Source organism: Halichoeres trimaculatus, unplaced genomic scaffold, assembly GCF_033239565.1.
Source record: "Halichoeres trimaculatus isolate MK-OKI-2021-1 unplaced genomic scaffold, fHalTri1.1 fHalTri1_scaffold_15, whole genome shotgun sequence".
Taxonomy (NCBI): Eukaryota; Metazoa; Chordata; class Actinopteri; order Labriformes; family Labridae; genus Halichoeres; species Halichoeres trimaculatus.
Genome location: NW_027437193.1, coordinates 11,023,632 through 11,492,452, shown reverse-complemented (window position 1 = coordinate 11,492,452; position 468,821 = coordinate 11,023,632). Strand labels below are relative to the sequence as shown.

The 468,821-nt window shown below is 40.0% G+C and overlaps 14 protein-coding genes, 1 long non-coding RNA gene and 1 other non-coding gene across 25 annotated transcripts; 9 read left to right on the top strand and 7 right to left on the bottom strand.

The window, feature by feature from the left end:
* The first annotated feature begins 17,030 nt into the window (after positions 1-17,030).
* On the top strand, positions 17,031-23,417 carry oprk1 (opioid receptor, kappa 1). Its single transcript, XM_074689516.1, has 4 exons — positions 17,031-17,945; positions 18,076-18,428; positions 19,118-19,470; positions 20,635-23,417. The coding sequence occupies exons 2-4, from the start codon at positions 18,184-18,186 to the stop codon at positions 21,174-21,176; spliced, it is 1,140 nt and encodes a 379-aa protein (XP_074545617.1). The 5' UTR covers positions 17,031-17,945; positions 18,076-18,183; the 3' UTR covers positions 21,177-23,417.
* Positions 23,418-28,295: 4,878 nt separating this feature from the next.
* On the top strand, positions 28,296-31,334 carry chmp5a (charged multivesicular body protein 5a). Its single transcript, XM_074688693.1, has 8 exons — positions 28,296-28,509; positions 28,860-28,964; positions 29,064-29,110; positions 29,417-29,510; positions 29,713-29,784; positions 30,146-30,254; positions 30,397-30,512; positions 30,687-31,334. The coding sequence occupies exons 1-8, from the start codon at positions 28,441-28,443 to the stop codon at positions 30,735-30,737; spliced, it is 663 nt and encodes a 220-aa protein (XP_074544794.1). The 5' UTR covers positions 28,296-28,440; the 3' UTR covers positions 30,738-31,334.
* Positions 31,335-32,026: 692 nt separating this feature from the next.
* trnar-ucu (transfer RNA arginine (anticodon UCU)) lies at positions 32,027-32,118 on the bottom strand. Its single transcript is given in 2 exon segments — positions 32,027-32,062; positions 32,082-32,118. It is a non-coding gene; the product is annotated as a tRNA-Arg (tRNA).
* Positions 32,119-32,468: 350 nt separating this feature from the next.
* On the top strand, positions 32,469-35,250 carry bag1 (BCL2 associated athanogene 1). Its single transcript, XM_074688666.1, has 7 exons — positions 32,469-32,619; positions 33,223-33,351; positions 33,434-33,516; positions 33,604-33,717; positions 33,819-33,926; positions 34,011-34,073; positions 34,160-35,250. The coding sequence occupies exons 1-7, from the start codon at positions 32,583-32,585 to the stop codon at positions 34,247-34,249; spliced, it is 624 nt and encodes a 207-aa protein (XP_074544767.1). The 5' UTR covers positions 32,469-32,582; the 3' UTR covers positions 34,250-35,250.
* Positions 35,251-35,330: 80 nt separating this feature from the next.
* Positions 35,331-37,537, bottom strand: myl12.2 (myosin, light chain 12, genome duplicate 2). Its single transcript, XM_074688667.1, has 4 exons — positions 37,406-37,537; positions 36,170-36,378; positions 35,900-36,061; positions 35,331-35,789 (listed from the first exon to the last, which is right to left on the bottom strand). The coding sequence occupies exons 2-4, from the start codon at positions 36,351-36,353 to the stop codon at positions 35,617-35,619; spliced, it is 519 nt and encodes a 172-aa protein (XP_074544768.1). The 5' UTR covers positions 36,354-36,378; positions 37,406-37,537; the 3' UTR covers positions 35,331-35,616.
* Positions 37,538-38,292: 755 nt separating this feature from the next.
* On the top strand, positions 38,293-59,790 carry myom1a (myomesin 1a (skelemin)). Its single transcript, XM_074689544.1, is given in 39 exon segments — positions 38,293-38,398; positions 39,583-39,882; positions 43,736-43,885; positions 44,017-44,203; positions 44,311-44,468; positions 44,673-44,765; positions 44,913-45,001; positions 45,277-45,321; positions 45,397-45,473; positions 45,475-45,559; positions 45,654-45,815; positions 46,696-46,837; positions 46,985-47,184; positions 47,277-47,333; positions 47,476-47,600; positions 47,747-47,930; positions 48,095-48,269; positions 48,391-48,512; positions 49,505-49,701; positions 50,818-50,944; positions 51,468-51,652; positions 51,755-51,869; positions 51,994-52,150; positions 52,333-52,439; positions 52,829-52,873; positions 53,949-54,085; positions 54,186-54,330; positions 54,523-54,582; positions 54,664-54,731; positions 54,852-54,977; positions 55,621-55,710; positions 55,981-56,068; positions 56,185-56,223; positions 56,420-56,525; positions 57,736-57,899; positions 58,022-58,058; positions 58,313-58,335; positions 58,676-58,731; positions 58,825-59,790. Coding segments are annotated over 38 exon segments (4,638 nt in total). The 5' UTR covers positions 38,293-38,398; positions 39,583-39,637; the 3' UTR covers positions 59,095-59,790.
* Positions 59,791-60,724: 934 nt separating this feature from the next.
* lpin2 (lipin 2) lies at positions 60,725-84,904 on the top strand. 2 transcript variants are annotated; one of them, XM_074688444.1, is made up of 20 exons: positions 60,725-60,944; positions 68,756-68,956; positions 72,250-72,345; positions 72,651-73,003; positions 73,087-73,194; positions 73,286-73,412; positions 73,496-73,829; positions 73,909-74,008; positions 74,147-74,334; positions 74,651-74,744; positions 74,836-74,905; positions 75,430-75,522; positions 75,654-75,736; positions 75,985-76,132; positions 76,534-76,682; positions 77,829-77,915; positions 78,428-78,580; positions 79,673-79,787; positions 80,508-80,611; positions 81,926-84,904. In XM_074688444.1, the coding sequence occupies exons 2-20, from the start codon at positions 68,765-68,767 to the stop codon at positions 82,068-82,070; spliced, it is 2,739 nt and encodes a 912-aa protein (XP_074544545.1). In that variant the 5' UTR covers positions 60,725-60,944; positions 68,756-68,764; the 3' UTR covers positions 82,071-84,904. The 2 variants fall into 2 exon arrangements, with proteins under 2 accessions (XP_074544545.1, XP_074544546.1); XM_074688445.1 differs by lacking the exon at positions 60,725-60,944 and adding an exon at positions 68,478-68,634.
* Positions 84,905-85,063: 159 nt separating this feature from the next.
* emilin2a (elastin microfibril interfacer 2a) lies at positions 85,064-105,002 on the bottom strand. Its single transcript, XM_074687944.1, has 9 exons — positions 104,746-105,002; positions 104,162-104,287; positions 100,397-100,587; positions 98,248-100,233; positions 90,362-90,712; positions 87,840-87,893; positions 87,303-87,362; positions 87,031-87,171; positions 85,064-86,191 (listed from the first exon to the last, which is right to left on the bottom strand). Exons 1-9 carry the CDS (start codon positions 104,955-104,957, stop codon positions 85,857-85,859), a joined length of 3,456 nt encoding a protein of 1,151 aa, XP_074544045.1. The 5' UTR covers positions 104,958-105,002; the 3' UTR covers positions 85,064-85,856.
* A 7,410-nt stretch (positions 105,003-112,412) lies between these two features.
* On the top strand, positions 112,413-335,919 carry yes1 (YES proto-oncogene 1, Src family tyrosine kinase). Of its 2 annotated transcripts, none has more exons than XM_074687946.1 (12): positions 112,413-112,695; positions 318,080-318,331; positions 320,444-320,543; positions 321,958-322,056; positions 323,615-323,718; positions 323,940-324,089; positions 325,251-325,406; positions 328,180-328,359; positions 329,750-329,826; positions 330,593-330,746; positions 331,653-331,784; positions 334,158-335,919. In XM_074687946.1, exons 2-12 carry the CDS (start codon positions 318,088-318,090, stop codon positions 334,364-334,366), a joined length of 1,605 nt encoding a protein of 534 aa, XP_074544047.1. In that variant the 5' UTR covers positions 112,413-112,695; positions 318,080-318,087; the 3' UTR covers positions 334,367-335,919. The 2 variants fall into 2 exon arrangements, with proteins under 2 accessions (XP_074544047.1, XP_074544046.1); XM_074687945.1 differs by lacking the exon at positions 112,413-112,695 and adding an exon at positions 304,679-305,062.
* On the bottom strand, positions 295,333-300,162 carry adcyap1b (adenylate cyclase activating polypeptide 1b). 4 transcript variants are annotated; one of them, XM_074689154.1, is made up of 5 exons: positions 299,848-300,162; positions 299,370-299,474; positions 298,234-298,368; positions 297,819-297,923; positions 295,333-297,198 (listed from the first exon to the last, which is right to left on the bottom strand). In XM_074689154.1, the coding sequence occupies exons 2-5, from the start codon at positions 299,471-299,473 to the stop codon at positions 297,015-297,017; spliced, it is 528 nt and encodes a 175-aa protein (XP_074545255.1). In that variant the 5' UTR covers position 299,474; positions 299,848-300,162; the 3' UTR covers positions 295,333-297,014. The 4 variants fall into 4 exon arrangements, with proteins under 4 accessions (XP_074545255.1, XP_074545254.1, XP_074545257.1 ...); XM_074689153.1 differs by having other exon boundaries at positions 298,234-298,371; positions 299,848-300,159; XM_074689156.1 differs by lacking the exon at positions 297,819-297,923 and having other exon boundaries at positions 299,848-300,155.
* A 126-nt stretch (positions 335,920-336,045) lies between the features above and the next one.
* clul1 (clusterin-like 1 (retinal)) lies at positions 336,046-340,243 on the bottom strand. Its single transcript, XM_074689363.1, has 9 exons — positions 340,223-340,243; positions 338,891-339,032; positions 338,541-338,689; positions 338,287-338,457; positions 337,680-338,121; positions 337,465-337,587; positions 337,158-337,372; positions 336,442-336,620; positions 336,046-336,284 (listed from the first exon to the last, which is right to left on the bottom strand). Exons 2-9 carry the CDS (start codon positions 338,991-338,993, stop codon positions 336,269-336,271), a joined length of 1,398 nt encoding a protein of 465 aa, XP_074545464.1. The 5' UTR covers positions 338,994-339,032; positions 340,223-340,243; the 3' UTR covers positions 336,046-336,268.
* Positions 340,244-345,166: 4,923 nt separating this feature from the next.
* On the top strand, positions 345,167-393,271 carry LOC141803991 (collectin-12-like). Its single transcript, XM_074688166.1, is given in 24 exon segments — positions 345,167-345,590; positions 349,145-349,195; positions 371,105-371,227; positions 374,654-374,740; positions 374,876-375,919; positions 376,786-377,367; positions 377,593-377,735; positions 377,833-377,942; positions 378,094-378,158; positions 380,486-380,493; positions 383,027-383,120; positions 385,297-385,381; positions 385,620-385,695; positions 385,854-385,949; positions 386,083-386,229; positions 386,451-386,541; positions 386,730-386,925; positions 387,112-387,206; positions 388,266-388,354; positions 388,566-388,653; positions 388,811-388,865; positions 388,950-389,103; positions 389,668-389,789; positions 390,019-393,271. Coding segments are annotated over 24 exon segments (3,840 nt in total). The 5' UTR covers positions 345,167-345,583; the 3' UTR covers positions 390,251-393,271.
* Positions 393,272-394,329: 1,058 nt separating this feature from the next.
* tmem236 (transmembrane protein 236) lies at positions 394,330-398,511 on the top strand. The gene is made up of 4 exons (XM_074688839.1): positions 394,330-394,869; positions 395,677-395,749; positions 396,564-396,687; positions 397,626-398,511. The coding sequence occupies exons 1-4, from the start codon at positions 394,616-394,618 to the stop codon at positions 398,264-398,266; spliced, it is 1,092 nt and encodes a 363-aa protein (XP_074544940.1). The 5' UTR covers positions 394,330-394,615; the 3' UTR covers positions 398,267-398,511.
* A 5,162-nt stretch (positions 398,512-403,673) lies between these two features.
* Positions 403,674-405,310, bottom strand: LOC141804426 (uncharacterized). Of its 3 annotated transcripts, none has more exons than XR_012599634.1 (3): positions 405,190-405,310; positions 404,894-405,073; positions 403,674-403,973 (listed from the first exon to the last, which is right to left on the bottom strand). It is a non-coding gene; the product is annotated as an uncharacterized LOC141804426 (long non-coding RNA). The 3 variants fall into 3 exon arrangements; XR_012599636.1 differs by having other exon boundaries at positions 404,955-405,073; XR_012599635.1 differs by having other exon boundaries at positions 405,147-405,299.
* On the top strand, positions 405,072-444,576 carry cacnb2b (calcium channel, voltage-dependent, beta 2b). Of its 3 annotated transcripts, none has more exons than XM_074688836.1 (13): positions 405,072-405,288; positions 431,065-431,130; positions 433,151-433,273; positions 433,367-433,506; positions 435,500-435,561; positions 435,647-435,672; positions 436,062-436,142; positions 436,274-436,332; positions 436,441-436,550; positions 437,856-438,007; positions 438,198-438,293; positions 438,929-439,102; positions 442,366-444,576. In XM_074688836.1, the coding sequence occupies exons 1-13, from the start codon at positions 405,241-405,243 to the stop codon at positions 443,176-443,178; spliced, it is 1,950 nt and encodes a 649-aa protein (XP_074544937.1). In that variant the 5' UTR covers positions 405,072-405,240; the 3' UTR covers positions 443,179-444,576. The 3 variants fall into 3 exon arrangements, with proteins under 3 accessions (XP_074544937.1, XP_074544938.1, XP_074544939.1); XM_074688837.1 differs by lacking the exon at positions 405,072-405,288 and adding an exon at positions 411,733-411,854; XM_074688838.1 differs by lacking the exon at positions 405,072-405,288 and adding an exon at positions 415,532-416,014.
* A 558-nt stretch (positions 444,577-445,134) lies between these two features.
* On the bottom strand, positions 445,135-468,447 carry LOC141804425 (macrophage mannose receptor 1-like). Its single transcript, XM_074688840.1, has 31 exons — positions 468,312-468,447; positions 467,462-467,818; positions 467,183-467,347; positions 466,843-466,998; positions 466,500-466,610; positions 466,168-466,305; positions 465,903-466,082; positions 465,269-465,423; positions 464,904-465,017; positions 463,911-464,026; positions 463,631-463,779; positions 463,331-463,533; positions 462,046-462,173; positions 461,866-461,950; positions 461,611-461,767; positions 461,456-461,494; positions 460,668-460,831; positions 460,498-460,562; positions 459,882-459,982; positions 459,657-459,799; positions 459,229-459,334; positions 455,466-455,590; positions 455,310-455,339; positions 453,930-454,032; positions 452,321-452,544; positions 448,994-449,156; positions 447,405-447,587; positions 447,184-447,300; positions 446,651-446,809; positions 446,240-446,266; positions 445,135-446,158 (listed from the first exon to the last, which is right to left on the bottom strand). Exons 1-31 carry the CDS (start codon positions 468,373-468,375, stop codon positions 445,968-445,970), a joined length of 4,218 nt encoding a protein of 1,405 aa, XP_074544941.1. The 5' UTR covers positions 468,376-468,447; the 3' UTR covers positions 445,135-445,967.
* Positions 468,448-468,821: the final 374 nt, after the last annotated feature.

Below are 468,821 nucleotides of genomic sequence, written 5' to 3'. Positions count from 1 at the left end.
GCATGTGCAAAAGCAGTGAGCTCCGATCTCGTCTTTTCACTTTTTGGGTTTATTTTGAGGCTTTTTTGCCTTTAGCAAGGGAAGAGATCACTGAGAGGAGAGGGAAACTGGGAGAAAGCTTGGGAGTGAGCTGCTGCTCTAAGGGCTCTGTATGTATGTGGGGCGCTTGGTTTAACCACCCAAACAAACCATTTCTCCTTGTTCTTTTACTTCTACAGCAATTAAAGACAGCAACACTTGGTGGCCAAACTTTTTTCAGGAGACAATATTTGGTTTTGTGAAAACGACCAAGGGCCAGAAGCTCTTACTGACATTTATATCTGTGAAAGTAACATAAAGCTCTATTTTTTATCAACTTCCCAAAAAAAGTCACAAACACACTCATACCATCATCACAGAGTTATGAAATAAACCACACTTGTCCCTTAATTGTCTGTTGATACCAGAAGATTCATGGTCAGTTTTCTGCAGCATTATGTGCTGCGTAAACATCAGCAAGCTTCTGAACAAGGAAAATGTTCTCCATCAGGGGGCGATGTAGGGAAAAGGTCTCATGGAGTTTCTGTGCCAGGATCAGGATCTGGGTTTTACCATTCTTGTTTTTCAGGTTTTTCTTTTATAAGTATGTTTTTCTGCCAACAACATTTTAAACCCTGAATATTTCTCATTCTGCATCTTTAACTTTTTTCAATCCATCAATCTTTATTCATTTAGCGCCAAATCACAACAACTGTTTCCTGAGGACACTTACCTGTTAACATCAATAAGATTGTATTTGATTAAAGGAGACCCAACATCAAAACAGGTTAAGATAAGACAAGAAGTCTTGTCCCATCTCAACTCCTTGTGAGTTCAGCACTTGACAGCATTTAGCAAGTTACAATGGTAAGGAAAAAACTTCCCTTTAACAGGCAGAAACCTCAAGCAGAACCAAACTCGTGTTAGACAGACTGATCTGATTGTCTGTGTTTTTTTAACTCTGGATATTCATGAAGCACATTTTCACATCATTATAAGTTCATGTATGTGAAGATGTCAGCTGTAAGAGTTGTTGAGTTTCTGCAGAATCTACAGAGCTTCAACTTTTTTCAAGTAGTCTATGCACAGTTCAGATGGAGTGTTGTGAGATGTTTCCAGATGCACTCACTGGCCACTTTATTAAGTAGACTTTGCTACTACTGGGTTGGACCCCCTTTGCCTTCAGAACTGCTTTAATCCTTAGTGGCATAGATTCAAAAAGGTACTGGAAACATTCCTCAGAGAGTTTGCTCCATGTTGACATGATAGCATCACACAGCTGCTGCTGATTTGTCGGCTGAACATCCATGATGAGAATCCCCTGTTCCACCACATCCCAAAGGAGCTCTATTGGATTGAGATCTGGGGACTGTGGAGGACATTTGAGTACAGGGAACTCATTGTCATGTTCAAGAAACCAGTCTGAGATGATTCCAGCTTTAAGACATGGAGCGTTATCCTGCTGGAAGTAGCCATCAGATGATGGGTACACTGTTCATAAAGGGATGGACATGGTCAGCAACAATACCCAGGTAGGCTGTGGCGTTGAAATAATTGGTACTAAGGGGCCCAAAGTGTGCCAAGAAAATATCCCCCACACCATTACACCACCAGCAGCAGCCTGAACAAGGCAGGATGGATCCACACTTTCATGTTGTTGACACCAAATTCTAACCCTACCATCCCAATGTTGCAGCAGAAATCCAGACTCATCAGACCAGGCAACATTTTTCCAATCTTCTGTTGTCCAGTTTTGGTGTTGCAGTGTGAATTGTAGTCTCAGTTTCCTGTTCTTAGCTGACAGGAGGGTCACCCGGTGTGGTCTTCTGCTGCTGTAGCCCATCTCCCTCAAGGTTGGACGTGTTGTGCGTTCAGAGATGCTCTTCTGCAGACCTCGGTTGTAACCAGTGGTTATTTGAGTTACTGTTGCCTTTCTATCAGCTTGAGCCAGTCTGTCCATTCTCCTCTGACCTCTGGCATCAACAAGGCATTTTCACCCACAGAACTGCTGCTCACTGGATACTTTCTCTTTTTGGGACCATTCTCTGTAAACCCTAGAGATGGTTGTGCGTGAAAATCCCAGTAGATCAGCAGTTTCTGAAATACTCAGACCAACAACCATGCAACATTCAAAGTCCCTTAAATCACCCTCTTCTCCATTCTGATGCTCAGTTTGAACTGCAGCAGATCGTGTTGACCATGTCTACATGCCTAAATGCATTGAGTTGCTGCCATGTGATTGGCTGATTAGAAACTTGCATTAAAGAGCAGTTGGACAGGTGTGCCTAATAAAGTGGTCTGTGAGTTTAATTTGAACATGATTTATTTAGTGCTGTAATTAATACAATATGAGATTAAAGCTTGAGGCAGTATGAAAATGGACTTTCAGCTACAATTTGCTGTGTCGTGTCCTCGAGTCACCTCTGAAAAGAACACAGTCCAGTAATATTAAACTAAACTTTATAAAGTACCTTCTGCAGCAGGGTTACAAGGTGCTTCACAGATAAGAAAAAGCAAACAGTGCATCAAGAAAAAGAGCCAAGTAAATAAACAGAGGAGGAAAAAAAAACAATATTTCACCTTTTATGTAACCACCTAAGATTACAATCTGCTTTTAGAGGGAGACCCAGCCAAGATAGCTGGCCACAGCAAAGTCAAAGACTGATGAAATAGTGCCAGAATCAGACAGCAGACCAGGGACAGTTTAACAAACAAATGGAAAAAATAAAGAGTGAATGGACAACAGATGTAGTCTGTGTGATTACAGAAGAAAGAGTGGCTCGTAGTTGTTGAGGCTCTAACAGAATCGTCCCAGTCACCTGATTTATGCTCTGATGTAAGAAGAAGCAGAAAACATCTCAAACTGTGTCCTCAGAGCCGAAACATTCGATCGAACGTCAACCACAGAGGAAATATTGACCTGAGAAAGAATCAGTCATGCTTTCATTTCCAAACAGTGTCATCATGTCTGAGAAAAAAACGCCTCCCCAGTCTACTGAAAATCCTTTTCTTTGTTATTCAATCATGATGCAATCCATCTCCAATCTCCCAAAATACATCTCAGTCAAAATGAAGAGCTTTGGTCAAAACTGCAGAAACTTTTGTTGAGATGCTTTTTAATAAGAACACAATGTGGTTTATGTTCTTTGTTTATGCTGCATTTTTCCCTCGAGTAGTTGTGCTGAAAGGCCAAAACCTCTGGACCGAGACACAAAATGTATTATTTCTATCTGCAATCTCCGCCCAAAAAATTACACTGACCCATTTGTTGTGGATGAGTGGCTCTTAAAGAAAACTCTTCTGGACTATCTCAGTCAGACTCGTAGCTGTTGTATTCCTCTGTGCGCACCATTAGAATTTAAATTAAACCGAAGGTGTTTGACCTCTCCTCACCTCACCTTGGATTTGTTCAGCTGGCACATTCAAGGTAACAATCAGATGTGAGGAGGAGGAGTCGTCCTTCCTCCTGGAAGAAGAAACCAACGTGTTTTTGAATCACAGGATGTAAATGCAAATTTACGGAAAAGTTTTTTGATGATTGTTTAACAGACAAGTCTGTCCTTTCACTTTCCTCTCTGATGAATTCCTCATGAACAATGCCGTCCTGTCAAAGTGAAGAGAAGGGAAGGCCACGGGTGTAATTACTCTCATTCTTTTCCTCTTTTCATCACTCAAAAGACTTCTCCTTTGTTCACTTGACTCAGCTTCTCTCTTGATCTGTGCTTTTTACAGAATTGATTTTTTGACTCTCTCTGAGCACATATCTCTGTTCAAGGTGCTGAATATGATCAGTCACTGTCTGCATGCAGGAAAACAGACTGGTCCAGTTTTTTACAGCAGCGTCACGAAAGCTCTGCTGTCATGTTGTTGTCTGGGTGGATTTTACACATCTGTACCTCAGCGTGAGGTGTGAATAACAGAGCCAGCGTCACATGCTCTCACATGATGTTTATCCTTCCAGCTCTGACGTTCATCTTAATGCCATGTCTCTCCCTTTACAACCTCTGATAATGGTGGATAAGCTTTGCACCACTGCTATGCCTCCATGTCTTTTAGATTCAGAACAAGGCCTGAGAGGAGTGGAGCAGTCCTGATTTGAACTTGCACGTCTTGTGAGGGGTGAAAGTGGTACACTGCAGCTGGCTGGAAAGGCAATCATGGATCACAACTGAACTGAACTTAACTTCAACTGATTTTTAACAACACATTATTAGCATCAAGGCGCTGCTAATAGTCTGCTCTTAAACATCATCCATCAACTCTAATTCTTTTTTTGTTTGTTGAGTTTAAAGCCCAACAATGACCATCGCAGAGAAACTTCAAGTGACTTCTGGAAGAACGAAGGAAGTTTGTAGCTGGAATTCATTCAGGTTAAAAATACACATTAATGATAATTTCTAATCAGCCAATCACGTGACAGAAACTCAATGCATTTAGGCATGTAGGCGTGGTCAAGACGATCTGCTGCAGTTCAAACCGAGCATCAGAATGGAGGAGAAAGCTGATTGAAGTGACTTTGAACATGGCATGGTTGTTGGTGCCAGACGGGCTGGCCTGAGTATTTCAGAAACTTTTAATCTACTGGGATTTTCATACACAACTATCTCTAGGGTTTACAGAGAAAGATCCCAAAAAGAGAAAATATCCAGTGAGCAGCAGTTCTGTGGGCGAAAATGCCTTGTTGATGACCAGACTGGTTGGAGCTGATAGAAAGGCAACAGTGACTTAAATAACCACTGGTCACAACCAAGGTCTGAGAAGAGCATCTCTGAACGCACAACCTTGAGGCAGATGGGCTGCAGCAGCAGAAGACCACACCGGGTGACCCTCCTGTCAGCTAAGAACAGGAAACTGAGGCTACAATTCACACAGCAACACCAAAACTGGACTATTGAAGACTGGAAAAACATTGTCTGGTCTGATGAGTCTGGATTTCTGCTCCACATTCAGATGGTAGGGTCAGAATTTGGCGTCAACAACATAAAAGCATGGATCCATCCTGCCTTGTATCAACGGTTCAGGCTGCTGCTGCTGGTGTAATGGTGTCGGGGATATTTTCTTGGCACACTTTGGGCCCCTTAGTACCACTTATTTCAACGCCACAGCCTACCTGAGTATTGTTGCTGACCATGTCCATCCCTTTATGAGCACAGTGTACCCATTTTCTGATGGCTACTTCCAGCAGGATAACGCTCCATGTCACAAAGCTGGAATCATCTCAGACTGGTTTCTTCAACATGACCATGAGTTCACTGTACTCAAATGGCCTCCACAGTCACCCAATCTCCGTTCAATAGAGCACCTTTGGGATGTGGTGGAACGGGAAATTCTCATCATGGATGTTCAGCCGACAAATCAGCAGCAACTGTGTGAAGCTATCATGCCAATATGGACCAAACCTTCCGAGGAAGGTTATGAAAATTATTAGGATATGAATAATTAACAGTGTACTGTGGAAAAAAAACAGCTCAAATCTACCACAAAACGTTGTTGTTGAACGAATATAAATGGATACTGTGAAAACATGGCAACACAATTCAGCTCTACAACAGACAGATACATAAATGCATGTTCTGAATTTCCCTCTGGATGTTTTTCTTTCACATTTCATGAGCATGAGGGATGGACAGCAAAAGCAGAAGTGGTCGGTGTTTACAAAGGTAAGCGCTGTGTTCCCAGCTGCTCAGACAGACAGACTGAACGCCGTGCTTACAGCAGCAAACCCCTGAGTAAACTGCTCACAGATGCCTGCAGAGCTTCAGGACTGATGGTGAAGGAGAAAGAAACATGTTGTTCAGCTCTGAATGCTCTGCAGAAATCCTGCCGTCTTAGTCTGTGAATGTCCACACACAGAAACAGACAGTTTTCAGTGTCACTCAGAAAAACCAACAAAAAGAAAAGTTTTCTTCCAGATCCTTGATTCTCTGTGTGTCACTTCTTAGACTTGTGAGATAAAGAGCACACCTACAGCTCTCACACCTACTGTCTGCTTATCGTCTAACTGTCCTTCAATTTTCTCAGCCAGCATTCAAATCAGGTTTCAGTATGTCAAAGCGCGCTGTACTCAGCCTCCAGCTCTGATGTTTAAAAGGTCTTGAGCACTGGGATGTGCACAGAGTCAATATTTATGTAGAGGCTCACTGCCTCTGGCTGCAGCTGCCAGGCTCTGCTTTGCTCCCTGAGCTGTTTACAGTCGCTGGCTCTCAGAGATCCCTTTGAACGCTTACCTGCAACAGCCCAGTGAACTCTGGACCCTGAAACAGATGTTTCTTCTCCCCACTGCTGCCTTTTTTAAATGTGTTACCCATAACTGCTGTTCAGGGTCACAGATGAAGCTGATGTGCAGATTCAGTCAGGGAGGTTCATGGATGAAAATCCTCTGAAGCTGTAGCTGCTTTCTGCAACTTTTCTCTGCCTTTGAGTGTGCTTCTTTGTGGAGGATTTCTGGGAATATTTCGGTAAATGTGCTCACAAAGAGCCAGAACAGACAAATTTACGGTCCGCTCCACAAGTTGTTTGTGTGTAACATCCTCATTTGTCCTGCTAGGCAGACTTTAATATGGGATCACAGAGAGAGGAGTATTGTTGCCCCGCTTCATCGATCAAATCCCTTTGCTCTGCAACCACGGGTCAGAGACTGTCCGTTTCCATAGAGACTATCAAAACAAGTCTGTGCCTACAGCCGCACAACGTACAGCTCTGATCAGCAGCCTCTGAGGAGAATCCAGATATCAGAGGGTTTGCAGCTTGTCCTGTAGTAACATTTCTTACCTGTGTGTGTGTGTGTGTGTGTGTGTGTGTGTGTGTGTGTGTGTGTGTGTGTGTGTGTGTGTGTGTGTGTGTGTGTGTGTGTGTGTGTGTGTGTGTGTGTGTGTGTGTGTGATTTCATGCTGTGGAACTGTGTTTGTGCACACTGACATGTTTCAGAGCTGGACTCCCTGCAGGTACACGGTTGTTCTGCTCTGCTGCGTGCAGTCACACTCTCAGGCTGGATCAAGCTCTTTGTGTGATAGAAGCGTCATCCTATGTGGTCAGACTGTCAAAACTCTACCTGTAAAATCAGCTTCCTGAAGCTGTCTCAGTGGCATTTCCTGAAATATTGAACCATGACGTAAGACGCTCTCTCTCAAACCTGTGGAGTTTTATAACACAGAGGATTTCAAACAGTCAAACCTTTTTTAATGCAACTTCTGAGGAATGATGGTTTTTTTTTATTTATACAGGGTCCATACACACTGAATACCCCCAGTTAATACAATTCTATTCAATCTCAAAACCATCTGTATGGCAATATGAAATGTTCACAGCCTGCTTAAAAAACCTTGTTTTCCTCAAAGTAGCTCATTTCTTTGTTCATATGCCCAGTGCAGAGTCTGACTTCAGGTCACTTAAGGTCTGTAAAACACCTCTTTAGACACCAATGAGTGACATCACTGAGGCTGTGTCCATGCTTTACAACATATATGGTAGGAACAGGCCGCTCTTAGCAGTCTGCGCTGTGTAACATCTCTCTTCCTATCATAGTACTTTTTATGGTTAGGCCTACTTTCAGTGCTTTTAATTTGATCTCTGAGGTCTAAAACTTTGGATGTATCACCTGAAGCATTCTTCTAAAACCTGGCTCACACTCCAGGATCCACAGGCTAGTTTGACCCTAGTTGATCCGTCTCGACAATTGGCGGAGAATCTGGTCACAGACCAATAATCTGGATGAAATCCTGTAGAGTGTAGCGGTTATTAGTTTCAGATCTTGTTGTGTGTGCGTGATTAAAATTTAAGAGAAGGTCATCTGTGAACGTTGCCTGATTAATCCAAGATGGCTGCACCCGCTAACAGTAAAACTCTGCTGTTCTTTTAATAAATTTCTGCTTAGTTTTGTTTGTTCAATCAAAGCCTTCACAGCGATGGTGCTATGCAAGTCTTACATGTGGTCACTTTGTCATGTTGGTATAGTTTGCAAACTATCACAAAGTGTGTTATTATTGCCTGGCGTTAGCTAGCAATGCTAGAAACCAATGGCTAAACATCTTTCTGTCTTTGTTTTCAACAAGTTACTGAGATGTGGTCAACATGAATGTGACATCATTTCCAGTTTCAACTTCAAACTTCAGCAGTAAACGTAAAACACCAACGGAACTTCTGTGAGCTCAAAGAATTGAATCAAGGTATAAACGTCACAAAGCTGGATTGATGCTTGTGTAAGACTTTAATGCTAGTGCAGCAAGCAGATATTCAGTCAAGCTTTTTTAAATTTGGAGGAGTCATTGAGGGCATTCGCTAAACCACTTTTGCCCCTTTTCCACCAAGCGGTTCAGTTTGGTTCGTCTCGATACGGCACACATTTTACGTCATTTCCACTGACTAATCCCTGGAAGGATCCAAGATGAGCTGGTTCACATTTTAACATCCTTCCATATGTGTGCTAGATTAAACTGATCTGATCCCAGAAGGTGGAGCTACAAAAATGCAGTCCGCTGATTGGTCAAAATAATCGTCACTTAGCATGGGACAGCGGCTGCATTTCCTCTGGTGGCACACTATCTTCTCTGAAACAAAACTTGATTGTGATCTGTAACAAAGAGCCACATGCCAATCACAAAAAGGACAGCTTGCTGGATGTCTCCTATATTTGCTCTTTGTTTACTGTGTCACGCTGTTATTGCGTCATGCCGTTTTTTAAAGGTCCCATATTATGCAAAAATCACTTTATTAAGTCTTTTAGTGAAATTTGTGGGTCTTTGGCTTTCCTCCCAGCCCACAAAATGTGATAATTAATGGCAAAACCTGTACTTAGTAGTGCTTGTGAATGTAAAATCCTGACCTTAAATGAGCTGTTTGGATTTTGGGGATTTGCCAATGTCAGCGATTCCCTTTTTTGACCAATCAGGAGCAAGTCTGACCTGATTGGTCCACCGGAGCAGATACCCCCGAACCTTCTCCCCGCCTACTTCCCTCCCCTATGGTAAACGAGCTTTGCTGTTTTCCAAACATTGTGCACTCAGAGCTCGGTAGTCATGGTTACAAGGCGCCGCTCTGAGCTGTGGCTCATTTACATATGAAGGCCCACTAAATCAGAACGTTCTGAACAGAGGGGCTATGAGAGCCTGGAAACAATGCTGCTGTGCTTGATTTATTGGCTTTTTAGACCAAAACATGTTACTACCATTTCATGAAGACATTAATGATCCTGCAGAAAAGGAGCAAAATATGGGACCTTTAACTGATGCCACTATTGGAATCCTGCTTTCATGCGCCTGTCACTAGGGGGCATAGTTAGCTGTGGGAATGCAAACAGGACCGGCCATAACCAAGCCAACCTGTACTGATCTAAACCGGACTGCTTGGTGGAAACAGGGCTTATGGCGCTGAAAGTGCAATTAATACAAATTAAGCAACCATGAAATGCATGAATGAATGAATGAGTGCTGTAAATTACTCTGCACCTAAGTCACTGGATGCTTTCCCAGTTTTTGTGTTTGAATGTCTAGTTTTCTAAAAATACCAATCAGCCAGGGTCTGTAATCCAAAACAGATTAGAAGATCTCACCTGTACTATCTGCCTCCTTCAGAGGATCTGAAATGAGCTGTGTCTGTCCGCATGTCCTTTCCCTTCATATTAATTTTGTTTTGAGTGAATCGATGTAAAGGTTGAAGGCCAGCCAGGTACTGAGATCATGAATGAATATGAAATTAAGATTAGAGAAGATTAAAAAGGGAGCTCCATGGTTTTCATATGTTATTGTGCGCACACACACTCACACACACATCTTGCAGGCTGCGTGAGTGTGAAAATGTCACCTTGTCCAGTATGAACTCAAACAATAAAGACGAGCTGAGAAAGAAGGTGTTAAGAGGCAAAATGAGATGTTTATCGTATGGTTGGTGTGGCGGCTGAAACTTTCAGTGTCTGAGTCTGTCTGATCCGTCCCGCTGAGTCGTCTCAGTCGTCCAATCTAGAGGCACCAAGAAACAAGAAAAACAGCTTTTGTACCCAAAATGTTGTCATTAGTGTTTAAGTGCAGAGTCTGTGCCACATGCTGGTCGCTGGGATCCTGCATTTAGAGCACAAACAGGTCCTCCTGACATCCACGCAGGTTTTAGTCTGTATGAAAGGCTTTTCTCTCACGCGCAGGAGCCATGTGAGATGCATTTATACCAACATGTGTTTGCACCATGATCTCCACATGCCAGTGTTTATTGCCCCACCAAAGTGGTTATTTTTTGTGCAAGGATCATCTTCTGACAGCGAGACAAGACAATGAGGAAAATTGCCTTTTCTGATTGACTCCAGAGAGCCTTCCGAGGCTGAAAATTATTGTAATCTTCAGGGTGCTTGACCTGCAGAGAATTAAGTTTTACTTGAGTCTCTTCTATGAGTCACTGCTGAGGATGTGACACCAGTGACTTCTCACAACATCCAATCAAATGAGGATGAGTGTTTCACATACGTATTGATCCCATTTATCTCCCAATCACAGAAATGTCAAAGTTACACTGTATGCCTTCAACATTCTCACATCAGCCGGCTATACAGATCTGGGTGGGTGATGTTGGCACATTCTTCAAACAACTCTGATTTCCCAACAGCATAAAGACAAATTATAAACTGGACAGTAAAAGTACGAGCAATTTCATCGCTCTTTTGTTCTTTTTATCCTCTCAAGGGACTTCAAACAAAACCATGTGATGAATATCAATCCCGCAGTAATGAGACATTATCATGAGCTGAATGCACACTGATCTTGATGGATGTGATGTGCAGTTAAGTCACCCAAGAAATGACGCCTCACATGGACAACGGGGACAGATTTCCCCCACATCACAGCCATAAAAACAAGAAGAGACTCTTTAAATGGTCAGGAGAGGATTTCTGTCAGGATGGTAGTACGTGCTGATAAGACATTTTTATGAGGTAAAGTAAGTCCCTGTTTAAGCTTGGAGATTCTCCCCTCACAAATTAAAACATCACATTCAAACACATGCTCACACTTCTTCCTTTCTCATCCAGTAATCACTCGTGATCATCTTTTCTCAGCAGCCTCTCTGCAGAGGGAGTGAGGAGAGGGTGCAGGCATCCGGACGTCAGAAAAAAAAAACAGACTCATGTTTATTCTGATTATAAAGCAATAACAGAACCATGACTGGCTTAATGATACATGAGAGTCAGGAAGGAAAGTCACTCATCTCTTTGAGAAGCTGGCAGCACTTACACAGCTGGAACACTGGTTCATCGCCGCGGTTACAAAGCACAAGCCACACGCTGCCCATACGAGGTCAAATCCTCTCAGCATCACGCCTGGGTCAAAGCCACAGAACATTTCACCCCCACTCTCTCATCTTTTTTCACCTTCAAATGAAAAGCTGAAATATGACAATGAGAAGCCTGCCCTCCCCCTCAGCTTTAATGATACATGGTGCTCAGACTTCTAACAAATTAACCCCTGAAGCCTGTGTGTTGAATAAAGCAGAGAAATCCTGACATTTGGCTTTTTCAACTCATATTTTTAACCTTGCAGCCATTAAAAAATAAAAAAAAACATTGTCAAGCCGTATACCCATAATTTCTTGACGATAAAGCCAACTCCATCTGCTGCTGTCGATGTAATTATCCCCAAAGCTGCCAGTCAGTGTTTGTTCGTTCATAATGGGTTGAGTGACCTTGTGTAATGTGACGAGGGTTTATTCAAGAGAAGAATGTAGAGAAATACCAACAGACTCTGTGTATGCAACTGGTCTGATGTTTTAACATCGTTCACCTCAGGTTTTGTTTTTTGTTTTATGACCCCTGACATTACATACGTGGCCGTCAGCTCTGTGGATTGTAGGTAAATATAGACACGTCTCTGCTGCTTTACATTGAACTAAAGCAAAGCAAAACAACACCCACTTTCATTATGTCAATATGCGAACATACTTTGCTAGAGACATGAAGCTTTATAAACAAGTGGTTCCCAAACTTTACTCTGCCAAGGCCCCCAAACAGCATTTACTTCTGGCTGGGGACCCCCTTTGGAAACTAACAGACTATTCTTCAAAAAAAACAAAAAAAAACAAAGAAATGTCAACTTTAGAATTTAAACGTGCCTGTAACACGCCGCGTGTATGCCCGAGTCTGGATGCTCGACTATTTTAATGAGCTGACGCACGTCACTGTGCAGGCGGAGTAGAGAGCCTACTCATTGAAAGATGGAAAGCTCAAAAGAGCATCTAAAAACAATGAACTGTGGTTTCAAAAGCATGACAAGAGAGTGTGTGAAAGCCTTGGAGATCACAATCAAGGCCTGCTGCCTCTCCCTGGTAATCCACCTCCACTGGCCCTGCCTGGCTGTTCCCTGCGACCTCTTCCTCGACCCCCCCAACCCATGTTCCCGGAGGTCTCCCTGGGGATAATGAACGGGTCGAGGAAAGAGAGGACTGCAAAGAACTTCCATCTTTTCCCTGGCTCTGCCCCTCCCCGCTCCTTCTTCCTTTCTATCAGGCTCTTTTACGACAAAACTCCACTGAGGAAAACACAGTCAGACTCAGTGACTACCTGTGCAGGCAAATCCAGCTGGAAACGTATATTTACAGAACTTACCTTCAAAACCTGTCTCCTCAGTGACTTTCACCCAAGCCTGCTCCTTTTTTTCCCGGTCTCGTAGAGTACACACGACGTATCGTATAACTCTGGATAATGATACGCCGCGCGGATTATTTTCTCCTCCATCTTCCGGTGGGGTTGGTGTCAGAGCAAGTGGCGGTTCCCCCCTAACACCATCAAATCACCCTCACTTCGTGGGGGAATGTCACCGCTGTTTGGCTGCCGCGGCACAGCCTTCACGCGAATTTGTGTCAAAAGTTCAACATTTTTAACTCGAGCGTAGAGGCGTCTGACGCCCCAGACATGTCCAAACATGTCTTGTCTTTGCATTGACTTTGTATGTAATCTTGATGCAAATTCGCATCCGGTGTGGGCGTACCATATTTTATTCACTTTTCAAATTATTTCAAATTATTATCACACAAAAGCCAGACTTATACAGGGAAGTTGTTGCAAAGGGCAGAAGGTGTTTCAGGACTGTGTCACCAAAGGTAGGATAACTCTTTCTTACAGGGGGAAAGCTTCAAAGTTGTGTTCAGTTTTTTAGATAGCTTATTAACAGGTTCAAACCACAAGGTCAGCATGGAGCATGACATCCTCATGCTGAAGTTGCAGTTGTCACACGAGGTGTGGTTAGCCACGATCAGAAACTTGAGAATCTGACGGTTATGGCTCTTTACATGTAACATGTTCAGGACATTTTTTAAAATTCATTAATCATATTCTATTTTTCTCTTTCCCTCCAAATTTCAGAACCCCCCCTAGTGCCTCCTGGTGGTTCCCTAGAGGGCTGCAGCCCCATCTTTGAAAACCACTGTTCTAAAGTCTAAACTATCATGTTAAACTCTTTAAGTGAGATCAAATAAAGAAAGAAAACTACACTTATGATAGACATAAAACCTTGCTATGAGTTACTGTGATAACTGCTAACTTATGTCGGTGAAATTGTGTTTCAGGAAATGTCATCTAGAGAAGCTGTGAGGACTATCTGGAATCAGACATGTTTTTCTGGGATAAAGACTTGATTTCCCATGAGCACTAGCACCCACCGTCCTGAGGACGTGACTCTCACCACAGCGTGAGAGCAGATCTTCTATTTAAAATGCTTTTCTTGTTCAAGACAACTTTCTACCGGACAAGTGACAAGGTCATCTATTTCATATTAGTGATATAGAGCTATTTGAACATGACAACAAGCAAACTTTGTAAACTCTGTTTTAATGACAGACTCTCAAGTTTGAACCAAAGGCTGTATGATAAATGGAAGTAGTCTCTGTGGCGTCATCTGTCTGTCCATGTTGGGAATGAGACGGGCTATGAGCCTCCACACTGACAGCTATAGGGCGCCCGCCTGTCAATCAGCTGAGCTGTGCCTCTGATTGGACAAACTCATCATCTGAATATCTTATAAACAGCTGAGTTAGAAAAAAAAATCACCTCTTGTACAGAGTGTGCCATCACAGAAATCAGCCATCCAGATGGAAAACATTTTTTGTGCCTGGCTGTAAACATGTTTAATTCTGCTGTTAAAATGATCTTTTTTTTCTTGGTGTGTTTTTGGTTCATGGTACTCCTGGAGCCAGCCTCAAGCTGACACCCCACCAACTGCAGATTTTAACTCTTCCACATTGCCTCATGTTTTTGGACCGGTGGTTGCCTCTTGGTTTGAACAGACCACTGCAGTGTAACTGCTGCATGTGGGCTGGAATGATCATTATCACAAACAGCTTAACCCATGTTTCAGCCCGTGCTTTCTTCTACTCTTCTGTCTGACAGTCCAGCTCCAGTTTCCACCATTTCTACAAAATAAGTCCAAGAAATTGTTTTCAGCAGAGATAAACAAAGATCTCAATTCGTTGTCATAGAGACTTCGCCATAAATGGATTAGCTGTGAGGAACACAGATACACTTACACACAATAACATCGAGACATAACAGATTTTGATGCTGATCATCTCATTTCGAATCATGGATTATGAACAGACAATTACAAAGAAATGAGAATGTTTTACTTTGAAAGTCTTCAAAGGGCCTTTAATGTGTTTTAGAGTTTAATCAGTGGCCCAGCTGTTACCATGGAGGACACAAAGTGTATGAGCTTTTCTGTGGCCAGTTAAGAGGTAGGGCTGGGGAAAAAGGGATGGCATGAAAATAATTGGACTTAAAATTTTCAGGGATGGCGATAAAGTCTTGACTCTGATTGTTATTAAAAATGAACACAAACAGAAATTTTCTGGTATCACCCTGGTCTGGTTGTTATGAAACGCTAATAAAGAGTATTTTAAAACTCAAGGGGAGCCTTAAGCTGCGTTTCCACCAAGCAGTTCGGGTCGGTTCAATACGGTTTGGGACGGTTTGGTACAGTTAAGCCTGATCCCGTTTGCGTTTCCACAGCAACCTGTGCCCTCTCGTGGTGGGCGGCGTGTAAGCTGGATGCCTGAAGCCGCAGCTGTTAAACAATAGCGTGACGTCGTAGCAGCTTACCCCGCTATTAAGTCCAACAAAGAAGAAAAACGCGACACAGTAAACAAAGAGCACGGATGGAAGACATGCAGCATTTCGTCCTCTCTGTGATTGGCATGTAACTCTCTGTTACAAAGTGCAATCAAGCTTTGTTTCAGAGAAATCTGTGTGCCGCCAGGAGAAATGCAGCCGCTGTCGGGGTAAGTGACGATTCTTTTGACCAATCAACAGTCTGCAGAGTGTTGCTCCACCTTCCGAGAGCGGTTCGCTCAGTCTGGCACCCATATGAAAGGGTCCCAAAAAAGTAGGTTGGCTCGTCTCGGTTTTTAGGGATCTGTCCCGGGATGAGTCAGTGGAAACGCCGCAAAAAGCGTGCCGTACCAAGACAAACCGAACCGGTCTGCTTGGTGGAAACGCGGCTTTATACACAAATGGCTCCTCTTGGAAAAGTAAATATGTCCCAAACAATACGGCAGCCAGACCATAATTCTGTTGTCGTGATGCCGGACAGGACAAGTTTTTAAAAAAAATGAGCAGAAAAACTCACATGGAAGTTTTGGCTTCACTTTTTGGGAGCTGTCATGTCATCTACATTTTCACACATAGAAATAGCATGCTAGTTAAAAATTTGGCATAGGAACCATTAGGGTTGATGGTTCAAGACCCAGTCTGGGCTAAATTTAGAAAGCCGCAGGTGTTGTTCACTACCTGGTCCCCTTGAGTGAGATAACAAGCTACTTAAGTTTCTTTCTGCCTCCTCCTCACTCTGACATCCATCCACTGGTGCATGTCCATAGGATCCAGTTTGTGCAGCAGTGTCGATCATGAATTCTTTATGTTATCTTTGAAATACAACAACCACACAGCTGTGAGACCATGTAGTGTGTTCACTCATGTACTGTGTGTGAGGTATAGTCATGTGGTTGTTATGACAGGTGATCAATAACGCATAGTGCTGGGATCAGATCAGTGTTGCATTGAAGATGGGTTTCTCGTTGTTTTTCCACTGTGGGAGAGCGCTTCTGTAATCCTGAAAGGCTGCTGGGAAATCCAGGCAGCTCTCTGTCTTGTTGATGCAATATGGCGATGAATGTTGAGGGGATTCCTCGGGGAACTAACAATACACGAGGAGGGCTCTGACAGTTTTCTAACTCAGGAGTGTAAATGAAAAAAACAAAAAGTAAAACGCAATCAGTCAGCAAAGCACTCCTGGCTCCTTGAAGAATCATCTGGGAAAAGTTTTGGCACATGGTGACCAATCTACCCCGCAGATATGAAACAAGAGCGCTCTGATGAACCCCTCTTCATCATGAAACTACTAATTGAGGCCTTCCACTGAACAGACAGCTCCTCGGGTCATTTTCCAAAGGGCAGTAAAATGCAAAAAGGACTTTGTTCTCGACCTCATCAAGTAAAGGTTGCACATCAGACATTTCCTTCCTCACAAGCCTGCCTGGTTCAAGTACGAGAGGAGAAATACAGATGATAGTGCACAAGCAGGCTGTTTTATTTGGGGTCTGGGCAAACACTGCAACCATCTTTTTCCTCCACTGCAGCTCCCGCATTAAAAAAGATACGGTACAAGCTGTAATTCTCCCAGATCAGAGCCCTCTGAGGAAATATATCAAACATTTGTAACAAACAGCCAGCTCACAGTCAGGCTGTCCTCCTCAACAATAGAAACACACCTACAAAAAGGCTTTGTCACTCAAGCAACACCTGGCCATGATGGGTCTCTAAGCAACTGGAGTTAGAGCACCAAAGGAGGGACAGGAAACAGCAGCCAGTTAATTACTCCTCTGGCTTAAATCTGATGGGTGGTGGAAAAAAAATGCGGGAATGGTTTTGGAGAAATACGTTGTCATATCTGTCAACAGGGGTGCCAGATCTCATCTGTGGAGCTCAATTTGCTTTTGATTTGGCGCAGCTTGTGCTGCTGCTTTTCTGTTTTTGGAAGAATGGTGTGTAGAATTTGCTTTCTAAAAAAGCAGTTGAACAAATTTGAACTGATAAAAACACAGAAAATTACCACCAAGTGCTGAATAATCAACGATCCTGCAGAGATGGAAGGAAATCAGAATTACTTTTTTTTGAGAGCTGCTTCTGACCCGAATCAAAACAGCCAGATAATCAGCCGTTATCTGAAGCATGGAGGGAAAAAGGCCCACCAAAATTACAGTATTAAATTCTGTCCGTGTCATTTTACACAGAGCTTGTTATCCAGGGCTGCTGGCGAGTTCAGATGCAATCATGTGAAGGCTGCTGTTAAGTGTCCTTTTCACTCCATGCCTCTTCAACATCTGAGGGAAAGGACTCTGTGTGTTTGCATTGCAGGGTCTGTTCTTCAATGAGTTGCTAGGAGAAATTGAAGCATTGATGGGAATTTAAAGATTTTCTGTGAGAAATGTACCAAATTATCTCAAAACGAATCTCTTTGTGACTATCTCTTTAGTTATCTCATTTTTCAGTGTATGAAATTATTCCAGTGTAAATATTTTGAGGCTCTTTGTTACAGGTGCTGTAGGTGCATTGGTTCCTTTCACCAGGAATAACTGAGGAGAAGAAAAACTGTATGACACCCTCTGATGCGCTGGATATGTATTTTTAGTGTACTTGGATGCTTATAGGATCAGAGTGTGTGCTGGCTGGATCCTGACACATCTGTTGCCGAAGCCTCTGATGTCACTGAATGAGCAGTGCGGGCTTCCAGTGCGCACCTTCGGGGACGCAGCGGTGGCACAGGCAGAGAATTCTCTCCTCGAAACCTCCTGTTTTCTGCTGTAGTTCCTACATCCTGATTTCAGTCTGTGACTTCACACCTTGAAGGAAACTCTTCATTTGTGTTGCAGTATTTGGATGAACTTTTTGGAAGCAGGAAACAGAGGTAAGCTGGTGTAACGCTGGGGTAGTGGTGTCCTTGAGCGCCTGGTGTTGCGCTTTCTTTTTGATTACTGTCCCCTGAATTTAACGCTGAAGAAGAACTTCGCTGTTTTATTTATTTATTTTTATTTTAGGAGTTATTCGTTGCCAGCTGTCTCAATCGATACAAGTGTTGGTTGAGCCGTCAGTCGTCGTCCAGCAGCAGCGGATCGGTCAGCGCACACAGCAGCAGGCTCAGCACCATGGACAGCTCCGTGGTGCACATCTACAAAGAGGACAGGTGTCCATCAGGACAGCCGGAGGAGTGCATACCAAACTTCACCTGGCAACCCGGCGAATCGGATGTCTTCAACTACACATCCAACGGCACCTGGGACTCCGAGCCCGAGCCCATGTCGCCCCTCATCCCCATCGTCGTGGCGGTTTACTCCGTGGTGTTTGTGGTGGGCTTGGCGGGCAACTGTTTGGTGATGTATGTCATCATTAGGTGAGTTTCAGATCTTTAAAAAAAATCCTCTCTTTGATTTTAAAGTGTGAAACAGCTTATGTGCATGTGGCTGATGGAGAAAGTGGAGATTCATTGTGTTTTAATCGTGAACAACTGGAGTTAAAAGCGGTAAAATTGCTCCACGCGAGTGTTTGTTCAGCTGCTGTCGTGAATATAATGACTTCAGGGTCACTTACGGGTCCCTGCAGGGCCATAAATAAGAAAAGTGGCTACGTGAGGCTTAAAAAAAATTGAATATTTGGGTTTAATTGAGGTTTTGCCTTTTTATGGTGCTTCCTGTGCTTATGCATGTTGTTATTGCATTTTTTCCACGCCTTATGGATTGTTAGCAGCTTTGCAGTGATGTTGTCTCGTTGTGATCATTTGTTTCATTGTCTGTCAAGTCTTGTTTAAAGCCTCATAAAGCTGTTCTCCTTCAGGGAAACCTGGATGGAATACAATTATAGCTTTAGACTGAGCAAACGAGGATGAAAATAAAAATGAATAGCAGTCATTTTCTCCTCTAGTTACCCTTCCCTGTATTTAAAGAGCTTTAAGTGCTCTATAAAAGAAATGGGGTAAACAATAAAGAGGATTTTGTCAACCTTGCTCCATTTTAAAGGATTCTAGCACAAAAACAAACAAGAACAAATGATTATTCAACTCCTTCCCTTCCTCTTCCACAACAGATACACCAAAATGAAAACAGCCACCAACATCTACATCTTCAACCTGGCTGTAGCCGATGCCCTGGTCACCACCACCATGCCCTTCCAGAGCACCGACTACCTGCTCAGCTCATGGCCATTTGGAGAAGTAGCGTGCAAGGTCTTCATCTCCATAGATTACTACAACATGTTCACCAGCATCTTCACGTTGACCATGATGAGCGTGGACCGCTACGTGGCTGTGTGTCACCCAATCAAGGCCCTGGATTTCCGCACCCCTGTGAAGGCCAAGATCATCAATGTGATCATCTGGGTGCTGTCGTCTGCTGCTGGCGTCCCTGCGATGATACTGGGAAGCACCAAGACGAATAATGGTACCTCCAGCTATGATAAATGCACACTTTTACCTTTATCACTGCTAAAAAAAAACCTCCTCCAGCTTTTGTTTTTCATCTCCTATCTATTCCCAGACAAAGCCCACCATTCAGCCCCAAGGTGACACTCTGATTGAGTTTTAACTTGAACCTTAGCTGCATTTTCAATTGGCTATGGGAAGCATCCTTCAGAGATCATATAGAGGCTCTTCTGTAGGTTTGATAAGAGATACTTGACAGGATGAAGCTATGGCGAGGATGAAGCATGATGGGGCTTTGAAGAGAATGTTTTTTTTTCTTTTTTCAGGGATAATCTGACAGTTCACAATGTTCACAACAAGCTCCCATTCAATAAGGAAAGTGCACTTTACCTAGATCTGCTATAAGACTCGCTGATGAACTGGCTCCAAGGCTTTTCATTTCTATCTCTTCAAGCTGATGTATGTTTAGAAATATTGAATTTATTGTGTAGAGATAGTCGCGGACATACTTAGCACCCAGAGTATGAATCACAGTGATGTTAATGGTTCCCTGAATCAACATGTGGGGCCAGTCTGAGGTTGACTTTCTCTCACAGGAAATCCAATGTCTTAAATGTCAAACTCTAAACAATGAAATCAATGTCTTTATGAAAATAGTCATAGCTGACAAGAAAAGCTGCACTAAAATTTACCTCAAAGATCCAGTAAGAAACTTTTGGTTTGTGTTGATTTTGGCGCCCTCTGGTGGCCAAATTAGTACCACTAATCTCTTAGCTGATTTTGAAGGGGAAAGAACGTCTTCCTTTTGATTTAAACAGTCTTTGACCCAATCTCAGTGTCCACACTTACCCAAGCAGGCACAGTCCTGGAAAGTCTTTGAAGGATTTGGACTTTTCTGAGCCCTTTGTACACAAGATTTTCAGGGGAAGCCAGCAAGTATGAAAGGGTAAACAACCACAATAACACAAAAAAGAAACAGTTAACAAAAACCATGACGGGTAACTTGCGTGGTTGGTATATCAACAGTATAATGCATATGGAAAAATGTCTGTGTTAGCAACTGATATAATGTAATTTGAGACTGAGCATTTAGCTTGACACCCATAGGTGGCACTCTTTAGACTTTGACCTCTGCTGCTGCTCCAGCAGTTTAAAATCTGTCCTCCTTCCTTTGCTTCAACAGGGACAACAGAGTGTGCCCTACAGTTCCCTGAACCTTACATCTACTGGGACACCCTGATGAAGATCTGCGTCTTCATCTTTGCCTTTGTAGCGCCCGTCATCATCATCACTGTCTGCTACACACTGATGGTCATGCGTCTGAAGAGTGTCCGCCTGCTGTCCGGTTCTCGAGAAAAGGACCGCAACCTGCGCCGGATCACACGCTTGGTCCTGGTGGTGGTCACCGTCTTTGTGGTGTGCTGGACGCCCATCCACATCTTCATCTTAGTCAAGGCTCTGTCAGCCAACGTGCCAGAAACCACCGCCGTCATGGCTGCCTACTTCTTCTGTGTGGCTCTGGGCTACACCAACAGCAGCCTGAACCCCATCCTCTACGCCTTCCTGGACGAGAACTTCAAGAGGTGCTTTAAGGACTTCTGCTGCCCCGGTGCCCAGGGACACGGGGACTGCCAGGGGGTGAGCCGGGTAAGGAGCACCCTGAGGGATCACTCGTGTCCCGCAGAAGGTCGAGGAGGTATCACAGGCCAAGCCAGACCTGTATGACTAGCCATGGAAACGTCCTCTAGAAATTATCAGGGCTGGGAGGACTCCAACGATCTGGGATTGACTCAGATCACCACTGCCATTTGAGGGAGAGTGCTGAATTTTTAGATACTTCGTGTATTCAGCATGTTTGTCAAAGAGCTGGAAAAATCATTTAAACTAAATTGGATAATTCAATTAAAACCTTGTTTCTATTTAGAACAAATCCTTTCAAAAAGGACCAAAACTGTGGAAAATGTTTTGAAATATTTGGTCACTGAGCTTTGAAAAGTGAGTAAAATTTTCAAATAGCCTGTGCACAATCCTCCAATTCAATGGATACTGAGTGTTTTCCCCAAACAGCATCACCTTTTGAGTCCTTCTACGCTTCATTTCAGACCAACACGACCCTGTGTGGTGCACCACTTACAAACTATTTCCAAATAAAAAATAATTCTGTAATTTCTATAATGAGCCATCTTCTTTTTTCATACGTACAGGTGCTGTCTCTGTACTTTCATTACTTAAATGGCAGAGCGACCTGAACAGTAGTTATCTAGTTGCAGTCTACATCATGACCACTAGGTGGCACTGAATCATACAAACTCAACCTTTAACGGTGTTAAAAGCATCACAAACCTGTGAGACAGGAATTGTCATGAAGCAGGAATGTTTCTGCAAGAAAACTTTAATGTATAAATATGTAAAAACCCTCTGTAAAGCTTGATGTTTTTAAAAGCTTCTTCATTTTCTTTTTGCATCATTGTCAATTTGAGTCAAAATGATAAAAAAAAAAAAGTTCCACAAAACAAACCAAAAGTATTTTATGTAGCGTCAGCACATTTTTTTCATCTGGCCTGTAAATTGTGTCCAAACATGATTTGTGTGTTAAAAGTCAACTTGTGTTTTATAAGGAGAGTGTACAGTCATCACACATGATTAACTGCTGCGTTGTGAGCATGATTTGAAAAGTGTTGCCATTTCAGTTTAATGCTTTGCTGTGTAGTGAAGCTTTGTGAATGGTCTCACTCTGTGAAGATTCTCTTTTAAGTAGTAGCAAACTCACAAATGATAATCTCTCAGGGACCATCTTCTGTAATTCAACAAAAGAATCAAAGTATATTCTCCTCAACATGCAGGCTGACTTTAATGAGGCCTTGGAGTGCAAACATCAAAGGGTTCTGCACTCAGAGGCTGGAGCTGAGCTTTGAGATACTATTACTACATCTGACAGTGCACAACTTTTTACACATTTCCATCTGTGATCTATTTTTGTCTTTTTGAGCAGATGTTGACGCAGAGATGTACATAGAGCTGTCACCCAGTCAAACCTGCACGTGTGTGTGTGTGTGAGAGAGAGAGAGAGAGAAAAAAAGGGCACAAACAGTGACAAAATTCATCTGCACACAGGGCTTTGGTGTTCGTTTCCCCTGCTGCTTAACATGTCATCTTTAGTGTTTGCAATCTATGCATTTTTTTATTTTGTTCTCATCTGAAAATTTCCATCTGAAAAAGAATTAATATGATTTTGCACTGTCTCTATCTCTTGATATTGTAGCTGTCAACAAATGAACCTGGATTCAAATAATCACAGGCTGTCAAACGTTTGTTTTCTTAAGAGCAAACCATACACATATTTCTATATAAATCTGCTCATTTTGAAGTAGTTAAAGCATAGAGTGTATTTTTGTGCCTTTTTTGTGTGCCTTATCCCTGGTTCCTTAAAGCTCCTGTGAGGAAATTCTCATTTGCGTGAACTTTGGCGCCCCCTGGTGAGAAGAAGCCACCTCTTTGCCCTTAGCTTGTTTTAACATTCATTCAAATGTGTCACTCATTGTAAATACTTGCCATCAAAACTAAAAAGAAAAGTCTCTTTAAAGTGCAGTTAATTTGACATCCATCCCCTTAAAGTGTTTAAATGCATTAAAATATAACTATGACTATAACCAGGCTTGGTTTTTCTCTTTGCTGATGGTCTTATTTGCTTGTGTAGCTCAAAACAAAGCCTCTGTATTCATTTGAATGTGATTCACAACCAGCTAAAAATCTCCTCACAGGAGCTTTAACCTTTTTTTTTCTAGAGGATGAATATTAATGAATACTTAAAGAGTACTGTGTACCTGGTTATGGCTTACTGCTTCATTTGTAGCAATCTTGAAGAGAATTTCTGTCTAATGAAGAGATTCTTTTTTTTTTTTGGCTGGTTTACACTGTGTGCTGTCAAGTGACTGATATAGATTTAAATTATTATCAAATAATGAGCCGAATAAACTTACAGAACACGTAATGTGCAGTAAGTTTGTTTCATTGTTTGGTACTTTGCTGTATCTCTGAGCTTTGAATGTTAAAACATGCTTCAATAAAGCTGTCAAACGTGAAAGTGATGTGATCAGAGTTATTTCCTACCCCATTCAAGAAAAAACATGGGGATAATAATCTCAAAACCCCAATTCTTTTTTATACTTCTGCATCATTTTTTTTTCTGTAGCTCCAACTCCAAGTTGGCGTTACCATGGTGAGCGCACGGACAGAAGCAGTAGTCCAAGGCTTGTTTTACCATTGTGTCTCTGGCCTTGCAGAGGAATTTGCATTGACTGCAAATTCAACTGCTGTGTGAGGGGTTGAAGGATGCGTTGTGTGCTGGAGGGACAGCTTTGTTCAGGGTTTATCAGTTTATTTCAGAGCATCATCAGAAATGGATGGCCTTGGGAAAAGGGTTCACATCTGGGCCCCACTACCTCAGCCCAATTACAATAACAACGCATTCATTGTGCTTGGGAAATGTGCAAAATCACTTTTCTTGATGAGGTCGTAAGCCCTGGTAGGACATGACGAGTATAATGTTATAAGTTACAGACTCGTCTCAGAGCAACAGGTTGTTAGTAGCGCCAAATATAGCCAGTAATGTAATTATTAATAGATATATTTCCTCGTCTGTCTCTGGTAAAAAATTGTCTTGAATAGAGAAAAAGTAGATTTAGAAAGGAGATCTGCTCTCCACGTCACGTCTTACAACAATGGGACCAAGTGGTCATGGGACACAGAGTCTTCATCTTGGGAACGCACTAAATTTTCCAGTGAGTCCTCTGTAAACAGAAGCCCAGATGTCACTGGGTGAAATCCAAAACATGCCCCTGACAGTGCTTCCATGGTGCTAGAGAATACTAGTTTTAAAATTTCTTTATTTGTTGTTTTTCAGATACCGTCTGAACATTTCAGTGATTTGAAAAGCATAGCTGTGACACAATAATCGAAACGAGGGGACAAAATATTGTTTTTCTTTGTTGTTTTCTTTGTGTTTAAATTGAATGTTATATTCTAACTAGACTTACAGTTTTATTTTACTAACTTTGTCACTACTTAGTGACTCCATGGGGTAGTGCTCATGACATTAATGAGGGGAATGCAATGTAACAGGATGTTAGCATTAAAAAAGTAGCTAAGAAATGTGCTAGCCACTCACCAGCCTTAAACAAAGAGAAACAGCTGATGTGGCTCTTAAAGGGTTGAGACAGGGGAAGATGTCAGATAGTTATTGACTATCCTGTAGTTATCACAGGTAGCTACAGGATATACAAGATGTGACCAGGTCCCCCTGTTACGTTGTGTTATGTTACCCCCAGTGATATGCCCCTGCTTTTTATGCTCAATCTAATTGGCATTAATGTTTTTTTTTTCTTTAAATGCACCATTTTTCAAGAAATAAGACACTTCTTAGTTCAAAGTTAAATAAAATTTGCAATGTATATTTGATTTACAGACTAAAACCATATGCATTGTTCAATTTCAGGAAACCATAATAAAGAGAAAAAGAATTACATTATTTTTATTATTATTATTATTATTATTATTATTGTTGTTGTTGTTGTTGTTGTTGTTGTTGTTATTATTATTATTATTATTATTATTATTATTATTATTATTATTATTATTATTATTATTATTATTATTATTATTATTATCCAGATTTGTCTAATTACTGAATGGACTCAACCATTTTATGTGTTAATGTTTTTATTTCTCATGTTATTTTGACATTTTAACAAGAACAGGTGATGGCCGTGAGAAGAGAAAGCTTATACACACATTTCACAGCCTAACTCTGTATGCATCTCAGACTCCATCACTACTAACTCTGCTCTTTGCCTCGAGCCAGTATAGAATTGAAGTCTGTCAAGAATGCAGTTATGGGCCCTGATTTAACTTTATTTGTTGCCGTGTAAAAGGTCTTTTTCTACAATTATAATTATGCGTGACATTAACTTATCCCTCCAAAAAGCTGCTGGCAGCCCCTGTGGAGCTGAGGGATTTTCAGAGATTTAAGAGGCAAAATAAATCAGCCAGTCTTTTGCTGCATGGATAATGATCAAGATTGCTTCACCTTCTTCTGCATTCTATCCATGCCTCTCAAAAGAAGTCCATTACATACAACGTCAGGGAGATATCCTTGTATCTAACAGGATCCTGATTGGTGAATGAAAAACATTGATCAAATTTAATTTATTCCAGTAAACTGCTGTCTCTGACTTTAAAAGATGAGCTTTGGACCATTTTGGCCCTGGCTGATGTAAACGTGACAGGAAGCTGAATGTTTCTCAAAAAAAGGACAAAGAAAAACAGAGTCTTCACCCTTTGTGAGTCACAATTCTGGAGTTTTTCCACTCATTTCTGTCACTGTGTGATGCTTTCTTCTTCCAAACGGTTTACTCTTCTCCACACAACAGAAATTTGATGACAAATACAGCTGTTTTTGGAATTTCTCTTCTAGGTTGCATTTCATTGTTTCAAAGCTGTCATCGAGAGGAAAGGGGGAAAAAAGCAGCTGAGACATGATTTCTTGGTACCCCTTATTTGCAGGAGGATGAATTCTCCATCCTGATTGCAGTCATTCAGACATTCTGCAGCAGTCATGCTTTTATCAGGGTGTTGTGTCTGCCTGCCGAGCAGTGCTGCAGCTGCCCGCCTGAAGCTTGCTCTGAGAGTTGCTTGCCTAATCAAGCTTTGTCATGGACACTTGTCTGATGAAATATGCTCTTAGGTTGAGATTTTCAGAAGTGATGTACAATAATTAATAAATTAATAATTAATTATTTGTTTTGTTAATAACACCTGACGCCTGCAGAGGGTATTAGGATTTGATTCATTTTTAAAAATATTAATTCTCCAACTCACAAGTGCTGCATATGTGTATTTCCACAAATTTCTGAAGATTATTTACACTAACGTCCTGACATTTTATGTTTTGGGTGTTCGTGGAAACTAAAGTGCTGCTGCACAGCTGTAAAGTCTGCTCCGAGATGTCAGGTTCTTAAAATAAATAATGGACCAACCATTACAGATGCTCGTTGAAATGGTCCAAAAAGGTTAATTTGGTCTAACACTGTAGGACACAGTAAAAATAGTTGTCATAACTAGACCAGTGTGCTTTTTTCCCTTGACATGTTTTGACTACACACCTTCTGCAGTCTTCCTCAGAAAAGTCACATGTTGTGACATGTCTGTCTGTTGATTTATGGAGGTTTCACATCATGGACTGGAAAAGGGCCGAGGTCATCTGCTCAGAGACCAACAAATTGGATAAAGAAGGATGTGGCAATTAGGAAGCAGACCTGGAGGACAGTAAACCAGGGTGAATGGGCCTACATGCTGTCACACCTGGGATGGTGTCCTGAGACTGTCTGAAAAACACAGGGGATGATTGTCTTGCTGCTTCAGATAGGGCGACCAAACCTTTCAACATCAGCTGACAAATAAGTCACAACAACTGCAGGAGGTGTGTCATTGAAACATGTCAAGGTTAAAAAAAATTACATCAACTAAGCTAGTTATAATAGGTTTTTTTTTTTTTTTTTTTTTTTTTTACTATATGCTTGTTATTCAAGGTAAACAGACTCAAACCATGCTCTTAAGTATGGTGGCCCTGAAGGTAAATGCAAAAAAACCTTTCAAAATACACAAAAACATTTATGAATGCGCAAAAACATTTCACAATCTTAAAAAATATTAATGAATGTCCAAAAACATTTCAAAATCTGAAAAAACATTTCACAATCTGAAAAAACATTTATGAATGCACAAAAACATTTCCAGCAGCATCTCTGGCTTCATTAAGTGCCACCGTGTTACCATAAACAGAAAGTAATGTAAGATTAATGCCTGATGGGCTTCAGTTAAGCCAATCAGAGACACGTAGCATGGTCCTACCCTTTCCGGTTTCTCGAAATGTTTTTTTCAGATTGTGAAATGTTTTTTCAGATTGTGAAATGTTTTTTTCAGATTTTGAAATGTTTTTGTGTATTCATAAATGTTTCTGCAGATTGTGAAATGTTTTTTCAGATTTTGAAATGTTTTTGTGCATTCATAAATGTTTTTTCTGATTGTGAAATGTTTTTTCAGATTTTGAAATGTCTTTGTGCATTCATAAATGTTTTTTCTGATTGTGAAATGTTTTTTCAGATTTTGAAATGTTTTTGTGCATTCATAAATGTTTTTTCAGATTGTGAAATGTTTTTTCAGATTTTGAAATGTTTTTGTGCATTCATAAATGTTTTTTCAGATTTTGAAATGTTTTATCAGATTTTGAAATGTTTTTGTGCATTCATAAATATTTTTTCAGATTGTGGAATGTTTTTCGGATTGTGAATTGTTTTTGTGCATTCATAAATGTTTTTGTGTATTTTGAAATGTTTTTTTTTTTGCATTGACCTTCAGGGCCACTGTACTAAAGTGTTTCAAACACAGAGCACAGAAAGGAAGATTTCTACTTGCCATTAATTCTGTGTGTGAGTAGGATCTGATTCAAACCTGTAATAGATTCTTTCACCAGGAGGTCCTTCAGTATTCTGATGGTGTTCTGAGTCATCATCCTATAATTAGATGCCAGATCCTCAAATAAAACCATCTTCCTGGATAGGAACAGACTATTTACAGTGTGATTACTGAATGCCTTTGCAGAGAGTACAGCTTGTTCAATCAGCCTTTTCTTTACTTTTCAGTAACTCAAACAAAATGTGAAAATCAAGGAGGCATAATGAATGTTTTTTTTTTTTTCATTTTATTTATGCATTGTATTTATTCTATTCTTTAAGTCATTGGAAGAGCACGTTAGTTCCACTCCATACCAGCAGATGGCAGAATCCACCCGTTAGTTCTTTGCCAACCGCCAGAAGAAGGAGACAGCCTGAGTCGTTGCTGGTGTCTCTTCTGTAGAAACCCTTTATCGTTTGATGTTTCTGGTATTTTCCAGAGAAAGCTAATCGCTCCGGGCTCAAAACACTTTTAGAACATGAACAGAATATTTGGACGTGGAAAGCCGAAAGCGCCCCCTCCGAATCTGTCGGACTGTATCGGCAATGTGAGTACTGTGAGGCGGGTGTATGGTTGTTTGTGTCTTCATTATGGGACGTAACGGTACCTTTAAACAAGCTAACATGGCCACAAAAGAACAGTCAAACAACAGTACCGTGCTACTTAGCTCAATGCTACAACCGTTACACGTACCTTACCACGAAAGAAAACCTAACCGATATTGTGTCTCTAACTGAACATGAGCTCTGTATAAATGATATGTGTTTAGCAAAACTGTCCATCAGACTAAAGCACCACACCTACACAAACAACAAACGCACGCTAGACAACACTGTTGCATAGCTACCCTGATTATATAATTCACTTATATCCATTTCTCACCTCTTCCTTACTCAGGTTGATGCGAGGGCAGAGTCCATAGATAAGAAGATTGCCAGACTAGATGCTGAACTTGTCAAGTACAAAGATCAGATGAAAAAGATGAGGGATGGGCCATCGAAGGTAACACTCTGGAAATAAACCTTAACCTAGAAGTTTATGAGATGGTTTTGCAACAATAAGAAACATCAGTCATATCCTCTCTTCTCTTTATATCCCCAGAACATGGTCAAACAGAAGGCAATGAGAGTCCTGAAACAAAAGAGGATGTGAGTTTCACACTGAGTGAATGTTACACTTTGATATATTTAAGCAAGTGTCGCTGCCACATATCCGAGATCAGCTTAATTTTAAATTCTTAGTGTCTTATTTAATATGTACCATGAGTTTCCTTATCAAAATGCTTTATCTGGTGTGACAAATTTAGGCTGTTTAAAAGTCATTCAAATGGTGATGCACTCATTTATCAGCTTTTGGATGTCCAGTATTTACAGGGATCCAATCAAAGATGAGTTGTAACAAACTTATACATGTACAGATACAATAAATCCAGCTGTGTATTTTGTTTTGAACAGGTATGAAGGTCAAAGAGAGCAGCTTTCTCAGCAGTCTTTCAACATGGAGCAGGCAAACTACACAATACAGACACTGAAGGACACCAAAACAACAGTAAGAGCCACACAGTGTGATAAGAATAATAATTTTAGGGGGATTGTTTTACATTCAGTGGTTCAGATGTATGATTAGACACATTTCACAAGATTTATTTCTTTTGTTTTTTCTTTTCATTCAACCTGCTTCCTTTTAATGGATGATAGAGTCTTTTTACAAGTGGCTAATCTGTGGTTTTGCTGTGTGTTTTTGTCCCCAGGTGGAGGCCATGAAGATTGGAGCAAAAGAAATGAAAAGAGCTTACAAGGATGTCAAAATTGATCAGATCGACGTATGTTTGTTGAGCAACACTTCAGTGTTTTTGTCGTTACTGAGCTATTCTCAAGGCATCAGTAATTGTGAACAGCTTATGAAGGGTTAATGCCAATACATTGTTAGGATTACTTTCACAAGATATAATGTTAGTGATATCCAGCTAATGCAGAAATAAATCTTTGATAGCAAAACCAGCTCTGGAAATTCTCTAACTGTCAAATTTAACAGTACAATGGTAAGCTCCTTGACAAGCTCCTTGGATTAAAACCAGTGAATTACCCTCCTTTCAACATTTTAATAATGTTTGAGATTATAAATCAATGCTGTCTTTGTTTTAGTGAGAGACTGTGAACATTAGAGCGTATTTGTATTTACAGGACCTGCAGGATCAACTGGAGGACATGATGGAGGAAGCCAATGAGGTACAAGATGCTCTGAGCCGCAGCTACGGCACTCCAGAGATCGATGAGGATGATCTTGAAGCAGGTATTTCAGAGTCTTTCTTACATGTTTCTTTATTTCTTACTCCAATAAATGAAGAGGCTGTGAGAAGAGCAGTTGGCATACATGTTCCTAGCATTTTGCTTGACTGTAGTTTGCTACAGTGACAGAATATCTGTGGTTTCAGAGCTGGATGCACTTGGTGATGAGCTGCTACTGGATGACGACAGCTCCTACTTGGACGAGGCCTCTGCTGCCCCGTCGATCCCTGAGGGAATACCTAGTGACAGCAAAACAAACAAGGTAAGGGTGGTTAGGGCTCCACTGGCACAGCCATCACTGTAACATATTCACTGAAGTTTTAATATGATAATTAGGGATCAATCATTAAGTCATTTTCATTAAAGTTTAACTTGACAAGAGTTTTTCTGTGGGTAAAATGTTAGAGAATAGCGTCATCTGTTTTCTTCTTTTCAGGACGGTGTCTTGGTGGATGAGTTTGGCCTGCCACAGATTCCTGCCACATAAACAAGCAACTGCACTTCAAATGGAAACACTTTTATATGTACAGTAACATTTATACATGCAAAACCATTTGACCTGATAACACTACAGTTGTGAAGCTGTGTTTGGGTTGTGTAGTGGTACCACTACCATGCTAGCATGTGGCCTTGGAACATAATGACCCTTTTCTAAAATCATGATTCACCCTTTGCTCCTTGTGTCTGACGTTTCTCATTTTATTTCTTTAGCAGTATTACCAGGTGATATTTATTTTGATTTGTTTAATCGAGTATGTGTGTTGTTAGGCCGTAACATTTTTTTTTAGCTCTGGGAAGTGGAGAGATTTCCCACTGAGGCTGATCAAATATCTGCAAAGTATTTGAAACGTGCAAAATAAATGTGTTTTGTTTCAAACTCTTCAACAAACTCTCTTACTTCCCCCTTCTTTAATGTGTTTTTTTCGTCTTCTTCCTTTGTACATTTGGGCTATTGTGGATTTCACCTTGTGTGTTACGACAACTGGACAGTAAGTTAAAAATAACTTCATGACGTGTTCAAAAATTTATCAAGGGCTCATTTACTTGCAAGGATACCCCACATGAAATCTGAGCAGTGAGCTTCTAGTTAGCCACAGACACATCCCCAGCAAGTCTCCCTTGAACATTTTTTTTCCTTTACTGTGAAACTCCTTACCCAAGGTTTGTTGTGTCTCTAACTATAAGAATATAAAAAAAAAAAACGGTAAATAAATTTGAATAAGAATATAAAAGGCTTATTCCCATTTTTGTAACTACCAATGTTACCTAACTAAAATATACTGACAGGGAAGTACTACAGTTCTGACATTAATAGTTTTGCAGCCCTGTAAATTTGAAATTCTCTTTACAAAACTAGTGCGAACATGAGGTTAACATTCAGGATTTTATTATTCCTGAAAGCTCACAAGTATTGAATCTGTTGCACAAAAGTATTTCTACTTTGATATTAATTTGAATAACTTTTGTGTTTGCTTATGATACAGTTTGAAACTCATAATTACTGAATGTTGACATGCTGGTTTACACTGATAACATGTTAACAGTTAACTCTATTTCATATAACACTTTAATCAACTTCCCTTTTCTGTCTTTGAAACACCATTCTTCTTTTTTCCAGCTAAAATGATAATTACATAGCCTAAACCAGGCTACTGTGCTAGCATCTCACCTGGGGAGAAGCACAGAGACTTGTGGTCCTTGTGTTTTCCTCCTGCTCACGTGGTTAGTCATGAGAACGTTGGGAAATGTTGTTTTTCCATGCAATGGGCAAAATCCCGACTCTGGTGGGACTCGAACCCACAACCTTTGAATGACTTTTCAAGCCTTTGACTAGAAGTCCAATGCGCTATCCATTGCGCCACAGAGCCCGTTGGAATCAATACGAACCCGTAGTTCGATTTTATCTACATATTTCGACTTTATCATGCTTTTTAAGAAAGCTTAAGTGTGATTGTTTCCTTAAACTCACGTTAATAGTTTGAAAGTTAAAAGTTTGAAAGCAAAATCATGTAAAAATGTCAGCTTTTCAAAACTTTCCTGGCGAGTTGCTGGCACTAACTATTATCCAAGGAACACGCGTATTAGTGATGTTTTTCTCGTTTTTCGGCAGCGAAAAAAAAGTCAATTCGATGTTTAAGACATTTATTCAATATGATATACTTGAACTATTCATTATCCAAGGTTTTACTGGGCTCCACACAAACCGTTAAACTTTTTGTAGTTTTTCTCAAGCTCTTCCTCTGTGCCCCTACCCCGGATGTAGTTAGCATCCAGTGTTGGTTAGCCTGTACCGTGATTCATGTAGTGAGTAACGGACACAAGACAACAGAAAATGTCAGGGCAGACGATAACAGTGACAGTTGCATACGGTAAGAAATTAATGAATTTTGTCATTAACTATAGAGATACAATAGATAAACATAAATAATTTATCGTACATGGAACACACCGGCCTAGTAGCAAGTAAAGCTAATGTAGCAGTGTTAGCTCACAGGAACATTTACAGTAACTTAGTTTGCTAGTCAGATCATAGCGCAATATTTTACTCAAACAGTTTTCAAACGGGTATGTTTGTATTTTACCAAAGAGCGTAAAGTGTAAAAATAATCTGAAACTGTGTTCTGGAGTCTGTTGACTATTGGAAAATTGAGTCCAGGTCTGAGAAGTTTTGGTATTGTGGGTCTGCATCACGACACAATCCGTTGTACTTCATAAAACAATGATTCAAAAATCTGAACTATGTTTCTAGACGTATAAAGGTTATTTTTTCTTAAATATCCAGATTAAAGAAATTCTAATACTATTTATTTGTCCTGCTTTATGACCATTTAACTATTTCCCATTAAATCTCGGTTAAGGCGTGTAACAGTATTCAAAGTGTGACACGTCATTATGTCCAAACAATATAAAGTTGCTACCTATAGAAGTGTTTATTCTTACAATGTCGTGACTGCTTTCTTGTACTGTACCAGGATCCACAAAGCACAGCATCACAGTAACGGGTCAGGATGAAGACAAGAGTCCCACAGTCAAAGACCTGGCAGATGCTCTCACACAAGCCACTGGAGTCCCTCAAACCTCACAGAAACTGATATTTAAAGGTAGGCTGCAGGTTTTTCTTGTCTACCAGAGACACGTTTGATTGAATACATCTCTTTTGACCTATTTATCCTGGTATTGCAGGTAAATCTCTGAAGGAAATGGAGGAGAGTCTGACCAGCTATGGAGTAAAAGAAGGCTGCAAACTCATGATGATAGGCAAGCGGGTAAGGGTATACTTTTTAATTGGATTTTTTAAACTGTTGTCTGTTTTTACTGTTGATTTTACTGATTAAACCGTCATCTGTAAACAGAACAGTCCCGAGGAAGAGGTGGAACTGAAGAAGCTGAAAGATATCGAGAAGTCTGTGGAACAGACTGCTAAGAAATTGGAAAAAGTGGACGGAGAGTTGACTGGGCTCAAAAATGTAAGTTTTCTGTACAGATTTTAAATTTATTAAACATTCCCATATTAGCGTTACTGGCATCAGTTTTGAATGTGAATGTTTTTTGTTTTTTTTACCTGCAGGGCTTCCTGGCTAAAGACCTCCAGGCAGAGGCACTGGGAAAACTAGATCACAGAGTGAAAATAGCTGCAGAACAGTTCATGAAAATCTTGGAGCAGATTGATGCAATGGTGATCTATTTAGACTCAAGCTCACACTGTCACAGATACGCTTGTTTTTCACGTCTCATGATGAACTGTTTATTTCTTTCACAGAGTCTCCCTGACAATTTCAGTGACTGCAGAATGAAGAAAAAGGGACTTGTAAAGACAGTGCAGGTTAACACTTTTTCAGTGACTCTAAAATAAAAGAACATTTTGAGAAACAATGTTTAACTTTTTTTGTTTTTTTTTTTTGTCAACAGGATTTTCTGGCCCAGTGTGACAAGATTGAGGCTTGTATATCAGACCACCTATCAAAGATCCAGTCAAAAAATCTTGCTTTGGCAGAATAGAGCTTGAAAATCTCCAATACTGTGTGATATACATTGCTCTGTGAGCAACTGCAAGGTGTACAGAGAATGTGGAGCAGCTCCTTGTTTATTTATTGTTGCTGTGATGTGTGTGAAAGAGCCCTCATCCTAGATGTTGAAACCATGTACATCTTGGATATATTATCTGAGTTGAATGCTGAGAAGTGTCCCTTAAAAAATAAATGTCACAGTAGGACGGTGAAAGGATAAGAGGTGCTTTGAACTGTGGCAGATCCTCTTGATGCAGCCAAAACTCAAGTTCAATATAACTGCCACAGTCAAATGAGAATCAGAGTTCTCCAAAATGATGTCAGAAAACTGTTTCCAGTTTATCCACCCAGTACCTCACTAACTGTGCATTAGCAAAAAAGAAAACACTTTTGTTTTTTCTTGTGTATTTAACTGCTCGTGGTATCAGATGGTGGTTTTTTACACGTGGCCAAAAGCCAGTGGACAGTTATTTAATCTACTGCTCCAGTTTATTCTTGTATAATCCTGGAACCTGCCTCCGGTGATAATCAGTAAGGTGTGGAAATGCATTAGCACAGGGTAGGAACTCAAAGTGGTTAACCTAAATCAGCCCAATCGGTTCGCAGGGAAACCTTTAGACTCATCTCAGTTTTTGCAATTGATGATATGGCAGCAGGATTCCAACCTTGTCTTGTTTGTGGCATGTAATCAAGAAACTATTACGATAATTTTCATTGGTTTCTTGATTGAGAAATAATTTGTTAACCCAAGCCAACAGCATAAATAAGCCCATGAAGAACACAATGCTGTTCATATACCTTTGGTCAAACAGTATACGTTTTTATTTTATAATGATAGTAACACCTTCTGTTAAATCAAGTGATTTCCCTGTGTAATAATGTAGCTCTGAAATTATTGTGACCTGGGGAATGGGCACAACATGGACACATCACATCTGTTCAGGATCATTTTAAAATAAAACCCTTATAAAAACAAACAAAAAAAAGAACAAAGAATCTGTCATTCATTTCAGACAAATCCAAAATTTTGCAATCAAAATAAATAAAAGGTAATATAATAAAGCCAGCCATGATTACAGACTTCTTGTTTCAGTTTATTTCCAGCTTCATCCATGATAGCTTATATAGACCCCTTAGTGGTTTTTTTTTAATGTCATAAATGTGCAAATGAGCATTGAGAGTAGAGTTGAAGGGTTGGAGAGGGATCCAACAAGCAGCTTGAACAAATGACCTTCAGTGAGCGAAACCATAGTGAAGCTTATCATGTGCCATGATACAGGATATAGCTGTTCTCAGTAGAGACCCATTTATGATACAGGCATTGTACAGAATAAACATCACTCAGAGCTGCTCCCTTCATTAATCATCTTTGTCCTTGGCGCCATGCTTTAGTATGCGCGTGAATGCTACATAGTTAAAGTTGCCTTTCTTGTCAATGGGCGCCTCTCTGAAGAGCTCATCCACTTCTTCATCTGTGAATCTGTCCCCCATTGTTGTCAGCAGCTCCCGCAGATACTCTTCCTGGATCATACCTGAGGGAAAAAACAAAACATGCACAACGCATGACCTGAAACATTATGCATAAATAGTTTCTAATGTGCCAGTAAATCAGGCAGAAATAGCTTTTTATTCTTCAACTGACCAGTGCCCTCCTCATCAAAGCAGGCGAAAGCATTGCGGATCACATCCTCAGGATCTGTGCCATTCAGCTTCTCTCCAAACATGGTCAAGAACATTGTGAAGTTTATTGGACCAGGTGCCTCATTCATCATTGTCTCCAAGTATTCGTCTGTGGGGTTCTTACCTGGGAAACGGACATAATCAATGAGATTTTTTTTTTTTTTTTACCTCACTTGTGAAACAAATTAGTGATAGTTCAAATCTCAGTATGTGTTAATTTGACAGCATTTACCTAATGAGGCCAGCATGTCATGAAGGTCTTCTTTGTCAATAAAGCCATCCCTGTTTTGGTCGATCATGTTGAAAGCCTCCTTGAACTCCTGAATCTGAGACTGATCAAACATAGCAAACACATTGGAGGTGGCCCGCTGAGGACGCTTCTTGGTGTTCTTTCCCTTGGCTCTTTTGCTTGACATGGTGGCAGTTGGTACGTCCCCCCTCCTGTAATACATACAAAGACTGTCAACCAGAGATTACTGATAAAAACTCAAATATTTAAAAATATCCACCTATTTTCTCAAGAATATCTTGACAATAATACAAGCTAGCGACATTGTGATTTAAAAAAAGGCAAAATGAGTGAAGAGCTATGGAAGCTCAATGCAGACATGCAGTCATACATTTTGCATTCTTTATTTCCTTGTGATAAATGGTTCATATTAATTGTTTTCTTTAGATTTCAACTTAAGCGATATGATCTGAAAAATATATCCACACAGATGTAAAAGTGTAAAACAAAGTTACAAGTTACAAGCCTATTATTTTGCTTCCTGTATAACCTGAAAATTATTCTGTTACCACCTCAAGCTCTGTTAAGATAATGAAATAAATTAATCTGTGCTTACAGGAAAATCATAGGTAGTTTCAATGAGACAAAGCGGTGGTAATCTCAGTAACACAACTTAAATTAAGTCGCGTAAATAAAATAGATTGATGGACGCTTGTCCTTTCAGGGATTCCGTAGCAAGCAGAAACAAGTCGACATGTTTCAGTAAGAGAAACATAGCTGTTCTTGTTAAGTACAAAAATCTTGAAGCTACTCTAACATGGCAAGAGGCAAGTTTAATGAAAGTGATGAAATGTAAATATTCAGCTTAATGTCACAAGGTTTGTAAAATAAATAGTTTTAGCTTCATACACAGTAAAGCTGCAAACAATGACTGGAAAAAAAAACATTGAGCAGCAAGGAAACACCTGCTAAGGGGATAATGGTTTTTCTTTAATTTTTGGGTTCTAATTTACATGCGTCATGCACAGTTCTTCACAAAGATCACATACGTGAACGCTGGTTTAACATTCCACTTATTTTCTAGCATTACTTAGCTAGCTAGCCCTCTGTTGACCTTAATAACAGACTGATCAGCCTAGCTTTAGCTAGCTAACCGAGACTAATTCACATGTAGAGCATTGATCCGGGTTGTTCAGTGTTCACAGGCAAAGATACCCTGGAATGAACTGAAACACTTACCTGAGAGAAAATTGGTGTATGCCACAAGGCTATAAACAAAGCTATCAGAGGAGCATCCACAGGCTGATAGAGATGATAGAAACCATCAACGTTTTATGGCCGCTTCCTGAAACTGACCAATCAGAGCAGAGCTGGAAGGAGCCAACGGTCTGGAACGTTCCATGTCATCTTAAACTTAAGTCAGTTGTTTATAACGAAATGGATGAGTAAAATAAGCATAAACAGGACAAACAGGGAGATATTTAAGACTTATTTATTCACACATAAATAGTTTAACAGCTTAGTTTGAAATTTTCATTCACATTAATTATGTGGTTTTAACGTTCTGTCACTAGGTGGCAGCAGTCGCTAACAAAATGGAATGTCCCAAACAGGTCTGCAAGGTTTATTTATTTGCATTTCTCTGGAAGTATTCAGTTTAGTTAAACCAGCAGTAAGACGAGGACATAATTAATTGTCTTAGCATAACGTAAGCCGAGTGACTAAACTAAACTGAAATTATTAGTAACAGTTTGATCTAGCCCTGCTTTTAAAGTTCCTAAATGTAATAAAAGAAGATAACTATATGGCAGCGTTTTGGTCAATAGTATTCTCGGCCTCTGTAGAAACTGTGGTAGTCTTGGTCGAAGAAGACTGGAAATGTCATTAACAGGTAGAAGCTGTTAATTTAATTGATCCACTATTACCCACAAGAAGTTCCCACACCCCCTTCAGCAGCTCCTGCTCGCAACCAGGCCTAGCAGAGGCTCCTCAGCCTGGCCCTTCTGGTCTCATGGTCTAAATTTAAATCCGTCCCAGCCTTAAAAGGTCCTGACGGTGTCTTGTGCATTCTGCCGAGTGGCAGCATTATTTTTGTTCTGTGGACTGCTCTGCTGTCCGCTGCCCCTCACCCTGCTGCGTTGCCTGGGTCTGGACTTGCTTTAGCTACTTTTGGAATAGCTCACCATTTCTCTTATTTTCAACCTGTTTGGATTTGGGAATTTCCTTGGTTTGGTGAGTGAAATATAATTGATTTTATTTGTTTGTGCATTTTACTATATTTATCTTGTATTATGTATGTTTTGTTTGCTCAATGTCAACTAGCCTTGTTTAAAAAACCACTTAAGCACATATTCTTTATAAAATGATGTCTGTATTCTTACTATGCCCTATACTAACAAGGTGTGTCCTTGTAGTGTATCCTGCATGTGTCATTGTGGTGACAGCACCCTAGAAGAAGCTATAATCTATCCATTTTACACTTGCTTTCTATAAAACAAGATGCTTTCATGACTCAGATCTCTTTATGGCTTTCATGACAAACCAGTTTACTTTGTGGCTCATTATAAATACAAAGGCACTAAGTACGCTGGCTGTTGTAAGGGTTCCTCAAGGTCCTCACCATCAGAAAAGACACTTTTAAGACTTATTGACTTCAACTGCTGCTTTTTAGATAATGTTATTGATTTGTAGCAACAAGAGGACACGTCTGCTTAGCATAGTATTTTAAAGATGTCTTGTGGTGTAAACTAAAGGGATTGATTAATTGGTTAGTCTACAGGTAATTGATCAGCATCACCTTGATAAATCATGTCTTTAGATTGTTTTTCATATTGATCCCTTTGTTTCAGCTTTTTTTTTACATATATTGTTTTAAAAAGCTGAGTGTCTATTGTCCATCTTTAGGAGGTTCAAAATGGAATTTAACTATTAATTCACCAGATGATAGCTTTTTAAAAAAATCAGCAACCACCAGTCGTCAACAGTTCCATTTGTTTGATTTTTGGTATCGAGCATCTATTTTAGACGATTCTACATCTTTGATTTCCGGTTTATCACACTTATAACTTTACACATACTGTGGAGTTGATTTTCATAAATAAATCCAGTTAACCTTACTTCTATTACTGCTGAAGATCAAAAATAAATTAATGAAAAATAAAAATAAAAACTAAGGAAGCAGGAGAAGGCTGCCAAAGTTCACTTAGGACCTGCTGCTTCTTTATTTAATGCTAGAATTTGATCCTAACCAGAGCTAACACTTGGATTACCCACATAAACCAAACATCCTGATGCCGTTTTAACAGCTTTCCTGGTTGCTTAAACCACCATCCCTAATAGCTAATCTCCATCGCCTGCCCTAGACTAATCCAGCAAGGGTATCAGTCTGTAACAATAACAATGAGATTGATTTACAGAGCTGGTTAAGTAAAGGGAAGTCTGAGCTCATAAGTTGGCGGAGTGGTCTTCAGGATGTCAGAGTCATTACAAGTGACACGGAGGCAGCTGAAGCAGCAGCAGCAGCAGATGCAGGTGCTGCAGCAGCATCGCTATCAACAAAAGGAACAGCAGCAGCAGATGCAGGTGCTGCAGCAGCATCGCTATCAACGAAAGGAACAGCAGCAGCAGCAGCATCACTTTGAGAGCAGCTGTTACCTGAGCTCCAAGGCCTCTGTTAGCAAGCAGTCTTTCTCCGCTTTCAAGACTTCCAGTCGTCGGTAAGAGCTTGGGAGTGACGTGTTACTTAGGGATGGTTCATAATGCTACAGGTGAAATACAAGTTCTTTCTGTGTAACCTGTCACATCTGCAGCCTCTCAGGTGGTGAGGACTCTAAAGCTGATCCTGTGAAATATTCAGCATGGGTCTGAATGTGCTGTGGGCCTGGCGTGAAGAGAGTTCAACAGCCAGAGTCCCAGCACATGGACTACATAGTTTTTTCTCTCTGCTAGTCTCCATCTGAAGAGACACGTTCATTTGTATTTGTATTCTTCCTTGAGGGGTAAGGGACAAGTTCAAGTCAAGCCTTCATTGTTTGAACAGTATTTACAAATAATATCACAAGTCTTTTGGAGCTGCGAGTCTGTGCAAAGCTCACACTGCAACAGCTGAAAACTGACTCTATGAGTGTTTGTTCTATTATGTGTGAAAATCTCTCATTAGACTCAATACGAGACACATGCACCCGACAAGTCCAGAAAATGTCTCATTTCAAGAAACAGACAAAAAAAATGCAGTAGTTACCCATAAAGAATTCAAAAAAATCTACTGGTAGAGTAAAAAGAAATTGCTTGTGTAGGTCAAGAAACTTGACCAACATTTATTTGCTGAATTGGCGTATTATTTTACTCTTTACAAGCAATTCATGCATTGTTTTTGTCTTTTGATAACATTTTTCTGGACTTGTCAGGTGAACTTAGCACACATTAAGTCTAATAATTTAAGTCTACTTTTCTAAAAATTAGACATAAACTGTTGCTTTATTTCAGTTTTGTGCAATATGCGCATCATTGTTTTAGTTTTAGGGTTGTTTTCAAACATGTTGACAGCCCAAAACCTACGCTGGAAACAAAACTGTTGCTCATAAATCACCTGTGAAATATATTTTTTCAAGGACAATGGTCATAAATATAAAACCATGAATTTATGTCTTTGCCTAGTCTCAAGTGTTTTGCTCATGTGTTAGATGAAAGAACCTGTAGAGCTTAATCTGCGGCATTATAGTTTTAGACAACTATTGTACAAATCTAAGTTAATACAAGAAATACCAAGAGCTGTGCAAACTAAGTCAGTTTTTAGCAAAATTTAAAGACAACAATACAAATAACTGATGAAACCAGTGAGTATTTTCATTCTGTTGGAGTTCTATTTTTCAAGATTAATATTTTCATGTCTTCTGGATCATTGGTTGGACAGAATTAGTGATTTGAAAGCATGTTTGTTGGATCTTGCATTTTCCATCACTTTTTGGTATGCAGAAAGAAAACATTTTGATCCCAAAAGTATAAAACTTGTAGAATTTAACCATACATTGCTGGTGTGGTTACTCTCCCTTCATGTTTTGTTAGTTATTTGTGTCAAACCTTGTGTTATAGTTAAACCAGGCTGGTTACAATCTTCAAAGTCCTGCACATGTACTTCCTTAGATTTAGTTTTCCATGCTCCACTGTTGTTAACATGTCAGAGTTTCTTTGTCCTTCAGGCTGCAGGGTTGGTTCACTCTTCATGATGGAAGTGTGATAGCTTCTTAAACGGGGTCAGAGAAGGAATGTCAGCTGTAGTGAAGGACTGCCAGGTTATTCATGGACAGCTGAGCTATTTCTGTAGCCAGGCCATGAGATGTAGCCACCAGGCAAACTGTAAAGCCACTGTATGGAAGTCATTAAACTGTAAACGGCTGCACACTCCTTTAGTCCTTAATGACTCTATGCCCAGTTTGCACAATGGAGATGATTAATGACTTTTAAAGATTTAAAACCAGCTTGAATCTGTTGGAGAGTTTCCATTTGTGATTCATTATTTAAATCTTGTGACACATATAGTAACTTCTCACACTGTTAGAGGTGAAATTCTTCCATCAGAAGGGAAACTTTTCTTTAAAAACACCTGGTGAGTCAGCGGCAGAGGAAAACTTCTCAGCCATGCTGAACTCTTCTGAGACTTCCTCCATCTGTCTGTCTCTGTTGTGCGATCAGCCTCTTCCATCGACTTGATCTTAGCCTGCCAGTGCGGAGTGTGGTTTATGTTTTGCTGCTTCTTCTCCGAGCTAAATGGATCGAGTAGGGGCAGACTTGGCTGGGATTACTGGTGAGAACAGGGCTTTAAAATGAACCTTTCCCCCCTAAAGCGGATCCATCACTTCCCTCTCCATTTATAAACTTGGCTGACAACATGACGCCCTGAGAGGCTGCTGCGTAAATGAGGCAGGCTGAAATATTGTTCAGCAATGGAAAACGAAAACACAATTTTCAGTTCTTGCTAGTTAAATTCAAGCTTTCTTGAAACAAATTTTGGTTTGATAAGCAAACTTATTGAAAGGTTATAAACGATTTAATGCAGTAAGAATCATGAGGGGTACTTTGTCATTTTTAGCTTGCTCAGCAACTCTGCAGGTCTTATTCAACTCTGTCAAAACTTTTTGTCAGGACAAAAACAAGCTGTATATTCTGTAGAAACAGTATGTAAACTACCTGAAAATGGTTACTAAGCCACAATTTATATCAGTGGCTGCAGATTTATGTAGGAAACACAATATTCTACTGATCAGCTGAATTGGATATTGGCCTCCTTAGTGTATTCTTATGACACGAGGTTGCCAGTCTGCAGCGCCACTATTCTGGGGTTCCCAAGCTCAAAAGTTTGGGAACCCCTCTAATAGACTACAGGACTGAGCATTAAACTTCTTGGACTCCTTTTACAGGCTTAATTTACTCAGTTACAGAAGTTTGTCTTGAATATTTTTGACAGGAACTGATGAAAAGTTGAAAACAAAACTAGTTCTAATTTTTTCAAGCGTTTACTATCAAATCGCTTTTTTTTCCTGATTAGATTCTTTTACCTTTTTTTATGTGCCAATGCTATTTAAATTGCAATTTTTCAATGTTTTCCTCTTTTTGCTGTTTCAAGTTTGTTTTTTTAACACCAGACTATGTGAAAAAGTTGAATCATGATGATAATGATGTCTACAGACCATATTTTCCCCCAAAATGCATATCATATGGGAGTCTGTTTTTTAGATTTATACAGAGGATCTGCCAGCTCAACTTTTTTCCAGCCCAGCTTGAAAAACTTGAAGTTTCTTGGTAATTTGAAAAAAAATAAAACAAATTTTTTGAACACTAAAATGACGATTTAAAATGATTAAACAAAAAATCCTGATACTCGGATATATCGCTTTTTTCTCACACCTTTACAAGTTGTATCAGCTTCTTAGTAAAACAATAAGGCATTACCACTTATTACTGAACTTTGTTTTCCTCTCATTTAAAACACTGATTTTCTATTTTGGTAAGTAAAAAAATTCCCCAGAACTATCTGAATTAAAACACATTTCTTCAGCAAGTGCTGAGCATTTATCTATGAAAATGTGTCTCAGATTTGAATTTGTGAGTGATAAACAGTCCTAAAACTCACAGGCACTTAGTTTTTAAAAGGAATAGTTATTTATGTTTTACAAGTAGTTGCTGTGTGTGTGTGTGTGTGGGGGGGGGGGGGGGGGGGGGGGGGGCTGTGTTCACCTGTAAATGTGTCAGTAAAAAGGTGTTTGTGGGATGGACTCAACATAAATCACATGGCTGCTCCCTCATGGTTTTGTTCATTATTTTGATGTAACACATCCTTAAGGTCAATATTGGAACTTATCATGTAATTTATTATGTTAATGTCATAACTGAAGGGAGCAGATGATTTATTAGTAAGGTGTGATTTGTTGATGTTTTTTTCTATTTTTATAATTTATCCACAGTGAGTTACAATCCTCAGGGAGAAAAATGTAACCTGGCAGGTTTTATAGAAAAACCTGTAAATAGTTTTCTTTCGTACAAGTGTTGTGACTGCTTTCTCTTTCCTGTTAGCCTGAAGACCTCTGTGCAGACAGAGCAGGGGCAGGAGGTGGTCCTCAGTGCTAAACTCAGCCCGCTACCCAAGAGAGCCAAACGCACCTACCTGGCCATGGATAAGGACAAAGAAGTCATTGGCTATGTAGTTCCTGTGTTTAGAGCCAGGTGAGTGAGGAAGCTGCAGCACGTGCTGGATTCTTCCAAAAATAAACACCACAGCAGCTCAGGGTTTTATATCTTAGTTAACAGCACTAAAGCCAGAGCTGCCCTCATGTTGTTGGTCTGTTGTGTTTCAGTCATGAGGAAATTCGTGGTCTGTTGGAGGCTCGGGAGGAGGATGTCACAGAGGAGGGGATTAACTACGTAGCCATGAGGAACCTGTTTGTCAGAGAGTCGAAGGAGGCCATGAAGGTTAAAGTGGTGAAGAAAACCAGAGAAATGCACATCAGGGAATCCGCCCACCGTGTAGAAATGGGCAGGACGGTACGTTTTTTCATTTTTGTGCTGTGGCAGATTTTCAGAATAATTTCTGTAATATGAAGCTTTACAAAGCTATGAAATGACAAACTGGCTTTACGTTACTGCTGTAGCTGGAAGAATGGTCTGAGTTTCGTAAGAAGATGAACCCTGACAGCCTGACACACCGCCCTGAGTTTATCGTCAAGCCCCGTGGGCAGACCGTCTGGGAGGGCAGGACTGTGAAGCTGCACTGCACTGTGGCTGGATGGCCTAAACCCAGGATGGCCTGGTAAGATCCCCACCTCCTGTGAGTCACAAAAATGATGAAAGAGATCAATCACTGTTGTGCGTGCTTGGGTGTGTCACAGAGAAGTTTTCATCATCAGCCCCTGTCATCCACAAACACTTTCTCCCACACTCGTTTCTCTGCAATTACTGACACCAGGATGGTGGTAAAAAGAAACAAGCTGTGTTTTTTTTCTCTCTCTTCAAGGTACAAAAACAATGTGCTCATTGATGCCAAGGCCCACCCTGAGAAGTACACAGTCGAGAGCAATTACAACATGCACTCCCTGGAGATCAAGAAGTAGGTAATCATTTAGCTGCATGGCCTCAGTCAGAATTCAAGAAATGTACCCAAAAAATGCTCAGTAATGAATGTCTTCTGTTAAAAATAGTCTTGTTCATGTAGTTGCAGGTGACTCACTGAATGTACTGCTTGTTGTGTTTTCAGCTGTGACTTTTTGGATACCGCAAAGTATCACGCCTCTGCCCTCAATATAAAAGGGGAATCCTCTTCTGTGGCTCATATTGTTGTCAAAAGTAAGTAACTTTTTCCTGCAGCTCTCATAGCTCATTTTCCCTCAGTAAGGAAGCATTCTTTAAATCACAAAATGAGATGAAGACTTCACATGGTTCTGCTGCCGTTTGCTGAATGCTTTCTTGATGTGAGTTCATCAGGACATGATCTGTTTTTGGAAAGTCTTACAGCTTCTATTTCCTCGGTTTCTTGTGTGTTATAGCTGTCAGATAAATAGCTCTTAATAGTCTTGTAATTGAACCCACATGGATGCTGAATTGTAATTTTTTCTCCACAGGGTTCCAGGAAGGAGACGAAGCAGGCCCACTTGATCCTAAGCCACGTGAGTCACGTAAAGCCAGCAAAAAATATCAATTTTTAATACTCATGTGTTTACTAACTTATTTTTCTTTTGTAGATGGTTTTAGTCCTGAACACGGCGTTACCTTTCAAACCACCATCATTGACAAATTTGAAGTGGCCTTCGGCAGCGAGGGGGGAGACGATGAGTCTGGGCTGCACCGTCATTGTTTATCCCACTGTGAAGAAATACCAGCCTGAGGTTGTGTGGTACAGGAACTGTGAGTAGGAAAACAACGAGGAAAAACAAACAACCCTCTATGACTCCATGATATTTATCACATCTTTTGTTCTGTTTCTGTCTGCTTCTATCAGCTGTCCCTTTGAAACCCTCTAAATGGGTACACACCCACTGGTCTGGAGAACGTGCCACGCTCACACTCGTCCACCTGAACAAAGAAGATGAGGGCCTGTACACCCTTCGTGTCAACACCAAGTCTGGCTTTGATACCTACTCTGCTTATGTGTTTGTCAGAGGTATGGTGCTCTCAAAAGTTTGGTAAATTGAGCTTTTGAGATTTTTCTACATGATACATAAAGTTTTTCTGTAAAGGTGCTTTCCTTGAAGTTATAACAGTTTCAAAGCCTCCTAAAACATAAAACACATGCAGAGATGTGGCAAGAAACTGCATAATTCTGCTGTCTTAGTGCAGCTCCTACCCTCTGATCTGTTTGGTTTCTGCTTAAAGAGGGGGGTATTATGCATTCCTATTTTGAAAACATGGATAAAATGGATGTGCATAGTACATGCGTGTAAACTTATGTTGTGGAAATCCCTGAATCTGTCTTTAACTTGCTCAAAACACGAAGGTAGCTCTGACTGACATCGCTCTAGAGGACTGGCCAATCAGAGGAAAGGGGGTTTGTGGAATGGGGAGCCTTAAAGAGACAGCAGCTAAAATGTAGTGTGCCAGTCAGGGGCTAAAGCAAAGGTCTCTAAAACACCAGTGTGAAAAGATAGGGGTTTGTTTTTAAAGCTGTAAGTCAAGCTACCTCAGAGCTACCGTATGAAGCCTTAAAAAAAGCACAACACCCCCTCTTTAATGTTGAATTTAAAGCTCTTTTATGTTGGAATTGTTGTCACTGGCAGTTTGATTACACCCAAAATTTTGCAGCTCTGTGCATAAATAATAATTTCTTGAAACCGTTGTGCTGTGTTGGTAACAGTTTCCTAGCTAGCGACAGTGCTAACTCTGTACTGTAAAGGTGTAAGTAGGTCAGGAAATGAAAACTGAATATGTAATGGAGATCCTCCTGATTTAGAAACAGCATCACTCACAAGCGCTCGTGTGTTTGTGTGTGTGTGTGTGTGTGTGTTTGTGTGTGTGTGTGTGTGTGTGTGTGTGTGTCTTGCCAGATGCTGAGGTTGAGGTGGAGGGGGTTCCCGTGGCTCCCCTGGATGTGCGTTGTCATGATGCCAATAAGGACTATGTGGTGGTAACCTGGAAGCAGCCAGCGGTGGAGGGCAGCAGCTCCATCATGGGATACTACATCGACAGGTAAATCACATCACTCTTTATTGATCTGAATAAACGGAATAATAATGAAATAATCACGTTTTTCTTGATAATAATCAACAAAGAATAACAAGCTCAGATTATGCTCATGGAGTTCATAAAATTGACTCGACATGCGTTTCTCCTTAGGTGTGAGGTGGGCACTCACCACTGGGCTCAGTGTAATGACACCCCAGTGAAGTACGCCCGCTTCCCTGTCACAGGACTGGTGGAGGGCCGTTCTTATATCTTCAGAGTGCGGGCCCTGAACAAGGCGGGACTCAGCCGTCCATCCCGTGTCTCTGAGGCTGTCACCGCTATGGATCCCTCTGACAGAGCCCGCCTCAGAGGTAAGAGACACACCAGAGTCCTGCTGATATTTTTGAACAAAGACACTAACTAAGTCTTTATAATGTGTTTCTTTGATTTCACCCATCACCAGCTGGTCCCTCTGCTCCTTGGACTGGGATGATTAAATTTACAGAGGAGGATCCCACCGGTAGGACAGCTTCATACTCTGTTATTAATCTGCTGAAAAATGTACTAACATGATACCAGTAGCAAATTTTTCTCAACAGAAAATCTCAAGTCATCTGGTTAGTGACATCATCAAATAATCAAGCTTCGTCTTTCCTCCTCAGTGGGCGTCATCCCTGGAGAACCCTCTGATGTTGTGGTTACAGAGGCTACCAAGAGCTATGTGGTTCTGGCCTGGAAGCCTCCAGTGCAGAGGGGTCATGAAGGAGTCATGTATTACATTGAGAAGGTGGATTACTGTCTCTTAAAGAGCTTGAGATACTGAAGTTTGAATTTTAAGACATCAAATAAATCAATGTTTCTTTTTTTCTGAGTTTTGCATCATTTCACCTGAACTTGCACAAATAAAGTCTCGTTTCAATGTTTTGAATGCAGCGTATGGCCGGCACAGAAACCTGGCAGAGAGTGAACACCAGCATGCCCGTCAAGTCTCCTCGCTTTGCCCTGTTTGACCTGGCTGAGGGTAATTCCTACAACTTCCGTGTGCGCTGCTGCAACTCTGCAGGTGTGGGCGAGCCCTCTATAGCCACAGGAGAGATCACGGTTGGAGATAAACTGGGTAAGCATGCAAAACTTGCATTTAAATTTTTTTGCAGGTGTTACAGCTGCTCCTTTATGCATTACTCTATGCTTCCAAGAACCTGTATTTGATTTTGCTCAGTAAATTTGATCCTTTGACTCATTCCTTTCTTCTTTTACAACCCTTTTTTTATTCTCCAACAGACCTACCCTCTTCTCCTGGCACCCCAGTGGCCATCAGGAACACTGCCACCTCAGTGGTGGTCACCTGGGGAGCCTCCAAGGAAGTCACACAGCTGGTTGGATACTATATTGAGTGTAGCGTGGTGGGCACTGATGTCTGGATGCCTTGCAATAACAAGCCTGTCAAGCAGACCAGGTAGGTTGAACTGAAGATGAAATGTTCTTTTTAAAATTAATAGAGTTGTAAGAATATAACTGTGATTTTCCTTTTTGATTTCACTCCCCCTGATAATAAAAACTCATCCTTTCTGTTTCAGGTTTGTGTGCCATGGCCTGACCACTGGAGCAAACTATGTCTTTAAAGTCAAGGCTGTCAACGCTGCTGGATACAGCCAGAGTTCCCCTGACTCTGATGCTGTGGTTGTGCAGGCAGCCGTCTGTGAGTGTCCTCACAAATCTCCGTTATTCACTTTGCCTGTAGCATTCAAGCCATATTCTGTCCCCCTGCTCCATCCATTCTCCCCTTCCCTCTCTGCCACATCCTCCGAGCTATTTTTAAACATTCATTTATCTGGGGAATGATTGCTGACACAGTACAGAAATGAAAGACCTGCTTTAAATTCAGACAGTCGAACAAATATCCTACAGCTCTCTGCCCTTGAGTTTCTTTTCTAATCTTTTTTCATGAACTTTCTAACTTTCAGTCACCGTTGTCTTTTTCCTGACAAAAAATCCCAAATGATTTATCCCCATTTTTTATATTCTGAAAGAGTTAGTGCTCATATTCTTGGCTGCCTAAGTTCTTCATCTTTTGCTGCATAATGTTTATACATGCTGCTCAGTGCATGTGCATGGTGACTCATTGCTAACACTCATTTTTTCCTTCTCCTTGAATTCATTTAACAAATTGAACAACAGCTGGATCTTGTTTTACACTGCTTTTACCGTGTGGATGTAGATACTGTAACTGTATACATTTGCTTTTGCTGGTGTTATCTTTTGCCATTGGATAAGTCTTCAGGGGCGCCTCTTGGTGCATGGCCAAGGTAAAGGCTAAAACTTTGTGTTCTAGAGAGCATGGGCCTCGGCTGGTTTTCTGACGTTTTCGTAGAGTGAAAATTATCCTGCTTCTGGCCTGGAGTGTAAGTACTTTATCCATTACAATAATAATAAAGAAAAAGTGAGTTGTTTGTGTGCATAAAGCATGTAGCATGTGTATCTGTATCACTTATGATCACAGTGATATGTTTATACTAATTAATACTAAGAGCAGTGCAGTATTTAGTCAATACTAGATTATATGTGTGAGATTAGAGATCGGACTTATGTTTTATTAAAGCAAATACAAACACATAAGTTGTGAATATTCTAAAACTGTCTCCTTTGAGTACACTTCTTCCCTTTTGCTGAATCTGTTGACTTTATTCCCAGCCGTGCCAGGAAAACCCACTGGTGTGACCCTGCAGGAGGCTGTGAAGGACTACATGGTGCTGAGCTGGACTGAGCCTGCTAACAATGGAGGCGCCGACGTCAGGGGATATTATGTGGACTACAGGACTGTGAAGGGAGATGTTGTTGGGAAATGGCATGAAATGCACGAAAAGGCATTGACTACTACCTCCTTTAAAGTAAGTTTATTTATTTCTATCACTCATGATCCAAATTCAGATTAAGTTGTTTTTTCTTTCAAGATCACATCAGTCATAAAGTCATAAAGCCTCTTTTTATGCTCACATACACTTTAAAGGGCTCCTATATTGTGCTCTTTTTCTGCAGTTTAATATGGATCATTGATGTCTTCATGAAATGGTAGTAACATGTTTGATCCAAAAAGCCAATAAATCAAGCACAGCAGCATTGTTTCCAGGCACTCATAGCCCCTCTGTTCAGAACGCTCTGATTTAGTGGGCGTGACCTTCATATGTAAATGAGCCACCGCTGATACCGCCCCGCTCTTCCACGTCACTGAGAGCAGCACCACGAGCTCCAAGTGCACAATGTTTAGAAAACAGCAAAGCTCGTTTACCGTCACATTACAGGCTACAACAACAGACTAACTGCATCTAAAGTTAGCATCCTGAAGCTAACACAGAGACAGGGGGGACACTGAGGAAAAGCTCTTACATCTGCTCCACAGCACACAGCATTTAAAATACTCACATTTCCAGGGTCCAAGGTTTGTTGGCGGATGGTTGGTAATGCGCCTGGATTCAGGACCAGTCTATCCACTAGCCCTCTGTTGTACTGTCAAAAGTTGGAAAAGCAGTCGGTCGTGAAGTGACAAGCACACACATGCACAGTTTTACTGAGCGTAGCTGGCACATTAACTTGATAAATGAACTCTAGCCACTTGGTCTTGGGGTCTGCTCCAGTGGACCAATCAGGTCAGACTTGATCCTGATTGCTCAAAAAAGGGACTCGCTGACGTCAGCAAACCCCAGGAATTCCAAACAGCTCGTTTTAGGTCAGGATGTTACATTTGCAAGCACTACCAAGTACAGGTTTTGCCATTAAATATCACATTTGTGGACTGGGAGGAAAGCCAAAGACCCACAAATTTCACTAAAAGGCTTAGTAAAGTGATTTTTGCATAATATGGGACCTTTAAATTTCATATCCTGGCCTCCTGCATAGGCATTGATGAAGCTCATATTTGATGATTATTATGATTATTATAAGAAAAAGGGAAAATGCTCAAAGAGACTGTTTAACTGTGTTTTATTTTCTTCATGTGTTTCCTTTAGGCTGAGAACCTGAAGGAGAACCTCTTCTACCAGTTCCAGGTGCGCGCAGTGAACATGGCAGGTGTGAGTAAAGCCTCTCTGCCCTGTAAAGCTCTAGAGTGCAAGGAATGGACCATTACTGTGCCAGGTATGGATTTACTAACAAGATGGGCGATTCTAATAAGCATCAGGAGAAAACTGATAGAGGATTAATGGATTAACTGAACTGAATTTTAACCACTGATGATTGATTAATCAACAGTTTTTTAAAGTAAGAACTACAAACATAGTTTTGTCTTTGCTGGTCAGTTTGGGGTTTCTAACTTGGTTTTGAGTTGTACCAAACAAGAAATGTGAAGATATCAGTTTATGCTTGAGAAGATTTTTAGGCTCAATCAAGATTTTAATCAACTGATTAAAGAAAGAAAGAAAAGAAATGACAGAGATGCTTGATTAACAATATCAACAGTTAACTTGGTTTGGGTTTGCTACAATGAAAATCTGAACAGACAGACGAGTCATTAGATCATCAGAATACATCAAAAAACCTATAATATGCTTTAAAAGAAGTCTTTAAAATATTAAAATTTATCACACAACTGCAAAAAATTCCCATTTTTAAAGATGTGTTATGTATTCTAAATTTTGGTCAAATACTTTTTCTATCTCAGGTCCTCCTGTTGGTCTTCACGTGCTTGAAGTACGTGACACCTCAGCAGTGATCCTGTGGGAGCCACCTGTATTCAGTGGTCGCACTCCTGTCAACGGCTACTATTTGGATGTTAAGGAAGCCTCTGCTGGAGATGAGGGCTGGAAGGCTGTTCATGAGAAGGTCAACAGGGCGAAATACATGAAGGTAAGGCACATGGTCTCATATCTCTGGAAAGGTAACTTGTGAAGCTGATGTGAGAAAAAAAATACTGTGTTGAAGCCTGGTGAATTTTGTATGTTGATTTAGGTTACAGGGCTGACGGCTGGAGCTTCTCTCGTCTTCCGTGTGCGTGCTCAAAATCTGGCTGGAGTTGGAAAGGCGTCAGCAAGCTTAGGTCCAATCCTGGCCCAGACTCGCCCTGGTGAGTACGAAATTTGCTTAACTCGCAAATCTGTGGCAATAAACCTTTTTTTATTGTTGGATTAAAAATTTGAGACCCATAATTCTTTGAGCATATACTTAAACAGTTTCTCTCTCCTCCTCAGGCACCAAAGAGATTTATGTGGATGTTGATGATGATGGTGTTATCTCTATGGTCTTTGAGTGCTCTGAGATGAAGGAGGGATCTGAGTTTGTGTGGTCCAAGAATTACCAGGCTATGACAGACACCTCTCGATTGACTATTGTCACTGAAAAAGGAAAGTGAGTATCCTTTATAGCCATTTAATGGTGCATTCCAGGAAACAAATTGCCTGCCTTCCTCTGACTCAGGGCTCTCTCTAGGCTTTCCCCTGCATTGAAAACCACCTCATTTGTTATACAAGCACAATTCCTTCCTCTTTACACACCAATGTCTTATTATTCCCATATGTCCCTATCTCTAGATCCAGAGCTATCTTCAACAATCCTTCCCTCGAGGATCTGGGCACATTCTCCTGCATGGTCACTAACACCGATGGTATCTCCTCCAGCTACACACTCACTGAGGAGGGTGAGTCAGCCCACACTCTAGACAGCTCTGCTCCAGATTGCTTGAAACTTGATTCCCTTGTTGTTTGTTTGGTTGACGTCACTGCTGAAGCCTTAAGGGGGGCCTGAAGGACTGTGGATACTCCTCTCTGTTACCCTGTTTCAACAGCTGCATCAAATTGACCTTTGGGTATAAGTGTGTTTGTTCTCAGGCTGTTTCAGTTTATGTAGTTCAGTTTGTCTTTTAAAATTATTAACAGAGGATGAACATAATACGTTTAATGTGCATAGATGTAATGTGTCTATCAAAAAAATGATATTAGATAAGAAACTAAGAGCTCATGATGAGGGATTTTCTGGAGCAGGACATTAAACTATTTTGCTTCTAACACCTTTTTCTGTTTTTGACAGCTCTCAAGCGTCTCCTGGACATCAGCCACGAGCACAAATTCCCTGGTAAATATCCCCACACACAAACCTTGTATTATTTATGAATTCTCAAGACTCTGCATTGAGCAAATACAGTTTCAAATATCAGCTAGAAATTACAATATCCAGCTCCTCTTATTCACTGCTGGGACTGAGGGTTATTTGAGCTGTTGAGATACTTTAGCATTTGTAAGGGGTTAAGTCTGACGATTGTGAAGTAGCTCCAGTAATTGGAAAATAGAAATTAGAATTACATCTAAAAAGATTGTTCATTAACTAAGCAAGTTAAAATTAGCTAGCTAGTGAACTCACACATTTAAACTGTTAGACCAAAGAATGGCAATGGCAAATGTTAAGCTAACACCTGTAAATTAAAAGTTGAACTTGTCAGCTAAAAGCAATGAAAAAACATCTTGGATACTTAGCTAAAAGTAATGGATAAATGACCAAAAAGTGAGTTAATGTGGAAATAATAAGCTAATGGATAAATGGTTGAAAAGGTTGATGAAAAAGTAAGTTTCAGTAAACAGCTTGTTTTAGCTTGTAGCATGCTAATATCAAAGTTGTAAGCTAAAGTGTCTCATAAAAATAAAATTTACTGCATAAGTAGTATTGAAAAGTAGCTAGTTTGCTAAATGAAATAGATAAATTATCTACAAGAGTCCATTTATGTTGAAATAATTACCTTAAGTAACAAGTAAATTAAGTTGTGACCTTGTGTTAAAATAGAAAGCTAACAGCTGCAAAAGCAAGCTAATATTGATCTAATACTGGGAGAGTTAAAAAAAAATGAAAAAATAAATAAAAATTAAATGGCAAAAAACATTACTTGATTTTGAAAGAGTATGCCAATATTGAAATTATTTTCAAACCAACAGATACACAAGTTAGTAGGTCAGTTGTTACTTTAAGCTAGTATCACCACAGAACATTAAAACAGTTCAGTGTAATTTATTTAACAGATTTTTAACCACTGCATTAGGTAACAGGTACTCTTAAGAAACACAGGTCTGTCTTGGACATAGTAGTCTTAATTGCATTGCAGTGTATCATAATGTATTAGTGGTATTAAAAGGCTGTGCCAAAATTTGTTTTCCTCCAGTTATTCCCTTCAAGAACGAAATGGCCATGGACCTGCTTGAGAAGGGTCGCGTGCGATTCTGGACTCAGCTGGAGAAATTTACTCCTGCCTGTGAAGTGGAGTATGTCTTCAACGATGTCATCATTACTCAGGGAAAGGTAGAAATCATACTGTGATCCGTCATGTCTCTAAATTTCAGTCCATCCCATTTGAGTGCTCATGTTTTGCTTTGTTTCATGCTTTCCCTTTTGCTTCCAGAAATACACAATGAACTTCGACAAGTCTACTGGGATCATTGAAATGTTTATGGACTCTCTGGAGGTCACTGATGAGGGAACATTTACCTTTAACCTGGTGGATGGAAAGGCTAAGGGTACTACCAGTCTGGTGCTGATTGGAGATGGTAAGATCTCTTATTCTGCAGTAAACGTGTGTGTCCATTGAGGGGCAGCAGAAGACAGCCTTCTTTTTTTACTGTCATGTCCTGTGTATTTGTCTTGCAGCTGACTTTCCCATGCCTGCAAGTTTAGTCAAGGATTTCAGAGAAATTACAGAGAATTTAGAATTTAACCTTTTTCTTTTTAATCTTTTTCAGAATTTAGGGAGCTTCAAAAGAAATCAGAATTTGAGAGAGCAGAATGGGTCAGGAAACAAGGTAAGATTCATTAGTGATCCATTAGTGAAGTTTGACACATTACAGGATAAATATGTAATTATATTTATTGACTTCCCATAGGTCCTCACTTTGTCGAGTACCTTGGCTTCACTGTTACTCAAGCATGTGATGTGCTGTTGAAATGCAAGGTAAGAGAAGTTACTGTTCACTTGTGAGCAGCTATATATATATCTTTTGTTGAAGATATATTGCATCATAATGGTTGCAATCCAAGTGAGCCAACCCACTCTTTTTTCTCCCGTCAACAGATAGGAAATGTCAGACCAGAGACTGAGATCACCTGGTCCAAGGACTGCATTGAGATTGCCGAGGATGACGAGGACGCCAAGAAAATCGAGAGGAAGGACGGTGAACTGACCTTTAATATCGGAAAGGTCAGCCCATTAGATGGAGGCCGTACTTTGTCAAGAGTCGTGAGCTGCTGAGTAAAGAGCTAAAAGTGATGTCTGTAATGCAGCCATGCTTCCATTGTTGAGCCATGCTAGATGCTACGCTAGCAGTCATCCTTCTTAGACACACAGAATCATAAATGATGAAACACTTTTGAAATATTCCTGAGTGCTGATGGAGTCAGAACGTCAACATCCAGTACTCAGGAATTTGAAGAGATGTATTGAGTTCAGCTGACTTTCAAATATGACTTTTCCTCATTAATTGTAACAATGTAAATTTCATATAATAGAGCATTTGTCTATTTTTTCAACATTTATATCCATATAGTGTGAATACAGTATATGGTTAATCTGTGTGATTATTTCATCAACCTCATTTCTAACACTTTTCAATTTAACTTCTCCGGCAACCTCCTGCAGGCTTCTTAAATCTGAAAAACTCATTTTTTCAGACTTTAATCTGCTCTGTCAGTGAGGCACCAGCGGAGTTAAATTGAAATATAAAACTGTCTGTTCATTACCCATGAAGAGAGGGTCATTGCATGAGCTCTGGAGAGGTGGCCTGTTGATCACCTTTCCTGTCATTTGCTTCTCGCTTTAACTGGCTTATCTGTCTAATTCACAGTGGATTATTAAGCAAGAGGTACAGACAGAAAAAGAAAAAGGACGAAAAAAGCCTGCTGCAGAGGAAGTTCCACCACCACCAAGACCCAAAGTCTGGATATTATCTTTGCACTCATAAGTTCATGACTATAATTCCTCCATGTGTTCTCATTGTCCTTCCTTTATTCATGTTTTCCCATAAACGCCTTCAGCATCCTGGGCGCCAGAAAAGCTTGCCTTTTTTGTATTAGATCGTCTTTGTCTGGCTGTTCTATTGTCTTTTATATGTCTCAAAAATTACACCTTTATCCCCTTGCTTAAAGAAGGAGAAAATTCATCACTTTTTCTTGTTAACTAAAGCTGTTTCCACCTCAAACTTTAGATCAGCAAACAGGATGCTGGTGTTTATGAGGTCTTCCTGAGAGACGACAGAGGCAAAGATAAGAGCAAATTCAACCTGACAGATGAAGGTATTAAGTGTCTTTTGAATGATATCTGTGAAGAAAATCAAGTGGAAATCAGTGCTACGAGTCTTACATAAAAGTGCTATCTGTGAGTAATTGCTGTTTTCATCCTTTTGTCCCAGGATACCAAGCTGTAATGAATGAACTCTTCAGGGTTATTGGTGAGTCATAACAACCTCACACATCCAAGTCGTAATGAAAGTCCACACACATACCACACAGTAAAACCTCAGCAAAATGAATTTACAGTATTTTTCCACTGCATTAACTGCTATAAAGCATTTTCAGAATGTTAAATCATTAAACCTTTGGGTTTCTCTGGAAAATAGACAAACTTCTTTAACACTCTTTTTCCAGCCAACTCCTCCACCAATATCGAAGTCCGCAGCACTGAACATGGAATCATCCTCTACTCCAATGTTACATACCATCATGAAGATCTGCGTGTTAACTGGCTTCAGAAGTATGTTTGTATCCCATATTCAGGGCATATATTCGTTAAGTTCTATGTCTGCACAGGCACAGTCCACCATGAACCCAACCATTGCAGAAACTTGTCTGTTGGATTTCACATATAGAAGATCAAACAGAAGAGAATGAAAGAAAATTTGTACTCATTTGGTAAACAATAAGGTATATATGACAAGACAGATGAGTAAAATCAGCTTTATATCAGAAAAATGCTTAAGAATAGCAGAACTTTCATTAACAGATCAATCCTTAAGATATATTTTAACAGGGAAATGCTAAAGATACATTTAGCACCACACACTCAGAAAGAAAGGAAACCAAAAACATTTTGTGTTAAAAAAAGAAAATCGCTTTCAAATACACGGTTTATGATCTCCAACACATGAATGTTGCTTAATCCAGGACTACTTTATCAAGCTAAAGCAGTATGGAGCTCCTATCTGGACATTGGTACTGTTGGGCTATGAGGGATGGATTATCGATACATCAAAACTTTTTTACAGATATTTTGTAGGTCCATAATTTTTGTTAGACTGATAAAAATATTTTTAGGCAAAAAACAAAGCTACACAGACTGATGAACTACACAAATATATAAAATATTATGTTGGCATTGTTGTTTTTCCAACTATTAAATGCTACAAATATTGCATCTGCTTTTTTAAACATAATCAATTGTTTACATCAAATTGTATCAAACAAAAAAAGATACTTTATGGAAAAAACACAGCTTTAAAGCTCAAATATTTCCGTTGAATAAACAATGATGACTAATATTGTGATTTAAAAACTGGAAAGATAAAACTTATGTCAAGTGTCATCATATGCTTCATAAACAAAACAAAATGTTGTTGAAGAGAAACTCATTGCATCCCTAAATATATTTTGCTTACAGTTAAAAGGTTTTTGTAACTAAATTTAAACAGTACATAACTGTTTGGGTTGTAGTATTTAAATATCAATGTCAGTCTCAGCTCTTGTATGTATTATTCTTATGAAGTTAACAAATACAGTCTATATATGAGGAAACAAACAGAAATCTCATAGCCTGGTATGACAAAAAAAGTGGAGTTTTTCAGGTTTTGAGACTCAAATGAAATTACTTTTATCTTATTTGATTTTTGCTTTTCAGTCTTTTATTAAACTCCATAACATGAAATTCTAGCAGTAATAGATATCTGTGTTATCCCTTTCTTCTTCAGAGATGCTAAGATTGCTGCCTCAGAGAGAGTTAAGGCTGGAGTCACAGGAGAGCAGCTTTGGCTTCAGATCAACGAGCCCACCGAGAAGGACAAGGGCAAATACAGCATGGACATCTTTGATGGCAAGGACGGAGTAAAGAGAGTCTTTGATCTCGCCGGCCAGGGTGAGCAAGACCGAGAAAAATCTGACCCATCGTCTTCACTTGGGTTTACAAAGTTACACTGAACTATCGACTGTTTTCGAGTGTGCTAATTACAATGTATTGATTTCTTTTTCCTGGTGCAGCATGGGAACAGGCATTTGAGGAATTCCAAAGACTCAAGTGAGTAAACAAACCCCTCTCACTTGATAATCCTGTTGTGTAACTGCATTTTAGTCTGAGGAGGATGTTTACATAAATACATACTAACAGTCATCACAAACTCAAAATAGACTGTATATATTTGGTGAGCACGTCCAGAAGCTCTGAAAATATCTTTCCTGTTATTGTAAAGTGGATAGAGAGAGGTCAGAGCATTCTGCCTGTGATACCATTTTAAGATGCTTCTGACAATGTCTGTCTCCTTCCTTCCGCAGGGCGGCAGCTATCGCAGAGAGAAGTGAGTGGTCATTTATTATTTTGCTGCTCCCCCTGAAAGGCCCTGCTCTGTGGCATTGTGTAACATTTTCTGGATGTAGAGGCTATTTTGGTTTAAACAGAATTTTAGATTTGGGTTAAGACGCAGGACTCTGTTTTTCATCGAAATATCAAGTTTATTCATGGTTAATAAAAAAAGACCACATCTCCATTTAAACACACAGTGGAGTTAGAATATCATGTGATAAAGCAGTGGTTCATTTGAAATTTAAAAGTTACTTTGGGTGATTGTACATCAACACATAAATGCTCCCCAGAATGATTGACTTGCTTCTTGGCTCACTCTTGTATTTCTTGTTCAGACCGTGCTCGGGTTATTGGAGGCTTGCCAGATGTGGTTGCAATCCAAGAGGGCAAGGTAAATAAAATTACTTAAGTCTATGCATAAAGTGTTTCTCTCACCTGCCTCTTTGTTTTGTCAAACCTCTTTAATCTCTCTTCTTCCATTTAGTCCCTGAACCTAACTGGCAATGTCTGGGGCGAGCCCACGCCTGAGGTGTGCTGGATGAAGAACGAAAAGGAGCTGGTGTCCGACGAGCGCTACAAACTCAAGTTTGAGGCCGGCAAGTTTGCCAGCATCACAATCGCTACCGTCACCACAGCTGACTCTGGCAAATATGCACTCGTGGTCAAGAACAAGTACGGCAAAGAGGCAGGCGAGTTCACTGTCAGTGTCTACAACCCGGAGGAAGATGAGAGCAAAGAGGAGAAGAAGGGCTAAGGGATGATGCTGGTTGATTCAATCGAGGAGAGAAGATGAATGAATAGGCTGTTTACCAAAGCATTTTACCCTGGCACATGCCGGTGCAACAAAGCAGTTTGAATAAAAGATGCTGCACAACAGCTGCTTCCTCATGCCTCTTTCATGTGCTGGGCTAAAGAGCTTTGGGTATTGTTTGTCTGATGATTAACCATTGTATGTAATAAGGAGAGGACAGTTGTGTGCTTGTAGTGGCTTGAAATGTCTTCTGTCAAGTCCGGCAGATATAGTAATAAATATGACGTATGATCATGGGAGATGGTTTACTAATCTTTGCTTCAAAAAGAGCTCGAAGGCAAACAAGATCAAAACGCTGGTTTTCCAAGATATTTCAACTACAAATTCGGGAAATAAAGGGAAAACTGATTTCATGGAATCCTTAGCTTTTTTTTCATACATACCAATTTTATGCCATTTACGGTTTATTGTGTCTATTTATGCTTGTTCCTGTCTTTAAATTGTACTCTGTGTGAATGTTATGTGCCTTAGGTGTACTGTTTGGAAGCTACCAGTATCATCACAGCAGTTTGTAGGAGAGGTAGAGCAGGAAAACCCTGATGACATGTAAAGCAGTTTTTGACAACACACACAACGAAACCGGAAACTGGTTCACACAAGGTAACTCACACAACCTTAAAAGCCCTGAGCAAAGTTTTACAGGCGTAACTTGAATACTCAAAGAGGTCTAATTTGTACGGTTCAGAGCCCTAGACTGTCATGACTATGTGTCTGAAAGCGGAACTTTGGAACAATAGAAGGAAATCAAATAGAAAAGTGACCCTGCAGCATTTGTTCTGAGGCTGTGTGTCTAATGAATAAGTAAAACATGCTTCTGTTTTTTCTTCAAGGCACATGGTAATGTAATAGGTATGTATCTGCTTCAGAGAGGTTTTACATCTCTACATTATCTCCAATTTGCCTTTATTTGATGGTTAGAAAAAGAATGATGGATCCTCTAAGAGAAGCTGCTCTACTGATAACATATTTCTTGCCTTCTTCAATCTGTTAGCAGTTCAACAGGTTTAAGAAGTAGATCCTTTAACAGCCACCCCAAAATATGAACAATGATAGGCTGGTTAGAGGATTTGTTTTTATTGGGCTGTGTCACAACATGCTGTCTGTAACTTTTTATATCTCTGTTTCTGATTTCCTTCTGTTAGTTTGATCAACATCTTTGTAAGTCTCCAGAGTTTTACATAAGAGGACCATCTTTTCCAGCGAAATAAATATACATACGTGGGAATGAAGCATCTTATGGATACCTCACTTTTAGACAAAGTACAGAGTATTAGCAGGGACAGAGGGTAAAGGGATACTTTTTATTTGTGTATGAATGCATACACATATTTCATGTTACTCCTGCAAAGGGTAGTCCCCCAGTTAGGTCACCCAAGTTTAAACAAATTGACTCCGCCTCTGGAAGTGCCCCAAGTCAGTACCATAGGCCCCTATGCTGTTAGAGAATCAAGCATTAGAATGACAATTCAGAATATGTAACATTAAGGTCATTTTATATTCCTCCAAGTAAGCAGCTCGTGTCAAAATGTTGCTAAAATAAGATAAGAGTATGAACTTTCTTGTGCAATTTTAACCCTGGACTGAAGTGTGACACTGGCTGTGTGAGTTAACCACCACTGTGCGGCTCCCTGTCCCACCAACTTCAGCACCCTGTTTCCAGCCTCAGCAGCCAGCCTCGGTGGTTCAGACACGGACACGTCAGGAGGCTTCGGATGACTTTATCTGTCAAAGATATGGGGACTCGTTGAAGACACGGTTTCGTCCTTCTGCGACAGCACCCCCCTTAAGCAAAGGTAAATAAACAGTCAAAGATATGATGACTTGAAGCCGTTTTCATAGCTTTTCGCTGCTGCTTCTCATGAGCCATATTTCTGAACCTGCCGTCTGCTAATGTTAGCTAGCTTGTAAGCTGGCTAACATATCTTGATACGTGGAAATAACTGACCTTGGGCATTTTAATACAATATTGATCATACGTAACAATTAAAGTGACAGTTTTTCATTGAAACCGGCGAACTAGCGCCTGTTACCGTCTCACCGTTTGTTATTGGCTAACGGTAAACGAACGACAACATTAAAGCTAGCTCAGGGTTAACGGCTAACTCTGCACCGTCTCCATTCATTAATTTTCCTCGGTACTTTTCCCTTCTCACGGGTTGTACACGGAATATTAGTGAATATGGAGCAAGCGATTCCCAGAATACACAATTATGTCAAATATGGTCTTTAGTTTTAGTTTCTGTTCGTTTATTTCCGCAATTTTCGGTCATGCTACGTTTGAATGCCTGTGTACTGGTGGCATTTCGGTCACGCGACGTGTCAGGTTTAACATCGGAAATAAGGGTTTTCAGCCCCAAGACTGTAAGACAGGCAGCCACTATGGAAGTGCTCTGTCAGCTCACTCTACGAAGCCTGTTGATATCAACTAAGTGTATCCTAAAGCTTGTATATAACACAAGTGTATAGACATTCAGTTAGGTGTAGTTAGATGTAGAATAAAACACCAGTACATATGCATGAACTCAATAAAAGGCTCCAAGATGAGATACTCTGTGCACTACTTTCTTCCTGTAACCTTACATAACCCAGATAACATAGAAACAGCTGTGGCATTTATGGAGGCTCTAAGTGGACTTGCTGCTATTTTCCAGTAATAAAGAGTAAATGCCAGTTATTTTGTTTGAACTTGGGATTCTCCCAACTAATGTCCCCAGAGTTGAAAATGCTTAAGAGCAACCATAGAAAAAAGCTTGGAATACCTTAAGTGTGGGCAATGGCAGCGTGACACACACTGGCATTTAAGGATGGGTACCAAATTAGGTACTTTTACAGGTACCGACCGAATCCTGTCAAAAGTACCAGGTATAGATTCATGTAAAATCAAAAGGTACCATGTTTAGGTACCTAAAAGCATCTTTGTGACTGTGAGGGAATGGAAGAGTAGGTTATTTTCCATGCTGGAGATGAACACAACATTGCAAGGTTATATATTGAAGGATAAATATGTCAAATTGAAAAGAATCCATACTTTATTATTAAACAAACTGATATATTATACCACATAAACACAAAAAAGTACCGAAAAATTGGTACCGTTGAGAACTGATACCGTTTGCCAGGTACCTGGCATCGGTACCGTATCGATTCAAATGTGAAAGGTACCCATCCCTACTGGCATTACTCTTTTGCTATCATGTGAAAAAGCTTTGTTGTTGTTTTTTTTTAAAAAATAAAGGGATACAGTAATCTGTAATACTGTGAAAACCAGCTCTGTTATACCAAGTTATGATGAGTAACAAATAGGTATTAGTTATTTTTCAAAGCAGAAGTCAGTGGATGTGTTACTTTGTTTTGTCATGCATACTTAATGATACTTCTTGGCTACTGCACTGTTTAACTAGCATCCTGTATCCTGAAAATTTAATACTAAGTTATTACACTTATGTTAGAACCGAAGTACACTACCTGAAGTACACTTCCAAAGTACTCTATCAGGAGTACATTCTTGAAGCACACTACCTTAAGTACAAACACTATGTACGTACTAATGCAGTGCTCTAATTTTTACAAGTTAGTGTTATCTCAAGTTAAACACTGCTACTTCGCTCTTACTGGAAATAGAATCACATTTTGCAACCACTCACAGGTGTTCTTCTGCTATGAATTGCAACCTCCATCCATTGTTTGATCTGTTTTCATCCTTTCTGCTATGCAGCCAAAATGAGGACTTTTTTGAGTGTGCCAGCTGATAAATCAAAATGCACTACATTTTCTGTACTTTCATTGAGAACACGCTTTTGTATTTAAAATAATAAGTGTAAATACGTTATCAAGCCACAGCATAGGTCTTACTTTAATTACAGATGTTACACAATGAATCCCAGCAGGGGAAATTGCAATTTAACCACCATGACAAGCATTTTACTTCCCTTGTCTTCTTATGCTACAGCTGAGGAAGACTGGAAAACTGTGTGTAATTCTACATTCACCTTTAAAAAAGAAACCCCACGGCTATTTTTTTTAAGTTTTCAGTGTATTCTTCATCGAAAATAGCTAAAACAGAAATGGATCTGGTCTTTTTTTCCTCATGTACTGCAGAATATGCAAAGCAGGACATCCAGCAAAGTCTGTCTGGGGTTGTTGGAGTCATGGCTTATGTTACACGCATAATAAGTAGGCCCATTTTGGTGCGCTATGGGGTTATCCAATACTCGAGAGAGTGTAACATGAAGCTTGTGTGGTCTGGTTGGCCAGCTCAGTCACACGACAGATTCTTTTGTCTCTCTCATCTAAACAAATGTGCTCTGGATCATTCCAGATAAAGACTACTATTATACAGTAAGGGAAACAAGGCCTGTAATACTTTTCTAGTGTATGTTATTCTTTTATTATAAATCTAAGGGAGCTTATACAGAATATATTTTAAAGGTAGGAGCTGTAGTGTGTTACTGATGGTGTATTTGTGACCACAGTACGGGGAAAGTTTTAATCTATTTATGCACGACTCTTCTCAAATATTCAAACATAAAACAGATCCCAGCAGAGGGGGAGGGCATACAAACAGCTTGCACTCAGTTGGCCTCTCTGTTTTGTTTGATACTGTTTGCAAAGGGCTAGCAGATGGGACAGTAGGGATGAGGCCTCTTTGGAAGAGCTTTGTACGTTAGATTTATCTTAGACATTCAATAAGTAGCTAAAGTTGTTAGATAATTGCTTGAAGTCAGAGAGGTGATGACAGAAACATGTTAGAGTTCATCATTAGTGTCTTCATTGTGCTCACACCATCTGTTGTGAATGGAGATATGGTTAAGAGTTTGGGTTAGCTAATATTTAATCCCAGCAGAGATTATCACTGAGGCATTTATGGATTTGACACCTGTTTACTTTTCTGTTCACATCTGAAATTAATGTGCAACTAATGACCAGCATGTTCAAGTCCACTGCAGTGAGTACAGTATTGGTTTGCTCCTGTAACCAATCAATGCCATCAATCCCCTTCAGCCCCCTCTTTGGATTGGTCATGCACAATAAAAGCACATGCAGCAACGATTAGAACGTACATGTGACTGACTGTGCAAGAACAACATGCCGTGGAGATCTGCTTGTTTTTTTCCCTGAGCTTGTGCTCTTATCAGGGAGAAAACATTGCAAAGCAGTTCACAGTAATTAGCTGTCACTTATCAGCCACACACCACAACCTAAAAGAGGTCATCCCATTGGCTGAACCTACAGTGTCCTGTCAGCTGACTGGATGAACACGTCCAGCAAAGAATAGCCCCATAAGGAGCAATGAAAAAAGTTTATGATACTGTTTCATAATTCTCCTATCGGTATCAGATAACAGTATGCTGGTAGTTACCACTGTAAGGGTTTTTCCAACATGCTTAGGTAGCTTGAGATTGCATTCAAGATGGCAGAGAGGTTTTATCACCACAGTGTGAGGGAGGAAAAACTTGCTCCAAGTGGAGTATCCTAAGGTAGGGAAAGGAAGAGCTGGTGCCAAAGAGATGAAGAGACAGAGATCATGGGGGGACAAAGATCTCCTTGGGAGCAACACAGAGGACACCACAGACAACAGTGATGAGTCCCCGTCTCTGAGGTCTTCCTGGTCGCTGGTGAGTCAGCGCTGACTTGTCTCTGTCTCTGTCTGTCACAGCTAGGGCATGATGCTGAAGGACTGCACTTCACTGTTAGTCATCATCCTGTATGGTTTGATTTGGCAGGTAGCTGAGCTTTGTGGTTTATTTTTACAGTCAAACCCAATGGTTTCTTAGCGGACCACAGTGAATCATGTGGATTACAGGAGTCTTAGGGCTTTATGTAGGAGTGTTTTTTTAAGGGATAAGTTAGACTGAGAGAAAAGAAGACAGGCCAGATATAATGTTTGTATTTGAGATGGTAAGATAAACTCATATCCCTTCCTGTATGTTTGTGTTTGTAGTTTGGGGTATGGCAGTTTGCTCTAGCTCTGAGTTGATAGTGAGTAAAGGGATAGGTTGCAGCAGGTAAAGCATGTTTATCACACCTGACCAGGCTGAAATAACTTAATAGTGGCACCTTTCCAAACTGCTCCTGTGTGAGGAAAATTTACAATGTTGCTACATTACATAACAGCATTTATAGGAGTTGGTAACTTTATAACAACGGCTTTATTCATGGAATTGCCGTGCCATCCTGTGTGTTGTCAGAATCAGTAAAAGTCAAGACTTTTTCAACCAGTATTTGTCAATTTAGTTACAGTTCTGCTCTAAGATGGATAAAAATGTCTTCCACATTGTAAGCTTTGCATATTTAAAGTATTTACCGACCGAATCAATCATATGGATGCTTTTGTGATGTAAAGTAATCACTGTCATGGTTGGTTTATCCGAAAGCTTTTATAAAACTTAAAGGAGTGTTACAGAAATAAATCACAGTGTGGTTGATATCTGCAAATTAATCCACTATCAGCTTTTCCCTTCCCCTAATAACACATTATTTCATCACACATTGAAAGTGAAAACTTATGTGTCCTCATACTTAATGTGTTGTCTACACCAGTCCTGGCTCTGTTAAACTCTGCAGATAAAGTTCTGTGGTTTTGTCTTTAACTGAATTATCAGAGCATAAATAGAGATAATCAAGGTTCCTTTATTTGGTGATTTATTAAAGGGGACATATCATGCTGATCCCTGATTTAACACTTACATATAATACAATAAATTTGAAAACAAGACCTTACACCCCCTGAATTTTCAAAAATTGAGATATTGTATTTTTTCTGATATCCTAGAACGAGATTTGATGCCTCTGAAAATAGGTCATTGCCATTTGGCCGCGAGATTTCAACCGTCGTGACGACACGAGGATCCTTTCTTTTTATTGGAGTAATCTGATAAAGCAGCTCCTCCTCTGTGAAGTTAGTTAGTCACACAACCGCCACCGAGGGATACACCCACCAAGAGCCGAGTATAAACGTATAAACTATACATGTTACAGTACCGGTTTGACTCACCACACTGAAGCGTCCTGAGATGATCTGTGTCGAGGTGGGTTTTCTTCCTCCTGAGCTGCAGAATCGTCCAATACAAAAGGACGTATCTTTCACTCTGCCATTTTATTAGTGCTATCAATGCCTTATGGTGAAGTTTTGGCAAACAGCAAACTCGCTCGGTCTGCTCCATTCAATGTGGCGATTTTGTAAATACTGCCATGCTGTAAAAACCGCCCCCTGGCTCTACCCCCTCCGCCCCTCTGATAGAACTGACCAATCAGAGCACAAAGGGCTGTGACGTTGCGAGGTTACTGGAGGTCATTCTCGATAGCGTTTCAATAAGATCTTCAGAATGGCCTAAAATGAGGATATTGAGAACGCCATTGTGGGACAATGAAGGAACTAAATGACTTGTACTGAGGGCAGAAATGCTTTACAGGCATCCTAGTCTGGCATAGTGAAAAGGAGAAACAAGCATGTTATGTCCCCTTTAAAGCCTAAGTAATTGATAGATCAACCTTTCTCTTCAACACTTTGTCACCCAGCTCGGTGAAACAGCCCTCCACCCCTAAGACACATATCCCACCTCCATCTACTTCTACTTCAACACATATCCAGGCTTCCATCACATCCCATCTTTACTGCTGCAATAGCATCTTCTACAGTACTTTTTCCCAAGTCCTCCATTAACAGAAGGGCATCCACTCTGCTGCACGCCTTCCCCCTGACCTTCGACATCTTCATTGACTTCATTGTCCCCGACTGCTTCCAACTTTAAATCCTGCTTCTCATTGAAAAAGCCCTCCACCACCATCACCAGGCCTCTTCCCACTTCACTGACCTCCTCCAACATCACATTCCTCCCCATAATCTACATTCCTCACAGCTATTGTCCTGTCTCCACGTCACAGAATCAAACACTAAACCTGGGAGCACAGACCCTTACCCATAGCCTCCACCCCACCCCTCAATTTTAGTTGTTTAGTGTCTTTGATTCTTGAAAAGCATTTTGTAAAACAAATGTTTTATGTGCAGTTGTTGAAGAGTGATTTTACAGCGTAAGAAATTTGTTTTCTATTATGAATTGTTGAATGAAAAAAGATGCTAAACTAACCAGCATGCTGACTTTATTAGAATTAATTGCAGTCACAATTCATGGCTACATCAGAAATTAAAGCATCCCAAAAGTCTGATTTTATCCCTGTTAATATGATAAACTATAATTTATGCTCTTAGCTACTGTCAGATTCATTTGGAGACAGCTTCATGGTGAAAATAAAGATTTTTAAATCACTTTTGGATTTCTGGGAATCATTTGCCAACACAGGTCTAATTCTTACACCTCTTTAAAGAATTGCAAGAAGTTTGGCTTTGTTTCAATCCTTCATTGAGTTTAGCACATGTTAACAGAGGACTCACTCAGGTGCACATTGTTTTTTTCCACACCCCTTTTTAAGAGATGCATGAAGTGCGAGTTCCTAGAAAGACTGTTTTTCCTGTTGTTGTCAGAAGGCGTTGCGTGATGCCACCTGCCCCCCTCTACAACCCTTTGAAAAGTCAGTTAAAGCCTGATGGCTGTGCTCGGGATTGTCGCCTGTCTGTGTGGATTCAGATGTGAGAGTTATTCTTAGCAGCCAAGCTATGCTAATGTTTCACTGCTATCTCTCTGCTTGCTCTTTCTTCCTCTCTTTCTGGAGATGCATATCATGCCTGTTTCTTGTTTTCCATGATGCCACCCGTGAACAAACACCACTGTTTTCTACCCTTCCAGACCCCGCCCCCTACTGCTCTCATGGCTAGAATCTGAACAAAAGGTCAGTGTAAGATAGGAGCATTTCAGGTTACATAAATGCAATGAAGTCAGCGGGGGAATGTGTTTACAAGCCCCACTTAACTAGAGCCTGACCTGAGCAAAGTGAAATTATGTGTGTGAAGTCGTATTCACTCTGAAACCTGGAATCACTTTGTCTCAGTGAAGAAGTCAGAGGCAGGCTGGGAAGTTGGAGTGATTATGTTCATGTCTGATTAGGTCTGTTTGCAGTTTCCTTCACTCTTTATTGCTCTTTAAAGAATTTACAGCCTTACATGGAGCGTCTTCCTAGTGACAAAAAAATGTCTGCGCACAGTTTATCCAAGCTTGAACAATTATAGCCACAGAGGTCTGGTTTTCAGCGCTTTATTTGATCTACTTAGCAGAGTTCAGAATGTAAACAGGAAGTCAGCTGCTCCCATGGCAGCAGTGCAGTGGGAACTCTGTGTGAGGTTGTCTCTTATTGTTTGAGCCCAGCCGTCAGCCCCCCTCTCTGATGTTGCTCATGTGGGACAGCGGCCAGCGACGGGGCAACAGTGGAGCTCTGGCAGTCTGTGTGCGGGTCAGGAGATAACAGACAGCACAGGACAGGCAGGCTGAGAGCGAGCTGAGAGGAGTATACACAACACAAATGTGAAGCGCGACGGTCTGGAAGACGATACTCAGAGAGGAGCAAGAACAGTGGATAGACTGAGATAATGTGAGGGGAATCAAGTGGAGAAGATTCGACTCTCCATGCAGGCCTCTGGGCTGTAAACAGGACACATTCATCCTGCCTCTCCATTCACACGGCTAATATTTCCTCCTTTTCCCTCCTCCAGACGGACACCATGAACTACGTGGGCCAGCTGGCAGGTCAGGTGCTGGTAACCGTCAAAGAGCTCTACAAGGGCATCAACCAGGCCACGCTATCAGGCTGCATTGATGTTGTGGTTGTCCGCCAGAGAGATGGCACATACCAGTGCTCACCGTTCCATGTGCGCTTTGGAAAGCTGGGTGTGCTGCGCTCCAAAGAGAAAGTTGTAAGTAATTTTTCTTTGAAAATCAAAATTTTATTCAAAAATGTGGCTCTGTATCAACTTCCTTCAAACATCTGCAAGGAAATGTTTCCAAAGACTTTTTGAGAGCATTGATACAAACCTTTGTTTCCTTTCTGAGAGGCAGGCTCATTTCTCTCAAAAAACTCTCTATTTAATATCACTCTCAGTTTTTTCCAGGTTACACAGCTCATACTGTATGTGCCTGTTTTCAAACTAAGTCAGATCATAATACAGCCTTCCACGAACACGCACGGGACACTGTATGTTTGTTCAGAACATGCTTTATTGACATTACCTTGACTGTACAGCCAGGGTCGCTCTCCTTTCTAAGAAGCTGGGGCATTGCTAACTGATAAATATTGAACAAAGTGAGTGACAGACTGACAGTGCACCACTTTTTCTTCATAATATTTAGTTTGACATCAGAGCCCCAGTTAGATGTTGACTTAACCTAAATGTTTACAGTATGTGTTAAGAGACAGTAGTGTTAGCATCACTTAAAAATGAAAACACATTTCACCATCATTGATAACAGCATATGAAATCTAAAACAGTAACTGGCTTGTATGTGATATACAGTCTGTTATGATGCACAGAATATTTTAGTTTATTTTAGCCATTTTCTTAAATCTATAACATAAGCTCTTGTATCTGTCTTTTTCATGAATTAAAACTCCTTTTAACCCTTGTATTTGTTTTGAATACCTCAGAAAAGCCTTCTGGGTCATATAGGACCCCGTTTTGTATGACTCATATACGCCATGTAGGTCCAAATATCCACAAATTCAGTGTTTCACCTTTAACGTTAACTTCCCTCCAACTGATTGGAACAAATTTTAACACTTTTTAAAAATTATATCACATCATTTACCTAATTTGCATAAAAAATACACATTTTGAATGAAAAAAAAAACAATAATTACAAATTATGATTTTGGAAGTCCAATACAATATTATATATTTTTAGTGAAGTGCGCATGTTGACGTTCAGACAAAATGAATTTTTTAACCCTTTCATAGTTTTTGAATGGCAACAAAAACTTTACATTAACTGTATTCGGGGTCATTAAGGACCCAGTTTTGTTTTACTCATATATGGCATGTAGTTTAAAATTAATTATAAATTCTTTGTTTCCCTTATTTGTCAACTTCCCTCCAACTGATTGTAATTACTTTTTACACTTTTTAAAAAATTGTATGACATCTTTTCCTAATTTGCATAAAATTAAATATATTTTTGGGTTAAGAACAGCAATAATTACAAATTATGATTTCTGAGATCAAATTTAATATTATGGATTTTTAGAGAAGGGTATATGTTGAAGTTCAGATGAATTTTTTTTTTTTTTTTTTTTTTTTTTTTCAAATTTTTTGAATGGCAACGAATACTGACATTAACTGTATTTGGGGTCATATATGACCCGGTTTTGTTTGACCCATATATGATTGCAAGCAGATTAAAATAATCTACAAATTCTATGTTTCACTCAATTTGTCAATTGTCAATTTTCATGTAATTACATTAAAGGCAAATACATTTTTAAAGAGCATCTCGATGCCTTCAGGTCGTCAGAGACCCGAATGCCGAATGAGGGTTAAAGCATGTAACTGGCTAAGATGTGTTTTAGACTGCAATGTGTTCATAAATATATTGCTGTAGGATATTGTCGCCTAAAATAAAGCGCAGTATCATGGGACTCCAGAACAGCTGATCTATTTTAAGAATGAAAATAAAAAGCTCATTCAGAAATCAGGAACAGGATACTTTTCCTTTCCTGTGAGTCAAATTGAGGTTACTTCAGTTTATAAATTTACATAAAAATTCATAATATACCTGTCTGTTCCAGTAATGTTCAATATTAGACAGTTCTTTTAATTAGTAATTATAATTCCAACCCTCTCCTTGATTGTCCAGGACTTCTATTCTTAGAACAGCAGCAGCTCTGTCCTCTGACTAGAAGAAAGCGTATTTTCTTGCGTTTGGACCTGAGTGGGTGATGATTTGCGGGGGACTGACACTGTCTCTACTCCTACTCAGAATGCTGATGGGGCTCAGAGGGAGTACTGAATGAGTGGTTCCTATGGCAACAGCTCTACAACTTGAATGTGTGGGAGGGGGAGGAAACGTGAAGAAGGCCTCAACAACAAGGGCTGTTGTATAACCAACAGTTATGCATGATGTGCCCCTGAGTTGCTTTTCAGATCCTCAAGGGCTTCTGCTAAAAATAACGCTTTTTAAAAAGTTTTTGGACCAAGTAGGATGAAAAATGTGCTCCTGTCATACAGCTATTCAAAAAATCAGAGAAGTGTGATCACCAGCCAGATACTAATTGAATTTTGGCTCTGGATAATGTGTGTCTTCATATACTAGCATCTTTAGCTGGCAGTCAGACATGTTTTTAAAATGCTGTTTGATTCTAACTTAACTCTGTCATACATAAATAATTCATCTGTTCTTTTTTCTGAGCTTCTAAAGTGAAGCTGTCAGACTGCAACAAGCAGAGACAATCCAATACTGTGCCTTTATTCTTAGTCTCTGCAGGCAGCCTGTCCCCCAGTTATTCCAGTAATCCAGCACGGTGTTGGCACATCCACAGCCCAGCCACTGAAGTGAATGTAACTTGCCACTGACTGTGAAAGGTTGAAGAGGACCCTCATTTACTCTGCCTCATTATTAACCGGGCATTAAAATTCCCAGCCATCACTCTCCACACATAAACACCCCTCAGCCACCTCGAGGGCATGAGATACAAATCTTGAAGCTGCTGAGAAGAACACACAGAAAGAAAGCTACAAGAGTATGTTGGGGGAAAAAACACTAACATGATGTCAGTGGCTGTAAGTCAGAAGCTGAAATTGACAATTAGATTTCAGGTTATCAACCAGGCAGGGCACTTATGAGTCAAATTGTTCCTCCTCCTCGTCTCTGCCAGACGTGACCTGCTTTCTCCTTTAGTGGTGTCACATTTCTGAATGGCCATAGATCCACTGGGGGTTTTCCTGGCAGTCTTGAATGGCCCTGTTCTGTTGGCAGGCTCTACAGAGTACAAGCCCCTAGGACTAATACACTTATTAGGCTTTGAAAGCCCCAGAGAGGGGTGCATGTAGCCTCCTGCTGTATGTGGCCTGATAAAAAAATCTGGAAATAGTTTTTAAATATGATGAACATGGAAGATGGAGACACTGGATACTGTTGAGGAAACATTTTCTGTTACAGTTTTGAAGTTTTTTTGAAGTTACTGTAACATAATGATGCTTGTGGAAAATTCTTTCAGATCGACATTGAAGTGAATGGGGAGCCGGTGGAGCTGCACATGAAGCTGGGTGACAATGGAGAGGCCTTTTTTGTTCAAGAAACAGAGCAACTGAACGTAAGCACCCAGAACACAGATTAACAAACCCACCCTGCTTTTACAAATACAACAAAACCAGAAACAAGGTTAACAACACACTCTTGAACAGAGTATCTCTGTTTGACACTACAAGAAGAAGCTCATGACACAGTCACCAATTTTCATGTCTGATCCAGTTTTGTTGCACCTGTGTAGAGCAACTTTCAGTGACAGCACAGAGAGAAAACTCCCCTGTAACGATGGTGATGAGTCATAGGCTGCATTACGCTGCTCCTGGCCAAACATATCTTAAGCCCAGGGTTCTTCATGTCTTCTGTCATCAGATTATCCCTGCCCACCTGGCCACCTCTCCAATCCCCACCGAGAGTCACCTGTTCTGGATCTCAGAGGTTGAGCACAAAGAGCTGGGAGATGACACAGCTGACCCAGAAGACCCACCTGATCCTCCTGCTCCGAGCACCATGGCCACGAAAAAGAAAAAGAGGCGGAGAAAGAAGCACAAAGGAGATCCTCGCAGGGAGGAGCTGACCCCGCCCATGTCAGTCACTACTGGTAATGCTAATGCTGCTAACGTACCTGCTGCTATGACTGCTGCTATGTCCAGCACTGGACAAAATGAAGAAATCTTCGAGATGGACCTGAGTTCAGATGAGGAGATTGCAGCACGTGTCTCAAGGTGGGTTAAGGTCCTGCATTTAAAAAGAAATTTAATTTGGTCTAATATCTCTGATTAACAAATCTGTTTCTCTCTTGATTTAGGTCACCATCAGTGACCACAATGAGAGATATTGACCCCAAATTACCCGCAGCCAGACACAACCTTGATGGTTATCCGCTATCTGACGGGGACTGGCCTGCTGATGACAGGCATGTAACTAAATAAATATGTAATCATCACCAGTACTGTATAAACACACTTTCTTATGCTTTCTTTTCATTATTTCATCTCCCCCTGCAGCCATGGCTTGTCCCAGGCCTTCTCTCCAAAGAGTGACTCTGAACTGGTGGTCAGGCCCTCAGAGAGTATGCTCAGAGCTGAATCCCACATGCAGTGGACTTGGGGAGAGTTTCCAGAAACAGCCCGGGTAAACATCACCATCCACCATTAATTGAGCTATTTTCAGAACTGTTTTCTTTATAACTCTTACCTCTTATGTGTTAAATCCAGGTTCAAAAGAAAGAGAGACCAGAACTACTAAAAACAGTGACCATCACGCCATCAGAGAGCACCCACTTCAGAGTCATCCTCAGTTCAGAGGCCATGGAAAACGAGACAGAGACTGAAAAAGAAGATGCTGCACCCTCCTCAGTGTGTACAATTGTAAAGCCCGAGCCCCGCACCCCCATCACCACTGTAACATCCGATAGTCTCCTTTCACCTGTCAGCAGCATTACTGCTGTTAGTCCCATAACCCCAGCAGAGCCTCTGGATGTCCCATCATCCATTGCAACCTCCACGCCTTCCAACAGCCAACTGACAGATTCACCCTCGAAGAAGAAAGGTGCCTTTGTGATTTTGCGTTAGCCACAGGTTAGATTGAGTTACTGTTGTACAATTGCTGACCAAATTTTTGAATGTAGGTGTCCCAAAAAGGAGTCAGCACCAGGGGCCTGAGGATATCTACCTTGATGACCTGAATGTACTCGAACCCGATGTTGCTGCAAGATATTTTCCTAAGAGGTTAGATTATGAAAGAGGAACCTAATTAACATTACCGCCTGACCCAGTTAGTTAAAAATGGAGGTCTGAATGTGCTCTATTTTAAAACAGGACATTAATCAGATTTAGCCTCTGAAATGACACCTTTTTCTGTTGCAGTGAGGCTGAAGCGGCGACTAAGCACTGGATGGACTCAGAGATCCGCTCTGGTTCACAGTCCCCACAGTCAGTGGGCAGCGCGGCAGCTGACAGCGGGACAGAGTGTCTTTCTGATTCAGCAAGTGACCTCCCTGACGTCACTCTTTCTCTGTGTGGAGGCCTCACAGAAAATGCTGAAATATCCAAAGGTACGCCGCTCATGAAAAATGTAGAGCAAAGTGCGTTTTACAGGATTTACCTTCAGCCTGCTGAGAAACACAGAAATCATTGTGTAACCACAGAGCTTTCCTACTGATGGCTGCATCTGAAAGCAACAAAACAAGTTGTTAAGCAACATTCTCTTTCAAGACAAGTTCCTTTTTTATAAAGGGTTGAATCCAAACAAGTCTTTTCTCTGGTGTCTCTCTGTCTTTCTGTGCAGCTTGAAGTGAGATTTTACAGCTCCAGAGCTCTGACCTTTTCCTCTTTCGTTCATTAAAACTTGCGTCTCTCCTGTGTTTTCAGAAAGGTTCATGGAGCATATCATTACCTATCATGAATTTGCGGAGAATCCAGCAATTATAGATAACCCCAATCTAGTTGTAAAGATAGGAAATAGGTAAGTAAGCATTTTAATCACAAGTGAAATTTATGTTTTGTTTTGTTTTATTTTTTTTTTACTGTTTCTGAAGTTCTTTGTTTGTTCTCAGGTATTATAATTGGACACTAGCTGCACCCTTGATCCTAAGTCTACAAGCATTTCAGAAGAATTTACCAAAGGTATATAAGGTTTTCTTGAGTTGCACTGCAAAAACTGAAATCTTATCAAGTGTTTTTGTCTTATTTTCAGTAGAAAATTCCTTTTTAGACTCAATATGAGCCAAATTCACATGACCAATCCAGAAAAATGTCTTGTTTAAAGTTATTTAAGGACAAAAATGAGGTCTGAATTGCTCATAACCACTTAAAACAATCTGCCAGTGGAACAAGAGAAAAGTTACTGGTATTAAGACATTGTTCTAGTCTCAAGGAAATCTTCAAGCAATTTTTTCATGTTCCATTGGCAGATTTTTTTACTGGTTAAAAGCGATTCAAACCTCATTTTTGTACTCTGATAACTTGAAACAAGACATTTTTCTGGATTGATAAGTTGAAAGTGGCTTATATCGAGTATAATAAGACAATTTTTACTTAAAAAAGGACAAAAACACTTGATAAGATTTAAGTTTTTTGCAGTGTGCCTGTTACAGATCAGTTGCTTGTAGCTTGTTGCTAACTGCTGTTATCAACATGTTAATGCCTAGGCTACAGAGGAGGCCTGGGTGAAGGAGAAAATGCCAAAGAAGTCAGGTCGCTGGTGGTTCTGGCGAAAAAGGGCGGATAGTACAATCAAGCAGGTTTGCACCTTTAAAAACATGATCATGTTATTTTGTTTACAATCATAACTTTTAGTGAATCTCTCCTTTATGTATGTATGTACAAGTTTTTATTTGCTTAATTTTTGAATATTTTACGGCTCTATTTCCAGTCGGAAACCAAGCTTGAAACAAAGGAGGAGTCTCTTTTGGAGGAGGAAAGACCCTCGATATCTCAGGAGAAACTGCAAATGCCGTGAGTTATATCAAGGTGTTGTTTGTTACTTAATAACCTGGAGAGAGTTCAATGACACATTGAACTGAGGTATGAAGCTGAAACAACATCCAAAGCTCCATAAACCTCTAACTTTATGACAGCTCTGCATAATCACACTGTGATATGATGAAATAACTTGAAAATGAAAATATAGAAACGGTCACAAAAGACTCAGGTAACATTAAATGGTGATCAGTTGTTATTTGTGTTTTTATCATTGTGCGCAGATCTAAAGCAGGAGACACGTCCAGTGATGAGGAGGGTAAGGAGGTGAGTGCTGCTTCCTGTCAGGACAGACTGCAGCCTGGTGATGCTCAGCACCACTCCAGCCCACACACATACCGAAAGTCCCTTCGCCTTTCCTCTGATCAGATAGTAAGTTCTTTCCTATAAACTTGCTTTCCTACTGCCAGATATACTTCCTTTAAAAAGAAAGAACAACCCTCTGTCTTGTGATATGTATAATATTTCACTTGTTCTTGACTGTGACTGTTCAACTTTGAATTATATGATTGATATGATCATATTCATAGAGGGATTTGCTCTGTTGTTGGGTTATTTTGCAGTGTACAGCTCCCTCTGCGGGCTAGTTTTGTCCTGCAGAGTATTTGAGCCACTTGCAGCCAGTAGGGGGCTCCAAAGACCTGCACATACTCTTTAAGCATTGGCTAAATGAATCACAGAGGAGAGTGATGCCTTATCTGTGAGAACAAATGTGTCATGAATGAAACAGGCTGTGCCACCAGATGCTTTCACTGTCTCCCATGTGTTACCAGGCCAGTCTGAAATTGAAGGAGGGTCCCAACGATGTGACATTCAGCATCACCACTCAATACCAGGGGACATGCCGCTGTGAAGGCACCATCTACCTGTGGAACTGGGACGACAAAGTCATTATCTCTGACATTGACGGCACCATTACCAAGTATGTGCCCTTAAATCATTCATGATTCCTTTTTTCAGAAACAGCCTGAGCAGAGCAGTGAGGCGAAAATTCCTTGTTTCTGCTCTTATGGTACAAAGTATATTAATGTTCAGATACTGATCAGAGAAACTAGCCTGTTGTTCTTTTACCTGTTGGAGGTGCTAACCTTGGCACGACAGATTAACCCAGGAGATTATTAGAACATTTCACATGATCTAGAGCTCTTTTCATTTTTTTATTCAAAATTTTAGTCCTGTATATTAGAGTTTAAAAGATGAATCTGTTTGGCTCACTCTGTATAAACCCTTTTCACTTCTTGCAACATCTAATGAGCATCTGGTTCAAATCATGTTAAAAACACTGGTGTAATAAATGACACACCAGTTTAAGTTTAATATCTGATCACACCCATATTAAAAGAATAAAAGTCATTTAGTTGTTACGGATCATTTCATTGATTCAGTGAAAAAGAGGAAGTGGATGAATCAGTTTTCTACTGAACACTTCATTTCCTCTTTAACTCATTTTTTTGCGGTTTCCTTCACTTTGTCATTGAAATGGTAAATTTCAAGTCCCTCTGAAACTCCACATATTAGTTCCATAATCCAGTTTTATTCCAGATAAGAGTTTTAATTAACTGAAAGCTAGCTCCCTGTCTTCTGACGCACACCTAAAGCCATGCTTCCTTCCTGACGCCCACTCGTAGGTTCATAGGTGCTCAACATCAAACAGGTTCAGAGTGGCTATGGCTTATTATCCCTGTGACCCTGCAGGCCAACCTGTGGCTTGTGGCTTTCTTTAAGTACCAGGGTAAAGAGCACAGGGACTATAATGAGTCAATTTACATTTCTGTCTCAAAGTACAGCAGCTATTAGCTGGGTTTGTGGCAGTGTCTCCCCTATAGGCCAGTGATCCTCATTAGTAGAGAGCAGTCTGTAACGTACTCTTTTATGATGAAATGGTAAAGTAGTTATGGTCCTTTATGTGGTTTCCTTTCAGTACCGGTGCCATTAATGTACTTTATTTCCTTTCATGCACACGTTTTATCTGACTGCTACTTAACATCTGTTGCGTTTGTAGAGTCTGTTCCTTCACTTGTGTCTCCGTCTTTATGTCGCTTATGTTTGTGTGTGTTCAACGTTTCAGGTCAGATGTGTTTGGACAAATCCTGCCACAGTTGGGGAAGGACTGGACCCACCAGGGCATTGCCAAGCTCTACCACTCAGTAGCTGAGTAAGTGCACAACAACACTGATTAATCACAGAGGAAGGATGAATGGCCGGTCAGTGGTTAGAACTGTCTGGTTTGATTCCCAGTCGTCTCCCCGTGGAGTTGATATTTCCTCCCGGTGTTTGTGTGGGGTGCTCTGAGGTGGATGACTCAGGAGTTTTAATCAAGACAGAATTATTGTAGAATCTAAAAACACAGCCAAACCCCATGCCAGTGTTTGGCCACTTCACTTAATGTGGTTCCTTTGGTGAGTTTGGAACTCTAACTTTAACTCATCTCTGCTGCTTTAGTCATGCAGAGGATCAAAAGTTTAATACACATGTGAGGAAACAGGGCAGATTGTTCTGAATTCTACTCCTAATAGACACGATATCTAAAGTTAAATTGCCTCTTGGTTTATATGACCTCTGCACATTATAAAAGCAAGCAATGTAACTCACCCGGTCTAATTAAAGCGCTATTCTTGGCCGCTGCTGATGACAGTCATTAATGAGTGCTGCCTTTACCGTTTGCAGGAATGGCTACAAGTTCCTGTACTGTTCAGCTCGTGCTATCGGCATGGCAGACATGACAAGAGGTTACCTGCAGTGGGTGAACGATGGAGGCACTATTCTACCCCGGGGACCTCTCATGCTGTCTCCCAGCAGTCTCTTCTCCGCCTTCCACAGGTACAGCACTTTACAATGTATCACAGCAGTTTCTCTTCTCAATCATCTCATGTATTCCTCATCTCCAGATTTCAATCCATATTTATCCGACTTGTTAAAAGTTTTAGTTTAAAGAGAAAGAAGTCCCAACTCTCCACAATTAGCCTTTCATAAGGTGAGCTTGATAAGGCTGCAGGAGACTCAAACTCATGAATTTCTAACTAAGTATTGATTTGCAGCCTTGCCATCAGCTTCAGAGTTTTGTTGCCGCCTTTTATGGCTTTATTATTTTTCTGTTTCTGAACACCTCTGAGTTGTCTCTCCACAAAGAAAGGAAGCCTTGGAGCTGACTTGAACGTAAGAAAGGAATTTCAAACAATTAGCTGGGTAGAAGTTCAGGCTTTTTTTTTACTACTTCTCCAAAATGTTCAATATCAAGATGTTTTTTTTTCTATGAGATACTGCTAAAGATTTCTTTATTGATCATTTAACTTCTAATTTTTGTAAAAGTGATGGTCTCAGTGCACATGATATGAACAGGATTACACTTCTTGACGCTTTTCTTGTACGTCATTAATGAGTCAGCGTAGCAAAGTGCAGAATGTGAATCTTTTTCTGATGACTTTCTGTTGTGAATTCTTCATTTACAAGACACTCGTAATACAGTCTATTCTATCATGAGTTTCTTTTTTATCAAGTTTTAAGAAGAAGTTTTAAGTGTTAGCACATTGAAATATGATAAAAATTCAAATGCATCTCCTCCAACATCAGGTGGTTAATAAAAAAGTCAACTGGAGAGATCTCACCTAGTTGAATAATTTTAAACAAACAGATGCAAATGTTATATCAGTTCCTTTATCTGTTGCTGTAAGGTACACTAGAAAAATATAAATAATACAATATAAGCAAAAGCTATAAAACTTGATGCATACTTTGAAGAAGTTTAGGCTTACAGGGCTTTTTGGGTGTGCTTTGAATTGGAAGCTAAGTTCATTAAAAGAGAGCAGAGAGAAAGTAAACATGTATCCAGCAACGTTAACTCTAATCAGGCTTGACCCATGCTTAGGACATGCATATGTTTATCTTACTAATCAGCCCGTCTGTTTGCTGCAGGGAGGTCATCGAGAAGAAACCAGAGATCTTCAAGATTGAATGCCTTACAGACATAAAGAACCTGTTCCAGCATAACAAGCAGCCATTCTACGCCGCCTTCGGGAATAGAACTAATGTGAGTTAATGGATGTTTAAAGATGTCAGACTCATAGACATTAAAGCTCTTGCTCCTACATGTCACCAAGCTGTTTTCTAGAAGTCGATGCAGTCATGATGCATTGCAAGACCAACATGACACTTTGGCTATCAATTAGCAGACACAAACATATGAAATCAGCACTGGGCTGAACCTGAGCTGAGGTCACCGGCGGCTGACTGTAGTCCCATGTGACACTGTCTGTGCAAGGGGAGCTCAAGCCGGGCACAGCGTCTCATCTTCAGCTGCATAAACACCATCACTCAGACGATGCACGGGGCCCGCCATCAAACCTCAGTCTGTCTGTGAAGCTCGCCAAAGACAAGAAAACAAAAAACACACACAAACACACACACTGGCTGGAGTCTGCCCACTAAAACATCAGTCTAGAAATATTACCATTACATGCATTAGGTGGACACAAACAGGAAATCCATGGGTAATGTTATTAACATGCTTATGTCACTTGTCCCGCTGTGTAATATGAATGAGAGCTACTGTTTGGAAGATGTTGTCTGGTGGCTTCTAAAGGCTTGGCTGCTAATTTTTCATCACGTAAATCAGTTAAATTCACACTTTTTTCCCTATTTTAAGTCAGGAAACAAACTTTGATGTGGGGATTAGTAACTCTAATTCTAATGCTTTAACTTTTGTTTACATTTGCATCAGATTTTGACTTGAAACATTTTCTCCACACAGGATGTGTTTGCCTATAAGGAGGTTGGAGTTCCTGTGTGTCGGATCTTCACCGTCAACCCCAAGGGAGAGCTGATCCAGGAGCAGACAAAGGGCAACAAGTCCTCGTAAGTACTGTAAATACTTCACCTAGGAGGAATAAGATGCTGGAACCATTTGAATTAGTACACATGCAAAATAAATTCTACTCATAAACCAGGGAGGGAAAGGAGTATTGAAAAGGCAATACATCTTTGACCTGACTGATGCAATACAATTAGCATAGTGCTGGAGCCAAATATTGATATTTACATTTTAAGATAATGAGGCTCAGGGTGCTGGTTGAGCCTGGTGATTAAATCTTATACTTTACTGAGGCTTTGAGACTACAAAACTAAAATCTGAGAAAGTGTGCCATTTTGTTATTTTTAATAAATAAAGCAATCCTGCTTGACTTAATATGAGCCACAATCACCTGATTTCAAGATATCTGGACCCAACTGCTTGAAATTGTTTACAAAATTTCCTAATGGGGTAAGAAAAACTGTACTTGTTTATTGCTTGTATTTAGACATTCTCATTCAAAGAAATACGACAGGCACGTTTGTTTTGTTATTTGGTCGATTTATTGTGCCTCTTTACCATTAATTCGTGTCATTTTTGTCTTTAATTGTCTTTAAATAAAACTTTTTTAAACTTGTTAGTTGAATGAGACTCAGATTAAGTCTGATTAGACAATTTTTTATTCACTTGGACATAAATACTTAGGTTTCAACTTTTGCAGTGTGGCCTTTTTTTATTCCTTGCACTCTTTCCCAGATCTTAGTCTATCCAAGACACCCCCCCTCCCCTCAAAAAAAAAAAATAGTCCTCCAAATGAGGCCCTCTAAACAGATTTCACATTGAATTTGACACACTTGACTCCTCAATGATGTCATTAATCCTCCATTTGACCTTTAAAGACACTTTCTATCTTTCATTTTCTCAGATACTGTGACGTTAAATCATGTGATTGTTCATGGGGCGTTTTAGCATTCTTCAGCTCTCTTTGGTTTCACAGTCTTGAACTTTTTGTAGATTCTTTCTCATTGTTCCATCAGCCTTATTCAAGCAGCAGCAGCAGCAGCAGCTTTGGTCAACATTACATCTCTGATTAACTCAACTTGAACATGAATAAAATATCAAAATTAGCAACTAGCTAATGAATTTAAGAGACAGTATAGCGACTAAAGAGCTTATATTTCCCTCAGGGTTTGGTGGAGAACCAAGCAGAGTGGAAGCGCATAAATTATTGGACATATTTGATTACATGTCAGAGCCATGTTTTACAGTTTTTTACTGCCCTCAGTTAGCTGAGGAGCTGCAGATGATTCCAGCTAAAACAGCTGCTCTTCAGGTTTTTCAAAGATCTGTCATCTCTGACCCAGTCTTTTCCTCCACAGTTACGGCAGGCTGAGTGAACTGGTGGAGCATGTGTTCCCTCTGTTGAGTAAAGAGCAGAACGAGGCCTTTGTCATGCCAGAGTTCAGCTCTTTCTGTTACTGGAGGCAGCCCATACCAGCCATCAATCCCGACGAGCTTCTCTGATCCAGCTCCTGACCCAGGTATTCATGTCACCGCAGTGGGACTGTTGCACTTGATGCATCTTCAGCAACTACATGGACTTTCCAGTATGGTTCTCAGACACACATACACAGCTCTGTAATGAGTGTCACGTAGTAACAGGGTTATGAGCGTAAATATTAAACAGCCGCTGAACCGTAATCACGTTAGAGATGAGTGGTAATCATTTCCAGACCAGTGAGTAATCCTTGACATTTCTCATCCCTGAAAGACCTCCTCACCTCATAGATGATCACTTGTCTTCATGCCTGTAAAGACATCCTCACCCAGCGGGCGCTCTTTGGTCCCCCTCACATGACAGGGATTAGATGTGACGTGCGTCTTTATACTCTTTGTACCCTCTAGCAAACAGGATTGTCTGTAACAGTGACAGAGGAAGCGATTGAAGCCCCACAAGAGGTCTTAGCCCCGAGCACTAGAGACGCCAGAGTCGTGCCAGGAAACAACATTGTTTTCTTTAATCAAGATTTTCAAATCCTTGAAATGCCTTGAAGAGTCGCTGTGAAAGGTACAAAGTGAAAGAAACAGGAAAGGTAATTATCACTGATTACAGTTTAAGTCTCAGCATCATTTAGCAGTAGCTGAGATGTAAGTGTGAAGAGTTTATTTAGAGACTTTAATCTGTTCTACAACTTAAAATAAAAAGGTAACAATGGCTGGAAAAGCGACTCATATACACCTGGTTCTGAGAAAGGATAAGGGGCAGAGCTGCTGGAGGTTTTACGTTCCTGACTCTGTCCACCCTGGACTGACTGTGGTCATTAGTCCACCGTTAGCAGAACTGATTTCAGATCATCTCTTTTTCCCTCGGGGAGCTTTTGACGTTGGTACTGGATGAGTCATGTTCAGTATTGTTAATATTCAAGGTCACACCAGGGATAAACTTTTGCCAACAAGTATGTGAAGATCCACACTTGATGTGACTTTAAAAAAGAAACAAAATGAAGCAGCTTAATGGTGTATTGTCTTGCTGTTATTTTAATGTTTGTTCTGTTATTCGAGCTCTGGCGAATCAAGTGTTTTGTTAACAATGCAGTCATTATTTATGATAATTGATATGTTTAAGTTATTGATTTCTATCGTGATGCCTTTGCTTGTCTGAAAAAAAAACTAATTTATCACCGATGCAATGTTGAAATGCTTCAAATTTTAATTTTGTGTGGCTGGGCAGAGGTTACCATGCACTTAACAGTAACTACTAGGCCTTGTACGATCTTTTTTTTTTTAAAGTCTTGTATCCCTTTCTCACTTTGATCTGTATTCATTTATTCAGCAGTGAAGCTTTCAACATGTAAAGTACGTCGACATTCCTTAGGAAACCTCAGAATCTGCAGCTTTAGTATTAGAATATGTGTGTAAATGTAAAATATGATGCTTGTGTTGGAGCACTAGGAACAAGCAGATGTGGAGAAAGAGATGAAAATGAAGGATTTTGGCTTGTGACGACTCCTATAAGAGGACTTTTGGTTGATGTAACTGCGTGTTTGTGTGTGTGTGCATACCTAATCACTGAGTGCTGCTGTTGGGGTGACAGAATCACTCACCCTTTGCTTATGTTCCCTCAGTGGCTTTATGGAGACTTATCCAACGCACTTTTGTCTAAGCTGCACCCAGAGACACTGCTCAGAGCGCCCACGTGCACTTCTCTGAAGGTCTTCTTATATTAAAGACCAGAGTATGCAATTTAACACAGGATGGAGAGTTCTAGATTTACCTCTTTGTAGTGTGAGTGACACCGCAGACTGCGTGTTCAGAACTATGTCAGTCAAAGTAGTCGTTGAGCGGGAGTTTGTGATTGGACAGGAAGGTTTAAAACAAGATATAAAAGAAGATAGTGTGCTTGTTGGATGCTGACAGAGCTAGCCCTAAGCATGTTTGCGTGTATGTGTCTGATGTTTTTTTTGTGTGTTAGAGTGATAAAAGACTGATCCTGTGCCTCTGCTGACCGGAGGAAGAGCCAAATGGGTTTTGTTTGGGGATAAACAGGAAATACTTGACTGTATACAGGAAGCTTTTTGAAGCGCTTCAGTGGCATTGTGTGTGTGTGTGTGTGTGTGTGTGTGTGTGTGTGTGTGTGTGTGTGTGTGTGTGTGTGTGTGTGTGTGTGTGTGTGTGTGTGTGTGTGTGTAATAGGAAGAGACTCATTGGCAGATGTGCCACTCCACTTAGACGGATGATGAATCCTTCATTAGTGTTAACAGCAGCATGTGAGGATTACAGACTGAACAGATCAAACTTGTTCATGACAAAGCACAATGTAAACAGTGGATAGACCCAGATTTGTCTCAAGTAGTCGTGACTTTCTTACTCTGTAACTCTGAAGTTTCCGTGACGATAACGATAACGTGTTCAGCTTTGATTGGTTTGCTTGTTCTCTTCAAAGTTTGGTGAAGTCAAATAGATATATCTTATGATTTAACAAAAGGAATTCCATTCTTTCTATGAAAGTAAAAACATCTTGTGTGGAAGAATCACACTTCATCCTCTACCATCCTTGGATACGTGGTATGAAATATTGTTTGTTCGCACTTGATTGCTGTGTACAATGATCCGGCTGATCATCACATTCTTCTGTTCTCGATGCCTTTTGTTTTATGATTTCTTACAAAGTGTATGATCTTTTTGTGGAACTCTGTGTGTTTCTTTCTGTTTAGAGGTTATGCTTGCTATTTGATTGTGTCTGACCAACAGAAATACCTTATGTGTATGCTGTGTTTGATTTGTATAGAAATGTGGTTTAGGTATGTTTAAAGAACAAAACATATTGTAAGAAGAAAAAAAATATATTGGCCTAATAAAGCTAACAAAGTGTGGCTTGTGGTCATATTTGTATTAAATAAAGTTTCTAACTGAATCTGTCCATGTGTGTTTTTTGTGTTCAGTAAAAAGTGACCAAGTGGAGTGATTTCAACCCCGGAGCTGTTTTTTAAAGCAATACATGAAGGAGGTTACTGCGGTTTAAATTCAAAATCCTGTTTGTTTTATTGAATCACACAAACATGAAATATTTATAAAAGCAGTAAATCACTCCATGGTTGAATAGAAATCACTATTTCTCTCTCTTTCTAAAGACAGGACCTGAGGCTCAATCCCTCCTGCTGCCCCCTACACACTGCTGCTGGAATATTTTCTCAGTCTCAGGAGCGAGGAGAGGGGAAATTTATTTTTCATCCACACCCACTTTACGTAATGACCCTGGTGGGATTTTGCCTCCCAGCCTTGCCTTTCTATGACCAGTTTCTACATTTTTAAAAGCTTGCTGTGTTGCGGCACATCATGTTTTTCCACTTAAGTTTATTTTCGATCATGTTCTCCTTCTACAGTGTTGATTACACAACAAGATGAAGTGAGCTCATGCTGTAACAGGTGGTCGTCATGGTTCATTGCTCAGCCAACGATAAACTGTTTTGCTGTCGTGATCACAACACTGTAAATTAAATCTCTGAGATGTTAGTTAAAACCATACTTTGCTGTTTTAATGTTAATTTATAAACACTGATATATACAAGACATTCACAATAGGTACAAAAGGCAACTTGAAGTCAAATATATTAGAAACAAATTCTGCTTCTTGTATTCAGGTATATTTAGCGCCGGGCAGACAAATTGCAATGCATGACTCCTAAGTTCTAAGAGAGGATCTTCATACAGCGGCCCTGTGCGGTGAAATGGCTGCATCACCGCAAGTCAGTGAAAACTAACGTCAATGTTTGAACTAGTCTTTGCTTCCAGTGTGCTGCTCAGCTCCAGCTATCTTTTGGCCTGTGGTGAGTACAGGTAGATGGCGCTAAAGGTGGAGAGGATCTCCCTGGACTCAGTGGTGGCCAACTGGCCCCCGGTCCTCACCAGGCCCACACGGTCTCCTCTCTTCAGGGGGAGGATCAGACTGAAGGACACTGAGCCCCCACAGCCGCAGTTACCAGCAGCTAAGCCTCCATGTTGACCTGTGACTGGCCCCGCTGCACTCTGCAGCTTCTGGACGCTCCTGTTAGACACGGACAAGACGGCCTGGACCTGGTTGCCCTGCTTGGCAGTAAGCAGTCCTGAAATTAAATATCTACCATCCTGAGGTACAGTGAAGATCCCTGAGGAAATGAGAAAGTGTATATCAGGGTTTAGAATACAATAAAATATATTACATTTATGTTTATTATTATTTTGGAAAAGTGTCATGTACACACAAGATGTTAACACATAAGAAGATGATTATGACTAATAATTATCTCTTTGATTCATGGTGTTATTTCGTGAAAACATAATAACTACCTTTAGTACACAAGGTACATGAAGGAGTGCACAAGCTATTGTCTTTCAGAGAAAAAAAAAGATCTTGTGTTAATCAGACTTTGTCTTTTGGCAACATAATTACCTTTTTGACACATGGCATTGTGGGGACATGACAACTATCTTCTCTGCACAAGATATTCCTTTGCTAGAACACAAACATTGTATTCTGGAAACATGGAACCTATCTTATGCGCACAACATACTCTCTGGTGGGAACTAATCATTATCTTTTGTACAAAACATACTGTCTTGTAGAAACAATATTTTTCTAGTTGGTGCAAAATGTTTTCTAAAAACATGAAATCTATTTTTTGCAACACAAGATATTGTTTTTGTGGGATTCTAGTAATGATCTTGTGCTTGTAAAATGCTGTTTTGTGGGAACAGGATGATTATCTTGTGCCTATTTTGTTTCATAAGGTTTTAAGATTCAGTCCCGGTCACTCAAACACTTGCGTTAAACTGTGTGTCTTTAAGGTGCCGTCATTGGAGTTACAGGATTGTAGTATAGTGGTTGTTCATGCCGCAGTGTTTTGTTTTTGTTTATGACTGGTTTGAATCCAGCAAAGAGTTATTAAACACTATCATAGTGGCACTGCAACTTTAATGGTGCAAGGTTGTTATTGTTGTTGTGTACCTGTGTGTGGATTGTAGTGACTGCCATCATTGACCAGAACTCTGTTAAAGCGAATAACGCCAAAGTCAGCATAGATGGACTGCTGTGTGAGGCCAGCAGAGAAGGAGAAGGGATCTGCAAAGGCACTGTTGTCCACTGAAACTGGGACAAAAACAAACATAGAGGTTAAAGTGCTGCCACAGGAACACTAACGTCTTCACAAAGAACATAGTGGTTAATGTTTTCTTAATTATCACAGGCATTACGATGGAGAAACTCAAGATGGAGATTACCTGGTGATTCAATGGGAGCTTGAAACATCGGGTTCCACGGCACCTGTGCTGCTACTGGAACTACAAGGAACAAATATAGAGTGTGTTAATTCTCGGCACAGCTGTCTGAAGATGAGCCAACAACTTTATTTTTAGCGATGTTTCACCCATGTGAGCTGTCAATTGTTGATTTAAAATTCATTCACTGAATACATTAGAAGTAGGTGTTTGTGGAAATATTCAAGTGAGGAAAAGTGGAAAAGCTGAATCTTAACATTAGAGTGACATGGCAAACTATCCTCCTGAGAAATGCGCTTTTTTCATGATCATTCTTAAATGTTGAGGAGTAAAACTTTCTATCAAGTGTCTGCAAATGAGTTTAGATCCTTCCATAACCCGCCCACACATTCTTAAACTAAACACATCCAGTTCCCACTCCCACACACTCTCAGGCTACAAATTATTCACAGCTTTTCCAACTTTTTCTACACCAATGTAGTAGGATGGCAGAGCTTGCAGACACATGCAGTCTAGCTGGACGATGATCTGTTTCAGTACCTTGGCGGCTCGTTGATTGAGGCTTGAAAGACACAGGCTGCAGGGGAGGATAGCCTGCAAAAGACACATTTCACAAACACATCAGGTTTTATCATCATGTGAGGACAAGGGTTAGGCAGTGCTTCTGCCAGATGCAGCTCAGTGCAGCTGAATATTATGGAAAAGCACCATGGAATCAAGTTCCAGAGAAAATATGAGTAAAGAAAAAACAAGACTGCATAACTTTGTTTTTAAATGAGGTTTTTTTTTTGTTAATATAATTAATTGTTTGTGATTTATCTATTCCTGAATTTATAAAAGAAGAGTCACAAAACCATGAATGAAATTTAAACCTGGAGTTATTTCTGTTGTCTTTGCTCCAAATAAAACAAATAACTTGTAGAAACAACATAAACTGTCGGATAAGAAGGTGGAAAAGAGCAAGACTTACAGATAATCATAAAATATCCCAAAAATGTCTGCGTATTTGAAACAAACCATTGAATCACAACGAAATTAAACACTCGACGTGACACCGTTTACGTTAGTGACGCAGTAGCATTTAACGGTGCTATGGCTAGGTGCTAGCATTAGCAGCGACGTGTTCCTAAGCCGTAGCAGGGCGGCCTATTTACATTTTTACAGCCGTTGTTCGGCAATTATCCCCATTTCTGAAACCAAGTGAACTAAACAGGAAATTTCAGATGGGTTTTTCACAAAATAATGTTTGCTTGGACTTTGTCTATTTGACGCAGCAGTAGTTGGCATCAATTTTCTTCTGCTATTGATGAATGCAATTAGCAAGACGCTCTGCCGCCGCCATCAGGCAGGAGTACCACATCACAGCCAGGGACCTGTAAAAATGATGGGAAATAGTACTTTCGAGATTGGATCATGTTTGTATTGACCCTTTAATTTTATTTTTCTTCAAATTAATATCTTAAGTTTTTAAAGCTTTTGAAAATAATTATCCATCTTCAGTCTTTCTTTCATTGTTTAGTATTGTCCTTCATCCCATCAAATTCAGCTAATGTACTCCATAACTGGAGGTCTCTTGCACTCAGTGTCTAAACCTCTGAATAATAGTATTCCTCTGTGTGCACGACATAAAACAAAAGTCAACAACTAATTCAACCTTCATTATTAATTCCATGCAAGTCAAAGGCTGAACCCAACAAAACAGACCCAGACTAATCCCGGTTATTGTCATAACCAATTGTTTTACAACTTACGTAATGATCTGACAGCACTGTTGAAAAGATGACACACATAAATTATGTCACACATGTGGTAATGCTGGCTCTTCCAGGCTAGTAATGGTGCCAGACTTATGACACAGTGTCGTTAAATTTTCCTCTTTGTCATGGTGGCGATGACAGATGAAGACAGACTGTGGTTCCAGGATTTATTCAGACACATAACATAACTGTAAGAATCTGTACATCAGAATCTGTAGCAATGTTCTGGATGATAGCCTGTATGATACAGTTAAATTATTTAGCACGGGGAAGCTGAAATACTCCCTGAGTACCAAAAAGAAAAGAGGTTTGAAAATGAGAAGGTTATAATGATGTGTTTAAGAAGGACTTCAGCATTTGAATCATTAAACACTAAGTACAAGACTTTAATTATACGAAAGCATGGCTTTACAAAAGGGAAAAACTTTATTGCCAACACAGTGAAGTTAGTCATTAAAGCTTCTGTGAGGCATTTAAGGAACAGACAGAAATAAAGTGATGCTTATTTATGACCTAAAAGAAGCACACTCCACCATTAGCAAAAAGACTAACAACTTCTATTTTGTTACTTTTAACGCCTGTAATTGCTGCAACAGCATGGGTGCCAGACAATTTGATTTACAGCACCAGAGTGTTTTCTTACTTTTTAAGAGCAAATACTCATGATCAGTGAACCTTTGAAAGATTAAAAAAGGAAGAACTAGTTTTTTGTCACACATGAATACGACTAGATCAGCAAAGATATAGAGATATAATTTTGTCCATAAGGGGGCCCCAAAATCATCACAAGCCTGAAAGTTCCTCTCACAACCTTTAACAAAACCCTACTCCTAAAATAGGAGTCATTACTTTGTTTTTAAGCCAGAATGCATTAGTATTGAGAGTTGTTTGCATTTCTGCTACAGTCCAAATCTCAGTCTTCCTTGAAGCATTGTCAAAAAAGAAAAAAAAACAGGGCTGTAACTGTTTTTTTCATACTGTTTTACTGATTTGCCAGAAGCAGTGAGTGGTTTGGCTGCTCTTGCTTCCACTGCTTAAGAAGCATGGAGTCTGAACCTTGTTGCTCCCTGGTCATTTATGTACTTCCTATTAATATTCATCCCCTTTTGAGTAGTTAAGGTGAACCTGAGGTGTTGTTTTAGTAAATCCAATTAACCACTGGTCCCTGTTCTTCCCTTTGTACATATCATTAGGTAACTGTAGTTGCACTGTACTTTCAGGCAAGTTTTTAAATGAGCACATCAGGGGGAGCTCATTGAACCGACTTCAAACAAACAGACTCTGTGTAGTGTGTTTTGTTCTCACCTGGTGCTCCAGCAAATCCTTTAACGGGCATGCTAGCTGAGTCCTCAGACCCTCTTCGCACAGTCACCCTGCGCATGTACCCTGGAGGGCCAGCCTCGCCTGTCTCCACCACCGGCCTGACGGGAACCAGGGGAAGGGTGTGGTGGCCTGGGTGCTGGGGGCTGGATGGCTGGCTTGGCGGACTGGTCCTGACCGTATGTGTGTTAGGCTGCACTCGTTGGTTGGGTCTGTACGGCTGTCTGGACTGTGGCGGTTGAGGGATGATTAGAGGGATGTGGATTTCTTGGATTCTGGGTCTGGTCTGGGTTGGATCTGGCACAGATGCGGGCCTTTCCGGTCTTAAGGTCATTCCTTAGAAAGAGAAAGGACAGAAATTTTAACTTGTTTGTTTGTAAACCCCACTTCCTCCCTTTTCTCGTAAATTCTCCTTTTACAACTTTTATTCTGATGACAGGCTAAATTAGACCTACATTTCACTGCACCTTCAAGCAGTTTTTTTTATTAGCTTTCATATAAAAAACAAAGCAGGCAGGCAGTGTTGAGCAACAGAAACTATCTGAAAGGAAAGCAGTTGGCAGCCTGCCATACCCCCTGTGGGCACAGACATCACCTGGGCCTCTGAGGTGAGAGTATGGATGCTGTTAGAGTCCTGAGGACAAATATAAAAGGTTTTACAGCACAGATTTGTGTAAGTGCTTTCTTACAACAAGATATCACCCAGGGTATTTCATGTGGCTTAAAGATTTAAAGAACATCCCTTGTTTTGTAGCAAAAGGCTTCTTGATGGTACATGTTTCTGTATCTTTTAAACCTTGTGGGAGAGGTTAGGCTTAAATGGAGGTCATATAACAGGATTACAGTAATGTCATTCAGCCAATGACTGTAACATAAAGGAAATGACCACTTATCCCAAATGGTTATACAGTTAGATTTGGCGGAAAAGGCTCAGCTCTTTGAGGAAGCTCTGAAAGAACACAAACAACAGATAATCTGCAGGAAGCATGAACAAGCAAGCTTCTATCTTTGCAGACTCATCGCCAGAAGCTTTATTCTGTAGGAAAAAATCAGGTCAGGATGTGCTGTAGAAAAAAAATTAAGCAATTTAAAGGTAAGGACTCTTCAATTATAAAAGGCACATTTTGTCCGTGTATACTGTTACTTAATAGCAGCTATCATACAAAGTTTTAGCTGGAATATTATGGCTCAAAAAAGAGCAACTGATCCAGGATTATTTTTAATCGCAAAAAACTCAAAGAGGAGGGAAAATGATTTATTTCATAACTTCAAAAAGGTGAATGAGAGTTGGCTGCTATATTCTATGAGGCTGGAGCTCTAAACGCTAAAACTAGCATGATACCATATTTGTTAATAAAGTTTGATGTCAGTATCTTGATTTAAAGCAGATATGTAGTACTTTAAAAATTAAAGTTTGAAATGCAAGCATGTTAATTTAGCATGTGACCATCAAGACCTTCCTTAGCTAAATGCTAACACTACCATGGCATAGTTCTTGTTGAAGATGTAGACATACTGTAGCTAAGTAGCTAAAGCTAATAAATATAATAAATGTTTTTAAAATATACTTTGAGATATTTATTATACTCTATTGGCAATATACTGCGGGGTGACTCTTCAGCGCCATCTAGCGCAGAAGTCGTGTTTTATGTAGCAGCTAAAATATGAATTTTCATTTTTACCAAAAAATCAATGTTGAGAGTTGAATTATCAATATTGTGTCTCTAAGTATCGCAGTATAAAGCTGTATCAACATATTTTCACACCTCTTCTACAAAGGTGGCTGTGAAACACCTATGCTTGTTTTTATTGAGTAAAAAGCCATGTTGAAGCTAAAAGTTTCAACTAAACCCCTAAAAACTTATCTGTTGTCCACAGCATAGTGACTTTTGCAACAAGAAATTATGAACTCATGGACACAAGTTAAAAATGGTCACCTTTGCAGCAATTCAGGAGCTCCATTATGTTCATTTCAAGGAATCACTTCATAGTGTCCGTCAACTTAACTTTATCCAAAGTTTTCCTACTAATTTCTCTTGTGTGTGGACTTTATTAAACCACTAATGTGGTTGTTTTTGTCACACCACACCACATTTCCAAGCAAACAAATCATGTTAAAATCCTAGAGGGATCATTCAAAGGATTTCGAGCATGAACAATAAAAATAAAAAAGGCTGTAAGCTCTGCCACTGAAAATAAATGTTCTGATAAATCAAATAAATGCTGAATATTCAGTCATGTAATGAAGCAAAGAATTAGCAATCAAAAAGTACCTGAAAGCAGTCGTATTACATCTAAGCCTGCCTGTTTCTCTGTATTATAAAATTAACCAACCACTCAGTTTTTATCAAATAAAACATCAACCAACAACACAATTCCCTCCTTCTTACCACAAGCAACTCAAAAGCCACATGTATAATTAAAAACAAATTAAACCCAGCAATCATGTTGTACCGAGATAATCAGAGATCTCTCCTTCATTTCCTCCCTGTTCCTCCTTCAGGACACCGGGTGCCTGAGTGCATATTTCCCATGAGCTCTCAGTCTGTGTCTCACTGAGGGGGCAACCGCAAAGTTGGTAAAACACAAAGAAAAGCACACACATGCATGAGAGAACTGGTGCAACCATAAGCGTCACCAAACACAGATGGTATTAGTTAGAAAAATGGGATTGAGACACTGCTGGAAGGTCTGCTTTAGCTGCAGCTGTGGGTTGACAGTGTGTGAATGTTCAAAAGCGTCAAAAATCACAGAGGAATATCGCAGCAGACAGGCTGATCATGTGGTGGAAAATGGTGTCAAGGGGCACGAAGCCGGGTGTGGTGGTTTCACGCACGTATACTTCTGCATCACACACATTCTGACACACTTCTCTCTTTTTTCCCTCTACTTGCTATGCACATGGACGCAATTTTAACCTCCTCCCATTCTTTCCTGCAGTGATATTAATGACGAGGTTCAGGTTCTGCACTGCATGGCAGACCTCAGGGACTTCCATTGTGTATCTGCGTTCACTCTCCACTGAAGACTTCCAGATGGGTCAGAGATGGAAACACTTCACCTCACAGCTTCACAGATCTCTCTGAAGCTGATGCATTCAGAGCTTTGTCTTTAAACTCCTGCACTGACTAAATATATACAGTGTGCATTTGTGGTGGTGCTGGGGACAATTTTCTGTTCTCCCTCACAGACACTCTTTGACTTCAGAGAGCCTTTGATATCTTGTTTTTTCTTGTATTCCCTCATCACGACTGACAGTTAATCTTACTGCCTGTCTCCCCAATATAGACTCAGAATGATCAATTGTAAAGCATTGATCCATGAAATCAAAGCCTTTACTTTATCTGGCCTCTCATACAACTAGCTCTTTTTTTTCTCTTGAAGGCCTCGGCTATCGATAGACTCCTACAGGACAGGGTGGAGGGGTAGAAGAGAAAAAGAAGTCCTTTGGCATTCTTGGAAGGACAAACCAGATTTGGACAGAAGGAGAGAGCATCGAGGGAGTAAAGAGAGAGCACTTCGGAGATAAGAAACACTGGGAGGAAAATGACAGGGAAGTGATTTGAGATAGACTGGGATCACCTCCAAAATACAGAAGGCGTAGAAAAAAAAACAGCTTGAGAATCAAATAAAAAAAAACAGCACAAGGTGAATTAGTCATCGTCAAAATGAGGAACAGCATGCTCAAGCTCCATGATAACAAGCATTTTCCATTTTTCTACATTTCCTAATAAACTATTTATCAGTTTGCACCCCTTAAGACTTGCCTCACTTGCCAAATTTCAAAATAACTTTGATACATTGCTGCCCAACCACAACTCCCTGTTGGAGAGGAAACAGCCAGAAACAAACACACACAGGCTCTCGTGGTCGACCTCTCTTTCTGCAGCTGTTGTGGTCAAAGCACTGCCAACATTTTGCAAATGAAGTCGCAGAATTTCATTCAGCAGTCACTCTGAGTAAGGGCAGAGTTATTCTAGTTGATCACTCAGTTATGGTATTACAACATCTCATCTGTTCCTCGGGGTCTTCATATGACCGAGTGGAGAGTATGAGCTCAAATACAGAGGAAATGTTCTAGAACAATCTCAAACATAACCACCACACCCAGCAGATCGAGGATTTAAAAAAATGTCAATGAGGACTTTTCTCTCTCTGTCCAAAATTTGCAAATACCTTCTTGCCACACACAGTCCAACTCCAGCTTTAGTGGGAGTAGATTACAGACTATTCCCACTAAATCAGGAAGTTTGATTAAGATAGCCCCAAGAGATGTAGACAGACATGGGAAAACAATTCTTCACTGTTCAGGAAGTGAAAAGATCAGATAAAAATCACAAATATATCTTCATTGGCTGATATGAGGCTACCACCAAGAAAGCGCTAACCTGGCACAAAGTAGGGAAAAAAGCTAGATAGCACATTCAAGACACACCTGAAAAGCTACTTTTGTTATCAAGTAGGAAAACAATACTTTGTTTTGGCTACATCCATTCAAAAACACAGTCATATAAGCTGGCTGTTACTACCAACTTTTATATTAGGCTACATTATCTGGCTGCTGCTAATAGTCACAGACTGTTAAATAAGTGAGTATTATGTGTTGTCACGTATTGCTGTCTTATGAAGAGCAATAACCCCCTGAAATGGCGGTCATCATACTTAAAATGCTTAATCCAGCAAACCTAAGATTAAACTATAATCTAGCTAAGTGGTGTCATTGAAGCCATTGCCTCGCCAAAACAGACTGCTTCATTCTCAAGAAACCACCACTCATATATTTATATAAAACAAAATAAGAAAAGTTGTATCCACAGGGGGCGCCAAAATCACATAAGGTTAAGCGCAAAACTGCATGTCTGCTTTTTGTATGATACGTTTGTTGGTCATGGACACCAAACTGGTAAAGTCTTAAGTGATGTTTTTGCTACTTTTTCTCCTGTGTTTGTCTGGAGATCCAGACAACCTTTGTAACCATGGCTGCATTGTTTTCATGTGAAATCAGCTGTTAGCAGCCTGTTGCATGTCAATGCTAATGGGTTCAAGGCCTGATGTTTCCCCACAAGGTGAGGACAAGGAGGTGAGGAAGACGTTGTGGTTCTCAGGTGTAAGCTAAGAAGACATGACATTGACCTGTCCTTCCTTCTATTGTTATTGGGAACACAAGATCTATCTCCTATAAGATGGACAAGCTAGCCGTGCTAACCCAGCAACAGAGGGAATACCAGAGGGTAGAGTAGCATCATGCTATTCACAGACATGGCTAACAGAGCTAACACTGGACACCAACGCCACATTGGAAGAGCTTCACCTGCTGTGGGCAGACAGGATACAAGAAGCTCAGTCCTGGACCCTGTGGAGGTGGAGGCTGGCTGAACTGGAGAATGATGGACAAGCTGTTGTCTATTTTCTTATGGATCGTTTTGCACTTTTCATACACTTTCTTACTTCTTTTTTCTTGATTGCTGCTGTGACACATCCCGAATTTCCCCTCAGAGATAAACAAAGTATTTCCTACATTATTCTATTCTATTCGATTCTATTCTATTCTATTCTATTCTATTCTATTCTATTCTATTCTATTCTATTTCAAAGCTTTGCCTTTCAAAGCAGATCTCTCTTGTCAGGCACACTCTCTGCATCACTTCCAACCTAGCCAAACCTCCAGTTAATCTCACAGTCCATTTTACCCAACTCATGAACAATAGATAAGTTATAAAAAACAAACAGATGGAAGTTTACCCCAGGCAAAAGGCTGTTAACATGAACGTGATGAAGATACGTTGGCTTTTTGGAGCTGGCTTCAAGTGGATATCCGGGGGACTGCAGGGTTTTTTTGCACACAGTTGGCCTCATGTTTTGAAACTTGCTGCAAACCAGCAAATTTCTGCATGCTAGAAAGTAAGCTTAATGTCCTTGTGCAGCCTTGTTCAACATGACTAAAAGCGTTCTGAATTAGCATTCCCACTTTTACTGCTCACAAAGTACGAGCTCTGATAAATGTGCTTCATAATCCTGCTGCAGGAAGGAAAGTTCTGTCTGATTTAATGCTCGGCAGAGGTGCTGTCTGATTTAATGCTGGGTAATGTTACTTCACAGCACTGATATCAAGTATCTGAGTTTGGAAATCACAGACCATATTTGGCAAAAAGTGAAATGGAAACACAATGTATTTGTCTCTCTACCCAACAACCATTAATCCATCCACCCTCCTCTCCTCAAGTCCTTCAAACCATTGTTTTGGATGAGTGTTAAGCAGAGGGAGGCGCCACAGTGTTGGGGCCCCTGTGATGACATCACAGATGAGGGTAGTCGAAGCATCTGGTACTGGGTGTGGAACCCTGCTTCTCCCTCTCCATCAAGGCTGGCTCCAGCAGTGAGTCAGGGCCCTTAATGAGGACCAGACTCCACGCATCAGGCTGAGGTCACCATACGGGAATCTCAGGAGGTTGGTATGCGTAAGGAGAAAGAGAGGAGGTGGAGGTGCATTGTGTATGATCTGTGTGTAAGTGCTGAGAGGACGGGAACTGAGGTCTGCAGCTCTGTGGTATCCCTACCAGAAAAAAAAAAGAGCTATGTCACGGTGAAGGAAAATAGACCTCACATCTCAGCATTCATAAAGGGAGCTGGAGAGATGGAACAGTCTACTCAGGTGCTCTGACATTTACATAAGGGAGCAGTAAGGCACAAAACAGTGGGAGTAAATCAGCAGAGTAATGAGGAGGGGCTGAGCTGGGCAGTGTAAAACTTTCAGATTTTATTTACCTATCCCATTCCTTGGATAAAAACTTCACATGAATGTAAGTCACAGGAAGTTTCCAATGTGGGCCTCTGGACATATTGAATGACATATTCAAGGCGAGCACGAGAGGCCCAGTGAACTCGTGTCCTCCCTCTACGGGAAATACCCTGTGGCCATTCGTGGGATCTGATCCGTCAGACCGAGCCTCCATGTAAACCAAGCAGGCAGACTGCATTATATGGAGGATTATCTTCAGGAAAAGTTTGTGTTTACACAGATGGCAATCACACTCAATAAACTCATAGGTTGGAATTTCAGAAAGGAAGTTGCAAAGCTGCGTTAGTCTTTTTCTATTCAACCTCCTTTTGGCTTATTGAAGTGGCTTTTGTTTTGTTTAAAGTCAAACAAAAATGAACTGATTTTTCATTTTTCAAACTTCTTTTGGCTGATTTCATGGCCTATAATAGTATTTTTTGCAGTTTGTTCTCCATAAGATATGTTATAATGCTTGGAAGAAAAGCATAAAGGAAATTTCCCCATGAGCTCTTCAACAAACAGCTAAAAATGTCCTATATGGATCAACAACCAGCACATGACAAGTTCAACTGAGACTCTCAAAGGTTTCTTTGTGTTCATATTCATAAAGGAATTCACCAAAGGGACTACTTTCCGAGTCAAAGACATAAATTCTGACTCACTGACTAGTCTAAAGGTTAGAAAAAAACACCTAGAAAAAGTCCAAAGCTAGCGTAGTCCATGTAAATTGTGTGAAATTAGCATGCAAGTGTGGGTAAAGATAGCAGAGCTAGCATCACAAGCTAGCTGTGCAGATGAATGTTCACAAGAGGTTATATGCCAACTTAACCAGACACAGCCAACATAAAACATAATCTCTATTTTCTAGATCAGAAAACTTCATGCCAGCAAAAACAGAAAAACATGTTGGGTCCACAATAATACAACTTAAGAAAATTATTTAACTGACTGGCAATTCTGGTGCTGATTAGCATGGCCGAATCATTTACATCCAGATCAACTGGCTGCTTTCTACTTCAGACTAAATAGAGAATGTGGTGTCTTATCAAATGTATTCAGAAATCAATGAGGTGTTACCAAAGCATGAACTCACCTGGCTCTTTAGCTGTTACATCCTTCAAGACGTGTTTGGAAACTGCCGACAGCTGTCCCTGGATCCTGTGCAAGGAGTTCTGCAGTGCAATAATGTCCGCGCCATGCTTGCCACAGGTAGTATTCATCCTGTATACACAATCCTGTAGACCACCAACATGCCTCTCCAGTCTCTCCTTCAGTTCTTTGATATTGTCGGAAACCCCATCTAGCTTTCCACACACCTTTTCAAGTCGGGTCACTCGTCCATCCACAGCGTAAATGTCATCTGAGACACCCTGTGTGTTCTGTTTACACTGTCTCAATTCAGAGGACACCTGTTTACTAAGCGTGTCCACCCTGTTCTTCAGCTCATCCACCTGACGCCTGGTGTCATCAGTCTGGGTTCTTGGGTCACCGTTGACTGATGGCCAGTTATTCCGTGCAGGACTCCCAGTACCACTTCGTTCAGCATGGCAGCATGTGGAGTTTATTCTTTGCATATCCTGGCTTTGTTTGATCACAGAGTGACCAAAATTAGTGACAGCCCCAGCTAGGCTGCGTACTTCATCTTGAAGTCTGAGCAACCTTTTCTCAAAGCCATCCATCAACTTTACACTGTCCTCATTCCTAACTGACTGCCTTCCAACAAGGTCCTCCAGCTTCTTCAGCTTGTCTTTGTTGGCACTGACGTTTGTGTGAAGAAAGTCTAAGTCGTTCCTGTACCGACTCAGGTCCTTGAAGATCAGTACCAGACTGCTGGGTGCAGCTGATGAACCCTCTCCCTCTAAAGGAAGTCCTGAGCCTGAACATCCTGCAGAGCACAGCTCCGCAACAGCATTGACCTTATCATCCAAACCTTGGAAGAGGAACTTGTTGTTGTTGACCTGTGACTGGATAGCATCCATCGAGTCACCGAACATACCAGGGAAAGAGCTGTTGCTCATTTCCACCAGCATGTTTGTGAACTGGTCCTCCATGTTGTTCAGGCGCTCATCAAGAAGTAACCTAAGCGCTGCCACCTCTTCACTAATCGTACGGGTCAGTTTCTCTTCAATATAGAAGCAGTGGGTCTCTGCATTTTGCTCAGTGACATTGATGCGTGCCTCCAGCTCTTCAATCATTGGGGCAAAGTCAGTGTCATCCTGAGGTGTGGACAGGTGTCCCAGCTCATTGTCTATGCGAACATTCAGGATGCGGTGTGCCTCTGCAATTCGGTCAATCTCACGCCACAGGTCATTATGGTTGTCACCGCGATCCTCTTCCCCTTTTGATGGATCTGTCTGCCTATGGGTTCTTACTGGTCCATCAGAGGCTGCCATCTCTAGACGTAGAGCCCGGATTTCTTTTCTTAAATCAGCCTCCTTTGTATCCACTTGCTTAGCAAGTCTTTCCACGCCTTGGTCACATGTTCCTTCACAAGACTTCTGCAAAGCCTGGATCTTGTTGTTGTATGAGCTTTGAAGCTTTGCCACCTGTTCCTCAACACTCAGATCCAGCTCCTTCTTCAGCTTCTCAAACTTTCCGTCAATGTAGGTCTGTATGATGTCAAAGTCCCCCACAGCTGGAGTCTGGGATTGGGAGGCATCCATTAGGACACGGATTTGCCCCTCATGACTGGTCATGGTTCCTCTGAGGTCCTCCAAGGCTTCATCTTTGCTCTTTAGTGCATCATTGATATCGTCCAATCGGGCTACTATCTTTTCAATGGCTTTCTCTCCACCAATCCCACCTCTGGTGGCCTGATGACCATCCAGCACAGCTGGACTCTCCTCTGTACCTGAGGCAGTTGAACTATCTGGTGGACGCATGTTGTTGAGAAGTGTCACCAGCATTTTCTTTGTGTCATCCTGCAGGTCTGTTTTAAGATTGGCAGTCAATCCTGTCAAGGCAGACTGGAGATCTGAGACCGTTTGAGACAGGCGCTGAACTTCATCTTCCAGGAGGTGCACTTTATCCGTCCCACCGTGCCTCGTCTCATGGTGCCCTGTCTCTCTCCTCTCTGGCCCTATGATCAGAGGATAAGTTGTTTGACTTTAGGCAGCAATAACAACCCAATGATCATCTCATTTTAAAACAGAATTGGTCTAAAATCAACAGATGTGGTCGTGAAATAGATATCTGGTACAACCACAACACCTACTTTGGAGCAGAGGGAAATGGTGACTTACTCTGTGTGTGTCTGGGTGTATATCCAGGATTTGGTGGGAGGTAAGGCTGAGTTCCTTGCGCAATTTGTCTGTCTGGAGGTGGTTTTACATTTTTACAGTCTGGACCTTGGTAACCAGGACAGCATCTCCACTCCAATTCTGTGACCGTCTTGAAGGCAATCTTGTATGTAGGCCGAAACCGGTTATGATATCTGCAAAACAAAACATATACTCTCCAGGAAATGGAAAAACTGATCTTTATTCTTGCATTAAATCCTCTGTCAGGGGTAATTCTCTTTTCATCAAGCTACTTTGTCTTTGTCAGTGCCTTTTCACAAAAATAAATGGTTCCCATCATGTATATTACTTTTGGACACTCTTGTGGGCTGCAATCACCAGAATGACTTCTCTCATTGCTTGTTTATGAAAAAGGTAATTTTTATGCTTCTGTGCTGTTCTCTTTCTCTTGCAAATCTCAACTTTCTCGCCAAGACAAACTATCCCCAAAGAAACAATAGATGACCTCACTCCCCCGAAGGACAGGGTAGGCCATGGGGAACATCTGGAAATCTAATTGCAGAAACAATCATCTTTGCACATTTCCTAAGTGTCACTGGTAACAGTTTTGTAGCCTGAAAAAGAGAATGAGAATATCTGAGAAGGTTCAGCACAGTGTCATCCTGCAAAGAGGTGCAGTTAAGCCAACACAACACGTCATAACTCAGAAATGTAAAAGCCTGATGGGTCTTTTCTTTCTGCCAGTTCTTCTTGGAAATTTGCTCCTACGACCAAAAGATTTGTTTGTTTTCAAGGACTTTTTCCGAGACACAAGGATGTGTATGTGCATGTGTATTTTTTTTAAGTGGATCACAAAAACGTACCACAGATGAAATGTGCTGTTTCACAACTAAAATGATTCACAAAGGCAAATATCTCTCATTGCAACAGAACATCTTCCAGTAAAATGCAACAGTCTCTCATCATTTCCTGGTACAGACCCCCCACTTACACTCTCTCTTTTTTTGCTTTAAGGAGATACAGAAGGAGTGAAGAACAGAGAGTGAGGGAAGACATGCCGCTTGAAGGTCATGACAAGGACTTAATCCAGCAACCACAGCAACAAGGACTATTACCTCTGTCTGTGGGGTGTCCACTTAATCTGCTGGGCCAATGGCGCTTCTCAATTTGTATTCTTCATCTTGAAAGTTTGAGTACAGACGTGAGCTTGGTTCAAACGATGTATAATTTGGACATCATTTAAAATTGCATCAAAGGAAGAGAATATGTTTACCCTTGCAGTCACATCTTAAAATTTACAAAGGAATAACATGCATGCTTTTTGATATCTTTGGGTGGTACATTTTAAATGCATTTTCAGCTCTTGGGAGATGACTGCCAGAAGTAAACGTTGCTATTGAATGCAGCTTTGATGATATTTCTTTTGATCTGATAGCTATTATGTTTGTACTGTGATGATAAAAGCTACAGCAAGGGTTTGAGGACGATGTGTCTGCTAATGACAAATCAACAGCTGTGGAGCATCTGTGAGCCTTCGACAAGACATATTTAAACACTTAGTGAAGCCAGCACAGATTTTTGAGAACGTGTCTAAGCCAGGTGGGATTTTTTTTTTTTATTCATGGATAAAACTAAGTTGTAACTACAAAATGAGTTGGCCTTCATAGTTTTGGAAAGTTAGCACTCACTTTTAGCACAGAGAGATAGCTTTTTACGAAACCACTGACCCAGTTCTCAGTCCTTCTGTCCCAGGTGAATGCTGATTTGTAATAGGCTCAAATAACTTTGATCCAGAACACCACAAGCATGTTTAGAAGACGGATGGATTTATAAATCAAATCAAGTAATGTTGCCTTAGTGTTCTTTTTTCTCATTCAGGGACCGGGTGATACGAGGTAAGTGTAATAATACACAGTTTATCAGGGGAGCTAATTAAATTCAGTGAGACTGACTCAGTGGTCAAAACAACAACCATGTTGGCTGCTTTATGAAACATTTATAAAAATGCAGATTTATGTAGCTTTTTCTAACATGTTAAACTAAGGTACATAAGAAAACATGCAACCACAGAGGCATACTTCATTATGTCCAGGGAGTACTGCAGGTACAAGTGTTATCAAAGGTGATCTCTATTATCTGACTTTTGCTTCCACAGGGTCAATAACAACGGGGTTATTGACAATTTGAAAGACTTACCCTGAATTTACCACAGCCTCTGGTTAAAAGATCAAAAAGACAAATTCATGTTTTCATCGATTTGCGATCAAGACCTTTTTTTTCAGGCAGTTACTCTGCTTCTCTGTAAATGCTCAGGGGTCTGACTAATACCTTAAAAAATAATGATCATTCCAAAAGGGTTAAATCAACCGTTTAATCCCAGGGATGGAAAATGAAACCAAGCAGAAATGCAAAACCCAAGGAAACCCTGTTAGGTCCCATGTCAGATACTCAACTGAACAGCAGAAACAAATGTGTACAGCCTGGTTAAAGAGGCAGCTTTGGTCTGTGTAGTTAATCTCTTCATTCGAACACACTGGAGAAGAAGTATTTTGTATTATTTATCCATTGATATATTCTTGCACAGAAGGTTGCATGGCAGGAAATTAGAAGGTGATGAGTGATTTGATTGGTAGGTGTCTCGTTGTAGCTATTTGTAAGGAGGTTAAAACCCCACCTCAGCTCCACCTCTCCGTCTGTTTCTACAGAAGGGTTGACTCAATGTTAAGCTGAGTCTGTATTTTTAATATGGCATTGTTAAGCTTCAGAAAGGAAACAATAGGACACTCTTGGATGCATCTGATTCTACAGCCATGTTTTATACCCTCTCTGATTTTAATGAGAGGGTACTTTGATTGCTACTGTAATCACAGAACACATCTTAGCTACAGCTTGGTTTTGGGAGATCTTTCAGGTCCTCAATTGTCTTGGCTCAAACATAAGCCAGAGAGCTTACTGTTTGTTTGCTTGTGAAATTAAAGGCAGAGATGGATGCCATGTTGGAAATGATGACTCCACCTAACCTCTGAGAAATCTAGACACTGGAAAAGAAGTGAAGTCATCGCCATAGCCTTGAAGCTACCATGCATCCGATCACTTGCTACACATGGCGCTTATGCCATTGAAACACACACCTCTTTACAGTCTGTATGGGGTAAAAACCGATGTTGACACTAGTTGGACATGTGTGATCTGGTGTAAAAATGGGAAATGTTACACAGACATTGAAGGCAAACCTCAAGTGGACATATGAGGAACCACAGTTTTATGCACAGTTTCACTGGCTTCATTTTTGCAAACTGATTTAAAGCCAATGATTCTGGCAACAGTTGACAGATATACTGTAAAACTAACTTTACAGTTGGTTCAATCAGCTCAGATCAATCGCCCAGAAATTAGCTTATACCTTCAGCCAATTAGAATCAAGTGTTTCTTCTCACTGTTGAACACTGGCTGCAACCAGCTGTTGAATCCTGAAAGGTCATTTCAGGTGAGTGACCATCAGTTTTACCTTTTAGGGAGAGATCTGGTTACCTAGAGGCTATTTCCTGTTTGACCCTCTGCCTTGGACGTGCAGAATATTCTCTGCTTTTATTTCTGCCAACAGAGTTTTTACAGCCACTGGGACTTTTTCTGCCTCCAGCTTTCTCTCACTCACTCCCTCTTTCTCCCTCTCCTCTCTGAGAAACATTTTGTATCAAAACTACAGTCTGTCTCAGACATCCAAACATGCACCCTGAACCCCCTTTCCTCTACTTCCCGCATGCTTACGTCACTTGTTGCTGGCAGTCGGGCTGGTAGGCTGGGCAGGGGGCCACCACGGGCTCCTGGAAGCTCTCCACACTCCCCTGCACGGCGCAGCTCACGTTCTTGCGCACCACATAGGCACACCAGTTCCTGGAGGGAGAAACAAGAAAAGAGAGCCAAGAGAGATACTGAGAACTTGATGAACCACTCTTAAAGGTACCATTCAAGTCACAGAGTTTGCACTAAAGGCGACTTGTAGTTGAGATATTTGGGTAATCAGTGGCATTCCAGTGTTTATCTGACTCTTATCAGCTTTGGCAACACTCACGCCAAATTTAGCCTAAGGCTGATAAAAAGCAGGGTGAAAGAGTGAAAGCTAGCAGGCTACATATGACCATAAGAGGCTAAATCTTCAGGATTCTGAAGTCATCCGGGTCGATAAAAAGTTCGGGCGTCATCGTGTTGTTATTGGCAAATGCGCAACAAAAGCGCACAACTTCCAACTTGAGGAAAAGTGGATATGGAGACGCCGGGTTTGACCTGACTGTTAGAGGAGCCAGAAAAGTTGAAACAGTTAGCAAGGGACGAATGAAAAGTTCATAACTTACCTATTCCTGTGTCTGTGCACCACTCCAGGGTAAGGAGACCCCTGGAACAAGTCATAAGAGGAGGGAGACCCGTACGTGAACTGAAAGTTCAAAAAGAGTGCGAAAACCATCCACCTCCAGTCCATCTCTGCGAGCCTGTAACTCATACTAAACAAACGCCTCAGAATAAACAGTCCTGACTTAGAAACTGAGGGCAACTTCGTAATTATCATGCGCGAGGTCCTGGAAACCAAAGTCACATTGTCTTAGTGACTGATCCAGCTCCAACAACCAAAGTTTGGGGAAGTCCACTTTCAGTGCAACTCCCTTGGAGTGACGCTCAGAGTCCACACCCTCCTCCCAAAAACAGATGAGGGAAAAACTTCCCCTTTGAAAAAAGACTTTAAGATGCTTTTTGTAGGAGAATGGTTTAATTTAATTAAGCTAAGCTCTGCTTTTAAACATAGAGACGAAATAATGCACTTAAGAGGCAAGTTTACTGCCTCTAAATAGATCTGAGTGAGGAGTTGATTACTTCTTTGTGTACCATCAACCAACACTTCACACCTCACTGATGAACAGAGGAGGATCATGTTGTAAGAAGTGTGTGTATCGGTGGAGTTGATGATATTCATAGCCGGGGATAACAGCAGTCATTTACATTCTGTCTGCCATGTTGGTGAGTGTCAAGGATATGGAGGGAATACACAGTGAGCTGCCTGTTGGATCCGACTGCAATCTCTATTTCTTTAAGCCAGGATGAGCAATTTGCTGAGCAATAACTTAACATAATGGAGGTGACAGAGAGTCGCACACACAAGAGGTTTAATTCACAGTGCTCCAGGCAGGAATTCATTGTGTAACATAGAAGAGTTACCAAACACACGGTGGTGCTGGAGAAATTTATTTCATCTCAAACATGGCCTTAAGCAATTCAGTCCTGTTCCCTAAGGTGTAGTTGTGAGGCCTTTTTCTCCTGATCAGACAGATGCTGTCACTTCACACAAGCATGATTATGTGTTAGGGAGAAAGGCAGAAAGGGAGGGGTGACAGAGGGAGAAAGAGGCGTAACCCAGGGAGAGTGAGAGTTAAATAAAGACAAGGTGAGAGTTTAAGTATAATGATTCAGAGGGACGCTGCAGGGACACTTTGGGAGGGAGAGATGGGTAAACACTCAGATTCTTCCCTTCCACCCATAAAAGAAGCTTTCATTGTACGAGCACTCTCCCCTCTGCTGTCAGACCAGAGATAACCCTCCAAAAATAAGACTGCACAATTTCATCAGGGCCAAGGCTCGGCCAAGTGAAAGATGCAGGAACGGGTTATGTAAGTGAGTGATGTCTGCAGGGATTCGAATTTCAGGCTAGTTACACCAGACGTGCCATTTACACCCACGCAAGCTCACCCCCAGCATCCTCTAATGAGATTATTGACTTTTTCCTGAATTCACTCTTCTTTTGCCTTTCTTTATTGTTATTTCTTTTGCATAACTCTAATCCATGCAGACCCACGTCATACTTCCAGCAAGCCTTGAAATCCACTTCACGCTACTCAGGCAGAGAAAAGCAGATTGTTCATGGAGTATAGAGCTATTCTTCAATGCGGTTCATTCTGCTGCCAGAAGAGGGCAGCACAGCAGCAGTAAAGAAAGCCAGAACTCTTCCTTGTAGTCATGGCAATCCCTTTCCCAAAGTGTTGGAGTGAGTGAGAAAAGAACATTTCATTAGTGAGGCTGGTGTGAACACCCGAATTTCTCCACTCGCATTTCTCTGTCCACCTTCTCATGCTGTGCTTGTGTCAATTATTTGTGAAATGCAGTGGGAATTCACCGTGTCATATCTGCTTCTTTGCATTTTATCAGACTCATGTTATCCCTCACGGTACATCACCATCAGCAGGGCTTTGTTTCTGCGTAACTTGAGAGAAGTAACACAGCTTTAATTGCAGCTGCGTGCTTTTCTATTTATGAAGCAACGAGACATTCTAAAACCACACACACCTCACACCTATACGGCTCCTGCTGGAGTTAAAAATAGTCAATAACTTAAGCCCTATATACCCATTCATGCAGCTCAGGAAGCAAGATGAGTCACAAGCGAAGGAAAACACCCAGACTTTACTTTCAGGTTACAAAAAAGAGACACTCCGACACACCGTGGTTTCAGCCATAAATCCAGGGGACATTTCCTCATTTCACCTCCCTCACATCGATTCCTTAGTTTTCATCTTTGCAGAAGTTGGAGGGCAGATTGGAGCTGGAATAGTGTGTGTGTTGATCCCAGCAAGGGTGGATCCTCCGCTGCACACAATGCATTTGTCACTCAGACATGTGTTCTATCAAGGCCTCCCTCACAAAGACTGCGTTTGAATCCTAAAAATCCAACATCTTCCTGACCTTGGTCTCCAGCTTGACTTGGAATAAGCCTGCAGGTGCATCTCAGAGGTGGCTTTCAAGGCTGCTATCTAGGCGACACAAAGCAGGTTTATCCTCCAAAAAGCTGCTTTTGGTCTGTGATGTGGAGGTATTACACCACCACTTATATCAAGGGAATCCAGATGAATTCAGCCGGAGCTAAGTGTCCTTGTAGGTGCAGTAAACATGCTTCTGTATGCTTTAACAAGAAACCAAACAACACCTAAGGAGGCAGATCAGTGCTGCAAATATCGCTTTCATTTGCCAGACAACAGCTATGCACCACCTGCAGTACACTATGATAGAGCTACACTTGCACTGTGTGACTCAGTGTGAGCGCCAAGGCCTGCACACACTGCCTACACAGGTGCTGTTCAAAGTGGGGTCAAGGGGGCTGCCTTTGGGTGCTGTGGTGGGGTCTGCGCTTTAATTTTTAAACTCTCCTCTCCTTGAACTCTCCACAGTAAAACAGAGGATGAGACGTGATGTTTCGATCACATATTTATCTTGATATACTCATCGCAAGAACTTTTTGAACTTTTTGAACTTTGATAACTCATCTTTTTTCTGAAACCTCAGGCCTTAAATACTGATGGATTTTTCAAAAACTTGTGGTTTAAATAAACAGTTTTTCTCAGCATATACCAGAACAAACATTATCTAATGTTTTTTTTACATAAAGGGCTAGTCAGAGCACAGATGTATAACTTTATAGTATGATATGATTGGCCTGATAAGACAAAACTTCGCAACCCTACAGGAAATCCTGCCAAGTTGCTTTCAATTAAAATCAGAGTAATGCAAAGAGCATCAAATAATAATGCTAAACTCTGGTACATGTTTACTGAAATATTAAGTGGACTAGGGTTAAATAAAAAGAAAACATTAGTAAAACAGGCTCCCTTACAAAGCAAGCTGTGTATCACACTAATGGAGTAATTGTCAGGGGATGCTCAGGATGTTCAGAGGTAGTTTTTCAACGCTGACTCAGACTCACGCTCCATTAAGTAACAGATAGTGACGATGCTAATCCTACCAGTACTTATCCTGTTTCAATGATAAAGAAACATGATATTAAAAATGACAGTAAAAGTGATGTCAGAGCCATATTGCACACAGTAATAAACATGATACCTCACAGTGAGGAAGAGGACTGAGGATTGTATGTTATAACTGAACACGGTATCTCTCTGATTAAGTATTAGCAGTGATAGTTGGAGAATGTCTGGTGCAACACTTACCTAGACCCAAAGATAGCCTCGTCTGTATGCTAACTATGGACCCAGCATGAAGCAATGAGCACTGGACGACAATGTCTAAGAAAATCTGCTTCAAAACGGACTGAAACCTCGAACACAGCCAGACTCATTTGAGGAAAGTTATCTGATGAGCAAAACAGACACAGAGAGGTTAACCTGGTAAAAAAAAACACCAACAATATCAAACCCCAGTTATTTTCTTCATGGATGTCATACAGACACAAACCAAAACACTGGCGCTTTCTTGTCTACAAGGTTATTCTTGGCCTCCTACCCTTCAGACCTACATCAATCAGAAGAGATAGGAACCTTCAGTCTTTGTTCTGAGGAAATTTATGTGGTGACCGTCCCAGATGTCAGAATTGAACTGTGAAAAAGGGCATTTAAATTTGCTGCTCCCTCTGCCTGAAATGATTTACAAAAAGAGTTTAACTTGCTGAACTCATGTAATTGAATACTTTTAAGGGAAAGTTGAAAGACTTGGAGGCAGACCAGTTGAGATTCTGCGTTCTGACTTAAAAGTGTTCCAGGCAAATTGCGACTTTGGTTTGAGTGCAAGAATTTCAAAACAACATTATAGACATTATAAGCATAATTCTTAATCATTTCAATCACCAAAGGAGCCTCCAACTTGCTCCTTTGAGTGAAATGGAGGAGGAAAGAATGGCACATTAGGTAACAGAAGCTTATACTTTATATTTTACGGTAAAATATGTTGTATTGAAATGGATTTTGTATTGATTAAAGCACTGAAAACTAGCTAACGCCAGAGCAGCTGCCAATGATGTGTTAACATTAGCAGATGAATAAAACTAGACGAATACCTGGCTATGATACACTACAAAAACAAGTAATGTGACGTCAAAAGTTGTAACTCGGAGTATGAGTTCACCTGCCATTCAAGTGCACTTTGACAAGTAACAGGTGGGAAAAGCACGAGTTATGGGTTGCCTGGAAAGCAGCATATATTCTGGCTGATTCTGGTAAATATCTGCTTCTTTAATTTTTGTGTGTGTGTGTTATGAACTACATGTCTTGTATGATGTCGTATGACTTTTTTATGTAAGTCTAAAACTCTGTTTACTACTGCTATATTGGCCAGGACATTTTTGAAACGGAGGTTTTGAATCTCAGTGAGGTTTCCTCCAAAATAAAGGTTAAATAAATAAATAAATAAATAAAACATAAACTTGGTTTAGAAATTTGTTGATTTGGGGTGCCAAGTGTTTTTTGAGTGCACCCTGTGTACACCTTTGATGTATCGGCTCTCTCTTCAGTTGTCTTATTCAATGAAGGAAAAATGTTTGAAGAAATAAATTAAAAACCGAATATGTTCTGTATTACCCCTAGGGAAATTCAACTCAGTGAAATGATTTTAAAGTTTTTTTCTTTCACTTCCGTAAAAATCCTAAACTGTAAAAATAGTCCCTCTGCCCTTGTTTCCCAGAATGCTTTGTATTAGACTGAATGATTGCTTTGTCAAGCTTGTTGTTTATTGCATTTCCAGTGCCCCTTTTGTTTTAGAGAATGAGTGTATACCCTTAGAAGCGCTAACTTAGGAAGGGGGGCACTTTTAGTCTTCTTTTTTGGAAAATTAAGCTTTAGAGTCGTCAAAGACACAAGATGAACATGTGCATTCACTAATGTACAATGCACTGATGCAGCAAGACACTCTTGATCTCGCTCATGCTGTTGGACTCACAGATGTCCTTGAAACATTTGCTTAAAGAGGTAAAGTAAGCAGAAAGGACACCTCAGAGAATCAATTTTATCATTATTTTAGTCTCATCATGTCTCTTCTCTATCCTCGCTTTCATTTTGTTTCTATAAAGAGTCACGACAGAGACTGGCTGTCACTTTGTAACAGTTGTGTGATTGTAAGAAACTCCTAATTAGTCAACCTCTCCATCATGGCTGACACCTGCATTTGTGCGTACTTAGTCAGATTTGTGTTTTTAGGCTATAATTGGCATAACACTGTGAATGACCTCCTCCGGATCAAGTTGTAGGCTGTGATTTTTTTCCTTGTTTCACTAAAAAGAGAAGTGAAATGTGTCTGATTCACTGCGCAGCCATGATTAGAGCACAAGATTAGAGAAATTCAAACACATGTCATGGTCAGAGGCAGACAAGGCGACAGACTGGGAAACAAAGGGAGCAGTATAAACGCCTGTTGTTGTGGATGTACACAAATGCCGCCCACACTCACACAGAGCCTCACATGCACATCCACATGGGTCTATGCATGCAGACACACACACAGCAGATTAGAAAAGCTGATTTATTGGCTGTAAAATGTTAATATAGCTATAAGCCCCGCTCATGAATTGTTAATTAAGGCCGTGACAGACTCGTCACCTAAAATGTTAATGAGGTGAGATTGCGTCGGGCCCGAGAGGTCTCTTTGTGCCACACTGAGCAAATACAACAGATGAGCTGAATCCACAAGACCCCCTGTGCGCTATAATAAGAAGCGCTGAAGGCACCTGAGATGGGTCATGCCCATTCGGCCATGGAGTAATTAAATTAATGAATGGCAGAGTGTGAATTAACCGCTGTGAGAGTGAAAAGGAATGATGGATAAGATCCATTTTTACACCACCTACTTTTTCGAACAGACTTACTGTGGGTGGAAAAAGAACTCAGCTATCCTAACCCTTACAACTTAGATATAATAAGACTGAAAGTTCACGTGTATGACGCATAATTAGTTTTCTAATAAGCCTCAGTTGAGGGATCTCCTGTGACATTAAGCGGTATTACCAGGATAGTTTTGGAGTTAAGTTCAAATCCTAATTATCCAAATGATTAATTTATGAGACCATTAAATTTATTTTGCCTGCAATCATTACAAAAACCAAACCGAAGCTAAAAAACTGCAAGAGATGCTGATAAAGAAGATGTTACTGTTGGTCAAACGGGTATAAAAGGGGCAAATGACTATAAGGTACAGAGATGGGTCAGCCTGGTGAGAATGTTAAAGGTTACAACCATGAACTTTACAATAGTTTATATGTCTTTTAAGTCTCTCTAAAATACACAAGTACAACATATTGTTTCTATCTGTCAAACTGAAGTTGTGAGTTGAAAATTAGACCCCTCTCAAATAATTAGAACTGCATTAAGCAGAGGCCCATTAAAGAGTATTCCATTTTTTTTAATTTATATCCAGCTTTGCTTACAAACAGTAGAGCCTGCACTTCAAAATAACCTGTTTTAACTTTGGAAATTAAAATGCTACTATTTCAGTATGTTAATTTCTATGGCTTACCACCTGTTATTTCTTTATTTGTTTCTTGTTATTATTATTCTCAAACAAAACATAAGAGAACTATAGAGTTGCTTAATTTCATAATTCTCAAACCATTTTTTCCTTTTTTACAAAGTACATCTTAAGGTTAATAGCTCAAGAAGCGGTTGAAACTTGACAGTGTATAATACACAACCATATATTTTTAATGTGTTCTATTTTATCTGCTCACTGCTTTTTTCTTTTTCTTTTTTTTTTAAGTTTTAGAACCAGCAACATTGTATTTTAACTACTTGCTGCTGTGATTTCCTCTTTATATTAGCCTGTAGCAAAACTGGATGTTAACCCAGTAAAGCTTGGCCCAAGAAAAATAAACAGATTTTTTTTTTTAAACTAGAATATCTATTACCCCTCTTGAGAAAATCCACAAAATATTGCTATACTATTATGTTTATATTTTTTGTATCACATTTGATAAATTGGACAACAAATGTTAAGTAAAGTTTTTGTAAAGACACATTCTATCTACGCAGAAAATAAAAATACTCACAAAAAAAAAAGTACATCATAGGGTCTAATGTGAAAAAGGCCAAAATACAACTTTAGCTGCCTGCAGTTGAATGATAATCCTCAAGGGTGTAGAGTACTACGTTGAAAAATAGCTATCAGCTTTTTACTTATAACATTATCTTCTATATTCTATTTTTTTAGAGCAAGTTGCAGATGTTCTGTAACCCAAACACCCCAACGAGGCTCAGCCCGCCCCCTTTGGTGAGCAGCACCTGTGAAGCTGTTTGCTAACGATGCTTAACGCGAACGACGCTGGATGCTAACGACACGGAATGCTAACGGTGTTTAATGCTAACGATGCGTTTCTTCGTGTTATGTGACTTTCAAAGTAGTGAACTAGCCTGATGAAAGTAAATGTGCTCTGGGTGCTAAAACGACCCACCCTGGTGCGGCTGCTTCAAAGTTAACTCGACCAAATGCTTCAAAGAGGCCTGGGATATAGGATCAGTTTATTTAACTCACCTTACCAAGAAGCTCAGGTAAGCGTCTGCTGATTTTGTTACGTTGTCCAAATCTGGTTGTCTGTTGAATTGGATATTTTATGAGCGACATGAGCTGTTCTCTTTATTTTTGTTACTCCTAACGGTTGCTTTCTGGTTTCTTATGTGCCCCTCTTTCTGTAGTTGATTTGTTGATTGACAGGTCCTTGGTTTGAGATAAGCTTCAAACTATCTACATTCTTCTTTGCTGAGCTTTATGAGTATTGTGAAAGAATGCTTCAGGCTGTCTTGGTTTCTTGTTGTTGGTTGTTCTGAGATGTATTTTGTGCTTTCTTTTATTTATGGTTATATAAATGCAAATGCTGAAGTTTGCATTGGGTGCTGTGTGGCATATGGAAGCAATAGTTGTAGGATTCCCAGATTAATCTGCTAGTTGTTTTCACAAGACATCAAACAGTTTTTGGGTTGAAATAAAGTCAAAAAGAATTATGGGATTGCTTATTGCATTTTTGAAAGTAACTTTTTTCATTGACAATACACAATGACATAGGACCGTTTTTTTTATTTTTTTGCGGTAATTTACCAAGCTTACTTATGTAACATGGTGTGGTTCTTAAAGGATAAGTTCAGTTAATACAGCTTTTACATTGTTTACAGAATGAAGTAGAACAAAATACTCACCCAGAAGGCTTTCCTAAATATCTCCCGAAGCACTGCTTGGATCAGGAAAGCCTTCTGGGTGAGTATTTTGTTCTACTTCATTCTATAAACAATGTAAAAGCTGTATAAACCCAACTTATCCTTTAAGTCAGGGTTTGTCTTTTCTGATGATGTGTACTATTTTCTACTGGCTGACCTCATGTTTGCACACAGACCATTCACATACACATTCATTACACTTGAGGATACAAGAATATTTCCACTCTAAGCAAGTTGATGATGTGACCTCATGCTGCTTCCTGTCACAATTACCTCTTAACTGTAAAGCTCTTGCTCACTCACTTTCACTCAGTGGAAACATTAAGCTTGTATCATGTACTGACGGTCAACTGCTATTTCATAACGAGAAGCCGCCGACTCCCAGACATGTCTTTGTAATTGAATGGTGTGTCAGGAAGTAATTTGCGCCGTAGCTGCCATGGCTTTACTTTCTGCTGTGTATCAGGTGGACTGCAGGCTTTTGAGTTATCTAACCAGGTATTGAAGGAGAATGTTTTCCCTCTAAATTTGACGATAAAACTAGTCCATGGGAAGGGTTGGAGTTGAGTAAATTTTAAAGTTAGACCCACTTTGATTTCACTGATGTATGGGTGTGTTGTAGTCGCAGGCTTCTCTCAGCTCCGCCTCTTTGCTTGTTTGATGATGTTGAGTCAGCATGACCAACCTTAATGAACTTGAGAACACCTCTTGAGAAACCAGTGGATGACATCCTCGTCTGAGTCATGATGTCGACTGAAAGTCTTTTGGGTCATCTTCCAGTTGTGATGTGGATGACAGGTCAGTCTTTGTTTTCCACATCCACACGTGAAAAAAAGACAACAGCCACCAAAGCCTCTTTTGACTTACTGTGCACATGTATGATTGAAGGTGTGAAAAATATTGATACAGCAATATATTGCGATACTTTGACCTGTGATAAAATAACCATATTTCAACTCTTAATATCGATATTGTTGTTAAAAAAAATCATATTTTAGGTAAGTTGGAAGTACAACACGTCTTTTGCACCTCCACTGTGGCAGATGGCGCCAAAGAGCTACTCCGCTCTATATTGCCCATAAATTTTATAATGAATATAATCTCAGAGTATTTTCAAAATATTTTATTCCCCAACTTGATGATTTGGGTTTTCTCTCTATTCTTGGGTCAGTCATTTTAAAATCATTTTAAGTTTAATTTTCACAGTGTAGTAGACTGATAAATTAATGGTCATGTTTTGCGCAATATTAGATTTTTAGTAACACTGGTTACACCAAGTGACTTTTATTAGTTTCACCACCTGACCTCTTCTTTTACCCAAAACATTTTTTTTGCAACATTAGTTTAATGTCACAGTAAGTGGCAAACCTGATACACTTTATGTTTTCAAGTTAGATGTATGAAATACTGCATCTGACTTTCATTATTTCAAACACATTGAAATAGAAAAGTTGTATTTACTCAATTACCTAACGGTGCAGAATAACGCAGTAAATCACAATATTGTGATATCCTGAAATAAACATATTGTGACCCAAGTATCATCGTGATGAATATTGCACAGTGAGGCTCTCACCAGTACTCATCCCTAGAAGGTAGAAGTGTTATGTTACACAGATGTGGATTCAGTAAATGGTTGTAAAGTTTTGGTTCAGTACATTCTTATTTATTATCTTTTTTAGTTGAACATAGTCCAAAAATTGTATTGAAAATAGCAAATTTAAGAAAATGGATCATGCAGAATCTGAAATGAACCGACTCACAGCATCAAGACTTCTGTTTAGTGAGTAAATGTCACTTTACCACATCATGTTTTGCTCAGTGTAGGGATTTTGGATTTACACAACTTTCAGGTCTAAGGTGAACTTTTTCAGTTCCCATTTAATCTGCAAGTGCAGTCCTGAAACAGTTCTGTACAAATATGAGGCCTTTTTCAACCCCTTCTAAAAAAGTATTAACGTGTATGGAGCGTTCTCACTCGTCATCTGATCCCTTGAAGCGCTTTTAAATTACATGTCCCATTGACTCATTCATACCCCAGTCAGAGACTGGTATGTTAAATACCCATCAGTTCATTGACTGCATGGCACAGCCACTAAGGGCAGTTTGGGGGTTCAGTTTCTTCTTCTTTCCCTCTGATTGAGAGACTCGCCCACTGAGCCACAGTGTACACAAACACAGTAGTAAGAGATTTTGACACCGTTTCATAAGTCTCCATGTTCCAGTAGACCTTTACTAAATAGAGGTTGGGAGGTGAAATAGTATCCATCAATCTACCAACAGCTCTGAGTGGAGACGAATATCAAGTTCATCTTTTTTCCACAGAGAGAAGTGAAACATGTATTACCTGTTTATAATTTTTCTTTAACTTTTCAAGTTTTCATTAATCGCTGATTCACTTCATCAGTCAGCCTCCACATTCCATCTTTCATCCTGTCTGTTGGTTCCTTTCATTTCCTTTCACTTTTAAGTGTCTGATTCTGCTGCTTCACTCCATCATGTGTCGCCCGCTCCACTCGGTTCTATTTACATTTAGTCAAGGCCTCCTCTGAATCACATTTAAATGATGTAACTCTTCTTTCAGACTTTGTCCTTTTGTTGTAAAGAGTGAACAAACATTTCTTTCATGTCTGTGCTTTTTTACTTTTTCTAAAAGGGTGAACAAAAGAAGTAACCCTGAGCTTTGGCTCGAATCGCACACCGCCCATCAGGGGAGGAGCGTGCAGTTTTCTAAAAGTCTGACGCACTTTTTCAAGTTTTATTTCACCTCCATCTTCAGAGTGTGAACTTGTGGAGTGTGATCAGCTCTGCGCAGACATGAAGCTCTCAACAAAGCAGTGATTAGAGGTTGATAATAGTGAATTTGATTTACATACATCAGGTTTGTCTTTCCTTTTAGTGACATCAGAGGATTATTGATCTACTGCTTAGTGCTGTGGTGTGACTCAGGGATGTTAATGTGTTATTGTGCAGCCTTTAAAGCTGGTGGGGCTGGGGCTGATGTCAGTATGACATCAGAACGGCCCGGTAAGACTCAGCGCTATTTCACCCACATTGTAACCCCCCCTCCCCGTCCACTCCCACCATCCCTACTCTTCCTCCCACATACAGCACGCCCCCGCCGTGTTTCACTTAATGCCAAAGCACCCAGCAGAGATTCACACAAAAGTAGTCATCTTTAAAGAAAGAAATGAATCCTCTGTTCTTCTGTAAGACGCACAGTGGAGAGAAAGAAGAGAAGGGGAAAATGCAGATCACCAGTGGTCTCTGATCCATATTGGTGTGAGTGTAATTGATTTCCCACTGTGGGATATCTGTTGCTTCAAATCAGAGAACAAACATGGCCTGAATAGTTGAAAGGGCAGAAAAATGTGGGCTTTATCTCCCAGCTCTGTCTAAATCTGAGTTATCCTAGTCAAACAGCACACAGAGCCTTCATTACAGCTGTCTGCTGCATTAAACTTTGTGCAAATTATGAGATCCTGAAAACAAGGACACTGAGCATTGTCACATAATGAATAGTGTTTTTCTCATGTAGACAATACCTGGGTAGAACTGAACTCCTGTATGTGATTTATTAGATTTATTAGGGAACATAGTTAAAGGCTCTGTGAGAATGTCATGTGTGATCTTTGAATAGTCGCTCTTAGCCTGTTTATAATCCACTATTTAAATGATACATACGTGCAGAAATTATTTTTTTCTAATACCGTCTCAGTATACATCATGTCAGGCAAAGTTTAGCAGTGAGAAGAGAGATCTGTCCTTTTCTCTGAAGACAAGAATTTCTTTGGTTTATCCGTAGTAATGGCGGACACTTCAGCTAGACTGGCAAAAACAAAAAGGACAGAACAAAGCTAAACAGGACAGTTATAGAGCTCAAGTTAAAACACAGCTAAGCTGTTTGTTAGTCTGCATTCAAATCCACATGCAGCATTCATGCTCACTCTTCTGCAGTGAAGAGTGAGGTTACTAGGGCTGGGATGATATTCATTTCTCCTGATTAGATTCTGTTAATTTTTAGTTTGCTTTTTTAAGACTAGATTAGAAGCCGTATTTTCCCCAAAAATGCACTTTGCATGTAAGTCAGTTTTTAAGATTTGTTCTGGGGGATCTAACATCTCAACTTTTTTCAACCCAGCTCATAAACAAAGACTAAAATGAAGAATTTATATTTGTAAAATACCAAAAAAAAAATTAAAAAAAAATCACAATTTAAAATAGTTGAACAAAAAATCCTGATACTTGATAGGTTACGTTAGCTCTGCTTGGTGAGGTTGGGGTTGGTAGATAAGCACTGGTAGGACATAATCAGGATTCACTGATATAATAATAATTATAATAATAAACTTTATTTATATAGCACTTTTCAAAACAAAGCTACAAAGTGCTTTACATCATAAAAGCAACCAGTAAAAAGAAATAGAAGAGAAGAAGTGAAAGAAAGGTAAAAGAGAAATGTGAGGAAAAATATTAAAATATATAAAAGAACCACCACCAATAAAAGAAAGGAAAACATCTGTAAAAATAAAAACATTAAGGATTGAAGCAATCAAAACAACAAAGGATAAAAAAAATGTAAAAGGATTTAAAATACTGCCCATGATACTGTCAGTTAAAAATAAAAAAAAAATAAAGCAAAAGCAGCATTTTGACGATTAAAACACGCTCAGCTAAAATCTCCAATAAAAGCACATCTATAAAAATGTGTCTTTATAAGAGATTTAAAAGATGACTCAGAGCACCAGGCTGTGAGTAACATTAAAAAGGTAGTCTTTTCACCTTCTGGATACTAAACTACACTCCAAACTGAGTTGTTTGCTTCTTATCACATTTCAAAAAGTAGTGCTACACAACCATAGGAAAAAACGTCCCTAGTTACACAGAATGTAAAAAACAGTGTTGGCCTATGGTTATCTAAAGGTTAGATTTAGCCAAACCAAGATCTAACTTTTTAGAGAATTTTTCCTGTTGGTTTTACTGAAACTTGACAAAGTCTGACATTCCCCAACCATTAAGGGAACCAACTGACTGAAATGTTGTCCTGTGGTTGCACTCCTTCCTTCATACATTGGGTTGGTTGAGTTTTGGTTGATCTGAGAATGATGAGTAACTGCGGACAGTGAGATTTTTTTTTATTGATGTTTTACCTGTGAAATATTGTCTTGAACAAGGAAAGGTAGTGTTAAAAAGATCTGATCTCCTTTCATTTCTAAACAAATACAAAGAGAACGTAATGGTGCTTCTGGGAAAAAACACTACAGATTCTGACCTATTGTGTCACTTCAATCTTTGCCAAACAGCTGGTCCTCACTGAGCCTTTAACAGACCACAAAATCATTCCTGGTTCATCTTTTTCATGCTAAAGATCTAGGGTGCTACGTGCCTGTTTCATGCTTAGTCTGACTGAGACCAGATTTGAAGAGATTCAGAGGCTCGCTCCAGTGAAGTTCTCCTCCACAGACTCTGAATAAAACCACATTGTAAAGTGCGAGAATTGTCTTTGATGCCAGTTCCTTGGCATGAATTCATGATAGCTCACCTGTTGTTGTTCCTTGAACACCACTGAACCTCTCAGTGCCTCCAAGACTTTGGCTGCCAGAAACTCCTGGAAGTGTAGGCGCTGCTGGCAGTAAAGGCTCATCTGTAACACTAGAGACGGTGATTAGAGAGGGGGAATCAATAATACATGGTAAGGGACGGCTAATGTACCACAGGGACCGTCAGACAGACAGCCATGGCTCTGATACCTCAGCCTGGCTCATATCCGCTGGTCTCTCCACACAAATCCAGACTGAGCAAGCTCATGTGGTACGAAACACAGCAGGGGAAATAAAAACTGGGGAAGAGAAAGGTTAGACAAATAGAGATGAAGAGTAGAAAAGTGCATGAGAAGAAGGAAATGGAAGAAATGAGCAAGAGGAGTCAATTATAAAACCATCTGTCAGATTTATTAAATGATTTCTGTAAATCCCTGTGAGTAGTATGATCACAGAGGTGGAAGAGCAAACAGCGTCACGCTAACACAACAGGCTTATTACCGCAGCATGTTTCCAAAAGAGGGCCCTTCATCTGTACGCATACATGAGGATTCAAAGATCAATACAGGGCTGTGAAACGGGTCCATGTGAATAAATGTGCAAGCTATCCGGGAAACAAGATTGGCAGCAGACAGGAGCATGCCATCAGTCCCAGGAGACGCATGCCCGCCAAGCCGTCTCTCATCCACAGAGATCAGGGTTAATGCCTCTCCTGCATCAGCACACTAGCACCACAGTCAGCTGACCGGAGCCACAAATACACCCGCACAGGAGAAGAGGAGCGCTACGAGGGAATGATGATCTAATTAATCAGCGATAGGAACAATTGCATGCTTCCTCTTTTGAATGCCACACACACACACACACACACACACACACACACACACACACACGCGCGCGCTCAGCACCCTCCTGCCCCTACCTCGCTCTCTCTTCATTACACCCCCGCCTCTCTGTCTCTTTTCCAGCACTGCTCATCATTAGGCTACAAAAACAAACACACAAACACAGTTTACAGATTCAGACAGAGAGATATTTGTCCACGCTGATGTCCCAACTGAGCTCCTGCCTGAATAAAACCTCATTACTGACTCAACACTCTGGCAGCAGACTCGTGCACCGTGACGCCACAGGTCGCTCGTTACTGCTCGGCTTTCTCTCTGTTAGCGCGCCCATTTAACATCACCGCCTGTGACCTCCAGCTCATCATGATAAAAAAGAAAGAAACACAGCAAAGAAATGACTCATCAGGCAAATATCCAAACTTTGAGGGCTTTTTTTTTCATCTGAATGTGGCTTTTTGCAGCTCCGTGTCTCCATTATGTCTTGACTTCGGCGCAAAATGTGCCAAGACGATTGCTAAAAGTGTTTTCACAGAGGCTCAGGTTTAATGTCTGAGTTGAGGTTAAAAGTCGAAACATTTCAAAGACCATTGAAGTGAAGCACAAAGACAGAAAGCAGATGTTTGTATTCAGAGGATTTTAAAGAAGGAACGAGTCCATGTCATGGCACCGAGTCTGAAAGAAGTTTATTAAAGCATAAAGATGAAGAAGTAGATGACAAGTGATTTTGGCGAAAACTCAAACCGTGAACAAACCACCAAATGGCACATTTCAGAGATTCATTCTTTTTATCTGACGTGCAAAAAACAAAATGAGTCTATTTTTTCATCCATTAATTAACCAAGTTGTCAAAAACAATCTTCTGAGACTCAAGTGAAAACTGCCAATCAAAATTTCTTAATGTTAAAAGTGATTTTATCAGTTGGCTTGTTTGAAATGAACCTGCAGAAAACTGGAATAAGGCAGAAAAGTTGTTGGGGGGGGGCTGAAAACATTCCCATTTCAGAGATTGTGGAAAGGAAATTTGGGACCATGTCTCTTTAACATTCAGTCTTCCATTTTTTGTACTTTTTATATAATACTCGTATCTGGTTCCTGCTCCTTATTTGAGCCTCCTCACTAAACAATTCAGAGCTCCAAACGAACTTATTTAGGAGCACAGTGGCCCCTAATTTAAAATTTTAGGGCTACAAACAGAAAATTCATGGCAGTACACTGAAATTCATAGATGTTGTGGGTATCGACGACAGAATCCATTGTATTTATAACAATGGTAGTCCTCTTTGCCTTTGTGCATTGTTTACAAGCGATATGTGAAACCTGTAGATTCCATAGACTGTGAAAAAAAAAATGGATGTCATCTTGCTCAGCTCGAAGTGAGGTCGCCCCTGGTAGCTGGCTGCAGTATAGGTCAAAAAATCGATCTCCCCAGCCATTCCAGATGGGCTATGGTCAAACTCCAAAAAATTAATACACCTTGTAGAAATGTTTCTCACCTCCTATTGTTGTGGTGATTTGAAGATATTATTGGGCTGCCTTGTATCCAGGTCCTTTTTTCTAAAAGTTTAGTTTTCATTAGTTATTACGATGATTGACAGCTGCAGTTCTTGTGTATTTTTTTCGGGCATTGTAAAATATGTTGGGAGGTAGAGTCCAGAAGTGATTAGACTCATGAAAGGGAAAAAAATATATATGTATTTTTGTCATGCGGGTCCACTCAGGTTCTCTCTTAGTCCCTCATAGCCTCTACTGCACAGATGTTGGCTGCCAATGGCGGCGCTTGTGACTGAGTATTTTGGCTTCACAACCGTACAATGACTGTCCACACCATAACCCCAAGACCCGCCGCTTTTCACACATCAGCCAATCACAGTAGTCATTAGCTTCGTGCTCTCACACACATCGACCCGCCTTCTTCTTTGGTGTTAGCCTCCCTTCTCCTTCTCCTTCTTTTGGAGTTATTGTCCATTGAAAAAACAGCCTATTTCTGTGTTATCAGCAACAACTGGGCCGAAGTGTGGAGTAGAAGTTTGTCACCAACAAAAAATATTGAATAATAAGAAAAAAAATATTTGAGGATTTGGTCACACGTGCATGGGTAGATTCAAAATTTACTGTGGTGGATGGCATCAAAGAGCTACTATCTTGTATGTTACCAATAGATTGTGTAATAAATAAAATATTATCAAAATATATTTTCTAAACTTAATTAAGGTTTTTTCTGTTGTACTGAGCAAGTCAGTATGCCATTGACATCAGTGTTTTTTCCCTTTTAATTCTGAGTAACATTTTGATAACTGTGTAGAATATCACAACATTCTACACAGTAATCTGAGAAAAAAAGAGATATATATCACAATATCGTGATATTGTGATACATCTTGATACTGTTGTATGGTTCTAAAGTTCAACAGTTTAATTTAGCAGACGCTTTTGTCCAAGGTGATGTACAACACAAGCAAGAATTTAGACTTTTTTTTTCCAAGTAGTGTAGAATAATCTAGCCAACAAACCACAATTAATTACTGCAACAATATACTTCAACCTTCAACAACATTTAGTAATTAGTACTAAAAAATCAATAAGAGCTGAGTCCTAGACTTACCGACTCATTCTACCCCTGAGGATAAAGAGAAGAAGAGTCAGCTTAAGTGCTTAAGTGTTCCCTGAACAGATGAGTTTTCAGACATCTCTTAAAAGTGGAAAGGGACTCTGCGGATCATATAGAGTTAGGTAATTCATTCCACCATTTGGACACAACTGAGGAGAAGAGTCTGGCTAGAGATTTGGAGCCACGCTGTGCTGGGAGCACCAGGCGTGTTTCACAAGCAGAGCGTAGTGGGCGAGAAGGAGTGTAGACCTGGATGAGGGACCCCAGGTAGGCAGGAGCCATTCTTGTCAATGTTTTGTAAGCCAGAAGAAGCGCTTTGAATTTGATTTGAGCTGCTACTGGAAGCCAGTGAAGCAAGATTATTGGCTGGATGACGTGTTGTTTTGGGCTGGTTAAAGACCAGATGTGTTGCTGCCTTGTAGGTCATCTGCAGAGATTTAAATGTACACGCAGGGAGGCCTAATTGCAGTAATAGATGCGTGGTATCACAGGGGCCTGTACCAGAAGCTGCGAGGCCTGTTGTGTCCAGTAAGGTCTGATCCTCCTGATGTTATAGAGGGCATATTGACAAGATTGAGCAATCAAGGCCACGTGAGCCTTAAAGGTGAGCTGGTCATCAATCATGACACCCATATTTCAAGCAGAGTTTGTTGGCACAAGTTGATTGGAATCATGCAGGACATTGATGACCTAAGTATTGTATCAAGAGCTTCTTGCCAATACTCACCCTTATTTCTCATTGCACTAGAGCTTGAATTTATCTGACTAAATAAAAACATGCTAAAAGAAGTCGAAGGAGTTTGGTATGTTGACAACTCGTGAAGAGGCAAAGCTTTAGAAATGTTCTAGCAGTGTCTTATCACCATCTGTTATGTGTCTCTTCTTCTCTTGAAGACTAGCTCAATGCTTCAGTGGTTTAAAACGACTGTAAGGGGCAGTATTCATCACACGCATAGTTATTTTCTTGTGTACAGGTTTTCAGCTGTCTGTATGATACCCTGATATCCTCCTTTTAGTCACTGAACAGTGAAGCTTAAAAGGTTAAATGATTAACTCTCTGTTTGTTCAGGGATCTTTTCTGCAGATTGATTAATCATCTCATTGTTTGACCTCAGTGGAAAGCGATTTCATTTTTAAATGATGTGTCATCTCAGCTCTTTTTTTTATTGAATCAGAGACAACTTCTGAAGCAGCGAACGTGACACAGCTGAGCACAGCGCCGTGACTTTAAGTGGTTACAGCCTGTGAGTAACACCACAGGAAGCGTGTAAGGGTGTCGCAGAAGGCTTGACTGGCACCCTGTCAAACACTCATTCACCCTCCTGCCTTCACGCACCCTTTCCACTGGGTGCTATGATTCATCATCTCACAGGCGAGGGAGGCTAAAGCGTAAAGGGACGTCAGTGTGTTTCAGAGGGGCCTCCCTCCGATCAGCCTCTGCTGAGCCTGTGAAGACATTTTCATTTGACCTGCAGCTAACATCCCGGTAATGAGAAGCCATCAAAAAGCCATCTCCTAAAATAGAAAGGGATTTCAATTTGAAGACACCTACATTGATATGCAAAATATTTCCAGAAGAAGCCTTCCATGGATCAGTCAGGTACGCTGGGATCCATGTGGTGATGCTTTGGATTGGTTTGATGTGCTCATGCCAGAATAAAATTATGCTGATGAGTAGCGAAAGGGAATTTTGAAAAGGAAGGGAAATATTAATCTGACATTCAGACTCAACAAAGATGTATAAGAAATTGATTTCTTCCCCTGGCTGATTTGAATTAGAATAAATTGTATATTTTCCATAACGTCATAAGAAGCTGGAGAAGAGCTTTGAGTCTATAAATCTGTTTGACGGTAAAGAAGTATTACAAGGAGAGATCACTTCAAGATATAAACTGCTCAACCAGCCTGTTGGCTCTTTTCAGCTCTACAAGTTTAACTGTCATGGATTAAAGCAAAAGTAAAAACCTTTAGTAGCTTACTGCCTCATAAAAAGTGAAATATTTCATCTGAAAAACAATGATAGAATAATTACCGTTAAATCTAGAGTTGTGTCTGAAGCTGATGTCAAAGCACGCAGCTTGTGCAATGTTTAATCTGTTCATTGTCAAAAACTGTGACAGATATATTTTTTTTTACTCTTTTGATCTTTTCGCCCTTTATTTTATTTCTGCATGCCTCCGTATCTCTCACATCTTGTCATCATTTTACAGGGTCTTGTCTTTTCTCTCTCTGGCTCGCCACTGATCGGATGACTTTACAGTCTGCTGCCAGAATTTCTCAGAAATACACAGTTTCACTGTATCCTGTCAGGGTGAGGCGAAAAGTCCTGCTCTGATCTCTGAAAGTGACACAGTTTTGATCTAACTTTTGGGTACTTCACCTCTCAGTGAATAGATGAGAAATTGATTAAAATAGTGGAGCACTGGGCCCTCGGTGTACGGAAAAACTTATGAGTCCGTTGATATGTGAAATGACTGACAGAAAGCAACATAAAGGAAAGAAATCATTATTTTTTTAGGAGAGCAAACACCTGGATTGGAAGCAGGTTATTAAAAGTTAGCTGCTTCTTGGGATTTGGGTTTTGTTTCTGTATTTGGTTTACATTCAGGTATTACAGTGTTAATGCATCAATAATTGAAGCTACAGTCCCTGCTAACGGAAACAACATATGATTAGCCCTTCAGAATATAAGTATTGATTGACTTGTTAAACTGCTTGTATTTCTGGGGGGGATTAGTGAGTGTGACTGTGTTTTTTAGTCCACTTATTCACACGCATCATGAAAAACAGCAAAGTTTTGGCTCCACTTTTGGGGAGCTCTCATGATGTCAATCATTTACAGAGTATTACAGGTTTTCAAACATAGAAGATGTCAGTGGTCTTGATGGGCAGAGTCTTTATTTTGGAAATTATGTCAGTGGTACACTTTAAAAGATATATTTCTGAACCAAATGGTGAAAAATAATGTTTCACTTGATTGATAATTTGCATGAATCAGTTACCAGATGGGCAATGACGTGTAAGGCGAGACTGAAATACACAATAGAAATTCTCAAAGGAACCCTTTGTCACAGTTTATTTGTTAAAGAGGCTATTTTTTCTTTACTGACAGGGCAATGATTTTGGAGACAAAATAAACAATCTCTCTCCCTCTGCAATCTAATTTGTCATGCAGTCTGTATCTGTATGGATAGCAAAAGAGTAATGTACTATCATACTATAAAAATAATTACTTGCTTCAGCCTGTGGGTTCCCATTTCTTTGCTGCATTTGAAGCGCTTGTTTGTGGGGTCCATCTTGATCAGCTTAAAAATTACAGCCTAGTAGGGATGGGTACTGAGTTAGGTACTTTTATAGGTACCGACCGAATTCTGTCAAAAGTACCGAGTACCGATTCACATAAAATCAAAAGGTACCATGTTTAGGTACCTAAATGCATCCTTGTGACTGTGAGGGAGTGGAAAAGTAGGAGATTTTCCATGCTGGACATGAACACAGCATTGCAAGCTTATATATTGAAGAATGAATATGTTAAATTGAAAAAATATATATATTTTATTCTTCAATAAATTGATATTTTTTTTACCACTATAACACAGAAAGTACCGAAAATTGGTACCGTTGAGTACCCATACTGATTGACAGGTACCGGGTATAGGTACCGTATCATTTCAAATGTGAAAGGTACCCATTCCTACAGCCTAGCATCGAATAGAAAAGTTAACATTGAGGATTTTAAAGAAAGTTACTATGAACACTGGCTGAAAAATACTGGTGAAATTATCAGTTTTTTTTCTTTTACCCATTATCCACACATTTTTTTTTCTCTCTAGGAAAATCATTGCTTATTTTCAAGAAGTTGCAGTAATAGTGAGTAATAGTCAGTGATCTAATTTGTTACTCATTATTGAAATAAGCATTTTCTGCACTGAAAGAATACATTAAAACAGTTGCCAAAACTACCCAATTTATAAATGTGAAACAAAAAATATTTCATAAACAAAGTGATATGGCAATGTTTTTATCTCATTTTAAAAGAATAAAGAAAAAAAAAATTCTTGCTATTTTTGATGGGTCAGGCTTTACAGGGTTAATCTAGCCCTCATATTTCCAGAGAGTCTAAAGTGTCTCAAAAAAAAAAAAAAAAAAAAAAAAAACGGCCTCTCTGTCAGACGTTTTCTTTTTTGTTTGTTTTAAGCTAACATCGATCAAACTGACTATGGCGTTGGTGGTGGTTGTGGTGGTGGGGACTGTAATACGATGTGCACTGCACAGTGGCAGGGGATTGGGTAGTTCAAAGCACAACAGGAAGTTATTCAAGTGAATTAATTATAAAAGATCAAGACCTGACTTTCACCCTTCATTTCTCTGTTGTGAAAGAATCAATCGCTCACTGACTGAGCTGAAGAAAAAAAGCAACGGTAATTTTCGTTTAATTTTCCTCCACGGGTGGAACCAGATGAAAACATTACATGCTCTACTGTCATCGGAAGCTTTCATTTTCTCCCGAGCCTCGGATGAAATCTACCTTATTGCTGCCTCCCTCGCCCACATCCTCCGTAATGAGAGAATATTTCCCCAGAGTCAGAAAGCTGATCCAAGCTGCACTTTTGGAAACTTTATTAAACCAACCGAAGCAATTATTTTTGTGTTTGCCTTCCTCCTGACGAGTGACGATCCATTCAATAAGGCTGGTAAATGTTAATGCAAAATGAATTTTCTGTAGTGCAGTCATATCTCTCTGAGGTTGACAGTAGTGCTGCCAACAATAGTTTCATATTTTCTGCAGCATTCTTCAGCTGTGGAGATGTGAGACAGGTGGTGGAGACACAACTACAGAAATACCCCTGACTCAGAGGGATTGCATCTTAATACCTAAGTCTGGCCAGGCTCCAGCTGGGCCAAAATCTGTTATTGAATCGTCCAGTTAGCCTGTGATCAAACACTGGGGCGGGAGATTGCGTTCCTCAGCTGACATTTATCTGTTTATGTTTCCTGAGAAAAGGAAAAAAATGGTAGAAAAAAAAACAATAAGTCTTTGGAAATGAGACATTGTTGGCTGCAGGCTGATAGATGTCTTGTCACACGTTTTTACCAACAACTTCTGCGCTGAGCTTGCTAAAAGGTCCAGGATTTACCGACAGGTGGGTTAGTGGCTGTTTGACACTGTAAGAGGAGATACAGGTGCTTCTGTGTGCAAACACAGGAATAACAAAATAACTGCAGGGTTGTTGTTTTTTTTTAATAATCAGTCCCTCCAGGATGTTGCAGACTTTTTTTGTGATTGTTTCAGGCTAAAATGGCTGATTTTGTGGCAGATATTTGAAAAAATTGAAATGCATGTAACAGTGTTTTTGGATGTTTTTTGCAATCAAACTAGGGATACTGATTGTTGGTATTGGTTATCAGAGAGATCCATGGTACTGATCCGGGCAAAAAGCTCTATGCCTTTTTTTTTTTTTTTTCCCCACAATTTTTGCTACTTGATTTGAAATTTTGCCCATGATGCACTTGTTTGGTTTTAAGCTGCATTACCAGTCTACAGGGTATAAAAGTTTACATTTAAAAAGAACTTGTGTACATTTGGAAGCTTTGTTTTGATTGTAAACATTTAAATATTTCATAGTTTAAGTCAATTTCAAAGTAAGTAATTCCATACACTCATTTTTGGTCTTTAACCCAAAAGATCCCAGTCTTATCCCACAGTAGGGCATGCAGGCTATTATTTAATGCTGGGATCGGATCGGTATCAGTATCCGCCGATACCAAAGCTCAGGTATCTGTATCAAAACCAGAAAAGTTGGATCAGTGCATCCCAAAATGAAACTGCAGCAGTGATCAAAAATCAGGAAAGTTGTCACATTTTTTTTTAATAAAGATAATTTGGAAAGAAAGCAACATGAACAGCACTGGATGTTTTAAGTTTGTTGTCACTCAGTAATGTTTGTCTCACTTTTTCTCTGGCAAAACATACACAGTCCTTATCTGATATCATTACAAATTCTAAAGTATATTTTGCACAAAGCCTTTGGAAAAAATCATCAATAAATGTACACATACTTGCACCCTTGCACCCATATCTCTCTCACACACGCACACCATACGATGTTTATTCAGCCATAAGGCATGCACCCTCTGGCACTGTGATCTGTCTGAAAAGGATCCATCTCGTGTGTTGTCCACACGCTCAGTCAGTCGCCTCTTGCGTTGTGCGTTACAAAAGTGTTCAGTAGTCGATTTTTGTTTCTGTCCCACCACGATGTTGTGCGTGGTGCAAAACAGTTATGCGCAGATCACTGGGAAGTTGCCTTGCACAGTCCTTAGCTGTAGGGGTGGGTAAAAATATTGATTAATTGATGCATCGCAATATTTCCTCGCCAAATTCAAAATGGATTCAGCAAATCCTCTGAATCGATATTCACCTCCTGGCCAGCAGGTGGTGCTGTGCGTGTTATTTGTGTTGTAAGGATTAGGGTCGCGTTAGACCAAACAACAACCCAATGGCAACCAAAACCAGCAGCAGGAGCAGCGTAAAGCCAGCTCCCCAACTTTAAAGCCTGATGTTTGCATTGTGCTATTTCTCAAAAATGTGAGGTGACATGCCACATATGTTATCATGGGCAATAAAACAAAAAATTAAAATGTTTAAATCAATATAAAAATGAATTGATACTGAATTAAATCACAATCTAAAGGATCAAAATTGAATGGAGAACTATGAAGTAGGGCTGAGGTATTTTGTTTGATATGTTTGCAACTTCGTAAAATAGGAAGCGATTTTTGGGGGGGACCGACTGCTACGACTGGTGAAACTTGCAGGGATGGGGGGAAACTATTATGTTTGGTTGATTTGCTAATAGTTTGTGGTGATTGGTCAAAATTGCAAGGTCCCTCTGAATTCACAGGGATTGGTTAAATTTTCTCTTAATTGTTGCAATCTCAACTTCTTTGAAGAACTGAGTTTTGTCCTTCAACACAGCTACAAAAGAAAGTTAAGTCCGTCCTGGCTCTTGTTGACAGACAGACTTGTTAGTTTGAATTTCATGGTTAATAATGCACTGGCTGTGTTTCATATCTTAATTCTTGTTTCTCCTGCCTTGCAGATTTTTTTTTGCTAAAAAAAATAATACAAATGTCAAAATACCCCTACCAGAAGAAAAATAGATTAAATAATAATGTTTACAGTTTTGGTTTCCCGTTACTGCTTTCTAACATTTGTTCTTGCGTTCAGTTTTTGGAAGGATCTTGTGTTCCAAGATTTTCCTCACGTTAATGAAAGGAATGCCAGACCATCTGTTTGAATTAAAATATGAACATTTTATTGAGGAACGTTCAAAAATGATTTTGCATCAGTGATATCCAGAGCTTCTGTCCATTAACCACAAATAAATATGGAAATAAAAGATTGCAGCTGAAGTAGAATGCCTGCAAAGCATCCTGGTACTTTTAGACACCGCTGGCACAGCTTAATATTGCCCGGTAGCTAACTTTCCCTGCCCAACACATCACACACTCAGCATTTAATGCATGAATCGACTCATCATCATTTCTGATGAGACATCTTAAGATAATGTGTCCAGAACTCCCTGAATTTTCAGCAGATCGATCACCCTGTTGCACATGTCACCTTTTCCTTTTGAATTCCTGCTGTCACAGAGAGTGGACATATGATAATTGAATGTCGAAGAGTTCAAAGGAACATTTCATCTTAGAACTCCTCCAGACCAAGAAACAGTGTGTCAAAGCAGTCATTTCTCATGATGTAGCTGTCATTTTTTACTGGCCGGTGGAGTCGTCTCAAACTGTCATGATTCACACTCAAACAAAGGCTCATAAGAGCAAGTGTCCATGCTGCAGAGACAGAGGGACGGAGGATTCATCTGAAGTTCCTTCACTTTGTGCAGAAGTTACTTCTCGTGCATTTGAATGTGCAGCCAATCCTCTGGAGCTGTAATCCCAGGGAGACTGTCGATGAAGGCTGTTTTATTACTTTTGAAAATAGAACAAAAGAAGAAAAGTTCATTAAAAATGCTGACTGAAAGCAGCAGTGGTCCTCTCAGACCAAAGCAGAGATCCACATGGAGCTGGTTAATGTTCATGAGAAGGGGCAGACATGTCAAGATGACCTGCTGGTTGAAATTTACTGAATACAGATCTGGAACTTAAAACACTATTTTCTGAAATGAACCAAACAATTTTGAACAAATTTAGCAATATTATGGTAACCATTTCATAGGTAAATTCTGGTGTCAGTGAAAGTTGTTCAGTCCTGGGTTTGTTCTTAATTTTTTTTTTATTTGAGCAATGCATTTTTTATAATCATAGATTTTCTGTTTCTATTCCTATCCTGCTACAAGAGCTTAAAAAACATACGAATGAAAAACACAGCAAAAAGCATATAACAGTCTACTTCACTTGTCAAATGTCTGCTTGTGACTCTGAAGTTTAAAGTCTTTACGAAGAGAAAAACATCAGCAGACTTGTGACAAAAGACGCTGTATTCCCTAACATTGTTTTGAACAAGCTTTATACGACAGTGGCCCAAACTTTTCATCTTGTTCCTCAGACACAGACACCACACGAAGCCTACCAAGCCAATCCTCTTCAATCGTAAAACAGCATCCATCAAACTGTCACTGTGTGATGGAGGAGTAGCTGCTGTGGTTCCACAAAATAATAAAACACCCAAATAAAACACAGCGACATTCAAAACACAGGAATAAGGCTGCTGCTTCCTTCGATCACAGGATGGACTCGAGAGCAGCGTGCTGTTGGGTAAACTCAAATTAAGACTTCAGTGTCACCTTTTCTGGTCCTTCAGATTTCTAAAAATGGTTTTTCTTTCTCACGGTGATGAACGCTTTCAAAATAAGGGCTGGGACACAATGAAGCAGTTAAGTCCTGCAAGCTGGATTTAAGTAAGAGACGCTGTGTAAATGAAACTATTGTGAGACCCAGAGTTACCCCAAACAGTAAAACAGGGACGAAACTTAATAAATGGAAAGATCATGTTTTTGAAATGTAAATTTGATGAATATTGAGTTTTATAAATTCAAGAGTGTTCACTCAGACCAGCAGCTGAAGGCAGCAGAACGAGACTGTTTTCCCCAAGGAACTCAGCTTAAATGTCAAGTAACTTTATTAAAAATATTATTTAATGATTTATTTAATGGCGGTGGTCTCTGTATGTTAATTAATTTGGAATATGATGTACTGAATGTCTAGATGGCACCTCAAGGCTCCAGAGGAAAACCCATCCACCCTCCTTTTCTCATTAACAACTGTTGCATTATCAAACTCAATTCACACCTTCACTCAACTCCCCAGCACTACCTACTGTTACCAAGGTAACCCTGGCAGATGTCGCAGAGTATTGCACCATCAAAAGCAATCTGAAACAAACGATGAGTCCTTGAAGTCGCTCACACACATTTAAAAGCTGCTGGGAACAAAACCTGCACACGTGAGAAGTTGCAGAGGAGTGAATTGCCTCAAAGTGAAGGGTGGATTTCACTTGAACATGATTATCAGCAGGAGGGGGGCTGTAAGGCTGATGTGATCCTGGGAAATGAGGGCTGGGAACATCAGCCATGCATTCACCCCAGGGAAATGAGAGTCTGAAATGTATGGAGATAATTATTTCCTCCAATCTTCCGGCCTTGCCCCTACCCTGGTTTCTCTGTGACCCATCTGTGACTGACCTCAGCTGTCCCCAGAGACTTGTGTGTCTGTGTCTGCGTCACAGAGACCATGTCTACAAAATAGATCACAGTGTAAGAAAATTCAGTCTTTAGCTGAAAGTGTTTCTAGAGACATAGAATTGGTAAATAATTTCAGCGCCAGTATTAAATTATGCATAAAGAAGGCACTGTCTGAAATGTTACAGTGTCATACATTATATTGCTGCCTTGGGAAATTGGTCTCGGTTCTGGATACATGTACACATAGGCAGCTTCATATTACAGCTAATGCTAACAAATTTAAGATAATATGAATACAAATATATATTAGAGATAGAGCGATATGGATTTTTTGGGGCTGATACCGATACTGATTATAATTAGGCAAGGAGGCAAATAACCAATATTTGAAGCCGATGCTCATTTGCAGTCAGAGTGAAAATACCGGCATAAAAATTCGAAACAATACAAACTCCAACACTTAGCCGCAATCAAATGCCTTCAAGTATATGTTTATCGAACAGCTCCCAAGCTTAGCAGTTATTTTATAAAGTTAAATAAAAATTTTAAAAAAGAAATAACTGAAGTTTTCTACAGTAAATGAAGTTGCAATAAGACTGGACAGAATTGAGTTTGTGCTGCCTTTTACAGGCATGTAATGCAGTTGAATTAATTTAAATTTAAAACATTCCTTATCATTTTTCAAGGGGCAGAAAAACGTTCTTCTGTGGGTATTGATAAGAGGACTGATTTTTGTGTCTGTAGAAGTTAAAATACGCTCATAGACAGTAAGATAGTCACAGTGCTAATTGCGTTAGGCCGTCATTGGGATTTCCCATTGACATTAGCATCATCGGCCTTCGGATTAAAAAAAAAAAAAAAAGCTGATGTGGATTTGCCCCAAAATGCCAATTATCGGCCCGAGAATCGGCCCAGCTCATAATCGGTCTATCTCCAGAGTGCATAAAATGCTTTACCTCACATATTCCTTAGCTAATAGCATAATTGCTTTAGCCATATATTACAAATATTTAAATGGTTTTGTCTGCCTCTAACATGATTACCAGACTCAAAGAAATTCAAATAAAATAAAAAAATAAGTTAATGTAATAATATGGATAATATATCCTTCTTTTTTTTAAATAGTAAAAAAAAAACGAACATACATTAAAAATGTTTTTTTTTTTCCCCTTTTTTAAAAACTTTGAAATATGGTTAATCCCAAAGTGCTAATGACATGCAAAAGAGAGCTAATTGAAAAGCCAAGCAAGCTTCAGGAACATCCAAAATTCCCAAGCTTGAATTATCCTTGAAGTTTTAGAGTAGAAAAACAATGATCTTCAAACAGCTGACCAGCATGCAGGGGAGCATTTTACCAAACTTGATGCCAAAAGAAGACTTCTACTGCTTTCATTCGGTTAGACCTTAACACCCTTACACAAAAGGATCTAAAAATTGTTATAGTAAAAACAAACAAGTAAAGTTCCTGTTAAGCATTTTTGTGTGATTATCCTCAATGTGTATAATGTAAAAAAATATTTTGAAAATGCAGCTGGCATGAGCCTTCTTTTATAAAAAGTATATTACACATTTTGTATAACTGTAACCATTTCTTCTATCCATGTTTTGGCCTAAGTCACTTCAATTGTAAGCTACATGAAAACAAATGTCACTTTCTGTCTTAGTTTTGCTTTTGTGTGTTTACATTATTGGGATATTATGATAAATAACAGTTTTCAAATATAGCTTCACAAACATATTTTCCTTAATTGTCATGTAATGAAAACAAATGAATCACGCACGATGCAACACATTCTAAAGTAAGCCCCCTTCCTAGAAAAGGGAGCTGTAGATTGGTTTGGATCTAGGATTGATTTAGAGCCAAATCAAGGCCTTAAACATTAAAATAAAATCAAGTTATTGGATATAATTTGAGAACTCATACTACCAAGAGGATAGGAAACCGAGTGCATATATTTCAAATAATATACTATAGGTGAAATGAGACCTTAAAAAAAAGTATATATTGTAAATGGAGAATGTTCAGTTTCTGACAGGATGTCAAATTTAGTTGCTGTATTCTGTATTTTTCCAATCTTCTGTATCTGTTTCCATTAAGCTCCAGTGTTTTTTCAGGCTAGTTAAAACACAAGCGAAATGCCAAACCCCGTCCAAACAACTCCTGGAGTCTTGAAGGTTGAGCGGCATGAGGGTGAGGGATGATGATGGGCTCCTCGTGACATTGCAGCATTGTGAATATTTCCACCGGCGTGGGGTTGAAGGGTCATCCATCTTTCTGCCGAGACAGGAAGACAAATAGGCTGACACTCTGCTGTGAGTGGCTGTCATACATCTATCTCATCATTATTGAGCTTCTGGGGGCCGGCACCCCATCAGCTCGTGTCACACCGCCAGCGTTTTCACTCAGCCGCTGACCACAGGATCAGACACTACAACAATAGATGAGAGACACTTCATGTGTTTAGAATGCTAACTAGGATTTTAGCCTCAGAGTTTGGACTGCATGACTCGAAAGTTTATTTTTAGGTGCCTTTTTAGTGGAAATGTTACTGGGGTTAGTTTGTTAAACCATCAGTGAAAGCTTTGGAGGACTTGGAAGTCTCAGTTGACCTGCTCCTGTGAGAAACATTATGTTTATTCGGAATTTGGTGACCACTAAAGGCACAGCAGTAACCCTTGCTGTTTTTTTTTATCTCCACCAAGGAGGTCATGTTTTTGGGAGAGTTTGTTTGTTTGTTTGTCTGTGAACAACGTAACTGAAAAAAAAAGAATAGCTCTTGATGAAATTTTCAGGAAATGTTCAAAATGAGATGAGGAATATGTAATTACATTTTGGAGGTGATCCGGATCACCGTCTAGATCCAGTTTTTTTTTAAGGATTCTTTATCATTGTGAAATAGGGTCATTTTCACCATACGTGTGTATAAATCCATGACAAATGGTTGGATTGCTTTGCAAAACAATACAAGAAAAGGTCACAATAATTTCTGACAGATTTAAAAGTACGATCCAGATCCTGCAATGTTCTGGATACTAAGATCCAGAATATGAAATATTTACTGGGTCATAATAACTTTCAACTCTGTCAAGTAATAAATTATCGAACAAACCTGCATCTAACACCAAATTGTAGCAGACAGTCTGCTTATTTTAACAGTGACCCTGAGACTGCGGCTCCACGTGCTATAAAAGACTCTTTAAAACTAGTGAGTCTCAGGGTCCAGTCTACACTGTAACCGGCTGCAAAGTCTTCAGGGGAGCTTTGTAGCGCTTTTTCTTGAAATTCATTTATATTCTGGGATGTAAACATTGTAAAGATGTCTCACTTTGCTCTTTTTTACATCAGTAAACAAATCAGTAACAAATTATCCAAGACCAAATACTCAGAATAAAATGTACAACAGCAAAAAATAATTCTTTTATCTAACTTTTCTTTGGCCATTGGAGAAATCTCTTGATCTTTGCTTGTGATCAGCCTCTTTTGACATTTGGACCAAGAATCTATCAATAAATCTATTAAGCAATCAACAGTCATCCAAAACTTTCCCTTTTTAGCCCTCTTGGTTGAATCTGTTTCAGAGCGTTGAATAAAAGAAAACGTCAGAAGTGCAGTGACACTCCCCCTGAAACCCTGACCCTGGAGGAAACAGCAGGCAAGACGTGGCTAAGAATAGATCGTAGCTGTGAGGGTCGATCTGAGCTACAGGCCCATCAGTGGGCATATCCTGCCGTCCTGATCGGTTTCCTTTCTGGTTGGCTGCTCGGTGTAATCACCAGGTGCAAAGAAATCTCATTATCCCGGGTCTTGATCCTGGCGTACTGGACTGCATAGCAACTACACTTGGCTGGTGTATTGAAACTTTGACCTCAGCATTAATTGGGCATGACTTGTATTCCTGCGTGTGCTGGGAGAAGGTGAGGGGTGTTCACTGAGGGGGTAGTCCTCCCCACGGCAGCTGGTGGGCAGGGTACCGGGGGAATGACGGGGTCCAGAGGTTCATAAACACGGTTCACAGGTCAAAGGAGTTGAAATCTCATAGTTCATATTCTGTTTACCTGGCTCATGCAACCAGACAAGAGCCTCCTGTATTCAAGAAGTAATATATTTTTAATTCATTGCTTTAAATGAAATGCCTTTTTAATCTTCAATAACACTGACTCGTGTATGAAAGGCCAATAAAAGTCATTAAGACAAAGAAGGCAATAACAACACTTGGCTATTAAGCAGGGGCCTCTGAAAGGAAGAGCCAAAAACTGAAATTACTGTACTGTGGCTCCATGAGAGAGAGAGAGAGTGTGTGTGTGTGTGTATAAGCTTTTATGTATTTTGTGTGTGAGAGGGCGTCTACAGCAAAGCCTAAGGAGCAGACACGGTTGCCCCTCGAGATTAGAGTGCAATAAAGGAGGATGAACGCATCCGGAAAGCTCCAGAACGGGCTCCAGACATCGCCTTACTGGAAATCAATCCTCTCGGTCAGGCCCCCTGCGTGCCGGGTTTAAGTGGAAGTGATGGCAGGAGGAGAAGGAGCCGTGTAAAGAAAAGGAGAAGGGGGGTGCTTGAGAGGGAGGGTTGAGATCCTGGAGGAGGGAGGAGAGAAGCTGAGTGAGAGGTCTGATTGAAAGCATCATGGTCAGCCGGATTTGCAGGCTGCCTCTTAGCGCTCAGGTCTGAGGAGAGGTCAGCGTGAGCCGAGGGGACAGGAGGGCATGAAGGCGGCAGCTTGTTTGTTTTTTAGCACTCATCTGATGCCGAGATTCATTGAACGGCTGGGCTCCAAACGCCAATATCTCTGCGAGTTTAATAGCGCAGAGAGGTGAGTCAACTCTCTCTGAGAGGCGAGGGGGAAGAGAAAAAAGATCTTATTCTTCTGTTTTTTTTGACTTCCTGTGAAACTTTCTTCTGCCTCATAATTGAAGTTCTAGTTAGGACAGGGTTAAGGTCAACAATCATCGCAGAGCGCTGGTGAAGCCTGGCAAGCATAAAGGTTGGCTAAAGTGTAAATTACTCTCGCCTCAGATCAGCACAATGATCATTGTTCTTTGTTGTGAATGCATCAGATGTGTCCAACGTGTGAATCACACTCTACCCTGTCACTGTGAGGAGTTAAAAGCTCCAACACCAAACGCAGGGAACACTAAGAAGATGTGGGTGCTCGTCCAAAAGGAGAAGTCTGCTGTGGAGGTGTCACATACGCACACATACTGTACTTAACACACATTGGAGTGGGCAGTGTCTTCTCATTCCTAAGTTTTTATTGATGTGCTTTAATCACCAGGAGGAAATAAGTGGCAGATTTGTCTCTGTGACTTTGGCAGAGGGACATATTGATGATTCGAAGAGTTTCACTCTGCATACTGATGCCTTGACGTTTTACAAGGACGGCAGCGAAGGACGACAGATACATCATCCTGTGAAAAGGAGGTTAAACACAAATACTCCTTTTAAACTCAAAAACACATTTTTTTCCCTGTTAAGGGATAAACTATTCAAAAGCTCTGTCCTACAAAATCTTTCATTAAAATACCTCTAACCAGCAACTCAGTCACCTCTTAAATTCACTGTACCCACAACCTGTTTATGCCTTTTTTTAAAAAACAAAGTTTGATATTTAATTTTGTTTTTTCAGCAGTTAAGTGAAGTGGTATAATATTTCTCCTGTGGGGGATTCTGTGTTCAATTTTGTCTCAACAAAACTCCCCATCTTCTTTTGTAAAGTCATAAAAGCTCCCCAAATAGTTAGGAAACTTTTTTTGGGAGTGTGCAGCTGGGATACTAATCTTGCAGAGCAGACGGACCTGCCTGATTCAGTTTCTGAACTCCTGCAGGTCCATCTTGAAAGGCTCCAATGACCAACGATTTCACTCGGCTAAATTCTAACCGGCCCAATCAGGGAAGAGAGGCGGGAGCTGTGGGAGCAGTTGTGACGTCAGCAGACTTTCGTACTTGTCAGCGTTCCTTTGATCCTTAAGTTAGATTTATAAAAACGGAAGCTGTCGTCTAACGCCTTTTTCACAACTGTTTCTCGTGATTCAGTAGTTGTTCGTCTATTGTTTCTCAGAAGCAACGGCTCACATAAGCTACGTCATACCGTGGCTTGATGTGGATTGGTCCGTGGTGAGTGTGTTTATCAGAATGGTCGTCCAATCACCAGCTGCAGATTTTTTTTAAAGTCCCGCCTCTGAAAACAAATCGGAAGAGCTGCTACCCAGATGGACTTGTGAAATAATTCCATGGCGGATATATGAAACTGTCCGTCTGGCGTGTCAGGTTACTGGGATACACCATGAAAGAAGAAAACTGCAGTGGCTTGGAAAGTTGAGAGGTATTTCACATCTGTTTAGTCAACATCTCTAATGGAAACTTGACAAACACATAAAACTGCGCCTTTAACCAGTGCTGAGGTTCACAGTTTAATTGTTCCTGAAAAGCCCTGTTTCCACATAGCCGTTCAGTTTGGTTTGTCTCAGGAGGGCATGCATTTTATGGCAGTTACCACTGACTTATTCCGGGACAGATCCCCAAATAACTGAGACGAGCCGTCCCACTTTTTGGGACTCTTTTGTCAGGGTGCCAGACTAAAGCGATCCAATCCCGGAAAGTGGAGCGACAACACTGCAGTCTGTTGATTGGTTGAAAGGATCGTCACTTGCTGTGCGACAGCGGCTGTTGTATTTCTCCTGGCGACAAGCCCCCTACCACGGGGCCACTGCTGGCTGTGGAAACGCAAGCTAACCCCAACCATGCTGATGGAAACAGGAATTAACTATTTGAAATCAACTCACCACCATTACCTCCTCCACCACCACCACCTCACATTTATAATCTTGTAAAATATTAATAATCCAGTCACTTTAACTGTTTTGCTTTTCTTTGTTCCACAAAATCCAAAAAGCCTGTTGCCAAAACATAATTCTCAGTTTCATTCTCTAAATGGGGAATGGAGACTGCTAAATTATCACTGGTATCAGGCCAGTATCAATGTTGGCTAGAACCAAAGCCCAGATATTAGTATTGGTTTTGGGACTTAAAAGTTGGATACCAATTTTGGCCGATATCAATTTTCATTTTTTATAACTGACAGCGTATACTTTAAATGTTCCGATCTTATTTTATTGAAAATCATTGAACAATACCTGTGAAACAATAAAATCTTTATGTTTTCACTTAAACAACCAATAAAGTGTCCTGAGTTTGAGGTCTCAGAGCAAAAAGCAACAAAGGCTGGCTGTCAGACCTTCCCAGAGGTATATAAGATCTAGTGCTGCACGATTTGGGGAAAAGGTGCGATTTGCGACTAGGTGGACAATATTGCGATTGCGATTGTGCTTGCGATTTAATAAAAAAAGTACTGTCATGATGAGTCTACAGACTTGCTTGGTTATCATGGAGAAAAATCTGAATTGCATGTGCTGACATTGCGATTGCGATATCCTCTTTTGCGATTACGTAATTGCATGTGCTGACATTGCGATTGCGATTGCGATAATCGTGCAGCCCTAATAAGATCACTTTTACATGTAAGGATGAGCCGATCACCAATCTCTGATCACCAACCACCGATCCCCCAAAATTAATCCAAAATTATGAACCAATTGGATACTCTGAAAAACTTTATGCTTATGTATTTAGCACACTTTCAATGTTTCTCTTATTTTAAAGGACAGTCATCATCACTACTGGTAGATGTGACTGCCTTTGTTTCCAGTAGTGAGCCTGTTAACTTGTGTTCACTCATTTTGATAAATGACCTTTAAGTATTAGTTGTCAGTGCTGTGTATCAATCACTCAACTGATCGTTTAAGCTGCAACAAGGCTTTATTCATGTTGTTGCCACCATTACTGGAAGGCAAAAGTACAATTTAGGTAATAGCGTTCTCTGTAACCGAGACAAATTGTTCCCTGATGTAATACAACCAATAATGTTTTCCGTTTCTGGTTTCATATGACTCAGCGACACAACCGCTTCCTTTGTGTTGACTCTTTGTCTTCTCCAAACACAGGGAGCTTCCACTGAGCATAAAGGATTGTGGTATTTGTTGTTTTCTAATTAAATTCCACAAGGTTGCTTCCCTACAATTTAATGGCCCCTAATGGGTGATGAAATGTCAATCTTGGCATTATAAAAAATCACAGTAATCGGATAAACTGCCGTACAGGAACATATCTGCCTCTTGTGCCATTTTGAAGTCTATTGCTGAATCAGGGCCTGCGATAATATACACCAATAATATACACTTAATGGTGATACTGGTAATGCTAATGCTTTGTTTGTCAGGTATGTATTTTGTGGATGTCACTGAATTTATATTTAGCTAAAAACTTGATTATGACATCAGAGATAAAGTGCCTGAGGTCGATGCAAGGGTGAAGACATGGAGAGAAGTCAAGGCGTGTTTGTGTGTGTGTGTGTGTGTGTGTGTGTGTGTGTGTGTGTGTGTGTGTGTGTGTGTGTGTGTGTGTGTGTGTGTTAGAAATAAAGTGATCAAAGAATCTTCATGCACCATACTGAGGTTTATTCATAAGCCAAGCTGTTGCTTGTCAATCGGCCAGGGCCACTTAGAGCTCTCAGGAAAAAAAAAAAGATCCATGGCTCCATCTGAATAGAGGACCACATGTTGCCAAGTCAATGCCTTGCTATTGAAATGGCAGACAAAGACTTCTCTGGCAGGCAAGAAAGTCTGACCTTCAACACATCACAACTCTTTCAACGAGCTGTAAAGAGCTCTGTCAGTCTGTCTGCTCTTACGTCTGCGAATGAAAGCACAGGGAAGTATATTTCTGATATGACCAAGGTCTTTGGCGCACATATTACGCAGAATGTCCTTTGCTGATGCAGATGTGAAGATGATTCTGCCGCCGCCTGATGAACTTCCTGTACCCTTGACTGCGACAACTCTGTAAAACAGACTGGAATAGAATGTATTGTTATTAATACTAGAAAGGAAATCCAGGATACGCAGCATAAAATAAGCTTGGCCATAATTCTCCAGTCAGCCTTCACCTCCACAGAGTCCAGGACTAAGATGGACTTCAGTTCAGTCTTGCTCTCTTGTTTTTCTGGTCGCTTACAGCAGGTGAAATCCTTCCTATGTAGCGTTGATGTCTGACGTTGGCTCCATTAGCCATGTTGCTATGAATTGTGCAGTGCTACTCTGCCAGTATTATGGGTTAGCACGGCTAGCTTGTCCATCTTATTGAAGCAGATGTTGCGCTAGATATTTTAATTGTCCGTCATTTTGATGGAAAGAGTCGCAAAAAATTGTCATAGTGATCAATGATTTGTCAATTTAAATACTGATCATAAGACCTATTAGTTATGAATTATATACTTTAGCATGTGTTTACAAAAGCAACTCAGATGCAACTTGTAACATCCATTATACAGTGCAATTATATCGTTGTTGAGCTCTCACATCAGGCGGAACGTGCTTTTTTAATTGAACTGAAAAACTCAGAACTGTTTTCACAATAATTTTCAAGTCAAGTTTTTTGCCATCTTTTTTGTATTCTGATATGCCTGAGCTTAAATATTCCTCTTGGGCCGCATGGATTTAAAGTGGATGCTTGTATTGCCGTAATCGAGGTCATGAAGCGAGAGAGTGGTAGAGGAGATCAGCATCAGGTTCCATGTCCATGTGTCTACGTGTCTTTGCCTCAGACGGCTGACTTCTCGTGTCTGTTTTAATTTTATGGAGGCTGAAGCCCCCGTTCTGCTGCTACACTACAGACTGGAATGACTGCTGCTACTTCAGTAAGCGTTTCAAAGCATGAAAAGATTTCACCCTGTGGAGTAAAGAAAAGTCTGCATGACTCTGAGAAAGACAGGTTTCCTACCAGAACCCTTTTCACTGGGAGGGAATCCTGGAGCATGTGGCCCCGATGTATGAGAGAGGCCGCCTCAGGGTCATAGCAGTCATGGATTCATCAACACATCAACTCCAGACATATGAAGCGTGCTGTCAGCAAGAGCCCATGGCAACAACATGACAATACAATACTTATATTAATTATGCATGTTCGCCACCAACTGGACAGGGGGTCGACTGCAGGTGCTGTGTGATTAATGAATTGTTGTGTGTAACAATGAAAGTGATGGACTGGATCACTCTCAGGTTTTCTAATCTGTCAAAATGACAGGCAACCTTCAGATTTCTCCATCATTGCTCAAAAAATTAAGTCAAAAACAAGCGACATGCGGTTAACGCGACCTCTGTATTGGAGGTAGATCTTACATTCCTATAACAATGGATGAAAGGACAGGTTGATGTCATCTCTTCTTAGCTCTCACCACAGTACCAGTACATTGTCCTTGCCTCTTTCTCCCCAGCTCGCTGGGAACCATCAGGCCTGGCACTGGTTGGCATTGACATGCTAAAGGCTGCTAACAGCCAGTCTTTCAACGGGAACAAAAATAGTTAAAACACCACTACTAAGCTTCCAGTTTGGCGTGCATGACCAGCAAATGAGACATAAAAAGTAATGAAAAATTCAAAGATGACAAAAAAAGAAGAAAAAAATAGGGGTGATCACTGTTTTCTGGCCAATCAAGAATCATCAATCTTTATCAAGGCAAACCTGATACCGATTTTTATTTTTTATTTCTGACAGCATATACTTTCAATGTGCCAGTCTTATTTTATTCAACATCATTGAACAATACCTGTGAAACATTAAAATCTTTATGTTTTAACTTAAACAACCAATAGGTGACCTGAGTTTTAGGTCTCAGAGCAACAAGCAACCAAGGCTGGCTGTCAGACCTTTCCAGAGGTATATGAGATCAGTTTCATATGTAAGGATGGGCCAATCACCTATTCCTGATCACCAATCACCGATCCCCCAGAATTAACAAAATTGTCATTGATCGATCAGTGCATGTCTAGAAAAAAATTAAGGGCAACTATCATTGCAAAGAGAGAAGTAAAAGAGAGCTGCTGCAACAGGTGGTGCCTAGCAACGAAAAAGTGGAAATGTAATGTAAATTGGAAATGCATCAAAATTGAAATCCGCAAATAGAATGTATGTAGAAAATAACCACCACAACTTATGAATTATCTTCTTTTCATTTCCCTACTCTTCAAGAGTTGACTCAAATACTGAAACAGCTTTTCTAAAACCAGTTGATTATCGCCATTTTGTTTTTAGTGTACAGACTTAGAGGGTACTGCTGGCATTTTTATATTTGCACCAAATTTCCATCCTATTTTACACCAAAAACATCAACACGCTGTATATTCCACTCTGCAATGATCCACAGTTCTGATTCCTTTTTACTTTCACTCTGCAGCAAGAGGGCAGCATCCTCCATCCTCAGAGCCAGCAACATTAAAAAGCACACTCTGCCAACATCAACCTTCACTCCACCGCCTTTCCCCCCCCAACACTCAAGTGACCACAACTCATCCCCATACCCTAAGCTCTTAAACACATCGCCTCCATGCCCTCAGCAGGTTTAATCTCATATTCGAAGAATTTCTGAAGAAGGAGAAGCAGTGGAATACAATAATGTATGTGGCCAGTGGTTTGTGTTGCAGCCTGTGGTTCCTCTTTCAGGCTCCCTTCGGCCTGAGTTTAGCCAGCTCATGTGATGAGATGATTTGCTTGAGGCGAGCGCTTGGGGAAGAGCCTCGGGCAGGGCTGAGCACATCAAACAGCAAAGAAGCCATGATAGAGAGAGGAGCATGGGAGATGTGTCATCAATCATATCTCCACCAGGACACACTGCAGGAATCCACGCTCACAGAGATTGTAGTGATGACTGCTGATTACTATTGCATCGAAGAAACTAGGATGCATGGTCTGATAATGACACTTCAGATGTCAAATTTTAGATTTATTCTCACAAAAATGTCCTGAAACTCAACAGCAAGCAGCTGCAGGGCTTATGTCAAAAGTTTGAGGCCCCAACACATACAGAATTTAAACAAGCTAAGGGGTTTAAAATATTGAAACATGTACCTGAGAACTGGGCAATTAAAGAGTGCTCATGTGGTTTTGTGTCTCCAAAAGGCTGAGGGCCGGTCAGTGATAACCACCTTGTACTTGTGCCCTGCCATAGCCTCTTGACAGTCCACCCCCGCGTAGATAGGTAGCCACAAATGAGCTCATTTAAAACGGCTCTGTTGCTGCGGAAAAAGCCAAAGCCAGACAGCATGCTCTGACAGGTGTCAGGGTGCCTGGCTGCACCCTCAGTGAGGGCACTGTGCTATAATACTTTCACCTTCAAGTGCAATAAGATACATTTTAACAGAGGGGTGTGTGTTTATAGCGTGGGCAAGGGAGGGTTTAAGAGCTCTTCAATAAGTGGGAAATTGGCAGCACTCTGAAATTGTAACCATGGGGGTTATATGAAGCACAATATAAAGACTTTCAAAAATAAAAAAAGAACATTTGCTGTCAACAGATGGCTCTTCATTTTTACTTTATTGGTACAATTGTACTTTTTATTCTTTAATGTGTCTGATTCTTCATTCCCAAAACAACAACTGACCCTGCATATTAAATGGTATATCATAATTGCAGATAATAAAAGTTCACATAGAAGCAAAACAATGTGCTTTATTTTCAGGGAGTAATTAGAAACAAAACGAGAAACAGAAATTCAAAAATTAGCCTGTTCAGAAGCCATAAAGAAACTGCAATACCTCTTGTGTCCTATCGAGGCTCCAAAAGCCAAGAGAACTCTATTAGGTTCCATACTAGTTTTCCTATTTTTACAGGAAAATTAAACACAATCACAGGCTTGTTGGAGAAACATGATTAAGTTTACATAGCTTACCTATTTATCCTATTGATTTATTCCTATAAACACTGCGAGGATTAAGTTCCTTACTCACGCTTTTGCTAAGATGATATGAAGGCCAAACATTTTGCATAAATTTGCACAATTGTGAACAAATATCAGCTTGAATAGGCATTTCCATGTTGCGACCATTGTCATTGGGCTGTAAAACTTCAGAGACCAACAGATGACATTCTTGAGATTATGTTCATGCTTTATACAATCTATGGTTATTACATCTATATTGATGAATCAACACCCCCATAGTGGCATGCCTTTAACTGGAATATGGATTTAAAAACCTTGTTTCTTTCTTTGTTGCTTCGGCTCATAAATGAACAGTTCAGTAAACTGACTTGAAATAGTAAACCAAATTCTCCTCAGTACTCCACAGACAGAGCTGTTTGTACCATTATCAGTAAAAGGAACAAACCTTTGAGTTTAAACAGATTGATTGGAACCATTAATGAAGACCTATCCAGATAATAGTCCCCATTAAATGAACACTCTATTAGGCTTGTAAACTGATGGATTTTCCACTCTTGCTTTGTTCAATGGATGAGTTATGCTTTTAATATTGTGCTGCACTGGGGTGTTCAGTCTTAGTGTTGTACATTTGTAGTGCTGTATTGTTTTATGCTTGAGAGAGTGGAGCATTCAGTAGATTGCTCATTTCTGAATGCTTTTATTGGCTCCTAAAACAGGAAAAAAAAACTCCAGTTCCCCTTTCAAAATAAGTTTTATTATGGTAACAGATGGCAAAATTAAAATCATAAGGAGCTGAAAAGAAATGACACAAATTTGTCGCAGTGGTTTTCTGGGAAATAGAAAGAGTTATTTTGATTTTTTGTCTGATAGATTTTGTGTTGAGTTTTTTCAGTGCTTGGAGGATAACTTGCAATTTTTCACCATTTTGTTTTGATGTGTGCTTTAGAGTTTCAAAAAAATAGGAAAAACATAAAAACTATGATACCAACAACACAACACTAGGCAAGGGAAGGGCAAGTTTATTTGTAGAGCACAATTCATATACAAAGCAATTCAAAGTACTTCACAGCTGAAATAAAATAAAACCACAATAGGCAAAATAGAATCATTGCATAAAATCATACCATAAAACATTAAAAATGATTAATTATATTAAAAGAGGAGGGTGCAGAATACTTTCAGTTGTTGTATGATGAGCAAAACAGAACTGTTTTCAGCTGGGATCTGATTGTCTCTTTGTCAAAGTTGAGGCCTGTCTCATATCTTCAAGAAGACTGTTCTAGATTTTGGAACTGACACAAATGGTTTCATTTTCAGCAATTCGTTTTACAAACCTCAATAGTACTGGAAACTATTCAGCAACTAATCGACTGTTACTGTCGCTTCTGCTGGGTTGCTTTGTTAGCGGTTGTTGTTGACTTTTGTATGCTAGTTTGGTCTTGCAAAGGTTGCATGTGATCTTAGCTCTGTTTATTGTGTCGTATAAGTTCTTCACATAAACATTTTACAATTGAAAGTTGCAACTGTTACTTGACCTGATGCTTTCTTCTTCTTTTGTTTTCAGCCAGCAGTTGGCAAACAGCTTCCAGAAGGGCTACTATCAACAGTGTGACAGTTGTAGCCTGGTCTTTGTAAACAATGATGATTAAATGTATTTCAAAGTTAGGAAAACAATCATAAATTATTGGATTCTTTATCAATGAACAACTTTTTGAATATTAAACACCGGATCAAAGAATCTGCAGGTTTACAACATCAAATTGGTTTGCTGCGCGTGGCTAAGGTTAGCAGAGCTAGCACTAATAGCCTTCAGTCCTCAGCGTTTTAACCAAGAAGTGTATAAAATATGGACTTAGTGTCTGCATCATCACCTGTCTGTTCCTGATGCAGAGTAATGAAGACAATTGTTGGACCGGGCCATATTAGATATAACCCGGGCTTTGAGCTTCCTTTCTAACAGCTATAGGACACCCGTCAGTCACGTGAGTTGAGCTGTGCCTCTTATTGGACAAACTCGTGATCCTTATTTCTTCTAAACCATAAAGTTAGAAAAAAAAAAATCACCCCCTTTACAGTGTGAGCTCATTGTCAAGTTAGTGTTTCCACTTGAAGCCTCTAGTTATTAATGAACAGCAACTTTTAGAACTTCCGCATTCGCCTCATTTTTCTAAACCGGATGTTGCCCCTTGGTTTTTACATTCACATGCTTGAGTAAGTTACATATTACTCTACAAGTTTATTTCCACACAGCCCACATACATACAACTTTAATCCAAGGTTTTGGATTATAATCATGCCAAACTGCCTTGTAACGTGAGCTGTCATCCGTGCTTGTTTACATCAGGGTAGTACAGCATTATGACATTAGCCCTTAACCAGAGCTTCAGCCTGCAACTTAAACACCACACATGACCAGCACTTTAAGTCTATAGTTATAAAATTCTGTATTATTTGTGCAAAGATGCATTGCATGATTTTTCCCCATCAAAGAAATGAACTGAACTAGACACTTACGGTACATCCTTTCAGTGAAAACTGCGTATGAGCCTGACAGTCCTGTGTTGCTGTTTTTTTTTGTTTTTTTTTTTACCTGTCACTGAGTGAATGTGCCCCGGGAACATTTTACCTTCCCTGTGTTTTCATGCCTGTCTGCTTTCTAGAAAACAGTTACGGCAAAGAACCAACTCCGGAGTCTAATTAGAGCTTTAAATGGCTGCTCGGTAAAGTACCAAGAGACTTTTTGGCAGCCATGCCATGATATATAAATTAATTATTTACCTCCTTAATTATCCATCCGCTTTTGGTGTTAGGACATGGTGAAGTTTGAACAATGCGGCGTCTGACAGAAAACCTTAATAAATAAAGAGTCATACCATCAGCCTCTATAAATTACAACCATGAGCCAAAGGTGACGAGGTGGATCCAATTAACAAAATAACCACCACTAATTGTTATAAATACAGGTCTCATATTCAGTTCTGCCAACACAGTATGACAAGATCTTTCTTGACAGAATTACTCTTCTCTCTGTTTTGAAGTGCTCTTTGCGACAACCAGGGTATTAATTTACTTACTGATTGCGCTGACTTTTGGCATTAAGAGTCTGGAGTTAGCAGCTGTTATAAATAAATCACAAACATATCTGGCCTCAGACTGCGAGGAGGAACAGTTTTTAAGGAATGATGAGAACTTCTCTCCTCTAACTGTGTGTGTTTGTTTGTGTATTTGTCTCTGCCAAGCTTCAGCACACATTGAAACTGTGTGTTTGTGTGTGCATATGTGTGTACTCTTTTGCTCCCCTGCTGACAGTGTGTGGGTGATGGATGGCAGTTGTGTGCACCGCCTGTTATGTCACACACAAGCACACACACACACAAGCACACACATGGCTAGCAGTCTGGATAGCTAGTTTTTATTACAGGGACATAAGCAGGATGACAATGCTCTCTAATGGAGCATGCTAACGCTGTGTCACACTCCCTCCTTCTGCATATTCCCCCTAATCTGGACACATCCGCCTGCGAGCATGTTGATATGTTGCTAATGAGACAAGCCTTTGCTGCTTTGCTTTGAACAGGGAAACATCTCAGCAGGGTATATTCAGGGCCTCTCCTCTCTGTTACACATAAAAGCTTGATTGCAGTATTGAGTTTTTCAAGCTTTTTTATTTAACGTCTGCTTTGCTGCCCTTTGAAATGAAGGAAACGACTGCCTCACACCGTTGCTTAGGCAGTTAGGGCTCCAGTTGTGAAAACACACTGATGAGGTAAACCCAGATATCTTTCCTTCATTCCACATATCCTCTGGGCGTCTCTGGGGTTAGACTGACGCAAAGAAGGAGCTTTCCCTGTTACCTCCAAGTACATTAAAAGTAGAACTGTGAGGAGTGTGGAAGTAGTCTGCCTTGTTTGAACATGGCTCCCTACCAGTATAAATAATTGAAGTCCTGCAAATAAGCAGTGGGAGGCTAAAAAATACAAAGTGTAATCCTCTTCATTTTATTTACTTTAGGAGTCATTTGCCTTCATAAAAGATATACTAATTGTTATAAAAATTAATGACAAAAAGAGAGAAATTATATTTGTGTAGAGCAAAGACATCCGCCAAGCATATTGTGATTGTATGCATGCAACAGTGCAACACTTTCCTGCATAGTCCTACATTAATGTTATACTCCCTTTCAGCAGACTGTCTGCTACAGTTTGGTGTTAGTTGCAGGTTTGTACGATAATTTGTTACCTGACGGTGTTGGAAGTAATGATTGCCCAGTACATATTTCATATTCTGAATCTTAGTATCCAGAATATTGCCAGGATCTGGATCGTACTTTAACATCTGTCAGAAATTATGGTAACCTTGTCTTGTCTTCTTTTACAAAGCAATCCGACCATTTACTGTGGAATTATATACACATATGGTGAAAACGTCCTTATTTCACATTGATAAAGAATCCTTTAAAAACATCCTGGATCCAGACCGTGATCCGGATCACCTCCAAAATGTAATCCCTTCTTTGATATCCCATTTTGAACATATCCTGAAAATTTCATCAAGATCCGTTTGTTATTTTTTAAATTATGTTGTTCATAGACAAACAAACAGACAAACTCTCCCAAAAACATAACCTCCTTGGCGAAGGTAATAAATTACAGAAGCTCAAAAACAAGGCAATATGGCAACGTAAAATTAATGATAGTAAAAAAATTAACTTTTAAAAAGTTTATTTACAAGAGTCATCTCATAAAAGTACAAGATTAATCTCACAAAGATACGAGAATAAAGTCACTAATTTAGAGAATGTGTCATGTATTTATGAAAATAAACTTGTTATTTTACTCTATGGCCAGGCTATCAGGAGTGTAGCAGCCGCTTCTTCATAAATGAGGACCGTGGAGCATCTTGTGAGGTTATATTTAGGTTAGCTTTTGGTTTTGGTTTAGGTTTTACAAATAAGGTATTATTTCATCTTTTGGTATAGCATAACACTGGCATAAGTATGATGACCCCGGAGACACAGCTAAGAAACTGGGGCTTCCCTCGATCAATAGCTCATCTATGGAACATTGCTCTCACAAAATCGACACCTCTTTGCAATCACAGCAAGGTAGACTGCGAGCTACAAACGTATTTTCCTCAGAACAAGCCGTCCCCTGCACTGGAGAACTCATGTTGGTTTCTATGTTGTTTCGTTGCTGTTCCTCTTGTTGCAATGAAACGTCTGCAAGTTAAACAGACTAGCAACAGACTGAGTTTATACTCATAAATCTATGACTACAATCTTGTAAGTTTATTACTTTAATCTTGTTAATGTATGATTTTTTTCTCTTAAATTAATGAGATTAATTTAATAAATTATAACTTTTTTCTTTGAAGTGGCCCTAACCCTCCGTCATACAAAAGCAACAGCAGAATATGACAAAAAACTTTGGCACATTTTTGTGAAAGTGAAGTTTCCAACATTATGAGATTTATTACCAATAAGCATTGTTACAGCAAGGGAATAATCTGCCAAACATTTAATCTTTCTTTTTGTGCATATTTTAATTTATTTCATCACACTTTCTTTTATTGCATTGAACAATTTAATTCCATAGGTCTGTATTTATCAGTGTATGGTTGATCTTTTATGGTATCCTGTTCATGAATTATGAAGGTAAAATCTAGCACCTTGATGCTATTTGTCAACATAAAGAAGTTTAATTTTGATTTAGAGGGGGCTGATTGGTTCCACTTTTGTAGTGCCAGAAATTCGAACACCAAAGCTTCCCATAGGAGTTGTCCCATTGATATGGAAGCTGTAAAGGTCAGAAGTCGTGACAGTCATTAGTCACATGAATTAAGACGTGAATGGAAGTCACAGGACCTGAGACATTGTCCTGTATTACTCCAATCTGAAACAACCCTATTTTGAATTAACTGTCAAAACGCCCCTTTTTGGGATAGTGACAAACATAATACATTTACATGTCCAGACAACCAGATGCTATAACATTCTATAAGACACGTGATGCTGTGTGTAGCCTCATGTCTGATTGAACTTTTGTCTGCCTGTGTCCATCCTCACCTTACCACGCTAACATGTCTTCCTCATGTGTGTACATGCATTGCCTTCCAGCCTGGTTGTCTTTTGATAGAGTGAGTGGAAATAGAAGCTGACCTTAAAAATGTGATGGATGAGTGGGTTGGATACAGAATACTAAGTTAGGCACAGGCCCCTGTTGGCTTATAGCTTAAGGTCACCTCGCAGTGACAGAAATGAGAATGGGAAGCAGGAGAAAAAAAAAGAAACACAATTCATCTTCACCGTGGCCTGTACCCCCTGATCCCTCATCACTTCCCTGTCTTGGTTCTCTTGTGTTTTCGCATAGCCAGACGTGTCACGATGAATTAGGCGAACTCACTCTCCGGTAATTGCTTTCTGGGGAAAGGTTTTTAAGCTGACATTAGGAAGAGGGTGGCTTCCTTCTCCTGCTAATTGAGTCAGTGGTTAGAGTCAAAGAACATGGCAGAGATGTTCCTCCACAGTGACAGTGGCATTAAGAGAATCGGGGCTCAGAAAGTTTCTGCTGCACTTTGTCAAGGTGTTGAAAACCTGTCCAGTCAGCCTTCATGTTCTCTGAGGGCATGTGTGTAACATTACACAGACAGATTAAAGGATAATGGGCTAAATGAAAGCTCCTGTATCTTCAGCTTTCTCAGAATGAAGTTGGACAGATGTGTCATGGTAGATGGGTCTTGACCCTCAGATTGAAGGACCAATGTATTCACAGGGGACGGTAAAGGAGATGCTTACGCTAATAAGTTTGCGCATGTATGCTCATTACACATTCGCTGTGGGGCGAAAGTTCAACGATTTTATCACGTTGTTAATGGAAATCTAATCATAGAATGATTCGCTGAAGGCAGGTCTCAAATGGCTGATGTGTCTGCGTTTGTCTGCGCCTGTGCTCACATTGGTGTGTTTTATGATGTGGGTGTTCATTACTGCAGTGTGTGGCTGTCCCATCTGGAATCACAGTGTGTTTGTGTGTGTGTGTTAGCTATGCTCTGACATCTTTGCTGTGAAGACACATGTGCTAATGAGCAGAGCCAGCTCGGTTTAGAAGAAATTTCTCACAGACAGTGTTTTAGTTGAAGAAATAACATGAAGAAGGGTGATTTAAAAAGTTCTAGAGCTGCACTTTTTGAGGATTTTCCGGTACAGCTCTGTCTAAGAATGTACATTTTATACAAGTCAGTAGAATATGATTTTTAGTCACTCTGTAAACACATTTTTATCCAATCATAACAAAAAAATAATTCTCCTAGTTACCTTTTTTCCTTATTAGCAAGCCTGCATACTGTGACAAGGCAGAGGAATTTTAAACCAAAATACCATTATTTATTTAACATCCGTTAAGATAAGTTAAGAGGATATAAAAATGTGTAATTGATTGAGAATAAACGATGGACAATCATGTCATTAACCAAAATTAAAAATCAACTCTTTTCTCTCGCATCCTTCTCCATCTGTAATGTAAAGGTAGAGTAGGATTTTCCTTAAAAAATATAAAATGTCATCTTTTACAGGAGTAATCCTGCTCAGTCGTCACTCCTGGGCCTCTATACATGTGCGTTAGTAGCCACGGTTACATGAGGAGTTTTTCGTCTTTCCGAATGAAATCTTTCTTAATGACTTTTCCGAAAACAGTAGTAAACATTGAAAGGAATATTCCAATCTCTGGTCTACGTGCGCCGCTATAATCAAACAGAATAGTCAATGGGGCATGCGCAGAAAAATGTAAACATTGCGTGATTCTCAAAGACGGAGGACGACCGTTTTTTATCACGGTATTGCAATACTCCGTATCGCGAGTTTTTCGTCCATCCAGTCTTGAAATTATGTTCAATTCTTCGAAGTTTGGATCAACAGCAAACTTTCCTCCAGTGCTGACTGCTTGCCGATGTTTTTAAAATTGACGAACGTCTCTAGTTGCGTCTTGGGTTATATCTGAGCATGCGCTGAAAGAACGGACCCTGACAACTTTTCATTTGAATGGATACATGATACCTTAATCGGTTTGGGAAAAGGAATATTCCACCTCTGTGAAACTGATTAAATGTGCATTAAGATTGGCACTTTTCTTTCAGAATGAGGTGTATACAAAGGTTAAATTCTTCCAGTTTGAGCAAATAAACTGAATGCAATCAGAATATTTTGGGCCATGTATATGTGGCTAATGTTTCTGGCTCAACCCACTCCTCAGCCTGTATGTTGATGTTTTAAGATGTTTCTGAGCAGAGAGTAGGTATGTACCTGAGCCAATCACAGCACGCCCAGTGCACACATGACTTTGCATGTTGATGATAATGAGGGTGAAGCTTGGCTCGGTGAATAGCTTGTGCTAACTTGCCAAGGCAGGTGCATGGCTCTTGAGTCTCTCCTAATGTAGAAATGTGAGTGTATTTGCGTGGTCATAGTTGGAGGTAGTGTGTATGTGTGTGTACTGCCACTGGCACTAGCTAAAGAGGAGGAGCCAAGTTTTAATTTGGGTATATTGGGGTCTTAAAAATTCAAACTAAAACTGTTAAAGATTGGTTGCTAACAATAGCTTGAAGTCTTGGTGAGGCCTTCAAACTTTTTGAAAGGTTTTTTAAAAAGTGTTAGAAAGGTATTGAATTTAACCTCAAGATTTTAGCATATACTCTGTACAAACAAGTAACGAAAATTCCCGCAGACCCTACCTTTAATGCACTTAGCAAGCAGCTAAACCAATCCCTGCCACAGATAAAAAAAGGTGAAAAATGCTGTCTCAATATGTTATAATATTGCACCAACTTTATATTTTCCCATTTTGACAAGTTAAAAAATAAGACCCATCCTAACCTCTGACCTAGTAGGTGTCAGTACTTTTGGATCCATCATTTCATGAAGAGAAAAGGAACAAGCACAGCATCAACAGACTGAAAAATGGGCCAAAGAGAAGGGATAACACAATTTCAGTTTAAGGAAATTTGTTGCAAGAATACTGAGAGGAGAAAAACGTTTTCACACAACAAATTCTTTGAAGTAGAAAAGTCTTTTCAATGAAGATGCACTGAGGAAATACAAAACAGCAACAGTCACAGCTAGCATTTTACAGCAGGATCTACATCAACTAATGAGCTTCCTTTTCTCAGGCTGATAATCCAAAGATTTCACCAGTTTATGGTGCAATGGGAACAGGTTTCTGAGTCACAGCTGCTTCACAGACACATCCCTATCTGCCCTGTGGTATGTGATTCTGTACATTATACATTTACAGTCTGCCCAAAGCCATCAGTGGCATAAGTTCAACCTCAGATGGATGGATTTGTGACGCAAGTTCTTTATGTATGCTAAGTTTCACATCCCTGTGGTTGGATGGAGACTTTATCATGTAAAAGACCCAGCATGCCCAGGAGAGCTCTTGTTCGGGATAGATTTATAATTGATGATTTTGAAGTCATATTTTTTTGGTCTTAATTTTGTAAGAAGTTTTCAGAAATCTAATGAAATGATACTGAATAAAAACATTTGGATGAGCCCCAGGTTGTAATCCAGATTTATTCCAAAGTGTGTAACTCAGTGAGAGATCTTAAAAGTGGAGCTGAGGAAAAGTACATTTTGTGCTGAGGTTTTAATTTTTTGAAGATTAACTCCGACACAGAACTTTTCACTCATCCAAAGGGTACAAAGTCATTTCATGGCAGTGTAAAGGAACAAATTTGTACGAGTTCAGCCTGTACAAAAAGTACAGTGAAGTCAGTTCAGACAGCACAGTGATTAGTGAACCTGCAGGGTGCAGGTGGGATCCATTGATCCAACAGAACACAGCTCAATCCACAGCAGTGGTGCTCCCTGGTCAGACCAATACAACACAACAGTCCACAAGTTTTTCAAGTTAACGAACAAAGTGGGCTGTTTGTCAGAGACTTCCAAAAATGATTTATACAGCCCCTGAGGCATAGTTAGGTTTCTATCTTTGAGCGTGCTCACACTGGGAGGTTTAGACCAGAGTGAGCCTCACTACAAATCTGTCAGAATTGAAACACAGCTTACTTAGTGTACCATGCTTCAGAAAACAAACTGTGCATGTACAAACGTGTAAGCATCCCAAACTTCAGCATGTTGAGTCACCATTTTGTGGATCAATAAAGAAAAACAATCCCTTAACACCGACCTTTTGGGAACAGGACAAAGTGAGGATGAAATCATTTGTGTTTTCTTGCTGAGTAAGAGTGTACCAGTACTGCACACTGGACATAAAAACAGGCAGCTTTACGCTGTTTGATGAATAATCTAGAAACATTCTCTCACTTAAGGGGGCTGTTCCCGCTTTCAGCTCGTCTACTGTTTTACTTTTTGTTATTGTTGTTCAGAGGCACATGGAGGTACCTCCATAGGGTACTAACTGGTTTGATTAGAACAAAAACAAGGGAATAAAATGTAAGAATTTCCAAACTTCTGTACTTTTGGCAGAGTGTGTTTGTGAGTGTTAATTAGAGCTGCCCCCAAACAGTCATCTGCAAACTAGGGCTGTTCCAAAGTGACTAATTTCTTTGTCTGAAGAGCACAGTTTATTTACCATGGCTAAATTCAGAAGGGTTTGTGGGTAAACAAGGTCAAATTGGTTTTCCAAGTTCACAAGTTAATTTAAAATTAGCAGAGCTATCACCACCAGCATTTGGTCCCTTTTGCAGGGTAAAGCACACATGCATTATCTAGTTGCATATCACTCTGATTCCAAATCATGTGCAGCAGTACAAATAATCTGTGACAGTTAACACACGAATGGCAGAACTTATGTTTTTCAGAATCACCTTGTGAATTGTACTGAAAGGTGCTAGATAAATAAAGTTTTATTATCATTACTATAATAATAATTATTATTTATGTTATTTTTTTAACTGGATCTTCAGCCTGTAGATCCATTTTTGGCCTACAACAATGAAAAGATGAGAAGGGGAATAGTGATATTTTGGGCATTTTACTGTCTTTCTGGTGTTGTCTGTTGTTGCTTTACATTATCTACAGCTCAAAAAGGAAAAATCCCTATTTTTCTCACACTGGTGTTTTAGAAAACCCTTATTTCGACCTTTGTCTAAAACATTTAGCTTTAGCTTCTGTCTCTTTAAGGCCTCTCCTTCCCTCCAGAGGCCTGTTGGGGGGCAGAGCTAAGGGCAGACTTTGTTGTTTGAGGCCTTTCCCTTCAATGTGACATAAAGCAGTTTAGGGAAATCCATATGCGATGACTTCATCATTGACATGATCTCATGAAGATCTTATGCTATTTTTAGAACTGACTGTTTTGGGCAGTTTCCTGACAGATTCATGGATTTTTACAACATTGAATGTTTAGTATGGACTTTTAGCATTGTTACTTTTTCCCATTTTTGAAATAGAGAAAAGCACAATACCCCTCTTTAACTGACACATGGACTTGATAATCAGATTCCATCAACCTGGTTAACCCCTGAAAGAAGAACAGATAGGCCAAACAAAATGGACATATTGTGTTTCCCTGTGTCACTGGCACGTGTTTGTACATTGTCTTAACTTAAAGGCGTTGACAGAAGGGTAAATTTAAACTCAGTTTTATGAACAGAGATCATATAAATGTGCCTTTTCTCAGAAATTCTCAGCATCATAAATTCCAAACCATAAAAACTAAAACCATGTCCATGATTACTGCCGTGGTTTCAAGAAATACCTCCTCCTCTCTTTCATTGAACTCTTATTTTCTACACGCACAATTTTCAATCATCATCAGGCTTATCATCTGGGAAACAATGAAGTCACCTCTGCCTCTGAGCTCCTCACTTTTAGATCGACCACATTCATCGCGACACCATCTTATTTCCTGTCAGTGGAGTGGTGGAAAGTAGTTGGATTAAACACTCTTCTGTGGAGTGAGATCATTTTGCTGCTTTGGAGATGCACCCATAATGCTATTTGATAACCAGAGTGAAAGAGAAAAGACACAGAGAGATGAAGGACTGATGGATAAGTCCTCAGAAACCGAGGATGGATGCTAAGACACGCCGCTTGTTAGGATTTACAGGCTCTCATTTTGTTCTGGGTGGGCTGCTGTGCTGTGAATTGTAATCGCTGGCAGGAATGTGGGCTGTGGGTCTGTTGATACCAGAGTCAGGAGAGAAGTGTGAACTCTGAGGGCATCTTGGGTTTAAAATGTGCAAAGAAAGTGAAATAACTCCTGAACAGCTTTTAAAATTCAAACCTCCACGTTGTGTGTCAGGAATTTGGTCTTCACACTTTTCAACCCTTCTTCACTGAGTGTCCTTTAACCTCGGTTTTCATTTGTAATTTGTCTCAATGTGTGAAGCTGTTTTCCCTGAATAGACACATCTTTTACCTTCCAGTTGGTGCTGCTAGTCTAAGACGAGGTGTGTGGGATATTTTGCTTCCTATTGTCAGTACAAAAAGTGAGAGGTGGACTTGCTATTAAGCCAAGTGTAAGTAGGGTCAACCAGATTCTTGAGTTATTTTGAGCTCCCAGGCTGTGGCATGATTAATCAGGCTCCGTTACAGCAAGAACTGGAGCCAAGTCTTTGACAGCCTCAAGTATTTTGGGATAGAAAAATGTTGATAACTTTCCTATATTTCTATGCAGTCTTAAAGCTATAAAATTTAAAGTTTTGAAGAACTACAGATGAGATTGGTCACCAGGGAATCTTCAGTCATTAATTTGTCTCCAACTGTTCAAGATGGAAACACTGTCACTGTTCAGCTCAATAAATATGAAACAGTTGCTTGCCTCCAAGTCGGATTTAAATATCTGAATTTCTGAATTTCAAATAAGGATGTGCACTATGCATTCACACCAAGTGGCAGCCCCTAGCAATGAAAGTGAAACCCAGCATTAAGGCACAAAAAAACAGCAGTCCCTTCAGTTCAGTGTCCACTTGTGGACATCTCTAAAAGTCAAAGAATTTCCCTCAGAGCCTGTATCAATATTTACAACAGGATTTTAAACCATGTTTGATAGCTGCGTGGCTAAAATGCCAGCCAGCAGTGTGTCCATTAAACAATACATCCCCTGAAAAGGATTGGCTTGGGTATCAATGACTGGTTCCAGTTTTCAAAGATTTGTGGTATCCATCAGGCAAGTAAATTTCAGTTCAGCTGATCAGTTCCTCATCCTCACAGTTGTCAATTCACTCTGAGAGTCCAAAATAAGCTGGCTAACTTTTTTTGTGATAGTCATCACCTTGTTTACTCTCCAAAAATCATGGAATCAGAATTAGAAATCAAAAAATAAAACAGATAAGAAGGACTGGATTGAGAACATACCCCAATAAAATTGTAATTCATATCTGTTTGTGGACATCAGCTGGGCTGATGTGCATCGATTATGATGATGGCAACACAGCTTCATAAATAGACCAACCAACCAATCAATCAATCAATCAATCAATCAAACAGTCTTTACTTGTATAGTGCCAAATCATAACAAACATTATCTGAAGATACTTTACAAAAACAACAGGTCTAGACCCGTAAATGTTAATAAAATGTTATTAGCAGCAACCCAACACCAAGACAAGATAAGGAGTCTTATATCATCTTAACCCAGCATGAGTACAGGACTTTGCAGCATTCAGCAAGTTACAATGGCAAGGAAAAACTTCCCTTTAACGGGCAGAAACCTTGGACAGAACCAGACTCATGTTAGACAGACATCTGCCTGGACTGTAAGGGGAGAAAGAGTATGTAACCAACACCTAAAACACTGGAGACCAGTCTCTGGTGTTTAAGGTGTTGGTTACATACTGCTTTGATATGACAGTGTTGTAGACCATATAATCCATGGTCAAAGCCTCTGTGATGCAGGGCTGCACGATTACTTGTTAAAAGATTGTGACCCCAATTCACACATGTATGTGATTTTATTTTTAAACATGGACAATTCTTGTGCATTTTGTTTCACGGGCTGCATTATAAACAAACGTTCCTTAAACACAGCACCGCTGCTACCTTCTCCTTCAAACCATGGCAAAGCATCTCTAAAACACATGGTCCTGCTGCTGCTGGCTACTCACTTTACTTAGACGACTTGGGAGCAGCTGGACATTACATCGTCTATTCTTCCCGAGCTATCTTAGCTCAGCAAATACATAACGACTTCCAAAGAAAACTCTGATTCAGGATTTCCGCATTGAGTTTTACATAAGAAGCACTCTAATATTCAACATGTTTCATGTCTCCTAATGCAGAGGTTCTCAACCTTTTTTAGACCGTGGACCCCTTTCAGATTGATTTGTCAAGGGCCCCTTCATTCTTGTAACAATAACTAGCATAACATTAATACTGTTAAAACAATTGCTATATAATATTTTGCAAGAAGCTAGGCTACATTTATACCTTCCAAGATATTCATTTTGTAAACTTAAAGAAAATGCTGACTTCAAGGCAGCAGCGTGTACAGGGGGAGGGCATGGAGGTTGGTCAACCCCTTGTGGCCCCAAAACACGTGCTTAAGTGCCCTCTTGGGTACAAAAAAACACCTAACTGCCTTTTTGGATGATTAAAATATGATAAACTGCTCTCCTGGGTGACAAAATGCATGTGTGTTAAAACGTTTGTGCACGTCACTGCACCAAAGGGTTTTTATGAGAATTGATCTCATAGCACAAAACTTAATTAGGTTAAAGTATTGGAAAAAACACTTGATTTTACTCGTTCAAGATATTCCAGTTTGTTGATATGCTTTTTCAGTGATAAACCACACTTTTAATATCATTTTCAAATTATTCTGCAGACTCCCAAGCTGTGGTTCGTGGACCCCTTGGGGTCCTGGGAACCCACATTGAGAAAAACTGTCCTTGTGTACCAAAAACAACAGAGAAAACTTTGCACTAGCTTGATGCTAACCTAAACAGGAAATTCCATTGATGTACTAACCGTTAGCATAAATTGATAAAACTTAGGTTTTAAAGCAGATTTCACCTTTAATCACAGAAACATATCACTGTTTGTCTTTATAAATAATACTGACAAGTCAAAATGTCAAAATACAAACAGGTAAATGTTTTCCAGAAGATAGAAGAAAAGTTACAGCAGGCGCCTGACTTCATAACTACACATTAAAGCAGACACTAGGTGGTCTACTTAGGTCAATAACATATAAAGAGCCTAGGCCTTTAGCCTCTTCCCTTACAGCTGCAGTGTGCCCACCTGTCAGTCAAGTCAGTCTTACCTTTAAATATACAAACTTGAAAGTTTAAAACCTTCAAGAATGAGAAGTTTGATGAAAATCGACCCTAGTACTGTTTGTTGGTGGAAAAATTACTTTTACAGAACAAAATCATTTTTTAAACCCGGCTGTAAACGTGTTTCTTTTTGCTGTAAAGAGTGTTTTGCAGTGCTTCTGCTGCCAGCCTCAACTGGATGATCAATGAATTGATTTTCAACACTTTTGCAAAGGCCTCATATTTTGAGACTGGAGGATGCCGCTTGGTTGGTAGTGTGTGTGCCTGTGTGAGAGACAGACCAAGACATGAAAGACTGTGTGTGACTGTAATTTGTAAGTGAAAGTGTGAGTTTCAAAGTGAAAGAGAGACTGTGAGTGTGTGTTGGTGATCGCCGCGTATCACACCATCAAAACTGCATGAATTACACAATATTTAATCATATTCGATCAGTGTTGAATCCTTATCACAATATAGGTGAAATTATCCCATACTGCACAGAGCTAATCCTAACCTTCTGGTGTGTAAAGGATGAGAAAATCCTCCAGCACGGTCACTTCTCTTTATGCAAAACTTCGACCAAAGACAGATGAATGAAACATTTGCCAAATGTTCATTAGTCTAATCCATCAGGCTGTTTCCATTTCTGATCTGATATTTCTGGAGACGATCACGAGCACTTGTCATATCCTGTTAGTCATTGTGTGCAGACTTTTCATCATTGTCAGAATGAAATATGGCTCCTGTTCTGCATTTGGCTTCTGTTATTAGGGCTACTTCTGATTATGTTTGGATTCTGGCCCCTGTCTCTACTTATCTCATGCTGCTGCATTTCAATGAAAAGTTACCACCTCTTCTCTTTTGTTCTGTTTGTTTGATCTCACTCATGCAAAGCCAACAATGGTTTGTGGTAACACTGGAAACATATGCTTAGACTTGGCAGACAAGATTTTCATTTACATGGCACCAAGATGGGAATCTGAAGGATAATGGCGCACATCTGTCAACGTGTTTGTTCCCCTCACGTTTAATATCGGCACCTAGCAAAGAGTAATAGACCCTCAATAGGTTTTTAATAAGCCAGAAAGCCATTGTGAGGTAATTACCCACCATCTCAGCAGACTTGTAATGACTCCAGTATTACACTCATGTCTCAATGTGCAGCATCCGAGGAGCTGGAGCCAACAGTGTCAGGAAAACACAAGAACTCAAATGGTGATCTGACAGGCAGTTCCCAGAACTGATGTGTGGTTGTGTGTGTGTGTGTTCATATGTGAATGTTTGGCGTGTGGGTGCTCTCTCTGCGAACATCATCGTGATTGGCCGCGTTAAACTAAGTGGGATCCGTTTCAGTGTTGACGGTAAAGCCCTGGTTTCATGTAGCAACTCTAAATTGCTGCCAGTCCATCCATGAAACTGGTTGCAAACAGAAGACATGGTGTGATGATAAACATGAATAATAAACAGGGGATCTGCAGAGGCCGTGCTGGGAGAGACAGAGAGAGGAAGAGGGAGAGAGGAGGGGAGATTTATGTGAGGAAGGATCATGCTCTGAAGGTGAACAAGCTGGGTTGTGATAGAATAGCATTGCCTTTTAATCAGAGCGCGTACTGCATCATATCAGCAGGAGATTCACGACTAAATTGCTTTCAGTCAGTTATTCAAGGTCTGTACTATGAAACAAGTTTAACATACCAACAAACCCACATAATTGAGCTTCAGTGGCTCTAACAGCGGTGATCCCATTAAGTTGACACTCAAAGCTGCTAGTCAACTTTATTAGGTTTCATGTTCATGCTCATGACATGCAAAGTAGAGCCATTACTTTTCTGCAATTAAAGGGAACCAGTTAGAGGATTTTGGGAGGAGACCCTGGGGTAGACCCAAAGCTTGTAGGAAGGATTTTATGCATCCCATCTGGCCCAGGAAGCGCTGGAGGATGCTGCTTTGTCTACTGCCACAACAACCAGGGCCTGTATGCACGTTCAGTCATTAAACAAATGGGACAGTTTGTCCTAACATTCTGTTATGGAACGGCCCGTTTAGCTGCAGCGTTAGCGGCACGACTGCAAATAATCGTCCAGCTAACTGATTACACCATGAAAGGGAGGTGCAGGGGAACCTCCTGGAGAACCCCATCAAACAAACTCAAACTGCTCATGTCTACCCCTCACAAACTGCAATACACATGGTGAGAGGTGTGACTGAGAGAAGATCAAGAAAAGGTTTTTTAGCCAGAGAAATGGACATTTTATTACAGGAATACACAATCAGCTGTTATCCTTGAGTCAATCATGTAAATAAAGAGAAAGAGAAAGTTTGGTGATCTTAAATAGAGTAAATGCGTGTGGTGTTTCTGAGCACACAATAGAAAACCTTAATAATAAAATGAGTAATATGAAAGCTGTTTGCCAAACAAGCGTCGCAGCAATGCCCCATTACCTTGATGAATAACTTTTAAAGCAGTTTATGAACTCCAACATTTCACCACACACAACTAGGAAGGACCTAGACATACTAAATAAAATAGTGAATCAAACTTGTAAAACTGATGGCAGTGAGCCTCACCGGTTTGACCTCCTTATCTCATCTGTTCACCGAAAGAATGTGTCTTCTAAATCCAAAGTTGCTGTATGGCTCCACATCACCACCTTTCCAAAGGTTTGTCCACTGTCCCTGCATATTTGGTCTCAAACTGTAACATATTGCATGATGTCTGCCTTTAAACAGCCGAACAGGCGCTGTTATCCTGCCGTTAGCGCCTGTAATGGTGGGTTATACCTCCACTAAAGCAAACACTCTTTTGGGCTGTTAACCTGGCTCATGCATACCACCAATCAACCTTTTTTTCACTGTTACTACAAACGGTCATTTTCCCCCACTAATGGCTTGTCATGCATACGGGCTCTGACCACAGAAATAAAGCAGAAGGTGGATGAACATAGGAAGGGTTTCCACAAGCCTGTTGACAAAAAGAAGCAGAGTCAGCTGTGAAGCTGTCCAGGAGATGGAAAGTCTTTAATGAGCCCTTTCATATTGTCATACTGTCCAAACTAAGGGCAAATTATGACGTGAGAAAAATATGAAACCGAGACTTCATTTCTTGAGCCCTGCCTCTGCTGACAGCTAAACAACTTGAGAAGCTTTAATAGACTTGAAAGGCAACGTCCAAGACCAGATTGTGAGTTGCATGTGGCACAGAAATCTGTGCAGCAGATTTAATTAAAGCAAAGTCCCTGTTTGATAACTGACATTGGCTTCTGGGATTGCAATGAGCCTGATTGTGTCCCACCTCTTTTTCGCTCTCTAAACAGACTGTTAACTGCCCACAGACGTTGGACACGGACAATTATTTGTACTGCAACCACAAATCTGTTATATGTGTGTGTGCAGATTATGGGGGTCAAAACGGAAGAAGCTGTGTTTGACAAATGTAGGTGGGAATTGGCAAAACAATTGCTAACTGTACAAATGCTCAAAATAGGTCCTGAAAGCCACTTTCCCTGATTATGTTAACAAATTAATTTGATTTGAACAAATTGTAGCTTCAATTTTTTAGGTGTTTTTGGCAAGATTGAACAGTTCTTCCAGTCATAGACATGGTGATATGCTACCAATAGAAATGCAGATAAAAACACATCATAAAGCTTTTAATACACTTGGTTCTATAGCCCCATTTCCACCAAGCAGACCAGTTCGGTTTGTCTTGGTATGGCACGCATTTTGTGGCGTTTCCACTGACTTATCCCGGGACAGATCCCCAAATAACCAAGACGAGCCATCCGACTTTTTGGAACCCTTTCGTATGGGTGCCAGACTGAACCGATCCGCTCTCAGAAGGTGGAGCAACACACTACAGACCGTTGATTGCTCGAAAGAATCGCCAATTACCCCATGACAGCGGCTGCACTTCTCCTGGCGGCACACAGTCTTCTCTAAAACAAAGCTTGATTGCACTTTGTATCAAAGGGCTACATGCCAATCACAGAGAGGATGAAATGCTGTATGTCTTCCATCTATGCTCTTTGTTTACTGTGTCGCGTTTTTCTTCTTCGTTAGATTTATTAGTGGGGTACACTGTCTGCCACAGCATCATGCTATTATCTAACAGCTGGGGCTTTCGGCATCCAACTTACACGCTGCCTACCACGAGAAGGCACAGTTTTGCTGTTGAAACGCAAACGGGATCAGGCTTAACTGTACCAAACCGTGCCAAACCCTACTGAAACCAATCCGGACTGATTGGTGGAAACGAGGCTTAAGTCTAAAGTTATGAGGCTTCAGCATTTTTTTTTGGCCTCTGTTTCTGCAGGAAAGGAGTAAGATACAATGAGTATCCTCTCTTGTATAATCCATTTAAGAAACTGCACTAGGAGAACTATTTTAAGAGAGCCTTTCTTTATTCAATCATGATCAGCCAACAAACTTTACTGATCGAGATAACTGATTTGTCAGTAGGCGGTGTTTGAGTCTCCTGAACATAATCTGCTCTGAAGCTGGAAAGGTTTGCAGGGCAGGTCATGGTGACCTTCCACCCAAGTAGGAAGTGAACAAACTTTGCAGTGCTGAAAATCTGTGTTTACCCTGGAGTTACCGTCTGACCTGAATAAGAGACCATTTTCTCTTATAAACTAACATTCATTACAGCCGTGGACGGGGTCATTTATCAGTAATGTGGGTGCATCCTTCATGTCTGAGGTCAGAAGTTTCTACCTGCTGCAGCGCCAGGAGGATGAAAGATGAAGAGACATGGTAAGAAGAGGAAAGTAACCCAAAAGCAGGACAAGTTGCCTAAGGAGTTAGAGTTATGGTGCCTTTTTTAAGACAATGGTTGAAAATACAGCAAAGACAGTTCATGGCGGACAGAAAAAAGACATTTTGAGTCACTGAACTGTGTGCCTATTACGAGACTTGTTTTCTATCCCGTAGCAAAAACTGCTAACGTTATTGTGTGTTCAGGCCCAGTCGTGAAGTAAAGTTGTTGGATGTTGCTCTGCAAACTTTTAATTCCTATTTATATCAGTTACAGACAATAAGCGATTCATGAGAGGAAGAAGGAAAGCACCACAAACAAATCTAATCAGCGTTATTTTCCTCTGCTTGATCATCACCAACTATTGCTCCTGTGCCTGTCTTTGAAGAACATGCAACAGTGCAGAATTCATATCGTAATTTACGTCACACTTAGTTATTGAATCTATAATTTTTGCCAAGTGAAAACAGTTCGAGGGCTTTCAGCTGTGACTGTAATATAAGTCAGTAGTTTATCTCTTTCTCTTATCTAGGCTCATTAGTGAAATCTCCAGGCTACCACGCTGCATATTATTGTTTTGTTTTGGAAGATTGAGATCGTCTAAGCACTTTGTGAGAGCCATTAAAGTACCATTTCCTTTACCAGAATCCCTCTACAAGTCGTTCTCAATGAGTCTTTTCTGGTCGCTGGATGCTTTTATGTTTATCGTCTGAGAATGAAGTGTTTGTTTTGGTGTAGAGGAAGGCAGTAAATTCTCCTTTTATGTGTGGGATGGTACTAGTTTTTCTCAACATAAGCAGCCCCAACACTTCAGGCAATTATTGAAGCCATATGTCTTGTTCTTGGGAAGTGGATCCAGGGATTGAACGAGCTGATGAGTTTAGGGCTGCAGATGGGTTTTATTTCCATTAATAGTTCATCTGTTGACCATTTTCTCAAATAATCAGTTTGACCTATTGAGGACCAGAAACTGGGGAAGAAACAACATTTTAGATCATGACTCAAATACTCTCATTCACTCGCTATTCCCCCTTTACTTTGAATAAGAAAATGACTCATCAATTATACCACCGTCAAAATTCCGCTTGATTGATTTGATAATGGAAAGCTAATTGAGTTAATCCCTTCACATTAATGATCACTCCTCTAAGTAAAGTCAGATGCAGCTTAATGTTGTGTAAGCCCTCAAACTAACAGCCTAATGAGATTGTAAAGTTTGCATTGTGCATGCTTTTATTTCCCAACACACGACTTGAAGAGTGTTCTAATAATCCCAGGATCTGGTGTTTTCATTTAAAACAATAAAGCCTAAAAGATTTACAGCCTCACTTAGTTTGTTTTGCTGGGAAAACAAGCCGAGTAACTTTCTTTTCTTCACATTTTGAGAAAATGAAAGCCATATAACACATCGGCTCCTGGCTTGAAACTAAAAAGCAGCTGCTGGCATTTTGTGGTTCAGAGTGTTGCCACTAGAGCTCACTCTTAAGCAGAACAATACACCTGCTTTGAGCGTTGTCTTATTCTATGTGTCTGATGAAGCACTTCAGCCTCTTTACTTTACCATTCTGCTCATGCATAGAGCTCAGTTCACATAACTGTGTGTGTGGGGACCTTCATGTATATAACAGCAACAGTGTACAGGCCCTGCTGAACATTACATACAACATCCAAACAGGGTAAGTTAACAGACATAGGTGAGGCTTTTAAAATGTAATGTATAAAAAAATATGAATACGCAAAACATAACTTTAGAAAATGTTAAATGAGGGTTTTTAAGAATTAAGAAATCTTTAATTTATGAGTCTGATGAATGCTTGTATAAAGCACGACATGCTACATCGAATGACAACACGTCTTCTTTACTTATCTAACAACAATTTTTATCTACTGCCTTAAAGAAAAGCTGCAAATTTTACAAATACCCTGAAACCCTTTTTTTAATGGACATACCTTACTAACTACTTCAACATTTCTTTTCTCTCCTAAGTCTGCATTAAAGGGATACATTTAAAGTTTTTAATGCTCTCATCAACCAGGAAAAGTACAAATGTGCTTTTCTATCTATCTATCTATCTATCTATCTATCTATCTATCTATCTATCTATCTATCTATCTATCTATCTATCTATCTATCTATCTATCTATCTTGTAGTTGTACTCTTGTAGTTATAAGAATATATTTCATGCTCAGATCATAATCCTAAAATTCACAACTTTTTAATTTTTTTTTTAAAAGACCATGTACAGTGTTGAACACGAAGGGAAGCCCTTGATAAGTTGAACCAGAGTTAGCATAGAGCTAATTTTCGATTTAAGCACATATGAGGTTTCAGTGTTTAAGCTGATTTTGAAGCTGTGGAGAGAACGGCACATTTGTTAATTTGTTACTGGAAGGTTGCTCATCTGAATGTCATTGGCTTCCTTGACAACTCAAACTGTTGTGTAATAAAATCTACCTGGTTCTTTAGAGTTAGATCAACTCCCAAAGATCACAAGAAGAGGATCCATTTCTCAGTTCAGCACTTGTTCTGGTCACAGGTTTGGTTTACAGCTACGTCAGTTATTGTGAAAATATATGACAGTTGGCCTCAGACACCACTTATCCAATCCAATCCAATCCACTTTATTTATATAGCACATTTTAAAAAAACATTTAAGTTCACCAAAGCGCTGCACAGTTAGAATTACATATAAGAAGATTAATAAAAGAAATAAAATCAATTAAAATAACACATAGAAACAAATTAGAGTCATAAAAAAACAAAGGGGTTGAGACCATAAAAGACATAAAAGGACACGGATCACACAACTCTCATGCTAAATTAAAAGCCAATGTATATAAGTGAGTTTTAAGACGTGATTTAAAAGTTGTTAGGGTGGGAGATGTTTTTATTTTCAGCGGCAGATCATTCCACAATTTTGGAGCCACCACCGAAAAGGCTCGATCACCTTGGGTCTTTGAACAGGTCTTTGGGACCACAAGGTGAAAATGATCAGAAGACTTCAGGGACTGCGAGGGGGTGTAAATATTTAAAAGGTCGGAGATGTACCGAGGTGCTGATCCTTGAAAAGATTTAAAAACAAATAATAAGATTTTAAAATGAATCCTAAAATGAACAGGAAGCCAATGGAGGGACTCCAGGATCGGGGTGATGTGTTCATGCTTTGTGCTCCTGTTAAAAGACGAGCAGCTGCATTTTGAACTGCAAGCGCGCGAGGGAAGCTTGATTACACCAACAGAGAGAGCATTACAGTAGTCCAGTCGTGTAGAAATAACTTATAGAACTTATCACCCACATATATTGAGTTTTGAAATCTCTACAGAAGCAACTAAGGTCACTGTTATGATAGGTATCATTTGACCCCAATGTCTTGCAGAAACTAGGCTAAGGACTCTGCAAATTACCACATGTGACAGACACTGGTGTACCATCGACACTCAGGGGCTTACATTTTCAGTATCCTTGGAAGTGAAGAAGGCTTTTGGAGGAAAAGTAGAACGTGCTGAAGAATAATACCTAGTCTTCAGTCTACATCGTTGGTCTGATTAAAAGATTATGGATCAACCTTACACAACAGCATGTCATGAGAGCCACGGGTCTTCATATCAGTATGTTACGCTCAAACTTTAATGATTTCTCTAAAACAGCTAAAAACATTCTCATAGTTGCCAGTTTTAATCTATTATTAGCCTGTGGCTGTGCTTTTCAGCCTCTGCGTGTAATATGGGATTGCATAGCTCCCTTTGTTGTGCCTGAATGTGTTGGCTTGTTTAGAGGTAATGAAAGCAATTTAATATGACGCTTTTATCGGATAAAACTGTAAGATTGCAATAACAGATAACAAAACATTCGCTTTATAATCCTGTGACTCATGTAGCTTGGTCTGGGTTTGGACCTGCGGCCACTTTCCAGCATGTCACTTCCGACTTACATCCTGTTCTGTACTGTATCAACTTCCCTGTCCAAAGACTAGAAATTTTGTAACCCTGCTTAAAAAGTAAACCCAGAAGAGTTTCTTTTTATTCACCTTCTCAAAACCTGTCCAGTTCCCCAAAGTCACATCTCCAGTAATGGCTTTCTGAGCCTCTGCAGTGTAATTCCAGTTGCACTTGAAGAATAAAATATCTTTGATTTCTTAATCCAGCCATACAGACGCTGCCACTCCAAGTCGATGAATTTATTATAAGCATTAAGGCTTGATAAAGATGTGTAGCTGGAACAAGCAGTTGCTATTTTTGTAGGTGTGTGTTTGGGGATTCAGGTGCAGACTTTAGAGTTTGACAGGGACACTTTGAGGAAAGAGAACAAAGACAAGCATGGTGAGACACTTTCTGAGCCACTCTGCCATGAAAGTAAAATGACAAGTGTTCACTTTCGCCATCAAAAGACCCAGGGAAACGATCCCCTGTTACAAGACGCTGGCAAGCTCGGGCAACAGCAGACAGGTAAATTGACAGGCCGGTGGATAGAGAATGAGTTGAAATCGGTTTACAGAGAGTTAGAAAACACCCAGGGGAAAGTGTGGGAAGTGTGTAGCAGGAGAAGGAGAGGGGTGAGAGATAGCGTTAGAGAAGAGTAATAATGAAGAAGGAGAGCAGGTGGGAGGGGGCTGTCAAACCAGAGGGAAAGTGATCAAGTAGGTGTGCGTCTCTGAGGGAGGTAAAACAATGGAGGGACAATGTTGCTGTGGAAAAAAAGCAAGGAGCGACTGTTTTAATAACTTCAGCTTACCACAGGTCAATTGAGACGAGATCTCCCCGAACACATAGGTGCCTTAATAAAAGCCTGGCACATCACATTCAATAACTCAGAGGAAAAGCAATGAAAGGCTGTGGCAGACATATGAACCAACATATGGATCTACCTGCCGCTCAGAGAACAGCGTTACAGTCATCAAGAGGAGCAAATAAAACAAAGGAATCAATATCAAACACAAGCAAAGAGACTTTATTAGTTTATTCTTACAGCAGGTTAATGAATCCCACTGCTGGTACATGAGCCCTCTGCATGGATTTTTCCCACTCCAACCTTTCCATCACTCCACCCTGGTGTTTTTCATCTCATCATTCACGTTGACTACCACAGCCGTCACCACTCTTCACTACCACTCCCGGGTGAGTTAAGCTCTGCGTCGAACGAAAGCTTCAACAGCCTTCCTTTTCCACTCGCTTACGTAGGTTGGGACGGATCATGGAAACCAAAGGTAGGAACAGTTGTGAGGTTGTCAATCAACACAAAACATACCTGCAGGGATGAGTGTGTTCATCCAGGCTGTGTTTTCAAAGCAGCAATATAACATCCAAAGATAATCTCACTACCTTTACCTGTTGCTCCTGTTGACAAACCTCACAGTTCTCCCCACTGAACTGCCACCTTTACTCAAGGGTGAAGCCAGGGCTGAAAATAGCAAATCCGCACCGCTTGTTTTTATCCAGGTGTATTCTGGGAAATTAAGTGCAGTAGGGAGCGATGGAAAACCTTCCTCTGCTCTGCGGTTAGCCCCATGGTGAGTCTGCTTTGGCAGCCATTATTTCCCACGGCTGCGTATGTAGAGGTAACTTAATTTGCGTGTTTTTATTTGCTTCATTGACTCAGGTTTTGTACACACGTGGCTGGGTATTTTCTAAACAAATACCCCCGCCCACAGTTGTTTTTAAAGATACCTTCTTTCCAACTTTGGCAGTGTTTTTCAGGCTCAAACTCATGCCAGCCAATTAGAATCACCCTCCATCATTCAGCTGTGATTTTTGACAACCAAAAGCTCTGTTTCCCGGCGTATACAGGAAACCATGAAACCGGAGTTTCCAAAATCTTCCCTTAGGATGTAGTTTCAGAAAACATTGTTTTTAACATACAAAAATATATGTTGTTTCGCCGGTACACAGGCTTAATTTGTGAGATTAATGCACTTTATTTGCTCAAATTTGAGCCATACAATTTGCGTCATTTATGCAGCCCGCCAGGAACTTGCATCTACCCTTGACTTAACATGTCATTCACAACCAGGGGTGGGGGAAAAAAAATAAAAAATCAACGTATCAGGATTTTTGTTTGACAATTTCAAATTCAGGATTCTTTTTCGAAAAACTTCTTTTTTTCAAATTCAAATTCTTCACTTCCGTCTTTGCTTATAAACTGGATTAGAAAAGAATTACCACTCTTCTCCAGCAGATAGTTAAATATTTCTCTCTGACTCACGTGATGTGCATTTTATGGGAAAATATGGCTCCTGATATAGTCTGTAGACATTGTCATCATCACTTAACTATTTCACGCGGTCTGGTGTTATAAAAATCAAACTAAAAATTGCAAAAATTTTAGATATCCAAGAACTGCAATTTAAGTACAGCTGATTTTATTTGTGTTTGGTGAAAACGCACCATAAGTATTGAAACCCAGCTTTCCTTCTTTTATATGGTGTCACAATATCAATACAGCTACTAGAATTTCACTTATCAACATGTGTATGTTATGCGCTTGTGCTTATGTTTACAGCTTTTGAGGTAAAATTAACTTCAGAAACATCATCAAAAAGTTTGTGCCAGAAATCGTATTCATTGCGGTGTTTTCCAGAAAAACAGCCTTAAGCACCTGTCTCTTTAAGTGACCTTATGCCGAGACTTTAAAGTTAAAACGGGTGAATTCTGCAAAGGTCAACCTCTATACAGCTTTCATGAATAGAAAAAAAGCCAAACCTTAGAAATATGTGACCCTGAAATGTTTCTACGGACTTTAAAATATTTATTGCAGCTTTAAAAGTGGGAATTTTAATAGATGGTTTAATGGGGACTTTTTTAGCTTTTGGCCTCAAGTGAATGTTCAATTAATTGCATTTCTTTGCACTTCTGTATTAACATCATTCTTCTTCACCAAAAGCTGCCACCTGGTTTAAACAGGCCGTCATCATAATTTCCCTCGCTATGTACCTCTGTGTACAGTGTATGCTGGATAATGTAGTCCCACAGAAAACCTCACTCCATGCAGGGAGTCCAAGCACAGATCACGTCACTCATGAAACAGTTCCAACCCCCCCTTCGCTTCCACATCATGACTTTTTCATCAACTCCCCTTCAATTAAAGATGAAAAACCTTGGCTTTACTTCCGCCGGTGTGTACTATCACCTTGAGATCTGTTCTGTGAGCCAGATCGTGATGAGCCCCGCTGGCAGGATCAGTCCCCATGTTTTGAAAATGTGGTTTCAGATTTGTTTCTCCCAATCACAGCAGAGGGTAAAATTGTATTTGTGAAGATGACAATCATAACAGATGTCTGAAAAAACTTAAGTTAAAAATGCTCCTACCGACATATATCATATTAACCTTAATGATCCTTGAAGAAGCTCTCCTAAACACATGAAGGAGGAGAGATAAGATTTTAAAAACCTACATTTAACTTTAGAGGTAATATATATTCTTACTCAAAAACATTCTTGTATCTCACTCGAGCTAATAAAGAGGGATTGTCACCAGCAGTATTGAGAGCACATTTTATGTGTGTATTTTTAAATCAGTGCTGTGACACTCAGTATGAAAAGAACAGAATACCTCCCTGTTGTTCCTATTGTCTCATCCTGTCTGCATGAGTTTTGCGCGAATCTGACTCACAAGAAAAAATCTGACATCTACAAAAATCTGACTTATGTAAAGAAAAAATTATAAAACCTCTCAGAACTGCTGCTCTGCAAATAAAAAAAAGGCACACCTGTCTTGAATTGTGATTTGTACCTTTTGAAAATATGGTGTTATTTTACTTTACAGCTTTAGAGAAATATTACAGCTAGCTCAGATAATCAAGTAAATACTGCCACATTAACCCCAGTGCTAGGAAGAGCAAGAAGTGTTCTTTTTATTCAAAGGAAATGTGCGACAAAAGTGTTGTTAGAGCTTTTCTAATGGTGACTTCTAACCCCTGACTTGACAAGGTGTGATGTTGAAGGGAATGTGTTCGATTTCCATGCATTACTAAAGAGCCCAGGTCACACTATCTGCTTTTATCAACAACACAAGCTGACAACCTGTTGAGTTATGTCATCTTCCCAACTATAAACCTCTTTACATGGCTTTAAAATATCAACTTCTACAACTTTACACATCCCACAGCATTATACACCATCAAACTCAACAACAGTTTAACCTCATATGTTCAGACCTGCTCGCACTACACGCTTTCTCTACTTCAAATATCCTCAACAGGTTTTTTTGTTGCATTGTCGTGGAGCTGAGCTGTTGTTATTGTTTGTCATGATCGGTAAAGCGAATGTGTGGTTTAATCAGTAAGTGTGGATGATCCTCATTAGCAGACTCAGCTGCAAAAATCACCATTTTAAAATAAACACTGCAGCAAAAATAATGGAAAGGTCAACAACAGCTGTTGTAGGGATAGTTTTTAGAGACAATTATCATATTGTTATTTTTTCTGCAGAAACACAGTTTTTACTGTTCTGAGCTACATCCACAGATGGATATGACTCCAAAGGTATACTTGCTGTTCTCTGGGTCTACCTGGATGATGACAGTGGTGACAGTAGAAACAGTACTAGTGGTTTCATGCTATTACACCATCAGCTTTCATTAGAGTTACAGCAGGAAATCTGCTTATTATGAAATCTGTCTTCACTGATGTAGTAGTAGGTTGTGTCCATATACTGCACACAAATATGGACATCTCCTACTACTGTAAAAGTGTTGCAAAAATGCCAGCACAATTTTTGCTAACATAATGTGGTGGCGATTTATTTTGTGCCAAAGGGCAGATCAGACTTTTGAACAGCTTCTTGTTCTTGTGTTGGTTTGAAGCAAACCCTCATAGTTATGAAAAGTTTATTGGTGCTTGTGTATTACTGTCTTCCTATGCTCAGAAAATTGTTCTCAAGAACATTTCACTTGTTTGACAAACTTCAACCATATTGCTAAACTTAGCACAAAAAGTTAGGCGTTTCAGAATAGAATAGAATAGAACTTTATTATCATTGTAACAAGTACAACGAAATTGGAGTCCAGGGTCCAGGACTGAGCTTCTTCCACAGTCTGTTCAGTCCCTGTCTCCTGGATCCTGTCTGCTCACAGCAGGTGAAGTTCTTCCAATGTGGTGTCTGATGTTAGCTCGGTTAGCCATGTCTGTGAATAGCATGATGCTACTCTGCCCTCTGGTATTCCCTCTGTTGCTGGGTTTGCACAGCTAGCTTGTCCATCTTATTGGAGATTGTTCTTATGTTCCCAATAATGATGGATGGAAGGACAGGTCCATGTCGTCACTTCTTAGCTCACACCTGAGGACCACCATGTCATCCTCACCTCTTTCCCCTCACCTTGTGAGAAGACATCAGGCCTTACACCAGTTAGCACTGACATGTTACAGGCTGCTAACAGCTAATTTCACATGTAAACAATGCAGCCATGGATACATGAAGGATCTCCAGACAAACACAGGAGAAAAAGTAGTAAAAATATCACTGAAGCCACAAAATATTTGGTGTCCATGACCAACAAATGAGCCATTCAGAGAAATGATCCACTCCAAATAGAAAGATTAAGAAAAATGGACGAAAAAAAATTACAAGAAACAGACAAAGAAGGGAGAGCTGCTGCATGAGGCAGCCATAGCCAACAGGGCGGCGCATAGCAAGAGTTTTTGGTAAAGTCAACTGCAGAATAAGTGGTGTTGCACATTTTTGATAAGGAATACCCACATACTCAGCTCAGCTCTAAAAGGGAAATAACAGGTTTTCAAACAGTATAGCATTTATTGCCAACAAGCATTGTGCATTTTGTGTTAAGTTTATAACCACCTCAGTGGTAATTCTCCTATATTTCATGTAGTCCCTTTTTTATTTTATAAAAAAAAGTTCATTCCACAATAACACTCTTGTTGACATATTTCAGTGGTTGAGCCAGAAATTTGGTCTCTTTGATATTTCTACACTTTATTTTGTGTGAGATTCATAGAAGAGAGGATCCATAATTATTTTTTTATGTCATTGTTCACACCAGGCCTGTTGTTCTGCAGCACTTTTTTCCTTTCTCTGATTTTATTTAAGGTAATTAATGATGATTATATTACATGTCTACGAGGCTTGAAGCTAAATCAATCAGTCAGTATTCTACTGTGATTGTACTACCCAATGTTTTCGCATCAATCCATCTAATTTCATTCTAACATGTAGGCCTGCCCTAGGAAACAATTGTTTATATATTGACAGTATCCTTTGTCATGTTGGTCCTACTATAAAACAATTTATTGCTCGTGCTTAGTGAATAATGCAGAAGATTGCAATTGCAATACTTGTCAAAAAAAATCACAATTAGATTTTTTTCCAAAATTGTTCAGCCCTACTTTTGATCTGACTTTTTAAGTCCTGATACCAATGATAACCAGGCTATGGTAGCGACTGTTAGCAATCCATACCAGTATTGATTTAACATTCTCTCTTCCCTCGTGAGGATGAGAGTTTAGAATTATGTTCAGAAACCTCAGACTTTTCTAACTGGGTAAGGAAAAATGAAATAAAGATGTATAGGATTATAAATAAGTAAATCAGGAATTACAGTTTTGCAGTAAACCTCAGCAGAGTTGTCAGAGCAACAAGTGTAAAATATCTCCTAACAGCTGAATTGCAGTAGTTTTCCTCCATGCTGTGTTAGCTTTGCCTAGCAGAAAAATACTAAGACCAACCGGTGTTGAGTTCATTATATATGCACATGGTTGTTGAAACACAGAAGAGCATAGAGCTTAGTTGAAAAGACCTGCTTGATGAAACAATCCGGTAGTTCCCAGTACCAGAATCAATGGATGCATCCCTAAAAAAAGACAGTGCCAAGCAAAGGCCAGCCTAGCTATATCCACAGCTTTTGTATTTGTAACATTTTCTAAAAACATCCACAAACGTTGTTGAAAGCCGTCCATACTCAAACCAAAGTGAGAGCATACAAGACGTTGTATAACCAAGATTAGGATCTCCTCTTTTCTGCTTCACGATAACACTCAAGTATGAGAACAATGAGCTGGCATATGTGCGTGTGAGGGTATGTTTCATCGTGACACATATTCATGCTGTTAGGAGGGAAAAAAAGGAGTTAAACAGACCTGTGAGAAGTTGAGAAAGCACAATTACTCATAGCTCCTTGTTGTGTTATTGGCCTTTTGTAAGAGCGGGACCACCTACTGTATACATCGCTCTGTGTTCATCCATGAGTGGACGAGCTCAGAGTGGGTAACTGGCTGATCCACTGAGGGGATGACTGATTAAAGCTGTGAGGAAACCCCGCTGGTTTAATGAAACAGTAGAGTGTAAGGGTGAGGAAATCCATGTGTGTTACTTTGTTTGTGCTTGTTAATTCAGTCCCGAGTCTATAGTGTTTGTTATTCAAATGAAAAACTACAGCAGGTGTTTCTTATTAGCTTTGTGTGTTTTATTTCTCTCTCTGGTGCAGTGGAGATGAAGCTTTCTTTTCTTAGTTTGAATATTACATTATAAACATGTTTGGGAAACAGTATAATCTTATAACAGCTAAAGAGATATACTTCCTTCTAAATAATACAGTGTTTCTCTTTTGGCTGCTGTAAAATACTGTACTCTGTGCTGACAGATGTGCAGCCTGCCCTGCAGGGTCATTTAGCCTAAGGCAGAGTCATATTTCAACCCTGTAAGGTGGATTCTGTCAGGGCGCAGGCTGTTGCTGCTGCCAGAACTGGGATTACAACTCACTCTGTAGCCCAATTATGCCAGATTTACTGGAGTAATCATTTCAGGATATTGTCTTGTGCTGTTATTGCAAACAGCAGGCATCATACGTGAGTGTTGGTCTGTATATTTCAAGACTAATAAAAAGCAGAGTGGAACAATGATAAATGTGCTTTATTGTCGTTAAAATAACAGATGCACTGCAGATGTTTGCATACCATCAAATGATGATGTTACAACTCAGTCCCACACTCCAACATAAATTTAACAGACTCAGGGTTTGAGGTATGTGGGAGTCCAGAGAGGGAGAACATTTGTTTTATACACAATTATTATGTACAGAACTTTCACCACGTCTGGTTAAGATTGATTTGTCGACAGAAAATAACACAAACGTACTTCTTAGCTGAAATCAGGTTGCTTTCCAAATCACGTACTCTACTCTCTGTTTATATCTCCAACTCCCCCCAGACACAAGTTTCCTTAGAGACCCTTAAAGCTCAGGTTATAACTCCAACCGTGGGTAGAAGAGCAGACATGTAAGCAAAACAAAACCACTTGATTCTAAACTTGACCTTTGATTTTCCCACGAGGCTTAAATTATTGAGGCTCAGTGTTGACAAGTTGTCACCACTGAGCTTTTTATTGATTCCACAAAATGCAGCACAATAACACTCCTGTTGGTCCTAAACAGGCGGTTTATTTTCTAATCACCACTGTGTGCTCTCAAAGCATTCCCATCTCATCTTTCTACAATTTACCATGTTAACTGAAATTTTAATTTCATCTAATGAACGCCAAGAGCTTCTGCAAAACCCTCAGCGCTCAGTAAAATCTCTGTGTGAAATAATTGGGATTTGCTGTTTTCAGTATGAAACCCAATCAAGAGGTGCTGGGCAGTCATAAAACATCAGCAAGAGAAGAGAGGCTTCACAGTCGCCCACCTTATAAAAAGAAGTTTTCTTAATTTCTAGCAGTGACACTTTTTGCCAGAATCAGTCTTTTTTTTTCCTAGGACAAAGACTCCATTTCCCATGAGTGCTATCATATGCCTTGTTTCCACCAAGCAGTTCAGTTCAGTTAGTCCAGCGCGCATTTTGTGGCGTTTCCACTGACTAATCCCAGGACAGATCCGCAAATAACCAAAATGAGCCGTCCCACTTTTGGGACCCTTCCGTAGGGGTGCCAGACGAAACCAATCCCAGAAGGTAAAACTACAACACTGCAGACCGTCATTTGGTCAAAAGAGTTGTGACTTACCATGCGACAGCAGCTGTATTCCTCCTTGTGACAAACAGCCCTCTCAGAAACAAAGCTTGATTGTTCTTTTTAACAGAGAGCCATATGCCAATCACAAAGAAGACCAACTGCTAGATGTCTCCAATCATTTCTCTTTGTTTACGTCACATTTTTCTTCTTTATTGTATTTATTAGCGGGGGTACACTCACGGCTATATGCATCCAGCTTACACGTCACCTTCCAAGAGGGGGCATGGTTGGCTGTGGAAAAGGGATGTCCCGATCCAGCACACTGATCGGTATTGGCACCTGATATGGCTAATTTTGGAGGATCAAAAAGTATCTTGGTTAGGTGATCGAGGTTGATCCAGTTTACATGTGTTTTCAGCACTGTCATGCTATACAGCTGCTGTAAATCAAACCATGTTGCAAAATTGTCCGTTGCGTGGGATTACTTCTCTTTGGAAAGCAATGATGGTAAAACAGGGTCTTGCAACATTCGTTTAGTAGTATGATATGCAAAAAATAAGATGTGTAATTTAAAGTGGGGTTTATCAGAAAAAGGTATCGGTATCAGATTGGTATCAGATCAGTATTAGATCTATAATGGCAAAATATGTGAAAAAATCAGTTTGGATTGGAAGCAAAAAAACCTGTATCGGGACATTCCTACTGTGGAAATGCAAACAGGATCAGGCTTAACTGAGCCAACCTGTGCCAAACTGTACTGACCCAAACCAGACTGCTTGGTGGAAATGGAGCTATACGCTGTCGTGAGGGCATGACTCTTGTTAAGGGTCAAGAAACAACCAATTTTGGCGCTGACAATATTCTTTTAAATCATGGATAAAGAGGCAAAGTATAAAAGTGAGATTAACTTAAAAACTCCTCACTTTAAGTAAATGTGAAGGCTTCTGTTTTTTCTTGCCCATAACACCCAGTTGCATCATTTTAAATGCTGACTGGTCGACAGTAGCATCATTTTTCTCAGGGTTTTCCCTCAGAACACGTCTTGGCACGCTCCAGCATTACATAGTGTTTGCTGCTTTATTAAAAGACCAGAGCTTGTTTATGAGCTCACAAACAAAGCAAGCTGTTTATGGTTTCACTTTGGTAGCCAAAGAAAGACACCTCACCACTTGGCACGCCAACTGAACATGGAGCGGGAGAAAAACAACAACCAAGTAACACAATGGAAAGAATACAGTAAATATTGGAATCTGTGTGTTGGCGGTGCCAGTTAGTTAGGATTTCATTACAACCTGTTTGTGCCCCAAAAATAAGATTCATGGCAAACAGAGAGATGCTCTGAGATATGTTGGACCGGCGATCTGTCTCACCCAGTGCATGCTGGGAGCGGCTCCAAACCCAGCGACCCTGAATTAGTGGGCACAGAGATTAAATGGAGGAATGAACCATATGCTCTTTCAGAAATGCTATTAGCCTGCAACTGTGCCTCTGTGAAAATGTAGCAGACTCCATGTGAACGCAGAAAAGGTCAGAATTGTTTTGGGGGAACAGAAGACAGCCCTAAAAACCTGGTGTCATACATAGACTAACAAAATTAGCTTCTGCTCTGAGTTGGAAATACAATTATCAAAGTTGAAAATTGCAGGGAGTTGGAGCTTTAAAATGTCACCTCTAGGATTTTTTTTATTTTTACTTTAATTAAAAACCTTGTGACCTAACCAGAGCTAACTCTGCTTTGGCATAATGCTATCTTATCAATGTTCCACTCAGTGAAATGTCTTTGACAAAGTGTCTGTGAACTGCACCTTTTTACAAATTCATGTGCGCTCTGACTGCAGACACCAGCAGAATAAAGGATATTTTTCTCCCTGCTTGTACTCCTCATGCTTTAGTCCCGAGTGTTCATTTAAGGGATACAATCAAACCAAAAGTCACAGTTTTCTGCAACTTTAGATTGAATCAAACAAAAGAGGACGTGGGTGAGAGCAGAGAATCATTCTAGCTTTTTGAAAAGGTTTGTAATCATCCTTGGCAGTGATTTTCTTTTTAATGTCATTACTCTTTACAGAAACAGCTGAATGCCACAGTGCAAAAGAATGGCGTGTCCTTGGTTGTTGCCTGACAACCAAAGCTGTTTCATACTAATTGAATTGCTTCTCTTCACAATTGTAAGACTCTCTGCTTCAGTGCCACGCTCACTCAGTCAAAAGGGTCCAAACATGCAAGCTGGAAAGCAAAAACTGTTGTTTAGATGTGCAATGCTGAACAGATTTTACAGCATACTCCAAAAAATCAAAGTCTTGTAATATTTAATACCTGTTGAATAGTTTTTTGTCTTTGTTTGGGACAGCTGCTAAAACTTTCATTTATAAACAAAAACTTTTTTTTTTTAAATCAGTCTTTATCTCCTTTTACTTTGGGCAGATGAGGGTCGCTGCATGTGAAGCACTCTGACTCTTATTTAGATAAGAAAGCTGGTGATGCTACTCAGTTTTAGTTTGCATGTGTTTGGAATAGAGATGGGTATTGAATTAGGTAGTTTTATTGGTACCAACTGAATTCTGTCAAAAGTACCGGGTACCAATTCACGTAAGATCAATAGGTTACCTTAGTAAGGAACCTAAATGCATCCTTGTGACTGTGAGGGAGTGGAAGAGTAGGTGATTTTCCATACTGGACATGAACACAGCATTGCAAGGTTAGATATTGAAGAATAAATATGTTAAATTGAATAAAACATTTATTTTATTACTAGACAAATTGATATTTTTTACCACATAAAAAAGTACTTAAAATTGCTGGTTGCAGTACCGTTGAGTACTGCTACCAATTTCCAGGTACCAGGCATTGGTACCGTATCGCTTCAAATGTGAAAGGTGCCTATCCCTAGTTAGGAGCAAGGTTATAATAGTTAACTAAAATGAAACTAAAAACAAAAACTAAAATTCAAAATACATTGCAGTTAACTCAAACTAATAAAAACTAGAAAAGAAAACAAAAACTAAGTAAAGTAAACTAAAACTGTATCTTGTGTTTACAAAACTAACTGAAACAAACTAAAATAATAGACAAAATTCCCTTAGTTATAGTTTTTGACAATATTAATAGCCTTTAGGATTTAAATTAATCCAAAACATTGTCCCAACCAATTTTAGACAGTTTTAGGCAGTTGTCAGTGCCGCACAGCACCATCACAGCGGCGTATAGGGACGTGCTTGTTTACTGCACTGACTGGCTGTGCACTGTGCTGCAACGAAACGTAGTGGAGCAATGAATCAGAGCATCTGTAATAGTTGAATTGTTAGAGTCCAAGTTTTTATTTTATTTGAGTCTGCCTTTATTGTTACAGAGTCCAAGTTTTTATTTATTGAAGCTCATATTGTATTGTTTTTTATAATTTATGTTAATATTATTTTTTATGTAATTTATGTCAACATTATTTCATATAATTTATGCTTATATTTTTTATACTAAGTTTATATTATTTTCTTGTGTTTAAGGCAGCAGCCAACATTTCGGTATCAGCATTGACTGAGCAGTGAGCACTATGTTGGACTTGAAAATAAAGAGTATGACAAAATATTTACTCTGACCTTTTTGAATCCTGCACCTGGTTAATAAGGTTTGAAAAAACTAAACTAAAACTAAGCCTTGTTGCAAAAATCAAAACTAAATAAAAACAAGAATGCCTGCTCTAAAACTAATTAAAACTAAACTGTAATGGAAAATAAAATGTCAAAACTAACTAAAACTAAACTATAATGACAAATCCAAAACTATTATAGCCTTGGTTAGGAGTCACTCAGCTCATGAACATAGCTTGTAATGGTTGGAGTGGGGGTTAGAGAACCTTTATATACTTACAAACCCCTCAAAATGACAGTGGCTGAGATAATCATTTTCAACAGGGGCTGCCAAACTAGGGCAATGACTTCTGTAGGGGTGGCCAGGACTGGGAAATGTGAGAGGCTTCATCTCATCATATCTGTTCTAATAGAAAAGAAAAGAAATAAAAGATTCTTTAAGGACTCAAAATTAACAAATGTTTGTCACTGTCACTGAGTTCAGACAACTGAACCGTAAAAATTCTGCAGGAAATTGCCATATCTATAGAAACTCTGAGCCTATTCTGTACCAAAAGATGTACTATAAGACAATTATGTGTCTTACCTTTTAAAATAATAACATTTATATTAGACTCAAATGAATCCTTTTTAAAATATGCCATCGAATTCTTTCTAGTGGTAGCTCTTCAACATGATGCTGACATGCTGATTTCAACGAGGATCAAATTTATGCTAATGTGCTCTAGTGAGGCTTGATGGGAGGCTCACAGGTTCCCATGGTAAATTACAAAGAGCTGCTTAAACAATTTAAACACTCAACCTGATTAAGGTGTAGACGGCAAGTCACAGAATCCATTTGACATATGTTGAGGTATTTCAATTACAGTTTTGGCCTGGTTGTGCTACAGGAATGGCCAAAGACACTACTGAGAATTGTCCTCTGGGGATGATGAGCTTCCTTAAAGAGACAGAAATCTGTCCAATAGATGCCGATCAGTAAATATACTCTAAAAGAATATCATTAAAAATAAAAAATAGATATAAATAGTTCAGTTGACAATCACAGGAAACTACAAAAGGGTTGAAAAGATTTTTTTTTTCTTCTTCTAAAAAAAGTCAAATATCAATAAATAAAAAAAAGTGGCACATTTAGATTAAAGCACTGTTAAATGATGTCAGGTACCAGGTACAGTTTTGGAACCTACTTTCCAGCATTCTTTGATGGCTAACTTTCTGTCTCATTAAGTGAAGCCAGGGATAAGCAGAAGTTTTCTTGGCATGACTTCCTTTTTCTGCCTTCTTAACAACCTGAAAAGCCAAAGAAGCGAGAGCAGATTGTCAGATGTACTTGCACACAGGTGTTTTTTTCATCTACTTTAAAGCCAAACTGAAAGCAGACAGTTGACATGGGATGCTCCATTACAGAGGATAGGATCAACCATTTTTGCTCTCATAAGAACTGTTTGCACACAATCAAAGCTCAGTTAGACAACTGACAGGTCATATACCACACTGCCAAATATGTCAGTGGAAATTAGAGCCAGGGAGAAATCCACAAGTTTCTTCTTCTGATGTTAAACTGCTCCACATTCAAAGTGAACTTTTCATGAACAAACTCTATTCTCAACTACTTTATTGATCCAAAAATCACCTTAATACGAGCCAGTGTTGAGAGCAAACTTAAGAAGGGAGTGTCATGATGAAAGGCTTCATATACTGTAGAGAGCTGCTATTATCAGCAATCTGACCTCTCCCTTAAATGCCTTTCTATTTTCAGGTTTAGCCCACTCACAGGCTTGGCAGCATACTAAGGAGGCTCTGAGATATCACATATCCCATCACTCCAATCTGCTGTGACACCAACACACTGTTGCATCACTCAGAGATGCTCTGAATTTTCTCTGGGAGTCCTTTAGAGAAACAGACTAACCTGCAGAGTGGTGTGTTTGGACAAACCAACTAAACTATGTCAATTGAGTATTCTCTATAACAAAACCACGCTGGCTGACGAAGTTTAGGAGTGAGAAGAGAGATCTGTGTTTTTCTCTGCTTGAAAACGATTTCTTAGATTAATTTTGCAGCAGTGGTGGACACTGGAGCCTAACTGTCAGACAGAGGAGCCGAAGGAGAGTGATACAGCCTGAGCTAAAGGCTAAAACACAGGGGTTAAGCTGTTGGTGATAATGTTCATTCCAACACACATGAAGCCATTATTCTGCAGTGGTCTGTTCAAACTTGAGAGTCTATCAATAAAATGAAGAGTGAGGTTACGTTGGCTGCTTATAAAGCATATCTGACTGACATGACATAACCAGGATTCACTAACGTTACACATTACTCACATGTCTTAGAGCACCAGGCTGTGAATAGCCCTAAAAATAGACGGCTACTAAACTACGGTACAAACTTAAAAAGTTTGCTTGTTGTCACGTTAGCCTAAGAATATGTTGTAGCGCCAGGCTGCTAGTAGCGCTACATATAGCCAAAACTACGATGTTTGCATTTTGTCACGTTTCAAACAACAGCACTACATAACTGTACTGATAAATACCTTACCTCGCTGCGTTGTGTCCAGTAAGAAGTTGTTTTGAGAAGAATTTGTCCCAGAACAAACACACGCCTGGCTAAAAGTCACATCCTCACAACAGTGTGTGTGAGACTCCAGGACAGAAGGTGGCGAGGCAGTCCAATTAAAACAGATCCTCCTCATAGCAACTTTAAGTAAAGGAATGTGTGTTTGGTAGATTACTTTTTGTTGTAAAAATGCCGATGGTAAGTCTGTTTACTTCTCTTTTTGATGGTGCCACATTTGTGAGGAACATTGATTTGTGAGACTACTAGCAGAGCCGAGTATGTGGGTCTTTTCCATGACAAATTTGCCAGGTCTTCTCTACCAATGCCACACAGCTTATTATGCTCTCAACTCTTTTTTTAATGGACTGGATGATTGAAGTCTGAAGAAAGAAGACACATCAGCAACTTAATTTCTTCATATTATTATTTACTATCATTTTATTAAAGGGGCTGTGTGGAGTTTAAAAGTGATGTTGAAAAAGTCTCCCTTCTAGATATATGTCTGATCATAATCCACACTTTAAAATGAGATTATCAGCCCTAGTGCTTCTGGTTACAGGTTATTTTAAATTGCTACTATTACAACACCACTCTGGCTAACAAATGTTAGTGGTAAGAAGAGATAAAACAGGGATCTGGGTTTTTCTCAACTAAAAACGAAAAGGACAGAAGAGCAGAAGAAAGATAAACGGGAGAGTGATACAGTTCAAGCTAAAGGCTAATTAGCCTTTAGCTCAGGCTGTATCACTCTATAACACAGGGGTTAAGCCGTTTGTGATAATGTTCATTCCAACCCACATGCAGCAGTTATTCTGCAGTTAGTCAGAATAAGTCAGTTATTCTTAGAGCACCGGGCTGCCAGCTGCGCTAAATATAAACGGCTACTAAACTACTTACAACCTGACTGTGTTTACTTGTTGTCACGCTAGCCTGCAGATTCGTGGGAGCACCCGGCTAACATATAGCCAGCTGCTTCAACATTTGGGTGATGTCACGTTTCAAACCGTAGAGCTATGTAACTGTACTTGATAAATACCTGACCTCTGAGCGTTGTATCAAGTAAAAAGTTGTTTTGAACAAGAAAATTTGTTTCAATCCGATGTCCATTTAGTTCCAAAACAAACACACGCCTCACTAAAAGTAATTTAAAACTGTGTGCGAAGACTCCAGGCCACAAGGTGGCGAGAGAGTGTGATCAAAACAGATCCTCCCCATAGCATCTTTAACAACCAGGAGCTTCAGTGGCATGTGGAAGAACCATACATAGGAAGCTTTGTTACGACAAAGAAATAATCTATGAAACACCAACATGTACAATACAAACATCCTACTCCTTTATCATATAAAAGAGCTTTTGTTTCTTGTTTTCTTGAAAGTCTTAAACAGCCCATGTCCCTCAGTGAACCTTTGTCGAGCACATTGTCCTTGCTCTCTCCTTCCTAAGCGATCATACTAGCACACCTTGCTGTTGCCACCAAATTGGGTCCAAAACAATCAGAGTGTAGCTGCATGGTGCCATAATGGTGTGAAAGCTTGGTCCATGTATTCAGGCCTCAGAAATTTAGATAACGATAGCTTTGGCTCACCTAGTTGGTCTTGGTGCACTTGGTGTAAGTTTGAGCAGCCAAGTTCAATCTTAGAGATAAGACCGACTCACTTTACAGCCAGCTGGTGTTTTATCCACAGATGTGTATGAATTGCTTTTACAGAATATGAAAAGGCAAACATGTTGGAAAGAAGAAACAGAATAAAAATTTAACAAGGGTAGAATTAAAGAGTATGCATAGATGTGGGCATATGTTACAGCGCTTCTCTCTTCAGGGGTTTTGGATATTCGACAAACACATGCAGTCATGCCACATTTTAAAAGACTTACAAATATCATACTTTATCCTTGCGCTGATATTGAAGCTGAATTTGTCCCCAGCTGGTTCCAAACTTTTGTGTGCTCTCAGTGCATTCTGTACATCTTTGAATCAACAGAAGAATGTTTTGTATTCCTCCTCAGTTTACTGCTCAGCGAGCAGCTCCCAGGAGGAATCTCACCTTGCTTGCTTGCAATCTTCTGAACCAGGCTGAAATCCGGTGTGTGGCGTCACGTGGATTTGTTTCCATGGCGTTCGATCGCCCCTTGTGGATATGTTTCCATGTTTTTTGATTTCCTTGTGTGAGTTGGTCCCCTGTGGATCTACAGCAGTGTATTTTGACTTGTCTCCACTGAGCTCAGTACCACATCAATTTCTAAGAAGTCGAGCAGAAAGAGTAGTGGCAGTAGTGGTTTATATTGACTGTCGGGTTGGCATGTGGGTTGAAATACACTTCGAAGGTTTTATTACTCTGTCTGCATAAAGCGCAATAAACTGAAGAACAGACGTGGATAGAGCAGGACTCTGCAACCAGTCTGGATATTAAATATCTATATGTTGAAGGAGATAATGCCACATGAGAATGATCCATCATTGAGGTTTATTTTCACTTAGTTTGCCACAAAAGCAAGAGAGTGTAAATGCAACTGCAGAATTCGACACAACTCATGGATATAAACACACAGCTGTGTCCTTGGGGGCTTTTAAATGGTCATGATCAGAGAAAAATAAAACAAAACCAAGACAGAGGAGCTGACAGTAGAAGAAACAGACGTGCAAAAATAATTTTCATCTTGTAAGTCTGGTAAGAGACAAATGTGCCAAATTCAAAATTAGTATCGCACTCACTGAAATGCTTGTTGTTTTCATTATTATCCGGACATTTTAATGTCAATGCCGGATACTTAATGTGATGAGTTTCAGTCATCAGAGGAAGGAAGATTTGTCTGAGTGAAGTGTCCTGTAACCCTATGTCTCAAACTTGCACACTAGAAGCAAAGGATTCTGAAAGCTTCACCTTTTTCTGTTTGGGCGGCAGTGGCCCAGTCCTTTGGAACTTGGATTGGAAAGTGTAAGGTTGCTGGTTCAAGTCCCGGCATGGACCAAAGACTGGAAATAAGGCTGACAGCTGAAGAAGTGTCAGCATAGTTTCCTGGGCATTGTTGACACGCCCTTGAGCAAGGCAGTGTACCCTGAACTGGTCAGGGTGCTGCTGATGGTTCAGCTCCTTCCCTCTGAATCTTCTATCAGTGCATGTTTCTGTGTGCAAAGTGCTTTTGTGCACATGTGTGTGTGCACTTTGATATCAGGATTTAATGTTAGACAATATCAAAATCTGGAATATTTGTCAAAAATTGATATTTTTTACCAAATTCAAATTCTTCGTTTCAGTCTTTATCAACTGGATTGGAAAAAATGTAACCACTTTTCAAAGCAAACTAAAAATCGCAAAAATTGTAAATATCAAGAAATGCAATTGAAATCGAATCTGCCCCCAAAAATCACAATAGGATTGAATCACAATATTACTATATTGTCCCAGCCCTAGGTTTAAGTATAAATTCAAATGTGCATTAAAAAAAAATGAAGTGTAAAAGACTCAAGTCTCCAGAAACTCATGTACCAGAGAGAGCAACTTTAATTTAGCCTCAGCTTGTGGTTGTCATAAGGATGAAACTGGGCCTTTGTTGAGCCACCTATTGTTGAAAATGCTTCTGTCTGCAACCTTCAAACTGTGTGTAAAGAGCTCACAATGAACATAGCTAAACTCCTTAAACTAGGGTGACCTCCCGTACAAAGTGAAGCGACAGAAGTTTGTCCAAATTGAACCATCAACATTGTTTCTCCGTAGCCTGGTGTTTAAGAACCATGGACAGTTCCACAATGAGTATAGGACAGAAAAAGAAGCGTCACAATTTATTGGACTGGAGTTGATCCAGCAGCATTTAAAAGAAAAGAATGTCAGTGAGAAATTTGCGGGGTCATATATACTGACCTCTTTCTCTCTGGAGTCTAGAGATCTAAATCTCTGGATTCAATAGCAATCCTCATAGTCTTTGTAAAAGAAATGATAATGGGAAGAGTACCGCTAAATTTAGCATTATTGTTTCAATAAAAACTGTGTATAAACATCACTTTTCAGCTAACTACATGTTGTGTTTCTGTGTCCTCACATTTTGAACCAATCTGCTCTCTGACCCGCCGCAGTGTGTTTGAGATGTTTATGGATCTAGGTTATGATTTGTATGCAGAACAACAGCAACACTGCTTTTATGAAGTGTCTTCATGTCAGAACAGTGCACAGGCATCCTTTGTTGTTAAATGTTTAAAGTTTCTCAGATAATACAAAAAGGCCTTCCGGGCAGATTTGTAATTCAAATTGGACCTTGAGGATGTGTTTTATTTTCGGCACCCGTAGGTGAGGCTGCGAGGCAAAAAAAAACATAAACAAAAGTATTTTATCAACCTTGTGACATCAAGCCGTTAAAGTTGGGGTCTTGGTTGTATCTTTCTTTTTATAGATGATAAAGCAGTACCTTCCACTTTTACCTCATCCCTAAAAGTAACCTCAACCCAACCCAATTACTGCCAGACTCTTTCTTCTGCTGAATATGCGTCAAACCCCCGCTTTCAGTCCCACGTTAGTTCACTCATGTTTTATTAATGCGATGCTGTTATTTGTTTCTGTCTTGCTGGTTCCCCCTGCGACTGGGGCATGCATGACGCACTCGCAACGTAAGGACTTCAAACAAGGCAGCTGCTCACGTAAAGTGAGGACAAACAGAGGAACAGTGTCAAAGCTAATATTATCTGTGCTGCTGGAGACGGATTTGGTGGGAGTTGCCATTTGAGATTTAGTTTTGCCCCTCTGGTGCAAAGACTCCTGACCTGAGGCCTGTTAGCTTTAGCCTCAGTCTGTTTGCATGATACCATGACCTAGCTCTCTTCAGCTTTAACCTCAGATTGTCACTCTGATAACATGATCCTCGACTTGTTTGCATTGGCCTCAGTCCATTGTCATGATACTTCAGTCCCTGCACCCTATGTGCTGCAGTTGGCATTGCACAGAGACTGACATCCAGAAAAATAAAAAATGCAGAGATGGACTCCACCTCATATCTGTAGTACATTATATGTAATGTCTGAAATACAGTTTTGTGCATTAAATCTGATCAGATAAGCTCCACTTTGCTGCTTTCTTGAGATGCATCTATCTTGGCTCAGTTGGTTAAAGTTATCAAGAAATAATGGAAAAACCATCAATCTGCACTTTAAAGCTGATAAGAAGAATACTTGAGGTCACTGAAAAAGCTGCATTATCATGTTACGCCCCAACTTTAGAGAGGCCCTATGGGGCTAACAGCAATTCATAAATTATCAATATAAAATACTAAAAAAACACAGTGAACAATTACAAAAAGAGATTTATTAATGCAAACACAGAAATGAAGTGCACAAACAAATCCAACTGTAGGCCCATAAAGAAAAGAGCAGCGAGGATCCCCTTCTTCTGGAGCTCAGGTACGAATCTATAAGTCATGATGCTAAAGCAGGAGGCGGAGAGTTGTGCAATATTCATCCTGACAGAGAGACAGACTGATGACATCAATGCTATTAAAAGATCAGTGTTCAACAGAGGATTTTGTTTCAGCGAACATTGGAAGGAAAGTTCATGGGACAGATTCGCTGACGTGTGAAATTTGTGAATGAGAAAAGCTTTTAGTGCGCGGGGAAAACGGGAAATGCCCCAAAATTGAATTTGGTTAAAAACGAACAGGAAATTGAATTTAGGGGTAGAGGCGGGGATTCACCAGCAGATGGAGGAGGAGGAAATATGAGAGAATACCCCTGTACATGTTAAACACTGAGCTCTCATCGAGTGCTCTGTCTATGTAATAGAAGATCATGCAAGCAAAGGCAGATCCCCTCAGACACCTATATTTGAACTCTACCCAATTTTAGCCTGATATTAGATATACACCAGCTGTAGCATGCATGATAAGCTGAGCATTACCACCTCAGAGTGAAGTGCAAAAAAACTGATGCCTGTTTCTACAGCTGTTTTTATATTTACTGTCTTCAGGTGGAAGACTTGGAGTCAGTTTATCTTATCTGATTGCACAAACTCCATCTCCATGTGCTGTGAATAGCTAATCTCAGAGACCTGACACGTTTGGGTGAGACAACACACTCAGCTGACGTGACAAGACGATACACAACATTGGGTTTAAAAGGCAATATTACAACAAACTTTCAAGAATACTAAAATGAGTCACCAACAACCCTAGTGAAACTTCAGATTTATCAAAATGCAAATCAGTGAGTTAGATATGAACATTTTTGTTTGTTTTGATGGTAAAAACAGAGTTCAGTCATCAACACGGTTCTTATATTTTTACTGATTATCTACTTTGTATAGGAACATCAAGTGTCATGGTGATAAAAAGTTTAATATGACATCTCAGCTGCCCATAGTGATCAGTCTGATGATGTGATCTGGTCTCATTTTAGTCTGCGTCCCTATTTATCATCATTTAGAGTGATAATTTAAGTGGATGAGGATTTGTGCAAATTTGCATTTGAAGCGAGAAAGTCATCTGATTAATTTGCATTAATGGTAGTTAACATGTTAGGGTCTCTTAATTAATCGCATGCAGTGGCATTGACAGCCCTACTGAGGCTAAAATATTAAAAAATGAAGAAAAAAAAAAGCTCAGGCATTAATAATATCAGTTTTATTCACAGTCAGTAATGTACGTTCATCCTTCTAGTTGTCGGATCATAGAATACATAACATACTTCCATGTTCACACATTAATCTCGGGTTAAAGCTGACTTTGAGATATCAGTTTTTGTTGAAACCACATGTACAGGCCTGTTTCTAACCTTGGTGGACAGTATATTTCCCCTCAGTGTCTATTCTGGTGCCTGGCTGTAACATTTAGCCCTGTGTCCTACAGTAAGCTCAGCTGAGGTGTGACAGCTGAGTGACAGAAAAAGCTAATTGGTCCAAGTGATGTGTCAGAGCAGTGCAAGGCTCAGCTGAGAGGGAAAGAAGAGGTAGAAGCTTCTGTCAGACTCATAGACCTGCCCTATATAGAGTATGACAGGAACTGTCATGCTATATAAATCAATTGCAGTTTAGTAAGGCTGTCATGTGATCTCCCTGCAGCCACATTCGACCAACGAGCAAGCGGGCACCTGAGGGATAGGAAATGATGCCACGAGCAGCTAAACACACAAACAGGTGTGGGATGGTCCTCTGGAGGCTTGAGTCGATAACTTTCCTTCTTTTTACAAAAGTTTTCTCTCTGTTTGCAGAAAAGTTGTTTTATATTCTGCATACATCTGCACTCTCAGGCTGAGGGATATAAACAACACACAGATGCACCTCAGCAAAAACAAAACAGAACACAGTAAGAAATCATATGTCGGTGCACATTGACATTTATCATGCTGCACACACACATCCACCCACCTCACATACACACCTTACATACACAGGGTGAAGTACCAAACAGAAAAAGAACAACAGGAACCCTGAGCAACATCCCCAGGTTGTAACCGTGACATGAAATTCAGCGGCAAATTTAATCATGAGACCTTTAGTTTTTACGATCTGGATTTACGTTCTGCTCCCAGGTTTTTCACCTTCAAACGAACACACGACGCTCAAGGCCCTGTATTTCAGGACAGAGTGAAAATATGGGCCAAACAGCAAATGTTTGCCTGTTGGCAACCCAGTTCAGTAACAGTTACTTCAGGACACCATTCAACATTATTTTGGTATCAAAAGCACAACCTCAGGGTTTCCAGTCTAACTCGATTGGTTAAGAGGCTACAGGGAGGGTTCCCGTTTTCTCTTTCTCATCCTTTTTAAAGCCAAAAAAGCCCCCAAAGCAACCTGATAGAAAAAAAGACCCTTTTACACTGACATTATCATAAAGATGCACATGCATTTTGTCAACAAAAGAGGTGTTCAGCTCTAGTCATTGAGACAGTTCACATCTTTAAAGCAGCATAAAAATGTCTGGTTGTTCTGTGGTCAGTCATAATAATCAACAAGCCAACAAACCACAATAAATTGCTGCAACAGTATACTTAAAATTTCAACAACATTCAGTAGTAGTGCTAAAAAACTCATAAGAGCTGAGTCTTAGACCTACTGACTCATTCTACCCCTTGGGGCAAGGAGGAGAAGGGTCAGATTAAGTACATACGTGTTCCCTGAACAGATGAGTTTTCAGACATCTCTTAAAAGTAGAAAGGGACTCTGCAGATCGTATAGAGTTAGGTAAATCATTCCACCATTTGGGCACAACAGAGGAGAAGAGTCTGGCTAGTGATTTGGAGCCATGCTGGGCTGGGAGGACCAGGCGTCTTTCACAAGCAGAGTGTAGTGGGCGAGAAGGAGTGTAGACCTGGATGAGGGACCCCCGGGTAGGCAGGAGACATTCTTGTCAATGTTTTGTAAGCCAGAAGTAGAGCTTTGAATTTGATTCGAGCTGCGTTTTGGATCATCTGCAGAGGTATGAATGTTCACACAGGGAGGCCTGCTAGGAGGGAATTGCAGTAGTCTTCAATCCACTTTGACATTTACCCTCCGTCAAAGTGATGTATTTAAAGATAATTAGTGTGTTTTTTGGTGGAGAACTCGCTGACGTAGCTGGTCAAATCATTGACACTGCACTAGCTATAGCTTCACCATTGATTTATGCAACTGTCGCCACTGCTCATTGCACACAAACTAAATTAAAGGAAAACTTACTCCTTATTTGATTGCTGAATTGGCCAAATGAAGGGTCCACTTAGCAGCACACAGAGATTCTTTAATTTCAGAGACATGACCAGCAGGTGGTTGGTGCAAATCTTGGTTGTGGGCAGCAGGTCAGTATCTCACAGCGATGAGAGTTACCAAAGACAGCAGGACAGAAAAGTCAACATGATAAAAACATGGCAAAAACAGATGGCACAAGAAATGAGAACCATCATATCACAGTTAGACAGTTCAAAACATTTTCCTCTGAGAATCAGACTTCATCTCAACTACCAATGGATTTACAGGTATTTTTGAAGCCTGCCTTTTACAGGTTCAGATGTGGTTATATATCTGGAGAAGGAAAAGTCTTTATTTTTTACAGAAAAAGCCAAGCAGTGAGCTGTATGTCAGTGAGTTAAAGATTAAAGGAGGTGATTTTTCTTTAGAGAACAGAGAATATGACACAGGCATGTACACAGTGAGAAAGAACTGACTAGGGAACGTATTCTTTAAAATTAACAGTGACAGATCACAGGGGAAAACACGAGTCGAGATTCGTCAGGAAATGATCTTCATTTTGCTCGCTTTCTCCTGGATAGCGAGCTATTTTTAGTGTCTATTTTTTAAACATGGGGATGTAGTCCTTTGAGATCACAGTGAGCATTACAGTGACACCACTGCCTGTCAACTTGGGTGATGATTTAACCTTTTAACACCTGAGCCTCAAGATGTCTGCCTGGACTTTTTTTGCTTATTTTAACTATAAAACAGTAAAAAAAAAAAAAATGTCCTGTGTTTAAGTGCTTTGGTACATTTTTCTGAAATACCTGAAGCTTTCAATGTCTGGGAGTTATTTTGTATGTACTGTATGTTATGTAGGGATGGGTCCCTTTCACATCTGAAACAGTACAGTTCCAATGCCCGGTACTGGCAATCGGTTTTAGTACTCAACGGTACCTATTTTCTGTACTTTTGTGTGTGTTTGTGTGGTAATAAATATAAACTTGTTTAATAATAAAAATCTCAAAGTTTTTCAATTTATCATATTCATATTTCAGTATAAATAAACTTGCAATACTGTGTTCATGTCCAGCATGGAAAAATGTCTACTCTTCCACTCCCTCACAGTCACAGTGGTGCGTTTTGGTACCTGAACATGGTACCGTTTGATTTTACACGAACCTGTATTCGGTAGGAAGGAATGAAGGTTTTTACCTTTTTCAAGATTAAAGCAAGCTTCAAAATGGAAAATACGGCACATTTTGTCATTAACTGTATGATTTTGTGGTTCATACCTGACCTCCTACCTGTCTTTGTGTGTATTTGACACACGTGTGAACAGCAGCAGGAAGATAAGCCAGGCTCAAGTACAGCGGATTTTTCCTGTGAGGTCTAGGATTTGAACACAACCCAGACCTCTTAACAAGCTGCTTCTCCAACCTTCACAGGCGACCTTTCATCGTCTAAACTCACATTATGAATCCTACTGTAGAGTAAAAGTTTATCCTATTTATGTTATTTTACACAAAAAATTAATCACAACAGCAAAGCTGATATTGTGGGTCACCTCAAACTAAAGTACACCTATTTTAAGACATGCTCTTGATCTTTCCTTGATGAAATAGTTTGTTTTTGTATTCTGACATGTCCCAGATTGACTCTGTTTTAGTCTTGAATTTTCATTGTGATCTCTTTTTAAAGCATTTGTTGTAATATCCCCAGAGACATGAATTTGACAGATGTTTTTGTCCTTGAAGGCAGCACTGTCTTCCGCACAATGAAAGCCTCCTCTGAATTAATTGATTCATTTAGAAAACAATACATATTAATAGCTTTACAGGACCGGAGAATCAAATGCAAATCTTGTCTGAATGTTTCCGTACAGAAGGCGTTGTTACTGCATCTCATACTTCCTCCTGTTTTACATTTTCTTCTGCTAAACATACAAAATAGATGACCCTCGATATTCATCCTGTTCCTCTTTCCCACTGCATCCTCTTTATCTTCTGTTCTAGCCACCTCCACCAGACATGTTTATTTATAACAAACGCCTCTTGTGGAAACAAGCGATTGGCGGATTGAACACTGAGTAGTTGTGCAGCCGGCTCACAGACATCAGGCAGTGCAAAGCCTTTAACACCATAGTTTGTGCTACCTCCTCAGATCCCACCCAGCCACTGGAAGTCTTGGGTAATAAAGCAGTGCCCAGCGCAGGCCTCTGGGGACGGGCCGCAGCCTGTGTGACTCATCCTCCGAGGCTGATCTCTTCCTGGTTTCTTTCCATTAATAACCATCTAAGCCCATCTGAACTCTTGTTTCTAATAGCTTTACACTCCCTACACGGCCCAGAAAAGAAAAGCATCCATCCTAAATGTAGGAGCCCAGAGGCAACAGAACAACCACTCCCTCTCGTTGCTGTTTTATGCAGATTTCAACACCGCTTAGTCTAAATATATCATGTTACTAGCTTCAGAACAAGTCTCTTACTTAAGCTCTGGTACAGAAAAGAAAAGAGATGTCTGAGCTTCATTAATAGCAAAATATTTTTACTCACTGAAAGCAAAGTTTTCCAGAGAAAGGAGTTGCACAAAAGTCAAACATGCCATTTAAAACATGCATTCAGGAGCTCTCTGGTGTATATTTATGATGCATATTGTTTACTGTGTAGGATAAAAGCTGAACACTGGCCCATGAATGTCATAAAACACCCTCAATTTTCATGCACAGAATACATTGTTATATCAAGCATTCATGTGACTCACAAAATGAAAATGTAATAGAGATGTGATTCACAAAGAACGTTCTGTTCTGGGAAAATACAGCAGAGTGAAGCCCATGTGTTTACAGGAGAAAGTGTAAACAATAATCCTCATTCGTGTCATGAAATAGCAATATTTCTCCCCCTTTTTCTTCCTTTCTTTTTTTTTGCTGCAGTGTTTCTCTGCCAAAGTAAAACCGGAGGGAGAACAGGAGAAGAGGATTCCCACATTCTGTGACGAGCCTCTTGGTGTCTATTTATTTCTCTGTGTGGGCAAATATGTTGATGCTTTATAAAACTAGCAGCGTGACCGTTTTCAATCCCATCAGACTCACTGTTATAATCTTTTGTGTAAACCTTTGATTGAAAGACATTGAATGAAGGTGGGTCACGAAGATCACTTGGTGAGTTTGGTATACGAAGAAAAAGCCGCACATTGGAGTTACAAAATCAGTCATTTTTAATCTCTTCTATTGATCTTAAATATGGCTATGGTTGGTAAAATATTGCTTCTGTAACCTGCAAAAATAGCTGAATATGATCTTTCATACAGTTACTTCTCACCTTACAGCTTCAGATGCTCATGGTGGGAGTTTTTGAGTCTGTAAATACTGTTAAAAATAGCTCTGTCTAGACTCTCTCTCGATATAAAGCCCCCTGAGATGGGTCCTTTTATTATTTTGTGCTACACAAATCAAATTAAGTTGACTTGACCTGCAGAGCTTTGTGGAAATGACTCATCAATTTTCATTCATCCACCAAATTCATTACCTACTCTGTCTAAGTTTATATTCAAATTATGTATGCTGCTATTTTGCTCAACAAAAGACTGGATAGTTGAGGGATTTATAGTAAATCCCAATAATAAGGAAGGGATCATGTAAATTGCTGGAGAAAACAGTGATATTATGGTTACTAGAGGGAATCTACAGGTACACAGATGTTTTTAAAACCCTGTTTTTATCATTCCATTAAAATAATCCTGTCTATCTATCTATCTATCTATCTATCTATCTATCTATCTATCTATCTATCTATCTATCTATCTATCTATCTATCTATCTTTTTTATTTATTTATTTAAATGCACACTACAAAGCCCCGTCTCCACAAAGCGTGATGCCATAGCAGCGCGACACAGTGTACCCCCCTAATAAATCCAACAAAGAAGAAAAATGCGACATAGAAAACTAAGAGACATCATGGGAGGGATCCAGTGATTCGTCATCGTTGTGATTGGCACGTGTCTCTTTCTTACAAAGCGTAATCAAGCTTTGTTTAGAGAAGGCTGTGCGCCGCAAGGAGAAATACAGCCGCTGCAACACGGAAAGTGACGATTCTTTTGACCAATCAGCGGTCTGCAGTGTTGTAGCTCCACCTTCTGGGATTGAATCAGTTTGGTGTGGCACCCTAACGGGCAGGTCCCAGAAAGTGGGATGGCTCGTCTCAGTTATTTGGGGCTCTATCCTGTGGAAACCAAGCGGCAACCTCTGGTTTAAGAATACGAGACAATGCAGAAGTGTTAAAATCTGCTGTTTCTCGAGTGTCCGCTTGAGGCTCTGGAAATACTGGAAGTCACATCCACACCAAGCCAAAAATAAATGTTTTCAAAGCAGAAATGAACAAATTTACAGCCTGTTAAAAAAAAAAATGCCTCCTGTCTGAGTCGCTAATTTTACTATCAGCACACACTGTTTGGGGGTGAATCTTTTTCTAACTCGGCAGTTCAGAGGGTATTAACATCGCGAGCTCGCCCAATCAGAGGCCTAGCTCAGGTCACGTGATTGCCAAGTGCCATATAGCTGTACCTGAAGCCCTTGCCACTTCCAGTCTGGCAGTAATAGCTGATGTGCTTCATTTCCATTTCAGAAACAGACAGGTCGATTATCGGGGCCAATATTTGGCATTTTGAGGCATATCGACATCGGCTTTTTTTTAATCTGACGGCTGATAAGAAGCAAATTTAAAACTGCCTTGTTGCGGCTCTGATGCAGCCGCTCCACTGTCTGCAGTCACTACTCAGTCCCCAGCACTATCCCACTCACAGAACCATCTGATTGGTTACAAGCAGAGCCATGGCTTGGGAAACAGCCAGTCAGCAGTGCAGTCATTACAGTTATTGCAGTTCCATTGAAATTTTGGAAAACTTAATTTACTGAAGAAAACTTTAGCTATTATTTTTTTAAGTTTTCATTTAACTTTGTAAAACATGCTGCTAAGCCTGGGAACTGTTTGATAAACTTATGCTTAAAGGTATTTAAATAAACATAAGTGTTGGAGTTTGTATTGTTCAAAATTTAGACTCCAAGTTTTGTACTTAGACTGCAAATTAATATCGACATCAAATATCGGTTATCTGCCTCCCTGACTACAAGTAATCGGTATGGGCCCGGAAAAATCCATATTGGTCTATCTCTAGAACATCCCAATACCTTTAAGTGTTTACGGTGATAATTTTTTTGGTCAGGTGCTTGCATTGATGTGCCTTCGTGTTTATTTTTTTACATTCAGCAGCACAGGAAGATCCTCTCTTAATACAGGCGGATTTATGTTCATGCACAACAGATTTGTTTTTAGTTTCATAAAGGCTTATGTGTGTGTGTGTGTGTGTGTGTGTGTGTGTGTGTGTGTGTGTGTGTATGTGTGTGTGTGTGTGTGTGTGTGTGTGTGTGTGTGTGTGTGTTTTTCTTCTTTTATCAGGGCCTGTTTGTCATTGATCTTCCTTAATGCTCAGACATTCATCAAGGCTGGTCCTGCCCTGTTTTAAACTTAATTGGCGTCTACGACACTGCCTGACTTTTAAATAACATCGTTTCCTGATGTGAACTTAAATCTCAGTATTGAGTCATGTTAGCATTCAGCACATACAACTCTCAGGATTTTGAGACGCTGTCAAACCTGACTGTCTGAGCCTTGAAAATAACAGTGCTCACAAGCAGAAAGTTTTTAATTTACTCAGAGTTTTTAAGAGACAAAGACAACTTGAAGTTTGCCCCAGGCATAGTGATGCAAAAACAATGTTTCCCATCAATTCTTTGTTTTTATTCCCTCTTTCCTCCTACTGTTGTGTTTTTTCATGTAGATGAAGTTGATATATGATTCATACCTTTTAGAGGAACCGAACTGTTTTGTGCTGTAACTGATATAATAATCAAACTAATTAATCGCTTAGGTTACTGTAGTTGTCAGCTTGTACGATTCTAATTCCATTTAAGTTAAATTGCAGAGCTTCATGATGTACGGGTTTAAGGTCAATACAGCGTATAAACAGCTTTTCTCCACCATCAATAATGTTGTCAAGGTTTTAGCAAGTCGATTAAGTAAAAGACTAAAAACAGCCACTGAATGATGAAAGGAAATGTTATTTTCAAGTGAGCCGCCCACGCTGAGCGTAATTAATGTCCTTGTGTTGGGCTTGATTTTGAGCCGAAATAGTCTGATTAAATTTTGGCGATGAACAATTATATTTCTCTGTTTATAAATCATTTCATTACTCCTGTAAAGACATTACTCAATAGTTGGTTGAATTTGTGCCAGGGGGAGTTTAAGTAACAAACTTTCCAGTTGTTATTGAAATGCTCAGAGCATACTGACTTGCATATGAACACCTTGACACTCTGCTGAACTTTGTTCCAGAAAACAACAATGAATAATGCAGCTGGAAACTTAAAATTTAAACATTCGGTGGATTCTGGTTCACAGTTCCAGGGGTGTTATTGCAGAGCCTGTGATTTATGAATAAGAAGCATTAGACCAGGTTGTAAAGCACTTTGTGACTGCTGAAGCCACCCAGTTAACAGACAAAAAATGGGTTAAGTCTCTTTCAGATGTACAGTTCATCCTGAAGATTGTCTGGAGTGGTGCAAGTTTGAACGCAAACAGCTAAATCTGTTTGAATCATGTGTTTTACCTCTTATAGCTGTCAACACCCCTTATTCTAACCTTTCACCTTAATATGCAAACACAAACTTTTTTCCCTCCATAACTGTTTTTTTTTTCTGTGTTAGTGACAGGAAACAAAGAAAGCTGCGTTGTTTTCTTCAGAGCCTAGCAACTACCATCAACAAAGGACAAACTGCAGTGTAGATTGGGATCTTGTTGCTATGATAAAGAAAGAGTATATATATATACTCATAATATAAAGAGTATATATATATATATATATATATATATATATATATATATATATATATATATATATATATATATATATATATATATATATATATATATATATATATATATATATATATACATGTGTGTGTGTGTGTGTGTGATTTATAAAGCTTTATATAAGGCAAGGCAAGTTTATTTATATAGCACATTTCAGCATGGCAATTTAAAGTGCTTTACAGACAGAACAAATTCAAAGAAAACAATTTAAATTCAATTAAAGAGCAGATTAAAATTAATAAGATATAGTAAAACAATAAGATTGGATAAAAAAGTTCAAATAGATTTTAAAACAGATTTTAATATAAGATAAAATGTTATTGGTATGTGAAAAAATATATTAGTACTTTGAGGATATAACATGGTCCCCAATGAAGCTATTTATCGGCTAAATCTAAAAGAATGAAAATTATTTACTTACTTTCACATTTCTTCTGTGTCCATTGAGATAACTTTACCTCTTACTTTAGGTGATGGTAAACTACATAAACACCCTTTTCTAATAGTCTCAATAGCAAAGGGTTCAAAACAACTAAAGCCATAACCAACACCACTAAAAAGTTTTAAGCCTGTGCATCCCTACTCATTTCTAAGGCTCCAGACCATTGAGAGACAGCTTTAGATGGTGGAGGCATGCTTGGCAGTTAAAACTGGTTCAAATTCTTATTTGGTGTTTTTAATATATATTCTCTGCTGATCAAACTGTGAGTACATGTTTTCAGCCATTTAACCCACAGCATCTTTCCTGTTTGCACAGAGCTTGTGTCTGGCAGTAGGTTCGGCTTTACTTAACTTCAAATATCATTTGAAAAGGCATTTCTCTCTCTGAGGGATCCCATTGTGCGCTTCATTGAATGTCACTCTATCAAAAAGTACCTCTGGGAAAGAGGAAAAGACAGCGCGGTGTAACCTTGCATGCTAATGGCCAGTAATGAGTGAAATATAATAGATCCTTTCTCAGCTCAGGTCTCAAATTTGGCTAAATCAATCTTGTTGGGTCTGAGGAATGTGGTTAAGGGCCAAGTTTGGGACTCAGATGTCAGCTAACAGATCAGTGAGAGAAAGGATAAACTTTGCTCGATATCCTTTTGTCCTGTTCAAGCTTCAGACAGTCAGCGGCTGCTGTTAATGGCTGATATGAATAGATTTGACGTATTAAAGGGAGTTTTTTTTTTTTTGCAGACCTCGTTGACTTAGGATTTGGTCCGTATTGGGTTCCCACGGCAGATCAAGTTTGGAAAAGTGATCTTGTGAGGGAGGTCTGTCTCCCTGTACGCCCACAACAGAGTGTTTACTCTGTTGCTCTGCTCCTGAGGTGCTGCTTGTGTCACTTCAGGACAGATATTAAAAGATTTTCCTGCTCTGTGTGAGGGAAAGCCTGCAGGATTAGGAAAAAAATGATATCCAATTCTGAGAAAAGAGCAGCACAGAGCACCCGTCAAGGCTCTGAAGAAGAAGCTACTGCAGATTAACCAATCAGACAATTTTTCTTTCATAAGAAAAACTCACAACGTATGATTCTTGTTGACACTCATATATAAAAAAAACAACAGAAGAGTAGATGAAGAGACAGACCAACAGACAGAGAGCTTGAGAAGAAACAGGGCACTGGACAGACCTGATGGGTGGTAGATGGAGAGAAGAAGAAAGACAGATAGATAGAAAGAAACAGACAGGGAATAAGATGGACTGTCAGACAAAGAGAAAGACAGAAAGACGCACCAACAAAAAACAGGTTGATGGACAGATAGGTAGGGATGGGTACTGAATGAGGTACTTTTATTGGTACGGACAAACTCACTCTGTAGCACCCAGTACCAAATCATGTAAAAACAGTACCATGTTTTGTTACCTAAATGCATCCTTGTGTCTGTGAGGGAGTGGAAGAGTAGGCGATTTTCCATGCTGGACACGAACGCAGCATTGCAAGTTTGTACAATGAGGAATATTTATTTAGGGTTGAAAAACTTTGAGATTTTATTACTGAACAAATCAATATTTATTACCACATAAACACACATATAAGTATCAGAAATAGGTACCGTTGAGAACCGATACCAATTGCCGGGTACTGGGCATTGGTACGGTATCATCTCTAATGTGAAAGGTACTCATCCCTGCAAGTGGGTTAAAAAGAAACCAGATCTTTTTCGTCTCTTCTCTATCTATTCTTTGTCTTTTTTCTGTGTCAGCTCTGTTGTAGTTTGACTGCGTTCTTATACATCCTTTTCACATCACTGTGTGTTCAGTCCAGCACATTTCAGGACAATGATGCGTCTCTCTTCACTAGGGATGGGCGAGTACTGGTATCGGTGCTCGCAGAGGCTGCCGATACCAGCAGCCGATACTCAAGGCAATAAAAAAACAAAACAGTTTTCGAGTTAGTCCTCAGTTGGCACCACAGCACTGTGGTTTGACACCATGGCAAATGTGTTTCAGGTCCTATTCACAACATGAACGAACCAGGGACAGTGAACAGTTAAACTGTTTTATTTGTCACTTCAGTTTAACTAAAGAAATTCTAAAGTGACTAAAACCCTGACAGTTGTTAGTTTTATTTTTCACTTTTGTTAATTTATTGACAACAAATCATTACCTCAGAGTTGTTTGTGTTTTATTTGGACTTGTTGGCAGAGTGACTGTGCTGTCTTTTTTCAAGATGATCTGTCACTGTTAATTAAAATTTCATTTATCAAAATCAAAGTGGTATCGGTACTCGGTATCAGTGAGCAATCAAGAGAGAGTACTTGTACTGGAATTGGTCTGAAAAAAGTGGCATTGAACATCCCTACTCTTCATTCTTGTTGGGATGTACATCAAACTTCAAACTTGTGTATAATAAGTACATTTCGTTTTGTTTTATTTTGAAAATCTCTTCCTGTCCTGCTCAAACTACTCTGTGCCAATCAATCAGCACCTTGCAAAAATAGAAGTCTTGTGAGGGGAACTGGTTTGAGTTCACACATTGACTTGAATTAAAAGCAATGAGATCCGATGCTGCAGCAGAGCGGAGACACAGCCGGTGTGAACTGGACGTTACAGGAAACTAAGAAAAGAATACAGATAAATAGACAGACAAAAAGACTGAAAGGTAGACAGGGAAGGACAGAGAGACAGATTGATGGACCAATAAAAAGGTGGGCAAACAGACAAGGAGGCTGACAGTGACACAAACAGGGAAAAACATGGATGGACAATGAGGAGGATGACAGACTGAAACTTTGACACAACAATTAATCACAAAAGATTGTCCAGACTTTCTGAAGATTTTTCTAGCTGATAATACTTCAAAACAGTTTTTATCCTTCAAGAACATCTCAATTTCAGGGTTTTGTATCTTAATGTCAGGACAGTAGAAAGTCCCTTTTATTTGAGCAAGTGGTCTGTGACAGCAATGGACTGTAACCTGTGAGACCAGGAGGCATGGAAGCTTATTTTTATGAAAAGCTATAAATGCTAACTTTGGATTTTTCCTAAATAACCAATGACAACAAGGAGTCCCCCCAATAAACAGGGACAAAAAGGCACTTTGTTAATGTGTCGTCTGCTGGGATCCCTCTGTGTTCACTAATATTTCTGTCAATACTGACCAGCCGGAGAGGTGATACTGCCTCTAATTGTTATTGATTCTTCTGTGTGCAGAGCCTTGGACAAATGATTTGTATGGGCACGCCTAAATTGTTCTCCGTTGAAAGCTCTGTAACTGATTAGAGGAACCTCCCATGTGGCTCAGGTCTGGCACCTTCGAGGAAGAACGCCATTTTTTTCCCTCGCAGTTCCTGTAGAGCTAATTTAAACTTTTAATCTAATTTATCACCATTAATCCAAAAGTCAATAAGTTCTAAAGGCAGTCGCACATTACTCTCCATTATCTCACCTGGCTGATGGACAGTGGGAAATATAGTGTTTGTCACTCTAATATCAGCCTCATTACCCGGAGGGGATCACAATTACGGGTTTGAAGTGTCAGGTGGAATAACACGGCAGATGTATCAAAGGGACATGAAAATGTGCATTAGTGGGTGCCCACCATTGGTCTCGCTAATGAATCCTGCTCACAGATTAGTTTAATAGACAGGAGAGAGTGTGTGTGTGGAAGTGTGTGAGAGCGTGGGTGGATGTTTGTGCTTGATGGACTTGGAGCTGTCGTGGTGTTTTTTTTCTTTGATGCAGAATAGTAAATGAGCTGCAGCAGATGAAGCTGCCACGAGTCATCGCAGCGGGCGGCCTGCACGGAGAATGTCCTGCAGGGGCCGCGGCCTTGACCTGAGAGGGAGTGTGCTGTCCTGTTACAGTTCAGCTACAGCAGAGGAGGACTTTTCTGCAGCTGAAGGCTAGCATGTGTGAAACCACAGATTAAAGTCAGGAGTTCATTCAAAGATGTGTCTCTTCTTCTAAAGGCTTTCATTAACAGCAGGACTACCTTGATGAAGCTGCTTCTCACTCACAGGAAGCAAACTTGTGTCCTTTACATTGTTCAGGGAGGCAGGAACAGGATGTTTTCACCCTGCTTCCTCAATGAATGTGTCTCTGTCTAAAACAGGAATAGTTGCTGCCAAAAATAGATCTACTAGCACTGATCCTCTCCTCCTCTCCCCCACCGAATCTCATTATCTAATACATACACATCTGTAGCTCAGGGGATCCAGACTTTCCTGGTTACTCCAGAACTCGTTTGTAGTTGGATAAGCTCCAATGCATGAAAAAAAAAATCTGCATTTCACAAGAAAACTGTTTCAGTGCTTGACACAAATCCAAGAGAAATTCTTTGATTTTTCACAGAGCGATGACTTGCGCATAAAGACGGGGATTCTGGCAAATCTTTTGAGGAAATCTTCTGCATTTTGCAGCGTTCCCCATCCCCTCCTGCCTGAACATGAGATGAAATATCAATGCCCTGCTTGAGCTGTATGGCTTTGTGTGCACATCAATCTTCCTCTGAATATCAATCTGGTTTTATTCTCCTGTGTTGCACTGACAGGCATTTTATCCATACCTCAAAACACCAAAATGATTGTTTTTTTTTTTTTGAGAAGTGAAGGCAATGATGACGGTTAAATGACTCATAAACACATTCCCCCGACCAGCTGTCACATCATTGCCTTACATGCTCTATGATTGCTTTTGTAGATTGTATTCAAATGATATACAGTAGTTTAAAGGGTTGCTTGTGTAATGCATTCATATATAAAATGTGTCTCAACAAGTGTGTTTGTGTGTGTGTGTGTGTTTGTGTGTGTGTGTGTGTTTGCCAGAGAGATTTGGCAAGCTACACATTTTCTGTTTTGCACCAAATTACAAAACTAGTGATAAACAGTTCGACTGAAAAATAGTCCTAATTAGGCGACATGAACCACTCACCCCAGGCAACAGTTTGGTTAACAACTGCTCAGGCGCCTTGCTGTGAGAGAAACCACAGCTCATAATTATTATATTCCTCAAGAAAATACTTCCTACAAGTTGGAGTTTCTCTCTTTAAACTCGCCGTGGAGCCAAAAGGTTTGGCCAAACTTATTTTCAGACTTAATAGACAGAACCAGTCATCTGCCTAAGGCATATGTTTAGTCACACAGTGCTTTTATCGGATGATTCTTTGACTATTTAAACACACCGCCCATCACTTGACCCCCACAAAGGCACAGGGACAAACAATTATCATGCTACCGCAAACATTATCAAAAGTGACTCCTCTCCTCTCACATGGCTCATATATTTTATACATTACAAGCAAGTTTCACTGCGCATGCTTTTCACTCCACACCCACGTTCCACTGAAACGCTATAAATAGGTCTCTACTGCATGTCTTCTTTCCTCCTTATATACCTTTCGTACCATATGATGTGTTGTGGGAAAAAGACTATTAAGTGACAGTTTCTTTAGCTTAAGAAACACACCAAACACCCGGCTGTGCGTGTGTGCAAAAGCAGCAACTAAAGGAAAGTTAACTCAAAGAAAATTGTTCATAAAGCAAAATCCCACACAAGGGAGGAAAACATGGGGATGGGACAACAAAAGACACAGTAATGAGCAGCTATTAGCTGATGGAGCACCTCACTGCTCCTGTGTCTTAAGATATTGGTTATGTCCACTATTATATAATATTACATAATCCAAGCTGTGAGGAGAAATAACATTAGACGGTGGGATTGATTCGGTTACCGCCCCTCTCTTTTACTAAAAATGAGGAAGGCATAAACTCAATTTGAGCTGCCATAGAATTGTTTTTATATCATTACCACAGACAAATGTTCGGTATGAAGCTGGGGGGGAATGTCGGCCAAAACTGAAGGCAAATCTAATTACAGCAGAGGGATTGACCATTCAAAATAATGCGGCTCTAGGAAGGTATGGCAAATCCTGCAGGCTTGAAGCGCGGCTGTGACAGGAGATCCATATTACATCTTACATCTGCGTAATGAAAATGTGGAATTGCAGACATGAAGCACATGTAATTGGCAGATCTGTTTAACAGAATCAGAGGAAACGCTGCCGTGTCTGGAACAAAGACGTAACAGAACTCGTAAAAAAAACAACATTTTCACAATGTAATATGCAGCTCCTCAGGATTTCATTAGCTCTCACACCTGCTCACCAGCGGAACTCGTGACACATTGACATTCATTTGTACAGATGCTGCAGGAATTCATTAGTTGGCTGACACGATACAAACCGAGCATGAAGCGGTGTTGATATTTGATTTCAGCAAAGAGTACAAGTTTTTAAACACAAGTTTTTGGATAAACTGTGGCTGCTTTGCGTGGTTTTACACTTCCTGCCTGCTGATGGTTTTAATCTGTGCTTGCATTTTGCATCAATTTATGAGCACTAGAGAAATAACTCATTTGAAGTAGTAATTTAAATTTAGACCCAGTCATTGTAACTTCCTAATTGAATTTCTGCATGGTGAGTCAGATAATAGTTTCCTTCTCAGTGTAAATCCATATGGATGTAACACTGATCAGCCCCATTAATGCAGCAGACTGTGGAGTTGAAAGTTGTCACATTATGCCCAAATAAAGATTAATTTTTCACCACATAGTCACTAAAAATAGGAGGTTGTTTAACAGGCTACTAAAATAGCTGCATTGGGTTGTTGCTGATGAGAAGTAACCCTTGAAGCTTGCAGGATAAAAGGCTGCACCTTGATGTGTTTTATGCAAAGAATAAGCATCGTGCATGAGTCCACAGCTGCTTGTTAGTGTTCCTTGTCAGACCTAAGTAAGCTGCAGAGTGGAGAATGGACAGAATAACACACCCCACTAATGAGCTTCATTACCAGTCAATGATTTTAAGAGGCTTTGTGAAGAGATCCACAAGGGACATGAATTAGCAAAATTGAGATTAGAAACACATCAGTGATTCGTATCAAATAACCTTTGATGCATGTGTTTACTGGGAAGCGAATGCAGCTCAAAGACATGAAGAAAAAGTGCAATGAGCGAGCCTAACGCACCGTTAATGGGCCAGTAATCATCATAAAACTCACTTAATATGAACATTTACATCAAAGCTGATGAACACAAATGACACATGTGCAGGAGATAAGATGACAATTTTTCAGCGTTAGAAATAAAACTTTCTCCATCCGGAAAGTGGCTGTGTTCATCTGTGAGTCATACTCGCTTCCTCCCTTCCTCCTTCCCTCCCTCCTTTTTTTGAACGCCTTCTCAGATCCTTGGCCCCTCCCTTCCAGACACCCTCCTCCCCCTCCATTTCTCACCGCGGCAGTAGGTAGGGAGCGTCGGATCCCTGCTGCATTACCGGAGGCTTCTGATCTAATTGTTTTGTAATGCGGGGATTTTGCTCAGGATGACTCATAACTTGGAGAAGGGAGAGTGAGAGGAAAAAAAGTGCAGATGTCACCCAAAATCTGGATGAGTGTAAAACAACAAGCTCAAAGCAAATTAGCAGAGCTGTCTCTTCAAAAAGATAGTCCTTCTCCCAATTTTACCCTCTGTCTCTCAGTACTTTTTATAGTCTTTAACTTCAGTACAGTTCCCTTTTCTCCCCTTTCTTAGCTGAGAGTATACCTTTCTGAGAGGTTGCTCTGACTTTCAAAAACAGCACCGCCTCAGCAGTTTAAGTCCACCCAACCAGAGTTGATTCATAGTCATTAATCTGTGAGTCTCAGTTTCACTGTAAACACTAAGTTTCACACAGGCTTCTTGGTGGTTAACCACTTCCCTTTCAGCAGATTTAGCTTCAGTAGCTCTTCCCATGTATAAATAATTCTTAACTCTACTGGTTTTCCTTCCTTGGACCACTTATGGAAGGTACTGACCTCTGTGGACCAGGAAAACTCCACAAGAGCTGTAGTTTTGGACATTCTCTGACATAACTACCTCGCCATCATATCCCGGGCCTTGTTAAAGTCGCTCACATCTTTGCTCCTGTCCGTTTTTGCTGCTTCCAGCACATCAACTTCAGTGACCATTTCTTCACCTGCTGCCCAACATATCTCAGAAACTGACAGGTGCCAGGGTATCGAGATAATCAATGATATACTCTGTCTGTGGACATAATGTTATGGCCAATTGGTGTCGACAGTCCAGCAAAGTCGTCAGCTATTATACAGTGACTGTTTCAACAACTTGAGAGAATTTGTAACATCTCTTTAGTGCGTCTTGGATTGTCCTTTTTATTCTTTACATTTCAGAAGCAGATCTTTAAAAAAACTTGTATGCATTCTTTTAGCTGTTACCTGTATTACTGTGATGCAGTATTGCAGAAGTAGATTTGAGCTATGGACCAGTGTTTGTGCAAAAGATGGGCATCATCTATTTGATATTGGCTGTTGGTTTCTGAAGAGGCTTGATGAAACATGGAGGTTACCATTTTGGAAATACTGAGTTTGTGTATGTTAGTCAAGTCAGAAACCTCTATTATTATTGTCAACTAAAAGTAAAGACTCATAAAGGGAACATGAATAAAAAAAACAGTAAAATTTTCAACAAAACCTTTTTTTTAGTTCACCTGTAAAAACACTTAGTTTTGTTGTTGAGAAAATTAGGAAAAATCAAATTCTGTTTGTAGCACTGAACCATGTAAAATCAAACGGTACCATGTTTAGGGGAAAAAAAAACCTGCATCCTTGTGATTGTGTGGGAGTGCAGGAGTAGGCGATTGGAAATAAACATAGTATAGAATTGTTACAACATAAAAACGCAAAAGAACTAAAAATTGGTACCATTGAGAACCGATACCATATGCCAAGTACTTGGCATCGATACTATATCGCTTCAAATATGAAAGGTACCCATCTCTAATGGGAACCATTACGGTTTCCTCTCCTTTTGGAGCTGGCCTCTTGTGGACATTCTGGGAATTGCAGTAATTTTTTTTCTGACTTTGTTTTTTTATTAACACCACAGGTTTCTACCTCCTATGAATACCAGGTTACATCCTCCATTAGGAACAAATATTCAGCAGATTTATCACTATCATTAGAGAGTAAAGTGAAATCTGTTGATTGTGTGTGATAACTTATTTTTTTTTATTTACCTGAGGCTGATTTGCAGTTGTGCTGGACTGTGCTCAGCTGTTTGGTCAGGGTTTAGTTATTGTCTAACAGAAAGTTTTTCTGTTTTAATGTTTTTCCTTCTCCAAGAAGATTTTAAGTTATCCAGAAGTTTGCACCTGTCTGGACTATAATTATCAATGTGAGTTTTATTTTCAAACTGTGGGAACTAAAATGGATCTAAGGCTGTAATAAACTTGATACATCACACTGTTAACTCTGCTAAGCATGTGAAGTCACAAACCATACCACAACAGCAATGCTGGGTAATGTGACATTAAAAATAAGTCTTGCTAATGCTCGCAGTCTTCTTTTCCTCCTCCACAATACCATGACACGTTGGTGAGCTGATGTGATCTAAAACAATGCACCCTTCATCCGAGCACTTCTTTCCCCTGGACATCTAATTATGCTAAATGGCCGTGTTACTGTGCGAGCTCCTTTCACAGGCTGCTCTGCTAATCAGGATGTGGGCTGCTGGCTACTTGTTAGCTGACCTGCTCATTATTCTTTGGCGCTAACTTGTCTCAAGTTGAGATGCGGCTAATTGTTGCAGCTAGCTGGGGACTCGGCTGCCATTGAAACTGAACTGAATATATCCTTCAATGGCTTATTTTCCTTTAAGGCTTTTCCAGCAAGTTGTGGCATAAATGCTGTCAAATTAATCTGATTTAGATACATAACTCTCATTTACTGTATGCAAACAGATGTATAAATCACCAGGATGTTTTGTACATGCAAACATCTTTTATGGCTTTGCAGATCAAAGAAATCTCTTAAATCTACCTGTTGATCTGTGGAGCTCTCAGAGCAACAGATTGGGCACTTCTCTCTCACAGTGTCTGTGTCCTTTTTACGGCGTATGTGCCGGTGCATGTTTGTTTAGTATGGCTTCTTCTCTCCTTCTATTACATGATGAATGCCACTATAGTCACCTACATCCTGAGCCACAGATTAATCTTGCTTATAACATTCCTCTGCGTGACAGCCCAGATTGAGAAAAATGTCTGTTAGCAATAAAACACGAGCGTCTGCGGCTCAGCTAAACGCCCTGCCCCCACCTCTTCACCTCCCTTCCTTCCCCCGACTTCAAATCCTCAAATGCCCTGTGGGCTGGGTCTGCTCGTACTCAACACCAGTTGTTAGGGAGGACGATGATTTATTGGCCCATGCCGGGCTTGAGGTATGTGAGTATTTGTGAGCATAATTGAGCAGTAGAGTTTTATTGGGGGGCTGTGTGTGGAAACGTGTGTGTGCAGGGGGCACCTTTTGTTTTTGTTTGTTTGCACATTGCATGCACGGAGGAGCTTTGCAATTGTCACTGCTGCAGCCTCCAATGAAACAACAGACAATAATAAGGTTTGCACAGGTTGCAGGCTTGATGTTGCTATAAGAGAATAAATGCAGCTTTCAGCCAAACTCAACAATGTTAGAAAGAAGAAGATTTTTGTTTTCAGCACTTCCTCCAAATGGTATTTTTGATCACTACAGATGGCATGTAAACAAACAGAACAGAACATCTGCTTTTTGGAAAATGTAACCTTACTTCAGGAACGGATGTATATATAGCAAAACACACAAGCGTTCCTCCAGACAGAAATACAAATAACCGCAGACATGATGCATATTTATCATCTGGCTAATTTGCTCAGATGTTTCCGAACAGCGTCTGCTTTTTCAAAGCCTCACAGATCTTTTATTCAGATTTGTCAGCTCTAAGTCACCAGCATTGCTTGCTGACTGATGGCTAATTACACAACATATGAAAGGGAGCAGGGATGCTCTTTGACATACACGCACAGCAGAGCCACCAGCAGGACACTGAAGCCTGTTAGTGACGAGATGCTTAGCTCGTGTCTGCATCCCGCTCTGCGTGTGTCGTGCCTCTTTGAGCCGCTCTCATCTGCTAAATCTGACAAATATCTGCTCTCACTTGTTGATTTTAAGGAAGCCAAATCAAAACACAAATAAGAGCAGATAGATTCACAGCATTCAGACAAATAACATGTAAATGTTCAAGCTTCAGGTTCTTTGATCAGCCCAACCGTATACTTGGGATCAAGTGGAGGAGCACACAGTTACAGTTATTCTCCCATGCCTCTTTGTTCCTCTTGAAGTCAGGTTGTGAAGACACAGGTGACTCAATAGTCTTAGATTGTCATCAAAAGGTTCTGTGTGATCTAAAGCTGCTCAGTTATTCTGATGGTCTTGCTGCTTTAATGAATTTTTACATACACTCGGTTTTCACACTTGACATGAGGAAAGACGCAGTGCTGTAACTGTGAAGTGCTAACTACTGATAACATTGCTTCAGAATGGTTTATCTAATTACACCACAGGACAGTTGCTTTGAGCTACTTGTCATTTTGAAGTTGAGAGTGGCTGGCAGTTTGCTGGAGCAGTCACACAGCAACCACGTTAAATGCCATCTACTTCTGTGTAAAAAAGATGATATCTGGTAGGATGATTGTTTGCCCTCACACTCAGTACAAGGGAGACAAAGTAGCTCTGAAATGAAATGTCTACCACAGGTCTCAGATCTTCATACCAAGTCATCACTGAACAATTTTCTTATATCAAACAATGAAATCAGCTTAGATAGAATGAAATAGAGTAGAATAGAATGTACTTTATTAAAATTCAGAGACGGTCTTCTTCAACAGTTTGCTTAGTCTTGCTCCCCCATGTCCTGTCTGCTCCCAGAACATGAAATCTTTCCTTCTTGGTGTACTTGTTTGGTGTTAGCTCTGTTACTCAAGTCTCTGTAAATAGCATGATGCTACTCTGCCCTCTGGGATTTCCTCTGTTGCTGGTTCATACCACCAGCTTGTTGATCTTATTGGAGATAGATCTTACATTCATAATAACTATGGATAAAAGGACAGGTTGATGTCGTCTCTTCTTAGCTCAAACTGTAGTACCAGCAAGTTGTCTTCATTTCCTTCTCCTCACCTCACGGGGAACATTCGTCCTGGCACCAGTTAGCATCATCATGCTACAAACAACTGAAATCTTGTGTGTAAACAATGCCACCATGGTTATATGCAGGATTTCCGGACACACACAGGAACAAAAAAAAAAAAGGAACTACTGCAAACTCAACCAGTTTGGTGTCAATGGGCAACAAATGAGCCATAAGAAGTAATCACAGACTCCAAATACAAAGATAACTAAAAAGAGAAGACAAAAAAGGACCCCAAAAAAGGTCATGAGATGCATAATGCTTTCATCATTTATCAATTTTTTAAATATTGTCAGATTTAGACTCCAGTTGAAAGTTAGTGTTCACGCAGCAGCCTGCTGTTAGCAGATACTTCCTTCACTATGTGGTGCTTTACTCACAGTCCCATTAGCTGGTTGAGAAGAGTTCTGGATTACAAATAAAGCCAAATCTGTCACTGCAGGTATGATTGCAAAATCAATGTCATTTTTTGGTCTGTAACATCCTCCTAGATTCTGTTTGAGGGAGGTCTCAGTTTCACTGTTATTAGAAAATTATATAGAAGCTACTTTGAGTAAGTTGTCAGATTTTTTTTGTTTTCTTTCAGTTGATTAGTCTGAAACTTGCTGATTCATTTATGGAGATAATTTGTATCAGATTGTTGTTGATGGGAGTTGGGATGTCACCACAATGGAGTTCAGCTTGCTTTTGCTGTCTCTACAAATCATCAATTTATTATTGTCAGCCCAAAATGTCACATTATGTCTCAGCTGTAGCACAGCCAACCGCCCCAAGCTGTGGCTGTAGTGATGCTAATGTTCTACTGTTTGTGAGTGAACAAGAACAGATGTCAGATAGCATCATGGCATGGATCCATTTGGCAGTATTTTGAATTAACAAGTGATGGTAAAGTTGCACGTAGGCTGTTTTGGGTTACACTGGCATGTGACCACTTGGCAATGCATAACCAGCCCAGGAATATGGATGTTATTAGCAAGGAAGACCAATTGCTGGTGGTGCTAGCTCTGCTAGTGTTTGGCAAATTCAGCAAACCTGTTTGGCGTTGTTAATCTACAGACTCTGGGATCCAGTGTTCATCTGAGGTAATTTGTACCAAATTATATTTTTTTTTTCAAAGTGTTTTCTTTTTACCTTAAGACCAGTCAGTCTATTGAGAATGTATATTTCCATTTTAATTTTTGAAGCTTCTGAACATCCCTACTACTAATATAGATGTAGACAGTAAAATCATTCCCCAGCTGATTCTACTTTCCTGTTTAAAATACTTAAAAACAGTTCCGTCTTCATTTTAATGTAATTACTTTCATGGCATCAGAGCCAAAACAAAAGATTCAGTCAAAACCTGAGGCAAATCATGACCTCAAGCTACAAGAAGTCAGATGCAGTTCATGCTGTGATCTGCCAAAAATATTATCTGCACTGACCTACATTGTCTGTCCTCTATTCATGCTAATTTCCACCCTCTTGACATTTTTCAAAAAACTTCAACAGTTGTTAAACATCCTCTATCTAATTCTTTGTTTCTCATTTTGTATCCGCTGCTCTCAGAATGCATCATTTCCACCTCCTTCTCCACCTTGATTTAATGAGGAAAACCCACACACTTAAAAATACACAAACAGACTTCTAATCCTAATTGGACTTTTCCTGCCTCCCTCCTCTTGGCTCCTGCGTGGTTTGGCTTCAGCGGTGAGCAGACTGCTGCTTTCTGGACCTGAGTTGGTCATCTCGTGCCAGGTTGGACTGTCAGGATGCGGTGCCAGTGACTCAGACAAGGTCAGCTAGAACACTACGTAACCGTTACCACATCCAAGCCAAAACCCAGCCCACAAGTGTGATTAACCTCGATTACAGAATTATATTCACCGCAGTCAAAAGAGTGTATGTGGGTATATGTTGTGGAAGTAGTCAACCCTGTATCCGTCATGATTAATTGGAAACATAATTAGAGTTGGAACAGAATATCCAGCAGAACAGATCTAATAAGATTTTCAAATTGACAAATGCTTTATAGGTATGAATATCTGAATTGAATGAATATATTATGTATGCTTTTCAGGTGTGAGTCAAATCCTAAATCACTCTGAAACACTTCAGACTGACAGTCAGATGACTGAAACCAAAGCTGTGTAATCACTTCTTTTGCATTTGTGTTCTCTTTCCTGAACTTGGGGTTTCTTTTGTTTTGAACAGACAGACACTGGTACACATTTACATCAGGTATACAAACAGCATGTGTTTTTTAAGCCTCCCCTGCAGTGGATAAAAACAGCCTTCAAAATGGATTTAAAAACTACACCTGGATCCAGAAGTGTGTGTCTGGAGGGAATCACAGGGTCAGCACGACCAGTCTCATTTCAGCCCTTTGTGAAAAAGTTAAACCTTGACTTTGGAGGCGCCTCAGGCTCAAATTCAATTGTAGCAGTGTTTGGTGAAATGACACATACTATTTTACAAAGACCCAAAAGATGTGAGTGCACATGGTCCCTGTGTTGCGTAGGAGGCAAAAAGGCAGACTTTGTAATCTATTACACATTTCTTTTAGCAAGTACAGATTGAACAATTCATGCAGTTCATTTTGATCATAACAGAGCAGTACATAGCAGGAACTGTGTCTCATTATTATGTACTTTGAATCTGTGCTGTTTACATTTTAATATTACATTGTTGTAATGAATACTCAGTTCTGACTCGTGTTTCATATTCAAAAATCTTTTTTTAATGAAGAACAAAGTGTTACAGGGATTCATCTCTGAATACAGTCTCTGCAAGACTAACTCTGTTGGAAAATTAAACTCCTCTGCAGTAACTGTGAATCCAAACATGTCTGTCATTACTGCTTCAAAGATACATGTCTGATGAAGAGCAGGGCAGAGTCACACATAGGGATGCCCTGATCCAACTTTCTGGGTCCCGATACCAATAGCAATATGGATACCTGGCCTTTGGGTATCTACCAATACTGATTCAATATCAGTGTTAAATAATAGTTTGCATGCTCTACTGTGGGATAAGACAGGTAAAGTTTTGAGTATATGGAATCACCAAAGTTAATATTTGTCAAAGCTACAAAATATTTAATTTTTTGCCAGCAGTTTGGTAGAAACAATGTTTGAAAATGTAAATAAATTACTATTTATTTGTAAACTTTTATACCCTGTATAGTGGTAATGCAGCAAAAGAAAACAAAGAAAGTGCATAAGAGGTAACATTCTAAATCAAGTAGCTGGTTGCCTGGATCGGCACAATGGGTTGGCCACTTCCCATCAATACCCAATCCAGCTTTGAAAGGGCTGGATTGGACCAATACCCTGGACCAGGATTGGGATCAATGCATCCCTTGTCACACAGTGGGCAGTATGAAGAGCAGCAACAAATTGAGACTCTTGAATCTCTAGGCAAAGCTGTGGTGCTCTTACAGCTAAAATACACAGAATGTGTCTGCAGTGTGTCTCCATTCTGTTACGGCAAACGGATCAAATAGGTTTTCATTGAAATAAACGTGTAAACTCACACTAGATCTGTTCTGTTGCAGTGCGTCTGCGTGGCTGGTCCGTCGTGTTGCAGGTAAAACGCACCCATCTTATTTTTGACGGGCGCAGAGCTGTGGCGCATAAATTCAGCACAGGGAAGATCGAGTGTGACAGGAAACTCTAAAAACACCCACTGACTTTCAAAATAAAACAGACCGCGTCAAAATCAGTTCGTATATAGCTTGACGATGAACATATTAAGCGGAGTCAACAGAGAGACTTATCAATGGAATGGGAAGCGCGGGAACTTCCTGGTCTCATGACTTCAGCTATTTTTCAGTCATGCAGCTTGTCAGACTGAACACAGTCAAGACAGCGCAACCGAGTCGCACTGCAGACATATCTGGTGTAATCCAGGCGTTAAGACTAAAACAAGTGACAAAGGTCCAATGAGATATAAGGTTTGATAGGAGGTGGGAAAAATCGATGTAATATCATGACAAAAAATAAATCTATACTACATTGCAGAAACATTTTTTACTTCCCTGGTGACAAAAGCTTTGTACGTTTAATTTTTTGAATCCAAAGTAAAAGTTACCATTGAAGACGTTCCAACTGAAGTGTCTGCAGGACATTTCCTTTTTTGAATTAAATGAAACTCATTTTTAATTCATTATAATTCCAGTGTGTACATTTAGCATGAAATCATTGATTTCTTAAAAAGTAACTTCGAAATAAGTTCTGTAACAACCTGCTTAGTGTATATGATCTCCTAAACTTTAGTTTCACTTCTGCACCACTTCTCAAACTTCTTCTATATGTTCTTTTAAATCGATGAACCTGCTTCAGGGACATGTGAAAAAAAATCTCCATGATGTGTGGTCTCCACTATCGATCTCAAACTAAACGAGGATGGAGCACACTCCTTTGACCTTTTCATGGCTGATCCCAGTGGCAGAGCACACAGACACATACTGATATCCTTGAACTGCTGCCTCCTAGACACATTTCTTTGTCCTTTGTGGCACTCACTGCTTCTGATCCTTAAAACAAGTGTGTGTAGCGCTGCCTCAGGGAGCACACACCAACATGTGAAGACTTCAGGCACGAACTTGACGTCATGTGCTGGGGCTTACCTTCCACTGCCAGAAATCTGCAGTCGGTGGCGGCGCTCTGTCCTGTTTGATGTTGAGGTTTTCTGCAGAAGACGCCGAGCTCGGAGCAGATGACCTTCAGCTTGGTTTAACGATTGCAGCAGCAAACAAGAAACTATGTCCTGTCCACCTTGGATGGATATATTGATGGATCTGACAGATGATATTTTATGATTATACTCAACCTTGAACAATATAGTTGCAAGGTTGTTATACTTAGATCTCAGGCTTTGTTCTACAACTTTACCTTGTGTTTTAAAACCGTCTTATTAAACTGCAACTAACTTTAATTTTGTCGAATTTTCTTCGATTGTTGGTAAGACCAAACATTTTCCAGCCAGTTACAAAATTTTGTGGAAGCTAAGCTCCTGTGAGGAACTTCTGGTTTGTAGAAATATGTAGAAAGGTTTGCTTAGCTCTACATTGGTGACAGGCTGTGGAAATTACTGCACATCAAGAATCAGATTTTTATATTATTGCTTTTGTCAGTCCCATAGAAGCAGCAGTATTAACTATAGTCTCTTCCAAAACTAGACTTATCACAACCTTAAAGAGGGGGTGTTGTGTCTTTTTTAGTCTTCATACTGTCCTATTGGTGCCCCCTCAGTAGCTTTACATAATTTACTGCTTTAAAAAAGGTATTTTTCTCACACTGGTATTTTAAAAACCTTATTCCAGCCTCTGTCTGAAACACTTCATTTAGTTGCTGTCTCTTTAAGGGTCCCTGCCCCACAAACCCCCCTCCCCCTGATTGGCCTGCCCTGTAGAGGCCTGTTTTTGGTAGCAGAGCTATGGGTAGACCTTGGTGTTAGAGGCCTTTCCCACCACAGGGACATGACCAATTAGGAGGTCTTCACGCGATGATCTTATCATTTCAGCGAGTCTGGTGAAGACTTATCTTTTTTTGTCTTAATAAAATACCCCTTTTGACAGTTTATAGATGGAGTCAGGAATTTCTACAACATATGAATATGTAACAGTTTAACATTAAGCACACACATCCAGAATGTTTATACCGTAACAATGATATAAGAAAGCATCAAAGCCCCTCTTTAAATTTGGGACCACAGAGTCTCAGTAAAAAAAAAACAATATTTTGCTATGGAATTCAAGATTTTAGTAATTTCGCACACACACACACACACACACACACACACACACACACACACACACACACACCCACACCCACACACACACACACACACACACACACACATAAGTTATCTAAGGGGCAGAGCAACAAAGGACATATTAAGAGAATAAAGGGATGCAGGATGTGTCAGTGGCATCCACATCCTCATTCATTTTCAAACCAAGGATTACAAAAACATTTTTATTCAGGAGATGTTTTTGGACTGCCAAAAGTTTTCAAAGTTGGGAACAGAATGTGCAGAGCCTTCCTTCATCAATATTTAATGAAACCGTCTAACTTATATTCTACCATCATGTCTGTGTTGCAATGATTTGGACTCCTTTTAGTTAAAGGACAATGTAACTGCTGTTGTGTTGCTCAGTTTGTCCAATTAGTGTGAGAGTTTTGTCTCTGACTGAAAGTGGGGGCAAGATTCTGGTTTGTGTTTCTCTCTGAGAATGAAACATTACTTGGTTGCAAACTTTATACAATTTGTCTAATTAAGCCAATGGTGAAAAAGAGTTTGAATACAAATAGCGATGCAAAAGATTCAAGAATGCAGTGAACTGAAACCAGTTTGATATGGCTTATCCAAGTGCTGAAGTGAAAGCTCATGTTCTTATTTCTCTGCAGAAGAACAGACAAAAACTTTTTTATGATTTGCATTTGAGCATTTTGGGCTCATGCCAGAAAAAAAAATCACAGCATAGGTGATTAATTTTTTAAAGAAAGGTAGTAACTGACCACATAGGAAATTAAATATTCAAACAAAAGCTGCCACAAACATCCACTCTGGATGAAGGCCTGAAAAACAGCAGTCCTCGCCTAAAGGCAGACATGGTGGTAATGTAAAACATGCGAGTAAGCTCCTACCAGAGTCATTGTTACATTTGGTTGTAAGCATTACATATTTCATTAGTTTTTGAATGAGACAGAGAGCCTAGGAGAGAAGCTCAAACCCGGTTTTCATTCTCACCTGTGCTCCATTCATTGCATGAAGTGTGACATTGAAACCCATTGAGAGCATGGCTCCATCTTCTGAGACGTAGCTTTAATTCGTATAGATGCTTTCAGTGTCTTATATTCAGCAATTCAGAGCAGAACAGCAGCAACATGAATAAATGAAGCACAAAAAGATCTTATGAATGTGGAATCTGCTGGATGTGCATGCTGAACTGTGTGAGTGTCATGTAGCGATACTTTATGCAAAATCATAGAAACAACAACAGATTTTTCTTTAATACACAATTAGTTCTTCTGAGGCATCATGCATTAATTACATTTATTAATGCCTTTCCAAATTCCAGCTTGGCGTTGATGTGAAACCAAATGTTATGTTTATTTTATTCTCTTTTTCATCAGGCAAATGAGTAAAGTAATGAGGGAGCTCATTAATTAGCTAATGGAAACATGCCCTTTGTCATGTTTACGCGAGAATTAGTGCTGAATTATCATCTTCATTTGATTGGTGTTGCAGACGAGCTGGTTGGATTGGATCTGAGATGGCAGTCTGCATGCGCAAAATCTCAACGTGGGGAACAAATTTCAGGATGGACAGATGCACATCCTCCTCAGTCCCGAGGACTCAGCCTGACCTGCGTGCCAACATGGCTGACTGTTGGCTGCGGGTACAGCTATGAGTCACTCTGCTGCAGTGCACAGTCACACACCTTTGCAGCATTTTCAGGACTCGGTGTATATGTTCAGGTGGTGGGAGATAACTGACACTGAAGTCAGCGCTGTAAAAGCATCAGTAGGAGGGGGGTTGGAAAAAGATGATGTACTTTACAGCTGTTTATAACAGTCGCTTTATTTTCTATCGCTTCTCAATACATAAAATATGTATGATTCTTTTTTTTAGTGCTTGGGAAATGTCAGGAGAGGTTCAGAATGATCTCATAACATAAAGAGACAAGTTCAACAAGTACGAGAAGCTTCAAATAAGGCACTTCACATTTTCTTCCTCTTACAACCAAACCAGGACATTTCTTTATCCTCAACAGTGCTTTGACGTTTAAAACTCAAAGCACAGACAAAGTCTTCACACCTGTGCTTTCCTATGGTCACTGTCTGCACAATTGCAAATCTAATGAGCATAAAATAAAATGGAGCCAAAAACTTGAAAATGAACTTCAGCTCCCACAAAACCAAAGAACTCCCCTTCATCAACAGGTTATTATACAGTTTCTTAAAGCTAAGAAGCACAAGAAGTAGAACTCCGTATATGTCTGTTCTTATTAATTATTGCTGTTCTGTACAAACAAAGATAAGAAAAGAAAGTATGTTCACACATGCCATCATCACAGTCAATGCCAAAGGTAACCAATAATATATGAGATCAGTCACATGTAATTGCTCGTGTTAAACAGCTTTATTACATGAATTATACGTACAACACATACGTGAGTTTTGTAGGTCGGGGACCCTTAACTGAGTTCTCATCCTTTTGTTTTATTATCACCGGCCACTTTATCATTCAGTTTTGAGAATTAAGGTATTATGGTGTTGGATTACATCTACTGGGCGGATCTAACAAAGTAACCACAAAGTTTGTACCATCAACAGTACAATTTTTTTCTGGTTTTTGATTGTAGAAAAATCATTAAGAAGCAGATAAAAGGCCTGGTTGATTTTAAAGTTGGATATGAAATGGTTACAACCAGTGGCGGCTGCTGGTCAGTCAAGGAGGGGAAGCTCATTTTTTCCGGCCTACATCGTAAAACAACGTAAATTCTACCCTCCGTTCCTTTTCAAGAAAATGATATGTGACCCTGTCGTACCAACCAGGTGTTTTTCCAGGGATTTTACCAGTGTTCTCTCAACGGCCAGCAGAGCTAGACTGATCAAACGGGCTTGGCCCATTGTGTAAGACTTGAGCCGCTTTAAAGAGGAGAAGCTCCTCTGTACAGAAGACGCTCCTGTGGAGGGTTGTACTTCAAGATCGCTGACTGGCTCATTTCACTGTCAATCAAAAAGAGATTCGACCTCAGACAGATCGACCAATCATTATGCAGAAGCCCAGCGTCCAGGCCAGGCCAGCCCACTGTCTCATAGACCCCCAGAGACGCTCAGCGTCCGATAAACGGGACAAAACCCGGGGTTTATCCAATGACCGTCCAGTTTCCACAGTGGAACAACCCACTCTACGCTTCCCCGCTGAAGTCAGAAGACGCTCAGCGTCCAACTGTGTTAAAGCGCTGAGACGTTGCAGGGATGAATGAGAAGGAGGTGGAGCCAGTTACCTGTGATAGGTAGCTGATTCAGAACAAAAGATGAAGGAATTCTAGCACATATTTTGTCAATGAAATGTACACATAGCAGTATATATCACCATTTTTTTAGGGGAAACTGAGCTTCCCTTGCAACCAGTGTTTACAACATAACAGTCTGGCTGCTGTGCATCTTCTTACCCAGAACCTACACATTGAGCATTTTGAAGCAATAAAATGATGACTCCTGGCTGAACCCAGGGGCTGATGGGAAATGGGAAAAGCCCTCCATCATGTTACCCAATACTGTTAAAGGGAACCCACAGCCCTGCAGTTATGATTCCTCTGGCCCTGAGACCCCCAACAAGACTTCCCTTTTATCAGCCCGTCCCTGGAGGGACGCGGCCACCGTAACCTTTATCCAGTATGAGCTCAGGTCTGCCCTCCCAGATACAATCAGGGCTCGAGACAACCTTCAAATGAAGACAGATCTGCCCCGCCGTCTCACTGTACACTCACTAAATTGTCTATTGTGTTTGTCTGTTGGTTCACCCTTTCCTCCCCCCTCTTATGGGCCAATATTGCCAGCCACTCAAAACTGGTTAGCTCACTGTCTGAGATATACGCTCGGATGGCCGGAGGGCAATTTGTTGGAATTTACAGAGAGATATAGTGATGACGGAGTGTTATTGTGCATTTTTGAGGTGCCCCTCATCAATTTTGCAAATCCCTGGTGGGTGACGTATACTGACTACCTCAGTATGACCCTCTTTTTCTCAACAGAAAAACAATGTTTGACATGTCTATACGCTGATATCAGTATGCAAAGTGTATTCTTTTAGTTTAGCATCAGCAAAGGAAAGGCCTGGGCCTTTAAAAGAGTAACACTGAGTCCTGCTGCCAATGCTCAAACAAACGACCTTAGCAGTATTAATAGCTTCATGTTTTAATAGCATTTTATGAGGCAGGGTACTAAAATAATAGCCACCAGTTTACAAGCATAAGGACTGTAAATCATTTCCCATCATTCTGTGATGTTTTACTGCTCCACAGAATAAAACGTCAGCTGTGCCCTCACTTTGTTTTGATCAATGCCAGGGGCTCAACAAGTGTTTTATTCATGAAGAAGGAAAAGTTGATCATTATTCAGAACTGTCCATGTTAACTTGTTACTTTTAAAGAATCCTCATTATTCAGTCTTTGGTTTTATACTTTTCTCTGTTCGGTGAGGAGATGTGGCTGGTTAAAAAAGGGACAGAAAACAACAGCGATGTGATCTAGAAGAGCCAAAAACAGACATAAATGAAAGAAAAACCAAGAGATGAGAGTGAATATGTTGTAAAAAGTGCTTTAAGACTAGATGAGTTGATTAACATCACTATGTCATATCAGCCATTTTTATACATTCTGTCATACTTGTTTGACAAGTTTTGCTAAAATTTGCAGACATGTGACAATGGTTCTACATTAATTTCCCCAAGTTTTTTATTTCATTCCTTACCAGGTGTGAAGCTGTTGTTTAGACGTGTTTTCACTGCTGAAATGTGGAGTGTGACTGAAGAGATTAAAAAAACAGACTAATTAGGATAAAACTGCCTGTAGTAAACTTTTCTTGAGAAAAATACCTGCCCAGAACTAACAGGTTCATTAAAACCTAAAGATGCAGCGTGCTTTATAAATGCTTACAGCATAAGGGGTAAAAAAAAAAAAAAAGGAGAAAAATGGTATCTTGGAAATTAATTAAGTGTCTTTTTACTCGTCAGCACTTGTATTAACCTTTATGGTTCCTTTGGAAACACCTGGAGAAAAAATAGCACATTTTCTCACATGCTGATGCAGATTGTTATTTCCTCCTTACAGCTTCTTCTGTCGGCTTGGTTTCTCAGTGGAGGTGAGATGTGTGTATTAATAATGAAAAGTGTGATAGGCAGAAGGATGCAAACATCTCCCCAGTAGAAAACTGCTGGCAATCATTGATTAATCACTGTGTGAAGAGATGAGGTGCTTTGTCCGTGTCCATGTCAGTGCGGCTCATGGGGAAGAAAGTAGTACACGTGACCTTTAGACATGTCATTGCTCCTTCAGATTAAATGTCACCTGAGCTTTAACTTCACAGGTGGATCTTTTGTTCCTGTGTTACAACACTCTGGAAATTTCTTCCTATTGCAATACACTGTTAAAATTTTTAAAGCCACTAATTAATCCCACTGCAAAATGACAACAAAACACACAAGCACAGGTACAGCCTCCCAGCCTCAGTCTCATTCAATTATCCCCAAAAAGTTGTGGAAAAAAATAAAATGTAATAATTAAGGATTATCTGGAAGAAGAATTTAGTCAAAAATGAAATAAAGACAAGTTTTCAATAAGGTATGACAGAAATAAAATAGAGGGGGAAGAAAATCAGGAAAAAATGTATCCAACAAACAAAAGAAAAATGAGGCAGGGTAAAGGAGATAAGTAAAAAAAACATCAAAATAAAAAAGTGCTGTGTCAGGGCTACAATACTCATTCAGTTGGGACTTTTTAGAAATCAGATTTAAAGCTCTTCTGACAGATTTTAAACTAGCTCTGTTAGAGTCAATGTTAGTCCCATTTTGATCCACAAAAAAAGAGAAAGAAAAATGAAAAAAAAAATAGAAAAAGAAAAGAAAAAACTATCATTGAAAGCATTTCTATTGCAAAGTTCATCAAAGTTATTTTCAATGTGTAAAGTGGGGTGGGGGGAATTGGGCAACACGTTAAACAAAGAGTGTACTATTGGGTCAAAGCATATCGAAGTTACATCTCTACTGTTGATCAACACTGCTTCTATATGTGCAGAACATAAACATTAGAGACATGAAATGTGCTGATGTGACCACAGGGGGCACCAAATTCAAGAGAAACCAAAAGCTGTTTACAGGAACATAAAAAAAACAACTTTAAATTTAATAATTTTGATTTTAAAAAAAAATTGTTATACTTTGAATAAAACTGCTTGTGTAGTTGATGCCACTAAATGATATTTTTCTGCGCCGGCCTTCTGCTATTTTCCTTCCTCAAAATTTCATTAAGGCATTGTAATGCCACGTTATGTAACAACACCCATATATGAAACAATGTAATAAATTTTCACTTCATTAAGTGATAATGTCACAGTTTGTAATAACATTATTGAATGCAGTATGTAATAAACTTTGCAACATAGTGTAATAAGTTATTACCTCTTACATGCAGGAACCTGCATTTTGTAATAAATTATGCTGTGAATATGTAAGAACTCATTGCATATTGCTGCAAAGATGTTGCATTCAAGGATTTTATTACAAAATACAGGAGATTATTACATAATACGTCATTACATAATGAAGTGAAAATTCTTGACATTATTACATGTTGGGGAGTTATTTCATAATGTGGTATTACAGGCATGTTTAGAGTTTTGGTTTGTCAGTTGGCTGTTGACCACTTTTTTGCAGTGGCAGGAGTCACTGAGTGGCTATATAATGTATAGTTCTCTCTCAAATTGGACAGCATCACAAATTGGCAAATGCTTTCTGTAGCATACAGTAAAGTGAGCAGTGGGTGGGTTTGGACACAGACATGGTGTGTTTTTGCACGATTTGTAGTCGGTGTCTGTAGCAGGTGTTAAAGAAGTACAATTTCACACCTTCTCAGGCATAAATGTGACCGAAAGTTAAAACTAAGGGGATATTGTACTCATTGATGCAACTTTACAATCATCCAGACTTGGTCATTATAAATAACAGCACACATCCACACAAAGAAAGAAATCAAAGTCTCCCATGATTAGCCGACAGTCTGAGCAAAGAAACTTAAACTTTACAGCGAGTGAAACTTACATCAAACATCTTTGTGAGCTTTGTTGAAAAAAGCTGAGCAAAGATGAGCCCTATAATGTCACAGCTGCTCGAGCAAACACACCAGAAAGACTGCAATACATATTAAAGTTATCGTGAGCGGCTTTAACTGAATTAGACTGAATTTCTATTTTTTGGCATTCTGTGACATTTTGAGCTGCATGGCTTAAGTTTTCAATCTGCAGTTAAGGAGCGTGTTCAAACATCAAAGTGGTGTCATTAACACGCAACTTGGCAGAGCGGGCTGAGCATTAACAATTCAGATAGGGCGTCATCCTCACATCCTGCACCATATGCCTCTGCCTTAACCCGTCTGGAGGAACCAGATGGTGAGAGAGCTGAATAACACGAGTCCTCGTCTGTCCCTTGGTCTTACTCAGAGCTGTGCACCGGGGATTTCTCTTTCATTTGTGCTCCACCTTTAGAAAGGATTCTCATCTTGTTAAGAAGAAAGAACGTTTTCCTCCTTTTAAGGCTACAAATGACCAAATTAGGAAATAACAGCACTCTATTTGCAAGTTTAGAAGTGTAAATTGTGCTGAAATGTTTGCCATCATGACCCTTGCATCTATAAACCAACACACAATGTTTCCCCAGCATCGAGAAATCATCAGCAACTCTGGGCTTTCCTCTGCCCTTCCTCAGAGAGGTCATCTGTTACAAGGCTCTTATGTATTTTTCATCACCATCATCATTCCTTGATTCATCTCGCCCAGAGCCCTGGCATCAAACGACTGACTTTATCACAGTCCTGAGGGTGGTGGGGACATCACAAATTCATGTGCCCTATTGACTTTGGTGGATACATCAGAACAACCACCTGCAGACTCGGAGCAGCTCACACAAACCCAGCAACAATAATGAGATGGTTAGAATTTGGGTCCTTTCCTGAACCCGTTGTGGATGATGATGACGATGATAATAGCGGTGATGTCCAAAAGTCAGGAGAAATAATAAGCACCGTCATTATTTGCAAAAAAGCTCAGAGATCTCTCTAAAACTATAATGGCAAACACCCACAAATGTCAGCTAATGCATATGTGTGTGTTTGCTGATAATTACCAGTGGGTTTATGGGGAAATGTGTCTGGGCCTGAGCGTCTGTACAATAGGCTGTGAGACAACCCTGTCTCCAGCAAAATACCTCCTTAACTACCTGTTTGTTGGACCAGTTCTGTTTTATGGATAATTTCTGTATCATTTCTGACCAGTGGCTCTGTATGTGAACATGATGCACAAAGTTCACATCTCTGGGGTCCTAGGCATCCTCATGTAGGTCTGTAATAAAACCACAGGGAATAAGTCACATCATATAATGGGCACTGTGACATCAGGCTTCACATGTGCCCAGCATGTGGTCAGGTTTCGCTCTTCTAATGACTGATAAGAACATTTTAATAAGCACAGCCACCTATGTTCTTCAATACTGGAACCAGCAGACTGACTGACTACCTGGTCTTCAGTAAAAATGTCTCTGACTTAGTTTGTATTTTTAAACTTTGCAAAGTTTTAAAAGTAATTGTTCCAAAGTAGGATGAATTGTCTTTGTTTCTTTATGAAAACTAAGCTCAGGAGTCACATTTGTTTTGCACACCAGTTGCCCTCTTCAAGGGTCTATTATAGAGATAAACTTCTCTTTGTGTGTGTTTTTTTCTTTCTCCCTTTTTTCTTATTTGACTCTTCATCTCTCTCCCTTTAATTTTCATGATATATCCTTTATACTAGAGCTGAATGATTTTGGAAAATAATCTAATTGCATGCAATTTTCTTTTTTCTTTCTTTTTTTTAATCTTTTGCATTATTCACTAAACACAGCCAATAAAGCATTCTATAGTTTGACAAACATGGCAAAAGTATACTGTCCTTTCCTGAGGCACAGGCCTCCATGTTATGATGGAATGAGATGCAATGATGCATGAATTGTTACAAACAACCTATCTTCATTTAACTATTACAATCACAGTAGAATACTGAGGGAATGATTTAACTTCAAGCCTTATAGATGTGTAATATATTTGCCAGAAAAACTAGCATATTGACTTTTGATGGTTTTACAAGGAAGTATGAGAAAATGTTATTTTATCCCCTCACGGTCTGCGTAAATTAAAGTGATACTCCGGGATGGAACAAGTTGGGTCCTATCACAAGGTTTAGGGCAGAAATTACCCCTACAGCAGTGTTTTTGTGCAGCAGAAGCCCAGAGCGCTCGCACCTAACACCTCCTCCCTGCTCCTCTGCCGGTTTCCTCTGCACTCAGACGGGGCCATATTTTACTTGACCAAAAACACAAATAAACAGAACCCCACTGAAAAAATCTGATATCGGTCTGTATTCACGCTTTATTTAGAGAATTTTCAGTGCGTTACTTTCACACAAAACACCGCTAAAAAAGGCTCTAGTTCTCATCGTGTCGTAAAACGGCGCTACCTCCGCTGCAGAGCCACAGCTGGCTGCGAGGCGCTCGCCGCTTAGTGTATCAGTCCGCGCGCGCGGCGTGCCAGATATAAACAAACGCAGGTAGTCTGCCAGGACGAAGAGACAGGATGAGAACTAGAGCCTTATTTAGTGGTGTTTTGTGTGAAAGTAATGCGCTGAAAATTCTCTAAATAAAGCGTGAATACAGACCGATATCAGATTTTTTCAGTGGGAGTCCGTTTATTTGTGTTTTTGGTCAAGTAAAAATTGGCCCCGTCTGAGTGCAGAGGAAAGCGGCAGAGGAGCAGGGAGGGGGTGTTTGGTGCGTGCGCCCTGGGCTTCTGCTGCACAAAAACACTGCTGTAGGGGTAATTTCTGCTCTAAACCTTGTGATAGGACCCAACTTGTTTCATCCCCGAGTATCACTTTAACCCTTTTTTTTTTTCACCTTCTTTCTTTGTCTTTTTCTTTTAAATTGCAGCCTTTGCGATTTGAAAATTGTGTTCTGTTAAATTGCGACTTCACAGCATTGTTAAATTATTGAATCTGTGTACCAGTTCATCAGCAAATGTATTGACCACTAATCTTGTGGTTGTAACATTCTGATAGGTTTCACTTTTACTTTGACCATGCTTTTGCAGCCATTAATTACTACACACCTTTTATAACTTGGCTTGTCTTTTCATGATATTTTCTTCCTGTCTTAAACAAATCACTACAGATGGCATTATATTCTCCCAAAATATATTTTCTAGTTATGATTTGCAAGAGGCTGATATAAAAAAGACAGAATTGAAATATTGTTTGGTTACATAAATTCAGATACGCTGGAGAACACTGTTTTGGTTGCTTAACCTTCACTCTGGAAGTCTCTGCATGGAGTCACACACCTGAATGCTGCAAATTTTCCTTGTAATCAGTGAAACTTGGGAATTCATTTTTTTCTTCCCTCTCCTTAACTGATTAAAATGCCACAGTGTCTCCAGCTCGAGCCATCTGATAGACGTAACCTTTAAGTGGGCCATTAGGAATATATTAAAAAAGACTCATTTCCTGGGGACATGTCACTGATGAATTATTAAAACATCTAAAACAGGGCAAACCATTACCCTCCTCCTCTGCCAAAAAAGATCACTGTTGATGGGGAGTTAACCCATGAAAAGATGAGCGCATTATTAAAATATAGATTCCCACTTGTAGGATTGGGAGGTATCCAGGAACCAGCCCACAGATCATTAGACAGCCTGGTGTAATTTTCTTATTGATTTCGGGTCCAGCTCTGCTGACTTTGCTGAGTGAACCGGTGCTCATACTGATCAGCTCAAAATCAATGGGTCGAGCAACACACAGGGGGGTAAAAGTGGAGCTTTACTTGTGCAAGAGATGTGTTTGTTTAACAGGCAGACTCTCCAAGCCATAGAAAGGAAGTCACTTTTGAATTTTTAAAGAGTTAAACAAACCAAGATTAAAATGAAATAAAGGGATGAGTGATGGGACAGTCAACAGGTGGGCAGTTAAAATGGTGATATTATGCAGATGAAATGCAGTGAGACTGACCAGTTTGATGACTCATATCTGCTCCATAATCAACAAACTGTGTGGCTCTGGGGTCTTAAACCACAAAGATAAACAAAGGAGATCATTTATTTGTGTGGGGTTCAAAGTTTGTTAATTTATTCACTGCTGGGCAGACACTTGGTGATTTACATGAAAGAAACTTGAAGTGGAAAACTTGAGGATCCCAGCTTCGGTGTCTTTGATGCCACCTGTAGCCACAGGTTGTTTGTGCGGGTGTCTTTGGATCTCAAAGAGCTGTAAACAGAGTCCTAGGTGGTTGTTTCAAAGATGTTTTCTTTTCTTTTTAATCAACTTTGCTTTTGAGCTTCATTTGTAGTCACCAGTCTCCTTTTCAGCACAATGAAATTCATCCCAGCTTGAAACACTACTACAAACAATGCTAATTGATGCTCACAGTTTCGGATTTTGTCTCTTCAAAGTTCAAAATGACAACTAAGAAATACCAAGAGGACTGTATAAGTGAAGGTTTGATCAGTGGACCACATCCTCAGTTAAAGCTGGATATTCATTTTTCATATGATAGTGACTTAAAGCTCCTGTTAGGAACTTTTGGTTTGTGACAAATTTGTTGACAAAGTGGTACCTCTTTTTCCTGAGTTTAGTACTTAACTTGTTAAAGCTGGTTTTCAATGAAACATTTATCTTTACTTTCTTTGAACACTCAAACATACCACATTTGAGTTCTTTTTTTTCAAAGGTGGAGTCTGTCCGTAAAAAATAGAATGTAAACTTTTACAGGAATAATTCTGCTCAGTCATCACTCCTGGGTCTCTATGCATGTGTGTCGGTGTCAGTGTCTGCCTTGAACTCTCTCCTCAGCCTGAATGTTGATGTTTTGGTTGTTTCGGGATGTGTCTGGGTGGAGAATAAGCACGGTTACCTCAGCCATTCACAGCGCGCCTGGTGCCCAAGTGACTTTGCATATTGATAATTGCACATGGAAGAAGCCATCCTGAGTGGCTATAATAGTGGACGTGGAAAAATAGAACCACAGTGAAATGAAACGCCAAATATATGAAGCTATGGAGTGCTTGGAGAGCAGCTTGGAGAGCAGCTCAGGACGAAGAGAGATGCGAGTTGGCTTTCTGCTGAGCAGGTGTACGGCCCTCAAGTCTCACCCACGTAGAAACGTGATGCTACTGGCGGTAGCAATGATACACAGGAGTGTCATGATAGTGGACATCATATAGAGTGAGGAATCTACTGGCCAGCAAATATTTTTCTCTTGTGTTGAAAGAGACCAAAAAACCCTGATAGTGAGAGAATACTGAACTTTAATTTTTCAGGAGACTAAAATTACAAAACCAATTGTTGCTCTTTAGGGTAAACTGTTGTTCATCTACAAACCCTGCAACACTCTTTGGCCAGTTTAAAAAAGTTGTTGTTTAATACATAATGCATTTTTAGGGGAAGCATACCGATGGGAAGTTTTGGTTGTTTGCATTTTAAACAATTGGTGGAATACAATTGCAGCAGAGTTTTTAAAGTTGCTGGCCGAGGCTTATTTTTAGCCCTTAATGAGTACTCAACATTATGCAATGCTGCAATATATTCATTATAATATGATAGGTGCAAAGTACGAGAAACTTCCTCTGCTTCCCAATTACCATTCTGCAGCACAAGCCCATATTTTCACCAGTCTCTTTGTTTTCCTACTGCACTCTGTCACTCACTCGCTCTGAGGTGCCCACAGACAGGTGCGTGTTGTCCTTTAAATGTTTGCGCTGCAGGGCTGCGCTCGCGTGGGCTTGTTGTGGAGTTAACTGATGTCTTTCCGTAGTTGGGTTTCCAGGCGTGCAGCAGAGTCAGGCAAACAAGCAGAGAGGAAAAAGCTCAGGAGAGGGATGAGGAGGAGATGGCTGGCTGCCTGGCTAAGCCGGCAGGAGAAGGATTACGATGGAGCAGCTTGGGCTGAAGGAGCGTGAGAGAGGCCAGCAGCTGGCCCATGGGGCCCACAGATGGAGCCTCTGGATGGGGAGCGGAGAACCTGCTCAGGCATTTCAGATGGACTTATGATGACTCACAAGCCCCCAGCATCCCAAACACCTACTCAGAGTCATGAGGCAGGCCTCTGCTGTTCCTGTTTACTGGTACACATAAGCAGGAGAAAGGAAGTCATTATCGACCTATGACTCTTCTATCAATTAGGTTAATAGTCTGATTACATACCATGATTAGTCTGATTACAGCTTCTGTTTAAACTCATACCAGAAACTCTTATCATCCTCTTTCCTTAGCTATCCTCAAAGCTCAGCCAGATCACATCGTCTCATCATGACGAGTCCCCAGACTCACTTTTAAACTAAGACACAATGGAGGTTCATAGTTTTTGGATTGAGGAACTTTGATATGTAAAGGAGCCGGTCTATTATTATCCCTCTGACACTCTTTGAGTGAGCACCCATAAGTGATAGACTCAGAGGGAATATTAATACATGTTGAGGCTGGGTGTGAGTAACTCACTCTCATACAGTGAGAAAAGCTTCACAGTCAGGTGAAGCTTTAAGAGATGTTACATTGATTTTAGCATCACCAGATGTGGTAAGTGCCCATTGCTGTGATGTTTTTTGCACCACACTTGCAGCAGATCAATTTCCACGATGTGTCAAAGAGTGCTGTCAGAACTTGTTAAGGTCACGTCAGAGGTAAAGGATGGTCAGCTTCCATCAGACTTGTCAATTAAAAAACCTTTTTCTTCAATTTTTAAGTCTTTTTTTTGAGTGATATCTGTATGACTTACATTGATGCAGATATTTCTCCATGTTGCATTAAAACACTGCCCCAGAATGTAGCCACCGGGGAAGATTTCTGATGAGATAAGAACAATAATAAACAGCATGACAACTGCTCTCTCGTTCTCTGGTATGAGAAAATCAGATCACAGACAAGCTGTTCTTCACAACTTCAGAGACTTCTTTTATGTCCTGCATTTGTTCTTTGTAACATTACAGTGATGATGTGCTGTGAAAATTAAAAACGCTGTGCACTGGTTGGAAAAAGTTGGGGTCGAAAAGTAACTCACACTTACTGAAACAAAGTCATTTTCTTTTGAACAAAATATGTCAAAAAAAATCACCATAGATTAAAAAAAAACATTTTTCAAAAATTTCCATAATGAAATAAGTATTTACTAAGGATGACAAAAAATACAAATATTAGAGGCCCTCTAATTATAATACCAGTAAAAATGGCAAACCATTATTCATTGTAAGGCGTCAGTGTTACAGGCAACAGCACAACACACTTAATCTTAGACTCAAGTTCTGCACATGCTCAGTTGTCCTCACATAAGAGCTAGAGTTATTTCACTCTTCTACCAACCAGAAATTGATATTAACCCAAACTGTGCTGCAGAGACTCAATGTATTAATAAAAGAGTGATAATCAATTTAATGGAGTCCATTTCAAAAAGTTTTTTGGCACACTGTTAAATGTAGCTTGTTTATTCAATGTAAACGTGATATAAAGGGCTGCCTCAAAATTTTAAATTAGGTCAAAAAATACATTTTGTCATTCTAACGCCAACAGAAGTTATCTTAAGTGAATAAAATGTTTTGTGTGAAACCGTGTCTTATTTTGGTTAAATTTAAACTTGTTAGTTAACTTCTTCAGGAAGTTTTTTGAAACAATTAATCTATTTCAACTCAACTGAACTTTTTCTCTGATGTTGACCTTTCATTTTTGTCAATTAAAGTTAAATTTGTCGGTTAATTCAACTTCTTCAGGTTGTCGCAAATCACAAAGGTTTTCTAGGGAACAACTTAAAAGCTGGGGTTTTGTTAAATAGCTAGGAGGGGCTAAGGTGTACTGAAAAATTAGGAAAGAAGTGCAGCAGCAGACTCCTGATGGTGATCCTCAGCTGTAGTATTTGACTGTTAGGACCACAGGCAAGTATTAATAAGAGAACTTAAGTTAAAAAAAAGAGTCAACTACCATTGAAAACTTTGCTTTCAAGAGAAAAAAATGCATGTTTGTTTTTTTTAAAGTCTCTTATTGCAGGGATAAAAATTTAACTTTCTCAATCACATTTTACAGTGCATGACAAACATACCTTTACATTGCCAAAGCAAGAGTGACGAAGACCAAATGTACACAGTTCAACACACTCACAAAATGAGATAATCTTACTCTCTCTTCTCTGATTTTCTCAAATCTCTCACCATTTTCCTCCTCCTTCTCTGTTTTAGCCTCCAGATGCAGTGCTCTGAGGTCACTGTGCTAGTTCAGTGCAGGTTCATTGTGCACTCCAACTTTTCAGAACATTACAGCCCATGTCTGCAGCGTTTGCTCCATTAGCACCCTGTGCAGCATGCAGGTCACGCAAGCCAAGACATTTCCACTTCATCCAGGAATAAACCAGGACTCTGACACACAGACCTCTCTTGTCTTGTACTATTTGTGTTTTTCTTACCGGCTGTGGCGCTCTGCTACATGGTTCTGCCACTCAAACAGAAGCAAGGAGACGTCAAATCCTTTAAAGACACATCATGCATTTTTAAAGATGGAGCATTTGGCCCATAAATAGCGCAGTGGATAAATAATTCAGGAAGTACTTGCTGAAAATATATGAATATGTTGTGCATTCAGCTAGTAGACGCATTCCTTTTGTGTAAGAAGTTCCTCTTGTTTTGGATTACAGCACAAACAAGTTCGCTGATCTCTGTGTCCATGTGTCATCCCAGAATGACACAGCAGGTCTCACAGAGTATCTGGGTGTTTAAACAGCACATAATGTGTCATTTGGTTTATTGCTCATTAGTTAAAACCATTGAAACAGTGATGATCGATCATTAGTGCAAATGCTGGTTGTTGACAGAGTTAGCATGTGCTAACTTATTGGTTTCACAGCTAGGCAGATGACTTGCCCTGCAAGAATCCTATTCAACAGATCATCTTTAATTCTGCAGATCAACTCACCAGTGAAGAGTCTGTGACTGGTTGTGAAATGACGAAACACAAATTGTTTAAAGATGACAGTACATTTTTTGTTTAAGTCAGAATCAGCAAAGAAATAAGAGAAAGTTTAACATCAATCCAAGGTGACTGACAACAAGAGCAACATTGTTGTTCCTTATAATTTAAACCAGAATGGTTGCAAAATTAGCTCCATGTGCTTGTTATTTTACAGATTTAGACTTATATTTAGATCTTAAAGAGAGGGTATTGTGGCTTTCTTAGGCTGTATACCACCCCTCTGGTACCCCTGTATGAGTACAGGATTTAAATCTATAAAAATCCCATTTTTTTCTAAGTGGTGCTCAAAGAAAACTAACAAAAAAAACTTATTTCAGCTTCTGTCTGATAAGCTTTATTTTAGCTTCTGTCTCTTTTAAGCTTCCTCTCATCACAACCCTCCTCTTCTGATTGGCCAGCCTTCTGCAGGTCTTTAGGGTGCAGAGCTTTGGGCAGACTTTGGTGTTTGAGGCCCGCCCCAAACAATGTGATAGGAACCAGTCAGGAGATCCTTATGAGTTTTAGCAAGTCTTGTGAAGAGCTTACGTAGATTAAAGCAGATTACGGACATATTCAAGAATTTCTACATTATATGATCATGTAGCGGTTTGAAAACCTGCACATCTAGTATGAACATCTGGCATTCTTATTTTATATCCATGTTTAAAATATGAGAAATCATGATATCCCCTCTTTAAGAACACTAGGGAACTCTCTGAAAGTAAAATGCAGTACTTTTTCACTTTCCCCCTCAGGCTTTCCTTCCCAGATCAGGAACTCTAACTGGTAACCTCCTGCTCAGATAGTCACATAGCACACTCTCTAACCTCTAAGCTGCTGCCAGCTCAGCCTCTGCTTTATATTCCCATCTCTGTGTCGGCTATTTGAAACCCTGTAGAAGATCCATGTTCATGGTGAAAGGGAGAGTGCTGTAATAGAAGGCATGCTTTTATTGCAGTGTGTTTCAGCGCTCAGGCCAGATGAGGTCCGAGTGTGTTTCTCATACATCGGGGAGAATAAATCCAACAGTGGAATGAATTTTTTACCGCGAATGCATGGCCAAGAATGGAAGTATAACCCCTGTGTACCCCTCACCATCCAATTTCTCACTTTTCCATCTCTTTCCTTCCACACAAATAAACAAAAGGCACACACACACACACACACACACACACACACACACACACACACACACACACACACACACACACACACACACACACACACACACACACACACACATGCAAGCACAGATGCACACATGCTCATATGTTTTCAGCTGACAGTGCTGAATAATTGAGAGGCTGCGATAAAATGAACGGTGCACATTAGAGTGAAAGATGGAAGTGGAAATGGAGAGGAGGCTCTGGGATTGCCTGCAGGTGAGAGTTAACATGTGAAGCATCATGTACGGCTATGACGAGTGGGAGAACTCCACACATTATATGACAGCTGGATCCATGATTGTCTTCTTCTCTTTTCCCGTCATCTTTGCAGCGCTCACACGCACCAGGCAGAGTTCAGCGCAGAGCGAATGAGTCAAATGAACTGGAACAAATTTGACTGAAGGGCCTTCCCACTGCATCCCAGATTAAGATGTTATAAAATATGAATATACAAATATTGAATTAATGTGTAAAGAGGAATAAAATGACTCGGGGAGAGGGTTCAAGCTTTTGCACAGACAAAAAGGGAGGATTATGTAACTGGCATAACAAGACAAAATGATGTCACTGTGTTAGTTGTCCATGAAAACAAACAGAAAACAGGTCAAAATATTCTACATCTGCACTCCATCACACTACATTACCCGATGCTTGTTTGCTTTGCTTTTAGAACTGGTGGGAAAATGTTATTTCACTATTTAGCATTTGAAGTAATCTTTTATTCAAAATGCAGGAAGATTTTGAGCCTTTCCATCCAGGTTTGTGTCTTTAGAATTATCAGAGTAAGCAGTCTGTGGTCCATATTGACCTTATTCTTTTTTTTTTTACGTTTAATTGCTCAGAATATTAAATATGCATCAGAATTGGCTACTGCTTCATTAATTTCTACTTCAGATGAGCAAAACTTTGTCACATAGTTGAGGGACCTGCAGAAAAAAAAGCACTCTCGCATACAGCAGAAAAAAAAGAACACAATTAGATAAAGTAAACCCTCACTGTAAATCTGTAAGTGATGACGATGCTGTTTGCAGATTGCTGACATAACAAAATAACTCACGTTGCATGTTTGTAGGCGGCAGCTGAGAAGATGGCATGGAAAGGAAGGAGTTTTTAGACCACAGGAAAGGATCAGTTTAATCTGGATTCCACATGAAGTGGTTTTTGTCATTTTTATGTTACAGGGGACATATCATGCTGATCCATGATTTAATACTTACATATAAAATAATAAAGTTGAAAAAAAGACCTTACACCCCCTGAATTTTCAAAAAATGAGATATTGTATTTTTTCTGATATCCTAAAACGAGATTTGATGCCTCTGAAAATAGGTCATTGACATTTGGCTTCGAGATTTCGATCTTCATGACGACACGAGGATCCTCTCTTTTTATTGGAGTAATCTGATAAAGCAGCTCCTCTTCTGTGTTGTCAGTTGGTTACACACCCGCCACCGTGTAACATGTATAAACTATACATGTTACAGTACCAGTTTGACTCACCACACTGAAGCATCCTGAGATGATCTGTGCCGAGGTGGATTTTCTTCCTCCTGAGCTGCAGAACCGTCCAGGTCTGATTCAGGGTCCAATACAAAAGGACGTATCCTACACTCTGCCATTTTATTAGCGCTATCAATGCCTTACGGTGAAGTTTTGGCAAACAGCAAACTCGCTCGGTCTGCTCCATTCAATGTGGCGATTTAGTAAATACTGCCATACTGCAAAAACCGCCCCCTGGCTCTACCCCCTCCGCCCCTCTGATAGAACTGACCAATCAGAGCACAAAGGGCTGTGACGTTGCGAGGTTACTGGAGGTCATTGTCGAAACGGAGCGTTTCAACGAGATCTTCAGAATGGCCTAAAATGAGGATATTGAGAACGCTATTGTGGGGAAATGAAGGAACTAAATGACTTGTACTGAGGGCAGAAATGCTTTACAGGCATCCTAGTCTGGCATAGTGAAAAGGAGAAACAAGCATGATATGTCCCCTTTAAAGGTTAAAATCTAGCAAATGAGTTTCAATCTTGCCCCATTCAGACAGCCAACTAACGATGTATATGAGCTGCAGAAGAAGAACTTCATGTTTCTGAACCCCTTCTGTTTTAGCTGTCCTCTGAGTCCAACATCTCTTTGTGTTTTATATTCCTCAAAACTGCTCATAAAGCCTGCATCAGTTTACAGCTCCAGGAAAGCAAGAGATCCTAAATGTGCTGCTTTCACTGCGATGCACTGTATTTAGCCGGACATACAGAGTGTGAATTGAGGTCATTTCTGACAGTGCACAGGAGGCCACATTGGCCTTACCAGCCACTTGAGATAGGTTGTATTTATGGCATGGCAGAATTTTTACATGGTGGACAACATGTTCCTAGGAAGTGAAAGCAAAGGCATGAGACCGTTACCTGGGACACCAGGTCTGTGACTGGTTTGGCTCAGTGGTCCATGATCTGTTAACACCTATTGGGTGCTTTCTCAGAACTCTGAGCGTACGGCTGGAGTCACATAAAAGATTTCTTGTGGCTTTTACTGAATCAGTGGTTCAGTGGGTCACTCCTCAGTCATATTGTCTTTTTTGGACTCTGAAAAACTGCAACCTGTTAACTCCAGGCCTGACTTCGTTCCACAAAATTCAGTTTTCTTTTTTTACTGTAAAGTCATTTACAAAAATGGTTTGGATGGAGTGTAGAAATTTTAATTCTGAAAATCAACTGAATGTTTAATGTTGCTTAGGTATCTGACTTCCTGCCCTGCTAAATCTGCTAGATCTTGTCTGCTAGATCTGACATGGGAACGTAAACCCATTGAGTTGAATTGAAATCAATCATCTCCAATGCCATTAAAGAGCAGAGAAGGATAAGACATGAGTCTTGAGGTATTTAGCTTTTACTAACTTCAGTTTTTCTTTACTTAATTGTGCCTTTACTAAATGGCATTCAGCATGGAAGAGCGCCACAGTAACGTATCATGTGATGTGTAGAGAAATAGGGAAGCTAGGTGTCTTGAGCTGTGCAAACAGCAGGCTTGCTCATTTACTGCACATCTCTCCCTTTACACAACTAGTATGAAAAAGAAAGACAAACACCAGCTTTCAGACATGTTCACAGAATACAAAAATGTAGATTTTCTAGCTCTGCTGCTGTTTTAGATTATAGTAGATTCGCATATTTGAATTGCTGTGACTCATTGCTACATGTGAGTATTTCTGTTGTTTTCAATCCCTGTGGTTTTATTAGACCCTACAAGTCTGGTGAGTTTTCACGGGACACTTGGCTGTTGTTTATGCTGTGTCAGGTTTTAACACTCAGGTCATGCTTGAGAATCGGCCCACGCAGAGTCAGTACATTATTCATGGACTTCGGTTGTGCGTCATGAAGGATACCATCACAATTTTTGCTGACATTTTAACCCTACATTTCTATAAACACACAGTCTATGTGTGGCCTCAGACTGCCTAATATGTGTGGTGAACATTCCTGCTAGTATTGTTAGCACAATAGCATCACTGCTTAGGTCATATTTCAAAGTTTTCAGCATATGGGCTGCATAGTAAATCTTGGTTCAGGCAAAGTGGGCCTTTCCATGTGAAGTAGGGATTGGGACCTTTCACATTTGAATCAGTATGGTACCAATGCCTGGCACCTGGCAATCAATATCCGTACTCAGCAGTACCAATTATCTGTACTTTTGTGTGTATTTATGTGGTAATATTATCAATTTTGTTTACTGATAAAATCTCAAAGTTTTTCAATTTAACATATATAAACTTGCAATGTTGTGTTCATGTCTAGTAGGAGAATCGCCTACTCTTCCACCACCTCACAGTCACAAGGATGCATTCAGGTACAAAAGGGAAGGCAAGTTTATATAGCACATTTCAGCATTGCAGTTCAAAGTGCTTTACAGACAGAACAAATTGAAAGAAAACATTTAAAATTCAATTAAAAAGCAGATTAAAATTAAAAAGATACAGTAAAACAGTAAGATTAAAAGAAAAAAAAGTTAAAATAGATTGTAAAACAGATTTTTAAAACAGATTTTAAGATTAGAGTGGCAGTGCAGAGTTAAAGAGAAGATATTAAAACGAATTGTTGAAGTTCTGTAATAAAAGGCAGCTGTAAAAAGGTGAGTCTTCATCCTGGATTTAAATGAGCTAAGAGTTTCAGCAGACCTGATATTTTCTGGCAGCTTGTTACAGATATTTGGAGCATAGAAGCTGGATGCTGCCTCTCCATGTTTGGTTTTGACTCTGGAGACGAAAAGCAGACCTGATCCAGAAGACCTAAGTGGTCTTGATGGTTCATATGGGATCAAAAGATCATTGATATATTTGGGCCTTGTACATTCAGAGCTTTGTAAACCAACAGGAGTATTTTAAACTCTATCCTCTAACAAACAGGAAGCCAGTGTAAAGACCTCAGAACTGGACCGATGTGATCCACTTTCTTGGTCTTCGTGAGGACTCAAGCAGCAGCATTCTGAACCAGCTGCAGCTGTCTGACTGATTTTTTTAGGGAGACCTGTGAAGATGCTGTTACAGTAATCATCAAAACATGGTACCGTTTGATTTTACATGAACTGGTAACCGGTAGTAAAGACAGAATTCGGTCAAAGTACCTAATTCGCCAAGAGTGGCTAAGCGAGAGTTTGTCTGGCTCTGTGTGTCAGCCCTGTGATTGACAGGTGACCAGTTCAGGTTGTACCTCGCCTCTCGCCTTAAGACAGCTGGTACAGGCCCCAGCCACCTGTGACCCTGAACAGGGATGAAGCGGAAGAAGGTGAATGAATGAATAGAAGAGTATTTTTTTCATGATCGGCTTTATCTCCTGACTGCGTCACCTAAAGTAGAGATGCTGATTCAGTGTCTTCATCTGACCAGTCTGAACATGGCCTAAATACCAACTCACTCTTGTTAGTCTGGGGGTACTCGTAGCCTGTGAGTAGCAGTTTATTGACCAACTCTATTTTCTCTCATCCTCATTGTGATACTCAATAGAACAGGTAGATTACACCATACTCCAGAGCTGCTTTATAGTTATTACACCTCTGGAGAAGGCTGTTTCATAAATGAAACTGTGTACACTGAGATGAATGAATATAACCTGCATGTATTGGAATTCAATGTGAATGTAGAGAGGTGTGAGATTACAGGGGCCCTGAAGTAATCTAGAGGTTGATTTTTACGCTAATTATTTCCCCATAGAGGTGTTACAGCTGAGAGGGAAATGCAAGGGGAGCGCTCGATGACTAATCTCAACACATTTTATTTATTCAAACAGGTAGATGACTGTTTTTATAAAGGGGAGCAAACAAGAGCTGCAGCAGTTTATGATATTAACCAAGCGAGACTGGTGAAAACTGTCTCTTTTAGCAGCTAATTCAGAAACTTTAGTCTGATTTTTTTTTTCATCTACCAGAACTGACTCCAGGTTACATCACTATGAGGTTGCACAGACGTGAAGCAGAGAAAGATCCTTTTTTCATTAACTTTCTGTCTTTGATCACAGCTGCTGTGGCATGGAGGTGTCAGGTTGTGATGTGCTGCTATTTATATGCAGCCGTTTCTCTGAATGGGTAATGTAGCAGCAGAGTACGATTGCAGTATAGGTCAACTTCATCTGAAAGAGCTCTGTGTTGCAATGAATCCTTAAACTTTGCATTCAAGCCCCAACATGAATCCCACTTAATCACACAGATTCGACTGAGATTTATTTGACAGCCAGTGAGAGGCAGAGGAAAGGGCTCCAGCAAATACAAACCTTATATGAAATAATTAAACCTGAAATAAACAGCTTCATGTGGTGCAATGAAAAGACTGAGGTGAAGAAAGACCTCCTACTGCACCATAGACTGTTTTAATCATGGACCTGGTCTCAGTGAAGTCATCCATTGGTTTTTGGCCTTTTGTAGTTCAATCAATGGCTGGTACCATTTTGGAAAGGCAGACTCAACCTAACTTTAGCAAGAAGAAAAGAAGCTTTTAAGCTTCCTACAGTGTCAGTAAAGTCTAGGGATGGGTAACAAAAAGCAGTTCCTGTCAAAATGTTTCAGCTCATTGATGCACACTTTGCCGGACCTTACGTCAACTATTCTGCCGCGGCCATCCCAAGTTTAGCAGTTATAACATTTTCCCAAGAAAACTCTGACACAGGATTTTCAGTTTGAAGCGTCACTGAAGAACTAAAACTCACAAAGAAATGTACATTACTGTCTTACATAATATTCATATTCAACGCATTCAACATGTAATAAATCTCCTTATTTACCAAAACCGATATAAACAAAATAGCGCCTACTTGATGCTAACGTACAGTCATGGAAAAAATTATTAGACCACTACTGAGACCTCCAAATGTCAAAATGCTTGCAGGCAAATGAAAGAAAAGTTATATGCAGGCTCACAGCTGGCTTCATAACTATGACAAGGTTCCAAACAACTCAAACAACTGCTATAACCACTTCATGGCCTTCTTCAGTGGACGGTGGATTTTTAATTATTTTATTTCTTACCTCCAGAGATATCCAGATCCATTCACCAATTTCATATTCATTTACTACTAAACTCAATTAAATATTTTTGACCCAGAAAACTTGTGAAACAGACTTTTGTACAGAGAAAACTAACAGGATAAATAGGTAAGGGAATTGATAAGAAGAATCAATGGGCATTGGTATCAGAGAATCTCATCAGTACCCATCCCTAGTCAGCAGTGCAAGACCTCAATCCAGGTGATTTAACACAGCCATGATGTGAAGTTTTGTAAATTAGCCCTAACAGTTGGTGTATGAACAGAGAAGGAACAAAACGTGCTGATAAGATGTTATGACAAACAGGAAGAACATTTCTTAGACGTGCTAACAACCTACAGAGACAAGTTGGGAGACATTCTACAGCTACAGTATCTCCAAAGGGACATTTGACATGTCCTTTTTTTTTTCTTCCTCAGTTTGGTATCACACGTCATAAATTTTCATCACTGCTTTGAATTTTGCACCGCATGCCACACTCTCTATTCTTACCCCGCTCATTTTCACTACAGGCTAAATTTGTTCTGATTTCATCAAGTTCTTCAAGATTCCAATTAAAGTCTGCTGAAGATATTTCAGTCAAGGTGAAACGTGGATTTATGACTCTAAGGCTGACCTTTGAGTAAATACCTTTCACAGCCCCCGTTCACGACAGTCGCTCTCAGGCACTACATTCTGTATACTAATGACTGCTGCTGAAACTTATTCCATAGAAAAAAATGTGAACTTTGTCGATGATTCCCACGTCTTTCTTAAAGAAGAGAGGAGTAGGAATAAGCCTGGGGTTGATTACCAATTAAGGGTGTCAGAAGAAATGAAAAATGAACAGCTTTACTAAGACTTCCACTCCTGCGCTTACCTCTGTCAAAAGAACTGAGATTGAGTGGGTAGAGCTATAAATACCTAGGTGCAGTTCTTAACAACAATCTCTACTTCAGATCATATTTCTCTGTGAAAAAAAAGGATCATCAGGGTCAATTTTTCTCAAGAAACATGTTGTGCTAATGTTTACTTCAGCAGCAGATTCTTCTTAGAAGTTGAGTGTATTTATTTATCTGTTCAAAGTTGCTTGGTATAAGAGTTTCACATAGGTGGACAAAGGAGACTGTACATTTATCTTGATGACTTCAAATAGTGTCAGAGTGAAAGAAACACATAAAAGTTGGATGCAAGTTTAAATTATTTTTTTTCCATCTACTGCATTCTTGGTCTCACTTTTGTAGCGAGCAGGACAGAGTAAAAACCTTGTCTATACAGTTTTTATGTGTATCCACTATAGTGCATTTAAAGAAGCTGATAAAGTGTCATTTAAAAAAAACTGCAGTTCCTTGAGTTTCTGTCTTAGGCTGGTTCCAAAAGCCAATAATATACGTACAGCCAACTCTGAAATGTCCTCTTGAGTTGGACTGTTTTAGTGCTGCACAAAAGGAGGTGTGTGACTAATTTGATGGGGAGTTGTGTAACCGTTTGTCACAAAGGCTACACCTTCAGCTCCCCTTCTTGATTTCAAGACCAACAGGAAGTTTGCACCTGGAGCCTGCATTTTCTGGACTTATCTGTCATTCATCATCTGGTGACAAAAACCCAACTACTCAGTAATTGTTATGTGGCTTGTTTTAATTGAAAGGACTTCCAAGACTTTCTTTTCTGTGTTGGTTTTCCTTCTGCAACAATTAACCTTGTTCAGTGCTTGCTCATCTGTTTCAAGTACCACTCTGTCCCTGTTCAGCTGTGGACACACAGATGCGTCACCCTGGCTTACGTCAGCAGTAAAAACCCTACAAAGAAACTTTTTTTCTTGTGCTTGAAAACCAATTTGTGCGTCTTAAAGTGATACTCGGGGATGGAACAAGTTGGTTCCTTTCACAAGGTTTAGGGCAGAAATTACCCCTACAGCAGTGTTTTTGTGCAGCAGAAGCCCAGAGCGCTCGCACCAAAGACCCCCTCCCTGCTCCTCTGCCGCTTTCCTCTGCACTCAGACGAGGCCATATTTTATTTGACCAAAAACACAAATAAACGGACTCCCACCAAAAAAATCTGATATTGATCTGCATTAAGGCTTTATTTAGAGAATTTTCAGTGCATTACTTTTTTTTTATATCTGGCACGCCGCGTGCAGACTGATACACTAAGCGGCGAGCGCCTCTTAGCCAGCTGCGGCTCTGCAGCGGAGGTATCACTGTTTTACGACACAATAAGAACTAGAGCCTTATTTAGCAGTGTTTTTGTGTGAAAGTAACGCACTGAAAATTTTCTGAATAAAGCGTCAATGCAGACTGATATCAGATTTTTTCGGTAGGAGTCCGTTTGTTTGTGTTTTTGGTTAAGTAAAAATGGGTCCAGTCTGAGTGCAGAGGAAACCGGCAGAGGAGCAGGGAGGGGGTCTTTGGTGCGTGCGCTCTGGGCTTCTGCTGCACAAAATCACTGCTGTAGGGGTAATTTCTGCCCTAAATCTTGTGATAGGACCCAACTTGTTCCATCCCGGAGTATCACTTTTGAGTTTCCCAAAATTATGGCATCATTATAAAGGCTCGTAAAAAAGTAAACCATAAACTTTGTCAGGTTTATCCTTGTAAAGAAAAGATAACTGGGGCAGCAGTTTGACCTTGTGGTTGGGTCGTGCAGTCCATGTACTGAGGCTGTTCACTCTGGATGAACATGTGAAAGATAACTTTGAAAGAGTTTCTCAGTTGAACTAAGGAAAGACAGATCATTTCTTGAGCATTTTAAGAAGTCAGGAAGTCAAACCCTCTTGGACTTGTAGAGTGCACCGTTGAGCAGATTTATCACTCAGGTTGAAATATTTGATCAAGAACATTTTACAAACACTATCACAAAGAAATCTCTATACAAAGAAACAATTTCTCATTTACTGTAACTGTTGATAGGAGCTGGGATGTCATGTAAGTGTGAAGCATTCTGCCTGCTTTTGCTCTCCACACAGACCGTTTTCCCTGCATACACCGAAACTTGCTAATTTGTCACTTCTACTTCGACTACAAACAGAAACCAGAACATTTTCCTGAAAACCAAACCCTTCAGGGGCGTTTGTCCCGGAGGCCAAGTGATGCCATGCTTCCTCTCTTATTTCAGACTGTAGCTGTGATTTAATGAAAATACTCTTTTTTTAACGTTTTCGATAATTCTTCTGTGTTTCGTCACTGTCATCTCTTCCTTGTTTCTCTCCTCTACTTATTGAGCATTTAACAATGTAGCACCCTCATAAATGTTATGTGATGAATGCGTGGTGAAAATAAAATACTGCACACTGTTGTCCGCAAGGAGGCCAAGCGGAGTTGGCATCCCTTGGTGAAAAAAAAAAGAATGATTAACCAATCAGATGTGGCTTCGGTCATGACACTGCTCACCTGTGATTGGCCATGACTGTGGACTTTGGCCTCAAACCAATGAAATCACAGTATCACATTAGCAGTGTGCATGAAGTGGCGGGTTGTGCATTTGAGTGGGCGGTAGGGTAAATTAATAAGATGTTTAAGCTAAATCAAGAGGACAATGTATGTGTGTGAATGAGTGACTGAGGCTGGGAGAGTGAAAGGGCGTGTGTCGGTGTTCAAAGTGTCGGTCACATAACAAGTGTGTGCAAGTAAATTAAGCGCTCTCTGGGCACTCTTAACAGGTCATTCCATTAAGTGAAATAGCGATATACAAGCTGCAACATAGTCTTTTATTTACCCCACTCCCTAAAAAACAAACAGATTAGAGGCTTTGTCTCACTTGGCGTCCTGAAAAAAAATCCCCACACCACGCCAGTTGTTTCTACAACAACTGAAATCATTCCAGAGTGCCACTCTTACAAGATTGATCTTTGAGGCTTCTCTACCACTTCCTGTCCTGACAGGGCTGCAGGGCATGTGTATTAGCTGTACTGTCAATACCCTGATCCTGCTGTCCAAAGCATCTCCATCCCTGATAACAGAGTGGCTAATGGACTCAGCGACGCTGGAAGAAATCACAGTGACTACATTTCCCTCCCAGTGTTTAAGAGTATCTTTTAGCTTTATCACTGGCAGGTCTATGAGCGGTCTGATTAGCAGCTCAGTGTGACATCATGGCCTGAGGCACTAAGCATGACAGCGGCATCTGTAAGGAGAAATGTCACCTCTGTATGGCAAGTGTAGCACCGGCTCACCTGAAGGCAACACTGGAGAAAACCTTTAAGAGCGCAGGTTTTTTCAATCTCCACGGTTACAGTGAGCTTTCAGCCTTGGGTTAATGAGATGCTTGTGATACACTGTTTGAAGTGAGAAGTGTAGAGCTGAAGGAAAATAAAGACAAAAAAGACTCGTTTGCAAAAAGTGTGTTTGTTTGAGACAGTAAATGATTCGTTGAATTATTCTCACATGGATCCAACATGAAGTCAGATAACCAAGGGAGTTCGTCATTCATGAAATGTATGCAACATTATTCAGCTACAGGTCAGGATGCAAGTCAAGTGTGACGCCAAAGAGCTGAGAGTGAATTCTATTTACATTCATTCATCTTCCAGATGCTTTAGTCCAAAGCAACGTACAAATGAGGTTATAGAAGCAGCAAGGAGAGGTCTTAGTTACAAGGATACAGAACGGAACAGATGGACTCAGAAAGAAAGCAAAGAGATAACCGAGGACTGTGTTTGTGAAGTAAAATATCCTGTGAACAGTTTGTACTTTCCAATTTCAGCCTTGTTTGTGTGTTTTTGCTCTAAGTGGGTGGAGGAGGTTGTCTTGCTTGTGGAATGAAATTCCTAAAGATTAGATGCCAAAAGGCAGACAGATACGCCCCATTATTGCTACAATACGTGCTGCTTTAGAAAGGATCGATTGTCTGAAAATGCAGCTGATGTAACCACCAGTTGCTTCAAGTATTGCCAGATCCATCAAAGAGACTGTATCAGAAGCTATGAACGTAGACAAATACAGTCACTACCACAAACACACTATACCTCACCTCACATCTATAGCTCAACTTTTTAAGTGTTCCCTTGCTCTCTCTCAGCTGCTTTAACAAACTTTGTCCCCGTGCGAAAATCTTTGCACCTCCGTTCCTGTCTCGGGTGCATCAACACTCACCCTGCAAAGCACTGTGGGTGGCACAGAGGTGGGGACGCCAATACAAAAACAACACAGGCATACAGCTCCTCTACAGCTGCTTGGACCTCGTGTGAGTTCTTGGAGTTTCAAACACTCAACTCGTCTGAATGAACGAAGCCGCTGGGACGACGGTACAGCTTTATATTTAGCTTGCTGCAGTTCTTTTTCGGCGTTGTGACGTCTCCCTCGGTCTCCCCCAGCTGTTTTATCAAGTCATTCTGTCAGGCAGGCAACCCCGCACTGCTGCATTATTCATCCTCGGCTATGGAGACGGGGGAATCGGAAGTCCCGACCACCACTTTGATGACATGCAAAGAAGGTGGGGGGAAAGACTCTCTGCAACATTTACATCTGCTGTCAGCCGCGCTTTCCCCCGCTGCTGTGATCATCAAGACGAATACAGGAATCAGAAATGAGTCTTAACATGTGCGGGTGGGACGGGGGGGTCTTTACATGGGGGTCGTGAGACTTGTGCGAGGTAAACGACCCTTATGTATGTGTGTGTATGGATAAAATCATGCTCGTAGTCTCTCTTTGCATGTCTCTGTGTGGAAGATAATTTTTTTTGCCTCATGTTATTTTCACCCCCTCCTCCCTCTGGTATTACATTTATGCAATAGGTTCATTAAAACCATTCATCATCCTCATTGCTCTGGGTTTCCCTTGCACAGGCAACAACAAAAAAGACCCTGCTCCTCTCTGGGCTATAAATATCCTTCATGGTGAAACACCCTCCTCAGGCTGAGACACATCTAACCAGCAGCTTGGATAAAATATGTCCATGTACATTACGGGGTAATTACATAATCCCACCACTCTGACAGGGCGACGGATGTGAAGGGAAAATGAGAAACGTGTATTCTTAATACATTATATGGCACTGCGTCTTGGTTTCTGCTTATGTTTGATAGACTGTGGCTATAAGGGCTGAGGGTGATCTTCCATCATAGAGATTTTAGTGTCAGTCTAACGTCATAATAGAAAAACGGCAAAGCCAGATGGATTACAAAGGCACACACTCACACCAAAACAAAGGTATTGCCGCAGGAAAGGAGGCATGTTTGAAACGCTGATGTAAAAGTGGGCAAGAATCCGTGTTTGCCGATTTGTGTTTGCATGAATGGGCAAGCCTGATTGACAGTGCAAGTTCCGTTGTTGACTCAGTGTGATTGAGTTGGAGATGTGAGTGCACTCTGCCGGCTGCGTTCTCCATTTGTCACCATCTTGAGCCCGCGAGACGGGCCGACGTGGTGCCCGTCGGACCAGAGAGCCGCTGTCTGCCTCGCCATAATCCCGCTCTTAGCATGTGCAGGCACGTCCACGGTCCCAAACAACACCCATCTCATGGAAGCTAATCCATTGATCCCTCTCTGCGTGTCAGTCACAAAAGCAGTTAGCGCTGTGTGCTACAGTGCCGTGCTATGTCAAGTGTAGCCCCAGAGGCTCAGGAATCCATAGTGTGAAAGTCATTGGGGATGCAAATGGTTCAAATGATGGCTCTTTGTGTGAGAGTGAGAGGAAGAGGATGTGAGGTTGAAGACGATAGTTTTGTAATTAGAATGAAACCATTACGTTACATCCTGGCCTCTCTGGGCTGGAGAAAAGCTTCATCTGTGGACAGTGTGAATGCGTTTCACAGTAAAGAGGATGCAGGAACAAAACAAGCATTATTCCCTTAAAATCTACTGCTCCAAGTTCAGCTGATTTAGCTGATTATGAATCAGACTAATTAATACTGATGTCCTTAAGCTGCATAAGCAAACAAGACCATCAGTGAGGGGATCATCTAATCTTTTTTTAAAGCATGTCACTGATATTACTGGTTCAGTATCAGACAATGTGATCAACAGCACACTGCCAACACTCTCATCACAGTTTTGGTCAGAAACACACTCTATATCCCTATAAAGGACAAGTTCAAAAGATTAATCAGAAAAAAAAACTTTGGCCACAAGCCACAGAGTCCACCAAGCCTGAAATGAAATAAAAACTTCTCCCTGTGCCTTTCTCTATTTATGTGACCAATTATGTCCCATGGTACTGTTGATCTCAGTCCGTACCAGGCTTGAGCACACTTCAACCTTAAAGAATAGAATGGAATAGAATAGAATAGAATAGAATAGAATAGAATAGAATAGAATAGAATAGAATAGAATAAAAAATACTTTATTTATCCCTGAGGGGAAATTCAGGAGTCATCACAGCAATCAAGAAAACAAAAGTAAGGAGGTGTATAGAAAATGCAAAAAGGTCCATAAGAAAATAAATGCTGACAGCTTGTCCATCATTCTCCAGTTCAGCCAGCCTCCACCTCTACAGGGTCCAGGACTGAGCTTCAGTCATGCTCCATCTCTGTCTCCTGGATCCTGTCTGCTCACAACAGCTGAAGCTCTTCCAATGTGGCAATGGTGTCTGGTGTTAGCACCGTTAGCCATGTCTGTGAATAGCATGATGCTATTCTGCCCTCTGGTATTCCCTCTGTTGTTGGTTTAGCACGGCTAGCTTGTCCATCTTATTGGAGACAGATCTTATGTTCCCAATAACATGGATGGAAGGACAGGTCCATGTTGTCACTTCTTAGCTCACACCTGTGAACCAGCACGTCATCCTCACCTCCTTCTCCTCACCTTGTGGGGAAACATCAGGCCTTGCACCAGTTAGCACTGACATGCTACAGGCTGCTAACAGCTGATGCGGCCATGGTTACATGCAGGATCTCCAGACAAACACGGGAGCAAAAGTAGTAAAAATATCAGTGAAGACACAAAAAGTTTTGTGTCCATGACCAACAAATGAGCCATACAAAGTAATGACCCACTCCAAATACAAGGATGATGAAAACAAGACGAAAAAATGACAAGAAACGGACAATGAAAAGCGGCTGCAACAGGCAGCCACAACCAACAGGGCGGCGCCTTGCAACAACTTCACATAAGCCAAAAAGTTTCTTAAGTTGTAGCAGTGTTCCGCATGTGTCATTGTTTTGATTTGCTTTGTGTCACAGGCCATGCCTGTACATAAGTCTGGTTCATAGTGGAGTAGTGTGACCACTGGCCATACTCTCCAGAGGGGAATGGCCCTGTTGGGGGGGGCAGTCGTGCAGTCGTGCAGTCGTGCAGTCGTGCAGTCGTGCTTGAGTACAGCACAGTTCGAATGGCCAGTGTCATAGTGCCCTTCAACAAGAGACATCCTGGTCTAGAGTAGCAACTTCCATTTTCAACCTTCAGCAATCACACTCACTTCCCTCACTGCTACACGTGACAGTTTGGTCCAAAGTGTTCAAACCAGCAAGTACAAGAAACCTTAAAACCTCCAAACTAAAAAATAACCAATAACCAGAGGCTGTGAACTAATCCTTTAAATGAACAGAGCAGAGAGGTCACCCAAAATTATGTTATGAATGAAGAAGTACCAAATGCTGAGGCTTGCGTATACCTAAATTTGTTTAATTTAGTTTAGATTTAGCGAAATGTATCAGTTGATAAATAGAGGAGAGGATGCAATAGCTGAGCACCGGTGCAAGACTCAAGCATCACACCAGTTTGTAACACGTAGGATGCATTTCCCACCCGTCAATAAAATGGGCAGTAAATGTCACAAGGCTTCCAAGGCCTGTGATGTGTGCCCATTGCAGGTGAGTGAATCTCTCCCTGCAGACCTCAGAGCATCCTTCACTTTTCTTCTTGTCTCGACACACAGAGATGAAACATCCTTCTCTTTATTTCTTCTTTTGTTCTGAAAGTGAAAATGATCCCACTGTCAATTGCTTCTTCAACTAATGAGCATCTGCTCACCATCATTCATGTCTTTGACACAGGGAGTCCGATTGGCAGAGATCTGTTTTTCATTCACAATATCAATATTTTGCTCAGTTGTTGACTCTTCTACTGTCTGAAATGACACTATCAATCAGGAAATCAAACTTGTAGGACTATTTTTATAATCATGTGTATCTATGATGAAAGTAAGAGCAACTAAGGCTTAAGATAGCCCTAGAAAATATCATTTATCTCCGTCTGTTTTTATGACGTTTTTTTTTCTCCCCCTCTGTGTATGTCGCGTCTAGGAATAAAACCCAAATATAAAGTGATATAAAATGATTTATGGAAGAGGCTCATTGGAGAGTCGCGCAATGAAAATGCCATCCGCCTGAAAATCTAATAAGTATCCTCCGTGAACAGGCGAGAGAGGCGGTGGCATGTACAGGAAGCTTCTCACAGGATGATCATGTATTAAACAGACTTCCCCTCCTCTAATATTCATGGGCAGAGATTTACTCATTAATCTTTCATTATCTTCTATCTCTCTATTTTGCATACATCAGGCTTGTTATTGGTTACAATCGCCTTCATTTCACATCTTCCTGTGTGAGGATGTCTGTGGTTACAGGCTGCTTGTGTTGCCTACAAGAAGCAGATAATGAGTTGACTCAATATTTGAGTTTTTCATTCTGTTGTCTGGTTTCGTGTTTGTGCTGGAAATCAAATCGGATGTTGTTGTGGTGCGAGAATCAGACAGCGAGCTCTCTGGGTTTCCAGCTCAAAGGCTTAAGAGAGAAAGGAGTTTGGTTGACCGCACATCAGGAGGCTCACTGCAGCTTAACAGGATCTCTACACCAGCACAGATGTTTGTCTCACAGACAGGACTCGATTCAACATGTCAATACAGCTGCAGGTGCATCTTTATCAAAAGATCAAACAGGCAGAGCTGGAGGAACCTTCAACCATTTACAGCTGAGACTAGAAGGCAGTAACAACAAGTTAGGTGATGTAAAACAGAAATAATGTGATATAACCAGTGATGCTGACTCTAATATGACCACTGTTTTTAGTAACAAGTTGAAAACATTATTTCCAAACCAGTTATCAGATTAAAGCTACTTATCCACTTGGGTTCCCATTTTTGTCATTTTCTTTAGTAAAGGATAAATTTGCTTTCTTCTTGCATCTCAGGAAGTGATGCTACAAGTGCGACGAGTCACGTTTCTTAGCTTGAGGACAACTCGCGTCATACATACCAAGCAGCCAGCATCACAAACATAAACAACAATGGAGGGAGGAGAGAGAAGCATGTTTTCTAGTTGGAAATACAATTAGTTTTCTAGGTGTTTGTGTCTAGGGTGAAAGGTCATGTAAACAGGCCTAACTTAGTTACTTTTGACTCATTGGCTGCCAGCCGTTTTCAGAGCATTTTGACTGATCTTTCAAGACCCACAGAATACTGTTTTCTATGACCATGCAAACACCAAATCTGCTTAAGAAGAGTGTACTATCCTCTTTTATGTTTCTCTTCCTGTTTTTGATCCAGTAAACAGAAGAAATATACTTTTTTAGATGGTGCTCCTCTCGAGCACTCCATCCTTTGACCCTCTCCATGATCTTCATTGTCTTTTCTCATGATCGCCATACTCTTTCTCTCCAAACTACTGTGACACATTCTCTGTTCAAGTGTGAGCTGCCTGAACTTTTATGGCATTTCTCTGTCATTTCATATCTTCTCCTCATATCTATATTGTTCTCTCGTCCAAAGAGAGCACCGCTGTCACCTACAGTAGTTTACAAGTCTGATATTGATTGTCAAGCTCATTGGCTCAGAAATCAAAGTACTATTTTATAGTTACTGTGGCAACACTGGATACAACTACCCTAAAATAACTCCAAACCGCTGACCAAATAAGAAATACAATATACATAAAGTACAGCACTACAATAACAGAGCTGAAGAACATAAAGTATGACAAGTACTTGAAGCACAGTGGCGTGGAGTACTTATGTTCATACATTTTATTGTTCAACTGGCTCTGACGATAATAACTGCTGTTGTAACACCATAGTTTACCATTTTGGGATCAATATAGTAATTCTATTCTATTCTATTCTATTCTATTCTATTCTATTCATTATCTATGCCAGGGGTGGCCAACCAATCAATGACCAAAAGCCACAAAAGTTACTGTTGTACTACAAAGAGCCACAAGAAAACAACACTTCCCTTTCACACATAAACAAAATGACATAAAATGAAAACCAATACATTTCCAATTTCCAAAGTGAGATTTATTGTGTTTGTAAATGTGTTTAAAAATGTACTTGGAGCTGTAAGATAAGACAAATTTCTGTTTTTACTGCATAAGTGACAAAGTTCGATCTATCTATCTGTCAATCTATCTACGTGCACATAAAAGATTGAGAGAAGCTCATGTAGAGAAAAGAAACTGAAACTTAAGTATCAATCTCATCATCCACGTATTGATCAGTACTGATCCCAACGTTTGCATCAATATACCAGTTTTATTAGTGGATCAAAGAGCTGCACACCGAAAGGCAAAGAGCCACATGCGGCTCACGAGCCACAGGAAGGCCACCCCTTATCTATGCACTGTAGCAGAGTTAGCTTAAAGCTAATTTGTATCTGCATTGTCTTGGCAGGTTTTAATTGAAATATCGAATTGTTAAATACACACAAACACACAAAGCAGTTATTAGAAAATCATTTAGCTGAATTATCAGCTTGATTTTAAAGCTGCTGAGAGAATCACAGTTCCTTAGGTCGTCTGGTGATGATACGTTCCACTGAGTTGTTGCTTTCAAAGAGAAAAGGCCCAAAGGCAGGATGACAGAGAGGTACAGAGAAATGAAGACACACTCTTGGGTTGAATGGAGTTTACTGGACAAAAGGGAAAAATGATGTAAAAAAATTTAAGAGGAACATACAGTGATGATTTAGCATAGATAAACCTACAGCACTAGAAGTACTCATGTCTAATGGTTTTAAGGTGCAATAGCATTTTGAAATTGAACAGATGCGAATAGACCCTTTTAACAATGTTACATACAGAAAGAAGGTGAAGTAGTCCAACACTTGGAGCAACAGTTTAACTGGGGGTGTTCCTACATCCTTTTGGATATCAGTGCTACAAATATAAAGTTTCTCTCTGGCACAAAACCAATCAAACCTTCTTCAAAAAAAAAAAAAATCACTGACACAAACTCTCTGTGTTTATCCTGAGATAGTTGTTTTCTGAAAGCTTGTTTTTATTCCAAAAGTTCCCCTCGGTTAGACTAAGGAAAGATTGTAGTTTGAGTCACACAGGACACTTTCGGGGTCTCCTGACTTGAATCCTGTATTGACCCATGTGTCCACAATCATTTCCTCACAATGCAGACTTTGCTGATGCTTATACCTCTAATTTTGTCTTTGCTGAGTTTACATTAGAGTCAATAGAACGTCTTGAAGATGCAGATAGTAAACAGGCTTGACAAGAGTCAATATTTGACAACCTTGGAATTGGAACATTCAGCAGATTGTGTATCAGTGAGACGAGGTGCAAAAGAGGGATATAAAGTTCAGCTTTACATACTGGATTTAACATGTTTGTTCTTCTTTATACCTACAATATGTTGAGTTGTCTCTTTGGTTTGTAGGGTCTGTCTTTGGTAAAACGAAAACATCTCAAAAGAAGCCTGAACTCCACGTGTTTGATGTTAACAATAAGGTTAAGCAGTCACTGGCTCAATGTTGAGGATGCATTTTAACTTACATACTTGACACAGGTTTCAAACAGTTAAGTCTTAGGCTGAAATGTAGCTTATGGAATATGTTATATAGATATTTTAGAATATAAACAACTCTTTATCTCATTCTCACTACATTAGCTCAAGGATTGGAGGTACAAAGAAGCAGAAAATATCAATATTGGACAACCAGTTTCTTTCCACCAGAGTGCAAAAATGAACATTGTGCAGCAACCTTTACCATCTGTACCACCATTAAAGGGCATAAAAACAGCAGGATTTCTGTTAGCTTTATAGTCGCCCTGGTATGATCATAGCAGCACCCGCTTCTTTGATATTCAGTCATCTCTGCGATGCTGTGACGTGAACGATGTGTTCTAAATTAGACTTTTCGGAGAGAAAAAGTACAGACTGTCGCTCTGAGATGAAAGTTGTTGGTAGTCCACGGAGGTCAGCGGTTCACTGAATGCGCACTTGGCTTTGCAGAGCCGCCCCCAGCATGATTAAGGATGTGCTGTGATGTGATCCCAGTGATTACCATAGATGACTATAGGAGGGCAAAGCCAGGAGAGTGTGTGTGTGTGTGTGTGTGTGTGTGTGTGTGTGTGTGTGTGTGTGTGTGTGTGTGTGTGTGTGTGTGTGTGTGTGTGTGTGTGGGACTTTAGGGGGACACTGGTGGGCAGGGGCTGTATCGACCTGCTCCCTTGGATCTCTGTTAATAATATACAGGGACTTAACACGCCCACACATGTGGACAATGTGCAGATAGAAACGCATGGAAAAAGGCTCACACCAGGAAAGTAAGGAGTGGAAGAAGACATAAGAACAAACAAAGAGTTTTACTACAGATATTCCACATACACAAACAGAGATACATTCAGATGTGCTCAGTAACACCATAAATCTGTGTACCAGCACTACACGTGCTATCATCAGCACCTTGCTTCTTCTCAGTGATGCTCCATAATCTTTTTCTTCATGCTTCCCCCCCATCAACAACCAGTCACCCTTCTAGATATATGCCTGATTGTAAACCGCACTTTAAAATAAGATTATCAGCGCCAATATAGGTCTTTCTCTTTTTTTTTCCTCTCTGCTGAAAATGATTTCTTTAATCAATTTAGTTGTAATGGTGGTCACAGGAGCCAAACCGTCAGATAGAAAAAAGGACAGAAAAGCAGACGGAAGCTAAACAGAGAGTGATAAAGCCCAAGCTAAAGGCTAAAACGGCTAAACTGTTTGTGATACTGGTCATTCCAACTCACATGCTGCAATTATACAACAATAATTCGTTCAAACTCGGAAGTCTATCAATTAAATGAAGAGCACTAAATATGAACTGCTACTAAAGTACTGTATGAACTGACAGTTTGTTTGTTGTCGTGTTAGCCTACAGATACGTCGTAGCACCAGGCTGCTACATAAAGTCGGCTACTGACATTTGGCAAAAACTTTTGTTTGTTTGTTGTCACATTTCAAACAACAGTGCTATGTAACTTAACTGATAAATACCATACCTCGTCCCCTTGTATCCAGTAAAAACTTCTTGAACAAAGACAATTTGTACCAAAACAAACACATGCCTGGTTAAAATTCACATCTTTGCATGAGACCCCAGGCCAGAATGTGGCGACGCAGTCCATTTAAAATAGATCCTCCTCATAGCATCTTTGGGTTTAAAAGGAGCTCAAATATAACATCTGGATGTTTGAGTTTGAATACTTGTAAATCCTTCACAGAGCAATATGCTAGCTGTGTTTGGTATAGTTAAAACATTTGAGCTCTGTCTCTTCAGTGTTTTAACAATGCACTGAAGGATAAAGGAAAGCATGTTAACAGACCTTTTCTCCCCTCGTTCAGTCCACTAATGTGACTAACGTTATAGTGAATCAGTGTTGTGCAGTCAGGCTCATGCTGTTCCCTCTGGTCATCGGGCTCTGAAGAGGTTCACATGTCTGCCATCTGTTGTTATTTGGACACTCGTTGGCACCATAAAATGATGCATTGATTCATAATTATTGACAGGTTTTCAGTTAAAGCAAAAAAAGGAGGTAAGGGGTTTTATGTAGTGTACCTCCTAATATTTCATCAAACATAAGTCAGTGAGAAGAGTTTTAGGCAAACTTTTAATTGTATATTAGTAACAGCCAAGTGACTGATATTCAAAGCTCCGGTGAGAAGTTTTTTATCGGTACATAAACGACTGACAGTTATACTAATAGCCCTTTTTTGGCCTTGAAAAGCAAACAAGACCATCTGTGAGAGGACGGTCTATTTTGATACGGTTATTTTAAAAGTCTGAATCAGCTGCTGGGGTTAAGTGTCAGAAGAAGTGATAAACTGCACGTTTAAAAAAAAAAATTTTTTCCCATATTTTCAAAAAGGAAACATTTACAATGAGTCATACATATGGCTGTTAGCACTTCTCAAGAACAGGTCAAAACCAAGCAGCATCCTCCAGTCTTAAAATAAGATGTGAATATCAGAATGTTAAAAGCTAAGCAGTAAGGCCAAACTGGTGCACCAGTAAAGCAAAATGTTGACAAACTACATCATGGTTCACAAAAAAGTAAATCAAAAATCAATGAGGATAAAACCCTTCAGCATGAGGGAAAAGAGGTTGAAATGTAGTAAAACTGAGAAATCAGTGGGACATAACCTACATGGCTGGATGGAGTCTGGGGGGCGGTGTTGTGCTGTCATGTACCACACAAGATAAAGTAATAAACGATAGGCCTTTGCCCTGACCCTGGTTCAATTCCCAATGGCTCTTGACATAAATTGCACCCTCTTGTCTGGAACACAGCTGACACGAGCCCTCCTCCCTCCTCAGCGTGGCTCATGTTCATGGTGAGTTAGCAAACCGGAACAGCTCCGTATTGAAACATTTAGTAGTGGATTGACATTTGTACACACAAGCTAACCCCAATGCAGCATACTGTCACGACACACTGTTTTTCCATGTGTGTCCAAAAGACCACCCTGATCACTAAAGTTCACTTTAAATGGACTGAGAACTCACAAAGATCCCTGAAGCTTACCCTCATGTGCTTTGAAATGACTTTGCTGATGAAACACTCAGAGAAAGTCCCGAAATTCATAGAAAGACAAATGATTTAGTATTGCTCCTCTCAGTACAGCACTGTCAGCTGAAACAGATGGGCAGATGAAACAGCTGTGTGACTAAATTAATAGTGTCTGCAGCATCAAGCTGACAGCCTGTCTCAGTGGACAGTGTGTTAGTTACCGACCAAAACTATAATTACATTACGAACACCTCTGATAAAGTGATGTCGTATTAAATTGGTCTAACACATTTAGCAGGAGCCATCATGGAGACTGTGACATTACACATTAGCAGTTTGTCTGTTCATTACTTTTCCTCCTGCTGGGTTTAAAGGTCTACAAAGTGAGGTGGTTTAATGTGAGCATGTACTGTATGAGTATTTTACCAGGGGTATCATTTGCTGCTTTCATGTTGGAGCATACCAAGGGTGTCAAGACGGGAATACAATCTAGGGCTGTCACCAAGAAGTGCATCCAACTTATCAGTCCTCATCGGTTCTTACAAATATGGTCACATGTGGGTTTTAAATTCAAAGTTGAGTTCAAGATTTAGATTTTTGTTTGTAGCTAACCTCAATGGAGCACAACCCTGTTCTCTTCCTTAAGCCTTGTTCATACTTTTTTTTTTGCCAAATCCACGCCATAGCCTGTGCCATGGGTCACTCTTCCAAAATATACTTGCATTAAAACGACCAACTGTGACCAACCTGTGATTGGTTCCTGAGCACGATTGTGTTTCCTTTATCCATAATCCATCATAAACAAAAAAAGCTGTACATTACATCTCCTCCAACATCTCTTGAATATCGTTCTTGAAATTGTTGCTGAAAGATGTGCAGCAACAGATAGCTTCATACAGCTTCAGTATAACATAATAAGTTAAACCGCTGAGGCAGGACAAGAACAACCAATGGGTTTGTATTGCAGATCACACTGCCCTCTTGTGTTTTGGAGGAGCACTGCAGAGGGACTCAGATACTCCGACCTGGTAAGTGGGCTGGGCAGGCCATTACAACACGGTCTAGTAACTTTTTCTGGTGCTTCAGGCCCCCAGCTGGCCTCGTTGGGATGGGTCTCTAATTCCTCTGCCTAAATACTTCATCACTGAATTTTATAATACCTTGATATTAGACTATTGAGGGAGAAGATGCAGAGTCCAATCAGCCGAGGAGTTCAGTCAGTCTGAATCCAAAAACATTATTCAAAACAAGCCATGTTGAACAAATTGAGGTCCCTAGGTCCTCAAAAAAACCTTTACAGACCCTAAAAACCTCAAAATACCCTCTACAGACCCTAAGAAAAAACCTCTAAGGACCTCAAGAAACCTCCTCCCCAAAGACCTCTCCCTCAAATCCGAAGCAGCTTTCCTTACATTCTGGTGTTGTGTCCTCAGTACAACATGTTGATTGGCTGTTCTTTTCTGAGCAACAGAAGCTGTCCTTCTTGTGTCCACATTTGGAAGATGTGCATCGGTAGTCAGTTTGGAGTTCATAATAGAAACTCCTGTTGCATCCTGAATTGGAGCAGGCTCAGGTTCAGTGTCCTCAGATGTTTCCATATTATTTCGGTCATAGCTGGCCTTGGACCTGCATGTTAAGGTCTTATTGATCTTAAACAGCAACATTACAACATTCAGCAAGCTCATCCATTGGGCAGTGTCCAGCTTTATCTCCTGTACTCTTGAAGACATTGAAAGCAATGTCTGTCACCTGTCATTCCGTTATAAACGATTGTGTTTTCTCCTACCCCAAAGCTGAGAGGTCAGGAGGGACAACTGGCTGCTAAGTTTAAACTGCTAGACATTCTTTAGTTTTAGCATATGCTGACTGCTATAAGTAAGATACTGTTCAGTTCTTGAGTTGCTTGGATTGTCCCTCAAGAAATAATAAAACTGGGCCAGTGTCGTTGTACAAGTGCAGTGGTATTCGAGAATAAGATGGCGTGTCTTATGGACCATCTATTTTACATATATTTAGCGTATAAGTTTGCCTGGTATGAAGTTGTTGAAATACAGAAAATGGGAGAGATGCCGTACAGACAATTTTCAGACTCAGATTGTCCCTTTAATTTTGTGGTAGTTGTGTTGTCTGCACATGCTTGAACTGGGCTAATACTGAGGATCAAGAAGAAGAAGAAAAGACTTGGCACTGCAAAGCTGAGAAGTACAAAAAAATCTGTCTGCAGAAACAGAGAGAAATTTAACAACTAATCCTGGATTAAATGAGCTTTACTAGCAAACAGATTTATTTTGGGGAAAAGTTATTTTTGCACTCTGCAGACAGTAAATACAAACCCTTATTTATGCAATGTTACAGCTCAGAAAGACAGAAAGAGCAATGTTACAGGGTGTGGACTGTATCCTGCTTCAAATTTAAGTGAACTTTGGTTGAAATATGAACCTCATTATACTCCAGATATGCATATTTGCACGCACAGGAAAATATATGAAAAAAGCCCTAATTTATCCATCAAATTCAAATGCAGCTTTATTCATATTCACTCGTGTCTCTGACATACTGTGTCTTGTCTCATATATATTTAAATATAGAGAAAGAGGATTGTGGCCACCCACACTCTTGTACTACGACAGTGTGGAGGTGATATCCCCTCATGTGAGACATTTCCATACTATCCTCCTCCTCCATCAGTCAGTGTCGTGTCAGACTGCTTCGCTGCCTGCAGCAGTGTGACCTCCTGCCTCTGCTCCTTCATGAGAGTTTTTATTAGATTGCTCTTTATGGTGTATGTCTGCAGACACTGTCAGTCACCATGCGTGTTTCCGAAAAAGTGAACCGTGCTTCAACATTTTGGTGAATCCTTAGATTTGAATGTGAGTTTTACAGTTTTACAGTGTCATTTAGCAGGCACTCTTTTTCAAAGCGACATACAACACAAGCAAGAATTTAGACAGAAAGGAAAAACCTTAGTAAGTGTGACAAAAAGCTACAAGTAATTTGGCTGCAGGTGGTGCCATTAAGTGCATGAGGACTTTTTTTATTTTCATGTTGAATAATGTAGCCAACTAACCACTAGTAATTGCTGCAGCAATATATAATGATCAGTGCTAAATATTCAAAGAGGAGAAGGGTCAGATTAATGGCTTAAAGGGATAGTTCAGTTTTTTTGAAGTGGGGTTGTATGAGCTCTATGTGACCACTAACGACATTAGATACAGTAGAAAGGTGTCTCCTCTCCCTCAGTAAGACACAGACTGTAATCGATGGTGACAAGGAAATAGGCGCTAACAGGGAAATACCGTACCAAAGTCAAAGGCTATTTTTTCTGCCTACAAGAACTCAAATCAAAAAGTAATACCACAGTTAAAGAGTACGCTACATAAAATAACTTTTAAGTGCATTAAGTCTTCGGAAATATAAACATTTATCCGGACCTAACTAACTGGTCATGTATCCTTCCGCGCAGCGCTAGTGCGCTCCGCCCCCCCTCCTCCTTTCAGCTGTAGGGAATGTAAACAAGCTATGCTTCGGGCACCGGTTGTAGTGTAAGTTTGATAAAGTACCGTAATTCTTTTGTTTGTACTCGAAGGATTGTGAGGCAGCGCAGGAAATGCCAAATGAGTGACTATGACAGCGACGATGAAGTTCCATTCACTTTGGAACCAAAAGGATACCTGTATGAACCGGAGTACACAGAAGAAGAGCTGCTACAGGTGGCGACTGAAAGGAATACAGAGGAAACATCCCTGTTAGCGCCTATTTCCTTGTCACCATCGATTACAGTCTGTGTCTTACTGAGGGAGAGGAGACACCTTTCTACTGTATCTAATGTCGTTAGTGGTCACATAGAGCTCATACAACCCCACTTCAAAAAAACTGAACTATCCCTTTAAGTTAGTCTTCAGATATCTCTTTAAAGTAGAAAGGGACTGCAAATCTTATAGAGGTAGGTAATTCATTCCACCATTTGGACACAACAGAGGAGAAGAGTCTGGCTTGAGATTTGGAGCCATGCTGGGCTGGGAGCACCAGGCATCTTTCACAAGCAGAATGTAGAGGGGGAGAAGGAGTGTAGACCTGAAAGAGGGATCCCAGGTAGGCAGGAGCCGTTCTTGTCAATGTTTTGTAAGCCACAAGAAGAGCTTTGAATTTGGTTGTGAATTTGCCAGTGAGGAGAGATTAACAGTGGGGTGACGTGACCAGAGACCAGAGGTGCTGCTGCATTCTAGGTCATCTGCAGAGGTTTAAATGTGTTTAAATGTGAGTTTTAAAGCAGTGTTTTGGATGCTGATATACCCTTTATTTTCAAAGGTAGTCTACTGTTATTATCATAGGACATTATTTCTTAGTTTTCATGTGGGTTTGGATCCTGCCTCATGGACTACTGGTCCATAAACGGTGCGGATGGGGACCAGATGTGTCGCCAGGTTGATGTCGTGTTGCCACAGGGAAGCATCTCCAAGGACAAAAACATCTGACATGTGGTTTTGCTACTGTCTAATAGTTTCTGATGAGAGTGAAATCATCCTGAGACTACACTTCACACATGTATTCTTAGGAGAGATTAACAAAAAAACAAGCTCATCACTCAAGCTCCAGCTCTGTGGAGAAAATCCAAAGATTCTGGAAATTATTTTACCCTGAGAAGAAGATCTCAGTTCTGCTTCAGTTACTAAAATTTATTATCAAGTGCAAAGGATTTCTCCCACTGCATGCACTGAACATCATTGTCTCAGAAACCTGGAGGGGATCATGCTCTTAGTCATGAGAGCATTTGTCAAGAGTGTTTCTTGCAAATTCTTGGAACCATCACCTAAAATTATTGTGCACTTCAAATGCTAGCTCACTTAACAACCTCTCACAGTTGCTATGACTTCAGTCTCACTGGCAGCTCAGGGCTGCAATAAATTATGATTGATTCAGTTTTGGAACTTTGTTCTGTAGTCAAAGCTTGTCTTTTTTTTTACCTGTGCATTTTTTTGAATTAACTCTGCACTTTATAAGTCACAACCTATTTAATTTTAGCATTATACAAGACAAATGAGTCTTCTTTTTGTTTTCTTTGCTACAGTGTTAGCTATGAAGGAAATGGAAAACAGTACGTCTGGATGGGTGTAAATCATTCTGTCTTGTAGGTGAATTTTGGGTGCTGTTTCCCACCCACATGCCCAAAGACACACCTGGCAGAGATCACAGCTTGTTAAACTTGATGCATTCTCTCTGCCACTACTTACCTGGGTTCTTTCTCACTATTAAATTCCACTTTTTGAGGCATGACAGTCAGGTATGAGGGAATCTGAGCGTCCACATGTAGGAAAATATACACTGTAACAGAAAGATCTTCTTGTTTGTATCCTCTCATTTTCTTCACTCAGGCTTCCTCATCCATCAGGATTCACACAGAAATTGAAAAGTATCCTGGCATGAAATAACCCAAGTAAAGATTGGTTTCTTGAGGGTTTTAAGAGTTTTGTGCAAATACATCTTAAATAGGGGGTATCTGCATTCCCACATGAATGTAAAGTAACAACAATTTAAGAGATTTTCAAACTGTTACATATTTATATGTTGAAGAAATCTCTGAATCTGTCTGTAAATTGCTTAAAGAGGACTGTTCTTTAAATAGCAAGCCATCATCATGAGACTTGCTGAAATGATGAGGTTATCACGTAAGGATTTCTTAACTAGTCTATGACCTGTTGGAGGATTGGGCCTCAAACACCAAGGTCTGCCTGCGGCTCTCCCAACAGGCCCCCATACAGCTAGCCAATCAGAGGGAAGGGGGTCTGTGGAGTGGGGAGCCTTAAAGAGACAGCGACTCTAACAAAGTGTGTCAGATAAACACTGTAATAAGGGTTGTCTAAAACATTAGAGTGAGACAAATAAGGACTTGATTTTAGCAGTAAATTATGTAAAGCTATTTCCGGGACTGTATAGAGCCTAGAAAGTTTAACAGAATTTCAGACGACTTTAACTGTTTAGGCTATGAAATGTATAAATTGGAGTTTATCTCTGCAAAATGACTTCCAAAAAATACTATCAATCACAAAATCTCACTATTTTTTTTTAGTTTTGTTTTCTTCTGATGTTTAGTGAACAGAAAAAGGTAAATGAAATGCATTCTTCTGTGAGTCATTTCCTCACTTTATTCAGAGTCAGCCTTTCCCTGAAACTTTTTAAACTTTCTCAACAGTCAAACAGTTAAAACTTCCTGATCTCTCCAAGAAACTTTAGAGCACAGTTGATTTTCTGAGTCTGTTGAGGCGACCTGGCTGTGCACTCTCTGGCAGGTAGATGTGTGATGCCTGAGCTGATCTAACTCCTCTGAGGCTCAAGTATTTTTTCCTCCATCCAAAGGCAAAAATATAACAGTTACTGTCTCATCTGTTACGGCACAGCATCGACGATGATGGCCTATCATGGTTTAAACTGGCCTTAAAGTTAGGTACTGTTTGACATCTATAGCTGAAGTTGGAAATCCAAGTTCTTCCTGCTCTTTGTACCAAATTATATCACTGGTTATGAAAGTTAAGTGTTTCTTATTCACTTTGAAGCCTGGTCCCGTCTAACTGCAAGAGCCAAATGAGATCTTTGCATCATGTGGTTTTGCCACGTGTGCGTGATTGTGTGTGTGTATACAGACATGCCTCTGCATTCTGCATATTCAACTCCTCGTATGCTTCCGTATTTCCTCTCCTCCCTTCACCGAATGTTTCATCTGTCTGCTTCTTTCAGGCAATAAACCGACTACAGAGACTAGAGGAATACCCTCTTATGTTTATTTTTAGATCAAAGAGAAAATAAGACATCAAATGTGGCTTTTTGAGCAGCACTAACAATCAGGGGGCATATTTTTCCTCTAGGTTAGGCTGTCTTGTGTTTGGATCTATTTAGGAACCCACCAGGGAAATGTTATATCAGCTCTGATGTGTCCCACTAACTGAGGGAAGAAGCTGCAGCTCTGCAGCATTACAGGAGGTTTAACTAATCCTGCAACAGTGCAGCCAAATCAACAAATCTCTGCAAGAGCTGTGGTGCAAAACAGACAACATCTGGAGGCAGCTGTGTCACAGTACCACAGCTTTGTGAGTGGAGATGGATTAGTAGTGTGTGCTGCTGCACAGTGAGCAAACTCTGAAATCTTGAGGGTAAAACTGATTCATTATCAGATTACTCTCAGCTTCTTCTCAACTAGATAACTTTCTTCTTTTGTGGGAACAAAAAGTGCATTAAAAGTTTGACTTATCCTTTAATTTGACAGAACATACAATATATCATATAGATCAGTGATTCCCAACCAGGGGTACGTGTACCCCTTGGGGTACACATAGCAGGGGGTACAGGGAAATATTTGATAATTTATTTTTAACTTAGACATACTGAGAAATGCCTGCCAATAAAAAGGTACATGTGCACGACAACTAGTTTCCCCAGGGAGACAATAGCAATAAAAGTTCAGATGATTGATAAAAAAAGGATAAGCTGGTATAGTGAGTATCAATATCATATTGTTATTGTTGCTCCTGATTTTTTAAATTTAAATACATGTTTAAAGGTGACTTGTTCAACAGAACTCAATTATTTATTTATTTATTTATTTATTTATTATTATTATTATTATTATTATTATTATTATTATTATTATTATTATTATTATTATTATTATTTTAATCATTATTTTTATGTTTAATATGAGTTAAAAAGTTTTTAAAAAATTCCACAGAATCAGATTTTCAAAGTAAGGAGATAAAATAAAATGGTTTTCATTTAATAATCAGTTATGTTACGTTCTCCTTCTGAAGTATCATTAACACGCATGAGTTAGGGGGGACTCATGGTGTGAAAAAAAGGCTCAAAGGTACACAAGACAGAAAAGGTTGGGAACCAGTGATATAGATAACATTTGCCCCTTAACAATCAAACCTCACATCACAGCTGAGTTATCTCAAAAGATTATTAATTTGTATTAACAATAATTCTTTATGTTTGTATTGTAACCAATTTTTTTCATTGTTACAGTATTTTGCTGAAATATCTGCACTAACTTACTGGAAAAGTTTTTTTCAGTATACTACTGTAGTCAGCAAAGGAGTGTGAAAAAAAGAAATATAGCAATGACAGTAAATACCCAACTGTAAACAACAGACACCTCACTGACAATAACTTACTTTTAAATTTACAGTTAAAATTATTACAGTGTCAATTTCCGAGTAACTGTTTTGTTTGTGAAATTTAAATCTGGGTGATGAGATTTTTAATGCAATCTGCAGCCTTTGCAGCTTTGGGTCCCCCCACTCTCTCAGGGCTGAAACAATAAAATACCTGCTTGGGAGCTAAAGCCTCGACAAAGTGTCCTCCTGGTTGGCAAAACCCACTGAACTGCCCCCCTTGAAAACATAATTAGCTAACCTCTTGGGAGGCAAAAAAGGGGTGTTTAAGGGTTGGCAAAATGCATGCCAATGTGCCCTTTTGGGACCCAAAATGTACACTACTGTACAGTTCCTTACTGGGTGGTTAAAACATGATAAACTGTCCTCTCAGGTGGCCTAAACACTTGCTCAAGTGCCCTGTTGGGAGCCTCAACCTACACTAAAGTGCCCTCCTGGTTGACCAAAACCACTACACTGACCCCTTGGCTAATTCAAACATGATAAACTGTTCTCTTGTGAGGCAAATATTAACTTAGCACCTCCTTCAGTGGTGAGAATTCAATGCACAGCTGGTCCAGGCTGTCACTGAGCAAGAGGCAGGGTACTCCCTGGACAGGTCACCCACCTATCACAGGGCTAACATGTTGAGACAGACATCCATTCACAGTCACATCCACACATACAGGCAGTTTAGAGACACAAACCACCTGATGAACGTGTTCTTGTACCGTGGGAGGAAGTTGGAGTACCAGGAGAGTATTTTAAGATCAGAGCACATTAAATTTCCATTTATCATCCACAATGTTCTTGATAAGATAGTGGTAAGTTAAAGATATTATAATAATTCAACCTCTAATCATGCACATATATTGGGCTGGGGAGCAGCAAGGGGCGTACAAGATCAACTTCTCTGGTGACCAACTGCATCCATGCAGCAAATGCAATGCAAAAATGTTATATGCTCATGTATATGTATCAAACAGCTCACCTGGAACAGTCAGGTCCTGGGCCACAGCAGCCACGCCATGATAGCAGATACAGAGCAGCATCTGCTGAGCATTCACTATGACAAATCTGATAATAAAGTCAATTAACAAAAGCTGTCATAACTCATATCCAGTTTGTCATTTGGAGGAGGGAAATTGTGTCGTCTCTCCTTATTAGTTTTGACAAATTCTCACTTTGAAGCAGATTTGTTGAAGTGAAAGCTCATCACTTTGTGCTGGCTGATAAATTTTTCCAATTCTTGGCAAAAGCTGAATCAAAATTTGTCATCACTCTGCAGACACTCCAAGAGTGACCATGTCCTTTTATGCAAAGACCCTCAACCCCTTCATCTTTTTAACATTGGCAGTAGAGGAAGTAACTTCCACAGTAAGAAGCTAACACGCTCATTTTATCTGATTTAACTCTCTTTACTTTTTTTATTATCATCATGAGTTGAAAGAGCTGAAGAAAACAGATGAATCCCACAGACCAAACTTCAAACACAAGGCATGGCGTAGCGATGAAGAGAATATGGCTGATGGCTTGTGGACCACACACATATTTCTGACTTTCATACCAGAATGGCTGTTAGTGAGGCATTGTCAGTCACTTGTATTCACAGTCTTCACAGCTTGTCCACAGCGCAGTGCCAAGTCCAGATCCATCTCTGGGGCCAATCAAATATTTACCAACCAAAATAAGACAGAGGAATCAGACATCTTGCCATCTGAATAACAAAAGACTTCACCCTGCTTTTAATAAACCTCAGATTCCCAAATCAATCTGAATTAAAGTATTTGATTACCAGTTTCCTAGCAACCCAAGACCACGGCCATCTGTTGCTTGTGCAGACAGACGAGTCAGCCTGCGCTGCAGCCAGCAGGGAGGAATTCCAGCACGTGTTTCATCTCACAGGCTCATGCAGAGGTCTTTCTTTACACTGAGAAGAAAAGATGGCACCCAGAAGAATCACATTTGCAATATGTGGGAACCTCACAAAAAAGACTGCTTTTCAAGAGTGCATTCTGTTCAAAAATTAATCATTGGACTGAGGGTAGAAATGTAATATTCATATAGACAAATGTCCCACTCTATTTCATTCAGGGCCTTGGAGGACTGAGGGGATGCCAAACACTGTCTCAGAGACGGTGGATGAAAAAGACACAGGGGGGATACACAGAGACAGGGTACCAGTTAGAGTTCAGCTTGTGGTAATAAAAGGGAAGAAGAACAAGGCCTTCGAGGTGAAAAGTGTCACAAGAACATACAGTAAGTCTCTTATACCTGAATTCACTCTTGTGGCCAGCAGGGGGGATATCCACGTGTTGCAAGAAGAAGACGAGATGTAGAAAGTGAAACCGCAGACTTTGATGTCTAAAATTAAAACTAATTCAGAGGTCATAAAAAAATCTGTAGCTTTTGATTGACCAACTCAAGGAGTGCAGCAGATCCAAATAAAATCTGTTTAAAGATGTCAGTTTTTACCGTGGAATTTAACATTTTGTTTGTCTGGAACAAAAACAAAAAAGATTTCGGCCTAAAGAGTCAATTTATTTTCTACACACTTTACAGGGGATGAAGTTTGTGCAACTTGTTTGTTTTGAAGATATTAAGACTTCAAGTTGGACTGCACAGTGGTGCAGCGGTAAGCACTGTTGCCCCACAGTGAGAAGGTTCCTGGTTTGATTCCCTGGTTGGACATGTTCCTCCCTGGGTCTGTTTTGCATGTTTTCCCCATGTATGAGTGGGCTCTTTCTGTGTCTGTTTTGCATGTTTTCCCCATGTATGAGTGGGCTCTCTCTATGCCTCTGTGGTCCCATAGTCCAAAAACATGTTTGTCAGGCCAAATAATCACTCTACATCAGACATGGAGGAAACACAGCTCTTTTGCAACATTCAGCTCTTTGGGCATCCCTGTCTGGCCTGTGCGAGGTCAGTCATAAGTTATAATGAAAATTAAAAAAATAAAATAAAATTATGCCACACACGCAATACAACTGTGCTGCTTTTATTTTTAAAAGTATGGATTGTTTCAGTTTGTACGCGCTTGCACATATGGACCCTCGGTGTGAGGAGTGACAAGATCCAAACACTAACTCTTAAGCTAAAAATAAAAATAAAAAGAATAATGCCATGATGATTTTTGTTTTTACTGTTTATTGCTTTTAAAAAAGGCTTTTTTTTCTATTTGATCTATGCCACAGTTTTATATTCACAAAATATCCTTATTCGTCTGGCTACCAGTAGCAGCTAATCAAAAATATAAGTAAGTGCATTTTAAATAAAAAAAAAACTAAGATTGGGCTGCACGGTGGTGCAACGGTTAGCACTGCAGCCTCACAGCAAGAAGGTCACTGGTTCAATTCCCAGCTTGGCCGGTGGGCCTTTCTCTGTGGAGTTGACATGTTCTCCCTGTGCATGCATGGGTTCCCTCCGGATACTCTGGCTTCCTCCCACAGTCCAAAAACATGCTTATCAGATTAATTGACCACTCTATAATTGCCCACAAGTGTGAGTTTGTGTGTGAGAGTCTGTCTGTCTATGTCAGCCCTGTGATTGACTGGCAACCAGTCCGGGTGTACCCCGCCTCTCGCCTAGTGACAGCTGGGATAGGCTCCAGCCACCCTCAGCGGTTAGAGAAAATGAATGAATGAATGAAAAACCAATATTGAGTAAAATTAAGTTTGTGTTATCGTTGATGCAGCCCTCTGACACAATTCAGGTCTCTCATGTGGCCCACTGTAAAAATTAGCTGCTGAAGCCAGCTCTAGATTGACCAAAAGAGGGAGTACGTCCAGGTATGGTGCCCAAAGACAGCTGGGATTGGCTGTCCAATGACCCCACAAGGGAAAAGCTGTAAAGGCAGAGAATGTTGTGAATTCTTCAGATGTGGCATAATTAGGCATAAGAAGAGGCACGTATGACTTCTGACAGGTGGACACAGTATACCTGTTGCGAGGTTTAACTCGTGCATTTCCAGTATTGGACTGCCATGCTTGACTCACATTTGTCTGCATTATCTTTGAACCCAAACAGAACATCAGATATGAAGTTTTGATCTTTGAGTTTCAAGTCTGAGTGAAAGGCAATCTTTACCAATACTTCCCCAACAGGGAGTTGCACCTGCACACCAAGGAAATCATTGTTTTTTGACTTGCTAGCTAGCTAGCTAGAATGGTTATATGTTTATTGGAATAGTATGTCTACAAACATGACATTTGCTTCTCTGTCAATCTAAACTTTCACCTCCTCTTCCCCTCTCTATATTAAGTCCCTGAAACTTAGTCACAACCAGAGCTTGAATTAAGCTTTTATGTGCAACAGAAAACTGATAAAGCTATAGTTGGCTTCATGTTGACATGTTACCATATTTGATAGTTTGCTTCCACAGATGCTTCCTTTTGTTCCACAACAGTTTCTCTACTTCTGGAACAGTGATGAGCCAACCATTAGGATACCAATAAACAAAACCTAGACATGTTGATGCTTTAAAAGTTTTAATTTGTTGCTGAAAACGTACTTATTTCTCTCGAGGAATGGAACAAACACTTTAACAAGTCAACTTTGAACAGGTCAATGGGTGGAAAAAGTAAACCTTTTCCAGCCAGATACTTCGACGCTCTGTGGTTGATGTTGATACACATTAAAAAGTAACCCAAGGATAAATAAGTTTTCAAAAAAAAACACATAAAGCAATTATTGTTGCAACTTTACTTTTTTAATAATTTCACTGCCTTTTTATTAACCTTAAACACTGACCTTTCAGAAATTGAATGCCGATAAAGCCAGCACCTCTGGGGAAATACACTCATACGATGCATTTAGATGCACTTATTGTTGGTTAACAAAAAAAAGGATCAATAGTTCTGTTTTTACAGCTCTTTGAGCGTTTGGTGTTTTCCAGTGTGAGCTGGAAGCAGCACAGAAAGATAAAACCCCCCTGTGTGATGCAAACCATTTACAAAAATCGAAAGATTTAATGAGAAGAACAAGAAATGCTTAATCTGGTGGTAGCAGGGCTGATTTCTTCAGTGAGAAAAGGGCTCAGGAGTTAAGAAATGTTTGTCTGAAACTCTTTAAACCAAGCCAAATCATGTTATTCCAACTATAATAAAGTGAAACTATGATGAAGAAGAAGATTGTAGGAGCATGTGTAAGAATATTGACTGTCATATCAACAGACAGGCTGATAAAGACAGAAAGAAGATACCACAGGATCTTTTAGTCTAGACAGTGGTGGTTTTCAATCAATGCTGGGAAAAATGAAACCTCTCAGATAAATCTATGAGAAAATCTGTGGAACACCGAGCCGATGGGAACATGGTGTGTCGTGAAATGGTAGATCTGAGAAACAAGGAGAAAGAATCTCAGTGATGTCATTTGGATCAAACAATCAATCGTTTTAGAAAAGGCTGCTGGAAGGATGGAGAGAAAGATTCGAACAAGAGGTATCATGGGATGATGTGTTGAGAGATGAAAAATGAGCAGTGACCTAAAATTCACATCAGTGTAGTTTACTATTGACAGATGGAGGATGAACATGAAGTATAAATCAAATCAATATAAATCAATGTCTTCACTGGAGGAACGACCACCAGGACCATTGTACTAAGCAGCAAATTCTGCTGTTCACATTATTATGTTGTTGTTTTACACCTCATTAGAGTGGCAGGCTCCCCTTCTTAGCCACATGGTTGTCAATCAAGAGTGACATTGAGGGGCCGCTTACTCAACAACGGTTTTAGGGTAAAACGTAAAAGTATTGTTGCTTTCAGCCTGGTGTTTACATGGCAACAGCGTTTTAGCCGACCTAAAACACAAACTTTTGAAAACGGCCTCCAGAGTAGGATTGTTTTGTACAGCTGCTGACACCGTTGCCCTGTAGCACCACCTACAGGCCTGGCATGCTTACTACTGCCTCTTCAGACCCTCAGCGTTTCTGTGTAAATGCAGATTATTTTCACTGCTTTTTAGATGAAACATTGTTGTGTAAACGGGGCCTGAGTCAGTACTTCCAATATGGCCACCCCTGCCATATAGGTTTTAAAGGTCCTATATTCTGCTCCTTTTCTGCAATTTAATATGGATCATTGATGTCTTCATGAAATGGTAGTAACATGTTTTGGTCCAAAAAGCCAATAAATCAAGCACAGCAGCATTGTTTCCAGGCTCTCATAGCCCCTCTGTTCAGAACGCTCTGATTTAGTGGGCGTGACCTTCATATGTAAATGAGCCACCGCTGATACCGCCCTGCTCTTCTGCGTCACTGAGAGAGGCGCCATGAGCTCCGAGTGCACAATGTTTAGAAAAAAGTGAAGCTCGTTTACCGTAACATTACAGGCTAAAACAACAGGCTAACCATAGTTAAAGTTAGCATCCTGAAGCTAACACAGAGACAGGGGGACACCGAGGAAAAGCTCTTACATCTGTTCCACAGCACACAGCATTTAAAATACTCACATTTCCAGGGTCCCAGGTTTGTTGGCGGATGGTTGGTAATGCCCCTGGATTCAGGACCAGTCTATTTGCTAGCCCTCTGTTGTACTGTCCAAAGTTGGAAAAGCAGTGGGCCTTGAAGTGACTAGCACACACATGCATAGTTTTACTGAGTGTAGCTGGAACATTTCCTTGATAAATGAACTCTAGCCACTCAGTCTTGTCTTCTTCCGAGATTGGAAGCTTGTGCATGGAACTATGTGGCTGTTTACAGCCAAAAATAGAGCAGTGATGGCAGTGATGGCTGACAGAGCAACAGCGGGGAGGGGAGGGGGTTCAGGGATATCTGCTCCAGTGGACCAATCAGGTCAGACTTGCTCCTGATTGGTCAAGAAAGGAAATCGCTGACGTCGGCAAATCCCTAAAATCCAATTAGCTTGTTTTAGGTCAGGATTTTACATTCACAACCACCACTAAGTACAGGTTTTGTCATGAAATATCACATTTTGTGGGCTGGGAGGAAAGCCAAAGACCCACAAATTTCACTTAAAGACTCAATAAAGGGATTTTTGCATAATATGGGACCTTTAGAACTCCACTTTAGAAAACAATGGCTGACTTCACTGAGACAACATCCACATGTTATACAGTTGCTGCATCACATTCTGGCACACTTGAATGCATCAGGCTTATCAATAATTCAGATTTTAACAGGTTTAGCAATAAGAGAACATGTGCAGATTATCTAACAAACAAATCACTTCACAAATAATTAAGTCTGTCTTCAGTCTGGAGAGGCCAAACTCCAGCATCGGATTAGTGCGGTCCAAGTCCAACGATTTCTCTAACTTCCTTTGTAGAATTCACACCTACTTCACACCATGACTGGATCGCAGAAAAGAGTCTGAGATAAAAACTTCTCACATGAATCATATTTCGTAATTATTTTCTTTTTATTCATTTTTATTCCTCCTGTGGCACTTTTTCCTTTTCCTTTTCTTTGTGCCACTCTTTCATGTTCCTCACACAGACCAGTCTCTCCTCTCAACTGTGCACTTTGCTAGACTTTACTACAGTTTTCAGTATAATGGAACATAATAGGACAAGGTGATTTATTTCAGTCATATATTTTAGGAGGTTACTATTTTATAAAAGGGATTTCGTCTGAATTACATATTTTAATAATTAATTCATCATATCTTTATTTTACATATATGGAACGTGTGGAAATCATTGAATTGCATTGATCTGCAATGACAGTAAAATATCTATCACTGTTTACAATGAAGTGCAATGCTTTTTGAGAAATATTGTCTTTTACTGTGCACTTTTATTTCAGTTAGGACAAACGCAACTGTAAACAGTTGTAAACAAAATGCACTTGTAAAATTTATAGCATTTATTCATTAATATTTATTACATCCCAGTTGCCCATCCATATGTAGCTAATCATTTGCTAATTTTGTCCATATCTGTAAATACCTGTAATTACTCTGTATACCATAATGTAGACACTTCCACTTCTGCTTATTGCACTTCTGGTGAGATGCCAAACCTAATTTTGTTACACTGTGCTTGTATTTGTGTAAAGGCAATAAAGTTGATCATCTCATTTCAGCTCATCTCTAGACAAAAAAAGAGAGAATGGGAAATGACATGGGGTAAAGGGACAGATTTGGACCCAGTCTGCTCACTCCAAGGAGTCTAGTGTCTGTTAATGGAGAGGGCAAACAGCATCACAACTGTATCTCCTCAAGAATTAACTTTTTTATGATTAAGTGGAAACTGTTACTGTCTGACCCCGTCTGACTATCTCAGCATCCATATGTAAGTTGAGTCATCTTCAGGTGGTGTCACCTTCTCATTGGATGTTGACTTATTCTCTGTCATGCAATCAGAGGCCCCGTTTACACGACGTTTCATCTGAAAACGCTGAAACGCAGTGAAAAAAATCTGCGTAGAGGGACTGAAAAAGCTGTAGTAAGCATGCCAGGCCGTAGTCGGCGCTGTAACTGTCTTGTCCAGAAGCTGCTTTTGGGAGATCTCCACCAAGGTAGAGTTGAGCCGATCTTTTGGTGTATTGGGGAATATAGTGGAGCAACAGATGCACATTTTGTATAAAGACAGTCAGCAGATACAGTAGATTGAGCAGCACAAGCACAACACTGTAGTTCGTTTCGATCGTAACAACAGTACTGTTGGACTGTTGTATGCGCTTGTAAGTAGTGCTGCACGATTATTGCAATCGCAATCGCAATCACAATCACAATGTCAGCACATGCAATTATGTAATCGCAAAAGAGGTGCGATTGTGCAATTATTTTAAAAAAGTGTAAAAAAATTAGCGTGTTTGTGTGAGTGATGTGTGTGTGTCTGTGTGTGTGTGTGTGACTGAGTAAGAGAGCGAGCGCGAGATGACTAACCAGTCACTGTTTCAACTGGTCATGTGACTACCTGCCCCCCTGGTACGGCAGTTTAATCAGACAAGATGGAGCACAAAGCAGTAAGTGAGGCGCTCAAGGCAAAAAGAAACTCTACCTCTGTTATTTGGTGTTATTTTGGTTACCTGTTGAATGACACTGAGCAAAAAGATGTAATTTTCAAAACGTGCAAAGCAAAAGTGGCATAAATGTGCTATTTTGAATACAAACAAAACAGTACTTTTGTGGTGTACATTGTTGTTTGTATACAGTAAGTTTGGATATTTTGAGAATTATAACACAATTAGAATCCTCAGTAATCCATCTCTGCTTTTTTTTTATTTTTCTCCATGATAATCAAGCAAGTCTGTAGACTCATGACACAACTTTTTTTATTAAATCGCATGCACAATCGCAATCGCAATATTGTCCACCTAATCGCCAATCGCACCTTTTCCCCAAATTGTGCAGCACTACTCGTGAGGAGCGTAGTGTGACGTCAGGGTTTGCACTGAAAATGCCAGCTTACTGTTTACACGGCAAAGATGTCGTTTCAGAAAAATCCCACTTTGGAGGCCGTTTTCAAAAGTTTGCATTGTAGGTCGGCTGAAACGCTGTTTCCATGTAAACGAGAGGCTGAAACACAACAAAACTTTTGCATTTCACCCTAAAACCGTTGTCGTGTATGTGGGATATGGGATGTGCATTCCCCAAGTGTGTATTTGCCCCCCCACCCCTTCACTGTCTGCAGAGAACTGTTACACCACACATCTTCCTTCCTATGTATTTCTTTATTTGCTTTAAATGAAACATATTCCCTAAACTCTACAATAGCAAATTCCTAAATTGAGGTTTTAGAATTACACACACAATTCTTCTAATTATTGGGCATAAGCATTCCCTTTAATTGTGGTCACCTCTCATCATTATCCTGGATGATCTATGACCTCCCAGGAGCTGTCAACCTTCCTTTCAGTGTCCCACAATGTATTTTACCGCAATGAGCACTTTTGTATAACAATGTTAGTAAAGTACATATACATAAGCTATGTGTTTGACACCTTGTATTTCTAAGTAGCTGGCGAAACCCCAGAACTGCTGATTATTTGTTTGTTTCAAGCTCTTGAAGCTCACACTGTATTCTAAAAATAGAAAGTCTGATTTACCCTTTTGAGTTTTCGCTTTCTTTCTGTACCTGTATTGACTGAACTGCTGATTTTGTTCTGAATTTGTGCGAAGAACTGTCAGCCTCACATCCTCTTTGCCTCCAACTGAGGCTGCCCTCATTGTGACAAATTTCATGCAGCTGTAGGCACCCTGTTAGTGCTGAACTGAATCTTCCAAAGTTTCTCAGAGCACCTTTTCTTTCATTCTCGTACATTCTTCTGAGACAGGTTTTTTGCGTCTTTAGGTTTTTTGTTGTGTTTCAGACTCCTGAAAATAACTTCCTCTACCTGAGAGTCAGAAGCAGGTGATTTACCAGCGGGACACCAAAGCTGTTTAAAAACTCTTCTTCACCTCTCCTTCCCCTCCTCCTCCTTGTCTCTCCCTCTAACTGCCTCGTAGACAAATTGTCTGGACTCCAGGCTGTGTTTGCTGTGCACTGTGCCATCAGTGAGACATTCAATAATGCTTTTCTATAATTAGCAGCTGTAGTAGTGCTCTCATTTCCCCTCTTTAATCCTCTCTGGTTGCTGTTGGCTGCATCCCTGGTCTGATGGTATGATGATATTAGCTGGATTTTCCCACCATATGGCTGCCTGACATATAAGCAGGCTTTATAATATCCACAGCTTTATTAAACATTTTATTAATTTCCCTCGTGATTCTTGGAGGAGTGCTTCTGCAATAACTCAGACGTGGATTATAATTTACTCCTGTTCATACCTGCATCAGAAGATTTATCTCTCATAATCCATCCATGTTGTGCTGACCTCTACAGCAGAAAACAGCCCCGGGGATATCTCCATAGAGGATAGTGGTAACATTATTGCACACAGGTATGATAGAGTTTATGGTAGAGTGTTATTTAAAGCAGATAGATTAATTAACCACTCACAGCAAAAGTAACTTTTTTTTCTTGTAGTAATCTCTGAGGGGGAGAATCAGTTGTTTTTCAAAAACAAGTCAATTTCTCTTTGCAAAGTTGTCAGTTTTTAGGGTATTAGGTAGGGCCAAGCTATGATGTATATTATCTCTTATAGGGTTTTGAAAAATATTGGAAATAGATTACAGTGAAAATCAACCAAGCTTTGTTTGAGTTTTCAAAGATACTGAAGGAAGGCTTTCTAGCCCCATCCAAACATTTGCTTTCATATTAAGACCACCCTTTACCAAAAAAAAAAAACTTGTCTGGGCTTGGAAATTTGCTATTATTTAAAGAGACCCAACATGAATCCACTGTGACCAAGCACCGTGCAACATCTGGTGATAGTATCAGGTAAAAGGTTCTTTTAACAGACAGAAATCCCTTGTAGAACCTGACTCATCAGATCACAGGCTCAGAAAGCTTCACACTGTGCTTGATGCACAGATCACCTATTATAAACCACATGTGATGATATTTTCAATATGATGAAAATGTCTTTACAATGGCATCTGTTAGTGGGTGGGTTGTACCCAGCTGAAAGTAAGGATGAGGACGCAGAAGGATTAATAAGGGCCATACTGTTATGGTTGGATGCCCATTGTTGGGAATATTGTTTTCCAGTAACGAGTAATCTTATCTACCTCCGCCAGGGAGGTTATGTTTTTGGGAGTTTGTCTGCTTGTCTGTGAACAACATAACTCAAAAAGTAATGAACAGATTTTGATGAACTTTTCAGAAAATTTTCAAAACGGGATAAGGAAGAAGTGATTAAATGCTGGAGGTGATCTAAATTACCGTCTGGATCCAGGACTTCTTTAAAAGATTCTTTATCATTGTGAGATAGGGCCGTTTTTCACCATATGTGTATATGACTCCATGATAAATGGTCGGATCACTTTGCAAAAGAATACAAGACAACGTCATCATAATTTCTGACATATGTAAAAGTATGATCCAGATCCTGGCAATGTTCTTGATACTAAGATCCCGAATATGAAATATGTACTGGGTCATCATAATTTTCAACACTGTCAGGAAACAAATTATCGTACAAACCTGCAACTAACACCAAATTGTAGCAAACAGTCTACTGAAAGGGAGTATAACATTAAAGTAGGACTAAAGTGTTGCGTGACAATCACAATATGCTTGGTGGAGGTCTGCACTCTATGAGTGCTTTTATAGTTTCATACTCTTTCAACCATTACAATAATGTTACCGTGACCAACAGTTTTTTTTTTTCTTTTCCTGTTTTTCCGTTTTTGGTTAGGATGGAGGTGTGAGAGACACTTAAGTAATGATGATTGACTCAGGGTTGAGTACAATCTCATGATAAGCCAATCAGTGCCAGAGTTCAGGTAGGTGGGTGTTGTTGTTGCAAACCTCAACGCTCCACGAGCAGCCACACAAGAGAACTAGATGTGAGTCTAGAGCGGTCTGCCAAGTTAAAACTGGTGTTTTAAAGATAGAAGCACAGGCACTGCTTTAACATCACTGATGTAAAGGACAAGACTGTACATGTGAAGTGTACACTATGTTCCATAGCAAAACCCGCTCAAAAATCCAAGTTCTTTTATGTATTTGAAAGCTCTTCAAAAAATTAGCACAACAATTACCCCTCCCTGGTAACTAATTACACTCATGAAGGAGCAATTCCATTACTAATTCATTTACTTTTTTTGAAAAATAATGAGTAACTATAACTTCTTTTTTTTTTTTTTTTTGTCATTTGCCCAACACTGTGTTCAACAGTCACTTTCTCAAAGACTGCAGCGCTTTTGAGGTTTCCCCCAGTCAGCAGTGGTCACAGAAAGGGAAAACAGTGAAGTGGCATCAGGGTCATGGATGGAGGGGGAAAAGTGGCTGTGTGGTCCAATCCAGGGGATTTAGATGCTCAAATTTCTGCAAAAGCTAAAACTGGCTCTAACACAAAGCTGTCAGAACACAAACTTTGTCACAGTTGGTTGCTGCATATTAGGCTGCATATCAGGCTGCATCACCAGTGACCAGTGAGGTTGCCAATGCCATAGCTGTCCACCATCAAGAGCAACCACAATGGCCATGGGAGTTTCTGCTGGGTTCAAGGTGCTGACTTGGCCTTCACATTTCACAGATCTCAATCCAATTGAACACTCATCTGAGTGGCTGGACAACCAAGTCTGGTCCATAGAGGCCCCACCTTACCATGCCAGATTTGTCAGCTCTGACTTAATAAGAAGGGAAGCCAACAGAAAATAAATCAGGGGGTCAGAATCTTATGGCCAATCAATAAACTGTATATTTCACTTATATTCTTGTGCTACTCTATGTTAGTAAAGTAATTACAGAGCATCTTGGAGTAGGTTTGTAATGAATTCCTCTATTTCTTCATGGTATGGAGGTAATTGAGCGGTTCAAAAGGAAGCACTTAAACATGCATGTAGAAGATCCTTGTTTGCACTAGCTGTTGTTTGTTTGCTGGTAGGAACCTCCCTCTTCTCCTCCCTCTGGACACCACTTGCATCATTACACCATTGAGCCCTGCTGCTGGTTTAAAGGGGCCTGAGCCAGCCCCGCTGGAATCTTTCAATGGCCATTATTAGTATTCTGTGGGGAAATAAAGGGACCCATCTGTGGAGGTGGTGATGAGGGGGTGACAGGAGGACAGGGGGGAGGAGGAGAAGGGGGAGGTGGGAGGGGGGTGTCCCCTGAGAGATCCAGGGATTAACCACTGACACATGGAGCTTGCTAATAAGGCGGTTTAGAGGACCCCAGCTATAGGGCCAGTGCATGCTTGTGTAACACACACCATAAATGCACACGCACTTTTGTAATAGTTTCGTATATGCATTCTGCAGTGGTTCTCACACACTGCAGCAGAATGTTTAAGTCTGTCGCAGACACACACGCAGGCAAACACACTCAGTGGCATCTTAGCATCTTTATTAAATTTGTAGTAGGGCCACATCTGGTCACATACACCCTGAGAACAAAAGAAAGCGGTGCAAGACGGCGAGGAGGAGGAGGGATGGAGAAACCCAGTGTCAGATATGGAGATTTGATTCGATGCTGCACAGTATTAATGTGCTTGTGCACGCGCCAAGCATCTGTCACATCTAATTGGAGGGTGTCAGGTGCGGACACGGGGCCAGAATCAGTCCACCCACAACATGGATTGTCTGCTCCTGTGACTGGTAGAATCTGTGTGTCAACGTCTTTATTTATTATGAGGCTGACCCAGAGGTTTGGGGGACGATGACTGCCTGATGGGGGATGAATGACTCTCGAGATTGCCATGAATCACGCCACATCAACCCAGCAGACCAGGAGCGCCTTGTTTAGCAACTACAACATCGCTCTTGTCGATTTAATCAGAATTCATTGATTGCCCGGTGCTTTTCCCCAGAGGTGTTTTTTTTTTTTTTTTTTTTTTTGGGCTGGGTAAAAATGCAAGCTCAGTGACAGTACATGTGTTTACTCTTGAGTTAATAGAGGATCTTTGATAAAGCAGTGAAGCAGGACTTGTTTGTTTAGCTGTCCAAATTATCTCGTCACCAAGTACGCCACACAGGGGATCCAAGTGCATGAACACAAGACCCTTTCTCTCTCATGAGACTTACCTGTCACTACCAATGCACACAAGCCCCCAGGAGTCTCACAGCTTAATAGCAGAAACCACCGCACGTCCAGCTTCTGCAGGGAGGCTTTGACACTTCCTGGCGCTCCTTTCTGTTTGTGAACACAGCCCAAATTGTCTCTGAGTTGAGTTCCACTTTATCAGACTCCTCCTGGATGAGTGCGGACATGAGGCAAAGTATTGCTCATTACCTCCAGGTTTCATTCACGCTAGCTGGTTGATGAGGCTGTTTGGAGTTTACCCAAGGGGCGATGCAATTAACAAGCAGGAAGCAGGCTCAACAACAATCTGACAGGAGGGGCTCTTCCTGCCTCTGTCTGCATCTTACCTAAACGTAACTTAAGTGACAGAACGGTTTAGAGTTCTGGGATAGAAATAGATCACTGGCACCAGAAGGAGAGACAAGGTAACGTAATGTCATTCACCACAAATCAGCTCTTGTTGGCTTCCTGAGATACGTTGGATCCAGAAATAGAATTTTGCTGACAGAGGAAGTTGTTGCAACCAAAGATCGATACACTCACTCGCCCTCCTGCTTCAAGCCTTCAGCATTTTTCTGAGTGCTGCATTTTGTTTTCCCTGTTCCTGTCTGGCTGTGCGTTGACTTAAGAGGCGCTGGTTTTGACTCTAATAAAGTTTACTCCTGAAACACTGAGCTGCCCACAGAGTCAGCTTACAAGAGAGATATGCAGACTGAGGCTACAAGGCTTTGAGAGAGAAACAGTTTCCAACTTTCACATGAAGGGATTTGAGTGGTTTATTTCTTTCCTTTTAAAGTGTAAATGAAGCTTTGTTACCATGTGAACACACTTGTTATGATGTGGCCTCAGAGCAGCTCTCAATAATACAGTCATTGGTAAAAAAATCCACAGAAACAAACTTATACATCTTAAAATAAAAAACAAACAAACATCAAAAGTCACTCTTTTTATTCAATGACACACAAATGACCAACTAGCAACTGAGCTGACAAGCGAACAACAAACAATGGTGGAAAATGCCTGCTACACTTTACCCAACCTTCAACGTGATGCCTTAAGATTTTGTGTTTTGTTTAACCAAATGTTCAGAACTCATCAGAAATGATTTCACCGTCCTGTTATTTAAGAATAGATATTTAAAAAAAAAACAATTCTACATGGAAGAAGGTGGAGAGCCTGTTAGCTTTGGCTCTGTTCCTGACTGTTCCCTTTTCTTTTATATCTACTTTTAAGAAGTCAGCCTGAAGGTAACTGCAGTAAAAAAATCACTCAAAGGAATGATGGGCAAGATTTTGATCAGTCTCAAACTTAGACAACAAATCATTATATCAGTGTAACTACTGAGTTTGAATTCTGAAATATTGTTTATGGTCTAATTTGGCACACAGACTACAGATAAATGTTTGATGCTGCTGCGTTAAATTCAGCTCATTGTGTCATTAAGAGTCACCAGCCACTCACTTTAAATGAGGCGTGTCCTTCCCTGTTTTTAGACCCCTGCGCACTAAGGCACTCACATGAAGGCAGCGTGGACAACAACTGAAATGAAATATCACTTGTGTTAAAGCAGATTCTGTTTTTTATGATCAGGTCAGTAGATTTGGTTCGTTAGTTTACACCACACTAGTATTAGTAACAAATCAGGTACTTTCAAAGGTACCGATTCACATAAACTCACATGGTACCATGTTTGGGTACCAAAATGCATCCTTGTGCCTATGAGGGAGTGGAGGAGTAGGTGATTTTCCATACTGGACTTGAACACAGCATTGCAAGTTTATTTATTGAGAAATAAATATGTTTTATTATTAAACAAATTAATATTTATTACCGTAGAAAAACTCACATAAGTACCAAAAATTGGTACCGTTGAGTACTGAGACCAATGCCAGGTACAGGGCATCGGTACCATATCGTTTCAAATGTGAAAGGTACCAAAGCCTGTGAGAGGAGTGCGAGTAGGCGTGGAGCGGAGCGGGCAAATTTTGAAAAAGAGCAAAAAGTTGAATTACAACAGACGCCGTCCTGCTTAATTTTCGCTCTATTCCGCTCACAACAAGATTCTGTTGCATGCCCAAATCTGGCCCAAAACCTATTTAAGTACAGTATCCGAGTACAAATACTTTATTGCTCCACCTATTTGGAGTCTAAGGCTTTAACTGAGGATAAGTAAAATATGCATGCACATATTTTTGGAGTAAGTGTGGAGAGGAGATGCAATTACGGTTGAGGGCTAAGCGGTAATGAGCAGAACGGCATGGTGGGACTTTGGGCAACCAGGGATCTACTCGACTAGATGCACTGCTGCAACCTGGTATGTGAGCAAAACTGTAGTAGATGGCCAATTAAGCTGTTGTTATCCAACTCAAAGACACAGTCAGTATTTTCTCATGTGGGGGGATTCTTGCAGTGCACCTATAGCACTAATCATCACTGGCTTTAAATGGTTAAAATCTATGATGACAGTGTTACCGACTGAACTGATGATACATCATAAAATCTAATTTACTGGAGAACACAGAATGGCCATAAAAACAAATATGCAGGAAAATGTCACTGGAGAAGTTCTGACATGATGAGTCACACAGGAAAGGAAAGCTGTTCAAAGAACTTTATTATTTTAAATGAGTCAAAGAAAACAGATAGTGGGAGCAAGCGTTATGACTGTTATTAACATATAACTGAGGATGATGTTACGTGATACATACGTATGTAGCCTGCAAGTGGTTTGCTCCTGCAGTTGTTCAGTCACATAACACAGTGAGCTAAGAAGTGAGGTAGATTTCTAGGATCCGTCTGGCATCGTGCTGTAATTTACACTCTGACTTAAACACTGATGCTTTCTCCTTGCACCAACATGCGGCGCTCAGTCTTTCCCCATATGGCTCTGAACATGCTCACAAGCTGCTGTCAGTCAGTGACTCGATGCCTCCCACACCCTACAGTGGAAGTGAGATGGGCCTACGCTACACGGCCAGCAAAACAGCAGCAGATGGTGAATATTCTTCGTCCACGAGCCATTGTGATGGACACCTCTGAGAGTCCTCTGAGTGACAGCTGTTTCTCAGTACGAGGCCGATCACTGTGCCATCAAACTCTGATCAGCTGGATGATCCTGAGGGGGGGCTGGCAAGAGATAGACTTCATCACAGATGTGAGGTAGCAACATGCACCCATATCTTTATGAGTGAGTGATAATTTGGTGGTTGGACTGAAGACAGTGGTTTTCATTTGAGGCACTGGAGTGGATAATAAGGGAATCACTGGAGAGCTGTTATGGAGAAGATGGCAGTGTTTAAATAGAGATTTACAAACACTTAAAGTACAATCTCTAAAAATATCATTCAGTTTGCTGTTTTCTGCAGCTGAATATATATTTATACTGTTAGAGAGCTCTCACAGCAGAATAATCATAGATTTTACCTCCTTAAGTGATGAACACAATCAGATTCCCTACCACAGCTGAGCAATGGGATCTTAGATTAATCAAGGATTTCACAAACACTCTTCAGTAGATGTTTATTCTTCAATCCTGATACAACATCTATTTTGCTTCAACACAGGCTCAAGATATTAGATTGATAATGTGTTGCAGATGTTCTCTGTCAGCCTCTTTAAGCTTTTAAGTATGGCACACTGGTTTAGCTCAGTGGCTAGATTGATCTCCACTGATTTATCCTATTAATAAAGGCATCAAAAGCCAAAGTATTCTCTTTAAATATTTATAATTATAATTATATTTATAATGAAGCTTGAGGGAATTTTTCATCAACATTAATAAATAAAAAAGCATCTAAAACATTTAAGCTCCAATCTGTGAGGTCTGCTTCTATGTGATGATAATAAAAGTGACTTTTAACATCTCTTCTTTTATTTTTTTGCACATATTCTTTCTATTTTTAGCACTTTTCCCTCTTTCTCTTTTCTTTCCTCAGCAGACAGGAATACAAAACCTGATCCCAACCATCTGTCAGTGTCTCAGCTTCTGTCAAACATCTGAGAACGCTCTTTGTGATACAAACAACACAGCAACTAAAATGTGAAAGAACAGTTATGCACAAAACATAGCCGTGCACTTCTGAGAGAGGTATGACAGTTCTGGGGATGATGTACATGATGGGGATGTGTTTAGATGCTGGATTGGAGAAGCAGATATTGGAATTAAATCAAATAACTTTGTGGGAAAAAAAGTCATGAACATGTCAAAGAATATCAAAGGCATCAGAAAATCTTTAAAAGTCTATTTATGTAAACCCTTGAATTATTATTTCCTTGAGTGCTTGGTTTTTCCACACAGAGCTTATGCAGAATGAACTCTGTTCCTCTGATTCTGCTAACCTAACATTTTGGTTTATTATCTTCAGTGTTTTTCTCTCTCAGCATAAAGTCAGTTTGATTTACTTTAGGTAATTATCTGCACTGTTTTGGTTTTTATTTGCAGACATCTTTAGCGCTAAGCAGTCATCGCTGTGTCGTTTTCACTGCATCTCTGACTAATCACTGTGCCAGTACTGGGTTGTCACTGCGCTGACAGCAGCTGCCAAACCCCAAAACAAACAGGCACGAGCCTCCCAGGCTACAAATAACACAGCAGCAGAAATTAACATAGTGACTAAGTCTGAAGAGACGAGAATATCTGCACCATTTTCAAGCGCCTGTTACGATATGTCTCCGAACAGATGATTTACATGCCGTACAGTTCATAGTAGTCGCCTTGAAGTTGATAAACACTCTTTGATAGAGCCCGCTTACAGTATCTCCATGTCTTATTGACAGTCCCTGCATGACTATTACTCTGCAGACCAAACAGAATTTAATACATTAAACTTGCTGATCCAGCACTATGAAAAGCACATTGTCTAGACTGTGAATATTAGCAGGAATATAAGCAGTCCAAAGCTGCATTTCATCAAATAATCTGCTTCACATTCTTGTTTGCACTTTGACTGAAGATGTGATGGAGTATTTTATTGATCCTGTCATTCAACTTTCATGATTGTGAAATGTTTAAGAATCATTCTAGAGAAAAGGAGCAATATTTTACATTTACTTCTTATTTAAACCAATGTGAAATGTCAAACTAGCTCAGTGTCTGCTCGTGCCATTAGATATGATGGTTCAGCTGCTGAGATTCTTGGGTGTTGGTTCATTTAAAATCAAAACTGAGGTAACCAGTAATGTTCCCTCAAATATAAGTTTTTTTCCTGGTGAAGAAACTTCCCTGTCATGATTTACTGAAAGGAGTGATCGAAACAAAACAAAGAAGATGTATTTAGATCACAAGGACATGGCAGATCTTCTTTTTTGTCTTTCACTTTGACTTGTAGAGATGATTGTCACGATTTAGTCTAGACTATTATTTTCAGACTGACCCACTTACACCTCCTTCATCCATCAGCGGATGCAACTGCAATGAATCCAACCACCCATGCTCAAGTGGCGAAGGGTTAGTAGGGGCAGCAAATTGGAAATAGATCAAGCGGTTCCACAAACACCTGGGGACTTGAACTTCAGGAAGTATGAGACAAACTTTGACCACAATTCTTATCCATCATGGGGGCCTTCACTTAAAAGTTTGATTGTTGTGTTCACATATGCCCAAACAAGTTGAGTAAAGGAGGAAAAGGACTCTTGTTTATGACTCAGGAAAGGCTCCTCTGAAAAATTCAGGTGTGAGAGCTCCCAAAGAATGTGTAAAAACTAGTTAAAAAGCAAGTACAGTAGTTCATAACAGTAATATGCAACATTGTGGTATAAAAATTTGACAAATGGTTGAATAAAAGCCATGAGTGTTAATAAAACCCTTTAATTTAGCATAATATAATGAAAAAACAGAGCAAACAGCTAAATATGATGAAAACAACCACGGTAGAGGGATAAACGCTCAGTTTGCTCAAGAAATGGATCTTAAACAGTGGAGTTACAGATATGGGCTGCATGATTAGCCAAGCAAGTGGATAAAACGAAAACCAAAAAAAGATCTAAGTGTGTATATCCATCTGTGCATACTGTACGATAGGTACAATTTTGTATTGCTTATTTTTTAACATACTTAAATGGACTGTTAGGGGGTTTCTAAGTGACCTTGCAAAAATCTTCCTTCTAGATATATGCTTGATCGTAATCCACACTTTAATATGAGATTATCAGCGTCAATATTACAGGTTACAGGTATTTTCACATTGCTATTTCCTAGCCTCCCAATCGAGTTGAGCAGGACCAAACAGTACACCAGCTAAAGGCTAGGAAAAGAGCTAAGGGCTAACACAGGGGCTAAACTGTTTGTGATAATGTCCAATCCAACCCACGTGCAGCAGTTATTCTGCAGTGGTCTGTACAAAATTGAGTCTGTCAATAAAATGAAGAGTGAGGTTAAGTTAGCTCTGCTTGATAGATGGCTGACAAAACATAACCAGGATTTACTCACTTTACAAATTATCAAACACGTCTTAGAGCACTGTGTTTCCAGCTGCGCTAAATATAAACTAAACTACTTACAAACTGACAGTGTTTACTTGTTGTCATGTTAGCCTACAGATACATCGGAGCACCAGGCTAATGATAGCACTACAAATAGCCAGCTACTACAATGTTTGCTTGTTTACACATTTCAAACCGTATCGTTACGTAGATGTACTGATAAATACCTTACCTCGGCATATTGTATCCTGTAAAAAGTTGTCTTGAACGAAAAAAAATTGTTCCAGCTGATCTCTTAATTCCAAAATAATCATGCTCCTTGCTCTAAGTCATTACGACAGTGTGCTTGAGACCCCGGGCCAGAAGGTGGCAAGGCCGGCCAATTAAAACCAATCCTCTTCGTAGCATCTTTAGATTAAACTTTTTTTTTAACCTTTAACTAACCTGGTAAAATTTTCTTGAGATACAAAATCTCTTTCGCAAACTGACCAGGCCAAGAGGCAACAGAATTTTTTCAAACACAACACAACTACTTAAAAAACATTTGTAGAAAAAAAAGAAGAATAAAAATTAAAATTTTATTAACATTTACGGGTCTAGACCTGTGAATGTTTCTGTAGAGTTTCTTGAGATAACGTTTGTTATGATTTGGTGCTATACAAATAAAGACTGATTGAATAAGACTAATTGGTTATCAGCTAGATTTAAAAATGTGTACCATCTGATTTAAAACAATAACAAAGCCCGATGCTTTCAAGTTTCTTGGCTTTAAGAATTTCAACAATACTGTATAATTAAAAGCATAGCTGACCTGACTGACAGATGAGCAGACTGTAGCTGTTAGCAGGTAGGCTACTGCTGCGTTCCATTTGAACTTGGAAGTCGGAGTGGGAACGCCCCCAAAGTCAGAATTGCCGACTTGTAAGTTGGAGCACCCACACTACCACTGAGTTCCCAGTAGGAAATTCTGAGTTCAGGGGTAAACAGTAATAAAGCTCCTGTTGGATTCTTTTGAATTTAGAATTTCTGACTCGCGTTTGACACAATAAATCAGCCATATATGTAGTATTATTATTTGTTTATATACAGAAATACTGCTGTTATGGCAGGTTTTTCCAACTTGGCAACTGAAACGCCAAACTTGGTTATGACGTCACTCTCACTCCCAGTTCACAGTACTTAAGGACCTGCCTGAAGTTGGGTTGGGTTGGCATTTCCAATATGGAGACTAATGGCTATAAGTTTAAAATCTCAGCTTCTGGAATATATGGATGATGTCATGAACCTGCCATGTATTGCACAGTCTATGGTGGTGAATAGCTAAAGGCGGTGAATAAACAGTCAAATAGTTTTCTTAAGCTACTGGATCATTCGATTTTACTGATCACACCTTGATAAAATGCTCACTGTATGAATAATTCTGATGATTTAACATTTATATAACCATTCTTACGTCCTGGAATTTATATTTGGTGCATCCATGAATGGATCTGACGGAGCTGTGAGGTGACCTCCAGCTGAAAAGGTTTGGAAGCACAGTAACATCGAATCAGTGACAGAGCTGCAAAACACACCGTTTGAATGTCGTGGACTGATCCTCGAGGAGCAGGATTGTTTCAGCGATGTGTCTTTCACTGTAACAAAAGGTCCCTGATGGGAGAGCAGTGTAGCAGGGGAGGCCCTCCAACTGAAGTGAGGAGAGAAAAAAGGAGGAGATTGCAGGAGACACAGGCAGAGTGTGTCTCCCCTCTGTGCCGTGCTGCTGCTGTAACAGGATGTCGCTCACAGGTGTGAATGAAGAGCCTGGTTGGTTGCCTTGCCTCCCTATGTTTCCCACTCACACCTCTCCCATCATCACACCGCTTCATTTCTGTGGGAGCTGCCGTAGACAGTCTCCAAAGAGTTATGTGTTGCTCGGTGACAGGCAGCACATTCTGCTAAGGGTATGTGCGAAGAGACGGGAGAAACCCACGCCTGCTTTATGCCTCTGCTTCTCAAGGTGCATACTTACCTGTGTGGTGTGTATTCCTGGTTTGAAATAAGGAATTTCTAGGATGTCTGTGTGAAAAGTTGGTAGAAACAGAGGACACCTGTTTGACAGGGATGAAAGAAGACTCTAAATGAAACCAATTTAAAGAATGATCAAAAACTGGAGACACTGTCAACTTTTTCATGTGTATCCTTCAAATCCCAAACTTTCTCATCATTTTTATCTTTCGGTTACTTCGTCTTTGTTCTTCATTGTTCATCCAACTTGTACATCTGGAGCTGTTCCCATAGAAACTGGGCGTTTGCATCTTCCTGCATTACAGTCTTTGCCAGTATTTTGTCGACATATTAACATCTTCCTCACACAGAGAGACACATGCACACACCCACACACTCTCACTTTGTGTTCATTAAAAGTAAAGACAAAAGATAACACAACCACAGGCTGTGTCAGTGTGTACATTCAACCACCACATGAAGCCAGGAGCCGACACGCGTCTGTCTTTTGTGTCCTCCGTTCATTATCACTCTTCTCATTCAGGAAATGTGTCACAACTTTACAGCAGTGAGGCTGAGTGATGTGATGGGGGGAGCATGTCTGCAGAGGAGGGAGTAATAGGCTGTCTTTCTCCTTCATGTAGAGGCAACTGAGAGAGACAGAGGGGGGAGAAGAAAAAGAGCATGAACATGTTCCTTCCCACTAATCTCACACTGAGTTTTCACACCTAACTGCTCCAGCAGTGATACATTATTCAGTGTTTGCACAGTCTCGCCCAATCCAGAATGAGCTCTGCGTGTTTAAGCTAGAGGCAAAATACAAGACAAATAGATAAAGTCTGAGGTCTCTGCTGGATCACATCACAATCAACTCTGACTCTCAGCTTGTGAGATATGCTGAACTACGTCCTGATTGTAAAAAATACAATACACCAAGAAGCAGAAGATGATTTTTCAGATCTATGCAAAAACTTAACACCCTGAAGAGCAAATTCACCCGCTGGGGTGGGGGTTTAAAAGACTGCAGGTCCACCTGCTGTGGCACGCCCCCTCTGGCTTTGTGTAATCTAAACGTGTTTGTTTGAAGTTACAGAATACAAAGACATAACTTCTGTGTATCTTTCCTGCGAAGTGTCAGTGACTGCAGAGAAGAATTTCTGAGGAGGAGTCGGTTAAAAAACGTACTAACAAGCCAAGGACACCACTGATAACTGCAGTGGTCATATTTTGAAACTTTAAACTAAAGGTATGATTTCTTTAAACGTTATCAGAGCTGAGAGTTGAGACATTGTATTCAGGCCAGTTTCTGTGAACGTATGGACCAGTTTTTTTAAAGCTCCTGTTGGTAACTTTCAGCTAGGGTTGGTTTTAGTGACCTGTTCATGTGTACAAAGCAGTTTCAGATGTTAATGATCAATTAAAAAAAAAAGCAATCAGTCGTCTCACTTATGTTGTCATCTGCCTTTGTTGCTCATAAAGAGTCATCATAATAATTTCTGTTTGTTTAATAACCAGCTAAAATCTCATTGCAGGAGCTTTAAATCCCCCAAGAAACACCCAACTAAATCAAACCAAAGCCTGTCAGTGCGTTTACATGCAATCAGTAACCCTTTTTATGTTCTGAATACTAGAAATAACTTGGTTATACAAGGGCCATGTAAACAGGTTTTTAAAAACTTGAAAAAAGTCCTTTAAGTTACTTCTTTCCTAACCCGAATATTTGGTCATGTATGCGCCTATCGGGATATGCCTATCAAAAGAAACATTAATTTTTGTTCTGTGAAAGGAATCTTGGTCTTTTGAGTGCAGGAAGTCCACCGTGCTGCTGCTGTTGTTGTACAGCAAGACGAAGTGGAGATGATGTGCATTGCATCATAACGTTTTCCGTGCGTAGAGATGACGCCCGTGGGTCACTGTTTTTGATCAGGATACCATGTGAATACCAATGACACAGGAAGAACTCTGTTTGCTCACACATGTCAATGGGTTATTCTGAACGTTCCAGAAACCAGAATATTGACCTTAGCCCAAATACTGACTGCCTGTAAACATAAGCTGGGTTTCAATTACACTTTTTTGCAAAATAAAAGCAATATTTCTGAAGTTTCGATAAAGAACAATTTCGCCATTACGCCATTGTTTCCATTACGACCAGAATTGCGTACAAATGGAGTAAAGTAAAACATAATGTCCGTCCGGAAGCTGCACTCATGATGATGCCGATTCTTGAACATTAGTTTTTTTATTCACTGCTCAAACCGTCGGCAGGCTAATTCAGAAACAGAACAAAACACTGAATGAAAATCATCATCTCCAGCTCACATACTCTCACGCACACACACCTCATGTACACACCTCCGCCCCTCCCTTCTGCTGCTCTCTGACCAGCTCACAGCCGTCCTGATGCCTTCACAAGTGTCAGTCAGAGTTAGAGAGAACCTTAACCCTGCATTGAACACATAAATAAGAGCAGAGCTGATGAAATATGAATGCTGGAGTCTGTTTGTGTGGCAGTGGACACGTACGAGGAGGTGAGGGAAGAGCATTGTTATGACAACATGCGGGAAAGGTGTTTCCATTACACTTTTGCGACAAAGTTCAGTATCGAAATGTCTGAAAAAAACACCTCATTAGAGCGTAAAAACTTTTATCAAGGGTTTTTTAAGAGTTGTTTTGAAAATGTGGTGTTTCTATTACCGTTTCTTTATTGGGATATTTAGGTTTTGCACAATTCAAGGTGTAATGGAAACGCAGCTAATGACAGTGATGTGCTGAGTAGAAGTCGGAAGAACCTAATTCATAAACAATAAAATCCAAAGCGCACCGAAAACTACCTTTTCTACGTCACTCCAAAAATGTTGTTACAATGTAAACAAAAAAATATATATATTCGAAAATTCACATCATTTTCCTAACAAGTGGCCACATGTGGTACTGCAGTATGTTTGACTTCAGATTCCATCCCCAGGGATTGCAACTTGTTTTTTATCCAACATAATAATCTGAAACAACAAACTCTTTGAAAGTTTTGAAAGACAGTTTAAAAAAACTTTTTACTGAATGATAATGATAATGAATGTAGTTTCTTGTAAAAAATAACCCAGGCGGCTATAAATCAGTGTATGCAGGTGTCATTTGTAACTCACTTTAACTTTAATTCAGTTTGGCAAACTTTTCAGCAATGGTCCCAAATCTCTGAATACATGAAGCTTATTTGTTACTCATAGTTTACATCTAAACATATTTTTCTTACATGTGTTTCTCCAGTGATGATTTGAAGTGATTATTACAATTATTACGTCAAAGATGGTGCATAGTTTGAAAAAAGCTTTATTTTATTTAATATTTATTTATGGCCACTGTTCCAACATGATTTATTTCCCCTCTTTTGAAACTCTTTTTGTTGTTTTTTTCTTTGAGGTACTCGTCATACTCCTCCTTAGCGTGCTGACGCACACACATGCAGTACCTGACAGGATGTCATGTGGAATGGTCATTTCCTTCCTGGTGGTATAGCCTCATGATGAATGATGGATAGCTGTGGTCACTGATGGCTGCCCAAGTGTTTCCCTCTGAGCCTGAAGCAACTTTTGATCAGTGGTCCACGTCTTCGCCCCGCCTGTCTCCCCCCTCTGTCTCCCCCTCCCAGGGGAGCTGCTGTTTACCACAGAGCGCCTCCTGCTTAAAGCTGGATGTGGAGCTGGGATTTCAGGGAGAGGAGGAATCATGGGCTGACACAGTTTGCAGGTTTCATTGCAGGCATGAGTGACCGGACCGGTCCCCACTTTGAACTTGAGCGCTGAATGATTCATGATGTGAAACGCAATGGGTGGGTGGGATGGGGTGTGTGTGTGTGTTGATGCATCATTGCTGTGTCTGGGTCTCCCTTGTGAACACTGTATTCTTAACCCTGACACACGACGTAGGCTGAAGATGGGAGGAGGGGGTGTTTGTGTTGGAGGTAAATGAGCACAAATACACATGACTGAAGGAGGAGGCAAATGTTCATAACACAAGCAATAAATCTGAATTACACATGCACACACACATACACACACACACACACCAGGCTCCTGGCACAAATGGTGACAAAGACAGCTGGGTGTGGCTGGGTGTTTGGGGAGGGTGCAGTTTGGGTATCCCCACTGGAAAAGCCCTGAGCACAACCCGCCCCTCCCCCTCTGACACCTTATACATAATTAAGACATGTCTAGAGGCACTGTAGGTCAAAGGGAAGCATATTCAAAGCTGCGTATGCTTCCAAACTCAGTGCAGAGTGAGCCAGGTTTTCTTCCAAGAATGTTCCAGCGAAACGCACAGACCTTACAACCCTCCTGAAAATTAAAGATCAATTCTTTAACAGCTTGAAGATGCTAATGGAGAGATAAGAAGCAAAGTGATGCACGCTGAAGAGGAGCGAGTTAAGAGGAGGAGCCATCTCTTATTGATTCAGGCATTAATGCACTTTCTGTATAAATTGGTGGAGGGTGGTTCCTCATGAAGATGAAGCCTGCAGCTGGAAAAAGAAGTCAGAGCGTTGGTCGTAACATGCACTTGTGGGCATGTGAAGGTGATAGCTGTGAATCCTGTGTACCTATGGATACACTGCTTCTGTATTTCTCCTTGCAGCATGCATCTTTTGTAGAGTGTCATGAGAGACGTGTGTAAATCCTAAGAGGACTAAGTCTGACTTTCTCACTGACAGCTGAAGAGGGGAGGGAGGGAGAGATAAATAAAGAATAGAGTTGTCTTATATATCACCCAGGTAGCTCAAACCCTGACGATTGACTATCTGTCAGCACTCTCTGCACACACTCCCATGGATCTACAAGATTTAAACCTCAGGATGTGTGTGAGTTTCGTAGTTTCTCAGGGCTGATAGTTTTGTTATATTTCATGTATCATATTTATCACTCTTCACCAAGCGTCTGCTGTATTTAAGCGTACTGGAGCAACAATTACTGTGGGTTTTGTTAGCTTCCTCTGTTCTGCAAGAAGCATTTCCTCATGTGAGCACAAATGTTAAGTGTAGAACCTCAATGCAGAGCCCGCTCAAGGCCTGCCTGTGCAAAAATCACTCTTCAACATGTGCACACACACACACACACACACACAGACACACACATTGTCTCTCTTTTCTCTCCCTTTCCACACATCCAAACACACTTGACACGTGCGTGTACGCGACCGTGTCCCTTTGTGGATGGTTGCCATGCAACATTTCTCTGATTGGGTTAGTTGAGCTCTGCTGCATGTGCACTTACACACACACACACACACACACACACACACGCACGCACACACAAACAGGCTGACGAGGATCAGATCACACACAAACACACTTCTCTGGCACACCCATCCTCTTCTCCTGTGGGACACAGCTGCACTTCCAAGGCCAAGGCTGGAGGGAGTGAGGAGGCTGATCCTGGAGGAGGTAGAGGAGTGCTGCTCCGCTCTGTGGTGCTCGGGTCCAGGGTTGAAGCTTATCTTGATGATCTCCTTGAGATGTTGGACTGGTTTTGTTTTAAATGTTGGAGCATTTTTTGGCCCTTTGAGCTTTTGTTTTCTTTATTTTGATCAATGCAGTTTGTTCCTTTTCAGTTCTTTACCCCTTTGGAGCACTGTTATGTGATGAAGCTTCATCAAAATACTACCCAGAGTGCACTTCTCTTTCTTTTTCTGCTGCTTTTGAGGATTACTCCTCTTGCTGATAGGTTAAACTGGTGCACTTAGGCTTTGAGTGGCTCTGATTTGCTGTTTCATTCCAACTGAGCTGGCTTTAGAAAAGTAAATTTATCTTCAGATCAGACTCCAGGTCAGTGTGGCCTCCTAGAGCTCTGCAGATTTGGTGCTGTGGTGTTTTATTTGTCCCCTGTCATGTGACCTGATGCTACTCAGCCAGTAATGGGGCCCTCTGTGATCATCTAAACCCCTCTTATTCAAAGTTAGGTTAAGATTTTTTTAATCAGATTTCAAATATGCTGCATTTAAGATGTATGGAAAGGCTAGCTCTAGCTTCACAACATGTGTGTCCTCTTTATGAATGATCAAAGATTAGACATTGATTAGAAAAATGTTGTTTACAAAAATTTATTCATACAAATCTTACAACACTTTTCATGACATTGAGAAACGTAAAACCCCATAGAAGGACTTCTGTGTGGATAACGATGTCACTTTGTACTAAGGTTCACTTTTCAAACACATAGTTTTCAGATAGATAAGAGAGATTAAACATTGAAGTAAGGCGTTTGGCGCTTTCAGAAATATCAACAACAGGCATTTTCTAAGATCTGAACAACATCTCTGTCATCTTCTCAAACCCTTGAATCCTAGATAGTGATGCACAGAATATGTTCGGGGCTATTTTTCTGATTAATAATCAATAACTGACCAATATCAAAATAATCAACAACACCTCATAATCAACAGGAACAAACACTGGTCATTGTTAACAATTCACACGGACACTGAACACCCCAAACTCATGCACACACACACACACTGACACACACACGTTGCTTGCTCCATCAACATGTACATTCTACTCTTTTTTTTTTTTAACATTTTGTTTTTTACTCCATGAATCATTGGCCATGCTTCAAAAAGAACGCCTAATTCTACTACTCTCAGGGCAGACTAAGCCGAGCGATTAAACAGACTAAAAAAAAGGAAGTTCCCATGTAAGCTAATGGACTGCAGCATTGTAGGGCCACTAAAAATTGCCATCTGTCACTTGTGGCGAATTTTTTCATGTTTTATTTTTATTCTCACGTCGAAGCAAAGGCACCAAAGCCAAAAGCTGTTTCCACCTCCACATGCGCATTCAGACAGTCGCTCAGTCACCCAAACAAACACTGAATACACACACACACACTCGCGCGCACACACATATACACAAACACACTAACTACAGAGCAAACATCGACACTTTCACGCAAAGCCTGGGAGCCAAATTGAAGAGTGTGTTGATAAGTTTCTACATGGGGATGCAGGCCGCTGATTGGATTGCAGGGCTGCAGAAAGCTACTTCAGCATTAATTTGAGCAAATGAAAAAGACCTCTTCAAAATAAAAGTCTGTAAAGGAGGGCTGGATTCCATTTACAGCCACTTTGATCTTTTTCTTAAGGGCTTTGTGTAATCTCCAAGGCCTCACCCAGCTTCTTTGTCATCATCCTTCTGCTAAGGGAAGGGAATTCAACATCTGATAATTCCTATCAGACTCATTGACCCTGATCTCACTCTGCTTGTCCTCTGTATCCCGACTTCTTCTGACTTTGCAGCTTTTTTTTCTTACACACATACATACACACACACACACACACACACACACTTTGATCTTTGTTTTCTTCCTCTATCACCTTGCACTTGTCTCTATCTTCATCATCCTCGTTGCACAAACCTGCGTTCACACCTAATGCATATCAGCTTCATCTCAAAGAACCACAGCACTAAAGTCAACAAGTAAGCACAGCTATCTAAAAGCAAAGAAAAATCCTAGATTTTTCCTAAAAATGCAGGACAAAGGCAAATAAGGGGGTCCAGTGTCTCGTCTCATGATATCCACAATGACAGCAGCAGCAGAGGTAAAAGAAAAAAAAAAGGTTTTGAAAAATCAACAAGTCAGTGCAGTACCAGTTTCCACCACCTCCAGCCCTCCTTGTTCACATTCCCAACACATCCAAGAGGGGAGTGGTGGTAAAATAGGCGTAGAGCGGCCCACCTCCCAAATAGCACAATCCAAAAAAAGAAGAGCATGATGGCATGCAGTCTCTAAGCAAAAAAGAACCAGATGTTAGACTCCTCATGCACTTAGAAATAAGAAATTAAAATCTGAACTCTTATGCTACCTTTCCTCTCCACCTCTTTACAATAAAATGCTTCAATTCCTGCATCTTACACGGTCTGGGTCCTTCCTGAAAAACTGCAATGCTGCTCAAATACAATCAACAGTTGGAGCACAGTCTTCCAAATTATAATCCTGTTGACTGATGACGTTAAGATGTGTAATTTCTACTGCATATAACACAAACACTCTCTCACACACACACGCACACAAACACATACACACACAGGACATTCTTTACACAAGCATGATTAATCTCCTGCAATTAAATGACTTTGAGGCAAGTGAGCAAGCAGTGTTCGCTGCATACTGATAACAGCAACTTTAGTGCTTCCTTTGTCTTTAGCAACGCCCTTGGAACAGCCTGCAAGTCAATTTGTCTTCAAAATCAGAGGGTTGGATTTTGTTTTGAACCACCAGTTACACCAATCACTGTAAGTCAATCAGTTATCCATCAAATAAGAGGCTGCACAACAAAAGCCGTCTAGATTCCCCCAGAGGGGGCAGCAAGCTCTGCAGACCCACAGAGCTCCTGTGAAAGGTAGCCAAGAGGAGGGGGAGGAGGGGGAGGAGGAAGAGGAAGAGGAGGGTGGATAAGGGTAGAACATCTATCATTTAGGGATAAGCCGGATATGCCTCACAGAGCATGCTCACTGCTTCTTTGGGCCTGTTATTTTTTTGGAAAACAAACAACACTAAAAAAATAGAACGTTGGTTACAAAAATAAGTATAACATTCAATACTTTGATTGTCTTTTTAAAATCTATTTATTTTCTGCATATGTAGATGACTTTTTAAAGATTTCAAGCGCATAACGTTGAAGGTGCACAATTATCTTTTTTTCTGATTCCTTTTTTTCTTTTCTCTTTTTTTGTTTGCTTTTGTTTTCAACATCTTAACATGAAAATAAAATATTGGTCCACAAAGTATAACTGTGCGGTATCAAGTGCTTTTGTACAAAAAGAAAAAAAAACGATATTATTATTAAAATATTCATTTTAATGGCTTTACTTCATACATAAATACATGTTGAAAGAACACAGGCGCAATCCACTGGTTGGTCAGATATATCTGAATGACTTTGATTTAACGACTGGATGTATTTACACAGGAGGGCAGTTTGGGCGCTTGAACGACGCTACAAATAGGCGAGCCGACGTCCTTTGTTCCTAACTCTCTGTCTGTACCTTCGTCCCAGAACCGCTGCCAGGTATTTCTGCACCGCCTTCTGCTTTCTATAGCGGCTGTAGCTGTCGGTGAAGATCCCATCTGAATGTCTTTTGGAGAGGGGCTCTGACTCTTCCTCCATACTGGTGTCTTCACTGAAAAATACAATAAAAAAAAGAACAAACATAAATTTACACAAACCTGCAACCCTCTACTTCTCCACATTCTGCTCTATAAAAATAACACCCGCATTTCTAAAAATATCTCGATGTTCCCATGATGCAAAGCTGTTTTTTTATCTCCAAAATTCCATTTTTAGGCCTTTGACGCGTCAAATTTTCGTTTGGAATTATGCAACAAGCAGGACAGTGTAAGAGAAACAGTGATTTAAACGTTTTTTAAAAAAGAAAAAAAAAAACGTTTAAATTATTAATTCGCAGCCTATTGCATATTCTGACGCATGATTTCTCATTAGCGCAAGAAAACAAAAATCAATTTATGGATTTATCATATATGAATCGTAGTGTATTTCAGTCCCGGATCCTCAGTTCCCCAAGGGAGCACAGTAATCATGAACGCAGAGCCACGCCACAACAAAAACACACACACAAACCATGAAAATGTCCAGACGTCTTTTGTTTTAAACAAAGATTACAACAACAAAAAATCTAAACAAAAAAAACACGCACATGAAATGATAGACAGCGATGCAGCAGCCGTGACAGAAAAGAGGTGATGATGACTGCAGGTGAACGCGTAAAAGAAATGCCCTTACCCTGCACGAATTGTCATCAGAGAATGCAGATAATGTCTCGCTGTTAACTGACCCAGGATCTCCCTCAAGGCTCTATCTAATTCTTCCTCAGCATGCCTTTCTGCTCTGAGATGATAAAACGCCAAAACACATAGATCATCAGTGACTAAATCAAAAAGCGCAGACAGAATGATCAGAAGTAGCCTAAAATGTCCCCACAGCCCTCCCCTTGCTCCAAAATCGCATCAGGTGCAGAAAAATCGCCGCTTTTTTGCACACATTTATCTTGGTTATTATCAGTATTTGATGCAACATTTTAGGCTACTCGGTATGAAAATAACACTGAACAAATAACATGATAAACTCTGGGATAAAAAACAAAGCAAGCAAACATTATCGCAGTCATAATCCAGAGATCTATGAAAGGCTCATTTACCTCTTTTCTGGTGGGTAGTAGAGGGTGTACGCGTCGTCGTTTAAGGATGGAGGGCTTCGTATAGCAATCTGATCGCTATCAAAACCCATGTCGGATAATGAGTTGCCATCCTCGTCGAAGGCGTCGTTTTCAAGTCTGCTGTGGGAATAAAGAGAGGGGAGAGCATTGATCACAAATCTGATCTGTGCACGAGCGGGGCTCCAGCACGAGTGAAAGAATGCCAAAATGTCTGCGTCCGTTTCGGGAACCAGTGGGTGGTTAATACGCATAGGAGACAGGGAAAGAAATCGAAAATAAACATACAATGGCTAATTTTGTGTTTTTAAATCAAACCGAAACGAAAAATTACAAATTTACTCAAAAAAAGCCTTAAATGAGTAAAAAAAAATGTGCAGCTTTATTTTTTTCATTTCCCTAAAATGTTTTTATTTATTTGGAAAACGTTTTTTTTTTATTTATTCCAACTTGGTGCTGATGTTGCAGCCTTTAACATCCAGTCTCATTAATTATTTAAGACTGGGGAACAATGGGTGTGAAAATGATGACATTCAGAGCAGGCGTGAGGCCAAAATCTGATTAAAAGAAAGCTGCAATTAGCGACGAAAATTTAGAATCGATAAGAACCACGCCCAAATTATGGATATGCTTTTTACAGAGAGAGGGAGAGGGAGAGAGGGAGTAAATCTTAAATGGGTAGAGCTCTCCTATCGTTTGCCTCGCCTCTCCTTGGTGACGCCAGTCCACCGTCATCCCAAGAGCTATCCATTGCATTGACTGCACTCTCATTTTTAATAAGGGGAGTTCTGTGTAACGTCCCACCGGACAGATAGCTCTAATTTCCAATGCAAATTTCCACACAAACCTGTGTGAATTTTGAAATAGATTAATTTGCTTTTAAACTCCCTTTGAAGGTTGTAGTTTCAAAATTGCGTGCACAGTTTTTTGTGCGCAATTACGCACAGTTTCTTTCGAAATAAAAGTGCCCAAATCCAAATCTTTGATTCAGTCTGTACATTTTGACACAATCCATTGCTGCTACTGAATAAAAATAGCTCTGAGTAACATGAATAATAAATGAACTAAAGAAGACACTATTTTTATCAAGGTATAAAGATGCTCGAAGCGCATTCACCTACCTAATCTTAGGGTAACTTAGTCCGAGAGGTGTGCAGAAGACGCTGTAGTGCATTAAGATTCCGTAGATGAGCAAGATTAAAGTGGCTTTGCTCGAACTGGCCATGCTGTTAGAACATGAAAAACATGAAACAGGTTAGTCACTCCTAACATGCTCACTCTTTGTTCTATCTCATTCACCCGCTGCGCTACTCCTCACTTCAAACTAGACTTGAAACGAAAAATCAGATAAAGAAAAAAAAGATCTTAAAAATAAGAAAAAACTGTTTATGGACAGTCCCCGGTGACGATTTCTCTCATTTTTTCACCCAAGTTTCGAGTATTAGCAGGGGATCCTTGGCATGCAGCGGCAAAGTAACCAAACCCAGCAAATCTCCATGCAGTTCAGGGAAAAATTGGGAATAATTTCCATTACTTTATCTGGCTCTCCTGAAAAGAATTTGACCGAGTTTTAAAAGAATCCGCAGACAAAGCACGTACCTATAGCAGGGGAGCAGGGAGAGCGCAGTACTGTGCTGGAGGATGTGATCCGGGCGCGGCTGTGATGCCAGTGAGTAAGTGTGTGTGAGTGAAAAAGAGAGAGACGGTATCTTTCTCACGGCACTTCTTTCCTGGCTGAAGCGCCTCCGTCGTCTCCTTGTGTTTCCCCCTTCGCGCAGCCTCCTCTCTCACTTTTTATACACAGATAAGAAGACTCAAGCAGCCGGAACAAAAAACTCGGGACGAAAAGTGCGCTGTGTCCTCGTCTACATATCGGTGCTCTAAACTTTTTTTGTCCTGCGCTGTGATTGCCTTGGATTTTTATCCACGCGTCGTAAGCCTTGCCTCCCCCCCCCCTCCTCCTCACCTACCCCCACCTCCTCCTCCTCTCTCCAATAAGTCACATTAAGGATGCTATAGACGTCATCAAGTCTGCCTCCCGGAATATAAAAGTACAGTTCCTTCCTCATCGATGCATCCGTCAGACTCGACCCCCCCTCCCCTCCCCCCACAGCCACCCTTACCCACCTTTCCTCTAATGGAAGTTTACTTGTAAACTTTTTAACTCCAAAAAGAGAGAGAGAAAGGAAAAAAAGGTAGAAAGAAGTGGTCGTAAATGCAAACACATTAATCACCGCATTCTGTGCCAGCCAGCAAAGATCAATTAGACCCACATCACCACTGAGACATGTTTTCCCCCAAAGCATCATCGCTAAGTCTAATTATGCTTTTATGATTATTACTAATAATCATGTTTGCTTGGTGACGGTGTTTTTGTGTAACTGGATGCTTTTTGGTGTCAGTAAGGAGTGAGTGTTGAGGATCAGGCTTCCAATGACCGAGCTGAGGCCTCTGGGGAGTCAGGAGCTGTCCAGTGCTGAAATCACTCTTTTCAAACTGCGGCTTTTTCTTGTATTTACAGTAACTTTCGCCTCTAATCTCTTCCAATAATTGCTTTGTGGCTGGATGTCGGCTCTAATGGCCTTACAGTGACAGAGCTCAGGCCTCTGCAGATCTGTTAGATAGTTGAAATATAAACGAGGCACGTAATGTGATTTGAACACGGGCTGGTGACGCAGGATGCCGCTCCACAGAGCTGTCAGAGAGCCTGCGTGGCTTTTCCAAACGATTCACACATTCTCCCAGACATTAATCTGGACATATTGGTATCGTGATAATGTGTTGAATGATACAGTCAAACGAAATAACATGAGAAAAGTCCCAAATTCACATACGGGATATGTAGCAATGAGTTAGGACACATATGGGCCTATTTTCTTACGCCAGAATGATCTTGTGAAATCTGATTTAGGGGATTTATGCCAGAGGTCAGTCCGTTTTAATTTTTTCCAACTTCCAAATAATGTTCCTGTGTTGAAAAAAAATATTAATGTGCATGAAGCACTTTTATAGGTGGCCAATAGACTTGATAACTGACAGCAGAATCTGTAGATTATGAGGCTTTTTCTGTCAGGCCCTCGCCTATGGAAGAATCTAATTCTGTAATCCCCTGAGACCTCCACAGTCACCATCACGAGCTCATACCGCGGTACAAACCTGAATCATACCTATAGCTCATCAACCAATTGAGGAGTTTGTCCAAGAGGCGCGAGGATCTACGTCAGCGTTTTTGTTTGCTCTGACGCAATATGACGAACAGGGCCAGTGACTGCACGAGGGGACGAATGGGCCTATCAACTTCTTCTCCTGCTGCTTTGATGAACAAAACTTAGACCCCTATATGTGTTAACAGGAGCAGACAGACGGCAGATAGGGGCCTGTTACAGCAGGTAGAGGGACAGCTTTGTGGGCTGAGCAAACAGCGCCATCATGAGGGGAAATGAGAAACATGCGGTTCATTCATCAGCATGCAGAGGGGGAAGGGAGAAGATGAGGGAATACTTTCACATGAGGTGGTCATGAGGCAGGTAACCAGATACAGGAGTGTTGTTTGTTTTACACAGGAAATATTCTGTCTTGGTCAAAAACAACACTGAACTATTGCAGTAAAATTTTAATAATTGTAGTTTTATAACCTTTATTTAATCAGAAAACATCACTGAGATGTAGACCTTTATGACTGAGGAGGGGATCTCTCTGGAAAGCATTTACTGACCCTCTCTGATAAGACACATCATATCTGTGTTTATTACTAACATTATTTTTTGCTATCAAAGAATCTTTAAGGATTTAGGCAGTATGAACTAAAGAAAAGCTACAGCATCTTGATTGTGTGCCCAAAATGATCATGTTGATGTGAGTCACCCCTCTGACAGGACAGTGCAAAAGGTCAGTCATAGTACAATCCTGGATATATACAATCCACTTCATGTGTTTAAATGATTATTTGTTAACCACTGTTGTTGTTTTTTGCTTGTTTGTTTTTGTTTGTTTGTTTTGTGTTTAAATGATTATTTGTTAACCACTGTTGTTGTTGTTGTTGTTTTGTGTTTTTTTGTTGTTGTTTTGTTGTGTTTTTCTTTTTGTTTGTGTTGTTTTAATGGGGCAGGCAAAGGAGGTCATCATACTTTAGGTACATAGTCTTTTGTACCTTTTTATTTTGAAATAAATTGGTGTTGTCAGTCATTTACTAATTGGTACGTTCCAGAAAATAATAACAAAAAAAACCCCTCAATATTTCAACAGAAAACTGCAAATGCTGATGATTCAAAAGAGTCAGAACAAGAGACACACCATCTCAGTTGTTATTCTGTTTGAAAGAGATAAATTCCTAAAAATGATCCGTAGAACCATGACTTAAGAAATGGATATTGTAAAAAAACAAACAAACAAAAAAAAGCTATGCACTTTCATTAGGTTGTTTTGACGTTTTAGTCTGACCTTTTATCATTGCATTATAAGCAAACATTACTGTGGTACTAATCATTCTGATACATTTTTGATATACTACTTCTTAGTTTGATTAATGATTAATTTTAGAAGTCACAATGTTCTGCAACTTTGTGACCTGTAAGACTTATCTTGTATTCTTCTGTAAAAGGTCTCAAACTCCATGTTGGGAGCAACTGATGCAAGCAACAGCCCCAGTGTTCACACTTCAGCCTTACCCCTCAGAGGATTTTTTTATATTCTATTTATTATATCAACTGACCAGCTTTCAACCAGCAGCAGCACTGCAGGCACAAAAGTGTTTTATTAAAAATATATATAGGTGACGGGGAAATATCTAACCTGACACTTGATGAAATTCACTGAGGACTGCAGTGAAACATTGCTAGAAGCTCTAAGGGAGAAAAATGGAAGTGTAACTCAAGTCTAGAGGATTTCATCACTTTTATATCATTTGAGGCTGACTTAAAAAAAAATGAGCCAGTGAAACAAAAAGATCAGAATTCAATGTTAAATGGAAAGTATCAACAGTATTACAATAGGAGGAACAAATACAATGAAAAGGGACCACTGTATTTTCACCTCTGTTTGTGTTAAGACCCTAGCAGGCCTTCATCTGGTCTCTCTCAAAGCTCTCTTTTCAGGAGACCTCCTCTCACTGAAACAGAGGCTGTCTGCACTTAGTGCAGTCAGAGTCAGTAGGGGTCAGCAAATACCTTTAAAATCTCTGCAGCACAGACACACATATTCAACCTGCAGTTTAGTTCTTGTTGTTTTGCTGAAATATAGGCTGTAACATTTTACATGCTGTTTATGTTACCAGCATCCTTTAGAAATAATTATTCTAACTTATTATTTTCATTCCTGAGAGAAACGCTTTACTTTTTTTAAAAGAAAAAAATATAGACGTAACCACTAAGAACATAAATAGCCTATCTCAGCACACACCGTTAACTAGCCCCAGTCGGGTGATAAATAGCAGCAGAAGCAAAAAGATAAAGTTGTTCATCCACTGCTCCACCCAGGGGGCGCCAGAAGCTTTCCCGTGGTAATAAGGTTCAAAGGTTAAACAGTAAGCCTTCGCTATTTACATTTAAATCAGATAACTTAATTCTGTTTTAATTAAAAAAAAATAACAACTGATTGAGTAATAACTGAAAGAAAAGCTTTTTTCCTTTTTTAGAGGACCAGATGGTGGATTTTATCTCCAATCTGAGCCAGTAGAGTCCGCCATATTGGGCACAAGGGAAAACCATTCAATAGGGATGATGGGGCGTTCAGTGGTTGTCGGAAATATAAGAACATCTAGTATGAACCCTGATGAACCTTGGAAAAGACAAATTTACCTCGTCAGCTTTCTTAATTAGGAATAAACACTGTATAATTTGATTTTAAAAAATGTTATTTATGTTGCTGAAGTTCTCTTAAGATGAAATCAGCAACTGTTTTGTCAGTTTATGCAAATAGTCTCTAATGTTGAAACATGACACGCTTTTTATAGATCTAACAGTGATACATGGATTATATTTGGTTTTTGTAAGCTTTGTAAAAAAAGATGTGTTGAATTATAGATCTCATTTGAAAAAAAAACAGCATAGGGTGCAGTAAACAAAGTATTGTATAATACTTTTTAAAACAGGGTTTCAAGTACTTTACAAAATGAAACTGATCAATAAAAGAGAAAATTGAGGAGAACAAGAATAAAAAACACAAAAATAACAGAAGATAGTCAAACAATGTCACATGGCTATAAATCCATCATATAAAAGGGAATAACGCATCAGGAAAAAAAAACAACAAAAGATATATGGCAGGAGAAAGAATCAAAACAGCATTTTGAGGATTAAAACACACTCGGATAATACTTCCTGTCGAAGTACATCAAAATTAAAACTGAAGAAAGCATGATCTTGTGTCAAGGATAATTTGAAGCTGGGGAAGTATGATGTACGAGTCAAATGTGAGTACCTGAACGCAGCATTATTCCTTCTTTGGCCTCGTCGCTCCTCCGTGCTAGTCCGGCTATTGTTGTGTGTCTTTCAGGGCAACCCTGACCTATCAGCAGGCGGTGATTTGTGGATATTTTAACCGTTTTGCTTTGCTTTCACCCCGCCATATCAAGCGGTCTTTGTCAGTTGGGGGTGCTTTTCGTTTTAGCGGAATACAAAGATCCGAGTGGGAGACTTTGGGCTGCTGAAGTAGTGAATCGGTATGGGACAGACGTAAGACTGAGATTGTTCGGTTACTGCTTTGGTCGGCGGTTTGTACTTCTTTGGATTTCCTACGTCAAATACAAAAGCGTGGGGGAGGAAACATCACAGGACGCATGTAGCCGGAGAATAACCGTGTAAAGGTCGCTTTAAAGGTAAGATATACTTGTTTGAGAAAGTAGCATTTTGTGTTAAAGTGAGTGAGCAGGGCCTCGTAGTTGGGGAAAGTTAGGAAAAGAAAGCATGAGAGTTTTCCTCGTTTGTGTTTCCTCATCCAGAAAGTCTTTGTTGGCGTTTATCCCCAAACGAAACCCAAAAGTAAGAAATATTTGCTGATAAAACTCGATGGGAACAGTAAACTTGGAGGGGAAAATAACTCAAAACTGCTCCAGGACAGGATTATAACAACAGTATTCTTATTTATCAAACATTAAATGAACTAAATGGTAAACCAGATCACACTTTTGTAACTTCTGGAGCCTTTTCCATGTGTGAAGTTTAGTGTCCCATTAGTGAAACTATCTCTCCCTTTCTCAGCCTCACCCATTCACTATCTCTCCACTCAGCTGCTGTAGGCCTCAGCTGTTTAAGGCCTTTATTGCAAGACATATTGTTTTACAGCAACTGAGTTTCCAACATGATGAAACCCTTATCCTTTACGCTTTTGGGGTATTTTACAACTCCCATCTTGCATGCTTTTATTGAAGCAGTACAGCTGTATTCTCCTGATTTGCAAAATCCAAAATATCCACGTGTGAAACAGGATATGAAGTACACTAATGATGTTGTAATGCTGTTTTTATAGTAGTGTGTCTACATATCCACTGTCCCTGGGGGTGCATGTGTCTGATGGTGTGCTTTTACACTCGGGTGGCACAGTAATCCTCCTCCATACTAATCCCTCTGTTAGTGCAGCCTCAGTTGGTTGGATAGTTGAGTCTCCCTCCCTTACACACACACACACACACACACACACACACACACACACACACACACACACACACACACACTCACACTCACACAGCTGGAAGGACAGGGCTGTTGGCAGAGAAGTGAGGACCACTAACAGGTGGTGTTGGCTGGGGTTCAGGGACTCCAGTTTAACTGCAGACATGAAGGATCCTCACTCAGTCCTAGAGTGTCCTCATGGCATGGATGAGACTCTCCCGTGTCATTATAGTACTCTGATTAAAAGCTAAGAAGTTGTTTCGTGACACACTCTCATGCTAACAAACTACACATTTGGCTCCTCTGTCTTTAGGAGCCTGCAGTCAGAGATGAGTGCAAAGGGAACAAGAGGAGCTCTTTTATTTTACAGCTTGAACATGGCTCATTCTCTCTCCCAGCTTCACTCCAGTCTTTGACAGTCACAGCAGGTGGCTTCAGTGGTATGAATGGATTCGGAAGGAAGTTCCCCTCTCTCCCTCCCCCTGACACCCCCCCTCTACTCGCTGTGATTGGCAGGGATGGCAGGCTGCCCTGAAGATAAGACTGGGCTGAGCCTCAGAGAGTGTGCCTGGGAAATTACTGAGTTACGCTCCAGTAATGGTTTGCAGGCCTGGGTAGGATCTCCTCCTCTCTGCGATTGAGGAGTGTTTATAGTGAAAGTGTGTTAAGTTAGCTTTTCAGCTTTCACGCTGGATTTATCATTCATAGCAGGAGATGCTGCAGTTTGGTTTTACAGATAATAAACTCAGGAACAATCTGAGTGTCACAAACAACTGAAGAGAAACCATTAAAATCCAAACAAACAGCTGAACTGGTTACGGATTGTTATGTGTGAGGTTAGCTGCTTTTCTCTGTAAAGTGAAACATTTTTCAGCGTCTTGGGATGTAATAGCATCCAGTCTGTTCAGCGCACCTTTCCTGGCAACTGTTTGTGACCACCCATCTTTTCTCACCCTGTCTGACACGTTCTTGGACAGCATCATGCTCTATTGAACAGGGGTGTGATTCCTCTAGATGAGACTTTACAAATCTCTGAGGATGTAAGTTGGTGTTAAAGAGGGGGCATTGTACTTTTTGGGGGCTCATACTATTCCCTCTGGTACCCAATTAGTAGCTTTTAGATCCCTATTTCTTTCACAATGGTGCTTTGAAAGCTCAAATTTCACCTTCTGTCTGAAATATTGTGTGTCAGGCGCTGTTTCTTTAAGGGTACCCACTCTTCAAATCCCCCTTCCCTCTGATTGGCCAGCCTGTAGTAGTCCTGTCAGGGCAAATGCTGCGTCCTGTTTACATCAGAACTGGGAAGTAGAGAGTGGGAATGATGTGATCTCCGAGTTAAAAGCACTCCAGTTGCCAAGTCGGAAAAACTTGCCATAACAGCAGAATTTCTGTATATAAACATTAGGGATGGGTACCGAAATAGGTACTTTTATAGGTACCGACCGAATTCTGTCAAAAGTACCGGGTACCGGTTCATGTAAAATCAAAAGGTACCATGTTTAGGTACCTAAATGCATACTTGGGACTGTGAAGGAGTGGAAGGATAGCCAATTTCCCACGCTGGACATGAACACAGCATTGCAAGGTTATTTAATTAAGAATAAATATGTGTAGGGGTGGTATAGATCTCCCGCCTTTCCAGTAGGGAAATTTCAATTGCAGGGGAAGTTCCAATTGAAATTTCCCACTCGGAACTTGTGAATTCCAACTTTCGAGTACATCTTGAATGCGCTAAAAGTGTATTGACAGACCTTGTTGATTGATGTCCATCTCTCTAACGTGTCACAAACTAGTTATGAGATGCTTATGGGATGATGCTCCACGTAAGTCTCATAAAGATCTCGTAAAAATCTTGTGAAGATCTCATTTTTAAGGTTGGTTTATGCTTGAGGCGTCCGTGAGGTCTGCACAGCTTCATGCAGACGATTGACGTCACTGTAGCAGCCTCACCTCCTTTCACAGTCCTTTTTATAGTGAAAATTTCTGCATTGGCAGAGAAAAGTGTAACAGTGTAAACACCTTCTTCTACTTTAGTTTGGTAATGTGGTAGACGTGCATTTGCAACACAGCTCCCCCTGCAGCTTGGGAATGGATGCTGCGCGGTGTGATACAAAGTATAAAAGCCACACGCTTTCTCTCATGCTGATTGGGTGCATCTTATTTCCATGCGTCATGTTTGTTTGGAAAACATAACACAGCCTTTTAAAGGGACTCTTGATTAGTTTACAGACAGATTCTGGGATTTTGTAGTTGTTTGACCATCCAGAATATGAAGGACAGCAGTGGTCACAGCTGTTTGTGTTCATTACAGTGCTGTGAACATGCAAGTAATCCCACAAGCCCGTGTTTGCTGACTGATAACAGCACGGATGTGTTAAAGTTATGTTGATGTATTGATGGGTTTTTGTGTTTTGGTAGGCTTTGATCAGCCACAAAGCTGCCAGCTGTGATGTGGCAGAGGTCTCTGATCAGTAATCACACCCCTGACTGAAGATTAAAATAATGTGCTTGTGTTAAAGACAAACTTGGAAAAGGTAATACATTAAGATCTTGAACTCCACACCAAGTAGAATCTGGACAAAAGCTTCAGCCTCATGTCCCAAAGGTTACATCAGTCAGTAGCTCAAAGGTCAGTGGGCCTCTCCATGTACACTGCAGAATTGCATCTTATCTTGTGAGTCACACTGATAAGGGGAGTTCAGGTGTTTTTCATGTTTGATCAGTATTTTAAAGAGAGGTGACTCCTTTATGTGTCATCCTAAAATACAAGCAATATGTTGCTCCTTAGAGTTTGGACTATTCAGGCCTGTTAACTTTATTTTATTTTTTTATCTGTGCCTGCTTTTATGCCTAGCTAAGTTTATATTTATATGGTCTGAGTTTTCTAACTAATATTTGATCTTTCAGCAGTTCTTCCAAAGTATACTCATCCACAACATGAATCTTTGGCCCGCTTGAGTGTAGTTCAGGGATTTTTTTTTCCTCAAATGCTGCCTGCATGCCAGCGACAGCAAAAGCGTCCCTCCAGCAGCATTGTTGAATTCAGGCCTGTGGGAAGCAGCAGCCTGTGTCTCCTTAATCTGACACGGCATCACTGGCAGTCTGGCACTTAGCCTCACGTCACATGTCCTTGGATGGGGTCTGGCTCCAGCGTTTGTTTGAAAACCTTCTACAGTCCTTTGTGTCCTCTTGTATAGTAAGCAGAGAGCTCAGAGCACAGTTGTTCATGAGAAAGTGTGAGTGAGTGTCTGAATTTCCACCCATATGGGGCTTATTTCATGCAGCTTTTTCAACCCAGTGTGGCCAAACACATATGAGCAGTCAGGCTCAACCTATAGTCCCTGATCCAGCTTTATTTTCTTACTGTGTATGCACCTTAAATTGCCTCTGACGTCTCTGAGTTCTCCGTGTAAAGACATGCTAATATGCTATTTGCATTCTGTCACTCAGAATCCATGGCCCACATCTCTGTATGAGCTTTAGGGGGTATTTACTGCGTTCCCTTGGATCTACAAAAAGACTGGCACATTTCTCCAGGCTAATCTCATTGTGTGTGTAACAGCCTCATTTAGGAAACCATCAGAGAGAGGACACAATAATCTGCCTGTAACATGATTTGCTGTGGGGTTGATTTAAAGCACCATTAGTTTTGGTAAATTTGTCATGCGGGGAGGGAAAACAAAAGCTCCGGTCATTCATTTTCATCTTAATTGTTTCTCCTTATATTCCTCTGTTTATGTTTCTCGTGAAAGACTTTCCTTCAGGGACTGAAGCGTGTCACTTAGAGAGAGTGAAATCTGATGTAAGTAATGACAAGCTTTGTAGAAAACTCTTGCCTGGTGGTGGTGGATACCCATAGAGGAATCCCATGGTACGGAAGTGAAGCATTCAACTAATCACACTACAGCATATGCTGCTAACGGCACAGGCTTTCTGTGACGTGTAGTGACAATTAGTCTGCCTCAACACAAAAGCGGTAATTTTCCTTCCATAGGCACATCTGGGGGTGTTGAATATTTAATTTAGGTTTGATTGATTGTGTGCTCCCCAGCTGTAAGGGTAGCATGCCTGTGCCCTTATTAGCATCTCTGCAGCTTGCTGTTAGCATGTGTATGGCATTCAGAGGATTGTGAGTGTGCTGTGCTTAAGGGGGGGCAGGGTAAGGTACTTTCTCTTTTCACATAACAAAAGGTAGATAAAAGAATAAATGAAAAGCCTTTCAATACGGTATCAAACCGAGAAACGGGGAAGAACAGTTCATGGTGGGTGGTTCTGAAAGTGCATTTTAAAAGAATTCAGGCAGGACTGAAATGGTTTGAAAAGATGACTTGGTAGTTTGTTAATTTGGGGATTCTCTCCTGTACCTGCAAACTGCATAAAAGCTGGACACAAAGCAACGGAAACTCTCGTGGTGACTTGAAAACTCTTTTTTGCTGCCATTAAGTATGATTTTAACTAGAAAAGCACTCAGAGAGCGCAGACCTTCGCCAAGCATATTGTGATTGTCACGCAACACTTTAGTCCTACTTTAATGTTATACTTCCTTTCAGCAGACTGTCTGCTACAATTTGGTGTTGGTTGCAGGTTTGTATGATAATTTGTTTCCTGGCAGTGTTGAAAATTATGATGACCCAGTACACATTTCATATTACGAATCTTAGTATCCAGAATATTACCAGGATCTGGATCGTACTTTTACATCTGTCAGAAATGATGGTGACCTTGTCTTGTCTTCTTTTACAAAGCAATCCAACCATTTATCCTGGAGTTATACATACATATGGTGAAAACAGCCCTATCTCACAACAATAAAGAATCTTTTTAAAAACATCCTGGATCCAGACGGTGATCCAGATCACCTCCGAAATTCAACCACTTCTTTCATCAAGATCTGTTTGTTACTTTTTGAGTTCAGACAAACAAATAGACAAACCCTCCCAAAAACATAACCTCCTTGGCAGAGGTATTAAATAAATGTTATAAATTAAATGAGATCCAGTTGGTGCCATCAAAAATGAGAAACACAAAGAGGAAGAAAGAGAGAAAAACATCCAGAAAAAGTGCAGAGAAAACATAATTTGCCATGAAATGATTCACCAAAATAAAGTCTGTCAGAAACTTCTTACTCTCTTATCCCAGTTTATCTGCCTTTTCTTTTATTTACAGTTATCTGTCAAACCAATGATGCAATGAATGGATGTAGGTTACTTTAATTCTGATATGCACTTCTCCCTCCTCTGCACTGTTATTTTCCTGCTTTTTCTCCTTTTCAGTCCCATCCCTGAAAAACTCTCATATCTCTTGCATAATTCTGGATTTTACAGCCCAACATGTCTAGTAACTTGAGCTGAAGAAGAAGAAGAGATCCAAAGTACAACTCAAGGGTGTTGAAACAGTTGGACACGCCAGATCATGTGCCGGCACCGTGGGCTCGCTCAGACTTGTGATCCATTTATGGCCATTTTAGGATTTAGAGAATCCTCTAAGAGCGTGATGGTGCAAACAGCAGAGACTGCAAACTTTATCCTGAGGGGGAGGTTTGGACATCTTTTAAAGGCTATGAGTACACTGCTTCATGGGTTTGGGACATCAGTCAAGAAGAAAGGGGAACAAGTTGCTGACATGAAGCTTTAAGTGGTCATCCAGACTTCTTTGTCAAAACTGCCTAGTTCCTTTTCACTCTTACAGTAAATCCTGTAAATTGGCTCAGATTGAAAGCAGTAAGGTCATACTCACTTATCTGTACTTACAGTCATCATGATCTCTTGTAGTCTGGTTCATCAGGATTAACCTCCGTCCAAAGTATCTATTTCAAGGAAGCAGCAGAGGATTTGATCAATGATACCCTCTCTGAGCCACACTCCCACTCTTTCATCGTGTTTCCCTGTCATGTCATGCGTTTGTTTGCTGTAGCATTAGCCGTGGGGTCAGGCGCTAAGTGTTGTGGACATTTGGACACATGTGGTGTTAGGCATGAGAGGCAGAAGGAGGTCAGAGGTGATGGAGATGTTTATGTTGGAGTCTGCTCTGATGTCTGTGGCTTGTGCTGTGAACGGGGTACTGACTGTTAAAAGCACTTCTCCTGTTTGGTAACTTCCACTCTCTGACACAGCAGATGATCCTAACATGGATATTGAAATTAAATAAAAATTTTTTTGATATGTTGGACAAGAGGTTTGTCAAGTAATTTTCCATTGCAGTTTTCTTTGGCTTTAAGATGCAGTTTTAGTCCGGTTAAAATCTTCTTGAACCTCTTAAGGCCCAGCGTCCATATATGTTGACATTACATTTCTTCCTTACAGACCCATGATACTTCATTTTTTTTAAACCTCGACCTATTAGCTACATTAAGGGACACTACCCACATCATCTTTTGGTGAAATATCAAGATATTCAAGTACAATGACCACTGACAAACTTCCTTTCCCGGTGGATAAAGCTGTGCCTTTTTTTTTAATCTTTGCTAATTGTGTTCTGTACATGTAGGAGTAGTGCATTCTGACAAAAAACATGCACTGAAAAAACAATGTCAAATACATAGAGTTTAAGTGAAATCACATGTAAATTTTCCATGTGATTTTATTTCATTAGTTCAGAGTAAAAAGGTGCATTAAATGCAGAGTACTTATATCAGTGTGAAACAGCTTGAATAAGTTAAGTAACTACTACATACTTAATTAAAGTAAAGAAAAATTGAAAATGAAGTTTGTTTGTAATTTCAGTTAAAAATGTAAACTTAGGTAGATTTTTTTAACATTAACCTCCAGGATGTAATACTTGTAATCCTTTAGGGGTGTGAAAAACAGTGAAATCGCTGAATCATAGTCATGTTTTGCGCAATATTAGATTTTTTATGAGTAACACTGGTTACACCAAGTGACATTTATCAGTTTCACCAACTGACAATTCCTTTCACCCAGTAATTATTTTGCAACATTAGTTTAATGACACAGTAGTTTAAGTGACCTATTGCACTTTATGTTTTCAAGTTAAAAGTATGCATGAAACACTGCATCTGACTTTTATTTTTTCAAACACAATAAAATTGAAAAGCTTTTTTTCAATCAAATAATAAACTGTTTAGAATATCACAATATAACACAATATTGTGGTGTCGTGATGGGTATCATATTGTGAGGTTTTTGCCAGTACTCACCCCTATAATCTTTGCTTGATCTACCACAGAAAGTCCAGTGATACTACCAAGTATTATGTTTTCTCAGTTTCTCAGAAGTGTTTAGTACAATAATGGAGAGCACTGTTGGACTGTTGTCCTCCTCCACTCACAGGCAAACTGTTGGAGTGCTTTTTCACTCTGCCAATTCTGGGTTTGTCACCAGCAAAAGAGTTATCCAGCAAAGTAACGGGCTCCCGTATCAACTGCATACTCTCTTTGCTCATGGTTACAATATTTGTTAAGTAAAACAATTAATATTCTTTCCCAATTTCATTTATCAGTGAGAGAGTCAGTGGCACAGGGTCAACTGTGAGACAAACTATTTTTAACATTTAATACAATAACATATTTCATGGCTGAAATGATTCTGGGAATAGCTTAGTGGCAGCAACACTGTTTTTAATTTCATAAATGAACCTTTCACACTCAGCAGGGAAACATTTTAAAAAAAAACATTTCAGGGGCTGTGGGGAAACATCTGTCCTCCCTCTCTGTGGAGGTGCATCAGTTCAAACTTACCACCTTAGCTGATGATAAGTGGCGTTAGATGACGTTATGATGTTACCTGTAGTCGTGCTTGAAAAGGATTCAACACTTGCTTAATCTCTGCCATGTCTCACATGTTCATGTCTGTCTCTGCATCAACCAAAAGCAGATGAGATAAGCAGAAAAGAATGTTCATTGTCTTCAAGGTTGAATGAACATAAAGCAACGAGTGGCACACAGATGGCCCATTGTGTTTCTCTCTAATTGTTTATCTACTTTATGATTTATTTCCTGTGTTTGTTTTTTCCTCTTCTAATTCAACATAGTCTGTGGAGCTTATTTTACCCGTAACGTGCAGGAACGTTTCCACAGGACACCTGCATGGATATCTGCACTTTGCAACGGTGCATGTTAGCAGATTCAGCCATGCACACATTGGTTTCACACTTCATTAAAACATGAACACCAACTTATAAAATCCTGTTTTTCTTTGCATTTGAGTGAAAAAGAATAGAGAATAATTTTTGTAAAAATGTTTTTTTACTGGAGTAGAATGCAAGTCATCCTACAGTAAGACATGTGAGACACATTAACAAACTTTCAGGCCAAGTAGCAGAGCAATGCTCATAGATCATGTGACATTTCTGCTGCCTGTTATTGGTTGTCCTGTCTGTGCAGGATGTCTGGTTTCCCAAGAGCCCAGTTAACCGTTCAGCATACGTGAGCTGGACATTCACTGGAAATACTCATCAACGTCTTTATACATTTTGTAACCAGCTTGTGTACTCTGCTGCTCTCTGTGTCTTAATAGATTTACTTCTAAAGCATTAATCTTTAATTGTCATGTCTGCCTTTCACATTTAATCGTTTCCTGTATATTAATTCATCATCCTCCTCAATCATCACTCATCCTCTGTTTCCGCTGCCTCAGCCAGCTTTGGCTTTCAGTCAATACTCTTCATGGGAGGAGGGCAATACTCCATTCATCTCTAATAAGTATATCCATAGATTGATTCAGACCCTCATTAGACCGAGCTGCATCCCTGCCCTCCAAAGCCAAAGTCTGACTTCAGTGGAGACTGCAGAATTGTTTTCTTCACCAGGGGATTTAGAGTTCGTTTCACTTTGATAGAACAAAGTGCTGCCACATCAATAAATCCATTGTAATTAATTCAGAGAGGTCAGATCTGAAATTAAAGGCCCCTCTCTTTGTTCTGTTATGAAGGGGTGCATCTCTTCTTTGCCACAGATTAGGGATGGGAATTGATAAGATTTTGTCAATACCGATGCCCTTATCGATTCTGCTTATCGATCTGATCTTTATCGATTCTCTTATCAGTTCCTGTTGTGAATTTTCTCAGGACAAAAAGTAGCTTTACAGGTTTTCTGTGTCAACAACATTTAATTGAGTTTATACTGTAAGTAAATAAAATGTAATTGGTCCCTGAATCTGGATATTTCTGGACATAATTATACAGAAACAGGTAAAAATCGAACACAATGTGACATTGATGTACTGTGTTGTAATATAATAATAATTCAAGTAGGCCATCTAGTGTCTCAAAGTGGTTATAGCAATGGTTTAAGTTGTTTGGAAGCTTTCCGTAGTTATGAAGTCAGCCATGAGACTTTCATTAGCCTGTTAGCTTTTGATGTTTGAAATTCTCAGTATTTTTTACAGAGTTGATGTGATATGTTTCTGTGATGAAAGTTGAAATTCTATTCTGAAGCTGAAGTTATACTGATGTATGCTAACTGCTAGCATATCAATGCAGTTTCCTATATACATTAGCATCAGGATTGCGCTTTTTTGTTATTTTGGTAAATTAGGTGATTTATACCATTCCGAATGTACTGAATATGAATCTCCTGAGAGAGAGTGATGTACATTTCTTTATTCAGTCAGTTCTTAAATAAAACTTCATGCTGAAAATCCTGAATCAGAGTTTTCTTGGGAAACGTTACCTAACTGCTAAGCTAAGATAGCTGCAGCAGACTAGTCGACGTAAGGCTGGGAAGCTCTGGCACATTGTAAAGAATTGATAAGGGAATCGTTCAGCACAAAGGCTAACATTATCGATGGATTTAAACATTTCTTATCGGTTTTCAACATGAACCAGTTTTCGATTCCCATGCCTACCACAGATTCTTGTTTTGTTTTTTGCTTTTTCGTCTGCATCCTTATAGATATGACTATCACTACAGGATCCTTTTAGAATACAACCACTGAGTCACTGAGGCATAAATCTCTCCCGGGGCTCTCCCTGTCGAGTCCTTTGTGTTTTTGTCTTGGCATTGTTGGCCTCCCATTCATGAATGACAGCAGCACTGGCCTGTGTTGCTCTCTTACAAATGCCAGAGTGTGACCTGTCTCTGACAGCCATTTGAAAGTATGCTGTAACATTTCCCAGGATGAGTCACTGGATCAGGCTCGGAGTTATCCTGCAGCAGCAGCTTGTTTTTATTGTGTACACATGACACAGACTGTACATGCTCAGACCTACTTGACAATGAGGCTAAAGGTGACAGAGCTCTGAATAAACAGAGGTAGTTGATGGTGTCAACACTTCTACACTTATACATATTAGTTCAAAACCTCTTCAGCCCTTGTTGACCACATGACTATCATTCTGTCTTAAGGTCTTGCTTAAAGAGGGGGTGTTGTGCTTTTTAAATCTTCATACTGTCCTTCCGGTGCACCCGTAGTAGATTTACACGATGTACAGCTCCAAAATGCCATATTTTTCTCACACTGATTGGCCAGCACTTTGGAAGCCTGTCTAGAGCAGAGTTATGAGCAGAACCTTGGTGTTTGAGGCCCACCCCTCCAACATGTCATGAATCAGTTAGGGCAGGGGTGGCCAATCATTCACAGACCAAGAGCCACAAAAATTACCATAGTACTACAAAGAGCCACATCACACATGTGGTTGTACAAACACACTTCCTCTCACATATAAACAAAATGACATAAAATGAAAATCAATACACTTCCAATTTTCAAAGCGAGATTTATTGTGTTTGTGTGTTTAAATTTGTATTTGGAGCCATGTCAGAGACAAATTTCTGTTTTTACTGCAGAAGAGACAAAGTTCCATCTGTATATCTATCTATCTATCTATCTATCTATCTATCTATCTATCTATCTATCTATCTATCTATCTATCTATCTATCTATCTATCTATCTATCTATCTAGAAAGCTATGAGCACATGAGTGATTGAGAGGAGCACATGTAAAGAAGAGAAACTGAAACTTAAGTATCAATCTCATAACCCAAGTATTGATCGATACTGATCCCAACCTTGGCATCAATATATAAATATTTTAGATTGATCAGCACACCACTACTCATAAAAATATGTGCAGCTTGCGAGCGGCTCCTCGTGCAATAACCTCATTATTTCTGCAAGTCTCATGAAGATCTTGTGAAGATCACGTTCTCTGTTTTGAAGAATGCATTTTTTTCCTACATCACACAGAAGTGTTGCATTTTTAAATTTGCACACATTTAATATGACCATCCAGCAACATTATTTCATATCCATGTTTGGAAAATGAGGAGGCATGATATCCCCTCTTTAAAGACAGGCACTGTCTGACATCATGTCATGAGAAGTCTTTTTCCAGGTATATGAGCTGTTGTGGTCTTTCCCATTGAGGTCCACCAGTCCCACTCACAGGAGAGCTCATATATCAGTAATTTTAGTCGTTTAGAGCCATGAAGTAGATCTGTGTCAGTGTGATCACAGGGAGCAGGGTTGAAACAGCCAAAGGCTGCAATAAGATCCAGTTTCGAGCTGAGGTGGCTTGTCAGGCTTTTGTTGAGACTTGTAAAGTCATGTGAGGTCATTGGTTGGCCTCACATTGTTTGAAAGGTCATGTACTTCCTTGACCCTCCAGAAAATCTCCAGGCTTTTTTTAAACAGTGTTGGTATTAATACTCACCATTTGTAACAGCTTCAGCCCCGTAGTGTGACTTTGGTGCTATTTTACTGACAAAAAATATCAAGGAGATCTTCTCTTTCCCAAAGGTTGGTATTAAGTTGAGGATTCATTAACAAAGTTTTAGATGGGAAATGATATTTGACTTTTGGAAGGATTCTAATGAAGTTGGACTGGGTCTGCTCCAGTCTGGGCAGGTTGATGCAGTTTGTCATCAGCACGTAGGTTGAGATTTACTAATTAAACCAAAACTGGCCTAACATCTCAGTATGTGGGTTTGTAATTAGCATGCAAAGTGAGGAACAAATTAGCAGACAGAGCTGAGGACATGGAGGAAATGTTTTGTAGAGGAACACCAGGAAACAAGATCTAATTTGTGTCCTCACAAACTTTCAGAGCTGATGCAGCTGTAAAGTGTTCAGTAACTGATTCAGACCAAAGAAACATGTCTGAGTGAAATCAGCGCGAGATTTCTCTTTCTAAGAAACAAATTCCTGACCTTTACAACAGACATCTATGGTTGTTTGAGACTAATATTTTGTAACAAAGATGCAACCAGACTCATACTACAAAGAACATAAAGCTCATCACCTCTTCCTCTTCTCCTCTTCTTCAGGCTTGACGATGGGTTGCGTCAGGAGTAAAGAGGACAAGGGCGCGGCTCTGAAGTACCGACCCGAAAACGCAAACACCTCGCTGCTGGCTCATTCACCTGCCATGAAGACACACGATAACAGCTACAACAGTCATGTAGCCTCCCTCACGCCGTTTGGTGGAGCGCCTTCAGTCATGACGCCGTTTGGCGGTGCCTCCACTTCCTTTACCTCTGTGGCCGTGAGCAGCCCGTTCCCTGGCGGCATCATCACAGGTCAGTTTGTGGAGGAGGTTTAAGGTTCTACAGGGAAGATAAGAGAATGAGCATACTTAAAAGAAAAGTTATGCTCTAGAAAGTTTTAAGGCCACTGAAGATTTTAGGGGTTGGGTCCTAAAAACATGTAAAAGGAAAAATAATAACAGTCTTTTTTAAATCTGACTCAAAAGTCTAATCTATGTCATGAACTATGAGGTCTGAATTTTTTTCAGAAATCTATGCCATCAGAATTCTACCAAAAATGACAAAATCCTGAGATTTAAGTTAGAAGTTACTGTTTTTAGTGTTCTTGGGGCTTTTTTGTCTTTGATTAAAGGAGAAAAACGGGGCGAGATGAGCAGTGACATGCAAGAAAGACCACAGACTAAAAATGGACTAAGGCCACCTGCTCAAGCAGTAACCCTACTAGGTGTGACCTAGACCACGATACCATTTCTACACCCATTTCTGAAATCTAAAATTTATTTATGACTTTAGAATTTTGCAAATAAAATAGAAAATAAAGTTAGAACTCAGCCAAAAAATTCAGATTCTGATGACAAACTTGAATTTTGGGACTGAAGTCAGAATTTTACAGAAGCCTGTTTCTACCAGGTAAATAGAAAAAAAATAATAATAGTTTGGGAAATTTTCCTTAATAATTAAGTTAACAAAAAATGGACAATATTTTTCTTTTTTTCTATAATTTTTTTCCCAATATATTGTATTTTCAACTTTTTTAACCGTGACTTGATATCTCATAATATTTGAGTTTTCTATCTCATTATTGCAACCCAGTATCTCATAATTAAACTTTTTTAATGCCAAGTTTCCCCTTTCTACTTTTTTACCTGCAGAAATGTGATTTTTTTTTCTACCAGCCTTACTTCCAAATGATTTTTTTTCAGTGGCTCTTGTCCTCTTCCGTATAATCGACCTCAACAAGCACCTGACTTTTCATAGTGTTTTCACTGTGTGCAAATGAGAGGACAACTTGAGAACCATCTCTGCTGAGCATCTGTAACACACAGAGCAGTATGAGCAGCAGATGTTATGCAAAGTAAACATTTGAGACGACTCGCCCGAACATCAAGGCCGAAGAGGAACCCAAAATAGTTCAGTAATATGGGAAGAACACATGGCGTCTCCAGAGCCAAAGAAAACAATTACAGTTACAGTCTCTGACTTCAGTAGATTTGGTCATCCGCAGAGTGCTGGTTTAGCTCACTTGATGGAGCAGGCGTAGGTCTTCCCCTCCTCACTCCTCACGTTTCATGTGTTTTTCTAATAAACACAAAAAGCCTCTAAAACTAGTCTGAAAAGCAGAGTCATCCAGATGTAAAGTTATTCTTTCAGTGAGTTTGACTTCAGATGACTTTAGATGAAGGATTTGTTGGTAATGAAATGACAATTGGTGACATGAAAAGTAATCACATTCTCATTTGCAAAGTTAATACATCATAGATTACATGGATAAATTATGCAGTAAACATACACAGCAGCACTGAGTGATGTTTCCTCTCCATGCATACACACACACACACATCTGCAGTCCCTCTCAAGGAGGATAATCTTGCCTGAGGGGCTTCTGGAGATCTAATCCTGCTCGTTCAATTTCCTCCTGCAGATAAACATATCAGAGTCTTGTTGTCTCTCTGCACTCTGTCACTTCAGACCTCGACAAATCAACTCTTTTCATTATGTGGGGGAGATTAAGTGACATCACTTTGATTCACTGACATGACACAGTGCCGCCCAGCCTGAGAAATCGGGTTTCTCTTGTGTGTTTCCTTCAAATAAATCAACATTAAGAGAGCTGCCTGTGTTTTCAGTGCAGGCACAGAAAGTAAATAAATAAAAGAGAACTTATAGTTTCTTTCACATTGACTTCAATTTCATTGGCATAATTTAAAAAAATGATTTGGTAAACCAGAATGAGACTGTTGAAGATGAAGCTTTGAATCTAGAAAAGAGGATGATAAATGGCTCATATTTGCCCTTTTTTAAAGTGGTTGATGATGTTTTTGACATTTTTATTTATAGTGCAGCCTTTTTTGACAAAATACAACCATCTCTTTACAATTGTAGAAATAAATAGCTATTAAATAATATAAACTTTCGTGTTTTCAGGAGGTGTCACATTCTTCGTTGCCCTTTACGACTATGAAGCCAGAACGTCTGACGATCTGTCGTTCAAAAAAGGCGACCGCTTCCAGATTATCAACAACACGTGAGTATATTTGCTCTTCAAACTAACAAACCCCTGCTGTGAGGATGTGTTTCTGCTTGGTTGTGTGTACGTTTAATCCCTCATTGTATTCAAGTCTGATACTAAGGCTGAAATCTGTCTGGGTTAATGGCTTCCTCTAATGGGCCATCTGTTCACTCCCTGTCGCTTTTCTCCTGCTATGAATTTTTCCACCACTACATTAGAGTTGAAGTCATTTTCAGGCCACTTTAAACATTTTTTTCCTCAAATATAAGCAAAGTATGTAATAAAAGAGTTTGTTAGTAAATGATCCGAGAGCCACTGAAAAACAAGCCTGAAGGGGAAACTGTGAGGAAACATGTTTGCTCTGTTTCTTCAGTTCCCTATTCAGAGAGAAACGTTGTGAAGAATAAAGCTTATTTTCATTTTAGAAGTGAATCTTTTTATGCTCATCTTAATAATAAGAATACGAGTAAGAAATCAACACTCGTAAAGAAAAGTCGGTGAACCCTCATTCCTCATTACGTCTCAGCAGCTGTAAAATCTTTCCCCTCATCGTGAGCAGGTGTGAAAAACGGCAGAGTGCCAAGCGCTCCACATATTCCGTTCCCCTCGTTCATCACACCTCTGTAGCCACCGTCAATGATCATGTTCTGTATGCAGGAATAAAAAAGTCCATCTGCTTAAAATGAGGAGGTGGGAGTAGCTCTATTCTTCGAGGACGCTTCCTCAAAGTTTCTCCTGATGCACAAGTTCCTGATCTTTGAATAGTTTAAGCTCACACAGCTGTTGTTCCTATAAATACGAGACTCTGCTCTATGACCTTTGGCAACGTTATCAGTGTGATATTTACAAGTCGAAAGTTTTTAAGTGATATTAAAATAGATTCTGAGCACTTTTGAAAAGTATTATCTTCCTTTTTGACCTTTCAAAGCATTTCTTCAGCAGTTATCGACACCTTTGAGGGAGTTGGCGTTTCACCATCTTATCTCACATATATCTCTCATACAAACAAATACATAGGAGTAACATTTTAAACTTCTATGTCTAAATCATAAAGGATTAATCTTCAGTGGGTGTTAATTAAGCACACGATTTTAACGCAAAAGAGCTGCTTTAACTTTTAGTCGACTATGTTCTTCTACCTTTGTTTTAACTTGCATAAACTTACATTTTCATTGTGTTATTGTGACTTTTACTTCTCCAAAGTGTATATTTATTTTCTCTGCCTGTGACTTTTCAACCACTCCCCCGTTGTAAGGATTCAGATCACTGACGTGTTTGAATGACGCATAATGTGACCTTGTTCCTTTTGTATCTTTCTCTTCTTCTAAACCTCCAGTCTTCGTTGTCGTGTAGGTGTACTTTTTCAATCATGCTTTTTTTCTCATCTGTATTGTGTGTTTCTGATTTCCACTTTGCTCCTCTGCTCTAGTGAAGGCGACTGGTGGGAGGCTCGCTCCATCAACACCGGACAGAAAGGTTACATCCCCAGTAACTACGTGGCTCCAGCTGACTCCATACAGGCTGAAGAGTGAGAGCTAGTTAACTTCTTTGACACTCATCCTCTGGCATTCTCTCCTGTTTTTATTTCACATTAAGTTTCTAAACCTCATCATGCCTTCCTGCTGTCTCACTCTGCTTAGTCAGATCTCTGATTGAGACGACACGATGCTGCTGGGCAGTCACACATTCAGACTGACCCATCCTGCACCATCATGGCAGCACGCAGTCGAAACAATAAGAGCCCTGTGTTTAGTCTTTGGCATTCAGTGTGACTGAAACATTACAGGGGCTGTGCTGCTTTTAGACTGCTTTGGCCTGAATTTTCATGACTTGTTGAATCACTCTGAAGTTCTTCCTTAATTTTGCCATCAGTCCTAAAAGATGAGAAATACATCTGAAGGATCTCACTCTAAAGTGTTGATTCTTTACAGCTTATTCTGTAAACAAATATGCAAATGAGGCAAGACCATTTAGCTTGACTGAACTTGAAATTGTTTTTAAAAAATGAAATGATCTAACTAAGACTGACTTTAAAGGAACCACATATACTGAAAAAACTCTAGATTTTTAAGTCTCATTTACACGACAACTCTGTGTAAACGAGACTTCTGCAATTACACAGAAACGTTTACAACAAAAACGCTGTAGTAAGCATGCCAGGCATGTAGTTGGCGCTACGACTGTCTTGTCCAGAAGCTGCTTTCAGGAGATCTCTACCAAAGTAGAGTTGAGCCAATCATCTGGTGTATTGGCAAATACTAAGTTCAGAAGTGGAGCAACAGATGCAAATTTGTCCTGTTGTATACGCTCGCACATAGGGATGGGTACCTTTCACATTTGAAACGATACAGCACCGATGCCCGGTACCCAGCAATCAATACCGGTACTCAACTGTACCAATTTTCAGTACTTTTTTGTGTTTATGTGGTAAAAAATATCAATTTGTTTCATAATTATTTTTCTTTTCATTTAACATTTATATATACTTTTCAATATATATAACCTTGCAATGATGTGTTCATGACCAGCATTGAAAGTTGCCTACTCTTCCACTCCCTCAGAGTCACAAGACTGTGATTAGGTACCTTAACATGGTACCTTTTGAATTTACATGATACGGTACCCGGTGCTTTTGACATAACTCAGTCGGTACCTTTAAAAGTACCTAGTTTGGTATCCATCCTTACTCGCACAAAGCAAAGCGTGATGTCGGCGTTTACAGTGGAAACGAAAAATTCCAAGTTTGCGTTTCAGGTCAGCTAAAACGATGTTAACGTGTAAATGCGAGGCCGAAATGCAACAAAACTTTTGCGTTTCAACCTAAAACCGTTGTTGCATAAACAGTAATCAAATCTGAGGATTGATTTTCCTTTCTTTCTTTCTTTTGGGGCAATCTGACTACATTAGACTAGATTTACATTGTTCATGCAAGAACAGAGATTTTCCAAATGTCCAAACACCAAAGTATCTCATTACCAGAGTCGTGCTCACACATCACATAGAGCAGAATATCCTCCTCCATGAGCAGTGTTTCACTCTGAGAGCTCCTCCTGTGTCTGACTATCTGACTGTCTTGCTCTTGGCAGATGGTATTTTGGTAAAATGGGCCGCAAAGATGCAGAGCGGCTCTTGTTGCTTCCAGGGAACCAGCGGGGCACTTTCTTGGCACGAGAAAGCGAGACAACCAAAGGTACCAGGATTTTTGTGTGGAAGATAATCTGTGATGTCTCATTTTTGTGTTTGTGATCGCTTTAGTTTTGGTTTAACTGCGGCCATATGATCAAGGACTTTTATTGTATTGAATCTATGTATTTTTCTGTCATGCAAAATAAAAGCATGAATTTCTGGACAGATTCTGCAATTTTTGTCACCTTTGAGCACAATCTGACAGAACAAATGCTGTTTTCCAAGGTGCCTACTCTTTGTCTATCCGGGACTGGGATGATGTGAAGGGAGACAATGTCAAACATTACAAGATCCGCAAGTTGGACAGTGGTGGTTATTACATCACCACCCGGGCCCAGTTTGACACACTGCAGAAGCTGGTGAAACACTACACAGGTATGTATCCCATCAACATGCCCCGCTTACACATCATCATCATCTCATGAAGGCGGCATTTAGACTAATTGTTGTTTACAACTGGTCTGCTTCTCTGACATGGAAGAAGTTTGTAATTTAGTCCTTTCAGACTGGTGATTGCAGTGTGTAATCAGGACAAACATGCTATGATTTCAGTTGTCTTTGAGTGTTTTTCATATACAAGTGTCTGGTGCATTCAGAGGCTTTACTCGAAATACATAATTCAGCCAGATATCTGCTGCTGGGACATGTTTTGCAGAGTTAATATGGTGATTCTCAAGCTTTTACTGACTCGGTTCTGTAATCACCCCCCAAAAAAGCAGAACCATGTGAGGTTTAAGCCAAAAGAGGCATGAATATAAAAACGTCCCATTAAAAAATGCATCCCTAAGCTTCTGTAATCTCGCCTCAATATTGATAAGCAGGCAGCTGTTCCCTAAAACCTCCCTGACTGTGACAAGAAAGCGTCTGGATGACGAAAGCACACACAGGACAGAGTGTTTGTTGAAAACTTTCTTCAGATTTAGAATCCATGAAAGTAAAAGTGATGCGAGACCATGGATGTTCGAGTTCTGGTCGTGAGTTGTTGACCCTGCCCTCCACGCCTCCACAAAATTCCTCTCATGCAGTGGCTGATCAATTCACAGCCCTTCACTCCTTTCTGTTCCTCTGAGTGCAGAGCTTTGAACTGAAGGCAAAGTCAAGATCAAGTGTGAATTCATGCCTGAGAAGCTTGTAGCTTCTTACCTGCTCAGTGGTTTGAAATAACTTGTTTAATCTTTCTGTGTGCTGAATGTAAATTAGACTTTCCACGTTTGATTGTGCACAGTTTGCGCTTGCTGTGTCTCGTTTCCCCAAATAAAAGCCTGTGATCTTTGTATTGTGTTGCTCAAACTGAAATCAAATTGAGTTCATCACGGTTCATGGCTGGATGGTGAGAAAAATCTGAAACATCCTGTCCTCCTCTCCAGAAGTAATCAGTTTGCTTTGTTGTTGTTTGAATGTGATTTGCTGGCGCTATTGTAGCATTATGATACCCTGCTATGGCGTTGCTCTCTGCTAAGATTTCATCTGTCCTTTGTGTCTTATCAGGCTTTCACTCATTCTTTTTCTGTTTCCACATGTCTGCTCCTGAACCAGAACACGCCGACGGTCTGTGCCACAGGCTGACAACTGTTTGCCCGACAGTGAAGCCTCAGACTCAGGGACTAGCTAAGGACGCCTGGGAAATCCCACGAGAGTCTCTCAGGCTGGAGGTCAAGCTGGGACAGGGCTGCTTCGGAGATGTCTGGATGGGTAAGGCTCAGTTTATGTCTCAGAAACAAATGTAAGCTGGGTTTCCACTGTAGGAACTTCCCTTGGGGGCTTTTGAAGAAACTCAGTGCATTCCCACTGCAGCAGCCAGTCTCTAAATAGAGGCCACTCAGAAAGTCCCTGCTCTGGCTGCAATACTTTCCTCGAGGACAGGGACTTTGGGAAGCTGGAGCCTTCAAAGCTGAACACTGATTGGTTTATTGTAGGTGTGGCTTTTACACACTCGGAGGAAAACCTGCCTTATCCTGACAGAATTAAGTCCACAACAAAAACACAGATGACAAAAATGGAGGAAAGTACTGATTAGTTAAAGGCTTAAAGTCTCAGGTACTTAAATGATAATTTTGATGGAAAAGTGGCTGTGAATACCTTTTCTTCAAAATAATTTGTTGCATCTTCTGGAAAAGTTTAGTGCTATGGCTAACTGGCTAATACTTTAGACAATTAAATGAACTGATAGCACACTTTTCCTGAAATTTAGACCATAGACTCTAAATAAAATGGATGTCCACTTGTTCAGCTGGAAGTGAGGTATCCACAAAAACTGCTCCCCCTGGTGGCTGGCTCCAGTATAAGTTAAAAAATCTGTCTTTCCAGTCATTCCAGATGGGCTGTGGGCAAACTTAATTAAAAAATAAATACACCTCATAGAAATGTTTCTCACATCCGACTGTTGTGGTGATTTGAAGATATCATTTAGCTGTCTTGTATTCAAGTCCTCTTTTTTTCTGAAAAGTTTTGTTTTCATTAGTTATACAAGGTTAAAAACGAGGCTTTACGTAATGTTTAATGATGATTAACAGCTGCCGTACTCGTGTATTTTTTTTCAGGAGATTATAAAATATGTCGGGAGGTGGGGTCAAGAAGTGATTAGACTCTCGAAAGAAAAAAAAAATCTTATTTTTGTCACCCGGCTCCACTCAGATTCTCCCAGAATGCCTCATTGTCTCTACTGCGCTGCACAACTGCTACAATGGCTGCGCCTGTGACAGGGGTATTTTGGCTTCAAAACCGTACATTGATAAATGGTGGAGCCACACTGTCCACTCTATATAAAGTCTATGATTTAGACAGGCTAAGCTGCTGCTAAGGTTTTGTCCTAGCACTTGTTACACATCAGAAGAAGAGGCTTAAAGAGGCATAGATAGCAAAATCAATCGGGATTGTAGTTATAACGCAAATTTTATTACAGGGAAGCTCGTATTGCTCTACACAGAGGACAAAAACAAAAAACAATAAGTAACCTGGCCAAACATGTACATCAGGCAGAACTTACAGAAATCAAGCAACGATCCAAAACCAGAATGTTTTTGATTTGGCAAATTTAAACAAGGACATCGAACAATGACGCATTTGCAGAGTTGAAAAAAAATATTCTTTGCACTTTTTTCAAACAAAAAAACAAAACACTAATCTGAAAATGTCCTGTCAGCAGTTCATTCATTTAGCTGGTTTTTCTTTTAAAGGAACTGCTGATCATGGAAGCTCCTGTGAAATTTGTCCACGTAAAACTTTAGTCACAAGGTCTTTACACAAAAGAAAACCATGGGGTGAATCATGTGTTTGAGAAATTAGTCAGCAAAACTGAGCTGCATGTTTCTAATGTAGTATGGAGAGGAAGCTGGTGAAGCTGATTTGCTTCTTGTACTAGTCTCTACCCTTTACTTGGTCAGCAGCTCATACATGCATAAAACACTGTATTATCAATGTGGTATGTAAACACTGATCATAAATTAGTAAAGGGTGTAAACAAGTGCGCGGACATACACTCAGGGCATTTAGTGTTTGCATACAGAAACTTAGCATCCACATGTAAGTTTGATGCGAAAACCTCTCCGAAGCAGTGGGAGCACGTAAACTGAGTGCCTCTACAGAATGATTCATGTTAGCTCCAGGCTGAGTAAGACTGACCTCAGCACAGATCTGGTCTTGCTGCCTCGCTGGCCCACATACTGATGGAAAGACTGATCGCTGCACGCAGCTCAGTAATGACAGGTCACCTCCCACGCTTCAGTTCCCGGGGCCTGCATGTGAGACGGGGGCCTCTGAGTGAGCACGCCGCTCCTCTTTCATCGCTCAGTCTTTCATTAAGCGTGGCCTGCAGCAAGCCTCAACCTGCGCGCCTCCGCTGTGCAATCCCAGGAATCCCTTTTTCTCCTTCGCCTTGCTCTGTGTGGTCTTGTTGGGCTACAACTTCTCACTGAAACTTCTTTTCTCTGCCCCAAGCATGATCAACATTTGACTTTTTGAATGTCATGCAGTGTGCCAGTTGATCCCTTTTCCCTCCTGACACCACATGGTATTAGTTGATACGATCATTGCCCTACTTTGTCCTTCAGCCTGTGAGTGTTTGGAGTTTGTTCAGTATGATTCATTCATGAAGGTCAGCCACATGACGGAAACAGCAGATCTCCTGCCTCAGCTCATTGTATGTAAGCAGGGCGTGAGTAAGTGGCTCTTAAACCAGGAAGTGGCTGATTATTTCAGCCATCATGTTCTCTCTGTCTCTGCCTCCCTCCCTCCTGAGCTGCTTTTTACACATGGGAACGCTGCCAGGGATCACAGGCACAGCGGCTGGTTTTAGAATCCACTTCCTTAATCACTTAAAAGGGGTCAAAATGTCTTTTATGCACTTTCATGCTTCTGGTGTTACAGAGTGCGTCACTTAATAAATTGGAAATGTGTTAGATTTATTATTTTTACACTCAGCTCTTGAGATGCAGCACACTTTGATGCTCTTTTTGTTTTTACTCAGGCACGTGGAACGGTACGACTAAGGTGGCTATCAAGACATTGAAGCTGGGCACCATGTCGCCAGAGGCTTTCCTACAGGAGGCTCAGATCATGAAGAAGCTCCGACATGACAAACTGGTGCCTCTTTACGCAGTGGTGTCCGAGGAGCCCATCCTCATTGTTACAGAATACATGGGCAAAGGTGAGGCCAGGAGGACACACACACTCCAGATCACTGGATTTAAACCTTTCAGCTGGATACTCCTCTGCATTACTCAGCAACCTAGGATAGTTTTACCTCTACTGTATTAATTATTATTATTTGTTTGTCTCAGATCAAGTAAAGCGTATAATGAATCAAAAAAGTTTTAGGATTAAACCTGAACCACTGACTGCACCAAGAAATGAGTGTTAAAGCACGGTCACACTGGCCATCTGTGCCGTACTCAAGCACGATTGCCTCCCCACTGGGCCGTTACCTCACTGGCCAGCAGCACAGTCTCATCAGAGTCAGCACAATGGAGGACACAAGAACATTTATGACTTCAGCTACTTCTTGGCTTAGCTTACATGAAGTCGTTTTGGTACGAAGCAGCCCTCCAACATCCCCGTCTTCGTTTAAAGCGATTGTCAAAAGAAGCGATTATATGCCATGTCTTCATTTTATATGCTTGCTTGAGCATGAAGTATACCGTGCTCAATCCCACCTTCTAAGTGTGCCAAAGCCAAGGAAGTGTACCGTGCCTGAGTACATGCCTGCTCTCTATCTCCATTCAAAGTGCGGGCACCAGCTCTGTACCCGCTGGCGGCAGTGCTCCGGAGAACGTGCTCTGAGCACGGCACACTTGTAGGCACACTTGCTAAACGAACTGGACTTTAGGGTTGGGCATGGTACAGATGACCAGTGTAACCGAGCCCTTAGTCTAAAAAAGCTGCAGTCTCCTTCTTGTGAGCATACTCTTACTGACCAATCCAAAAACAGACAAGGATGAACCAAAAAAAGGCCGAAGGGAATTCATTTACTTGTTGTTTTTAAATTAGTATACCGGTGTTATGTACGGCTGTGTTTGCTAAATTAATCTGCTACTGAAACCAACATCGTCCTGGCTTTCACCTCGGTGGTCTTGTGGCAACGAAGAAATCAGTAAGTCTCTCAGATTAAAAGGATCTCAAGGATGCAAAAAAATCATAAAAAGAGAATTGACCAAAGTCAGCACAGACTGTGTGATCTTTGTTGTCATGTTGCTAAGTGCTGCACGATTTGGGGAAAATGTGTGATTTGCGATTAGGTAGACAATATTGCAATTGCGATTGTGCTTGCGATTTAATAAAAAAAGTTGTGTCATGATGAGTCTACAGACTTGCTTGGTTATCATGGAGAAAAATCTGAATTGCATGTGCTGACATTGCGATTGCGATTGCGATAATCGTGCAGCCCTAATGTTGCTCTACAGTATCTGTACTCATCCTGTGTAATACTCTGATGCTGAACTGTTTTATTGGCCTAAACTATATTTTTTGTGCATTTTTTTCAACATACAATCTGAACAGATGTTGAATTGTTCCTGACTGCAGTCTTTAAACTCCCACAGGCAGTTTACTGGACTTCCTAAAGGAGGGGGATGGTAAATATCTGAAGCTGCCCCAGCTGGTGGACATGGCTGCACAGGTAGGATAAAAAAAAAACACAGGGTGAATGCCAACTCTTCTCTTCTCTAGCGTCACAGCTGCTGTTTAAACTCTGTGTAAGGGAGCGATCATCATGCATCATCAATAAAACAAAGAAAGCTGCATGTGGGCGGGTTCTCAGCCGTGTGTGTAGGTGTGCAGAATATTCAGAATAAGGGTTTCAGTTTGCTCTCCGTCTGGCTGTAATATCTATTTAATTCCAAACCTGACGTCTCCTCCTCCTCTGTCTCTTCTCCTCCTCCCGCCTGTATGTGCCTCCCCTTGCACCCCTCCACTTAACTGCCTGGAGCACTTAAACACCGCTCATCAGAGGCCACTTGAGCTGGCTTGACTGACCCACTGTGATCTGCGCTTAATTCTCCTCCCTACTCTCCAGGCTTCCTCTTCTCCCTCTACTCCTCATCAGCTGGGTGGAAAAGTGGGGGCAGGCTGAGAGCTTGAGAAACCTCTGAGGGAGTTGAGCGAGATGCTGAATAGTCAGACTCAGATTGCCAGCTTTATAACACCCCTTTAACTGCACAGTATTTACTTCTTGGTCAGATCAAGTGTTTTTTTCACCCTTTAATAAATTCTTAAACCTTAAAGATGTATTCATAGGCAGCATTTAATTTAATATTTTTTACTAAAGCTGCAGATTTCCAATCAGCTTCCCTTGGTTGTTTGCTTTGGCTCCATCCATGATGTTATTCCTCATAGCTAACCCGCACTTCATCATTTCTCATATGTCTTCTCTTATTGTCTCTCAGATTGCAGACGGCATGGCCTTCATTGAGAGGATGAACTACATTCACAGGGACTTGAGAGCTGCTAACATTCTGGTGGCTGATAATTTGGTGTGCAAGATCGCTGATTTCGGTTTGGCTCGACTCATCGAGGACAACGAGTACACAGCCCGACAAGGTGTGTGGTGTGATCTGGATCAGTCTGGGGTTAATGCTGTGAGAACTTAAGCCACCTTAGAAAAAGTTTTTTAGTTAAAGGAAAAGTTCGGTTTATACAGCTTTTACATTGTTTATAGAATGAAGTAGAACAAAATGCTCACCCAGAAGGCTTTCCTGATCCAAGCAGTGCTTCGGGAGATATTAAGATCCAAAATTGTGCAGCGGACGTCCGTATAATGGGATCCATCGGGGCATAGACAGCGCCGCTCCTAAAACTGCATTAATCGTCCAAAACTTGTGTTTTTCTCCAATATTCCATCATGGTCCACTCAAAATTAGTCCTCTGTTGCAGTCTGTGTCACTCCAGACAGCGCTGTGTGGCTGTAATGACCTCTGAACTGACGAAGACATTTTTTACCTTTGCCCCCCCGCGCATGTGCAGTACTCTCTGGAAAGCTGACTCCACTTCCTCCTTTCTTTGAGGGGCAAACGTAAACAAAGTCTTTCGTCAGTTCAGAGGTCATTACAGCCACACAGCGTTGTCTGGAGTGACACAGACTGCAGCAGAGGACTAACCCGGAGCGGACCATGATGGAATATTGGTGAAAAACATGAGTTTTTGGACGATTAATGCAGTTTTAGGAGCGGCGCTGTCTATGCCCTGATGGATCCCATTATACGGACGTCCGCTGCACGATTTTGGATCTAAATATCTCCCGAAGCACTGCTTGGATCAGGAAAGCCTTCTGGGTGAGTATTTTGTTCTACTTCACTCTATAAACGATGTAAAAGCTGTATTAACCGAACTTATCCTTTAACTCCTTATTGCAAAAATAAAAGATGTCCTTTAGATTCAGATTTTGAATGTGGAAGCTTTATTTGTTGAATGATTCATCAGGAAAATTATGTTTTCTCTTTACGCCAGGCGCTAAATTCCCCATCAAGTGGACGGCTCCTGAAGCTGCTCTGTACGGCCGCTTCACCATCAAATCAGATGTCTGGTCGTTTGGTATACTACTGACTGAGCTGGTGACGAAGGGCAGAGTGCCGTACCCAGGTGAGCAGAGGAGCCACACACACTTCTGTCTTTCTCTGTCATGAATGTGTGTCTTTTAAAGTTTCCATCCTGAAGAAGCAGTGATTCATTCAGTAGAATCCTAACATGCTATTCTGATCCTCCCTCATCAGAGGATTTTAATAGCATTTTCTCACACATGCAGATCAGAATAGAAGAGCGTTCAGCTGATGTGAGTCATCGCAGATGTCTTCAGATTTATCAGAGCATGGGAAAGCACCCCTCACTCTCTCATACATGATCTCTGTTTCCCCGTCGTCTGTCGCTTCAGCTCTGCCTCCTGCTGTCAGAGAGCAGTACTGCTGTCAGCGTGTCAGCGGTGGGGACTGTTGGAGTGGCACTGATTACAGAGCGAGCCATATGGCAGACTAAACCACCATCTCTGGTTGAGGACCATCTGGCTCCTGTGGCCCTCTTGGTTTTAATGCAAACTGTTGGGTTTGATTAATTCACCTCAGAGCTGCAGAGTCTAGGGGCTGGACCCCTCATTTTCTTTTTTTGTAACTGAAGTGTGACTCACCAGACGTTTCTGGCTCCAATCCTGCAGCGCTGAGAGTTTTATTTTTATTCCCTTGGTAGCGTGGAGCAGTGTGGAGCAGCATGGAGCAGGTATACCACGTGCCAAGTGTCTGCATTGGAGCACATCATCTTCTATTTCAGTCTGTGTTTGTATTAAAAGAGATACAGCTAAATGACAGGCGTGTTATTAGAGCTGAGGCACCGAGCCCCAAGACATAAATCATACTCGCACCTCAGCATCCGACACGCCAACACCGCACTGCATCCTGGTCTCAGCAGTCACTCTGAGCCTTTCCTCTCCCCTGTTGTGACATAACCACATCCCCACTCTCCCCAGGAGAGAGGAAGGGTGGGGGTGGGGGAGTTCGAGAGGTATGCAGGGGTTGGGGGGAGAGGATGGGTCTCCAACCATGCCACCAACTATGTGTCATAACCTCTTTTAGCTGCAGTTGAGCTCCCCACGGAGCTGTTTCTGCGCAGTGTCACAGGGTTCAGGATCAGTGTCATCTCTGGTTGAAGGGGAATCATCGGCTTGAGTTGCTTTTGTAAAACAGAGAGAGGCTGCAGAGTTGTTTGAATTTTGAGATGATGGGGAAGAAAGTGCTGAACCTTCATTTTACACAACATGAATTTCTTCCAGTAAGAGATTCACAAAATCTAACCTCATGTTGCTGCTGCAGATGTTCAATTTTAACCAGAGGTTGAAACAAAATGACGATTACCTCATATTTCTACCAAACACCGAGTGTGTGTTGTCCTCAATGTGTTTGACATAATAATCAATGTTGCACTGAGTGGCAGACGCAATTTATCTGTATTTATTTTACTGTCAGACACAGACAATTTCTCCTTCAGAAAACCACTTAAAAAACATCCAAAGTCCACTTTTTTAAGGCTTTATTTTCCAGCTAAGACGGAAGTCTTTCACCTTAGTTTATAGGCTTGGTTTTCATCCCAGTCCAATAAAATAAACTTTGTTTGCAAAATTGCTGCTTGTTAGTTTTCCTGTGTACTCAGCTCTACGATATGAATCACGGCTGTGCTTTAAGGTCATTGTAGATAAATCAAACACTAACTGTGAAGTAGCAGAGGAGTAATATTCCAAGATTGAACACACACAGTGGAGAGATTAAAATTTGTTTCTTTGCTCACCCTTTTGAGGCTTTTCCTAAAATTTATGTCTCTTTTTTCTCAGTATTTTGGATTTTTTGATTCCCCATTTTTGCCACCTTTCTCATTACTTTGGCTGTTTTTCATGTTTCAACTTCTTTTCTCACTGTTTGTGACTTAATATGTGAATGTTATTGTCCTCCTCTGTTTTTTTGTTTTCCTTCCACCTTTTTTAATCCAAAGTATTTGGTCCACTGGTTGTCGTGTTTGAAAAGAGTGATGAAAAAAAAAAAGAAAAAATACAATAAAAGAAGAGTGAACATGATGTTGAGCCAGTTTTGATGGGGACTCCACAAACAGTCGACTCACTCACCAAATAAGCTCTGTTTTCTCTCAGTCCCTGTGTGTTACTGTGCTGTTTTAGAGCTTTTTACTTCTGTTATATCAATCAAAGGGCCTGTTGAGGTAAAGCACCGTCCTACTCAAAGAATAGAGCTATTGTGGGTGGTTGTGAAGGTGGTGTGTTAAGTAGGGAAAAGTTGGGAATGACATGTAGCAGAAGCTCAAGAAAAAAGGTGGCGGGTATACATCACCTAAGCACCTCCAGTGCATGTTTGACTGATTGTGTGGTCTGTATCCTGAAAAGTGTCTCACTGTCATCAGACTGTTCAGTTCACATGGACCAATGAGGAAACTTGACACTGTTTTTCTTTCTGCTTTTCCCAGGTATGGTGAACCGTGAGGTACTGGAGCAGGTAGAGCGAGGTTACCGCATGCCGTGTCCCCAGGGTTGCCCCGAGTCCCTCCACGAGATGATGAGGCAGTGCTGGAAAAAGGAGCCGGATGAGAGACCCACCTTCGAATACATCCAATCATTTTTGGAAGACTACTTCACTGCCACAGAGCCCCAGTACCAGCCGGGGGACAACCTGTAGTTGATTTTGGATCAGACTCTGGCTTCCTGAAGAGAAAACACAAGTGGAGATCAAGGCTCTGGATGACAGAGAACCTCAACAAATGGGAGAAAAGCCTTTTGGAGGCTGCATTGAGGGAGGTTTTATACTACAAACTAATCCACAGCCATGCTGGTATATCAACAGAGCGAGGAGAACGTGTGTTGGGAGGTAGAGGTTCGTCCCGGTTTGTACCAGTGGACCAAATATTTGGGGAAGCATGCGTTTGTGCAGATTGACGCTGGTGCTTTAAGCTCTGGGAATAATCCTTTGAATGGATAAACGGACCGGCCACACAACACTGTGATCAAACAGACAGGGCTTTTTCCAGTAATGTCATTTTAGAAGCAGGTTATTTTTTAACTATTGGATCATGAATTCTCCCTTGCTCATACAACTTTTTAAATTTTATTTTGCAAAAAATTCTTTGATAAGAGAGTAAAGATCTTTTACATGAGTTTGGTTTGGATATGTAGGTTGTTAAGTATGTTTTTGATGCGAGTGTGTCTTGTAACTGTTGAGCTTTGATGGAGAAAGGTGAAGAGAAGGAAAATGGAAGCCTCTGTGGTTGTGAGAATGTACATAGATATGAGGACAGATGTACAGACAGTATGTGCAGACAGATGTATTTTAGCAGGTGTGATCAGGCGGATGAATGAGAGCATGAGTGATTTGTATGATTCTTAACAGTCACTTGAATGGCAAATCATTTGATTTATTATTATGCTTTTATTATTTAAACAGGGACTTGAAATGGCAAAGAGGTATTTTGATAATAAACAAGAACATTTTTCCTGTTTAACATTGTGTAAATGTTTTTAAACGGACGTATCAGCTGTGAAATTTAAGTGCGATTTAGTTCACTTTCTGTTAAAAGAATCAGAATATTGTTGTTTATTTGGTGCACAATTCAGGTTGCTGTTCAACTTTTGTTTCTCTTTTTTATCTGTAAACATACGGCTGTAGTATTCTCCTCCATTTTCCAGTAAAATCCCACCAACCTGTGACTAAACATGGCTCCAATGTCCTCAGTTCTGTGTCTGCTGAAGGGAAAGCTTCATCCAAAGCCAACAACACAGAATCTGATTCATTCGTCTAACTATGCAAGATCAGCTGTTTGTTGTTGTTTTCTGGAAGTGAAAGTCTCAGTTTATAATTTACTCCTCCTTTTCCCACATTTGTCTCATTTCAATCCCTTGTTGAAGAAGAAGAGTGAAATAAGAGGGAACAGAGAAAACCAACATCATCCACACACTGGTGGTCGATTAGTTCAGACTTCATATCAACAGAATATAAAGTCTCTAAACTGCTTCTTCCTGGTACTTCCTTGTCTGTGCAGTGGTGCGTGATGGGAAATTTTAATGTTTAAGTGTCATTGAGTATGTGAGCTTCAGGATGGGACAAACATGACCCTTTCCTCTGTATTGCTTTATGTGTCACTCATGAGAACCTAACATGTGACTGTTCTTAAGAATAGGAGAGATGTGATGATGATGATGATGAACTTCCTGAAAAGTGGTAACCCAGATGATTTTGTACAGAAAGAATAAAAGTTTTGATAAAAGTTTTCTTGCTTTTTTTTGAAAAATGATGCAGCCACACATATGTTCAGTGAAAGATTTTCACCACACTTATTTATTATTTATTTGAGGTTTCTCCTGCAGAACATCGTCGTAAGGTATCTGTCTATTTCTGGTGTTATAGTTCTGCCTTTTATTTACATTCTTCAAATAGCTTGTGTGCAGAATTTAAGCTTTTTACATTCATAAGAAGTTATTCTTCCATCCACAGTGTATTTACATTCAGCTACAACACAGGAACAGCATCTAGTTCTGTTCTCAAAGAAAGTGCTGAAGGAGGCTCCTGGGAGGAGACGCTGTAGTTTCACTCGTCCTCGAATCTGCAGGAAATAAAAGAGATTAATTAATTCGAGAAAAAATGAGAGAATGTTTTGCAAAATTTTGAACATTTTAAAATATTTTTATAACATTTTAAAGGAGTAGCACTTCCTTTGTCTAACTGAGCCCTGCGTTACCCCCTGCGGTCAGAGTTCTTACCTGACCATGTCTTTATACTTGTTCAGAGCCTCCTGGGCCACATACTGGATGAAAGCCGGGTCCTGCAGGCCCAGCTCCCCGGGCACAGAGAGGATCAGAGGAGGAGAGTTCAGGATGTTCACTTCCACTGTGGTCTCAGTCTCAGACAGATTCTGCTCATCAAGGATCTTTGGCGCCACCTAGAGGGTAGAAGGAGTAAACTGTTACACCACGTTAAGCCAGCATCCAGCAGCTTTCATGTTGGCAAAATTTACTCTTATCCTAAAAAATTAGAGGTATTAAAGTCTCTTTTTGTATTTTGTGCATTTCATATTTTAATGAATCGTACAGATTTACGAGACCACACTCTTTTTTTTTACATTTTGTTGGTGTAATCTTCTTCCCCTTTATAAACACATATAACCTTAAATTAAAAAGAGATGAAACTTCTTAGGAACACTGGGGCCCTGTTTGTCCATTAAAATCCAGTTTAATGAGCTGGAACAACTCATCATGTTTATGCTGATCATTGGAGGGACCCTTGAAATATTGTTTTGAAATAAGATAACTGACAATAAAAAGAGAATTCTCATGTAAATTAAGGATAATCCAAGTCTAATCCAAGTGTTGCCGGCTGTCAGTGAGGTGAGCTGTGCCTCTGATCGGGTGAATTTATGATCTAAAAATCTTCTTAACTGCAGAGTTATAGTTTGCCTGTTCCCATCACTGCTTCTTACCACAGAGACACGGAAGACGTTCTCAGGAGCGCTGCTGTTGCTCACGGCCTGAGCCACCCAGCTGAACTCAGCCGCCATGTTGCTGAGCCAGCTCACAGTCTCATCAGTGTGACGCTGCACGATGGACAGGATCTCATCATACTGCTCTTTGGACACATCAAGCAGCTGAGAAACCTCATCCAGCTCCACGTGAAGCTCTCGCACACTCTGGCACTCTGGAGAAGAGGAAGAGGGAGAGGAGTGAATGAGATGTAAGATGAGGTTTCATCAAGCTGTGAAGGTAGAGGAGGAGGAAGAGGGGCTTCACCTGTGAGGAGAGCTCCTTGGCAGGCCTCACACTGGCTCTGCAGACGCCAACACTCTGAGGTCTGCTTGCGAAGGTCTCTGCACAACTTCCTGTTCTGCAGGAAACGAGGGAAACTTTCCCTCTCTGACAGAAAATCATGAGAAAACTGTATCTGTTGGTACAAACATTCATGAAAACATGATGTAAAGATGAACCAAACTAAAAGAAGTGTCTACCTCTCTTCTTCTCTTCCTCCACGGCCACCTGGATGTCATCAAACACCTGTGTCACCACAGCTCCAAACTCCTCCACCACACTCTTCCCAAAGTCAAAGAATGAGTCCAGCACCTCCTCCAGGCCCACACCCTGCAGGAAGCCAGAGTCCCGGGCAGGGTCGTAGGGGTCAGAGGTGTCGTCCTCTTCCTTCAGGATGTCTGTGTTGTTCAGGAAAGCTTTCTGGAGGACTTTGTCCAGCCGGCTGCTCATCTTGGTGACCAGGGTGACGCTGCGGTTCACCAGGGTGCCCACTTTGCTCATCAGGCGGCTGAAGGACTCCTCGATGCGGGAGACCTCGTTATCGGTGTCATCAGGGCCCTGGTTTACCAGGATGTCCTCTGCTTCAATGCTGGGTTTACGGGGGCCAAAGCGGCGGGAGACTCTGCGGAACAAGTTCTCCACCTAGGTTGAAAAGGTACACAGGTGAGTCAGGTTTCCAGAAAATTCTACATAAGATAATTCAAAGTTGTGTACTTTTAAAGTGAGTTAAAGCTTTGTTAGACTAGATTCATATTCCTCTTCCTCCAGGAGTCTGGATGTCAGAGTCAGAAAGCAAGAGGTTCATACCTTGGTCTGGAAAGTTGCAAATCCTCTGCGGCAGGTGGAGGTGTAAAAAGTTTTGCATGCATCCTCCAGGCATGGTCTGCACTCCTCCCACTCTGACTGCAGGGAGTCTTTGCACTGCTCCTCCGCCTCCTTCAGCTTGTCAGTCACCTCCTTCGCCAGCTGCACTGCCGCCTGGTAGCAAAGAGGGAAACACTTTAACCTTCTTTTCATTCCCATCTGTCTCTGTTAGGAGATGTTTACATTGTTGCTCAGACCTTCTTCTTGTCGCCACTGTGTTGGAGCGACCTCATGAGGTGTTCATGCTTCTGCTCGTTCCTCCACATCACCTCCTTCATCTGCTTCACCCCGTACAGGGCCCTCTTCATCTCCTCGTCCACAACTTTCTCCCCACTCAGAGACAACTCTGAGAGGCGGAAAAAGCACAAATTTAGGGTTTATGAACGTTTACGTTTTCAGTTTTTCACAGTCAAAACAGAAAACTAAGAGTCTGATATGTGACTGGATATCAAACATTAGCAAAAGGTCCACAGATAGTGATAATATTAAACTGACCCTTTCATTAAAAGAATTGTTTGTGATGTAATTGTAGATTTTGTGTCCTCACGTTTTAAGGTGTCCTCTGAGATGCCTGTAAACTGGTCCTCTGGGGTGGCAGAAAGGACCCCCAGAATCCCAACCAGGACAGCCACACGCAGCAGGAGCTTCATCCTTGAGCTCGGTCTGACTCTCTGAGGGTGAAACTGGATCTGAAAGATGTGTCAGGTGTGATTATCACTAAAACAGACGCACGTCTGCACACCTGACATACAATCAAGTTCACATAAACACAGAACAGGGACACTGAAGGATTACACTAGGACTTGACTTTACAATCACTGAACATGCTGTTGTGGTCATAATAAGGTCAGCCACTAGGTGGAGCTAAACATCTTCCCATGCAGCAAAAAGCAGAGTCGTGTAACTTGAACATGGCTAAAAGTAGCACAGATCAATGGTTGTCTCTTATTTTTAAATCAGGAACAAGTTTCTGCTGAGTAATGGAGGATGACAGGGGAATAATGACACTGCAAAAGCATTTATTGCCAGATTATTTTTCCTGTGTCAAATATATTCCAGTACATCTTATTATTGTTCCCTGCAGTCTAAAATACATGCAACAAAGCCTGCAAAGATCCTCTTTTTTCTGCTCTAGGGAATATTTCTTCTTAATGTCCTTAGAAAAGACTATTAGAAAACCAGCAGCAGGGGGTGAGCGTCAAATACCTAAATGGACACCTCACAGACTCCCCACAGCTTGAAAACTTGCCAGTCTGTGTTTATGTCTGCACCATCTGCTGTGTCAGGAGGTCAGCCTCCATCTAAAGCACCCAACAAACCCCTGAGAGGCTTCTCTTATCAAGACATGTGTTTACATGTTGATTTGTTACAGCCGTGCATCACTTAACCTGAGAGTTTGCCCCAGTTTAGCCACGAGAGGAGTTACACAAGTTGGTATCCAGCAGGGATTTACAGCAAATGAGGATGTTCTCGCTTGACTGAGTTCTTTAAAGGTTTAAGGCACAACAATCAGCTCTATTGTCGCCTTCTTACAACATTTGAAGCTATTTTTACCAACAGGCAACATGTTTAGAGCTATTGAGGGCGTGTAATATTGACTGATGAATATTTTTAAAAAGATGCAAAATGACCAAAATTGAAGGCTGCTGCAGAAACCACCACAACTTAAGACTTTTTATCTGCAGCCAAGTAAAAAAAAAAAAAAAGAAATTAATTCAAAATACATGAGTTTATCCAAACAAAAATAACTATGGCATCCTTCACAGAAAAACAAACATGAAGCAGAAATAAAGCTAAACACAGAATGCAGCCTGAAACAAATGAGATAAAAGATTAAACCAAATGATCCAAAGTTCCGATAACGCCAAAATAAACTTACCAGCAGAGCTCTGGTGGTGTTTCCTTCTCTGGCGGGAATAAACAAAGTGTGTGAAGAAGTGGTGCAGTAGCTTTGAACTGATCGGGGCTATTCCTGCACTTTGCACTCCAGCTTCATCCTATTAGAGTCTTTACTTCATGTTGATCCTGTTAATCCAGCATTAAGCACGCTGACAGAGAGGCTCCATTTGCATAAGAGGCTGCTTAGTCATATTAGATACAAGCTACTGTTTACATGTCAGAGACATCAGTCAGAGGGACGTGTGGCCACACAGGTCACACCAAATGTTTCTCTGTACACAGGCTAGATCTGGAATTTTAATACGTTAATGAAACAGAGAATTTGATTGGTCAAAATGAAAACAATTAGTAATTCATTCTGACAAGTAAGAGAGGCGCCAGAGTCAACGTGATCACATACATCAAACACTGTCAAAATGAAGTTGTGCAAACTCAAAACTTCAAGGTAACTGTCTGCAATGGATTTATGAGTTTTGAGGCCAAATAAAAAAATTATGTTTGAACCAACTTATAATTTTTTTTTCTTGAGATAACTTATTATTCACATTTATTATGACTTAAGAAAGCAGGATGTGATCCCCGTTCTTCTGATTGGGAAACAATGACCCTTCCACTAAGCCACAGCCACCCTACTGATGAACCTTTTGCTAACGAATCAAGTAGATCAATCGACAAAATACAAATAAAATATTCACCTTTATAGTGAATTAATTTTATTCTCATCCTTTACATTCATGAGAACAGTGGAAATGGTGGAAAATGTGAGAAATTTAAAATGAAGATGAAGACCCCTTTTGATGATTTAAAGCCTCACAACCATGATCTGAAGTTCATCCAACTTAACTTATGACATGAGTCCAACTTTACACAGCAAACTCAATATTGGTAGTCCAGATATCTATGTTGAAGTAGTTTTGAACACAACAGAACATTTTTTGTTTGCCAACTTTAAGTTTTTATTTTTACAGTGTATGAAAACAAAACACAAATCAGGAGTCCAGCTCATGAGCCATTTACTTCACCTCTACCTGTTGACAATGCAGCAAAAACTTGATGTTTTGCATGGTATCATCATTGACAATTTATTTGGAAAGCTCCAAACTGGTCATTAATGGCTGACAAGTCATCAGTGGGGGAAAAAAATACAAGAGGAGAAAACTACAGAGGGATGTTGAAATACACAACAAGATGAGGGGAAAACATAACAGAGAGAAAAATAAATAAATTGCTGCTGTCATTTCTGCACCTGTTAAAAAATAACTTTCTGCTAATGAAATTCTTGAATCTTGATCTTAAATTTATTGCGCTAATTTGACCCATGATGAGGCTTAATGCAATACACCAGCTGTCGAATCTGATGAACTGTTCTTTTAGCTTCTAAAATTAATCATTTTTAAACCACTAAAATCTTCTTAAAATCTATCCTTAGCATTAGCTTGTTTGTATAATTATAATGTAGCTGGGTAAAAAGTATGATGACGTACTGTATAGTGAGCAGGTGATTGTGTGAAATAGAATCCTCTCAGAGTTTATAAGACCCCTCTTCTTCGTTTCAGGATATTTGCAACTGTAAGAAAACACCCTGTTAGTTTTTCCAGAAGTTTCCAATGACTGCCAATGCAAACATGAGTTAAGCATGGGCACAGTTGCCTCTTTTAACTCTTTGGTGTTATTTCTTCTTTTATTTATTTATTTATTTACATAAATGGATAATGCAAAGTATATTTTTTAGCTTTAAGTTTTTGCACTATCTTGTGTTTTATAGATGCTGTTCTGAATTGAACTGCATTTATGGACTTCATACAACAACTCAGTAACACTACAGGAATACACAGCTATAATAAACTAAGGTCCATTTTCCCACCTCACTACAACATCTTTAAGCTGCTGTTGGCTGGGTCCTTTGGGTGCCAGCATCAGTGCTAAAATTACCCCTCTGTGGGAAATCCTTAACACAACACAAACTAAGCTCAGCCCTGACATGCACAGAAGTAGCGTCATCACCGTACTGAATGTACTACATCGTCTCTGGTTTTTGATTGATGAGGTAACTTGTCCATGTGGGATTGTGGGTAACTTTGGTGTAATCATCCTATAAGAAGAGCAAAAAAGAGGTCACATGATGAAAAGGGTCTGTTTACTTGAAAACCAATTCAGAGCCACATCCTCAAAGCCAGGAGCACGCCACTAATGCACGGACTCTTATTTTGAAGGGATTTCTAGCTTGAGCATGCCATCAGCTATTATTAGATGTACACCCAGATGTGTATCTGTTGTATTTTTAGCAAAGGACACATTTCTCACAGTTTGACCTTGTGTTGCATCTCTTCTTCTGGTGGAATGTGAGGGTCTCGGGGTGAAAGGTTGCTCTGTCCCTGTCTCCTCAGTGGTGCCTCATCTACCCCAAAAATGTGCCCTCTTCGCATGCTGTGACCCAGAAAATAGGGTCCTTACTGGATAATAATGAAAACCAGGCAGCGCTTCAGCTCAGTCTGCAGCATCTCTGACACCTTTAACACCTGGATCCTATAACACTGCAGGGAGGAAACACTCTTCCCATGTTCTCCCTCCACTGCCCTCAGCATGAAGCAGAGGCCACGGACATGCAATCACTCATACACACAGAAATGTAGATCACATGAAGATAAACTTCAGATGCATCATTTTTTGGATATAAAACATTCCCCTACTTGCTCTCTCTGGAGTTGTTAACTTCAAAGTGAAGCAGCAGGTCCATATAACCAGCTCCCAGTGAGGGCTTGTGCTAAGTTTTGTGGTGCTGATCAAAGTGTGGAGTCTGAGCTGAAAAGACAAACAGGTGTAAAGGATAAACTGCTTCACAGAAACCTGGAGTTATAGATGAAACCGTTAAAGTGGGAACACACAAGTCTGAGGGCTGTGCGAGTTCAGTTTAGGACAACACTGGTGCAAAATATGCAGCTGAGATGGAAACGTGCAGGGCACATTCCCTCAGTCCAGAAAACATTAATGAGCATGCAACATGTGGCCCGTTCATTTAGCTTAATGCTAACGAGCAGCAGATGTTAGTTTTTGTTTTTGTACTGCATGCAAACAATTGTTTTGACACTGAATCATCACTTTGGAAAAGTATTGGTACAGTTTAAAGCTCCTTTGAGGAACTTTTGTTATGCATTGATATTGGCGCCCCCTGTGGACAACACTGCATCTTCAATCTGTGCTGATGCTTTTTTTAAATTAGTTTTTTATCCCTAAAAAAATCCCATCCAACTGTTTTTCTAACAGCAGAAGAAATGTGTTGTTAACTTTATATCTTGGCTGCAGAAAATGTAAACATAGGTCGTGGTGGCAGAGCAAGTTGTCTGACACCCAGTGTTGTGCATGAACAAGTAGAATGAGCAGTTTTTAACTCGTGAATGGGAATGTGAGCGAAGTTCACTCTTGAGGCAGTGAACGGTCGCTTGCAATCTGAGGAGCACTGAAAGGTGAGGAGAGAAGAGGAAAGTTGCAGAGAGATGTCGAGCACTTTGATTCAGGGCAACAGAAGTCAGATCTACTACTACAGCGCTTTCAGTGCCTTCAGAATGGCTCATCCTGCAGACAGTGTACACAATAGGACAACACTTTTTCTGTATGTGGTGCAATAATTTCAGCATACAGGGATTCATTTATTTGGGGGAATTAGCTTGAGGGATAAAGACTAAAGCTGTACTGAAAAAAAGACCATGTAGCAAAAAATGAACATGAACTAGCTCTTTTTTTGGACAATGAACTACGTTCAAAATTTAAAAAGATGACCTTTGAGTGTGAACTAGTTCATTTAAACAGGTGGGAACTGAGATGAGCTTGAGCTTTTTGTGTTAGCTGGCACAATACTGCTGACACCTTCCCCCACAGTGCTTTAAAGCAGGGGTCACCAATGTAGTGCCCGCAAGAATCACTTAAGGCATGTTCCAAAAAACAGCAGGGTTACAATGCAGTTACTTACTAACATCATTCTATGTAAATCAATAATAATAATTGTGAAATAATTAACATTGACCTGTGAGCAGCCTCTTCACACAGTATTACCACTTCTACTATGACCCCTGCTTTAAAGCATTACAAATTATGATAAAGAAATCACCATATTGTTTACAACAGTCTTTGTTGCTTTTGTAGATAAAAAGGAGATTTGAGTAATTATTTCAGTGTGTCTTATAACAAGAAAAAGTATCCCACAGGGGCTTTAACACCTCTGTAATTACATTTTTTAAAGACTGGATTTCAGGACTTCATGAATGGTTTAAGTTAGAACCCAAACCCAAAACAGAGAGGATCATATTGTTTTAGACTTGTATTTTTGTCTTTGACCTTGGATGAAAACTTTTTATTTTATTTTATTTTTAAGGGTAAGAGGTACCTGTTTTACTGTCTCAGCAAAAGTGGGGCATTCAGCAGCTGTTGGAAAGTACAGTGATTAAAGGATTCATATTCCCAGGTTAGATGAAAACATGACTCCAAATAATTTTTTGCAAACTTTTTGTCTTGCTGCTGCCTCAAAAGTTTGATCAGTTATAGACTGTCTGCAGTTTCATCAGTTGTTGTTGTTTTTTTTTTCAATTCTACCTACAAGTAACCTATTGAAGCCCAGCTCAGACACTGATGTTGAAAAAAGAGGCTTAGATTCAATGAAAGTCAGTCATGAAGTGTGTGGTTGTTATAGCATTACCTTGATGTCAGTGCTGCTTTATTTTAGTATCAAAACTCAACAAGTTGGACAAGTTGCTGAAACTTATCTGTTGCCTACAGTTACCATCCAAGTCCTCAGTGTGTAGTTCAGCTTGAACACACACACACACACAGCAGCAGCAGCTCACAGTGCAGACGGTGCGCACAGATGTGGGAACACGTGGTTTCTCCTCGCAGCCCCGCGGGCGCACCACTTCCTCTCACGTTTAGATTCCTTCACTTTTGGAGTTTTTCTGGTTGCGGCTGCGGGTACCACCGGAGTGCTGAGCAGGACTACGGTACACCCCCACCTCTGCATCTCTCCTCACTGCCAGATAAATAAGAAGAAGAAAGTTTTTTTCCCCCTCCTGCTCTTTAAACTCCTACTTGCATCCAAACGTTACTCTTGTTTTGCTGCAGCAGCTGAGGTGTTACCCTGAAGTTACCTGCGCTGTAGGAGTTCGTCCTCAGTGTTGAGAATCACGGATGGAGTTCTGAACTTTCTACATTTTGGAGGTTTTTAAAAAAGCAAAGAACACTGTGAACCTTTGAATCCTCAAGTGTTGCGCGCTCAAAGGGGCTTTGGGAGAAAGCTAATTGCGATGCAGTGGATGTGACTTCAAACGACAACGGTAGAGTCCTGTACACCACAATGAAAGGTAAGAAAATGCGCATATTTACATATGGATATTACAGACGTCAGCTGATGCGCACATTGCAGTGTCACTGATGATCGCTTGATTTATGTGTTGTTGCTACATGCCTCTTGCTCTTTCTTTGTCACTATTCTGCCTCTTTCTCCGTGTGAGACGAGAGGAATGCGTGGGCTCACTACGTCTGACATCTGGCTTCAATCAGGGGACTCTGGGACTTTTTTTCTTACATCTGGCCGCTGCTTCACATCAAACATAACCTACACCAATACATCTAGTCACATCTAAGTCACTAAAGCATGACGATTAAAAGATTAAGAGAGCACTTCTTGTTTACGCCTTGATGGAAAATTAAACATGGCAGCAGCTGTGATTTTTTTTTTTTTTTAACTGGGGTGAAACTTTTATGTTGTTATGTAGGACTTAAGTGTGGGTTCAAAAGTTTGTTTTGGCCTCAATGAATCAAAATCACTTAAGGAAATATTGAGTCAGACTAAATCCTCGTGCACAAACTCCTTTATTGTGGTAGGACACCTCGCGCGCGCACGCTCACGCGCTCACCCTTAATCCACGCTTCTCTCAAACACATTTAGGACAAAAATAGACCCCCCTCAACACACACTCCAAACAAACACACACCATAAAAAATATGAGTCATTGTGGGCTGTGGGTAACAACAACTCGTGATTTCCAAAGCTTCGTCCCCAGATGTTTTGGACGTACACACGCCACTCGCACCCTCACCCTCACACACTCCGTGGATTTGGACAGGAAGCTGGTCTCTTTATAACATTATATAATCACTACCAGTCTCCTGCCACCTTGTGGTACACTGCAGAATAAGAACACAAAGCTCTTCATTGTGGACATGAATGCAAAGCCCTCACACTAAGTCTGTGATGTGACTGGAGAGTTAGCCACTTCTGGTTGCTACTGTAACTCAAGGGAAAAGAAAAGAGGCTTACAAAGGTCTAACCACCGTCTTTTTTAAGTTTTAGAATAGGAGACAGGAGCATTTCCTCCCTAGATGTTTTTGTGTATTTCAAGGGATGTTTCAGACCCTTAGGCTAATTTGCAATTTGCATTTAGGCTGGCTCTTCTTCAGGATCTATGGAAGCCCAAAGTGGACATGCTTCAAAACTTTTTATCTTTTAACAAAATTAAGTTTTTTTCCCCCTTAGATCTTATCTTTCTCTTTTGGTCATCTTGGTAACAGACGTAAGGGTTTTGGTACTCAACACAACTCACATTTCTTTACTCAGCACCTTTCAAGCACACAGCCCAAAGTGCTTCACAAAAGAGCAGAGAAAATAACAGTGACTGGTAAAATAGTAAAAGACTAAAACAAGACAAAGGATAGTAACATAAAATACAATAAAATCAGTAAAATAAACCTTGCCCTGCCATGCTTCCATTGCCCATGTTAATGAGTTGGATGACTCGGTTCTGATTTTGCTTTGAGCTTTTTCATCTCTGAGAATAAGCGTTAAAATAATCTGGTGTTATTCTGGTGGAAGTGGGTCAAAAAGTATTACTCTGAGATAATGAGATAAATAAGTAGAGATCAAGAGAAAACCATTTGAAAATGCTCATCAAAACTGTACCATGCCCTGTTTGGGCTTCCATAAACCACATTGCACCTGTAGGATTGGTTGCTTTAGCCATAGATACAAATACAACAAGAACCTTGATTTCATTGCCATTTGTTTGCATCCTTGCCAAGGGATAAACCACGAGAAAAATGGAAAATAGTATCAGGGCCCAAAAGTTCAGTCTTGAATCCAAAGCCCTGTTTTGTTTGGCGAACAGTAGTGAAGGACATGCAAGGTGGTTAAAACATTGAAAAAAGATGTGTTTGTCAGACTTTAAAATATAATATAACGAATGTTAGTGGACTGACTAAGATTTTAAGTTTGAGTGAAAGCTTTGGCTTATCACATAAAGATGTACATATGTTGTCCATCAAAAATGTCTTTAAACTATTTTTTTTAATCCAGTTTTCACAGGTTTAATCTGACATGCACAGACTGGCAGCAGTATTTACACCAAACTCCAAATAAACTTAAAGTTTGACTCATCTCTGTGTTTTCCAGACCTCTGTTTTCAACCCTTTGGGGTAAAATGTGATGAACTCCATTTCCCCGAATGGCTCTTGAAAAGCCAAACACACTTACGGTAAAAATTTCCATTGTGATGGGACACAGGCATGTTGCTCAGTAACACAACAGGAAAAAGAGTATTGGGGGTATTTGGAAACTCAAATTCCAAAAGTATGATGTGGTTTCTCATTTGACACAACTGCTTAGGTTGCTCTTGACACACATTTTCTCACACGGCTTTTTGTCAAGACCTGCTACTTAGGATCCAAAGTAATGCTCTGGACTTTTCCTCCCTATGAAGAGTCATCGTTGAACATTTCCAGACTAGATGCTACTCTCAGGGGAAGACATGCAGTACATCAAGAGAAAAACATTGTCCTTTAAAGCTTTAGAAGTTTTTCTTTTCGTACTTTAAAGCTCCTGTGTGGAGTTTTAGGCTAGTTATAAACAGAATTAAAGTGGGATGACACTTAAATCTTTGCTTTTGTCACCTGATCTGTTTTGGAGCATTTTTACAGAGCAGTTTGTCACAGTAAGCGCAGTGATGTTGTTATTGTTCATGGTAGTAGCATCAGGAAGCAGAAGGGTATTTCAGCTTGTGTACGGTGCGCCAAGAAGGACAAAAAAGCATGCAATTGAAAATCTTAGGCCCCGTTTACACGACGTTTCATCTGAAAACGCTATAACGCAGTGAAAAAAATCTGCGTTTACACGGAAACGCAGATGGACTGAGAGCGCTGAAGTAAGCATGCCAGGCCTGTAGGTGGTGCTATAACTGTCTTGTCCAGCCGCTTTTGGGAGATCTCCCCTGAATTAGAGTTGAGCCAGTCATCTGGTGTATTGGGGAATACTAAGTGCAAAAGTGGAGCAACAGATGCACATTTTGTTGAAAGACAAGTCAGCAGATACAGCAGATTGAGCAGCACAAGCACAACACGGTAGTTCGCGACAATCGAAACAATGGTATTGTTGTCCTGATTGTGACAACAGCGTTTCCTCTGAAAACGCCGGCTTACTGTTTGCACGGCAACGGTGTCGGCAGTGTTTCAGAAAAATCCCACTCTGGAGGCCATTTTCAAAAGTTTACGTTTTAGGTCGGGTGAAATGCGACCTGAATGTTTCTGAGTAAATGCGAGGTTGAAACGTAACAAAACTTTTGCGTTTCACCCCAAAACCGTTGTTGTGTAAACGGCCCCTTAAAGCTTTCATTTTAGACCTTATTTGCCCAGTGATTAACATTGACCATCAATGCTTCTGGGTAACTCATCAGGCTGAAAGTGAAAGTGAAAGTTCATTCATGATGCTGGAAACAGCAGTTTTACAATCACAAGCTCACGTTTCTCTCTCCGCCTTTAAACCAGAGTAAGAAACATTCCTTCACAGTCTACTTTGACGAAACATTTAGCAGATGTTGCTCATAACACAACGACTAACGATTGTTTCTACATCTTCTCCTTCCAGACGACTTTGCTGACGAGGAGGAGGTGCAGTCCTTTGGCTACAAGAGGTTTGGTAAGTAAGAAGTCACACCTCAACTTTAAACCTTAAACTTAAAAATCACTGTCAGCTGTTCTGTCCCCGGAGACACATCAGCAATGGTAGAGCTTTAAATCATTGCATAGGAATAACTTCTTTCAACACAAAGATTTGTCTTGGCTGGCACCCTCCTAGAATAACCTTCGAGGTTAAGACTAGGCCCCACCTCATTTCCCAGGAACTTATTTTTGGCTGAAGCTTTTATTTTTATTTCTCTGATACAACAACAGCGGGACACAGGGGAAAGAAAAGCCACAGCATCCTGGGTGTTCCTGACCGGTCGAATAACTTTGCAGCCTTATCAGCGTCTCCGTGTACTTTTTCTTCTTCAGCTCAGCAAAATGTGCACACAATGACTTGGTCTAAAACCAAAGAAATCAGGCTGGAAATGAGTCGGCTGATTCCCCCGGTGTGTCTGGCTTTCTGATTCAACTTCCCAGACAGGTTCATAATCTCACCCACTCATCAGGCGATAAAAATTATACCCTTCAGCCAGATGTTGGTAACTCCCCAGCTGAGTGTGAGCACGTTCAGAAATACTACATTAACACATTCTTTTAGCAGATCTTCTCACATGAGCCACAGTCATTTCCTTCAAGTTTTTAGCAAAATATGGAAAAGGCTCAATTAAAAAAAAAAAAAAAAGAGTTTCAGGAAGATCAAGAGCGACTCTAAATAGACTTACGCTAATTCGAGTTATGGGGTGGCTGTGGCTCTGTGGTAGAGGCTGTTGTTGTTTTTGGTGGTTTGATCTCAGCTCCTGCAGTCAAAGCTTGAAGTGCCACTAATGAGGCAGGTTTAAGCCACTTCTGTTTCTGTGCTTTTGAATTTTGGAGGATATGAGTTACGATTATGTGGCGTTACGTCAAGAGCTTGAGAAAAACAACATCCTTATAGAATAGAATAGAACTTTATTGTCATGTACAACGAAATTAAAGTAACAGCAGCAATCAAGAAAACACAAGTGAGAAAGTGTATAGAAAGCGCAAAAAGCTCCATAAGAAAATAGATGATGACAGCTTGTCCATCACTCTCCAGTTCAGCCAGCCTCCACCTCCACAGGGTCCAGGACTGAGCTTCAGTCATGCTACATCTCTGTCTCCTAGATCCTGTCTGCTCACAGCAGGTGAAGCTCTTCTAATGTGGCGTTGGTGTCTGATGTTAACTCCGTTAGCCATGTCTGTGAATAGCATGATGCTACTCTGCCCTCTGGTATTCCCTCTGTTGCTGGGTTAGCACGGCTAGCTCGTCCATCTTATTGGAGATAGATCTTGTGTTCCCAATAACGATGGATGGAAGGACAGGTCCATGTCATCACTTCTTAGCTCACACCTGAGAACTAGCCTGTCGTCCTCACCTCCTTCTCTTCACCTTGTGGGAAGACATCAGGCCTTACACCAGTTAGCACTGTCATGCTACAGGCTGCTAACAGCTGAGTTCACATGTAAACAATGTAGCCATGGTTACATGAGGTATCTCCAGACAAACACAGGAGAAAAAGTAGTAAAAATATCACTGAAGCCACAAAAAGTTTGATGTCCATGACCAACAAATGAGCCACACAAAGTAATGGTCCACTCCAAATACACCTAGCCATCTCTAGATAATGGAGGAAAGGAAATGTCTGGGTGCATGTCCCCTTTGAGCTTCTGTACTGAAGGTACTAAAGTTGGTGACTTAAGCATAAACTTTGTTGGCATAACTCAGCAATGGACACTCCAAGTAAGAAAGTCACAAGATGTGCTTCTGACGAGAAAATCAAACAGCAGGCAAACAGAGATTCTTTCCTTTACAGCCAGATTATACACCAACAAATCATCACCAAGCTTTTCCTTCAACTCTTACATTCCTCAATGCTGTAATTTGCTGCTCTCTGCTGTATATTTCTCTCTCTCTGACTTCTTCTATTTAATTGCGTAGCTGTGAAGAAGAAGTACATCTCCAGTGTGATGTATGCGTGTCTCCACATCATCTCTCCTGCTTCTGTCCCAGAACAGAGATCAGGTTTCAACACTTTGGGGTGAAATGGTCACAGTGATCCCTCAGGTTTAGGAGGTGTTAGAGAGTGTGCGTGTCTTCAAGCACTCAGCTGCCAAATATCAGAGTGTAGTAGGAGTGTCATCACAATCAATTTACACTTCTGCACGTCTCTTTGCATAACTCCTGAAAGTGTGTGTGTTTATTCAACTCTTTTATGAAGGGAACATGATCTGTTGTGCACGTTAATACATTTGTAACATCTGGTGCTCAGATGCTGGACTGACTGCTACTAAGCAGCAGTGGAGGAGCAGTGGTAACAGAAAAAAACCCAATTAGAGAATCTCCTCAGAATAATTCTCTGCACATTGGGTTAAAATATGTCAAAACATCAAAATTTCTCAAATAGTGAAAAAAATAGCATAAATTTACTGTGCTGTTAACACAGATGGGGGCTAAATTAAAGGGAACCTCTTTCAGGCAAACATCCTGGTAAAGTTTTGGGCTGTAGTCCAAACCTGAAAAAATTTCCAAGAGTTCTGAATTTTTTTCCTAAGTTGCTTGTCCAGACTGGTCCTGAGTAGATATAAGTCTTCCCTGTTAGATGAAAGGAGTGGTGGGCGACAGGATGAGTCTCAGGAGGCAGAGCATGATATCAGGAAGGGATGGATGTTGAATAAGGTCGTTTCAAAGGTACCGACCCCCATTCTGTCTGTGGTACTGAGTAGCGATTCAAGTAAAATCAAATGGGGCAATTTTTCAATACCTTAACTCATCTTTGTGACTGGGAGGGAGTGGAAGAGTAGGTGATATTTCTTTCTGGACATGAAAACAGCATTGCAAGTTAAAGGGGCTGTGAGGAGTTTGAACGTTATCTTGAAAAATGCTCCTTTATGCCTGATCGTAACCCACACTTAAAAATGAAATAATTTGCGCCAATACTGCTGATTACAGGTTATTTCAAATTGCTCCTATTCAGCTTCCAGGTTAGATCGACCGATTGATTTACGCCATGTCTGGGTCTCTAAGAGCGCAGTCACACTGGCAATCCAAATCGTGCCGTGCCTAAGCACGATTGCCCCCCTGCAGCGCTGTTCCCCAGCTGGAGAGTACGGCCGGCAGTCACACTGCCCCTATATGAACCAGACTTTAGGGGGTATCAGACACGGCCCGCCTTTGTCATCCTGAAGCATTGGTTTACATGAAGCGCGATCTCATCAGAGTCAGCACAATGAGACACAGAGAGCACTGCTACAACTTCAGAGACTTTTGGACTTCTATTAGGTCGTTTTCGTCCGACACAGCCCTCTAACACCACGCTTCGTTTAAAATGATCGTCGAGAGATGCGCTCGCAGTGATTATACGTAATGGATCGCACGCGCTGTCCGCATGCTTGTGCTCGTGCATGAAGTAAACCGTGCCGAAGCCCACTTCTTCGAAGCGTGCCGAAGCACGGAATCGTGCTTGAGCATGGCACAGTTGCGGTCACACTGGCCTTTCCAAACGTGCTTTACGACTGAAGCGTGCTTAGGCACGGCACGATTGGCTAGTGTGACCGCGTCCTTAGACAACACCACGCCGGCTGACAAAGTTTAGAAGTGAGAAGAGATAAAACACAGAGATCTGTGTTTTTTCTCTGCTAAAACTATTTCTTTGACTTATTTTGTGTTGGCTAATTAGCCTTTAGCTTGGGCTGTATCACTCTATAACAAAGGGGCTAATCTGTTTGTGATACTGTTCATCCCAACCCACAGTCAGCAGTTATTCTGCAGTGGTCCGTTCAAACTTGAGAGTCTATCAATAAAATGAAGAGTGAGGTTACGTAAGCTCTGCTTGGTAGATGACTGGCAGGACACAGCTAACCAGGATTTAGTAATATTTCACATTAATGACGTGTTAGAGCACCGAACTACCAGCTGCACTAAATATAGATGGCTGATAAACTACTTACAAACTGACTTTGTTTGCTTGTTGTCACGTTAGCCTACATATACGTCAGAGTACCGAGCTGCCGATTGTAGCTAACGTATAGCCGGATGCTACAATGTTTGCTTGATGTCACATTTCAAACTGTAGCGCTACGTAACTGTGCTGATAAATACCTTACCTCAGTGTGTTGTATCCAGTGAAAAGTTGTCTTGGACAAAGAAAATTCATTTTCGATTCAATCTCCATTTAAATCCAAAACACACCTCACTAAAAGTAATTTATGACAGTGTGCTGAGACTGCGGGCCACAAGGTGGTGAGGGGATGCAATTAAAACAGATCCTCTTTACAGCATCTTTAATATATTCAGAAATAAACATGTTAAATTGAAAAACCTTGAAAACCTTATCAAAAGCACACTGGAGAGGCTGCTGTGTAATGTGGACAACATGAGAGCAGACAAAGCACAAGAGGCTAACACTTTGTTTACAGATTTTTGCCTTTTTGATAAAACTATGAGCAAACGAGGGGATGTACTAAGATAAACGGTGGTCTTTGATTCGCTGATTCTCTTTCTTCATGGTGGAATGTTTCTATTCACATGGTTATGTGTTGATGATGTTTCAGTCATTGCATGACAGAAACATCATCAACCCCTCTAGGAATCATGAAGGCAAAATACAGATAAATTTGTTGTGAAAGTTTAGCTGTTAGTGTTTGCACATGCAATCACTCCTGACTCTGATGCACGCGTGAGTCCAGTTATAAAGGACTTTGAGTGAAAACACTGGCACCACCCTACTGTCTCCTTTGGTAGCGTTTAGCATAGCAAAGCAAGAACACGGGAAGCAGAGAGAAACAGCTGGACTGACCTAAAACTTTCAAGATGAACATCGTCACAACACATCTGGCTTTTGTTTGTCTGAATACAGTCACAGCACTTCTCTTCTTCTGGAGCTCACACTTAAAGTTTTGCATTTCTGTCCATGTTCCCATTTTATATTCTGTAAAAACATGTCAGTGAGCGACCTTTAGAGATGCTACTAAATGTTTTTTTAATCTGGGAAAGACCAAAGCTAGCTCTTTATTTCCTCTACCAGTCTTTCTGTTAAGGTAAGCTAAGCTAATTAACAATGTACTACTGCTCAGATTACAAAAAAAAAAAATACTTTTGATTGTCCAAATCTCAGACTAAGGATATGAAACTACTCCCTCTTTTGTCGCCGGTCCACAGCTTCCACACATTTTTGTGTACTGGCAGAGAGTTTTGTTGTCGTGCTTTTTGTTTGTCCCCTGCTGTTGAGAGAAATGAGCTCCTTGACTCATTCTGACATCTGCTTTCCACAAGAGGTCTATTATTCCACTGAGAGTGTCTCCAAACCTGAGAAGTTGCTGAGGGACTTCCTGTCTCCAACCTGGAAGTTTATTCAGTGCAAACCTATATACTCTGAGAGTGTACAGAGAGGTGGATAGGGAGTGGGCACTGTAGGCCTTCAGGGTTTCTGCTTAGGCTGTGCTGTGTCAGCAAAGTGTCCGGGAGAGGGCGGGAAAAGAGGGTATGGAAAAATAGGGAAAAATACGACCGCAAGTGGTTTTGGTTTCACAAATCTTTATTTATTTACAGATTATTGTGTTGTTCTTTAAGGCTCATTGGTTGTCCTAGATGTTGTTAAAACGCTTTATGTTTTTCAGTTCTTGGAGGAACAGTTACATTTTCAGCTGAGGAGTCACATTCCTCTCCTGGCTTATTTTTGGGTTAGGGTGAGCAAGTGGTTTCAATTTACGGCGACTTTATTAGCAGAAAAGAATGTTTTCAGGATGCCTGCCTGTTACTTAAAGCCCCCTCCAGGGCCTGCATGCGTGCACTTTGAGATGTCTCGTCCTAATGAAAGATTACTCGCTCATGTTTTCAATAAAGTTCAGAGTTAGTGAGAGAACAATAAAGAGTCACCAAGAAGCAGAGAGATGTTTAACAACTTTTTTGAAAAATGAGAAAAGGGGACAACAGCACGGAGCGGTTCTGGTCAGACTTGTTGTTGATCTTATCTCAGGCTTACATCGTCTGCAGGAACGGTCGGTAACTGGTCATAAGGATGGTGGGTCAATCCTGGATTGACCAATGACAGGCAGGCGGGAATGCATCCCAGACACTGCACAAGTCATTACATCCAAACAGGGGCCCGTGAAAAGCAAGCCACAAGGATTTCTGCTGAGGGTATTAGAGCGACAGGCGCAGGTCAGCTGCAGGTCGAGTGAAACACACTCTAAACTGAAGCACTGAGTAGATAACTGAGTGCAACACAACCAATGATGACTCAAATATAGCTATAGCAGCACGTTGCACTGCATGTAACAGTAGCTTGACTGGCTAATTATTAAGTATAAGTTTTAACAACTGAGAAAGATTACGGTCACAATGTCTCAGTAACTTCACAGCCTTCAGTCTTTTATAGGGATGGGTACCAAATTAGGTACTTTTATGGGAACTAACTGAATTCTGTCAAAAGTTCTGGGTTCTGATTCACGTAAAACCAGAAGGAACCATGTTTAGGTTGAGACTGTGAGGGCGTGGAAGAGTTGTTGATTTTTCATGCTGGACATGAACACAACATTGCAAGGTTATATATTGAAGAATAGATATGCTAAATTGAAAACAAGTAATTATTATTATTAAACAAGTTGATATTTTTTACCACATAAACAAAAAAAAGAACTGAAAATTGGTACCGTTGAGTAACAGTATGAATTGTCAGCCAATGGCATCAGTACCGTATCGTTTCTAATGTGAAAGGTACCCATCCCTAGTCTTTTGGTACATCCACAGCCATCTTTGTTTGTTAGGCTCACCATCGCTATAAACATTATTCACACTTGAATATGATTTCAGGCACAATCATCTCCAACTCCATCCAGTGTACAAAAGTGAAGTCAAAAACTCCATGACAAAAGTCAAATGAACCCTTTATGATCTATCATACCAAGTCTGCCACAACACTTCTACATCTGTACACACTGTAGTGTAATTTATTGCTGAAAATGTTTGTTTTACATCATTAAAACACTTTTATTCCCACTGAATAAAATGTAAAGACTTATGTCCAGATTAACCAAATAAGTCGCTAAAAAGTTTAAGATATCCATCCATCCATTTTCTTAACCGCTTATCCTGTTCAGGGTCGCGGGTGGCTGGAGCCTATCCCAGCTGTCATTGGGCCAGAGGCTAGTTTAAGATATTACATACATTTTTTAGATATTACTCATAATTTTCAAAAGAAAGAAATTTCATGGCTGTATCCCTCAAAAATGTAAACGTGAAAAACGTGATGATGTGTTTTCAGCATATGCTGTGTTCCGTTTGTACTCGGAACTGGGAAGTCAGGGGTTGGAGTGACGCCATCTCCAAGTTCAGCGTTCTACTTGCCAAGTTGGAAAAACTTGCCTTAACCCCAATATTTCTGTATATAAACATCGAATAAAACTATATATACAGCTGATTAATTCAACTGGTGCTTATTCAATGGGTGCTCCAACTTACAAGTTGGAAATCCCAACCTTGGGGGGCTGTTCCCACTCGGAACTTTGAAATTCCGACTTCCAAGTACAAATAGAAAGCACCAATACGCAGCTTTGTCAACACGTAGTCTGGATCAAAATGTTTTATTTTTTACGCTTTTTGTACCTGATTTCTGCAAACAAATTACTGGAAGGAAACAGCTACATGTTAAAAACACAATATGAAAATTTATTTTCCCACATTTTATGTGCAAACAGAATAACAGATTTTATCTGGTTTCAAATCTACCGCCAATCAAAACTTAATGTGCAAATCGTACACAGCGCTGGGCCCTGGAGGGTTAAAGGAATCGCTCGCAGGTATGGAAAGTTCACCGACTCTCGTGGAAGTATTGATAACATCCTGAAGTTCTTCCTCCACTAATTCAAAGCATATAGTTCAACAGGACCCATATTTGTCAATAAAGCTTTAAACTGTGGATTTATACCCAGATTCTGTCACATTCAGCCTGTAGGGGGAGCTCCTAAAGTTTTGCCTTACTGTTTCCTTACTGTCATCTTTTTATCCAGTCTTTTATATATCAAACATATTTTCTTAGGTTGAAGTCCTGATGGCTCGTGAGAACCAGAAATGTGCTGATCTCAACCTGCAGCTTCTGTCTACATTGTCTTCAGCACTTTGGTAGAGTAGACGAGTAAGACAATACCTGCTCCATGTTGTTTTTATGGAAATTAAAATCAGGGAGAGAGTTTTTTCCCAGAAGACTCTGACATCATCCAGCCTTCGCTTTGTTTTCGGGTGTCCTTTGTGTCTACCACTTATAGCTATGAGTCTGAGTCTGTTTGTGAACCCAGCTCAGTGATTGATCGAGCTTCAACCCACAAAACTTTCACACACAACACCAGAGTTTGTGCTTTGTCACCGACCAACAATTGCTGCTGGAGTCCTCCAAACCTTTCTGCAGTCTCAGTCCCCAAACCTCAACCTCACAAAGCAACCACACCTCATCCATCACTGGGTTTCTGCACCCCACTCGATGGAGCCTGAAACAACTCTTGAATTTAAATCAACACAAACTGAGGTCAACGTTCAGAAAGCCAATAAATATGAAAACAAAAGTAGCGATGAAGGCAGAAAGAGTTACACACGGGTGTTTGGTGAAGCACTGATGAAAGCAGATGCAGGAGTGCCATGGGGACATTTTTACAGATGATCATGTGACTATAAAGCTGCTATAGCCTCTGGCTGATTTACTATATGGCTCCAGTTATTATCAAGCCTGGAGATCAAAATGTGTTCCAGCTGCTCTGACTTCCAACTTATCTTTATAGGAAGCACTTATTAGATTCATATAGTGCAGACAGAGCTGCGCAGACATCAGAAGAGGGGCTCCTGGAACGCCTGATACTTCCAGTGAATGTCACATAACCCCTGCTCAGTTTCTGCTGGGGCCTCCACCTCTTCACTTTCACTTGTTCTAGGCTTGTTATACATTGTTTGATTAAGTTAAATGTCAAAACAAAAGAAATTCTGAAATCATCCAGGCCTCCTCATCAAACATCTTAACACCGTTCTATGCAGCGTTTTCCCCATGGGATTCATCAGTCAATGGTAACGACAGGTCTGCAACCAACTGTCATCTGGTGTGGTGTCTTCTTTCACATAATGAATGTTTGTTAGTGAAGCTCTTCTCTCACATCAGGTTTTGGCGCTGCAACAAGAATAACACCCAAAGCAATGGCGGTGTCTGACTCCATTTTCTGTCTACATTCACACATAGGCTGCCTGGAGAAGTTCTGCATATGGTTCAGTGTCAGCGTTACACTTGATGGAAGTCTTTTGGCTGCAGAGAGGGCCAACGTCAACGTTGCTGCTTCCTCAGAAAGCTGGAATGAAAAATGTGTATTTTTCTTTGTTCTGCTGTGAGTCACAGTGCTGCTTGCTGTTAGACTTGCAGACCTGGCTGTGCTGCGTTTGTGGCTCTGGCTGTGGTTACGTTGGCCTTCAACCAGCACACCACTCTGTGTTTTTCTTGTTTATCTGTTAGTACTTTCATTTCTGAAGATACTGAAAAATGGTCTGCGTGTTGTGATTTTCCAGTGCTTCAGCCCTCAAGTGCTTCAGATGATTTCTCCAAGTCAGGCATGTGTTTGTGTTCTCACATCTGTCTGTACAAACATACCAAAAGCAACTTTAATTTATCAGCAGAACTAACTCCAGAGAGTTAAGTGATTTAGAAAAATAGTTCAAGATTGGTTCATCCACACAGAAACAGATGCTTCGTGTTGCCTCTTTAAGTAACGAGTCGAGAAGATGTGTGTGGATTTAGTGTTGTTTGACCAGATGTTAAGAATTGTCATTCAACTGCAAAACAACCGCACAAATTTCTCGTTATGAAACTGCGAGCAAAGTCTTAGTTGGTTTTTACCAACGTCAAGGAGGTTATGTTTTTGGGAAAGTTTGTTTGTTTGTTTGTCTGTGAACAACATAACTCAAAAGTAATGAACGGATCTTGATTAAATTTTCAAGAAATGTTCAAAACGGGATAAGGAAGAAGTGATTCAATTTAACTCCACGATAAATGGTCAGATTGCTTTGCAAAACAATACAACACAAGGTCACGATAATTTCTGAGGGATGTAAAAGTATGATCCAGATCCTGGCAATATTCTGGAAACTAAGATCCAGAATATGAAATATGTACTGGGTCGTCATAGTTTTCAACACTGTCAGGTAACAAATTATCGTACAAACCTGCAACTAACACCAAATTGTAGCAGACAGTCTGCTGAAAGGGAGTATAACATTAAAGTAGGACTAAAGTGTTGTGTGACAATCACAATATGCTTGGTGGAGGTCTGCGCTCTCTGAGTGCTTTTCCAGTTTCTATCTGTATTAACTGCTTCTCTGAAGAAAATATAAGAAAAGTCACTTGACTCTGTGCTGAAAGTGCCGAAGATCAAACAGTTCAAATTCTACTGATTGGAATTTTCAGGACAGTTTCTAAGTCTGAGTAAATTGCCAGTAAGTTAATTTGTACCTCAGAACTACAAAGACCACCTCTAGTCAGCCTGAGTACTGTACAGTTAGTACTGTAATTTTACAGATGGTCCTAGAAAAAGCTCCTAAACTGCAGAGAAACTTCACATTGTAGACTTTGTTCAAAGAATCTGAAGTCCTCACGCTGGAAGTCTTCCCATTACAGGTAGCATACACAACTATTTTGTATTTAGTCCTAACTGGACGTACATCCATAGACATGCTCAGTAAAAGCAAGGAAAACTCAACTTTTAGAGATCAACAAAATACTTAAGTGGTCACCTTGGGGAAATTACTTTTTCATCTATAGATGCTCCTTAAAAAAAGTAAAAAAATAAAAAAATAAATCAGGGAGAATACAAAATATACCCATAAGTGTCATATAAAATTTGAAGTACAAGCATAAAATATAAAGTATGTAAATTCTGCTAAGAAATACATGGTATACAAATACAAGACATGGGCACAAATACTGACATAAATTATGGGCATTGCACTAAAGTTATTTATTAAAGTTATTTGCTTAAACCAAAGTTACATGGGGTACATCAATGATGAATAAAAACTAAGATTTTGAAAATCAAGTCTCAAATTTATGAGAATAAATTTGTAAGAAAACATGCCTTATTTGACAAGGTTAACGCTGTAAATTTACTTTTTGTTTTTGCAACTAAAAACATGCTCCAAGATGCTTCATGTTGCTTATTTTGGTGACAGCTGCAGGCTTCTTTACCGAACTGTCTCTTAAAAAATGAAATAAAGAATAATCACTGGCTGAAATAATGACTTTTTTCTTGTAAATTTGCAACATTAATGTCATAATTAAAGAGCTTATTCTAACAGATTTTTCACTTAAATCTTAAAGTCTGAATTATTGTTATAAAACATTTGAACTTCATTATCCATTGTTAGATTTATTATGGTCAGAAATTGTAAATCTTTTCAACTTTAATTCACAACTTATGATGAACATTGTCAGCTTTTGGTGGCAGTTTTCACCCTCTGTTCTTGTGGCTACGACACAGAAACAACATCTCGATCTTTCTAAATAGTTTGTTGTGTCTATTTCTGTTCAAAGCTGAGGTAAAAACAGTCACTCATGTCAATATCATGAAATGCAGGCAACAGCTTAGAGGCATCAAACAGGCTGGTCATTTAAAGCAACCCTTTGTATATTTTGAATTTATCAGATGACATTAAAACCGACCTCATCACTAGATAGATGCGAAACATGCTGTTTTGTACTTGAGACTACAGGAATTTTCATTATGTAACTGGAGAGCCTCAGCCAGCAGTCAGAATCCACGTCTCTGTGGAGGGTGTATTTGCTCCAGACACAAAGCCAGACTTGGCCGGGTCCCCACTGTGCGGTTTTATCAGCTCTGTTTGGCGATGAAGCTTGAAAGTGGTGTCCAGTGATGGCATTGAGCAAAGCATAAATTCATAGTGGGGATCAGAGTTTCAGGAGATGATTGCTGCTGATTCAGTCTCTTTAAGTGTGTCCACAGCAGGCCACCCAGCCTGCGTGACCACACAGAAACCCCACTGCACAGATGGTCTGTGAAGGCAACTCCAGTTCATCTTGGCAACCTTGCAGCAGTTTGGGGCTCAGTTAAGTGTGTAATGAAATATTCTGTACCGACATGCCAAAAAAGCCCTCACTTTGTTGTTGTTGTGGTGAGGGAGAGATCAGGAAGAGTCTGACTTTTGGACTTACAGTATTTGACTGCAACAAACTGTCAGATGTCTGCCAAGGCACAGATTGTTCTCTGTGTGGCTTCACACTGGGAGCAATTATTAATAAAATATCTTCTCTTTTTCTCACTAAAGTTGATACAATTACTGATTCTGTTTGATGATGACCTTTCTTGTACAATCCAAATTTTGCAAACAAAGTCCCATATTTTTCCTGTTATAACAGAAGAGTGCTGGGCTAAGACATGCTCTTGAGAAGTAATGACATCACAAGCACAAAATATCTTTTAATCAAGGTTTTAGGCCAAAAATACAACGTCTCATAAATTCTGACTTGACTTAAGCCTGTCCTTGTCTTCCCCTGGAAATGACTTAAAAGAAACTATTGTATCCAATGAAGTTTTTGTCAGTGAAGCGTCTGGTGCTTGTCATATGTGGGCTCTTTTATGGAGTGAGGCCTTGTGCTTGAGTTACATTAACGTCTTGAGCTTGCGGGGCATGCCTGAACTGATCCAAAATGTCATTTGGGGCATTTGTAAATTCACAGTCTGACTTTTGAACTATAGACAATCTGTTCTCAGCCTTCATCAGAAGTGTGTTCACCTTGCTGCATAGCAAAAAACGTGTCAAAACTACATGAGAGACATTCCTGCAGTGTGCCTGGCAGGAAGAAAGTAAGCCTAATTTCCCACCCTGTCCTCTTCCACCCCCTTTCTCTGATGGTCACATGGTCCTGGTTTACGCGAGATGACACAATTCGAACATGCCAAAACTAGAACATGAGCAGGAGAAGCCAGGGGGGTCTGTAGTCCTGCACTCAGGCCAATAAAGTTAGTTTATGGTTTCCATGTTTTTCCAAATCCATGGATCAGAATGATGGTAAATAATACGTCCAATTTAAAGAAGCCCCTGTGTGTCATGATGTCCTGATAGTAGTTATTTAATATTGGTTTCATAAACAAAGACTACTCGAGTCCAGTGCTACAGTGTTACAGCACAAATGAAACAACCAGCGACTATGATGCAAGTATGTTTTATGAGTGTATACACAAGTGTACATGCCGTTCTCCTTTTCAGCAGTGTGGATGCAGGTGCTGCTTTGAGTCACATTTTACAGCTTTCCCTGGGAATATTAATTCTGAATAACATAAAAATAACTGCTCTCCAGCTCATGTTAGACCTAAAACATGTGTTATATTTCATACACACGCTCAATAATGTGCGTTTCTTGACTCTGGATCAAAATATCTATCTTCAAACCCAATCATCTACACCCAGACACACGCAGAGAGGCTGGCTTCCAGTCTCAAGCTAAAACTGCTGACTAGTCCTTTTTTTCTGATTGCTAATGCTGGATACTCTGCAGTCCCCTCAATACAGTGGCCCAGCATTGTTTATGAGGCACACTTGCGTGCCTAAAAGTCTGTCTCTGGGGATTAAGATATATGAGCCATTTGTCATAGCCTGTCTTCTTTTAACCAAGCACAGATGGGCCGACAAAACCAGATCTAATCAACTCCATGTCCACTGCTTCACTGGATCTCAATCTCTCTTTTAATAGACCATCTAACTGTTTTTCTACTAATTAGACTCTGTTTGGGCCTTTTTAACTAAAAGAAGACAGCGTGTACAGCTAACCAGAAACGCACCATAAAGTTTTAGCTCAGCGCTGCTTCAATAAAAAATACCAGGTTTCAGTTTCAGCACAGGTCTGTTTTCTGTCAAGACTTACAGCACCGCTTATTACCTCTAATGTTATCTTAATTACACCAAAATTATTTGTGAGGATTACATTTATGCAAGTGTCACAGAGGACTATTATCTAATAGTCCATGGTCTATTTGTGGACTAACTCATTTTTTTTAAGTTCATGCTCTACCCTGATAGATTCAGCTCAAAAGAAAACACATATTCGTCTTTTCCTTCACAATCTTTGTACAGCACCAGAGTGAGGTCTTCCAGATCTATGTGGTCCCAGACTTTGGGGATGATAGCTTTCTGAGAAGGATGTTTACCAAAGATGCCTGTCCACATTGTGCTGTATATCTCAGTGTGGTGTTTATGTTATAGTCCAAAGCCGAGGCCTTCCAAGGATGATGTTCAGCTTTGTCAGCTGTGTATATGTGTGTACATGTGTGTGCGTGAAATAAGGAGCATCTCATCCTGTTCAGACATGCAGAGATGTATATAGTATTTTTATGGCTTACCTTACCAATCAGCTGCAGGAATCGAGGAGACTTCAAACACCAAAAAAAAAAAACGTAAGCAACTTTAAAAACTGAACCTCTCCGCCTTCTGATGCTTGGCATGAGGGTACCATGTATCAAATGTTTGCATGCTTCCTTTGATAGGTCTCCGCTGTAACAAGGTCCAGATGTTTGAGAGGGCCGGTACCCAATTTAAAGTGTCATTAACCTGCAAGACAGAGAGAGAAGAAGCTGAGGCACGCAGGGCTAGCTCAGCAATTTAAAGACTCTAATGTTTGAGTAATTTGTCTCAGTGGTAACTTCCCCTGTTGGAGAGTGTTTACTTGTTAACATTCCTTTCAGTCAGTGTTAATACAGGGTTAGCCTTAAGGGACAGAGGGGGCACCATATCCCCAGTGTACCTCATCAGCATTTTCAAAGAGCTAACACAAATGAAATCAGTGGTTTTTCATTTCCACCTCTTCTAAAAACATAACAATTCAGTCAAGTTGATCTGCCTTGATAGTGGAATTTAAGACTTGATGTGGAAACAAGCAGCTCTGTTTACTTAAATTCAAGTGTAAAACATGGAAACAAGTGCAAACAGGACGTAGCCAAGCAAACCAAGACTATAGTGTGTTTAATTTAACATTGCAAAACAATAGCAAATGAATAGAGATTGGTTGGGAAATACTGTTTAATGTCCAAAGAGCGTTATGAGAGGTCACGAATAAGTAATAGGGAGAGAAAGCTGAGAAGAACTTCTAGCTTGAGCTTGACTGAAAAGATAGTTCAGTATCCATTGTTGCATGGTGGTTTTAGCATGAGCTTAATGCACTGTAACATTCTTGTTGTCTTCAGTCTACCTTCCCCCTGCTTTCTACTTCATCCACTTGAGGTACTGGATACTATCACCTCTCCAGGCCTCCCAACAACCTCTAAATAACAGGTCATAAACCCATGAAGGAATAATCTCTTTGGCTGACCTGTTGAGAGGACATATACCCACCAAAGCCATAACCTGTCACGAGATGACAAGTAGTCAGTCCATCATTTTAAGAAGTCATGGTGAAAGAATGCAGTGAATCACTGGTTAAATAAGGATTGTGAAATTGCACTGAAATGAAATGTGCTTGAAGTGATTATAGGGTCATTACATATGAAGATCATTATGAGATACATTTTAAATTGGTGCCTAAATTTATTTCTGACCCTGACAACAGTACTGGATGTCTTAGCCAATACATTTCACATTTTTGGCTGAACTTTTTTGTTGTTTGCCAGCTCACATAAGGCAGTTACAGTAATGATACAAAATCACCACTGTTGGCATTGAAATGGGAGAGTTTATTAAAACAGTCTTTGTATTTCAATGTCATAATCTACAGTGGCATACTTTGTTTTTTTCTATTTTATCTGTTTTTTAACCATTTTTTGAGTGTGTTTGAGCTTGTGTGAAACTGTTCAAACCGAACAGTTTCAGTGACTTAAGTTTTGACATTTTGTACATAGTAAATGACTTCTGTACACTGCTTTACAGAAAAAAACATGTTCCTTCATGAAATAATAGACACATTTCTGCATTTGGCAGCATTATAATCTGTCAAACTTCATCCTGGAGGAGTGTTACCACTGGTGTTTGAACATATCCAGATTTTATATTTACCAAAAGGAAGGCTGTGAAGTGAAGAATTCCTGTGGTCTCCTCCCTGTTACTGTATATAACATAATATTAACACTGCACAAAGAGTCTTCACACAAAGTACAGTTTAGTCTGTACAGGGTTTCTTTGTGTTGCTCTGGAAGTTTCCACTGCCAGCCAGGAGTGAGACAGGGCATGCAGGCAGGTCTAATGGCAGGTACATGGAATAAGGGAATAAGTGTTGATTTTTTCTTTCACTCTTTGACTGACTCAGAGTCCAAATGAAATACAGCTGTTTTACAGACACCAAACTGCACTACTTTTTTCTCTCTGCCTCTTTTCAGGCCTGTCTGTTTCACTGTTGTCTTTCAGTTGCATAACAGTTAGCTAGCTAATGAGAAGCTAACAGGAATACAGCTAAGTCACAGTTAACAAAACCAACTTCTGTTTCTTTTTCCTTCTCTGGAGCACCATCTAGTCTAATGTGATTTGTATGGTGACATGAAATGTTTCTTAAAGTTGTTTTCTTTTTTGATTACTCAAAGCTGCCACCTAGCTAGCATCTCTTTGAACTTCTATTTTACACAGAAAAAGGCTAAATTCTAAAGCTGGTGATGTTTAAATGTTTATGATTGGTCTGTTTACTGTAGACGTTCAGCCAGTTAGCTGGACAAAGCTATGTTTTTAGCATTTGTCTTAAAGCTTAAGGGAAAATTAATTATATAGGTATTTTCTGGTAAACAAAAGCATTTGTTTTTCCTGTACCTGTTACAAGTTACTCAAGAGCATACATTAATGCCAACATAAATTGTCTGAAGGGACAAAATCTGTGTATGGGCTATTGTGTATGTTAACAGGTTTGCTATTATTTATTAAGGCAGTGAGTCCACAACAAATTTCTCCATGGGGACAATAAATTTTTTTCTTTTCTATTCTATTCTATTTTATTCTGTTCTATTCCATTCACAAATAAGGATTTTCTTTATACCTATATAATTCACCTACATTGCATGCAGGCCTTCAGCTTTATCAAAAAAAAAAACAAAAAACAAAACAATTAAGATAGTTTGCTTGGTTGGTGTTTGTTTTAGAAAAATAAAAATAAAATTAACAAAAATAAAAGAAAACAATCAGCTCTGCATAGCTACTTTAAAAAAGAGGACAAAAGCACAAAGTAACAGACAAATTATTATGAAAAAATTGACATACTATGTAAATCTAAAGTAGACAAGAAAGCAGCTCTGACGATGTAGTAAATTAGCATTGGAGCCAGCTAGCTTCTGTTTTGTGGACATATCAACATGTAAAAGTTACAATAATCCATTAATAACTTTACTTAATTGCTTTTCTAATCAATTATTAATGTGTGGCTACATTGACGGGTTTTTATACACACATGCGTTGCAACTTCCCAGCAAGTGTCTATAACACAGGACAACCTATAGCCATGAGTTCTGATTAATACATGAATGAGTGCAGACACAAAAGCGGTTAAAGGAGCATAGCTACATACAATTTTAAAATTAATGCACATAGCTTTGTGGGAAAACACTCTTGTTTTGTGTCTTGGTACAGCCTAAAAATGATAATGTAAATATTAAGAACAAGCCATCTGGAGACTTATGGTTCCCACTTGACATCAAATGTATGTAAGCAACAGTTTTCCCCACATTTTGGCTTTTCTGGCATTTATGTTACTCTAGGGCATAGTCTGGCAGGACTCCAGCTTGTTGATTGGGACGTCCTGGCTGCAGTCCACCCTCCCAACTCTACAGGCACAGTCCTCTGTGATCTGTGCCTGTAGAGTTGGTTTGGCAATGTGTTTTCTGTCTGCTCATGACATGTATGTGTCAGCATATTTATGTACTGTGGTTATATACGCGTCAATGGCAAGAACTAACACTGACACTCTGCACCCGTTCTGACTGTAACAGAATGTCAGGGAGGGCTGTGTCAGAAAACTGTCTCTGCAAGACACAAAAGAATCTTAAATTTAATTTCAAGGCTCCTTTTTAACTGTGTTTTGATCATGAAATATGATTCTTTGATTACATTGAAACAGACTGTGCATGTTTCTTTTCTTTTCCTTTTTCGACCGTCTAGGACTTTGTTGTGATTTTGGTTGATAATGACTGCAGTCCACTGTATCATAACACCATCTGTTATTATCTCCATTTACTGATCACTGTAGTTTTATTTTCTTCCTATTTGCCACACAACAAAATCCTGCAGCTACTGTGGATGTATTTGCCTCATAGTGCAGACTGAACTGTTGTTTAAGCAAAGTTTTTTTCAGAGGAGAGCAGAAAAATACTTCAGTGACAAGCTTTAGGAAAATGTTGTGACCCTGGAAGGAGCTGCTTGCTTCTCTGCCCGGAGTGAATTTCCATGTAGGTTCAGTGGAAGATTTGTTACTCTAATAACTTTGCTTGCTGGATTTGAAACCCACGGAAGTGATGATATTAAGGTGGTTGACCACCTGTGCATTTCGATTTAAGTCCTGACGGTCAAACTGCTTTCAACTTTCAGTCTGATTTTTCCAGAAAACATTTGTGTGGTGGAAAAAAAAGCTCAAATATGTGTTTTACGTTTGCATCCAAATATGAGTCAGCATTTTCCATGTCCGTTCTCTCCTGAGAAACAGTCTGTGAAAGTACAGATCCTTAAATGTCTGCAAATAGCATAACAACCAATTTAGTGTTGGATGGTTTTAGTAGGTTTAATCTCCCTTTGGGCACAAATTACTAAATACGTAACTAAAAACCTGTTTCTTTCTTTGTTTTTTAATTACCATCCTTTTTAGGGTTAGAGTTAGAGTTAGGGTTAGTGAGTTAGCACTGGGGTTCAGGTTAGGGTCAGTGGGTTAGGTTCAGGAGGGAATGTCAGGGCTTGTTATTGTATGATTTACAAACATCAGTAAATAATTTCATTACATGAAGACATAGCTTTTATTTCTTTTTGTTTACTTTTATTTTATGCAGCATCTTTGAGGTTGGACTTTTGAGTTTAATATTTTTTTAGTTAAATTATATCAGTTGTGCCATAATCATCATCTTTGACATGATGTACGACAGCAGATGATCCTTTTTTTGCAGTCAATAAAAGTAATAGGTGCTGTCGTTACAGTTGTTTATATCAGTGCTAAAACGTGGTTTCAACTCTCTGAAACTCATGAACCAGTATGATTACAACTGTGACAACATGCTGAAAGCTCATTATGAGTTTTATCAACAAACACGTTCAGTCTGATACTGAGTCCAACTATCAACACAGACTGATGACAGACATTTCCATGCTAAGGGTTTGTGTTTATAAGTCATGCTCTAATGTTGTTAAGATCTGATATCCTCTACAGAAATCAAAGGTTTATGCTGGCACAGTAGAATCTGTGTAATAAATGAGGTGTTTGTAGAACAGTTAATTATTAGGACATCAAAAATAGAATCAGCCTGGATTAAAGGGTTTGAATTGTGAGAAAGTAGTTAAACTCCAGTGACCCTTTACGCATGAAGAACACAAACGAAACAGCCACCATGGTTGACTTCATACTCTAATGAACACAAAAACACCAGCCCTGCTTTGCTCTTGACCCAGAACCTGCAGACGGTCCGCTGCTTGTTTAAACTGCGTGATGTTGTGGTCAAACCCATGGCGGGGGGGGGTTCTCTGATGAAGGCCTCCACACTGGTTCCCAACATGAGGCCCTCAGCACACACAAGGACAACAGAGCCCAACATATCCATGTCTGGGTCCTCGGCTGGGCCCCTTTGAGGTGGTCAGATGTGATGTTTGGACAGATGTGTAGGTCCAAGGCCTAAAGGGCTAACCCCCCTGTGCCCCTCTGGTGGTCCTGGCCCACCCCTTACTGGGAGAGATGGAGCCTCTTGTGGCTAAACATTTCGTCCCATCACGGGTGACATGACTTAAAGAGACACAGTCAGGTCTCTGGTTCACATAGAGATGTCTGTTCAGCTGGGGAAGGTTGGACTGTTACCAACACTCCTAAAAATGACGATGACAGCCCGAAAGAAGAACCTAAAGTTTTGTCCTCATAGATAATTTATACATAGATTCAAGCTCAAGTCTCAATGTTTTTAGATAAAACTTTACTGTAGGCTTGGTATTTCCTCATAAATCATGTCTTAAAGAATAGCATAATGACCTAGAAAGTCTGCATCCAAAATATTTAAAGTCACAGACCTCTTCCAGTCCAAAAAAAAGATCTTTTTTTAGACCCAAGGTCAAGCTGAGGAAAAAAGTGTTGGCCTATGACTATTGTCCCACTTTTATTAATGATTAAGACTGTTTAACTATTTTTAGGCATCTTATTTTAATATCTCCAGGTTTTATTCACAGGTGAGGGTAAAAGAAATTTTGAAATTCACACGCATTAGGGCTGAGTCAGCAGTAATGAGTCAGGAAGTGAAGCTCTATGAGTCAATCTACGTTCCAGCGCTCACTTGTAGTCATGAGCTTCTGACTGAAAGAACGAGGTCACGGTTACGAGGGACTGAAATGATTTTCCTTTGAAGGGTGTCGGGGCTCAGCCTTAGAGATAGGGTTAGAAGCTTAGATATCAGGATATCAAGCTTGGAGCTCAGAGTAGAGTGGCTGCTTCTTCACTGTGAGATGGGTCATAAGTCAGAGACCTGTCCAACTGGGGTAGACCCAGAGAGAGGTGGAGGGATTATACAGTCTATCTCTTCTAGCCTGGGAACACCTTGGACTCCCCCGGGAGCTTGAAAACATCGCTGGGGTGAGGGATAACTGAGTTGACTTGCTCAGACTGCTGCCCTGCAACCTGATCTCGGATAATCTGATGAAAATGGAAATACTTTAGACAATTCAAGCTTCATTACTTCAAACAATATTTGAATAGCTGAAGTAATAGCTGAATTTTTTGGACTGTGGGGACATTCTTTCAGCAAACAATGTTATTGGTACATTACCACTAATTATCACGTTTTCTGTGCAAGCACTGACTAAAAAAAAGTTTAGACTGGCTCTTTCTGTGTTTGTCATACTTGTGCTCACTTTGATTAAATGTTTGGTGTGTCAGACCAAACTCAATACAGGTTCAGTCGGAAAGGTTCCCTTGACTGAGATTGTTTTTTACTTTAATGTGTTCATAGAATTAAATAACCAAGTGTTGATCACCAAAAGTTCACTTGGAGTTAGATTTTGAAGTTTTAGACCACAAGAATGGAGTTTTTTGCCCAGGTGTCAGACTGATGAAGCTCCCAGAAATACTTTTCTTTGTAATCCTGTTTCACGGTTTCTGCTACTTCCAGAAAGATCTCATTGCTTGTTGCGAATAGACCCCAGCTGCCCTCTCGCTCTGCCTGCCAGAGGCTGCTCAGTCACTCTAAATGAAGTCATGTAAACATCCTGTCTGTAGTTAGATGCTCAGTATTGTATCACATGGAGCTGGTGGTTTTCAGGACGCAGTGTCAGACCATTGAACAACATCTGTAACATGAATGACCGAAAATTCACCGCACCGAGCCTCTAGGTTGGAGGGGAACAAGGAATGAGAGAAAAGAAATGTGACTGTTTTGTTTATAGCCCTGCTTGTCATGTGGCTAACACATGTTTTTAAGTTTCATTCTGAGTCTTCTGACTTCTTCATGGGGGGAGATGTTTCCAATTGTTTCTTGGCTGAGGACAGGCACAGTGTGTCCCATTTTTAGACATGCAATACTACACTTAGTTATGAAAGATGAAAAAATTGTATGTGATTTTGTCTCTGAATGAAAACCTTAGGGCTGTTGTTTTAACTCACTACTCCAGTTGCACAATATATGATTCCTACTGTTTCCTATGATGTATACTGTTTCCAGGATAAAGCGGACTTACTGCATTCTTTACCCTGCTTTCTGACATAATGTCTGTTGTATGTTGCAGGAATTCAGGAGGGGACTGAGTGCACCAAGTGTAAAAATGACTGGGCTTTGAGAGCAGCTATTGCACTGCTGTATGTGCTCTGTGCCCTGCTCACCATAGCAGTGGCTGTCCTGGGGTACAAAGGTGAGTCAGAATAAAAGTTATTCATGAAGAGTCTTGTAGCAATTCTGCCATGAACTTTGTAGATTTAAAAGTTAAGTCAATTTTGTGATGGGTATGCATCAGTTTCTGCCCTACCTGTTCCTTATCCTAGGCACTTTGTTGGGTAACACAGTATATGAGCACCAAAACAAAAACAGGGACTTTTACATATGGTGTTTCTCTGTTGTTTATGTTATGTTTCTGACTAAGCCAGTGATAGAGGATGAAATCTGTTTTCTGTCCTGACCAATCAATGAGCCGTTTTCCTCCTCTCATCGCCTTCATCAGTACTTTTTAGGACAATACCACCCCAAATGAGCTGTGGTGACAACATGCGATGTTGTCCAGGTGATTTGGTTCTTTTGACCTTGCGCAGTGGGGAAGTGAACCAATCCCCATTGGAGTGCTTTTCAACTGCAGGAACTATTCAAAGAACTATGTGCTTTTAGTCCACAAGAACCAGGGTCTAAGGCCTTGTACACAAGTAGCTGGGTACTTTCAAAAACTTGTATCCCTCCTTGTTTGTTTTTAAAAATACTTTTGGCCTGGGCAAATCCACCGATAAGTGTGGCTCAAAGCATGCCAAACCCATATTTGGTAGTGTTTTCAGACATGAAACCTTGTGCCAGCTAATCAGAATAAACCCCCATCATTCAGCTGTGATGTGAGAATCAAAAATTCTGTTTCCTGGCATTTCAAGAGTTTTCCAAAACCTTCACTTCACCCAGAATTTTCAGAAAACATTACTTGTAGTGACATAAAACTGTTTTGTGTGGATGACAAGTCTATGTATGTAGACTGTATAAAAGTCTATGTATGTAGGCATGTATAAAAATACATGCAGTTTCCCAGGTACCGTGTGGACATTGCCTAAAATTATTTGTGGACTACTACTTTCCGGAGGTCTATGAAACAATCCTCTTCCTTGATCAAAGGTAACATGTCTCTGTCAGCTCTAGGTGTTACAGGTTGAAGAGTGACCCTGTAAACTGGCAACTTTCAGCTGAATGTTTTGGTGGATCAACAGTTGTTGAAACACAGTCTAGGTCCTCAGTACCCTAGTGTTGTCTTTTATATATGTCAAAATATTCTCTTTAGATAAGAATTTAATGACAAAATATAGCCGTTTGAGAAGGACAGTTCCTGCTATAAGTCGAGAAATAAACAGGGTCACTTTTTAAGCTGAAACACCAGTCATTTTCTGCTGTCTACATACTTCAGGCAGCAGAGATCAACCAGTGAATGGCCCCTAAATCAAACCAAATACCCCAAGCTATCATGTCAACTCATTCAAATATGTCTTATATTTTAGTTTAAGACTGTCAAACCTCTGGCCACAGAATGTAAAATTAGATCCAAAGTCAAAGTTTGGCTTTGAGATTTACCACTCCAAGTGACTCGTCTGACAGATCCCATTGTTTACTCTCCACTGAATTGATATCTTTCAGATAGAAACCATAGCTTTAGATTATAAACACATTTGTTGTGCAACTTGGTCCTTACCGCAAAGCTTTTTTTATTGTGTCTCCTTGCTTGAACCAGAGCGACGTTTTTAAATAGAAACAGAGAAGAATTCCAGTTATCACAGACGGCATCACTATGGAATGCACTTTGTGTATCGTCCAAACTTACACATTTGAGGCCACAATCAATCAAAGAAAACCTGTCAAAACAACCAGGAGCAAGGTATCGAAGTCCAACCTGCATAGGCAGTCCAACCTGGTCACACAGACTTCATTTAGCAGAAGAAACTGCATTCGCACAACAGGGAAGTAAAACATGTTGACAAGTAAAGAACTACATCTGATTCTGGGTTTTGTAAGTGCTGTCAGGAGTGTTTCAGGTTTCCATATTTGGGTCTGTGTCAGCATGAGCCCATGTGATTTGATGGTTTGGTGCTAATGTCTACCAGATGACCATGAACCGACTACCCTGGCTTAACAACCCAGAGGAGATTTTATGGCTTGGTAGTAATTTGTTGTCTCATGAACCACAGGTTGACTCACAAAAGCCTGTGAGTGTCCAAAATAGTTAGCAAGCGTGGGCTGAATTCTTTGTTTTGTTTTTCTCTTTTACACCCATTGAACAGATTGTACTTTATTTAACCAGTGTACATAAACACAGTTTCCTGCAACTATCAGATAGCTTTGTGGTTTCAGCTTGCACTTTTCTGTGTCAGGTGTAAGATGTTTGCTCCTGCAGAATTGATCAGCATTAATCCAGCAGGCCTCATGTTGGGTAACTGCCTCAGCATGGCTCCTAATGTGGGCCATAGTAAGCTGTGTGCTCAAATTAGCAGCCTTATATAACACAATGCTTTTTCAATACGGAAACAATTAAGAGGAAGGGAAGAGGAAAGTGGTTTTGACATCCAGGGGGTAACAGAGGTCATTAAAATTGATTTACTCCTTGGAATATTTTAGAATATAAACTGCTGGTATGTTTGTGGCAAGACAGATGTAGATGCTTGAAAATTTCAGTGGGTTTATTATACAAGTTTAAATATGTTTGAAGCTCAACTGTAAATTTTAGATGCAAATTTCTATCTTCTACGTTTTACGTTTTAGAGTAGAGGAGACAGAGAAGAGTCATGCTGTAGTCTCTCAGCGGTTGACCAACAGCTCATTGAATCAGGGCCCTTTTTTTTGTTTTGTTTTTCCCAAGTGCATATTATTGTTCCGTGTTTGTGTCACTTTTGGAATGATAACAGTAAGTGTGTAGGATGTTTTCCAGAAAACTCTTCAGACGCCCACATACAGACAGAATAACAAACCTTGAAGGGGAGGACATGACCTTTTTTTTGTTGCAGATGTGAGGGGGGGAGAAACAAAAGTGGAAACAGAGTTGCGATGTGGAATTCTTTATTTGTTCAACAGTGTTGATGTTCATGGAGTGGAATTTATGAATGTGCTCTGAAAACAGCGTTTTGTAACAACCAACAGATACACAGTTTCTCTGTAACAGAACACTGGAAACTTTGAAAGTCTGTGCAGCATCCAGAGCTCAGAACAGCAGTTTGAGTTTCCAGTTTTCTGCTGGGAGGGAAAGACAACAACAGCACTCTCTGCTGGCCACAATCAGTGATGCACCTTTGGTTTTAGCCAGGATCTTTAAAGGGGTTATACTTTTTGCTCCTAAAAATGTTCTTAAATAATAAATACACTGATTAAATATTATTGTAAAAACTGGTTTAATGGTCTAATTAGATTTCTTTCATCTATAAAACTCAAAGGAATCTGGGCAATAGCTCCTGAAGGTTTCAATATTTTCATTTCCTGAACCTGAAAGTATAAAAATCTGCTGCATTTTTATCACAATCTTATGTGTTCACAGTGAACCACTGCACTTTCTGTGTAAATGCATGTACCTTATGTATTTATGTCCAACTTTCACTCCCTTCTTTTTCAGTGGTCCAGAGAATGGATAATGTCACAGAGGGCATGCAGAATTATGGAGGCAAGATCAATGCTGTGGAGACAGACTTAAAGAAACTAGGTAAGTCTTATAAAATGACAAAAATGCAAAATTCAGCATCTTTAAACTCTGAGCAAAAGATTAACTTCAATGTGTTTTGAGGGGTTTTGATGTTTTCAGTTTACTTTTTCTAAAATTTTCAAATTTAATTTTCAGATTATCAGTCAGGAGAGAAGTCAGTAAATGCCACAAGTGCAATAATGACTTTCAAGTCTGATCTGGAGACTTTGCAGCACCAGCTCAAAGACATTGCCATCAAGGCGACCAAAAACAGAGACCTGCTGGATGAGCTCCAGATCACAGGAGACGATGTACAAAATGGCCACGTCTCCCTGCAGAGTTTTCTGCAAGGGAGCGCTGCCTCACTGCGTGGAGTCAACCAGACACTGGCCACCTACGGCAGCATGATTGACAACCTCCAGACAGACACTGCATGGCTCCAGTCAGAGATACAAGGCCAGGTCAAAGTACAGAGCGAGACCCAGGTTAGTGTCAACGCACTGAACATCACACAGGCACAGCAGCGCAATCTGCTCAGCACGCTGCAGAAGACGGTGGAAGATGCAAGCCAAGCAGTGCAGAAACTGAAGAATGACTATCAGGGTCTGCAGCAGACGGCCAGGCAGACCAGGGTCGACACAGAGTGGCTGAAAGAGAAGGTCCAGAACCTCCAGGTTTTGGCAGCTAACAACTCTGCCTTAGCTCGGACCAACAGTGAAGCCCTGGATGACCTGGGCGCTCAGCTCAGCACACTTGCCAGCCAGATCCAGAACACCTCAACTCTAACTGAGGGGCATGACCAAAGCCTTCGGGAGCTGATGGACCACCAGAGAGACCATGACAACACCACTTCATCTAAGTTTGATGAACTGGAAGCACGACTGGACAGGCAGGAGAACGACATGGACCGTGTGACAGGGAATGTGAGCTTTTCCTCACAGCTCTTGGGGGCCATCAGCACAGACCTGAATGGTCTGAGATCTTGTGCTGAGACCGTGCTGCGACATTCAGACCTGTTACTGGGACTGAACAGTAGTGTGACTGAGGCCAGGGCAGAGGGCCAGGAGCTGAGAGCCCAGCAGGACGAGCTGACTGCCAGGCTGGACAGCGAGGTCAGCAACCTATCCATTGTGATGGAGGAGATGAAGCTGGTGGACAGCAAGCACTCCCAGCTCATCACCAACTTCACCATCCTGCAGGGTAAGAAGCATGGACAAACTTTTCAGATTTATGCTTTGATGCAAATGCTAAATTTCTGTCTAGTTTTTTTTCCAGTTAGCCTATTATTTGCTAGGACTGGGTTAAAGTTTACACAAGGTCAAAGAGACTTCACAAACACAAGCTGGAGACAGGAGCTATCCTTCTATCTGCCTGACAAATATACATCAACCTTGAGACTGTACAAGAACATAAGACTAAACAAAATGCTGAGTTAAGTCGATTATTATAAAACTATATAAGAACAGCAAATTTAGATTTCGGTGACCAGGCATTTTTAATTTATATTGCTGTTTGTGTGGAGTATACATGGAGTATGCATGTGCAATTTGAATTTGTTGCATGAGGTTTTCCTGGGAGTTCCCCACATACATGACGTTCTGAACCTGCCTTGCCTTCATGGTGCAATTAGTTATTTGGCCTGTTTTTCGCAGTCATGCATGGGTCAACAGTATAGCCAAATGGACAGTCCCATAACGATATGTCACAACCATAGACCGTATAATTAATGGACACAGCTCCGAAACAGCAGATTTTAGCACTTGAGCATTGTCTCATATTAGACCGAAGGTTGCTGCTTGGTTATAACCAACAGTCCCATTCGTGTAATGACTGGACATCCATACAGGCCAACTGCTTCAAACTGACTGCATCGGGATCCAAAAGAACTAGATGTCTGAATTTCTTCATCACACTGAGGGTTATATCTTCAAAGACTTACTAAATGATTATCATATCAGTAGAATGTGTTAGTCAAAGATATTTGGAAGTTAAGAGGAAGTTAATGTAAAGATAAACATTATGAGTAGTAGTACATCAAATCAATCCACTTATTGGCTCTGTTTCAGGTCCACCAGGTCCAAGGGGGCCCAAAGGTGACAAGGGTCCCCAAGGTCAAGTGGGACAGACAGGACAAAAAGGCGACAAAGGCGACAAAGGAGGGCCAGGGTTGGTGGGATCTAAAGGAGACAAAGGTGCTATTGGACCACCAGGTGTATCAGGTCCTAAGGGTGCAGCTGGAGCTCGTGGCTTCCCAGGAGCTAAAGGATCACGTGGATCTGGGGGTCGAACTGGAAGCCCAGGTGAAAAAGGTGACCCTGGGGCTCGGGGTGCTCCTGGTCTTGATGGACTGCCTGGGATACAAGGTCCTGAGGGGCCACAGGGACCCAGAGGAGTTGCAGGACCTGCAGGGTTAGAGGGGCCCCGTGGGCCTGTTGGACCCATTGGCCCTGCTGGTCCTCCTGGGCTTCCTGGTCTGCCCGCTCCGGTACCACCTCCAGCTTCAAAGGCCCCCCAGCGACCTTTACCCACTCAGCCAGTAAAGGTCCCTGTTTCCCCTAAACCACCTCAACCCCCTAAACCAGCAGATAATCCACAAGGGTCCAAATCTCCACAGGACCAGCCTCCTGTCACCCAAACTCCAGCATCAGGTGAGTCATACGATGGGGGTGACAGGGCACCTTTAGGGGCTGTTGGTGGAGCTTGGGATCGATGATAGTGGAATTGATAATTTAGTTCTCATTTGTCTGCAGATCTGTGTTTATAACTGAAGTGACTATCTAGTTAAACACGGATGGGTTCTTTTTTGACTGAACTGATGTGACTGATGTGATTTAACTTGCTCATTATAACATCCTGTAAATGATCCATTCCAGGCTGTCCACCTGAGTTCAGAAGTTTTGGAGGCAGCTGCTACTACCTCTCGTCTGGTTCTCAGAGACTCAACTTTGATGAGTCTGCTCAGTTTTGCTCCAACATGTCATCTCATATGCTCATTATCAATGACAACGAGGAACAGGTAAATCAGTTTACACTGAGACATGTTTTAATAACTTTAAATCCACACTTCCTGTCTGCACCTATTACCTTGTATTTTATCTTTTATCCCTCTGTAGACATTTGTGAAAAACGCAATAGCAGGAAAAGGTTATTTCTGGCTGGGCCTCACTGACAGGGAGGAAGAAAATGTGTGGAAATGGGTGGATGGGACTATACCTGTTTTCAAGTGAGTAAACCTGTCCACCTTGTTTTACAACAGGTGTAAAAATGATGATATGCAGCAAATTAAAGTGATGTGCTCAGTTGTTTAACAAAAAAACAAGAGCTCTGTGTAGTGCTTGAAGTTAAACACATATTTGCCATACTGTTGATAACAGGAGGTGGAAACCTGGACAGCCTGATAACTGGACCCATGGCCATGAAGATGGCGAGGACTGTGCTGGTCTGATCCATAATGCCAACTGGAATGATTTCTACTGCACTGACCGCATTGGTTTCATCTGTGAACGCGCTTCTGACTGTAAGTATTTTCAACATAGCAAGCCTTAATAACACAAATTTAATCAGAACTTCTCAGGTGTTACTATCATAAAACAATTTACAGATGTTGTGTTTTCAGAAAACAGCTAAAATTCAAAAAAATAATTTGGAGACAGATAGTATTGAACATGCAAGGGACTATTTTCTGCGGTGGATTTGTCAACCTTTGTTTCAACACCTCTGTTGCTCTGTTAAAAAATATCTTCAGTGTGAAGCCATCTTGCGCTAAAGCTTTTGATCATATCACATGGCCCTCGACCACAAGACACCAAGTTCTCAAAAGTTGTATTTTTCTATTACAAAAGACTTTGTTTATGTTTGACAAGCTAAAAATCTATGAGAACAGAATATCCATTAAAAAGAAGCAATAGCAGACTAAAAGATGAAAGAGAGGCATGTCCATCAAAAAATCTGCAATACTGTCTGAAGGGGGCGCCTCAATTCAACCAAAGTTCCTCCCTGGAGCCTAAAACCTGTGAGGGGTCAGTGCTTTGTTTTAGGATGGAAGTTTGGGTTCATGCTTGAGAAACAGTCATTTTATAGGAAAAAATAAGGTTTCAGCTTTTCTGTTATTTTATTTCTGTTGCTTTAACCTTATGTATTGAATATTTTTTCTCTTCGCAGTGAAAGATTCACCTTTATAGCACCCATCTGAAGCAGTGTGAGCTGGCACTAGGAGAGAGTTGAAGAGACTGAAGTTGGGTACTGAAGAAAATGAAGGACACAAAAAGCTCTATGATTGTGGAACTCAGACAAGGCCAGCTCAGTCAAGCATCACTGAGGGTGGACTGATCTTTGTCTGGAAGACACTTTACGATACAGTATGGTGCAGAAGACAGAGCATGAAGGGAAGACACAGCCCGCTACTTTATTGATTTAGTATTGGTACTGAAGGAAACATGAGAATGTAGGTGTTTATTTAGGCTGTCCTGAGTCATTACTTGGGGCAGCCTGTATTGTACAGTTGTGCTATTCGTGTGTGTGCGTGTAAATAATCTTTCACTAAAGACACAGTTTGTTATGGATTTGATTTAATATGTTTTCATATCTCATCTGCCTTCACAGCAATAACATTTACAAAAAGTTCTATGTCAAATTGCTATATTGTGAGTGAGGGGAAGCTGTTTTTATCCTGTCAGATACATAATCCACTCAGAACTGTGATCACAAATAAGCTCTTGGGAGAATGATGAGCAACCACTCACCAACAACAAACGACTGCAAAATCAGTTAATGAACCAGAATAAATCTATTGTAAATTTTACCTTTCTACAAAATGAAGTATCAAATTCATCCTTGATCATGTTTTTAAGAATAGATGCTCAGTGTGAGCAGTGCTGCTGTTTTATGAAGGACAGTATTTCTAGCCAAAAGACTGTCTGTATGAGTTTTATCAAGTATGAAGCACATATTAACAATATGTACATTACTTTTGTTTTGTAGTCAATGATAATTTACTCAGTATGACAAATACATTATGTGAAATCTGTTGTATGTTTATCATTTTCATAATCACTTGATATTGTTGTATGAGAGACCTTTTACATTTTCTTCCATGCTTAAGGACTGAATAGTATTCTGTAACTTGGCTCAGGGCTCATTATGCCTGAATTGATTAAACTACAAATTTTCCATGGATCACAATAAATAGGACTGAAAACATGTATGGCATCGGTTCTTTTTCGATCTCATCTCATAGTTAAATTTTCAATTTGGTGTGGAAAGCTGATTATTTCACTCTGATGAAATAAAATATAAAAATATTTAAGAAAGATTTGGGGCTCTAATGATGTGTTGACCACAGGTTAAGCCACATGTGCATCATTTCATAATGTTTTATTTGCCTGCACTTGAGTGAATCAGATATGGGGGCTCAGTCAAATGACATAGATAGATAGATAGATAGATAGATAGATAGATAGATAGATAGATAGATAGATAGATAGATAGATAGATAGATGAAGCAAATCAGCTATCGCAGCCACATTGGAAGTGGAAAGAGCTTCATGAACTGCAATAGTGCGCCCGTCAGTCACGTGACCTGAGCTGTGCCTCTGATTGGGCGGGCTCGCGATCTTAATATCCTCTGAATTGCAGAGTTAGAAAAACTTCACCCCCGAACAGTGTGTGCTGATAGTAAAATTAGCGATTCGGACAGGAGACATTTTTCTGGAACAGGCTGTAAACAGGTTAATTTCTGCTTTGAATTTCTTTCTTTTTTTTGGCTAGGTGTGGATGTGACTTCCGGTACTTCCGGAGTCAGCCTCAAGCGGACACTCAACAAACTGCAGATTTTAGCACTTCTGCATTGTATCATATTCTTATCATATTCAGAGGTTGGTGCTTGGTGCTTCAATAGAAAACATGCATAAATAGGTCCACAATTTATCTTTATGATACATAGCACGATTTATGGATACTTGAAGGTAGGGTCTACAGGAATTATTTCAGTTACTTGTAGTGATGTTACAAGATGTGCCGAGGCTTCGAATCGTGCATCGAGGAATGAAGGGGGCGTTCCCGCGAAGCTCGTATTGAGGCTTGCTTCATTGGGAGGAGGAGCCAAAAATGATGACGTCCAAAGACTCGTTGCCCGACTGTACCACGTGATTGCTTCGAACAGTGGTTCAGAGCTTACCGCGGGGTTTGACAGCAGCAGAAGCCCATCAGGCTCCATTCAAAATGTAGGCTTTAGATAGAGAGTTGATCAGTCACTGATAGTGTTGATAGTACAGTTGGGATAGCGTTTTTAGTTTGAAAATAGTTTGAAACAGTTGAAGAACCGTTAGTTCAAAATTAAAATGAGTAAAATCTCCCCTGTACTGTATATTACATCAAATTGCCCATATCAGCATATTCAGTGCACCCTAGTTCCACACTTTCACTGTGCTCTGCCTGTTTAAGCTCATGCAATTTTCCTAAAGCAACAGAAAAACAGTATTATACAACCTGCAATATCATTGATACTACCATTTATGGGAAATTTACACACAGAATATTCAAAAATGCTGTTTGATATGAATATGTGTTCATTTATGTAGAGAAATTATTTGGTTGAACTTTTTTTTTTTTTTTTTGTAATTAACAGTCGTTCCCAAGAGCAAAAACAGGCACAGAAGTTCAATGAATCACACATTACGTGGTTAAGCTATAACTGCCTGTGATTATGTGCCCGACCAGCAGATGGTTTCGTGAGCTGAGAAATGAAGCTTCGAGAGATTAACCCCTTCTCGATGAGACTTGTCTGACCATCACTAGTAACTTTTTAGTAAACAAAACATTCAAACTAGGCTCCCCCTTCTAGGGTCAGTACCAACGGCAGAGGACACCCACAGCCCCTGACCAAAGCTTCATGAACAAACTCACTGGCCCAACAACTACCAGCAGCATCGCGTTTCTACGTGGGAGAAACATGAGAGCCATACGCCAGTTAGCATAAGCTAATCACTGGATTATTTTACACATACCTGCTCAGCAGAAAGCCAACTCACGTCGTTTGTCGTTCCAAGCTGCTCTCTAAATGCCCGAAAACCAGTAAAAATCCAGCCAAGCCTCACCCTCGTTCAATAAAACGCTTTTTTTGCTCGCCCTGTGCGAACTCCACTATCGCAGACGCTCGAGATAGCTTTTTTCATTCACAAATCAATACGCAAAGTCACTTGCGCACTGGGCGCTTTATGATTGGCTGAGGTAACCACGTCTACTCTCCGCCCAGTAACGTCCCGTTACAACCAAAACCTCAACATACAGACAGAAGAGGGGATTCGAGGCTGACTCAGGCACTGATGCACATGTGTAGAAGCCTAGAAGTGACCATTGAGCAGGATTATTCCAGTAAAAGTTAACATTTTATTTTTCAAGAAAATACCACAGACTCTGCTTTTAATGTGTGAGTCTGGAAAAAAATAAAAATACTTAAACCTTTATGACATCATCAGCTAAAAACTTTGATTATTACTCTTGTGGGGATAAAAATTACTTTCAAATCAAGCAATGTTAAAAGCTAAGTAAATATCTCTGTATATCGTCACAATATTTCAGATCAAACATGTGTTAATGTTATTTTAAGTTCTTATTATAGGGTGAGGAATATGTGTGCAAATCATTTTTTGAGGATAACTTAGTGAAAATACTTAATTTAGTTGCATTTTATTCTGACTGAGTCTGGTAAGAATCGGGTACTTAATTTGATTTATTTGTGGACAGACCAAACTTAGGCAACAGAAAATTATATAACGCAGCAATACATGTATGCCTTTTAGATGTAAATTCAACCCATGAAATATTGCATTAGTGCAAATCAATGCTATTACGACAATTTCTTGAATTACTACCGTATTGTTTTAGAAGGAGGTGGAATCCAAACCGTCACTTCATTCTGAGCCTTTACTACAGCTGCAGCAGGATGTGTATGGTGTGCACCCATAGTGTGCACCACGATGAGATAACGTCACGTGATCGTCATCACCTGACGATGACATGTATTTTTTTTTTTACGGCAAAGGCAATTTGTAGCCAGCGTCCAGTTTTTCTTTAGATCACTGATGGAGGAAAAACCAACAAGAGTTTAAGTTCGAGATTCAAGAAACGCTTCTTGAAAACAGTTTAAATTAGACGCGACTTGTCTGCCTCAATTACCCAGAATGCCTCGCTAGTTGCCGTCTGTTCAAGGAGTGACTGTGTAGAATAGAAGCAGTCAGCTAACAGTTAGATTTGACATTCATGAAGTTGGCGTTACTATGCATTTGTGTTACATGAAATAAGGCAAAGAGGGAACGAAAATAACAGGGAAAGGCAAAATCTGTTGTTGTCAATACGCCAGCAATGCCTCTCTTCACGACGAACCCCTTTGACCAAGATGTTGGTGAGTAATCAGAACTGAGGGCTATTTCTAGCATGCTAGCTAAAGTGGCTTTTATCACTCAGCTTTGTTTGTGTTCTCAATCTGCTCCTTCAACATTAGCCTGTGGAGCTATATTAATACGCTCATATGGCTAATAAACATTAAGCTTGTATGCCAGATCTGCGGAATATCTATAGCACAGATTAATTTTTAAACGCCTAGTTTGCTAATGTTTGTTGTGATTCGCTTAGTTAGCAAGAGATGCTAAGTTTACGTTATCTTATAGAGAAATTATTCAAGCTAACAATAACCAACATTTTGGTGACAGAACCAACGAGATATTGTATGTTCACGTAGTCTTTCAGTTTGTGTAATCGTTTTTCAAACGCTATTTAATGTACTTTTGCTCTCTGGTCACGTTTGCTATCATAGTCGAGGGACACCGATGTTGTCATCAGATAATTGAAATGACGTTAGCTAGCTAACCACCAGCCTCATCACCGTCTTTCTGCATCCCATCGATAGTTGGTTTACTCATATGAGGAGCCTAGCATCTTAAAGTTGAAGCAAGTGAAAGAGGATGTGGTGCAATATGAAACCATTAACTCACTCCGGGCTTCCTCTTTGCTCTTTGATCTGTGTCCAGTGGTGAACCGGTCTCGTGTAAGTTTATGGGGGCTGACAAAGGACAACTCATTTTGCTATTATAATATTAGACTATTAGACTACTGAAGCATTATACCTTTAGAAACAGTAGATTTGTTTTCACTCATACTGGTGTGTGCGGAGCTGAATGGGTGGGTGTATCAGCTTTGGTGTCTTTTCTCATTGTTGATGAACATCTTCCATTTCTGGCATATACAGTGGTGTCAAAAGTATTAAAACACCTGACAGATACGAAAAATTGCCCCTTTTTGCCTTCAAAGCATGATCACAAAACATGCAGACGTTGCACTGAGCACAGCAAATATCAGTTGAAGTGATTCCTACTGTTTTTATCGACTGATAGGAGGGTATTTAATGGCCAATTTAATTGAAACCTCTTGAATTGGCCAAATTAGCACTTTGTGCTACGTTTTTAATGTATGAAAAGTGTGAATTGTTTTGAAGTGTTTAAATACTTTTGCCACCACTGTATGTTTATACAAATCCTAACATTATACTTTATTTGAAGATACTTGGCCTCTATATTAGGATATAATTCACATTATGTGGCCAGTTTATACAAAAAAACTTCAGGAAGTTGTCGCTAAGGAGTACTTGTCTGTTGTTTGTACTATGATTATAGAAGCAGCTGAACACATGAATCATAAGAGTGTCAGCACTGTCAACACTCTTCTCTGTGATTTTCTTTAGGTAAATATGGGGTGTATTGTGTTGCAAGACATGTAAAAAATGCAGAGACTAAAAACTATGTCTTCTGCTTAAAGGGCTGGTACATCAACAACACTATGAAACGATGTGTTTTGGAAATAGGTGAAGACAGAGAAGCTGCAATGTAAAGAAGAGAAACTCACTGTCACTTATTGAAAGACTGCAATATTTGTGTTTTCTGTTTTGCACAAGTTAGTCTCAAGGATTTTGTAAACAATGCTTTAGCAGTCTCATCACAAACCAAACATTATAAGAGTAATCAAATAAGTGAGTGCTGCAGGGCATTTAAACTGTATGGGGGTTTCTGTCTTTTCTGCTGTCTGTAAATCTGTAATGTTTGTGCCTGTAATTCACAAGCTGATCAACAGAAAATCTCTCACACACTAATTAGAATCATTGCTTTCTATTTAAAGACGCTTTTTAATTTCAGCTGCTGTTCCTCTGATCCTTGCCTCTCACCTTTCTCTAATTAGTTTAAGTATTTTACACTTAATCTTTTGTGTTGCAAGTCCATAACAGTGCCGTAACAATCCGTAAAAATCTGCTGTCATCACAACTTTGTATCTTTATACTCATACACCGCAGTGCCATCGCTGAGGCATGATATGAAAACTCAAAGTGGGAGTTTCACATAAAAAACACTCAGATATAGACACACGACTTGCTCAAACCATTACACCTCTGTGGCTTTTATATCAGAAGCGAAACATTACAGAGGCATGGATATCGCACCTTATACTGACATATGAAAAGGACGTTGGTGATTTTCTGTCTTCTTCCTTCCCTTTCATCTGACATCAGTTGATGTGCTTCTTTCCTGCAGAGAAAGCGACCAGTGAGATGAACACAGCTGAGGACTGGGGCCTCATTCTGGACATATGTGATAAGATAGGACAGTCACGCACTGGGTTAGTTAACTGCCTTCATACTCACACATTGACACACTTCAAGGTCTTTCGGTTGTAAAACACACATATCCAAGGTTTCTTTTGTTATAACTTAGGGACAAGAAATGTGAAAAGATTCATTTAAGATTGTTTATGTTCACATAATGTTGATGGTGGCTTATACTCTTGAACCTAGTTTGATTGATCTTTTTCTGGCACTTAATCTCCATAAACTTTGACTTCTGTCTCTCTGTTACAGGCCAAAAGAATGTCTCCGCTCTATAATGAGAAGAGTGAATCACAAGGATCCTCATGTGGCCATGCAGGCACTAACTGTGAGTAAAAAAACAACATGGCTTGTTTCAAGTGTGATTCTTCATTTCACCGAGGAATGACTTAATCCTTCACATAAATCTCACCCAGTGGAGCACCTGACCTTTATTTTGTGTCTTTGTTTGGGATTAAGAGAGATTTTGTGCCTTTGTCCTCACAGCTCCTCGGTGCCTGCGTCTCAAACTGTGGGAAGATATTCCACCTGGAGGTTTGCTCCAGAGAGTTTGCCAGTGAAGTCAGTAATGTCCTAAACAAGGTAGGAGTGCTTATTTTTATTTTCAGGGAGTGTGTTGTCAACATGGGGCTCCTTATAGTCTTAATTATTTGAAATTAGGTTACACTGCCTCTGCTTTCATGTTCCCATGATGCTTTGTTGTGGATGTCCCCAGGGCCATCCAAAAGTGTGTGAGAAGCTGAAAGCGCTGATGGTGGAGTGGGCAGAAGACTTCCGCAATGACCCCCAACTCAGTCTGATCTCGGCTATGATCAAGAATCTTCGGGAGCAGGGTGTCACTTTCCCCGCTGTTGGGTCCCAGGTAGGTGCAGTATCCAATATACAGAGTTCTTTTTATTCAGTTTTGGCATGTTTGCCATAACAGGTAGAGGTAGAAACTGTATTTTAGGGGCTGGTGGTCAAGAGCCCTATTATATGCTATTGTATAAAGTATGAAATTTGACATTGTTTTGCTTTTACATCTAAGTCCAGACTCATTCTTTAATTTTTCCAACCTGAGCATGTCATTATGATTTTTCTCAGGCTGCAGAGCAAGCAAAGGCAAGCCCTGCATTAGTGGCAAAGGATCCGTCCACCTCCACAAACAAGAAAGAAGAAGAAGACTTGGCCAAAGGTAAGGAGACATTTCCAGCCCTCACCAATTGTCCTAAGAAAAAACGTGCTAACTACTTTTACCTTAAACCTTCACCGTATATTTCTTAAACTATTGTATATGCTGCAGGCATTCTTTGCAAATGTTTTTCACAGCTCCCAGGGTTTAGCCTGTAATTTTACGTCTGTATCTGTCTCTTTTGTGTGCAGCTATCGAGCTGTCACTGAAGGAGCAGCGCCAGCAGCCGCAGACCTCCCTGTCAAGTCTCTACCCAAGCACCTCTAGCCTGCTCTCCTCACACAAATCAGATGGCAGGAAAGTCCGCGCCATCTACGACTTTGAGGCGGCTGAGGATAACGAGCTCACCTTCAAGTCAGGGGAAATCATCACAATCCTAGATGACAGGTGAATCCTTACACTGAAGTGATAAGCATGTAAAAAGCAGCTTGACAGAATTTGGTCCAGTAATATATCTGATAATTGCTTATTTCATCACACAAGATCATGGTTGGAGTTCTTTTTATGCAGCTGAGAGAAGACAACAATTACACCAGTGTTGGTCTCATTCTGAGTGTTTTTTTTTCCTTTCAGTGATCCTAACTGGTGGAAAGGGGAAACATACCAGGGAGTGGGATTGTTCCCATCAAACTTTGTCACAGCTGATCTGACTGCAGAGCCTGAGATGAGTACGTACATGGAAACACACTTACAAAGGCCACACCCTTTCTCCACTAATGTCATCTCTGCTTCTTTGGTAGCTCATCCAGTCCATTAGGGGTATTCATTTATTGATTTTTTTAAAAGGAAATATGTTGTCACTTACACATAGCTGTTAGGAAACTAGCAGAAATACAGCATGATTAAGATGTCGGTTGCGTAGATATATGATAACAGGTGAGTTGTTATCACATGCAGTAGAGACAGCACTTCCTCTTAAGTTGTACAGTTGTGCCCAAAAAATTTAAAAATGGCTAAAATTTTTGTATTTTTTTTAATACAGTTTTCTGCCTCAGTCCCTGTGGTGGTAATCTGTATGTGATCAGATGAACTGCAATTAACTGCAAAGTCATTCACTGCCATGAAAAAAGATGTCTGTGAAAATCAAAATTTGAACCATTTTCAAAACTTTTGGCCACGACTATACATGAGTTGCACTGGTACCATTTTGAGTACATGTTCTCTAAATAGAGGGAGATTTTTACTAAGTCTCTATTACCGAGTGTCTGCTTGATATTATTTCTCGTCGTTTCTGACATGTAACTTATTTTTTGTCATTTGCTTTTTGATTTTCTTGGCCTTGTCTGCTTGCATGATGCATGCTCTTTTCAGTTCATGTTTTAAGCAACCCCTTCATAACGACCACAACTGTCTCCGCTGAGTGTGTGCAGAAAACTATTAACTCCTGCAAAGTAAAATGAATGATTTCAACCGAAAAGAGGATGGAAACAATTTTATCATCGTCTTTAAATTTATTCCAATCTTTCTCAGTTTTGTTGCACTGCACTGTTTCATGCCTCCATGCCAACATTTCTTCTTGTATGCCTTGTAGCTGCACAACTCCATCATTTTCTTTTGCATCGGGACACTGTAAGCCCATCAAACCTCACAGTATTCCTACTAAATTTTCATGTGGTTTTCCGATCATAACCAAAAGCAAAGTCAGGGTACCCCAAACTTTTAAAAACCTGAAATTAATTCATATTGTTGCGATGTTTTGCTACTGCCGCTTACTCGGAACCCTCCAGTGAAGACGGAGAAGAAGACAGTTCAGTTCAGTGAGGACATCCAGGTGGAGACCATCGAGCCTGAACAGGAGCCTGTATTTATAGATGAAGTAAGCTCCTTTCTTTTCACACTTGTACAAACTTACCTATATTGTCACTGCTTGTAATTACATCTGATGCATTTAGAATAAGACTTTTGTTCATAAAAAGGAAATACTGTTAAAAAAAATGGCTCCTACAGAGCCCAGTGTCACTAACAATAGATTACTTGTGTTTACAAGAGTTAAGCTTCTTTAAAGTAACTTGATTGAACTGTTTCAGGACAAAATGGACCAGCTGCTTCAGATGATTCAGAGCGCAGACCCCACAGACAACCAGTCAGACAGTGTGGAGTTACTACAGTTGGAAGGTAAGCTTAATGTATATAGTAAATTAATGTGAGTGGTAAAAAGTCAGTATAAATACATGGAGTAATGCTGTTTTGTCATGCAGAATAGATTCTGTTGTCTTGGGTGGATCACATTAAAGTAGGACAGTTATGTTGACACTGTGTGTTATTTTTTAAGGAGCCTGCAATCAAATGGGACCCCTCATCGACCAGAAGTTGGAGGATATAGACAGGTACACTCTGCTGATTTTGTCAGATGAAGTAATTATCCATACAGAGTGAGATAAGTCTGATCATTTTTATGTTTGTGTCAACAGGAAGCACTCTGAGCTGTCAGAGCTAAATGTGAAAGTGATGGAGGCTCTGTCTTTGTATGCTAAGCTAATGAATGAAGATCCAGTCTATGCCATGTACGCAAAGCTGCAGAGTCAACAGTACTACATGCAGCAGCCGGCCAGCGCAGCACAACAGGTATGACCAAAGAGAGGAGCCAGGAAAATGTTTCAATAAGAGTAGAATCTCTGTCTTATAAATGAAAATACTTAAAGATTCAGGGTTTAAAGATTGATGAGTCTCTTCCTTTTGGGAGGCATGGGTTATCCTGAAGGTTTTATTTAAGTCTTCAGACTAAGTTTCTGAGATGAAAATGTTAAATCAGAGTTGTAAAGACTGCTCACAAAGAGGCAATTAAAAGATCCATCATTTGCTGAAAGGATGTTTCTTTCTAACTCAATCTAATGCCAGAACATACAATCATGTCAGGTTTACCACGGTTGCTGTCTTCAAAGGGAACAACACAAACTGATCCAACAGTTCACACTTGTCGTTTAGTTGGGGTTTTTTTTATATAGATGAAGGGGAATCTCAAATCTTTGAGATCTTTTTTGATCTGTGCCATCAGGATTATATTTCGTCATCATTCAAATTCCCCTCCAACCATCTTACAAACTTGCAGGCCAACTTGGCTTTTGATTTAGCCACAGACTTACTCATGTATTAACACCCAACTTGCTTCATGCTTGTTTTTGACTTAAGGTGTACCCAGGTCAGCCTGCATCAGGTTCTTATGCCATGACAGGCCCCGCGGTTCAGGGTTACACTGTTCCCATAGAGCAGCTTCCGGCTGGAACTCCCATACCTGGCCAGCCTGCTCCAAGGTAAGTCTCTACTCTGGCGTCTCCACAGCACCACATGACAGTGCTCATCAGTCCATGAGTGTTTGCAACCAGCTGCCTTTTGTATTTTTAGCAACATACTGATTACTGGAGACATCTGTATGTTAATTACCAGTGTTTTCTTTATAATTCATTGTACCCCACACATAGAATTGATTGGTTTGTCTTTGTGGTAGATTACTCATAAATGTTGCCTCTCTGTTTTCCTCAGTGATGTTCATATGTACATGGGCCAGCCGCCAGTCTACACAGCAGCTCCAGGCAGCATGGCCCCTGCAGAGGTACAGTCCTACCAGAACCCAGCCAGCGCCCCCGGCCCCGCCCCAGGCACGACTCCCGCAGGCATGACGCAGACACCAAACTACAGCGCCCCCTCTGGGCCCAGCATAGCACCTTCCTCAGACCCTTCACAGGCCCCCTACTCAGAGAAAGCCTTGCTATAGGGCCCACTCAGCTCACTGTAACCCTCACACACCCACATGTGCACACACACCAGAATTGATCAAAAAGTGGTTTAGTAATTTGTTTTATTATCATTTTATAAAGTGTTTTACCGTAAAACTTTAGGATGGATGTAGGAAGAGTGTGACAGAGTAGCCCTATTACAAAATTCAGTATCTTTAGGTATACTGATAAATATCAAGTTCCACCTTTGACCCAGGTTTAGAAGTGATCGTGAGGGTTCGCACCAAGCACCACATGCTCTGAAATAAATGTATGTTTTTTGGGAAATATATTTATATAATTAATTACTATTGTCCAGTATTTTCACTCTGCTTCTTCATGTCTTTATGAAACAAAGATATCAAGACATGCAAAAGCTTTTAATTGCACTCAAGGTTTGTTTTTTTGTGTCTGATCACTTCTAAATCTAGGTCTGACTGCTATAAATGCTTTGTCAGTTTCTATGGAAAAGACCTTGCATTCATTGCTCCAGGAATACAACAGGACTTGTGAAAAACTGGGGTAATAGTTCGTTTAACTATTATAAAAAGAGCAATGCGCCAGTTTTATGTGAAACAAACATATTCCAATTGGGAAGTTGAACAGTTGTTAAACTTCAAGTGAATTTCCTATGAAAAATGTCTCTTATTGAACCCCATTAAACTCGCATTATTTTATCATTTCAAATGGGAAACCTTAAAAATCAAGCTGATCACATTTTTAGATGTAAGACAGACTTGTTTGCTGACTTATGAAGATAAGCTTACACTAGTAACTTATACTTTGAACAAATTAAAGTGCATTTACAGGTTTTAACATGAAATTAGTATTAAACTTGTTTTTTTATGTTTTATTTAAATTTCCTTATAACTTACCCAAAAATCACAAATCTATTAAATTAGGTGTAACCATGATTTACTTTTGAGAAAATAAGTGAAACTGTTGCCCTGTCAAACTGAAAAACAAACCTAAAATAATGTTTATCCAGATATAACACGATCAGGTGTAGAAAAAATATCATTCCATTGCTCCGTTCTCACACACACACACACACACACACACACACACACACACACACACACAGCGGGCAGCTGTACAGCCGTACACACAAACACTCACTCTGCTGCACTTTTGGTTCACACTCCCTCAGCCGTTTGTTATACTAAGCCTTCACCTTGTTCACTAACTCAAGTTAAGAATCCACAAGCCTTCTCACCCACTAAAAGCAACTTCAGTGCTTATCATGTCACACAAAAAAGGGTTGTCAACTTACTTCCTTTTTCTGTTTTTGTATTAAAAAAGGACTCTTGGTGATGCTGAAGCGTTGAGCTACCACATCCTGTATATGTTGTCAACTTTTAGAAGTACTGAAAACTGAAGCCACTTTGTTTATTTTGGAGGGAAAGTAAACCAGAGGAGTTAAAGCATGCACATGACTCTTGTATATACTGTAATGAACTCGTAGTGTAGCCACCTCATGAGTGGGGCCGTATGTTGGCACAGCTCCAGGTGTTTCTCTCAGCCTTAAAGGTGAACTCTGCAGTTGTGATATCCCTTCCCGGTGTTAGAGCCAAAGAGAACAAAGTGGAAAAGAGAAAACTCATTGATGAAGCATAAAACAAGACATTTATTTTCTTTCCCTCCCTTTTATTTATTAATTTATTCACCATGATCGACTCCTGATTTCATACTGCAGAGTTTTCCTTTTTCAAAATGAGCTCTGTCTCCGTTCAGGGGCTGTACTAACACACTCGTACCACACACCTGGCTACTAAAGGGGGGGAACTGAACCGCCCCAGTGTCTTTAAAGCATCTCTTTAGTCAGTGTTGAAAATTGAATACAATGTTTTTGTAGTGCATTTTAATTTATGTTTTGATTCTTGTTATGCTATTTTAAAAAGAGAAGCAGTGCAGGATGTATGTATTCCAAGAAAAGCAGAATATTTGTTGTTCTGCCTGACTTAGTTGTATATTTAAATCGCTCTCATAAGAAGATGGACTCTTCTCTCTGTGTTTGATACATGCTTATTGTACTGTAGGGTCATATGGTAATGTGAAAAACTGAAAGATCCTCGCCCTATCCGTTTCAAACCTGCCCATCTCTCAGAGATGTCAAACACTAAAACAAATTCTACCTGAAGCAGATCTAAAGTAAGGTTTCTGGAAAAACCCATGCAACTCGTTTCTCTAAGTCTCTTTAGGTTTCCAGTTTGAGTGGCACTGTAAAGGCATTTAAGATCAAATGTACAAAAACACTTCTCACACCGTTAATTTTACTACATACTACCTGTTCAAAGTTTTTGGGAAAGACTTGATGTTATGTTGTTCTGATTCCGTTGCAAAGAGTTGAAGAAGGAGATTAATTTATGTTATTCTGTTCTATTGAATGATGCTATGTGAAGGAATTAAGCAGATTTAAGTCTAGATTTTTAATCGCAGCACAAGTGTGTGTTGATCTGACTAAATTTGTGTTCTTTCAATTTCTTATGAAATGCTATGTTTGAAATGTGCTCCTCCACGTGATCTGGTGCTCCTTGAAGGCTATAAAACAACCCAAAACTTTATAAATGCACCTAGGACTTTGAAAAAAAGAGGCCATTTTCTTTCCATAACTGGATTTAAGCATTAATATAGCTGATTCAAAGGCAAGAAATCCTTTTTGCTGTCTTTGATTAATTTTTAGAGTGTTAATCTTTGGATGGATGAGGGCTGAAAATATGAAATGTATTAATAGTAGCAGCTATTCTGGGACCAGGGAACCAGGAGCCAGTTAATCATCACACATTATTCTGATGTGACATCTTGTAGCACCACATGTTGGAGCGCAGTCCCATTGTAACTTCATTGCACAGGATTGAGATGCTGCCTGTTTTTAAGTTTTAAACCAACATCTTTATTGTAAAGGTTCTGTCTAAAACTTGTACCCTGCTGTTTGTATGTATTCTTTTAACCATACTTATTAATTGATCTTCACAATAAAACCAGGCCAAATGTACAGAAGAATATGTATGGCATTGTTGTCTCTTGTTGGAATATTTTGAGGATAAATGAAAATGGATTTTTATATTTAGTTTGACCATGCTCAGAGTGTTACAGATGTTTCTTACAATGGCTTTGTGGCATTGCCTCTTCTGCCAACAATACTTTAATGTTTGGGAACTGTGGAGACTGCCCTCTGGAGTTATGAAAGTAAAACTTTGACGTGACAGGATTTCAGTTTCCCAACAGTTAATAGTCTGTCATTTACACCGGTCTTGAGGCAGGTCACCTGAGCACCTGGTTTCTTCTACCAAGGAGCAATGCTGTATTACAAGCAGAATGTATGGCATTGTCTTTCTGATATATGCAGAGTTGTGTTGCTCTAAACTTGAACGTATTGTTCAGCACTGATGATGAGTTGCGGATGTAAATGCTCCTCATGCCATAGTCATTGATGCATCCCTGTACCATCCATAGACTTCATCACAGATGCTGTCTTTTGAACTGTGCACTAAAAACAAGTCATTTTTAGAGTAAAGGAAACTGCATCCATGATAACCAAAAAGAATGCAAACTTTTTTTTTTATTTGTCCCTGGTAGTCTCAAATATTAAGGTAAGTAAAGCCAAAATGAACGGTACAACCTTGGTAAGAACAAAAATAATGATTTGATGCACAGCTGCTGTATAAGACTGTTTGTTTCATCTGGTTGTTTCTATTAACTGTAAACTTGAAAGTGGGGCCATTCTTTTCTTTAAACACAAGCTTTATTCAATAAATTATACACAATACTTGCAGTGCTATGTAAGAGAGTTACCCAAATATTTAGGACCTTTACAAGTTTTCCTTTACACTGTCACTAGATGGCGTCAGTGTGAAGAAAGAGTCGCGACAAGATTGGATGGAAAGCAATTTTAAAGTTTGCCCAACAGATGAAGGTATCAGTTCTGCAATGACTTGCAGTGAAATATTGGTAAGTGTTTTATCATTAATATTTTAGCTTAGGTTGTAATTCTGTTTTTACTTTGCATTTGCTAAGACCCTATAAAGATATGTCCTTATCTTGCCTGTAATTTTGATCATCTTAAAACACGAGATAACATAAGTATGTGTCAGAGTAATCCAGCACTTTGGTAAAGGATCACTGGTGGGCTCAGTGTAGTTTTCTCCTTGAAATTATGGGATGGGAGTGCTCTTTTTGTGAGCCCATAAAAAGACGAGCATGACCAGCTCATTACCTCAGCAATAAAAGAATACAGCCTCCCGTGCAGTGTAAGCAATGTCCGCGTGCAGAGTCCATCAGCTCCCCTGGCTTGTTTCGTGGGAGATGATTGTCAAAGTCTTCAGCTCTAAGTTCAGACCAACACTCGGTGTCCGGGGACCACTATGCCCTCAGGAAAGACCATCAAACTCATCCTGTATGAGCTGCTGGAGTTTGCAGCCCTTATCGTACCTGTGTTTGTGATCATGGAGAGGTTCGCCGGCCTCATATATGATGTCAAAGGAGGGGATCGAACCGCGTACTGGCTGGTGGTGGCGGCCTCCATGGCCTATGTGACCTCTGTTACTCTCCTGGTTTGGGTCCCTCTGAAATATGTGATCATCAAGAAGAGGAGGTTTATCTCCGAGATTACACAGTGGTGAGTACAGGAATCGGATGAGTAGCAGATATCACAAGGATTACACACCCAAGATAAAGCATCTTAAAAGCAGATGACACCAAAAGAGCCACGAAACCCTATTTTGTATTTTTAGTATATTTTAAAGAAATTGACGCGCTGAAAAAATTTAGTAAACTCAAGTGTGAAAAAATGTAAATTAATCATCTATATTTGAATTATGTAGTGTAAATTTATAATATAGGTTTTTCAAATTTATAGCATGTTTAGCTCATTCAATCTTACATTAAAAATCATTTTGTACATACAGTGAGTGTATTTAATGATGTGATTTAGTTACTTATTATTCAAGCAAAGTAATGCAAAATTACTAAGAAAAAGAATTTTTTTTTATAAACACATTCAATGTTAAATGCGTATCTGGTGGTAATATTGTGCTAAAACTATTCAACATACAGTCTATTAATGCTAACGTTAGCTAAGAATGCATAGGGTTTTGTAGTAGCTTATTGTTGCTAATGTTAGCTAATATTAGCAAACTTTAGCTAGAAACACATCTTTGCATTAGCTTCTTTGCTTTTTATACTTCAAATGTATTTGTGCCGTTAAGTTACCATAAAACCCTACATGCAAGATTTAACCCTCATTATCTTCTGTCAAGCTTTTTGCCCCATTAGCCTAAGATTTGACTGTATTTTAAGGTACTTATAACAATTTTGTAAAATTGTAATAATATATCAAGAAGCTAACACAAATGTACCAGAGTTTTTCTTGCTGTGTTGGTTGTCATTTAAATATAATCTAAGAAAGTCTGTTTTTGTTTTGCAGGCGACCCACAGCACTAGCGTACATCATCCTGAGCACATTACCCTGCTTTGCGATTCTAATAGCCAGCTCCAAGGTAAAGTCATCAAGACAGATTGTTCTTGTCTCTGTGAAGCACCTGTTGACGTTTTGTTCTGCCACGCTCTGCCGGGGTCCTTGAAGAGGCTTATTTGTTGTGAACAGTCCATTTGTGGCACCAACTCGTTTTATGACCCCCCTGTGTAAGAGGATGTGTTTAGAGCGCCATAATTATTCACTCAGTGATGGTGGACATGGCACATTGCACCATAGAGAAAGAGAACAGATTGCCTGTCAACAATTCTGCTCACTCTCTTGAGTTTCTTTTTTTCTTTCAAAGATACCTTGAGTTGCCTCTCCCTGTGCAATGAAAAGGACTTTGACACAATCTTGAGTAAAAAAAAGACGAAGGGTATGTGTGCTGTCACGAGACTATACTCCAAACCTGAGCTATTCAGTAACCCACAGTCAACATTACAGGTTGCCCATTAACCCAAATGTTAATACTGTGCACCAGGAAAAGACAAGAATTTTAACACCCGCTACAGTAGGTCTTCAAGTACCTGATTCTTAGATAAGAAAGAACATAAAGATAGAAGTGACACACAGATTCATACATCTAATGTGTCTTATTCTTGTGGTATGAGCTTTCAACAGCATCTTAATGGCCGTAATGATGGGGTTATAAAAACTGCATTGCTCCATAAAATTTGGAAAGCTGCAGCTCCTCTTTCTCACTGCAGCCAAATGCCATAATGAAGAGTTTCAATATGAGTTCTTTCTGCTCCATCTCTCATCATTTCCTTGTGTCAGATCACATCCTTTTACTGTTGCCTTTACACTTACATTTGTGTTATTTGTTCATACTCTAGGTACAAGTGGACAGTGGAGTAAGATTAGATCATTTCGCTGAGCTGCCTGTTTCCTTGATGCTTGTCTGTCTCATCTGTGTGGACATCATAGAGAGGATTCGTTCATGCAAGCTTTTGGGTCAATGTAAGTCCTAAACTTGGTGATACTAAATGCTGTTTCAGTGTGTCTGTACTGCTTTTTAAGAATTTTCACTGGAAGCAGGCCTCAGTCATACTGTGAACAGTATTTAGTCGACCATTTAATTCCAGTGATTTTTAACCTTAAAGAGGGGGTATTATGCCTTACTGATTTTTGAACATGGATGAAAGTAACAATGCTGTAAGTCCACGCTAAATGTATGCACATTCACAAACCCCTACCAAATAATACTTTATAGAAAACTCTAAATCCGTTTGAAAACTGCTCACTAAGATTTGTACATAAGTCTTGCCCTGACAAGCCTACAGAAAGCTGACCAATCAGAAGGAAGGGGGTTTGTTGATGAAGCGTTTCAGACAGAGGCTGAAAGAAGGGTTTTTCTGAGCTGTAAATTGTGTGAAACTATTATGGGGTTATCAGTGGGACCATATAAAGCCTGAAAAAGTATTACAATACCCCCCTTTAATGTGTGTTTTTGAGTATATTAGTTTGTGGTGCATGGTTCCCACTTATTACTGGTCTTATTATTCGTTTTCCAGAGGCTGTCTGTACAAAACAACCTTGTGGTCATAGCAGTTATACAAATAAAATTGCAGTTTTTATTAGGTTCCATAATCTGTATCCTTAAAAAAAACTCTTTGAAGCTGGAAACTTAAACAGAAAAACAAAACTAAAGGAAGACAGATTTTTGGAAATATCCAATCAAATGTGTTGATTTTGCCCCAAGACGCATGAGCTCACCATCTGTGGTGCAGGCAGAGGTTCATCTTATTCATTGTTAAGATACAAACAAGAGTAAGAAATATAAGAAAGACTAAGTGTGATTTAAGTCCAATGATTGACTGTACTTAAAGCAACAGTATCTTTGTCGTATATGGTATTTATAAAACAGCTGGTGTTATGCGTGCTCCTGTCATCTGCAGCGGACAGCCTCGACCCTGACCTTGATATGCCCGGCCCCATCCTCACCCACCTGGAGCAGGTGACCACAGTAACAGGCCAGCTGCACACTGATGAGGTCCCTAACAGTGTGACCCAAGCCCACCCAGAGGTGAGGAATGGCGTTACCACAGGCAGACGACAGGACCCCCCACGCCCACCCAGCAGCTTGACAACCAGCTCACGAGCGACCAGCACAAGCTACCTCTATTCCTCATCCTCACGAGCCCGAGCCTACTCTGGTCCTCTGGGCCTCCTGTGGAAGAGGGACGGGCGGGCGGAGGTGTTTGTGGATAGTTTTCTGTTCTGGATGGACACCGTGGAGTTAGTGAGAGTGGCAGGAGAGCTGTCAGTCTTCTACTCAGCCTGGGTGTTCCCTGTCTACATCCTGGCCTTCATATCCACGCTCCGCATGGTCATCACTCCTCAAAACCCCCTCCTGTGCTTTGCAGGGGTCGCTCTGCAGGACTTTCCTTTCTTTATCCTACGAGTGGCTCTGATCTCTGTGTTCCCTTATGTTACCCCCGTGTTGTACCCTGTGAAAAACGTGCTGGTGAGCCTGACTTTTATCTACTTCACATTCCTGACCAGGCTGAAGGTTTTCAAAAGGCAGAGCATGTTCTGAGGAGGAGTGGCTCGATCTGTTGTTAATGAGAGGTCTGCTTTGATTGTGGATGGTGGAACAGTTGGTGTATTTGTGTGTAGGGGCAGGCAGCACCCGAGAAACATGGTGCTGCTACTGATGATGAAGGACAACATGTTTGGAATTGTAATGGCTGCAAATGTATCTGAGGCTGTTTGTCTAAATCAGGGTTTAAAAATGATTTGGAGTGTACAGAAAGCCAGCTGGTCTCATTTTCCTGTGAAATGTTTCCGTCTAATTGTATTTATTGATACATAATTTCATGTTTACCTGCTACATTTTTCATCATTTTTTATCTGTGCCACAAACTGTATGTTAAAAAACACACACAAAGTGATAAAATAAACATGTTTGTTGTAAGATAAAATCTTTTCAATGCATCGTTAGTTTCTTTTAAACTGTAGTTAATTCAATGAATCTCAAGTGTTAGAGGGGATTTATTGCATTTTAATTTGTTATTCCGAATTAACAGAGTGGTGATTCTTAAGTTTAAGTATCTGTCATACCCAACAGTTTTTTTCCATTTTCCTTTTAATGTCACAACGCTAAAAGGAAAATGGAATGAGAAAATTTGTTTCTCTGTTTTATACACATCCTGTCTATGTGAAACAATTAGTCCCACCAACAAAAAGGCCTATGCTTGGTCACAGCATTATAATGTGAGGATATCAGTTTGACACAAAGTGCATATTTCTTTCGACTTATTAGCTGAGTTTGGGATTTTCTGAAAAATAAGCCGTTCATAAACACAGAGGTGTTTTATATTTCTTCACAGAGACAACAGGAAGACACTGCAGTAGTTAAACTACATTTTTCCATAAGAGACAAAATAACATGTAGTGTGAAAATACAAATGCTTTTGAATGTTGTGAATTCTGACAGTCCTGTCATTTTTAACAGCTGTGATGTTGTTATTTCAATCCTGGCTGCAAGATGCAAGATGCAGCAGTGGCAAACAATGGTGTGCATAAAGATTTTTTAAGACCATTAAAAAAAAAAAACCTTTCTTAGTACAGTTACCTGAAACTTTTGCTCCGTCTAAAGTAATTTACGTGTATCTACGGTAAAAACACTCTCCCTGTCATGTTGTGTGCGGGAGCCATGGATTAATTCTAGTTCAAAATCAATACAAAACATATCTAGAGAGAGATTTAAATACATTTTCAACCTTATGAGCTGTGACTAGATTAAAATACTTGTATATTAAGTAATGGCTAATACAGACATTAAGATTTTTGCAATTTATGATTTTTGAAGTGGGCACAGAATCTGTGCTCTCATTCTGGGGAGGGTTGTGGTGATGATGATGATGATTTGATTTTTGTTATTGTGTCATGCATATACAATATGCCCAGCTTAGCGGGCTTACAAGACACCATTATTCATTCGTCAAGTTCAGGGATCATTGTAGACATTTACAAAGAAAATAAATGAATAAATAGATAATAATAATAATTTCACAAAAATAAACTATTCTGACGTTTTTTCCAGGCTCTAAATACAAAGGAGGCCAACTTGTAAATATTACAAAGAAACAACCATTTCAGTCTGTCATCATCAGTACCCCAAAACATATCAGGACTTTTAACATACATTTCATTCATCAGAGGAGCTCTCAACTCATCATAAAAAGGACAGCACAGAAGAAAATGTGCTTCGTTCTCAACTTCACCCAATTCACAAAGTTTGCGTTCCTCTGGGATGTTTTTGAATCTGCCAAGACTTTTACTTTCTTTGTATCCCCATATACCTGCTGCATAATTTAAAACAGGAGAAACACAAGCTTCAACAGCTTATTAACAACAGACCCCAGTGCTCTTCGGCTGAACCAGACAGAAGTTTCATTCCAGCATCATAGGTCATAAACTCATCAAGACAAAAACCCAGATACTTATATAAATTGTGATGTTGTCACACAGGAGAGAAACATTTTCTTTTCAAGATCATCTTCCTCATCAGGAATCTTTGCAGTGACTGTTTTCCACAAAAAGTTTTCCAACAATACACCAAAGAAAAGTAAGTTATTTTACAGTTCCTAGGTCATAATCATGTTTATTTGCCCTAATTTATCTCAGCTTGTAATTCTTTGTGATATAGACCTGTGTCCACCCTGAGGTAATGTTTCCTTTTTTATTACGATGGAGCAAACGTAGACACATCAGTGACCTCAACCAGAGTTTACTTTCATGGCCAGACCACCGTCCAAAAAGATTTCTTCACTTAAAATTATTTACTTTCTCCTCTTCTATTGACAACACACACACACACCCTTGTCTTTTCCTCTCCTGCTAGCGACATGCTAGTTTATGTAGTCTCATATGTGTGTGTGTGTGTGTGTGTGTGTGTGTGTGTGTGTGTGTGTGTGTGTGTGTGTGTGTGTGTGTGTGTGTGTGTGTGTGTATCAGAGCAGAATAGCAGGGAGACACCGGTGTGTAAGCGTTGTCTTCCACCAGCTCTAGTCTGACAGAATTACACCCCGTGGAGCACTTGGTCTTTGTCTGTCTGATGGATGAGTCAGGGCAGCAGACACACTGTTAAAAGGAAGTGCCAAATCAGTGTCTCCTGTCTCTGCCAAATAAAAAAGGGGACAAAAAAGGAAAATAGCAACAAAATCCTTGCAGCATCTGTGGTGAAAAAGAGGGCGACTCTCAAAATTGAATTTAGTTTCGTTTGAAACAAACTGCTACAGCACGAGGGAAGATTTGTGACAGGCATTAAGAATGACAAACATGGCCGGTGACAGGACATCAGACAGGCAGCAGTAATTCACGCAGAGGGACCAGAGCTGGCCTGCTTTCATTTACTGCTACCAAAACTAAAATTAACTTCCCTTAATTTCCCCACAGCCGTGATCATCCTCCTCCTCCTCCTCGGTGATTCATACTGTAATCTGCAAGAAAGCATTAGAGCAGCTTGACTCATTGTAGCCATTTAACAGTTCCCCGTGTGTTGGCAGGCTTGAGACAACTTTCTTATATCCTGTGACACGAGGCGAATGCTTGGAATGATCAAAGACAAGAAGCAGCAGCAGCCTGCATGTTTCCCTCTTTGTGTGAGTCTGTGAGATCCATGTTCAGCTGAAGAGCTTTCACAGGCGGGAGCTTTCAGTTCTTTTTTACTGTCATCAAGCAATTTTTGAGCACGCTAAGAAGGCTTTGCATTAAGATCCAGCAAACTTCATATGCTGCGTGCAAAAATATCCCTCACATTTTTATATCTCGATGTTTTCTCTTTTATTCCGTTTGTAATTTCCTAAGCTGGATAATAAATCTCTGTGGACCTGATTCCTGTGAAACTTAGAAGACTGTAGCTTAGGCTGAGGAATAACCAGTTAAAGCTCCTATAAGGGACTTTGGATTTGTGTCAGTTTTTGCGCCCCCCTGTGGATGAAGTGATACCTCTTAACTCTTCTCTGATGTTGTTCTGTACATCAGTTTCTGAAGAAAAATCTCATCCTGCTTTGGTCATCAAACATGTCACTCAGTACTTTGCCCTGACACTGATCCACAGCAGTTTAAAAACCACACGGTATAGAAATGGTCTTGCAGATAATGTTCTTATTTGCTTCTTTAGACAAAATCAAGGCATCACTATAGATTCAGGTCTGTTTTGTAACCAGACTAAATAATTTAACAGGAGCTTTTTTTTTTTTTTTTTTTCTTAAACAGGAGCTTTAAATTAAGGAGCGGATCTTGATCTGAATCAAGAACTAAGGGGCCAGAATTTTTGCTTTCATTATTCTTGATGATCATTTATTTCATTTTTTTTTTATATTATAGCTAAAGCTCAAATAACAATAATAAATTATTATTATTTTTATTATTATTATTATTATTAGTAGTAGTAGTAGTAGAAGAAGTAATAATAATAATAATAATAATAATAATAATAATAATAATAATAATAATAATAATGAATATTATTATTATTATTATTTTATGTTATAGCTTAAGCTCAAATAACAATAATAAATTAATAATAATAATAATGATAATTATTATTATTATTATTATTATTATTATTATTATTGTTATTATGTATTTATTTAAGACAGAGACATTTCAGAGATGTTAATGTTGCATCTTTAACCAGTTATATGAAGAGTGACTATGAAAGGCTTTGATAATTTAAACACATCATACAGGTACCACGCAAAATATTTTGGATTGTGACAAACATTTTTTATTCCCTGCTCAAAAAATAATCAAATAATGACAGCCAAACTAGTCATAAAATATACAAGTCATTGACCTACAATTAAGTGTTCAGCAACTGATAATCTGACATCAGGTAAAAGTTTATATGAATCTGGTGTGTTTCATGTGCAATTCATCTGGTCTTCAAGTGAAGCAACCTGTCTTTTTGTTTGAACACACAGATGGCAGAGCATCAAAATATTCTTTGGTGTTCTGGTGATAGGTATGAATTTGTGGTGGCTCCTTTTTTCCACTTGACAGGCTTTAAGGATATTAATGTTGATCTTTCTGTGATCAATAACTCTACACCTGAAGGATAAATAAGATAAAGGTTTCCTGTTTTAGCTTTGCCATTGAATAAAACGCCCCATGTACCGATGCATCAGTCCTCATTGGACGTCTGCTTCAATCTAGCACATGCCCTATGCTTTAAGTCATAGTCCTCCTATTTTCCCTGTTTCCAAATCAATCTATTGTCCTGTCATTCAAAGGAAGGCACTAAATACAAAAATATAATCTAAATGTTTCATAGTAGCAGAAGCCCTAAGGAACTCCTTGCATAACTTTTATAGCAGTCACATGTTAAGAGCAGGGATCCACGGTGCCCAGAGCGGGTTTCATAATGACTCCAGGGATTCCCTGGCTTAAGTTTCTAATACTACCAGCAGGTTTTCCCTCAATGAGTAAAATATATCCTCATCTTCATGATGGATGGACTCAAATTTTGGCACCACCTCCACGATCCCCAGAGGACTTTGCTCCCTTTGGTCTTTCCCTGATATATTTAAAAAACCACTGGAGCCTGTGAAATTTGGTACAGACGCTCATCGTCCCCTTGGGAGGAGTTGTGATAACCTTGGTATTTCCTTAATACCGCTTCATAGCGCACCAGTTTCAGATCAATCACCAAACTTTAGCTGGACTTAAAGCTTCTGTGAGGAGAGTTTAGTTGGATATCACAAAACAAAAAATGAAATAAAATTCTTTTTTTGCATTTTTTTAATGCCTGAACTCTTTACCTCATATTTTGTTTTGTTTGTTATGTGGTACAGCTTTGTCCATAAGGGGCGTCAAAATCAACACAACCTAAAAGTTCATCCAACACTTTTTCAGTTTATTTGTCATCGCAAACATAACCAATCGATTATTTACATGATGTAATTTTTTATCAGCATTGTTTTAGCAGCAAGCTATCTTTTTGGTTAGCACACCTTGGTAGGTGCAGCCTCAGCGAGCAGTTATAGAGACTGTTGACTCTTGGTTTAAAAGGATGAAATTTAGTCTGGGAAAGATGACAGGCACTCATCTTTACTTTCAAGACTCGAGTTGATTTCTTTTGGAAAGATTCTCCCTGCACTGACAGATTTCCCTCACTATTGTCGAGAGGATTTTGGACTGTATGATCGACAGAAATGGTTGGAAAAGAGGGAGGGTTTTTTTTCTTCATCTTCTTTTCAGTTTTCGCAGAAGCAGAATTATCCCCGGTGCCTCCACTGTCAAGGTAACATGAAAAACAAGCAGAGAGGAGAAACGACAGAAAATGAAGCAACAGTGGGAGGAGAGGAAGCAGACACTGTGGACACAGATGGGGAGAATGAGATAGAGGGGTGGAAAAAAAAGAGAGGACAGATGAAGAGATGACGGAGAAGAAGGAGGAGGAGGAGGAGGGGGGTGTTGGGGAGGTAGTTGCTGTTAAGGATGGGTGGAGGCTTTGTAAATCTGAGAGGCTGGAGGCGCATTTAAATTCAGGCTGTGTGTCTCCTGCGCTAGCCGAATGTTACCTGCTCTAGCATGGCAACAGAAGGAGAGGGAGGGAGCGAGGGCTTCAGCTGCAGCCTCCACGCACGCACACACACACACTCAGACAAAAACACACACACGTGCACAGACAGTCACAACAGGAGAGCAAGGAGTGACTCAGGTAAGCTCCTGATGAGGGAGAGAAAGAGAGACAGGGAGAGGAGGGAGCAGCGTGGTGGAGTGAGAGGAGAGGGAGAAACTGGAGGAGGAGGAGCTTCAGAGCTGAGATTTTTAGGAAGGAGGAAGAAAAAGAGGAATTGCACAGAACCCCCAATAATCTCTGCCTGTGGACTCCCAGGGTGGGCTTACAGGGGAGGGAAAGAAGGGGGATGCAGCAGGCGCAGATGTGGAGGGATGTGAGAGCTCTGATTGGATAAATCTGACAGACTAGAGCGCTGAGACACACACACACATACAGAGAAGAAAATGACATTTAGTTTTTGTAGCAGGACTGTTCGGGGGGTTTAAGAAAGGGGGAGGCTGGAAGGGAGGTTTGCAGACGGGGGGCTAGTCGGGACAGAGGAGGGGGTGAGGCGAGGTGAACAAACACAGGATGGCAGATGGACCACCTGTCCTCCTGAGATGAGGCACACACACACACAGAAACACCAACCTCACATTTACACACTCCTAATTCCCGGGACAGTCTTCGGATTAAGGAAGATCCAAATCACCTCTCTTTCTCCAGGACTTTGACGATGTTGTGAGACATTCAGAGACCGGATCACCTGGACTCCTCTGAGGGACCAGCATCTCCTCCACCTCTGTGAGGGTTCTCCTCCCCGGCGAGAACCTGTGGACACAAGATTCTCCTTCACTTCCTGGGATTCCTAACTCCCCAAAGAGCAAGCGATCAGGTGGATCACCTGTGCCATGAGGATCCTGGCCTGAGACGACCTCCCCCCTTACCCGAGGCTCCATCGGCCTGTCCCCTTCTCTCCCCACTATCTGGATGTCTTGATGTATTGCTGTGGGCTGGGACACTGGCGGAGAGTGCAGTCCACCTATGTAAGTGAACATCGCAGCATCTATCCGCATGTTTCTGATCCCATAGCAACAGCCGAGTTGTTCTTGTGTCAGGAGGGGAGGGGGGTACATCTTAAAGGAAACTGTGTGAGAGCTATGGCAGGTTATTGCACATATATAAACAGTTGTTGTGTAATCGCTGGGTAATCACTACCACTGTATCAGGTGTGAGTGTGACTCCCCTTACCTGTATTAGCTGCTGAGGTGTTCACTCTGTGTGAGTTTTCAGCCGCGCTGCAGTTTATCAGGACAGACAGTGGCTGTGTCAAACAGCCTGTGTATTGATCGCAGTACAGGACTCCATGAAAACATTACCTAACAGCCATTAACCTGTATTGGATGGTTACACCTCTGCTGGTTTGTGCAGCAACAGTTTGTCAAGCAAGTGAAGTGAACAATTTAAAATCTCTGGATGAATTTGAAAACATGGCAGCTGCTTAAAAGAGCCTTCTCCGCTAACATTATTTATCTTTATTAGAAGAGACAGGAGAGCAAAGGGGGCGACAAACAGGTGCAGTTATCTCATTACAAGCCAGGTTTTACTGTCCTCTCAATGACAGAGAGGAGCAGGCAGGACGGGCTCACTCCTCTCCTCCACCTGTTCCTTCTTGCCTCCTAAACTCCTTTACCTTCCCTTTTCTACTGCTCTCTCCTCTTTCCTCTCCTTTGCAGCTTCTTCACCATTGTCCTCCTCATGTGTCTGCACAAGCCTTGTTGCAGCTGATTGTATAGAGTTGGAGCTGTGCATTGTGTTATGGCGCTGACTGCAGAGGGTCTCTATCGAAGCCTCTCGCTCCTACGTGAAATAGGCTTACTGTCAGACCCCAGCACTCAATAGGCTGACGGCACAGAGCCTTGCAGATTACCACAATCTGTGCAGCTGTGTGCAACGTATGCCCACCTCAGCAACAAGCCAGAAAAGAAACTTACATGCACGGCTTAGGAGAAGTGACAAATCAAACAGTGCACGTGTCGAGAACAGTGTCAGGGGTTTAGTATTTTTGTAATAGTTAAGCACAAAAATAGAAACACTGACTCATGAAGATGCAAACATGAAGAAGTGGGAAAAAAATATTTACAAAATGAGATTCTTAGACACACTCAGGCTCTTGGAGCAGTGGTGCAGCCACATTACTCATACGTTATTTTCACTCCATTTGCAACAACGGCTCATGAGTTGTGTTGCATCAATAAGACTCAAAAATAGATCCGTCTCAGCCACAGCTTGTTTTAGCTCCTGAACTGGAGTCTGCAATCTTCAATTAAAGATACACAATGAAGAGTTGATGTGATCTACCCAATAAATAATGTTCATTTTGTTTGATTCTTTTTACCAAAGTCTTGATTTCATACTCTAAAATATTGACTACTTTTCTCTCATTCACTGTTTGAAAAAGAAAGGCACACTTAAAGCATCCATGATCTTGAGTTAGATGCAAATCTGCCGTTACAATCAGCACATATCCAGATATTTTTGCAGGACTATTCAAATTCATTCAAATTAGAGCTTCGACAACCTGATGATTAAATTCTTTTATTCCAGGGTTTCTGCCAAGCTTTGAAATGCCTAAAAATTAGACGTTTATGGCTGTAAAACACCTGTTTGAATCATGTTTACAAAGGCCATAGTCCTTGTCAGAACAGTCACTGGTTCAACTCCAGGCAGCAGCTATTTGCCTTATTTTTCTGCTCCCCACATTTCCTGTCTTTCTTTGAATGGCCTATCAATAAAATAGAAAAAAGAGAACAATTTGCTTTTTCAAGTTTTATACTTTTTAAAAATCTTTTTTTTTAATGGTTTTGTTGACAAAACTAAGAAAGATAAACAGAAACTGTCAAAAAAGAGTACATAGACGAGAAAAAAATACATGTTTATATATACACTGAACCCAAATATATCCCACATTTTAAAATCAAGTCTCACAAAAAAGGAAGAAAAATAAATAAATAAACACAGTACAGAGAAAAAAAAGAAGAAAAAAGATAGAATTAGCGTACTCAGTGCATGTTTGAGAAAAAAAAAAAAACACAGGGTGACACGGCTGAAATAAGTAAGAAATGGAGACCAAGTTCTGTGAAAACATTCAGGTTTTCCACGAGAACTGAATTTAAGTTTTTTCTAGTTCAAGGCAGCTTAGTAAGTCTCTGATCCATTGGCTGTAAGAGGGCAAACAGGTACGTTTCCAATCAAACAGTATAAAAAAAAGTCTTCTTTAATCGTGATCCACACTTTAAAATGAGATTAGGAGTGCCAATATAGGGTATTTCCAAATGCTACTTCATAGCCTCCAGATTGGGTCAAGCAGGACTGATTCATTTATGGCACATCACAACACCACACCAGCTGATGAAGTTTAGAAGTGAGAAGAGACATCTGTGTTTTTCTCTGCTAAAAACAATTTCTGTGATTGATTTTGTAGTGATGGTAGACACAGGAGCCGAACTGTCAGACAGAAAAAATGTCAGAAGAGCAGAAGAACTAGGTTTAAAATCTTATCAGCATCATATTTTTGTTGAATCTTAAGCAGGCAGTCTTGACCACGTGAGGTCTTATAGTCATCTCTTCTCCTGAAATGTCCCTCCAGGTGTGGCCTTTGCTGGCACACAACACAGCTGGATTACTCTAAGTGCTTGCCTGGCTCTTAGAAGACGCTTAAGACACCTCACTGTTCTCTTCTTGCTGCTGCTGCTTTTTTTAAAGCTGAGTGTCAGGACGAGTGGACCAGAAGGTGAAGGACGAGGCTCACAGTTACCTCGTTATATAAACCTGCTGCAACCTAATGCAAAGACATTTTAAGAAAAACAAGACAACCTGGACTTTTGTTCTAAGCCTCAAATTAATCTTAAATAGGAGGGAATATCACCCTGTCTTTACGTGAGTCAAATTTTCACAAGTAATACAAACATGGTATCTTCAGGATTAAAATACAAGTCTTAAGTTGACCTGGTTTCTGCCTGGTGCTCTCAATGTCTCACTTTAAAGAAATAAAAAACAAGTTGACACAGTTATACAGCTAAGATGCAAGACCTTTTGCCAGCAGCCATAAATTAACGATTTAACTAATTATATTTACTCCAGAAAGAAACATGATGTGTGAAAAGGCGCAGCACAGAGTAAATTTCAACTTAAAACAAATTTCAGCCTCACTTTTAGTGCACTGCAGGTGGAAAGTCCACATTCAAGTGGAAAATGGAGAGACAAAGGTAAGGAAAAGAAATATTTTGAATAGAAATGAAAGAAAGAAAAGGACAGAAGGAAAAGAAACTGTTTAAACTGAAACTGAATCAACTTTAAAGTTGGAAGTGTTGTAGCTGTAGAAACAGTGAGGTCGTCTTTGTTTCTCCATTTCACCTTCACTGAGGTGAGTTTTAACATCTGATTAGTACATTGCAAATTCAGCTGTTCTCTAACATATCAGGACTTAAATCTGCACAGGATGTGTAGATACAACTCTCCTTCTCGTATCATGACCAGACAAGCCTGCTGAGTTTATGCAGCTCTGATCAGACCATTACTTTCACTTGGAGTTTTATTTTAGACATTTTTGGTGCAGGGTGGAGGCATTAGAAATATTCCTTCTCTTTATTTTTTTTTTACACTGCAGAGGTACTTTTGATTCCTTCGCCCTGAAGCCTTTTTCAGTTGAGGTGAATCCATAAGGACCACAGATCCATACAGTGCTAAGGTGGACATTGATTGTAGTGCTGAATCAAATCGGGTGGAATAGGTAAACAGACTGCGAGCTGTAGTCTGTATTGACTTGTTTCCACACTCAACACTCACACTGCTATTTCCTACTCCACCGCAGGCGAGGGGATTGTGGATCACAGATGGGTATCTGTGCAGGACCAAAAAAATCTCCTCAGAGAAACACTTATTTATTTATTTATTTATTTATTTATTTATTTATTTATTTATATCATATAACTTCAAATGAGAAAATGGGTTGTTTATGAGGTGAAGAGATGGAAACTGGAAACTTTCACATTCATAAATACAGCATACAACATCTGGCTCAATGAGCGATTAAGGTTGTTTCATTTCAACTCTTAAGGAATGGTTAAACATTGAGAGAAATACTGTTTTTGCTTTCTTTCATACGGTTAATTTACACTGTTCTCTTGTCTTGGTATTAAATTTGGATCTGCAGCTGGGGAGCAATTAGCTTAGCCTAGCATGAAACCTGACTGTGGAGAGAAACAGTTTGGCTCTCTCTAAAGATTACAAGTTCAACCATAAACAACTCCACAGCCACTTATTAACATATCTTTTTATCTTTTTTTCTTACCCATGAACTTTTTTTTGCCTACTTTGCACCACTTTGCAGATGCTAATTGTCGCACGGTAACTTGAGTTGTCCTTTTTATAAACTAAATTTAAAAACAATGGATAGAAAAACAGTAGAAATCTTGACATACTGTTAGCATTAGCTCTGGACTTATAAATTGTTGTTATTTTGATTTGTTATTTTGTTTTGATTTGTTGCCGATGAAAAAAAAGGGACATTGATGAGCACGATAGTTGTCCAAAATTGACTGTTTTCAAGTAAGAGTGCTGCAGGTGTTGCACTAAAATAACAGCTGATGCTTAGGCCTCTTCATGTTCAGAACGCTCAGGGCTGAAAACACTGAACTACTGAAAGATAATTTTTGGGGCTGTTTTCCTTCATTAGATGGGGCAGCTTGAGTGACAGACAAGAAATGTGGGGAGAAAGAGGAGGGAGACATGCACCAAATTGCCATTTAGGGACACGGAAGATAGCTTCTGTAGGTTTCCTACTTAATCTACCAATATAGCGCATCTGGTGCTTTAAACTCCACTGGTTTCACCCACTGAACCACAGGCTAGCAATTATGACAAAACCAAAACAAGGCTATGAAGTGTTTTTTAAGCAAGAGGGTTACTGCTCATCTAAAGAGTTTTCAGAGTCGTGTGACTTTGTAGCTGAAAAATATAAAAGGAACAAAAGTTTTACAAAAAGATTCAGCTTTTGGGGAACTCTAAGTAGCTAGCTACATCGTTTAGCTAGGTTTTTGTGTGACTGTAAATACAAGTAGTTAGCATGTCAGGGGCTAACTGCATTGTGTTTGGTAACTTTTCTATTGAAATAACTATTAAAGACACGACTGTAACATTGCTACAAGTAACAAACAATAAAAAGTCTATCAAATAGAAAGGGACTTGTTAGCTAACTAGTAGTTAGCAACTTCTTTATTGGAATTTTATGAAGCGCACCCTAAATGAAAAAAACGTAACAATGAAATCATCTTCACCTAAATTAAAGCATATTTTATACAAAAGAGTTTGTAAGTGAACTTTGAAAAAGCTAGCTTGCGTTTTCTTTGTGCTTACAGTCACGTTTCGCCTGGCTAGCTGCCTTTCTACTCTATCCTATTATAGATTCCCCAGATGTTTGACCTGCTCATTTAAAAATGCTAATTTATGTCTTTTCAAATAAATTTAATGAAATTTGTCTGAAACGTTTGAGGGGTTGTTTTCTTGTATTGTGCTGTGTTCAGCTGTGTAGATAGTTTACTCAGGGAGTTGTGACTGCAGTAGGAGTTGATGTGAAAACTGAGTTCGGGATTTGGGATTGACCGAAAGAGACATCCAATCCATCTATAATACCATCAATCTCCCTTTCTGTCTATGAACAACCAATCACTGTCCTGGAGCTCAGAGCATGATTACAGTAAAACACACAGAAATAGACACACAATCCCAAAAAGTGTGCGAATACACAAAGTCTCTTTCCTGCTGGTGGGGGAAACAGAGGGTCAAGTTCCGGACAAATGTTGTTTATTTTTTAACACAATGATTGTGTTTGTAATCTCATGTTAGGGATCAGTTACCTCCAGTCTGAGTTGGCCTGGTGTGCTCTCTGCTGACTGGCCCGCTGTGGATTTCTGTTCTCCCTCCACCATCATCACTCCGCTCCTCTACCCATTGTCTCTTCACTTCTCCCCCTCCATCCATCTCTTGTCAATCTCCCCTTTCCCAGATGTTAGGAGGGCTGGATTGGTCGTTTGCCGGCCCCAGCCTCTGGCATCCCGGAGGAGGGGCATCCATCAGCCAGATGTTTGGTTGCATATTCATACAGGGTTTATGATGGGGAAGAGAGCAGACAGTTACTGACAAGGAGAAGGAAGAGGAGGATTCAGGTGAACAGACTGAAGGAACCTCTTCCTGCATGGTCTATTTCCAGCACTTCTGGACTTATCCTATCTGAGTTTCTCCCACTCTTCCTCCTCTTCCTCCTCCTCCTCCTTGAGTCAGTTTTGGATCATGTTTAGTCGGGTGTGATTGGAAAAAGGCGATGCTCCAGGCGGTAGTAAATCTGGTGAGGGTTGTTGTTGGCACGGCAGAGGACTTTAAATGAAAAGCCCGTCTCCATCTACGAGCTGGCTGCTACTTCTGCTGCTGCCACTGCTGAAGGAGGACTGGGATCTATGTGTATGTGTGACACTAGGTGGTTAGGGAATTTGGGCCTTGACCTTGCTGCCCTGACGCCATGTCCACAGTGCCTAAGATCAAAAATGTCTCCTGGGTGAGTACAGCATCTTTGGTTTGTTTTGATTTTTTACTTATCTGCTTTGAAATTTCCTGTGTTTTGCTGTAATCCCTAAGAAATTATCCAATATACCTTGATCTTTACGAACTATGACAAACAAAACCGTGGCATTGTTCTAAGTCTCATTTTTTAGACCCAACAGGGAAGTATATTCTACGGGTTTAAAGTTGGGCTTAAAGATACAAACAGACAGATAAAAACATAATAAATAATGTTCTTTTTTCACACCTGCCTTCATGAGGCTAAGCTGTGGGGTTATAACAATCCCAAACCCTTCTGCACTTTTCCCCAGGCTGCTTTACACCATCCTGCTCAGCTTGTTAAAAAATGAAAGAACATTTAAAGTAGGAAAAAAGTGATGATCAGGCTAAAATCAATGCATGTGATGTGGGAAAGACTTACATGTGCTGACCTTGCATGATGTAAGATGAATCTAAGTGAAAGTACCTTTTGGTTGTGTCTGGTTCTGAGTAAATAACAAGCTCTGGAGTCTTTTTATGGGTCAGGGCAGATGTGTGGTTTGCAGCGGTGTGGACACAGAGGAGGGCAGAGTGGAAGGCTGGAGCTCTGCCTGAAATCGTGCGTGCCATCTATCTCTGCCTCAGCAGTCCTGCCCTGCACTACTGGCCCTGGCTTGACAGCAAACACACACACACACACACACACTCATAAACACACATTCTGGTCGTAAGAAGCTTAAGGACAGATGTTTGTTTATGTATGTGGGAGAGCACATGTGCACATGAACACGTGTGCTGTGTGTGATGAGGTACTTTCTGTTGAGGACAGCAGTAGTGAAAGCTGAACTGTTTGTCTCTGAATCAGCTGAATGGGAATTTATATACATTTATTGATATAAAAGAAACAAAGTAATTGAAAACATACTGAAGACTCAAACTAAAGTATTGAATAAGGCTGTAAAATATTAAGCCATGACTATTGCAGCGTCTAACTGACATCATCTTCAACCCCCTGTTACTCCTTTCTCCAGCAGGGCAGACTTACATATCTTCATTTTTACCTGACATGATAACAGTACCGTATGTTTCCTTATTCTGTATATCTTAGAGCTGTACTGAATGTCCTTGCCAGTTTGCCCTCTACCTTATAGAAAAGCACAAGGTTTTTCTAAAAGATGTAAAAGCTGCATTATTCATGAATAGTGTTCTGTTGAGTGCTGCCAAAGGCGTTCATGTGAACTTATACATGTAGTTTTTTTCATTCGAGAAGCCTTCACAGTGAATGTTGAAGGTTTTCTGACATATTCAAAGGGTTTGTGCCACTACAGCACAGAATGTAAAAATGGTTCAGTGGGTGTAGGATTTTTCGCTTCCTCGTATATTCCATGTATATCTCGTTTTAGCAGCACAGAAATGATCCACCGCCTTATGTAACGACCCCACAGATGTCCTCCGACGGAGTCAGCATAAGCAGGGACTCTGATGGAGTGTTTTGTTGGCACTTGAGCCTAGTTGGCTCCAGCTGCAGGAGATTTGAGGTGTCATGGAGCAGATTTAGTAAAGCCACAGCTCTGGGTCAAACCAGGTCATGGGCTAAATGTCAGGACCCCCAGTTAACAGTGTTCCTCTCTCTGTCACAGCTGGTCTGACCTCTGACAGTGATGTCAACTCCACTAACAGAGATATTGATAAGGACGTGTGCATCATCAGCCAGTGTGTGTGTGTGTGTGTGTGTGTGTGTGTGTGTGTGTGTGTGTGTGTGTGTGTGTGTGTGTGTGTGTGTGTGTGTGTGTGTGTGTGTGTGTGTGTGTCCAGCTGTGACTGTTGTTAGTCCAGATGTGTGTTTGACTGGGGTCAGTGTCACAAGTTCTTGCTCTGACCCAGCTGACGCCAGCTCTGCATGTTTCGCTCTCATTACGTAACGCTTTCATCTGTGTCCCTCATCTCTCAAAGCTCTCTGAAAATTTTGGTACCTAAACGCATCGCCCATCTGTTCTCTGAGGGCTACAGACCGCTGGTAAAAAATAAACAGATGACACAGTGTTACCTGCCTTAAGGCTGAACAGTGGAGAGGGTGCAGTACAGGTCTTTATTTAAGCAGTAGTGACAGTTTGAAAAAGTGCTTCATTCTGTTTTTCACAAAAGTCATATTATGAGAGTGTGGTATCTCAGCACATGGATAGTTTCTTTTTTACAATAATCCAATGACCTCCCAAAACATAGTCTGACAGTCTGAGACCTGCCTCGAGAAAATGATAGCGCTGATGAATTTTCAAGTTTTAATTTCACTGAGAAGAAAATTCCATTTAACTTCATTAAATTGGGTGAGGAGGAAGAAATGCCCTTGGCGTCCTGCAGCTCTCTGCATGAAGGATTTTATTGTAATATAACCTAATCCCTTATGTTGGTGGGTTGAAGGTGTTTCTATTACATAGTTCACCGTGCAACAAAAGTTATTCTGTATACTTGTGTTTGTTATGTACATACAATTTGATCACATATACACTGCAAAAGCTTTATGTATTAATTTTTCTTTAAATATCTTTTTAAACTAAATCATTTTCAGGCTTTGCATTGTCACCCTGTGGTTTTTGAGCTTTAAATGATTTAGGGCATAAGTATTTCTTTATTCATCTCTGGCTGGTGTCTTTGAACACCCTCATATCAGACTCTGCCCAACACCCTACTTTCTGAAGGCTCCCCAGCACTCCAGAAGCCTCCTCCATTGCTGCCGTGCTACAAAGTTGCTATCATCTGCTGACCAGTTTGACTGACTCATTTCAGCCTCTGTCTGAAACACATTTTAGCCACTTTTATCTACATACCTCTATGGAACTCCATAACTCAGCACTTTGGAAGCCTCCTCCACTGTTGCCTGCTACAAATTCATATTATTCTATTTAAAAAAAAAAAAGCAACTTGTACAATCAAAAAATTCTTTTCAGATTTGAGAAATCTTTAAGTGGCATTTATTTTCAGAAATTGTTAAATGATTGTAGCTTATATTTAGTTCAATAACATTTCCATCAGACATTATTAGGTTTGAGTCTTTGGAGTGTAGAGTGAATTTTTGTACATTTTTCAAAATCTACCTGTGGCAACTTAATATGAAATATCTGTATTTATTTACAGTTGTAGTCCCAGATTTAAATTCAGGCCTATTGTAATGAGCGATCCTTGTAGCCCCTTCATCTGACGATCCTGGTTTGGACCTTAATTTAGAGCAGTTTAACCTCAATGTCAGATATCTTCCATAAATCTTAATTTTAAGTTTTTATTGATGTAGAGAGGTATCTATCAATAAAAAAACATGAGGTCCAGGGATGCTCCTCGATTTTGTTGATGTGAAACATCAGACACACATTGCGCGCTGTTTTGTCGAGCCCAGGTGCAACCTCATATTTCTTCAACAGGACATTAAAACGGAACTAATTTAGTGGAGGAATATCACGTCCGTCCTCAGGAGGTTAAGTTGTTGTTCTGTCTGTAGTTGTGAGTGTTGTGTGTAGTTTGGATACACAAAATAATTATGTCATGCTAGCTTTTTAATTTCATCTCTCTATTTTGGAGTCAGGCCACTCTAATACTCCCATTTTTGGAAGTTGTTTGGATGCACACTCACGCGCGCGCACACACACTAATCAGTCGTCACGCGCACAGTGGACGCAGCTAACTCTGGCCAACACCACAGATGAGACTCTTCAGTTCGCGTGGACACTGAGTGGGCAGTGCGGGCGGACGGGCTGGGCGCCTTCTTAGGTTGCTCGCGGTGCTTGAGGTCAGTCAGAGCGGTGCGCCGCTCAACAGATGCTGCACTGAGAAATAAGCCTTTAATACCCCGAGGACTCGGGAGAGGGTAACTCCGCTCAACTCACAATGCAGACTTAAGTGAAGCCCACTCACGACACTCACCCGGTGGTGTCCCACGCGTCGCGGTTTCTTGGGAGTAAGCAGTTTTCACTTTTACGCACGAGTCGAGGCGTACAGGACAGCGCTTTGCTGTGTTTGACGGCACGTTCGGGCGTAGCTACCTGTTTCAGAGGTAAACGAAGGCTCATGGCATACCTGTCCATGTATCATTCACTGGAGCCAGGTGAGCGATAATCTGATCTGGTCGTTTCAGCCGTGGAATAACGCAAGGGAAGCGCTTCAAACACCATGCCACCTAAGAAAAAGGTAAATATGCAAAAAATAGTGTGTGTGTGAGTGTGTGTGTGTGTGTGTGTGTGTGTGTGTGTGTGTGTGTGTGTGTGTGTGTGTGTGTGTGTGTGTGTGTGTGTGTGTGTGTGTGTTCTGGACAGGAAGGGTAGGAGAATGCACCATCTGTTGCACCGGGCGTTAATCCTTGTGTGAGGCCTTTCCACATCACCGCTCTCAGTGAAAGAGTCACAGCGCAGGGCAGATAGAGATGCAGGTCCACATGCATGTATCATGCCGTGTGTTCAGCAGAAAACCAAAGGCTAGAGAGAGAGAGAGAAAGTGTTGCATAAGCATTTGCCTGTGACATCAGATGGATTAAATATTCTTTTATTCCCTGTTTTCTGAAGTAGGATTCATGGACTTGCTGCGACCTTTGCTTGGTATTTTTGTGCTACATGAACTGAAACTGTCTGTAGGATTTGGCTGTTTTCCCCTTGTTATAGAAGTTAAATTGCACAACAGCAACAGGTGCTGCCAGGCTTTCCATCCTTGTGCTGTGGGAGCCACTACGGACTGACTGTGTGACAATATTTCAGTTTCAGTATTTCAAAAAAAAACTAACTTACATTGTTTTTGTATTTTCGTGAAAATTGTTAGTTTTTTTAACAGCAGGTTTAAAATCAGGAAAGGAGACCGGGAGTTTCCATAACTGAACCCTGAAGGTTCTTCTGAGTGCTTCTCCTGTTCCTTTTCTGCACCCCCTCGTCAGCGTTTGAAAACATGGGGGTCGTTTAAAACAACACTTGTGACTGCTTCCAACAATCTCAAAGAAAAGTTTTGCATAATTTACACAAAAAGTTTTCAAAGCAGTGACACTGTTGTCTCTCTAACAAATTTGAGAAACTATTAAAAGTCAAATTTTTACCCTGACAAGTTTTTTTTTTTAAAGATCAAACCTCCTTTTTTTAGTTTATTTTCAGTCTCTTAATTGTCAAAGTATCCAGTGTATGATGTTTTTTGTCAAAAAGGTTCTACTTTGTGTAACTTAACCTGGTTAACACAGTGACACATTTTCAGCTTAAGAAGCAACACTTCTCTATTGAAGAAGGAGGAGAACAAAAACAGAGCTACAAGGAGTGAATTCTTTTTAAACAAGTTGGTTCTGCACCCCAAAAGTTTCCAGTTTGCTGATGTTGAGGGTAGAACTTTTTAAACATTTGCTACTGGTAAGAAATAAGTGATACACAACCTTTTGTTTTTCAAAGACCTCTGAATGTTTGGATTTTAGTACAGCATGGCTTGGACACATCAGTCAGTCAGTGGGGTTTGAGGAAACCTCACTGTCTCTGAATGGCATACTAACTTATGTGACAGTATGTGCTGGTTAGTGCTGCCCCACTGCTTGTTACCTAGAAAAGGAAAAGCCTCTTAGTAGCTGTTACTGGGGCAGGTACCTGCTCTCCTTCCAGGGAGGAAGTGGAGCGATAAAGAAGCTGAGCTGTCTGGAAAATTGGCGCAATTTGTAGACCTGTTTCCTAGATTAGAAGGGTGTCCAAGGTGCATATTGTCCTGCCTCTTTTTCTCTGTGTGTATCTCTTCCTTTTGGCTTCAATCTGAAAACATGTGTACAGTGTTTTCTTACTGCAGAGAGGAGACAGTGATGGCAGTTCCAGGTACAGGGATGTCTCAGTGTTCATCTCAGTGCAGTAAAAGAGAAATTATAACATAACAAGAAAGGTTGGCAAATATTTCCTCTATAATCCCTGCCACACACACGCACACACACACCCTCCCTATACCAACAGTAATCATGTTGCATCATAATGCTGTGCAATGCAGCAGAGCACTGAGCCTTTCCATCTGTGAACCATAGAAGGTATATATCTATTACAGGAGCCACACAGGCCAGGTGTTAAGTTGTATAGATAATTTTAATGCTTCTATTGTATCTCTATCTGATGACTGTCAGGGCGCCTGAGCACATGCAGTACAGCAGCAGTGTTGGCTGTCTGTGAGGAGTTTGCATTTGTCTCTCTCCCTCTCAATCCTGGATTGACGCATGCTATCTTAATCTCCTTACTCAGAGACAATCATGACCCAGAGAGAGACCGAGGAGCTCAAATACACACAGGTTTCTCTGCATGTAATGATTTTTTTTTTCCAATTTAGTCTGTGATTTTCTCTGTGGCAAATCATTTTTTTTTCTTTTCTAGAAATTCCTTCAAACATGCAGATTTTCTCAGAAGTGGTACTTTAATCCTTTGAATAGGCATGCAGGGTAAAGCCTCATCCCACACAGTTAGCTAACTTGCACACACTCACACACATGGAAAATAAATACATTAAAAGAAAATGATCAGTTTTTGAATAATGTATCTTGATTTTTTTCACGACAGATGTGAGGAATAGATCCAAAAATAGGAGGCATATATTTACCTAGCACAGCAAGTTAGCTAACTAGCTTTAAATCTGTGCTACTTCCTAATCCAGTGCCTCCTTCTTATTTAAGTGGAGTTATGGGTCACATCCAACATTAAAAGTCAGTCTACAAGTTATGGTTTCACAGTTCTTCTCCTGTTGTTTATGAGCCAGTTTTCTGTAAGGCTAACTTTGTGATGCTTGTCCTGAGACTGTGGATAGATTAAGTTTAAACTTTGGCCACAACAGCCAGGAGTTTTCCAGCTTAAGAAAATGATAACTCTTTAAACTGTAGTTATTTTTACCTTAAACAATAAAGTTTAATGTGTTTGTATCATGTGTGAAATTTAAAATATAAACCTGTTGTTAAGTTATGCAAGCTAGGACCAAGCTAGCATCCCTTACGAAAAAAAAAAATATTGCAGCATATTGGAGAATATCATGTCATAAATTAGGTAATATATTCCCATATATGAGATTTATTATTTATAATTTCCAATATATTGCAATATATGAAAAACTGCAATCATTTGTATATTTTGCAATATATTGCAATATATTCCATGAATATATAATGTATTGTATATGTGCCCTCAATATATTATTCCATGTATATCAAATATATAATATATTATTCCATGTATATCAAATATATAATATATTGGAAAATGTATTGGGAAAATAATATATTACAATATATTACAGTACATTTTAAAAAATATATTGGTACATATATTTTTCTTTCTTTCATAAGGGATTACACAACAGAACTGAACAGTTTTACATTTTCTCTGTCTTTTACATGGATAATCTAGAAAGATTCATCCTTCAGTCTCCTATTGTGATGACATTTTGCCAAAAAGAATAAGTAACACTGAAAATAAAGTCTATCAAAATGAGGATTGTGAAATAAACAGCTTTAGCTAACAAAGCTAGCTTGTTAAAGCTTAGGAAACATGCAGAGCTGTGGTGACTAAGTTGTTGTCTGTCTCAAATCATAAAAGTATTGTTATGTTCCTGAGTGACCAATCTGTCACAGTGGTGGTTGTAAACAGAGCATTTGTGTGGGCTGTGCAAGTATAGAAAGCTAGCCAGATTAGCAATGGTAGGCTAATGAAGGCAGATAGGTTTGAATTCAAAAAACAAATTAAGAAAGAAGTTTTTTTACACTATAAATCTTTGGCCTCCATGTGTTACCACAAACTAGTGACATCAGTGATAATCATCAATGCCATATAAGTATACTTTATAGACATTATTACATTTAGGGCGGATAGATTCACTGCCACTCTTGATCTATAATTGGAGATCTAAAGGGCCGTGGTGCAGTCTTTAACTCCACAGACAGAGACTCGTGCCAAAGTAAAGGTGGCGGTGCCAGCCCAGCCGTATCTGCTCTGTGGTAGCATCAGGCAGAGGGCATGGAGCCAGTCTCCTCCAGACAGATGATGCTGAGCAGCTGATTAGACAGGGCTTGGAGAAAACTGGATTGGAGCTCACACTGCATGCAAATGAGCGGTCTGTAATGAAGACGAGGTAGAGTGGCGAAAATCATCAGAGTATCCAGAAAAACACATCAAAGTTTATTAAGGGCAGCATACTTGCAAGAGGATCTGTGATATTAGATGAATTTTCACCGTGTCTCGGCAGCAGAAAGAGCCGATAAAGGAAAATATTCATAGATGAGGAATGTGAGAACACCTGGGCTCAGCGCCAGCCGCTCATTGGAGGGATGACAGGAAATTAGTCACAATTAGAATGGTGACCTGCTCCACGGACAACAATAAACTGGAGTAAAGGGTGTTTAGGAAGCGGCAGTGTTTACGTTCCTTTTGATGTATGACTCTGTCGTCTAAAGTTTTAATGACTCTTGTTAATTTTTCCCCCAAAATGTTTCTGCTAATCAACCAAGATGAATAAAAGTATAGAGTTCATAGTTTTGTTTTTTTGGTCTCCAAAATAAAATTAGGTTGACAACAAGAGTAATATTAAAACAGGATTCATTGATGTGCTCTGTTAACTATAATCTGCTTAGGGTTTTACAAATAAAGACCCCATCATCCCAGTGAAGATCATAGCTGACAGGTAAAGCAACATATATTGTGACTGCCCCCAGAATGAAGGTGAAATATCGAGTAGCACAGGGCTGACCTCTTTTACTCTTGAATGGGATTCGTTTTGCGGTTCACACTTTTGAAAACTACACTTCTTTTAATTTTCTGCTTATTTAACAATTTTTGGAGGTAGACTGAATTTCTTATCTGCACATGCCTGGGGATAATTATGCAGAATCAACTCTGCCTGACACACTTTCCTGTAAAAGTTTTCTTCTTTTATTGGAACAGCACCTCTTTATCACAGGACAGAGCAATAACCAGTCCACCAACAGCCTGTGCAGTAATTGAATATGATATGCTTTGATTTTACAGTTTTGACTGTGTATTTCTCATGAAGTGAAAGTTATGCAAATTAGACCTGGTCACACATTTCGTATGGACATAACTGTGTCTCCTCACAGCAAGAAGGTTCCTGGTTCCATTCCAAAGCCTGATAGGAACCGATCTGCTTATCCTATTGCTTAGTTTGCCTGTGGGTTCTCTCAAATTTTTCTGGCCTTCCCAGTCTTAAAAACATTTTGATTGGTTGCTCCAATTCTGTGCATGTGTGTTCGTGTGCATGGGTGGTTGTCTGTCTCTATGTGTGAGCCCTGTGATAGACTGGCCACCTGTTCAGGGTGTACCATGCCTCATGCCAAACGATAGCGGAGTTAGGCCCAGCACCCGTGTCCCAAAAAGAGTAAAGCTAAAGGTAATGCCAATACTACGAGGGCGTATTAGGGCCACTTAAAGAAAAAAAATAAATACATTTTCAAACAATTAAACTCAAAATTTTCAAGATAAAAACTAGAAATTTTCGAGTTTGTAAAGTCACAAGTTTACCACTTATTGAGCTTAAAAACTTACTAGTATATAAGACCAGTGAATTCCGATTTCTCAAAGATTTATATGTGGCTTCGAATGTGTAGGTTGTTATGTACTTCACTGCAAGATGGACCGAATTGACAGCCTCATCAGATTGTAGTTTCGAGTTGGTCTCAGCAATAAGAAGATCGGACTCTGAAAAAACATTGTCATGCCATGGGTCTGTTCAGAAGAAAGCAGCATATCTGTCACAAAACAGCCTTCAATTTTACAATTGTTTTTTTTTTTCAGCTTAGCTTTTTTCAGCTTATCACATCTGCATCTTTTAAGCGTGGCATCCCCTGTGCATCAACTAACATCTGGGACTTGTGACTTCATAAACCATTAAATTTACAACTTTACAAGGTCGTAAATTTGTGACTTCATTAACTCGCAAATTTACTAGTTTTTTTAGGCCGTAAATTTTCCACTTTATGAACTTGCAAATTTTTGAGTTTGATTTTGCGACTTTGGAAACTCAAAAATTTGGATTTTTTTTCTCGAAAATGTATTTATTTATTTAATTTCTTTAGTGGCCCTAATACGCCGTCATACTCCTGAGAGTTTGTGTCTGAGTCTTTGGTTGAACCACATATCCCATCTGTATAGGTCGTAGATGTAACCATCTGTATCCCTGCATCTGCCCGCTGTGTTGAACTTCTTCACGGATAAATGCAAACACCTCCTCAAGATCAGTGTGCTGAACTTGAGAAGGTGCTTTACTCGAAAATTTCGAGTTTAATTTTTCAAAAAAGTATTATATATTTCTTTAAGTGGCCCTAATACGCTGTTGTACAATACCAACAACGTTTGATTTAAAAAAAAAAAACAACTTGTATGTTTTTTTTTTTTTTTAAATATTTATTTTAACCACAACATCTGTCAGGAATAACCTAAAAAGCAAATAAAATTGTGTCCTGACAAATAATGACCTACCAAGCTCTGATCTCTCTATTCTTCTCATGGTTGTTATTTCAGTTTTGAAATCTATGATAATCTGCTCATTCTTAAGCTGCTGTGCAGACAGTCTTAACCTTGGTTGTCTCGTCATCACCATTATGACACAGACAGCAGCAGCAGCAGCAGCGGCGCATGGGGAGCAGCTAGCAAAGAGCAAGAAGCTTTAGGGATGGAGCAGGGGAATAGTAAGAATACACACACATACAGAGGGAGACTCCTCTTTCAGCGCAAACAATCAGGATTACAGTGACCACCCATGCAAGCAGAGTCACACGCACAGAATCACCCACTGTAGTCTCACACATAGCTCTCATGAAGAGGGCTGTAGAGCACACTCTCTCTTCATGTAGTTTATATCATATTGCTGCTTTCATGTAGGGTCCCGAAATTTAAGTTTGGTGTCTGATTAGTCTGAAGTGTGTGAGGAAGATGCACATACTATACAGGGTAAGCCTGAATCTGCTGCTTCTCTTACATCATATCATCGTCTTTTACGTTCCTGTGTGTGCAAATGTGAATTGAAAAAATGTGATTGGCATGTAACAAGACAGAGCAACTCTTCAGCCTTGGATGTTTGTGTTCTGTCAGAAATACAGTAGCTGTGATGTTGAACGCTGCCAAGGTGACTTAATTATACAGACATTCTCTATATCTGTCAATTCAATAGCTGCTTGATGGATCTCCCATTGATTTTAATGTGCTGCTCTATTACGGTTCACTCCTTTAAACAGTGCACTGCCTCCTGTTGTGTTTGAAGACAGAGTTTGAGGCACAGATGATCTTTTTCTTCTCTTTGTCAGGAGATTAAAGCGCACAAGCCACAACCGGAGAACTATTTTCATCAGTGGGAGTCATTTATGCTGAGATGGCATTTTCTTTTTCTTCCCATATGTTGCCATGGAAACGTCTTCCCATTTTATGGAGTGAGTGTGCAGAAGGATCTGGTGTCTTTAAGTGGCCCAAGTGTGTACTATCTGCTGCAGTGGAAGATTGCGACTCGTGCTGAGCTCAGGATATTGTCAAGTGGAGAGGAGGGAAAAGGGTTGAAGTGTTGAATTAGAGCAGGGGAAATTGGCCTTTTGGTTTGATCGGTGGTTGATGGATGCTTTGTTTTATTTTTTCCTTTGAAGTTTCATCTCGCCTCATGTTCTCAAAGTGTAAAAGTTAAACCCCAAGACAGCATCCCTCTGTGTTATCTCTATTAGATAATCTTTAGGGCTTCAGCAAGGTTCATTTTAGGATACATTTCATCAGGGTTTAAATAATACACTCAGCTCCTGATATGTTACTGTATGATTCACATTGCTGAGCTTGATATTCAGACAGCCATTGAAACAGAATGCATCCCTGTTTTTGTTTTTTTGTTTTTTTTTGTTTTTTATAAAATATAAACACGTCCTCATCAGATATTCATTTTATGGTAGGTTATTGTGCTTGCTTTAAACTTTATTTTGTTCCTCTGATACCCTTGTAGTAGTTTCGCATGATTTTCAGGAAACAAAATCCTTTTTTTCCTCACTGTGGTGTTTAAAACTACCTTTATTTAAGTCCGTCTGAAACGCTTAGTTTTAGCTGCTGTCTCTTTAAGACTCTTCACTCCTCAAACCCCCTTCCCTCTGATTGGCTAGCCTTCTAGAGGCCTGTCAGGGACAGAGTTAGAGGCAGACCTTGGTGTTTGAGGCCCACCCCTTCAACATGTTTTGAACCAGTTAGGAGATCCTTATGTAATGAGCATTTCAGAAAGTCTTTTGAAGATCTCGTGAAAATCTTGGTATGGTCCGGGGTGTTTTTGGAGTTGACTATTTTGAGCGGTTTACAGACAGATTTAGGGATTTCTAAAACACATGAATATGTAACTGTTTGAAAATCTGGACACGTTCAGTAAGGCCTTCCAGCATTGTTACTGGGAAATGTGTAACCCCCTTCTTTATGTTAATCTGAAGCCATTTGAGAGGGATGTATCCAACTTGAAGTTGTCAGTTAAGGTATCCACATGGGATCAATATCACATCACTAATGTATTAATAATTTTCCTCATAGTTCTGCAGAACACTCATAAAATATGCAATATATAAATAATAGATATAACAATTTTAAATCAATTGCATTTCCATCCATTTCCATTTATCTCTCATAGTTTGAATTCAGTGGCTGAAGTATGGATCTGTAGTTTATGATGCTCATCTGGCTTTACACAAGTATCTCATGGAGCTGCGTGATTCTTTTCATCACTCCACAAGCTCTTTTTCCGTTGAGTAGAAGCATGTTTAAAATAGAAAATGTTAAAAATGGAAAAATCTCCCCCCTGTGCGGCTTTCTTTCCACAGTAATTGTTTTGGTCTTCTTAATCTCTCCAGAGGGACTCAAGTCCAAATTTGTACAAGATACAAAATTCAGAGAAATTCTGCCTCATTATCAGCTTGTTTGGAGAGTGTGTTTTAGCTTAACAGAAAAAAAGACTTCTAGGATGAGGACCAACTGGTTTGGTTGGCAGATGTTTGTTGAACTCACCTTCATGTAGCTGCTTCTCTGATCTTGTTAGTAAAATATTTGGATAAACTAGATTTTACACAGGGGATGCTACTGCTGCAAATAAGGGAGTTGATTTTAAAAAGTTCACTCTTTAATATGTCTTTTTTTTCTTGCATCAGTAAGAGAAACAGAAGGGATTCCTCTCACATGATTTACAGCCATATCACATCACATAATATCCATTACAATTATTAAAAAAGGCTATGAGGAGGATCTGTTTTGATTGGACTGCCTTGCCACTTTCTGGCCTGGGGTCTAACACACGCTGTAGTGAGGACAGGACTTTTAGTGTGTGTGTGTGTATGTGTGTGTGTGTGTGTGTGTGTGTGTGTGTGTTTGTTTTGGTTTTAAATAGATATTGGATCAAAACAAATTTTCTTTGTTCAAGACAACATTTTACAGGATACAAGCTAAGGTATTTATCAACAGTCACGTAGTACTAGGGTTAGAAAGCGTGACAATAAGCAAGCATTGTTGTAGCCAGCTATATGTCGCGCTTCGAGCTCAGACGAATCCGCAGGCTAACGTGATAACAAGCAAACTGTAAGTAGTTTACTAGCTGTTCATAATTAGAGCAGCTGGCAGCCCTGTACTGTGAGACATTACAGTAATGTGTGACGTTAGAGAATCCTGGTTATGTCTGGCCTGCCATCTACCAAGCAAAGCTAGCGTAACCTCATCGCCATTTTACTGATACACTCTCAGGTTTGAACAGACCACTGCAGAATAACTACTGCATGTGGGTTGGAACGAACATTTTAAACAGCTTAGCCTGTGGTTTAGCCTTTAGCTCGGCTGTATCACTCTCCCATTTAGCTTTTACCTGCTCTTCTGCCCTTTTTTGGTCTGATAGTTAGTCGACTATTGATACAAAATTGACCACAGAAATAATTTTCAGGGGAGGAAAACACAGATCTCTAATCTCATTTCTAAGCTTGCCAGCTGGTGTGGTGTTATCATAGACCTAGACGTGCCGTAACTCGATCCGGTCTCGCTTGACCCGATCAGCAAGCTAAGAAGTAGCATTTTGAAATAACCTGTTACCTGTAATATTGGTGCTGATAAACCTATATTAAATTGTGGATCACAATCTTTTGCAAGATGACTTAGAAACTCCTCACAGCCCCTTTAAAGATTGAGAAACATATCAGAGATCTGGATCCATGGAGGGATGTTGGGTAAATGTTCAAGACAATGTAAAGTGAGTTTGTTTGTTTTATCGGATTAAATCCACAGGAGCTGTTATATGGGTCCCTCTGCTCATTATCTTACTTATAACATGACAATCTACTTAGAAACCATCATTTTACACTGATTCAGAAATGATTACATTGATTTTAAATTAATGTCACATCTTCTGAAAATAATAGCCCAATGAGCTTACATCTTGATCCATATTTGAGCCTCCTCGATACAAAGGTTAAATAGCTTTATAGCGATATTTGCTGTGTGTAGGTTATCTAACTCTATGTGTCGTGTTCCCTGGCCCAAGACTATTTTCCCTGCAGCTAAAATACTTCAGGATAAGTTATGGAACTAAATTTACATATCTCAACATATGAATTGGAAATATCACCCCTTTAAACACAACTTGTATCTCAGCATTTTTTAAGACCACACCAGAGTTGAGTTTGTCCTCTGGGGAGTTGCAGTGCTCGGGGCCAGCCAGCTGGCTCCTGGTGACTCGATGGCTCTGATTATTTCTGTTCAGGGATAGAGTCCATCTCCCCAATCAGACTCCCCACTCTTAATGCACTCCCCTGGCGTGTGTCAAAAAAGCTGCGTAAACTCTTTTGAGCGGGAAAGGAGTCACCTTCAGGGAGCACACCACAGAACGGGGCTTTACTTGTTCAGCCACCCTTCCCATCATCCTTGTCCTCCACCTTCCTTTGCCCACCTTCTAAGCCCCGTAATCACGTTAATGGGCTGAGATGGCTCTGCAACAGGGAGGGACGGTGGGGAGGATGGATGAATGAAGAAGAGGGGGGAAGAGTTTGGAAAAAGAAAATTGAACAATTAGTCATATTAGACATGGTTATAACAACGATGAAAAGTAACAGAAGAAATGCAGGCTGCAGCTCAGGAAGGCTGGCTATTGTGCTGAGATGAAAAAGGAAGTTTCTTCTCATGTAACAGTTCCATTACTTTTAACACAGCCCAATTTTTTGCACCCCTAAAGGTGGGGTTGACAACTTAAAATCTGTAAGATTCATAAAAAATTGAGCTTGTCAAAATATTTGATGAATACCTTTGTAGTATGTTAAAGTGACTTTTATCTTCAGTGGTATCAAATAACCACAATGCTTAAGGGAAAAAAATCTCAGCTCATATTTTTAACTAGAATATGGAAGTGATTAATAGTGATAGTGAGCTCACAGCACAGGTTAATCCAAATAGAGATAAAGTATTGAGGAAATGCTAAAAAGTTAAAAACAAAAAACAAAAAAAATAATAATAATAAATAAAAAAAGCAGCAAAATCAAAAAATCAGAAGTTGTTTTCTTCTTGTGTTACTCTCCAAAGAAAATATAAAAACATCCGCTGAGGACTCTCTTTTACAACATTTTCCTTGAAATGAACAATAACACAGAAGAAAGAAAAAAAAAGCAGATCATTTATCTCAGCCTGTAGACATTTTAAAATTCACCTGCATTAGTGAGCTGCACATTGTTTAATAATTCAGCGTGGGCGTTTTGTTCTATTGGCTGGGTGACATTGGCTTGCAGGAGAGGCGAGTGCTGTGCGAACAGATGCCCACACCAGCTATGGGTAAACACAAACTCATGCCTGGGCATAATTCTACCCAGGGGGGATTTATTTCCACCTCCTCGTCTCTTATTCACTCCTCATCATGTTAAAGTCTCTGTCCTGACATTTTCTCCACTGCAGCCTCTCGCCTCTGTATTTTATTCTCTGTGTTAATTACTAACACTACCCAACCCACGCACATCATGTCCTCATCCTTCTTTAGTCATAATATTTAAGACTGATTTTTAATTGCCTCCAAGGTTGTTTTAGCGTTAAGAATAATTTCTGTCCTATTTGAAGGACACCTCTGCTTTCCTCTCGTTTATTTTCAGTTCAGCTGTCTGGATTATCAGACATCATTTCAGTGATACTCAATCTGTCATGTAGCCATTTGTTGTTAAGAGTTTTATTTCTAATGTTAAGCTCATATAAATTTCACGTAAATCCTCTTTTTGTTTTCAACTTTTGATGTTGATGTTGCCTGTAATTTTTGACACCTCTTTTATACAAATTTTAACATTGTCAGTTTAGATTAATGTAGAAACCAAAGAACTTCTTCTTTAAAGTTAAACCAGCATAAAAGCTTCTGCATTGGCGCTTTAATTTTTGCGCTCGGGAACAAAAACAAACTCAAATTCAAGTTCAAAGATGGCTTTAGTAGCATAGTGGCTAACTTAGATAAACAAATGTGCATAAGTAAAATGTATAATGGAGTTAGCCTAGCTTAGCATGAAAACAAGAGAGAGTCGACAGACATCTGGCTCTGTAAAAGTTTAGCTAGCATTGCTTAGCACCAGAGGAGAGAGTTAAGAAACAGCGTTAGCTAAGCAAAAGTTGAGTAGAGCAGAAGCAGACTGGTCTCTGCAGCTAAATTAGCCTACCTTAGCTTAGAGGGAAAGAATTAGGAAATAGAGATAGCTTAGCTTAGAAAGAGTCAAGTTCAGTAGGAGACATGGCTTTATCCTATTTATGATTAACTTAACTCAGCATGAGCCGAGAATAGAAACAGGCCTCTCCTAGTCTGTTTGCTACTTTCGTTTAATTTAGTCCCTGCAACAAAAGTTTACACTCAAGCTAGCTGTCATGTTTTAATTCAGTTGGTTGATGTTTGCTTATTCTAACTGATTTGATTCAAGCATAATTGATAGTTGACAAAGCTGGAGAGGCCCAGCAAAAAGTCCAGGAGTGCACTCGACTCAGTCAGGCTTAAGTTACTGCACCTGTTGTACTATTTGTATCTTAGGAAATTGCAAATTGTAGCTTTATTATTCATTGAACTGTCAGAGATAACTAAAACTGTAGAGATAACTTCGAGAACTACGAACAGATGTTTAACAGGTGAAAATACGGAATCATAAACTGAGGCCTAAATCATGCATGTTCTGTACATGATGTTTACGATGTAGCATGAAGACAGTTAAAAACAGGAAAAACATATATCAGCACAAACGTTACATTGCAAAGAACACACACTGTTTGAGATTGATTGTCAAATTTTATTGACCAAAGTTTATTTTTATCCAGATACAGAGGCTTTGACATGTTGTCACTCACCAAGAACTCTGGATTATCATGTTTTTAAAATGCAGCAGACTGAGCAGACTGAGCAGACTGTCTACAATGAGAGGCATGATTTGTGACTGTAGGATGCAAATGTGTATCTTTGAATGCCAGATTGACGCAGAGGGCTGCATCTCCTCCTGGCTATGACACAGAGGGCATTAATTAGCATGTCTTTGAGGGGACGGTCTAATCTCTGGGACACATGGCACATAAACTCAAGCGTCCCTGGGGGGAATCTGCTGCAAAGCTGCCTGGCAATTAAAGGCAGAAAGAAAAGAGTATATTTTAAAGCATATTGTTTCGTTTTTAGATAGCCCTTGCTCACAGCTTAGAGTTCAAGGAATAATGAGGAGTTGGTCAATCTAAACTAAAAACAGAAGAAACTGTAAACACTGTTTCCTGTAATTTAGGATCATTGCAGTTTTCCAAAGACAAAGAAACATTTGAGTTTGTTTACATATATCAACGCTACTAATTGAGCTCTTGCTAGTCCAAGATAAGAATAAAGAGAATAAATCTGAAACAGAGCAGTGGAAACCCCATCTAAACCTTATATGCATAAATTAAATTTAAAAAAAATCCTCCTATACTGAGCTGTGAATAATTAGAGCTGGAACAATATCATAAAGTACAAACACCTGCCTCCAGGGGTATGATGCATGAGCCATAGTTTTACAAACAGCAGAACTTATTGCTGTTTGTAAAATTATATATATACACCATGGGCCAAGGAAGAGCTTCCTGCTCTACTGTCACAACGAGATTTACAATCCCTTGTTAATTTAGAGTCACATCCAACCATATTTATGTTTGGTTTTTGTTTTTTCTTTGTTGTATTTTTAGATACCGTCAAGGTGTGTTCAATCACAGATCAAAGCAATTTGTTGAGACAATCACCAGCTCTAACACATATGTACACCTGTTCAATCCCTTTACTTTCAGAAGGCTGTAATGGTAGTTTTGGATGTAGTGTGTTAATCCAGAGTCTTCTGCTCACAGCAGGTGAGGTTCTTCCAATGTGACGGTCGTGTCCAGCGTTAGCTCCGTTAGCCATGTCTGAATAGCATGATGCTACTCGGCCTTCTGGTATTCTCTCTGTTGCTCGTCCATCGTATTGGAGATAGATCTTACGTTCCCAATAACGACGGATAGAAGGACAGGTCGATGTTGTCACTTCTTAGCTCACACCTGAGTACGAGCACATCGTCCTCACCTCCTTCTCCTCACTTTGTGGGAAGACATCAGGCCTTGCACCAGTTAGCACGGACATGCTACAGGCTGCTTACAGCTGATTTCACATGTAAACAATGCAGCCATGGTTACATGTCGGATCTCCAGACAAACACAGGAGCAAAAATAGTAATGAAAATATCACTGAAGACAAAACCAGTTTGGTGTTCATGACCAACAAATGAGCCATACAAAGAAATGATCCACCCAAAATGCAGAGATGAAGAAAAAGAGATGAAAAATTCACAAGAAACAAGCGGGGCAGATCATTCCTGACTGGTCTCTTATGATGAATATCGTCCGTAGCACAACTTGAGTTTGAGACAGCTATCAGACAAGATTTCTATTCTGAAATTTTCTTTTAGTTTCTTCATTTTTCCTTTAGAGTTACGCTTCAGACTTGATCATTTTGTGTCTTTTTCACCAGAAATTAAATTTAATGATGTTGTATAATTGATTCACTGTCAGAGGATTTGGCCCCTGCTTGATCAGTTCACCATGAATATTGATTGATTGATTAATGTTTGAATCATCTACTGCTTTTTATCCAAAGTTACCACATCTTCAAAGAACTAAATATTGCTGAGTCCACGGTAAAAGCACAGCCCTGAAATCAATGCAGAGAACTGATGTAGCTCACTCTCATTTCTTTCTTTCTCTCTGTCTCTCCTGCAGGGAGAGCGTCAGGACTCAGACGCTGTTGAGGAAAGAAACGCCCAGGTGCAGCTGGAGAAGGCCAAGGTACGTTCTCTCTGTTGCATTGTGCAAACATCAGAAGCCAACACCCAGCATGGTGTCACAGAGTCATCTTTTACAAAGGCTACTCTCAAGGACATTATTGCATCACAGTCAGGAAACAGACATCAGGGGAGCGGATTAGTGGAGGAATATTCAGCTGTCAAGAAGACGCCTCTGTTCCTCCCTCCAGTGTTGGGAGAGGAATAAGAACAAGGATATTGATTATTGCTGATTCAGGCCATAACCTCTACCTGTAATTTCAGTGGAGTATACAAGGACTAGTTTTAGGTCAATGAACAATTCATAAACATTTTACCACATATTTCTTCTCAATTTAATATTTTAAAAACACATTTCATGGAATATTTTAATTAAGCTCTATCAAATAACTTTTTTGATTGATAAATCACAGAATTTTAAAAGTAAATTGCAATTAGTCATATTTTACTTGCATTTTTAAAATTTCGATTTATTTATTTATTTTTTATTTTTTTGCATTTCCAAGCAATTTGGAGTCCATATTAAAAATGTAAATCAATATTTTCAGACCTGTGATGGGGTTGCATAACTGTGCCTGAATGCCTAGCCCAAAGATGGTAGCAAGCAGAGTCTGAGAGTTTGTTCTTTCCTATTTTTTTGTATGAAATGAGCCATTTAAAAGCTCAGGGCTAGTTTGGCATAGAAAAAAGTTTAATAACTTTTTGCTAAAAGTGGAACAACTTGTTCCATTTTTGGTCAGTTTTACATTTTGAGTTTCGTTCCTTTTTAAAAAAAAAGTAAATCTTGGGCTCAGCACATTTGTTACATTACCAACTAGTAATCATGTTTTAGGCTTTTTTACTTTTTTTTTAATAATATTTTTGGTCGTTGTTAAATTTCGGACCCTAAAAGGCCATTTTGCCACATGTAACTCCCCACTCTCTTTTCCTGCTTCTCATACCATTATCTGTCCCATCTATAAATAAAGACACAAAGCCCTGAAACAAACCTTTAAAAAAGTTCCTTTAAAAAAGAGCCTTTTTTATTGAAAATGTAGGGTGACTGGAATAAAAAAAGTTTTTAATAAAACCCAAAAGTCAGTTCTTGTAGTGTTTTTCCACATTCAGCTAAAATTGAGTTAAAACAGTTAAAAAAAACTACCAAACTCTCTTTGTATTAACATTTGGATGTCCCAACTATATCATAACTTCTATGACATAAATTTATCAAAACATCACAGCTGATATCAAAGTCATCCCCTCTCTTTCCCCTCTGAGCACTGCAGATATCCGTCCAGCTGAATATTGAATTAAATCCTCCCCCGCAGATATAATGTGCCCCCACTGGTGCTTTGTAATTAAGGCGGCGAACACACTCGTCCCGTCCCCCGCTGACCCCACAGTCTCTCTCACAGCCTTGTCTTCAAAGTGGAGTAATTAGCAGCTTGATCTGCATGTCGCTGACATTTGACTCTGATAGGATTATAACTCCAGCAGGAAGCACACGGGAGCGACTGTGCAGCAAAGAGGAAGCTGCAGGAATTCTTTTGCACAGCTAAAAGTTTCATTTTTCATATAGTGTGCAATACATGGTAGATTTTACTTTCACCATTACAGCCCCCTGTTTTCTTTTAATTTTAAATAAATGGGGGGAAGCAATACTCTCGATCTGTAGGTGATTAAAGCCCTAATGAGGAGTTTTTGATTGGTTATGAAAAAAACAAAATTAACGGTAATTCCTCTTTATAAACCCCAAAAGTAAACAAGAGCAGACATTTTTTTTAAGTCTGCAACCATTGTGAGGGGATATGTTTCAGTCCAGTATCAGTGCCCTCAAAAAAACAAACTTTTCTTCAGGATTAACAAAACATTTCATCGTTAAATTTAAGCTGAATGAGATTTTTTTTCTGTCAGAACACACTATTTACACGCTTTGTGCTTTATGCCAAAACTGGCATGAACAGGAAGTTTCAGACTCTTTAACAATTTGATATCATTTTGATATAATGTAATTTTGAATTGTAGCACCTGTCTTCTTTCCACAGTACAAGCCCGTGGCATTCGCTGTACGTTGCAACTTCTCTTACACGCCAGCAGACGACGACAACGTTCCTGTACCGGGCCAGGCGGTCACCTTTGAGGCCAGAGACTTCCTGCATGTTAAAGAGGTTAGAAACACATTCTCAACACTGATAGCTGAGAAAAAAAAAGTTAAAACAAGCAATGAATTGAGCCAGAGTTTGTCCCTTTTTGTTGAGCAGAAGTTTAACAATGACTGGTGGATCGGACGGCCGGTGAAGGAGGATGGTGTGGTGGGCTTCGTCCCAAGTCCAGTCAACCTGGAAACAATTCTCATCAGAAGAGAAGTCCAGGCCAGAAAAGCTGCCAAGGCCTTAGCCAAGTATGTCCATCCCTTAATTTCTATCCGTATAACAGTCTTACACAAATACATTACGCAAAAAGGTGCAATACAAATAAGCAGGACACACGGGGCTAAGATCCAGGTTACATTTAGTTTTATTTTTATAGCCAAAAATCAGAAATATGCGTTGAGGGGGCTTCACTGTTTCTGCAAGAAGTACCAAAGCCTGAGCCCCCCTGTAGCCCTGGGAGAGTACTGACAAGACCAGCTTTCAGCCAAAATGTTGAAACATAAAAAAGAAAATAAAAGAGCCGGGTATAAAAAAGGAAGTCGACAGAAATCTTAAGAAAATCCTCCCACATGAATGAGTCAACAGAGGTGTGTTTTTAACAAACACCTCATGTCCTGAGTCCATTCCAGCAGTTTTACATATTTAAGCTTATCTACAACAATATGGCATGCCACAGCTGATCTTCATCACAGAAAGTCCTTTTTAAAGGGCCCATGTATTTGGAAACATGTTTCCTTCAGCTTAAAGGGAAATGTGGGAGCAGACCAGCTTTTGCATTGTATCTGTAGCCCACCTTCTGGGAATCCAAAGCTCCTACAAGGCAACGCTTGCTCCTGTGGTGACATTCGGACAGGTGTAATACCCCTCCTACCACCACACCTTACTCAGTGATTCTGCTTCTTATTACAATTTGTTTTTTCTTTGGATCTAACGTGTTAAAAAAAAAGTGACAGTCCAAAATCAATGAAATTATGTAATCCCAGCACTAGCGGACTACAGAAAACAACAGTTGCCTTAGATTAAATGACAACATGCTGGCTACACGTGATGCACATATGTTTGTTTATGCCAACCAATTTAGATGATAAAAATACATTATGTATATTGGTGCCTTTTAAAACACTGAAGGTCACCTTAAGAGGCAAAGTTAGAAGCAACTTCACCAAAACAAGGGTCAGGGGTACAAAATTACACACAAAAGACACTAACATTTAGAAGTTAACATCCCACGCAGAGACAAGCTCTGTTAAGGTCAGATTTTAGATCTTATATGTAATGTGCAGGTGCATTTTCCTCTTGAACATTCTCCGTATTGTTTCGGTGTTTTTCTCGTCACAGCATCCCTCGGTTTTAGCAGCAACAAATTCAGAACTTCGCTCAAAACACAACAAGATCCTGTCGTAATGTTGTAAATGTGACCTTAAAAATACGTACATGTTGTTGTTGTTGTTTTAGGTTATTATTATTATTATTATTATTAATGTATTTATTTATTTAAATATTTATTAGTTTTTTTTCTTCTCTCTCTTCTTAATTATTATTATTATTATCCATGTCACAGTAACAATGCAACTTTTATTACCATTCAATTAATATCAAATTTTCCTCTTTAAGAACAAATATCATCAATTACATTTTTAGCACACACAACCACAAAGTTTTGTTGTTCACACCTGGCATGTCACTGTATTGTCTAATTGCACAATAAAAAATAAATAAATTTAAAAAAATGATGATAAAATACGTACATATTTGAAGCAAAATATTCCGTGCATACCGAAAAACCTCCATTTCACTGTTTATCCTTTTTATCTGTAGGAGTTTAAGCATAAAAAGGAGCTTTTGAAAATGTGAATAAGTATAAGATATAAATTGTATTAAGTTATAAAGTGAAGCAGGAACGTTTCCCACTTTTTCAGATTAGCCGGTTGTTTGTACTCTCTCAGACTGGCATCTCTTACACCTTTTTTTTTGCACGACCCAGTTAAGCTGCAAGAAATGAATCCAGAGGATCTTGGAAATTTGGCTTTAGTGGGAACTGTTAGCTGAATCACTTCAAGGGGTTTTACCCTCTAAGCTCACTAAAGCTGCATCTCATAGCAGTAGATATGCAGTCTGTGAGCACAGATTATTTTATATCACTGACACGTTGGACTTAATTTTCTCTGTTACAGAAACTATGAAATGTACACTTTGTCTTTAGTGGGGAAAAAGATCTGAGCTGATGTTGTCTCATTTCAGCAAAGCAGCGGCTCAAGCAGCTCAAGATATGAACTCAAAGAAATACACTCCTCCATCACAAGGTCAGTGTGTGAGCTGTGAAGAGAAAGAAAGGTCTCTTTTTGGTTTTTGTGAGCTAACACTGGATTCCTCTTTGTGTTTGAACAGCCAATCAGCAAGTGAAAAAGAAACCGGTAAGTGACTGTTAGTTGTTTGGTTGACATCCTGAAAACCAGTTAAAAGTCTGCTCCTGATGCAAAGAGGAGGGTCCCCATTGTCCCAAATGCACCACAAAGCTTAATGTGCAAGATAAAACAACCTCTAGACTAAATATTAGCACGTTTCTGTCAGACTGTCTGTCAAAAACGGACGAATTTTGGAAACAAATTCCAAAGATAATTCATCCAGGGATTGAATTCAGCTGTTTTTGTCTAGATTAGTCATAACTGTGGACTTTGGATTCTCTTTTTTTAGACTGATTCGTTGTTTGCTGTGTTATTCTGCATTCACAGATATTTCCAGCTTTGTCATGATAACCAAAGCTTAAACCATGAATGAAATCTGTGTTTTATCATGTGACCAGGGGGAGCAGGTGGCTATGTATGATGTAGTGCCTACAATGCGTCCTGTGGTTCTTATGGGACCATCCCTGAAGGGCTTAGAGGTGAGTGTGCCTCACAATCTTTTTGTGAACTCTAGAAAGTTTCTTTTGACGTGTAAAGCTGTGTGTTGCCTGTATTAGGCTCGAATAGAGGGTAGTCTAATCGAAAATGTTTGCTTCCTGTGATATTCCAGGTTACAGACATGATGCAAAAAGCACTGTTTGACTTTTTAAAACACCGATTTGAAGGCAGGTAAGTTAAGATTCAACTCTTTGACGTCACAACTTTTATGTTCAGTTCAAACGCAGTAAAACCACGGCTTCATAAAAACAATCTCTGTTTCTTCTGTGTGCTCTACAGAATCACTATCACTCGGGTCACAGCAGACATCTCTCTGGCAAAACGGTCTATCCTCAACAACCCCGGCAAAAAGGCCTTGATGGACCGGTCCAACACCCGCTCCAATTTAGGTACCCGTCTTTAACAACCCCATCCAGGAGCTGGGAATCATGTCAGCTGATATCAGGCACCTATTTATCTGTTCCAAGAAGAGGCTGGTTGGGTTTTAACTAATCAGGATGATTGAGATAGGCCAGTAGAATTAAACTCAATTAAATCCTAAAATAACTTCTTTTAATTGTCTTAGCTTTCAGTGACTCTGTGTGTTTTCCCTTGTGTCAATCCTCACCCACTTTGAACCACAATTAGGTTAAAACAAGCAACAGAAATGATCAGGCACAGGTCTGGATGAGTTATTGGGTCAGACTGTCATTTTTCTGGATCTAACAACAGATAATGAAATATTTTGACGTTTTGGAAGACTGCTCGCTTGCTTACTCCAGTCGCATAGCAATAAGCTAGGACGCTGTGTCTAGTCTTTCTCTCAAATTCAAAGGAAATAAATAATATATATTAAAACAAAGAGAAAGGGGGAAAAGATTTACTTGCTTTTCTTTACTCTTGTCTCTCTCATTGCTCTCTCATCCCAGATGCTGCCGGTATGTATGACTGAAAGCACTGGTAGCCCGTGTCTGTGTGAACACTCCACCTTCCTTACTTCTTTTCTTCATCCTATATCAGTAACAACCGCCGCTGTTCAGTGTGTGGGCACACAAAAAAGCTCTGACACATCCAGATGTCTTCTGATGTTTATGTGTTTTAGTGATCCATGGTACTCAGTGTTATGGTAGAATGTCTCCCTCTAGTGGCGAGTACTTACGCTGCTCCTCCTGTGAGTGCAAATTAATCTGGCTTAGTTCCTCGGTCATAAACAGCATTTATTCAGATTGATGTAGTCTTATTCAGCATATGTTTGCAGTTCTTATGTGTTTTGTGAGCTTTTCTGCTTTCATCTTGTGAGTTTTTCACAAGTCTGTACTTTTAACTGTTATTACAACGGGTGTTTTTGTTCTTACTTTTGGTGTTTTATGTTCAGTTGCAATGCCAGTAAAATATTTGCAAATTTAATGTGATTTTATGCTTTAACTTTATCTCAAGTTTTAATACTTGACTTTCAAAATTAATGATTTCCTTCTGAATCTCACTACAGAATCTTGGTGTGATAAATCAATAATTAAAAAAAACATCATCAGCTTTGAGAACAGATGCAATTATAAGATAAAGAAATTTCATAGTGAATCTGTGGATTGTAAAATTTAAATTCAAAACCTGCAAAATGTGTAATCTTTTTTTATTATCAAGGCACTTAAACAATAAGAAATGAATTTCCTGGATCTCTGGTGACAAATTCAGGCTTTTGTTTCCTGCTTTTACAGCCCAGATTCAAGGAGAAGTGGAGCGAATCTTTGAGCTGGCCCGCAGCCTGCAGCTGGTGGTTCTGGACGCTGACACAATAAACCACCCTCTCCAGGTGTCCAAGACCTCCCTGGCTCCCATTCTGGTCTACGTCAAGATCTCCTCACCAAAGGTAAGTTTCTTCAGAGGGTACTGTATTAATGTACATTTTCCCAAAACTGACCAGCATCTTCTTTTGGACTGACTTTTTTTTACGAAAATTGATACAAAAAAAAAACAAAAAAAACAAAAAAACATTATTCTACAAATATCCACACCTACTGAAACTTTTTCTTTCCCTTTTCTTCATTGGGGTCACATAGGTGTTGACAAGACTCATCAAAACAAGAGGGAAGTCACAGACCAAGCATCTCAATGTCCAGCTGGTAGCAGCAGACAAACTTGCCCAGTGCCCACCTGTGAGTCCCATCTAGTGGTCACTGTGTGTTCATGTTCAGTGTTACTTTCTTTTATCTTGAAAAACGGATCATTTCTAAAGTTTTGCAGTGTTTTATCTCCCTGCTGCAAATGATTTATACACTTGGCAAACACTTTTAAAAATCAGAGAAAACAGTTTTTACTTTGTTGCACACCATAAATAATTAATGACAGGGAATTTGTACCATACAACTTTGTAAAAACGTTTGATCAAGAACCTGTATAATTTGTCTCTCTGTGTAATTTATCATCTATCATAAGGCTAACTCATGAATTATCAAGGGAGAGGAAAATTGAAACAGTATTTGATGTCCCTAATGGGAATACAAATTCAAAGAGGTTATATAAACAGCAAAGTAAAATATAAACAAGATATGAATACATCTTTCTGAAGAAACTGAAGTTAGTCACTGACGTTCTTGAGTAATCACATTGTTCTTTGATTAAGACTCTCCTTAAATGCGTACAACAACACAGAGCTGAGCTAAACTCAACTTTTCTCTTTTTAAATTTCAACCATAAAACCTGATCACAGACTTCCTGGACTGTTATGTTGTGTAGCTCTTATCCTCAGTTGGTTTTAACTCTGTCCTCACCTGGTTTTGTTGCTCTGCAGGAAATGTTTGACGTCATCTTAGATGAGAACCAGCTAACTGACGCCTGCGAGCACATTGCTGATTATCTGGAGTCTTACTGGAGAGCCACCCACCCACCAGAGATGGAGCCTGTGAACGCGCTGGTGGCCCAGCTAGCTGAGAACACACTGCCCACCAACCCAACAGGACTACAGGTACAGGAAATACAGACGAATACACCATGTAACACTAATACCATTCTCTAAACTGTCACAGTGTCACCACATCCCACCCATCCCATCTGCACAGAGAATTTTCTGACTGGAGAGAAAAAAAAAAACACTTTCGGTGAATTATGAGCTCAGCAGGAATGTTATTTTAGAGAGAGGAAGATCAGAGTGTGCTTTTTATTCGTTTCCATCTAACATTTTCATTTCATCTCTCCTCATCCCACTCCACTGGGAAGGTGAAGAAATGAGATAGGTCTACCTCTGGTGAGTGTGAAGCTTTTAATGTCTGCTGTAGCTGAGTTTTTCCCCAATCCACTGCAGAAACAGTGATGAGTCATAAAAGTGCCTGAAATAAAACGTGTGTGTACACTGAAAAAGAAAATTAGATTTATTTTCTCCCTTTGCAAACAACAAGGTAAGTAGATCATAGACAGACAGTGACGATGAGTGAAAACACCAGATGCCAGTTTGTGGTACTGATGAAGAAAGGTGTGTTGTTATTCAGTCAACCTTAATTAAGTTGGGAAACATCAGAGCCCCACGTAATAGTAAGTAAGTATATAGTTCAAGCTCTCTGCTTTTCTGTGCAACGTTAGAGCAACATTAGAGCAACATCTTCCCGTTGGATATAGATCCAGTCGCAATATTTAGGTAAAGCTTGATGAACAACAGAAAGGGAAGAGCTAATATCTTGATTTTGTGCACAGAATCTCAAATTGGTCAGCAAAAAAAAGGAAAATTACTGAGATAAATCCAACCTTAAACACAGTGACAGTTTATACGTTTGCTTTTTCTTGCATCTTTTTCTGCTTTTATCAGAGGAAATGAGAAGGAAATCGAGTGTCTAAATCAAACCCAGGCCAACAATCTCTGCACTGTAACTGTGAACATTGAACTAATGCTACGCTTGTAGTGTTGAAAAGCTTTAAAACCTGTTTTCTGCAATTCCATCTTATCTTTAAAAACCATTCACTACCCTTTATTGAAACCCATGGCTCTGGGCTTATCCTGCACCACGAGCTGAAGTAATGTTTTAATTAAAGGATATTGAGCGTTCAACCTTTGCTCTTCTTGGTCAATATCTCACACAATCACACAATCCTGCAAAAAAGACACTTTTTTAACTTGTCACAATTCACAGTGTGTTATTCTCTTCTATTTTAATTCAAAGATTTTATTCGTTGCGCATGCTAACAGGCTGGCACGGACTTACAATGAATTAAAGTCTGATCGTGCATCTATTACATCGGTTAGCTACGTGTTCAGCACAAACTGTAAACTTTAAGGCCTCTCATTCAGCCACAGGTTGTTTTACAGCTTGTTCGTAAATCTCAGCTTTGTGTCAATCAGACAAAAAAAGAAAACGTTATAACAGATCAAGTTTCTTTTGGAGTTTGATAACAGAGATGACTTTCAATAATGTTTGTTTTTACATTTTGTACATAAAACATTTTGACATAATGAATGAAGGAAAGAAATTTATTTTGGTTCTCCTGCAAGACATGAAACAATTTACAAACTCGAAATGAAGTTACAGAATTTCAGAAGAGTGTAATAATAATGCAAAGAAATGTGTTAATTGTAGAAATGGGTGAATGGAGGGGTGATGAATACAAAAAGTATTTACAGCAGCTGCACAACAGGGAGAGATTGTCTAGCTGTTTTCCAAACCATCTACTACACTTGTGTGCTGTCTATTTACCACTACCAAAATTCAGTATGTAGTAGGTCAGGGGTGGCCAACCTGTGGCTCGCAAGCCGCATGTGGCTCTTTGCCTTTTCGATCCATTCTTAAATTAAGATTAAATAAATAAAATATTGGTATAAGCAGTGGTGTGCCATTCAATCTAAAATATTGATACATTAATGCCAACGTTGGATTGAGCATTGATCAATACCTGGGTGATGAGATTGATACTTAAGTTTCGGTTTCTCTTCTCTACATGTGGTCCCCTCAGTCGCTCATATACTTGAAGCTATCTATCAAGATAGATAGGCAGCTAGATAGATGTAGCTTAGTCTCTTCTGCAGTAAAAACATAAATTTGTCTTTGACAAGGCTCCAAGAATGAATTCAAACAAAAAACACAAAAAATTGCGCTTTTAAAATCGTAGATGTATTAATTTTCATTTTATGTCATTTCGTTTACGTGCAAGGGGAAGTGTGTTTATTAGACTACATGTGTGATGTGGCTCTATATAGTAACACTGTAATATTTGTGGCTCTTGATCTCTGACTGGTTGGCCACCCCTGTAGTATGCACGGTAGTTTGCAAAAAGTTGCAAAATCTACAGTTTGCCAAACACCCTCGGATGTCCTACTGATCCAGGAAAATTTCTCACTATGCAACAGACCAGTTAACCTGGAATACTGTTTCCCACAATGCACGGTGCTAACACCATTAGTTTATGCGGCGGGTTTTGGTGAATTATTACCATCTACTAGAATGAGTGGATATTACAACTACAGTCAATCTTGTCGATTCTGGTCATAAAAGAGGTTTTTACCTTTTACCCTTACCATTAAAGCTCATATAAACCACTGATTTTTTTTTAAACCATATGCAGGTTACACAGAAGTGGTTTTTACATCAGCTGTAAGGACAAAAAGTAAATCCCTTTCAATTTTTTTTAAATAAACAATATGACTTTTGGTGTAAGGTTAAAGATCACATATGACGAGTCTGCTGTGAAATTATTTTTTTAAAAAAACTAAAATATCAAGATCTACCCAGAGTTTGTTTTTGTTAATTTTTATAATAAAGGAAAAAAAAATCCATCATCTGGCTACTTAGTCCTGCTTTCCAAAAACTGAAAACCAGAGTAGCATAACACATAACAGACCCAACAGAACAGTCAAACTACATACTACATGCAAAAGCAGTAGGCAGTCTGCAGTGCCTACTACATTTACATGTAGTATCTCTTTCTCTGTTTCCTTGTGAGGAAGTACACCAAGCTGTGTTATTGGTTATTTGTAATCCCCAGGTAATCCAAAACCCACTCCTCAGGTGTGCTGTGGTGGTGACTGTGTGTGTGTGTGTGTGTGTGTGTGTGTTTGAGGGTTTGTAGGGATGTGTTAATGTAGATTTTAGAAATGAGGTTTTGGTGCTGTGTCTTTTTCTTTTAGGACGAACTTTCTTCAGCCCAGGTTTCTTTGTCATTATTCATACTTGTGACATTTACCCTGTAAGCATGTGCCACAGTGGTGCATTTATGTGACATTATGCTTCATTTTTCTTGATGCAGGAGGGGCAGAAGAGCAAGAAGTCTGCTGCACCCAAGAGAAAAGGTTCCCGAGAGAACCATCTAGACGAGGAGCCCCCTTCAGCCCCAGCACAGGAGCAAGGGGCTGAAGACGGCCAAAGAGAGGAGGAGGAGCGACTTCTGAGGACTGAACCAAAGAGACCCCAGCACACTCACCACCATCACCATCACCACCACCACCACAACCGCCGGACAGACCACCAAGGCCAAGGTCAGAACAGCCAAACAACCGGTGGAGCGGAGGTGCAAACAAGCAGGGATTACAGCCAGAAGATTCACCGCAGGCACCTGCCAGAGGAGCGGGAGGAGGAGGAGGTAGTGGAGGAGGATGTCGTGGAGGAGGACGAGGAGGAGACTCGTTATAACCACCGGGGCCATAACCACCAGCATCACAACAGCAACCACCACCATCATCATCACCATCACCACCAACATCACCAACATCACCACCGCGGGAGCAGCCAGCCGCACTTTGGGGAGGACTATGAGCAGGAGCACAACGAACGCAACCGGCAGCACAGACATCACCAGCATGTTTCAACACGGACACAACACACGGATCACTATCCTGCACACAACCATCACAACTACCACCACTACCACGGTAGAGACAGAGACAGAGACAGAGACAGAGATCGAGACAGAGACAGAGACAGAGATAGGGACAGAGATAGAGACAGAGATAGGGACAGGGAAAGAGACAGAGAAAGACATAAAGACAGAGACAGAGATCACGGTAGAGATAGAGACAGAGATGGACGACAGTGGCACAGGGACTCCTACATTCACCAGTGACTGTTGCTATCTCCTGATGTTGGTGCATGGTTTTATGCTGCTCAAGTTAAACTGCACTAATGGACAGAGCAGATTGTGTCATCATCATGGACAATGTTTCACCTCAACCTGTTTGCTATTTTCACGTTTTTGCCCACGCAACCATTTACTGTTATCTCTTTTTTAGTACATATTCACCTGTTACATTTTGCTCCTGTGCGCAGTCATGCAGCATCTATTAAAGATGGTTTAATTTTGCTCAGTATGGACGCCAAGAACAGTCACGGTTGCAGTAGTTTAATTTTAGGATAAATGTTCACTGCTCCAGAAGGCCAGTTTAAACATTTTGTGACATCACAAATTGGCAACTCTCCTTATAAGGAGATCTAAATCTGGGATTTTTTTTTTTGTCCCTTTCCAAACTTTCCAGGTCATATTTAGCGTCCAATACATATGGCTGTAATCATAGTTCGTTCTTTTGAATACACAGACAAGGAAGTATTTTGCATGGCAGCAGTGGTGGAGGCTTCTAGAGTGCGGGTGGGGCTAGAAAGAGACAGGAGTTGAAATGAAATTAAAAATAGAATTATTATGACTGATTCATCCACATCAAAAATTCTTTTCTGACAATTTTTTTGCCATCATCTTTTTTTCCTGACATACCAATGCTGTTTTACTCATTTGTATGTGTGGTAATGTAGTAGATTTGGGATATTCAGGTTTCGATCTATAACACTAACTATGAAAATTACTGGGAAGGGTATTTTTCTCTATCTTTTGACATTTTATATTTACCATGTGAAGACGTTTTCTCTGCTACCTTGACAAGATGAGGTAAAACTGTGCATGCTGTTCTCGGTCTTCATACTGTAATTCATTTCATGACCTCCATTTCTGCAGAGCCAAACAAAGGGATTTCTTTTCGTTCAGCTGAATGGTTGGAGAGACGTGTGTATTTCAGTGTCACATCTGCCTCTGCACACACGTGTGAAACTGAAAAGGCAACAGTTTATTTTTAACATTGGTATGAAAGTTAAAACTATTTTTCTACTCGACTATAAAAGAGGCTGTACCATGCCTCCTACTTTTTTAAAGAGTGTTGAAGCATATTAATTGACTTGCATTTTCCTTGTCTGGAAGCATGAAACACTTTTGGTGACACTGACCTGTGCTGTACGCTGGATACTCTATGCATCTTCTTGTGATAAAATATATTGCTTGAATAAAACCTCTATGCATTTGTATATACTTCATAACTGCCTTGTTAGGTTAATGTGAGAAGAACCAGAGAGCCTGTTGCACTGTTTGGTAGAACTTGACCCGCTGTGTATGATTTCTTTGAGATGATGAGACTGAATTGACTCTGGTCCTTTTGAACTGGTATGTTTTGGTTATATATGTGTATTTTGTATATAATTTCAGGAGTTTGTTTTGACAAATATGCATTCTTTTGTTGAAAATCATTAAAATGTAAAACAAAAACTGTGTTTGGTGACTTTGCTTTTTTTTACCTTATAATTTTTTTTTTACTCAAGAAAACAACAGCATGCAACATATTTCAATTTTAATGTACAGCACACATTATTAAGCTTGGTTTACAGAATACTTTCACATTCACTTGATTAGTTTAGTCCTATGTGTAGACAAACAGAAATCTGCTCACATTACTCTCCACAGACACGTCATTTGGTCATTAAAGGTCCCATAATATGCAAAAATCACTTTATTAAGTCTTTTAGTGAAATTAGTGGGTCTTTGGCTTTCCTCCCAGCCCACAAAATGTGATATTTAATGACAAAACCTGCACTTAGTAGTGCTTGTGAATGTAAAATCCTGTTTGGAATTTTAGGGATTTGCCGACGTCAGCGATTCCCTTTTTTGACCAATCAGAAGCAAGTCTGACCTAATCGGTCCACCAGAGCAGATACCCCCTCACCCCCTCCCCGCCCACTCCCCTCCCCAAAGAGACATCACTGCTTTGTTTTTGGCTGTAAACAGCCACATAGTTCCATGCAAAAGCTTCCCATCTGGGAAGAAGACAAGACTAAGAGGCTAGAGTTCATTTATCAAGGAAATGTGCCAGCTACACTTAGTAAAACATGTGTGTGCTAGTCACTTCATGGCAGACTGCTTTCCCAACTTTGGACAGTACAACAGAGGGCTAACGAATAGACTGGTCCTGAATCCAGGCGCATAACAAACTATCCACTAACAAACCTCGGACCCTAGAAATGTTAGTATCTTAAATGCTGTGTGCTGTGGAGCAGATGTAAGAGCTTTTCCTCAGTGTCCCCCCTGTCTCTGTGTTAGCTTCAGGATGCTAACTTTAGCTGCAGTTAGCCTGTTGTTTTAGCCTGTAATGTTACAGTAAACAAGCTTTGCTGTTTTCTAAACATTGTGCACTCTGAGCCCGATAGTCATTGTTACATGGCGCCGCTCTCAGTGACGCGGTATCAGCGGTGGCTCATTTACATATGAAGGTGACGCCCACACAAATCAGACCATTCTGGACAGAGGGACTATGAGAGCCTGGAAACAATGCTGCTGTGCTTGATTTATTGGCTTTTTGGACCAAAACATGTTACTACCATTTCATGAAGACATCAATGATCCATATTAAACTGCAGAAAAGGAGCATCATACGGGACCTTTAAAGCCAGTTACCGTCATATAAAGCATAATCACTGTACCTGCAGAATCAAAACAAGAAGCAACAAAAGTTTTTTCTTGTGCTCAATCAGATTTAAAGCTAGCCGCTGACTTCCCCTCTCCGACCTCTCCCACCACTTTATGATCGTGACTGGAACAGGCTATGACTGCCCTCTGTGGGCAGAGAAGAGAGGGTTGTGAAAGGCGTTTGACATTCTTGGGACAGGAAAGCTGCGGCCAGACCTCTTGAACAAGACCACGATGATGACGATCAAAAGAGCAGTCACACAAATGACCAGGACAACTGGAAGGAGGGTGCCGCTGTTGGTTTCAGGCTTCACCGTGGGATTTTCTGCACAAAGTAAAAGTACAGATAATAAGTCTGAGGAACTGAATCATCATAATGAAATGAAAACAAATAAATGTTGCTTACCTGTAGTTGGTGGTGCTTGTAGTAATACTAGTGAGGAAACAAACATGTTTGAATAATTAATAATAAATATACAACCTTATTCAAAAATATATTAGAGGATAATATGTTAATGAGCTTCATTGTTCTGTGATACATGTTCAGTGAGGGAATGTGAGAAATTAACGTTGCCATGAGCAGCATGTGATGCTTTGATTAGGATGTCTTGTATATTTCAATACCGCAACATTTTGCTTTTTAACTGAATTTGAATTTTATGAAAGATGAAAAAAAAAACATGAGTTGTTTATAACTGTTCTAAATTGTTTATCAAAAACTCAACATTTCAGGCAGTATTATTTAAAATTCTCTCAAGCCTCACATGTGGCTCCCACTTTCAAAGTAACTAAATGTGTCAGATGGTCACCGCCTCACCTTTAGGGGCTTTGCAAATAGCTGCATAACGGCTATTACTTGACACCCATTTACCAGTCCATGCTCTGATTACTGTATAACGAGCTCTAAATGATGAAGGTTGACCGTCTTCCCAGTTAGTGTAGTCCACAACCGCTTTGTCCAACCAACGCAACTGGCCTGGGAACAAACAGAGTTAATTTTTTTTCAGAAGTTACCTCATTCATCCAGAAGAGGAACACTTTTAATCGTATATTCACTATTATTTCATTTTACATAAAGTAAATTGGATTTTTTCAGCCAGATTTTTTTCTAAGTGCGAGTGTGTGTGTGTGGTCAAAACAGGATGGTATTTCCTCACTGGTTTGTCATCACAATTGTTTGTTTGTTTGACACCATTATATGGATGATGCAGCGTTGTACAGATTCTTTGTCTTTATTGATCACAGATTTACTCCCTGTACCTAGCGTTGTTTAACATGAGTTATTGCAGAATCTTTAAAAAGTGTTACTTTCTGTTTGTGGTCACAATAAAGCAGACGATTTAAGCGTACCTTTGTGAGTTATATACAAGCCAATCCAGAAATTGCCTAGGCTTTCCCTAAACACCTGAATATAGCTATAGATGAAAGCTTGCTCTGAGGGATCTTCGATGCTGACAAGAGTGCCACCTTCACAGAAAAAAAACAACAAACAAGCAACAAAAAAAAAGAGGACTTTATCATCAGAACGAAGCCATTTTGAAGTTATCACACAATCAATATAAACTCCTTACCATGTGTTGCACACTTGGCAGATGCATCTGGCCAAGAAAGTCTGTCTGGCAGAATTAGGTAACAGTTAGCCTTAAAAGACACCCAGGTGAATGAATATCTTAATCTGAGCTGATCAAGTGTTGACATGTCTGGTCCATCAGGGCACAGTCCTGGGTATTCACTTGACTCTGTTGGTGGTACATCTGAGGATGAAGCACAGACAAAGAGGCAGGGCTAAAGACAGACTTTTAGGTTTTTGCGCTTCTAAAGCTTCATTTTCAGTACCAAAGATATTTTTTCCCCTTTCACTGTATTTATTTTTACAATGAATCTAGTTGCATACCATAACAGCTTTGTAATGAGAGGTCAACAGACTTACACAATGGACTTCACCTTACTTAAGAGACAAAGATACAATCAAAACAAACACAAAAAGAAAGAAAGAAAGAAAGAAAGAAAGAAAGAAAGAAAGAAAGAAAGAAAGAAAGAAAGAAAGAAAGAAAGAAAGAAAGAAAGAAAAACACAGATATCGATACAAACCTTTTTTGTCTAGACTTCAGTCTCAGCAAACCATGCCTTTCCTCAGTCCTTACTAGAAAGTGCATTTTCTAATTGAGCTAGGCTGGGCCTAAAACCTTTTAAAGATTTATCAAGACTCAACATTTGCATCTTTTCAACAGCAAGTTGAAATTTTTTTATTAACTCAAGGCTACTTTTTTAGGTACCTCCAAATTTGGAATTTTGTCCACTCTATGCGTCTAAATGTTCCTACCCTTCCTTCCCCCTCAGACTTAGTTATTCTCCTGGAGCCTCTTCCAGCAGTGAAGGGTGCAATATTTGCCATTTATTCAGCTCAAACTCTCCAAAACTGTATGGGCGACAGACTTGGGACGGAAAATTTCAGATGATGTTTTGGAGGGAATCCTTTAGAGAACACACAAGTCATCTGTTTGTGCTAAACTTAGCTTTATTCAGTGCAGGATCGCACATTAAGCCCACTATACTAGATCACAGCTCTCCAAAATATATACAATAATAATAATAATAATAATAATAATAATAATAATAATAATAATAATAATAATAATAATAATAATAATAATAATAATGTCATATGGACTGAGAACCTGGTCTGACAAACCTGTAATTTTTCATTAACTTTTTATTATTGTCAGCCTTGTTTTGTTTTTGTTTTTTGTTTTTTTTCTGAGGGAATGAATGATAGAGGAGGGGTATGGTGGGGGTGAGGGGCTTGTTGTTTGTTAATGTGTGTTAATGTTGTTCTTGTTGGTTAAAAAATAATAATAAAAAAATGACACATTCTCTTCAGATATTACTGAATGGAACTATTGTTGTTATGTAAAAGCAATAAAGAAAGTTGAATATTAAAAAAGTAGGCTACTTAATCAATTCTAGTTATTATCCTTATCTTATTAATGATAATGGTATCACCAGCAAACATAACAGGAAAAGATAAAACAAAAATAGAGTCAATGTCACCACTTGGGGTGAAGCTAAACACTGAAGCCATGATGTATGCCAGCATTCACATAAAAATACTGAGTGCATGAAAGAAGTAAAGTTTAAGAATACAGTATAGAAACCCTACCTGTAGTCTTCATACAAACACTGGCCTTTTCCATATCACAGTTAGTAGTCTTCCACTTTCCTTTCGCATTCACGTACACACAGGGCAGGTTGGTTGGTTCAGATACATCCCAGTTGATAATGGTGAGATGCCAGCCTTCCATGTATCTAAAATACCCTCCGGTCTGAAAGCAAAGATTAGTCAAACTTCAAAATCTTCTCTTTTATTGCTCAGACTTAACATTTTTCCAGAAAACAGTAAATGGCAAATATTAAAAAATGAACTGCCCTTACCCCTGTTCCTTAAACTGGTTGAAACGACTCAGCCTTTAGTACAGCTGATGCTTTTAAAAAAATTTTTTTCATTGTTCAGATTTTGTGGAGTATTTTATAGGGTTAAATGGTTATCAGTCACCTTCAGACTCTCTCTCTAAATGTGAGTAACCAGGTTAGAAATCTAGGGGTGCTATTGGACTCAGACCTGAACTTTAACAGCCACATCAAATCAATATCATCAGCAGCTTTTTACCATCTTAAAAACATTGCCAGGATTAAAGGAATAGTGTCTAAACCTGACTTAGAGAGACTGGTCCATGCGTCTGTCTCCAGCAGGTTAGATTACTGTGACGGCCTGCTCACTGGACTCTCGAAACGAGCTGTAAGACAGCTGCAGTGCATCCAGAACGCTGCTGCTTGGGTCCTGACCAGAACCAGGAAATACAACCATATTATTCCAGTGCTCAGGTCTCTGCACTGGCTTCCTGTGGCTCAGAGAATAGACTTTAAAACAGCTCTGCTTGTTTACAAGTCTCTTCATGGTTTAGCGGCAAAATACATCTCGGACATGCTAGACCCATATGAACCAACTCGGTCTCTGAGAACCTCAGGGAGGGGTCTCCTCTGCTGGTGCCCAGAGTCAGGACTTAACAAGGTGAGGCTTTATTCCAGTTTGATGCCCCCAAAATCTGGAACTGTCTGCCAGAAGATGTGAGACAGGACTCAACTCTAACAATGTTCAAACAGCTATGTTTAGCATAGCATACAACAACTGAAAGTATTTTATCTGCACTCTCCTCTTTTAATTTAATTAATCATTTTTAATATTTTATGATGTGATTTTATGCAATGATTTTATTTTGCCTATTGTGATTTTATTTTATTTTATTTTAGCTGTAAAGTACTTTGAATTGCCTTGTGTATGAATTGTGCTCTACAAATAAACTTGCCTTGCCTTGCCTTATAGCCAGGTGATTAAAAAGGAATAAAAATTGTTTTGATAATGTGTTAAAAAAGAGTGGTTAAAATACGTGTTTGTATAAAAATGTGTGGGATCATTGACTGTATGTGTTTTATATTTCATACAGTCTATTGGTGGGGCGTGCTAATTGGGTCACGTGACGTGCATGCAGTAACAACGTGGAGAGACGAGAAGGGAAAGAGGCGTGTGCGAGGTTTGAGTGGGGTTATCCAACTTATCTGTTTGTTAGTAATTTTGCTCAAATGTTACGTATTTACTTGTGTTGTAGCGTATTAGAAAATCTACAGAAGGACATTTCTGCAAATCAAGGAATTTCTGCTCGAAGTTTTGAGGCGTTTGAGGACTTAATTAGCTTCTCGTTAGAGCAGAGACGAAGACGTGACGGACGGTGTGCAGCAGCAAGTTGACTCAGCTACACATCTTAGCTTCGTCTGGGTGTTTTTTTTTTACTCTTTTTTTTTTTTTTTTTTTTTTTACCTAAAAACGTGAGACATCAACAAGATAGCGCTCTGGACCACTTTGGGATGCTCAGTCCCCTGGCAAAGCTGGACGACCACTGGACTCCATTACTGGTTTCCTTGGACAGGTCGACCGACTGTTCCCCGTGGAGCTTACATCTCGGATAAGGTACTGTTGGAAGTATTTTACTCGGCCCAATGCGTGTGTGAGTGACGTATCCATTTCTGTTGAGATAGCTTCAGTGCCTTATAAGTGCGCTTGAGTACTAAGCTCCAAATGTAAAATAAAAAAAAACAAAACAAAACTGTTGTTTTAGTTTATAATCTGAAACGGAAGAAAACAGGACTTGAACTGTTTGAAGGTGATACAGTGATACCTTTATTTACAACATAATGTAAGTCTGAAGTTGATCTTTATTTTATTTTGATTTTTTTTAAGTAAGAAATTATGAACTCAACTTTAGGGATGGGTACCGAATGAGGTAATTTTATAGGCACCGACCGAATTCTGTCAAAAGTACCGGGTACCGATTCACGTAAAATCAAAAGGTACCATGTTTAGGTACCTAAATGTATCTTTGTGACTGTGAGAGAGTGGAAGAGTAGGTGTTTTTCCATGCTGGACATGAACACAGCATTGCAAAGTTATATATTGAAGAATAAATATGTTAAATTGAAAAAATGCAACATTTGATTATTAAAGAAATTAATATTTTTACCACATAAACACAAAAAAGTACCGAAAAGTGGTACCGTTGAGTACCCGTACCGGTTGCCAGGTATCGGGCATTGGTACCGTATCGTTTCAAATGTGAAAGGTACCCATCCCTTCTCAACTTTAAGTCAGTTTCTGTCAGATCACAAGAAAAAAATCAGAAAAAAAATCTCTGGGACAAGTTTGTTCAAATACTTCCCTACAAATCACCAAAAATTGCATTAAACTGGAAATTCATGGATAATTTGTTAACTACCTGTTGGAATTTTATCATCTTGACAGAATAATTTTTTTCATTGGTGGTGGAATTATATTCATGCACAATAATTTAGACGTGTAGCTTAAAGTGTGTAGTGGAGCTGATTTTTTTTTTCCAGATTTATGGGTTCTCAAGGTGGCGCTTCAGAGTAATAATTTTGCGAAACTACGGGAATTGTACATTTTTCTCCATGACTATATGTGGCATGTTTTATTATGACTTTTAGAACGTCTAAGGAAGGCAATTGGGTTCAAGGTGCGGAAGAAACACAAAAAGAATAATCCTAAGAATTCAAAGAGACCTCGACCTCTCAAGAGGGCTCAGGCCCCTACCTAGCAAATAAGGATGAAGAAGTCATGGCCCCTTTTCACATATTTTGTTGTTAGACGCCTCAGACATCTAGACCCAGATATACAGGTCAAATGCAAGGGAAAAAATTTGCCATCATAAAAAGGCATCAACATTATGAATTGATTTTAAATTTGAATTGAATTGAATTTTTCAATAAAAAGACAGATCAACAGTTTTACAATGCTAAGATAAAGGTCACGGTCTGATCTGAGAGGTGAGAGAAGGAGACGTTTATCAATAGCTTCTACAGTATCTAACAAAAATGCAAAGGTAACAACAAGCAGGAGTAAGTCCAGTTAGTCCCATACCTCTCTTGTGTTCAGGCCAATCCACACAGGACCATTAAGAGCTATCAGCTCAATGTATGCCTTTGACCAAGAATTTCGCACGCTAGCCAGTGAGGCACCTTCGCTTTGGCAGTGTTTTCTGGCATTATACCAGGTCATTTTTTCAGAGACGGCCCTGACAGAGTCGTTTCCAATCTTGACATAGTCAGTGGATGGTGCTGTAGTTGTGTCTGGAAAGGAGGGGTCTGTTCAGAGACAGAAAAGACACAAATTCAGTTTCACATTGTGTCTGTTTTTGAAATTACAACAAGCTAGTGTTAAGTGGAAGACCTGTACATGGTTCATACTGCATGGTCCTAATTTCCCATATGCAATCACAGAAAGTGAAGCCCAGGAGAGGAGTGTTGTCTTCCAATTGGAATTTTTGGGGTTTCAAAACACCTGACAGTTAAAAAATCCATCTGTTGTAAAACATGCTGAGCATTTGGCATTACAGTTGTTGAATTTGGGACTGTCGTCTAACTTGTGCTTAATTGAGATGGTAAAAAAATATTGGATATTGAATATCATATACTTATTTAAAAATATCTTTAAAAATTGTTTTGAAGTTTGAAAAAGAAACTCTGAAAACAGGCCAAGTTGTTGGCATTTTATTTTGATGTTATCTTTCATGAACTGTTCCATGTATTGTCATAACTGGGTGTAATGTATAATTTTATCAGGAGACCACAGTAAAATAAAGCTTTTAGTAAAATAAATATTAGCATTTAAATGTTGGGTGTAAAGTCTATGTATTCCTGACAACAAGTCAAACACTATAAACCTATAGTTTAGCCCAGTCGTAGGAAAAAAAGGAAATACAGTGGGAGAAAAAATCAAAAATTGATATATTGGGATTTTTTTGTTTGACAGTATCAAAATCTGGATTCTTTGTCAAAAAAAAATCAATTGTTCATCAAATTCAAATCCCTCATTTCAGTCTTTGTTTATAAGCTGAATTGAAAAAAAAGTTACCACTTTTCTCCTGCAGAGGGTGAAATGTTTTTCTCCGACTCACGTGATGTGCTTTTTATGGGAAAATATGGCTCCTGAAATAGTCTATAGACATTATCATCAACATTTAACTTTTCACATGGTCTGGTGTTAAAGAACAAACTGAAAATGGCAAAAATCAAAGAATTGCACTTCAAATCGAATCGGCACCCCAAAAATCGTAACGGAATTGAATCACAAGAATAGCACGTCGTCCCAGCCCTAAAACACAACGATGAACCATGACATTGCCAGTCTTAAAAAATACCATGATACAGTTTTTTTGTTTCACCATGTAGGGCTGGACAATTAATTGGATTTTAATCGTGATTTCAATTTTGCCATCTGACAATCATAAAAACAATATAATCGAAGAAAAACAATTTATATGCCACACAGTGTAAATGTATGTGTGTTTAAATCAGTACTGAAGTTTTCGAATAAATGAATAATTGTGTGTATTAATTGTGATTTCAGTATCACTTAAAATAATCGGGATTCTCATTAATATAGAAATGTGGGATAGTTTTCTTCATTTGCATAAAACTTTAAGATAATAAACTAAACCATTGCAGAATGATGTTGATAATGGGCTTACCAACACTACGAAGACAGACATATCCATTGGTTTTATTGCAGTACTCCTTTGTCCAACTCCCCAAGTATTCAGGGTTACTGGTCAGAACAATACATTCTCTGGTCTGAAGCACAGTGAAGTTCAAGGAAAGAAGCACAGTGGTCAGACCCAGGATCATTTATGACAGGAAATGATAGATTTTCTGCAATAAAGTGCAAGATATCTCGAGGATGACTATGTAAGTAAAACATTTGGCAGCAGTAACAAGTCACTCACAGCATCTTTTTGACTGAATGCCTTCAAAATGAAGTGTAATATATTTGACCAATACTGAAATGCCTTTGATTCAGTAAAAAGGGCGTTGAAAGGGCTTTTAAATTGTTGATTAATTAGGGTCCTCGCCCTAAGGGTGAGGACCTCTACTAGCAGAGCTAGAAGAGCTATTGTTTTTTCTTTTGACACTTAACCATACTCACTCTGCCACTAAGTCACTTATTAGACCCACTAAACATGCTCAAAAACTCACCAAAATTGGCACACACCTCACATGAAACTTGACCTTAACATCCCATAATTTTCTCTCTAGCCCCACCTAGGCACTTAAAAAAACTAAAATGTCTCCAACAGGCAGTAGAAATGTCGTAGTGAGATAAAACCAACGTCAAAATGTTAGTCTCATTGAGACACACAAATTACCCAATGGGCCCGAAAGCCCCGTCTCACACAGGAAGCCGTCATTTTGCCCTTTAAAATTAGACTTTTCCACATTTTTGCTCTTTCTTAAAAAGATCATCTTTACCAAAACCATAAGTGGTATTGGCTTGAAAGTCAGGTCATGTGACTGAGCAGGAGTCAATAATACATGATGTCAACTGTGATACCTCTAAGAGAGTCAAAAAGGGAAAACCTTGACAGTGGAGGAGAAACCTGCATAAGGGACCAGCGAGAGCACGAGGACCCGCCCAATGCTGCTTGCAGCCTTAATTTATTTTTTTATTTGTGTAGAAATGTCAGTGGCAATGGTTATATTAACTGGTTACCACTAAATCCCACTTAACATAAGAATGTATACGCTGATTACCTGAAATATTACTGAAACAAACAAGTAGAAAAAAATATGTTACAATAACTGATATTGATCTGGTTCGGAGGGTTAGGTTAGGTAAGGAGTGCAGCGTCCTGCTGTGCTATGGGGGGCACAGGTTTTCAGAAGAAATGATAAACTTAATGGTAAATTTAAAGTCCTCTTTAAAAACACACAGTGGTTAACAAGGTTAGGGTAAAATGATTGGTAAGGGGTAATGATTTATAAGCTGTGTGATAAAAACAAAATTAAATTAAATATGAAATAAAACATTAAGAAAACAATCCTGTGGTGTGTCAGTGTCTGGAAAATTTTACCTTATCGTGCCTGATGTGAAAGTTACCCTCCTGGAATATTGGAGGAGAGAGACACAAAAAAATTGTAACACAATACAGATCCTCATACGAGAAGATTTACATGTGGAATGTAAATTTTTGATAGAGACTGTAATCCAGAATTAGGTGTCCACTTACTGTGTTCCAGTTGTAGAATTTCTTTGGTTGACCATCAGTCCAATAATGCTGCTGATTTTTTCTACAGTTCAAACCAATCCACAGGTCTGTGGTTGGTGCCTTGATCAACATCCCGGTCAAAAAAACTGAAAATTGTAGTACACAGTGATAACTAACTGTCAAATCCCCCCAAAAGTTCAAAATTATCTGTTGAAATTAATCATAGACTGTAAAATATAGTAATCAACCCATTTTTGATATCTCTCTCTCTCTGTCTGTCCGTCTGTCTGTCTGTCTGTCTGTCTCTCTCTCTCTCTCTCTCTCTCTCTCTCTCTCTCTCTCTCTCTATATATATATATATATATATATATATATATATATATATATATATATATATATAAAAATATATATATATATATATATATATATATATTTACACACACACACATACACTCACCTGCCACTTTATTAGGCACACCTGTCCAACTGCTTGTTAACGCAAATTTCTAATCAGCCAATCACATGGCAGCAACTCAATGCATTTAGGCATGTAGACATGGTCAAGAGGATCTGCTGCAGTTCAAACCGAGCATCAGAATGAGGAAGAAAGGTGATTTAAGCGACTTTGAACGTGGCATGGTTGTTAATGCCAGACGGGCTGGTCTGAGTATTTCAGGACCTGCTGATCTACTGGGATTTTCATACACAACCATCTCTAGGGTTTAGAGAGAATGGTCCAAAAAAGAGAAAATATCCATTGTGCAGCAGTTCTGTGGGCCAAAATGCCTTGATGTTGGAAAATGTTGCCTCTGATGAGTCTGGATTTCTGCTGTGACATTAGGATGGTAGGGTTTGAATTTGGCGCCAACAACATGAAAGCATGGATCCATCCTGCCTTGTATCAGCGGTTCAGGCTGCTGCTGCTGGTGTAATGGTGTGGGAGATATTTTCTTGGCTCACTTTGGGCCCCTTAGTACCAACTGAGCATGGTTTAAAGTCCACAGCCTACCTGAGTATTGTTGCTGACCATGTCCATCCCTGTATGAGCACAGTGTACCCATCTTCTGATGGCTACTTCCAGCAGGATTACACTCCATGTCTTAACCTCCTGGCTACCAGGAAAAAAAATATTGTCCAATCACAAAGTTTTTAAGATTCCCCAATCTTTGTCAGGTCATAAGAATACTAAATACACTTTTTTGGAAAAACAAGTTTTTGTTTTTCAGATATCATGTGTCTACAACAGAGGACATCGGAACGCCAAACATGTGAAACTGAACCTTAATGGCAGTCATTTAGTGCCAAAGAAAATAGCAAAAAGTGGATGAAAGAACGAGTTTAACTGTCCATTTTCATTTTTGTTTTGCTTTTTTGTGCTTATTTGGTTTAATACTTCAAAAATCAGTTTCCCTTTCTGGAAACACAAAGGAAAACCTTGCACTTTGTGAACACTAAATATGTTTTGCCCTTGCAGCTGGATCTGCGACCGGGGGGGGCAGCAAACCTTCTGTCTTTCTTGGACCTTTTTTACAATACAAACTGAAGGTGTACTTTGGATTTTTGCTCCACAGTTGACACCAACTGGACTTAGATGTGGACCGTTCTGTCATCTGACATCTGCTTGCCCTGCCTGATTTCATCCTCAGAGCTCTCTAAATCATCTTCCTCTGCCTTTGCATCTTGATCTTCTTCATCAGACAACTCAATATCTGAGTTTCTATCAACAACCGCAGTGAAATTCTCTCTGTTTCTGAGAATGAGTCCCTTTCTTGCCATTTGAAAAAAAAAACAGAACAAAATGAAGTAAATAACTACTACACACAAAAAATTGTTGGGTTATTTTTTCAACCCAACAGCTGGGTTGAGACTGTTTGTTAGTTTAATTGGGTTGTTTTCATTAAATTGGGTAATTTGAATACCCAGATTGCTGGGTTATTGTAGTTGGCAGTTGAGTTATTAGCTGTTGGGTTGTAATTTTCATTATATTGTGTTGGGTTATTTCGGACTACCCAACATGTTGGGCTCAGATCCGGACAACACGTGGCGATGTGTCCTTGGGCAAGACACTTAAGTTGTTTAAGTGCTCCCACTGCTGCGTCAGTGGCTTATGAAAGGGCGTGAACGTGTTAGAGTACTGATGGACAACTAACATAGAAACATTAAACATTGAAAATGAATGTGAGAGTGAATGGGTGTGAATGGGTAGGTGTAACCTGCGGTGTAAAGCAGCTTTGAGTAGTCAAAGACAAGAAAAAGTGTTATATAAGCTCAAGTCCATTTACCATTTACATGAGCGTGTGAAGCAGTGATCATTAGCTTCTTGTGGGTAACGTTGGGTTATTTAAACAACCCAACTGGCTGAGTAAAAAGAACCCATCAGTGTAGTCAAATTGAGCCTGTTGTTGGGTTATTTGACCAACCCAACTGGGTTGGTCAAATAACCGAACTGTTGGTTAAAGGAAAACAACCCAACTTGTTGGGTCAAAATAACCCAGCATGTGTTCTGTCCAATATTTAACTAGTGTTGGGTTAAAAAATAACCCATATTGGGTTGTTTTTAACCCAACATTTTTAAGTGTGTAATGTCCACTACAGAGTAGGGCTGGACAATTAATTGGATTTTAATCGTGATTTCAATTTTGCCATCTGACAATCATAAAAACAATATAATCGAAGAAAAACAATTGATATGCCACACACTGTAGATTTATGCAAGTTCCTGTGCTTCATAGCTCTTCTGTGTTCCATGTGCAGCCACAGGGAGTGTGTGTGACTTATGTGTATCAATAATACTCTATGTGCCACTTGCTGGTTCTTTAAAGTTGTGTTTAAATCAGTACTGAAGTTTTTGAATAAATCAATAATTGTGTATATTAATTGTGATTTCAATATCACTTAAAATAATCAGGATTCTTATTTTTACCATAATTGCCCAGCCCTACTACAGAGGACAATTTTTAAACAGGTAATTACAATGCTAAAAAAATTATTCAGACATTGTTTAAATGTCAAGTGTTGTCAAGAGTCCCATATAAAATATGCCACCAAAATTCCAAGCCAAAATTTGCATATTGAAAAGTTTTATACACTTACTTTTCCTCTTCCCACAAAATGCACTTGCACTGATGGACGGCATTTTCCTTAATGAAAAAGAGAAAGGTACCAAAGCCTCACCCTTTAACATTTGGTATCATTTGAAAAGCCCCAAATGTCCTCTGTAGATGGCATGAGGAGTTTATTCAGTAGTTTGAAGTAATTGGAAGATATTCAGGTTAAGACATGTCCTCCACAGAGAAAAAATTTGAACTACTGGTAGTCAGGAGGATAAAGCTGGAATCATCTCAGACTGGTTTCTTGAACATGAAAATGAGTTCGCTGTACTCAAATGGCCTCCACAGTCACCAGATCTCAATCCAATAGAGCACCTTTGGGATGTGGTGGAACGGGAGATTCTCATCATGGATGTGCAGCTAACAAATCTGCAGCAACTGCGTGATGCTGTCATGCCAGTATGGACCAAACCCTCCGAGGAGTGTTTCCAGTACCTTGTTGAATCTATGCCACGGAGGATTGAGGCAGTTCTGAAGAAAAAAGGGGGTCCAACCCAGTACTAGCAAGGTCTACCTGATAAAGTGACCGGTGAGTGTATATATGTATGACAATGCAGGGGTTCTGTTCAAAATCCTGTCAATGATGAGGCCCTCTTACTCTGAATTTGCCTTAATACCGAGCAGACGTTTTGCAGTTTTGTGTCTTATTAAATGAGAAATGATCAAAGTCTAACCTTGTTCATCTTGCGAGAGGATTGAGGCCAGATTTCCTCCCATAGCTCTGCAGTGTGTCCTTGCTTCTTCCCACGTCTTTTTCTCCTTATTAATAATCATGTAACACTGTTAATTAAGAAAAACAATCAATGTTTTGTTTAGTCAAGGCTTGTTGTGTTTTTAGGTTGGAGAAATAGGTTCTGTGCAACAGTATGTGTTCCCCTCTTTTCAAAAATTCACATTTCAATTTTCAGTGTTTCCCACAACTTGATTTGTACCTGTAGTGAAAGTGATGATTGCCTCAAGTAAAAAAATAAAATTAAATAAAAAACTACTTAAATACTGAAATAGGCAACATGTATTATCACTTTAGTGGCCCCAATATACCCAAGAAGCTCATTAAATGTTTTCTGCATGTGGAAAACACTGATTTCAAGTATCAACTGACCTTCGAGTTCAATCTTTTCCAGTTTGGTGGACAGCCACCTTTTCGAAGAACAGTTGGTTGTACGGTTGCACGGGTGGATCGTGTGCTGTTACGTTTACAGATGACACTGTTCTGAAGCCCACAGCTACTTGTTTTCCATAACCCTGCAAGACAACCCAAAACGTTAAATCACTATCTAAGTTTAAACAATGAACTGTGGAGTCTGAATGAGTTTAACTTATTTACCCAAAGACAGAGTTATGATTGCACAATTTTCATCATTGTTTTGGAAATTTGGTTGTCCATCATCCCACCATTCAAACGCGGCTGGAGAGCCATCAATCCACCTTTGTTGAACACAATAAGTCAGTTAATAAGTCGTGAAAATGCCATTTTTTTGCTCTCTAACTTTTATTACCATCTTCTTTTATGACTATGCTGGGTATGAACAGCAAAATGGTTTGACAGAAAGAGTTCTACTCTTGATTTCATGTAGGACAGGTCTCATATCATACCTCTCATATCCACATTAAGAACAAGAAGAGGCTGCTTTTAAGTGCCAATCCACGGACAGCTCAAGTCTTACTCAGCTCTTGAAGGTCTCTTATTCTATTTTGGACACTGTTGCACATTTTATCCAAGTAAAACACTAACTTGCTGTAACAAGTGCATCATCTAGCAGGCTAAAGGCAACTTTATATGTCCCTCCATGAGTTTATGACACCAGACCCAAACAATTGGAAAAGTGAGTTTACTAGACTTTAAACAGAAGCTACTTTACAGAATACAAACTAAGCTGCATTGCTTCCACCTCTTTCATCATCTTAATTAAATCATTCAAAAGTATTTTACTTGTACTCACTCGTATGTTCCATCCAGATCTACAGTCAGGCCAATCCAGAAAGACCCATACATTTGGCGTAATAACTTTACACACAGATGACAAAAATGGTCAAATTACTGTATTTTCTCTGCCTATTATGTACATCATGGCTATTAAGTGAAGAAGTCAAGTTCATAGTCTTTGCTTACCAATTTCCACAGAAAGATGTTTTCAGCTTCACTGTTTAGGGTTACTAAATCACCATGCTGTGTTTTGCAGAAGTCACGAGCCTCTGCCATGACCATTAAAGTTCTCAAAAGGTAATACTGATTCCCATTCCATTCAATCCATCCATTTGAGGTCATATTGAAGGCTACAAACATTTTAGAAACATTTATTGTTACAGTCAGGGATGTGCATGTTGAGCGAACTAAAGACCAAATGTTGTGTACTTGCTATTTGGCAGATAGATGAAATAATCATTCTGTTTTATTGAAATTCTGGGCATGTGTTGTGTCTAAACTGTAGGGCAGCCACTCGCTACTAGCTGTCGCTTTAGCTTCACTGCATGAATATTTTCTGGCTTTAAATCATGCACAGATGACAGATACCCTCTTGTGTGGCTGTTCAGTAAAGTTCATGTTGATTTTTAAAATGAAGATAATGTCACATAAAAGCTGTATCTGGCTAACTCCATCAGAGCACTAAATCTAGTTCAAGCAAACTTTAGCATGTCATAGTGGGCCTTAATCATATTCAACATAGTTATCCAACAACAAAACTGTGGCTAATGAAAATGCTGAGTGGCCAGTTACTTTGGGAAACCACTAGCCACAGTGGCTGGTAAACAAAAAAATTAATGTCAAGCCCTGAACATGATCATCCTAAAAATAATTATTGTACGGTTTTCATTTGCTATTGCATTAGAGAATATTTTCCAGACCTAAATTGGGTCAATGTTTTTTTTCTCTGCTGCATAGATAAATGTTTCTCTTACCAGGAGGGAGAGGGTCTGGAGCTGGCTTAAGAGTCACTCCTGTATGGAAATAAATAAAGGACTGTTGCATTCACTTTAGTTAACAGAGCACCTAAATGATAGTAAGCAGTGCACAAATATAAGTGAGGGAGGAATGTGTCAGTCCCTCACTATACCTGTTTGGACCTGACACAGCCATGCAAGGTCTTTCTCACAGTGAACAACCTTCCATGACCCCCGGGTTGAAAAAATGTTGTCCATGACGAGTTCAACGCAGAATTCTACATTGCGTTTATTGTTTGGCTCATCAACACTCCAGTGCTGGTACTGCAGCTAAAAAAAAAAGCACACAGCCTCAAATGCAGACAATGCTAGTTTCAACTAAATTAAAACTCACTGACTGAAATATTTAAAAACAACTATTTACTCACTGGAGATCCATCACTCCATACGTAACCACTTCCTGAGTCAGAAGCCCTCAATCCAATCCAGACTGGGTTCATGCGGTACCGAAGTCTTTAAGCCAAAGCATACATGAAGCTCAGCTGATGCTGCACAACTTAAGCTTGTTTTGATTTTTTTTCTGTTATTTTTTTCCAGTCATACATTACCCAGCTAACAACTGTAGCTCTGCCTGACTGTGGATGCTGAGGAGGTCTCCCCCGATGGCTGTGCAGTAATCTTCGGCTGCATGCCAAGTCCTGGCTTGTGTGCGACTTGAGCGACTTAGTTTAAACAGCTGGAGCACAAGACAACGAGCCAAGGTTATATAGATCTACTTATGGGCAGCATAAGAATTTTCTAGGTGCAACAGAAAGCACTTGGGGTGGGTATAAGGATTGACAGGTGCCATAAATAAAATGTGTGTCAAAATTAAAATAATGTATAAAACGGATCCAAAATCTGCACTTTTGGGCTTTATGCCTTCATTGAAAGGATTGGACACATGATGGAAATATTTATATCTAACAGTGTAAAAGCACAGATGAAGGCTGTATCACAGAAACCACAGGCTGTGAGAAGGGCTGTGAGGACTGTTTGGAAAAACGAGTGTTTTTGGGGATAAAGACTGTTTCCCATGAGTACTAGTGCTGACTCTTACCAAGGCATGCATTTGTTTTGAAGCAAATAAATCAAGAATAAATCTTGTTTTTAACTTTACTTTTCTTTGATCAAGGCAACTTTTTACCAGATACGAAGTGGCAATTTAATGTAATTAGTTACGTAGCGTTATTGTTGGACGCAAACTTCGTAAACTCAATCGAGTACCAGGCTATTTATTGCTACTCACAGCCTGGCGTTCCCAGACGTGTCTGTAACTTGTAACGTTAGTGAATCCTTGTTATGTCCTACCAAGCAGAGCTTGGTAACGTACGTAACCTCACTCTTCACTTGATGGACTCTGAAGTTTGAACAGACCACTGCAGAATAACTGCTGACTTTGGGTTGGGCTGAACGTTATCCCAAACAGCTAACCCGTGTTTTAGCTTGTGCTCTATCATTCTCCTTTCTTAGTGTTCTTCTGGTCTTGTCCTTTGTCATTTTGACAGTTTAGCTCCAGTGTCCACCATTACTACAAAATTAATCTAAGAAGTCAATTTCAGCAGAGAAAAACACAGATGTCTCTTCTCACTGCTAAACCTTGTTGGTCACCATGATAGGGACTTCTACATGCTGTAAATCAATCTGGTCCTGGATGACCCAGACAGAGAAACTGAGAAATAATATTAGATATCAACTGTTCTGGCGCTGATAATCTGATAATAAATTGTAGGTTATGATCATGCCAATACTCAGAACTAAGACTTTTTCAAGATCACTGGGAAAGTCCTTATGTTTAGCTAGAAAACAGAGCCGTATTTCTTTTGAGGATGTTTTTTGGTGTTGTTTTTGTACCTTGACACAGTAGTTTCTGGTTTCCAGTGGAGTCCAGTCAGGGGGGCATCTTGAAGGAGTGGTAAGAACAGGTGGTACAGGAGTTACAACTGCTCCCTCTGCCAGGTGTTTGCAGATGTATTTCTCCCTATTGGTGCAAGGAAGGAGATCCCAAAGGCCAGCAGAAGTTCCAGTTCTCATTGCAGCACAGCCCTGTCGGTGACCTTACATACATACGGAGGGAGGGGGGATTGTGAAATGATTGTTGTGAAGCAGTTGTCCATCTCATCTCAGAGATGATGTGCAAGGTTTTATTCTTACCAGGCATGTTAGCGTTCCAGTGTGTGAATCTCACTGTGTTTGTGTTGGTCCACACAAATGTACGACCATTTTTCTGGTTGGAAAGCCCCAACCAGAAGTGCGTCTCTGGTCTCATTCCAACCAAACTGATAAGGAATGCGTTATCCACCCTGAAAGTATTTCAGACAGAAGCATGATCCTAGTATTTTTATGCCACCAAAGAAAGCTTGAATGTTCAGTAAGACATAAAATTCATGCAATTAATCTGAATACATGCAACTAAAAACCTCTCCCTTTTTACCTGTTTGAAACATCAGCCAAATAAGAATCAGAGCTCTTGCAGTTATCCTTAGCTTCATCAAAAGTTTTGGCCTGTGTACCAATTAAGAAGCAATATGAGCCGTGTCTTCTCCAACCCTTGATTGATGGAAAACAAAAGAGTGCATCAAGCCCAGTGAGAAACAACACTGAGCAGAAGTTTCTCTGTAATTAAGAGCTGCAGTATTTCTGATCAGTTTGCTAAACAGTATTTTGGACCTTATTTTAAAATGGAAGCAGTAAAAATATTTTTTTTTTACCAATATTTGCCTCATTTTACTGCAGTTTCAAACCTTTGTAAAATGGAGTTACCTCGGCAAAAGCTGTACTTCTAACTAGGGCTGCAGCTACCAAATATTTTAGTATTCGAGTATTCTACTGAAAATTCCATCGATTAATCGAGTAATCGGATAAAATACATTTTTGTTAAGTTAAAGAGCAGTTATTTTCAAATGAAAATTTGTTTCAAGCAAGTGTAAAATCAAGTGACTTTGGGTGATAAATTCCAAGTTCCGTGCGATCTGATGAGATATGAGATACAAGCAGCTGATGCAGATCAATACATGCTTTCATATTAGTCTCCAAACTCCAGAAAAGAAGCTAGATTTGTTGCTAGTCGCTATTTTGAAAAAGAGGTGGCTTGAGGGGTCTTAAAACTCTCTAAACATGGCGTCAACTCTATTTGAAATGCCACTCTTCGATCTTTTTTGAAATTAAATGATTCCTCGAGGCGGAGAAAATTCCTCGATCATTTTTTGTAATCGAGTACCTTGAATAATTCGAGGAATCGTTTCAGCTCTACTTCTAACAGTTTCATAATTTTTCTGTTTAAGAAAGAATAAAGCTTAATTTTTTTTATTTAAATTTTAAATTTAGTCGTGCACTTTCTACAAAGACTCCACATAACTAAGATGTCTTAACTCAGAAGTGTTACACCATGAAGAAGAGTTTTGTCTTTAAGTAAACGTGAACACACAGGTTTGCAGCCGACATCCAGCTCCACTTCATGTCCAGTGCGTCTCGTTGCACTCTGCTTCATGCAAATGAAACCATGTCTTTCTGCACAAACACGATCAGCCCAGTTTCCATTCTACAACAAAGAAGAAGGCAATAGTTGTTCACATGATTTCTGCATGTGCTGCTTAGGGCAGCATTAACTCTACCGTAACACAGGAATGCACAAAATATTGAGAAAAAAAAAAGTTCCACATTGTCGGTTGGAATACTGTATGTTACATAGCACTACTCATTGCTACTTAATCTTGATCGCCTGGTAACTGGAACATTTGATTTGCATTTATATGAAAATTCATATGAGTAAATTGATGTGGGGTGCCTTACCTCCCCCCTGATGAGAATACAGTCTTTAACATCAGTAGAGACTGCAGGTTTCCCAAACTCCCAGCTTGTAAACCCAACAGTAGAGTGGTCACTCCACTCAAACAGACCCTCTGTTTTTCTGTCATTCAGCCCAATCCAGAGCTCATCAGTGGATGCTGCAGACATAGAAAAAATACACCAAGAAACACCAAGAAACCTGTTCATTGGTTTGTTTTTTGTGATTCATCACAAGGATAGCTTCCTATCTTCTCAGCTTTACCGTGTTTTTAATTTTTTTTTTTATTACCTTTGGAGAAGCCCTGATATCGATTGATTTCAGGTCTTTGAATTAAACAGTCATGACCACAATGCAGCAGACTTTATGCTATCTACAAATATTATGTCCAGAGAATAGTATAAATATATTAGAAATGCACTGTTCTGATCTTGTTTCTGATCTTGAACACTGACTCAAAAAGCAAGGTCAGAGACAAAGAGCTGATGCATTGGTTGATCTATTTAACCCACTTCTCTACTATGCCTTGGTAATGTTCATGTGAGCGAACTATATCACCAGCGTGACAGTAGACTGTGCATTTCGCTGAGTGCTGAACTGATGGGGCCTGGTGAAACCCTACTTTTCATTTTTACTTACTGTATCCAAGTTGAGAGATGACAAAACTCTGGTCTTCTACATTGCGAACTGTGACAAGGTCTCCACCTCTGCTTCGACAATCTCTCTGAGCATCAGACCACGTTTTCTCAGTACGATTAAGGTAGAAGCAGTGGCCGTTGTAAGGAATCCAAGGACTTGAACAAAATCCTGTCTCAGCAGCTGACAATGAAAGAAACAAGGGCTTCCTGACAGGTATTCACTCCAGGTGAACAGTTTACAGACTTTGAAGGACCTTGACCTCTACCTTGTGTAGGCTGTTGTTCAGCTGCTTTGCTGTAGCAGATGTAGCCCAGTTTCTTGCTGCAGAGGGAACTTTGCCATGAGTATCGTACAGCTGGTTCAATAATTGCACAGTTCTGTCCAGGATCAGGGAGTGGATGTCCTAAAACAAGATACTCAAGATAGTGATTGTTTTCAAAAAGCATCTTGGGTTAACACATTAAGCAAATTTATACTAAAAAAGAGTAATGATAATCTGTTCATGTAACTCCTGAAAATAAAAAATGTAAAAGCAAAACTTTTCTTGTGTCACTTAGAAGCCTTTGAATACTATTCCTCTGCAAAAGACAGATGTACCTGTGTCCCATTTCATATAGCTATAAGGCCTTCCATTAGACCACTTCCAACCAAGTTCTGGATCCAGAACCAGCCCAATCCAAAGCTTAGCGCCCCCTGTCCCAAGTAGAGCTGTTCCAAGCACAGGACACAGAAAATGACGAATGATGTAAAAAGTAAGGTACATTCAGAAAAACAAGTTTACCTGTTGTAATATTTCATGTAAGAAGTTGTGTTCTTAGAGGGAGAGCCAACAAGAGGGGAAAATGTGTTTTTTTTACACAAAATAGCAGAAAATGTTCTCATGCCCAAGGTTTAGGTGCCAAGGTAAATTATATACATCTTGATAATTCATAAACCTTACCTGTTACATAGGCCTGCTCATGAGGATCAGTGAAACTGAGCAAGGACGCCCCCTGCTGTCTGCAGCTGGTCTCAGCCTGGGACCAAGTAAGAGCCGACAGTATGTTTAACTGGTAGTATGCTCCTGTTATTGGGTGTACGTTCCAGTCTGCTTTGGCTGTAGAGTCAGTGATAGATATAGATACGTTTTATCAAAAACAAACTACCTGCTCCCTTTACCCTCAAGCTGTGTCACACAACTCATTTAACAAGTGCTAAATTTTAAAATATCTGAATTTCGTCTGATTATGTGATTTGCAAGCAATGCTTTTGAAGAGAAAGGATTTGCAGACCACACTTACAAGTAACAGGGCAGAAGCCCCAGCGTTCACTTTGATATCTTGTTTCAACAGCACACCAAAGATTTCCTGTGTCAGTCGTAGTGCAGTCTGTGTACCACTGGTCTCTGTACTGGAAGGGAAACATGCATGGCATCCCGGCTGCATTTCCACCAATGGAAAAGATTTCTAACCAAAATGAAAAACAAAATATCAGTTACAGATGATCAGTACCTGCCATATTTATCCCTCCTCTTATGACTTTGCAAAGCAGTTTTGACTTTATGGCTTTAGTGCAGTTACCTCTGTATGTTCTTGTACAAGCCCCACTGGGAGTCCCTGAAATAGTGAGATGGCTCTTGGGTCCCACTGTCCTAGAGAGAATTGCTGTATTATCTGCAGTGAGCTGGACGTACAGCTCCTGGTCTTTGAGGGCTAGCACAGTTTCATTCTTGCATTCCCACTTTTGGAGTTCACTGGTTTCATCACAATCGTAAAGGGTCACGTCACTCCCAACACTTTTCCCCTGGGCTCCCAGGCACTTTTTCCTTTGGGGAACCAGCAATCGGTCACCGGTGGTCCAGCGTATATCATTGCAGAGGTTATTGGTTTTAACCAAACAAAACCCAGAAGCTTTGTTGGTTAGTTGAAATGGAGAATCTGTTCAGGATAAAATCAGATTTTCTTGAATGCAAGGAGTAAAATAGATCATCGTCAATGTCCAAGAGTATTCAACAATAGAACATTACTATTATGTTAAACAGGATTAGATTATTTTTACATTTCCGTCATTACTCTAGATTTCACACACTAGAACATAAGAAACTCAAGAACACTACTATTGTTAAATTTTGGCATTTTTTACAGTGATGTCCATAACAGGCATCATCTTTGTGATAGAACCCAGTTTATACAGACCATGATTTAATTTTAGGTACTGTTATATTAGCAGTTCTTTAAAAAATGTTCCGTGATTGGAAAGACTTTAATAAGTTTGGGAATCCACTTAGTCATGACCTTTTAAACCCACTCTTAAAATTGAGTTTTGACTTAATTGTCCCCTTTGAAATAATAAACCAGTCTTTCCTCCAAAATACACAATCGCATTGAAATAAAAAAGCAATTGAAGGTCAAAAAGGTTTGAATACTGTACCATCTGAAGCCAAACATTGTTGTGTTTGGATGAGGAGCAGAAAGGCTGCACATACTGTCTTCATGTTTAAACTTCTACTCAGATCTCTCACAGAGGCAGATTCTATCCATTCATTTTACAAACAACAATATCAATTTCAGGGAAGGATTTTACAAGTCAGCCGTACTGTTTGTGACACACCTTCTCACCATTTTATATCTCAGCCCAGATTTTTGGTTTCTCCAGTGTTGTATTTTGCAATCACGTTGGTCAAATCAGTGGGCCCTTCCCCTTTTGCCCTGTGAAACCCAAATGCTGAGATTGCAGACTTGGTTGATGAGTTACAATATACCTCACAGTCTCATGTGAATGTGTGAGACAGTGTCGAGAAAAGGAAGTGCTAGTGGTCTGTTGCAAGAAGTGACTTGTGCTTAACCGACAGTGTACGTGGCTACCTAAAGCATAAACCAGACGTCGTTCCTCATTTTCAGTCCCAGTTCTGTCTTCCTCCTTTTTACCTTTCTTCTTACA

Excerpts from the sequence above, each read along its gene's own strand:
- myl12.2 (XM_074688667.1), bottom strand. The coding sequence starts at position 36,353 with ATGTCAAGCAAAAGAGCCAAGGGAAAGAACACCAAGAAGCGTCCTCAG. Across the intron at positions 36,062-36,169 it reads TGACATGCTGGCCTCATTAG|GTAAGAACCCCACAGACGAA; the intron begins GTAAATGCTGTC and ends TCCGTTTCCCAG. Across the intron at positions 35,790-35,899 it reads CTTTGATGAGGAGGGCACTG|GTATGATCCAGGAAGAGTAT; the intron begins GTCAGTTGAAGA and ends TTTTTCCCTCAG.
- yes1 (XM_074687946.1), top strand. The coding sequence starts at position 318,088 with ATGGGTTGCGTCAGGAGTAAAGAGGACAAGGGCGCGGCTCTGAAGTAC. Across the intron at positions 329,827-330,592 it reads TGGTGGACATGGCTGCACAG|ATTGCAGACGGCATGGCCTT; the intron begins GTAGGATAAAAA and ends ATTGTCTCTCAG. Across the intron at positions 330,747-331,652 it reads CGAGTACACAGCCCGACAAG|GCGCTAAATTCCCCATCAAG; the intron begins GTGTGTGGTGTG and ends TCTTTACGCCAG.
- bag1 (XM_074688666.1), top strand. The coding sequence starts at position 32,583 with ATGTCAGGGCAGACGATAACAGTGACAGTTGCATACG. Across the intron at positions 33,352-33,433 it reads ACAGAAACTGATATTTAAAG|GTAAATCTCTGAAGGAAATG; the intron begins GTAGGCTGCAGG and ends CTGGTATTGCAG. Across the intron at positions 34,074-34,159 it reads GACTTGTAAAGACAGTGCAG|GATTTTCTGGCCCAGTGTGA; the intron begins GTTAACACTTTT and ends TTTTGTCAACAG.
- cacnb2b (XM_074688836.1), top strand. The coding sequence starts at position 405,241 with ATGTATTGCTGTGGGCTGGGACACTGGCGGAGAGTGCAGTCCACCTAT. Across the intron at positions 431,131-433,150 it reads TGCAGCTGGAGAAGGCCAAG|TACAAGCCCGTGGCATTCGC; the intron begins GTACGTTCTCTC and ends TTCTTTCCACAG. Across the intron at positions 436,143-436,273 it reads CATCCCTGAAGGGCTTAGAG|GTTACAGACATGATGCAAAA; the intron begins GTGAGTGTGCCT and ends GTGATATTCCAG.
- clul1 (XM_074689363.1), bottom strand. The coding sequence starts at position 338,993 with ATGAAGCTCCTGCTGCGTGTGGCTGTCCTGGTTGGGATTCTGGGGGTC. Across the intron at positions 338,690-338,890 it reads CTCAGAGGACACCTTAAAAC|AGTTGTCTCTGAGTGGGGAG; the intron begins GTGAGGACACAA and ends TCCGCCTCTCAG. Across the intron at positions 338,458-338,540 it reads ACAGTGGCGACAAGAAGAAG|GCGGCAGTGCAGCTGGCGAA; the intron begins GTCTGAGCAACA and ends CTTTGCTACCAG.
- chmp5a (XM_074688693.1), top strand. The coding sequence starts at position 28,441 with ATGAACAGAATATTTGGACGTGGAAAGCCGAAAGCGCCCCCTCCGAAT. Across the intron at positions 28,965-29,063 it reads TGAGGGATGGGCCATCGAAG|AACATGGTCAAACAGAAGGC; the intron begins GTAACACTCTGG and ends TTATATCCCCAG. Across the intron at positions 30,255-30,396 it reads TGAGGATGATCTTGAAGCAG|AGCTGGATGCACTTGGTGAT; the intron begins GTATTTCAGAGT and ends CTGTGGTTTCAG.
- oprk1 (XM_074689516.1), top strand. The coding sequence starts at position 18,184 with ATGGACAGCTCCGTGGTGCACATCTACAAAGAGGACAGGTGTCCATCA. Across the intron at positions 18,429-19,117 it reads GTGATGTATGTCATCATTAG|ATACACCAAAATGAAAACAG; the intron begins GTGAGTTTCAGA and ends CTTCCACAACAG. Across the intron at positions 19,471-20,634 it reads AAGCACCAAGACGAATAATG|GGACAACAGAGTGTGCCCTA; the intron begins GTACCTCCAGCT and ends TTGCTTCAACAG.
- tmem236 (XM_074688839.1), top strand. The coding sequence starts at position 394,616 with ATGCCCTCAGGAAAGACCATCAAACTCATCCTGTATGAGCTGCTGGAG. Across the intron at positions 395,750-396,563 it reads TTCTAATAGCCAGCTCCAAG|GTACAAGTGGACAGTGGAGT; the intron begins GTAAAGTCATCA and ends TTCATACTCTAG. Across the intron at positions 396,688-397,625 it reads ATGCAAGCTTTTGGGTCAAT|CGGACAGCCTCGACCCTGAC; the intron begins GTAAGTCCTAAA and ends TGTCATCTGCAG.
- emilin2a (XM_074687944.1), bottom strand. The coding sequence starts at position 104,957 with ATGATAATTACGAAGTTGCCCTCAGTTTCTAAGTCAGGACTGTTTATT. Across the intron at positions 104,288-104,745 it reads GTGCACAGACACAGGAATAG|GAACTGGTGTGCCTATGTGG; the intron begins GTAAGTTATGAA and ends TTCTCCCTCCAG. Across the intron at positions 90,713-98,247 it reads TGTAACAGCTAAAGAGCCAG|GAATGACCTTAAGACCGGAA; the intron begins GTGAGTTCATGC and ends TCTCTTTCTAAG.
- adcyap1b (XM_074689153.1), bottom strand. The coding sequence starts at position 299,473 with ATGGCCAGTTCGAGCAAAGCCACTTTAATCTTGCTCATCTACGGAATC. Across the intron at positions 297,924-298,233 it reads TACTACCCACCAGAAAAGAG|AGCAGAAAGGCATGCTGAGG; the intron begins GTAAATGAGCCT and ends TTATCATCTCAG. Across the intron at positions 297,199-297,818 it reads CTGATGACAATTCGTGCAGG|TGAAGACACCAGTATGGAGG; the intron begins GTAAGGGCATTT and ends TGTATTTTTCAG.
- LOC141804425 (XM_074688840.1), bottom strand. The coding sequence starts at position 468,375 with ATGAAGACAGTATGTGCAGCCTTTCTGCTCCTCATCCAAACACAACAA. Across the intron at positions 466,611-466,842 it reads TGAGCAGGCCTATGTAACAG|CTCTACTTGGGACAGGGGGC; the intron begins GTAAGGTTTATG and ends TGCTTGGAACAG. Across the intron at positions 464,027-464,903 it reads TGGATGTCGGCTGCAAACCT|GGTTGGAGAAGACACGGCTC; the intron begins GTGTGTTCACGT and ends CCATCAATCAAG.
- lpin2 (XM_074688444.1), top strand. The coding sequence starts at position 68,765 with ATGAACTACGTGGGCCAGCTGGCAGGTCAGGTGCTGGTAACCGTCAAA. Across the intron at positions 73,830-73,908 it reads TTCACCCTCGAAGAAGAAAG|GTGTCCCAAAAAGGAGTCAG; the intron begins GTGCCTTTGTGA and ends TTTTGAATGTAG. Across the intron at positions 78,581-79,672 it reads CTCTTCTCCGCCTTCCACAG|GGAGGTCATCGAGAAGAAAC; the intron begins GTACAGCACTTT and ends TGTTTGCTGCAG.